The sequence below is a fragment of the Peromyscus californicus genome, unplaced genomic scaffold (assembly GCF_007827085.1).
Source record: "Peromyscus californicus insignis strain IS unplaced genomic scaffold, ASM782708v3 Scaffold_6__1_contigs__length_162567912, whole genome shotgun sequence".
Taxonomy (NCBI): Eukaryota; Metazoa; Chordata; class Mammalia; order Rodentia; family Cricetidae; genus Peromyscus; species Peromyscus californicus.
Window position 1 is genome coordinate 106,902,474 of NW_026294584.1, and position 454,647 is coordinate 107,357,120.

The 454,647-nt window shown below is 46.6% G+C and overlaps 7 protein-coding genes, 3 long non-coding RNA genes and 2 pseudogenes across 22 annotated transcripts; 7 read left to right on the plus strand and 5 right to left on the minus strand.

Annotated features, from left to right (window-relative positions):
• Positions 1-13,734: 13,734 nt before the first annotated feature.
• Positions 13,735-35,776, minus strand: LOC128100142 (uncharacterized). Its single transcript, XR_008214681.1, has 5 exons — positions 35,666-35,776; positions 31,011-31,182; positions 21,515-21,832; positions 18,156-18,380; positions 13,735-16,635 (listed from the first exon to the last, which is right to left on the minus strand). It is a non-coding gene; the product is annotated as an uncharacterized LOC128100142 (long non-coding RNA).
• A 2-nt stretch (positions 35,777-35,778) lies between these two features.
• Positions 35,779-64,954, plus strand: Ccdc174 (coiled-coil domain containing 174). The gene is made up of 11 exons (XM_052722272.1): positions 35,779-35,910; positions 38,041-38,145; positions 39,020-39,120; positions 43,001-43,059; positions 45,547-45,721; positions 48,533-48,628; positions 49,918-50,060; positions 50,515-50,609; positions 52,271-52,403; positions 53,537-53,689; positions 54,670-64,954. Exons 1-11 carry the CDS (start codon positions 35,869-35,871, stop codon positions 54,963-54,965), a joined length of 1,398 nt encoding a protein of 465 aa, XP_052578232.1. The 5' UTR covers positions 35,779-35,868; the 3' UTR covers positions 54,966-64,954.
• Positions 39,758-40,401, minus strand: LOC128100141 (40S ribosomal protein S11-like; annotated as a pseudogene).
• Positions 64,955-68,553: 3,599 nt separating the features above from the next.
• CUNH3orf20 (chromosome unknown C3orf20 homolog) lies at positions 68,554-119,809 on the plus strand. Of its 3 annotated transcripts, XM_052722271.1 has the most exons (15): positions 68,554-71,694; positions 72,754-72,894; positions 80,335-80,451; positions 81,756-81,885; positions 82,781-83,050; positions 87,578-87,727; positions 89,218-89,338; positions 96,004-96,135; positions 100,334-100,457; positions 101,902-102,148; positions 109,054-109,360; positions 110,910-111,017; positions 112,121-112,263; positions 117,401-117,535; positions 118,029-119,809. In XM_052722271.1, exons 1-15 carry the CDS (start codon positions 71,223-71,225, stop codon positions 118,123-118,125), a joined length of 2,694 nt encoding a protein of 897 aa, XP_052578231.1. In that variant the 5' UTR covers positions 68,554-71,222; the 3' UTR covers positions 118,126-119,809. The 3 variants fall into 3 exon arrangements, with proteins under 3 accessions (XP_052578231.1, XP_052578229.1, XP_052578230.1); XM_052722269.1 differs by having other exon boundaries at positions 117,401-119,809; XM_052722270.1 differs by having other exon boundaries at positions 72,757-72,894; positions 117,401-119,809.
• A 23,075-nt stretch (positions 119,810-142,884) lies between these two features.
• Fgd5 (FYVE, RhoGEF and PH domain containing 5) lies at positions 142,885-244,920 on the plus strand. The gene is given in 22 exon segments (XM_052719265.1): positions 142,885-143,057; positions 151,109-153,776; positions 189,046-189,178; positions 201,729-201,787; positions 201,891-201,921; positions 217,492-217,652; positions 217,863-218,025; positions 218,586-218,673; positions 220,841-220,891; positions 221,443-221,501; positions 229,856-229,927; positions 230,890-230,940; positions 230,942-230,959; positions 233,060-233,143; positions 234,285-234,364; positions 236,364-236,463; positions 236,754-236,891; positions 237,316-237,445; positions 238,350-238,483; positions 240,234-240,362; positions 243,270-243,424; positions 243,766-244,920. Coding segments are annotated over 22 exon segments (4,554 nt in total). The 5' UTR covers positions 142,885-143,044; the 3' UTR covers positions 243,803-244,920.
• An 8,473-nt stretch (positions 244,921-253,393) lies between these two features.
• Positions 253,394-254,716, plus strand: LOC128098308 (protein RER1-like; annotated as a pseudogene).
• Positions 254,717-260,186: 5,470 nt separating this feature from the next.
• Nr2c2 (nuclear receptor subfamily 2 group C member 2) lies at positions 260,187-349,268 on the plus strand. Of its 8 annotated transcripts, XM_052719270.1 has the most exons (18): positions 272,249-272,927; positions 274,888-274,971; positions 276,584-276,667; positions 302,669-302,829; positions 305,848-305,887; positions 306,513-306,623; positions 322,397-322,597; positions 325,411-325,513; positions 327,949-328,128; positions 329,867-330,014; positions 330,906-330,999; positions 332,998-333,131; positions 334,095-334,272; positions 335,542-335,663; positions 338,317-338,456; positions 339,353-339,490; positions 340,250-340,355; positions 343,822-349,268. In XM_052719270.1, the coding sequence occupies exons 6-18, from the start codon at positions 306,552-306,554 to the stop codon at positions 343,994-343,996; spliced, it is 1,791 nt and encodes a 596-aa protein (XP_052575230.1). In that variant the 5' UTR covers positions 272,249-272,927; positions 274,888-274,971; positions 276,584-276,667; positions 302,669-302,829; positions 305,848-305,887; positions 306,513-306,551; the 3' UTR covers positions 343,997-349,268. The 8 variants fall into 8 exon arrangements, with proteins under 8 accessions (XP_052575228.1, XP_052575232.1, XP_052575229.1 ...); XM_052719268.1 differs by lacking the exons at positions 272,249-272,927; positions 274,888-274,971 and adding an exon at positions 260,187-261,548; XM_052719272.1 differs by lacking the exons at positions 272,249-272,927; positions 274,888-274,971; positions 302,669-302,829 and adding an exon at positions 260,187-261,548.
• Positions 349,269-350,763: 1,495 nt separating this feature from the next.
• On the minus strand, positions 350,764-360,050 carry Mrps25 (mitochondrial ribosomal protein S25). Its single transcript, XM_052719276.1, has 4 exons — positions 359,853-360,050; positions 354,032-354,138; positions 351,552-351,639; positions 350,764-351,094 (listed from the first exon to the last, which is right to left on the minus strand). The coding sequence occupies exons 1-4, from the start codon at positions 359,984-359,986 to the stop codon at positions 350,908-350,910; spliced, it is 516 nt and encodes a 171-aa protein (XP_052575236.1). The 5' UTR covers positions 359,987-360,050; the 3' UTR covers positions 350,764-350,907.
• Positions 360,051-360,077: 27 nt separating this feature from the next.
• LOC128098310 (uncharacterized) lies at positions 360,078-365,334 on the plus strand. Its single transcript, XR_008214204.1, has 2 exons — positions 360,078-360,336; positions 361,337-365,334. It is a non-coding gene; the product is annotated as an uncharacterized LOC128098310 (long non-coding RNA).
• Rbsn (rabenosyn, RAB effector) lies at positions 363,067-389,628 on the minus strand. 2 transcript variants are annotated; one of them, XM_052719266.1, is made up of 12 exons: positions 389,396-389,628; positions 387,767-388,080; positions 382,628-382,768; positions 378,543-378,643; positions 377,756-377,801; positions 377,496-377,657; positions 374,903-375,144; positions 373,490-373,560; positions 370,051-370,137; positions 369,254-369,356; positions 367,323-367,427; positions 363,067-366,639 (listed from the first exon to the last, which is right to left on the minus strand). In XM_052719266.1, the coding sequence occupies exons 2-12, from the start codon at positions 387,909-387,911 to the stop codon at positions 365,494-365,496; spliced, it is 2,349 nt and encodes a 782-aa protein (XP_052575226.1). In that variant the 5' UTR covers positions 387,912-388,080; positions 389,396-389,628; the 3' UTR covers positions 363,067-365,493. The 2 variants fall into 2 exon arrangements, with proteins under 2 accessions (XP_052575226.1, XP_052575227.1); XM_052719267.1 differs by lacking the exon at positions 389,396-389,628 and adding an exon at positions 388,843-389,326.
• A 13,518-nt stretch (positions 389,629-403,146) lies between these two features.
• LOC128099846 (uncharacterized) lies at positions 403,147-414,622 on the plus strand. 2 transcript variants are annotated; one of them, XR_008214567.1, is made up of 4 exons: positions 403,147-403,450; positions 404,011-404,554; positions 413,070-413,331; positions 413,698-414,622. It is a non-coding gene; the product is annotated as an uncharacterized LOC128099846 (long non-coding RNA). The 2 variants fall into 2 exon arrangements; XR_008214568.1 differs by having other exon boundaries at positions 403,150-403,380; positions 404,335-404,554.
• Positions 414,623-421,997: 7,375 nt separating this feature from the next.
• On the minus strand, positions 421,998-424,843 carry Trh (thyrotropin releasing hormone). 2 transcript variants are annotated; one of them, XM_052719995.1, is made up of 3 exons: positions 424,436-424,843; positions 423,585-423,791; positions 421,998-423,066 (listed from the first exon to the last, which is right to left on the minus strand). In XM_052719995.1, the coding sequence occupies exons 2-3, from the start codon at positions 423,781-423,783 to the stop codon at positions 422,504-422,506; spliced, it is 762 nt and encodes a 253-aa protein (XP_052575955.1). In that variant the 5' UTR covers positions 423,784-423,791; positions 424,436-424,843; the 3' UTR covers positions 421,998-422,503. The 2 variants fall into 2 exon arrangements, with proteins under 2 accessions (XP_052575955.1, XP_052575954.1); XM_052719994.1 differs by lacking the exon at positions 424,436-424,843 and adding an exon at positions 423,876-424,134.
• Between the last annotated feature and the right edge of the window lie 29,804 nt (positions 424,844-454,647).

Sequence of the window (454,647 nt, forward strand, 5' to 3'; positions counted from 1 at the left end):
GATGCAGAAACAGCCTGTGTGGGGAGGGTCTTCAGTGACATATGGGTGCTGAATAGGCCACTGAGTGTCGTATAAAATAGCCATTTCGTCACGGTTGTGAATTCTGTAGGTAGGAATTTGGGCCCAGAGGATGTATGACAATTCTACGAAGATATGAAAGGTGGGACAAAGTGGATGACAGCTGGGATCCCCTGGAGACTTCCCTTGCTGGTTCCTGGCATCTGCATCTTTTGCTGGAATGGGTCCTCAAAGGTGGCTTGAGAAAGGACTGCTCCCTCCCCAGTTTGGGAGACGGACTAGTCAGCTTCCTGTTACGCCAACACAGCTGAAGCCTTCAACTTTTCGAGAGAAAATGTTGGTTTTGACTCACAGGTTTGGAAGGTTCAGCCATGAGCATCTGGCTGGGCTGTTTGGGGCCTGTGGTGGTACACATCTTAGCAGGAGCTCTCAAGGCTAGGAAGGAAGAGAGTGAAAAGTGGGAAGCAGGACCCAGATTAGCCCCTGCGATAGTGTGCTTCTAATGATCTGAAGACCTCTGGACTCCACCCCTTTGAAGTCTTTCCACTTCCCCTGAATGCCACCCTGGGGACCAAACCTTTAAAATGTGAGTCTTTGTGGGACTGGGGGTGGAGGAGGGTCACTCAAGATCCAGATGACAGCAGGATGATCACACACAGATGGCCTGTGAGTTAGGATGGGCTGACTCAGGACTCCTTGACTTGATGATGCTGCGAAAACGATATATATTATTCTGTAAAAAGAGTTATCTATACCGGGCATGGTGATGCATGCCTTTAATCCCAGCACTCAGGAGGCAGAGAAAGGTGGATCTCTGTGAGTTTGAGGCCAGCCTGGTCTACAGAGTAAGTTCAGGACAGGTTCTAAAGCTACACAGAGAAATCTTGTCTTGAAAAAAAAAAAGTAATCTGCTTTGTTCTTTGCTCTAGACAACCAGACATGATAAAGTACTCAGTTCTTGTCAGTCCCGACTGTAGAAGTAACCAACCGTCTTATTAAATAAGAAACACAGAGCCAATGCAAAGATGAAAGCCCAAGAGGTCAGAGCTAAGAGCCTTACCCTTCCTGCTTCAGTTGTCCTCTCCAGCCAAGAGAACTACTTCCTGTGTGTTTGTCTTTTTTTTTTTTTTTTTTTTTTTTTTTTTTTTTTTTTTTGGTTTTTCGAGACAGGGTTTCTCTGTGTAGCTTTGCGCCTTTCCTGGAGCTCACTTGGTAGCCCAGGCTGGCCTCAAACTCACAGAGATCCGCCTGGCTCTGCCTCCCGAGTGCTGGGATTAAAGGCGTGCGCCACCACCGCCCGGCGTGTTTGTCTTTTTATTGACTTTCTGTTCTGCCTTCTTATTGATTGTAAACCCAACCACATGACCACCTCGTCACTACCTGTCTGTACAGACCTCCAGGTCTTCTATGGTTGGTATTGAGATTAAAGGTCTCCAATGCTGGCTGTATCCTTGAACACACAGAAATCTACTTAGCTCTGCCTACCAAGTGCTGGGATTAAAGGCGTGCACCACCACCGCCCAGCTTTTGCTATGGCTTGCTAATAGCTCTGACCCCCGGGCAATTTTATTTATTAACATACAAATAAAATCACATTTCAGTACAAATAAAATATCACCATACCCGACCCTGAGAGGAATGATGTGAGATCTGCAGCAAGCTGCAGCTGGGCTATGATGGGCCACAGGCCGGGGTGTTCCAGGAGCTGTCAACCTAGGATACTTCTGACATACAGTGGGTTTCTGTGAATAGAACCCCACCACCACCACTGCAATGCGCAGAGTAATGGGGGCAGGAAGAACAGCAGCCCAGGACACCCAGAAACATCTCAGTCCTTGGGGTCATGACATAAGTTGCACTCAGAGGAACAGAAATGCAAGGTAAAGAAAAGGTGCAATGTGATTCCTGTCCTCCAAACTGCGACATGGCCTCTGGTGACTTTCTAGTTTGGCCTCAGTCCTCTCCTCTGTAAAAGAGGGGTAAACTTATCCCTGCCTGCAGGGGTTGACATGAGGATTGAATGAGTTCACATGAATAAAGCGTCTGCTGTCAGCCTCATAGAGAAGGCACTGTGGAAGTGTACCTGGAAGAGCAGTAGCCGCAGGGAGAAGACTGCCAGGGACCAGCTGATCAAAAAGCCTGTTTAGATGGCTGCTACCACCTCAGTGGTACTCCAGTGTGCCCAGCCCATGCAGCTGGCATGCCTGCTACATGGTACACATCCCCATCCTACATAACCTAGGCTTCTGAGCAGGTAGGTCCCAGCATGTCCCTGTCAGAAGGCTGGTGACAGCTTCGTAACCTGCTGTAGACAGGGACCAGATTCAGCCAAGATCATTTCCAAGAGGGCACAGACCCTGGGCCCAGTCTGGCTTCCAGGCCTTCTAGCCAGGGTTCTCTGGGGAGCCAAGGGAGGGACTTGGCTCTGGGTGACCAGAGGCAGGTACTCTAGAGCTCCAAACACTGACTACAGTTTGGGAATATGTCAACCTTTGGTGGGGGTAGACAGAATTGGGCCTAGTGACGGGGGTGGGGGAGCAGAGGGGGCTGAGACAAAACACTGGGACAGAGGAAGGCACTGTTGCTAGTTATCTTTTTTAATGTAAAAATCGAACAGGAAGATTTCCTTGTATTTGACATGAATTGACGACAGCATATGTGTTCAATTTATAGCCATGTGCATATTTTGGGGTGTGCCCTTCCAAACTATTTTGCCCACAAAAGACCAGAAGTTCAGAGAAGCCTGGGCAAAAGCAATCGCCCTAGCACAGGCCGGCCCTCTGGGTGAGGATACCTGCAGTCAGCACTAACAGCTGCTCTGCAATTACTGCAGGACCCAGCAGGCTCCCAGCAGCCTTTGTGCTCTCCCTGCAGTTCCTGGACAAGGCACCACATGGAACTGAGTGTGGCCCGGCCTCCCCATTGTTCCTAGCTGTTCCTCATTCTTTCCTGATGATTGCCACCACACAGTTGGTATTCTACATGCTTATATGCCCTTTGCCTTCTGAAACATAATCCACATCTTTCTGTTGGTCTAACTGGAGACAGTGCTGAGCAGTCAAAAGAGCCAAGGCTTTGCAGTCACATAATCAGAGCCCAAATCCCATATCATCATCTCATACATTCACTATGTGGATGCTTATTGAGCACCACTACTAAATGTGAGCCGCCATATTCCATGCTAGAGTACATCAGTGACTGGACCAAAGTGTTTGCTCTCATGAGCTAGCATGCCGACAGATCAGCTCACCTGCTACACAACCCCAGACAAATCACTGCATCTCTTTGAACCTCAGTTTATCCACCTTGGAAGTAGAGACCATAGCTCCCTCTTTCCCAGCCTTGCAGTATGGCTCTGAGAAAAGTATGTAAGGGGTTGGGAACATTTGCAGAGGCATTCCGTGTGTCCAGATCCAGAAAGAACTGTTGCAGGGTATTTGATCATGTGGTATGAAGATGTGTTGCTGTTTTACCTCACCTGCCTAAGGCGCCTTCTGATTGGTCTAATAAAGAGCTGAATGTCCAGTAGCTAGGCAGGAGAGGATAGGCGGGGCTTCCAGGCATAGATAGGAACTCTGGGAAGAATCTGAGAGAAGAAGGCATGTATGGATGAGCTGTTGCTCCTTCCAGATGTTTGCCAGTTCTGAAGTCTTGTAGGAAAAGGGGACAAAAATAAATAAATAAATAAAAATCTTCTCAAAAAGCAGCAGGAATGCCAGGCATGGTAGTTTAAGCCTCTAAGCCCAATCTTGGAGATGAAGAGGCAGGAGCATTGCACGTTTGAGGCCAACCTGAGCTAAATAAACCCTGTCTCAGAAAACCAAGGGCTGGAGGTTTGACTCAATAGTAGTACAAGTTCCTAGCATGTGAAAGGCCTTGAGTTTGATTGCACATCTGTCATCCCCTAAAAAAGCAGTAGGGAATGATTTTTAACCTCATTACACTTGGGAGACAAAAGCAGAGGGCACACCCCAGTAAGGAGGTGAGGCCTTACTAGTAAGTAGTCTAGGCTTTCAGTTGGGACTACCAGATGTTTATGACCCAGGAATCAGGGGGGAACTAAGGAAGACCAAACTGATAGCAGTTTCAGCCCAGACTCAAGTCAGTTCGGTTTTTAATTAATCAACTAATTTATGTTTGACAGGATCTCACTTTGTAGCTCTAGCCGGCTTTAACTTGCTATGTAGAGCTGGCTGGCCTTGAACTCATAGAGATCCACCCTGATTCTGCTGCCAGAGTGCCGGGATCAAAGACATACAGCACCATGCTTTACGCAATGCAATTTTTAATTTGAATAGTGATATGTCCTTGGTGTGTCTACAGTCACAGGAAATGACACCCTTCTCTGGAGAAAGATGATAGCCAGCTTCTTCAGTGTTTCATGCACAATATCTGATTTTCATTTTAAAAATAAGTTTTGACAGCTTGTACCAGTCAACAGGCAAGATGGGAAGAGAAAAACAAACAAACAAAAAGCAGTAGAAATAGACCAAGAGGCTTAGTATTGTCGCTATAGATAATGTTATCAAGCACAGGCTTGGAAATGGACGATAGTGACACGTTCTAGAGACTGCAACATGATGGAGAATTTCATCAGAGAACCAGGATCTATAAGAAGTTGTCAATGCAGATTCAAGAACCAAAAATATGTTCAAATCCCCTGACATCAAGAACCTGATCCATGAGCTTACAGATTAATAAACATATCTTCAGAGGATTAGTGGACTGGGGAGACAGTTCTTCACCAGATATGCGGAGAACTGTTTATATATAAGGAACTAATGAAAAACACAGAAATGAAACCTGGGGACCAGGAAAAACATCTGCTATTCATGTGACTGATCCCAGGAGAGAAGAAGAAATAAAATGGAACAGAACCAATATTTTTCATAATGACCGAAAAAAATTCCAAAACTAGTGAGGAAAATAGACATCAACTTTTTAAATTTTTTCTTTTTCTTTTTTTTTTTTAAAGATTTATTTATTAATTATGTATACAATGTTCTGCCTGCGTGTGTGCCTGCAGGCCAGAAGAGGGTGCCAGATCTCATTACAGATGGTTGTGAGCCACCATGTGGTTGCTGGGAATTGAACTCAGGACCTCTGGAAGAACAGCCAGTGCTCTTAACCGCTGAGCCATCTCTCCAGCCCCAACTTTTTAAATTTTTATTTAATTTAATTTTATGTGTATTGGTGTTTTGCCTGTGTGACAGTGTTGGAGCCCCTGGAACTGGAGTTACAGACAGTTGTGAGCTGCCATGTGGGTGCTGGGAATTGAACCTGGGTCCTCTGGGCCATCTCTCCAGCCCCCTAGACAACAACTTTTAAGTGGGATAAATGGAAGAGAAATCATATTTAAAAACATAAGAATAAAATTCCTAAAATTCAAAATCAAAGTAGGCACAAAAGAAGCATCATCTTACTTGTGTGTAGAATCTGCAAAATGAAGGTCCCAGGAGCAGAGATTTGAAGAAAGGTAGATGCCATGGGCTGGGATGTCGGGACTGGGGTATCTTGTTTAAAAGAGACAAATTGGTAGCTGGAGAGATGGCTTGGCAGTTAAGAGCACTGGATGCTCTTGCAGAGGGCCTAGGTTCAATTCCCAGGATCCACAAGGCAGCTCACAACCATCGGTAACTCCAGTTCCAGGGGATCTGTTGCCCTCTTCTGGCCTCCTCTGGCATTGCATGCATGTGGTGCACAGACATACATGCAGGCAAAACACTCATGCACATAAAAATAAAGTTGTTTTTTTTTTTTTGTTGTTGTTGTTTTTTTTTTTTTTTTTTTTTGGTTTTTCGAGACAGGGTTTCTCTGTGTAGCTTTGCGCCTTTCCTGGAACTTGCTTTGGAGACCAGGCTGGCCTCGAACTCACAGAGATCCGCCTGGCTCTGCCTCCCGAGTGCTGGGATTAAAGGCGTGCGCCACCACCGCCCGGCTAAGTTGTTTTTTTTTTTTTTAAGAGACGAAATTTGAATCAAATAGAGGAACAAATTTAAGAATTCAGTTGCACAGGAGGGTGACTATAGATAACAATGTACTGTATATTTGAAAAATAATGTCAATCACGGCACACACCTTTAATTCCAGAACTCAGGAGGCAGAGGCAGGCCGTTCACTGTGAGTTTGAGGTCAGCATGGTCTCCATAGCAAATTCTAGGCCAGCCAGGAATACACAGGATGACCCTGTCTCAAACAAACAAACAAAAAAATGTTACATGTTTTCTGGGATTCAAACTCATGACAGCAATGGGGAAAGTTTAAATGAAACTAAAATAGTCTAGGACTCCAGCATTGTTCAAAACATGGAAAAGTACAAATTTGCACTGGATTCTAATGAATCAGAGGGAGACTGTAACAGTAAGGTAATAACTAAGGTAGCAGACAACGTGTAGTCGATATCCTCACACAGGACACACGAAGCAGTAACAGTTACTTCTTAATTCCCCTCAGATAAGGCAAGAAAAGAAACAAGCAAGATAGGCAGGACTGACAAATATTAAGCAGGTTCGTGTGAAATGGAATTCAGTGAATAGTTGAAGTACTTGGAGCCAGGAGTGGGCTTGGTAATGAGAGCGGAGTCTCTCTTCTGCCATGCGGAATAGTAAGAATGTAAAGAGGAGAGGGGTTGGGGAGATGGCTCAGTGGATAGAGAGTCTGCTGTGTCTTCGTTAGGGTTTCTACTGCGGTGAAGAGACACCATGACCGTGGCAGCCGCTATAAAGGAAAGCATTTAATTGGGCCTGGCTTACAGTTTCAGAGTTTCAGTGCATTATCGTCATGGTGGGACACGGCATGCAGGCCGTGGGGAGGATCTCCAGCACCCATGTAAAAACCTGGCATAGCAACATGCACCTGTAGCCCCAGCTGTGGCAGGGCTGAGACGGGCCTATTTCCTAGCCTAGCCTAGCGAGCTCTAGGTTCAGGGAGAAACCCTGTCACAAAAAAAATAAGGTGGAGAGTGATTGAGGAAGATTAACATTCTAGTGTTAATCTCGGCCTCCACATGAACTTGCACGGACGGGCAAACCAGTACACACATGTACACAGACCAAATACATACAAAAAAATGGAGATACACACACACACATACACACACACAGATTCAGTAATATGCTGCTGCCATTGGAGTGAGGCTGCCTGATGAAAATAGCATTTGAGTTGAGCTTTTAATGACAGGCAAGAATTTCACAAGAGGAAAAGCAGGCCCATAGGAAACACAGACTGGTTGGTAGTGTGTGGTGGTTTGAATGTAACTGGCCCCCATAGGCCCATAGGGAGTGGCACTACTAGGAGGTGTGGCCTTGTTGGAGGAAGTGTGTCTCAGTTCACTTCCTGCTGCCTGTGGATCAAGATGTACAACTCTCAGCCCCTCTCCAGCACCGTGTCTGCCTGCATGCTGCCATGTCCCACCATGACGATAATGCACTGAAACTCTGAAACTGTAAGACAGCCCCAATTAAATGCTTTCCTTTATAAGAGTTGCCATAGTCATGGTGTCTCTTCACCGAAATAGAAACCCTAACAAGGACATAGTGGCGGTGGGGAATGAAGAGTGTGGTTGAACAACATATTTATGTATGCAAATTATGAAGGAAAAAGAACAGTGGAGACTCTAGGATTATATTAAGCTCCAAAATCATGAAAGCAAATATTTAAGAGACATGGGTTCATCTAGTTCATTAGCCCACAGTTTGAGGGTACAGCTAGGAAGTCATGGAAATGGGAACTTGAAGTGGCTGGTCACACTGCACCCACAGTCAAGAAACAGATAAAGATAACAATGGTACTCAGCTCACTTCCTTCTTTTTGATTCAGTCCAGGATTCCAGCCCATGTCCCCACCTCAGTGAAACCTTTTGATGTAGCAGGAAGTATGTCTCCCTAGTAATCCTACATCCAGTCAAATTGACAGCAGAGATTAATCATCACAGTGGGGAAGGCATGGTGGCTGCAGGGGCGTGTACATGGCAACAAGAGTGTGTGTGTGTGTGTGTGTGTGTGTGTGTGTGTGTGTGTGTGTGTGATGCTTGCTCACATCTTAGCAGATCAAGAAGCTGAAAACTGGAGAAGCAGAGCCAGACGATAAGCCTCAAGACCTGACCGCAAGGCACTACACCTGCCTGCTAGGCCCCGTGTCCCAAAGATCCACAGCCGCTCCAGACACTGCCATTATCAGCCTGGTGTGGTAGCACGCACCTGTGATCCCAGAACTTGGGAGGTAGAACCAAGTGATAAAGGGCATCCTCAGGTACATATGGATTTTTGAGGCTAGCCTGGGCTATGTAAGACCCTGTCTCAAAGATAAAAAACAAAACAGAACAGTGCCCCCCCCCCCACCCCCAGCTTGGAACCAAGTGTTCCAACACATGAGCCTTTGAGGGACACGTCACACTCAAACCCTAACAGACTATAACACAATTGATCGAGGGTGTGGAGCCCTCATCCTGTGGCTTAGGGGACGGTAGACTGGAAACAGCAGCAGCAGAAGCAAGAGACCGATTAGGAGCTCATGTGATGTCTGTGGAGATGGCTGGAGATGAACAAGTACATACAGGTGCCATGTATGATGTGGTCATTTTCCAGGACAGACAAGTGACTCCATGGGAGCACACACTTTGTGAGGGGGAGACCCATGGAAGGCATCTGTGGTGTACTGAACATCGCCCCCTACCTACACAGTATGGTAGTTACAGGGCAGAAAAAGAGAAGGGGGCCTAAATTTTCCCTTTTTTGGCCTCTAAGTTAGGTCATTGCTAGCTGCAGCTAAGGAAAGAAGGTGAATTGTAACTTACAGAATGTCAGTGAAAGGTAAGTGTCTCTTGTAGCCAGCCATTATATAGAGGGGTTGGTAGGGTAGTGAGGGCACTCAAGAGGGAGAGGCAGGTGGATCTCTGTGAGTTTGAGGCCAGTCTGGTCTACATACTGTGTTCCAGGACAGTCAAGGGTAGTACATAGTGAGACCCTGTCTCAAAAAAAAAAATCCCCCTATAAAAAACAAACCAAGTTGCTTTATTTCTGGAAACCAAATTTCTTTTGTTGGGGAGAATTGTCATTGTTTAGCCAAAATGGAGGTGCTTTACAAAACAGTATTCTAACATAGCCTAACCGTGGTGAGAGCTGGCTGCTGTAGCAAACGGATCCCCAATTACACAATGGCTGGACAGTGGCAGAAGTTGGTTTCTACTCATGGGAAGTCTAAAGTCACCCTTTCTCCAGGAAGCCACTCAGGGCCCAAACCTCCTCCGTGCTGTGGCCACCCTTTTAACATACCTATATGTTAGCTGACGGGAGGGGAGCCAGAAGACCGACGGCTTTGGGGGTGTTTGCAGTTCAGGCCTGGAAGTAGCAAACATCTCCTAAAAGATGAAAATGCTTAAAAACTCTCTGCCTTAGATCAGGTGCCCTTGGGGCCAAGCATCAGGGACCCTCTGTAAGTGCTTATTAAAGGAGAATGCTCAGAGAACTAAAGGTAGAATCCAGCCTCTGCTCGGGCCACAGTCTCAGCAGCAGCCTCCTCTCACAGAAACCCTACTGAGACATTTTTTTGTGAGTCCCTAGTTAGTAGACTATCTGGTGCCAGGATCTCATACCTGGGAAATGAGTTTACATCGAAGCCGTACTTCCTGCTTCCAACCACTTCCCTGGCATCCTGGGAACCAGAGAGCATGCCTGCAGTTCCTGCAGCAAAGCCTTCCCATCTCCAGAAAGTACAAGAACGGATTCCACTTCTACCACACAGGCTCCGATTTCGCTCTTTAGATCCCATGATGCTGTCTGTCACTGGTGCTGGGGCCTGAACTAGCCTTGGAGGCCCTGCCATGCTTTTGCTCTTCTGTCTATCTGTCCATTAATAACTATTCCAATAAACACCTTCCTATCCAGTAATCTTACCTAGTGTTCTCTGACCCCCCCCCCCCATCCAAGGCATGACAGGGCAAACAGAATTGTGTCAGGATAAGGGCTCGGGAGAAGTCTGGCCTCATCTTGAGCCCCAAGGAGTTCTGGGACAGGAACAATGCTAAAAAGGTCCCTCCTCTATCCCATGGTAGAAGTGTCACTTCTCTGTGATATTTTATTTGTGCTTGGATAAATAAAGCTTGCCTGGAGATCAAGGGGAAAAGGCCAGCCATTTTAAGTAAACAAAGTCAGGCAGCATATGCCCTTAATCGGATCACTTAGCAGGCACGTTCTCTGTGTGTTCAAGGCCATACTAGGGAACAGAGCCAAGCGTGGTGACACACACCTTTAATCCCAGTACCAACCATAGAGACCTGGAGGTCTGTACAGACAGGCAGTGACAAGGAAGTGAGGTAGCTGGGCTAAGAGCCAATGAGAGGGCAGAAAAGCAAGGCATATAAAGGCATGGGTAAACAGGAAGTAGCTCACATTTGGAAGCTGCTGAGTTGGTGAGGTAAGGTTGGCTAATGGCTTTTCTTATTTCTCTGATCTCTAAGGCTTTCACCCCTATATTTGGCTCCGTGTTTTTATTTAATAAGACCATTCAGAAATTCATCTACACTTCTCTGACTTCCTCCAGTCTCCAGTGAAGTGCATCTGGGAGCAGTGGGCTGGAGCACAAATCCTAATTGATCTTATTAATAAAAACCCAGAGTCAGATATCAGGGTGAAAGCTGAAAGATCAGAGAAGCAGAGCAGCCACCTCTACGAAATCCTCAGCAGAAAAGGGCTCTCAGCTCCTGTCTCCTCCCACCTTATATTCCTCTCTCCACCCAGCCATATCACTTTCTGTCTCCACCTCCCTAGTGCTGGGATTAAAGATGTGAGATCCCAAGTGCTGGGATCAAAGGTGTGTGCCACCACTGCCTGGCTCTGTTTCTCTTTTAGAGTAGATCAATCTTGTGTAGCCCAGGGTGACCTTGAACTCACAGAGATCCATCTGTTTCTGCCTCCTGAGTTCTGGGATTAAAGATGTGTGCCACCACTGCCTGACTTCTATAGCTAACTAGCGGCTGGCTTTGCCCTCTGATCTTCAGGCAAGCTTTATTTGTTAGGGAAATACACAAAATATCACCACCGTGGGCAGCCCACACTCCCAGCAGACGGCATGGGTAGGGTTAAGGCTGCGTCCTCTGCGGCAGGAGAGAAAGTCAGTCTCCAATAAGATTTTGGAGACAGGGGCTTCAAGGGTGGTGTGGAGGTTTGAATGAGAAATGTCTCTCAAGGACACTTGAGCGCTTGGTCCCCAGCTGGTGGTGCTGTTTGAGGAAGCTTGGGTGGAAAGCGGAGACGGGCTTGAGGAAGTATGTCACTGGGGTTTGAGAGGGGATGCAGTGAAGAAACTGCCAATGTGACTGCTCCGTGATGTGGTTACGGTTTGTACTGTAGATATGAGGGAGAGAACAGTCAGAGGCGCCTGAAGAGTCCAGAGCATAGCGAGAAAGAAGTAGACTGAACACGGCCAGTTGGTTGGACATAGCCAGGGCTAGGGGAGTGGGAGAGTGGGAGAGAATAGTGGAGATAGCAAGAGATAGAGAATAGAGCATAGTGAGGGACAGTAATAGAATAAGAGAAAGTGGATAGCAATACACACACACACACACACACACACACACACACACACACATATACAGAGAGAGAGAGAGAGAGAGAGAGAGAGAGAGAGAGAGAGAGAGAGAGAGAGAGACTAGTGGGTTATAAAGAGAGTGAGTAGCTGTGGGGAAGGAAGGACCAGAAGACTGGCATGGGGGCTTTGAAATGTATAAAAGTGCTTGTGAGTAGGAATTGAGGGAGCCTGGAGGCCATCATGGGCTTTGATATGCAGCCACAGATGTGTAGGTCAATGGAGAGCCATGGATCCCCTCTTCCAGTGATCAGGGAAATGACTCCTTTTAGCATTCAGGTTTCACAAGTTCCTAATGAATGCTGGCTTTTATCCAATCACCAGAAATCCTCCATAGACCAGGTTGAGGTCATATCTGGGTATTGCACAGCCTGAGACTAACAAATGGGAGTGGGCTTTGATGTTTCAAACCCTTATACCATTCCCATTGTGTTTCTATTCCCAGTCTCTTTGTTAGTCTCTGTATCTGTCTTTGTCCCTGTCTCTCTGTCTCTCTCTCTCTCTCTCTGTCTCTGTCTCTCCCCATGACTTCTCTTAGCTTCATGCTTTTGGTTCCAGATGTGAGCTCTCAGCTTGCTCACACTCCCATGCCTGCTGCTTGCTGCCATGCCTCTCCACCATGGCAGACTCTTCTCCCTCTGGAGCTGTAAGCTCAAATAAACTCTTTCTTTTATACATTTCTTTGGTCATAGCCACAGAAAAGTGACTGATACAGGTGAGGAACTAGAATATCTAAGCTCTCTCCACCCCCCTGAGCTGGTCATTTCCCAAGGACACGGGGAGGAGAATGGGGGAAAAACTGAACATCATTTGAGAAAAATGAGTGGCCAGGGAAGGAGTCTGTGTTCCAGGCAAAGGAATCAGCCCCGTGGCCCCTCAGCTGAGATCTGAATGGAAGGAGGAGACAGGGACACAGCTGGTCATCAGGTCATCACACTCCCATGCTCAGGCCTGTGGCTGGGCATGGGATGGGGTGGGGTGGATGGCTGCTGGTCTAGGATGGCTCTGTGTGGCTCACATCCTCCACTGGGAGGACCAGGAGATAGTGATGCTAGGGGTCTGACGATGTCCCATCTGCCCACATCTCACACCCCATGTCTTGCAAAAATTAAAAGATAAAGAAGGGGAATGGGAAGAGGTATGAGTTAGGAGTGGCTATTCCCACCTCCCCCACTGGCTGTCTGTCCTCTTTGCTGGCCCTGGGCCTGCCACCAGTCCCTTGGTGACATGCTACTTCTTTACTTTCCTTGCTGGTTGTAGCTCACCTCTCACAAAGAATTCCAAGGGAACATCTAGAAATGCCATGTCCCATGTCCCATGACAGCATACTGGGGAGAGCAATTCAATGAGTGCCAGCCAAATGTCAGGTCAGTGCTGGACACAGCACCACAGACCTCCTGTCACCCAGGGACCAATGTTGTGGAATAATCTTTTTGTACACTGTGAAGATGTGTTACTCGGATTGGTTTAATACAAAGATGAATGGCCAATAGCTAGGCAGGATTTTGGGGGCAGAGAGGACTGGGAAGAAGAAAGTGGAGACGCCAGGAATGCAGAGCAAGCAGGATGGGCACTATGGAGATGAGGTAATAAAATCACAAGGCAGAAAATAAATTAGTCGAAATGGGTTAAATTAAGTTATATATATTAAGAGCTAGTTAGAAACAAGCCTAAGCTATTGGCCGAGCTTTCATAATTAATAAGAAGTCTCTGTGTGGTTATTTGGGAGCTGTAGGTGGGAAAGAGAAAGACCGATTACAGACCAATGCTCCCAGAGTAAAGCTTTATCTTGCTTCACTTTCCTTCCTTCTTTCCTTCCTTCCTCCTTTCCTTCCTTCCTTCCTTCCTTCCTTCCTTCCTTCCTTCCTTCCTTCCTTCCTCCTTTCCTTCCTTCCTTCCTTCCTCCTTTCCTTCCTTCCTTCCTCCTTTCCTTCCTTCCTTCCTTCCTTCCTTCCTTCCTCCTTTCCTTCCTTCCTTCCTCCTTTCCTTCCTTCCTTCTTTCCTTCCTTCCTTCCTTCCTTCCTTCCTTCCTTCCTTCCTTCTTTCCTCCCTCCCTCCCTTCCTTCCTTCCTTCCTTGCTTCTGTTACTGTGGTACAGCCTCTGTGGGGCTAATGGATTCATCCTCTGTTGTCCCTGGTCTGACAAGAAGCAAGGACATATAACATGGGCTAATTCTTCTAAGCATCAAAATGACTCTAAGAAGCAGGTTTTCTTTCATTCCGATTTATTTTTGGAGGTGGAGATTGAGACAGGGTTTCTTTGTGTAACAGCTCTGGATATTCTGGAACTCGCTCTGTAGACCAGGCTGGCCTTGAACTCACAGAGATCCACCTGCTTCTGCCTCCCAAGTGCTGGGATTAAAGGCATGGGCCACCACTGCATGACTCTTGCATTCTGATTTTAAGGATGACAAAACTAAATGATAAAAGGTTGAAGCAATTTACCCCAAGAAGTGGCAAAATGGGATTGTGGCAACCTGGCACCCAATTGGGCTCAGGGAGTCTGTTTGTTGAATGAATTAGTGACTGTGCCCCACCCAAATGGGGAAACTGAGGTCAGGCATTGACTGTACTGCCTCCAAATCTGTGTGCCCCCCCCCCCCCAAGGCTCCTTTGGCCCTCATGTTCTGCGTGTGGAGGTCCAATCAGAGTGACTGGGCTTCCTAGTGCTCAGAACCTCCTTAGTGCAGGAGCCCAGCATACTTGAAAACCACCATGCACTCTGACCTCAGAGGCAGTCAGGGAGTAGGAGGGGGCTCTGGAATGTCATTAGGGAAAGTCGTGGAGCTGAAGAATGAATGTCCCAGAGCACAGTGTCTTTCCTGTTCCTTGTGAGCAGTGGTCCTCACTAAGAACCTTGTCTAAATCTACTGACCCGGCCTCCCCACCTCCTGCTTCCTCAGTCTAGAAAATTGTTTTATATTCTGCATGGCTCTTCTCTGTTCTGGCTGAGCCCACTGCCTAGTACAGGAGCCTCTGGACAGATCCAGGGCTTCAAATTCCAAAACCCAGAAGGCCAGACTCAGGAAAATCAAATGGCATCTTATCCACAAAAACTGGCCTTGGTTCTTAAAGTCCTATCATTTGAAAATCATTGAAATCTGAAAAATCCAGCCTTTGAGATTCCAGGGCTGGCAAGATGGCTCAGTGGGTAAGGGTGCTTTTTGCCAAACCTTATGACCTGAATTCGATCCCCAACCACACATGATGAGAAGAAAGAATCAACTCCAGAAAACTATTCTCTGACCTCCACATGCTGCAGTATATCCACACCCACACACATACACAAAATAAGTAATTCTAAACACAAACAAACAAAAACCCTCCAGGCTTCCCTCCCCTACCACCACCTACATTCCTGCTCTTTATTCTTCCCTGCCAAACACATGTTGGGATGAGTGTGACTTCAGAAAAGAGGAAAGAGGTTCTCTCTCTCTCTCTCTCTCTCTCTCTCTCTCTCTCTCTCTCTCTGACTAGCAAGGCTTGATTTAGGGGTTGACCAGATAGCTCAGTAAAGGCTCAACTTGAACTGGCTTTGTTGTGTGGGAGCCTGGAGACTTTGAGCACCGCCGTGAAAACCTCAGACTCTCTCCTGAAATAGGTAGACCTAACTGTCCTTTGAGGATGATGAGGCTGGAGTTTGCCCAGTTTTGGATGCCCAGCCTACAGTGTGGCAGAATTTATAACCCCCGGCCCCCTAGTCTGTCTTCTTCTAGCTACCCCAAGGCTGCCATGTGGCAGGAGTTCCTAGTTGCCGTTGGCCATTAGACAGATGTTTCTGTCTGCAGGACAGAATGCTGTGGCATAGATTGTCCCTGGGCACAGCTGGGCAGAGGCTCTGGATCCAAGGCATATCTGATTCAGAACAGGAAGTTTGTTCACCAGCATTCCCAGCTTGCCTCAGGCAAAGGCCGGTGAATGGAGCTATAGGGAAGGCAGTTGGAGAGAGCTCAATATTTGATGAATACCTACTGCATGGCAGCCATTATCTGTGGGCACACAGAATCTTTGTGCTGAGTTTTGGTCTAGCTAGAGAGACAGATGTTGATGAAGTAACCGCTTGAATTAGTACACATCTTTCAAAGTCAGCCAACCTTACAAGGCACATTGAGGGTGCTCCAAAACCCAGCAACTGCTGTTGCTGTCACCCACCTAGCTTCGTGTTCTTACCTTTTAGATCTTCCTCTGGGGACACTTCTGCCTTCCGTCCACCCTCATGACCCAGGCACGATGAAGTTAGGGCCACTTTGGGTAAGCACTGACTTTAACAAATCAGAGCACTCCACTCCTTGACCTCTCTGATGACTGGTCAGAGATGTGTTTGGGACCTAAGTCTGGTTTTTGCAAAGATAACTGAGAGAAAAATGGAGTTCCTACTCAGCTGGGAGTTCTAAACTGGAAGGTCAAAAATCTGGAGCCACTCTGGGGCCCTAAGGGAGAGTTCACCAAAGCCCGGAGCCCATGACGGGAGGTGAGAGACCTGTCATTGGCAGACTCTGGCAGTGCCCTTTGAGATCCTAGATGCAGCATTACTCAAAGTCAGACATCCCCCAGGCTTTTCTGTTATCAGAACCAGCAATCACCCTTTCTGGCTCGAGTCTCGCTAGGTTTGCTTGCCCATCAATTGCAATGAGAGCTTAGTCTGATGCTAGCGGACTAAAGGGTCGAGGAAGGCTACCCCGAGACAGGACATTCACGCTGAGCACTGAAGGGCAAGGAAAAGAGAAGGAGATAAGAGACATGTGTGAACTCAGCAGTTTGGGGATCTGAAAATCGTGAGATATTCAGGAATATCTGAATTCATTCTTTGTGGCCAGAGTCACCGTGGGGGTAGGCCAGTCACAATTACACCCACTGCTCATGTCAGTCTCTGCGTTCAGTTTCAGTAAACATGGAAACGGTCATCTGTATCCAACTCCGGTAAGACCTATGCTCTAATGCATTCCCTGTGTGGGCAGAAGATGGTCTTTCTGTTCTGACCAGTCTCAGGAGAGCAAGGCCCCAGCGGCCTTCAAAAAGCACCCAAGCTTCAGGCTGTGGAGGCAGGAAAAGAGAGAGAGGGAGGGAAAGAAAAGGATGGGGGTGGGGACAGAGAAAGAACAATTAAAACAAAAAGCAATAACAAACTGTAAATGGACCTACTTTTTAAATACAAATAAGCATTTCATAATTTACTAGCTTTATAACATCATATAATTTTGTGGTTTCGACTTTCTTCAATTTTAAGTGTTTGTTTTTTCATTATGAAAGTCGTAAAACTCCTTTTTGGAATGTGCAAAAGAGAGTTGTAACTCTTTATAATGTTCTTATTCTAACCCCACTGCAGTCAGGTTTGTGGTACTTTTCTGTTTGGCTGCTTCCAAGCAGTGTGAGCGCAGTGCCGCTTTTCAAATGTGGACGTGCACACAGGTCCCTAGGGATTTATTTAAATGCAACTCGTGCCTCAGTGGGTCTGGATGTCACTGGGATTGCAGATATCTGATATGCTTCAAGGTGTGCTAGGTGGTTTCAGACCTCAGAGTGAGCTAGGCCCAGCCCGACCAATGCCAGGCTGTGTGGCCTCAGGCTTTTGTCTGACCCTGTGAATCCTGGTTCTTAGGGAGGTCCTGTTAATCTCTAGTTGAATTAAAGGGTCAGAGTCAGCGGGTGTCTAAGTACCACTGCAGTGCCACTGGGAGAATTGGGTGGCTTTGGAAGGGCAATCTTGTGAGGCCACTAAAGCAGGGGACCTGTGGGAGTCTGTTCCAGAGGGAGTTTCCTAGGAGTGTGGCCCCAGAAACTGCTGAGAAGTGAGATTCAAGCGTTGCAGGAATCAAGCTTGCCTCAGAGGATTGCTCAGAATGTGCTGTAGATGCACACACTGACCCCCACCTTCCTCACCCTTCCTCCTGCAGGACCCATGTGAACGCTCGGTACATGTTTAATTAGGTTGGTTATTGCTTCCGTTTCCTTTCTGTTGCTGTGATAAAACACTCTGACCAAAAGTAACTTGGGAAGGAAAGGGTTTATCTGACTTATACTTCCAGGTCACAGTTCACCACTGAGGGGAGTCAGGGCAGGAACTTGAAGCAGAAACCATGGAGAAACACTGCTTTGCTTGCTTACTCAGATTCATGCTTAGCTAGCCTTCTTACACAACTCATGACTACCTGCCTAAGGAATGGTGCTGCCTATGGTGGATTGGGTCCATCTACATCCATTAACAGTCAAGACAATGCCCCATAGACATGCCGATCTGATCTAGGCAGCTGCTCAGTAGAGGTTTTCCTCTTAGATGATTCTAGGCTGTGTCAAGTTGACTATCAAAGCTAACTGGGCTAGCAACTATGGTGGGTCATATAACTAGCCTAGCTTGCTAACCCTCAGCCGCAATCTATGCTCACTGCCTGTTTCCACTGAAATCTTCCATTCTAAGTCTACAAATGTCTACCTGGCGGGGGAGGGGCACCTATTTATTAATTCTCTGGGGTCCCAGCAAAGCTAACCTTGCTCTCTCTTTCACTTACCATGAACAAGCACCTGCCTATTGCCCACCCACATAGCCTGGCATTTACCTTCCCAGGGCCTGGCTCCTTCGAATGTGTGAGCTGGCTTTCCCTGGGGTCAGAAGATTGTTCAAGGTTCCTGAATAAACGGCAGAAAGGAGAGCTCGGTGTTGTGTCTTCCTTGCTGGTCGAGGTGGTCGCGTCACAGCTGAGCTGAAGGGCTTCCAGATCCCACCTCTAGGTTATCTGTCCTGTCTCTGTGTTGGTCAGCTTTCTGTCACCGTAACAAAACACCTGAGGAAGGAAAGATTTCTTTTGACTCTTGATTTAAGGCTACAGTCTCTGGTTCCATTGCTTTGGGACTGAAGTAAAGCAGACTATTGTGGCAGAGAGGGTGTGCTAGAGCAGAAGTGGTCCTCTCCCTGTAGCCAGGAAGCAGAGAGCACACAGGGGCTAGTCACAATATACATCCTTCATGCCCCCCCCCCCCAAGTAACCCACTTCTTCCAACAGTTCCCTCCACCTCCCGGTAATATCACAGGTCGTGAATCCACTGATGCATTGATTCATTGATCACGAGAACCCCCATGATCCTACTACCTCTCAATGATTAGATCCACTGTCTGGGAACCAAGCTTCTAGCCCATGAGTCTTTCAGAGGGATGCTTCAGATCCAACAGTAATAGCCTCAAGTGCTGTTGTCCCCTGCTGTGATTCCTAGCGAACCAGCTTCCCTCCATCCCTCAGCATCTGGGTCAGACCTTCTACTTCACAAGTCTTCAAGTCCCTTAGCTACAAGGGCTAACCTCGCCATGTACTGTCTTGAACTCACCATATATAAGGCATGTGCTCTGGGGAGCAATAAGCTTAGGACCAAAACAAGGGAGAATTAATATACAACAGGGAAGTCTGATTCAAGTTCAGACGTCCTCACTTCCCCAGCAGGCCAGCAAAAGGCCAGAATTGAATATCTTTGGTCCACTCTGGGTCGTGTGCTGATGTTTATGCCAATTGCTGTGACTAGGAAAATCAACAGCCCTGATTGGCCCAGCTCAGCTCACATGGCTACTACTGGAGCCAGAGGGATTCTAAGTGGAGGTCAAGTTCTGGAAGCCAAGGCCCACAGGTGCCACCAGGGAAGTTACTTAGACAACTTTCCCATGACTGTGGCTGGTGTCTGTCTCTCCTCCAGCTATGCAGGGAGCATGTCTTTCCAGTGTGTCATTCCAGAATATCATTCCAGATGAGGGGATGAGGAGTTTCGTAAATGACCATCAACTACTTTTGATGCAAATGACTTGCTATGTAGGTCACCTAGGGAGCAAATTGGAGCAGAATGTGACAAGAGATCTTTCTGTGTGACAACGTGTATTAAGGAATGTGTCCTGACATTTGGAGGGTCACCGGCTGAGGCTGGCTCAGCGTCTGTGTCAGTGTGAGAGCACCTGTGTGTTTCACAGACTCTGCACATCTTGCAGGGGAGGGTGGATGGGGGTGGGCAGTGTGGTGATATATTGTGTCCCCCAATATATTGTGCATCCTAATAAACTTATCTGGGGTCAGAGAACAGGACAGCCACTAGATAGACATAGAAGCCAGAAAATGGTGGCATACACGCCTTTAATCCTATCACTTGGGAGGCAGAGATCCATCCGGATCTCTGTGAGTTCAAAGCCACACTGGAAACAGCCAGGCATGGTGACTTACACCTTTAATCACAGGAAGTGATGGCATAAAGCAGAAAGGTATATAAGGCGTGAAAACCAGGAACTAGAGCTGGTTAAGCTTTTAGGTTTTTGAGCAACAGTTCAGCTGAGATTCATTCTGGATGAGGACTCAGAGGCTTCCAGGCTGAGGAAACAGGATCAGCTGAGGAATTGGTGAGGTGAGGTGGCTGTGGCTTGTTCTGCTTCTCTGATCTTTAAGCATTCACCCCAATACCTGGTTCCAGGTTTGTTTTTATTGATAAGACCTTCTAACAATTCATGCTACAGGGTAGGACTTCTATCTGGATGAGTGAGGAAAACAATGTCCAGGGACTTCAAAGCTTTTATCCCAGGTGACATAGCCAGCAGAATCTTAATCCCTTTTCTGAAGCCCTGTGCTATTGGGTAGGGAGGCTAGTGTTCTGGGACTTTCTGATGGCTTGCTAAGGGGGCGGGGGTTCTCAATTTCAAGGGTCAAGGAGGAAGGATCTAGAATACCTTGTATTAGTTATTTTTTTATTGCTGTGATAAAACACCATGACCAAGGTGATTTTAAAAAGGAAGGTTTCTTTGGCTTCCAGTTCCAGAGGGATAAGAGTCTGTCATGGTTGGGAAGTGTGGCAGCAAGTAGCAGACATGGTTCCAGCAACTAGATGTTGAGAGCTCACATCTTGAACTGCAAGCACCAAACAGAGGGAGCAAGCTAGGAATGATACCAGGGTTTGAAACTTCAAAGTCCACCGCCCGTGACGTACTTCCTCTAGCAAGGGCACACCTCCTCAATATACCCAAACAGTGCCATCCACTAGAGACCAAGTACTCAAGTGTCTCAGCATATGAGGGACATTCTCATTTATACTACTACATCCCCTTTGGGACCTTGTGGAAGTGTACCTCTTAGTTTGGCTCTCCTCAGAGGTGGACCCAAGAGGTGGGAGGTCCAGCTGTGGTTTGGAGGGGACAGTGTACTGAGAGGCCTTGAGAACAGAGAGCAAGCAGCCAGTGCAGAGCACTGGGCCCACATGCTGTCTGAACAACTGGAGCAGAAGGCCGGGGACTTGGAGACTCAGGGCAGAAGCACTCATGAATTGTCCTACTTGAATGCTGAAGGAGCTGGCATGCATGTGCCTTGACTGTTGTCAGCCATTGGTTGGAGCTGCTCCACAGGGGTGCTGATTTGCCAGCAAGTCTAGCAGTGAGAAGGAAGCCTCAGGCGCTGCCAGATGGACGGGACTCTGTGGCCCGCCGAGGGTGAGGGGGTCTAATGGTGGGTGGGCAGAGGCCGGAGAGGGCTTTCCTCCCAAGCTTCAGGTGAACCAATCTCTGTAGGAAAGGAGGGCATGATTCTGAAAATCAGGCCATCCTAAGTGCTTAGTATTGGTGGATTCCAGAGGCAGAGGCCATGAGGCCTATGGTAGCTTCAAGGCCCGAGGAGCCACATGGCAGGTGAGGCTGGCAGGGCCAGGACTAACTGTGTTTTCTCCCCTGCTGTTTCCCTCTGTCTTTTATGAATGTACCTGGGGCTGGAGCCAGAGCCTCCTGAGAGCTGGGAGACAGGGCAGGTTAGCTAGTTCTCACTGCTTTTAACAGAATCAGGATAAAATGTTTAGATTCACAAAGGGGAGAAACAGTGGTTCAATGGACATCCACATGGAACCACTCTAAGTGTACGGTGCCGTCCCAGGCTGGAGAGAGAACTTGGCTGTTGCAAGCTGGACTCACCTCTTCAGGAGGTAAATGGGGCTTCCCGGGTCTCCCCAACATCTCCTAGCAGGTGAGGTCATGGAAGGTAACAGGAAGCATGTGCCTGTCCTTTAGAACCAGACACTGTTGTTTCCACCAAAGTAAGTCATGAGGCCAGGGAACATTCAGGTGGAGAGGAATGTTGCCTCTTTCAACAGGTAGAGCCATGAAGTCGCACTGCACAGGGTGGTGGGCCCAGAGAAGCCACAGATGCAAAGGCTCCAGCACAGTGGGGACACACGGAAGTGGCCGGCCAGTCTCTGATGCCATTACTCTTAGCTGATTTCCAAAGTGCTTCTGAACAGAGAGAAGAGGAAGAACGGCAAGGAAGGAAGACCAGTGTTCAGAGCCTGTATTTCTTCACTGTCCCAAATCTACCGTATGGATGTCCCATGCAGACTGGGCATGGACAGCAACTTCCAGACAATGCTCCATGGACTCATTCAGGGACGATACACCAGCCTGTGGTAAATGCCTCCCCAAATATGAATCAATTGTTTGACTAACTAGATAGTCCTTGACATTGTCTCAGACCCCCAACTCAAAACTGATGTGAGTTACCTGGAACCTGAGAGCCAAGTACTTGACTATGATGAGGAAGTACTTGACTATGATGAGGGTGCCCTCTGGGTTTGTGGGGCACATTGCATGTGGGCCAAGAAACAGACACTCTGGCTATATGTTTCCATACCCAGGATGATCCCACTGAGAGTGCTGGGTGTAGACAAGTGAACACAGTAGCTTGTAGGACTTGTGAGAGCTTAGCGGTTGGCCATCTGTCCCATTCTTATTTCTGAGGTGTCTAAGTTAGGGTTTCTATTGCTGTGAAGAGACGCCATGCCCACAGCAACTCTTATAAAGGAAAACATTTAATTGGGATGGCTTACAGTTCAAAGGTTTAGTCCATTACCACTATGCAGGCAGACATGGTGCTGGAGAAGGAGCTGAGAGCTTTTCATCTTGATATTCAGGCAGCAGGAAGTGCGGTCTGAGACTGGACATGGCTCAAGCATATATGAAACATCGAAGCCCACCTCCACAGTGACACACTTCCTCCAGCAAGGCCATACCTATTCCAACAAAGCCACACCTCCTAATAGTGCCACTCCCTCTGGGGACCATTTTATTTCAAACCACCACATGGGGACCTTGCTCATTCAGTCTGCTAAAGGGTGTGTGTGCCACATGACTGTGAGAAGCTGCTATGACAAAATATTAATGAAGTCTCATTCTAAAGGTAAAACTAGGAACAATCCAGATCTTCTTCCCTCTGCCTTCCCCCAGTCCATGAGCACAGGTGCATCTCAAGAAGTGGAGCAAAGGAGGTGTCCTGTCTCTCAGCAGGCAGGTGAGAAGAACTGTCATGGAGCCACATGGTAGCTACATCCAGATATCTCTGTCCCATCCACATTGGCTTTGAGGGGTGACCAGTTTTGTCTGAAGCATCGGATAATGAACCTAGGGCCTTCTCATGTGTGCTGGGCAGGTGCTCTGCCACTGAGCTTTGAGTAATACAGGGTCTACCACAGTAACATTCCACACATGCATCCCCTCCCTCGTGGGTTGGATTGTGTCGTTAAGTGTTCCTGCAGCTGAACAGCACAAACAGGCAGAAGCACAGCGTTTGCCAGAAAGAGCCAGACAGTGGCAGCTGTGAGTGTTTCGTGTGGTCAGTGCACAGTACACACATGGGAATCTCTAGAGCACTGTCTCGAGGGAGCTAGAAAGTGCAGGACCCTTCCTCAGTCCACAAATCTTGGCATTCCTTTTCTTTTTCAGTTCCTGACCTCAGCTTTTATAATGCAAGTTTTCTCTTGCCTAGGCTTGTAATCTGAGGATGAAGTGATGGCTCCCCATAATACATCAGGGCACTATGACCAGAAAGGAGGATGGGAACTTCCGCAGAATCCCTTCATCTGGCCACCAGGGGCTTGTCCCTAATCTGTGCCCAGAAGACACTCATTATTTGTTAGGTGGTGGGTAGCTGAGACCCTCTAATGAGGACGTCAGAGCTGCCTCTTCCAAAGGGCCGGGGGAGGACGGCACAGGGCCCTATGCTGGGTGAGAGCCTTTGGGCTTCCGTAGAAGAACACCATAAACACAGTGACTTAGAAACTAATCACAGCCCAGGAGTCATTAGGACAGTCACACAGCGGGTAAGAATTTCAGTACATGAATTGGAGGAACCCAGGCTTTGGGACTGTGACACTTGTCCAGGATTGATGGTGTGAATTAGTTTTCTGTGTTGATTCCATGCAGAGAGAGCCTGTTTTCTCTAATGAAACAAATTCTCCACTAACGAGTCTCCCTATAGCATGGAAGAGGTGGAGTTTGATTTGGTTTTGGTTTTCTTCTCTAAATTACCAAAAGGACTTTTTTCTTTTAGTAATGGGAAGCAGCATCCCATCTGAAGGAAAGTCATTAGTCCATCAATGCCACCATTATGCTTCTTGTTCATGACTCACTCCTCAGCTCCACCAGGCAAAGCCCCTGTGTTCTCACTGCGAGTCAGTTACAGATCAGTGTGCCGTCACATCCACAGACCACACATTCACACAGGGCTCAACATGGCCTCATGGTTCCCCAGGCCAGCTGCATAGACGACAGTGCCTGAAGGAGGCACGTCTGCCCCTCACAGTTCTGCAAAGCTTGTTAATTCTTAGACAGTTGGGTGTGAATATCGCATTGGCATTTATAGTGTCTTTGACACACTCTGTCTCACCCACTCGGAACCACGCACCTGCAGAGGGAAGGCGTGCGTACAGCAGCAGATGTTGTGTGCCCTGGGAATGCTTAAATATGTGCTTGCTATAGAAGGCGTGTGTTACCCAACACAGACCTGGGGGAGGAGGAGAGGGAAGGGTTTTTAACTTTTCTCTCTCTTTTTCTTTCTTCCTTTTCCTTTTCTTTGATCTCATGTGGCACAGGCTGACCTTAGACTCTATGTAGCTGAGGATGACCTTGAACTCCTAATCCTCATGCCTAGTTTATGTGGTGCCAGTCTTCTGTGCATGCTAAGAAAGCTCTCTGTCAATCAAGCTGTATTCCTGCCCCCTTTTATCTTTAAGAGCAGGGTCTTGGTATGTTGTCTAGGGCAGAGTGTGGTGGCTACTCCCAGGCACAGTCCCACTACTGACACTTAGTGTAGATATCCCTTGCTTATAACACACAATAGTGGAAAACCTCACAATGCTCAGATAATCCTCCTGCCTCAGCCTCTGAAGGATGGGAACAACAGGTGCTGAATGATAGGTATATGCCACTGCAACCAATAAACTTTATCTGTGTGTGTGTGTGCTTGAGTTGTGTAGGTGTTGTGTACACGTGTGTGCAAATGCATGTGGGTGCGCACACATGTAGAGGCCAAGTTCAATGGGTTTCTTCCCCTGATCATTTCCTACTTTTATGTGTTTATTTTTGGAGACAGCGTCCGCCAGTGAACCTGAAGCTCCTCAGTTTGGCTAAGCTGACTGGTCAGTTAACTTCGGAGATTTCCCTGTCTCTGCCCTCCAACCTCCAGCGCTAGCGTCACAGAAGCACGGCAACTCCCTGGCTGCTTACATGGGTGCTGGGTGGGGATCCAAGCTGAGGTCTCACTCTTTCATGAAAGTCACTGTACCAGTAGCCTTCTCCCCAGGCCAAGACTTTACCTTTTAAAACAAAACCGGGAAGATGTTGGAACTTATATAAAAAAACAAATAGAAGAAACCTGGGCTATAGAGTCAGATACACCAGGTTGTAAGTTCTAACTCTACAATTTAGTAAGCTGTGTGATGGTGGGTTACTCACTTGGGGTCTCTGAGCCTCTCATCTGTCAAATGGGGCTCTCAGAGGAATTTCCCTGTTAGGGTTGTGGCAAAGACAAGTTTAACCAATCCCCAAGCTGGACCATAAAGAGATGAGCATTTCAGGGCTGTGGAGATGCTCAGTCAGTAAAGTGCTTGTCTAGCAGACAAGAGGCCCTGAGATGGATCCCCAGAACCCATGTATAGATAGATATCAAGAAAATTCAGAAGCTGGAGAAAGAGTTCAGCAGCTAAAAGCCCTGGCTGCTCTTGCAGAGAACCTGAGTTCAGATCCCAGCACCCACATGGTGGCTCACAACCATCCTTAATTCCACTTTCAAGGAATCAAATGCCCTCTTTTGACCTCCATGGGCACCAGGCATGCATGTGGTACACAGACAGACAGACAGACACACACACACACACACCACATGTAAACATAACTTTTTTTTAAATCTGAAAAATTAAAAATAAAAAATGAAAACTCAATCATGGTGGGGTACTCCAGGGACAGAGATGGGCAGATCTCTGGGACTCACTGGTTGGCCAGCCTGCCTAATTGATGAGTTTCAAGCTAATGAGAGATCCTGTCTTAAACAAATAAGCAAATAACAACAAAAACAAACCAAAAGGTGAAGCCCAATGTGGTGGCACATGGGAGGCAGAGACAGGGAGATCTCTCTCTGGTCTAAAACCAACCAAACAAAAAACTCAACCAAACAAACAAAAACAACTGGATAGTTCTTGAGGAATGATGCCTGAGCTGAGGTTGACCTCCTGACCTCTGACCTCCAAACACTTATGCGCATGTGTCCATGCAACTGTATGTACATGCATATACACAAAGAAATAAACATCTCATCATTAAAGCATGGTAGTTAAGGGTGGCATGCTGGGACCTCTCTGCCCTGATAGAAAAGGCATTTAGTCTTTTCCTGGATGTCAGCTTCATACCCTCAGGTGACATATCACAAATCCCAGGGACAGGTCCACACAAGCAGGTGCAGTGGCAATGCATCCACAGGCTCCAGCCTGCCACTAACTGATATGGGGACCCTCGGCTAGAGTAAGTGTGTAGGAGGTTGGCTCCCTGTCTTCATCTGCTTTCCATTGATACAACAAAATATCTGACACTGGAAGTTTACTCTGCTCAGATTCTGGGGACTGGGAAGCCCGAGAGCATGGTGCCAGCATAGAGTGAGGCCCAGTGTGTGTGAAGCCATGGAGGAAGGGCATTGGGCCTGATTTCCAGGATGGGCACTGCCACTCACGAGTGAGCATTAGGCAGATAAGGTCACCCATGCATGGGTTCCAGTGGTGCTGTCAAGTCCTGGTGCTGTCACTTTTGAGGGTGCCAGTCCTGGCGGTCTCCCTCTTATACCACCATGGGGCTAGCAAATCCCCAGTCTTTCTTTAGCACTGTGACCCTGGCTGCCTTCCTGCCGGAGTCATGGTCCCAGGCACAGATACCCTCTCTGCTGTGGATAGTCTCTCAGGAGGAATCCAGGAGGGAGGCAGCTGTCCTTGTGGTCCTTGTGACAACCACAGTCTCCCCCACCCCCGCCCCAGCCATACCTCCCAGCTTGCTGTCTCTATCTGTATCCATCTAGACCAGGCAGGAAATTAAAGTGGGCACCAGGACCTTGGCAATAAATAGCTCAGCCCTGAGGCTCCTGTCTGCAAAAAGGAATGTGATCTGGGACCTTTTTTCAAATCAGCCACATGTCAGGCACTGGGGCCACGGGGGAACTCAGACTACTTCTATCTCCCCTCAGCGGGGAGGAAGCAGAGAAAGGGAAAGAGAGAAGAGATCTGTCCAGGAGCCCATGCCTTTGGAGAGCATGGGTGAACAGCTCCCTGATGGCCTTGAGTGAGGTTCCAGGCCTCTTTGAGGAGCCTCAGCTCCCTAATCTCTAAAGTAGGGACAGAGACGAGCCTGCCAGGTGGCTCTTGTTAAAATTAAATGAGTCAATCCGGGCATGGTGAAGCACCCCTTTAATACAGCACTCAGGAGGGGAGGTGAAGGCAGGCAGATCTCTGCAAGTTCAAGGCTAGCCTGATCTACACAGAAAGGTCCAGAAAAACCAGGGCTACAAAGAGAGATCCTGTCTCAAAAAACAAAAAATAAGCTGGGCAATGGTGACACATGCCTTTAATCCCAGCACTTGGGAGGCAGAGACAGGTGGATCTCTGTGAGTTCAAGGCTAGCCTGGTCTACAGAGTGAGTTATAGGGCAGCCAGGGCTACGCAGAGAAACCCTTACTCAAAAACAAACAAACAAACAAAAAACAGCCAAAATAAGAAAACAAAAAAATTTTAAATAAATCAAATCCATCAGTGTCCTGGTCTTTCTTTACTGATTCCGGCTTTATTTTGCTTTTATATTTTCTTCTAGTTCCTTGGGGTAGAATGTACTTTATTTTATTTTATTTTTGAGACAGGCTCTCATTGTGTGGTCCTAACTGGCCTGAAACTTGCTTTGTAGTCTAGACCAGCTTTGAACTCACAGAGATCCGCCTGCCTCCCCCCCCCCCCCCCAGTGTTGGGATTAAAGGCGTGCGCCACCATGCCTGGACCAGAATATTGCTTATTTAAGGTCTTCTTTCCCACCCCCTGTTTTGACGTAGACATGTCCAGCTGTAAATTTCCCTTCTGTTCATTGCTGAGCTTTTTGCATTAGCTAAGAGATGTAAGGATCCTAGGCATCCATCAGCCAACACACGGACAGAGAATGTTGTCACATGAGGAGCAGTGGCACACGCCTGCAATCCCGGAAACTGTGAGGTAAAGTCAAGGAGACTACAACTTCAAAGCCATCCTGGGCTACCGTGCAAGAGCCTGTGTACAATATTGAACAAACCATGTTGTGCAGATCTACAACACAGCCTTTAAAAGGATGCTGTTGGTGATGTGCTGGATGAGCCTGGAGGACATTACATGAAGGGAAACAAAATGCCCAGAAAGACAAGGACCACATGATCTCACTCTTAGGTGGACTCTAGAGCTGAATCATAAAATCAAAGAGTAGGAAGAGTGATAGTGTCTACAGATGGGGTGGTAGGGTGGGATGGAGAGGTATTTATCAAAGGCCTCAAAGTGTAAGCTGGGCAAGAAGGACACAGTTCAGCACTGTACTGCAAAGTGGTGACTGAGCTAAAAATAATGCAGCATCCTCTTCAAATTTGCTGAAAGAGATTTTAAACATCCCAATCACAAAAGAGCAAAAAACAAGGTGACAGATTTGTTAATGAGCCTGATAAAATCATCACACATTGTATAAATATATCAAAACATCACATATCCAATAAATATGTGATTATTTGTCAATTTAAAATTTAAAAATTTGGGCTGGAGAGATGACTTAGCCATTAAAAGTGCTTACTATTGTTGCAGAGGATCCTGGGCTGATTCCCAGCACCCATGTGGTGGATCACAGCCCCTTGGAACTTCAGTTCCAGGGCATCTGACACCCCCTTGTAGATCTTGCATGCACACAGCGTACATACTGACAAGCAGGCAAACACATACACATAAATAAAAATAAACACATAAGAAAAAAATTACAGGAAGCACCACTTGACAGTGGGCTGCTGTAATGGTAAGCTGCTTCTGAAGAAAGAGCAAGTGGGGAAGTAGCTTTCAATGGAGCAACATGACAAGGACCACTTCATGCCAGGGGACTGAGGTTCCCACTCCTAAGTAATTTTAACAGCATGCACTTTATTAGGCGAATGCCCTAAGATCGCCTCCCTTCAACTCATCCCATTCCGGTTCTGAGAAAGTCAGGCAAATCCAAATTGAAGAATCTACTATTAAACAAACAAACAAAAAATCAAAGGCTGGAGAAATGGTTGAGCATTTAAGAGCACTTGTTCTTGCAGAGGGCCCAGGTTCAGTTCCCAGCACATATATGGCAGTTTATTATTATCTGTAATGACAACCACCTGTAATTCTAGTTCCAGGGAATCCAATGCCCTCTTCTGGCCTCCCAGAAGTATTGCAGGCATATGCTATAAATACATTCAAGCAGGAGTACACACACACACACACACACACACACACACACACACACACACACACACACCCTGACCAGGTTTGCCGAAAACTGCCAAGGTCACCAGAAGCAAGGACAATCTGTACTGTAGTTTGAAGCTTGAATGGCCCCCAAAGGTCCATGTACATGGGAAGTGGAGGAGCCTTAAGGGGAGGGGCACAGGGGGAGAAGTTAGGTCATTGGGGATATGCCCTAGAAGAGGGTATGGGGTTAGGATTAGGTTGAGTCTCCCTCTCTCCCCTCCTTCCCGCGCCATCTTCCTCTCCTTCCTAGCCACGAGGGAGCAGCTCTGCTTCAACATCTGTCCCCACCATGATGAACCACCCCATCATAGTCAGAGAGTCATGGAGCCAGGAGAGATGTGTTGGAACCTCTGAAACTGTGAGCCAAACACACCTTCCTCCTCATAAGTTGATCAGCTCAGGTATCACAGCCACAGAAAGCAGACTAATACAGTCTGTCAAACTTTTACTGGAGGGAGAAAACCGACGGTTAAATGTAGTGTGGCTGTCTGGATGGACGACACTGGGAAGGAAGAGCAGACTCCTGGACAGCATGCATGAAAGTTGGTTCTTGCATGTGACAAAAGTCCTGCAGTGACATGTCAACAGACGGAAGTGGTCAAGGGCCATGTAGGAACTCCCCATGCTATCTTTGAATACTTGTATAAATCTAAAAACTTGAAATAGAAAAGTTTATTTTAAAATACACTTAACGTAGCCCAGTGCCTGCCATATAGAAGGCACTCCCATGGGCTCACAGTTAGTGGACTCGCAGGTGTTCTTCCTGGCCTCTTAAGCATACGTCTACCTTAAAACATAGATGTGTTGGATCCTTTTCTGATTTCAGTAAAAGCATGGAACAGGGAGCTAGCCTCATTCTTAGAAAACAGTCTTTGCTAGCCCAGTAGCACAGGGACCTTGTTCAGCCCTAAGTCGGACCACCACATCCCTCCTCTGCCCAGGAGATGCAAGCACCTTCCCCCTGTTGTAGTGGCTGTCTGATACTGCCTGTCTGTCTTTCCCTCATCTGCCTGGACACCCCAGCCCCACAGTCAAGCACCTCCTCAGAGTCCTATTCAACACCATGGCCGTCCCTAGCGTCCAGTGTTCTCCTTGTCACCGTTTCAGCTCCTACCTGCTGCCAGATGTGGCTCTCACCAAGGTGGGTTTCCTTGTTCCTTGCTAATGCTTGGATCTGGAATCTCCCAGAGGCTCATGCACTGAAGGCTTATTACCAAGGGTGGTGTGGTCGGGAAGTAGCTGAGTTTATAGGGAGGTCCCTAAGTGGAGAGGGTGTGCCTTTAAAGGGAACAGTGGGATCCTTGATCCCTAACATGCATGTGCACTCTCTTTCTCTTCCCTTCCCTCCACCCCCCCTTCCCTCCCTGGCCACTTAGCGCCACCATCTGCTCCTGCAAAGCTGTGCTTCTCACCATGGGCCTACCACAATGGAGCCAACCAAACATGGACTCAAGTCTTTGCAGCCATGAGCCTGAATGACCTTTTCTCATTGTAAGTTGGTTCTTCACCATTCGTGACAGTGACAAGCTGGTGGACATACCCTGCTGCTGGGGAGGGGTGGTAGCATGCACTGACCAGCCCAGAAGGGGAGGCCTGCTTCCCAGCAGCCTGACCTGAGTGGCGTAGGCATTTGCTTTGTCCATCTCTGCCCTCGTCTGGTCTCTCTGCCACTCAGTGCTGCCATTTCTTAATGCTGGCAGGCCCTGTTTCTCAGTCATGGGTCTCAGGTCCCCTCCTCTTCCCACCGGTGCTGTGGATCTCAAGTGATTCTTTCCAAGACAGGTACTAGAAAAAAGAAAAAACATGTATTTAAGTCCCAAAATGCAGTCAGATTTTGACCTTCTTTGGAAATAGTGTCACTGTAGAGGTCATTAGTTAAAGTGAGGTCACCCTGGATTCCAGAAGGTCCTTTGTCTCACATAGCCAGTGTCTTTACATGAAGACTCATGCAAAGACAGACACACAGGGAGGTGTGTTGATAGGAGTAAAGAGATGGCTGGAAGGCCAGGAAAGCCGAGGATTGTCACCTCATTAGCATTGGAGTGACCCAGTGACAGATCCCTTCTGCAGAAATAATTTGGGACAAGAGGCTGAATTTTTTTCCTTTCCCCAGTAGGGTTTGACTCCAAGCTGTGTGACCTTGGATACATACTTGCCTTCTCTGTGTTTCTGTTTGCTCCTTATAAGAACAATGAATGCTAGCACCCGCCCCCGGAGGTTGCTGTAGAAATTAAGTGCCGTAACACCTCAGACAGTCTTGCCTGATCCTCAGGAAGGTCAGCTGCATTGTCATCCAGGGTCCCACTCTGCTTATCTTTATGCTTCCTGCCTCATCCCGTGCCCTTACTGAAAACCCAATTTTTTTCCACCCAACCTAATCTTTTTGCACACATTGGACTCAGTTCATTCATCCATTGCTGAGCAATTTCTTCTTAGAGGGCTCTGTGGGCTGGACAAGTGAGGGGAGACACAGTTTTCCTTTGAGGAAACAGGCTATGTTAAAAAAAAATGTTATTCACATGCTAAAAGGCTTCCTGGACTCAATTAAGCCCGTAGACTTCACAGCTGATTAGAATCTCATATACGGCAGCCTTAGCAGCCCTGTAGTGGGTGAGGCTGGCCCTTGGGCACCCCCTTTCTGGAAACCCCCTGCAGGTCATTGAAAAGGAGCCTGGCTGTAGCCAAGCTCCTGGGGGGAATGACTGATGACTGTTTTGGAAGGTCTCTTTTCTCCACTTTGATTTAAAGCCAATAGGAGAGTTCATAGACAGTGCACATCCCATAGGGATGAGCAGGAAGAAGAGAATCTACCTGCCACCTGCTGCACACCCCTGGGGCCCAGCAGGCGTGAGACACACTGTCAAGTATGCAGCGTCATCATGTAGACTGTTGTCACCCACAGCTCTGAGTCTGCGAGGGGTGTGCACACAGCTGTTTCTACGTGGCTGTAGCTTGAATATGAAATGTCCCCCGTGCTCTCATGCATTTGAACACTTGGTCCCTGGCTAATGGTGTGTTTCAGACGTGGAGCCTCACTGGAGGAAGTGGATCACTGTGAAGAAATCTTTAAGGCATTATATTCTAATCTGGGATCTACTCCCTCTCCACTTTTTAACTTTCTGTTCCATGTAGACATTATTACTGGATTTAGGGTCACACCCTATGCCCCAACAAGCCAGGTTCAGCCACCCATCCTTGAAAAGCCAATTAAAAGAGCCAAATTAATAGTGAAAAAAAAAGAAATAGGAGATTTATTCAATATGGCCACACTGGGAAGAGAGACAGCAATACAGCGATCCCTCCCCACTTAAGTGCCTCTTAGGAGTCTTAAGGCAAGGCTAAGTGTTAAGTAGAGGGCCCGGGTTATGCATTGCTAAGCAGTCCTGATCAAGGTGTGGTCCTCCTATCACTGTTTGGTTGCACTCTCTTGCAGGATAGCCTGCAAATCTTTTTTCCAGGAGAAAAGTTTCTGTTTTAGCTAGCCCAAGCTTTAAATCTTTTCATTTTCTTTAATTTTTTTTAAACTTTATGTCTATGGATATTTCACCTACATGTGTGTCCACATACCACATGCATGCCTGGTGCCCGCAGAGGTCAGAAGAACACATCAGATTCTCTAGAACTGGGGTTACAGATGAATGGTTGGGAGCTGCTACATGGATGCTGGGAATCAAAGCCGGGTCCTCTGGAAGCACAGCCAGTCTTCTGCCAGCATGAGCTTCATGGGGGAAATTACAATTTCTTGGGATCCATTGTTTCAATTGACAGCCAAAGTGAGGGACAGTGGCTCTAGAATAGCCTCATTCCTTCCAGGCTGGTCAAAATTCAAGGAAGTGAAGGGTCCCAAGGAAGTGAAGCTTGGATAGAGCTTGGAGTTGTGAAATGGAGTAACCTCCCACCATACCTTCCCTTCTGTAATAGACTGTGTCCCTTCAAACCACGAGCCAAGATAAGCCTTCCTCCCTTCAGTTGCTCTTGTCGGATATTTGTCATAACAAGAAAAATAATGAATACAGGGCCATTTTCACTTCATGGTGTCAAACCTCCCATGTGCCCAGTCAGGCAGGAGAACTGAAGTTCAGAGGGTGATGAGATGTACCCAGGTCCCTCTCACCAGTCCTAGTCCCTTTCTTCCTCTGTCTTCTGCAACAAACTTGGATCCCTTTGAGAGTCTCTGGTCCAAGGTCTGGCCTAGAAAATAGCACTCTGGAAAAGGGCACTGGACTGCTGCTGCATTGTTGGGAGTCGATAGAGGAAAGCAATTCCAGCCAGACCCAGCTGCTGGGAAGGCATCAAATGGAAGAAGGAGCTTTTGGAAACAGGATGTATGAGAACTTGTGGGCCTGCCAGGGCAGCATTCTGGCCAATGTCACACATTTTGTATGATAGCTGGGAGGACAAAGGAGATTCAGTAGCTTATTTCTATTGCCTCCCCGCTGCTAGGGATGGAACCCAGGCTCTTGTACAGGCTAAGGAAGTGCTACAACACTGAACTACATCCCATCCTTTCCTAGTAATGTCTTTGTCTTGGGAGGTATTCCCATTAGTGGTGTGCCAATCTTAGTGAGAATTTCGAAGGTGTAAGCTTGCATAGCTAACCAGGGTTAACCAGAGATTCCCCACAGGCAGTCTACAGACAAAGTAAGACTGTAATGGCTTACCATTACAGTCTTCTAGGGCAGGACTTCTTAATTTCCACTCACAACGCCTTCTTTTTTGTTTTAAGATTTATTTATTTAATTATTTAATTATTTATATTTATTTACTGTGTAGACAGAAGAGGGCGCCAGATCTCATTTTAGATGGTGTGAGCCACCATGTGGTTGCTGGGAATTGAACTCAGGACCTCTGCAAGAGCAGTTGGTGCTCTTAACCTCTGAGCCATCCCTCCAGCCCTCACAACTCCTTTTTATCCAATATTTTTTCATGACCCCAGGTATATAGATATATAAAATAGGTGTACAAGTCATAGCGAAATTTATTTTAAGACAATTCTTTGGTATATGTATATTTTCACCATTTATTAAAGATGAAAACCAATTTGAATCTGCATCCTAATGAGGTGGATGTGTTTATTTTTCTTTCTTTTTTTCTTTTTCTTTTCTTTCTTTCTTTCCTTTTTTTTTTTTTTTTTTTTTTTTTGTTGTTGTTGTTGTTGTTGTTTTTCGAGACAGGGTTTCTCTTTGTGGTTTTGGTGCCTGTCCTGGATCTCACTCTGTAGACCAGGCTGGCCTCAAACTCACAGAGATCTGCCTGGCTCTGCCTCCCAAGTGCTGGGATTAAGAGCATGTGCCACCACCACCTGGTGGATATGTTTATTTTTAACATGAAGAATTAAATATTGGACTAAATATTTGATACTACAGGACACAGAGCATCTTCAGTGTTTTCCAGAGTAGATGGTTTTGACTTTATCATCATCATAAATGCTGAGAACACTGCTTTGCAGAGATACAGCAAAAGCATGTTTAGGGCCATTTCAGAAATCGTTGGAAATTCTGTTCTAATCCCAGGTCAAAATTCTTTTAATAAGTTAGCAGTTCAAACAGCAATTTCAAAAATAAGAGTATTCTGGAGGCTGGTTGTGGTGGCACACAGCTTTAATCTTAGCACTAGGGAGAAAGAGGTAGGCAGGTATCTGTGAGTTCAAGGCCAGCCTAGTCTACAAAACAAGTTCTAGGCCTGCCAGGAATACACAGTGAGACTCTGTCTCATAAACAGATGGCTGGACGGACGGACTGACAGACAGATAGGAAGATATTTAGAATTCGAATATTTTGTTGAGCATGGTGGCTCACACCTGTAATCCTAGCATTTAGGAAGCAGAGGCAGGATTGCTGCAAATTTGAGGCCAGCCAAGTCTACATAGCCAGCTGGCTATGTAGTAAAACCATGTCTCAAAAAACAAAACAAAACAGCACAACAACAAACAAAAAACAAAACAACAAAAAACCACCAAAGAAAACGAAAATAAAATGACAGCTTTTTTTTTTCCACAGGCCATTTTCAAATAATATATTTTTTCCCACTTTCACTAAATCCCCTTTGTTTTCATGAAGACACTCGAGTTTACTTAGCCCTCCTCAAGATGGCGCCATTCTTTTCGGGACCCTCACTCGGGACCCTCCATTCAATGTGATATCTGCTGCAATGAAAGCTATTTTCCGTCCGTCTCAAGACGACGACAACACTAGCCATTCTCGCCTCACTTTCTGCACTCTTCAAGACGACCACAACGATCAACTTCAACCCTAGGGCACCCTCTGACCTTCTCAAAATGGCGACGAAGCGGCTCGGTACCTCATATTGACGCTTTCAAGATGGCGCCGGGATCGTAAATCTGTGTCGCGAAATTACGCAAACTCAGCGTCGCTACGAAGACACTTCCGGTTCCGCCGCGGGGCGGGCTCATAAGGCCTGACAGAAACCTTAGGGAGGTTAGGTCTCCGGACCGGGCGGCCTGGCGAGACAATGGACCGAAAGAAAAAGCCTTTGGACGTTACAGCCTCCTCGGTGAGTTCGAGTGTGGTTTAGCTACGTGCTCCGCGTTTCCCCCGCTCTTCTCAGTCAGAATGGCGACCCAACTATTACAGCCTTACCCAAGTCAGGGGGGCCTGGACTCTCCGCCTGACAGGGACTCTGACTGGCTTTCTCCCCGCGGGGACCCTCGGCAGCTTCCTTATTCACAGGATCCTGAACCCGGCTTCACCAGGCACCTGGACTAGGCTCACCCCCACAGACAGGCCCCGGAAGCCGTCCTCCCAGAGATCTCAGGGTGCATCCTGCGGGTCAGCCGCCACAGCCCAGCCAGGCCTCGCTGTCTGCGGGGACCTGGAGGAAGGACATGTGCCCTTCCTGGCTTCTCCAGTCCAGAGATCAGCAACGGCCTTCTAGAACGTTGAGGTGTGATTCGATTCCCCGGGACTCCAGAGTACCTCGGGTCCCCCTAGCAGGACCCAGACAAGTCAGTTAGTGCCTTGTGGGATGGGCTGCCCGGGGCCGTGTGGGATGACAGGATGTAAGGAGTTTTGTTAACCACTTTGAGCAGAAAACGTGTAAATACTGTACACATTTTTGTACCAGGGCTTCACATGCATGCTGCCATTGAGTCCTTAGAAGTGCTTTAAGATGTAGATGCTATTAATGGTCACTCTTCACAGATGAAGTTGACCCCCAAAGTTGAATCCTGGTTTCCCCAGTTTACGTACTGGTTTGTCGGGTGAGAACCCAGGTTATTTGGTTTGATTGACTGCAAAAGGCTTGTTTTTCTATTACCTCAGAACAAATTGCCTAACCTTTGGCTAAATAAAATAAAGATTTATGGGGCTGGAAATATGGCTCAGAGGTTAAGAACACTGGCTGCTCTTCCAGGGACCCTGGTTTATTCCCAGCACCCACATGGCAGTTCACACTGTCTGTAACTCCAGTTCCAGAGAATCTGACACCCTCATACAGATACACACACACACACACACACACACACACACACACACACACACACACACACATATATGCAAGCAAAGCACCAATGCACATAAAAAATAAAGGTGGCGCACGCCTTTAATCCCAGCACTTGGGAGGCAGAGCCAGGCGGATCTCTGTGAGTTCGAGGCCAGCCTGGTCTACAAGAGATCCAGGAAAGGCGCAAAGCTACACAGAGAAACCCTGTCTCGAAAAACCAAAAAAAATTTAAATAAATAAATAAAAGGAATCATAAAAAAGATTTATTTTGTGTATAACTGTTTTGCCTGTACCTTCGTATGTGCAACACAAGTGTACCAGTGCCCTCAAAAGCCAGAAGAGGGCATTGGATCCCCTGAACTGGAGTTATGTATGGATGGTTGTACGCCACATGTGGGTTCTGGGAACCTAACCTGATTCTTCTGCAAGAGCACCAAGTGCTCTTAACTGCTAACTAATCTCTTTAGCCCCTGAGCTCAGTCATTTTTATTTTCCTTGTCAGCCACTAGTGTCTGATTTACAAATGCCTGTACATATAACCACTTGCCATTATATCATTTTTCCCCTCCTTGTACTGTTAAGACTAATACAGCTGAGAAGTAGGTGCATGTATTTGCCCAGCTGCCCCATTCTCTTCACCTGTGTTCCCCTATCCTATTTTCAAGCCCTGTGATTCAGTTAAACTTAACCTTTTTAAAACAAACTTAAGTCACCGGGCAGTGGTGGCACTTGCCTTTAATCTCCTCAGCACTTGGTAGGCAGAGGCAATGGATCTCTGTGAGTTTGAGGCCAGCCTGGTCTACAGAGTAAGTTCCAGGGCATCCAGGACTACATAGAGAAACCCTGTCTCAAAACAAAACAAAAATAACAACAGCCACCAAAACAACAAAAAAACAAACAAGTAGAACTTGACCCTGTACTTCTGGTTATGTGTCCCACCAACAGAAAGTACTTCAGAAATTAATTGAATCTGAACATGTAGATTTCATTTGTTTACTTTACTATGTCCTCCCCTTGGCAGAAAAAAGCCTTGAGTGATGAAAGTTGGAGTAGAACTCTATTTGTAGCAAAACTACAATGAAACCCAATGCTGTTTAATTTTGTATGGTGTTCTAGATTTAGACTTGTGTTTCTTGTCCATATTCAGGAAGCTGAAATCTTTGTTTACTTGTTTTATTCTAGTTGGTAGATCTTAAGGCTGAGCTCTTCCGAAAACAAGAAGAATTCAAACAAGAAAAACTTCTAAAAGATTCTGGAGTTCTTGGAAAACCAAAGACAACTAATAAGGTAAAAATATCTCTACTGATTCCAAACATGGAAGAATTACATTATATTTTAAGTTTTTGAAAAGTGTCAGTGGTTATCTCTAAATAAGTAAATGTTAAAGAAAAACAATCCCTGACTTTTGCATAAACATTTGCATAAACTTTGTTAACTATTAAAATTAGTAATGTTATTTTATACTCTTTAAAAAAAGATTTACTTTACATATGTGTGTTGTGTGTGCTTGTGTGTATACATATGTCATGTGTGTATGCCCTCAGAGACCAGAAAAGGGTGTTGAATTCCCTGGAACTGGAGTTATATGTGGTTGTGAGCCAAGCAATGTGGGTGCTGGGAACTGAACTAAGGTCCTCCGCATGAGCAGTAAGCCCTCATAATGAATGCTAAGCCATCTCTCCAGTCCCCAAATTCTTTTTTAACATGCTATTAATAAGTGGATTGTTTACATTCTCGTGAAAGATTAGCAAGTATTTTGTGTCCAAACAGAGATAAACAATTGTAAAATGTAGAAATAGACTTAGAATATGAAAGACTTTAAGAGTTTTAAATTTTTTATAGGTAGTAATCTATTTCTTTGTATTCTGCTCATGTGCTTTAGAATATTGAATGATGCTGTAATCAGTCATGGATAAAGTCATTTGAGAAAGCAACTCTGTGAAGTTCAGGAAGAAATTCTTTAGGTGATTTAGGACTTTCTTCAGCTTCAGCTGTGTCATGTGCATGTCACATCTGTTGTAGGCTGTAAGTTAGCTGTCAGAATAAGTAGTTCTTCGATGATTCCTGAGATCTAAGGACTGCCTCTCCCTTTTGATGTGCACAAGTTGAGATTGCTTTGTGATCATGTGGTTTTATTTTGTTCTTTTTAATCATTCTCCAGAAGCCAAGTATCTGGACCAAGCAGAATTCTGGTGTTTCCAGTCGAGCAGAGAAGGATGCTGAACAGAAGCTTGAGGAGCAGAAGACTTTAGACAAAGCAAGGTATTACACCTGGAAGGGGAGTTACCAAACCAAGAAATAGACATCCAGCTGTTACTCTTCCTGATGTACAGATCTGATAGACATCCTTCTAGCCAAATACTCTATAAATGTAAATACAGTGTCCCTTGATATCTGAGGGGTGTTGGTTGGTTCTAGGATCCTACTCTTCCTCAGATACCAAAGCTCAAGGATGCTCAAAATAGATAAAATAGTGTGTGGTCTGTGAAAACATTCAGTTTACTTTCAGGTCATTTCTGGATTACTTGCTATGCCTAATATGGTGTAAATGCTTTGTAAATAGTCATTCTGTATTGTTTAGGGAATAATGCCAAGAAGGAAAGCTGTACAGACATGTCCACAGTATACATTAGCAAAAATATAACATTGTTTTGGAATATTGTTTCCCTTTAGTTGAGTCTGGAGATGTGGACTCTAGATATGGAGGGCCAGCTGTCTTCTAAAAATGCTATAATTTACACATATCTGTTGTCTTACAAAAAGAAAAGAACAATTTCAGTTTAGAAGATGAAATAGGGTCCTGTTTTATGGTTTTAGCACACACTAAATATATCAACAAAAATTTTTTTTTTAATTTGGAAAATAACTTTATTTGTTCTGGGAGTTGACCAGCATCCTCTCAAAACTTGTGGTTCAGCTTCTTGGTGCTGGCAGCCTTGGTGACTTTGAGCACATTGAACTATACTGCCTTACTCGGGCCTGCACCCTCCCACAGTGACAATGTCACCAGTCTGTACATTCCCGAAAAGGGGACAGGTGTACAGATATGTTCTTGTGGTCCTTCTCAAAGCAATTGTACTTGTGGATATAGAGGATCTAGTTCTAGCAGATGACAGTGGTCCTCTGTACCTTCATCTTGGTCACAACACCAGACAGGATCTGCTCTTGGATGGAGATGTTACCAGTGAAGAGGCATTTCTTGTCTGTTTGGATGCCCTCGATGGCCTCTTTGAGCATCTTGAAGCCTAGACTGATGTTCTTGTAGTACTAAGGGAGCCTTTCCTTGCCAGTAGACCCTACTTCTTGTTTTAAAAGACCATGGGCTGCTTTTGGTAAGCACACTCAGTCTGAATGTCTACCATCTTTCCAGCAGCCTGAGAAAAAGAAAAACCTATAGCAACAATTTTTTTGTTGTTGCTTGTTTGTTTTTTCAAGACAGGGTTTCTCTACATAGCCCTGCTTGTCCTGGAACTCACTCTGTAAATCAGGCTGGCCTTGAACTCAGAGATCCACCTGCTTCTGCCTATTGAGTGCTGGGATTAAAGGCTTGGGCTACCACCACCTGGCCTATATCAAAAAATTTTTAAAACTTGTATTTCTAGGGAAGGAATCCCATGGTTTTGTCCACTGAGCTACATCTTCAACTTAACACATTCTTAAGAAGTGCCCATGGACCCTACTCCCATACTGGGTTGCCTTGCCGAGCCTCAATACATAGGGAGGTTCATAGTCTTACTGCAACTTGATATGCCATGTTTTGTTGATACTCATGGGAGACCTGCCCTTTCCTAAACAGAAACAGAAAAAAAGTGGATTGGGGCATGGGAACAGAGGGAGAGTAGGGGACAGGGACTAGGAGGAGAGGAGGGAGGGGAAACTGCAACCAGAATGTAAAGTAAATTTAAAAAAATTATTTTTTAAATAAGTGTCCTATGGTGTGTTCTAGGCTAAATGGTAGGATATTATTATTTAGAGACCCCAGACTTTCCTCCTAAACCAAGAATATAATTAAAAGAAGAGTAAAAGGAACAGTCTACTACCTGTCTCCTAAGTTCACTAATTAGCATATTGTCACATTTGCTTTCCTCTGTCCTTCCCCAAAAACTGTAGAGGAAGACTTTAAGTGTCATGATAATTTACCTGTGAAAACTTTAGTATATATCTATCTGAACAAGGATATTATACTACAATATTTAATACTACTGTGTGGCTCATAGTTCAGATTTTTACCACTTGTCCCAGCACAACTATGTCCTGAATAGGTTTTGTAAAAATTCAGGATTCACAAAGTGAGTTCCAGGACAGCCAGTGCTAATATAACAGAGAAACCCTATCTTGAAAAATCAGGAAAAAAAAAAAATCAGGATTCAAAGATTAAATTCCATTCATGCCTTTAGTTCTCAAATCTCTCCAATTCTTTTCCCTTTTGTTGTCAGTTATCCTACTGACATTTTAAAGTGTCCAGGTGAGTTTTTTTTCTGCCATGTCCCATATCTGAGTGAGGTTACATTAAAGTTGTTTGTTAAGAATACTGTGAAGTCTTTGTGTCTTACATCTAGAGGCTCATAATTGTCAGTTTGAGTCATTATTGATAATGAGTTTGATCACTGGTTAGAAAAAGTCTGGTAGAGTTCTCTACTATGAAGATGTCCATTCTCTTATGTGGTTAATAGTAACTTGGGATGGGATACTTTGAGACTAAGTATCTTGGTCATTAATATATTTCCATATGTGGTGTGTATTGTTGGTAAGCCTTGCTGCTGCTGACTTATTAGTGGGTTTCCTCTGTTTATTAGCTAGCATTCTTTTGTAAAGAAAAGGCAGCAGCAGTCTTCTGTGCTTGGAGAATTCCAAGTTGTAACATATTCCATGATAGCCATCTGCTTTTGTACATATAAGAACTCTGCAGATTCATTGGACTGAGGAGATGGCTCAGTTGGTCAAGTGATTGCTGTACAAGCATGAGGACCTGAGTTAGAGGCATGTTGTTGTAGATTTATAATCCCACTGCTGGGGAGCAGAGACAGGCAGATCTCTGGGGCTCACTCTCCAGCCAGCTTAACTTCTTTAGGGAACTCCAGGTCCCACTAAGAGACCCTGTCTCAAAAACAAGGTGGTTAACTCCTAAGGAATGATACCTGAGGTCAACCTCTGGCCTTTACATGCGTACTCATACATGGGCACCCAAAGGGACACACGCACACGCGCACACACACACACACAGAACCGCTTTGCTAGCTTACATAACAGTGAAGATGAGAAGATAACATTACTTTGTGTTATCACTTTTGTGTTGTTATTTTATGTGTTTTATTACTTTGTGTTAATTTTTGTGATAACCCATAGAAGCAATAAAAAGAATTTGCTTTTCCATCAGTCTATAGGAAGTAAGACACAGAAAGGTTAAGTAACTTGTCATAATCATGTGACTTTGTAGTCTCTTTGTCCCATTAGGAGTTAAATTTCCTATTGTGATTAATGAGATCATGACACAGATAGCCTCTTTGGGACTTTTCTTTTTAGGCAATTAGAGAATTTCCAGCCCTTTTAGCTTGCCACTACATACTAAATGCCACCAACATTTTGTGAGCAGAGAGGCTGCTTTGTTGACATGCCAAGGTTGTTGTCTTATATTAGTATGTGAGTATATATTTGTGACATTTAAATAGATATTGTCATGTTTTTAACAAATATAAGTTGGTATAAAAAAGTGTAATAAGCCACAAATGACCAGGATTCTGGTCTAAAAACACTATGGCAAAGGGGCTTGCCTTGAATCTGGTGATCCTTTTGGAAGATTTTAATAGAAAAATGTTGTTTGGGTACATCTCTCTTTTCACATGTAACTTAAATTGCATTTAGCAGCTAGATTGTTGGAGCCTTAACTCAGTGCATCCCATTTATTCACTCATCAGATATTTATTGAGCAGTTACTCTGTACCAGATATGGCTTTAGGTCCTGCTTGCACTAATGAAGTAGATGAAGTGAGTCTGAGGTCTCTTCAGGGCAGGGCAATCAGCACATGCTGTGCCCATCTTTTCATGACAGGCTTCAGGGGAGGTGGCAACTGTCAGGCTGATAGTTTGGTGGCAGAAGAGACAGCTGTAAAACCATTTCTAATACTTGTCTGTTTTTCTCTAGGGAAAAATTGGAAGAAAAGGCCAAATTATATGAAAAGATGACTAAAGGAGATTTTCCAGGTAAACAAAAGTTTATTTATATTTCTTTATTGTCTATAATTTCATACATTTCAGTATTATATTACTTCTTTGAATGATTCTAAGAGGGAGAAATTAAAAAAATCAAGTTAAAACTTTGAGTGGCTACATAGAGACAAGAAAATATTCAGTAATATTCTGATGGTCCACTGGGTGCCAGGCAGCTTGTTAGGTGCCAGGAAAGGCCAGGAGAGTATAGGGAACCAGCTCTGCTGCCCTCACAGCAGATCTCATCTGGAGGAGGAGGCACGGCACCAGGAAACAGTTTAAATAGACCAGCCTTGCATGTAGGGACAGCCATGTGTATGGAAAAGGTAAGGTATGTGGAATTATGGTCCCATGTAGGCACTTGGGGTTATACTGCCCCTTTTCCTGTTGTCTCTGTATTTTCAGTTCTTTTTCTGTGATGGGCTTTTTTTTTTTTTTTTTTTTTTGGTAACTTCATGTTTTTGCTTTATTGCATTTTGTTTTTGTTTTTTGTTTTTCGAGACAGAGTTTCTCTGTGTAGCTTTGCACCTTTCTTGGAACTCACTCCGTAGCCCAGGCTGGCCTTGAACCTACAGAGATCCGCTTGCCTCTGCCTCCCGAGTGCTGGGATTAAAGGCGTGCGCCACCACCGCCCGGCACTTTATCACATTTTTATGCATGTGTGTGTTTATGTGTATGATGTGTGTGGCTGTGTATGTTAGTATGTGTGAGTTTGGGCATGTTCATGCCACAGCATGGGTGTGTAGCATATGTTGATCTTCACCTCCTGCCTTGTTTGAGACAGAATCTGAGGGGTCTATTCTACCTCCCATCTAGCTGCCATAGGAGAACTGGGATGTGTTGTATACTAGGCTTTATGTAGGTCTGGGGATTCGAACTCAGGTCTTAACATTTGGGTGGCAAGTACTTACCTACTAAGTCATCTCACTTTTTTTTTTTTTTTTTTTTTTTCTGAGACAGGGTTTCTCTGTGTAGTTTTGGTACCTGTCCTAGATCTCGCTCTGTAGACCAGGCTGGCCTTGAACTCAGAGATCCGCCTGCCTCTGCCTCCCCAGAGCTGGGGTTAAAGGTGTGTGCCACCACTGCCCGGCATCATCTCACATTTTAAATTTTTAGTTCTCTTCTTACATTTATCCAGTTGGGAAATTTCTCTATTTCTTTCTTTTCCTTGCCTCTTTCCTTTATCATACTAATTTATTATTTCTAGAAGAAAATGGGCTTTGACCTGATGAGCTGGAGAAAAGGGTCCTGTAGGGGCGAGTGGTAAGAGCAGATCTTCAGGCAGGGAGGGCTGGAGCTCAGTTCCACCTTGCCTAGCAAACAAGCCACCAGTGGGTGTGGGCCATCATTTACTTCTTCTCTGACGGCATAGCTCTTCTGCACTTCAGGGAGTCCAGAGTCAGTCATTCACAAAGTTGGGGGCTGTGGTGACAGTGCTGGACTCCAGAAGAGGAACAAGGTGGTCATCTCCAGGATGCCCCACTGGTGTATACATCTGCACCTCACTTCTCAGAGAATGTACTTCTTCCCTTTTGAAATGCTATGTGGCTTTGAAAACTTTTTGTTTTATTCTTTTTTTCTTGGGTTCAAACTTTTATTGTTACTATAGAAATCCAGAGGCTGGAGAGATGCTGTGCTTACAGAGGAACAGAATTTGGTTCTTAGCACCCATGTTGGGCAACTCACAACTGCCTAAAACTCCAGCTCCAGGAGACCTGATGTCCTCTTCTGGCTTCTGAGGGCACTTGCACTTCCGTGCACTCCTCTCCCTCATATATGTAATTTAAAATAAAATGAAATACAGTAACTCAGTCTAAAGGAGTGTGTTTGTGGAAATTGGGTTTTGTCAAAGCTAGCAGGCCCACCTCCTGATGCTTGTAGTGTACCTGTGTGTCTGAACTGGTTAAGTCTTGGAGCCTTAGTTGTCTCCAGTATAACACTGTAAATGGGAATAGCACCACCACTTTGGTAACAGGGAGCCGAGTGTCTGTTGTAGCTCATTCTCTGTCCTCAGGAAAAAAACATGTTGATTCCAGCCCTGTAGAGCCTGACTCTAGGCTGAAAATGATGTCCACTTGTGAAAAGAACTCAGAGGATGTATGTGTGTGTGTGTGTGGTGGTGGTGGGGGGGGGGGGGGGCGGGCAAGAAAGGTCCACTATCTTGATTGGGAGAAATGCTGTTCTGCTTCTCTTATATGTTGTTAGCTGTGAGTTGCTCAAAATCGGATGGCTGTGTTGTCTTAAATGGTCTTATTACTTACACAATGTGTTGATGACATAGCAGGAAACTCAAGGCTTTTTAAAGTGTATTGTGGTCTGTGTTTTAGATGACCTATTTAAAGCTTCCTATCAGGTGCTTTGGTGGCTGTGTCTTTGTAAATTGTCTCAGGTGAACAGTCAGGCAGTGAGGCCACTTCTTAGTTCCAGCTATAGTTTTCTTCTTTAATGTAAAGAATCTGTAAATTGTTTTTTGTGCCCTAGATGAGGAAGTGGAGGATATGTACCTTGTGGATTTCACACAGAAGATCATAGACAAGCGAAAAGAAATGGAGGTGCTCGGTGCCACTAGAGATTCTAGAAATGCAGAAGAGAGAGATGATGAAGAAGAGTTTTCTGAAAAAGACATACCTCCTCCCCAAGACCCCAGCGAGGAATGGTGGGTAATATTGGGGATTAGATCAGAGTGATCCCCTCAGACTTGCATTGACTTTTTGAGAATCATTCTTCTTCATGGTTTTCACATCATTTTTCTTATTCTGCCTGGGTTTTCTGTCTCCCAAGAACCACACTCCTTTAAGTTGGGATAAGCTAGTGTATCAGTTGTATAGATTTAAGTGCACCAGTGGAAAGGTAACATCAGTGACTGCAGGTAAGAACTGAGCATCTGCTGTGCCCATTGTGGTGCTAGGCCCAAGGATCCTTGGGAATTAAATCCATGTCCTGCTCCCCTATTACCATGCTACTGCTTTACCTGTGTGCCCTGATGTCAGGTCCTGGGAAGTGGTCCCTTTTGAGTCCTGCAAAAGAAACTGGCAGAGTAGGCACAGTAAGTTGTATTCTAACTAAATTGTTTTTTGGTATTGAGGTGTGGGTTCCAGTACTGCCTTCTGCCAGTGTGGACCTAATAAATTTGCAGTCTTTCTGAGGCCTAGCTTCCTTCCATGAAAAGTAGAGATGCAGTGCTTCAGTGTCACAACTATTTCCCTTAAATTCTCTCCTAGAGGCAAGTGTGTTCCATTCTGGGAGCATAAGCAGATACTTTGCCGAGCTCCATTATTGACATTTTCCTGAATTTTACCTGTATGTACATAAAGGATGAAAGAACCCAGCCTTATACAGATCAGAGTGCAAATTTCATTACAGTGTCTTTTATGTCACTTAGACACTCATTCAGCAGAGCTTGCCATTGCTTAGATATCACTGATGTCCTGACCATGTACTCTTGTTCTGAGGGATTTCTTAGAAGCTGCTTAGGTCTGTTTGTGGATTTCTTAGCCTTTGCTAGCACCTTTGGACAGGTATTTATGCATAAAGAGAGAAGATTTTGCTACTGTGGATGGCAGAGAACCTTTGTCTTCATAATATAGAAGGTGTCTACTGTGGTCCATGCTTTCTTACCTTTTAAATAACTTATATCTAAAGTTAGAGACTCTTGTAAGGGTAGGCATGTGGCTGTATGCCACATGGAACCACAGAGAAGAACACAGCCTCTCTGTGCCTTTCTGTATCATTTGTAGTCTAAATATTTGTTTCCTCATCTGAACTAATTTTTGTGTCTTACCCTTTATTTATAGTTGATCCACTCTAGGCCTTATTACTGTCCTAGAGCTCTCTCTGTAGACCAGACTGGCCTTGAATGTACTGCCTCTGCCTCCCAAGTGGCTGGGATTAAAGGTGTGCATCATCACTGGCCAGATTGCTTGTTTTTATAATCTGCCTAAATTGTGTTTTCTGGCATATACCCCACCTACACCCCTAGAGTCCTGTAGAGCTAGGGTACTTAGCCCTCCTTGGATCACCCAATTTCTCCAGGTTTGTGCTGGCTAGAACTGCTCAGTAAGCAGTTGCTGATGAGCTAGAGCCATTGCTGACTACTGTAAATCTTTGCTGGTGTTCTGTGTGTTTTGGAAGCTTGCTCCAGAACAGAATAGCTGTGATTGCTTTTCAAGGCAGAACTCTCATCTCTTTTGAATGGTCTAATGTCTTAATTTTTTTTTCTTATTAATGCCTGTATGATTACAAGCAATTTGTCAGCAATTTGAGGAGTTTGGAGGGCAATTGAAGGTGTTGCATGACACCATATGGTGCAGTAAGACGAACAGCAAGCAGTTCCCACACTTTTTTTGTTTTTGAATTAAGCTCCAGAATTGTGACTGCTTATAAATCCTTTTGGTAATTAAATTCCAGGTGGTGGAAAATCTTTCTGCAAAAATACTGTAAATAATTACATGGACCATCTGGCTAGATGGTTTTTTCCCCCCATTCATTTAAAAAAAAAAAAAGAAGAAGAAAGAAAAGGAAAGAAAAGAAAAGAAAAGAAAAAGATGCTGTTTTATGTAGTTATAGGTTTGATTTCTTGTGACAGCAGTCTGTAGGACTATAGCAGTGGATTCCCAAGCGTTTGTTTTTAAAACATGGGCTAACAAGGAAATCGGCATCCCTTGAGAGGAAAGAAATTGCAAGCAATAGCAGAGCTAGCTGAGTCTGACCTTCAGTTGCTTTGCTAACTTGTTTCACAGCCTTAATTGTGTGTCGTGGACTCTGCTCCTGACTATGGGAGATTACTTGCCTGTGATAACAAATATGAAAAAATCTATTGCACCATAGTGCAAAGGAGATATTTTCTGTGAAAACCTGCCCATACTTTGTGTTGTTAGGAAGTCTCAGTGTTTTGTTTAACCTTACTGGGTACCCAGCTTGCCCTGTCCCTACTGTCTGCTTTGGGCAAAGATGAAAAAAAGTGTATATTGTTTGTCTTCTTCTTAAAGTGGGTCCAAAAAATACCAAGACTTACATTAAGAAACTCCTAAGATTGCTGGAAAGAATGTGTCAATTAGAAGTAGAGCAGTAATAGAAAGTAAGACCTCAGTGCACTGTGCGGAGGGGAGTAATGAAAATCTAGGGTACATAGTCCAGTGGACAAATGCAGATACAACATTAGAGTTGTCTCAACTATATTCAAGTAAGTTCTTCATGTCACAGCAATTTCTGTATTGGTAATTTGTCTTTGAAATCAGAGACATAAATGATCAATTCCTTCCTCCAGTTTCTAAAACTGAAGTTTTTGTGGAGGGCATAATAAGTTTATTGGATGTCATCTGCTAATTAAGAAGCTTTTTCTCTGTATTAATGGTCCCTCAGCTTCTTGGTAACAAGGTCTGTAATGGCATTACTTCTTTAAGTGCCAACTTCCTGACATAGGGATCTGCCCATTGTACTAACTGTTTTCCCAACTTCTCACTTTCAGGGTGGATTATGTGGACTCTTTGGGCCGATCCCGGCGCTGCATGAGAAAGGATTTACCAGATCTATTGGAGATGGATAAAAATCTTCAGGGAAGACTGTAAGTGTGAAATGTGACCTTTGTTTGGAACGCAGCCACAGGGATTGTCTTAGAGAGGCTGCTCAATGACTATTTGTTGCTCTGTTAAGATCTTTAATGTATAAGACTATACACTGAAGCCTGTAGCGGTTAATATGTCCAGATGCTCATAACTTGTGCTCAGGAAACAACCTGAATGTCATTATCATTTATTTACTGATTTTCTTTTTCTGAAACCCATTTTTTGGGGGAGTGGGGAGAATGAATCACATTATTCCCTAGGCTAGCCTTGAACTAGCTTTAAGTGATTCTTCTGACTTAGCTTCCCAGGCAGGCACTCTGTTCTGGTCATGTGCATTGTAACTGTTGAAAGGGACAAATAGACTGTTGAGTGGAAGGATGTCTGATCTAGATTGCAAATATAGAATGAGCCCAAACCTAGCTAACAAACTAGCCTTTATGGACAGAGGGATTTGAGAAGGCTCACCTGCTTTTATTCACTTTTTATTTATATGTCTTTGTATATTGAAGCAAAGGCTTCATGACTACATTTCTAATGGGACCAAAGGAATAACATTCAAAAGTATCTTGGTGATTAAAATTCCATATAGTCAGCCTTTATTTGAGAAGTATTGGTGAAGCTCCATCTGTGTGAGCCCTCCTATCCTAGGCATCCTGTGGGTAGGCCTGGAGTAAGCACATAGAGGCCACAACACAAACCATGGCCACCTACTGGGACAGGAGGAACCCTAGCAATATCCATTTCTCCAGACAAGAGGCCATTCAGAGAAGTCCAGTGGTTTATCCTTCCTGGCTAGGCCACCTCCCATATGTCAGCCAGGACAAGTGTAGGAAGGAAAGTCATTTATCTTGAACACTGAGGCAAGATCCTATCATACTCATGTGTAAGTCTAGTAATTGATTTAGAAATGATAAAATAGAGTCAGCAAGATGACTCATCAGGCTTAAGTACTTGCTGCTAATTCCTAATGACCTGAGTTCAATTCTGGGAACCCAAAATGTTTGAAGGAGAAAATAGACTCCTGAAAGTTAAAAGTTGTTTCCTTACCTCTACATCCATGCTGTGACATATGTACATGTGTGCATGGATGCCCCTGTGTATATATACACACAATATATAAATGAACGTTAAAAAAAATTAAAACAGTTGTATTGACTTCTTAGTCACAAACCTCTGTAGTTGCTGTTGTTGTTCCAAATGGTGTTACTTACCCATGATCTGCCCACTGTACTGAGTGTTAACTGTCTCATGGCACTCACCTGAACATAGGTTTCTATTCCTCTACTAGTTTCGTTAGTCCTGCTAATGAAAAAACTTTATTATCTGAAGACATGAGGAAAGAGCTTCAGCGCCAGCAATGGGAGGAAGAAGAAAGAGAGGCCCTGAAAAAGCCAATGGGGCCCATCCATTATGAAGATATTCGGGAAAATGGTATTGTGGTTTTTGGGGGAAAGGGGTTTTTTTTATTTGTGTGTGTGTGGTTTTTGTTTTGTTTTTGTAGCTTTTAAAATCTTTTTTAAAAGGCTCTAGCCAATGGCAGGCACAAAGCCAGGTGCTGACAGAGCAGCAGCTCTGACGTGGTCAGATTGCTTTAGAGGGTGAAACCATCCTCTTTGTCCATAGCCTAAGGAACTTCTTCCTAACATGTCTATTAGCCCAAGAATTTGTTCCCAGAGAAAAGAGAGACAGCCAGGGCCGAGTAGCCTGTCTATGTGTTTGTCACTTAGTAAACAATAAAGCTGTTTGACTTTTTTGTTTTTTATCTTTTTTTTTTTTAATTGTGCAAATATCACCGTGTGTCTCTTTTGGTTTGTTAGGGAACTTGCTGTATTTGTGGTTTGCTAATCAGAGAAATCTAATCTTTTGATACTTTTGATTATTTCAGAGGCCCGGCAACTTGGTGTTGGGTATTTTGCCTTTGCTCGAGACAAAGAGTTGAGAAACAAGCAAATGAAAACTTTAGAGATGCTTCGTGAACAGGTAAAAGTTAAATTTAAAGTTTTTGTTATGGATTTGAATGATTTTTTTATTGATGGGCCATGCTTTAAAAACTGTAGTAAATCCAGAAACCCATTGCCAAACATTGGGTAGAGAGAGAGCCCAAATTGGAGATATCCATCAGATTCCTCCCCTTGGAGCTTGCGAAGCCCCTTGGAAGAGGGGGAAGAACACTTAGGAAGAATGGTTCTGGCCACCACACATGCCATGACACATTATACACACATATACTACTAATAAGAACAAAACAAAACCCAGCAAAGTACAGGTTACTTCCAAAACAGTTACAATTTTAGAGTTTGAAAACCCACAATAATTTGACAATCAACTTTATGGAGTTGATTCCAGGGATTGAACTCTAGTTCTTAGGAACTAGAGAGGTTGAGGGCACCAGGAGAACACAGCTCACAGAATCAACTAAGCAAGACTCATGGGGGCTCATAGAGACAGAAGCAACAATCACAGAGCCTGTGTGGGTCCGAACTATGTTCTCAGTGTATAGATTATGGTTGTTAGCTTAGTGGTTTTTTTTTGTGGGACTCTTAAACAGTGAGAGTGGGGGGTGTCCCTGACTCTTTTGCCTGCTCTTGGGACCCTTTTCATCTCACTGGGTTGCCTTGCCCAGCCCTGATACGAGGGTTTGTGCCTAGTCTTACCCATAAGAGGCCTGCTCTTTTTTGAAGGGAAATAGGAGGAGTGGATCTGGGGCAAAAGGGAGTTGGGCTTGGGGCTGGGAGGAGTGGAAAGAGGGGAAACTTCAGTCAGGATGAATTTGTATGAGAGAAGAATAAAAAGATGTAGTAAATAAAATGAAAATTGATATTCAGAAGGCCATTGTTGGTTGCATATAGGTAACTATCAAATTATTGTGGATTTTCAAACTCTAAAATTGTAACTGTTTTGGAAGTAACCTGTACTTTGCTGGGTTTTGTTTTGTTCTTAGTAGTAGTATATGTGTATATAATGTGTCATGGCATGTGTGGTGGCCAGAGGACAACTTTATGGAGTTGATTCCAGGGATTGAACTCAAGTTGCCAGGCTTGCGTCATTGCAGCAAGCATCTTTACTCACTGAGCCACCTTGCTAGCCCTGCTGTTGTATTTTATTATTCCTTTTATCATTTTTTTTGTGTGTAAGCTCTTCCTGCATCTATGTATGTGTATCATATGCGTGCATGGTTCCTGCAGAGGACATTGGATCCCCAAGAACTGGAATTATGGATGGTTTTAAGCCACCATGTGGGTGCAGGCAATTGAACCTGGGTCCTCTGCAAGAGCAGGAAGTATGCTTAACCACTGATTCCAGCCCTCAGCCCTGCTGTTTTAAATTTAGTTTCAAACATGGCATTTTTAGATGATCTGGGTGAGGAAATAGGAAGTTGTGTTAAGGGATTGAGGAGTAGAAGAGAACTGGACTGTTTTCTTCCATGTGGAAGCTTCAGTAGTGCTCTGTGAGTTCTCACTAAGCTTCCTAAGGCATCAGAGGTCTGACATTCTTCTTCATAGGGCACTTGGGGAGAACTGCTTAGAGCTGCTGTAAAAATTAATTAGCAATTTTTAAAGAGAATTATTTCATTATTTTAAACAGAAATGTTATGTATTTGACTTCGAGTAAATAATTTTCTGACTTTTTGTCCTGTCCAGACAACAGATCAGAGAATAAAACGAGAAAACATAAAAGAAAAGCGAAAGGCTATGTTAGAAGCAAGACTTGCCAAACTTCGACAAAAAAAAATGAAAAAATCAAAGGAAGATGGGACTGAAGAAGAAAACAGAGGTATATCATGACTTAAATTTCTGACTTGAGCAGGGAAATCTTAGCTCTATCGACGTGTCACCAATAGGGTTGCAGTGTAGGAATCAGCCACTTAGTTTATCTCTAAATAACATGTGCCTTTGAAGTACCACCAGGAGCAGTTTTTATTATTGCTGTTAGATGTATCCATTTAGTTATTTATTATTGTATGTGGCTTATGAGTCAGTGTGGATGAGTATCTGCCATAGCACAGGTATGGAGGTCAGAGGACAATTTTCAACCATTTGTTTTTTGCTTTCTCTGTGAGATCCCTGGTTCAGATTCAGGTCATCAGAATGTTTCAGAATGACAGTCTCATGTTTTTAGGCAATAGACAAGGATATTAATAAATACCGCATTGAGTTGCTTCTTATAATGACAGTTTAGTAAACCAAGACTTAAAAGTTTGGCTGTGTACATATATAAGAAATAAGGTTTTAAAATTTAAATTAAAAAATATATACAGAAACATAGAAACTGCTCATATTTGGGGGGTGCCAGGTGGTGTTTTGATAACTGCATATATTATGTGATAAAAATCCAAGGTAAAGGTGTGGCCAACTGCACAAAGTTGTCCTCTGCCCTCTACATGTGTTATGGCATTTACACCCACTCACGTAGAAAAGTAAGTATTGTCAAACTACTTCACTCCTGTCTAGTAAGACATACTTGCTGCTCCTATTAGCACTAGTGATTAGTTTTACTTCAAAAGTAGTGTGTTAAATTTTTATTTTTTTTTTAATTTTGTTTTTTCGAGACAGGGTTTCTTTGTGTAGCTTTGTGCCTTTCCTGGAACTCACTCTGTGGCCCAGGTGGGCCTTGAACTCATAGAGATCCGCCTGCCTCTGCCTCCCAAGTCCTGGGATTAAAGGCGTGCGCTACCACCTCCCGGCTAAATTTTTATTTTTTATTTTTGGTTTTTCAAGACAGGGTTTCTCTGTATATTCTTAGCTGTCCTGGAACTGGCTCTATAGACCAGGCTAGCCTCAAACTTGGAGATCTGCCTACCTCCGCCTCTTGAGTGCTGGTATTAAAGGCATGTACCACCACCTCCTGGTTTAGTATGTTAAATTTTTAAGCCATGGTAATAAGGTCTTGTTTCCTTACAAAACCAGATGGAGATGTTACTGAGCTTTCGCCATCAGAACCAAAGACTGTACCTGCTCCAACCCCTGTGGTCCAGAACAGCAAGGTAGAAGTCATCATCCAGGAGAGGAAGGATACCAAGCCTGGAGTGCCACACATCCGAGAGTGGGACCGAGGAAAAGGTAGGGAGGGGCTTTTAGGTGTGAAAACTTCCTAGTGAGGCCCTTGTAAAGGTGGTTATTGTTTTAAATCAAAGTGAGATTCTGGTGAGATATTGTTTTTTGTTTTATTTTTATGGTGTAGAGATGGAATCCAGAGCCTTACACCATCAGCCCTATAGTAAGTCTTAGTGCTCCTGAGGCTTAAGGAAGTCTCCAGGACTCCGAACTTGTTTCTTCTCCATACTCCAGAAACGCTAGTTTATAAACAGGGAAATGAGGAAATGTGATCACAAAAGACCAGCATCTACAAAGACATCCTGTCCACAGAGTAAATTTCTAAAAAGTACTTGGAAAGTTTAAATCCATACTTTTAGGTGTGGTTTTACATTTTGGAATGTTAACTTTTCAGAAACTGCTTTTCAAGTGTGATGGAGGTTTGGTGTTCTGAAGTACTCTGTCTTTAGCCGTCCTTTCTGTTTGTTTGAAAGTTTACCTAAGCTTCACTGTGCATGCACATCTTTCTGTAATTTTCCACCAAGGTGCCCACCACCATCTTCACTGCAGCAGACTTTGTTTATGCCTCTTTCAAAGATACTCAGTGGAACATTAGCTCCTGCTGTTGGAGCTGACAAGAGACATCTAAGAGCCACTGTTCAAAGTGGATGAGTCCCTTCTGTGTCCTCCAGAACTCAACAAATGACAGACTGCTTTGATGTGAAACACCTACCATGTCAACACCAACAAATAATTGTTTCATTTCTCTGTAATTGTAGTACCCTTTAGGCAGTGTGGTCCAGAGCCTGTCAGCCTCTCCACAGAACCTTCCTCTAATCTTTCCTTGTTGTAAAGCTACAACTTTCTTAGCTGGGTTTCTTGTTGCTATCCTTTTTCTTGGAGAATCTGTGGTAGCTTTTAAATGCATATAAGAGCTGAAAAATAATTATAGTAAATTAAACTGGTTCATAATTGTTTCTAATAATACTCTTTCTTATTTTCACTAGAATTTTCCTTTGGATACTGGTCGAAGAAGCAGTCAGAACTCCGGGCTGAGCGAGATCCTGAGTTTGCCCCACCATCGAATTACTTTGTGGGTCAAAAAAGAACTGGTCCTTTCAGTAGCCAGCCATGGAGCAGACTGGGATCAGCACCGAGTGACTTGGGGCATTGCTCTGGCCAGAGCCAGGAGCCCAGCTCTTCACACACATCCACTTCTGCCCCTGAAAACCCACCACAAGCATCCACAGTCACTTTCCAAACACTAGATGATATGATATCATATTATAAACAAGTCACATGACCTTGAAAAGCATGCTGGTTGCATTTGTGTCATCAGAAGTCAGGACAGGACTGAGTTTTACGTCTTTCTTCCTGTCCTTTCCCTAGGATGCACAGGCTTGAGGCCAGATTAGTTGGCAGGGAGGAGTGAGTGTTCCCATGGGAGCTCATTGGCTACTTGGCTGTTCATTTTTTATCGCTTGGTATAGAGGGAACTTATCTCCTCTCCTCCATGCTGACCTAGTTGTAACTCATTTGGATTTCCAGGTGTGTGAACGGTAAATACTAATCTGAAATTTGATACTGAGGAACTTGTTTCTTTTTTAGACTATTTTATGTGTATTAATTTTTTGCCTTCATGTGTATATGTGCAACATGTGTGTGCCTGGTGCCCAAGGAGGTCAGAAGAGGGCATTGGATACCCTAGACCTGGACTTATGGATAATTGTGAGCCACCATGTAGGTGTTGGGAACTGAACCCTGATCCTCTACAAGAGCAGCCAGTGCTCTTAATTACTGGTCCATCTCTCCAAGGTGGATATAACCCTGCTGAGGAGCTTATAATCCTGCTTCACAAACACACTCACCCATAACTTCACTTACAGAGCTCCATTCATGCTAGCATGCAGGTGTCTACTCCACAGATTCAATTTCCTGAACAGATGATGGAGCAATATCAGGAGTTTTTACCTGTCCAACAGGCAAATAAGGGTCTATTATAGGAGGCAAAGTGGAAAAAGGAAGCTGGTAGAATACTAGCTAAGCAGTCACATCTGAAGCCATAAAGTCAGAAAGAGCACCTACAGTTCAGAGAGGTAAAAGTTGATTGTTGATCTGTGTCAACATGTTACTCAGTTACCTACATCCCTGTCTATGCAGACATCTGGAGTTGTGCTAAATTACTTGCGCATTCCTGAAGGCCGCTGAGCCTGGTTAGAAACCAATGCTCCTTAGTTTTACCAATTAGAGCTTTGACCTTGTCTTTCTCTCCTGCCTTACTGCCTCCTAGTGCTTCCATTGCTTGAGGCTTCTTGACTCTGTAGCCTGAGTGGGTCAGACTTGGACCCCGTTGTAGGTAGGTCCTTGCCTGTATCCTTATTGAATGGGGATGTTTGGTGCACAGGAATCCAAAGGACATCACTCGCTATGTAGGTGTGTTCAGAAGATTTGCCCATGCAACTGTAGACAGGCAGTCATGAGTTGGCCACCAAGCCTTTGGGAGCAGTGGGTCCTTTCCAACTCAAGGGAAGTCTCTGCAATGCCCTGAAGGAATAGAAAGAGGAGTTGAGGGAAGACCTTACCTCTTTGAGGGTCTCCTTGATGGCTTTGTGTCACATAGCACTGCATTATGAGTTGCAGTGCCTGGTTCTTCCTGTGATGACCTACTGGAATATGGAATGGGTCAACACCTGACTCTAGGTCATGTGGCATCTAAGTGTCAGGTCCAGGACTTAAACAACTTATATCTAAGCTCTAGACTCATGCTTTTTCTAGTACCTTCTGTTCCCAGTCTTCTTTCCCAGTATCAAGAAAGTTTAGATAAATTCCATTCTTCGAAAATTACCTCTGAGCTCCACTATTGTTGGTTGTTTTTCACTCTTTTTTGGGGGGCCCACCAGCCAGCTCCCTAATAAATTCACACACGGATGAAGGCTTATTATTACTTATGAATGTCCAGCCTTAGCTTGACTTAGTTTCTAACCAACTCCTTATCTTAAATTGTCCTGTCTACCTTTTGCCTCTGGGCTTTTCCTGTTACTTCCATAAATCTTGCTCTTACTCCGTGGCTTGCTGGTTGTGTAGCTGGGTGGCTAGCCCCTGATGTCCTCCTCCTCTTCTGACTCCTCGATCTTCCTCCCAGATTTCTCCCTCTATATATTCTCTCTGCCTGTCAGCCCTACCTATCCTTTCTCCTGCCTTGCTATTGCCCAGTTCTTTATTAGACCATCAGGCACAGTAACACAGCTTCATAGAGTTAAACAAATGCAACGTAAACAAAAGTAATACACCTTAAAATAATATTCCCCACCACTCCACAGCAAAGGGAAAGCTAGACATAATGTCATCCTGTCAGTCTCCTCAGGCAGATATATCTTAATATACATCAAAACTCTAACCTAGCTTTTTTTTTTCTCTCAGAAATAACAAATGCATCCTAAAATTCATATGGAAATGCCAGGGACCCAGAATAGCCAGAAAAAAGTTGGAGGACCAAACTTCTTAATTCAAGACTTACTGCAAAGCTATCACAGTACAAATGGTGTGGTACTGGCACAAGAACACAGGCACATATGTCAGTAGGGTAGAATAGAACCAAGGGTTTGTGGGCAGTTGGCTCTTAATGAGGGTGCCAGAACTATCCAGTGGGAAGGAATGCACATTTCACAATTTACTGTCCAGGGCAAAGCAATGAGTTTAGACTTTGGTCTGAAACCATATGTAAAAGTCAACTCAGGATGAACCAGAGACCCAAAAGTAAGGGCTGAAACTATAAAATCAGCCAGCAGAATGAAACAGCTTAGAGGAGAGAAAAAAAGAAGTAGAATTAGTAGACATGGCACAACAATTAGCCAAAGCAGAAAAGAGTCAGGTATGGTAGTGCACTCCTTTAATCCCAGCACTCAGGGAGCAGAGGTAAGTGGATCTCAATGAGTTTAGGGCTAACCTGGACTGCATAGCAAGCTCTAAGCAGAATAAAAGGAAAACAAATGATGTGAATGCTGGAAAGAAAGTACATTTGTAATGCAGAGCACCAAGAAGAGAGTGTGGTGGGATAGGGAGGAGAAGGCAGGAGGGCAGCCAGGCAGTAGTGAGCCTTGAGTGGGCCAGTGGGCATGGGAGGACCCAGCAACCACAAGCCCTGTGGTGGGCAGAAGCAGTCAAGTACAACCACTCATCACTGTCAACTAGTAACTGCAGGCCATATTTTCTCTGGGATTTTGAAGACTGTAAGTCTCTTTTTATCCCCTCTTTAGCACATCAATTATAAAGCTTTTTGGCAAGCCAGCTTATCTTCGTGTTTCAGTCCCTTAGATCAAGCATGAAATCCACTTGAGAGAGTTGTTTCTCGTGGACTAGTTTTGTGTGAGGGTGTCCAGCAGATGTCAGCAGACTCCTGAGAGTGCAGATCCCTGCTCTCAGTGCTGGCTTCCTAGGGATGCACTGAGAAGGGTCACTTTCAGTTCTGTTTCTTTCCTTCTTGGGAGACAGTTTCATGCTGCTCAAACTTGATGTGTAGCAGAAATGATCTTGCACATTTTGTAGTTTATGCAGTTTCATACATGTATGTATGTAATGCATTCCTTTTCCCCTCACCTTCTACCCTTATTTCCTTCCACCCCTGTCAACTCCTCCTTTTTCTCACAAGCCCTTTTTTCACATTCTTTTCATTTTGTTGTCCTGTGATCCACTGATTTTATCTGAGACTGTGACTATGAGTTTAGTGCTGTCTCTTGGAACCTGGACAATGACAATGACTTTTCCCCCAGAATCCGTTGTAGCCAGTTGTTCAGCAAGGAGAGGTGGGGCCCCATGATCCTCTCCCAAGTCAATGATTGCTTCTTGACAGTTCAGTCCTTTGGAGGTCCCGTGCAGGTAGTTGAAACTGCTGTGAGATTATATGTGCTGTGTCATGTGTGCAGTGACTGTGTTGTGCCCTGAAGATGGCATTTCACAGTCCTCTCTGTCTTCTAGCTTTTACGTACTCTGTTCCTTTTCCTGGTGTTCCTGAGCCTAGAGGGATGGGCACTCAGCCATCACTTGTTCCCAGAACCTTGAGCACCATGTGGTGGAATGCCTAGTCACAGAGAGACCAAAGTGTCAATATTGCATTTCTGATCCCCTGTTTGTGCCTCCATCTCCAGAGTGCTAGGATTACAGGTGTACACTATCAACATCTGGTGTATGCTTGCTTTGCTTGGAATCTAACCTGGGGCTTTTGTGCATGTTGGATAAGCATTCTGCCAACTAAACTACATTCCCAGGCCATTTTAGCTTTGTTAGAACCATATTTAAAAAGTGAAATTATTTTTTTCTATTGAGCTTAATATATCCAGAACATCTCAGTACATAGTCAGGATACAAGCACCATGAAGAGATACTTTGTTTCCTTTTTTTTTTTCTTTTTTAGAATTGGGGGGGGATTTTTTTTTTTAAGGTTTTTTCTATTTTTGGACAGAGTCTCTAAGTAACCCTGGCTGTCCTGAAACTTGCTATGTAAACTAGGCTGGCTATACACTCAGAGATAAGTCTGCTTCTACCTCCCAAGTGCTTGGAATAAATATGTGCACCACCACACCCACTTTTGTTTTTATGTGTATGTTTGAGTGCCTGCATGTATGTATGTGTACCGTGTGTGCCTGGTGCCCTCAGATGTTAGAAGAGGGAGTCATCTGGAACTAGAGTTACAGGTAGAGCTGCTATATGGGTGTTGGGAACAGAGTCTTCGGTAAGAATAACAAGCACTTAGAACTGCTAAGCCCTCTATTTTCATATTTAGTCCCCAGAGTGCACTGTAGCCCACAATGTAGCTGGGCTTGCATACTCAGTTTTCACCAGAAACGCTATCTGTATTTAGATGTCATAAAGCAGTTGAAAAAAATTAAATTCATATCCAAGTTGTCCCATACACGTAAGTTTTCTGATAATTGAATTGAGTGAAATTTTAAACTTAAGAATTTTTGTTGGTATGTTTTTTGAGATTTTGGGTTTTGTTTTGTACATGCTTGTCAAATGCACTGTCACTGAGCTACAGCCCCAGCTTCAATTTTTAAGTATAAATTTTTGTTATTGTGTGTATATTTGTGTGTGGAATGTACATGCCACAGCATGCATGTGGAGGTCAGACAACTTGGTAGAGTTGGTTCTCCTGGTCTACCTTTACATGAGTTAGTTCCAGGTTCAAAGTTAGGTTGCCAGGCTTGCTAGGCAAGCACCTTGACTCAGTTGTCTGGCCCTCCTTCCCTACCAGTTTTAAATTTGAATTAGTGAAATTGAAGTTTAATTCCTTTGCTGTGTTAGCCTCTTTTGAGTAGGACTGCTCCAAATGATCATTGTTGGTTTTGTGGCCCCTGTACATTGTATTCCTATTAGTGACCAAAGGGTTGGCAAATTAGTTTCTTCTAGGTGTACATCCAAGACATTCGGTGACTGTCTAACTTGGGAGCAGGAAGTAGTGAAACCTACAGAAGAACATCCCTGTGTTTCATTGGTGCCTTGGGAGAGCAAAACAGACATTTGAGAGGAGACTGCTTTGAGTTCCTTGTTTTCACTGTAACCTCTTCTCTGGGCCTTGTGTGTATTGGTGTAGTTCATTTGAATTGGTGCAGTGAATCATTCTGCTAGCCTGCAGAATTCCCAAAGGAGAATATTCAAATCCATATACATGAGATGCCTGCTGCACTTAGCTATATATTTGCCAGAGACTTGGGTCATTCCCCTGGGTTGCTGTTCAGCTGGCCTGGTTGTGACATACAGATGAGGCAATGGAATTTAGAATCTGGAATGGGGGGTGGGTACTGGTCTTTACAGTTAACACAACAGGGTAGCCACAGCATATGTGGCTCATTTCCTTTTGAGCCAGTGAGGCAAGCTGAGTCAGTTATATGTCAGACTGATCACATAAAATGCTACATAGCCAAGGTGAGTGAGGATATTGAAAATGACTTGTTGACTTGGAAATGGTGAGAGGAGACTCATGTTGGCTGGCTCTGAGGACTCATGTGACTGGTTGAGGCTATGGACATCTGCCTCTATGTTTGAAGAGTGGGCAAGTGTGGTGCATGTGTTACTGGTGAGGACTTCAGTGTGGTGGGGTTGATGTTAATGTCTGGGAAACTGGAAAGTCAAGATGTTCATGTGAAACCATGTTTTCTTAAGAACCCATGCCCCATGCTGGTGTTGGCAGTGCATGCCTTTAATCTCAGCACTCAGGCAGGCAGATCTCTGAGGCTACCCTAGTCTACATAGTGAGTTCCAGGTCAGCCACAGTTATTCAGTGATATGTGGTCTCAAAAACAATTAAATTAAACAAACTCTGACCTCTGGTAGAGCATTGGTGCTCTGCAGTAGTTTCTTATATCCAGGTGCACATATGTGTGTACTGTAAATGAGTGTCCACCAATAGGAGCATTTAAGATCTTATTTCCTTTTCACTCTCATTTAAGTTTCTCCCTCCCCTCCTTTTTCACTTAAATCCATTTTTAACTGCCGTGTTTTCCCATGCTCCAAAAGCCCACATGCTTTTGTCAGTGTGGCCTGGTTTCAAGCATTTTCTCCAGGCTATACTTTGTCCTCTTCTGTGTCTTATTCACTGTCAGCATTAAGCTGCCCTGAGCTGGAGCATGGTCTCCACCTTTCCTTCCTCACCTGCCTCACCCTCTTCACCATTCCACAGTCATTGTGGTTGCGGTTTTGTGAAAAGACCTGACTCTGCCTCCCTACATGGTCTTATGGTTTACAGGTACTCTGACAGCTGTGCAGGACATGTGGTTTCTTGTTTTCCAGCCACAGATAATCTGTACTGTTAAGTCTTTCTCTAGTTCTATAGATGCTATTCTGAATTTCCAGAGAATGGTGGTCAGTGCAGTGTGTAATGTAAGCACCATGGGACCAGTTTGCTTTCATTTAAGATTTCTAAAACTGAGCTGCCCAGTTATTTTTAGTTGTTGCTTAGTAGTTCATCAAAGTAACACAAACACAAACACAGGTCAGCGTTCAGACTTAGTAGGAAGGAACCACCAACCAGGGCATCTTTCAGATTGATTTAACAATTATTATCTTATACTGCCGCCTTCCCTCTGCCTTTGCAATGTCCCTTTGAACATCACTTTGAGAAGTGACATCACTAGGTCACATGGACATTCATTCTTGATTGTTCCTTTCAGGAAATTCATCTCAGTGGGGACTTGTTGACACTGCAGTGGATGTCCCTGCAGAGGAGCCAGTTATTTAGAAGTGTTGGCACCCCAGAACTGCATCACCAGGGTTTCATGTTGAGCCTTGGCATAACATGGAAGCAGACTGCATACTATCTCATCATGTGTGCTAAGATGCACTTCTCTGTGTGACCTATTTTCTTCCGTGCTAGAGAATTCTCTAGCATCTCTCTAGATACCTTTATGTGCCAGGCAGCTCAGAAGACAGCAGGGATGAGCATTTATGTTCCATCACCAGAAGCCATGCTTGTACATAGGGCATTCACACCACACGAATCACCTTCTGCAACCAAACCCTTATAGGTCATCTCTAACTAAAACCAGAGGGAACCAGGAATTAGAGAGGCAGGGCCGGATGACCTGAGAAAGCCTGCTTTCCTTTTGAGTATTGTTACGTGCACTTTTACCCAAATGTGTTCTTGGCTCAGTGCCGCGACAGGGAAGAGAGTGTGTCCTCTCTTTTCAATCTCAACCCAAATTTGCCTCTTATCATATGTGCCTTGCTGTTTTGTGGTATGTGTGCTCACATCAGTGTCACAAAAAACAGGAGTAATATGTTGCACTGTGCTGCCATGGCTGTGACAACTGTGATGTCACTAAATGATGGGACATTTCAACTCCATTATGACCTGAAGTGCTAAGTATGCATTCTGTCAACATGTGCCCTTGGCAGTGCTACATGAAAGGTTTGAATATACAGTAACTATAAGCTTTAGTTCAACAGGCATGATCCTGTTCCATCTGTGGCTCTCTCCAGGTCCCCTGTGCCTCAGAGGGCTCTGTTATTCCATAATGTGTTTTTTCTCTCCTATCTGCTTGGTGCCTTCTTAACTTCAGGGACATCCTTTGATCTGCTTTCTTTGACACTTCTTTGGGTGTTATAGTGGTTTGAATGATAGATGTTCCTCTATATTTTCAGGCATTTAAATACTTGGCCCCCATTTTGTGGCACTGTTTGTGCGTCGGGGGGTGCTTAGGAGATATGCCCTCACTGGAGGAGGTATGTCACTGAGGTAGGTTTTGAGAGCTTATAAAGACTTACACCATTTTGAGTTTGTTCTCTGCTTGTGGCTTGAGGTTTGAAACTCAAGCTCTAAGCTGTTCCTGCTGTCATGCCTGCCTGCTGCTATTCTTCCCCATTGTGATGGTGATGCGTATCTCTCTGGAACCATAAACCCATATAAACCCCTCCCTCCATAAGTTGTCTTGGTCATGGAGTTTTATCACAGCAATAAAAAAGTAACAAGTTGGTACCAGAAGTGGGTATTGCTGTGACAGACCTGTCCATGCTGGTTTTCTGGAGGAATGTGGAAGACTTTGGAGCTTTAGATTCGAAAAGCAGTTGAAGACTGTAAGCAGACCTTACTGGGCCATCCTAGTTGGAACTTGGAAAACAGTAGTGCTGAGAACTATGTGGATTGTGGAGGCCCAACACAAGAGGTTTCAAAGGGGAACTATTAGCCGGGCGGTGGTGGCGCACGCCTTTAATCCCAGCACTCGGGAGGCAGAGGCAGGCGGATCTCTGTGAGTTCAAGGCCAGCCTGGTCTATAGCGCGAGATCCAGGAAAGGCGCAAAGCTACACAGAGAAACCCTGTCTCGAAAAACCAAAAAAAAAAAAAAAGGGGGGGGGGGGACTATTAACAAGTATGCAAGATTGGTATCTTGGCAAAAATGTGGCTGCTTTCCTAAGAACTTGCCTGATTAAATTTAAAAGCCGTGGACTGATTTCTTTGGCAGAGGAGATTAAGACCACCTAGTATTGACTCTGTTGCATAATTATTAGTAACCTTATAAAAAGAGCAAGTGGAGGAGAAAAATACAAAATGTAGTTTGAAGAGAAAAAGAACACCAGGAAACTTAATGTTGCAGTCAAATCTTGTGCTGAAAGAGATAGGAAAGAGAGGTCTGATCTATAGTAAAATAAAGGGAAGAGTGCCCTCGGGGAGAGACTCTATCTAGCTAAACTTCCAACTTGTGGAAAGAAAAGGTCTAGGGAATTTTCTGCTCCTAGAAAGGAACAATAAACAAAAGTACAGCTAATGTGCCTCAGCGGGGGCCAGGGTTCATCCAAATGTGGCAGCTGAACTTGGCAATATTGCCTGTGTGGTGCTGGTTCTAAAGTCATGAAGGATACACTAGTTAAGAGGTTGTGGAATCTTCCTCTGTGGTTTCAGAGAGCTGCTGAAGCCAGGCATTTGGCTGGGGAGTCCCTGTATGGAAGCCCTGAAAAGCCATTGTGTGAAGCTGTGGAAGTGAAGCTAGTGTTGCATTGGAGACCCCAATATGTTGGAGATGCTAGTGCTGTGAGACATCTGCCAAAGGAGAAGAACATAGGGAGTGGGACCAGTCTAAGAGCGAGGCATGCAGCAGAGCTGGAGAGATGTGACCACATAAGCTCTTTGATATCAGACATGGAGCTACAGGATTTGGAGTTTGCCCTGCTGAGTTTTGGTCTTGCTTTGGTCCAGTATTTTCTTACTATGCCCTCAGTCATCCTATTTGAAATGGCAATGTGTGTCTATGCCATTGTATTTTGGATGTATATAATATGCTTTTTTATTTTAGGAGGTTACAGTTGAGAGATTGCCTTGAGCCTCAAAAGAAACTTTGGGCTTTTAAACAGTATTGTGACTAAAAGACTACATGGATTTTAAAAGTTGGACTGAATGTATTTTGCATTATGATATGGCCATGAGACTATGGGGGCCAGGGAGTGAAATATGGTAGTTTTGAATAATGGATGTCCCTCTATATTCTCAGACATTCGAATACTTGGCCCCCCAGTTTGTGGCACTGTTAGGGGGTGTGGCTTAGGGGTTATGTCATTGAGACAGGTTTTGAGAGCTTAAAGACTCATGCCATTTTCAGATTGCTCTCTGCTTGCTGCTTGAAGTTTGAAATGTGAGCTCTCAGCTGTTCCTGCTACCATGCCTTCCTGCTGCCATGTTTCCCCATTGTGACGATGATGCTTATCCCTCTGGAACTGTAAACCCTTCCTTCCATAACTTGTCTTGGTCATGGTATTTTCTCACCTCAATAGAAACGTAACTAATACAGATGTCCATGGCCTTTGAATTTTTCTGAAGTGTGATTCCTATTGTAAGCCAGTTTCATTGCATTCTTCCTTTTATCATTGAATTCCTCAAGGGCAAGACTCATGTCTCAATCCTGGAAAAGCGAATGACAGAATAAAATTGGCTAGATAAGGAAGAGAGTGGGGGTGACCTAAAATGGCCACTTCTCAGAAATCACATTTGATAGCAAGAATAGAGATGTGAATGAAGAAGTGGCTTGCAGACACTAGGAGCAAACACAAAAGGCCCATCTTCCCTGTGAGAGAAGTTTGGAGACAGGAAAAATGATGGTGTGGGGGTTCCATAATGTTATTAGGAGTCCAGGTTCTGTTGTTCTGTATGGTTACCCCTAGCTCATGGCTTCCCTCTTCAAGGTAACCTCATGGTTCAAAATGACTGCTGGGAATATACCCATCTCATCCCTTCCAGGCAAGACATATGAGAAGGGCAGTGAGTGACTAAAAGGTGTTCATTCCATAAAGGCAGCCTCCTTTAAAGGTAAGTCTCAAGGTCCTCTACCCAACAGCTTTACCTTCATCTTAGGTAGAGTGTAGTAAGGCACTTTTTAAGGCAAATTTTGAAGAGATGTAGTAATGTTATTTGTGCATTTAATTAAAATAACATTTCTTTTTAAATTGGTTGTTAGGTCTGAGTAGATATGTTTCCAAGTATACAAAATACCTGGTAAGCATGTGGGAAAGTACTTAGCATCACTAGACATGTGGGATTGTAAATCAAATTACTAACTTCCTATCCACTGTGATGATTCAAGAATCAAAACAATAATAAAAGGATTTGTCCACAAAGGCATGTAGAAATTGGGACCTCCCTAACCTTGCTGGTGACTGTGAAGCCGTGATGCTGCTTTGGTAAAGTCTGGCAGTTCTTCAGAAAGGTGGACATTGCGTACTGGAGAGATGGCCCAATCAGTAAAGTGTCTTCTGTGCAAGCATGAGAAACTGAGTTCTGACCCTATCACTCCTGCCTGGCACAGCTATAGCCCCGGTGTGGTGTGAAGAGTGAATGGGGGTGGGGAGAGACAAAGACAGGAATATCTCTTACAATTCATTGGCCAGCCAGTCTAGCCAATCAATGAGCTCTAGTTTTAGAGAAAGACACTGTCTAAAAAAACCAAAAGTGAAATGGAGAATGATCAAGAAAGTCACTAAAAATTAGCCTGTAGCCTCCATTTACACCCACACGTGCACATGTACCCTCCCACACATGTAATTCCTTTCCCCCTCCCCACAAATAATATATGGGCTAGTGAGATGGCTCAGCAGGTAAAGTGCTTGTTATGCAAGCCTGGGTAACGAGTTCAGCCCTTTGAACCCATGGAAAAGGAGAAGGAGAAGGTCAACTACACACAGTTGTTCTCTGACCGTCACATACATGCACAAAAATAATGATAAAATAAAAAACAAGACTTGTTTTTGTTTGTTTTATGTATGGGTATTTTGTCTGCATATATGTTTATGCACCATATGCATGGCTGGTGCCCTCAAGGCCAGAGGAAGGCATCAAATCTAGAACTGGAGTTATAGATGGCTGTGAACCACCATGTTGGTGCTGGGAATTGAACCTGGGTCCTCTAGAAGAGCAGCCAGTGCTCTTAACCATTGAACCATTTCTCCAGCCCCATGATACATGCACTAAGCCCCAGCACTAAGGAGGCAGAGATAAATAGATCTCTGGAAGTACTGAGGCCAGCCTGGTCTACATAGCTTCAGGCAAGCCAGATAGATCTACAGTGAGACTGTCTCAACAAACAGCAATAAGACACAAAAAGTAATGAAGTACTTATACATGCTGTTATATGAGTGAACTGTTAAAAATTATTTGTTTTATGTATATGAGTGTTTTGTATGCATATGTGTCTGTGCACTATGTGTGCAGTGCCTGAAGAGGCCAGAAGAGGGGCATTAGATACCCTGGGTCTGGAGTTACAGATGGTTGTAAGCTACCATGTGGGTTCTAGGAATTGAACCTGGGTCACTCTGAACTGATGATCCATGTCTCCAGGTCATGGCTATTTTTTTTTTTTTTTTGAGACAAGGTTTCTTTGTGTAACCTTGACTGTTCTGAAACTTGCTCTATAGACCAGGCTAGCCTTGAGCTCAGAAATCTGCCTGTCTCTGCTTCCTAAGTGCTGGAATTAAGGCATGTGCCATCATGCCTGGCCCATCATGGATAAATTTTAAAAGCATCATGGCAAACAAAACAACCACCAGAAAGGACCACATATATATTTATGTTTTTATTTTTTGAGAATTTCATACATGCATATAATGTATTTTGACCATATCCACACACACACCCATTCCTTCCCACTAATCCCCTCTAAAATCCCCTAATCTTTTCACTTGGTAACTCCATGTCTTCTTCATTTCTTTTTTTTAAAAGCCCACTATATCGGCTGTTTTCCCTTTTCTGTGATTAAAATACCATGACCATAAGCAACTTACAGAAGCAAGAGTTTACTTTGGCTCACAGTTCCAGAGGGAAGCCTGTAATGTCCAAGAGGTGTGGCATGGTGGCAGGAACAGGAAGCTGACTAAAAATTACAACTTTATCTACACACTCAAAGCAGAGAGAGAGACAGAGACAGACAGAGACACAGAGAGAGATAGAAAGATAGGAAGTGAGGCAAGGCTATAAATTCTCCAAGCCAACCCTGTGATACTTATGTCAGCAAGCCTGCATCTCCTAAAGGTTCCCATAACTTCTCCCAAAATAGTGCCACCAATCTAGGACCAAGTGTTCGAATACATGAGCCTGGGACATTTCTCATTTAAACCACCATGACCATCAAGTCCAATTAGTATTGTTGATATATGCATGGAAGTGGGTCCATCAGCTGGTACATAGGCACCATACCAGTGGCCATATTTTCAAACAAACATGACTTCTTCCTCCAGTAGACATCAAGTGCCAATATCTCCTAAAGGAATAGGAAGGACCACATAATTCATGATTCCATTTATGTTAAATGTCCAGAAAAGGCAAACATGGGGTACTGGGAGATAGCTCAGTTGATATCTTGCTTGTTGTGTGTAGCCAGTTTTCCTGGTCCCACTTGGCTTGCAGCTGCTCAGACCCAAATAAACACACAGATATTTATATTAATTAAAACTGTTTGGCCTAATGGCAGGATTCTTGCTAGCTAGATCTTACACCTTAAATTAACCCATTTCTATAAATCTATACCTTGCCACGTGGCTCGTGGCTTACCGGTATCTGTACATCTTGCTTCTCGTGGTAGTGACTGGCAGCATCTCCTGACTCAGCCTTCTACATCCCAAAATTCTCCTCTCTCCTTATTCCGCCTACACTGTACTTCCTGCCTGACTATTGGCCAATCAGCATTTTATTTATTAATCAATCAGAGCAACACCTTCACAGCATACAGAAAGACATTCCCAGCAGTTGTGCAAGCATGAGGGCCTGAATTTGACCCTCAGTACCATATTTGCCATGTGTGGTAGTTTGTTTTGTAATACCAGTACTGGGGAGAGACAGATTCCTGGGACTCACTGATCATCTGGTCTAGCCTATAAGTGACTCCCAGGCTCCTGTAAGAGACTCTGCTTAAAAAAAAAAAAAAAAAAAAAAAAAAAAAAAAAGTGTATGGCTCTTGAGAAACAATACCCAAGATTGATCTCTAGTCTCTACATGCTTACATGAACATGCACATAAATGTATATATACACATACATAAAAAAATAAGGGGCAAATCTGGGGCTGGAAAGATGTCTCAGTGGTTAACAGCATTTACTGCTCTTCCAGTGGACCCAAGATCAGTTTACAGCACTCATGAAAGGCAGCTTACAACTGTCTGTAACTTCAGTTCCAGGGGCATCCCATGCCTCTGGCCTCTGCAGGCACCTGCACTAATGTGTACATACCCACATGTAGACATATACATCTACACCTAATTAAAATAATTAAAAAATCTTAAAAACAGATAAGTCTATATAGACAGGCTAGACGAACTACTCTAAAATCAATAGTAATATTGGCCGCATTTCTGAATATATGACACAAAAATGTTCATGTTACAAAAACTGAGGCATATGGTGTGGGTGTTATAGCTCAGTAAGCCTGTTTGAAGAATTGTCTTTTATCTATTTGTATGGCATGTCTTTGTAATTAACCTCAAATGGTAGGAACTAGTTAGGAGGATGGGGGAGAAGTTTCCCAATCAGTTAACATTGCAAGGATTCCAGGGATTGCTTAATTATCTTCTTTTCTTCATTTGAATCCTAAGTGAAGGAGGAGGAGGAGAAAGAGGAGGGTGGGATGGTGAGGTGATGGGAGAAGAAATGTCATTGTCATCATCATTTGCCCTGTACAGTTAGGGTCAGACCTCTTTGATTTACTGCCCTAATCCCTGAGATTCTGAGTGGTATCTTTGTTCTGTGGACTGACCATTCCAGAACAAATCTGTTTTTCTGAGTCTGCAAAGCTAAGAAATGGCAATGCCAGAGGTCAGCAGATAGACACAGGAAGCCACTTTGTCTTCAATTCTGTAGAATGTTAGGAGCTTTGTGTTATTGGACTCTTGCTGCTTGGGAACTTTGTTCCCGATAGATGGGCAAAGATAGATGGGATAACTCAAAGGCCAGGGAGAAGTGGTATAGTGTTTGCAAAAGCCTCCATGCTTTGACTCTAGGGATAGACACCTCCCAATCCAGAGCTCTGGCCCCTCATCAGCAAGTTAGGAGAGAGAAAAGTCTTCTCACGACAGGTTGTGCACAGCTAGTGGGCCTGGACCTTCTCTGCAAGTGCTACAGGTGTGTGCCTGAGGAGCTGTCCTGGAATGGTCCTGGAACTTGGGGTGGCCCCCAAGATCAGAGCTTGAAAAGGGGAAGAGGATTGCCTATATGGAAAAGTGGTGGTCAGGACGGAAAGTGGACAAAGAGATGGCTGGACAGCTGCACTCACTGCTGGTGCAGCCAGCAGCCTGCCCTCTGCTCTTGGGGTTAACAGCAAACGTGCTGGATTGGCTTCTAGATAGATGGCAGAGATGAGCCAGCACTGCAGAGAGATGCTAGAAAGGCACAAGAGGAAAGAAAATCCTGCTTGAGCTTCCTTCAAATGGACAGTCCCGCATGTTGCCCTCCTGCGCAGGTTTATATCCTCATGAAGGCCCTCAGAAATAAGCAGGCATTGTTGGGCATTGTTCTTGTTCAGCATAAGGGCCAAAGGAGGATTTATATTTTCATAGATATGTTATAGGCTAAACCCAACACTCCCCACCCACCCATGCTTACTTGAACACTGAGAGTCCTCAAGCAGCTCTGTTAAAGAAGGAAAATGCTGCCGGGCGGCGGTGGCACATGCCTTTAATCCCAGCACAGGAGAGGCAGAGGCAGGCGGATCTCTGTGAGTTCGAGGCCAGCCTGGTCTGCAGAGTGAGATCCAGGACAAGCACCAAAGCTGCGCAGAGAAACCCTGTCTCAAAAAACAAAAAACAAAAAATTAAAAAAAAAAAAAAAAAGAGGAAAATGCTTCCCACAGTCCACTAATGTAAGGGCATGCATTTTTTCACACTGTAACCTCTTGGCAGTTGTGTTACATCAATGGCATCCTTCTAACAGTGCATTTACCAATTGTTGCTGTCCTAAACTTGGTGGAATGTGGCCTGTGGTATCAGATATTGAACTGTGGGGTTGCATTGTCCTTTATGCTTTGCCACCTGGCCTAGGTTGTATGTGTTGAGTAATCCAATGCCCATCCCAGGTTTGTGACCAGGAGCTCCCATGTTCCTTGTCTCTGGAGAGAGCCAATGGCATCCTTTTATTTTTGCAGGCTTTTATCAGTAGAGCACAGGCAGATCTTCCACCCTCAGGTCACTAACTACAAAAAGTTTGGTGAGACTTTCCTTCTTGCCCTGGCCTTTTTGTTCATCTAGGTACTCAGTTTCTGTGACCCTCTCTGGAACTTCTCTGGGCCCATCCTCAGCAGCAGGCCTGTCCCAATGTAACTCACTCATTGCTGTTCCTGGAAAGATGAGGGAAGGGAACAATGCTTTGTTCTAGCATGGAAAATGACCAGCAACTTCCTTATCCTTCTGAGACAAACTGCTTGCTCGATGACATGTGAGGGTTATTTCTGCATGTGCACTCCATCTTTTCCAAAGGCTTCTCTGTAGGTAAGAGCTTCTGACCCTAGTCACTTCACTTCTCAGACTGCTGAGTCTTTACAGCTGAAGGTCCCTCTCCTCTGAGATGGACAGTATCACCTAGCAGTATGCTTGCCCAGACGACATGAACCAGGTCAAAAGTAACCGAGAACTGTTCCTACAATACTCAGCCACAGCCCCCAAACTGCTGGCCCACGTCTCCAAACTCCTCATTGTCTGCCGAAACGCAGGCATTTCCATCCCAAAAGGCATCAGGAATATCTTTGAGTTCACCTGGGAGGAGCTCATCAGCGACCCTGCAGTGCCCACCCCATCTGACATCCAGGATCTGGTAATCACTTTTGGGGCTCCTACAGTGGTGCTTGCAGAGGTGATCCCAGTGCAGCCCCCCATCCAGAAGAAGCCAGCTCCACCACCACCACCCCCAATACTGCTCACAGCCACCAGCGGGGGCAAGCACTCGGCCCCCACCCCTGCCTCTGCTCGAGTGGTCCCCCCTGGCCAAGATACCCTGCACAAGTTCCAGCGGCAGTCCATCCACCTGCTGACAGAGCTGCTTTCCCTGAAGATGAAGGCCATGGTGGAGTCTGCCTCTGGTAAGGCTGCTCACAGATTGCCCTCCATTTCTACACAGGGGTGTGTGTGTGTGTGTGTGTGTGTGTGTGTGTGTGTGTGTGTGTGTGTGTGTGTGTGTGTGAGAGAGAGAGAGAGAGAGAGAGAGAGAGAGAGAGAGAGAGAGAGAGAGAGAGAGTTGAGCATCCACAGTCCAGAATCTAAAATACTCTGCAGTCTGAGGATGTTGAGTGCTCACATAATGATACAGAACATTCCACAGCTGATGATGCATGATGATTTGCATGTAAGACAATCTTCAGTCTGCATACAGGGTACACATGAAACATCAGAGAATTCCATGTCTTTGAGTCCATCCCCAGATATCTCAGTATATACAGGAAGACATTCCCAAACCCCAATCTCTCCAAAGCTCCACACTCTTTTAGCCCCAAGCACTGGGGTAAGGGATACTTAACCTGTATAAGTATGCACTGGGAATGGGAGTGGTAGCCATGGGTCTGCTGTAAGAGCAGTGCTTCCCTCTTCCCTGCCCAGTACCCTCCTTTTGCACCCTCTGCTCTCCCACTTCCCTCCCAGTTACCCATCTCTGGAGTGCCCATTTGAAAATTAGCAGTGGTGGCAGTGAGAAGTTATAGACACTGAAGGAAGAGTTTGGGGTGATGGTACAGAGGTGGGCAGAGCTGCATTGAAGAGTGAAGACATAGAATTTGTGAATCAAGAGTTTGGTCCAGCCAATGCCAAGGATATTTCTGAGCCCAGTGCCTCCAAACTGAGGCATCATTCCAGGGCTGAGGAAGAACCTAAAGCAGTGTCAGCAGCAGCCTCTTGGAGGCCTCAGGCAGGCAGGCAGGCAGGCAGGCAGGCAGGGGGACTTCCCAGTGCTGCCTGATGGATCTTGAGCTCTCTGCTCAATCGAGTGTGCATGTCAGGAGCTCCTCATCCTTACATCATGAGTGAGTCTTCACCTTTTCCTGGGCCTTCCTAGTTTTTCACTATTTCTGGGCCATTTGCAAAGGTCTTTTTCTGGAAGAGTCATCCATGCCAGGAGGAAAACACTTTGTCTTTGCTCATTCCCTCAGCAGGTGCCAATCCTCTGGACATCACCAAGCGCTTTGTGGAGGCCAGCCAGCTCCTCCATCTCAATGCCAAGGAGATGGCCTTTGACTGCCTGATTGGCACTGTCGGAAAAAGCTGCTTCCGTACAGCACAGCTGAGGAAAGGTGGGTGCCCTCCTGTAGGGAAAATGTGCAAACAGCCATCAAGAAGGTACTAGAAAGGCAAAAGCTACAGTTGAAAGGCCAAAGCTCCCAACAGCTTAGGTGGCTGTGGAGCAGCAGGATCTGTAGATGCCATGCTGCTGACAAGGAGGGCTCATCCACCTGTGGTGGAGGGCAGTCTAGATTTTTGTTGGTGGAAATGTCTGCACCTCACAACTCACAGTGTAGCCCCTTTTGCGGTCCTTCTAGAGTATGCTTCTCAATAGTCTATGGTAAAATTTCTAAAATTTCCAGTCTGTTGCACACCAGCCCTTTAGTACACATGGTAAGGATGTCACAGCAATGATGTCACTACTCAGATCCTGACACTCTATGTCTGAGCTCACCTGCTCATGGCATATGGGAATCAGCTCCCATCTGCTGGCCACAACTCAGCCTCATGCATACAAGCAGTCCTACAAGAATGCTTATTACAGAATCATTTGGAAAGGCAGAAAGATTAGAAAAAGCTGTCCATCAATGATGAATAAATTATGGTTCATGCAGATACTGTTTCATAGTGAGCAACAAAAATGAATAAATCAAGCTGGGCATACAACACACACCTGTCATCCTGGCACTCAGGTAGAGGCAGGAGAATTAGGAGTTGAAGATCCTTCTCAGCTACATAATGAGTTCTAGGCCAGTCTGGGCTACATGAGACCCTGTATCCCTACCCTAAAGCATTAAGTGACTCAGAAGTGTAAGTAATTCTCAAAAAATATCATCTGGCAAAAGAAAAAGGTGTGAAAGGATGTGTTTGTGGTGATTTATTTAATAGTTTAATATAAGCAAAGAGATGTTTATGAATGTGTCATAAAGTATAGGTGTACAGAACAGGAGGAGAAACAGTAGAGGTGATCTTTGGAGATGTGGAAGTAGGGGAGCAAGACCAGCAATACCACAATCACTCAAGTCAGCAGTTCAATGTTTGTCATATGGCTTCATTTCACTTACTTACCTGTGTGTGAAGAGAACAACTAAGTTCTACCCACCTTCAAGTATATATACAGTAAAAGTGACAACACCTCTATGCTGCTCATTTGATCCTGGTTTTTACCCAATACCAACATCATCCTGGACATCCACAGCAACCACCGTTATTCTTTCTATTCTTTTGAATGTTTTAGATTTCACACGAGTGAGCTCGTGCAGGGTGTATCTTTGGTGCCTGGCTTATTTCACTTAGCATAATGACCTCTAAATTCCTCTATTTTGGTGTAAATGGTGGGATTTCATTACTTCTTAAGACCAAATACTATCCCACTCTGTGTCTGTATCGCATTTTCCTTATCTGTTCACCCACTGATGGATACTCAGGCTGATCCCATTGGGTTGTTGGGAGTTATGCATAAGTCACTTATACAGACATCTCTTTATGACACTGACTTCATTACCTTTGGATACATACCTGCAAGTGGAGTTGCCATACATTAGTTCTATTTTTAAGTTTTTTCTTTTTTGTTTTGTTTGATACAGGGTCTTGCTATGTAGCCATTACTTTATAATTTGCTTGCCTTAGATTTCCAAGTGCTGTGATTACAGGTGTATGCCACTCTGTACAGCAATTTTAATTGTTCAAGTAATCTTTATTATGACTATATTCAGTTACAATGGTACCACAATTACAAAACTCTTCCATTCCCTCATTAGCATTGTTATTGTTTTTATTTTTTGTTCATTATTATTATTTTGTTGTTTTTGAGACAGGGATTCACTGTGTAGTCCTGTCTGTCCTGGAACTCACTCTGTAGACCAGGCTGGCCTCAAACTCACAGAGATCCTTCTGCCTCTGCCTCCCGAGTGCTGAGATGAAAGGCGTGTGCCACCACCGCCCGGCTATTGTTTTTATTTTTGGTAAAAGTCACAATATGATATTTCATTGTGGCTTTGATTTATTATGTTCTTCTGATGATTAATAACTTTAAACTTTTTTCATATATTGTTGGCCATTTATATGTCTTTGGCAAATATCCATTCTGACCCTTGGTCCCTTTTTTCAATCAATTCCCCCTGTGATGTTTTCTATCTTCAGCTTGGTTTGTACACTAGTGTTCATTTGAATGCTAGCGGTACTGTCATTAGACCTCAGAACAAATTTTTTAAAAAAAAATAATTTATTTAACTTTATTTTATGTGCATTGGTGTGAGAGTGTCAGATTCCCTAGAACTGGAGCTACAGACAGTTGTGACCTGCCATGTTGGTGCTAGGAATTGAACCCAGGTCCTCTGGAAGAGCAGCCAGTGCTCTTTACCACTGAGCCATTTCTCCAGCCCCCAGAACAAATTTTATACCGGTGCTCTGTCACCTGCAGTCAGCTACCATTACACTACTCCCTGCCACTAAGGCGGTGACTTTGTCAAGTTCTCCTGATGGTTGGGGGTTAAATACCTGATAATGACAGACACATCTAGAGCAAATCAGTTAAATAGTAAAATTCCATATCTAGGGGGAAAAACACAGGACTTCATGGAAGTTAACAAAAGTGATGCGGAAATCCCATGAAAGCTGCTGGTGCATGCTGTGGTGGGATGAAGAGGGGATGGAGAAGTTCCAGGACAGTCAGGGCTACACAGAGATCTCACAACAAGGAAGGATGTCAGAGAAACCGAAGAGTTAGGAGTAAACAAGAAAGCCCTAGGCAGACCCATGTTCTCTTGCTTTACACAATTATTCAGGGAAAAGAAAATCAAACAAAAACTCAGGACACCATCTTAAATTTTGTAAGATTAGCACAACATGGCATAGAATTAGTATCAATCAATTTGCTAAACAAGACAAAATAAGGCTATTTTGATAAGTTTAAGTTTCTTTTCCTAAGATTAACTTCCAGTCGGACATTTCTCTCTTTCTGAGGAAGAGGAAATAGAGGTATCTTTTTTAAGGGATTTACTTGATGCCAGTCTGAATTGGGTCGGCTAGGCCCTGGTGCCTCAAGTCCTCCAGTGTTGCTGTAAACACTGGGTGGAGAGTGATTGACACAAGGAGAGTTCTAGACTCTGTGTTCTGTTTCAGGGCTTACACACTTCTGTGGGCTCCAGGCATTTTACATGAATGTGAGAGTGTGTCAGAAGACCTCATAGGAGCCAGGCAAATCCTTGAGATTTTCATACCCAAGTAAGGGCAGCCCTGTATCCACAGATGTGTAGGTTCAGCCAATCGGCAGTGAGGGTGCAGAGACACAGCTTCAGCTGTCACCCTCAGCAGCCTGAGTGAGGCAGGAGATGGTTACACTGTTAGGGACCTCGACTCCAACAGAACTGGGAAGCATGGCTGCTCAAAAGAGGTTCAGGACCAGCTGGCTTATGAATAAGCAGAGTTGGAAATTTTATTGGAGATATTTGAACACAGTCTTAAGTATGAGGGTTTAGAAGAAGAGAGCCAGGAAGAAAAAAGTAAGACACACTCAGGTGTGTGTGTTAGGGGGTGTGCTTTCCAAGGGACAGTAGGGGAAAATAATATATACAAGCATGGACAGGGGTTCCTCAAGGGAGAGACACAATTAATTGTCTTAGTATTGGCCATATATACCATTTGATGGCTCTCAAGTTACATCTCAAGAGATTACTACAGTTTTTCTCCCCTTTTTCTATTCTTTTGATGAGATAGTGAGGTGGCTCCAACCATGCCTAGGATGAGATTATAGCCTGAGGAGGTAAAACCAGAAGCCACTGTTTTGTCCTTTCCCCATAAATGGGGATTCTGATGAAGTCCCTAGAAAATTGCCACTTCACATCTGGGAGAGAGCAAGGCCTTGAGCAGCACGGTCACCTGTGCTAGAGAGTTCGTGCTTTGCTGGTGGGAGGTTTCAACTTCATTCCAGGGTGCACGGGTCCTCTTCTCATGTCACTAAAATTTTCCCTGCCCCAAACCAACCACAGAATTAAAAACATTTTTAAGGGGGCTAGAGATGGCTTGGCAGTTAAGAGCAGTGGCTGCTTTCTCATAATGACCCAGGTTCAGTTTCCAGCACCCACATGGCAGCTCACAATCACCTGTAACTCCAGTTCCAGGGGATCTGATGCCTTCTTGTCTCCATGAGCACCAGGCATGTATGTTGTGCACAGATACACATGCAGGCAAAATACACATATATAAAATAATAATAAAAACTTAAAAATTACTTTTAAGATTTTGCCTCTGGCTGGGCAGTGGTGGCACATGCCTCTAACCCCAGCATTTGGGAGGAAGAGGCAGGCAGACTTCTGAGTTAGAGATCAACCTGGACTACAGAGTGAGTTCCAGGACAGCCAGGGCTACACAGAGAAACCCTGTCTCGAAAAAACAAATATTGCCTCTGTTTGGAGTGTATACATTTTCCTTCATTGCTTTTTCCTAAATAACACATGGCAGTCATTGGCATAACATTCATATTGTGTTAAGTGTCACGAGCCATCTGAGGATAATAAAATGTACTGGTTGGGGAGATAGCCCAATTAGTGATGTACCTGAGTCAAATCACTAGTAATGCCAGTGCTCAGGAGATAGAGAGGAGGATCCCTGAGGCTTACTGGCCAATTCAGAGACCCTTGTCTCAAAAACAAGATGAAGGGGACAGAGAGAGTTAGAGTGCTTACTGCTCTTGCAGAGAACGTGAGTCCACCTACCAGCATCCATGTCAAATTCTTGTAACTCCAGTTCTAGAAGATCTGATGCCTGTGGCCTCTGCAGGCACCAGCACTCAGGCATGCATGAGCACACATGAACACACACACACACACACACACACACACACACACACACACACACACAGAGAGAGAGAGAGAGAGAGAGAGAGAGAGAGAGAGAGAGAGAGAGAGAGAGAGAGGAGAGAGGAACCAGTGTCCTGTGGATACTAAGGATGATTCTGTTCTGAGAAATAATTCCTACTGTCTTTAAAAGATTAGTTGTATTTCATCTCATGAAGTACTTTAGGCATATTTTCAGAATGACAGGCTTTTGTCTCCCAGGTACAGACCTCCTGAATCCCTCAGAGCTTATGATTCATGGGGTAACAGTGAGAAGAGAGTTCAGCTGGACTGTGACCTGGAGCATCATTGGCAGGGGTGGGGGTGGGGGTGGGGATGAAGAAGCCCCTCCCATCATGGAGCTCACTCAGAAATCTCTCACTGGCTAATACTTGGTACAGATGTTCATCTCTCCCACTTTAAAATTTTTTATTGCTATTGTATATGTGTTTATGATGTATACATGTGGAGGTCAGAGGACAACTCTATGGAGTCCATTCTCTCCTTCCATCGTTAGACAGGTTCTGGGAATTGAACTCAGCTCATCAGGCTTTTGGAGTGTTTTTATCTACTGAGCTATCTCCCTAGCCTAAGATAGTCTTCTCTTTTTAAAAATGTTTGAGGGGGGCCGGGCGGTGGTGGCGCACGCCTTTAATCCCAGCACTCGGGAGGCAGAGCCAGGCGGATCTCTGTGAGTTCGAGGCCAGCCTGGACTACCAAGTGAGTTCCAGGAAAGGCGCAAAGCTACACAGAGAAACCCTGTCTCGAAAAACCAAAAAAAAAAAAAAAAAAAAAAAGTTTGAGGGTTTTTTTTTTGTGGGGGGGTCAAAATAGTCAAATACAATGGAAGGAATCCATTTATTTCTTTTGGGAAAGCATTCATTTGACTCAGGATTTTAATTAGCTAGATTTCCCAGTGCATTAAGTTCAAAGTATGATAGTTTGTTACAAAATTTGTGTTTTTATTGGCTGCATTCTAGTAAGTATGCCTGGCATATCTCTTTAAATCTAGCCTGAATATACCCTTTGCTAAGGTAACATTTCCATGGTCATAAGACTGCTTCCGGCTTGTCTTCCTGTCCTGACACCTGCCCTCGGGCTTGTCACAGACAAACACAGGGCTGCTCCTTTATTCTCATCTGACAGTGACATTACTGAGTAAAATATCCAAAAAGAAAACACTCTTGTTATCTTGGTTCATGCATACATGTTTTGATAGTATTGTCATTGTCTCTCAGTTTCTGTTACATGGTCAACTGAAAATGTTTGCCAGGGTGGCTGAATGGTTTGCATGTGAGAGGGGTCAGATTCCTTCCAACACTCAAGTTCATATTTAAGAGCTTAACCTCATATGCTTTTTGCTTCTACTTCTATATGCAACTGTATGCTCATCACTTCTTCCTTCTGGTGTATCGATTAAGATTAATTTCCCAGGTGAGAGATTAGTAGGGCAGAGGGTCACAGTCTGTGCATAACTTCTACATGACTTTTCTCTACACGGACAGCTTGACAAGTATTAGTTCTTACTCATTTTTCTCTTTTGAACTAGAGTAGAAGGTACTGAAAGCTGTTTTCATTTTAATACTTGAAACATTAGCAAAAGTGATTGATCTTGTATTTTGATCATCCAGGGTGGGGGCTTTGTTTATAGTCTTTGTCTACTTAATGAGGTTGAGTTTACCATTTTCTTTATGAATTTGAGTGTGTTGAGTGAATTTCTGAGCATTGTCCAGCACTGGTTTCATGCCCAACTAGTAACATAATTGTATCTGGGGAAATAACAAGTGAATGAGGCAGTGGGCTTTGTATAAGATTGTAACTAGGAGTACAGATAGATATCCTACAGAGACCACTCTTCCCTTTGGCTGTCTGACTACTGACATAATGAACTCCAAAGAATTGGGATTGCCCCAGGAGTCTCGTGCTTGGGAAGGGAAAGACTTGGACCTTGTTGCTAATCAGTGGGGAAACTTGTCTCCAAGGAAAAGATTTCACACAGAGCGAAAAACTTGCAGGGCATAGCTCAGAAGCAATGCTTTGTCAGTGTTGGGTAGGACTGCTTAGTAATACATAATTCTTGTCCTCTCTTTAAACCTAAGCCTCATGTAGTACCAAGAAGATGGACTTGTGGGTTGGCAGGGGTCAGTGGACCTCTTTATTTATTCCTCTTCCCAATGTGGCCAAGGGTACTACATTAGAACTAAGCAGCCACCTCTCAGGTGGTGGCACAGAAGACAGTGTGATACTGTGGGACTGAGAGACTGTTGGAAGAACATCTGATTCCTGTGCATTAGATAAGGGAGAGCCCACTCCCATTCCTTCCTCCTTGCTGCCTAGCTTTGTCCACACTTAGTGCCACACTGACATTTGCATTTGCCCTTAGAAGAATTCACCTTGTGCTTGGTTTCTGCTTCTTATGTAAGTGTGAGAGGCTCTTCACCCTTAAGAGGCTGGGGCAGGGAAACCTGTAAAGGAGAGCCCTAAAATGTCCCTTGCTATTCTGAGCTCACCTATACATCTAGAAGTCTCTCCTCAAAAGACTTCCTGGCTGGTTATGACTACAGGTAACTTTGTAATATCTGGCCCACTATCTTGTTTAAACAAGAAAACTATATTACAATTTTGCAATTGAACTGAAATTTTAAGAGATGGTAAAGATTCATTCTTCTTCCCTAGAATCCTCCGTGAACATTTCTGCCATTGGAGTGAGCACACCTTATCAGCTGGTCTACCAGACTTCCACAGCCTGCCTGAGCTTCTCCCTCTCCACAGGAAAGGAAGTCAAGAAGAAAGGTGAGGAAGACAGTAGTGTTTCCAGCCAGACACATTCTCTCTCTCTCTCACTCTCTCTCTCTCTCTCTCTCTCTCTCTCTCTCTCTCTCTCTCTCTCTCTCTCTCTCTCTCTCTCTGCCTCTCTCTCTGCCTCTCTCTCTCTCTGTGGGGGTGTTATACACACACCCCTATCCTTGGTGATGGTGGATTGGGAGGAGAAATGAGTGACTGGATCTGCATCTAGCTTGTGCAGTTGGTGACTGGTTAGGTCTTATGTCTAATAGAAGGGTGTTCAGCTCACTGAGATTCAGCAGCCTGTGACACGGATCCTTACAAGCACCCCAGAGCTGCAGCATATCCAGTCACTGCAATCAGAATTGCATTCCATTCCCATGTGTGTTCTCCACACAATCCATTCCTTCAGTCCAGACAGTCTGTGATACCTGTGAGTGAGAGAGCTCTGTCCAGCCATACCATCAGTGGGGAAATAGTGGTATTTGTATCCCAAGCTTAGCAGGCTCCAGTTCTGTGTTCTAGAAGGGGCTACTATGTGTGGGCGGAAAGCAAAGCCACAAAAGACTCCCCTGACCTGTTGAGAAAGGTCCACACAGAAAGGCCGTCTGTTTATAGTCTTTGCCTACTTAATGAGGTTGAGTTTACCATTTTCTTTATGAATTTGAGAGGTGTGTGTGTGTGTGTGTGTGTGTGTGTGTGTGTGTGTGTGTGTGTGACAGGCTTTTGTCTTTCACAAGACGGAACTTTAGGAACAAGAGTAGGTGAGAGAAAGAAGCTCCGAGGGGAAGGTTTGGTGGAGAGGGACCTGCTAGGAGTCAGAGAGGCCTCAGGACCTTCCACCCACCCTGCCAACTATGATGACAGCATGGACTGGACAGACAGGCAGGGGAGGATTGGGTAGTGAAGGAGGGCAGGGTTGACTCATTTTCCCCCTTTGATTCCCACAGACACTGGAGGTAAGGCTGGAAGCTGAGAAGCTTGAAGCCAAGTCTTCACCCCTCCTGGCTGCCTGTATGACTTGCTTTCCTCATGCTTCGCTCTCCTTGGTAAAAGGGGACTGGTTATAGGGAACTATGGAGGCATTAGCATTAAGCCCCACTTCATTGCTATTGTTGCTGTTCATCACTGTTTTCCACAGTCTCTGATGTACCTTTAATTATTGACTGGCTGAGTTAGCAGCCAATGATCCCCATTGCTGCAGAGCACAAAAGAACCTCTTAACATGTTCTGCAGCCCTCCTCCAGGAGAATGTGATGCTCAAGAACTCACCTCTAAAGCCCACCATATTTCATCCTCACCTCTAACTACAGGCAAAAAGGCTATAGATGAGATCACATCCCCACTCCCTCGAGTTCGAACCCCTCCTGAAAGCATCATCTTCGAGATCCAGGACCCCTGCCCTGAGGCCCGGGAAAAGCTGCAGGATATGTGTCGCCACATGTGAGTGCCTAGATATGGGGATGGCATCCACAGGACTTGGACAAAAGGATAGATGGGTGTCACAGCAGTAAGTGCACTCCCCATGTCAGTCCAGCTGCGGCCTTCACACACACACACACACACACACACACACACACACACACACACACACACACACACACGTGCGCGAGTCCATGGTCCTTCCAATTTACAGATAAGAAAAGTAAAGCAGTTCCTGAGCTCACCCAGCTCTGTCAGCCCAACTCCTGTTCAATGCTCTCTGCCTCTGCAACATCCTCCTTCACCCAAGGAAGTCCTTTGTGTGGCTCCTGGCAATTCATAGGCTTTGTGCCCTAAGTGGTAATTTTTTGGCCTGATTTGTGAAGTATTCAAGAAAAAGAAATCTCCCCAAACAAAATATTTCATCCATATTGGTGATTCATAGTATATTATTTGGGAACACTGTGAGGCCTAGCAGAAACCTATTTCTCTAAGGGTCCAGCTCATAAAGATTAAAACCATTTCACACCTAAGTCATATATATCTCCTGGGATCACCGGGCCAGGGCACAGGTAGGCAACAGCCACCCTGTTCACCTCTAGAAGGAGCCCACCTAGAACTTCAGGATGGGTGAGTGAGGGTATAGTCTGTCTCCAGCTGCTCCAGAGTTCCCTCTGTGCATAGCTCCATTCCATAGGTCCAGACAGACATTCAGACACAGCTTGCCTTTTCCAGGCATTTTCCTATTTCCTCCTAAATATACTACCTTTGCATATGAGGAAGTACAGGAAGGGGATGATACTTCAGGACAAGGGGACTGGGGTGGGAGACTTAGATGCTGGGAAGGGGCTGCAGAGAACCTCTCTGGAGAGTGAGAACCGAGCGCCTAGAAGATGCGTTCATCTCCTTCCCACAGAGAAGCCGAAAGGATCTTGTGGAGAGGGAGGAATATCTCCTGCCCCATGATTTTACGCAACTACAGGGCAAAGATACCCTCTCATTTAATGTTGACCTCCAAGGGGGACACTCACCATCCTCCCACTGCGGGGACTCAGATTACTACTTCCACTCCTCACCAGCCTTCCAGCCACCATGCTCACGCGGGCCGCCATTCTCAAGAGTGGAAGGGGCCCAAGAAGCCCATCAAGCTGCATTACACTTTCTATGATGGCTCTTCCTTCATTTAATATCCTTTTGATGGGTGTTGCTCTTTCTCCCTAACTCAGCCCCAGAGAACGCCAGGGCTTGAAACAGCTAACTGTTCAATGGGGATTCTTGGTCAACTAGAGAAGCCTGGTGAGGATGCTCCAGGGGTAAGTGTTGGTTGGTCCAGGTCAAGCTCTGGAGGGACTAAATTCAGTTTAAGTACAAGTTCAGTGTAGTTCAGATCAGCAGGAGTATATCAAGCCCCTGATACTTGTGAGAAGCTTGTCTGTGTAGGTGGGCCCCTGCTTTTAGGACTCTGCCAGGAGAGAGGAAGCTACAGACAGGGTGGTTCATTTACAGCTGAGAGAAAAAGTGAGGTGTCCCTAAATGCTTTGGAGGATGTTTCTGGACCCTCACTCACTAGTTGTGTCCTGTGGTCCTTGCACTTCACCTCCAAGGTCCAAGTGCTTGGAGTCTAAGCACTCATCCCATTTGCCGCACATCTGTTTGATCTGCAGCTGAGGTCTGCCTTGGTGTGGCTGAATCCGAACGTTGGGTGCAGAGTGGCAGAAGAGGACACGTTTCCCACATGAATCCGATGGGCACTATAGACCCTCTTTCTAGAAATAGCACGTGTGTGTATATCCACATACGTGCAAATTGTGAGCTGCAGCTGCAGGGAACTTAGGGCTGGTGGAAAACTGCCTTTCTGCCTGGGCTTGAACTCCAGCTCAGGAGAGCTCAGATGCTGAAAAGGCAGATCCCTTCAGAGGGTGAGCCCACGGTTTGTGCATGCCTTGGTAGGTTGAGTTGGCTGATTTTTCTACTCACAGAGATGTAACAAGTAGCTATTATGTATGGTGGATCATTAGAATGAACTGGATAGACCATTCATGAGAGCCTCAGAGGGAGCAACTTTAGTTTGATTGCCATCTTCTAAAATTAGGAAAGGAATTTGAATTTGACCATAAGGGTGAAAAAGAGAGATCCCTGTGGAAAACATGGAGGTAGAAAGTCCCCTCAGACACTGTGCCTTTCAGGCTTCTCTCACTTGTTCCCTCCCCAGCATCTTCTAGAGCTACACCAGATCCAGATGCCTAGCCTTAAGTCAATGTGAACTCTGAGTCCATTGGAGGTAAAGCACTTATTCCAGGTTCTGACTACACTGATTTCAAGGATGGGATACACAGAGTCATCTAGTTCTACTCCTTTGTTGTGGAAACAGAGAAACTGAGCCCCAAAGAGACAGTGTGACCTACTAAATGTCACAAAGGGAACTTGGTGGCAAAGCCTCGAGAGAAAAGGGGCTTTTGTGCCTCTATTTTGGTCCTCTCTCAGATACCAATGTTATGCCCTTAAAGATTATTCTGCATAGTAGAAAGCATGGAAAGGAGACTTGAAAGGGCCCTGGGCTCTCAGATCTTCTCCCATTGGAGCAGAGGGCAGGTGTCTGAACTATCTCAGCTACTTTCCTGGGGCCATGGCACTGAAAAGACTTGCCCAGCAACAGCCTCCTCACTTTGTTCCACCTCCTCTTGACTGAATTGGGGATTCAGGATTTAAGTGCCATGTCAAAGAAGTCTCATTGTTCCTCTGCCCATAAATGAATCCCTTCTTCACATCCTCCCAGCCCTGCCTCTCCTGCTTCCAATACAGAAGAAGTAAACTCCTTCCAAGGCAGCTGCTGTTTGAGAAGGCTGCGGTGTGCCTTTACCCCTTATTTCTGATTCTTCACTGCATTAACCATGTTCAACACTGTGTTTACAAGTTAGCTTTCTTGGATCTGTGTTCCTGCCTGTCCCAGAATTCTGAGGTGCCCTATGTGGAACCACCTCAAACCTCTTGTCCATTGCTGCAGGAACACTTGACTTCTACTCCAATAGTGATGACATCTTGACGATTAGTTCATTTTCTTGGGAGTTACAGGGGCCAGGTTCACTTATTTTCTATAATCATTGCTTGTCTGGTTGGTGTGACAAAATACCACACCAGGTATTTTGGGGAGGAAGAATTTATTTTGGCCCTCAGTTTGAAGGTATAGTCCTTCATGTCAAGTATGGTGGCAGATGTGTGAAGTGGTTGATTACATGAATCACAGCCAGGAAACAGATGAATGCCAGTTCTCTGCTTGCTTCTTCCTTTTATCCAGTCCTGGGACCCTGGCCCATAGAATGGTGCTGCCCACATTCAGGATAGGTCTTCCAACCTCAGTTAAACCCCTCTTGGAGGAAATGCCCTCACAGACACCCCCAGAGGCTTGTCTCCTACATAATCCTAAATATCATGATGTTGACAGCCACATTAGCCATCACAGTGACCCTGCACACATTATTCAATCTGTGTGCCTCACTTCTCCTGGTTACATGATGAGTGAGCTGGATCCAGTAGTCTTAAAGAAGTTCTGTTTCACTGTGTTCAAAGGCTAAGGTGCACCAGCCAGCTGTTGGATCCCTCCTGAGTGAAACATGTTTGGAAAGCTTTTCTTCACCTCCTGGCTTCTTCAGAATTCTGTTTTTACACACAGAGCTCAGATAAAAATGATAGGTCTTTGTTCATGGTGGCCAAGTTGGCCAGTTGCAAGCTTTAGCTGATTTGAACCTCCTGGTGCAGCCCTCAGAACCAGTTCTGTGTTCATGTCACCACTCTTCACAGAAATCAGCTGGAATCCCCTGGTTTGGACTTGTGCTTTCCTGATGACAGTGATGCTGAACAACTTTGCGTTTGCTTCTCTCTGGCAAGCGGTCTTTGGAGAAATGTGTGTTCTAGTCTTTTGCTCATGCCTTGATTGTGTTTTGGAGTTGTTGCTAGAACTTGAACCTAAGGCCTCAAATGTGCCAAACACATTCTACCACTCTAACCCCAAAGGTTGTTAATTTTGACGAAGTCCCATTTTGTTGCTAATGCTTTGGGTTTCAACATCCATGACATCATTGCCGAATCCAAGGTCATGAAGATTTGCCTGTGTTTTCTTATATCAGCTTTATAGGTGAAGTTCTTAAGATAAGTCTTCGAGGTATTCAGGGTCAGCATTTGCGTCTTGTATGAGCTCAGGGCCTGGTTTCCTTCCTCTGCACAGGGGTGTCCTGTTGTCCCAGTGCAGTTTGCTGAAGAGACCATTCTTTCCACTTGGAATGGTCCTGGAGATCTTGGCAAAAATAGATGGACTATGGATGGAAGGATCTATTTTTAGACTCATTTTTAATCCACTATTCGAATTTTGGTGTCTATCCTTATGCCAGACCACAATGATTTAATTATTAAAGATTTGTAGTAAGTTTTAAATCAACAAGTGTTGTGAGTCTTCCCAATTTGTTTGTTTGGTTTTTTTTTATTATTTGAGATTTCTTTCTTCTTTCTTTCTTTTTTGAAATAGGGTATCTCTGTGTAGCCCTGGCTGGCCTACAACTCACAGAAATTTACCTGCCTCTGCCTCCCAAATGCTAGGATTAAAGATGTGTGCAACCATGCCTGCTTCACTCAGTGTATTTTACTTTTGTAGATATCCTTTCTGTCTCCTCTTTTTCCTGGCTTTCTGGGACTCCTGTTGTACATATGTTGGTATGTCTAATGATCTTTCCAGAGGCTCTGAGATTCTATTCTTTCTTGGATTTTTTTAAAAGATAGTACCTCACATTGTAGTTCAGGCTGACCAGAAACTATGTAGCTCAGGCTAGCTTAGAACTCACAGTCATTCTCCTGCCTCAGTCTCCAAAGTTCTGAGATGCTAGGTATGAACTATCATACCTAGTTCCTTCTTTTCCTATATGATGTACAGTCTGGATAATTTCAGCTCATTGGTTTTCCAGGACAATGATTTTTTTCTTTTGTTGTTTTAACTTGCTGCTTTATTTGTTTAATGAAATCTTTGTTTCAATGATTGTACTACCTATCCAGCTCTAGAATTTCTGATGGGTCACTCTGTGGCATCTCTACCTGCTTATCACCTTCCCTCTTTCCATTTCTGTTTTTATTTGGCTGGTGGGAAAGATTTAGGAGGACAAATTGTAGTACTAGTCACTACAGTCCTCCTACTTGGAGCACTGGCTTCTGCAATTCTATATAGAGAAGTAGCTGCTGACACTGTTCTTCTGAGGACTAGTGCTTCTTGGGGCCTCCTGAGCTAGGGAAGGAGCAGAGAGAATATATTTTTCTACTAGACTGGCTGAAAGGGGAGGCAGCCTGACAGTACTAGAAATACTGCTGGTTCTGGAGATCATGCTCTGGCTTTGTCACTCACTTGTGGTACAAGATGAGACAAGGCATGGGGTGACCTCCTCACCCTGGTTTTCCCAAGACCTTCATGTTTGAGCACTAAAAGTCTATGTTCCCAGTACCATTTAGACCTGTGAAAACCCGGACATGTGAAATGGAGAAAGGCCCTGGGGCATGGCTGGGTTCCATAATTGTTTAGTTGTGACCCATGCAAAGCACAGGTAGGACCTTTGAAGGAAGGGGACAATGCACAGCAGAAGAATTCTTTCCTATGGAGGCTCGTTGCTGTGGGGATTCTGATTGTAGCCAGCTCCTGGAGAGTTCTCTGTTAGTTTGACTTGACTGTATCTGCCAGCTATCCCTCCGGAAACATCGCCATGCTTCAGATTCCCACGTGCTGCAGAGGGAAACCCATCACCTGCCTCTTTAACGACGTACCTAACACCTTCCTGGCTCTGTTCAATTCTGATGGCCAGGGCTGTGTTTACTACAACCTGAAGAACAGGTGAGTAGGTCAAGGGAAGTCTAGCCTCATGAAGTATCCCTTGAGGTAATTGGTTCCATAAATAAGGTAGTGACTAAAAGTTCCTAGTTAAAGGAGTCTAGGGAGGCACTGAGGCAAGGGAAGCAGTGCCTGTGAAACTTGTGGTACTTTGAGGCCCAGCTGTTGGGTACATGTTGCACTTTCCACGGTGAGAAGAAACCCACTCTAAATCCACCACTGGGTACACCAGAACACAGATCTCCATTCTTGGTCAGATGTACAGGGTGGTTTATTTTGGTTTGTTTTTGTTTTTCGAGTAAGAGTTTCTCTGTGCAGCCCTGGCTATCCTGAAACTCGCTCTATAGAACAGGCTGGCCTCAAACTCACAGAGATCTGCCTTCCTCTCTGTGATCTCCCAAGTGATGGGATTAAATGTGTGCACCACCACTATCTGGCTGATACACAGGGTTTTTGTTGTTACTGTTTTTCAGTGCTGAGGACCAGAACCTCATAAATGCTAGGCAAGTACTCTGCCACTGAGCCATATCCCCAATTCTCACCCCTGGAAGAATTCTTTAGTGGAAAAGGTGTCTTACACTAGGAACGGGTAAACAAGATGTGTGAATACCACTTTTGTGGTGTATTAATTACTTTACCCATTACTGTGGCAAAATACCTGACATTAGCCACTTGAAGAAGGAAAGATTTTATTTTGTTTCACAGTTTCAGAGGTGCTAGTTTGTCATAGCACAGTGGATTAGAGAAATTCACATCATGGTTACCTAGAAAATAGAGAAAGGGGCTTACAGCAAGGGACCAGAGCAAAATACAGCCCTCCTCAAGATGTAACTCAGTGACTAAGTTCCTCCACCTAGGCTTCCTCTTGTCTTTCACCACTTCCTAATGATGCCAGCATATTATGAACCCATCAAAGGATTAACCAGATCTGTTCATCTCTGAAAGCACAGATAGACCCAGAGGCATGCTCCACTAATCTAGGCATGTCTAAGCTACTCAAATTGACAATTCAGATTAACCACCACATGGGGTGGGGTCTCTTAAGAGCAGCACATACTCTTGACAGCTAAGAGTTAATCTTTATGTAGCTTTTCATAAGTTGTTTTGGAAGAAGTTACTTCCTTTCATATTAGATGTTCTAGCTCTCATTTTGGTGCTTGATATCTTTGTGATATCCTTTCTGGACTACAGGAAAAAATCATTTTTCATCTTTTGGGTTTTGCTTGAGCCTATATTATCTGCCTCAGCCTGTACCTTCTCCACAGATGCCCCACTAGCCTCAGTTGGTGTAAGGAGTCTTAGACTGCAGTGGGTGGAAAGGTGAAGCTGGTCACACGAGTCCAGATTCTTTCCTTCCCTTCCTCTAGTTTATGTCAGGTAAACATTCCTTCAGACTGGGCCAGACTCTCCCAGCCCTGCCTGCCTGTAGCCAAAGTGACGAGGGAATTCTTTCAGAGCCTATAAGTAGTTTCTATCTTCTGTGTATCTCCCAGCTGTCCATATGTCGTGGTTTTGGATGAGGAAGGTGGAATCACAAATGACCAAAAGGGCTACATAGTCCATAAGTGGAGCTGGGCTAACAAGACTGAGACATTGCTCTCTCTGGAATACAAGGTATGTGGGCATCATGGGTAAGGGGGTGGCTTCCACAGGCTACTCAGCATCAAAAGGCAAGCACTGTAAGACAGCACTGCCCCAGCGACCACATGGTCTTGTTCAGAGGTCATCAATCAATCAGTAGTGGTCCAGAGTAGACTCACTTGCTTTTCACCAGCCTATAGCAACTGTGGGCTACTTTACTGATTCTTCATGGTAACCTCCTTCCTATTTGATTTTTATTTATATTGTTCCATCTTATTGTAAAATATTCATTTTATGAAGCAACATTTATAGTAGTTGACAACTTAATTTTTAATATTTTTAGTTTTTTAGAAATTTATTACATTTATTTTGTGTTATATAAAACTGGCTAGTAAAGAACTAAGCAATACTTGAAGAGTTGGAGAACTTGGGCTCCTTTTGTGCTAGCTGGCCTGGACTGAGCTCGTGCTCTGTGAGTCTAGTTACTGCCCACTTGTAGTTGCTTACAGTTTTTATAGGCTTGTAATTTCCTGCCTGCATGGCTGTTTGCAGGTAGTCTTTGTGTTTCATGACCATGGAGGGAAATTTTCACTGTGGTTAAGCATGCTTACAAAAGCGAACAGTATGGGTATCAGTTAGGACAGTCTACCTTGAGTAAGCAGGACTTGTTGTCTAATCAGACAGCTAGCTGTGCCAGCAGGGGCACAGAAACAGAATTTGGCATACTTATGCTGGAAGCAAGGCTTTTAATTCGTTTGTCTCTGTATCTCTATAACTCTTAAGCCAAAATTGTTATTCAGCTATCAGAGTGTGAGACAGCAATTTGACTAAGTAAGGAACATACTTAATAAATGTACAGCATTTATTTATTTATTTATTTATTTATTTATTTATTTATTTATTTATTTATTTATTTATGTGTGCGTGCGTGTGTGCGTGCGTGCGTGCGTGCGTGAATGCGCGTACGAGCATGAGGGCATGTCATAACACACACGCAGAGGTCGGGGACAACTTGCAGGAGTTCGTTCTCTCCTACCATGTGAGTCCCAAGACTTGAACTTGTCTGTCTTGGCAGAATGCACCTTTACCTACTGAGCTGTCTTGCTGACCTTATAGTTTTGCTTTGTTTTTTATAGTGCCCACTGTGTGACTTTCCTGGAAGATGTGAACAAATGTCTATTTCACCCTAGATAGGGCATGAATGCATGACCAAAGAAATGGTTCTACCATAGTCTAGCTTGACAAACAAGTTTATTGGAGTTACTTATCAATGTATGAATGAGAGTTACTTGCAAAGCCTGAATGACTCAAAAGCAACTAGCTGCATTAGTAGACATCTATCTTGTCATGGTTGATAATGCACAAAAGATGTATCCCTGGAGTTCTCTACACAGCTTGTAGACAGCTAGACAGGTACTAGAGTCTCTCCAGACAGCTTAGCTGGTCCTAGAGTCTCCTCCCAGAAGCTGTTTATCTCTTGTATAATCTAGGCAGAGGCCCTGTGAATCTTTTAAATTTCAGTTTTCCTAGATTTGCAAGCTTATTTATTTCCTAAATATGAGGAGCCTCCTTCCTTCTTCCAGGACAGTGTTCCAGTTCAGAGGAAATTGCTGCACAATAATGCCTATCTGTGGCAATAATGCAGACAGGCTGGCACTGAACTCATAATCTTTCTGCTCAGTCTTCTGAGTGCTAGGATTACAGGTGTGCACCATCATGCTCAACTTTTTAGCATTGGCCTTATTTTAGTTCACCCTGGAGCTGCACAGCAAAGGTCTATGCAATCAGAAGTAGTCTGGAATAGAAAGTGGCCCATGAGTTATAACATGGAGTGACAGTGTAGGATGCTTCAGAGGTTGGGGAGAGAGGAGGAGTCTAGATAAAATGAAACAATAAACATTACCCCTAAAGGCTTTATGTTGGAGGGCCTGGTGTGGCACCTTTTAAGAGTTCATATGTTCTTCCTACAGAAGAAAGGGGACAAAAGGAGTGGATGACATAGGGGGGAATGACAGGCACCAGGGGTCAGGCTCTGGGGAGTTTGCATGCTGGCTTCAACCAGTTTTCACTCAGATACTGGCTATTTCTAACTCCCTTCACTCTGCCATCCAAATCTAAGCTACTCACTGCTATTATTTCTCTTCAACTTGAAGAACTTCTTTGGCAGTTTTATAAACACACATCTTCTGGCAACAAGTTTGCTGTTGTTTTCATGTGAAAAATGTCATTGTTAAGGGATAGTTTTATGAGATATGAGATCCTGAGTTGACTTTCTTTTTTGCTTTTAACATTTTAAAAATAGTGTTCTATTATGCCTTCCCTCTGTAGTTGAGGATGAGAGTCTGCATCTGTAGTTACCCAAATCTGTTTGCTTTCTCTGGTTGCTACTTTTTAAAGGTTTTCTCTTGGTTTCTAGGCTGCTGGTTAGCTTTTGTCACTTTGACACAAACCTAGACATATCTAGGAAGAGAGGGAATCTTAATTGGGGAATTGACTCTCATATCAGATTGGCCTGTATGCAAGTCTGTGGGGGTATTTTTTTTAACTAATGATTGATGTGGGAGGCCCCAACATACTGTAATTAGTGTCACCCCTGGGCAAGATGGTCCTGGGTTGTATAAGGAAGCAAACTGAGGGGCTGGAGAGATGGCTCATTGATTTAAAATATAGGCTGCTCTCCCAGAAGATCTGAGTTTGATTCTCAGCATCCCTACGGCAGTTAACATCCATCTGTAACTCCCTCTCTGACCTCCATGAACAGTGTATACACATGGTACACAGACATACATACAGGCAAAACACCCATACATATAAAACAAAAATCAATAGAAGAAAGAAAAGAGAGCTGAGCAAGTGATGGGGAGCAAGGCAGTAAGTAGCATTCCTCCATGGCCTCTACTTCAGTTTCTGTCTCCATGTTCCTGCCATACTTGAGTTCCTGCCTTGGCTTCTCTCAGTGATGGACTGTGATGGGGACATGTAAGTCAAACCCTTTCCTCCCAAATTTGCCTTTGGTCAAAGTGGTCTTTATCACAGGGATAGAAAACAAACTAGGACACTTAAAGTTTAATGATTTGTTTAAGTATGATTGTCATATTTATTCTATTCATTTTTGAGCCTTTTAAAATTGTTAAGTATATGTAAATTCATTTACTCAAATTTGGAAAATCTCTTACATCATTCCTAGATGTATAAACAATACAAAATGCAACTGTGTACCAGATTTTCTCCTTTTCTTTGGAGGTTCCAATTATACGTAGGTTTTTTGTTGTTGTTGTTTTTTGTTTTATTTTTGTTTTTTGAGACGGGGTTTCTCTGTGTAGTTTTGGAGCCTGTCCTGGATCTCACTCTGTAGACCAGGCTGGCCTTGAACTCACAGAGATTCACCTGGCTCTGCTTTCTGAGTGCTGGGATTAAAGGTGTGCGCCACCACCGCCTGGCTTATAGTTTATACTTTTAAGGTGTGTGTCTATCTGTCTGTCTGTCTTTGTGTGCCACATGTATGCAAATACCCATGAAGGCCAGAAGAGGGCATTGGAATCCCCCAACAATTGTGAGACACTTGATATGGATGCTGGGAACTGAACTCTGGTCCTCTGGAAGAGTAGAAAATGCTTTTAATTTCTGACTGTTCCATGGGTCTTTCAAGCTCTTTTTTGTTGTGTTTCTAATTTTGTCTCTTTGCTTTTCAGAATTGTGTGATTTCTCTTGATCTGTCTCCAAGTTCTCTAAATTCCTTGTCATCTCCATTTTGATTTTATGATAATGTTATAAAAGGTTTAAATTTCAGTGTTCTAGAATTCTCTTTAGTTTTATATTTTTTTAATCCTTTTGCAGAGAACTTCCCTTTTAACAATTCACAAGATTATTTCCCCTTATATCACTGAATATTGTTACATCAGGTGTCTCAGAGTATAATGTGTACAGATTTCTGTGTCCTGGTTGTGCCAAACATGGTCAGCTTCAGTCAACAACCTGTTGCCTTGAGAATGTCTCACGTTTTACTAGTCCCTCTTCTACCATAGAATTTTGGGTTACAGACTGCCACTGTTATGCTGTGGACTCTTGGAATCCTGGTGTCTTTCTGAGAATGATATTGGCTGTGCTTGTTCTGAGAGGCAAAAAACTTGGTCAAGCTGAAGCTATGAACCTTTCCTTATCGGCGGTAGACAGAACTCAGATCACAGCATTTTAAATTGCTTGACCTGTGAGCTGTCTTGAGACTGCCTTCTCATGCAGGGTTCAGGGACTGGCCAGAGATGTGGGCAAGTTTGTACATATAATTCTAGGCTTTCTGCAGACTCAGTCCTTTCCAGAACTCTTCTGTTGCCCATGTTCTGTTCTTTGGATTCCTTCACCAGAAGGTGGTAGTTTTAGCCATGACTGTGGCCTCTAAGCTAGAGCTTTGAGACGGAAGTTCCTCTCATGCTCATCCTTAAGTTTTAGCTCTTCAAAATCTGCCTGGGTTTGCTCATTCTTCTGAGTCACTAAGTAGTTGTTTTGGGGGGGGGGGGGTTGGTTTTGTTTTCTTCTTCAACTTTTTAGTTACCTGTGGGAGGGTCAACCTGTTAAGGGCTGGTTCAGCTCTACTAGAAGTAGGGCCAGCTGCTTAGTTTTTAGGCGGAGAGTTGGAATGCTCAGTTCAGCCTCAATGTAATAGGTCAACAAGAGGTAGAGACCAGATACAGAGAACTGACTCAGTGCTTAAAACTGTGTACTACCCTTGTAGAGGACCTGAGTTTGATTTCTAACACCCACATTGGATGGCTCACAATGATCTGTAACTCTCTAATTCTAGGGGATCCGAAGGCTCTGCTCCCCTGGGCACCTGTACTCACATACACATAGCCCCCCAATACACATAATTAAAAATAATACTTTTTTTTTCTTTAGAAAAGGAAATACCAGCAGATGAATGAGTGGAATGACTAGTGAGGTTACTAGCTAGACTTAACATGTCTATTAAAGATGTTGGCAGTGTTTTTTTAACAGGAGCCATTTCAACAGATGAATGCTAGCATCCAGGCATGAGCTGTAGAGACAGATGCGAATGAAGATATTGCAAGATTTCTGGGATTCAGAAACGAATATGAACATTTTAAAATTAATTTTTAAGTTAGCAAACAAAACAATGGGCTTGTTATAAACATTTTACACATATATATTGCTATACCCCTTACAGTTTTAGATGTGCTGATTTGACTCAGTTGAATGCCTCTCTGGGTACCTACGACCTTATACCTGACCTGGGACAAGAACTTAAAAAAAAACAGACATATCAGGTAGCAAATGATCTCTTAAGAAGAGGAACCTTGACTGAGTTTATAGAGCATCCATATTGTAGGCTTTAGGAGAGGGCACATCCCCAGGAAGTGGGATAGTAAATAAATAATAGTTGTACTATGTTAAGCTTTATACATGTTTTAGCCCATAAAGGATGCTTAGCACCCTCAGAGAGTGGCTGAATTATTGTCTCCAGGCTCAGAGAAGGCAATCGACTTCCCTAAATTGCCCAATTGATAAGAGGCAAAACTAGAATAGAATCTGGTCCCTCAAGCAAAGCTTGAGTTCCTGAAGACATCTCCGTTCTACATTTCTCTAGAAGACCCGGAGTGGGTAGTTTCTCTTGTTTTTTTTTTGTTTGTTTGTTTGTTTTTTTTGTTTTTTTTTTTTGTTTTTGGGTTTTTCGAGACAGGGTTTCTCTGTGCAGCTTTGCGCCTTTCCTGGGACTCACTTGGTAGCCCAGGCTGGCCTCGAACTCACAGAGATCCGCCTGGCTCTGCCTCCCGAGTGCTGGGATTAAAGGCGTGCGCCACCACCGCCTGGCGGGTAGTTTCTCTTAAGTGAGAGTGGTCAGCAAGTCTGAAGATGTCCAGAGACTTGGCACATCATGGTTTATTATCTTTTGGATACCGATGGGCCTGATCCAGATAACAGAGTGTGTGAGGCAGAGATTCAGTGATGAGAAAATGAGGCCCTGGCTACTGGGCCAACATCTGGACTAGTGGAAGTGGGAGGGGCAAAGGAGAAAACTCTCTTGATTCAGAACAGTCTGGGGCGTCTGTAGGTAAAGAGGTGTTGCAGGTCAGAACACTGAAGACTGGGAGGAATACAGTGGTGGAGGGCTGTACACTCTGGGGCCTTGGATGAATAACACTTGGAATTGGCAAACTGTTCAGAACTAAGCAAGCTGCCCTGATCTACATCCTCTGACACCATTTTCTTATGAGGGGCAGGAGCATTTATGGCTTAAAAGGACACTCCTGTCATTAAAAACCTCAGCCCATGACTACTTCATGCTGAAGAGTTTGAGATTCAGAGGGACTGAACAGCTTACTAAGAGAATAAGACTCAAATCAGTTGGTGCCAGAGTAGCCACAGCTGTCTGACCCAGGCTCCACGCTGGCATCCCAGTGCAGCCGACAGGACTCAAGCTGACTCCCTGCTTGACACCTGTGCTGCTTTTACAGCTGTTTCCAGCAGTGAGTTGGAAGGAAGGAAAGGAACAGGGAAAGAAGGCATTGCTTACTTTCTCGGTTAATCTTCGAAAGGACACTGCTAGTCTGTCTTCTCCATGAAAGTTGGATTCCAGCAAAAGGCTCAGAAAGAGCCTACAAATCTCAGCTCCAAGCCAAGAAGGGTTTGTGCCTTGAGCTTGGAAGCAGGGAATCCACGAGTGCTGGTTTCTTTATCTGCAGGTGAATGAACAAATGAAGCTAACAGTCTTGGGGCAGGACTCCGTCACCGTCACCTTCACCTCCTTGAATGAGTCGGTAACACTCAGTGTGTCACCCAAAAGCTGTCCCCATGGCGTGGTGCATGACAAACGGGTAAGGCAAAGTAGATGAGTAGAGAAATGCTGGTGGGGCATCCAGCCCTGACCCAGGGTTGTCTCAGCAAAGCTTGCCCTGTCATAGCTCAGGGACTTCCCCACTCCCTGCTGTGCAAGGCTCTTCCGCATCCTCATATTTAAGCAGCTGTGAATGGAAAACTCTCAGAAAAAGGTACTGTGCCTGAACTGAGCACACACAGATTGTCCATGCCTCACTCCTTGACTAACAGTGGAGCAATGACTGTGTAAAGACCTGCACTGTACTAGTATGCCAAGTAATCAAGAGATGGCTAAAAGACACAGGGGATGTGCATAGGTGATGGTGAATCCCACACCATTTGTACAAGGGACTTGAACACCTTCAGGTGGAGGTATCTGTGGAGATGATCACTCTGTGGAGAATGTAGATCCCACAAGCAAAGAGAGGTGGCTGTATTTCCCATTGTTTATTGAGGGGATGAAATTCAACAGAACCCTTTTTGAGTCCAATCTTTCCATTCATTGATCCAACTGTGGCCTGGGCCAAATCAACATCATGGGAAAGATCAAGCAAATGAAGAGGATGTCATCCCTAAATCTTGAGGTGTCTAAAAGTCGACACTTGGCATGGGAAGTTAAACTGGGGTAACCAAGAGCTCATGTGGAATGCATCAGATCACTGTAATTCCCCTGTCGATGCTTTGCTGGGATTGGTTCCTAGGACCAGAAGCAGTTTGCCTAGTGCCAGTCCCTGTTTACACCCTGGTCCACCTGTGGGAATTACAAATAGTATCCCTTTCCCTTTCAGTGGTGTTCTGGCTTGGATGATAAATTCTAAGGACCCAAGCAAGAGGCCCTTAAGCTATAGGATATAACCATAGTATGCCATTAGCCCTCAGACTCTCAGAGATACCTGACTACTCTTGAGTTACACAAAGACATGGGGCAGGCATTCATTGTAGATCCACAATATATGAAGCAGATGCATGCTGTCCTCAGAAGAAAGCATCATGCCCGCTTTACCCATTGTACTTTCATTCCAGCAGCATTTCTCTTTCACTGATTTATTAAATAATTCAGCAAACATTCATTAACACTTGTAATCTGCTACAGTTTACTGGAGGTGTAGAAATGAAGCCTCTTTCTAGTCTCTATAACTTTCAGTCTAATGGAGGGGACAAAAGAACACATACCAATTATGAGTCCAGCCTGGTTAGCATCATGTTATAGAGGCATATGGGAACTGCTGAGACACGAGAAAAGACAGTGTTCATCAAGGCTCTCATAGAAACACCAAAGACATTCAGGTGCCTGTGAGTTCAAGCTTCAAAAATTATAACTGCAGTGGGCTTAGGTGCAGTACAGAGTAGAGTGCTTAACTAGTGTCACGTGGGAGGCTAGTTCCATCCCCAGCAAAAAGGAAGTAAGGGACGAAGGAATCAAAGATGGCAGGCAGGTAGGCTAGATGAATGAGCTGAGACGAATACACTTGCATGCTATGCCACTCTCATGTTCCTTTGGTTCCAGGTTCTTGTTCTAATGGTCATTGTTAAATGCATACCATGTCTGACGATCTCTTGAGTGTTTCCTGAGAACCATAAGCAACTTAAAGACCATTCCAAAGAGCTGAATGAAATGACTCTCAAGTCTGTGTGCGCATGTGCACTCTAAGCCTGGGAAAACTAAGTAATACAAATGTGATTTTACCTTACCTTAGTACAACTGTAGTGAGCCAGAATTAGATGCCCAAAGCTGTGCTGTTCAATATGGCCGACACAAGTAAAAGTAAGTCACACAGGGCTGTTGAACCTTTGAAGAGCAATGAGTACAAATTGATTGGAGATCTCAGTAAAAATGCGTTCTGTGTTTCAAAGGCTTTAATGGGAAGAGAATATAAAATGTTTCAGTAATTGCCAATTTCATTGTGTGTTAAATGATCATTTTTATATACTGGGTAAAAATAAATATATTATTAGAATTAATTATAACTTTAGGATGTTTTGAATGTGGCTGCTAAGCATTAAACTAGCTCATATTGTATTTCTACTAGACCATGCTAAATGTCCAGGGTAGCGTCTCCATCAAGGGGCTCACAAAGGCACAGTCTGACAGTGTAGTAGAAGGGTGAAAAGTTATTTAAAATGACACAATAACTCAAAGAACATGACTATCTTGGGGGCATTTAACATAAGGATAAACAGGCCGATGCATTAAAATGGCCTCAGAAAACACACTGCATTATAGATGACAAACACTGGTGACAGAGAAGGCTGGCTTGCCAAAAAAGCATTGTCTGTAATTGTTTCTATTTAAAAATGTACGGTGTATTCTATAATGTATATTTATAAACTAGATGAGCAGAAATAAATGAATAAATGTAATCATTTCCTGTGAGCAACAGAATTTCCAAAGTTTGTTCTGAACAATAGGTTCAGCATTTCAAGTTATTTTTGCATGAACTCCCCAGGCTTAGATAACTGGTCATCTTAGATCCTTGGAACTAACAAAGTTTTGAAAACCAAGGAAACTTTCAGAGTATTGGGTCTGGCAAAGAGCCCAGGTTAGGAAGAGACCACAGGGCCTTAGCCCAGGCACTTCTCTGGTTGAGCCCAAGTTTCCCTATCTGTATAATGATGATGTGTAAAGGCCAATCTGACTTTGAGTCTATCCTGGGATTTTTATAGTCCTTTCAAACACACTATATATGCTTGTTTGGCTCTGGTTCTGTAAAACTACATGGCCACCTAGAAAGGCTGTGACTGGGGGAGGGTAGTATCTCTGTCATTGGGAAGCTTGTTAAATGGTTTCCCCAGACACTCATCCCAGAGAGAGCCACCTATCATAGCGACAGGCAGAATGGCAATCCCAGCTTTTACAGCCCTGAGGCCTGGCTTCTCACTAAATATTTCTATCTAGGCAGCACTTTGGAAGCGAGGCAATGCTTTGACTTAAATGCTTTATTAGCCCAGAGTGCCGTTTCAGATCCTTTTTAGAACCAGTGTGGATATAAATTACAAATAAATAAATAAAATTAGCCCAGAAGCAATGGCTGGGACTGCTCAGAAGGAGACTGGGACTTTGCTAGTAACTGGAACCATCCTTTACAGGGTTCTTGCCTGCAGAGGAATAAGACCAGCTTTAATCCTTGTCCAGAATATCTGTCTACTCCTTATCCTACTCACTCCACCTGAGGCTTAAATTCTACAGAAGAAACTTTCTCATACTTCCACTATTTTAAGAGGGCAATAGAAAAGGCATAGAGCCTGCTCTTTAGGAGTCAGCCAAGTTAAGGGATAAAGGAAGTGAAAAAAATGAACAAAACCCAGGCAAACATGATGGGAATAGATAGATGTGGACATTTAGTAGAGAGCAAATGCCATTGGCTGAGGAAACAAGGGAAGGCTTCCTGGGGGAAAGACTGACTACAGTGAACTCTGGATTCTGAACATGGTTTTGCAGTTCCATGGAGGCACTATGCAGAGCAGCTTCTTCAGAAAACGAGACTGGCACACAGGAGCTTACTGAAAATGATTGCTTTGAGGATTAGAGAAGAAAGAGGCTGAACTTCAGGGAAGCTGAAGCATAGGTCTCTGGGACACCACAAGGAGTCCAGATGACCCATCAGAGTAATCCCAACTCCAAGTGAAAGACTGGGGCCTTTGTGCTGTGGATGACCTGCTAGTCTCTGTAACCTGGACCAAGCATGGCTCTTCAGCTAGGAGTTGTCCACAGTAGCTGGCTGGGTAGAAGCATTCTAAAAGATGCATGTGCACTATGCCAGGAAGAGACTGGCAGTGGGCACTCCAGAGGAGCCTCTCTGCATCTAGTCACTCAGAAAGCAGTAACATTTCCTGAGTACGTTCTCATGAAATTAGAGGACACCAAGGCACAGTCCTCCCTCCCGGAAGTTTGGGGGGACAGAACAAATGCATCCAATGGCTTAGTTAAGTGCTAACTTGTCTTGCAGTCACATAACACAGTGGAAGTCAAGGCAAGGGGTAGTTTTACACAGTAGAATCAGAGAAGCCCTCACAATGGGAGAATCTGAGTCAGGTCTGCCTCTGACTCAGAAAGGACTGGGCCAAGAGGACCAGAGATGTATTCTAGGCAGAAGGAATAGCCACATAACCTTCAGAGCAGAGTCAGTTCTGCTGAACAGGCAGACAGCTCCCTGAAGGCAGGTGACCACTGTCCCCAACCCCTTTGCCTTCCTCCAGTCAGTTCGCAGAATCAGTACCATGGATGACAAGATGTTAAAGATAAACAGAGCCCTGGTTGAGATCAAGAAGCGGTTTCAGAAGACTGTGACTCAGTTTATGAACTCTGTGTTGCTGGCTGCAGGTAAGGGCAGAAAGGTGCATAGGCCTACTAGAAGGCCTCCTAAATCTTGGGTCACCCGTCTCAAAGTTTAGTCTTCTCACCTCGTGAGCTTCAGCCTCCTGAGAGGTCGGGGTCCCCAGTATTTTCTAAGGGGATTGCCTGAGAACACACGCTGGGACTAGTGGACTGAGAAACTTTAATTTCTGAACTCTCCCCCATGTGTCCTTAGTGTCTCCATGCAATTATATTACTTTCCTATCTCTAATAGACTTTGTGCATCCCTCTGGGTCCTTTCTGCTTTGTCCCCTGTACCATCTGGCATCCTTTTTAACTGGCATTTGCTCCTCTCTCTTCTGTGGATGATCTCAGAAGAAGAGAAAAATCCAGTCACTTCACAAAACTGTCCCTGCTAGACACAGAACACTCTTGTGAGAGGCTTCAGGAGCCTTCCATGTCTGTGTTCTCTGCTCTACTGACAGTCGTTGGAAACAAGGTGCTACCAAATCATACTCTATTACCTCCTGGCTGGGTCTACAGCCATGCTACCCACACAGCTTCAGGAATCTCTCCTGAGGAGAGGCTTAGTTCAATTATGCCCTTCCTTGACTTCCCTCACAAAGTGGGGCTCCCTCTCCCATTCTGATGATTCCCATGGCTGCTCTGATGGTTCTCAACACTGCTCTAGTTATAAATCTCATTACCAGAGCTGGAGAGATGGCTCAGCAGTTAAGAGCACTGGTCGCTCTTCCAGAAGACCCAGGTTCAATTCCTAGCACCCACATGGCAGCTCACAACTGTCTGTAACTCTAGTTCCAGGGGATCTGACACCTTCACACCAATGCACATAAACAATTTAAATAAATTATATATAAAAAAATTTTGTTACCTAGCTTTGTGAATATTTATCTCCTTGTCTGCCCATCCCCTCTGTTCTCAGCAGCAAAGAGCCTGTCTTGGGTTGTCTTTATGCCTAGCATCTTCATTCAATAAATGCTTGCTAGGAGAATGAAGGAATGTTAGGTCTCTGGCCTCAGAAATTTCTACTGGACTAAGTAGAAAAAACAAGGCAAAAAAACCCCAAAAATCCCACAGCACAACAAAGAAGAGGATGAAATCAGCCTCAGTGTAGAGACCTGAGGGACAGTATTCTTAGCGAAGGGAACACATGGTGTACTTAACCTCATTGTTGAGTGCTATGAAGAACATAGAGCTGAGTGAAATACAGGGCATCTGGGTAAAGTAAGACTGAAGCTGGGTCTTGCAGAACAAGTAGAAATGAGATGTGTTTATTTGTGCTGACCACTGACTAGGACAGTGTGCTAGATGCAGAGCAAAGCAGACTGGATAGGAGCCAGTGAGGGGTCAGTGATCGTGAATTAAAGTGGTCCAATTGGTAGGAGCCAAGAAGCAGGTACAGAGGTGACCTGGTAGTTTGGGAAAGTGACAACAGCTTTCCTGTTGACAGGTCTATTCACCATAGAATATCCCGCCATGAGGGAAGACACAGAAGCTAGTCGGTTCAAGGTGAAATCCGGGTCTTATCCTGATCGGAGCCGTAAGTCAAGTTTTTACCAAGGAGAAACCCTTGTGCGATCCCATTCAGCCCGACCAGATTCCTTAATTGAAGACAAGGAGAAGGAGGAGTCTATACACACGCTCTTGATCCCTGTTCAAAAGAAGAGCAACAGAGTCCAGGCCAAAGTCACACCAAGGTTGGCTTAATCCTTCGTTTCTTCTGTAGAGCCAAGGGATGTGATGGGTAGTACAAATGCAGTGGGAACCACACAAGCCCCTATGCTTGCAGCTCCCACTCTAGGGGTGGAGAAGGATAGGAGATACACATGTATTTAAATGGTATCTTTTATTTTTTGAACACTTATTGTGTATGTGTGTGCATGCATATGGATGTACACATGCCATGGGGTACATGTGGAGATCAGAGGACACCTCAAGGGTAGTTTTCTCCTCCCACTGTGTGGGTTCCAGAGATTGAACTTGAGTTGTCAGTCACAAGCATCTTTACCTGATAAGCCATCTCACTGGTCATGATGTCATTTCAGATAGCCATGGAGCTAATAAGAAAAGGTTTCAGAACAGTGTGGCATAATAGGAACTGGTCATGGGCCAAATCTAGCCTGGCTGACTAATTTCTACCAATTTTTAAAAGCTTTGGGAGAAACCAAAAGAAGGCTATTTTATGACATATGAAGTGAGAGGCAGCTCATCAGTATTCATTGATGATATTCTATTGGAGCACAACCACATCCACCATTTCCCATCATCTATAGCAGCTTCCCCATCGCATGGAAATGTTGAGTCCTCATGACAGAACTCATCAGGCCTCTGACGGATGGGATACTTACTTTCTAGCCCACTGTGGAAAAGACTAGCCCATCCCTGCAACAGAGTGACTGTAGAGCAGACTAACTGGCAGGCAGGCTGCCTTCAATAAGAAGGCCAGGGAAGCTGTTCTGAAGTGATACATAAATGGAGAGGTGAAGGATGAAAAACAAGCAGCCCAAACAGATGTGAGAAAGGAACATCACAGAGCCCCAGGGGACAAGAGCAAGCTTGGTGTGTGTGAGAGCTAGTAAAGACAGTGTGCTGGGATGTCACAAAGGAGGCCATGGGGCTGACAAGATGGCTCAACAAGTAGAGTGACTTGTTTCCAAGCCCAACATCACGAGTTTGATCCCTGGAACCCACATGGCAGGAGAGAACCGACTCCTAAAAGATTTACTCCGACCTTCACACATGTGCCAGGGCACAATTACACACACACACACACACACACACACACACACACACACACACACACACACACACACGAGCAATGTAACTTTTAAAATTTTTTTAAAGAATAAAGCCGTGATCTTAGTTGAGAACACAGGAGCAAGCAGGAGGTTGATCTAGTCACCTTGCTGTGCTAGAGATGCCATCCCATATGTGGAAGTAGAAGCTCATCAATTTATATTATTTTTAAAATCTTAAAATAGGCATATATTTTGGGGCTGGCGAGATGCTTCAGTGAGTAGGGGGCCTTGTTATCAAATCTCATGACCTGAGTTCAATCCCTAGGAACTTACATGGTAGAAAAAGAGAATTGAGTCCCACAAGTCCCTCTGACCTCCACATGTGTGTGTGCCATGGCACATGCATGTCCACAAAATAAATAGATAAGTATAATTTAAAATGTGAAACTTGCACAAAAGAATGAGAAAATTCTACTCGCATGGCTCGAGTGCACACACCCTGTAGCCACCAAGTCAGGAACAGACCCTTACCCGCTTCCTAAAAGTCCTTCTATGCCAATCCAGTCTTTGGCTCCTTCCTCCCTGGGTCAAACACTGTGAACACCACAGACTAGCTTTTGTTCTAACTTTATTTGAATGGATGTATATGGTTTGTTTTCTTGGTGTATGACTTTTTTCATTCAGTGTTATGATTTGAGATTTACCCGTGTCCTATGCACAGCACTCATTTGTTCTTTCTCATCACTATGTAACAATTTATTCTATGATCATGCCACAAACCACGCGTTCTAATGATATAGGTGTTTGGTTGTTCATGGTTTTTGTGCTGCAAAATGCTGCTGTTGGCATTTGTCTTTTATGTGATCAGCAAATGCTAAGGTGTAAAACTGCTGAAGCGGAGTATGTATAGATATGCTCAGCTTCCTGGATAGATTGGTCTTCTCCAGTGGTTCCAGCAAACTCAGCTCCCAGCAGCAGTGTATGAGGGCTCCAGTTGCTCCACATTCTTACCAGTGGATGTTGTTCTTCTTTCTCTTAAAAAAAAAAAAAAGTAGAGTATGTGTGTGTGTGTGTGTGTGTGTGTGTGTGTGTGTGTGTGTGTGTGTGTGTGTGTGTGTGTCTGTCTGTCTGTCTGTCTGTGTCTGTGTGTGGTGGCATATGCATACTTGTGGGGGGGCATTGAATGTCCTATCATTGAATACTCTATCATTCTCTGCCTTATTTCCTTGGAACAGGGTTTCTCACTGAGCTTAGAGTTCATCTGGCATTCAGCAAACCCCAGCAATCCTGTCTCCATTCCCTCATAGCCTGTGGCCATGCCTCACTTTTTATTTAGGTGCTGGGGATTTTAACTCAGGTCTTCATGCATGTGCAACAAGCACTCTTACTTATTGAACCATTTCCCCAGCTCCTAGATTATGTTTCATGCTGCATCTATTTTGAGATAATTTTGTGTCAGGTGTTTCACCCAGCATTTATTTTGAGATAATTTTGTATAAGGTACAGTGTATGAGTTGAAATTTGTTTGTTTTATACATGGCTATATTTGTTTCCACAGCATTTAAAAAAAAGATCCTTTTCTTCATTAACTTGTTCTTGCAGCCTTCTGAAGAAAAGCGATGGGTCATGTTTGTGTGGGTCTCTTTCTGTACTGTTTTGTTAATAGGATCCTATGACTTTCAAATAGTGAGGCAGCCTTGCGTTTCTGGATAAACTTCACTCAATTATGAAGTTCTTTCCCCTGTATTTCTAGGCACAACTTGCTAAAATCTTGTTGAAGCTTTTGCATATATATTTATGAGGGTTATTTATGAATATTTTTTCTTTTTTGGTAATGTCATTGTCTGGCTTATCAAAGCAATACTGGCTTAATAAAATGAATTGGGAAGTATATCTCCTTTATTTGTGTTGAATCCAACTCTTTTCCTTTAACTGTTAAGATTTACCATGAAACCATTTTACTCAGAGTCTCCTTTGTAGGGAAGTTTTTAAAAACAAAATTGCTTTTATAAATATAGAGCTAGTTAGGCCACTTGTTTTTTTTTTTTTTCTTGAATGAATGTTTAGTAATTCACATCTTTAAGAGGATTGGTAATCTAAGTTACTGGATTTATAGACATGGAGTTGTTCCTAGTTTTCCCTGGGGACCTTCTTTTGAAAATTTCTTATGTTTATTTGGTGTTTGTGCATACTCACTTATACCCTGGCATACAGGGGGAAGTTAGAGGACAGGAAGGTTCTTGCTGAGGCAGGCTCTCTCTTTCCTCCTTGTGGGTGGGTGGGTCTCAGGGATTGAACTCAGGATGTCAAGCTTCTGGCTGGTGCCTTTACTGGCTGAGCCCTATATGACCTTCTTAATGTCTGTAGGATCTCTAGTGGCATCTCCTCACTTATGCCATTTTTTGCTTTATGTATTTAGGACTCACTGTTCAGTGCATACAGATATAATCACTGTGTTTCTAGATGGAATATCTTCTCTCTATTATCATTTTCCTTTTTCTTTACTATCATTTTTTAGTTTATTATTTATGTATGTGTATGTGTGCATGTATGTGCACATGAGTGCAGGTGCTTGTGCAGGTGAGAAGAGGGGTGTCAGGTTGGATGGGCAATCCTCTTAAAGATGTGAATCCCCTGGAGCCACCCAGTATGGCTGCTGGGAACCAAACTTGGGTCTTCAGCAAGAGCAGTTTATACTCTTAACTGCTGAGTGATTTCTCTAGTCCCAGCCTATAATGGTCTTTTTACTTACTTGTTTTCTGGTATTAGTATAACTCTCCTGATTTCTTATAAATATTATTTGCATCAACTTGCTTCACTCACTGAGTCATCTATCCAGCCCCAAATGTTGACTTTTCTAATCCACTCCTGGCTCTTCACATAGCAGCCTACGGTTCACTATAGCTGGACTAGGAGTTCCTGCCTTGGTTTCTCCTTTGCATTTTCTACTTTAACCCCAGAGGTCTTTTCCATTTGCTCTGTTTAATCATTTGAAACAGGGTTTCTAGTCCAGGTTGGTCTAGAACTCCCTATGTAGTTTAGGATGATCTTAAACTTCTGGTCCTCCTGCCTCTCCCTCCCAAGAACTGGGATTACAAGTCTGTGTCACCATACCCAGTTTGAGTTCTGGACTTTTGAATCAGTCGCAAAAGGCTTCCTTGCTCCAAAATTCCAGAATGATTTGTTCTATTTGCCACTATTACAAATTGTAGGAAATTGTAAAGTCAGATTCTCCCACATTAAAAGCCTTAATCACTTTGAATATACTCTGGTATAATTCATGATAAATAAATTCAACATTCCCCATGGATGTTTAGGTTCTTAAACAAGAGATGCTCTACTTTTTTTTATTTATTTGGTGTTGTGAATCAAATCCAGGACCTCACATACACTGAATATGTGCCCCATCACTGTGCTCCACCCCTCTTCCCCAAACAGATTCTCTTACTAGCTTTGCTCAGCAAGTATTTACCAGCATTAAATTTCCTCTAAAGAATTGTGAATTGTAAAGCTAGATATGGTAGTGTATGGATACAGTCCCAGCACACAGGAGGCAGAGATAGGAGGATTACCATGAGTTCAAAGCCAACCTGGGATACCTGGCAAGGCCCTGTCAGAAAAATAAAGTCAAGATATCCTGGGCTGTTACACAGAGAAACTCTGTCTCAAAAAACAAACCAAGAAGTGGCTGGAGAGACGGCTCATCAGTTAAGAGTACTGGCTGCTCTTCCAGAGGAACCAGGCTCAATTCTCAGCACCTACATGGTAGTTTGCATCATCTGTAACTCCAGTTCCAGGTGATCCAATGGCCTCTTCTGTGTACTCTACACACATAAAATAAAATAAATATATGTAAACGAACTAACTGAGCAATGTGTGATAAATCATGGGCATTGCTCTCATTTTAGGATGACTTGGTTCTAACCTGAGGCCTTGCTAATTCAGAGGCTTCATTGACCTTGGGCAACCCATTACCCTCATGGGAGAGAGGCTTCTGTATTTTGACCTGTAAATGGTAATAACAGTTTCTGTCCTGCCCATTCTATGGGGTTTCTACAAAATTAACCAAGGAAATGCCTATTCCAGGGCCATAGATCCTGTAAAATATTAAATGTGTAAAACAGCAATGATGAAAAGAGTGGAAAAAAAGGAGTACTTTACACCTGATGGTGCTTATTTAAACTAAGCACCACGGCCCTGCATAGTGTCAGCACATAGCGGGTGGCTAATAAATGCTGGAGTGTTGACCAGTTCTCTATTGCATCTTTGATTTGCCAAGTGTTCCTATTGTATTCCACCAGTCAAAACACTGCAAGTAGCTAATCTCTTGGGACCTGTAGTGGTATAGAAAAGTATACTAATAAAAATAAGGGGAATATAGAATATATTAAAAAGTAAGCAATGCTTGAAAGAAAGATAAAATTGGCAAGAAAGAGTGTTGAGGTGGAAACACTCAATGGGATGCTTAGAAAGTCACCAGGAAGGTGACATTCCAATAGATGTAAAGGTGGTAAGAGAATAGGCTTGTGGCTCCGGGGAACAAACAATGGCATAAGCAGAAGTCAGTGTAGCCATGTGAGAGTGCTGGGGAGCAGGGTGAGAGTGCTGGGGAGCAGGGTGAGGGTACTGGGGAGCAGGGTGAGGGTACTGGGGAGCAGGGTGAGGAGAGTGCTGGGGAGCAGGGTGAGGAGAGTGCTGGGGAGCAGGGTGAGGGTACTGGGGAGCAGGGTGAGGGTACTGGGGAGCAGGGTGAGGAGAGTGCTGGGGAGCAGGGTGAGGAGAGTGCTGGGGAGCAGGGTGAGGGTACTGGGGAGCAGGGTGAGGAGAGTACTGGGGAGCAGGGTGAGGGTACTGGGGAGCAGGGTGAGGAGAGTACTGGGGAGCAGGGTGAGGAGAGTACTGGGGAGCAGGGTGAGGAGAGTACTGGGGAGCAGGGTGAGGAGAGTACTGGGGAGCAGGGTGAGGAGAGTGCTGGGGAGCAGGGTGAGGAGAGTGCTGGGGAGCAGGGTGAGGAGAGTGCTGGGGAGCAGGGTGAGGAGAGTGCTGGGGAGCAGGGTGAGGAGAGTGCTGGGGAGCAGGGTGAGGGTACTGGGGAGCAGGGTGAGGAGAGTACTGGGGAGCAGGGTGAGAGTGCTGGGGAGCAGGGTGAGGGTACTGGGGAGCAGGGTGAGGAGAGTACTGGGGAGCAGGGTGAGAGTGCTGGGGAGCAGGGTGAGGAGAGTACTGGGGAGCAGGGTGAGGAGAGTGCTGGGGAGCAGGGTGAGGGTACTGGGGAGCAGGGTGAGAGTACTGGGGAGCAGGGTGAGAGTGCTGGGGAGCAGGGTGAGGAGAGTACTGGGCTTAAGGGGAATGAGAAGCAGGAGCTAGATCTGGTACAGCCTGCTGCTTTTTGCTGCCTTAACTGAAATTAAGCTAGAGAGCCTAAGGAGGTTCCAGAGACTGATTGAGTTTCTGACAGAATCCCTCACTGGCTCCAAGAGAGATGAGGGAAGGAAGTGTTAACCCTTAGGAACTACTTCAGAAATGATTGGAGGCTGGACTATGTTGCTGGTAGTAGAGGGCAGCTAGATTCTGGATCTGTCAACCTGGGAAAGAGGCTTGTGGGTGGGATTGGTGAGATGGTGGGTGTGGAGGGAGAGTCGTGGGTGGCTCTGAAATGTCAGCTGAATGACTTCTTATGCCTCCTTTGCACATGCGGAAATGTGGGCCTGGAGTGGTGAGGGGTCCCTCCCCTGAAGGACTGGACCAGGAGCTGCCTACAGCCCGGGCACTGCAGTGGGCCTCTTTCTGTATAGAAACAAGAGCTGTAGGGGCAGAGGTTGAAGCCTGCCCACAGGCTCCTACCACTGTGTTCCTCTTTGTAGAGGGAAGCAGCCGAGAGAGGTACGCAGCCCCACCAGGTGGGCAGCCTCACCCTATGACTGCCCACTGGTGCTGCGGAGGCTCATTCACAAGGAAGACATCCGGGCCGGCTGCAAGTGTATTGTGAAGGCACCCCTGGTGTCCGACTTGGAGCTAGAGCGCTTCCTGTCTGCACCCCGAGACCCCAACCAAGTGCTGGTATTCGGGATAATGTCGAGCCAGAATCCCAACTGTACCGCACAGCTACAGTGGCTGCTGGACACACTGTATAGCCATCGGCAGCAGGGCCGTTCCTCCCCGTGCATCCAGGTTGGTCCAGAACCCGGTGAGGAGGTCCCTTGGGCCAGGGCCAGCGAGCAGAACCAACTATAACCTCCACTGTATGAGGGTGGGTTAGGTGTCTGACAGCTCCTTGTCTTTCCAGGGCCTTGGCCAACGCTCCCCTTTCTGTCTGCAGCCTTCTGTTCCGTCTTCTGTCTTCTGCTCATCTCCTCTCCCAGGATGAGTGTCACCACATCAGGGCAGGTGCTTCTTCCGACCTTTGAGACAAGGTCAAGGCAAGGTCCTTTTCATTCAGAGCACTTTGCACAGTTTGTGGCCACAACTGGTGTGAATGTTCAAGGAAAAGATGGTGCCCATCACCCATGTTCTTACAATTCAGTATATGTTCGTGGACTGTCCCCAGGTCCCTCTGCGTGCTGGCCTTGTCTCAGTGGTTCAAGAGCCTACCACTGGTTCAGCCAGTCCCTGAAGGAATTCCCAGTATGGCTGCAGCTACAGCAGGCCCTCGAGAGGGCCATGACAGGACAGATCTGGAATGGATGACTTCTGTCTCCTGGGGTCAGGATGAGCCTCCTAGGATGCTCGGGGCTTTAGCAGGCAACTGAGTATCCCTGGCAGTGGCTTGTGCAGGATGAGGACAGTTTGAGGCCCCAATTTAAGTCTAAGGACTAGGTGACTTCTTCCAAGCTGTCCTTCCCCTTGAGCCTGTTGCGATATCCCTGCCCCGTTCCTCCCTGCTGCTGCAGGGTTCTGAATTTGTGGGAGAAATCTGTGGGCTCTGCCTGAACACCCCTTCTAGCCTTTCTCTCTAAGAGTGCTGCAGCCAAAGGGCCCTTGTAAAAGCAGATGTCCCCTCCCCCACTGGCGCCCTTCTCTTGGCTCCTTCCAAGAGAGCAGCCAGCCGCAAGCCTTTCACCCAGCCCTGCAGCAGAGCCACACTTGTTTCATGCATCTCATTTCCAGCTTACTTTGATCTAGAGAATGTTCCCTGAGAACCTGCTCTGGGCTCACCTCGTTCATGGCAGACATAATCCCTGTCCTCATGGGAATGTACAGTTGGCTGTAGTTCATCTGGGGGCTATTAATTGTTCCCTAAGGAATAAAATGCTTAGATGTCTTATTCCGACCACACACAATGTGAATGGGGCCAAGATCTGACCTGAAGTAGTTGGAGGGGGTGGAGGAAATGGTGGTATGTCTGAAGATGGGCTTGGGGAGTAGTGATGGTTGGTCATTAATACTCTCATCCCACAATGGCTAAACACCACAAAGGTGTCAAGAGGGGCAGCCAAGCGAGAGGTGGGGTGAAAGGCCGTGCAACGTAGCTTCCTGAGTCTGGTCCGGGTGGAGCAGGACTCCTATCTTGAGACCTTCCAGAGTGAGGGACATCATAGTCCACAGATCCCAGGGCAAACGTAGTGCTGTCACATGAAGAGGAGTCGCTCTGGTGGTGACTTCCCCACAGAGGGCTGAGAGCAGATCTGGAGACCTGCTCTGGGCAAAGTGATGGCTGCGGGGAGGTTAACATGTACCTTCTTGCACCAGGGTGACCAGTTCTCACATCTCTGTTTGGCAGTGCCAGCATGACCCTTACCGCCTGCTGCGGTATGACCTGGACAGCCCCCTGCAGAAGGATCCACCCCTAATGGTGAAGAAGTTTGCTGTGATGCATGGGATGGTTTTGGTGAGCAGGGGCCCTGTAAAGGGCTAGACATCTATCACCAGCCACTACTGTCTCAGCCAGATTTGGGGAGAAGGGGGCGGGGTACAAAACAAATCCTGAAGATCTTCTCCCACCCATGCTGAGGCTCAGAGAGCAGGACTTACTGAGAGTCACCCAAAAGACTCCCATCCCCTTCCCAGGAGATGGAAGGGTTGGGTGATGTCAGCACAGAGAATCAAATTCTATCCATCTGATTGTTATTAAATTATACTAAAATGTTATAAAACCATGTATGTTCATTGAAAAATCAGGTATACAATCTAGAAAATAATGACACCCTCCTACCACCCAGGATCTTACTCATCTATCCAGCACTTAAGTTCTGGAGCCCCTGCTAGGCCACATCCACCTGACATTGTAGTATCTGGCCTTTGTTGTCTTTCTCTACACACATACTTTAGGGCACTGTCTTTCCAATAAAGTAACAGAGCGCTGTCCCACATCTTCAGTTGGTAGCACCAGAATTTTTACCACTGGACGTGAGTCTGTCTTGTTATCACTATCCATGCTGCTTTTGTTGGACAGTTAGGTTCTTTCCCTCTCTCCCTTCTTGCTGTTTTTCTTTTTCCCTATAATAATGGTATGGTGATACCCTTGCCTAGCCATCTCTAGACAGCTGTCCATGGTGGAGAGTGATAGACACAGAGAGTAGAGGGTATGAGACCCCCATTCCATAGGGTGAGCTGAACGGTACATCCGGATATGTGGGTTTGAAGCAGAGGGGGCCAGACAGATGTAGGAGTCTTGTGTGGTAGAACGTGACCTTCCTTCCACCCTAAGGGAAATATGAAGTGTACATCTGACAGGGCCAAAAGCTGGGCAGGTTGGGCTGCCCTCTGACTCGGGAGGGCCTGTGCAGGGGCTAGGGTCAATCATGTCTCCCTGGGTTGCTGAGGAGGGTAGCACACTTTCCCATGCTATCAAGGGCCTGAGCCCTAACCTAGCTCTGAGGAGCCTGTGGCCAGTCCTACTAAGAGTTGGAACTTGGCTGCCATTATCAGTCATGCCACTATGTCAGTATACTGACGTGTTTCTTATTTCATTTCTTTCCTGTCTTCCAACAGATGTTTGCTGGCGGGAAGCTCCTTTTTGGGGGCTGTGTCCTAAATGGCTATGGCTTCAGCAAGCAGAATCTGCTGAAACAGATCTTCAGGGCTCGACAGGATTGCAAGATGGGCTACTTCCTGCCAGACAACTACAAATTCAAGTAAAACTCGACAAGGCATCCCACAGGGAGGGATAATGGGGCAGGGGACTTGGGCTGTGGGAAGGCCCGGTGGGAGAGCAGGTGGTGCCAAAGGAGTGCAGTGGGGAAGAGCCAGCGACAGGGAAGTAGGGTGCAGCCTCTTCCTACAGTCCCCGGAGCAAAAGCTACAGCAGGAGGGTTTTGCAGGTGGGGAGGCGAAGAGGGAGAGCAGACAGGAAGAGGTGAGCAAGGTCATGCCGTTTTTCTCTTTGAGCTGTAAGTTTGGATAAAGGGCTGTGTGGGGAAAAGAAGGCACTGCTCATTTGCACAGTGCTCTGCTCAGCTGGAAATGGTGGAAAGATGTCTCAGGGGCAGGAGGCCCAGTCACACCCATCAGTTCCAACCTGTGTGTACATTCAGCTTGGCTTCTCTTGGGTTGCCAGGTGGGTCCCACAGACACAGTCCTTGGTGTATGAGTAGGCTTGGGTGTAAGCATCCAACTAAGGTGCTGCCACCTACTAAGCATCTCCAGGCTGGCTCTGGTGAGTGGTAGAAGGCAGTCTGAGCTCAGGACACTCTGCAGTGCAGGTTCCTGGGAAACCCGCTAGGTTGGGGGTCCTAAGACAGGATTGGAGCTCTGGCTTTTTCTGGCATTATCTGGGTGACTGTCAGGTGGACTGATCAGGTGGGCTCCCAAATCTTTAGCTCTTTGCCTTTTTTTTTTTTTTTTTTTTTTTTTTTTTTTTTGGTTTTTCGAGACAGGGTTTCTCTGTGTAGCTTTGCGCCTCTCCTGGAACTCACTTGGTAGCCCAGGCTGGCCTCGAACTCACAGAGATCCGCCTGGCTCTGCCTCCCGAGTGCTGGGATTAAAGGCGTGCGCCACCACCGCCCGGCTAGCTCTTTGCCTTTAAAATGAAGATAATACTCAGTCTTGCAAGACTGTAAGGATTTCACAAAAGGGTATTTGTTATTAACAAGCTCTATAAGAGGTAAACAATGATGAAACCCAGGATAATATCTGTAATATCTGTCTGCAGACCTGAGCTACCTGTGGCACACCCTTATAGCACCAAGTTAAATCCACCATTCCCACACAGACCTGCAGTTTTCTATCTTTTTATTTGTTTGTCTGGTTGGTTGGTTGGTTGGTTTTTCAAGACAGGGTTTCTCTGAGTATCCCTGGCTGTCCTGGAACTTGTTCTATAGACCAGACTAGCCTCAAACTCAGAGACCCCAAGTGCTGGGATTAAAGGTGTGCGCCACCATGCCTGGCTGCAGCTTTCTGTCTTGATGTCAGCTCACCCCAGGGAGCTGGGTTGAATTTTTGTCAGTCTGCTTCACCCTGAGCCTGGGGATACATTCATGCAAAGTCCATGGAGGTCACACTAAGTGACCCCAATATTTTGGAGTACTCAGTGTATAAGGCTGGAAGAGGAGGAGCCTACGGGGATAAGACAGGGCAGACAGAAAATTCTGAGTGTTCTGAGTCCCCATCACTCAGAACACCAAGAGAAGGGGGTGGAGTTACTGGAAACCAGACATTGGCAGGTCCAGGGAGTTACAAAGCTGAGTTTGGGGAGCTGTTCACAGTTGAAAAAGAATGTGCCAGACATACATTGGGTCTTACTGGGCATTTATGTCTGTAAACTCAGCACCTTAGATTCCCTGTATTTAAAAGATACTAGGAAACTGGAAAGGAAGATGGATTTATTTACAGTTTGAACAAATAGAGAGATGTCTAATTATATCCCCTACCGTGCTTGTGACCACCTTATAGTTTATGGAAAGCTATGAGACAAAGGATATGATATATGAAAATTTGCCTGTGAGCTCAGAGTTCAGCACCCTAACCCAAGCCTCTGGGTCCTAGGAGGGAGGGCATAGCAGGCCTGTAGCTAGAGAGTCTCAGTGGGAAACACATGCAGAATGTGGTCCTGACATGAGCAGCCCTGAGTGAAACTGTGTCCACCTGCGCACAGTATTCACACTTAGCCCCTGCCTCCCTCACTAGGGTTGGGGACAGCTAAGGGAAGTCATGTGTGGTTTGCAGGCCCCACTACCTATGTCTGTGAGCAGAGATGTGTTACCCTGCCATGCTCACACTCCAGTGAGGATTAGGTACAAGAGGGACCAGGATAGGGAGGTGTGAGATATCCAGGGATGGGAGAGCAGAACAAACAGAATAGTTTGTCCCCTGGAAACACAAAGGGGCTTAGCCTGCAGCAGTCCCAGAAGGTCGGCGTGTATATGTCCCCCAGCCCATGTAGCAGTGAAATGGCTAGTGGACACACCTCGTCTCCTTCCACCTGCGTTCTTACCCTACCTTCTCCAAAAATGGAGTGGGCAGCCAGTGAAGACAACCAACAGGAGGTTGGTTTGTTGCTTTATTGCCAATTTTGGATTAACAGCTTAAAATGGGATTAAAAACAACTTTAAACAGGTTGGCACACAGGTTTTGAAGATTTAAATGGATCAGATTTGAACTCTTGGTAGCAGAAGGATGATAGCCTCTTAGAGCTGTTTCAGTTCTGAAAAGTGTTACAGCTTAAAAGTTCTTGGAGGGCTTCAGGACGCCAATCTAGAGCAGCCCCCTGCAGAACAAGGCTTGCTGGTCAAACACCAGGAACACAAGGAGCAGCAGGTCATGCAGACTGGAAGCAGCTCAGGAATGAATTCTCATCTGCAGCAGAAGTACAGAGTCTCGGAGGCTGAGGCAGGAATGAGTACTCCTGCCTGCGGCTACTGGTCAAGTCCTGGAGGCTGGCTCAAAGAATTTCCTGCATAGGAACAATTCTGTCCCCTGCCTGTCTTAAAGGCAGCCTTCCTTCAGTGAAGATGAGCAACTGGCTGGAGCCCAACCTGAAGTCTTCCTTTTCTTCTTCCTCTCTTGGTTCCTACAACAGTTCTGTCTCTGCAGCCCGCAGCACATCCAATTGAATGTACTGGGTACCTGCTAGACCCTGATTGGCTGGATGTGGGTATGCAAATAAAGTGAAAAATAGGACCAATCAGGGAAGAGTTGTTAAACCTGGTTGGGGAGGAAGAAAACCCTTAGCCCCCCCCCAAAAAAAAAAAGTTGTTAAAAGTTCATAATCAGGTTGAGAAGACCATCTACAGAAGCAGGGACATTTGAACGAGTTTTTGTCTGTCCCTGGTTGCTACAGGAGCTCAGTGAGGAGATTTTAGTCAGGCTTCTTTTTTTCTTTTGTGGCAGCAAAATGTACAATTGTGTAACACTTGCAAGTGTGCTTGTGACATCCTGTGGCCCACTGTTGCCTGTAGGACATGACATGGCCATCAGAGAGAGGAGTATGGAACTGTGGCTCCAAGCTCTCTACTTTATATTGCTAGAGTCTGGATGGGTGGCTGTGTACAGAAAAGCAACCCAGGACCCTGAGGGCCAGAAAGGAAAAGAATGTGCTTTGAATAGGAAGTAAGTCCAGGCTACACCACAACCATGACCTTTGTCTTCAGCCATGTCCTGAGGAATGGGACATGACCTTTTCAGGGCTGTTCTTACAGGAGACAATAAAAATCTGTCAGAAATGGCCACACTCTGCAGTGACAAAAGTGCCTTGGAAATAGTCTTGGCCCCGTGAACTGAATGCTGTGTAAACTGTGATGTGCTCAGTGGACCACAAAGGACCTTGCAAATGGTGACGACCTCTGTGAGAGACAAAGTCCTTTGTAAATTGCCACATCCCTGATAGGTCACAATGGGCAGGGGGAGCTGCTGAATGCCCTGTGAACCAGGAAGAGTTTCAGAAACTGCTGGGCCTCCCCCTCAGACCGCCTCCTGCTAAGCAGCTTTGCAAGCTGTCACATGCTCTGCAGAGTTCCCAGTCATCTATGCAGTGCCCTCTCCTGCACAGCACTTGGTAAACTATATGACAACCTATGAAGGACAAAGCATTTTCTAACCCGTCAGGTACCCTGTGACATACAGACTGGAGTGACACCTTGTGAAGATAATACAGTATGCAAATGCTGGCGTGAGAACCTCAAAGGGGTTGTGAATAGTCATGATCTTAATAAACGTCAAGTGACGGCTTGGTGTGCTGTGAGCGCTAACCAGTTGTGAGAGAGTTCTTCACCCCTGGGCCACTGTACTGCCTCCTCTGTCTTCTGCCCACTCACCTTAGAAGGGGCAGAACCAGCTGAGTCACAACAGGAGGAGGCCAGGGACTAGTGAGGAGAGGTGGCTGCAGCCAGGTGCCATGTTCCACAGATTCGTGTGGTTAAATCCTTTGTACCATGGTGATGGTGTTAGGAATGCGGGCACTGGGAAGTGATGAGGTCACAAGTAGAGAGACTTCATGAGTAGAGTTAATCCTTAGAATCTAGCTTACCCCTTCTGCTATGTGAGAACAGTGAGAGGCTGTCATCCATGAGTCTATCATCTGTGAGTGTTACCAGGCACTGACTCTCCTGGCACCTTGGTGATGGACTGGCAGTTTTGAGAAGTGAGTGCTGTTTGTGTCAGTGATCTGTGTGCTGTATAGGCACAGCACTTTTAGAGCAGCCAGGATAGCCAAACTGAGTGGCTTAAGCAGCATCTGCTCATCATCTCAGTTCTGGGGGGCAGGAATTTGGACCCAGGTATCAGAGGGCCATAGTTCCTCTCAAGTCGTATTCTAGCCTCTCTTTAGCTTCAGTGACAGCATTACTCTGATGTGGCACTAGTCACATAGGATTAGGGGCCTACCTCACTCCAGAATGACTGCATTACAGCTAAGATCTATACCGACCCCACATTCTAGGGTCCTGGGGTTAGGACTTCTGCATATGAGTTTGGGGGATACATTCAGTCCACAGCACTGTATGATGGCATCACTTCCTTGGCCTCCACTTGGCTCTCCACTGCTGCTTTGCAAAGCCCTCTGTATCCTCTGGGCATTCTTATGCTCGGTGTAGCATGGACCAGGTAGCTGGTAGCATGGGGATGCGGGCTATGCAGCCTTTCACAGAAGCCAAGAAACCGGCCTCCAGCGGTTTCCAGGTCCTCAGAGCACGCAGTTTCTCCCTTTGCACAACTGGGAGGTAAAAGTGTTTTGCTCGCCTGTCTAGGGTCTGAAACAGGGTGGGACAGCACCAAGTGCACCCTGGGCTCTCACCTCTGACCCCCTATCTTATACTTTCCTACCACCCATCCCCGCAGCATGTCAACCTATATCACAAACCTGGATGATTCTGAGTCAGCTAAAAGAGTGCCATCTGAAGATCTCGAAGGAAGTGCCTCTTCATTGGCGCTTGGGGACAAAATGGATAAAACACCTTCTACCCCCCCTGAAAAGTATGTTTTCCCTATATCTCTAGTTGACAGATTAGGAATGGCTCATTATAGGATCCCTAGCTTAATCACAGGCCACTACAGCTACCACAGCATGGCTTATGCCTTGGAAATCTGTGTCCCTCCGAGTACAGGTCAGCCCCTGATTTCCAGCCTGTCTTGCATTGTCTCATTGGGTGTCAGGGTTGTGCACTAGGAGATACACTTTGCAGCAAGGCTCCCTAGTCCAGACCCACCTGTCAGAAGGATGGAGGCCACGCCCGACTCCAGCAAGTTTCTTAGTGATGGTGACAGGGAACCAAATCAAAATTCTGTAGTGTCACTCTTTCCAGAAAGATGGAAAAGTGCTAAGATCAAGCTATGGATGCCACTGGGCCCCCAAGTTGGAGCTGTCACCTGGCACTCTCCCTCTAGGGCCATGCCCTCATCAGCTGGGCCAGGCTCCCTGCCTGCTCGCTTGCTGCCCAGCACCTGCTTCTTCCTGTTGCATATTTAGGTCGAAACAGCCTGAAGTAGAACTGCAGCCTTACTTGAAGACCAGGAGGAGCAGCAAGAAGGGCAGTAACTGGAAGAAGTCAGGTTCTAAGAAGTGATGCTGGAAGAGCCAGCGATGCCCTCCCCACACCCAGCCCTACCTCCTGGTCTCCCACCACCCTTCAATAAACGTACATGCCTCCAGTGTCTGGGTGAGGCGGTGGTGGGTGGGGCAGGCCCAGCTCTGACTCCAAGAAGGCCAGAGGATCCCCACAGCTAGTTTCAGGCCAGGTTCTTGGAAACTTGCTACCCCCAACTCAGAGCTTCCTCTGTGGCCAGGAGTAAGCCTGAATCGACCATTCTGGTGAACACATGTCTCATGGCCAAGATCCTGCCTGCTCAACCATTCAGCAACCCTAGGGAGCCTCGGAAGGGGCTAGACTGTGGCTCTCACCCTCTGTCAAGTGGGAAAGACTTCTAAGACTTCTGATAGAAAGAAGATGAGAAGGGACTCACAGAAAGGGAGAAGAGACAGAGAGTGGTGGAAAGAGATGGGAGAGCAAGCAGGAATGAGGATGGAGGGGCAGAAAGGGATGACTAAGGAAGTGAGAGATAAAGACAGAGAGAAGGAGTCGGCTGAAGGCCAGAGTCCAGCAGACACCTTGCAGGCTCTCATCACCATTTAGCTCAGCAATGGAACATAGGGCTGGACTGGATTCTCCTTTTTCTGGAGCAGGCCTGGAGTATCCTTTTCAATATCCAGAGGCGCCAGGCAACAGTCTTCTGGAGTGCTGCCTTGTCCCTTACCTCTGAGAGAGCTGGATCTCCTCCACTGTGTGGTTGATAAGAGTTGTGTCCCCAGAGCAAAGATTGTGGAGGGTCTGCCTTGGTCTTTGCGCCTAGAATAGAGTTCAGGCCCCAAACTCCAGGTAGCATTTGGTGATGTATTTCACAGATAACCATTTGTGCTTCCTCAGTAACACATGCTTTTTCTATCTGAATTTTTTTAAGGCTTAGTTTTGTTCTTTGTTCGTTTTTTTTTTTATTTTGTTTTGTAGCTTGAAAGATATTTTTTGAGTTATATGTTTCTTCCCCTAGAAGTATATTTGAAGTGGTCTGCCCTGTTCTTAGGCTTCATATGTTGATATTTTCAGGCCTTGATGTTTGTTAGGGGGCTTAGAGCTCTAAGCATCCCCCACCCTTCCCCTCCAAGCACAAAGACAGAAGCAAGAAGGCAAGGGGCCAAAGTTCTGTTCTGTCCTCACAGATAGGCACCCCAATACCTGGTGAAGGTTGGAACCAAGGCCTCTGCTCAGGCTAGAGTCTGAAATGAAGCCTCTGACCTGCACCTCTCTGACCTTTAGGCCATGTGCTCAGCTATGCTCAATCAAGCAAATATGCTAAGCAGTCAGTTCTGTGTGCACCAGGAGCAGAGGCAGGCCAGGTCCTGGCTCCCTGCAGGGTGCTCATCACCCTGGAGGGCTGCCTGTGAACAGGAACACCTCCCACTGGCAGAGCAGGCAGTGAATGTCCAGGGCAACACTGTCAGATTGCTCCTGGAGGAGGAGGAGAGGAAAGTCCCTCTACATGGAAATGCCAGGAGAGAGAGGTAGGCTTTCCTCCACGATGGCTCTCACTAAGCAGGAAGCTAGGTGTCTGAGCTATCTCTTGATTAGCACAAGGCTTCTTAAACTTTACCTACTTAGGAGTAAGAAATTTTTACATAATTTTTACATGTATGTAAAACAAGTATGCAAATCAAATATTTACTGATAAATAATAAAGAAATGTATTTTAAAACAATTCTTTGATATATATATGATTTTTCATTTATTAAGAATAAAAGCAAATTTGCATTCTTATGTGATGAATTGCTTATGTATTTTATGTAAGGAATTAAATCTTGCCTGAATATTCAATGCAATAAAAGTTAGAGCATCATGACACTTTGCAGAGTTGATAGTTATTCTGATTTTATAATCATCAGCTACTTTATATAAGCATAAAGCAGCAGAAATACATTTAGAGCCATTTTAGAAATGGCCAGGAAATTTTAAAATAATCCATTATGTCCAAGTAAGGTTTGTCCTAAGGATACAAAGTTGGTCCAACATCAAACACTAGTCAGCATCACTCCCCATATAATAGACTAAAGAAGAGAAACCAAATTCAAACTAACTGCACTGGTGAAGAAATAGAGCAAACCAAAAATAGAAGATCGACATCTTAACCTCAAAAGGTTGATAAGAAAAAACTTCAGCAAACACTTCCTTCATAGTGACTCTTCAGATGCATTGCCAGTGAGGTTAGATAGAAGACAAGCCTACCGCCAGCACCACCATTGACAAAACACAAAGGAAGCACGGGGTTAGGACCTGAGAGGAAAGGATCAAACTGAGCTATTGCAGGTGATTCCGTTATCTACCTAGAAAGCCAACAGAATCAATGCGTAAACATCAGAGCCATTTGATAACTAGATAAAAGTATGAAGCCACTTTCTTACCACCAAAGGCCTAGTACCAAAATGCAGGAACAATGATGTGGGGTCCTAAGCAGAATGGCATCCATCAGTGCTTGGATCCCAGAGTGAACTGAAGCTGAGAGGAGAAGGCCAGCATGCCTGCCCAAGGCCACAAGACACATCATGAATCCAATGCTCCTGGATACAGAGGTCCCTGATGCCTCTCACCCAGGACCCTTGAGTATCTCTTTCATAAAGTAAAGCCACTCCCTGCACTCTCCCGCCCAGGTATGCTGAGACTGGGCAAGCCACTTTTGGCTTCTGGGTCTCCATGACTTCATCCATAAAATGTGATGTTCTGGCATAGTAACCTTCCAAGGATCTGGGCTGGACCGGATACAATGCAGAGAAAGCCTTTAGCTTGGGCTTCGAAAATGTATATGAGAACAAATTATTTAAATTATTAAGCACACACCCCCACTGCCACTTTCCACATAGCAGGACCCACCTACGTGTAGATTGTCTCCCAGGCACCAGCATCAGCAAGGGTTAAGGAGCTTGGCTACTAGCCAAGCAGAAATAGTGTTGGCCTTGAGCGACATAACATCCCTCTATCTGTGCAATCTCCCGGCCCCCAGCCCAGCCTTTGGAAATGAAAGCTCAGCCTAGCTGAGGCTCCTCTGCCTGCTGCATCCTAATGATCTCTACCAGGGAGAGTGGGTACCCCCTCTCAGCTCCTTCAGCTCCCCAGCTCAAAGAAAGCCCTGAGCTGCCTGACCTGAAGCTGTCAGCTCACATGTGGGAGAAAGATTGGTTTGTACCCACTGCTGGTCCGTTTGGAGGGAAGAAAATAGAAAAAGGGGGGCTGAGGGTGGTCCTGGGGTAGAGAACAGGTGCTGAGGAATCCACAGGCCAGGTGCCCTGGGTCTTAGCTCATCCTGTGGATCTGGGCAGGGGGCTTCCCACTGCAGATTATATGGCCTACTAATGAGTTGAAAAATCCATTTGGAGGATGTGATCCACATTCTGAAGAAGAAAACCGCACTAAAGGAAATGACACAGTGCATGTAGAAAGGTGGCAGGCTTGATTTCAGCTGCCCTGAGTGTAATACCTGAGACACAGGCTGTGAAGCTCATACCACCCCCTCACCCCAGCCATCTGTGCCTGTGACCTCGGGTACTTTATTTAAACTGATTAATGTTGGAGGGCCTAGTTTATTGTGGGTGGTACCACCCCTGGGAAGGTGGTTCTGGGTCATATAGAAAAGCAGGCTGGGCAAGCCATGAGGAACAAGCCAGTAAGCATTCCTCCATAGCCTCTGCCTCGGTTCCTGCCTCCAGGTGGCTGCCTTGAGTCCCTGCCCTGACTCCCCTTGATGACAGACGGTGGAAGTGTACGCCAAATCATCCTTGTCTTCCCCGGGTTGCCTCTGGTCATGGTCTTTATCACAGACATAGAGAGCAAACTAAGAGTTTGTGTGGTGTTATGAGCACACGTGGGTGAGTGTACACAGCTGTGCATGCAGAGAGGCCAGAGGAGGACATGGGGTGTGCTACTCTATCATGCTTCACCTTATTCCCTTGAAGACAAAGTCTCTCACTGACCCAGAGCTAGGCTGGTGGCCATTGTCCTAAGAGCTTTGAACTCGGGTCCTCGTGCCTGCCTGCACAGCCGGTGAGCCATCTCCTCAGTCCAGATTCGGTCATTCTAATGGGCATGCAGTGGTACCCCATTGTCTTTTAAATTGTGTCTCCCTAACAAGTATCTTTCTACAAGTCATTTGCCACCTGTATCTCTTTCTGTTTTCTCAAGACAGATTTCCTCTGTGTACCTCTGGCTGTCCTGTAGCTCACAGAGATCCACCTGCCTTGGCCTCCCGAGTGCTGGGATTAAAGGTGTGAGCTACCACCACCTGGCTCAATATCTCTTAAGTGTAGTGTTTCTTTGGGTGGTTGATCAGTTTTGTTAATGAGGGTGTTTTCTCTTCAGCAGTATTTATATTTATTTTCATACTATCTATATTTATATTATTCGTGTTTATGTATAAACTCCCCCATGGCTGGGCCTTGGGCATGCTAGGAAGTGCTCTCTACCTCTGAGCTTCTGGCTCAACCCTTGGACAACAGTCCTTTATTGGACATGGCTTCGGCAAATATTTCCTTACAATCTGTGGCTTGTCTTTTCATTGTCTTGGCATTGTGTGTTGCACAGCAGAAAAACTTAAGTTTAATTAAGTCCAGCTTGGCAACTCTTTCTTTCATGGGCCACACTTTGCTGTTGTAGCTAAACTGTCATTGTTATGATCAATGCTATTTGGATTTTCTCGAGTTTTGTAGCTTTGCTTTTGATGCTGCAGCCTCAGCTCCATCCTGAATTAGCCTTTGTGAGAAGCTTCAGTCCTATGCAGATTCACTGTTTGATACTTGCCTGCCCAATACTACTTTCACACTTTCTCCATCATGGTGCCTTTGATCCTCCGTGAATGGATGGTTGACCTCATTTGTGGGTTTAGCTATGGGTTCTCTGTTGTGTTTCATTGATCTGTTTGCTTGTCCTTCACCGTGGCCACAGAGACTTGATGTTAGCTGTGATACAGTAAGTATGTCTTGAAGTCGGGGGGGGGGGGGGGGGGGTGTCTCCAAGCTTTGTTGTTCTGTCATTTTTCAGAAGTGGAAATTAAGGTACCACGATGTTAGGTCATTTGCCCAAAGCCGCAGCCTTTCTCACGGCTGGTGGGAATGCAAGCTGATGCAGCCCCTTGAGAAAGCATTGCAATTCAGTCTTCTGACTACAAGGCTTGCGTTTGGGACCTAGATTAAAACAGCAAATGAGGAAAGAGGAGAGAAAAAATGGGAATAAGATATATGGTGATTACTCTTGATCATCAGCTTGATGGGATTTCAAATTATCATGGAAACAAACTTCTGAGCATGTCTATGAGAGACTAGTCTTCAGTATATGCTGTAATCTCAAAAAGGCATGTTCTAATACCAGTGAAAGAATGAGCTTGCTAGTGAGAGCGAGGGCAAGCAGGCAAAGAGCAAGTGCTTCCTTCTTCCCTCTCCTTTATATAGGCTGCCGCCAGAGCTGTGGCCCAGATTTAGGATGGGTCTTCTACCTCGAAAGATTCAATCAAGAAAATTCCCTCACAGGTGTACCCAGCCGCTTGGATGTTAGTTAATTCCAGATGTAGTCAAGTTGACAACCAAGAATAGCCATCACACCACCTTTGCCCTCGCAATGAGGCCAGTCTGGTACACTGTTTCCAGGGTCTGGCCCTTTTAAATTTAGCTGCAGGAAAAAGCAGTTTGTGCAGGCCTGGAACTCGCAGACAATCAGCAACAGGAAAAAGTCATCCAAGGGGCGTGCTCAGTGAATTATGGAGGCATTGTTCCCGAGCCCAAGGAGCCAGCGTTGCTGCTGTGAGCCCAGTGGCCAGCCCAAGGCTGCCGGCTTAACACTGCTGGCTGTTGTCAGGACAACACAATGTGGGTAGCCAAAGGCAAGAAAGAAAAAAAGAAGAAAGAAAAACACTGGAGGAAGAAAAATACTGGAAATTCCCTGTGTCCGGGGATAGAAGAGCCTTTCTAGAAAAATCAACAGCCAGGGAAAGGCTGCTGCATTCCTGGGTGGGGGCCTGCTGGAACAAGAGGAAGTTGCAAGTGATATTTTGAGATATTTTCAGTCTAGTGTGATGTCGATTGATTTTCCAAAACACGGGTACCTCCTGGTGTAGGGAGGGCTGAAGTTGGGCTGGGACTGACCAGAGGTGGGGCAGGGTGCAGGACCAGCCTGGACATAAACAGGAGCTGACCCAGTTGGAGAGTTCCAGTGATCTAGAATGCTGGCTTGCAGCCCCCAGAGTCCCACAGGTTTGTGTTCCAGACCTCACCTTGATGGGGAGAGCGGCAGGTAAAACGGGTCCTCCGCTCGGAAAGCCTGAAACATAGCCCAGCGTGTTCTGCTTGCCTACCTCTCCTAGGGGGTGCTGTCTATTACACAACTAGTTCTGCTTCTGAAAAGCAGATGGGAAAGGTAAGAGTGTTTATGGAGAAGACAGAGCTGTGAAGAGAGCCGGCAAAGGCGGTCCTGTGGAGCTGACACTGAGGGGGCAAAATGAGTAACACGCACAGCCTGTTGGGAATGGAGGGCACCGCGAGAAGATAAAGCAGAGAGCAGGCTAAGAGGGTTTGGGTGCGAATGGTCCGGAGGGCATTCCCTCCTCCCTCTCATTGGGACCTGCCCTCCTGCCTAGTGTCACAGCCCCTGCTGACCCCTCATAGGCCCATTGGCTCCAGTGTCCTGGCATCTCCTTGCTCCAGGCTAAGCAGGACCAAGCTCCTCAAGAGCAGCCCTATCACCCTTCTCCAGGGTACAGGTAAAGCAACCACCTTAAACCCCTCATCTTATGGAATGCACCTTCAGGTCCCGTCTTGCTGTCTTAGCAGCTGCATGCCATAGTCCCCTAAATTCACCAACCTGATGTCATCTATGGTTAACCACATTGATCAACCACCCCATCTCCTTCATCTAGGACAATGTGAGCTCACAGACCCAAGAGCTAGAATCTGCATTTGTTCTTGTGGTTTCTTCCTGTGGCATTCTATCCACAAGGCTGGCAGATGTCTTTTTGACACAGAAATAGACCTCACATAAGAAAATGAGTTAATATTCTTAACCTACAAAGAGAAATTGGTAATAAAATCCAAAACAAAAATAAAGGGCACATGGTCAAAGAATATGATTAGGCCGCTCATTGACACAGAAATGCAAATGGCTAATAAGCGAAAGATGTGGGCCTCCCAGGCAGTCATGGAAATGTAAATTAAAAGAACAATAGAATGCCATTTTTCTCACATCAGGTTGGAGAAAATATGAAATATTGATGACATCCAGTATCGGCAAGGAGTGGGCCAGCAAGCAGTCTTGACACTGCTGTTGGAGTGTGAGCCACACAATCTTTGGGGACAGTCATCTGTATTAAAGTTTAAAATGTTGTGTGCCCTTTGATCCTGCAATCCATTTTAGAGATGTGATTCTGCAAAGCCATCTACTGGCACAGAAGACGTTGTGTACAAGAAGCTTTGATGACAAAACAAGAGAATGCAAATGTGGATGGGTGGGGCAATGGTGGAGTGAATGTAAATGTGGATGGGTGGGGCAATGGTGGAGTGAATGCAAATGTGGATGGGTGGGGCAATGGTGGAGTGAATGCAAATGTGGATGGGCGGGGCAATGGTGGAGTGAATGCAAATGTGGATGGGTGGGGCAATGGTGGAGTGAATGTAAATGTGGATGGGTGGGGCAATGGAGTGAATGCAAATGTGGGTGGGGAGGCAATGGAGTGAATGCAAATGTGGATGGGTGGGGCAATGGAGTGAATGCAAATGTGGATGGGTGGGGCAATGGAGTGAATACAAATGTGGATGGGTGGGGCAATGGAGTGAATGTAAATGTGGATGGGTGGGGCAATGGTGGAGTGAATGCAAATGTGGATGGGTGGGGCAATGGAGTGAATGTAAATATGGGTGGGTGGGGCAATGGAGTGAATGCAAATGTGGATGGGCAGGGCAATGGAGTGAATGCAAATGTGGATGGGCAGGGCAATGGTGGAGTGAATGCAAATGTGGATGGTAGAGTGATGGTGATAGGGCAGTCACTGTCACATCAGCACTGATGGACCTACCCAAGTTTCTAGAGCATTCTAGAGCTCTAACAGTCTCTGCAGGATGTGCTCCTCTTGAGAGTCTCTTTGTCTTCAACATATGTATGTGGAGTGCAAGCATGTGTGTAGGTGCATTGGCACTTGTGTGGGCACGTGTGTAGTTGTCCATGTACATACGCATAAGTGTGTGCAGAAGCCAAAGACTAAGATTGGTGTCTTCCTCAGTCACTCTACCTTTTGTTTACTGAGGCAGAGTCTTTCAACAAACACAAAGCTTGCTGAATTCGGCTAGTCCAGCTAGCCGACTTACCCTGGAGAGCCCTTGTCTCTGCCTCCCGAGAGCTAGGATTACAGGGTGGCTGTCATTCACACATGTCTTTTATGTGAGCTCTGGAGAATCTGAACTCTGGTGCTTGTGCACCTTATCCACTGAGCTGTCTCCCTAACCCTGAAAAGTCATTTTGAGCAGTTCCTATGGTGATCTGCCGGTCGGTCATGCTGCTGTAAGACATCCACACTGGTGGCTGTCTTTCTACCAGTTCAAGGACCAGGTGGAAGGACATCCTCTCCCTGCCCAGTGGGAGGAGGGGGGCAGCTTTACCCTGCTCTTCTCACAGATGCTCAAGTGCTCAGTGGCCCTCATCCTAACAGGAATCCCACAGTTCACTGGGCCTCGTGAGTTTTCTCTGCCACAGTTTCTATAGTTTTATTTTTATGCCTCATCCTATCTGTTCTGTGAATGGAATCAGTTCCAGAAACTCTGCAGAGGGACTGGGCTGGATTTTCTAATCCAGGGCATCAGTCAGTTATCACTTTGCACCCCAGCTCTGAACATGGGAGGAGTTCCTGGTAGTGCTATGCAGAAATGAATTCTAAAGCCATTTCTAGCCTTTACTGTTAAGAGTACTGTGACTGATTAGTGATGTCTGCTTTGGGAAAGCAATGAGAGGAATGCTCAAGTTACTGACTGGCTATGGACATCTGGGTCAGCACTTCCCAGACCAAATGTGCACAGAAGTCACTTAGAATTTATTAACATGCAGACGCTGGCCTAGCAAATGTGGGCAGCCTGAGTGTGTGCTGTCCTGACAAGTCCCAGCCACACAATGTTTTTGGTCCTGGAATCACCCTTTGAGAACAAGGAACAAGAATCTTGGAACTGTCTTTTACAGGTACTTTCTTGTCTCTTTCAACGTCTTATACATTTGCAAACAGAAGTGACCAACCTTTGGCATGTGTCCGGTGTTATTTTTTTTTTTCTTTTTCACCTCTTAAACCCATCATAAGTTCTGATTCTTAGAATAGCTCAGATGGACTTGGTTGACTGGTAAGAAGCTGTAGCATGGGGGCAGAATTCACACAAGTTCCTCCTGCTAGTATCCCCAAATGCATTGTCTCCTTTTCCTGGAACCAAACACCAGCCAGAAAAGCGCCTGTTACTGCCTCAAAGTGCCATGCTCACTGCCATAAATAAGGCTTCAGTCTAGTAGGTTCCCTGCTGATCCCGAGACATCTCACAGCAGGCTGGGGTTCCCGAAGCCAGGGAGGGAAAGGAGATGTGGCCAGACAGTGTGAGTTATGGGCTCCGGGAAGCCCATTAGTCACCCAAGCGAGAGAAGTTAACCCGAGCTTATTAACTCTAAATGTTTATTATTAACATTGATCACCCAGCAGACAGCACCCGCCCTCCCACCCCATAGCTGGCCAGTGCATTCTGATGAAGGACAGGGATTCAGGCGAGGGGCTCACTGCCCCCAGATTCTCCAGGAAATACAGATGACTCACACAACCTCCAAGGGGCCAGAAAGCGTTTCTAATCTCAGACCCTGACATTTGCTCCTCCCCACCTCTCTGCAGACCCTTTGGTTGGCACCATCAGGAACCCCCTCCATCAGCCAGGGCTGCTCAGAGGGCCAAGGAATAAGCAGTCTAACTCTGCCACTCAGCAGCTGATGACCTTGTGTGTAAGTCATGTGACTTCTCTGAGAATCAGTTTGCCATCTATATAATGAAGATGCATTCTGTCAGTCAACAAATATGTATGGCCAACTCTGTGCCTGGCACTTTTTAGTCCCTAGAAGCCAGTAAAGATGAAGGCAGACACAAAGCAACTGGTGAAAATAAGCAAACAGAGCCATTTCAGGTAGTGTGGAGTGTGATGAAAATTATCCTCACACTGTGATCGAGGGTTACTGGGAGTGTTAGGACAGCATTGGCAGAGTGTCCTCTCAAAGGAGATGACATTTGAGCTGAGGCTTGAGTGACAGGAAGGATGCAGACACAGAAAGATCCGGGAACAGGGGAGCCCAGGCAGGAAGAATAAATGGCAAGGATGAAGGGCATGGGTCAAGTAGAGGTGGTATGTGCAGTGTGATAATAGGAAAGAGCCCAGAGTGGTCCAGAGCAGAGGCACAAATGAAGGAGCTGAATGGGATGGGGATGAGGCACAAGACAGGTAGGTGTAGGATTGTCCTAGGTTGATCCTTGTGGGACTTGGAGTTTAATCCTCAGTGCAGTGGGGAGCTGCTAGGCAGGATGCAGTCATCCTAACCCTCCCTTGAAGGGTTTTGTGACATGTAAAGGACACTGGGTACATGTTCCCTGTTGCAGTGGCACCCACTAATAGCTGTGAGCATTTCCTGAGTGGTCAGCAGGCACCTTGCTGGAGTTATGCCCCCTTCTCCAGGGGTGCACTCTGTGGGTCCATATGCCCCAGGGTTTCTAGGGGACTGGAGGAAGCAGGTTCATATGGGGGCCATAGCTTCCTCCTGCCCTCCCGCTTCCCTTCTTTCCAGTGAGGGCAGGTTTTTAATTGCTCACGTGAATCTGGATTTTTGGTTCCAATTCTGCTCCTAGAGACTGGGACCTAACCCATAGAGGTTCAACCAAATGGTGAACACCAAGCTGAGCCCAACAACTCCATCCCTTACCTGGAACATCCCGGTCTTTATATCAGAAGTCATACGTTCCAAGAGCCCTCTAGTCTTGGCAGTCATGATGCTTGATCATGCTAAGATATGGCCATCCATGCATCCATCCAGCAAGCACTCCTTGGCCTGCCTTTGTACAGGTTCTGTCAGTAGAGCCAAGACTAGTTAGTCTCTTCCTTGTCCTACTTCAGTCATGTTGTAGACGGTGACTCAAGTCTGTGGGTCAGGAGAGCCCCCTGAGGTAGAAAAATGGGACTTCCCTAAAGGGGGGATGCTGTGGGATGTTCTCTATGGCAAATGTGTTGCTGATTGGTCAATAAATAAATCACTGATTGGCCAGTGGCCAGGCAGGAAGTATAGGCGGGACAAGGAGGAGAATAAAGCTGGGAAGTGGAAGGCTGAGTCAGAGAGACACTGCCAGCCGCCATTATGAGAAAGAGCATGTGCAGATGCCGGTAAGCCACGAGCCACGTGGCAAGGTATAGATTAATGGAAATGGATTAATTTAAGCTGTAAGAACAGTTAGCAAGAAGCCTGCCACGGCCATACAGTTTGTAACCAATATAAGTCTCTGTGTTTACTTGGTCGGGTTTGAGCGGCTGTGGGACTGGCAGGTGAGAGAGATTTGTCCTGACTGTGGGCCAGGCAGGAAAACTCTAACTACAGGGGGACGTGGACTGCCATGCAGGGAAGGCATTCTGAGCTCAGCTTTGACTTGTGACAACTGGTAGGTTCTGGGTGGTCCTACTAGAGAGCCCTAGGCTTCTTCGAGCCTCAGTTTTCTTCTCTGAGAAGTTCTCTCCATCACAAGAAAAAGGTCCACAGTCTACAGAGCACTTTAGAAGGAGCTCTAAGACTGCAGGGACCATCCTCTGAGCCAACAGGCTCTGTCTTGATCCAGACGCCCCAGTCCAGAAGATCTGTCACTCCCTCTTTATGGATGTGGACACTTGGGTGTAAAGAGGAATTAAGAGTTGCCTAAAGTCACAGAGCAGAGCAGGGGTGGGGTCCAGGTTTCTTTGGCTCCACAGCAACTGAGCTACTTAAGTCTGAGAGACAAGGAAGGCACCACCACCTCTGTTCTGCTCTTCCTCAATGCCGTCTCCTCTCAGCCTCTTGGACCAAAGTGCATCTGCCAGTCAGCTTGCCTGGCCTCACAACCTGTCGTCACCACGGAGAAGATGTGACTCTGTACAAGTCACTCACCCTTTTTGTGCCTGGAGTTTCCAGGTGTCAGAGCTTCTAGCAGTTGTGTCCCTCCGAGGGCTGCTGTGAGGATGAAATGAGTTGATTTATACAAAGCGTTTACAGCTTGGCACAGTCTGTCTCAACTACAATTGCTTTTTTAATTACCATGGCTTAGAATGATGCAACTTGTAACAATAAAACACTGGAAACAATGTAAGTAGTCAATAATAGGGAGTCACTAAGTCAAGTAGCCTTTACCCATTTTAGCGGATATCTTAGTAATTAAGATGGGGAGATCTTGGTGCAAAGGGAGACAAATAGTCTCCAAAAAGAGCAGAAGGTCCAGAATTAGACCAGAACTGGAATCAGCGGACAGATGACAGCAAGCCTCTGCAGGGTGACAGTAAAGGGTGATGGTAGAGTGGACAGTGCAGGGAAACGGGATAGTCACGGGAGAGGAACGATCCTGGAGGGCAGCTGCACACTCTATACCTGTTGCTGTGTCGGTGACTTCTCGGCAGCTGTTCCTCATGCCCAGAACACTGGCTACGCATATGCACAGCCAGTTCCCAACGCACGTGGGAAATGGGGACAGTGAAGCTGCTTGGAATATGCACAGACTGCCAACAAAGCTACGTGAATTCTGTGGTGTCAGTGGCTCCAAGTGATCACAACTTGGGTCAGGATAGCCGTCCTTTTAGTGAAAAGAAGGCCATTCCTTTATTTTGGTGTTAATTCAATGTGTTAGCCACTTTTTCTTCTTATTGCAACAAAATACCCCCCACACACACACCGGAAAAAAACCAAAAAGTTAAGGAAGGGTAAGTTTATTCTGGCTCACGGTTTAAGGGGACACAGTCCATCAGGGCAGGGAGGCATGGCTGCAAGAGTGTGAGGCGACTGGCCAATGGTATCCAGAGCCAAGAAGCAGAGGGCGCTGACCGCTGAGGCCTAGCTCACTTTTTCCTTTTTATTCAGTCCAGGACCCTAGAACATGGCATGCTGCCCTGCACATTCAGGATGGGTCTTCCCCCCTTGTTAAGCTTTTCTGGAAACATTCTCATAGACACACCCCGAGGTGTGTTTCCATGGTGATTCTAAATCCAGGCAAGTTGATCATGAAGATTAACCCTCACATTCAGACCGCCTCCGTCTGAGACCATGGCAGAAGGAAAACGAGGTTGAGACAAGTCGTCAACACGAAGCTCCGATTTCCTTTGGAAAAAAAAAGGAAAACATGTTTTGTTGTCTCTCCCCCCCTCCCCCACCGTGCAATGGAAAAAAGAAAAGAACCAAGGGAAAAGTCACCCCACGCTTTCCTCGGAGCAGTGGGTTCTCGGCACTGCCGCACCATAAGGAAGTGGAAGGCTGAGTGAGCAAAACATGTTTTCCCTCAGCAGCATGCCTGTTGGAACAGTGGGAATCCATTATTGGCAAACAAAAATAAAACGCAAGCTTCTTGCTGGGAGCAGGAAAACAAAGGCTGGAGTTGGGGTCAATGTGGATGAGTGGGCAAGTATGCAAGGCAAGGGGAAGGAGGCAGGAATTTGGGCTTGGGGAGATGCTGGGAGAGACAGGTAACTTCTAGAGCAGTGGTTCTCAACCTTCCTAATGCGACCCGTTAATACGGTTCCTCATGGTGTGTGACTCCCAACCATAAAATTATTTCATTCCTACTTCATAACTATAATTTTGCTACTGTTATGAATCGTAATGTAAATATCTGATATGCAGGATATCTGCTATGCAACCGGCGGGTCACGACCCACAGGTTGAGAACTGCAGTTCTAGAGCCTGAGTTTACCTAATTGCAAGTTCTCCTGTATACCTCACAGAGTTAGGGACAAACATGCTATTTTGTCCACCATGTCTATCCACCCATACCTGTGCACATGCCCACACAAACATGCATGTGTACACACACCCACACACCAGCAAGTTAGAAAGAGCAGCACGTGGCTAAGACTTTTCCTAACTCATCACCTGCTAAGCTCTGTTCCTATGGCAGTATCTAATGCTTACTGAGTTACTAAGTGCCGGGAACTAGGCTGAGGCTGTGAGGTCACTAGCTTTCCTTCTTCTTAGCACATGTGCAGTAGGTCTAGAAATGCCTCTACAGATGAGAGGGTCCCCAAAAGGGAAAGACTGACCTGGAACTCTGGCTGGTGTGTGGTGGGGCTGTGACTCAGAACCCAGCGCCCCCCAAGCTGTCCCAGCACTGTCTGAAGTTCACACTGTGTGAATTTTCAGTGGGTTTCTGAACATAGACCCTGGTGGGATCTGTGAGGAAAGTACCCTCCCCACACTCCTCCGGCAGAGTTTCTACAGACACAGGGTGATGGCTGGACCAGTGCCTTAATGATGTCTCCAGACAGGGCCCAGTTCATTTCTCTAAGTGTGTGTTGTGTGGGAGGGGAGCATGGCAATTAATGACCCCCATGACAGGGGTTACATTTGTCTCTGCTGTCCTCTGTGCATATGCACACGGCTGCACACACACAGGCTTGTTAAGCTAATGAAGAGGGTTTCTCTGGAGCTGTTCCCCTCAGCATTGGCCCTGTGTACATAAATCTGAGCTGTCCACTGCTCATCAGAGGGCTCCTTTTTTAGCCACCACCTTCCTGGTTCACTGGGGAAGGTGACATTGCCACTTCCCTCCTGCAAACCCAGCCTTCGAGGAAAGAGTTGACCCTGTGAAGACTTAAGTTCCCTGTCCCTCGGAGGATTCTTGGCTGGTGGCCACAACACATTGTTAGGCATCCCGCTGCCTCAGCTCTCTGCTGAGCGTGCAGGGTGTGCCTAGATCCTAGCTCTAGGTACAACTACGCACTTAGCCAGTTATTAGCCATTGGCTTTTAATATGGTGGCCAGTTGAAATTTCAGGGGAACCCCTTAGATCTCTGCCTTTAGTGAACCCCATTGCTTCCCAGAATGAAGACTCTCGTCTCAGCCCAGAGAGACTCCTCCTGCCTGGTGTAGCCTTGGAGTTTGTAGTTTAACCTGCCCGGTGTAATATGACAAAACTTTTCCCGGGGAGATGCAACACACGTCTACTCATCCCAGATAGGGAACCCACACCAGACAATGTGCATGTATACCACCAAAGTCCAATTGGGTGAACCAGTGCATTTTGTTTACAGGAGTACGGGTGAGGGGTGACTTACAGAGGCAGAGAGGACTCAGAGAAGCTGTGTCACCAAAGCCCACCCCAGCACAGGTGACAGCTCACAAAAGCTGAACATCCTATCCTGCAGGAAGCTCAACAGCTTGGAGAGAGTCCTTTCCATGTGCCTCAGTAGGTCTAAACCTCTTCCAGGCAGCTGAGCTGGTTTCTACTTCTTCCAGGTGCTCGTCTCGTCTCAAGAGTCATCTTTGAAGCTTTGCTTGTCTGAGAGACTTCTTTGTATCTTGGCTCAGTGAGTCTGAGAAGGACTCTCAGCTTTTATTGCTTACTCTGGCAGGGCGGGTGGGGCCTAGTGGGTCTGGTCAGTTTCAGGGACTTCCTGAAGTTATTTTGAGTTCTTTACCTTCCTACTTAAGGAGCTTCCCTGAAGAATGGAATGTTCAAATCTTTGAGGAAACTGTTACACAACACCCAGCAAACTCTTCAAACAGGAAGTGTGGATTCCTACATCACCCTGAGGGAGGGGACTCTGGCAGTGACCTTGTCAACGCTGATAAAGCAAATCAACCTGTTCCTTTCTATCTGTACACCCCTGCTGGCTTGGTGGGTGGGAGAGGACAAAGGTAGGTGCTGATTTTCTTCTGAGTCTCATAGTATTCCTCTGAGCACAGTTCTTGGTGACCACACTCGCTATGGTTTAGGCCTAGAAGCCTGTGCATTAAATGAAAAGTTGGTCTCCAGCAAAGTCTACTGGGAGGCGGTGGGGCCTAGCAGGAGGTCTTCATGTCATTGAGGGTGTGCCTTGATATAGGACTCTGGCCTTGGCTCTTCATTCCTTTCCCTCCCTGATCATGAGGTGAGTAGGTTTTTCTCTGTCACCCACTCCTGCCATAATATTCAACAGAGTGAACATATCGTGAACCTGAACCACGAAATCATGAGCCTTATTCACCATCCTCTTTCTGAGTCGATTACCAGAGTGGTGGAAAACTGACCTACTCAGAAATCAATGGCTCTGTCTTCGAGAGCACAGTGTTGAGGTTTTGTAGACAGCCTACAGCAAAAGGTCACCAGCCCCTTCAGCAGATAGAAGTCTGAGGTCAGATGTGCGGCTTTCCTTTTATCCAGCTTTACCAGGGGCCACCATGGACACTTTTGTGTGCTAGGCTCTGGCCTTGGGGCTGGAGAGACAGCAGCAAGGGAGCTTCAACCCTGTCTGCTAGGGCTGGCATTCTGCTGGGGGCACAGGCCACAGCCTGGTCTCGCGGTACCCCTACCCAAAGTCTCATTCTCATAGTTCCAGCTGCTCTGAGTCAAGCACAATCCAAAACCGTGAAGTGGAAAATTCCAGGCATGAGCAGTTCCTAAGTATAATTAATTAATTAACTAATAAAAATGTATTGTGGTTCATTGTCATTGTTCTGTTAAATAAAATTAGTTGTGGTCACTACTCTGTGTGCGTGTGCCTAACTTGCAGATTTATTTTTATTACAGGTGTGTGAGTGTAGGAAGAACCGTTTAATAGTATGAAGTTTGGTGCTTTCTGTGAAAGATCTTGGAACCCAAGCTCCTGAGCAAAAGGGAGCTGCTGTCCACAGGTGAGGAAAGGGATGGGGTGCTCTCAAAACCAAAGGGTGTAAGGACAAGGAAGAGGAGACATGGGGTGATGAATAGAACAGAGCCGGAATGGTGTCAGGGAGGAGGCGACACCGGACATGTAAAGGGAGCCGTCCTATGTGAAAATTTAGGAAATAATTTTCTAAGGTGCAAAGGTCCTGGGGATGAAGGAGGCCAGCAGGACTGGGAAGAGAGGAGGCTGGCATGACCTGAGCTGGGGAGGATGGGTTGTGTGCAGGGCTTTGGAGTCTGGTGTCAGCAGCCCTTATTCCCGAAGAAGCGTTGAAAGGCAATGCGCTCTGGCAGGCTGGGCCAGGCAGGGAAAGGCTGGGCTCCTGAGTAGTGGCATGTTAGGGTCACAGAGTCTTCACTGACTCCCACAATGTAAGGTTTGTCTTAGGTTTCTCCAGGGTTCGAATTCTGGGCAAAGTTCCAGAAAAATCACCTTTCAGGGTCCCTAGTCTATGACTGAGCTGAATCTACCAGTACCCACAATCAGAGAACTAGTTTGACCTTCCTCCTTCCCTCCCTCCATTCCTCCCTCCCTCCCTCCCTCTCTCCTTCCCTCCCTCCCTCCCCCCCCCTTCTTACTTCCCTTCCTCCCTCTCTCCTTTCCCCTCTTCTGCCTCTTCTCTTCCTCATCTCTATTTTTTCCTTCCTCTCCCGATCATCCCTCTGTCCCTTCTTCCCAATTGTCGGGGAATTGAACCCCAGATTTAAACAGGCCAAGTGTGTCAAGGCCTCCGCCCCCCAGCCACACCCCCAGCCCTCATGCAAATTTGAATCCGTCCTTTTCTGCTCCTCCCCTGAGTCTTTCCACAGCTCCCAGATGAAACCCCTAAGCCCTCCCTCATCTCTCTCCATTTCCCCCTCTCCCTGCACCTTGTTGTCCTTTAGAGAGTGCAGGCCCTTCCCCACATGGTGGTCAGGTATCCTCACCATCCCCTCTCCTAGTATACTCTCAGGGGTTCCCTTCAGCAGCAGCTCATGAGGCCTTGTCACACCCCAGCCTCTGAAGGATCCCTCCTTCACTGAGATCCACCATCCTCTGAAATCTCTCAGCTGTCCTGGGCCTTCCCAAGGCACAGTGCTTCCCACAGTGGGAGGAGGGAAAAGCCGGAGGCGGTTGGGATGAGCATTTATGAAAGATATTTGCATGTGCGGCCTCTGTCAACACTCCCAACAGCCCCTTGAGGTGACCACCCTTTCACAGGAAGAGAAACTGAGTTCTGAGAAGCCTAAACCGTTTGCTCCAGGTACACAGCTAGCAAAGTGCCAGCACTTGAAATAAGCGGTCCGTGTCAGCCCCATAGCTGTCTCCAGTGGCCCTCCATCATCGTGTGGCCTGGTCTTAGCTTGTTTGAGTGTTGACCGATGGGTATAGCCAATACATATAAACTCCCGGCTCTGCCTTGCCCTCAGAATGGCAGTGAGACGTGAGAAGGGTCACTATGGCTGACTCCCAGCCACCCGTGTGGCGCTATACCCCGAGACATTAGTAAGAAGCCGCTCCAAGCCAGGCCTGCCCTGGGAAGGGTTAATGTGGCCTCTTTGTCCCACAGTTGCCATGGGGACAGTTCCTGTCCTCCAGGAAGCAGGGAGAGCAGTTTCCTGTTTTGAAGAAGGCCTGAGTGCTGTTTTCCTCCAATAGGCCTGCCCAGAGAGGGACAGGAAGCCTAGGGCCTGGCTGCCCCTGCTGTGGGTATGTGGTGGAGTCATGCCCACGCCTGGCCAGCCAGGAGGGGCGGTGTGTGGAAATGAAGCCCCGGGAAAAAGCCAACGTGGCCAGCACCAGCGCAAGGAAAAAAAAATGCCTGGCCGGAAGGGGGTGGCCACTTCCTCCACAGACCTTGAATCCCACCCAGTGATAAAAAATCCCACCCAGTGATAAAAACTCCAAACTGGACCTTGCCCAGCCCCCAACCCCCTCCTGCCCAGAGCTCCGCCTTGCCCTGGAGATCAAGTAGAGGGCCTACTGGACAAATACTGAGACCCCTGCCTTGCCCCTGGGGCCCAAATGCATCTCGTCTGCACACTAGATACTCCAACTAAGAGGCCCCACTTCCCATCTAAACCCTGTTTGGTAGACATTCTTTTTTCCTTACAAGAGCTCAAACCTCCTCTCCCCCACCCAGCCTTCCCAGCTTGCGTCTGAGCCCCTATAACTATAAGAAGGCAGGATTTCTAAAGTTCAGATCTAACATTCCGTGGCACCCCTGCTTCCACCTCATGGGGGTCACTCCACTTCCAGGCATGCCCCTTCCTGGCCACACCAGCACCTCACAGCTTTCTACTTAGGTCTGGCCGTGTCACTCCCCCCAAACACTCTAGGGCTCCCCCTCACTCGGAGGATAAAATCCCAACTGTCTGTCATTGGAGTGCTTTCTTGGTGTGTGTCTCATGCTGTGGCTACCACACACACCTCACTAGGCCTGCCTGCCTTCCTCTCCCATCTCCTAAGTAGTGGCTCCAGCTGGGGCCCTTACCTGGAATGGCCACCCCACTCGGCTTCCTAGGAAATGTCATGTGGTGCTTAAGGCCCAGGCTAATGCCTCTTCCTCTCCAGCCTCTCAAGCTCCGTTTAGTCCCAGCTTTCAGCCCAACCCACCAGCCACCAGTAGCTGACCCCAGCTGGAGCAATCCAGAGCCTGGCAGAGAGGGGAGAAAGTGCTGCATCCACCTACTGTTTCCCTTATTGTTCCATTGTACAGAGAAGAAAACTGAGGGTAGAGAGGCAAAGTCACCTGCCCCAGGACCACAGAGCTGGTGGCTGTGGGGGCTGGGGGAATCCAAGTCTCCTGTTCCTCTCTGGGCCTAGGTGAGCAAAGGAGTGAAGGGATTACCGCCACCCCCCTCCAAACTTCTGGTGCCCCCCACCCATATCTGCAGCACTGGAAGGAAGGGTGGCCTTGCTAAAACTCCATCGCTGCTGGCAGGTATCTGGCTTGCATTTATCGTTTCTAGAGCCAGGAAGGCTGATGATGCCACAGCCTGCAGTCTGGCCTGAGGAACAGCAGTGGTTCTCAACCTTCCTAATGCTGTGACCCTTTAATACAGTTCCTCATGTTGTGGTGACCCCCAACCATGAAGTTATTTTCATTGCTACTCCAGAACTGTAATTTTGCTACTGTTATGAATAGTGATGTAAATATCTGATATGCGACCCCTGTGAAAGGTTATTTGAACCCCCATAAAAGGGTCTCGACCCACGGGTTGAGAACCACTGAATTAGAGGCTGTAGGGCCAGAGGAATTTCTATTTCATAGGTACCCTTTATCTCTGGTGACAAAAGGCATATCTCAGGGAAAACCGGAAGCCCAGGGGGACCCTGCCACAGGACTGGGAAGCAGAGGAGCTAGCAGGGGAGGGCCTCTGTCCTGGCAGGAAATGAAGTTGATTGTCACCTCCTCTCAATGGGGACAGGAAGCGGAGCCCAGGCCAGGCTCTGTGTCTCCTGCTGGGCTCCCAGAGTGACCTCTACCTCCACCCCCAACTCGACCCATTCAAGTATTCAGAAGGTGCTCAATAAGTGCTCTTTTCTGTTCCCTGAGTGTTCTGATTGACATTTGTATATCTCAGTTCCTCCTTGTCTGTAAGCATTTTTAAACATCGGTGATGTACTGGACATTTTTGTGACCATAGTCGTTTATTGAGCACTGGATGGGAAGGATCAGTGTTAGAGTCAGGGTCCAGATTCCCCCACTTACCAGGTATGTGCCTTGGCCTCTGTGTTGTGATAGTCCCTGTGTAACAAAAGGTTGTGACAGTGCCTTCCTTTGGGAGTTACTGAAAGGCATGCATAAGTTAATCTATACCAAGAATTTACTGAGTACACAAAGCAAGTACTCAACAAATATTAGCTATTACAATTTTTTTTACTCTGAGTAAAAAAAAAAAAATGGGAAACTGAGTAAGTGGCCTGGGGTCACCCGCAGGGTTCCATTGCCTGTCTGGGAAGCTTGGTAACAGATACTCTCCAGTGTGTGGAAAGGCTGGGTGCATGCTTATCTGTGGAGAATGGTCCCGCCCTGCCTTAGGGCAGCTTGGCACTGTGGGGGCTGCAGGTGGGGGCATAGGCAGCTAGGTTTCAGAACTTGGGATCTAGGCTGCATTAACCTGGTCCTGTGAGGGGGGTGGGTGTTAGGAGCCTCAGATTGTCCAAAGATATAAAAAATGAAGATGCTTGCTACTGTAGAGAAGAGTGTGAGAGAGGGATGGAGAGCATTGACGGGGAGAAGGAGGGCCCTGGGACCCTGAAGTGAGGGAGACTGGACTCCGAAGCCCAGGGAACCATCATGGCACAGTGGGGTCTGCTGGCCATCTATTGTGGGGGATGGGGTTGTAGTTCACATTAGTGCTGTGTCAGAGAGCATCTGTTGCCTCAGTTTCCCTGGAGCTCTGGTGCTCATGGAGTGCCTTGTAGCTTGTCCCAGGGCCTGGCTGGGTAAGTAATCAGGAGGCCAGGAGGGTGAGAGGGAGGGTGGGCCTAGGATTCTGGCTCTGCTTCTGCCAAGGTGTCTTGAATGAAGGAGACAGAAGGCAAGCAGTGGGCACCAGCCTGGGAACTACACTGACTTAGACCCAGCTCTACTCCAGCTCTGCATTCTGAGTGCAGCCTGGCCTCTCTGTCTCCAGTTCTCATCCACACATTGGGGAGAGCTACAGCTGGCCCTTCCTGCTGCCATGGGAAGGATGTGTGTGCACCGAGGCATCAGCATTAGTTACCATGGCCATGGCCTTCTCCCCTGGCAGGTACACTGGGCATCCATCCCAGTTACCTCCGCACCCATTCTCCCAGCTGTCACTCGAATACTTTAGAGGCATAAAGATGGCTCCTTTGGATGTCTGACACTCTTGGGGAGGTGGAATGCTTTGCCACTAGGAGGTTCAGAAAGGAAGAGCAAGAGGGAAGGAAAGAGAAACAGAGCATAAGAAGACATGTCTGCTGGGGAGACGGAGCACCCTGCCTCATGGGCATCTGCCTTCAAGGTACCGTTGGTGCCCTGCTAAACTCCTCTAGAGAAGTGGGGACAGGCTCATGCCCTCACAAGGCAACTCAGGAGTAGCAGTCAACGGATGGATAGGATTTAAGAACTAACTGGAAGCCTGGAAGCTGGGTGTGGTGGTGCACACCTTTAATCCCAACACTCAAGAGGCAGAGGCAGGTGGATCTCTGAGTTCTAGGACAGCCTGATCTACAGAGAGAAACACTGTCTCGAAATCCACCCCCCCCCAAAAAAGGAACTGACTAGACTGTAAGGGCTGCAGTTTCCATCTGTGAAATGGGGACACAATAACTGGGATTCTTGGCAAGATTGCATTCATTAAGGCTGGAACAGGAGCCACGGTGATCATCACCCTGGGCGGGATGATTGCAAAGCCATAGGCATTGGGATCCATTTTCTCTCATCAGGGAAAACAAAGGAGTTCAAGTTTCCCCTCATGGCGTATCACTCCATACCACCCTCTGCCTAAGCTGAACATGTTGAATCCTGTGAGGTTTTCCCCACTGGCCTTGGGACTGTGCCCACAGATCCCACATCCAACAGTGGTGGGTCGGACTTAGCTTAGTAAAGCATCTGGGTATTTTCCCGCCCCTACCCTGAACCCCTTCCCCAAACCTCAGCGCAAAGGCAGCACTGGAGGCAGCTGAGTCCCTGGAGCCTCCCTCCCTCCCCGGTCCTGCTGAAGCTGTGTTCTTGGGACTGCATACTCTAAAAAAAGCAAGCTAACTCTTAATTTATTTCTTTTTGCATGAAATATGGAAAGGATTTACCCACTCACTCAGCTTCACACCCCTTCAGACATAGATATCAATATCCTTACCCTCTCCACCACCAGCTCCATCACCTACTTAAGTTCATTGCTTCCATCTCCATCACTCAGCCAATCCCATCGTCTCCACCACTTCGATTACTGCCATTAACTCCACCATCTCCATCACCCATATCATCTTCAGTGCCTCCATCACCTTGACCACCTCCACCATCTTCATCAACCCCATCACCCATGCTGTCTCCATCATCTACCACTTCTATCACATATATCCTCTCTATCACCTCAACCAGCTCTACCATCCACCATTTCTGTCACCCCCCGCCATCTCTATTACTTTAACGACTTCCACCATCTCTGCCCTGTCTACCACACGGTCGACCCCCTACTGCTTGTATCACTCCCAACTCCATCACTTGACCAAATACCTCCATTGCCGTCTGGAAAACCATCCTTATCCTGTATACCATCTCCATCATTACCACCCTTTCCATCGCCTCGACCATTTTACTGCCTCAGCTCCGCATCTTCCACCACCTTGATCACCTGCTCTGTCTCCACGGCCTCTGCCACCACCAACTCCTTCACTTCTAGCCTGTGGACCACCTCCTCCCCTGTTCTGCCACACACTCTGAGGACATGTCACATCTTCACCAAGATGTCCACAAGTACCCCCACCACCTCTCTACCTGCAGCACGACCAGCACGCGGCCTCTGTCTTCCTCCTGCTTCACTGCGTATCCTCCACCTCGACTTCATCCACGTCTAGTATCATCTCTACCACCTCCATCACCAGCTAACCACTAAGCATAGATCCAAGTCTACTAAGAACTTGTCTCAGTGCCAAAATCCAGCCAGATATTTTCTTTCTTTCAAAAAAAAATTAATCATCTATTTATGGTTAGCATGTGGGGAGCGGGGGTGTATAAATGAGCTACGGTGTCCTTGTGGAGGCCCGAAGACAACTTTTGGAATCTGCTCTGTCCTTCTACCTTTCCATGGGTTCCAGGGACTGGAGTCACCAGGCTTACACAGCAAGCTCTTTATCCACAGAGCCATCTTGCTGACCCCAGCTGTAAATTCTCTGTTCTAGAGTCATAGTGATCCTCTCCAAAAAGGCTGGAGGCTGAGGAGTCTGGTGTGAGATGGAGCGGTCATTTGAAAGATTCAAATTCAGTCCTTAATTGTATAATCGGGGAAACTGAGGCCTACTCAATGCCAAGCCCACACACTCACTGGTTGGTCCTCCTCCAACTTGCCATGCCTCTTCATGCCTCTGGGTCTGACCAAGTTATTTCCTTCGCCTCTGGTCTGGTTGACCCCTCTCACTGGGGGCCTCTTCTGAGCTCCAGTCCCAAGTAGCAGGACTGTGTATGTCAGGGTAAATAGTCAGACAGGGTTCCCTAAGGGCAATGACATCTATCTATGTGGCCATCAACGGGCCCTACTGAGGAGATACTGGGCCCCTGTACAGTGTGTGAATCAAGCCTCCTCAGAGGCCAGATAGCCTTTCCAGTCACCTCGAAGAGGCGATGGCCGACCAGACAGCCATACTCTGTCCCAGTGATTCTGACTTCGGCTTCCTCGGAAAGTCTTAGCAGTTGCTCTGATTCTGTAAGTCGGCTGAGGGCCCGGAAATGCGCATTTCACACACTCCCCATGGGTTCTGGCAGTGGGGAGCCTCAGCAGATCTTCCCCGCAGACAGAGTGCTTTGCTATGGTGTTTGTCGGTTTAATTTGTCTTACGTCCCCAACGACCGCCCCATCTGAGCTCCATGAGGACAAGAACTTGTGGCTCTCATGCTCCGTGGTCAGCACAGCGCCTAGCTCAGACTGAATGAACATCCAAATCTGAAAATAAAGGGATAAATGGCCTCTGTCCCTAAGCCTTGTACAGCTCCTTAGGTCTCCTTGATCATAGTCCCGGCCCCTTTAAGTGTGCGTGGGGACGCCGGGACCCTCGGTCTCTGACAGCACTGAAAAAAAAAAAAAAAAAAGAAAAGGGAAAAAAAAAAAAAAAAGCCTTCCTCTCGGGAGCGGGAGGAAACATCTAGGAGGGGGGAGGAGGCGCGGCCAGAGCCTAGAGCCCCGAGCTTGAGCGGACGCCCCGCCCAGCCCAAGCCCCGCGCCCAGCGCCCCTCGCCTTGCCGCGGAGTGCTGCGCCCGGGGCGGGCCGGGCCGGGGCGGGCGCGGGTGCGGTGGACTGGGCGGCAGTGGTACTCCGACAGACGGACCCGCACGACACGCAGAGACCAGCCTCGGGCTCCACGGTGGAAGATGCACAGAGCAGGTAAGAAGCCGCGCCACCTTTTGCGCACCGGCGGCAGGCGCTGCAAGTGGAGCTTGCGGAACCGAGGGTCCCTTCTCTAGGAACCCAAGAGTTGGGGTGTCCTGTTCCAGGCACCCCGCCGTTGTCCCCCGAAGAAGGTCCCCTTGGAAACCGAGGACACCCCCCCTCCAAAGAGACCTAGTCGTAACCCCCCAACCCCCAGTCCTTCCTCTCTGTCCTCTGGGTCCCAGCAGGTCCTCTCTCGCCCTTTAGTGGCCGCGCCTGGCCCCGGGGCCCATCCGCTACGCTTCCCCGACGCCGGAGTCTGTTCTGGTACTCTAGGGCTCGACACACCCCGCTCTGCCATCAGACGCCCGGAGCTCTGTGGTTGAGCTAGGAAGCCTGAGCTGTTCTCTGGGCTCACCCCTCTTAAAACTCCCTGCCGGAGCTTCACTACCGGACCGAAGCGGGGACCGAGGGGTTACCCCTTACCCAGGCTCATCGGCGTCCCTCCCACCCCTCTCCCCTCGCGTCCCATTCTGTGAATCAGACTTCACCAGGTCAGGGATTCCGGGAAACCCAAGTGTTCTCTAAGAAATTTAGCGATCTCTGCCCGAGGAGTGCCATTTAGCAGATTGGGAAAGTGAGCCTCAGCCAGATGGGCGGTGCCTGAAATCTGGATTCCCAGCTGCGTGCCTGAGGAAGACAGAAAGTTCTCAAAGCTAGAAAGTAATCCTAGCTAACGAGAGATCCACCTGCTCAGAGCTGTCAGCCCTGCTTCTTTTACTGCTACCATTGTGCATAAGGGAAGCCCCTTCCCCACCCAGCACCCTGTCCAATACCACACTCCCAACACACATCCCCAAAGAAACAGGAAGCCACCATTTTGGCTGTCTTGGAACCATATCCTGCTGCTGCTGCTGCTGCTGCTGCCTGTTGGGGCTTTTTTCTTTTTAAGATTGTTTTACTGAAAACAGTCATTGTCTTGGGAGCAAGGTACCGCTAGAGACATTGGGCTGGTCTTGTAACAGTCGGAGGAGGAGAGCAGCCACCTCCCTGTGTCCAGGATTAGGGTTGCTGGGTGTATGGTAATTAATGTGGGCCACAGAATTGGGGGCCATGAGCAGGAGTGTCCCTTTATGGGAGTGGAGGGGAGGAGAACAGGGTCCCAGGGCCTGGCCGTCCACTGTTGTCTGGGGAAGCTTGTCTTGTGTGGTGCTGGCATGGTCTGGGACATAGGCTGCCTTTCCCTACCCTCCTAACAAAACCACTTGGTAACAATGGAGAGAGCCAGTCTAGCTTCCCCACATTTTCCTGCAGGAGGCTGGAGCAGGCCCTCCTTCCCTAAGAGTCTGGAGGATGGAGGCCACCAGAACAAATCTAGAGGTAGGTTTGGTCCCAGGAAGCCTTTGCAGTGGGCACTTAGATCTAGCTGTCCTGTAATTTGTTTCTGTAGACGCCGTGGTTCCCTTTTCAGTGTGACAGCCTCACACGATGACTGGTGGATGCCATCTCCCCCCAGCCGTTCTCATAGCTCTGGGACTCTCTGAGGCTGGATCTCAAAGCCACCGTATGCTTACATGACCTTGAGCAGGTCCCTCAGTTTGTCTGACAAGTAAAGATCTAGCTCTGACTTGACACTATTAACTAACAATAAATTGACCAGTGTCCATCATGAACAAACAATGAACACTAACTCATATTTCCCAGGAACTTACAATGAATTAGTTACCACTAGGATGTGTTCTTTCTATCAGTTTAGTTAGTATCCACAGCAACCTGAGGATGGGAAATTGAGGACCTGTTCAGAGCTTTTCTTTTTTTAATCCAGGCCTAACTTGTTGGTGCTCTTGACTTTGTTGAGTGCTTTTTTTTTTTTTTTGGCTGTTAGTCTGTTAGTTTCCTTGAACTCTCAATGGTCCCATGAAAAGGTGGATAGTTCTTCCTTTCTCCAAAAAGGACGCTCTGGCTTCCAGAGGCAGAGATGTGTACATGACCACACATCTGTATGTGGAAGGGCTTGTACCCGACCCCAGGCCTCTCCCTGCTCTGTCTTCCACTGTCTTCCTGGGAAGTGCCCTGCTGTGGATCACTGGACAAGCTTAACAGCAGCCTAATTAGAAACCAGCAGACTTAGCTTGGGCCCTCCAGCAGGCACCTAGGAATGGATGTTAAATTAAGATGCATTGCAAGGTGAAATTGGAAGGTAATTGCTCTTGCAACATATGGTCGTGAGTGTTCCAGGAGGAGTGGAGGGAAGGGCGGGCAGGTGAAGCAGACTTGGGGACGGGAGTCGGAGTGTCAGGATGTTGCAAGAAGCTCTCTGCGTTGAACGAGCTGGGGAAATGAACTTTTTGGTTCAGTCCCTTCCTTCTACAGGTGGAGAAACTGAGGCATGGGAAGGGGGAGGCTTGGCCAAGGTGACACCTCCTCTAGTTAGTGGCTTGGCTAGGAAGGGAGGTTAAGGCTCCTGGCTCCCTGTCCAAGGCTCCTTCCCAGACTTCATCTAACCTGACTCCTGCGTGGCTGTGAGGGAGCAGCAAGCATGAATGTGTGAGTGACAGATATTTAATTAAAATAGAGAGAGAAAGTAGCAGCTAGTACCAGGAGCGGGCTGCGAGTGATTTGTATCATCAGGCGCTATTGAAATGTTCTTTCTTCCCGCGCCCATCCCTTAGTTAGCATTTTGCCTAAAGCAGTGCTCTGCATTCGCCTCATCCCCAAGAGTGGCAAAGCCCCAGGAGTCATAGGCTTTGGTGACTCAGTCAGGGCATATTACTCGTAGGGAGAGAGAAGGCTCCTAGGCAGCCAGAGGGTGCACCAGCCAGGTCCATGCTTCGTTTCTCATCAGGAAGTCAAGCTCAGCCCAGGGGAGCAGTCCCAGCGCTGGCTACCACTGCATCTCCCAGGCCCTAAAGCTTAGCAGCTGGGCTTGTCCATGCCTCTGGTCTCTGCACACACTGTCACCTCTGCTGACTTCTCTGTCTCAATGTTTTCTCCCATTGTGAGCCCAGTCCCTTAGCGTGTCCTCCCTTAGCGTGTCCTCCAGTGATGCGAACCCCATCCTGTTAGCGTGTCCTCCAGTGATGCGAACCCCATCCTGGAGGCTTGCACTTCACCAGCCAGGGCGGCGGCGGGCAGAGCAAGGCAGGTTGTTTTCATGTGCACGTTTGCATCCCTTTCGCCCTCCTCGGTCTCCTTTGCTGATCAGGGGCCCTGGGACTCCTTCCTGGGCCCTACTTCTCCCTGTCCATGACTTCCATCGCATCCCACCTTGTCCACCTGTAACAGGCCTGCCCCTGGAGCCCAGAGCCCATTGGATATCTCCACGAGGTGTGTGAAAAGTGACTCACTTGGACTTGTGCACACTGAAACCCTGGGTCTTCCTTCCCAGCCCTGGCCTTCTTGGCTGTTGCAACTTTACCCTTCTAGGTGCTCAGGGTTAAACTTCAGCACGATCTGGGAACTCTTCTCTCTTCCACACCATGTCCGTTCCATGCATACATCCTCCCTCTCAGTTCTGTTTCATCATTGAAATCAGATTCCTTGTTGTCCCTGCCTGGTCCAGGCTCCATCACTACTGCTTGAAGGACCACGAGAACCCCCTTTCTAGACTCTTCCGTCCTTCACCCCTCCCATCCATTTCAGCATGTTTAGCCTGCATGTACGGGTCCTCATGCGTAAGCCCTGCTGTTCACCCTGCTCCTTAAGCCCTTGAGAAGAAGCCGGAGTATCCCCAAGCCTCATCTCCTGCCTCCCCCAACTTCCATTGTTCCCTTCCAAAAGTTCTGGCTTTCCTCCCATCTCCTGGATACATTAATGAGTCCCAGCTTCTCCCTTCTTCTCTACAACTTTAATGTCCCCTCAGTGAGACCAGAGGGGTTTGTTGGTACGTCTAGAGACTCTAGACTAGGGCCCCACACAGGATAGGAGGACAGTAAATATTACCTCATGGAACCGGAGTAGAGAAAATTGAGTGGGAACAGATTGGAGCCGTATAGTCTCACTCTAGTCTATATGCTGTGGTCAGACCCAGACCCTGCCTTTGACACACACTTCACCTGACAAGCTGCTCCTAGTTTCTCTGTCTTAGTTTCCATGGATTTTACCCTTCTCACTGACACTTGGGGCTCCTGGGGCTCCACTGTAGGGGAAATGCTCTGTGGGAAACGGAGAGGCAGAGGGTTGGGTGGCTGGACTTGGAAGTATGAAAACTTGATTCTCTCCAGGGCTGCTCTGCATCCACTGAGTGACCTCACACCAGTCAACTGCCAGTGAGGGGCAAGACAAAGTGTCTTTGGCGCCAGCATCTCTTGGTCTCTGAGGGGACATGCAGAAGCACTGTGGCTTCATTCAGCGCTGGCGCAGGAGTGAAAAAATGCCATGTGCTTGTCATTCCTTGGGCTCCTGTGCAGAAGGCATTTTCTTGCAGGACCACGCCTCAGACCCTACCACAACCTTTCTCAAGGAACAGGCGCCCACAGATCAATAGCTTGATTGGATGAAGGATGGGTTGGGAATGGGGGCAATGCAGCCGGGGTGACAGTCATTTTTCACAGCTTGTCTGTTCCTCAGTCATGTCTCATGGTGGCCCATGTGAAATGCTACCTGTTAAGGATGAGAAATGAGAGTCCCCACCCCTGAAGAATAAGTCACACCAACATCTGACACTTGATGTTGTGAGCTGGCAGCTGCTATCAGGTAGTATACTGGATATGGCTGGACTCAAGATAGAAGGATGTGGGGGCGGGGAGGATGTACTCCTGAGTGAGCAGTTTCTCTCATGCAAATGCCGACAAGATCTTCTGTCTTCACAGCACCCCCAAGGGGAGCCATAGGCTGTCCCCATTTTACAGGTGGTAAAACTGAGGCTTAGTTCTACAGCTCCTAAGCAGCCAAGCCAGAGTTTGAACCCAGCTCAGCTGTTACCTAACAATGATCAGTGTTAAACTCCAATATATATATATATATATATATATATATATATATATATATATATATTCTAAAGTAGAAATCATCTAGTCTTGATAACTTGGTAGTTCTAACACCTGGGCAGGCCTGGAGGTTGGTGTGGATGACCTAGGGGTAGTTGGAGTTGGTGAAATTTGGTGAGGTCTTTGACAGTGGTGTCTTTTTTCTCTCTTTCTTGCCTTCAGCCTCTTCCTGCACCCTGTCATAGTAGCCTGTACGGGTCTGTGCAGTCTTGAATGTACCACCCTGTCCTCCGAATGATAGGGTCCTGACATTTGTGGATCATGGTACTGACTTTGGCTCCAGATATCCTGGCATTGAGGTGCCCATGGACAGGGCCACAGAGTGGTCCAAGTCAGAGCTTAGCTGCCAGTGCTGAGCCCCAGGCCTGTGGCTGGTGAATGGAGATACTCCATTCCATTTCAAGGTCATCTAGTGAAAAAAGAACGTCAGCTAGCTCGTTCAAAATGGCTATAGATGCCCCTTAATTTACGATGGACTTACATTCCCATAAAGTCATCGTAAGTCAGAAATACCCTGTCAGAAGTGCGTGTCCCACACTTAGTCTCCCAACCATGCTAGCTCAACTGTGCTCAGAACCCCTGCCTTTGCTGTAGCTGGGTTGAATCATCCCCCACAAAAACCACTTAATACTCACAACCTCACTAGATACTGTATTGGAAGTGAGACACAGAGGATTTTTTTTCAAACCACCATAAAGTACAATTGTTAGGTTGAACTTTACTCAAATAATAATATTTGTGTGTGTGTGTGTATATGTGTGTGTGTGTGTGTGTGTGTGTGTGTGTGTGTGTGTAAATCAGAGGACAACCTCAGGTGTCATTCCTCAGGTGCCGTTCCTCAGGCGCCATCTAGCTTGTCTTTTGAGCCAGGATCTCTCGCTGGCATAAACTGACAAGTAGGCCAAGCTTGCTGTCCAATGAATCCCAGAGATCCACCTGTCTCTACCTCCTCGGAGCTTCGATCCCAAGCTCACACCGCCAACATCTGACTTCTTTTTCTTAATGTGAATTCTGGGGATCTAACTTGGGTCTTCATGCTTGCGTGGCAAGCACTATATCAGCTGGGCTATCTCCCCAGGCCCCCACTTTTTTGGAGACAGGTCTTATGTAACTGGCCTTGAACTCCTGATCCTTCTGCCTCTCAAGTTCCGAGATTATGGGCATGCCTACTATGCCCTGTGATGTTTGGATATATGGAGCTGAGTAATATATAGTGTGTTTTTATTGTTGTTGCTGGTACTTTGTTTTTGAGACAGGGTTTCACTATGTAACATTGTTGTTGCTGTTACTTTGTTTTTGAGACAGGGTTTCACTATGTAACATTGTGGGGCCTGGAACTCTATGTAGACCAGGCCGGCTTTCAACGGATGGATCTACCTGCCTTTGAGCACTGGTATTAAAGGTGTGCACCACTATGCCCACCTGGGCAAATTAGAATGTGAAAGTGACTTTCACATCCTTTTTTTTTTTTTTTTTTTTTTTTTTTTTTTTTTTAAAGATGAGGTTTCTCTGTGTTATCCAAGCTGGATGCTGTACTCTTGGGCTCAAATGATCTTCCTGCCTCAGGTTCTTGAGTAGGTGGGGTTCTGGGGATGGGTCCCTACACCTGACATTTATTTTATAATACGGCTGCGAGAAGATTAAAAGTATCTATGGGGCTGGGCATGGTGTCACACACCTGTAATCTCAGACTCAGGAGACTGAGGCAGGAGGATCGTGAGTTTGAGGCCAGCCTAGGCTATATAGGAAGGCTTTCATATGTATCACGTATATCTATCACATGTAATGATAAATGTGGTCCTTGATTAGAGCTGCTGGTAGTAGCTGCTATAAGTGGGCTCCAATGCTGAGGGAGAGGCTTGTTTGCTGAGAGAACCCCAGCCCTCTGCTACATCTTCGTCAGGAGCCAGACTGGCATCTGGAGCTGCTGTCACACCTAGACCTCAGCAAGGATAGATGGAAGATGAGGCCTGAAAAGTTCATTCTGCTGAAGTATAGATTGAGATGTGAGGACCAGACAAGGAGGCCTGGGAAGCAGGCCCTGCTAGTTGCTCAGGAGAGACACAGGACCTGGACCTCGGAAGCTGTGCCATTGGTCTGTTTCTTGTCTTAACATGTCATATATCATTCTTCAAAACAGAGCTTCACCTTCTCCCAGAGGCTCCCAATCATGACAGTTATTCCTGGCTAATTCCTGATGTGTGTGTACTCTGCACATATCTTTTATCTACCCATCTGCAGGCCTCAGCATCCTTCAGGGACATAGACTTTTGCAGCTACCCATCCATGTTGGTACATACTATTTCCTTTCTTCCATGATATTTGGAGGTGTTGGATGGACATTCTGGAAACATGCAAACTTTCTCACTCAAAGCTTAAAACAGAGTCTTAAGTCTTTAGTGTGTCATTCTTGGAGGGATGAAATAATGGCTATTCAGCCATAGCATCCCAAGGGGCTACAGCTCTCTCTGTTCTTCTAACTCCCCAATGGATTCTCTGCTGGAGCCCATGAAAGCCCCTCATCTGTAGTGCTGGCTACTTGGTTAGGGTGCTGATGAATACCAGCTTGTAATGGCAGGACACACAGAGATCATTCAATAAGTAGTTTTTGGTGAATGAATGAAAAGATCTTGGCACATTGTTCATCGCTCACAGGATTTCGTTCAGCTGGTTTCTTGTTAGCTGAACTGTCGCGAAAGCTCTGTTCCCCTACTCACAGAATGAACTAAGTGTCAGGGATTTTCTGGCTTTCAGATAGGGTCTCATGTAACCCAGGCTAGCCTTGAACTTTTGATCCCCTAGCCTCTACCTCTCCAGTGCTAGAATTATAGGCTTTTAGGGTGCTGGGGATCAAACAGGGCTTCCTGCATGCTAGGCAAGCACCTATTAAGGAGGCCACACCCCTAGCCCCGTTAAAGGATTTCGAGGATGTGGTAGAAGAAATGAAAGTCTGAGACAAGCCACAGAAATGGGAACTTTCCTCCCTCCTCCCTTCACCAGGCTATGGAAAAAGAGTCTGAGTAGAATTTAATTGTGTGTGTGTTTGTTTGTTTCCTTTTCTTTGTTTTCACCTTTTAGATTCACCCAAACCACCAGTTGCTCCCAAGCCGAAGGTTACCACCAGTCCTTCTTCGCCAGCAGCCAAGTTTCCCCCCTCACCCAGGCCTGACAGTTTCCCCAGTCCCAACTCCATGTCCAGGGGCCCCAAACCTCCCATCGCTCCCAAGCCCAGGCTGGCTGGCCCCAGTGAGTTCGGAGCTGGTGTGCACCTGAACAACAGCCTCAGCAAATGCAGCAATGGGAGGCTGCTGTGTGAGGACCGGGGCCTGGATCATGGCCACCACTCCACCCTGAACTGCTCTGAGTCGGAGACCGATGAGGAGTACATCATGGTCCCCCGGGCTCCACAGAGAGAGGGTGCTCCCAGGGATGGGGCTACTGGGGAGCAGGGCTTGGAGGAGGAAGTCCAAGAGCATGGTGCAGAGCAGATGGGGACTGAGGGGGACCTGGCAGTCCCAGATGAAGAGGCTCCAAGCAGAGACAGTGAGGAAGACATGAGCCACACTCTGGAGGGTGAAGAAGACTGTGATCACGATCCAGAGAGAGATGAGACCCCAACACCCCCAGATGAAGGGGTGCTAAGCAGAGACCGTGGAGGAGGTGAGGAGGACTGTGACCAGGACCCAGGTATGGAGGAGCAGCCCATGAATGAGGAGGAAGAGGAGGAGCACGTGTCCAACCTTGATGATAGGGACCCCCCGGATGCAGAGGAGCCTTCCCACACAGAGATCGTTCTCACACATGTCTGCTCCGAGTCTCTTGAAGTTCCCTGTTGGGAGCCAGGGCCCCCTGAGACTCCTGGAGTGGTAGAAGAGGATAGCGAAGATGGATGTAATGACACTGAACCTGGGGAGCCTAACCAGGACACTGGACAGGACACAGAGGATGCCAGCGTGGGGTCCCCTGAAAATGGGGAGGTGCCCCCAGATGTCCAGGAGCAAGAGGTGGCACCTGACAGCCCTGAGGTCTTTGAGGAGGACTGTGAAGATGCTGCCGAAGGTGGGAGCCAGGTAGACCAGGAGGAACCACCCACTTGCGATGAGGAAGCCTACGACAGAGAAACTGCCGCAGCCACCATGCAGGTGGGGGAGGACCCTGGAGAGAGTGGAGACCCAGCGCAGGAGGACCCTGCTGAAGAGAACTGCCAGATCATTCCCTTTGAGAGCGACAGCGTGGAGGAGGATTTCGTATCCACACTCCCAGAAAGTCCCTATGAACTCTTCCCGACTGAGAGCACTTCCTTCTGCAATGACATCTATTCCCTTTCGGAGTCAGCCAAGGGGCAGGAGCCAGTGCATGAGGTCTGCACAGAGGAGGTTCCTGGTACCGACCCTTCACCCAACCAGCACGATTCCCTGCACGATGGAGCTGGAGAGGCACCCCCTGTCCCTGACGTAGTGGTTGTGCCAGAGGATGAGGATGCCATGGACGATGCACTCAGCAGTCCCTACGTGATGGGAGTTGGCTTGCTGAGCCTCGGAGAGGGAACACAGTCAGACACTCAGGCTGCCTCAGGCACTCGGAGTGGGTACAGTGCATGGGAGGAAGGGGACTCTGAGGGTGGCCTGGTCCCAGTGGATAGGAAGAATATTGCCACAAGGGCCCGGCCCCACTCTGGGAAGGTAGCTGGTCATGTTCCAGAAACTGTTCTAGAAGAAACAGGACCAGAAGGCTGTTCATCAACTGTGGGCACCAGAGACACCAGTGAGGAGGTGAGAAAAATAGCTATTTTACCAGAGGGGAAGCCCCCTGAGTCTGGCCGTGCCTTGCCAGCCAAGCCCAGAGCATTCACTCTATACCCAAGGTCCTTCTCCGTGGAAGGCCGTGAGAGTCCCCTGTCCATGTTCCGGGAGCCAGAGGGGGCTGGGCTGGACAGCCATCGTGTGAGGAGGAAAGAAGACAATCTCTCTCTGCCAGGCGCCATTGGCTCCTCTGGCAGCTTCTCACAGCGCAGCCACCTGCCGTCCAGTGGCACCTCCACGCCGTCCTCCGTGGTTGACATCCCGCCCCCTTTCGACCTGGCCTGCATCACGAAGAAACCCATCACTAAGAGCTCACCTTCACTCCTGATAGATGGCGACACGCTGGATAAGACCTCCAAGAAGAAGAAGTCCTCCTTCAAACGCCTCCTGGAGCTGACGTTCAGGAAGAAGACAGAGAGCAAGGGGCACATGGACATGAACCTGTCCTCTTCCAGGTCCTCCTCCGAGTCCAGCTACCACGGCCCGGCCAGGGTCCTGGAACTCGACCGCAGGAGCCTCAGCAACTCACCCCAGCTCAAGTGTCGCACTGGGAAGGTCCGGGCCTCTGACTCCCCTGCCTCCCTCATCTTCTACAGGGACGGCAAGAGGAAAGGCGTCCCTTTCAGCAGGACGGTGTCCAGGGTGGAGTCCTTCGAAGATCGCTCCCGGCCGCCCTTTCTGCCCCTGCCGCTCACCAAGCCACGGTCCATTTCATTTCCCAATGCTGACACTTCGGACTATGAGAACATTCCAGCCATGAACTCGGATTATGAGAACATCCAGATCCCGCCTCGCAGGCCGGCGCGGGCTGGGACTCTCACAAAGCTGTTTGAAGAGCAGAGTAGAGCCCTGTCGACTGCAAATGAGAATGATGGCTATGTGGACATGAGCAGCTTCAACGCCTTCGAGAGCAAGCAACAGAGCTCAGAGCAGGAAGCCGAGAGGTACGTGAGGGACAGGTCCTTTCGCAGAGTGTGGGCCTAACAGCTGGAGGCAGCTACGGTACGGGGGTGGGATGGACATGCTTTGTAGGCTCTGCTGCTTCTTAGCTGTGTGACTTGGGGTGAGTGGCTCCACCTCCCTGAACCACTGTCACTTCACCTGTGAAATGGGGCTCATGTTTCTCACACTAGCATGTTAGATTACAATATAAAACTGCTAATTATTAAGGGGACAGTTCTCATGTCTAAGGGAGATTGCTTTCACACACACACACACACACACACACACACACACACACACACACACAGCAACTAAGAGAGAAGGTTCTGGAAGCTTGCCAAACTAAATATCTTTCACCATCAGAAAAATACCCTAATTGATTGATACCTTCTTATTGTGTACACGTAGAACTAGAAAAGACAATTTATTTAAACTGTCCAAAGAGCTCAGAGCGCCTCGAGCTGAATTTCTGAATAGAAGTCTTGAAGAGGTATACCTAAGCTGATTAAAAAAAAAAAAACAAAAAACAAAAAACCCGGATCACTTTGAAAGCGGGAGTGGAACACTGTGGATATCAAACAATAGTGGGGTTTTCTGCCTCACTTCCCTCTAGCTGAAAACCGCTCCCTTAGCCTACCTGGGTTGGCTGCAGCTTCCACAGGACACACTTTACCCTGTGTGCTTGCATCCCTGCGGGGCCCTGATCCGAGTCATCAACAGTCCCCATGGTTCAGTTCAATCGAGGAGCCCCAGGGTTCTTTCTTATGTGGGGGACTAAACCTGCCTGCCTGCCTGGTGACTGCTGCCAGGAGTGTCTGGGGAGCTGCAAGGGAACTAGAAAGAGACATGGCTGCTGCTGGCCTGGAGTAGACTGGCAAGGTTTACCAGCTTCATCCTCAGGAGTAGTCCCTGTGGTCCCCATATGGGTTCCCTCTCCTCCCAGGCTGAGTGAGGGCTCTATCAGTTCTTTCTGCGACATGGAGGAGGTTTGTTTACAGGAATGACACTAGACACCAGTCCTGGAGAGGGACTGGGTTTAATGTGGAGAGTGAGAGTAGAAACTGGACCTGACTGGTCTGTTTTGTTAATGATTATCACATGGCCCCAACTAGGTCCAGCCCTGTTTCCACCTCTTAGCACTGGAGAAAACAAGTTGGAAAGACAAAATCTTCAGGTGAAACATGCGGTTCCCTAGCTAGCTGGTTCCTGACTTTCCCTGGCCACTGGGATCTCACCACTTCCCAGCATTCGCCTGGGCTGTGAATAATAGGAAGTTTGTTTTGCTTTGTCTCTTTGTGTAGCGCCGGCTGCCCTGGAACTCACTGTGTAGGTCACACTGGTCTGGAACTCAGAGATCTGCCTGTCTCTGTCTCCTGGGTGCTGGGATTGAAGGCCTGCGCCACCACTGCCTGTTTGTAACTGAGGCAAAAGCTGTCCCCCGTTTCCTACCCCATACCTTGTTCACATCACCTCTTCACTCGAGGCAGATGAGTTGGTTGATTTCATTTTTGGGGTGACAGCCTTTCAAAGATTAAGATACACTTCCGTGAAATCACAATTTTATTGTTGAAGAAGGTTTGCGACATCACTGAGTCCTGCTATGGAAGGGAAAAGCTGAGGGTCTGAGAGGAAAAGGGATGAGCCTAAGATCTCACAGCACGTTTGGGAGGAGTCTGACTTCTTCATTCTTGACTTAAGAATTTGCAGTGAGTTATGCCAAGGGGAGCTGGGTTGGGTTGTTCAGAACCCCACAGGTAGCTCCTTCCCCTTAACTGTGTATGATGGATGCCCCATGGGGTCATGCAGTACACAGGCGCTTGGCCATATGCAAGGGCCATTGCCTTCTTCTGTACCTTCTCCTCCCCCAGACAGAAAAGGAATAACAGGGAATAAAGTATCCAAGGAAATGCTAATGGTACTGGGTGTTGGCTGTCCACTGGCCAGGCCCTGTGCTGGTTGCTTTTCTTGTTGGCTTACATCTGAGACTGCAGCCAGGGCCTGGCCTGAAGGGTTCTGAACTATCATATTCTGAACTGCAGGAGCACTCCAGCCCCTCTGCTACTGCCCCGCCAGGGCCCTGACTGGGTGACTCTCAATGCTAGTCAGTCAGCTTAATTCTCTTCACTTCCTGTTGGGAGACAGATGAAAACAGAGGAGAAAATCCCTGCCCCAGGCCCAGCAGGCCTGGGCAGGTGTGGGCCCGGGATGGTGTGGGGCTTCACCTGCATGGGCGTTGTGAGTGAGGCAGAGGCCGTAGGAACACAGGTGCAGCTGGGTGCCTGGGGTTGGAGAGCAGATGAGGCAGGTGGAGAGGCACTTCCTCCTGCCTCCTGCCTTGTTTAGAGCGAGGGTCAGAAACCAAGTCGTTCCTGAGAACTCTGAAAGGAGACAGGACAGAGCCTCTGCAGATGCATCCTGACCAAGGTCCTGGAATGAGCTGTGTGCTTAGGAAATGGCTGTGGGTCCCATTTGCCTCTGTCCAGGGGGGATGTTCTTGTTCAGGTCAGCTCATCTTCACCTCAAAAGGGGATGATGGAAACTTGGTGTGACTGTGGAGGGGAGGGTGGAGTAAATGTACCCATGACTATAAATAGAAAGTACTTGTGAAAATTAGATAAAAGAAAAATAAATTAACTTAGGAGCAATCTGGCTTGAGATTTGTTACTTGTCAAGCTCTGAACCTCAGGCCTGGTTTCTGAATCAGGTAGAGGCTGGCCCTGACCACTCAGACTCGACTTAACCATGGTCAGAGGAGTCAGAGCACTTGGAAGGTACTGGGACCTGTCACCTAGAAGCCAAGCTGCTTTCCATGGAAAGTGTGTTCCTCCAAGAAACCGGGCTGACCTGGACATGGCTTTAGACCTGCAGCGGGCACGGCCTGGGCCAGGGGAGATGGGGAAGTTTTCTCTCTGCGGTTGCTTCCCTCCGGCTCCCAAGCACAGACAGCGTTTGAGCAGGGAAGTGATAGGAGTCCCTTGTTACTTCACCAAGTACAAGTGGGCATTTGTAACGGACTTTCCCAGCTCTTAATTTGAAATGTATCCCCGATGGATACATTTTTTTTCCTGAATAGACTCTCTTTCTAACAAGATGCTGTGTGACCTCGGCAGTCAGGAGTCTCTGTTGGGGACGTACATCTTTCCCACAGGACCTGTGGTTCACAAGCTAGGAACTAAGCTGGCTTTCTCTGGTGACATGGGACTTTTGAGCCTGGAAAAGAACTGGTCCTTTGTTAAGTGACCAGTCTGAGATTACAGTCCCAGATGCTTTTCTATGCCCTCAGAGGCCGATATGACCCAACATGCGGCGTGGTACCTTATCCTAAACGCCCCATTTCAGCCTGCCTGGTCTTCCTGCTTCTTGTGTGTTGAAGAGCTAGCTGGCTTCCTTCAGCCTTGTGCCTCAGAACAGGTTGCTGTGTGCCTGTGTGTCATGTATCCTCAGGGTTTACTGCGAAAATATTCAAGTCACTCCAAAGCTCCAAGTTTGACAGTGACTGTCCTTGTGCCCACTCCCTAGGTCCTGCAGCACCCTTGCTGCACTGTTGGCTGTCTCTTCTCCCTCTGTCTGTCTGTCACACAGTGTTCCGCTCTGGGGACACTGATCTGTCCACACAGATACCCGGAAGTTGCTGCTATGCATATAGACTTCTCAGCCACGCCATCCTGTTTCCGCGGCCCTCCTGATACTAGTCAGCCTCCTAACATTGAGTCTGAATCACAGTCAAGTAATCTGCAAGCGTTTGCTGTTAAGTGGTGGAGAATCAAGGTCAAGTCTTGTGGATGGAGGATTTGAACTTGATTCCAGAGAGATGCTGTGTCTGGGAGGGAGGATCAGGGTCCTTCCCCATGGATGTGGCTCTCTCTCTCTCTCTCTCTCTCTCTCTCTCTCTCTCTCTCTCTCTCTCTCTCTTCCTCCTCTTTTCTGCCTATGTATGCCTTGGTGCTCAGGTTTCTATTGCAAGGTCTGAGACTGGGGAACTTTGGCCACAGAGTGTAGTGTTATCTCCTCTGGTGCTCCCAGGAAGGCCCAGGGCTGCAGATAGCAGCCTGGCAGGACTAATCTAACACTGTCAGCAGCACTGTCTCTGACACCAATGCCGAGACCAGGGGTCATGATTCCACACCTGCACTGGAGCCAGTGCCTGTTACCATGGAGATGGCCAGAGCTGGGCTGTATCCTGTAGCATGCAATTAGCATGCAGTCCCCAGATCCCACTTTCTGATGGGAAGACTGAGGCTTGTTGAACTAACACTGAATGTCCTCCGTCACATAGAGAGTAAGTGGCCAAACCAGAATTGGAACCCAGGCCCGCCTGACTCTCCATTCTGGGCTGTTTCTGCTGCCATTTGTTTTCCATAGTGAGAAGGCCACACTCTGGTGTTGCTAACCTGACACCTGCTGAAGGGCTCCCTGCAGGAGAGAGGGTGCTCCTCCGGCCCCGTTCCCAGTGGTACCCTTGTTCGGTGACCTGGAGGACTCCAGGGGATGCAGAAGAGGCTGTGCTTTCCTGTCTGATGGCCCATGGGACTGTGGTGCCTCTGGCAGCTACTCTATAGACATTGGTGATGTGCTAATGATGTGCCCAGACATCCTTCCTTGCTCCAGACCATGGTGGGGACCCTTGGCCTCTGGTGGCCACCTGTGCCCGAGGGACAACCAGGAGCTTTGGCTTTGGAGCCTGCCACCTGCAGGGGGTCTTCCTGATCACTGGGGGAGTTTTAGGAGCAGAGTCTGTGTGTTTGTGCCTGCAAAGAGAGTCATGGGAGTTCTGAGGGGAAAGGCTCAATTTACTCTGCTTTGCCTGTCACAGGGAGCTCCAGTCACACTCTATGTGGATGAGGAGGCTTGGGACCACCAGGGAGGGCCTGCCTTGACTAGCTAGTGGTACCCATGTGAGAAGCAAGATGTTCTGTACTAGACCCAAGGCTAAGTAATATGCAGGAGAAAGGTGGATCAGGCAAAAGGAGGAACTTGAAGGATAGCGCGGAACAGTGAGATTTCCACATATGGACAGAGGAGAGAACTTCAATCAAGACACATCAGACTCCCTGGAAACAACTCGTTTCCACTCAGAAGCAGCCTCAAGGCCTCTGTTCTGGAAAACACTTACCTTGATGGTGGACATGGAGAATGCAGAGAGGTGGTTGAAAGGATCAAACTCACATGTGTGCTTTCTCTAACGTCCAGTTCCTGTAGGGCTCAGTGGGGTCACCCTATTACAGACACCTGGGCGACCCTAGTCCCTTCAGCTCTGTCCAGGTTGTGGGGTAAAGCCTGCCCTCAGTGCCTGTGGTATAACTGGCAGAGGGACACTTGGAGGCTGGGGGATCCACTCCCGGAAGAACAGCCTGTACCTGGGGAGCCATCAGGTGGCTCTGAGTAGAGGAGTAGGATGGTGATGGACATAGGAGGTCTGGGGGAAAGCGGAGCCTGGCCCTGAGTCTGGAGGGCCAAGGATGTGGCTGTGAGGTGGGATGTCAGGTGTGTGGGACCGCTGAGGATACCTCTAAGACAGGCTGTATCTGTGAGCACCTCTGGGCACAGGAAGGCCACGGTGGGCTTCATGCAGGACATCGGCGCTTTGTTGTCGAGTAGGGCCTGGAGGAAAGGGACAGCACAGGTATGTTAGGTCGGGGCTGTTACTGTGGTCGCCTCACAAGGTGAGGAAGACAAAGCTCCCTATGGTGTGGGAAGCGTAGGGTAGGAATGGGGCTCTGTCTCCAGGACATACAAAGCCCTCATTCGTCAGCAGCCATCAACTCTGGTGCCCCGGAGATGGCCCCTGGTCTTCTTCTCCTCTTGTGAATCTTGGACAGTCTGTCCAGTCCCCCATAAATAAGGCTTGGGTTTGTTTCCCATAAGGATGGAGGGAGGAATCCTAAGAGCTCAAGTCTTTAACATGGAAGTTAAAAGAGCGAGCTGAACAATAACCCTGAAGTCAGGGAAGGTGAGTCTGCAGACAGTAGAAGTCGGGCACAGAAGCCAGCAAGACCCCCTCCCGCCCCACCCGGCCACGAACCCGCAGCATCCATGCACTGTAGTAACTGCAGACTACTTCTGGCTCTTACATCCACAACCAGGGCTGCAGCCACTGCTGTTCCCTGTGTCCCTGTAAACAAAGGTGATTTGTAGCCTGAGTGAAAGTAGGCCAGAGTGGCGGCTCGGCCTCCTGCTGATGGCCCCATGGTGCTAAGAGCTGCGTGGCAGGCCTTCGCCTCTCCTTGCGCGGTCTACCTCGGCAGCCTTCCACTATCATTATGGTTTTGACAAATGAACTCATGCAGCGCTTTCATTAAATTCCGTTGGAGAGACCTGGAACTGCCGTTAGAGATCATCAGAATCTCAAGACCAGCACGTGCGAGCACGCGGCCGTGCGGCTTGTTGAAATTGACGGATGAGAATATTCAGTTTTTAATTTTCTGACTTAAAATAAGACCATCTGCAGCTGTTTCTTTTAGCAATAATTTTTAATTAAATGCAATAAAATTTACAGGGAACGACCCTAATAAGAAAATTGTGTCAGGAACACACTTATTGGAACATCGCTAGTGTGATATTAATCCCCTCCCCCTGACCGTTTTTTTTTTTTTTTTTTTAAACTGTAATGTAGATGAAACCCTGATTGTTAATCACGACGTGATTTTCACTTCATAAAGTCGGGACTTCCCTGTGGGAAGAAGCAGGAATCATTCTAGCTAATAGCAGACAATTTTGTAGTAGAATGTGTAGAATGGTTGCCGTGACCAGCTGAGCCCCAGAGGAGGAGAGGGGCTTTGTTCCAGCCTGTGTTTGTGTGGCCCTCCCTTGTCCCCACTTGCACCATGGGATGAGCCTGTCCTGCACCAGACCTATCCAGAGAGAGAAGTCTATGGTAGCTTGGGTGGTTGTTCAGTGTCTTGCTGTTGCTACCACTGTCTGAACTTCCGGGGTGGGGGAGAGAGACTAGGGTCTCACCTGGCAGAGCTGCTGCTGTCCCCCAGGAGAGGCAGGCCAGAAATATGCACGCCATAGGTCACCAAGACCATCATAGCTTCTGAGAAAGAGAAAGGAGCCGTATGCTAGATAGAGAGCAGCTGCTGCCGGGGCCATAGAGAGCAGCTGTTCCCAGCAAGGCAGTCAGGGAAGGCTTCTCTGAGGAGGGGATGCTTGAGGGGATGCAGGGCAATCAGTGGTCACCTATCCTCAAGGAAGGGGCACCCCAGGTGGAGGAAACAGCAGGGATGGAGGACCTTGATCCTGAGGCTGAGAAGGCAGGGGGCTAGCTGGACCCGGATGTGAGAAGCAGCAGGGAGAGTGAGGCTGGGACAGACAGGGCCTTGGATTCTACCTGAGTGAGACATTTTATGCAGGGGCATGAGGCTCCGCTGGCCTTTAGATTTCGGGTGACCACTGTGCATTCAAGGCTTAGTCCTCAGCTTGGTGCTACTGGGAAGTGATGTGGCCTCTCTCTCTCTCTCTCTCTCTCTCTCTCTCTCTCTCTCTGTCTCTGTGTGTGTGTGTGTGTGTGTGTGTGTGTGTGTGTGTGTGTGTGTGTGTGTGGTGTACATGTGCCACAACATGCGTATGGAGATCAAAGGCCATCTTGGGTGTCCATCCTCGCCGTCCACCTTGACTGGGACAGGGTCCTTCCTTGTCCACTGTTGCCGCATACAGTCTGGACTGTGAGCCTCCGGGGACTCCCCTGTCACTGCTTTCTTCTTCCCTTAGGAGCGCTGGGATTGCAGATGCTAGCACTACTCTATCCAGCTTTTGCACGGGTCCTAAGGATCCAGACTTGGGTTGTCAGGCTTGCATGGTGAGCACTTTACCCACTGATGTCTGCCCAGCCCCAGTGGTGGGAATTCAAGCAGTGGGGCCAATGGAAGGTCTTCTAGCACACAGGCCTTTCCTCTCTCTCCTCTTAGCTTTGCTCCACCTTGCACAAGGGCTGTGATTCCTGCCTCACCACAGCAAAGGGGCCAATGAAGCATGGGCTAGACCTCCTGTGGTGGTTTGAAAGAAAATGGCCCCCTAGGGGAATGTCACTCTTGGGAGGTGTGGCCTTGTTGGAGTAGGGCTGGTCTTGTTAGAAGAAGCGTGTCACTCTGAGGTGGACTCTGAGGTCTCATATATGCTCAAGCCACGCCCAGTGCCTCAGACCACTTCCTGTTGTCTGCAAGTCAAGATGTAGGACTCTCAGCTCCTTCTCCAGTACCAACCATGTCTGCCTGCACGCCACCATGTTGCACCATGAAAATAATGGACTAAACCTCTGAAACTGTAAGCCGCCTCAATTAAATGTTTTTCCTTTATAAGAGTTGCCATGGTCGTGGTGTCTCTTCACAGCAGTAGAAACCTTAACTAAGACATCTCCCAAAGCCGAGCCAGAGTAACCCTCTGTCTTCATAAGCTGGTGCTCTCGTGTACCTATTATAGTGAGGGAAGACTGGCTCACAGAACCCGAAGCTGTCCCCATCATACTGGCACTCAGGACGGTTTTACTGGGGATGCTCTGTTCCGTCGTGTCGGCAGATCATCTGAAGTTACCGCCGAGCGTCTGCCATCCGGAGCGGATCTCTGCTCTGTGCAACGTGGATTGAAGCCTCGGGTCTGTCTTGGGCTGTGTTGCTTTGGCCTCGGGTCTCTCTCCTTCCTCTGACCACTCTGGGGTGAGTGGGTCTGAGTCACTCTGAGTGACTTTATAGACAGTGTTGACTCAGCCACTCCGTCAGAGGAGGTGAAGGGGGTGAAAAACTGGGAGGAGTCTGAAAAGGAATGTGGCTGAACCGGGACTCTTCTGTAGCAAACAGTTCGCTCTGTGAGCAGTAGGGAGCTGTGCAAGGTTTTCAAACAAGAGTGAGCCAGCACCGTCAATGTCCATGGAGAAAGAGAAGCCTCCAAAGAGAAGTGTCTAAATGACTAGGAACTGAGGCATGGCGGCAGGGCCAGCTGACTCAGCCTGTGTGGTGTGATGGTGCTCCGCCACAGCGGCAGCCATGACTTAGAGAAGAGAGACCCAGAGCTCTGTTGAGTCTGAGCTCCCCAGTGTGCGGGAACTCAGCGTGGCTGATGGAGTTTGATTGCCACCCATGGCCCGATGGTGGTGGGCAGCATGATATGAGGAGAGAGTGAGCTTGCATCGGCTCCGACCCTGCCTTTCGTGGGACCTGAGCCCCCCTTGCCCTCCTGTTCTGCTTCGTCTCTGGGCTGCCAGAGTAGCTGTCGAGGACACATGTCAAGCATTGTCTTCGGCTTCCAACAGCAGCTCTGCCAGCCTGTGCTTTACAGGGGTGCCTGCTGTACGTGTGGGCCTTGTGGAGCTCACGATGTACCCTAACACTGTAGATGGTTCTGTATTAACTGCCACCCTGAGGAACAGACTGTTTTGAATCTGCATTAATAGATGAGAAACTGAGGCATGAAACGGTTGGCTAAAGAAGCCAAGGTCACTTAGCTGATCCACAGCAGAGCCAGAATGTCCCCCTGCAGCATCACACTCTTAGGTACACGGCAAGGACCCTACTCACTCCATTGGGCCTCATCTCAGTCAACTTGCTGAGTGTCCTGTGGGAATAGCAGAGGGAGAAACTGAGGTTCCAGGTAGTGGCAGGATTTGTAAGGCAGTGAGTGCTAGAACTAGGACCAGAGTGGGTATACCTATACGTCCTGGGTCCCCCCTCTTTCTGGTTTACCCCCTCTGCAAGCTTGCCAACCAGAACTGACCTCCACTCACTTGGGTGAGGGGAGGGTGCTGCAATGGAGTTCAAGTCTCCAGAATGTCATCAATGTTGGGAATAAGGCAACTTACAATCACTGCACTCACTTTGTTCCTACCCAAGGCAGAAGCTGAGGCTCAGCACACGTGCAAGGCCCTGGTTCAAGTCTCAGAATCACCATTCCCCCAAAATCCAAATACAGAGAGAGTAACAACCAACATCATAGGGTTAAAGGCACAGGCTATGTGCAAGTGACCCTTCCTCAGAGTGCCTGGCCAAGCTTAAGAAAAGCCCTTGGATAGCCTATTACCCATGTCTTCCAGATCTTTCTGCTTGGAAAATGGCTTGGGGAAAAAATGGCTCCTTGAGAACACCCAGGAGCCATGGCCTTTATAGGATGCAGATGGCCCCGAGCTCAAGAAACATGTCAGCTGCTGCAGAAAGTGACCAGTCTCCCTGGGCTTGGAGGCACTGCCTGGGCCTCTGGCCCTGTTCCTGTGGATGAGCATCTTGGGCAAAGATTGTGTTCTGTGATGATGTGGCTGATCTCCATGTAAACAGACCAGCTCTCCACATACACATGGTTGGTCCAAACCCTGGCTAGATCCCAGGGGGAATTTCTCCAGGTCAAGGCGTGACCTAAGAACTTGAAATTTCCAGACTTGCTTCCATGATCAATTAAGAAAACAAGTTACAAAACCCCAAATCATGCCTCTCGGTAGAATCTACTCAAGGACCTCAGTTCTATTGTGATATATTAGACGTATCCGGCTGGGCTGTCCCGAGAGGTGATGAGCTCCCCGTCATGGTCAGGAATCAAGCAGAAGGGAAAGGATCTCACTGCCATCACTGGCTGTGTGGATGGGGTGAAGGAAGCAGTACCTGCCCTCCAGCCTAGGAGGGGCCGAGGGGGCCACAGGAAGTCCCTCTCATCCACAATGCCCACTTTACAGACTCACTGAAATGCCAGCCAGCATGGGAAGCATGCTCAGACGGGACTAGTGGGCTGTCCCTCTGGAGTCCCCTGCAAACTGCAGCGGTGGGAAGGGATTGACTCCACATTTCACCTCTTGGGGCTCAAGCTCTGCGTCCCAACAGACTCCTTTCCCAAATGAAAGGTTTGCTTGGAATGCTTCTCGAGCACAGAGGCCAGGGCAGTTTATTTCATAAGTTCACCCTTCCCTCCCTCCCTCTCTCCCTTCCTCCTATACTAGGAATTGAACCCAGGGTCTCACACATGTTAGGCAAGCACTCTACTGCTGACATAAACCCAACCCTCTTTTTCATTTAAGTTTTATTATTTATTATGTGTGTGTGTGTGTGTGTGTGTGTGTGTGTGTGAGAGAGAGAGAGAGAGAGAGAGAGAGAGAGAGAGAGAGAGAGCATGTGTTGTTCAGGAGACCGTCTCTCAGTTCTCTTCAGCTACTGTGGATCCTGGGGGTTCAACTCAGGCAGTCGGACTTGTAGAGCAAGTGTCCCCCAAGCCCCTCTCCCCTGCCTTTTCTTTTTTCTTTCCGTTTTTGAGATAAGATCTAAATTGCACAGAAGAGCCTTGGACTGACTCTGTAGCCCAGGAAGCCCTTGTCCCTTCAGTCCTCCTGCCTCAGCCCCTGAGTAGCTGGGGTTACAGGCCTGCACCCCCAGTCAGCGGCCACCCTGTAGAGTGGGAGCAAGGGCTGCAGGGCTGAAGTAGCTGCTGAGGAGGGCCGTGGTCATGTGAGCTCTCACAGTGTGGGGCCACCTGTGTGGTCTCTAGGGCCATGCAGCCAGCCGAGTTCCAACCCCCGATGTTCTGTGTGTCCTTAGGTCAATTCGTTAACGTTTCTGTGCCTCAGTCTCTTCATCTGTGACAAACGGAAAATGACATTATCTCGGGAGTCGTTTTGAGGGTTGAACCCTTGCTGGATGTTTCGAAAGTGTGGAAGCTGTGCCCTGCATTTCAGCTACTGTTGGTGTTGCTTCGGTGTCTGTGGGTGACACTCTTGTTGGGACTCCTCCTCTGAGTTTGAGTGGTGCAGTTGGAACAGCCCATCTAAGAAGAGCAGGGCGGTCCTCTTTTAAGAAGAGCTGGGAACACATACTTATGCGATACTCACCAGTAATTCATTCAGCAGTGTGCAGAGCCTGGCCTCCTGCCTTGCATCCTGTATGGGAGAATTCATAGGTGTGTCAGGAGTGTGTTGGTGCCGGGACTATAATGCTCCCCTCACCTCGTGCTGTAAACGAGGGGCAGCAGTGAGATAGCCCAGCGGGTGAAGATGCTCACAGCTGGTCCCGGTGACCTGAGTTAGATTCCCAGGACCCACATGGTGGAAGGAGAGAAGCGACTCCCCAAGGTTCTTCTCTGACCTCCACACATGCACTGTGACACATCACCCAATAATAAATACATAAACAAACGAATGAATGAAAATAAAGCAATCCATGTGTAGGAGAAAGGTCAAGCCGTGGCCGAGACACCTGCGGCTGTTTTAGCTGTCTTCAATCACTGAGCTTCCTAGAGGTCCTAGTGTCCCAGTCCATGTCACGGGTAAGAAAAGCAAGTCTCTGAGCTCTCCTGTGGTGGAGGAGACAGATGAGCAGACTAAATATCCACAGCACTGAGCCATCCCCCCTCCCCTTTGCCCTGGGTTGTCTGAGTTACCTTTGCCATGAGGATGAGGAGAGGGCACCCAAGGACTCCCTTTCATGACTCGAATCCGGACTAGAAAACCTAGAATGCTCAGAAAGTTGCAACCTTAGGGCAGCGGCACATCCTTGTGCACTTTACAGTTTGGAAAGCATTTCTATGCTGTTCAACTGCTGGTTCTACAAGTACTTGCTCAGGATTCCAGTGAGGGTGAGGAGCCAGCAGGGACAGACAGACAGAGGACATTAGGGCCCAGCAGGGACAGAACAGACAGAGGACATTAGGGCCGGTATCGGAGACTATGGGGGTCCAGCCCCTTGATAATCCCCTCCCAGGGTCTGGGAAGAATCTACAATCAGCTGATAATTAATCTTTGACGAAAAGAAATGAATCTATGTACGCGAAACTCCTTAGTCCAGACACTTTATTATTCTGTGTCAGTTCTCTCTCTACAAGCTTCTATTCTCTTTTAGCTCCTTTCTTGCCTGATTTCTCTCTATATTTATCTACTGCTCCCTCTGAGTTCTATCTTAATTCCCTCGTCTTAATTCTGCCTCATCTAGGTCCTTTTCATCTCGTTCTTACCCAGCTAGTACTTCCCCATCTGACTCTTCCTCATCTTCTATCTTGTCCCCACGTTCTCTCTGGTCAAAATCCTCCTTACCTAACCTCTCCGTTCTCTGTCCCTCCATTCCCCAAGTCTCTCAGGAGTCCAGTTATAAACCCAAGCCATAGCAATCCCCTGGTCAAGCGAGGTCACCAGGCTTGAATTCTGCGGGGTCATAAAGGTAGGTAAGAATTTTCCTCAGGCAGTGACCACCAGGCTTCCAGGGTTAAATGGAGGGGTGATAAGAATCACATAGAGGGGCAGTAATTGTTAATCATCATTTGCAACCTAAAGGGAAGTGACTAATGAATTAACTAAAGGCTAAATTCGGGTAATATCTAAGAAGAGGGACTCTTATGTGCTCAACTATAACCTTAAATGTGATTAGTAGAAAATGTTAAGAATCTATAAGTTGCTAGGTCAATGGGAGAAAATAAAACTGTCTTCTTTTTTCCTGTGGCTTCTATCTGTCCAAGCTATCTGCCGTTTTTCTGCAGGGTGGGGGAAAGTGTACTCAGTCGCTAGGCAACCCATGTACAGCTAGATGCCTCTGGTGATAGTTAAAGGGAGATCTGGAACTAGAGGTAAGACTTGGGAAAGGAGGAAGTAAAGCTTAATTGGCACATCCACCAGGCCTTCTCAAACGGGTAGTCTGGTTGCTTAAGTCTGTTCTTAGAGAGTACAGAGGTATCTCTGATAAGTTACTTTCCTCCATCTGGGGATGGACCTGGCTGGATGCTGCCAATGATGATAATTACAGGGAGGCTTGAACTGGGGTTCTGGCTGAGCATAGCTGTCAGCGCAGAAGGTTATCTAAATATTCCAGGAAGTGGTTAGGTAAGGAGTTAGAGGTCTATAAAGTTAGTAAGGCTGTTAAGAAAGGAGGGTCCGAGCTAAATTGTGTAAAGCTATTACTTAACGTCCACCTGACCTAGGTGGTGTCTCCTTGTGGAATTTACCTTAAATCAGGAGACTTGCATGTGGACTGTTATTACTGTTAGTCCTTGAAAGTGACTAAGGGAGATATCTGATTCCAGAGGAAACCTTTCCTGAGGCTGTTCTCCAAATACCTGGAATGTGTCTGTCCAGAGAGTGATCAGTCCACACTGTTAGCCCTTCTTAGGGAAAAATCAATTGGGAAAACTATGAAGGCACACATGATTTTCATAACAGAATACAGCTGATATATAACAAGCCAAGTAACACCAAAAACTCCTTGGGATTTGGCTTCCTCTGGAGGAATTCCTTGATCCCTCCAGGTAGTGACTTTGCCATAACCAGCTGAGTTCTTATGATGTATTCCTGTGGCCTGCAGCAGGCCAGGAGTCTGTTTTCTGTGCCAGGCTTCAGGTGAGCAACTCTCCTAGAATACCTCAGACTCCTCACTGGCTCCCTGGGGAACGTAGGGTGTGTGCCAAGGGCTTGGGGCAGGGTCTGGCATGTGGTTGGCTCTCAGTGAATTAATGGCTGTTGTTATGATTGTGCCGTTAAAGAGGGGCCTGAAGAAGTGAGGGTTTCTTAAGACTCCACAGGGAACAGCAGGAAGGACCCGAAGCTCCTGGAGTGTGGAGCAGGGTCACACTGCTTACAGGTGGTGGCACTGGACTGAGAGCTCAGGGCTGCAGAGACACTGTGCCATGTGCCTTGATTCCCGCATCTGAGCGAGAACAGGCCCCGGCTCTGACCTAGGGTAGAGTGTGGCAGGCCTCAGCCACACCTCGAGCTGTTCTGGGTGGTCACGGAAGAAAGAAAGATGATGTCAGTGCTGGGAGTCTCTGACCACGCCCCTCTTGGGAAGCCCCTCATAGATGATGATGCTCCATCTGCTCCATCTGGTTTCCAAGGAGGTCCCTGTTCCAAAGGCAAACTTCCTTGCTGGCCAGAGGCCAAAGGTCAAGGCCAGTTCCGAGCTGCAGAGTGAGTCAGTAGTAGATTCTTGGGATCAAGAGTTCAGGCAGCTGCTCATTTTCTGGGATGAAGAGCCTTGTCCCTCTGAAGGCCCCCCGCCTTCATTAAAGGATGTGATGAGGAGACCACAGAGCTACTCTGTGACCTGTCTGCACCCTTGCACACAGAAGTCTGAGGCCCTGAGAGGGGAGAGAGCTGGGCTGCTCTGTAAATGCAGAGGGGAGGCGGGACAGGAGGGGGATGCATGAAGTCTGCCATCTGAAAGGGGGATTCGGTCACTCCACGGGGGGGGGGGGGGGGGGGGGGGCGGGGTACTCAGTCCTTTCCTCTCCTCACCTGGGTTCTCATCCTGCCCACCTGTGTGTTCATGGAGTCTCTTCCCTACACACCACTGAGTCCTCGGCACTCTATGAGGAGGGTTTGGGGCCCAGCTGGTGCTGGGTAAAAGACCTTCAAATCAACTGGTGTCTTCTGGAGGCTGTATTGTGAGTGGCCTACACACATCCTATACCTGTCAGACTTTCACCCCGAAGCTCCCTGCCAAACATCAGCCCGCCCCTGGTGGGTTCAGTCTGTAGGAAGGGACAGTTGTAAATGTCTGATGGCATTCACTCAGCCCAAATCAGCCATGTTGCATGTCCTGAGAAGTGTGGGGAGTTCAAAGACTGTTCCTGGGCCCCTCTGCAAATCCCCGCTGAAAGCAGGATAAAGGAGTCACTTGGCAGAGAAGGCTGGCAGAGGCAGGGTGGCAGGAAGACAACCCAGGCTGGTGAGCAGCCTGCGAGTCAGGTCCCTAGAAGCAAGGTGCATGTGAGAAAACAGGCTTAGAGCAGGAATCTGGTTCTCCCAGGCAGGCGCTCCTGGTATTGAGAGCAGAGGCTAGGTTTGCAGCTAATCTGCCTGACTCCAGTCCAGTGCATTTCACTGCAGTCCTGCCCTGAATGGGCAGGAAGCTGAGGTACTGAGGAAACTGAGGTACTGAGGGCTCTTTCTGCCTCCTGCCAGAGCAGATCTGACTCCTTCTCCTTACTCTGCACCCTGGGCAGCGAAAGTGATCAGGCATGAAGGAATGTCTTCCTAGAGGCATTCCCAGGCTTCCTCCTGGCCTGTGAGCTACTCTTGGGACACTTCAGAATCTGGAAGGTGACGAGGGTGAGAGGGTTTTGCAAATGGGAGGAGCAGCAGCGTGCACAAGGGCTTTGTGGCAGATTGCCCTATGCGGGGAGAGACTGAGGGAGACTGAGAGCCCCAGCTCATAGTCTGCCTAGAGGAGGAGAGGCTGGGGGTGACCAGCATGTCACCTGCCAGACCTACTCCAGCCTCCACCACCCCCTGCCCTTGCTTCATAGAATGATTGAATTGTCCTGGCCTTTTCCCGTCTCCACTGAAACCGCATGTGATTAACTATGAGCCTTCCACCCCCGACAGTTATAGAAAGTGGAGGGGCCAGCAAGACAATGCCCTCTGAGCCTGGGGCCTGGCTGGCCTCCCAGTTATCCCAGGAGAGGGGACTGCTCACCCCAAGGCTGCCTCATCAAGCTGCATTTAACCCACAGTGCCTTGGTGACAGGCATGTATTAACCTCCTTTGAGTGGGCCGATTAGAGCTAATAGCTGGGGGCAGGGTGGTACTGAAGGGGCCCCGCCTCAGCTTCCCTTGCATTTTGTAGCCTCTCTGAGGCTTAGCCTTCCTCCTGCCTGCCCCTGTCCATCCCTTTCTCTTTGCTCCGAAGACCTGCTGCTTTTCATGTAAGTCCTGTCCTTGAAATGGAGGCAGTGATTTTTATTTCTTTCTTCAGGCATCTGAAGTGACCAATTATCATCATTCATAAGGTGTCATTTCTGGTCTACTGTTTGGGTTTAGGCTAAGAACCTCGGGTCTCCCTCTGAGAGGCAGAATTGGCCCTGTGTTCCACCAAGGCACTGTGGCTCTCCTTTGCTTGCCTGGTAACCCTTTCTGCTGGGTCCCACTTCCGGGGTTCTGTTTTCTTATTTACACAGTGGAGTGTTTGGCCAAGCGACCCTGAGGGCCATGCTGAGTCTCGGGTGGCATACTTTCTTCCAGTTGCTGCAGCTTACATACCTTTAATGGCTTAAGACCACATTCGTTTCCCTCTCTTGGTTCTGTAGAAACCTGTGGCTTAGCTGGGTTCACTGCATAGGGTCTCGCTGGTCTAGGGTCAAGGTATCAGTGAGCAGGTACCTTCATCTGGGCGTGGGTGCTGGGATTCCAGATGTGAGCTGCCATGTCTGACAAGTTCTCAGTTTTAAAGACCTGTGTGGTTGATCTGGCCTATACAACTCCGTGGGCCCCAGAGGAGCCTATACTGCCATCCTGCCTAGGCCAAGGATTCACGCCCAGCCTCAGTGTAAAAAATAATACTGTCCAAAAGGTTTCTCTTTGTGCTGGTCTCCCTGCATCAAGACTCATCTGAATCCTATTATTTAAATCACTGAGACTTGGCCCAGGTGAGGTGCTGGGCCTAAGCCATACTGGGCATAATTCCTGTCTCCCAAAGGGAGTGATGGCCAGTCACCAATGTTCCAGCCCAAAGAGAAGGTAGAAGACACAGTGCGGTCAGATGATCCAGGGTATAGTCAGACAGTCCTACCTGAGATTCCCCTGCAGCCCGCCCCGAGAGGTGAGGAACAGTCTCCCGAGCACCCAGTCCCTCTTCATCTCAGCAACCAGTATTAGCTGTAAGCAAACCGCTTGCAGGCTGTCCTGTCCTGGGTCAGTATGGCAGCATGCTCTGTGTCTGACGGACACACAGCAGAAAGAATGCAGGCAGGAGGGAGTTGGATGCTTGTGATTTGAAGAGCATTTGTGCCTGTACCAAGGAGACCTGGCTTTCCAGCACCTCCCCTCCTGCACAGTACCAGAGTAAGAAGACCTCAGGGATATTCTATATCACTTCCTAGCTGGCAGCCAAGGGAATTCTCTGAGTCATGGTCTCTTCAGCTAGGAAGTGACCGTGTGGCTGTGGAACTTGAGGGCTCACCATGAGGATCAGATGGGACAATCTTGGAGGGGAGGGCATCTGTGGTTCCGATATTACTTACTGTTAGTGGCTATGGCCTGAACCCTGAGATGTCATCTATGGGTCCTGGAAGGCTGGTTGCCATGAGGATAGATCCTCTTCTGGGGTGTCCTGTGACAATCTGATTAACAGACCAAGACATGGAGGAGTGGGCATAGCCCAGGGTCACAATTGAGATAGTCCAGTAGGGCATCAAGCTAGCCCATTTGGTGCAGAAAACATTTTAAATACTTTATAATAGGTAGTGTGTGGTCTGGCAAGCTGGCTCAGTGGGTAGAGGCACTGGTGTGTAAGCCTGATGCCCAAAGTTTAATCCCAGATCCCACAAGGTAGCTGGAGAGAATTGACTCCCAGAGTTGTCCTCTGATCTCCGTATGTCCATACATATGTCACGGAGTTGACACTGTGCACGTGCGTACCCCTACTTCTTAGGTATATACATCCTTTCCCTTTTTTCTAGACACTAATGGAGACAGAGGCATCCTGGATGCTCTTGATGGAGCTGACTGTCACTGTAGAACTCATTCCTCATTAGGCCCCATAGCCCTGCCCTGTCCTTTTTAGCGACTGCCTGGAGTCTAGCATTGACTTAACTTCCCATGGTTATCTACTTGTTTCCAGGCTGACACTGCTCTAAAACACCTCGGTTAAAGCTTTCCAGTGTATTTGTACACATTGAAAAGTATGTTTGGATTGGGACTGGTGGTTACTAGGGGAAGCTCAGACACTGATCACAAGTCCTGCCTGGGCTACAGAGTGAGTTCAAGGCCAGCCCGAGCTACGGAGTAAGACATTGTCTCAGAACTTTAAAGAAAACTAAAACAAACAAAAAACCTTGAAGGGGCTGAGGATGTAATGTCTCAGTGATGGGTGTTATACCTAGCGTTTTTCAAGCACTGGGTTCCACCCCCAACACGTAACACACAAAGTGTATTTGGAGCTGAACGTGAAAAGCAGCCACACCCACCAGGTGTTCTTGTAGAGTGTGCATGTACATGGGACATTTAAGATGGACATGGTTGTGCCATGCATCCAGGGTCTTCACTGGTTTATTTCAACTGACTCTTTTCTCCGCCTGTGGTGGCGAACTCCCTACCACTGCTGTTCTTGCTTGTCATCTTGACAAATCTGGGGAGAGGGAACCTTAGCTGAAAATTACCCCCAACAATTGGCCTATGGGCATGTCTGTGCGACATTTTGTTGACTGCTAACTGAAGGACAAGGGCCCAGCCCACTGGGCTGTCTAAGAAAGTCCACTGAGCAGAAGAGGAAGCAAGCCTCCAGGGTTCTGCTTTCCTCCAGGGTCCTGCTTCAGTTCCTGCCTCCGGGCCCCTGTCTTGGCTTCCCTCCTTGGCTTCCCTCAGTGATGAACTATAAAGTAAACCCGTTCTTCTCCAAAGTGTTTCTGGCCTGAGTGTTTCATCACGGCAACAGAAAAGCCAACCAGAACACTTACTGAATTCGCAAACCTCCTGCAGTAAAGGAAGATGGACAGTAAAGGACCCCGCTTATGCTGGTGCCCCCTAAGATTCTAATGGAGCTGAAAAGTTTCCTCTCTGGGTATACCATGGCTGTCCTAACATGACATTATCACTCCTGTGTCTGAGACAGTGCTGATGTGAACAGTGCATGCTGCTGTCCAGAGCGCAATGCTTAGACTGGTATCTGTGGCTACCTCCTGGTTTGTATGTTTTCTGGACTATACCGTTTTACTGTTAGAGTGCAGATTCTTCTACAAGTTGGCTGTGGCACACTGACACACAGCCAGCACAGCCTCAGGTACACACTGAGCAACGCATCGCCTAGAGCTCATGCTCACATTTTAGTGACCCTTTGCCAAGCTCAGCTGAGTGCCAGGTTCTCTCACAGCCTCTTCCTCGTGTCTTCATACAGATGCAGTTTTGCTATTCTTCCGAGTGCTCAAGTGCGCCTCTGCCTGTCCTGTGTTTGGGCTGTCTCCACCAGTGAGATGGCAGGATTGAGGGTGACCCATGTTGACATGATGCTTCTTAGAAGGGCTGATGACCAGTGATCACCTGAAGCTCAGTCGGGGCCTCCTGTGAGGGGAACGTTGCTACACCTAGATCATTCATAAGCAGAAAGACAGGGTGGTTTTAATCCCAGCACTGGGGAGGCAGAGGCAGGTGGGTCTCTGTGTGTTCAAGGCCAGCCTGGTCTACATAACAAGTTCTAGATTAGACAGGGCTACATATTAAGACCATATGTCCCCACCCCACCAAAAAAAAAGAAAAAGAAATGAAAGAAAAAGAAGAAAAAGACAATGACGACAGGGGAATTGCCACTGTGAGGCACTACCATGTGTGTGCCAGATGGCCGTTTTCCATTTCTGGGTTGCCTCTGTTGCCACGGGGTTGGCATGTGCTTAAGGATGCCAAGGCTGCTGGATTAAACCCTGCCCTGCCTTGGCTTTTGTGGAGTCATGGGAGACTGATGAGCGGAGCTGGACTGTGTGAATAATTCATAATTTAGAGACACAGAAAGGATGGAGGGAGGAGATAAGCAGGCTTAGTTAAGGAGCGAGCTTTCTTAAAGATAAGATTTCAGAAAGATAGAAGAAAAGTCACACCAAAGGACATGGCTAGAACTGTCCTTCCCCCTTATCTAGAAAGGGCACTTATGGGGGAGGGGTTCTGAGGGCAACTGCTGTCCTGGGCCAGTATGATTGAGGGCCCCTTCTTCCCACATGCTCCTGCCTGGTGTGGGTGTTAGTGGTTCCCTGCCTGCTCCGGGGTGCCAGGCTCCAGACCATGCCTTCTGCAGTCCTCCTTGGAAGAACATCAGTGATGCTGAAAGCCAGATGTCTGGCTCAGGCCTCTGCTCAGCAGGGTGCTCAGCTGAGAGCAAGTGTGGGCTGTGCTTTTGTTTCGTGGTGTCTCTGCTCGGGCTGCAGTTTTGTGGGACCTGAGGAACTGTAGCTACACACTCGGGTGGTAACAAACCAAGTTGTCCTCAACGCAACTCACAGTATTCCCAGCTAGGCCTTCCACCCCTGTGGGAAGGCTCCAGAACTCAGGATGGCCTCCCTAGCCTTGATTACCTGACCCCTGGCGGGGCCAGCAGCCCTGGACTAGAATGATTTTCCTGGGGGATAGGAATATGTGAGCATGGCCCTGTCCCCCCACAGAAACAGGAACAAGCTTGAAGGCAGAGGCTTTAACCTAAGCTGCTGCACCCCCTCTCAAGCCTATGAGGACATTCACTCCCTCCCTAATCTACTCTTCCAGGGAGGGGACCAGGGAGGGGAGCACTAGAGCCACCCTGAAGGCTTTCCTCAGTCATTCATTCTCCTGCCTCTCTGCACCCCTCAGTCTCTCAGAACCAGTCAGTGGAGATCATCTCATTCCTTTGCATACCCTGAGCATCTTCGTCAATGTCTCCCTAAGACTATACTTTGAGCCAAGAGCCTAGGTTCCCTTCTGTGTGTCCCACACTCCCCAAAATGCACAGTAGGCCCATCTCAAATATGAGCAATCTGTCTGTCCTTTTCATATAGCTTTGCAAGCTCTACTATCCTCCTTGGTTTGTGGCAGTGGGTGTATTCCCATGCTACCATTCCCAGCTAGACCATAAACTCCTCAGGCAGAAATTCGCCCTCTTTCCTTTAGACTCTGTGGTGCCTTGCCTTTTGAACACTGTTGATGAGGCAGGAGGTAGGTGGACAGTGGGTGTCAGAGCCTGATCCCTCCATCCATAGGACCATGGGCAGATTGCTCTAGCAATGCCCCAGTCTACTTCCTCCCCTCTGTGGATACAGAAAACAGGGGCACTGTGTATATGTGTTTGAGATATTTGTTATATTTATCAAGCGATAAATAATATAAATATAAATATAGCTTCATGCTCCTTCTTAATTTGAAAATCCCAAGAGTTGAATACTTGGTACCTCTTCAAGAATGAGAGTCTAAATTGGTGGCTTTCCTTCTTGGGTGTCACAGCTCACTTGATTGATTTTCTTATTGTTTTAGTCTGTGGCTCTGGATGAAGGGAGGGGTCTTCATGCCAAACCTACCCCAGAACTTGGCCATGGCAGAACCCCCAAAAATAGTAAGCTGAACTGCACTATGCACAGAAGCATGGTGCCTGGGTCCCCACAGCTTGGAAAGCATCCTCTGTGTGCATTCATGGGGCTTTCCCTGACAGACCTGCCGTGCTGAGCCCAGGCACCCACTGCACTGTGCTCTTTGTTTATGAGCATTGAAACCCAATATCCCCGCTCTAGACGACCTCCTGGGGGGTGATGCTAAGGTACCCCACTGCTGATTGTCCTCTCTCTGGGGCTCTGCATCAGGCCTGGCCTGCAGAACACCACCCACCAGCCATGCAGCCCTATTTGCTGGGAAGCCAGGCTCTGATCCTACTGCCGTCCCCCAAAGTAGCGGTCTGATAAACAGAGGAAGCAAAACCCCTGTCTCTGTGCATGAGTTTCCTCATCTGTGAGAGGAAGACTCTCAGGGAGCCGAATTGGCAGTATGTGTGAGGAGATGGCACAGTGCAGTGCTTGAGTGACACAGAGACCCAGATTGTCCCCAGGAGGCTGCATGTGTGCTGGCCTCTGTCTCTTGGGAGTTCTTGACTGAGGACTGTGGTCTGGCCAGTTGCCATAGCCTATGTCCCACATCTCATAATCTTCTTAGCTGAAGCAAGGATGTCCTCCTCAGTTGTGGACAAATGTCCTTAGTACAGGTTTCCTGGGGCATGGTAGATACCAGAAAAGTCCTTACTTCTTCCAGAAAGGCCTGGTGCTTCCAGGTCTGGTTTTTCTCCTTTCCTGTCCCTCCGAGGCCCTGTTCAGAATCCCCCTGCTTCCCCACCCATCCTTTGTCCCTTCCATTGGAAGACTGTAAAGGCAGAAGGACCGACCGTGTAGCTGTGTCCTGTGAGGGGCTGGGTTGCAGGCAAGCTTTGGTCCAGCTGCACTCTGCTGGCTCTGCCTTCCCTTCCATCCTCTGCTCCAGGGGTTTGAATGGAGTGGAGGAAGTGGTGCTCCTGGAGGCTGAGTGCAGCATGCGGTGCTGGATCCTGGGCTCAGCTCGCTGGATGTTTCACCTCCAAACAAGCTGGCACTTCAGCACGGCAGGGACTGACTCCTGCTCTCCACACACATCGTAGTTTTTATCCGGTAGTTCTTCTTTCACCCCAGAAGGTTCTAGAAGTTTCTTCATACCAGGAGGTTCAGGAAGAGATGAGCAGGTTGATGGAAAGGTAAGAGATTCTAGGAAGTGCAGCTGGGGTTTATCAGGACCGAGGCTCAGAGCTAGAGTTGGGGGCACCTCAAGGCAGGCTTTTTACCACAAGTGTCCTCAGGTTTTTGGTCCCATGGTGTCACTCAGGGCAGAGTGCCGAGCTGTGCTGTGATCCAGCTGACAGTTGGAAAACTACCTTAAGATGTCTCCTGTTCAGATCCCAGATTTCTGAGTGAGGGTCCCAGAGCCTTGGAGAGGATGCAGAGAGCCTGAGCTGAGGATTCCGCAGGCAGAAGAAGGATCAGAATAAGGCAGATCCTGAAAAGTGGTGTCCAGAGGACAAAGGAGAGGTGCAGGATGGGGCAGGGCTTGAGGTGGAAACCCAGAGCCGCCATCCTGTTGTTTGTTTATAGGCAGGCACCTCTCTGTGAGGGAAGCCCTCCTGACTCATGCTTTGGGCTTGCTCACACAGCTTTCTCTTGGGTCACCAGCTAGGACTGACCTGGCTTCCTCAGGTGGACCTGGCTGTGTGGTGTGATCTTCAGATCGAGGAGAATGTGGGATTTGGGGTCCTCCAAATCTGGTGGGAAGATGGGACTGGGTGGCAAGGCTGGGGGGCAGGGCGGGGCCCTGGGGTTCTGTTTTTCAGCTCACTGCCTTTCTTCTGACACTTTCTTTCATCACAAGCCAGAGTGCTCTCTCTATGGGATGGGTGGTTTCCCCCCGCCGTGCATTGTCATGGTCTGTCCTGGGTGTGTGGGGCGAGGACCCTGCCAGCTGGCGCAGTTGCTGAATTCTCAGAACCCATATTTCAAAGTAATTACTGACCAAAAAAGCAGACTTAGCCACAGAGCTCATAACTACTTCCAGATACCCAGCCTTGGGAGCCCCAGGAAATGCTCCCAGGACTCCTTTGGGATAGAGGGAGAGTGGCCCAACATGTCCTCAGGGGAGGTTCGTCTGGGTGCTGTCCAGGGTCCTCTGGGGCTCAGGCAGGGAATAGGAGTTACCCCTCACAGGGGGCAGCTTCTGGCTGGTCTGGGTCCTGGTCTAGTTTACGCAGGCCTGTCTGGCTCATCTCTCTCCTTGGGGATGATGGTGCCTGTAGTGTATTCGAGCCAGAAGAGTCAGCAGAAGTGCGGTGCATGAAAGTGTTTGAAAGTTGCCAAGTACCATGCAGTTCTTAGACTGTAAGGAAATCCTGTTCAGCCTTGTACTTAGGGTCTATGAGAAGTCAAAGGAGACCAAACTTAAAGAACCAACTCAAATCCATATCATGTCATTGGTGACACAGAAATCAGTTCATGTCCAACCCACAGAGTCACAAGGAGCAACGAAACCAAGCAGGTGAGTGGTGGCCAGGACTAGAGCCTAGAAACTCTAGGGGACCGTGTATTAACAGGGTTCTCAAGGGGACTCAGACTCGGCAGGGAAGGAGAGGCTGATGGTTGGTTTGCAGATTCTGGCCATGCCTACATACCAGCACATAGAGCGGAGCTTTCTATCAGCTTTCCTGCACATTTCCCATTAGCTCCTGGAATAGCAGGCAGAGCAGGGGCTCCAGGCTCCAGGCTCCAGGCTCCAGGCTCCATTAGAGGCGGAAGCAGAGGAAGAGAGCAGGGAAATGTAGTTGTCCAAGGTCTCTAGGTGAGTATTGCAAAGAGCCTCCCAGCCCAACACAGTCCATGAGCTTCTCTGAGGTTAGAGGTCCCAGATGAATGAATCCCTGGAGGAAGATGGCCTGGAGACCTGAGTCTATGATGAACAGAGCTCACCACACTTAACACTTAAAATTAGGAGTTCTAGCGAACACCAAGTCCTCAACTAACTCCTCGCAGTGACCCAGTAAGCAAGACAGGCAAATACTGACACCTCCGAGGTGGGAAAGCTTGCCTGAGATGGCATGCCTAGCACACTGTAGAGACCAGGCTTTGGACACCCAGTTGGGCTGTTCCTACTGTGGTCTAAGCTGTTGCTGTCCCCTGCCAGAGCTCACAGCTGCAGGCAGTGTACACATAACATCGGAGCATAGAGTTGGGCGGTATTGGTCCGGATCCCTGGATAGGCCTGTGATGAGGAGTGGCCATCTGGAGCCCCCGCCAGCCATTGTGTGCTGGGCTCTGTCAGGCGGCTGGGTGTGGCCCCAGGGCTGCCAGGCCAGTCCCAAGGGAGGAAGTGTCAGTGTTTACAGGAAATGCAGGACAAGGCCTGGGAGGTGGAGGAGGGGTAGGTTGCCAGCCACCCTGAGCTCTGGAGGTACCTTTGGGCCCTGCTGGAGCCCAGGGCGGGGTGCCCCTCTTCCATCCCAAGGACAAGCCAGACTTTTTGTTGTTCTGGAAGGAAAAAGCCCACTTCACAAACAGCCCAGCCCCTCTCCCACGCCTCTCGCTTCCAAGAGGACAGCACCCTAGTTCCTCAGAGAGCACCGTCTCTCACCTCCGTGGTGGACCCTCCTGGGAACTGTGATCTGCCACCTGTGCCCCTGCTCTTGTGCCTTGCCTTCCTCACTATTTAGAGGGCAGCAAGGCGAGGCCAGCTCTGTGTAACCCGGGCACCTGAGGGGTGAGGTTGACTTTACACCCCAGAAGTTCCCTGAGATGGGTGTGAATGTGGAAACTTCCTTAAAAAAAAAAAAAAAAAAAAAAAAAAAACCCAGAAAACCTAAAACAGGCCCGGTAGCCGTGACACACAGGCTTTTCTAAAGCCCAAGTGTAAAGGCCACAATGCCTTCAGCTACTTGGACATATCCAGAGCCATAGCGCAAGAGAAATGACGCTGGGGATGGAGGTCAGCTAATAATGTGCTTGCCTAAGCATGCAGGAAACCCTGGGCTGGATCCCTAGCAGTGCGTCAATGGGGCACGGGGACAAATTCCTGTAATCCTAGCACTGGGGAGGTGGAGGCAGAAGGATCAGAAATTCAAGGCCATCCTCAGCTACATAGCGAGTTCAAGGCCAGCCTGGGCAACATGATGTCCTCTCTAAAATTAAAAGTAATGTTAAAAGAGAGGAAAAACAAGCATCACCTTTGAGGCCAGATTTGAATTAAGCTATGGCAGCTTTGTTTCCCACACTCCATTCATGTCCCTCTTCTTTCCTGAACCCACAACTCTTGGTGCCCCACCTGGACTTCAGCCAGCCTCCAACCTGTTCCCCTTGGGGCTGCTCTCCAGGTTTCCAGACTCAGTGCTAGAACATGACGACATTTACCATGGAAACTGAGGCTGCCTTTTAGGGTTCTTAGTCTTGTTAATAAAAAAAAAAAGGAATAAAATCAGGGACAATTTTTATAGAGTTTAGGAGAAGGACATAGTACAGGTGATGTGGAAATCCTGGCGGGTGCCAAAGAGAGAGATGGAGAAGTCATGTCTTCAAGGTAGGCATGGAGTAGTAGCAGACAGCATATTGAGGAAGAACACTCCCAAGAGTGAAAGTGGACTGAGGAGAGAACCTCCCGCCCCAAACCCCCTCAGGATGTATGGTTTTTTAATACCCCCACTTCCCTTCCAGTTTGTGTTTTGTGGACTTGGTTTGCACATGCTCTGTTCCTTAGATGATGCTGAGTAAGGAAGGGTATCCAGGCCTCCTCTGCAAAGTGCTCTTCTGCATCCTGATCTTGATTAGGTTTTTGCTGGTGGCGTTTGCTTTTGTTGCTGTTCCTGTTCTCTTATCGCAGGGTCCAGAATATGACAGGACCATCGTCCAGGCCAGTCGTCCCTTGGCTACAGAGGCAGGGGCCTGAGTTGCGCAGAGTCTCCCACTCCCTCTCCGACACTCACCAGCATCTCATCCCAGCTAACATCTAGAGTGGGTGCTCTCCCTCTGTCCTCCAGCTGTCTTCCCCGGAATGTCCTCCTCCTTTGACTAAGCTGTGCTTTTGCTGGGCATAGCATCCCCCTAGTCATTCCCAGACCTGGTACTGGGGGAACTGTGGGGGGTGTGCTTCCCTGGGGTGCGGCTCCACCTTGCTGTCTGTGTTGCTGTCTGCTCTCCTGTAAGCCATGTGGGCTGGATGCAGCTCATTTGTCTATACATCCCCGGCGAGGGGTGCAGGAGTATCTGGGGGCACAGTGCAGGCAGCTGTGTGTTGCCACGAGTTGGTTAAAGCTAACAGGTATCTCTGGACATCTGGTGTGTGCCGGGGACTGTGGGATTTGAACACTAGGCACTAGCAAGACAGATTTCAGAGCCCTGTGAGGAAGGCTGAAAGAGAATGCTCTGTGTGAGGGACACTGTGGAACTCAGGCCTGCTGAGAGGAGCAGAACTTGGCAGATCAGGGAGGGGTGGTTGGTAGGTTTGAGGTTTTTACCATGTGGTGGGTTATTGTAAAGAAAGGGATAGATAACTAAGAACATAAGCTAACCTGCAACACCTGGTCTCATGAGCTGGGCAGTGCTTAAGTTTCATCAGCATAGTCTGGCTAAGGAGGGCTACCTGGAGGAGGTGGTGAGCTGGACCTGGTGGTGGAGTTGAGTCAGCAAACAGTTCCCAAGGTCTGTCCATTCTCAGGGGCAGAACATTGAGTCTTAGGACAAGAGCTTGTGCCCTGCTGAAGTCACCTTACCTTCGGGGCCTGTTGGATCAGTGTGACGGATCCCTGTCTCTGCTCAGCTGTCACACTCCAACCACATGTGACTCTTATGTTCACATGTTCTTGTGCCCAGGTACCTGCCTATAGCGGCAATTAATGAGGCAATTCCACGTAGTTTATCAGGTAATTAAAAGAAGTTTATTTCAGGGCAACTTACAGCCAATAAAGGGTTGGTTACAGGATCCGGGAGAGGTGAGGTGCAGTCCAACATGGTTCTCTGGAGAACTCTGACTTGGTCTGCAACCCAGCATCCACTATTACAAGGAGCCAAGAGAGCCAGCACGTACAACCCAGCATCCACTATTACAAGGAGCCAAGAGAACCAGCACGTACACGGTCTTAAAGGGTCTCGTCTTGGCCACGCCCCAGGGACAGGTAGGCAGGTGTGGCAGTTACCTGCTGCCTCACTAGGGGCAGTGCTTCATGGTCAAAGCTGGAACAGCTACCCACTACACCTGCCCTCTTCATGCCAATTGCTTTTGGATGCTGTGCACCCTGGCACCTTCTGGGTTGTCATACCTTGCAGGATGGGCAACCTGCCTAAGGCATCTTCTCTTGTCCAAGACAGAAGAGTCAACAATGGGCCATGTGAAGGGGTGTAGGGCTGACTGCAAGTCATCTGCTCTATTCGTGCCTGAGAGGTGGACGGCAGGGGGATGGGCAGTGCAGCTGGGGGCTGGCATGGAGTAGCGGGGTGCTGGCGTGGAATAGCCAGGGCAAATGAGTGCTCTGAACAGAGCCTTAGTTTCCCCAGCCGAGAGTGGCACCTAGATGCCAGATGGGAGGGCTCTGCCGAGAAGGGGGCTTTGAGAGAGGAGGGCTCTACAAGGCGAGGGCCCTGAGAGGGCAGGAGGGCTCAGGGAAGTCTCTGAAGCCGTGCCCTCCCTTGAGATCCAGTTCACCCTCTCAAGACCCTTTTTCACCTGAAACATTTGTATACAACTCTGGCTATATAGGCATATTTAAAAGATGTGCAAATCAAATACCAATGTTAAATCATAAAGGAATTTATTTTTAAAGATTCTTTGATATACATGTATAATTTTACCATTTATTAAAGATGAGAGCATATATATATACATCCTAAGATGCTGTACTTGTTTATTTTTACACAAAGTTTTCATCTTGGCTGCCTGGTACAGGTCACCTGGCACCTGGGAGTACTCAGAGTGTGGTTTCTCCCTCTCCCAGGCTGCTGCTTGCTTTATTGACAGCCTGTGTTGTGGGGAGGGGTGGGCTTTCTGGCCTCCATAGTGACCCAGCAGCCACCCCTCTCCTGGCTCCTAGCGACTTCAGATGCGCTGTGCAGTGCCCTGCCGTCTCAGGCCACGGTGTCCTCGCCAGCTGCCAGAGCGAGAGGAATCGCTCACACCCCCTTCCTGCTTCTTTGTGGTTGGGTTCTTCTAAAATGATAGACCAATGCATCCATGTTTCTTCCTGCTCTGGCCCAGGACAGTGGTGAAAACTGGGCAGAACACCAGGACCTCCCAGCTTCCAGTTTGAGCACCAGGGAGGCAAATCCACACCAGGTGTTCCCCTGCCTCTGTACCTGAAGTCTAGGGAGATGGGTAGGTTCTGTGGGAAAGCAGCAGTGTATCCATGGAGATTCAGCTGATGATAGTGCTCTCCACAGAAGCAGCACTCACCGAGGGCCCCAGCAGAGGTAATGGGAGCCTCTTGGATAATGCCCAGCTCACCAGCACCTCCCAGAGTGTGCCTAGGCCTGTACCGAGGGGCAGGAGGGGCAGGAGGAGTCGGGTCAGTTGACTGGAAGAGGACAGTCACTAAATACAAGTCTGCTGGGCATCTGCCATGGGGGACATAGAAAGACATCACATGCCCCTGATTCCTCCCTTAATGGTGCCAGTGACTGTTACAGAAACTTGCAGCTCTGGTCACAGAATATGACAGAACACCATAGGAGAAATGGCCTGCTATCTTACAGTTGAGGAAACCAAGGCCCAGAGAGGGTAAGGAGCCCACATGATGTCACCTAGCAAGCTGGCGACTGAGTGCAGACTAGAAGCCAATCTGTCGGTGTTAGGAGTTCTGTCTGCCTCCTGGTTCATCCTGGCCTTCTGATCACCCTGAAGTAGAATAAAATCAGACATTTCTCTGAGCCATCCATGTCTGCATATCCCTGCTGCCAATTCTCACATAAACCCTGGGAGCATCATTACCACCCCCACTTTACAGACTAGGAAACTGAGGCAGGGAGGCAGATTAGGTATCTTTCCTAGGGTCCTTGAACTGCTAAGTGGCAGAATCAGGTCCGGCCTGAGGCAGGCAGATTCTGCAGCATGTGCTCCGACCTCCACTCTGGGCATCTAGTTCCACTGGGGATTAGAAAGGAGTCTGCTCTAAGAGGCTCTCACCCTGCAGGACGGGCCTTAGCAGGTGTTGTTGCTGCTGAGAGCACTGTGGCTGACCACACCTCTGTGGATAAATTGCTGTTTCCCACTGAGCCAGCCTAGAGGCCAGGCCTGGGTACCAACAGTGTAGCTGCTTCTAAGGATCCGAAATGGAAGCCCTGTCTGCTGCCTACACCAGGAACCTGAGTTAAATGTGTTTGTCAGTTTTCATCGCTGGAACAGAATTCCCGAGTGGATCTCCTTACACGTAGAAAAGGTTTGTTTTAGCTCACAGCTTTGGAGCTTTCAGCCCACCATCAGCTGGACCCATTGAGTTGGGCCTGTGGTAGCACATCATGATAGGAGCGTGATAGGGAGCCAAGCTGCTCTCTTCTCAACTAGGGATGGCGGGGGAGTGGGAAGGCGAGGAAAAGGGTGCCAGGGCCCCTTCCCCATTAGTGTCACTCCATTCCACGTGGCCTTTTCTCTAAAAAGTTCCAGCACCTTCTAGTAACACCAGCCTAGGAGCCCTAGGGCCTCTGGGGACACTTACCTGATGGGAACAGAGGCTGCTGTTTGCCCAGGCTGGAGCCCAGGGCATCGCTGGATTAGCAAGCTCACAGCTCTGGCTTGTGGATTGTTCTAGAATGTTACCTCTTTAGACCAGTCTGTCATTTTATGAGTTCTGCAGATCTTTAAAATGTTTTATGTCACTAGACTTCGAGCCTCATCAATGATCTAAAAATAAACCTTAATGGCCACAGGCATGATTGGTTTTATTTTTACCCCTTTGGCCAGAAGAGGCTACAGAATTTGAGTGGGTTAAGAAAAGGTTGAGCTGGGCCCAATGGTCAGGAAATTCTTGGAAAATCCCTTTAAAACGAAAGACCAACCATAACAAGTGTTTGCCAGGATGGGGAGGAACCTGGACGCTTATGTCAAATCATGAGCAGATAGTCCTGTGGTTCCTAAAAATTCACAACGCAGAGTGACCATGTGTCTGGCGGTCCCACACCTGTGTGTACAGCTTAAAGGAAACATGCACAGCTGCTTAAGGACTGGTATACTAGCATTCCCAGAAGCCTTAGTAACAACAGCACAACCCAGAGACATTCCAGATTATGGGCTGTCTATTGAATGGAATACTATTTAGCCATGCAAAAGAATGAAGTGTTGATGTCTGCTATAGCGTGAGTGAACCCTCAACACAACATACTGAGTGAGAAAAGCCAGACACAAAAGCCCTCGTATTGTGGATCCCATCGACCTGAGGTTTAAAATAGAGAAAACAGGCTAGAAGTTGCCAGGACCCAGGGACCTCTTGCACACAGTTAAAGGGCATGGGGGTGATGAAAATTTCATCTCATTAGACATGGTGGCAGGTGAGTAGCCCTCTGAGCACACTAAAAAGCACTGAGTCGTGCTTGGTGCAAGGGTAAAATTCATGGCCTGTGAGTCACAGCTCAGAAGAACTTTCCTAAGTGGAAAACAATCCCTCCAACCCCCAGTGCTGTGTTGGAGACGTCACAGGTCAGGGAGCAAGACAGCTTGTTTTTACTTAGTGAGAAATGGAAATAGAGTTCTCTAAAAAGCCTCTCCTTGGAGCCCTTTCTGGGAAACGTTACAAGGCTGTCTACCCCTTGGCTGACCCCAGGTGCAGGGGGCGTTCTCCCCAGGAGGAACAGAGCAGAGTTCTCTGCAGATGGGAGGCTGTAACAGGCAGGTCAGGATGCAGATGCCTGCAGCCTGGCCTCAGCCCAGGCATGATCGGCCCTCCACCTCCATTACACAGATGTGGAAGCTGAGGCTTAGCATGGCAGCCACAAAGTTGAGTGTGCCCTGGCTTGAGGCCATTTTCAAGGCTCTTTCCACCTCATTAGATTTCCTCATTCAGAACAGTGGGAGGTGACAGATCTCAGTGGCTTGTTGGAGGGGGTGGGACAGGAGAGAAATTAGTTCTCCATAGAAGAGGCCACCTGGGGAGGCCCTAGAGGGATTGTCTGCGTGCTGAGAAAGTGCTGTCTGCTGCAGGGGTGACAGGGCGGGGAGCATGGACAGATGGACAACCAACAGGGACAGACAGACAATGGTCAGAAGTGGAGGCCAAATGTTGGGAAATCCCAGTTTTGTCCCTCTCCGTCTGTTCTGTCTGCTCCTTGGCTCTTCAAGCTGTTCCACTAATTGCAGTCGTCACATTTTGCTAGCTGCCTCCATCTCAATTTTTCCAGCTTGCGGAGTGCTCTGCCTCAGCCCCCTCCCCTCCCTGACAGGCTGGCCTCAGCCACACTTGTCCAGCTCCAGCTGTGGGCTCAAGCTCACACTAGCGGTTCCCAAGGGGGAATGCGTTCTGATAAGTTATGAGGCCCTTTAGACTGTGTTGTTAGAGATGGAAGTTAATGGTCAGAGTTGGACAGTGTGAGGCTCAGTCACAGAGGAGACATGTCTTTTTACGACTCCAGGCTGCTGGAAAGGCCCCGGGCTCAGTTGGCGGGTCGATTAAGGTAACGGGCTCTGGGCAGCTTGTAATGCTCTCTTTAAACCTAAAATGACACAGAGGGAGGATACAGCTTGGCAGTTAGAAGCTGGCTCCTCACAGGCTGAGAAACCGGCTGTCTTCCCCCTGGTGCGCTTATGTGACCCAGCAGTCCCTGTGGACCCCCGCTTGACAGACTAGAAACAAGCTGCGTGTATTGGTCCACTTTCCATCGCTGTAACGAAACACCTGGCAGAAACACGCAAGGAAGGAAAAGACTGACTATGGCGCATGGTTTCAGTCTGCCATGGAGGGGAGGGTGTCATGGAACAGCTCATAATGGCCAGGAAGCAGAGACGGAGAATTCCTCGGGCTGGCAGCGACCTCCCGCTTTGTCCACCCCCCAGGGCCTCCAGGTTCTGTGATGGTGCTGCCCACATCCGCGGTGGTTCTAGTCCATTGCTGATCCTCTCTGGAGGGCTTCAGGCACAGCCACCAGTATGTGCTGCAAATCTCCTAGGCCCTTACAAACCCAACCCAGCAGACAGTGAGGCTGATCTCACCTTGAGTGACTCACCCAAGGTCTCAGGGAGACCCCCTCCTTCCCGATGTGTGGGTTCCAGGTCTCTTGGTCAACTGAACTTGACCTGACCACCTGACCCTCATACTGTTCCACCCAGCCTTGAGTTACTATAGGGATGACGGCCACCTAGAGTGGGGCATGAGAGAGCAAATGAGGTGACAGCCGACGTGGGGATGGGCCTGCAGTGGTTTCTTTACTAAGCGGCTAGGCTGATCAAGGCATCCATCCATCTGCAGCTGCCAGGCTGTGGGACAGCATCCTAACATCTAGTGAGTGTCCTCACCACTCTGCTGAGGACCTTTGTGCAGTTTCTTCACCGTCCTCAGAACGCCCTGAACCCTGCATCACCTCCTATATCCATTTTAGGGATGAAAATAGAAAACCAGACGAGCCACAGAAGAAAGTAACTTGCTTGAAGTGATAGAGCCAGGGTTCCAGACAGGACAGCAGGTGTGCGTTCCACATCCCTTCTCATGTGTTGCCATGTTCCTGTGGGCGTGTGCTCCTGTGTGTATATGTGCATGTGTGTGGAGACCAGAACTCAACAAGGGTGTCTTCCTCTCATTTTTTTTTTCACATAGGGTCTCACTGTGTAGTCCTAGCTGGCCTGGAACTTGCTATGTAGACCAAGAGGGTCTTCAACTCAAAGATCCACCTGCCTCTGCCTCTTGAGTGCTGTGATTAAGGTACCCATCACCACCTTGGTCCCTGGGTCTTCCTCTATTGCTCTATAGTTCTTTCCAACACAGACTCTTTTACTAGACATGAACCGTGTCCACTGGGCCAGGCTGGCCGGCCAGTGAGCTCGAGGGGTTGCCAATCTTTGCCACCACTCCATCTTTCCAGTGCTAGGGTTATAGATGCATACCACAATACCCAGCTTTTATCTGGGTGGTGGGGTTCTGAGCTCAGGTCTTCAGGCTTGCATGGCAGGCATTTTACCCACTGCTCCAGCCCCCCAGCCCTGCCCACCCTCTTAATCAGCATGCTCACGAGGGACAGGCTGTGTTGTGGGAGCCAATCTAGACAATGTCATAACACTTACAAAGAGTTTTTAGCAAAAGGGCCACAGGACCAGAGTGGATTCCAAGGTCCCTCTCCCCAGTGGATGAAAAACAGACAGGTGGACAGTGAGGATGGAATTGGATGTCACAAACCTTGAGGCAGGAGGTGGCCTGACCCACAGATGATGTGATGGAGGCACCATGGACTCAGGGAACCTATGGAGAGGTGGGAGGAGCTTGATGCCCGTGAAGCTGGCCGGAAACTTTCCCCTCCTCCCCAGGACGTTCTCCAAAAGGCCTGCCCTTGCCCTGTGCTCCTTGACGAGAGTCCTGAAGCTCAGCTGACCACTCCTGCCCTCACTGTTGATGGCCAGCGGTCCTGTGCAGCCATAACAGGCTTCTGCTGGGCAACCATGGCCACTTCTCTAAGAGGGAGTGCCCCAGACTCCCTGCCACCTACTTGTGAGACAAATGGCTACACATTTTCCCAGGTGGCTCTGAAAGGCAAGACCTGGGCTCGGCCACGTGCCTGTGCATGTGTTTTTTTTTTTTTTTTTGAGACAGAGTTTCTCTGTGTAGCTTTGCACCTTTCCTGGATCTCGCTCTGTAGACCAGGCTGGCCTTGAACTCACAAAGATCCATCTGCCTCTGTCTCTCGAGTGCTGGGATTAAAGGCGTGCGCCACCACCGCCTGACTCTGTGCATGTGTTCTTATGCCACTGATGTCCACAGTGCCACCACAGACCAGAGGGCAGATGCAGAGAGGCTCCAGCATCCAACAGACCTAGTCTGGGGTATTTTTCTCCTGTACCATAGCAGGAAGCTCAGAACCTGTGGCTAGAGACACTGCTCTCACAGTTCAAACGAAGAGACACACATCCAATATTTTGAAATGCAGAACAGAAAGGTCTGACCTGCTGGGAGGAAGCCTTGGTTTAGCTTAGGTTAAATTGTCTTCCCTCATGTCTTAGCCTGCCTGGACCTGACAGGGACGTGGGGATGTCTTTGATAGCATGTGTAAAGGCACTGAGGCCACAGAGAGCCTAACTTGTCTGATGTACTGAAAGGGAGTTGCTGTGGCCAGGGTGAAGGGAGTGTGCCCTGGGTCACCCTTGAGTGCTCACTGGGGGCTCGTGAAACGGGCCGGACAAGCAACTGTAACCCTCTCTCCTGCTCTGCCTAGCGCCTACACGGAGCCCTACAAGGTCTGTCCCATCTCAGCGGCTCCCAGAGAGGACCTCACATCCGACGAAGAACAGGGAAGCTCCGAGGAGGAGGACGACAGTGCTACAAGAGACCCCAGCCTCACACACAAGGTAGGGCACCCTCAGGTGAGGGGCTGGGGAGAGGTTTGGGGACAGAGATGCGGACGTGGAGAGACTGGGAAAGACCACACTCCACCCCTTGCTGTAGGCACCCCCTAGTCCCTGGGCAGTGTCTGGAGATGCTTCCTGTGTCTGAAGAAGTTTGGGGCTTCCCAAAGTCTTTGTGGGTGATACAGAGTGGAGCTGCATGCTCCGAATCAAGACAAACGCGGATTCTAGTGTGTTCAGGCCTCAGTTTCCTCATCTGTGAGGTGGGTGGGAATCAGGAGAGTGCTGTTGATTGAAAACAGAATCTAGGTCACTCACTGGGTTTGCCTCCCTGAGCAGCAAGCCTGTGGCAGAAAAGGGTGACGGAGACGCTGTTTGGAAAGGACACAGAGTGGCCCTGTCCTGCTGGAGCCCGGCGTCACTCATGGCTTGGTCCATCAGTGTGGACAGAAGCAGTGCCACGCTCCACAGGGTGCTCGCAGTGGCTCCATGCCCCCCTTCACTGCCACACTTCCGTCTTCCCAGGCCCCCCTAGGAGCCAGGAGGTTTCCGCCTTGGACATCTGCAGTAGCCACGGCGGTTGTCTGACCATCTTCCCCAGAACCTGTCCCAAGTCTGTCTCCCCTTCCTCCTCACCATCCCCTCTGAGTGCAGTTCAGGGTCTCCCAGTGGCCAGAGAAGATGGTGGCTATGGAAGCTGGGCTGGGGCCTGGCTCTCACCAAGCTTCTGGAAAGCGAACTGTCATTTTGTAGCCAGGTTCTGGCTTTAAAAAAAAAATCTGCTTGTGTCTTTGAACACTCTTTCCTCGAAGTTACCCACCAAACTGTGTAGGAGACCCAAGGAATCTGTTTATACTGTCTCACTGCCCTGCCTGCCCCTGCCCTGCCTCCTCCTGCCCTGCCTGCCCCTGCCCTGCCTCCTCCTGCCCTGCCTCCTCTTGCCCTGCCTTCTCCTGCCCTGCCTGCCCTTGCCCTGCCTGCCCCTGCCCTGCCTCCTCCTGCCCTTCCTTCTCCTGCCCTGCCTGCCCCTGCCCTGCCTCCTCCTGCCCTTCCTCCTCCTGTCCTGCCTGCCCTTGCCCTGCCTCCTCCTGCCCTGCCTGCCCCTACCCTGCCTGCCCCTGCCCTGCCTGCCCTTGCCCTGCCTCCTCCTGCCCTGCCTGCCCCTACCCTGCCTCCTCTTGCCCTTCCTCCTCCTGTCCTGCCTGCCCCTACCCTGCCTCCTCTTGCCCTGCCTGCCCCTGCCCTGCCTGCCCTTGCCCTGCCTGCCCTTGCCTTGCCTGCCTCTGCCCTGCCTGCCCCTGCCCTGCCTGTCCTTGCCTTGCCTTCCCCTGCCCTTCCTCCTCCTGCCCTGCCTGCCCCTGCCCTGCCTGCCCTTGCCTTGCCTGCCCCTGCCCTGCCTCCTCCTGCCCTTCCTCCTCCTGCCCTGCCTACCTTTGCCCTGCCTCCTCCTGCCCTGCCTACCCCTGCCCTGCCTCCTCCTGCCCCTGCCCTGCCTGCCCCTGCCCTGCCTCCTCCTGCCCCTGCTTCCACCTGCCCCTGCCCTGCCTGCCCCTGCCCTGCCTCCTCCCATCCTGCTACTTTTGCTCAGGCCCTCCTGCTTTTCCCTCCATTACCCTGCCTCTCAACAGCTCCTCCCGCCCCTCCTGTCCTTCCTAGTTCTCCCCCTGCCCCTGCCCTGTCTCTGTCTATCCCTCCTGCTGCTGAGCTGCGGTGTAGTCCCAGAGACTCATAACTGGCATTGCCAACTCCCTCCCTACTTTACCGTTGAAGACACAAGCTCAGAGTGATCAAGCCACTGGCCCAGGGTCATGCTGCTGGTAGTTGAAGGGCTTGGGGACCCAAACAGGGGTCTGGCTGGTTAGCATCTGTCTTTCTCCCTCCGCACTTCCTTCCCTTTGAAAGAATCCCCAAGTCATTGCTGGAAGGAGATCCCGCCATTGCTGGTACCTGTTAGAGATGCCTTTGGCTTTCCTAGGCATCTCTGGTATTGTGGGGTCTGGAAGCCAATGGAGGAGACCAATGGCAGGAATTTGGAACTGATGGCTGCCACTCAGGCTACCTGCCGCCCCTCCTCAGCTGTGTCACCTTGACCCATCAGTTCCCCCGTCTCTAAAATGGGAATTTTCCTGGGTCTATAGGAGGGTCCAACCAGACAGATGTGAGAGCGTGGCCACAGGCCACGGAGGGTCCAACCAGACAGATGTGGGAGCGTGGCCATAGGCCACGGAGGGTCCAACCAGACAGATGTGGGAGCGTGGCCACAGGCCACAGAGGGTCCAACCAGACAGATGTGGGAGCGTGGCCACAGACCATGGAGGGGACAGGGGCGCAGTTGTCAACTGAATCCAAGGAACAGGAGGAAAAGAGGGACAGAGAGGGAAGAACAGGGAAGAGAGATACAGGAGGAGAGAGACAGGATGGAGGAGATGAAGACAGGGGGCGGGCCTGCTTGGGACCACTGTGAAGTAGTGAAGTCCCAAAGCTCTGGGCATTCATGGGCACTCAGAGGCAGGAAGCAGGGTAACATGCAACCAAGGGTTGGTTCAAACCCAGCTCTGCCACTGGCCAGCTAAAGGACAGACGACTTCTTAACTGCTGTGTCCTTCGGTTTCCTGTCAGTGAACTTGAACTAATCATTGTGGCTGCTGCACAGGCGGGGCTGGTTAGGACACACAGAGGTCAGAGCTCAGGAGGGTGACACTGTGGATCAGGACAGTTAAGACAGTGACAGTTGCCAAGGTCAGGTGACCCCTGACTGATCTGGCTGGGGTTATACCAGATAGAGCCAATGGGCAGCCGAGGCCAGGCCGAGTCAGCCAGGAGCATCCTGTTATTCTGAGAGCCGAAGGGCTGAGCTCTTCCAGAAGACCTCTTCCCTCTGCAGAGTCTCCTCATCTGCAGAGCATTCCTGGCCTTCAGCTGCTGTCCTTTGTGAGGCTTACAAGACATCCCGGAGTAGAAGTCCCCTTTAAAACCAGGTTTTCCTGGATTGGAGAAATGGCCCAGTGGATAATTTCCTCGTCAGACTATTTGATCCTCGGGTCCCATGTTAATGCAGTGGCACACATCTGTAACCCCAGCACCAGCACTGGGGAGGCAGAGACAGGTGAATCCTTGAAGCTCACTAGCCTGACAGCCTGGCCAAATCAGTGAGCTCCGGGTTCAGTGAGAGACTCTGTCCCAAAAAGCAAGATGGAGAGGGACCAAGGAATAGATAGACACAGGGTTGTTCCGACCTCCACTCACGAGTACTCACACACAGCATGCATGCACCCCAGTGAGCACATGTGCACACAGGGAGGGCAAACAAACAACCGAACGATTTCATTTCCCTTGCACGACGCGTGGCTAGCATCACGACAGACAGGAGTTGGCGCCCTGAGGTCCTGAACCAAACCCCTCCCCCACTCTCATAGGACTCTTTCTTCTAGAACGGTTCCCCTCACTTCTCCCGTGTAGATCTCTGTGAATGGCAGAGTTACTTTTACAGAAATTGGATCAAATTGTCAGGCTCTTGAAATGGCTCATTTGATTTTTTTTTTTCATACTACCTCGGAGGTCTTCCCATGTTAGTACACAGAACTCTGAACCACACATTTTCCTGACTGTGTAGTATTCCACTGTGCAGATGTGCCGGCCCTCTCTGGCCCCACCATGGCAGAGGACATTTACAGTGTGCGATGTGTTTGCTGCTCACCTGACAGCATCGTGGTGACTTGCTGTCTCACCTCCTCATACCCAAGTGCAGGTTGGGGTGTGACTCAGTGGAAGGGTGCTTGTCTCCTGTGCTGGAGGTCCTGGGGTCCATCCCCAGCACCACAATCAAAACCCTTCAGAGAAGCTCTCATGAGCTGAATACTCTTGATCTTCCCGCGTGCTGCTATTCTGTCCCCAGAGGCTGTGCAGCCCACTCTGGCCACGCTCCAAGTTCCCAAAGGCCCGAGGCCTTGTGGCTGGTGACAGGCAGTGAAGTCTCCAAGTGGGGCATCTCCCCACTCCTTCACAGTTCAGGGAGGGCCTCCCTCGTTCCCTGTCCTCTGTGCTCACCCAGGTCAGAGAATCTTCGGGCTCCACAGGCAAAGGCCCCCGCCCCATCTCCATGCCTGTGTGGCATTATGCAGGAGGCAAGACAGAAGCAGGCCTCCCTCTGAAGAGGACTGAGCAGTTCGTAGGAACTCCTGGGGAGACCCTGGGGATGGTTTGGGGGTACAGTGGTGAGCTCCTCACTTCCCAGATGTTTGGAGGCAGGCGCAGGACAGGAAGCCAGGTCCAACTGGTCCACCCCCGTGTCTGGCCTCACCCTCTCCTACTCAGACACACAAAGTGTGTAGGTTGAAGGAAAGGAGGAGAGAAGAAAGGAAAATCGAGAAGGACTTAAAAATAACTCCGTTGTAAGAGGCACTCAGAGGCCACGGCCTGGCGCACCCCGCCTGCCCGACAATGAGTGTGCTTTGCAGGCTAACTGGGACTTTTTGGGCAAAATACCAGCTCCCAGGAGACTAGTGCCCAGCCCGGAGCTGGCACCTCCACTCACCTCCTCCCCACACCTCCTCCCGACAGGCAACATCTAGTCACACTTCCCCGAGGGTTGGGCCCTTCCCAGACATACCCTGCTGGCAGAAAGGTCTCCTAAGGCTGGGCCCACAGGCCCTCTCCTGCCCACACCACGGCTCCTTCCGGGCTGACCTTGTTCCCGGCCCTTCTACTTTCATCTTTACTCCTTCCCCAAGTTCACGGCCAATCGAACCCTGATGGTTCCCATAAGTCCTCACACAGACCTGGCCGGAGCTCAGGTGTGCGCCTGCTGGGTACTTCTGCATCTTGCCCCATCTGCCCCCCCCCCCCCCATCTTCCTCGACCATAGCGTGCTTACTGGACACTCGGAACTTGCTGGATGCCAGCACCCTGCTGAAGGCTGACTGGTGGTGGGCCTGGAGGAGTTTCCCAGGCTGGGCTACTTCGTTCTGCTTAGACATGGTCCAGGCAAACCGTGCTCCTGGGACAGGAGCTCCTGGGTAGAGATTTGGGGATCTTAGGGAGGAGGGAGAAGCCTGATATATTATTTTCTTTCTTTCAGTTTTGGGAAAATGTGATGATACAATGCACAACACAAGTCACATTAACTTATGTGTGTGGTGCTAGGGGTTGGACTCAGGGCCTCGCGCATGCTGGGCAGGTCCTCTGCCTCTGAGCCCCATGCCCCAGGCTTAGCCTCCTAAGCATGTACAGTCAGTGACACTAAGCGCACCCAGTTTGTGGAGCCTCCTCTACCATCCATTTGCAGAACTTCTGCACCTTCCCAAACAGTCGCTCCTTCCTCATGAGATTCCCTCTCTCCAGCCCCTGGCTCACACTCTACTGTTTTCTGACAATGTGAATTGATCCTCCAGGATCCATGAATGTGAGGAGTGGATGGTGTTGCCTCTTGTGGTCTGTCTTTTTTCACAGGGTCCAGCCATGTCATAGACCCTCAGAAGTCTACTGTCTAGCTAGACTACCTTTTGTCTGTCCACTGGGTGGCTTCTGCCTTCTGACCCAACTGTGACCCAACTGTGACTAGTGAGGCTGTCTCTCACAGCCCTGGCATCACCGAGTCTGTATCCAGAAGTGGGGTTGCTCCACTATGTGATAATTCTGTTTTTACCTTTCATTCAGTTTTTCCCACCTACATTGCAGAAGATTCCAGTCTCCTTCCTGATGAAAGAGCCCCTGAGCTCCACATAGTGAGGCCTATGGAGAGGCGTGGCCAGAGACACGTGGTGCTGGGGAAGGAGGAGATGCTCAGGGTCTTCCCAAAGTCCTCACATGTGCACATCTCCTTGGCCTCCACACACACTCTGCACACCCTACCCCTCTCTGATCCAGGCCTTGTCTCCTTGTCCACACTGGCCCACACATGCTCAGTGCCGGCCCCAGCCTGGTGGCCCTGGCCTTTGGAGGTCCTCTCCCGTGGTCTTCGCTGGCACTGGCACTGTCCAATCCCCTTTCATTTCTCCAGCTGTCCCCCTTTGTCCCTCCATAAGTGGAACGTTTCCCAAGTCCCGGTCCCACCCCAGTGCCTTCTTGTATTCTATGTCCTTAGCTTCCCAGCTGCAGCCTTCTAGACCCACAGATTCGGAGAGACACAGCACACCACAAACTGAGCTCACTCCCTGCCCACCAGCTCGCTCCTTCTCTCGTGTCTCTGATGTGAATGGTAAAAGTGGATTCCTGGTGTGTCACATTTTCAATCACTTTATCTCAGCCACATACCAAATAAAGTCAAGCAGTACCCGGCCTTTGACCGGGCACAGTGAGGATACAGAACCAAGTGCTACCTGCCCTGCAGCCACCTCAGGACCTTTGCACTTGCCATTTCCTCCACTTTCTGCCCTCTGTGCAAAAAAACGTCACCTCCTGCTGTTCTTGCTGCAGCGTTCCTGCCCATTTCCTGGTCCCGGAATCGTGTCCTTGTGTCCCTGTTCACTCGTGCGAGTGTGGCCTTTCCCTGTCAGAGCAGCCCCGGGAGGGCAGGTACCACGTGGCCTGGTGCGTAAAAAGCAGTTACTATCTATAGATAAACAGATGAGTAACTGAGTACGTCAGCCCCCATCCCTGCCTGCACTCGATGAAGGCACACACCTCTGCTCATGACAAGCTAATAGAGGAAATATGCCGAAGAACTCCCTCCATCCAGCTGCTGAGGCTGGGATCTCTTGGCTCCTAGGAACCTACAAGGAGGATGTGGTCCCTGCTACCGCAGCAGGGACACTCGGAGGCAGTGTGGGCAAGGGAGAAGGTGCAAACTCAGAGCTTAGTTTTGAGGATCCCGGAGGACTGGATCCAGAGGTCCAGAGGTGCCTGGGTGTCACACATCAGCGCTGAGCTTAGAGGCAGACAGGGCAGAGAGCTGGGCACGAGGATGCTGAGGGTCCCCTACCTAGTGGCCCCAGCTGTTTGATTGGGCCTCAGGTCACAGTCCTCCCTTGCTCCCTCCTTCCCGGTGTTGTGCCATGGTCTGCTAAGTACACGGTGTGCATAGGAAATACCCACAGCCCCGATGCCTCTTAGATGACCAGCGTCCCAGATTCCACCCCGACCTCGGTCAGATGGCACAGTGCCACGATGCCCACTATCCCTGTGCACTTTCTAAAGATCAGCCTCAGCAATACCCTCTGCCCTGGGAGACGCCAGTGAAGATGCTAATGGGGTTCCCAGCCTCAGAGCAGTTGGAGAACGCCATTTCCCCCCTTGACAACCTTTAAACTAAGCTTGGCATGCCCATCTTACCAACTTGTCTATGTGATGTGTTTCCTAGTCCAGCAATGGCTCTGTGGGGCAGGACAGCAGGGGGGGCAGCCCTGGTGCTGTGTGGGAGCAAGCATAGCTGGGGAGGTGTTTGAGGCTTGGGTTGGGGTATGCAGGTGGTACAGGAGTGGAGGTGGGATGGGTGGGCGGGAGCTGTCCTTGTAAGAGAATGGATCATGGTTACATGAGGTCTTAGTTACGGTTTCTATCGCTAGGTAACAGCACCGACCAAAAGCAACTGAGGAGGAAAGTATTTATTTCAGCTCACAGCTTACAGTCCATCATCCAGGGATGTTGAGGGGAAACTTGGGTTGTTTCTGGACATACCTGGGCCATCCTAGGAGACAGGCCCCAGACTGGGCTCCCTGGCCTGTGTCACGACGTAATGCTAATCGGGTTCACCCCCTGAAGCTCTGTGCTCTCTAGAAGGACATGTTCATTTATGTCTTATGCCGTTCCTGTGGGACAGCCCCTGGCATAGCACCCCCCTCTTAATAATAGAGGCCCCAAGGAATCTTGTAACAAGCCCTCTCTCATCCTTATGTACACATCATAATGTAAACCCGAGAACGTTTTAAAGCTGGGCTAGTGCTAGGGCCCAGGTGGTTGAGCCTTTGCCTAGCATGCTTGAGGCCCTAGATTTGACCACTTAAGTCAGATGTGGTGTCACACACCCATCAAACCAGCCCTGGGGGCGGTGGAGGCACAGAGATCAGAAGGTCAATGTCATCCTCAGCTACATAGTGAGTTTGAGGCCAGCCTGGGCTACATCAGAATGTTTCAGAAAAAAAAAAATCCATCTTGTAATATACTTAAAAACAGCAACACTCACAGTTTACTGACTTAAAGACCACTCTGTCTGTCTTTGAGTCAAGTGAACAGAAGCCAGCACGAAGAAGAGCGGCTGGATTTACGTCTTTCTTAGTGCCGGTTGTGTCTGGCTGAGGGAAAGGTGACTAGGCTTGCTCACCTGGTTCCCTTGCTCTTGCTTACTACTATCATAGTCCCAACTTGCTTCAGGGAGGAGCTTCCAGACTCCCACAGCTGCCAGATTAGGAAAAGGAGGACCCAAGGGCTCTTAGCGCTCCCTGCTCTGACAGCTGGGGAAACCAAGGCACGAGGACAGAGCTGGCACTCTGGACTCTTTCTAGGACCTGCTGTTTAATGAGATTCACTGGCGGGAGGACTGACCCTGAGCCTGACAGCAGCTGATTTGTCTGGGGAGTGGGGAGAAGGGACAGGACTGGCTGGCCCTGGGACAGCCCTGGGCAGGGGCAGGCAGGTGTCTGGTGTCAACACTCACTATCTGGTTATGGGCAATGCCATGTGCAGGCCCTCATGCCCCAAACCGATGCTCCTGGGAGGAGCCCTGTTCCCAGAAGCATGTCCCTGGACACTGCGGTCAGCGTCCAAGTTCACTTCCTGGTTAAATAAACATCTGTGTTAAATAGCCCAGTTGGGCCCCACCCAGAAGCAGCTTCGGAGGAGAACCTGGGGCACTGAGCCTGGCAGGCCTCCCCGGTGAAGACACATCCATCATCGTGGAGTGCTAAAGCAGAGAGGCCCGTGTGTCCCACCCTGAGTCTGCCCGTCTGGCAGGAGGGACGTGCAGAGCCACGCATGCCAGGGCCCTCCCAGAAGTCTGTCCTCGACGCTCTGAGACCCTAACAATGGCGATGACGACAACTTCAAAAGTCTGGGAAGAGGGGAAACCTCTCCCATCCATCACCGTGTCCCTGCAGTGAGGGGTACACACCTTGTTTTTCATGTGAGGCAACCAAGACGCCTGAACAACTGGCCCATGGTCACATGACTGCCCACAGCCTTGGGGAAGAGCCAGGCCCAGCTCTATGGTGGCTGCCCTGAGGGTCAGGGATTAGAAGGAGCTGAGTCTAAAGACACCAGCCTGGCCAATCCTGGAATGCCAGCCCCAGGCAGGTGCCACGCAGGATCACTCGCCACCTAGAGTGAGCACAGGCGTGCATAGTTCACTGAGTGCAGATGGTCCCCCACTTACAGTGCCGTGGACTGACCTGGGGTATTTTGACTTAACAATGGGCTAATTGGGGCATCAAAAGCATTTATTTTGTTCAGTTTTGTCTGGAGACAGGGTCTCAACTGTATTTCCCAGACTGGCCCCAACTGCTGGGCTCAAGTGATCATCTTCCTCCGACTAGGATTTCAGGTACCTGCTACCACACCTGGCTTAAATACATCCTGACTTAACCATATCCTAGACTTAAGGTGGGCTTATCACACACAACCTGGGTGTCAGGGAAACATATGTACTCAGCCTCTGAGGGCCAGGCTCTTTGCCAGGGCTTAGACACTGGAGCTGGGCCTAAGCTAAAATCCTGGCTAGGCAAAGGGTAGGAATCATTGGTGCCTCAGTTTCCACATCTGCAAAAAAAAGATGGTGGAAGTAGCTGGATTCAGGGAGCTACTGAGTGTATATAGGTCAGAGCTATGCTTAGCAGTTCCTGAGTGTCCCTACCTGGGAGGCTAGAGACGAGAAATAACGCCCACAGGCACAAGGACAGGAAGAGGCAGGGCCCAGGATTTGAACCCAGGTCTTCTAACACCAGAGCAGTGGCTCTCAACACTGTGTGACGGGTGAATTACTGGCCTTGGGGGAGACTGAATCCAGTTTCACTCTCTGTCCTCAATTTATAAGGGACAGACAGCTTTAAGTCTCTTGCCTACAAAATACCTTTGTCTGTGGATGCTTTGTTGTGTGTCCCCTAGGCTGTGAAGGCCTGCCCTGGCTAGATGCATCTTCCCTTGTGAGGGTTTCCCACCTGCTGGATTCTGTTAGAGTCTCTGCCTTGTGAGCCCAACACTGGTCCTGCCCTCTCTCCTGTCTCCACACTCCAGCTGGAGGCTACAGTGTGCCACAGACAGGAGACTGACCCAGGCCAGCCTCTGCCCCGATAGGGTGGCTGCCGTGACTTAAACTTCCAGGAAGTCATTAGGGACCGGCAGTTGGGGAAAGGCTGTGTTTATTTGGCACCTAATCTGTGCCAGATACTGTATCTGATTTTATCAGCATGAGACGTCTGCCTGGCAGCATCTGAAGATATTTTAGGTGTCACTTGGGATTGGGGTGCTGCTGTCTTCCTGCAGGCAGAAGCCATGCCCGCTGTTAATTATCCTAAGACACATGGGAAAGTGCCTATGGCAAAAACCAACGCTATGACCCAAGATCAGAGAATGACTTCTGGTGTTTTCTAGGTTAGGCCCTGTGATGGTTAATATTGTGAACTTGACAGGATCTAGAATCACCTAGAAACAAACTTCTGGGCTTGTCTGTGAGGGAGTTTCTAGGTTGGGAAGACCCACTCTAGCTACAAGAGTCGTTATCCCATGGTCTGATGTCTCGGACTGAATAGAAAAGGAGAAAGTGAGCTGAATCCCAGCACTCATCTCTCTTGGCTCGGTGGCCATGGATACAATGTGACCAGCTGCCATGTTTCCCCCACCCTGATGGACTGATTCCCTGAACTGTGAGCCAAAATAAACCCTTTGTTTTTAAGTTGCTTTTGTCGGGTATTTTGTGACAGCAATGAGAAAAGCAAACAGTCCAGGTGCTTGTTACACAAGGGGGTGACCTCTGAACAGAGCCCTGAAAGAGTCAGCAAGTGGGGAGAGAGGAGGTAGGGAGACACACTGCAAGACGACGGGAACCTGTGTGCAGAGACCCCAAGTCAGGAGGGCATCGTCAGGACAAACGTGTGGGGTCAGCGGGTGTTTCTTTGTATTTCAGTTGAAACACAGACACATGTGCTTGCTGGAGCCTCATAGTGCGCACGTGTTAGATACCTGCGTTGTGTGCATTTTGCAGAGAAGAAATTGAGGCCCAATGAGACTGAATGTTCTGTTCAATGAGCAAGAGCCAGAGGCAGGAACCTGCTCGACTCCAGAGCTGTGTGCTAACCATACACCATGCCCGCTGTAGGCAGGCCTCCTGTTTCTCACATGTTGACCCAACAAGAGGCCTCTTGGGGTTAGAAACACCCAAGGTTTAACACCTAAGAGCATTTATAGGTTTCTCTGTCTGCACAGGGGAAACTGAGGCTCGCTCCCGGAAAGGCACTTGTATGGGATTGTACCCAAAGGCAGGTATGGAGCTGAAACTGGAAATCAGTGTCCTGGCTGAGTGAGCTCTACCTCTCCAAGGGCCACCTGTCTCTTGTTTCTCCAAGGGAAACCTGTGTGTTCCCTATACTCACTCTCTGCTTCTTTTTTGCTTCTGGACCAATTGTCAGCAATGTCAACCTTTTTTAGTAGGCATCAGGTTTGGGGCCACATGGTGGAACTTCTGGTGGTAGAAGCCCCTGGCATCTGCCCCCATCCATCCTTCCTGTTTGTGGACAGTCGGTGCATTCCCACAAACCTGGGGCCTGACTGGTTAAACAGCTTCCCTGCTGAGGTCAGCCACAGAGAGAGTGAGTTCCCATCTCACCTGTTCATTCTTTGACACAGAAGAGCCACTATATGCTGAGCACTGGTCAGAGATGGAGTTCCTTTCCTTTAGGGGAGACAGAACCATCTCTCATGGATAGCAGGCCCAAGAGGAGAGTACCCAGGAAGTACCCTCTTGAGAAGGGGGCAGCTTAGGCATCTGGGGAAACTCCATGGAGGAGGCCAAGCCATGGCAGAATCTTTAGGGCTTCTTTTCTTTGAGGTTCTGGGAACGGAGCTGAGAGACATACCTGAGCTGAGAGACATACCTCAGCCCTTGGTTTGTTGAATCAGGGTCTCATTATGCAACCCAGACTGGTCTGGTGCTCATGATCCTCCTGCCTCTGTCTTCTGGGTGCCAGGCTTATAGATGTGCACCACTTTGCCCAGCTAGTATGCCTGAATCTTAAGCATGGCTGGGAGCTGGGCAGGGAGAAGAGGAAAGCTCTGGTGGAACAGTGGATTCGAAAGTGAGCAAAAGAGGACTCCTTAGTCCAGATACCACAGGTCATCAGGACTGGTGGGACGGAGAGCTGGATGCCAGGCTCATGCCACCGTGATTGGGACATTGATTGAGCCCTGTGGCAGGCACCATGCAGGGCATCTGTTTGGCAGCCTCCTGGGGTAGATACTCCTCCTACCCATGTGTACAGATGAGGAAACGGAGGTTCTGTGAGGGTATGTCACTCGCTGAAGGTCATACTGATAGTGATAAACACTCAGACCCACCTCTGACAGCGTGGTCATTTTCAGGGCTGGCCTTTCAGCTACCTACCCTGCTTTCACTGTTTTCTTCCCCCCACAGGTTGAGGGACAGTCCAGAGCCCTTGTCATTGCTCAGGAGCTGCTGTCTTCAGAGAAAGCGTGAGTGCTCCAGCAGCTGCCCGTGGCTTGTACGCAAAGCCTTGCCCCTCCCGGCTTGTCCAGCGTAGAGTTAATGCAGCGCCATCCCTCTTTCCTTCCACAGATATGTGCAGATGCTGCAGCACTTAAGCCTGGTGAGTTCATCATTTTGATTGTCGCTAACTAATTGTCCTGTTACAGGGCTGGACTCTGAGAGGCAGAAATCAGGGAGCAGACAGGGGTGACTACATTAACAGGCTTGGTGGCCGAGGCTCTGGGCCAGGCTTTTCAGGGAAGCCTTGTCTGCTGATGGATGTACTAGGCAGGATAACTCCCTGCCTGGGTAGGGTGGGAGCTCTGGCAGAAGGCACCAGGAGGGAGTTTGAAGATAGATGGGGATACTCAGGGCTGTCTGTGTGTGTGTGTTTGTTTCTGTGGTGCTTAGGGACAGAACCTAGGGCTTGCAGCGTGCCAGGTGACCATTCCACCAGTGAGCCATGCCCAAGCTCTGTGCATGTGCCTTATATTTGGGGCCTTATATGGATCATGATGTGTCTACACAATGGCAGCTGCTCAGGGAATCAAGAGGGTTTCTTAGTTATCCTGGCCACCTCCTCCCTAGGAGATCTCTGGCAACAAGTGCAGGAAGAAATCATCGAGAGTGCAGAGGAATGACCATGATTATGGAGAATCTGGGCAGGCTTCCCTGAGGAGGTGGCTTCGATTCAGGCTGAGTCAGTCACAGGGAGGGTTGCACGCAGCGAAGATGAGGGAACTGGATGTGTAGGCCCTGTGGCAGCTCTCCCAAGTGTCTAAGGATTCCCAGCCCCGCAGCAGTTCAGCCTTGATCCTTGATCCTTGGCTTCATCTGTTCAGCTCATAGAATGTCAGAGCCACCAGTGGTCACTGGTGGGCATTTGGCAGGTAGTGATGTGTAGGCTCAGAGGAAATGACTGGGCCCAGGTCACATAGTGACGGAGCCAAGGCAGACATGTGTTTCCTAACACAGTCCACTGTTCTCATGAATGATCCACACCTCAGAGCAGAAGACCAGAGGACCATCTCCCTGTGTCCTGCACCAAGCCAGGCCTCTGGGTGAACCAGTTAGAGATCATGCTGCTGTGGTGTCTCCATGTGAGCAGGGAGCAGCTGAGTCCCCGGTTTAGCATGGACAGCTGTTTGGGATTCCAGTTGCGTGTGTGTTATTAAACCTGATGTTCCCAGGGCTAAAGTACCCCAGTTCTCCTCCCCTTTCTCCTGAAAGGGTGACTCAGCAGGGCAGAGAAGAATGGACCCCTGAGTTCTGCTTCCTCCCGGCTCCTGCCTGACAGCCTCACATGGGCTGGGCACTCTTGTTTTATGAGACATCGGTGCGAGTTTGCAGCGCTTCCTGCCAGGTGGAGAGAGGCTAAAGCTACTGGCAATCCACAGCGCCATCCTGGGGAGGGGAGGGCCAGTAAATCAGTGCAGAAGCTGCTTTCTGGAACTGTGCTGCTGAGCATTTATCACATCAGAGCTGTGTGGACAGAGGTGGCAAAAACCTCGACACATGGCTCCAAGCCAGGGATGCTGATCTTAAACTATAGACTTCAGGATGTAGCACTCCAACCCAGGGGCTCATCCCACTCGCAAAGGTTGGCAAGTTCTCTACTCTGTTGGAAAGGTCCCCAAGGCCACCATGCTGTGAGGAGGGGAGTGGTCTTCTGTTTTTCAGGCTTGGGATTCAACCTCATGCTTGCCAAATGGCCAGCAGAGCTAATGTGGGCGAAGCTGCAAATTCAAGTCATTCAGGTTGATTACTGCCACTTGGGGACCTGGTTCCGGAAGCCTGTTGACTGGGAATTGTTTTTGTATTTTTGAATGTTTGTGAAGAAAGACAGAGAAGAGCGTGAGCCTTTAAAGACCAGTGTGGTCCACAAAGCCTAGAATATTGTTTTGCTGGGCCCTGACAAAGGTGCCCTCTTCTATCCTTCCAGGAGCCCGTCATCAAAGCTTCCACCCTCCTGCATGTTCCCTTCTATCCAACTAGATGGCTCTGGTCGCTCATTTCCCTCTCATCTCCACAGCAGCAAATACCATACCCACATAGCCATTCACCTCTGTTCACCCACTACTCAGGTATCTATCAACCGTCTAAACACTGGCTCACTACTCTATCCCTTTACTTCTATGCCATCTACTCATCAATCCATCCTTTCTCCCATCCATCTATAAATCCACACACCCTCCCCTCTTCCCCTATCCACTCACTCATCCATGTACACACTCATCTCTTCCTTTCCATTTATCTATACATTCAACCACGCTTGCCCCCTTCCCCATCCATTATCAATCCATCTTTCTATGGATTTATTTATTTTCCCTAAATCCCCCATTCTCATTCTGTCCCCCACCCCCAGTTCACTCTGAAATATCTTAAGCTACTTGGTTGCCATCATTACTGAAATAGGCCTTGGAGCCCCAAAGATGAAAAGGCTTCAAATTTGCTGCTCTTCAGTAGGTCTCAGTGTGTGTGTGTGTGTGTGTGTATGTGTGTGTGTGTGTGTGTGTGTGTGTGTGTGTATACATGTGTATAGGCCTAAAATTGAGCCATTTTCCATCTTTTATTTCTTAAGACATGTTCTCTCTTATTTATTGAGACAGGTTCCCTCACTGAACCTGATGCTCACCAGTTCTGGCTAGTCTTGCTAGCTGATTTGCCCCCCAGGGATCCCTTGTCTTCTGCTTCTCAAGTGCTGGGATTGCAGGGGACCATGGGAGCTGCTCAGCTTTACCATGGATTCCAGGCGGTGCCAGGAGCACTTTACCCATGAGCCATTTCCCCAGCCTGCCAGGTCTTGTGTTTGTGAAAAGAGAGGGTGGGGGTGGTGAGAAGGCGTACTTACATCACTCAGCATAAATAGAATTTGCACAGCTGTATTTTGGGGCAGAACCTACAGGGGCATGATGGGAAGGGGCTTTTCACTTTGGAATCCAGGAAGGCTTATAGGAGAGGTGCCACAGAGGTGGATGTGGAAGGAACGATTCTACCAGGTGCAGAAGGTGGGTGGTTGGCCTGGGCAGGTGCACAGAGCCTGAAGATATGTGATGTCGAATCGTGAATCAACTGTGTAGTTAAAAGTGGCTGTTTCACAGAGGCAGGAGGCCAAACTAGGGGTTGGGGAAAGGACCCAAACCCAAGATTAGCAGGTTGCAAAGTCCCCACAATGCCAGTTGAGGGCTTGTGCTTTTCCTTGCATGTGATGAGTTGGTGTTTTGAACAGCACTGGTCCCTGATCACCTTTGTTTATGTTTTCCCATTTACAATTGTTTTTTCACCTATTAGAAGTTTGTAATTCCTCCCAGAGGTCCCTCCTCTGTACAGAGGCTCTCCAGACTATCAATGGGGAATGAATGGGGAGTGGCTTCTGTCAGGTCCCTGGGGAGAAGTCCTGGAACCTAGAAGAACTGGTGTCGGGCCCATCAACCTCTTGGCACCTTCTACAGATCCCTTGTACCACAGCTTTCCTCTCTGCCTTCTGGATGCCTTTAAAGTGCTGTGGGGTGTCCTGCAGCCTCTACGTCTGCTTTTCCATTGGCTCTCAGCTTCCACGGCTTGATTGCCAGTGTCTTCTCTTCCTTTGGGTCTCAGCCCAGGGGTCACCAGGGAACAAGCAGGTTCAGGACTCAGTGATGTGGAGTAACATGCTACTGTGCTCACAGACCCTCAGTGAAGTTCCCATGCCATCTCTCCTACAGACTCTCAGTGAAGCCCTCACATCATCTCTCCTACAGACTCTCAGTGAAGCCCCTATGCCGTCTCTCCCACAAACTCTCAGTGAAGCCCCCATGCCATCTCTCCCACAGACTCTCAGTGAAGCCCCCATGCCATCTCTCCCACAGACTCTCAGTGAAGCCCTCACATCATCTCTCCCACAGACTCTCAGTGAAGCCCCCATGCCATCTCTCCCACAGACTCTCAGTGAAGCCCCCATGCCATCTCTCCCACAGACTCTCAGTGAAGCCCCCATGCCATCTCTCCCACAGACTCTCAGTGAAGCCCTCACATCATCTCTCCCACAGACTCTCAGTGAAGCCCCCTTGTCATTTAGCTTTCAGACCCTCTGTTCCAGATACTTTCTCAAGGCTTGGTGGGGGACTCATCTCTGCTTGGCAACATCTGGGCCTTCACCCGGAAGATTCAAAGACCAGTAGTTCTTGATGGCTGGGGACTGCAATCTCTTGTAGCTGTCTTCTCTCACACATCTGGTGGCAGATGGTAGCTACTGTCTGGGGCCTCAGCTGGGCCTATGGCCAGCAAGCTTACCTATGGCCTCTCCCTGTGGTCTCCAAATAGGCTAGTCTAGGCTTCCTCCCAGCCGGTGGCTGGGTGCCAAGAGTGATTGTCCCAGGAGAAAGCTGGGAGGAAGTGCGTGCCATTTTTATGACCCAGGCTTGGAAGTCACGTAGCGCCACTTCCACCATACTGCACTAGTGGAGACAGTCGTAGAGGTCCGCCCAAGTTCAAGGGCAAGGACTAATCTCTACTGTTCAGTGGGAGGATTATCAAGCACACGTTTCATAAATATCCTGTAGGAGATACTGTTATGGTCATTTTTTGGAAAACATAATTCACCATAGACACCTTTTAAAAAAAATAACTCTGTGTCTCTTAGGAACCGTGTTTGACTTCTGGCAACAAAACTTCAAATATGGCAGCTTGAATAACATAGGGGTTATCCTCATGTGGAGTAAATCCAGAAGGCAATGTTGGGGGCTCCTGTACATCTCAGAAACTGCATGCATTTCAAGGGGTCCTCATTAACTTGGATAGCTGCTGTGGCCCTAACCTTCCTATCCATATCTCAGGCAGAAAGGAAAAGAAAAGGAGAAAAGCCGAAGTTTCTGACTCCCAGCTGGAGTTTGTTCCTTTGAAGATGCCTCGGGTTCCACTGGGCAGCTTCTTCCCCTCACTTGTGACTTCAGGGGGAGCCGGAACAGAAGGAGTCAATGGCCAAAGCCAAGCGCAACTCAGTGGCTCTGCTTCTTTGTGTTTATTCTGGAGCTCAAGTGGGGAACAGGCAGTGGGCACCCCAGAAAAGCCCTTCCTGTTCCCAGTCAGCTAGACGGGGGTCTTCTGCTCTACATACATGGGAACTGTGGGTAGACAAGAAGAGGCTCCTGCAGGGCAGGGCTTGGGCAGTTTTTGCTCCCCTCAGCATTTGATGGCAGCCAAGATCAGCAGCATACAGGCAGGACCAGGAGCAGGTGGACCCCCTAGTGCTATCAGGTCACAGGTCACAGCTCTGGTGTAGACCGAGGACGTGGGTGTTGTGTCTTAAGGAAAAATAGCAGATTTCAGGCTGGGGGGATGGATCGGTGGTTAAGAGCAGTTGTTGCTGTGGCAGAGGACCCGGGGTTCAATTCCCAGGACCCACATGGGGGTTCATAACTGTCTGTAACTTTAATTCCTGGGGATCCTGTGCCCTCTTCTGGCCTCCTTGGGCACCACATGCACATGGTAAACAGACTACGAGCATTCATATGCGTACAATAAACAGAAACCTTGAAAGAAAGGGAGAGAAAGGGGGGGGGGGAGAGAAGAGCAGGTTCATGAAAAGGCAGCAGAGAGGAAATTGCAGTTCAGGAGAGTTAGAGGCTCACAGCCACAGGCAGCCATGATGAGGGACCCTGAAGTGGAAGAACAACAGGAGGGACAGCCGTCACATATAGTATAACCAGGGACTGAAGGAAGAGGGACAGATCCTTCAGGTCTTCTGTTCCCAGAATATTAGGAGAGTTGCCACATGATGCCATGGGCAGCATCATTGATTGAGTCTTGACGGGAGGGAGAGCCTTCAATTCCATAGGACAAGGGGAGTTTCTGACTCTCATAGATTTGAGGTATGTGAGGTGGGAGGTAAATTCCAAAACCCACTCAAACCAGCCGATGTGTGACAGGTCACAAGGCACTGATAAGTTTAGCTGTAACTCAGGGGTGTCTTGGGTCTGGACAGTAGCAAAGGGTAGACCTTGCAAGCAGATGCTGAGGGTAGAGAGAGAACTCAACTCTGAGAGTTATAAGTTCACAGTAGCTCTTTGTACTTGGCCTTGAGAGAGAGACTGCAGGGGGTATGGCCTGACTCCCGGGACAATGAGCACCACATCTCTGATCTGTAATCTGACAGTGGGGAATTTTCAGCCCTATGGCAGCAGCTTGGGTATTGGGATTTCCCGGCTTCTGTCAGTGGCTGCTGTGATAGCCCCTGGCTCCGTATATCTAAGACCCTTCACTCTTATGGTCACCACTATGATTGGTCACCCCCACCGTCCCTCCCAACCGCTGCTCTGTTGACACAGTTGCAGGCAGTGTGCAGCTCCAGGTCCTGCTGCCAATCCTGTGGCTCCATCTCTTCTGCTGCCGTTGAAGCCCAAAGCCAGGGATGCCTTCAGAGCTCCACCATTTCTCCGGCTCAGCCTCACTGCCCACTCTTCTGTGACGACAGGGGCTGCTGCTGGCTGGGTACTGCCTCTCTCTGCCTTACAGATGGGGCATCATAGGAGCGCATTTCTAATGGCTCTCCAGTGACCTGAGCAGCCTGTTTCTATAGCCAGAGAGGTGTTGGCACCAATCACAGCAGACCATCATTGTGTTTACTGTTCCTTCCACACCAATCACAGCAGTCTGTAAACCCAGGGAAGGTTCTCGCTCTCTGATGTGGTGGGCAAATGTTCATGAGGCTTGGAATTGGAAAAGTCTTTGGTAAACTTTAAGACACAAATTCAGACTGTTGTGGCTGTGGCTGCATGTTCAGGATCTCAACTTCTGTAACCCCAACCATCCCATGGCTTCCTCATGGTGTCTGTGGGGTGCTTGGTGCTTGGTAGGCTGGCAGTTTGACTGACCATCCTCTGCTCAAAGTAGCCAGAACACTGGAAAAGAGCCCACTGCCAATCAGGGAGTCAATTAGTCCATCTCCCAACATTTTGTTTGTTTATAGGAAAATAAACATTAGCAGTACTTAAAATATGAACTTGTTGCAAGCATTAATAATCATGTTTAGTGTGCTTTTGACAATGCTCACTTCCTGCCCAACACCCCAAGGACAGGTGGGTTCTCCTTACCTGTCTCATCCCCCATGGTGGTAGCTTAACAGAGTGCTTCTGAGCCACAGGCTCTCCACAGCTACCTTCTTTCTCCCACTCGGCCCCACAGCCACAGCGATGGGCAGGAGACTGTCCAAGGGCAGGCGGCCAGATGTCCCTCCCCTGTGTTGTCTCACACTTCATCATATTGTCCCTCGTACCTTCCTGGCTGGCAGTTCCCCACCCCACGCATTTGTTGACCCATTCCAATAGGTTTTCATTTCACAGGCTTCAGAATGTTTTCTGGCTTGAGCCTTCCTTCACAGCACTGTATTGTTTGGCTTCCTCCTGTTTGTGCTTCCCAGACTCCTACTGCTGCTGGTTTCCTGGTTTCTGTGGTGGGAAGATGCATTTCTCTGGCACTATAACACATTGGGACTTGGGTTATAGCCTAGCCCAAGGCCACCATGGGCCGGGGACTGCTCCATGTACGCTTGTTTCAGGTGTGTTCTCCACTCTTATCTCTTTCCTGGCACTGTTACTTGAGTCCTCGGAGGTCGGTGCATTTGTAAGTTTCTTTCTCTCGTTGGGCTTCTGTCCTGTGTCTGTCTCATGGAAAGTGGGAAGCCTGAGAGGAAGCAATGCCTAGAGGGAACCCCATGAACATAGGGTGGGGACAAACTGAAGTATCCAGCCCAGATTTCCAGGTGTAGAGAAGAGGAGTCTTGGAGGAAGGTCTGTCCGGTACCTAGGGAAGGAAGGCTTGCTACTGCAGAGTGATCAGCATGTGCACAGACCCAAAGGCCAGCTGTGTTCCAGCCTGTTTGGGAATGGAGAGAAATTCAGCCAGGTGGAGGATGTTATGAGCAGGAAAACTGAGAAAGCTGAGGCCAGCAGGGAAGGGGGAAGGGAGCCAGCCTCTCGATATATGAGGCTTGATCTCAAGTATCTGAGAGCCTAGGCTGCTGGTGCCTCTAGAAAGAAGTGCTGTGGCATGCTGGGAAAGGCCAAGGACTGTGTTCCCTTGGTGACCAGCTATGAGGTGAGGGGCCAGACTGATCCCAGATAGTAGGAGGATGGGTCTCTGCAGTGGCCATGTGAGCAGAGCAGACACTCTATGAGGTGAAGGACTCCAGAAGGCCCAAGTGGGCACCAGCCGTGCCTGGAGAAGTGGGCATGGTCTCCCCATGGAAGACGTGGGTAGGACAGGATTAGGGTACACTGGCCAGGATGGAGGTTTTGACAGAGGCTACAGGGAGATCTATGATTAGGATTTGTGGGTCCTCCCAGTATGCCCCAAACTAGAACACTGTCCCCTTTCCCAGGTGGTGGGAACTGCCATGAAGCATGGGTAACCTCCTGGACAGGGTTGACCTCTCAGAGTGCTCAAGACAAACTCAGGATCTGCAGGGCTCTGGGGTCGGCACATTTATAAGTTTACCTATCAGCATGTGGCACTGTCTGCCCCACCCATCCCCCATCTGTTCACCCAGCCAGCTCCTCCTCAGGCAGTGTCCAAGGTGACAGGCATGGCAGGGTCAGTGACTGCTGTGTGCCAACTCTTCACACATTGTCTCGTTTTGTTGCACACTGTATATACTTAAGAGATAGGAGGGTACAGGTCCAGATACTGTGTCTCGGAGAAAGGGAATGACTTTTCCTGGGTCACATAACTGGGGTGGAGTAATGCCAGGGGTTTTTGACTTCAGAGCCCTGGGAGGGAAAGAGGTCACTATGATCTGGAGAAGTGATGCCTGGGAAGACTTTGTGAGGAGATGGGTCTTGCCCAGTAGAAAGTAGAAACAAACTTTACAGGGGGTGGGGTGGGGAGGGCAACTCCTGAGGGAAGAGTATGAGACCATTGGGCCACCTAGGAAGTCTCTTCATGTCATATGTCACGTCTCTCAAAGGGACTCAGTGCCCTGATGACTCAGCTGGACAGGCATAGGGAAGGGAGTTGAGGAAGGATGCCCTGGTGGGTTGAGTGGCAGTAGAAACTTAAAGGGACCAAAGGTTAAACCAGACAACTTCCTCAACTGACTGTGGCTGTCCCCTACTAATCTTGCCTCCCTACCTGTGGACACCCTTAAGAAAATTGTGTTATTTTCATTGTTGTTGTTGTTTTGAGACAGGATCTCACTGAGTTGCTCAAGCTGCCCTTGAACTTGTGATCCTCCTACCTCTGCCTCCCAGTGTGTGATCCACTGCACCCTGCTAGGAGATACATTTTAACTGGGAGGAAGGGGAGTCCTGTTTTCTGGGTCTTGCTGGCTCCCTAAGGCATAATGAGCTCTCTGACATCTTGGGGGTTTCTGGGGCACACATTTTGGCTCCATGGGGGACCATGATTGCTCTCTTCCTGGTTAGCAAGGAATGAAGCAGGGTCCATGGAGAAGACTTGGGCCCGGGCAGGTGTTATTGTCTCCTGGATGTTCATGCTGCCCTTCCTCCATGACCCTGATCTCCGAGGAAGGAGGTGATCATTGGAGGGTTTGGAATAGAGGCAATAAATAAATAAATAAATAAATAAATAAATAAATAAATAAATAAGGTATTCCAACTTGGCCCCTAACCCCCAGGGGACTCAGAGAATTGTTTGCCTTTAAAAATATTCTTGTGGCTTGCCTGTCGTTAGTGAACTAATCTTAACAAAAGAGCTCATGTATGTGTGCAAGAGAGGCAGACACTACTTCCATCATCCCAGATTTCCTGTTTCCACCAATGATAGTAGGCCACCGGCGTATGTGCATTAATGCTTCTGGCCATCTAGTTTGTATTGTCTATAAATGTGCCTGTTCTGAGCACTTCGTTTAAATGGAATCTTAAGCTATGGTCTTTGTGGCCGGCTTCTTCCCTCTAGCATATGCTGTCAAGGTTCACCCATCTTTGCATGTATTGGTCCTTCATTCATTTGGGGCTGAGTAATATTCCTTTGTGGGTGTAGCACAGTCTATTTACCAAAGGATGGATAATTGGGTTCTCGCTGGTTGTGTGGAATGGTAAGCTGCAGGAAGCATGTGTGTTTGTAGTTCTCTTGGACTTATACCCAGGAGTATAACTGCTAGGTTTCACCGGTGACTCTAACCTTTTGAGGAGGCTGCATGATTTTTCCTAGAGTCTAGTTCCATTCACCCTGGATAAAGAGGGCAACAATAGACCAAAGAAGCTATTTCATCATCTAAGACATCAAGTCCTGCTTGAGGCACCAATGAGTTTGTTAGAGATACTTACAGGAACATGGCTGACTCAAGGTCAGCTGCATCACTAAAAACTCCCACCCGACGGGGGCGATGATTCTCCAAAGCTTGCACTGCTTGCAGACAGCTTTATCGCGGAAAAGTCTCCTCTCCCTGGCGATCATTTACAGCTTTCCTGTGGCTTGCATAGCCCTGGCTCTGCTCTCTTGAGTGTCCCGAGTCTTGATTCTTGAGTTTCGGAAGCTGGGAGGAATGCCTCAGTGTGGGGGATGCAGGTGCACACCCTCATGCCACCAGGGCTCCGCATTCTCTACTCCTTGCAACACTGGTTACTGTGAGGCTGTGACAGCTAGCCTGGCAGGTGTGGGGCACATTTCTGTGGTTGGTTTTGTATGTTTCCCTGAGGACACATGGTGCTGGGTGTCTTTTCTTTGGAGACCTGTCTTCTCAAGCCCTTTACTCAGTTTTCTGCTGGGTGGTTAGTCCTTTTTTTCTTGTAACCTGTAAATAATCCTATTATCAAGCATGTGATTTACAAACATTTTCTCTCTGATTCTTTGGGTCTTCTTCACTCCCTTTTGAGGTTCCATCCATCCATCCATCCATCCATCCATCCATCCATCCATCTGTATTAGGTGGAACCCAGTATCTTAACACATGCTAGGCAAGTGCTCTATCACTGAGCTACATCCCAGCCTCATCTTTACTCTCTTGACACTGTCCTTTGAAATACAGAGGTTTTGTTTTGTTTAATTTTGATGTTGTCACACTTTATCTGTTTTTTGTTTGTTTGTTTTTGTTTTTGTTTTTTTCTGCATGTGGTTTTGGAGCCTCGTCAGGAAGGTTCACTCACTGCTGTGTGCTCTTTGTAAGCTGAAGTCCTTGGAGCTGGCTTTCGTGTGGTGTAAAGAACTCAGACTTCACTTTCCATATGTGGCCATCCAGCTGCCCAGAACCTTGTAGGACTGAGCTTACCTGATGAATCTGCCCCCTTATTGACAACCACTTGATAGAAGTAAAAGGGAGTTCTGGGTCCTCCACGATGCTCCATTGATCTGTGTTTCTGTCTTTACAACTCATAGTAAACTTTGAAGCCAACAAACATGAGTCTCTGAGCTGAGTGTGATGGTGCACACCTCTAATCTCAGCACTTAGGGGACGGAAGCAGGAGGATTACTAGTACTGGACAAGAAATCCTGTTTTAACAGCAACAACAAAAGCATGTTCCTCCAATATTTTTGTCCTTCTAGATTGTCTTAGCTGACACAAATCTAATGAGTTTTAAGCCTGGCTCAGCATTTTCTGCCTGTGAAATGGAAACTGGGATGCTGTCAGAGACTGAGACAAACCTGTGTCAACATCAGAAAAGTGAGCCAACATCAGAAAAGTGGTCACAACTGAGGGAGGGCTGTCTCTATGTGCTCTTAGGTCCTGGTTCATTTATTTCAATGATGTTCTGTGTTTTCAGAGTTCAAGTTTTGTGCTGTTTTTGTTAGATTTATTTTTTAAATATTTTATTCCCTTTTATATCATTCACATTCTAAATCATTTTCTTGACCTTTTACTTTTTTTAAAAAAAAATGCAACAATAGCATGGTGCACTTTACAGCCTTTCCCTGTGTACTCACACATCTCTCTCTACAAAGCATAATTCCCCATGGTTTTCTGCACTGTTAGTCCTTTAGGTGGCTAGCTTAGAAGGGTAGCCTGCTCCACAGAAGATTATCTTCAAGATGCCCAGTGCCCTCCAGTGATTGGTTAGGCCAAGTGAACCTGTGCTCCCAGCACAGCTTAAAGCCTGCCTAGACCCTGTTTACATAGGTGGGACATGGCTGAGGACAGTGTGACATTAGCCACATGGGATTCCAGAGTTCAGTTGACTCAACAGGAACATCCATGTTTGACTAGTGTCTTAATTACTGTTCTATTGCTGTGTGGGAACACCATGACCAAGACAACTTATGAGAGAAAACATGGAATTGGGGTCATGCTTATAGTTTTAGAGGGCTAGCTCATTATCATCATGGCAAGGCACGTGATGGCAGTCAGACGAGCATGGTTCTGGAGAAGTAGCTGAGAGACCACATCCTGATCCTCATGCTGCAGGGCCTGGTGTTGCCTTTTTTTTTTTTTTTTTCTTTCTTGGTTTTTGAGACAGGGTTTCAGGGTTTCTCTGTGTAGCCTTGGTTGTCCTAGAACTAACTCTGTAGACCAGCCTGGCCTCAAACTCACAGAGATCCGCCTGCCTCTGCCTCCCAAGTGCTGGGATTAAAGGCGTGCGCCACCGCCGCCCGGCTGGTGTTGCCTTTTGAAACCTCAAAGCCTATCTCCAGTGATGGAAGGAACTGGCACTTTGGAATCAGGGAAACAGACTCAAGAATGAGAACCTTGAGCAAATTACTCCATCTCCTGAGGCCCCTGTCTGTTGTGGAGAAAATGGAAATTACAACCAGATGGGGCTGCTATGAACATTAATAAAGAAACTGGGCCTGGGACTGAATGGTAAAAGGCTTTCCTTACATGCATGAGGACCTGGGCTCATTTCTTAGTACACACACACACACACACACACACACACACACACACACACACACACGGGGTGGAGTATGAAGCGTGAGGCACATAGCTCTTGGGATGCGTGCTCAGTGAAAGTCCCTGTTGTTATCTCCAAGAACCTTCCTTAGTTGGGTGCTGGAGGTGCCGGTGGAAGACAGGAAACAGAACCCTAAAACATAGCAGAAAGAAGGTGTTTGTGTCTCCACTTTGGAGCCCAGAGATGCAGGGGGTCATCTGAGGTTATGCAGAAGTGCCTCTGGGTAGATATGGGCTTGAGCATCTTCTCTGGGCCTTGACTTAGGGAGTCCTGCAGGTTAGAGCGGGACTCCACAATGTACTAAGGGAGTAGAGTGGCCCTGGTCTATCCCTAAAGCATTATCCCATTCCAGCCTTCTGTACTTTCTTGCAAGGGGCCACTGACATGCATATTCATGTACACACATGCACACACAGGCACACTATGCATATACTCATCCTCATAAAATCTCATAACTAAGACCATCTTCAATCTCTCAGATACTCTTCTGCCTAGGGCCTTTGCACAGGCTGCTCTCCCATCAGCACCTTATTGTCCCATGTAGGTATTGCCTTCCTGGCAGCCTTTACCAAGCCAGATTCCCCCACTTCTGGCTTGCCCTAGGTCCCCATTCTGGTCCGTGTCATACATGTCTCCTTAACTTTTTTTTATCACAATCTCTTTGTGGGCAGAATTACATGACTCCATTTTCCTCTGTCCTTGGAGCTTGCTGCAGATCAAGCACTCAGAATGTATACGGAATATTTGCTGAATGCTTAAGATGAGATTTCTAGCATGTCTTCCTCCCTGGGGAGGCTACCCAGACCCTGTGGTGATGCCCAACGATAGAGGCAGCAGAAACCTTTCCACAGGAGATGGCCAGTGCAGCAGACACTCTCTGGTTCCATTAAGAACAGGTGTGAGTGGATTGTAATCGTCTTGCTGATGGTTGTTCTGTCCTGTAGATAGCCATCTTGTCCTGCAGGTGGCTACCCTGCCTATTGGGACTGAGCCAGTCAGTGAGGATTAATTACCGTGCAGGAAAGGATTGCAGAACTATTAACCCCGGAAGCTCCCTGGAGGATGCTGTGCATCCCACTGTCTGCCTGTCTGTCCTTGCTGTTTTCCTTTCTCTCCTTCCCTCTTTGCTCTCCAGTCATCCTCTCCTTGTCCTACCTCTCTTTGTGCCCGCTATGTGGGGCTTTTGGGTGTGAGCCTCACGGTAACAGGATCCGGATCTTGGCTTCCCCAGCCTCATCCTCCTTTCCTGTTAAATAGCAGCTGTGTGGTTCCCCAAAGGGAATGAAGCTCCTCCCACTCTGAAGGTGCCTCTGGGCTCCAGAAAAACAGCAGACAGCAAACCATGTGTGGGCCCATGCTCTAAACACAGACCATCTTAAGTGTCATAACCGTGGATTCTCCCAGTCTGCATGGGATGCCTTCCAAGCCTCCAGTGGATGCCTGAAACCCTGCAGGCCATCCATCCTACACATGCTGCTTGTTCCTGTCCTTGTTCTCCGTGATGTCAGAGTTAGCATCAGTTGCCAACTTGACACACCTGGGAAGACGGAACCTCAGTTGAGGAACTGCCTCCTTCAGATTGGCCGATAGGCCAGTCTGTGTGGCATTGTCTTGATTAGTGATTGGTAAAGGAGGACCCAGCCCATTGTGCCAAGTGCCACCCCTGGGCAAGTGGTTGGGGGTATATAAGAAAACAGTCTGAGAAAGCCATGAGGAGCAGGCCAGCAAGCAGCATTCCTCCATAGCCTCTGCTTCAGTTCCTGCCTCCAGGTTGCTGCCCTAACCTTCCTGGATGATGGACTGCGAGCTTTAAGTTGAAAGAAACCCTGTCCTTCCCAAGTTGGTTTTGGTCATGGTTTTATCACAGTAACTGAAAGTAAACTTGAACAGGTGACAAAGCCCGGTCCTCCAATCATGCATGGCAAGAGGTAGTAGCAGCTGATACTAAAATAATGAGAAAAGTTATGAGTTTCCTCTGACCCCTCTTTCTTCTGATGCTGTGAGCTAAGGGAAGAAAATGAGAAAGGTGGGTGTCAGGGCTCCTTCTTCCCTCGGACTAACCGGGCAAGAGGGGGAGTCGGAGCACTGCATATGGGGGGCTACACAGACTCCTCCTCGGCCTCTGTGAGTTTCCACTTTGGTACTCTTAAACTTTGGGGTCACAGACACCTGCTGTGACTTTTCCTTTTAGTGTGCATGTGTAGAGGGGGGCATGTAGCCTCGACTGGCCTCAAACTCTGTATAGCCCAGGATAACCTTGAATTTCTGATCAAGGTTCTTGATTTTTATTTTTACCGTGTCTTTCATTTTTAATAGTGTGTGTGTGTGTGTGTGTGTGTGTGTGTGTGTGTGTGTGTGTGTATTTATATACACTCATGTCACTATACACATATGGAGGTCAGAGAACAACTTCTGGGAGTCAGTTTTCTTCCAGTCTGTGGGTCTCAGGGATTGAGCTCATCATACTTGACAGCAAGTGTCTTAACTGACTAAGCCATCTCGTTGGCCCTGCTGTGGTTTTTTAAAGCTCTTTTTTTGAAACAGTGCAGCACTTGAGCGTCTTCAAAGTTGGAGAACTAGAAAGCAAGGACTATGCGTTTCCTTAGCGAAGGAATCACCAACCGATTCCCTGTCTTGTAGACAAAGACTTGGCACTGGCCAAGTCACCACAGCATGACACTGCTCTGTGTGAACAATAGCGAAGACAGCCCTGTAGCAAGTGGGTACACGCTGGCCTTCCTGATCCACAGGTGACAGTGTGGAGGCAATGACACTGGCCTCAGCTCTTGCAGCTGCCACTGTTCAGGTCAGGGCTCTGGAGCCTCAAGGGCCCTTCCTGCCCAGTGCGTAACAGGCCTCTGGGGTTGCAGGATTTCCATGGAGCCGTCCTGAGGGCCTTGGAGGACATAGAGCAAGAGGGCAGAGAGCCACTGGCCCAAGAGGAGCTGCGGCAGGGCCTGCGGGAGCTCCCAGCTATCTGCGACCTTCACCAGGGCATCCTGGAGAACCTGGAGCAGAGGCTGGGGGATTGGTGAGCAGCCTGGGGTCCCATACCCCACTTATGCCACCTGGGGTGGGGGCAGACAAAAACCTCCACAAATACAAAATGCTGTCTCCGGGTGGAAAGCAGGGAGCCCAGCGAGAGGTGGTAAGTTGTGTACCCCAAGCCAAGCGGCTTCCAGAACCCTTCCTCTCAGCCTCTGCTAATCCCAAGGCTGACTTTTCACTGTCCTCTCTCTAGCAGTGGGGAGGGCCAACAGCAGGTGGCCGACATCTTCCTGGCCCGCGAGCAGGAGTTTGAACACCATGCCGCACACATCCTGCAGTTCGACAGGTACCTGGGGTTGCTCGCGGAGGGTTGCCTGCTCTCACCCCGGCTGGCCACCACCGTCCGGGAATTTGAGGTGGGTGCCCAGGTCTTCAGAGACCCTGCTTTAAGGATGTTGTGGGGCCCAGGCAGGGGGACATGGAAAGACATAAGAGAGGGAAATGAGACACACAGAAGGACCGAACTGGGCAGCAGATCGGGAGACCTAGTCGGGGGTTAGAAGGGCCACCCCACAGGAGGGGAACCCAGGACAGAGTGACCCCTGCTGGGCAGAGGGTGGCTAGGACGTGGGAAGAATCTTAGCGCTAATTCTCTCAATTCTAACAACCACGCTGAGGCCCAGCCAGAGGGCAACCAAGGAAATGGCCAGCACTGGTCACAAACTGGAAGCCTAGCTCCCGGGTGGGCAAAGGGGAGCTTATCTCTGTTACTAATGTTGGGAGCAGAATGGGGCCTCAGAGAAGTGAGTTACTGTGCGTGACCTTGAACCCAGAGGGATGACCCAAGAGGGCTTCCTGGAGGAAGACAGCCTGGGTCTGACAATGTGGGAGATTGCACCTGGTCGGGAAGCAGAATGAAGTGTGTCTGTGGGTGGTGGGGTCTCTGACGGCATCTCTCTTCCCTTCTCAAAAGCAGCAGAGTTCACAAGGGGGCGGCCAGAGCATGAAGCATCGTATGCTGCGTGTAGTCCAGCGCCTCTTCCAGTACCAAGTGTTGCTCACTGGTGAGCCATTAGGGTCCCGGTGGACTGAGGTGGGGTAACGTGGGAATAAGGACTTCACTTCGTGCATATAAGCAGGAAGATGGCGCAGCTCCAGATCCCCAGGACCTCACAGATTCACATACACTGCCACCACCACCACCCCACTCCAGCCCCTTGGAGACCTTGCTTCAGTGGCTCCTCCTGTCCCCAAACACAGAAACCTAGTGACACTCTCACTGTGTATTTTCTAATTCATCTGATGTCTTGCAAAAACTGCCTTCTTAGGCCCCCTCATGGTGAGACTAGTGGACATTTTCCACCCCAGGCTTGCTGACATCCTGTGGCTTTGCTGCATGCTACTTCTTGTCCCTCTCAGCTCTACAACATGCCTCCCTCCCACTCCTGCCGTTTGGCCGCTCTGGCTGCCTCTTCTCTTTGGCTTACCAATGGGTAACTGTCTTTAACACTGTTCTATTGCTGTGAAGAGACACCATGACCAAGACAACTCTTATAAGAAAAAGCATTTAATTGGGGACTTGCTTATAGTTTCAGAGGTTAATCCATTACCATCATGGTAGGGAACATGGGGCGAGCATGGCAGGTGTGGTGATAAAGTAGCTGAGAGCTAGATACTAATCCGCAGGCAGGCAGGCAGACAGACAGACAGATAGAAAGACAGAGAGACACTTGCCCTGGTGTGGACTTTTGAACCCTCAAAGCCCACCTTCAACAGCAGACTTCCTCCAACAAGGCCACACCTACCCCAGCAAGGCCACACCTCCTAATCTTTCTAATTCTTCTCACATAATGCTACTCTCCGGTAACTGGGCATCAAACATACGAGCCTATGGGGGGCATTCTTACTCAGACCACCACAGGGACCTCACGGGCCCCAGGACTAGGCCCTCTCTCTTCCCTTCCCTCTCTGCCTTACAGACACCCTGCCTCTGTGCTGAGCTCCACACTCACAGGCCACAGCCTCCCACATAGACTCAGGCCCCATCCTATTTCTGAGGCTCCCATGAGTGTCTTTCTGACTCCCCTTGCAGAATAGGGCACGTGCAGTTTGAGGGGTCACAAGGAAATTTTGCTGGGGTTGAGGACTAAAGAATCTACTCATTCAGTTCAAGAAGTAGCCACTGTGCCGTGCCTGAGTACCAGACCTGTGCTGAATGCTGCCAATGGTGGCAAATGACAGTCAAAATGGAGAGAGCGAACACTATGACAAGCCACGGGCTTAGCACATGCCAGGGCCTGGGTCCATCCCTAGTACCAATGATTTTATATCCAGGTATGCAAATACATATTAAAATGTATGAATACATAACATCCGTGTTGAGAATGCTACCGAAAAACCAAGTAGGTTACAGGACTAGGAAGTACGGCTAAGGTGTTAGATGTAGCAGAGAAGACTCTCCAAGGAGGTGATATAAAACAAAGGTGTGAGCAAAGAAAGGACATGAGCTATATGAAGCTCTAGAAGAGGTTACAAGCAGAGGGGCCCTAGGGTAGGAACATGCTCAAGGGGTAGCAAGACTGCCTGCATGGCCAGACTTCAAGGAGCAAGGCAGAAGGTGGGTAGCAGGGGTAGGGCCGTATCAAGGGGTAATACCCCCCATCCTGTAATATAGACCCAGAGCTGGCTCAGCTGGGTGTATTCTGCATATGACACTTTTGGGATATCTACCAGACTCAATTCTCTAGAGATGACCTCCACCATCCTTAGCTGTGGGAGCCTGAGGGCTCTGTCCAGCAGAGGAAGAGGAAGTCACAGAGTTGGGAGATCTAAGAAGGATGCTTTCAGATGTTCACGGCTCCCTTAACCACACCGTGCTCCCTCTTAGGCCCTACCAGGGTGGACCCGCTGTAATATAGTGCTGTGTGGCTTGTCATTGCTCATAACCTTGCAACAGACAGTGAGTACTTTCTTGTGTCTGTATCCCAGAGGTGTGCAATACCAGGTACATAGCAGATCATGAGTAGATAGGGGTTGAATGAGTGAGTGACTGGTAGTGGTGGCCAGGACACTAAGAGGGTCCTCGTCTCAGGGTGGGCTGATGTGGTGAGAATATGGACACTCCATTCTTGTGGGTCTCTTCCCTCTCTAGAGAGGGGAGGTCACCGTGGAAGACAGGAGGCCGCCTTACTGGTAGAACTGACTATTGTCTCTCTCTCTCTCTCCCTCCAGACTATTTAAACAACCTGTGTCCGGACTCAGCCGAGTATGACAACACTCAAAGTAAGTCTGGAGAGACCCCGGAGGAAGCTACACCCCCTGATTTGTCTCTATCCACCAACCCTCAAGTCTACACCAGTGTCCCGTGTAGACATGGAGCAGGCCCAGCTGGGTGTATTCTGCATATGACACCTCTGGGTTATCTACCAGACTCCTCAAGTCTCTAGAGATGACCTCTACTGTCCTTAGCTGTGAGAGCCTGAGGAATCTGTCCAGCAGAGGAAGAGAAGGTCATGGAGTTGGGGGATCTAAGAAGGATGCTTTAAGATGTTCACGGCTCCCTTAGCCACACCATGCTCCCTCCTGGGCTGGTGCCTCAGCCCCTACCAGGGTGGACCCACTGTAATATAGTCAGCAGCCAGGGAAACTGAGGAAGTCATGGAGGAGCTGGGGTTAGACTCATGACCTGATGCTATGGTGGGAAAAACTGGTGCCACTCCACCTTTGTGGCCGGCCACAGGTAAGACAGAGAAGGCACACAGCCAAAGAAGAGGTAAGGGCTGTGGAAGCTGGACTAGGCCTCATAAAGCTGCCACCTGTCCTTTGTTCCCCAGGTGCTCTGACTCTCATCTCTAAAGTGACAGACCGTGCCAATGAAAGCATGGAGCAAGGGGTAAGTCCAGTCATGGCTTCTTCTCTGGGGTAGAGACTCCAGGACCTGCTTCATCCTGCTCATCTGCCTTGTGGTACCCCACTGTCCATCTCCTGGGGCTCTGCAAAGAGCCTTGGGTTCTGGCCCAACATTTGCTGTATGGCCTGTGTGTTCCTCTTTGGGCCTCTGGTTCCATTTGAACTGTGAGGGGTTATAGACTTGCACAGACTTGATAAACAGTGCCACTTCCCACGGTCTCAGTAACTGACATGCTCCACTCCTAGGAACACCTCATATCTCCAAAGTCAGAATCACTGGTCTGCTGGGTACCTGAGCTCTGGGTCTACATCTGGTTGTGATGGCATGTATCCTGTTTGTTGGACACTGGGTGGATGTTTTCTGGTTTCTGCTGAGGACGTCAGTCTCTCTTCCACATCCCAGCTCTACCTGAGTAGTTTTTATGGTCATCTGTATCCACATATTCATCAGGCTGTTACCACACTAGAGCTGTGTGTTGAAAATGAGCCAGAGGATGAGTCTTAGCCTAATGGGAAAATTCAGCAACCCATTAGTCATGTCTTTCACTGGCATAGAAGGGGATGATAGTGGTGTATGTGCCAAGGCAGTGCTCAGCAGCTCTGCTATAGCAGATGCACAGAGAACCCACACAGAATAGGAAATGGCATCTGGGGACATTACCTAAAAGTCAGGCCTCGAGCTCTTCAGAACAGTGACCATGGATGCAAATAACCATAGTTAATGGTTAGTGAGAGAGGAGGGGCTAAGGTTCAGGGGATGGAGTGTCCTGAAGCTAGGGTTGGAGGAGGTAGCATCACTTCTGATAATAGGACCTGCTGTGGAGGGTCCTGCAAGCATGTACATGTCGATGAGAAGACAGGGAAGGAAGGGCCAGGGCAGAGGCTGGGGATGAGAGATCCAGGATGCATCAGCTGTGTTTTGTTGCCCCGTGTAGCTGGTAGGACTAGATCTGGGAACAGAGGCTAGCACTGCCTAGGGTGGGCAGTGGAGGTGGAAGCTGAAGGCAACAGGCTTGAAAACAAAGGTCAGTGTCTGGGGCTGCTTCCAGGAGGATCACAACCATCACAGTCCTCTTATCTCCCACTGTGAGGATGCCATACCTCACTCTTTGTCACTTGGGCATCCTGTGCATGCAGTGAGGCTCCCTCAGTGCAGCTGGAAGATAGAGGTGCTTTGGGGCCAGGACCCCGTCACTGTAGAAGCTGGTGCTGTTCTCCACATCCTGCTTCAGGAAGTCCTGCCTCTAAGTTGACAGGAATGTGTCTCCTCCCCTCCCCAGGGCAAGGTGAGGTTCCATGCACAGTACCCATAGGAGGGATGGGGCAGCCACACCTGAGTCGTGGTGAGGTGGATGCTGTAGTGGGAGGCACAGGCAAGCCACTTCAGGTGAGGCCCCCACACACAACCATGCTTGCAGGTCTGACCAGGGGCTCTGCTTGTGACACAGTTAGAGAACCCAGAACTGAGCTCAGAGGCTGTATTCCTAAGGCTAGGGTGAAGCTCTGCCACCATCAGACCAGGCCTCATCACCTCCTGCTGGGAGGAGCCTTCAGGCTCTGGACCAGCCCTGTCCATCCATTTCCATCTAGCATCCAGGGTGGTCTTATTGATATTGGCATTAATATGCCTGATGGTACCGCTACCCTGTTTGGAAAGTGTTGGTGCTTGTAAGTCACTTTCAGGGTTTGGGAATATTTACAGACTATGAGGACAGGGAGGCTTCCTGGAGGGGACAGTGTTGGTGCAGAATTGAGGCTTTGGTCACATGGCTGCCACTGTTCACTCTGACATGGATGAGATGGCTGGATTTGAACTCATAAATGCAGCACCTGTTAAGGGTTACCATGCGAGGTTGCTCCCATTGACACTGTATAGTATCTGAATCAGGCTGCACATGCCTACCTCCTCATGGTGCAGTGTTCCATCCTTGTAGGTGTCTTGAGCATAGGGTACCAGTGTCCCCACAGTCACTACATGATATAGTAGCTCAGCAGAGCTGCCTGCCCCTGTCCGACTGTGACTCAGTTCCCAGTGAACAACACCCTCCCCATCCCCACCCCCTGGTCTCATAACCATCTCGGCACTCATCTCCCATGGGACAGCTTTCCCTACAGTCCCCACTGGAGAGCCAGAGGTGTTTGTCTCTCTGTGACTGGCTTATTTCACTTAACATAATGATCTCCAGTTCCTTTTCTTGTTTAAATGACAGGATTTTGTTCTGTGTCAGGCTGAATCATACTCTCTTGTGTGTATATAAGTTTCCAGTTCTCTGCTGTCGCGAGTGAGTGTGGCTGTCTGTGTGGCAGGCCCATTCTGATTCCTTTAGAGGTATCTAGCAGGGTTGTTGAATCATACAGTAGGTTCAGTGGTTTGAGGAAACTCCGTACTTGATTGCCATAAGGCTGAACTCACTGGTATCCCCCCAGGGGTCTTTGTTCTCCACACCTTCACCAACACTTGAGTCTTTCCCCTCCTTTTCAACACTGCTCTCTCCTCTGAGGGAGGTGGTGCCTCATGGGTCTGGTTTATATTTCCCAATAATGAGTGGGTGAGGTTGAGCTCTTTTGCAAACACCTGTCGGCCATTTGTATGTTGTCTTTGCAGAAGTCCATTCATAACCTTAGCCAGTTGTTACTGCTGCTGCTGTGTTTTGTTCTGAGACAAAGCTCTGCCTGCCTCTGCCTCCCATGGGCTTGGATTAAAGGAATGCACCACTTCTCCCAGCCCTTAGCCCATCTTTAAACTGTGCAGCTGTCACGAAGCCCATCTCCAGAATGTCCTCATCTTTCCAACTGAAACCCTGTCCCCTTGAACACCACCCCTCAGCCAACCCCTGGAGCCCACCATATTGCTTTCTGAGCATAATTTATTCTTAGAACAATTTTTTAAATTACAAAAAATTTTAAGAAGATAGTATGAAGAGTTCCCATGGATTCTACTGTTTCCCTGTTGTTAATGTCTTCTATTAATGCGGAGCCCTGGTTGTGTTAAGAGCCTGTTGGAAATGGCATTATTACCCATAGTTCTCACAGGCCCCATGTCCTATTCCAGGATCCATCATTTTGGTCGTTACATATTTGAAGGCTCCCCTTGGATCCAGTTTCTCAGATGTTCCCTGACTTTGATGACTGTGGAGGTCTTGGGGGAGCATGGTCAGGTATACTGCAGGGCACCCACTGTTGGAATCTGAGGTTTTCCGATTTGTGGGTGCAGGGGAAGGAGATCACAAAAGGGGGATTCCATCTTGTCTTGGCATGATGTGACCCTGGTCCCCTGACTGAGATCATGTGTCCCAGCTTTTTCCACAGTCTCTGAAAGAAAACCACTGTGCACAGCCCACACTGAAGTGTTACAGAGAGACTCCTTCCCTCTTCCTTTAAGCTGATGGCCTCCTAAATGTTCTAGAATCTTATTTGTAGATGTGTCTTCCCTCACAGTGATGGGTACAGCCCAACCTCATACATAAAACAGACCAATCATTTATGTCAGTACCAATTTGTGGGCATTTATTTTAACCCACACTGATTTATTTATTTCTCAAAATAGAGAAGAGCCAAATTAAAACAATTTTTAAACCCGCAATGTTAAGAACAGAAGAATTCCTATTGCAAGAATTGTTCTAGGGTGCTCTTTCAGCTGACCTGTGCTTCTCCCTTTGAGTGTGTAGGTAGTTTGTTGTTGGTGCATTCATTCTTCTCTACAAAAATAGTAGACCGTCTCTCCAAGTTTCCCTGAATGAGAGAGAGCTCAGGGGTAGAGCACTCGCCTAGACACCGAGCTAATGTGCTCTCATTTCTGTTAGGTGCTTCTGATTGACAGAGTGAAGAAAAAGACATGTGTCTACTGACCTGTATGTAGACACATGGGTGGATGTTCCCATACCTAATCAGTCTGTCTACTTGAAGCACTACCACCTGGATGGTTCTGACCCCTCACCTTGCTTATCAAAATCCTTCACTCCACGAGAGAGAACCTGCTTCCCACCATCTGTCTCCTATGTAGTTAATTGAGCAGTTTACCTTCACTTTGTTTTTGTTTTTCGAGCCAGGGTTTCTCAGTGTAGCTTTGCACCTTTCCTGGATCTCGCTCTGTAGACCTCAAGGCTGGCCTCGAACTCAAAAAGACCCGCCTGCCTCTGCCTCCTGAGTGCTGGGATTAAAGGCGTGCGCCACCACTGCCCGGCCTACCTTCACTTTTGAAAAATATTTTTCCTGGGTATTAAAAGCTGATTTGGTTAAATTTTTTCTCTCTTGGTCACTTGAAGATGGCACACCATTGTCTTCTGACTCACGCAGTCTGCTAAGAATGCTGTCATGATGTTTATATTTGCCCTCTGTGTTGTGCGTCCTTCCATTTTGAATGCCTGTGGTATCTTCTGTTAACTGGGCACAGTAGCTCATGCATATAATCCCAGAAGTCAAGAGACTGAGACAGGAGGATGGCTGCAAGTTCAAGGCCATCCTGAGCTATATGGCAAGAGTAGGTCTCAAAATGAATAAATAAACAAATAAACAGTTGTTTGGTTTGGGAAGTTTGACGGACGTAAGGGGAATGGGGTGTGCTGGGCCCATCAGTCTGAGCTTCTTGCTTGGATCTGAGCTTTGTTAGTCATTCATTTATTTCAGAAAAGTCTTCTGGATGCTCTATTCTCAACGCCCCCTCCCCCAGTTAACACACACACACACACACACACACACACACACACACACACACACACACACATACACACTCACACTTTCCTTTCCCTCACTTTTTGTGTATATATGCATGGTCACAAATGTGCACATGCATCTGGAAGTCAATACTGGTTTCTTCCTCAACTGCTCTCCACCCTTCCTTTTTTCTTTTTTAATGAGTTCTTTGAGGATTTCACACAGTGTATTTTGATCATATTCAACCCCTTCCCCCAGAGCCAACACCCCCCTTCCTCACTCTAATTTGTGCCCCCCATTAGGTCCAATTATTGCTGCCCATACATAAACTCCCGAGTGTGTAGCTTTCCACTGGAACATGGTGGACATACTGGGGATCATATCCTTCAAGAAAACGGACTCTCCCTCCACCAGCAGCTGTCCGTTGCCAATAGCTCCTTAGTTAGGAGCTGGACTTCGTGCCCACCTTCCTTCTCCCCATGCTGGCTTGGGTTTTTGCAAGTGCATGCTGTCACAACTGCTGTGAGTTCATCTGCGCCGCTGTCCTGTTGAGTCTGGAAAACAGTGTTCTTGTAGTCAGCCACTGCCTCTGGCTCTTACAGTCTTCTTTCCTCTTCTTCCACATCGATCCCTGAGCCTTACAAGGCTCAGGTGTGATATAGGCGTCCCACTTAGAGCTGGGTATTCTGCAGTCTCTCATTCTCTTCACCCTGACCAATTGTGGGTGTCTGTTGCTAAAAGCAGCTTCTTTGGTGAAGGTTGAGAGATGTGCTAATCTATGGGGATCACGATTAGTCATTAGGCATCAGTTTAATATGATGTCCATTTAGCAGAATGACAGTGGTAGGTTCTCTGCTAGGGCCTATGACCCCACTGACGCTGGAACTCACTGATTCAGCTGCACTGGCTGGCCGGTATCCACTTCCCTAGTGATGGGATTATAGGTGCCACACCCAGCCTTTTACATGGGTATGGGGGATTGAACTCAGATCATCACACTTGCGTTCATGGCAAGCCCTTGAAGTGCTGAGCCAGCTCCCCACCCCTCTTCTTTCCCCCTGTGTTCTGGTGATCTGTCTTCACGCCCTCTGGCTCCTCCTTTCCCCAGCTCTGTTCTGTTCACAGCCAAGCCTGTGGAGAGTCTTCGTTTCTGGTACTGCAGGTTGTGTGTTTTGTTTTTAATTTCCCTGAACTCCTCTGTGCAGTCAGCAGCCCTTCTGAAGCTCTCCATCTGCCTGTGCATGTCATCTACCTTTGCACCAGGCCCGCAGCAGAGTAGTTGCGTTGGTTCTTGGCTCCGAGGTCTGATGCCTGTCACCTAGAGTGTGTCGACTGCTTTCTCTCTGAAAAAAATAGGTTGGGTTTGTCTCCCCAGTTTTGTATTTTTTTAAACTTTCTAATTGTTACCTTATTCTATGTAATGGGTGTTTTGCCAGCAAAATGTGTAAGTCTGTGTACCGCTTGGGTACCTGGAGCCTGTGGAGGCCAGAAGAGGGCATTGGATCCCCTGGAGCTAGAGTTACAGGTGGTTGTGATCTGATATGTGGGTGCTGGGAATTGAACCCAGGTTCTCTGGAAGAGCAGCCAGTGTCCTTTGCTGAGCCATCTTCCAGCCCATCCCCCCAACTCAACTTTGGTTTTGGATGTGTGTTCTCATTATTTAAAAAAAAATAGCATATCTTTTATTTTTTATTTGATAACTTCATACACATAAAAAATGTATTTTGATTATATTTACCCCAAACTCCCTTCTAATCCTACCAAGCATCCCCAGTATATATCTCCTTTAGTGTCCTTTTTTTAAAATTATTGTAACTCACCGAATCCAATTAGTTCTTCCTGCTGCAATGTTGACTGATCTTGTTGGCTTGATATTAGGCAGGTGACCAATAGCTGTTATAAGTGCAATGGCCATGTCATGTCTAGAAGATGGCATTTCACAGCCCTCCTCTCCATTGTCCTGTCCTTATATTCTTTCTGTCCCCCGTTCCATAGTATTCTCTGAGCCTTAGAAGTTAGGGGTTCATGTAGATGTTCAACTTATGGCTGAACACTTAATCATCATTTCCACTCAGCACTTTCGACAGTTAGGAGTCTGACCACTGCAGAGAGAAGCTGCTCTGATCAAGACCGAGGGCAGCACTCATCTATATGTATAAACATAAATGCTTAGAATGCACTTTGACAACATGTCTGTTTATCAAAGCAGCAGTCATGATTCCTTCTTGGGCCTATCACCTCCCTAGCCATGGGCTTTTGACTAAGGTGACAGTGACAGACGTGACTTCCTTCCTGTGTAAATCCAACCCCAGAGTGGCTGGTCGCTCCCATGACCTTCATGCCACCGTTCCACCAGTGGACACGTCTTGCCTGGAAGGTCAGTTTGTAGCACGCAGCGTTTGTAAATGAGTAATGCTTTGGATAGCTTTTCTCCCCCAGCAGCCTGCACAGTCCTACGAAAGCTAGCCATCTGGAAGGAAGTTTCCATGTCAGTTCCAGCTTGGTTTCTTTATGCCCTGCATCCATAGCGTTCTTGTGACTTTTGGTTGAATACCCAGCACTATGACTATAAGCCCTGTGGAGGCTGTGGAGAACAGCATTTGCATCTTGTTTTGGTTGTGCTGTGTGTGGTGGGAAGTGGGAAAAGTGGCCATTTGATTCAGGCCAGTCGTAGGTTATGATGGGTCTGGGTACTAGTCTGACCTCCATTCTTGTCGGTCTTCATCTCCCTCCAGGTCTCATGAGTCTGCAGGGCTCTAAGTGCTGAGTTGCCTCTCACATTCAGCTCCATTCCTGGTTTCCAGACATCTCTGCAGGCAGGAAGGCCCTCTCCCCATGTGTGCCCTCTCTGAGGGAGGGCATGTCTGGTTGCCTAGTGCTCTGTGGCAGCCCCATTGTACCTTGAGCCTGAGGCTGTGCTTGGACAGATCTTTGCCCATCCTCTGGGGTAGTCTGCTTCTGTGTGGTATTAGGGCACAGCAAGAATCCCTCTTCTCAGAGCACGTGGTCTTTGCCTAAGGGGCTGGTGGGCTTCTGGCCTCGCCAGTGCTGAAACCTTGCTCACTGGCATCTCACAGGACTCTGTCCCCTGTGTGCCCTCAGTTCTGACAGACACTTGGGTCCTATCCACAGTGTCCGTAGCTTCATTACCCTGAAATGTGCTACCAGCCCACACTTGACCTTCACACACTCAAGAACATTTCAACTGCCTTGCTCTTTAAAAAAATAACCTCTTTACATTTATTGTGTTCATACATTTGAAGGTCAGAGAACAAACAACTTGTGGAGTCAGTTCTCTTTCTCCACCAAGTGGGTTCTGAGAGATTGAACTCAGCTCATCAGGCTTGGCAGCAAGTGCCTTCACTCACTGAGCCCTCTCCTGCTGGCCCTACATTCTTGTTACTTCCATCTGCCAGCCTCCTCTTGCTCCTGATGTGGCCAAAGTTGCGGCAGTCCCTTCCTCTTTCATTTCTGGGAAATCCCAGGCTGAGAACCCCATGCTGCCTGCCATTTGTAGGAGCTTGGATTTGGGCTGGGCTTTTCTGAGCTCTGTTTTTTGTTTTTTGGTTTTTTTTTTTTTTTTTTTTTTTTTCCCTCTGAAGTGGAGGCAATGTCCCCTTACAGAGGATACACAGTGACTGGTGGGGGAGGGGAGGGGTGACCATCTCCTGTTCCTGCCCACAGGAAAACCTGCAGAAGCTGGTCCACATCGAGTATAGTGTGCGGGGCCAAGGGGACCTCCTCCAACCAGGAAGGGTGAGTGCTGCCTGGGCAAGGACAAGGCCCAGCTTGACTCTGATAAGCCCATTGTTCAGCTGGGCTGTCCCCAGACGGCTCTGGCTGCAGGTGCTGTTTAGGAGGGGTGGGGCACATGGTGCACCACCCTAGAGCATGTCTGCACCCCTCCTTGCGTGATGCCCTCTCAGGGCAGTTAAAGAAACAGTGCCGGTTAGTTCTGCTCACCATAGCTGCCCTGGGTAGCTCTCCAGTGAGGAAAAAAATGTACCAAGTGTTTTTAGTTCCAAGTCTCCAGGAAAGCAGAGATCAGAACAGCTCTCAAAGGCAAGCCCCAAGAAAGCATCATAAAAATAGCATTCTTAACAAAACAGGGCTGGACGATACTTGGGAGTGGAGCACATGCTTAGTATATGCCAGGTCCTGGGTTCTATGCCCAGAAAGGGAGGGGTGGGAGAGAGATTGATTGATTTACTTTTTAGCTTCCAGATGGAAAACATACAACTCAGCTCAGAAAATAGCCAGACATGTGATCATTGCCAGTTGGAATGAGGGATCAAGCCACATAGGCAGGATGGTGCTAGTCTAGGATGCTGTGAAGTCTCATATGCAGTTCAGACCGAGATTCTGTGCCCTGCAAGTCTTACTAAGTCTGTGTTTGTATCCCTCAGTAAGATGGGGCTGAAGTTACTATTCACAGGTCCAGACGTTCAGCAAACCTTCAAAGGCCATGTTCTGAATGCACCCTTTGTGATGCCGTTCAGGGAGAGATACATAGTTAGGACACATACTTGGTGGCCAGAGCAGTGTTGAGTCTAGTGCTGCATGAGAACACTCTAGAAGGCTGGGCTGCTCAGCTTGGGTTCCTGAGCCCAGAGTCTCCAGAAGCTGTTCCTGGGTACTCTGGCCGCTCTGGTGACTGCTTCCTACACAGAGCCTCCCCAGGCTTTCCTGACTTCTGAGGTTGGCTTCTCTCCCTGCAGGAGTTCCTGAAGGAGGGAACACTGATGAGAGGGAGGGGAAAAAGCCGACACCCCCCGGCACCTGTTCCTGGTAAGCACCGGCTATAAGCCAGGCCCCACTGTTGACTTTCTAGGGCCAACAGAGGAGCTAGGACAGTCTTCAGGACGTATAACTGAACCTTAAAGAAAAGAAAAACAAACAACAACAGCAACCCTATTGCTTATGTGTTATTTGAACGGTGGGTGCTGATGCTGAGGCAAATAACCCACAAGCCTACCTTAAACAGCTCAAACCAGGGCTTCCTTACCGTACTGTAACTAGCCACTCAGACACTCTCTATGGTGTGTGAGACAGCAGAGGGGTGTGGGGACCAACTTGTCTAGGTCTCCCAGCAGGTTGGTGGCCAAGGCCCAGAGGGCACCCAGATTGTGGCTCTGGTCCACCACTCTGTGCAGGTGAGCACATATGCCCTGTCTGAGGACACACAGCCACTTTGAATATTAGGGAGTATCCAAGACCTTTGGGGTAGTGATGGCAGCCTCAGGCCTTCATGCTACAAGTAGCTCTTTGCCCTAATCTAGGACCCCAAAACACTTCGCCTTACAGTCAGGCTTTAAAGAGGAGAGGCAGGATCTACCTCCCAGTCCTGGAGGTACCAGCCTTTAATGGGGTGGCCCCGAAGCTTTGGGCCTGTGGCCAAGTAGCACCACAAGGCAGAGCCATCGCTCACCTCATGGCTAGGAAGCAAGACAGGAAGGGGAAGGGGCTGGGTTCCCACAGTCTCCTCAAGGTCATGCCCCAATGACCTAACTTCCTCTCACTAGGCCCCGCCCCCTAAAGGTTCCATTCCTCCCAACAGTGCCATCCTGTGGACCACGCCTTCAACACAGAGGCCATTAGGGGACCCCCAAGAGCCAAACTGTAGGCCTGCTGTTTGCTAGGTATCTCTGTTTCCTCACTCCCGTGCCACTCGTGGCTACTCTTGTTACTGTCAGCGAGGCTACCTTCTGCTGCCTCCCCACACTGCCAGAGTCTTCTGTAGCATGATGGTGGTACAGCTTAGAGTGCTATGAGTCTAGTACTCCCCAAACAACACCTCGGTGCTGGGACATGAACACAAAGATCACGTACAACCTTGCTCTCAGCCTTCGAATGTAATGGGAGGGAAACACATGGACTGACAGCCAAGAATCATGAGTTGAAGTAGAGGGTCTTGGGAATAGATAAGACTCAGTGGCAGACAGGCAGGCCATGGCAGCCAAGGCAGCTGTGCTCAAGGATTGGCTAGGTGATGCAGCAAGGGCCTTGTACATTTCCTGCCTGAATTAAACTCTGAAGCAAGGGAGGTCATGGGTTCCTGGGATTAAACTGAGCCATCTCACTGGACCCCACTTCATTTCTTTTTTTTTTAAAGGCATAGTCTCACTATGTAGCCCTGGCTGGTTTGGAACTTGCCATGAAGACCAGGCAGGCTTCCAGTTCACAGAGGTTCACCTGCCTCTGTCTCCTGAGTGCTGCTGTTAAAGGCATGGGTCACTGCACCAGCCCCACTTCCTTTCTTAACTATTTTGTTTATAGAGTTATATGCGCCCGTCTTAAGTTACATGTTGAGGTTTGTTGACTAGTATATACCATTGTATAATTACCACTCGGATCAGGATTGAGAACATTTGCAACACTTCCAGAAAGCTCTGCTAATACTGGCAATCAGTCTTCCCCACTCTCAGGTGACTTGGGTACCCACTAGCCTGCTTGCTGTCACTTTGGGTTGGACCTTCACATAAAGGCAGTGGGCATGTGCTCACATGTCTGGTTCCCCCCACCCCAGCATGTCTGTGATTTGGCCGTGTGGCTAGAGTCTGGCAGCCTACTCCTTTGGGTTGCTGTGTGGTATTCCACAGCCTGACTGAACCATGGGTTCGTTATCCATCACCTGTCAAAGACATTTGGTTTGTTCCACATATACATAAAGCTGCTCTAACACTTGGTACCAGAGCATTGGCAAGTGTGCCAAGTCCTCTTGAGTGTCCCCATAAGAGTAGAATTGTGGTGATGGGTTCACAGTATGGCTTTGCTCCTTGGCTGAGGACTACCAGGTGCCTTCACCCCAGAGCCCAGGGACCTGCTGTGTTTAGAACTTGCTGCAGTCTTCAGGGCTAGGACTGGTGTGACTGGGTGCCTTCTCTGCAGATGAACGACACGCTTCTCTACACACACCCCCAGAAGGATGGGAAGTACCGTCTGAAGAGCTCACTGCCAGTGGCCAGCATGAAGGTAGATCTCTAAAGCCAGGTACCCTGGGGGTAGGGTCAGCAGTGGTGGAAAGGTCATCACAAGGGAGATGCTGAAGAGATGGAGTTAGCCTTGCTCCCCTCCACTGAGGACCAAGGCCCCAAGATACAGTATTCAGTGCTGCAGGTTTAAGTACAGGGTTGCCCCGATACAACTAGAGACCAATGATATACTCTCAGGCTGGATGGTGCATGGAGAGGGAAGGGTCACCCCACCAGGAGAACAATAAATGCAGAAAGTACTTGGAGGGAGCAGACCAACAGGTTTGGATTATATTATATTATATTATATTGTGGTAAGATATATACACCACATTGTAAGGGCAGAGCTCAGTGGCATGAACCAGTGCTGAGCCCACCCAGCTCTAGAACCTTCCTGTCTTCCCAAACAGAAACTGTGTCCATTAAACACTGACTCCCATCCCTGCTCCCAGCCCCTGGTACCCACCGTTTGTTCTGTTGCTATGGGTTTGATTGACTGAGTGACCTCATTTAGGTAGAATCCAATAGCGTTTGTCTTCTTGGAGCTGGCTGGCTTCACTTAGCATTGTGGTCAAGATTTCCATGTGGCGGCTTGGTCAGGTTCTTCTTCCTTTTCTAGGCATGCACATCTGCTTCCTCACACGTTCAAGCTCCCTCTGTCTCTCTAGCTCTCTGTGTGTATATCTCTTTCTTTCTGTTTCTCTGTGTATCTCTTTCTTTCTATCTATCTCTGTGTCTGTCTCTCTCTATCTCTCTGTGTCTCTGTCTGCCTGTTTCTCCCTCCCTCCCTCCCTCCCTCCCTCCCTCCCTCGCTCCCTCCCTCTCTCCCTGGACACCTCTCAGCTGTTGTATATGTAGTGTGTGGACTAGCATGGTTTATCTTGGTCTCAAACATGAGGATGTGTGGGCACTTTGGGGAATTCTTGAGATAGAGACCGTTTTGGAAAGTTAATTTTGATGCCATCTGAGGATGGAATCTGAGAAGGAGACTCTAAGGAGGGACAACAGAGTGGCAGGTAATGGAAGCATCCCTGCCAGTCAGAACCCTGCCCACCCGCTTCCAGTGGACAAAGCTGACTGTGGTAACCCCCTGCCCCCCCCCCAATAAACCCTGAAATAGAAGCTGGTGGTTTTCCTGGCAGGTCAGCCGCCCCGTGATGGACAAAGTGCCCTATGCTCTGAAGATCGAAACTCCCGAGTCCTGCCTGACACTGTCTGCAAGGTATGGGGAGTGAGGGCAACAGGGCAGAGTGTTAAGGGTGGGGATGTTCAGGGGAGCAGAGGCAGGGGATGGCATCACTTTTATCCTGGTATTCTTTTGGAAAGGGCTCTTTCTCTCCCTGTTTGCAGTGTTCCTTGAGTGCTATGTGGTTACAGATCCCTGTAGAATATAACTTAAAGAAAATGCCTAGCTCTGAGGCAGGGACAGAGGCATGAGGGTCACAAGTTCAAGGCCTGCCTGAGTAATATAGCAAGACCTTTCTCGAAACACAAAGGACTCAGTGTGGTGATAATTCCAGCACTCAAGGCTGAGGAGGGAAGATACTGACCCTGTCTCAAAAAGCCAAAAGCAGGGGCAGCAGAGACAGGTCGGTAGGCAAAGTGATTGCCACACAAACATGAGGCCCTGAGTTTGATTGCCAGAACCAGAACCCGTGTGTGGTGCCAGCCAGCCAGATGTGGTGGTGCATGTTGGTAATCCCTGCACTGGGCGGGCAAGGATAGGAGAATCTCACAGGCAGGCCAGTGTATTAGAAACAAGCTTCAGGTTTAGTGAGAGACCCTGTCTGAACATGCTGCTCTTCTGGAGGACCTGGGTTCAGTTCCCAGAATCCCTATGGCAGCTCACAACCATCTGTAACTCCAGTTACAATGCACTCTTCTGGTCACCGTGGGCACTGCATATGAACGCTTCCTCTGGATACATGCAGGCAAAACACACATAAAAATAAAATCTTTTTAAAAAATAAAGATAAGGTGAAGAATGATTGAGGAAGATGCATGATGTTGACCTCTGACATCCACACTTGTGTGCACATGTGTGCATTCATAGCTGTGTGTGCATACACACACACACACACACAGAGAGAGACAGAGAGAGAGAGAGAGAGAGAGAGAGAGAGAGAGAGAGAGAGAGAGAGAGAGAGAGAGAACAATAACCAAAGAAAAAAATCCTGAGGGTTGGGGCTTAGCTCAGTGGCGAGCACCTGCCTGACAGACTCAGTCCTTAGTCACACAAAACCAAACATAAATGCTGGTTCCTATGCCCAGAGGACTGTATGCCCCGTGAAAGTATCTCATCAAAAAAAAAGTTACAGATGATTGGCTCAATATGAGATTCTCAGGTGACTCGGATGTGTCGTGCGTTCAGTGGGCTGTGTTGTCAGCCTTGGCACCTTCCTCTCGACAGGGCAAGAGGAAAGTGACGCACGAACGCCCATCACTGTCCATTCTGTCTTTGGGGGAGGGTCTCAGTATGTAGGAGGATGCTGTAATCCAAACACCATGAGCTAGTTGTTGGATAAACAAAATCTGCTTCTCCCAGTCTAGGAGTTGGGAGATGCAAGGCCAAGATGCCAGTCAGTTTGGGGTCTGGTGAGAACCCCTGTAGGATAGAAGGGGCGAAGGAGGTCCCACAACGGGGGTGGGGAGACTTCCTGGAAGAGGTGCTTCCCGGAGTGGCTCCATGGCCTCTCGTCTCTGCTTGATGCAATCAGATCTTCAGGGCTCAGGGTAGAGTTTCCGTGTGCCCAGCCCTGGCAGGGTGATGCCAGACCACGCTGACTGTTTCCTCCTGACTGGGGCACCGCTGTCTGTCTGGCTTGTGGCCCGGAGTACCAGCTGCCATTGATAGGTGTGCTTTCCTGATATCCCAGACCCCATACACTGGAGGAGGGTTATATGTCCCCTTTAAGCAGTGCGACCCTGGCTGTCTACCGTACCCATTTGCCCTCTGAACAGCAGGCCTAAGTGGTCCCTTCTCCCTGCCTGGGCTTTTCCAGGACTGTGGGAGGCTCCTGTACAGGGTGAGAGCGACACCTAGTGGGCACTGAAAATTTCCACCCAGCTTCCTCCTGGGTGGTACTCAGTTCTCTGGGTAGAGAAGGGTTCGGACATTGGGCAAGACTCAGGCCCAGAGGCTGCTTAGCAAGGACTCACAGCAAGAGAGAGGGTGCCAGGCAGAGCCATGGCACTGTGGCTCACCTAGCCTGTGCCTACAGCTCCTGCGCTGAGAGAGACGAGTGGTACTACTGTCTGAGCAGAGCCCTCCCGGAGGACTACAAGACCCAGGCTCTGGCTGCCTTCCACCACAGTGTGGAGGTGAGTGAGGGCCACCCCAGGGTTCCTTGGGTGGGTCCTGCTGAAGGCTACTTACGGCAGGACGACAGGTGCATCCTGTTCCAGGGACCTTGGCAATGCCCTCATCCTAGCCCCTGTACCATGCTCCAGTCAGAGCACGGCACCACAGTTCAACCCACGACCATGCCTTGCAGTCCGGTGCGCAGACCAAGGCATGCAGGAGACTTTACTCGGAGTTAGGGAGAAAGGGGGCCTCACTTCCCCAGCTGTCCCCCTGGCTCCCTCCTGACTGTGGTTGCTGGCTGCCACAGATCCGGGAGAGGCTGGGGATCAGCCTCGGGGAGAGGCTCCCCACGCTGGTACCTGTCACACATGCCATGATGTGCATGAACTGCGGATGTGACTTCTCGCTCACCGTGAGGCGCCACCACTGCCACGCCTGTGGCAAGGTGAGTGGCAGACTGGGCGAGGGTGTGCTTGGGAAGGGGAGGACATGTCCCTGCCCGTGGGGCTTGGGGAGCCAGAACAAGTAGAGTTCAAGGCCGCCCTGAGAAGTAGAGCTTCCTCCTGTCCATTTCACTGAGCTCCACCAATCATGGCCAGTCCCAGGCCTCCTCTGCCACCACCACACCATGTTAAGAACCCTGGAGCTCACCGTTATGGTTGTTGGAGGAGAGAGTGTCACTTCATGGGTGAGGGCACCTGCTCAGAGACACTCTGCACCCCAGCCTGGAAAAACAGGGGTCCACATGGCACAAAGCAGCTGGGAACCTGGGGCTCCCAGGAGGAGTCGAGGGGTTGGTTACCAGGTTGAGAGCACACGCTGAGAGAGTGACTCACGGCTTCCATGTGTGATCCTAACATTGGCCTCAGATTGTGTGCCGGAACTGTTCTCGAAACAAGTACCCACTGAAGTGCCTCAAGAACCGGATGGCCAAGGTCTGTGATGGCTGCTTCCGGGAGCTGAAGCTGAGGAATGGGCCTGTCCCAGGCCCCATGAGAGGTAACTCAACAAGGTCCTTGACTTCTTCCAGGCCTGATGGCTTCTCCCCTAAGTTCTCACGACACCTCTATGGTATCCTGAACCTCCTTTCTCCTGAAGAAGGGACAGAAGGTTCTGCATAAAGGCAGCCCCTGGGGAAACCAAGGCTCAAAACCTGGGCTCCATGGGAACCTGATAGCTGCTGTGATCCCTGTGAAGCTACAGAGAAGGCAGGGCTGCTACAACTGTCCACCATGGATGACCTTTTCGGGGTATTCCATAGGCCTATGTTCTGTGGAACTTTAAAAAAATATATTTATTTTTAATTATATATGTTTGTATATGGATATGTGCACATGGATGCAGGTGCCCAAAGAGGCCGGAAGAAGGCATCAGATACCCTGGAGCTGGAGTTACAAGCATCTGTGAGGCACCTGATATGGGTGCTGGGAACCAAACTCAGGTCCACTGCAAGAGCAGTATGTGCTCTTAACTGCTGAGCCATCTGCCCAGCTTCCTGTGGGACTCCTGGGAGTATTCCATGGGCGTGCTGTCTTTGGAATCTTTTGGCATGTTTATGAGGCTGCTCGGAGTGGCTCATGAGTCAGAGAAGGACAGAGAGCCCCTTAGAAGCTGAATTGACCCTTGAGACTTTGTACTTAAGTAACAAGCTGTGCCCAGAATTTTCAGGAAGGAGGGACAGCAGGTGTATCATGGGCCTTCCTGAGGCCACACCAAGGTGTCCAGGAGGAGCATAGTCCTGCTAGTGGATCCAGGAAAGCAGCCCCCACTCCCCAGAGCATCAGCAGGAAAGAACATGCCAGCCATCCTGGTCCCATTGGCTCCCACGCCTACCCTCATGAGCCTCGGAGGGCCCTGAGCTAGCATTCCAGAGACCCTTCCCCTTGGCTTCTTTCTTCTGCAGAGCGTCCAGTCAGCATGAGCTTCCCACTGTCCTCATCCCGCTTCTCCTCGGGCAGCACCTTCTCCTCCGTCTTCCACAGCATTAGCCCTTCAACTTTCAAGAAGCAGAAAAAAGTCCCTTCAGCCTTGGCAGAGGTAAGACACACAGGGGAGACAGTGGCTTGGGAGGGTCTTGTCCTTTGGAGGCAGGCTCAGATCCTCCTGTGCCCAGCCTGGCCAGACTCTTCTGGACAAGGAGAACTCCTTCCAGGAAAGAACCCAATATTGAGATTAGGTGGTGCCATCTCTAAGAATACGCTTGTCTTCAGAAGACCTCTGGGGCTGTAGAGGTGCTTGAGAGGCATCTTTTTGTTCCTTTTTGTCTTTCTTTTTCTCCTGCCTCATAGCATAGAATTAGTGCCCATAGGGTCTGCTCAGGTCACTGGTAAGTTGCAGTCATGGTTAATTGCCCCATGAAGTCATGGTTAGTTGTCCCATGTCAGTATTTGTGAGCCCTGTGTTCCCAGGCGGGGGGAAGCAGGTAGCACAGGTTCGAGCCTCCCTGAGACTATGAAATTCTGCAAGAAACCTCAAAACTGGCTAAACACAGGTCTATCCTGCAGGTAGGAACCCCAAGCAGCGTGTACCCATGAGTAGAGCCTTCCCAAGAGGCATGGCCAGCTGCATTCAAGTCCCCATTAATACTCATCATCAAGCAAGCAGTGGGTATGAAGATGTGTTAGGACAGCGGTTCTCAACCTTCGTAATGCTCTGACCCTTTAATACAGTTTCTCGTGTTGTGGTGACCCCCAACCATACAATTATTGTGTTACTACTTCATAACTGTAATTTTGCTACTGTTATGAATCGTAATATAAATATCTGATATGCAGGATATCTGATATGCAACCCCCCCAGCCCACCTGCAAAGGAGTCACAGCCCACAGGTTGAGAACCACTATGTTAGGGAGTGAATATTTGTGAATGAATGCTGTTTTAGCCATTAACTTACTCCATTTGCAAACTAAAGATCTTGGAAATATGGCTAGGACATAGCTTAGTGGTAAAGAGACTATCCCTAAACGTGGCCACGTTGCTTTCCCATTCCCTCACTGTAAGTCAGGCACTGTACCTGTCAGGATGTCTCATGCTTTTTACTAGTAAGGAAATGGAGGCCCGCAGGAGGTCAGGAAATTGCCTGGGGATAGCCACAGTTACTGCTGGAGCCTGATGGAAACTCTGGATGGCAGCCCTCCAAGCCAACCTGGAGGTCTCTCCTGTTGTCTTCGCTTTCTGGTGCTGGTGGTGGAACCCAGGACCTCATTCGTGCTCACACAGTGTGCCAGAGCCCCATCCAGTGTTAGCTACTGTCAGAGCCTGTGCTGCAGGATGTCACCTAAACACTGGCAGCAGATGACACAGTGGGGCTGCATCTACTCCACCAGGCAGGAGACCGCCCCCCATACCTGTTAGGTAATAGGTACAAGATCCCTTAAGTGTGAAGACCGTCTAAGCTGAAGGTGGACAAATCCATCTTGTGCCCTGGGAGGGTGGAGGATTCCAGTAGGGGCAGCCCTCCTGGAGGTAGCTTTAGACTTTTTTTTTTTTTTTTGGTTTTTCGAGACAGGGTTTCTCTGTGTAGCTTTGCGCCTTTCCTGGAACTCACTTGGTAGCCCAGACTGGCCTCGAACTCACAGAGATCCGCCTGGCTCTGCCTCCCGAGTGCTGGGATTAAAGGAGTGCGCCACCACCGCCCGGCTAGCTTTAGACTTTTTGCATCCGCTTCTTAGACCCTGGAGTAGCTTTGCTAACCATGGGAGCCCAGAGTTCTGATCAGCTTTCAAACTCCCGGACGGGTGGTTTGCCCGGCCTTTTTGTCAGTTTACCTGCTTTGTCTCCCCACTAGGTGGCGGCGTCGGGAGAGGGCTCGGCCATCAGCGGCTACTTGAGCCGCTGTAAGAGTGGCAAGCGGCGCTGGAAGAAACTCTGGCTAGTCATCAAGGGCAAAGTGCTCTACACCTACCTGGCCAGTGAGGTAGCATCCTTTCTGCGGCTATTCTCTCCGGGAGGCCTGTGTTAAGTATGAGTGTGACAGTAGGGGTGAGGGTGGAGGCACAGCCAGCTAGGGTCTCCGTGTATCTGCAGGCATGAGCTCTAGATACTGGGCCCTCTTCTGGTGGTAATCAAGTCTTTATGTTGGAGTGTGGCTGTGAGCACTCACAGAGTACTTTAAATGTCACAGGCTCAGCCGCCAGGACAAGGTCACAAGAGAAACCTTGCTTCTGTTCTCCATTTTGGTTACTTGGGACAGCATGCAGAAGCGCCGAGAAAACTGCTCCTTTGTGCCTGTCCGTTGCTTTTACTAAAATAACTGAGGGTTCCAATAAGGTTTCTAAGTAAAAGCACGTTGCTACTTTTTTTTTTTTTTTTTTGGTTTTGGTTTTGGTTTTTTGAGACAGGGTTTCTCTGTGTAGCTTTGCCCCTTTCCTGGAACTCACTTGGTAGCCCAGGCTGGCCTCGAACTCACAAAGATCCGCCTGCCTCTGCCTCCCGAGTGCTGGGATTAAAGGCGTGCGCCACCACCACCCAGCCGCACATTGCTACTTTTATAGGACATATTGGTTTTAGTATCTAAAATACAAGCAAGAGCTGGGGCTGCAGCTCAGTTTTTAGAATGCTTGCTCAGCGTGTAGGAAGCCTGGGGTTTAGTATCCAGCACTACATAGCCTAAATGTGGCAGTGCAAGCTTGTAGTTCTAGCACAGAGGCAGGAGAGGCAGGAAGTACAGAAGTTCAAGGTCATCCTCAGCTACATAGTGAATTCAAAGTCAGCTTGGACAATATGAGCTCCTGTCTCAAAAATAAAATACAAACAAACAAGCCTAGCCTGCTCCCAGGGTGTACAGATGTGGGCTGTGGTGGTGTGATCTTGCTGGCAGAGGCTGAATGGGCCAGACAATAAGGTGGTTTCCATCTCCAGGTCCTACCACCTTGGGGCTTCCATAAATCCACTTTACAGTCGAGACTTAAATGTGTCCTGATCATTGGTGGAGGGCATGCCCATCAGCCTAGGGTTGGACTGTCTTGAGTGACCTGCCTCCCTGTCGACAGACCTGCAGCTGTGGTGGTCACTGTGTGTCGCATCCTCAGACACCAGACCGGCAGAGGAGCAGGCAGACAGAGGGGACCTTTGTTCATGTGTCTACAGTGGGACTTTCTGCACGGGGGACAGGGGCTTATCTTTCCAAACTGAAAGTTGAAGCACAGATCAAAACAGCCACATCTAAGAAGGCATGTTACTGAGCCAAGCATGATGGTGCATACCAATGGATCTTGGCACTCAGAAAGCCAAGGCAGGGGAATTACCATGAGTCCCAGGCCAGCCTGGGGTACAGTGTAAGGCTTTGTCTCAAGGGGGAAAAAAAAAAAAAAAAAAGCAAGCCAGGACAGTGGCAGGGCATTTTGTAATCTGTCAGGTTAGGGGAATTCTAGCTTGGTGAGACTTGGTGTCTGAGTAGAGGGTAGAGGTCTGTCAGTTGCTTTCTCCCGGCATTAACCTTTGGTAGCAGGTGCATGGTTTGCCCTCTTTGCCTTTGTGCTGCTGGCCTTCTGCTGGGCTGGATTAACTCCCTTGGGTGTGTTTTATTATGGTGTCTTCACTATTTATACACATGCACTTTTCATCCCTATAAAAATCTACTTTCTTCATACATAAAAACCTTGGGTTTTCCACGTGTCCTGTGTGTTCTCTGGGTCCATCTCATGAGTGCTCATGGCATCATAGCCTAGACACTGGAGGGCTTTTCTGAGACACCTTAAACAAAGGCTTGGTGAAATGCGTACCAAACGCATTACCAGAACAAACTCTGGGACACTAAGTCATTGACTACTCCAGTCCGTAGGAAGAATGCTGGAAGTCTATGAGTTCAAATCCTGGCTCTTCCTCCATGCTCATTGTGTGATCTTGGGGCATTGCTTTCTCTGTCTGTGGTAGAGCATTTAAAAGATAATGGCATTGAACATGTCTAGCCCTAGTTTGTTGTCAGAACATGTTAAGTCCCTTTCCTTTCCTGGATTGGTACTGGCTGGAAGCAAGGGTGATCAGAGTCTGCCCAACCCAGAGACGCTCTTCCACTGGAGGCAAGGATCAATATTAGGGGCTGATACAAGTGTGGGTTTTTTAAATCTTTTATTTATTATTTGACAATTTCACATTTTTATACAATGTATCTTAATCTTATCCACTCCCCACTCTCCCAATGCCCCTCTGCAAGTGGAGTTTTCTGTCCCACCAGCCCACTCCCAAATAACCACACAGAGACTTAATGTTAATTATAAATGCTCGGCCAATAGCTTAGGCTTGTTATTAACTAGCTCTTATTACTTAAATTAACCCATATTTCTTATCTAAGTTCTACCATGTGGCTCCTGGCTTGTTACCTCATTTTCTATGCGTCCTGCTTCCTCTGCATCTGGCTTGCCCTTCTTCTTCCCAGTTTCTTCCTAGTCTGGCTCTCCTGCCCCATCCCTTCCTGTCCAGCTATAGGCCAGTCAGCTCTTTATTAACCAATGAGAGTAATACATATTTACAGTGTACAAAGATTTTTCCACAGCAGTCCTCAACATGCTCCCTCCCACCTTCGTGTCTTTGTGTGTGTGTGTGTGTGTGTGTGTGTGTGTGTGTGAGACACATTGAATCCAATCAGTGCCACCTGTTGGATGCTGCTTTGTTGGCTTGCCCCTGTCCAGGGGACCGACCATAGCTGCAGGAGTTTGTGATACGGCCATGCCATGTCCAGGAAGAGTGTTTCACAGCGCTCCTCCCCATCCTTCAGCTCTTTCATTCTTTCTCTCCCCATCCTTTTATGATGTTCCCTGAGCCCAGGGGGATGGAGGGTTATGGGTGTGGCTTTAACATCAGGTTTTCCTTCTGTCCCCTGCAGGACAAAGTGGCCATGGAGAGCATCCCTCTGCTGGGTTTTACTATTGCCCCAGAAAAGGAGGCCGGCAGCAATGAGGCAGGACCTGTCTTTCACCTTTACCACAAGAAAACCCTGTTTTATAGCTTCAAAGCAGAGGACAGCAATTCTGCTCAGAGGTACCAGCAATGACTAGTCTTCTGTCTTACAGAGAAATGTGGTGTTGCCCTGCATTGTTCTACTGAGGCCCCCGGAGCAGGGGTGGGGGTGAGGGGTGAGTAGGTGGGGTGGTTCTAGCATAACTGCAGGCCTTCATGTTCTAGACCATGGGACTTAGATTCTCATGATGCCTCTATATGGGCGGGCATTGGTTCAGTCAGCTTTTACTCTATCCCAGGCTGTTTTATAAGTACAGGAAACGTGTCTGGGAAACAGACACAAACATGGCACAGTCCTGGGCTTTAGGCTAGCAGGGCTCTGGTCCAGTCCCATAGATACCCAGTGCTGTCTCGTTTCACAGGTGGATGGAGGCCATGGAAGACGCCAGCGTGTTATAGCAGTCACTCGGCGCATGGACTCACAACAGACTCTTACGTTAATGTGTGAACCCTTCCAGAAGCTGCTCCTGGTTTCAGCTCATCTGGATGCACGTGTGGGTTCTGCATGGGGCTTGACCTTTGCCCTCACAGGTGGAACCCTGAGGGATATTTATGAACCTCTTCTTTTCTGCCTCCATGCTCCCCAGCCCCCATCACAAACTGTACCCTTATCTAAAAGTGGGTTAAAATTTAGTACCTAGAAGACATGGAAACCAAGAGAAAAGGACATTTAGCAACATGGGCTTTTTAGTAGAAACTGGCTTTTCCTGGTTTTACTCCTGGCGAATAGGACCACTTTCCACTTTCTGCAATGTCCATACGGTGCCTCGGGTGATGTGGGAACCAGCCAGAACAAGACAGCGGCCCATCGAAGCACTTTACCATCACGTAGAGCGGCAGCCTGCTGTGCCGGGTCTTCCGAGAGATGGACGGGAGTTGGCCGCAGATGGGTCCGGGGACTCCACTTGCTGTGGAAAGTTGACTCCTGCAGCCTTGCTGTGGCTTGCCAGGCTAGGAGGGAGGGGAGCATGCTCCCTTCCGAAGACCCTGCCGCCTGAACTGCCACAGCTTAGCAGGCGTGTGGTTCCCTCCCTCCCAGAATCCTCAGCACCACACCAGGGCTGCCCACTACTGCAGCACAGATCCCTTAAGAAAGACGGAAGATCTACATCTGCTTTCATCTCTGTGTGCTTTCCTGTGGACACACCGTGCACGCTACCACGCTGTGGATGGGAGTTTGTCCTCACTGTGACACATGTCCTTGAGCCGTATCACCCATGCCAGCTTACTTTTTGAGAGCAGTAAAGAAGGGAGAGAGAAGGGAGGTCATCAGAAAATGGTCTGGGCAGAGAGATGGCTTGAGCAGTACAGAAGCACTGTGTGGCTGGAGAACACTTTGCACACCTAGGCTGAGCCACCTCGGAGCTGAAAGATGCTTTGCACACCCAAGGCAAAGAGTGCCAGCTCCCTCGGGGCACCTGAGGCAGAGCCACCTCTTGCTGGACAGTTCTTTATGCTGGATGGATTTTATACAATGTAGGGAGGAGGGACAGGATTCCTCCTCATTCTCACTGAAACTGAAAAAAAAAAAGTAATTGTCATCATTTCCTGAAAATTTTAATTGTCTTTCCCCCACAAAAAGGATTTTTTTTTTTTGTAAAAAGTACCATCTCAAGGACTTATTTACATTAAACATGTTCAGGGATTTCTTTTTCTAGTTTTCAGTTATTTTTAAATGTTTTTTGCAGTCAGTGCATAATTAATAATTCAGGTCGGATGGACCAGAGGTGTTCCTGTTAACTTCTGAGAATGTCACCACCCTAGGATCCTTCTCAGAGTCACTCACATGTGACTGGGCCAAGACCCATGAACCTTTACAGAGTGGAGCAGGACTCAAGTACAGTAGTCCCCTTTGCTACAGTTTCATTTTCTGTGATTTCAATTGCCAGAGGTCAACTGTGGACTGAAAATATTAAATGGAAAATTCCAGAAATAAAAGTGTCTAAGTTTCCAGTCATTGTTGCTGTAGTCCTAGCGTTCCACTCTGTTAGTCAGTAACTTCCCGTGGGCCTAATGGGTGCATTACACATTCTCAGGAGTACCCACGTGTGCACAGGAACAGCACAGTGTGCGTGGCCCAGTGCTGCTACCATCTTGGGTGCCCACTGGGGCACTTGGGCTGCTGCTGTCCGGGCGGTGGGAGGGTCCCTGACGTGCCTTGTCATTGCCCAGTGTCCCTTTCCAGTTCTAAGTATGATAGATAGTATATCTGAAAGTCATCCGAGGACTTCTATTTATTGCATTTATTTATTTATTCATTCATTCATTCATTTAGTGCTGGTTATGAGACCCAGAGTTTCACACGTGTTAGGCCAGGACTCTGAGGCTGACCCATACCCTGGCAATTTTTACCCTATAACATCTGATATCTGATACTTAAGTGGGGTTTTTATTTCTGTGCAGATATTCACCTTGATAAAAAAAAAAAAGCCTGGATTACCCATAAAATATAGCAGACAGAGCCACCATGACAGTCCCCAGCTCCTAAGTGACTGGGCCAGGCCCTGCCTGTTTGGACCCTTGTCACCTCTTCTTTCCACAGTTCTCTGTGTTCTGGTTTCAGGCTAACATCTTCCTGACCACTCTCAGTGGCCCTTGTGTCCTTGTGTCCAGCCCATTTCATGTACCCATGTTGCCTGTCTGTCCACTGAGTCTGGCCAGAATCATGGGATGAGGCTACCTCACCAGATCCGAGGGCATGCCGGTCCCCCGGATCCACACGGTGCAGAAACAACAGGCTGCGATGCCACCCAATGTGCCTGAAGCTCCTGCAGGCACGGAGCAGCCCGCACGGAGCAGCCCTGCACTGCACCGCATACCCCAGGAGAGGCTGTGCTGTGGCCCAGGAAGTGAAGAGCACAGACCCTGGACGCTCGCCGGAGCTGCTGGGGAGCCCGCTCTTCTCTTCTGTCACAGAACGATCTCTGCAGTGTCTTGCAAGCTGGGGAGAAAGTCCATCCACGGGCCCTGCTCAGACACGGTGAGGACCATCACAGGAAGACCTTCCTCTTTCTCAGGACAGTGACCGGACAGTGGGTGGCAGTGAGGCTGGCATTCCTGTCCATCACATCCCTCTCCCTCCATCTTCAATACCTTGAAGAACCTTTCAAGCATGGCCTTGCTTGCTTCGTGGAGGCTTTGCTCAAAGCAGGCGGCCTTGCTTGGGGGTGGGTGGGGTGAGTAGAGCCGTGGCTTCACAGATTCCCACATACTGCAGTTGCGGTAGGTTCTGTTGGTCTGGCGAAGCGGGAAGGCTTCTATGCCTGTCGCTAAAGCACACCAGAAACGGCAGTGCTGGCCAGGGTGCAGTCTGGTCCTAACAAGAGTTCTGACGTGTCAGAAATAAGCTCTGAGTTTTTCTGGTGGTGATAAACCTCCAGAGACAAACTCTGCCTGGCATGATCCGGGGGAGGCCCAGGAGGAGGGTGATGATGGTCCATCTCGGAGCATGGCCACGCAGGAAGGTGTGAGGGCCAGCAGCCAAGGCTTCCTTTATTCGGCTTCTCACTGATCTGGTCATGTAAATGTCACTAAGCAGAGACGCCCTAGTACAGACTGAGGCCTCTGAGGCTGATGGCGGAAGGGCTGAGCCTGCAACCCAAGCTGCTTTCTGAAGAGGAACAGGCCACCAATGGGCTGGTTATCGCAGCTGATACATTGTTAACTGATTCGGCCTGCATCCTGTGGCTTTGGAATTCTCACCGTCAGGAGGGGACAGCTGTGTCCACCCTCCGGCACCTGCTCTCAGCATAGGTCTCACATTGGCTTCGGCAGGTGGGAAACTAGCTTGACAATAGCAGGTCCCAAAGGACCAGAAGTGAGTTCCGTTGGGGTTTCTGACTTGCTATCCAGTGTCAGAGATGGTTCCCAGAGACTGACTGCCCCCGCACCTGGGACTACAGGCGTTCCCGTGGATAGCCACCGAGGAAGGCCAGCATAGCTTCTTGGAGCTAGCATGCTCTCAGCAGCCCCTCCAGCTCCCTGTCCTCCTGTTGTCTGCTGGCTATCGGGCTAGTCTTTGAGGACCACCGAGAGTAGCGCAGACCCAGGGATGACTTGGATGAATGTCCCCCAAAGGGCCTCGTGTGTAAGGTTTAGTCCACAGGCTGCTGCTGCTGGTGTGGTATAGGGGGTGGGTAAAGACTCTTGGAAGGGAGCTTACTCTCCTGCTCCCTGGCCCTGAGCAGTTTGCTCTCTCTGGGCTTCTGTCATTGCCATCCTGTGTCCTCTCCCCAAAGACCCAAAACCACAAGTTCCCATGATCTTGGACAAGAACCTCCTCTAGAGCTGTGAGTTAAACCGTTTTTCTTTTTCTTTCTTTTTCTTTTTTGGAGCTGAAGACTGTTTTTTCTTTATAAGTTAATGATTCCAGGTATTTTGTTATAGTGATGGAAAAGTGCCTAATACCACCAGTCAGTAGGGGCTGGAGAGAGATGGTCCTTGGAGAATCAGTTATTCATCCTCTGGACCAAATTTTCTGGAAGAATACTCCAATTTGGATTAGAGGCATGCAAGAGTTGTACCTTGCCATGGATTTGGGGATGATCTGTGATAGAATAGTTCAAGGTCAGTTATTTGGATCCTGTTTGCTTGAGTGTCTTGTAGGGGTTCATTTGATAGTTCCTAGTCAAACAACTGTCCATCATCAGCAACTGAGGTCTGTGTGATTTTCAGGAACTGAAGTACCAAATGCCTTGACCTTGCTAGGCCTCTTGGTGCTCCCCAAAAGCTCAGCAGAGCAGATGCTGTTGTTGCTTGAACTTTGCAGATGAGGAGCCTGGGGGTGTGAACTGGGCCATTTTCCCAGGCTCTCACACTTGCCATCTGCCCTAAGCAGAGCCTTGCCATGGTCACTTCCACAGTGCTTCTCTGGACTTGTGTGAGTGGAGGCTGGAGAACTTTCTGATGCCCACAGTATGAATCATTCTGAACAGGACTAAAAACCCAGCTGCAGAGGGTCAAAGTCATCTAAAAAACCACGACATTTCATCACATAATATAAAATCTGTGAACATAATCCAAGATGTTATCAAAATAAATACAATTCTATTTTCTAGTAACATATTTAACATAAGTAACATTTCAGGCAGTGGTGCACACCTTTAATCCGAGCACTTGGGAGGCAGAGGCAGGCAGGTCTCTGTGAGTTAAAGGCCAGCCTGGGCTACAGAGCAAGTTCCAGGATAGTCAGAGCTACACAAAGAAACCCTGCCTTGAAAAACCAAAACCAAAACACCAAGATTTACCTCAACTGCATCTAGAAATCTAGATATTTAAAACCCAAAGTAAATGTGCTTTTTAAAATGCCCTCTCTTTACTTTTCTTTAAGACAGAATCTTATCATATTGCCTAGGCTGGTCTTGAACACCAAGGCTCAAGTGATTTTCTTGCCTTAGTTTTGACTACAGGCATGCATCATCATGCCTAGCTTTAATTTTTTTTTTCTCGGAGCTGAGGACCAAACCCAGGGCCTTGCGCTTGCTGGACAAGTGCTCTACCACTGAGCTAAATCCCCAACCCCATAAATCTACCTCTTGATGTTCTCAGACCCTTAGAAATTCGTGATATGCATGAAAGAAAAAATGTCTGAAGGCTGTGGTCAAAGGTGTTCTAAGAGTTAACAAGTCTGGTTTGGGAAGGGAGTGGACATACCCACTCACCACACAGAACAGTATACTTGTTCACAGAACACCACAGTGGCCTGAGGACTCACAGAAGACGGAGCAGCAAGCCTTGGGAGGAGATACTACAAATCTGCAATGGGCCAAGTTTGCCTGAGAGGACCAATCAAAGCAGGGAGCTGCTGGGGCACTGCCTCAGGATTCATATGGAAGTCTCTGGTCTGTGTTGGTCTTCCTACAAGCCTGCTTGGCTTGGGATGGCCTGGGCATCCTCTGGTAGCACACACAGGGCCAACCCTTGGGGTTCCCTCTCTGGTAGGTCGATACAGAGTGCAGCCCACGCATTTGGCTTCTCCAAGTATCTCAGAGGTTCTGCATATCAGCAGGATGGAAAGAAAACGGAAAGGAAGAAGGGCAGTGTCTAAGCTGCCTGTGAGCCCTGCGTGAAATCTTAGTTGTCTTTGGCGGTGCTGTCAGTGGGGGCAGCACCTCTGCCAGCAGGGTGTATTCAGATGCACAGAAGAAAGGTGAGACCCAAGGGGGTTGGAAAAGGATGCTGCAGAGCAGGAGAGGTGTCGGTTGTATGAGGCAAAACTGTGAGCACTTTTCAGAATTCATCATGCGCGCGCGCGCGCACACGCGCGTGCGTGTGTGTGTGTGTGTGTGTGTGTGTGTGTCTGTCTGTCTGTCTGTCTGTCTGTCTGTCTGTCTGTCTGTCTGTCGCTCGGTTAGTGGACTGCTTGCCTAGTATGCATGATGCCCTGGATTTGATTCCCAGTACAGCAAAACTGGACACAGTGGCACATGCTTACAATCCTACTCAAGAGGTAGAGGCAGGAGGATCAGTGATTCATCTTTGGCTACAGAGCAAGTCTGAGACTAGCCTAGGCTACATGAGACCCTGTCCTCAAAAAACAAAAAAGCTCCTGTCTCATCATGCTAGTGTAACTGCTGTTGACACAGGAGAATCAAGGTGTTCCTAAGCCAGCTGTCTCCTAGATATACTCCCTGTGGCCCCCTAGCCACTGACACGATATCCTGGTGATCATAGGAGTTCCTTGTCCAGACTTTAATGCCGTTAGACTAGAAAAGGTGGAGTGTCTCCAGAGCAGAATACTGGCCGACTCACCCTGTTCTTATTTGGGCACTGTTAGAATTGATGGACATGACCAGTGGGGAAAGAGAGGCGGCCCCTCCACAGGAGCAGGGGAGAGGCTGTAAAATTTATGGAGTAAAATCCATAGGAGGAAGTCAACAAGGGTGCTGCCGCCGGGTGCCATGTTTTCACCTGACACACATACATGTGAAGAAAAAAGAACTTAGCTGTGTGCCTCCACTGTACTTCAGGGCTAATCTATTAATTTTCTTGCTTTAATTATATGTACAATGCACATGTATTTGTAAGATACATGTAGGGGTGTGTGTGTGTGTGTGTGTGTGTGTGTGTGTGTGTGTGTGTGTGTGTGTGTGTTGTTAGGGACTGAACCTAGGGCCTTGTGCACATTAGGCAAGTGTTCCATCTGTACCTCTCTCTCCAGCTCCCCAGCCCCCCCCCCCCAAAGCTTTTAAGGCAAGATCTTGCTTACTTGTCCAGTTTGGCCTTGAACTTGTGATCCTCCTGCCTCAGCCTCCTAGGTAGCTAGGATTACAGGCCTGTACCAACAGCCTTGGCTATGATATACTGTAATTATTCATGTAAAATGTGTTGATACTTATGGACTATGGTCATCACATTTTGGGGCTGGATATATAACTCATCAGTAGATGCTCATCCCCAGCAACCCCCAAAAGTTTCCGGTCTTATCTTTTGAATGGCTTCGTGTAACACAGTTTGGGGAGAAATTTAAATTTATAGTAAAGCTACACAAAGTTTCTTTTGATCAGGAGACATATTCTGCAGTAATGCAGGGAAATTCCTAACCTTTTCTTTATACATAAGAAAAATTATCCAGTAGATGAGTGTTGCAAATCTTAATGTTTTTGAGCCGGGCATGGTGGTGGTGGTGGTGGTGGTGGTGGTGGTGTGTGTGTGTGTGTGTGTGTGTGTGTGTGTGTGTGTGTGTGTGTGTAGTCCAGGAAGAGGCATCACCAGGTCCTATCTCTAACAATGAAAACCAAGCCAAACAAAAGTGTATTTTCATCTTCAGGGGAGGCCTTGAGACAGTCAAGTCACACTCTCTCCTAAGTTGAATTTAGAGGGAAAAGTGCAGGAAGATTCAGCTATAATTTTCTAGGTCTGTATATCAGCACCGATGTCTCTAAACCTGTCCTGGAGTAAAATGTGAGCAGTGAGCTGCAAGAGAAATGTGTAGGGGACTGGGGATAACTTAGTCTGAGGCCCTCATGTCCAATGTGTACAGATGGACACTATGCTCCACAGATGTCCAGTGAGCTACCCTAAACAAATGACTTTCTACATTGCTATGTGGTAGTTGGTCATGCCCTAAGGCATGGGGCCTGATTATTACAACATATATAATTATGCAAGTTTTTGTGGGCAAAATATTAGACAGTTTTTAGAAATAAAGCTATATGACTACTTGGTGTGACCCTGGATTTTACTTTGTGGGGCCTGGTGAAGAATGACACTAGTTTTCACTGAAATGATTTCACTAATTTCTTTTAAAAATATCATCCCATCACCTGTTCCACAAAGATGTTCCTTTTTTTTTTTTTTTTTTTTTTTTTTTGGTTTTTTGAGACAGAGTTTCTCTGTGTAGCTTTGGAGCTTGTCCTGGAACTCACTCTAGCCCAGGCTGGCCTCGAACTCACAGAGATCTGCTTGCCTCTGCCTCCCAAGTGCTGGGATTAAAGGCGTGCACCACCACCACCCGGCGGATGTTCCGTTTTTTAAATTACAGAGATAATACTGTGTCATCCTGCAGTCCGTGCTTCCCCAAGACATAGACTCTGTATGTCCTAATGAGGGGTCGAAAGAATTGATCTTTGTTGTTTGTTTTTCAAGACAGGGTTTCTCTGGGTAGCTCTGGCTCTCCTGGAACTCACTTTGTAGACCAGGCTGGCCTTGAATTCACAGAGATCCGCCTGCCTCTGCCTCATGAGTGCTGGGATTAAAGGTGTGTGCCATCACTACCTGACAAGAGTTGATCTTTTTAAAAAAATAGTTTTTCATCCAGCTGTTGTGGTGCATACCTGTAATCCAAGCCCTTGGGAGGCTGAGGTAGGAAGGTCATGAGCTGAAGGTCAGCCTGGGCTCCACAATCAGACCCTGCCTCAAAAATTTTTTGTTTAAAGGAGTGGAGAGGTGGCTTAGCCATTGGGGTTGTGCCAAGTATGCACAGGGTCCTGGGTTCAATCCCCAGTACATGCACATGTACACATACTTTGATCTAGCATGGCAAATATTCAAAGTTGCTTGTCTGTTAGTGAAGGTGAATGAGTCAGGGGCTCTGAGTTGAGATGCAGCTTTTGAGTGCCTCAGTTTACCACGTACAAAGGTGCTTCCACCTACTTCTCTCCACAAGCATCCTCTGTAAGGTGGTGAAGGCACAAGAGACCTCAGCAAAAAAACAGACTTGAAGCTGGTTCTAGTGTTGCCACTAGTGCTGGTGACTCTGGAACAAGACAGCCAGATGACTCTCCCCAGCCAGGGGCATCCTCCTCAGCTAATGGTCATTAACTCTCAGTTAGTCTACAAATTACCCTTGCTGACTGAAACTCTGATAGACCATTGGCTGATAAATAAATGCTGACTATCCTAATACCTGCATCATAATGAAAACGTTCACAGACAAATAAAAATTAATGTTGAAACCTGGGACCTCGAAAAATACAGATATTCAATCCCCGGATCAGTTGGCTGGAAAGGGGGCTTTGCATGATAAACCTTGCTTCTGAGTGCTGGAGTGTCCAGCTGGCCCCAGAAGAGGGTCAATGAGTGCTGAGCTCTGTGGATGCCACGCCAACAGGAGTCCGAGGAACTCGCAACATGGTTATACCCAGGGACTCTCTCCAGTGATTCTGAGTTGGCAAACACAAGCAGGCACAGAGAAGTCACCCTGGAGACAGGTAACTGCACTGTGCCTGGAATAGCCAGGAGCATCTTGAGGTAAAACTTTTGAGCTTGGGCAAGCCTAGACCAAGCAGGGGGCTGCCTCACAGGGAAAGAGGTCTGTACAGGAAGACAGTAGGATGGGGAGAGAGAGTAGCAAGGAGGGGTGGGGCAGGATCAGGAACTGGGGTAGTTTGAAATAAGCAGAGTGCAGGGAAGTCCCCAAAATGACACTCAGAAAGGCTGTATGGAGTCAGGTTAGTCAGGGTCACTGACATCACCTTACAGTCACTAGACTGTGGGGGCCTTCACATGGTTTAGAAGGACAGCTCTGAGTTCTGGAAAATCCATTCTGGTCCTCTGTTTAAAGATAACTGAACACGGCGGCTGGAGGCGGTGCCGCAGGACGGAACGGAAGTGCCTGTGCAGCTTCCCGGATCCCGAGCCGAGCTCTGGCGGCCACCCTGCCCGCCATCCTCCTTCCGCAGCCGTGAGGGAGACCGCGGCTCGGCTGCAGCGGAGCTGCGAGTTACAGAATGTCTGAAGGGGACAGTGTTGGAGACTCTGTCCATGGGAAGCCCTCAGTGGTGTACAGATTTTTCACACGGCTTGGACAGATTTATCAGTTCTGGCTGGACAAGTCTACCCCCTACACAGCTGTCCGGTGGGTCGTGACACTGGGCCTGGGTTTTGTCTACATAATTAGAGTTTATCTGTTACAGGGATGGTACATTGTGACCTATGCCTTGGGAATTTACCACCTAAACCTTTTCATAGCATTCCTTTCTCCCAAAGTGGATCCTTCCTTGATGGAAGACTGAGATGATGGCCCTTCATTACCAACCAAACAGAATGAGGAGTTTCGTCCCTTCATTCGAAGGCTTCCAGAATTCAAATTTTGGCATGCAGCTACGAAAGGCATTCTTGTGGCTATGGTCTGTACCTTCTTCGAGGCTTTTAACGTCCCAGTGTTCTGGCCGATCCTGGCGATGTACTTCATCATGCTTTTCTGTATCACAATGAAGAGGCAAATAAAGCACATGATTAAATACCGGTACATACCATTCACACACGGAAAGAGGAGATACAAAGGGAAGGAGGACGCGGGCAAGACATTTGCTAGTTAGAAGCTGGACTGGATCTGTCTCACGTGTTCAAGAACGGTTTTGAGCCATTGTAACAATGCCTTTTTCTTCACATAAAGTAGCTATTATGAGGAAGTTGAATTTTCTTTTTAAGAGGAGCCTCAATGATTTGTATCTGAAATATCAGGTTCTTGAGGAAACTGGCATTTAAACCAAATTGCATTAATTTCTTTTTCAGTGATGTTCATGTGTTTGAAGTGGACAGATTTATAGTGAACCAGAGGCTTGGGAGGCCAGGTGGGTGGCCGCTCAGGAGAGCGGGAGGGAGGATGGGAGTGCAGCCCTGCCTTCCTGACCACACTGAGGCCACTCCTCTGTGCCAGTCTGCTTCTTACCTGTGAAAACGAATGTAACACTTTGAGGGTGATTTTCACGTAGCTCTGGGGGGTTCTCATGCCAGTTTCTGAATCTCATCTCACTAGAGATGTTTTTCAAGTTGGCCTCTATCATAATGACTCAAAACTTTGTTCTTAACTACCATGATTGCTTTTGAGGGCCTGGAATTATAAATATATATTATATTTTAATTGTTTGAGATTATTTTGACACTTTCCTTTGATACGTAACATATTTTTCTTTTGATTAATTTAAACTTGTTCTCATGCAACAACCTCTCTAAGGAAACAGAACTAGCCAGAGCACACCAGGTCTGGGGTGTCACATGGCCTTTTACGTCTGTGGGGAAAACAGAACCCCCCGCATGTCAGACTTTTTGATGTCATAAAAATAATACTCTGAACATTTTACTAAGTGAATTTTAAATTCCAACTTTATTAAAGAAAGTGTCCCTTGCTTGTAAAAAAAAAAAAAAAAAAAAAAAAAAAAAAAAAAAAGATAACTGAACACATGGTTGGTTCTGGCACAGCTGCTTACCGTGATCCCTCCCAAGTGTTCTTTATCTTGGATCTGTGCCTGTGGTGACTAATCCTGGTTGTCAACTTAACTACAGTAGGAATCAGCTAAAACTCAAGGAGCTGGTCATGCCTGTGAGGGACTTTCTTAAACAGATCATTTGAGGTGGGGAGGCCCATGCTAAATCTGGGCCCCACCTTCTCGTGGCAGCCCACATACAAAGACATGGAGGAAGGAAGCTTTTGCTTTTTGCCCTTTGCCCTCACTCTCACCGGCAAGCTCATCTAGCCTGCTGCTGGGGCATCCCTTTGCTGGAATTAAAACTTCTTCTCCAGGATTCCAGCATAGACCGATGACCAGTCTCTAGGAATTGTGGTGATATTTTGTTTGTGCTCTAACAAGTAAAGCTTGCCTGGAGACCAGAGTGCAGAGCGAGCCACTAGAGACCAGGCGGCGATGGCATACACCTTTAATCCCAGCACTTCAGATCTCATGCCTTTGATCCCAGAACTTGGGAGGAGGAAACAGGAAGTGATATGACTGGTTGGAGAGAGGAAGTGATAAGACAGGAGCTCAGCCTTTTCCGTCTGAGGCTTTGGTAGAGGTAAGAAGTCTCTCTAAGGGCTGACTGCTCTGCTTCTCTAATCTTTCAGAAGCTCTCACCCTCAATATCTGACTCTGGGTTTTTATTATTTTTTTATACATTTACTTTATTGATTTTGGTAGGATCAGAGCTGTGGTGTGGTGTATGGATACTAGGACATGTATGTGAAGGTCAGAGAACATCTTTTTTTTTTTTTAAGATTTATTTATTTATTATGTATACAGCATGTATGACTGCATGCCAGAAGAGGGCACCAGATCTCATTACAGATGGTTGTGAGCCACCATGTGGTTGCTGGGAATTGAACTCAGGACCTCTGGAAGAGCAGCAGCAGCAGCCAGTGCTTTTACCCTCTGAGCTATCTCTCCAGCCCATGGGTTTTTATTATTAAGACCAATTAGAATTCACACTACAAGGAATCTTCTGGGACTCCAGCAGCAGATTGGACTGCTGAGACATCCAGTCTCATGGACTAGACAACTACCTGATTCTTGGCCTTTCTGTCAGGAAACAGCCATAGTTGGACTACTTGGACCACAGCCTGTAAGCCACTAAATACCACACACATATTCATCAATCAGTTCTGTTCCTTCAGAGAAGCCTGACTTATGGTACCTTCCCCTAGTGTGGTGGAATCCTATTCCCTGCCTTGAACTGGAAAGGCCTTGGTGACCGCCTCAGGAAGGAGCAAAGAGAGGAAGTGATATGGAGTTTGAATCCACTGTGCTGTGATGGAGCTGGCCATGTACAGAAGCCACTTGGAGGTGTTCATACTAACAGCATCAGCCAGACACAGATGACTCCAGGTCTAGCCATCACATATCTGATCCTAGAAGTCCAGATTGTAATTTGCTAGAAAGGTGACTGTTGGTTTTGAGGCCATATAATTTGGGTGTTGCAGAGCAAGAACCAGAAAATGTGCATTTCTGGGCTCCTTTCCCAAACAGGAAAGACAACAAATGAATAAACACATAATCCAGAGGGTGACGGGAGGGGAAATGCAGAAAATATCAATTCATTTTTGGAAGAGCACTTCACATCCCAGCAACTGGCTTAGCAGGGGAGAAATGTTACCAGTGTGTCTGCAGAGGGGAATACCAGAGGGGCATACAAAGGACCCTGCCCCTAGAGAGGCTCAGAACTGAGGCACAGGCCTATCGGAAGGCCAGGATAGGACCAAAGACAGGATTAGCCCAAGGTCAGTAAGGAGAACACTGTTCCCCACACAAAGACAAGCAACTGTACTTTCACTTAGCAGCAAGTTTTTTTCTATGGAAAAGAAATCAAGAGGCTGGGGACCAGGTCACAGGTGTGTCGGGGAGCTTGGATGCCTCATACTCCGCCGAAACTCGCTGCTAGAGCTGTACCACTCAGAGAGGGATGCTCCATTCACTGATTTCCTAGTTATACAACATTTAAGAAAACAAAACCACTTCACAACCACCCTCGCTCTGAGAGTTGGGGACCAAGGGCAGGTACAGCTTTCTGAGAATGAAATCTATTTTTCCATTAGAATCTCAAGATTCATGCCTCCTCCAAAAACAAGCTCTGTGGCTCTAAGATATCTGAGGCAAATGTAACTTGTAACTTGGAAATCATCCCCACCCTCTCCTGAAAGGCTTGGGAAGCCCAGGTCAAAACAATTCATGAAGGGGCTATACTTCCCATGTCCCTGTATTCTGGAGCCACCATCTACCTTAAGAAAGGAGGCTGGCTATTCAAATAGAAGTTGTGACCTGCCCAGGTAGCCTTGACAGAGGCCAACTCTGACAAAAACATGAAGGTGGGGGCAGTTTGCTCAGAGTCTTCACGGGCAGAAATAACTATTAGTGTTTCGCTTGCCAACACGTGACTTTGGGGAAGTCATCCTCCCTGTGTGGGGCCTTGGCCTCTCCAGCTGTAAAAACAGGACAATGCCATACGCTTCACAAGGTTGTTGTAAGATGAAGCAGTATAAACACGCCAGGAACATGCAGTCTGCTATCCATTCTGTCTGTTCTAATTCCACAATAAGCCTAATGACATCTATATGAGCTTCATGTTTATTTTGCAAGCATGTAATAATTATACAAGCAACATGAAGATAGGTCTTTGAAATGATTACTACATAGTAATAAAGCATAAGCCGTTACAGAAAAACCGACATTCCTACATGCTTATGAAAGGTAATTATTAAGGCTTCCCTCAGAGAAAATGCAGGCACTATCAGCTTTACATTACAAAAAAGGGAAAACAGCTTCTTCCTGCAGAGCTGGGGAGAGAACCTGGGACCCTTCACTTGCTAGGCAAGGCCCCTGTCACGGAGCTGCACTGTGGCCTGAAGCTGCTGCCTATACTATCACAAAGGCAGGATGTTAAAAAGCAGCGTCTGCTCCTTAACCGTAGCCTAACTGAGGTTCATTTCGTCAGGACTTTCATTTACATGTAGGTGTAAAGTAACACCGAACGGGAAAGTGTTCATGTTAGGTTCCATGATGAACCACCAGTTACCGTTCCTGCTCTTAAGGCCACAGATAATCAATCACTGACCACGAATTATATTGATACCATGAAAAAGACCTACTCAGGAGACCACTGAGTCAGAAAACCACTCATGGATAGAGCCCTGGGCAGGGAGCCAGAAGACCCAGGCTCACATCGCAGCTCAGGAACATCACTGGACCTGGTTTCCCTGAGGTCCTTGGTAAAGATGGGACAGCATGGAAATTGTTGTTGTCACACACTGCTGTTGGAAAGCCTCCACATTCACACTACACCATCATGGCTGAGGGACAGGGCAGAGTACATTTTTCCAGGGCCCAAAGTTCGGGCAGAGTCTCAGATAACCTTCATCCAAGAGTGTGCTGTCTCACACATCCCGCACAGAGCCCCAGGCCATGGCAGAACAGTCTACTGAAATGGTCAGAATTTAAAAAACAAAAAAAAAATCTTCTAAACTACATCTTGAAAGGTTAAACAATTTTGTTTTGAGCTGAGGATGTAACTCAATTGGAAGGGTGCATGCCTAGTATGCATTAAGCCCTGGGTTCCATCCTGTGCTGGCTAGTTTTTAAGTCAGCTTGACACAAGCTAGTGTCCTCTGAGAGAAAGAGAACCTCAATTGAGAAAATACCGCTATAAGATTGGGCAAGCTTGTAGGGCATTTCCTTAATTAGTGATTGATGTGGAAGGGCCAAGCCCATTGGGATAGTGCCACCCCAAGGCTGGTAGTCCTGAGTTCTATTAGAAAGCAGGTTTAGCAAGCCAGTAAGCAGCATTCCTGCATGGCTTCTGCATCAGCTCCTGCCTGCCTCCAGGTTCCTGCCCTGTTACCCAGACCACTTTTGATGATCTGTGATACAGAAGTGTAAGCCAAATAAAAACTTTCCAAGTTGCTTTTGGTATTACTGTTTCACCCCAGTAAGAGAAACCCTGGGGCACATCCAAAGTACTACCTAAACTGGACATGGTGGTGCACTCCTGTGCTTCAGAGACGGAGGATCAGAAGTTCAAGGCTATCCTTAGCTACAGTGAGTTTTGAGGCCAATTTGGGACACATTCTAAAAAATCGTTTTACCTTATCATACATTTGGGCAATGAGATCACTGATTAAGCCTGGGCTACATCAGTGTCATCTGTGGTGCTCAAGAGAAGTGCTGTTGCCAGCCCCAACAGATGCTGTGACCTGACTGCTTCAGAACAAACAGTCAGCAGTTCTGAAGTACACCCCAGTGAAAAACCTTATATTAAAGGCTGGTAATTAATGTTAATGGCATTGCAAAGATGAAGCAGTCGTGAAGCAGGCCTTTTACCCCAGCACTCGGGAGGCAGGGACAGGTGTATCTGTGTGAGTTGAGACTTTTTTTTTTTTTTTTTTTTTGAGACAGGGTCTCTCTCTACATAGCTCTGGCTGTCCTGGAACTATGTAGACCAGGCTGGCCTTGAACTCAGAGATTCGCCTGCCTTTGCCTCTCAAGTGCTGGAATTAAAGGAGGGTACCACCACACTTTTTTTAAATATAGAGTTCCAGGTCAGCCAGTGCTACACAGTAAGACCTTGTTTCAAAACAAAAGCACGACAAATTCAAATGTGGATGGTTACTAACAGAAACCCACAGGTAAATGTGTAACTAACATAACATAATCCTCCTTACATGGTGCCATTTTGTGTGTGACTCTAAAATGTATTAAAGTGTTACAAAGCCTTGCTGAACCCAGCCAGCAAACTCCTTTTACCAGCTGACAATGTATCTGTGAAGATGTGTCCATGTGCTATTTTCAAGAGAAAAGTTGCTACAATTTACCCAAAAAGCTACTTAACACTCCTGCAAATGTGATCAATAGAAGCCTGGCTAACTTCACTGAGAGTAGCTTCAAAAGGGCTGATAAAGGCCCTGGTTTTGCTTACTGTGCCCACAGCATTGGGCTGGTTACTTAACGTGGGCTCCAGTTCCTGCGTCTAACTGGCAGTTTAAGAACGGTGCATTTGCAGAGCCAGAATATTAACTGAAGAAAAGGAAAACTACAAGCCAAGATAGGTGCATCCATTATGGTTTATTTGTAAACCTTGTACAATTGTAATGTTCCTCCCAAAATCTCATTTAATGTGAATTTTTACACTATATCTGTATTATTTAGCATTACAAACTTATGTTCTTGGAAAAGTATATAACAGAGCATTCCATATTTACAAAGATTTTACAAAGGACTTTTATGTGGGCTACCTCAGGCATGAGCTCTCTGGGTCACATGTCCTATAAATGAGGAAAACTTCCTTGCCATTTCATCAGATCCCGTGGAGGCTCCTTCCAGCTCGAGGGTCTGTAGGGCACAGAGATACTCCCCCCACTTTCCCAGGCGAGGGGGAGAGCAGAGGAGTGTGTTTAAAATACGTGTCACCAAACAGAAATTCTATTAAGATTATGGGCAGAATACTCAGAGTTGGAGTCACCCTGATGAAAGCCTACATGTCTATTGCAAAAATTTGGCTAACCTCTTTATCTTGAAGCATTTATTTCTAGTGAGCAAGGAGGGAGAGGGGTAATCAGCTGGTAGAGCATCTCCAATCTACACAGCACAGTAACCAAGGGGAGTGGCTGAACATTGCAGACAGGCACCGAGGAACGCCGGCACCTTCCCAAGCCCAATCGAAATTAACTTGAGAAAGAGAACCCAGAAGTTGTGAGATCAGGGGGCCAGAGGCTTTCCAGAATGCAATCAGTGCGAGCCCAAGCTGCTTTACACAAATCACGAAGGGGAGGGGCATGGGACCCCTCAAGGCTGGGCTCCAAGGTTGAGCAGCTATTTTAAAAACGGGACTGGGGCATCTGCAACACTTGCCTGGTCGGAGCTCCAGAACACAAAATCTACCGCCCATCCCGAGGAAGGTAGCGGGAGCCCAGTGCCTTCCCAGGAAACTGCCCACTTGCGACCTCCCGGCTCGGCTCCAGTCCCGGGCCGTTTCTCCAGCCAGCAAGGGGAGGCTGCGGGAGCCGCGGCACCTGCCCGGCCCAGGCCCGCGGCCCTCAGCTCCGGCGGCTGCCGCGGCGTTCCGGTGCACGCGCGCGCTCAACCAATCGCGTGCTCGCCCGCCCCCCGCCGCCGCGGTGAGGCTGGCGCCGGGAAGAGGAAGAGGAACATTCGCCCTCCTCCTCCCAGCGCGCGGGCGGCGGCGGCAGCGGCACCGGGGTCACGAACTCTGACCTTTCACTGACAAAAACAATAACAAAGCGCGGTCCCTCCGCGACCCCGGCGGCGCCAGGGCCCGGCCCGCCGCCCCGCTCTGCACCGGCCCGCCGCGGCGTCCCGGCCGCCCGAGCCCCCAGGCTCCTGCCCTCCGGCGTCCGCCCGGCCCGCGCCTGGCCCTCCGTGCCGGGGGCGCCCGCCGCAGACACGGGACCTGCTCCGCGGCTGTTGTGGCGCCCGACCCTGAGGTAAGAGCGAGCCCGCCGGGCAGGGCCGCGGCGCGGCGGAGGGCGGGCCTGCGCCGCCATGGCAGGCCGCGGAGGCTGAACGCGGCCTTTTACCTTTGCCACGGGGCGGCGGCGGCGGCGGCGGCGGCGGCGGGCGCTTTGCATAGTGGGCCGGGCCGCGCCCTCCCCTCCCCTCTCTCTCTCTTCCACTCCCCTCCCCGCCCGCAGCCGAGCCCTGCGAGCCGCTGTCGTGACCGGGCCGGCCGCGCGCCGCGGGGGCGGAGGGGGGGAATGTCCGCGGCCCCGCCTCACGCCTGGCCCTCCGCCAGCGCCGCCATCTTGTCCCCGCGGCGCCGGCCAGCCGGCCGGGTTCCCCTCTGCGCGCGCCCGGCCTGCCCGCTTCTTCCTGTGCTCCCCGCTCCTCGCCCCAGCGCTCCCCGCCTGCCGTTGGCTGCCACCCTGGCCCAACCGCCGTTTTCCCCTGCCTGGGAGGGTGGAGTGGCAAGGAGGGAGGCGTGGGCAGGGCGCGACCTCCTGAGTGACGGCCGGGCCGGCCAATCGCCCCCCGACCGGAGGGCCGCGGCCGGCGGCGCCGCCCCGGGGCCGAGCTGGTTGGCCCAGGCGGGAGAGGGAGGTCCCGGGGGGGGGGGGGGTCCGCTAGTGAGGGGCGTGAGGCCGGGCGGGCCAGCCTCTGCGAGGCAACTCGGTGGGTCTCGGGCTGGGGAGCTGATGATGCCTTTTGAACCCGTGGCGCGGCCTGGGAAGAAGAGCTCGCCGGCCCGCGGAGGCTCTCTTCGGGGTTCGCGTTCTCCTCACGGCTCTGGACGGAGTCCCTCTCGCGGGCTCAGTTTCAGTCGGTGACATTGGGACACCAGGCGTTTTTGTCAAAACAGCGCCTCTCTCTTCAGCATTGTTTGAGGGGCTAGTCTCAGAAAATGGAGCGCAGGCTACGCTTCGAGCCTCAAAGTGATTTGCAAATGGTGGTGGTAGCTATGCTCTCTTTTTATTGTGGTGCTGGGGACGGCTCCGCCATTGAGTTACAAATCCCTAGCTCCAAAATGGTGATGTGGAAAAATACGATATGGAACCGACTGAAGTGGAAAACTTGAGGTGATCCTCTTCCCTTCGTTCATAAAACACAGATGTACTTAGTTCTAGGCACTAGGGAAACATCCGGAGATTCAGCTGGTCAAGGAGCCATCCTCTCCCAGAGTGTTGGATGCTGGCCTCGTGTGTGTTTCAAGGGCTCAGAGGGTGGTCAGTTCCTCAGAAGAAACTGGATGATGTGCTGAAGGAGTTGTGAGGGCATTAGTTTAGAGTGGAGGACGAGGAAGGCAAGCGTCTCTGAGAATGTGATGTTTGAATCGAGTTCAGGGAAAGAGCAGGGTTCCAGATAGCAAGCTTGAACGTGGGAAGGAAAGGCTTTGGACGTGAATGCCTGGTTTGGAGGGAGAGCCTCAGAAAATCACTTTACTTCCAGATTTAAAGCCTTTGTCAGCTTTTTATGTCCTTTTGAAGCTGCCAGATAATTTGCTGAGCTCCACGAATACTCTAGTGATAGGCCGGAATACGAAGATGACTAAGACATGGATCCCTGAATATGTGCCCGTTAGTCCATACATGTGAATTCTTTTCTCCCTGTCTCTGGATGCATACAAAATAGAAGTTAACTTAACCGTTGTGATTAATAGCTCAATTTACTAAGCACTGTGATTTGGGGCAAGTTACTTAGCTGCTTGAGGCTTAGTATTCTCATCTGAACAATAGAACCCTTCTCCAGAATCAAGGGTTAAATGAGTTTATGTAAATAAAGAGCTTATAGTGCCTGGTTTATAGTAAGTATTGAATAAAAAATTATGAAAATTAGTTATCTGTTCAGGACATTGACCTAGACAGCATGGTGTAGGAGCAAAGGCACTGGATTGAAGCACTGGGATTTGACTACCGTTTTCAGATGGCGTTTAGTGCCCAATACAAAAGTTTATTTAGAAAACTTTGGACCCAGTAGTAATTACAAAAATATGGCGTGCTTTATAATTTGAAAGTTACAGTAGTGATAGAAGCCCTTTTCCAGAAACCTTTCTGATGTTTGTCATAATTTTCTTATCCCTGGGCCTTCTAGTTCTCTCTGCTCTTAACACACTGGCCCACCACTTCTTTGACAGTGTGGCTTACCATCTTCTCCAGGCCTTTCACCCTGGTGTCAAATGTCTGCCCCTCATATTCCTCCCCCACCCCTAGTCACACAGATCTATGCTAGAGCCTGCCTTTCTGGGGACATCCGCCTTGGTTCCTAATGCCATTCTAGGACAGATTCTTCATATTCTTTTCCTTATAGCTTGTATCTCACTAGGTAATTACTTCCTTATGTGATTGCTTGATTAATGTCTAGCCTCACAAGTACAGTATCAGCTTTAGGCAGGCAGAATTATTTTGCAAATCATTATGCATCTAGTACTTAGCAGAATACCTGACAATTGCTAATTGATGATACTGCTGATAACTAAGTGATACTGCTGATAACTAAGTATTGCATATTTAGTTGGTTCCTTTTTAGGAATGCTTACTTGGCAGTTGGGTTGGCACAACCAGCAATAAAATGCCCATTATACTTTTCAGGGAATTTGAATTGGACTTCAGTAGACATTCTTTTAACATACTTTTTTTTTCAGAAATAAATTTGATGAATGCTATGAAGTTATTGGAAATCTCCTTTTAATTGTTTACCAAAGTGAAAAGCAAATTTTACAAACTATAATGTCAAGTTTCCATTGGAAAATTTGGTAACTAAAATATTTGTATATAACATAATAGGAAGGGCTAGCTAGCATGCAGGAAGCCTCGAATTCCATCCCTAACACTGCATAAACCTGGTGTAGTGTAGTAATCCCAGCATTGGGGAGGTGGAGGCAGGATCAGAATTCAGTGTCATCCTTGGCTACACAGAGAGTTTGAAGCCAGTCTGGGCTACATAAGGTCCTGTGTCAAAAAAAAAAAAAAAATGCAAATATTTGAAATTAAACAGCAGTATTTTTTTAATAATATTAGTAGTCACAATTTTAATTCTTTCTTTTGGATGTTTCAAGAGACAGTTTAAGTTAAGCCAAGCAAAGACTACCAAAAAGAGATTGTAATAGGCTGTCCCAAAGTGACTTGCAGCCCAGTTTGTTCTGCATTGTGAATTTTAAAGTTTCCTGAATATTTATGAGGTGATAGAATATTCATGGAGTAAGGTAACCTTTCCCCCCTCCCAAAGTATGGTGGCTTTTCCTTTTGGACTTTCTCTTTCCAAAAGCTGGAGATGTCAAAATCAGAATTCGATTGATACTATAATATCATATCTTTTGAGGATGTAGACCGTTGCTTCATGTACATGTGTGGGGAAAGTTCTCTGTTACCTTAGTTTCTGATATAGCAAGAACAGCCTAGTTGAAGCTTCAAGGCTGTTTAACCACAAAGGGCATTTTAGTAGGAGACACAGCTACCAATGTGCAGCTGCAGTTTTCCCCTAATTATTTTTTATCTAACTCCTTGTCAGCCTGTAGTCAATCATACCTTAAAGAAGAGACCCAGCCAGGTGTTGTGGTGGCTCAGGACTTTGATTCCTGTACACAAAAGGCAGAGGCAGGTGTATCTCTGAATTCTAGGCTAGCCTGCTCTACATAGTTCCAGGCCAGCCAGGGCTGCATAATGAGAACTCTATTGGAGTTGGGATAGGGTCTGTGTCAATAGTCTCTTCACTTATTAGAGGAGTTCTAGGAATTTTGAGGGTTTTATTGTTTAGTTCTGTTGTTTTGTTTGAGATTGTTGCTTACCTGGCCTTTAGACCCTGGCCCCTAGTTATCCTCTTGTGTTAGCCTCTGAGCAGCCGGGGCTATTGGCAGGTCTTGCTACCATGCCTAGGTGGACAATTTTTATTATCTTCAAGGAGCCAAGTGACCTGGTGTGATAGGAGTTTGGACTGTGGAGCGCAGAAACTTGAGTAAGTAGCCTTTTTGAGGTTTATACATTTGTAAACCTGGAAAAAGGGAGCCAACACTGAATGGGAGAGAGTGGGGCGAGGATTTGCCCCAATGATTGCAGACAAGAGAGGTGAGCCTGTGGTGAGGAGATGGCCTGTGTCTTGTTTGAGTGGCTCCACATACTGAGGATTACCTTTGGTATTTGTCTTTAAGTTCTCCTATGTGCCATTTGCTCCAAAGGTTGTAAGCATCAGAGTGAACCAGAGTATGGTCTTAAATACCAACAGAGACCATCTGTAAAAGGGACCTTTGCTGTAGAATATTATTTTAAGGTGTGTTACTTTTGTTTATGTTACATTTCTTTAACTGTGACGCTGTGTTACTGTGCCTGTCTAAAACACCTGATGGTCTAATAAAGAACTGAATAGCCAATAGCAAGGCAGGAGAAAGGATAGGCGGGGCTGGTCGGCAGAGAGTATATATAGAAGGAGAAAACTGGAAGAAGGGAGAGCTAGGAGCCAGAGAAGGAGGAGGACTCCAGGGGCCAGCCACCTAGCTACATAGCAAGCCACGGAGTAAGAGTTAGATTTACAGAAGTTATAGAGGCAAAAGGTAGATGGAATAATCTAAAGTATAGAAAAGCTGGCTAGAAACTAAGCCAAGCTAAGGCCAGGCATTCATAAGTAAGAATAAGCCTCGGTGTGTGATTTATTTGGGAGCTGGGTGGCAGGCCCTCCAAAAAAAGAGCCAAGAAATAAACAACAGACTTTAGCATCTCATCTCAAGTGAATAAGGGGACTGGAGCCTGTCTGGGCCATATAATGAGTTGCAGGCCTGCAACCCTGTTTTGAAAAACAGAGTAGGAAGTGGCCTTGAAGCTCATTGAAACCAGCCTCACACCTGATATAAATTCTCTCCATTTTAGTGTCTTGCTTTATTGGTGATTTCTCTCTCTCTCTCTCTCTCTCTCTCTCTCTCTCTCTCTCTCTCTCTCTCTCTCTCTCTCTCTCTCTCTCTCATCACATGTAGCTCTGACTGGCCTGAAACTCTCAGATCTACTTGCCTCTGCCTCTCCAGTGCTGTGATCAAAGTTGTGTGCCACTATATCCCACTTACTGGCTGACCTTTTTCTTGTGTGTGTGTGATCATCATCTGAAATTCATTCATATTCTTGTTACACACTATAGGAGATGATTCTTCTTTGGTCTTTGGAGGTTTAACTTGCCCAGAGGCTGAGTTGTTCCTTCCTCATAACCTTTGCCACTCTCTTCGAACCCTGATACCAGGGATACCCATTCTCATTACAGTTACCCTGAAAGCTGATGTTGAAGCAGGAGGAACTTTCTGCGTAAAGGCATGACAGCCAGGGAACACTTTCAACTAACATAGCTCAAAGTGAAGGGGCTGTATATAGGGGCATCTGAGGCCTAACTCAGGATATTGGCATGGGGCATTTGTTTAGGGATATTTCCACCAGGTTCACACCCTGGCATCTGGGTATCTTGGAGAGATGGGAAGTGGAATGTAAAGGACAAGAAAGGAATAAGTTAGTGCAGACTTTTCACTGGACTTTATGAGGCACTTCTAGACTCCAGAAGCTTATGTCAATGAAAGTCAGTATTTACTGATAACCCTAAAGGTTTATGGAAGTGTTAGAATGTAAATCAAGAAGAATTTCATTGCAAGAGTATAATTTTCTCTAGTTCGGGTAATGGGTGATGTAGTAGAAAGTGCTGGAGCCTGGAGAACAGGGCAGCTGTTAGGAGGAGAAGGAGGCTGGTGGGATTGGACTCATAGGTGAGGACTCTCCAGGGAACCTCTCCTTGTTTACCTTTACTCCTCTGTCAAGTAATAACAGCTATGCAGGAAGTAAAATAGATTCCTACCAAGCCCTGGCTGATTGGATGCCTCTTGAAGTTGCCCAGTGCTGGAAAGTTTCTCTTTGTATTTTCCCCAGGGCCTTTTATTCTACAGTGAATCTGATTGTGTATTAATAGAACATTTCAGAAATGTCTTTATATTACCCATTGTCCCCTCTCCCACACCCCCATTCTGCAGCAACACAAGGTTTTACTAGGTTGATTAGGTGAATACCTTGTAACTATTGTCTTGTTTTATCAAGGTGAAAAGCAGATTGTCACAAGTGGTATTATATCAGTCCTCAGCTGAAAAGGCTGGTGATTAGAATATGTGTATTGACTTAGTTAACACAAGTTTTTTAAGAAATGAAATTATTATGTTTTTATGAAGAAGTACAAGATAGCCCCTTATGGGGTGTGTGTGATTGAATCAGGTGTAGTAGTGCACGACTGTGATCTCAGTTCTGCATCTTCTAGTGTGTGACAGGAGCATAAATGAACTAAAGGTAGTGATCATAGACAGAATCAGTAATACTTATTGTAGTTGGTGACAAACTAAGAGACACTAAATTCTGGGCCTGCCTAGGGTGTGAGGCAGGAAGATGGCAAGTTTGAGGCCATCCTGGGCTACATAGTGAGGATCTTAGAAAAGCAAAAGCTAAAAAGTAAATGAAAATAAGTAAAAGGAGTTGGGAGTGGATGTCAGTGGTAGAACTTGTACTTAGCACTACAAATAAAAACTAAGACCTGGTGGGCTTAGTGGCTTACACCATTGGTCCCAGCAGAGACAGGAGGATAACTGAGTTAAAGACAAGCCAGGGCAAGATCTCAGTTACCATAAGGCATGAGTAAAACTATGCACAGAAGCACTGGTCATAAGACCTCCAGCCTGGAAACAAGCTGAACACTCAAAAGCTGTAAATGAGTGGCTTGTGGCATGGTCATATGTTAGAGTGCTAGACAGTAATGAAAATGGAGTGCTTATAGTTTTCGCAAAATAATAATGAACGAGAGAAATCAGACAAAGTATATCACATATAGTTCAAAAACAAGCCAAAATCTTCCCTGATAATATCAGGAAAAGAAAGGAAAAGTTAATGACAACAGGGGAGGTTCATCAGAGACTTCAGGCTGCTGGTACTTTTTTTTTTTTTGGTGTGACTATGTGTTCTGTTAGTAGACTGTCATCACAGTGTTTACAGTTTGAGAACTTTTGTATTTGTATGTTGTAGTTCAGTAAAGTTTTTATTTAAAAGTGTTAAGTTATTCTCACTGTTATACTTTCTGTCTCCACAATTCTGGTCAGTATAGTTACTGTATAGCTAAAATATTAAAAGTATGTTTGAATTCCTAAGAACTCATCATGGTAGAGCTGGATCATAAATTCCTGATGGCAGTACTGAAGTGCTTCACATTTAGGAATTAGTAGTTTTTTATATTAGTTATTAAATGTTCTAGCCTATGAATGAAAGAGATAGGTAACTATTTCTGTTTTTCTTCCTTGACTTTGTGTTTTTCTTGGGAAGTTATTTTGAAGAGTACTGAGATTGATCTAGAGGTAATAGTGTGAGTTTTAAAGTCAGAGAGGTATGAGTTGGAATCCTAGCACTTCATTAGCAGCTGGGCCACTTTAAACAAGTTTACTTGTGAGTTTGTTCTCCTGGCTTTCTTGTTGGAGCTTATATATTATGCTCAGGTATGCTGAGGATCAAAACAGGCCTAGTTTGACACAAAATAGGTTATAGGTGCCCAGAAGACTGTCCTGCTATTCCAGTTGCCTACCCCAGACCCACACTAACAGAAACAGAATTGGCATCGCCATTATTACACTTGGGTCTTTGGTAGGATGAGGAGGCCACCCACAGTGTGCAAAGTGCAAAGTTTTGGAGCAGTCTTTACACAGAAACCTGTAGCAGTGCCCCAGTAGCATAGGAACAACATGGCTGTGAAAGCTCCTGTTTTCTCCGGCTCTCCCCCCATCCCCTCCACATGAATATCATTTCTCCCTTTTTTTTTTTTTTTTTTTTTTTTTTTCCGAGACAGGGTTTCTTTCTGTGTAGTTTTGCGCCTTTCCTGGATCTCGCTCTGTAGATCAGGCTGGCCTCGAACTCACAAAGATCCGCCTGCCTCTGCCTTCCGAGTGCTGGGATTGAAGGCGTGCGCCACCATCGCCCGGCTCATTTCTCCTTTTACTTAATGGAAGAAACTAGTTTCCTTTGTATGGCCATGGTAGGCAGGAAATCACATGACCCAGAGACGTATGTGATCTTGAGTCTTAAAAAGCATCAGGATTTTGATGACTGGGTGTGGGATCTAAGCTTGGCCTTAGAAGCATCTAAGGAGCCTGTTTGCTATTGAAGAACATTTGTATTATATTAAACTTTGATTTTTCATGTCTTAATTCCAAATCCTAATCTGATCTAGTCTGTGGTTCTGTGTTTGCCAGATTTTTATTGTCCCATGGACATAAATAAGTTTCTAACAGAATATACTTAAAACTATATTAAGAAATTCTATCCAGTAGTATCTTTTCTTTTTTTTTTTTTTTTTTTTTTTGGCTTTTTGTTTTGTTTTTTTGTGAGACAAGGTCTTACCATGTAGCTTTGGCTGGCTTGGAATGCACTGTGTAGACAACACTGGCCAATTCACAGGCCGTTAGCTTGTCTCTACCTCCTAAGTGCTGGGATTAAAGGTGTGTTCCGTCTCAGCCGGTCTTCCCTCCCTCCCTCCCTCCCTCCCTTCTGTATCTTTCAGATGTTCATTAGATACTGATTTTTAGTTAGGGTCTTACTACCTAATCCTTGCTGTTGTGAAGCTCTTCATCTGGCATGCAGTGCGTAAGCATGAGTGATTGAGTCAGTTGATCATGGAAGGAAAAGATAGGTTCCTAGTCTCCTGTTACTAAAGATAGTTTCTGCGTTGCTGAGTGGTATAGCCACACTTCCTGGCTGCTGAGAGAGACCAGGTGGTCCCATCAAGAACCTGGTTCACTGTTAGGGTGGGTAAGCTTAACTGAAGACAGGATCTCATGAGCTGTCAGTCTTTTGTGAGTCTGGAAGAGTTCATTTGTGCTCATTACCCTGTAGCTAGAGTTTTCCTGCCTGGCCCACAGTCAGGACAAATCTCTCTCACCTGCCAGTCCCACAGCCGCTCAGACCCGACCAAGTAAGCATAGAGACTTATATTGGATACAAACTGTATGGCCGTGGCAGGCTTCTTGCTAACTGTTCTTATATCTTAAATTAATCCATTTCTATAAACCTATACCTTGCCAAGTGGCTCGTGGCTTACCGGCATCTTCACATGCTGTTTGTCATCGTGGTGGCTGGCAGTGTCTCTGACTCAGCCTTCCACTTCCCAGAATTCTTCTCCTCCTTGTCCCGCCTATACTTCCTCCTGCCTGACTACTGGCCAATCAGTGTTTTATTTGCTAACCAATCAGAGCAACACATTTGCCATACAGAACATCCCACAGCATTACCTTATGGTCTGCACCAGTTTTTGTTTACTGTGCCCTGCTATCATCATATGCTGTCCTGGATAAACTCATTAGTTCAAATTAAATTTAAGGATCTACCTTCATTTCTTACTTTCTTACTGTTGTTGTGATTCCTTACTGCCACCCCCCCCCCCACTGTAACATGCCTTTTTCTGTTACCTCCACCCTGCTATCATAAAAAAGTTTTCTTTTGTTGAGGATCAGATATGATAATGTTAAAATTATTGGTGGTTCCCCCAGCATCCACAGTGTCAGTCTCTAACCTCTTCCATAGTTTTTGGCATATTACCTGCTGTTCCTCAAATACCCCACCCATTCTATGTCAGACCGCTGGTTTCCTAAGAACTGGCTTTATGCTTAGAATACTCTCCATTCTCCCTTTCTTTGATACATTTCCACTTTTCAAATCCTAGTTTAAACATATCATTAAGATTTTTAATTAATTTATTTTGTATTTGTGCCGAGAAGGGGAGCATGCACCTGGAGGACAACTTGAGGAAGTTGATTCTCTCATTTTACCATGTGGATCCTGGGGCTCTGACTCAGGTTGTCAGGCCTGAGGGCAAGTGCTTTTACTCACTGAGGCAACTTACCCCTCTTTAAGATCTTCATTAGCTCCCCCAGCAGAGGGCGTTACTTCTTCCTTGGGACACTCAGCATATCTTTCAAATTGTATCAGGTTCATCAAGGACAGGACTCCCTGATTTTGTTAATTCTCAACCTTTAACTCATTGTCTGGTCAAAGCAGTTACTTAATAAAGGTTGGTGGGGCTAGTTGGAACTTACCAAGTTTTTACTTGGAGTGCTGTGTCTTTATAGGTCTTCTGGCAATTAGTTGGGTTTTCTTTTTCTTTTTTTTTCTTTCTTTTTTTCTTTTTTGAAAGCAAACCAGACAACCCTTTATTGGGAACAGAAAGCAGCACAATAACCAACAGATGGAGATACCTGATGGGCACCCTGCACAGCATCCTTCAAGATAGGCTCTCTAAGAGCAAAACTCACTAGAAAAATGGATTCCGGTTGGGCGGTGGTGGCACATGTTTTTAATCCCAGCACTCGGGAGGCAGAGCCAGGAGGATCTCTGTGAGTTCGAGGACAGAGCGAGATCCAGGACAGGCACCAAAACTACACGGAGAAACCCTGTCTTGGAAAAAACCCAAAGAAAAAAGAAAAATGGATTCCTTGGGGTAGCTTGTTCTGTCCACAGTGCTTATTAAATAAAACAATCAACACCTGTTGATTACTACTGGTGTTGTTAAGCTTACCTCCATAAGCCAAGACGGTTTTCCTTAAAAGCTGTTTTTCTTTTTGGTGATTGGGATCAAACCCAGGGCCTTGCACATGCTAAGCAGGCTCTCTATCACTGAGCCACACCTCCAGTTCTCCCAGGTCCTAAAAGCCTGTTTCTGTAGTAATAGATTTTAGTTTTGGTGTTTTGTTGTTTCTAGATTTCAGTTATGAAGTTAGTGACTACAAGTTTTCAAACTACTACTGTTCTTTGGAGCTTGTCATTTTTGGAAGGGAGATGCCCTCTAGTTGAAAACTGATGCTCCATACTTTGCTCCAAGGGCTCTGACCTCCTCCTCCCCATATGACTTTTGTGTCTGTGGTTGTATAGTGGTGAGAGAATATTGTTCACATTATCTTTATTTCAGGAGCACTGAGTTAAAGATACCCCCACAGCCCTGCTTCCTGACATCACTTGAGATTTTATTTTGCTTGCTTTTTGCATTGTGATACCCCCAAGGAGAAGCTTCCTTTTCTTTTATACATAAGAATAGGATTTGGTTTATGACAACATGTTTTCTAACATGGTTAAATGAAGAACCAGTTTTGAAACTCCCTCTCTTGTTTGCTCTAGTTGGATATAAGTCTGTCTGTTGGAATCACAGCTGTCTGCAGTTTTTCTGCTTGTTCTTACTCTCACTGTCTCTGCTTGTCTTTTCAGGAGGCATACATTCCTCCTCTTTCATTTTATTTAGCAGTTGATGGCTGAAGCTGCTTGGAGGGTAGAAAAGCAACACTGAGATCAAGAATTACAGGAATTCAAGAGATGGTCCAAAATTCAAGACCTATAAAGGTGTGACAGTGAAATAATGGTGGTACAAACAGAAAGATAAATAGCCAGTAGTGGGATAGAGAACCTGGCATTTTATTCACACTCAGTAGGAAACCTGAGTTACAGATTAGTGATGAAAAGAATATGTGGTTCAGTGCGTGGTGCTGGCAAATTGATGTCTGTGCCTCACTCATCAGACTCAAAAAACCAATGGGAAGATGGATCAAGAACTTAAAAATGTGAGTGATAACACTCTTTAGTGTTTACAATAAAAATACGTACTATGGTATTTATAATCCTAGGATAGGATAGAATGTCCTTAAAACATAAAAATGCAGGCTGCCAGGGCTGGCAGGATGGTGTGAGGTAGGTGTTTGTGAGCTCGGTGATCTGAGTTCAATCTTTAGAACCCTTGTAAAGGCAGAAAAAAATCAACTGCAAATTGTCCTCTAACCTCCTCCACATGTGTACCACCACATATACATGCTTCCCCATCATATGCTAATAAGTGAAGAAATTAATACAAACTGCTCAAATACTGACCCATTCAGCATTAGTATCCTACCTCTGTTCATCAAGACATGTTAAAGAAAGTAAACAGAAAATGGGAAAAGACATTTACAAATGTATACACTTACACAATCAAATAGTATCCAGAATGCTTAGCTTTTTAAAGCCTAACAGGTGTATTCTTTTCTGACTTAATTTTTTTTTTTAAAGATTTATTTATTTATTGTGTATATAATGTTCTGCCTGCATGTGTGCCTGCAGGCCAGAAGAGGGCACCAGATCTCATTATAGATGGTTGTGAGCCACCATGTGGTTGCTGGGAATTGAACTCAGACTCTTTGGAAGAGTAGCCAGTGCTCTTAACCTCTGAGCCATCTCACCAGCCCCGACTTAATATTTAGAGATACTGGTTATTAGAATTATTTTGACACTCATAACTATCTTAAGTTGATTGGCCCTGCAGATTTAAAGTGATTCAGGCTAGGATTTCAGTTTTGTGATAACATGCTTAAGGCTATGAATTTGGTCCTCAACAATATAAAACAAAAGCAAAAAGAAGTCATAAAGTGGACCATTACAGTAAGCTTTCTGGGTTACTAAGCTTGAAATTTAAACAGTTGTTTATAGGAAACTCCATGAAAGATGTGCCTTTTAATGAATATTCTGATGTTTCTATAGTATTCAGTAATAAATCTCTAACATTATTCCATGTATTCAGAGTCACTTATTTTTTACTCAAACTACAGTTGGCAGCAGGAACACTTATAATGTTTCAGAATTATAAAATGAGTGGCTCTCTGTCTTGATTTTAGTTCTTACTATATGTTAACCTACTGGCTATCATTTACTCTGAGTTATTTTCTTTGTTGAATAGTGCAAGTCTAGACTTCACACATGTAGATGTTTCTCTAAGTTTGAACCAAATCATAGCAAGGCCCAAAACAGAACAAAAACCAAAGTGTTCTGTGTTGCATCTTGGTTTTTTCTCCTAGAAACAAAAGTTTTACTTACTTATTAAAAAGATAAACAGGCTGGTTGTAACCGTAGTTTCTTGGTCCCGCCTGGCCTCATGGTTCCGCAGTCCCGCAGCCGTTTATAAAATAATCACTCAGAGGCTTATATTAATTACAAACTGTATGGCCTATGGCTTCAGCTTCTTGCTAGCTAGCTCTTTCATCTTAAATTAACCCATTCCTATTAATCTATATGTTGCCATGTAGCCGTACCATTACTGGTCTGCTGGCATCTTGTTGCTCCGTTGGTGGTGGCTGGCATCTCTCTCCCCTCCCGCCCTTCTCTGTATCTCTGCTTGGATCTCCCACCTGGCTGTAAGCTTTCTTGCCATAGGCCAAAACAGCTTTATTTATTATTCAGTGGGAACCACACATACTTACAGCATGCAGAAAGACATCCCACAGTAGCTGATAATGTAGTTTACTGGTAGAACATATGCTTCTCCTGTGTCATCTAGATTTGGTCCTTAGCCCCATACATTCTGAAAGAAAGAAAACAACTTGGAGTAAGAAGAAGGAATGACTGGCCTTATTATGTGGAGGTAAATCACTGACCTGTGATCTGGTGTCATGTTCCTGTTGATGCAGTACCTGTTCTAGGTCTTTTTATGTTGTCAGCCACAGTTTCACATTTCGTTTACCACTCATTGTTTTGGCAATAAAGCAATCTGAATGGGAATTAACAGTAATAGAAGTGGTTACCTAAAAGTGGGTAGAAAAATACAGAGAATGACCACAGTTAAAAAGCTTGGAGATCTGTGCCTTATAGGTAGGAATGTTATAAAAAGGTGCTTTGTGAAACTGTATTCATTATATACTAGTCCAAGCATGCAAATGAGCTCTGTGTGCATCTGTGTATATTACAAACAGAAATATTGTACAGTAACACTGTACAGTTATTATGTGCAAATCTTGAACATAATTCTGCCAGAGCCTATTTTCCTATTGAGCCTGGGACTTGTCTAGATGGTAATGAATTGTCCCAAATAAACCCTAGCTTCTCTGTAGTAAAGTTACTGAAAAGTGTTGAGGGGGTATTCAGGGATCTGTCTTTGTGGCCAGAAGAGATGAAGATTCTATTTGATCAGCAGTAACTGTGTTTAAATGATTCTGACCTAGGAGGCTAGCAGGCTTTTTGATCTTTAAATGATCTTCCTCGAGATTTGTAAGTGATGGCATCAAATATATTTTTTCTATTATTGGAAAATTAGGGGCATATATATATGTGTGTGTGTATGTATGTATGTATATATATACACACATATCTTCAGGTGTGGTGGTATACTCCTTTAATCCCAGCACTCAGGAGGAACAGGCAGGTGTGGATCTCTGTGAGTTCATGACTAGCCTGGTCTACAGAGTGAGTTCCAGGCCAGCCAGAGTTACAAAGTGAGAACCTGTCTCAGATATATATTATTAAATTGAGGGGCTGGCAAGATGGCTCAGCGGTTAGGAGCACTGACTGGCTCTTCCAGAGGTTCAATTTCCAGCACCCACATGGCAGCTCACAACTGTCTAACTCCAGTTCCAGGGGACTCTCAATGCAGATATACACACAGGCAAGACAACAATGCACATAAAATAAAAATTATTAAAAAAAATAAATTGATGGGCACTTTGTTCTTGTTAGCATATACTTTGTCTCTTTGTTGGTGATTACTGTTTGTCTTTTCAGCCTGTAAGTGAAGTGTATAAGCTGGGCATGGTTTTGCGTCTCATATTGCCACTAATCATAAAAGTTTAGATAGCAGTCAAGCAAACTAGTACTCTATCTAAAGTTAACTTCATACTTTTCTCAGATAGCCACATTTTTACTCAGTGTGCTGTGACCAAGAGCTATCCATAAAGTTATGTGTAGTTCCCACCTCTCTGAGAGGTGAACCCAACAGTCAAAACCAAGAAGACCTGATAGGTAAAGCCCCGCATTCCTCTGTATTTATATCTAGCAAGAGAAATTTCCTAATTGAAATGTTTCTACAAATTTTGGTACACTGATTTTATGGCATATCCAGATATGCTTACCCTGCTGGCTTTGTCTCCTGTAGAAGGCATAGTCCTTGTAAGACAGTATCAAAGATGAATTTTGATGAGTAATAATTTTCAAGTAGCCTGGTTTTCCACACCTGATAGAAGTTGCTGCATCTTTCCAAACAGGTTCTCTAATGATCTTGCTTCACCATGGCTACAAATATGGAGGGGCTGGTTCAGCACAGAGTGGGGACCCAGCAGGTGGCTGAGGTGAGTGTCAGGGGCTAGCACAATAGCTGGCACCCTTGCTTTTGAAAGGGTAGAAATCAGTGTGCTCTGTGGTTTTCAAAGCAGTCCCAAGGAAGTCAGCACATAATTCATATCCAAAGAAGGATGTTAACACTAAATAAAAATAAAATGACAAGAGCAGATGTTGGTAAGATTTTTCTGCATGGGCAGGGTGGTATATACAATAAGGTGACTTGAAATTTTACCTCAGCCCCAAGTCAACAGAATCTGATTCCTATTGTGCACTAATTTTAACTCTAAGGCTGTGTCTTAGTTTCTTATATACTTGTTACTGTACAATGGTAGACCAGGTTATTTAACCACTTGCTACTGTCTGTAGTACTGAAATATGAGGATGCTCACAAGACCCAGATAAGGAGTACCAGTAACTATAACACTGTGTGCACTAGATGGCTCTTCAGTGACAAACATTTATCAGACAGATCTAGGTAAGTAGAGTGAGGAATTTTGTGGCAGATTCTAGGCAGGTTAACATGAGGAGAAACTCAAGAAAAGGGATTGAGGCATGAAACAGCTTGGTATCTCTAGGCAACATGAGGTGTAGAAGGTGTAGTCAAGGCCAGGCCTTGAAAAGTGTCATTGCTCTATCTATCATCACTTATAACATACTTGAATATTCAGTAAACCAGAACCTATGCAAGGTTAACTCTGATGATAACTTTTTGAAGTTGTACTGTTACTATTTACATTTTATAAATGAGAAGCCAAGCCTCAAAAATGCGTTATTAGCCAAGAGCTTATTGTAGCAGAAATGAGTAACAGGTTTTTGTACTGTTTTATATTACAACTATGTACCCTTAGAAAAAATGAAGATTTGCATTTTTGAATTACATTTCTGAAGCAAAGACAAATTTACCAAAGAATGGACATTGAAAGAAAAGACATGTGTGAATGAATCTATGTAAGTTTTGCCTGAATATCTGTGCACCATGTGTGTGCAGTGCTTGCAGAGGTCAGAAGAGAGCATTGGAACCCTTGGAACTAGAGTAAAGATGGTTGTGAGCTGCCATGTGGGTACAAAGAATTGAACCCCAGTCCTCTGGAAGAGCAGCCAGTGCTTTTAACCATTGAACCATTTCTCCAGCCCCTAGAAATATATATATTTAAATGAATTACTTATATTTTATGGGCATTGGTGTTTTGCCTGCATGTATGTCTATGTGAGTATGTCAGATCCCCTGGAACAGGAGTTACAGACAGTTGTGAGCTGCCATGTGGGTGCTGGGAATTGAACTCAGGTTCTCTGGAAGAGCAGCCAGTGTGCTTAACTGCTGAGCCATTTCTTCAGCCTGTAGAAATATATTTTAAAAGAAATATCAGAACTATGAAAATATTGAGGCTTCAGTGTTTGTATTTGTCACTTTAATTTGTGACAGGAATAATTACTTTGATAATAATTGTTGATTTCTTTCAAGTATTCAGGATTATTTTATATTTAATAAGGATTTCCTGTTGAGGCTGACTTGATATGTATGTACATTGCCCTAAAAGGCCATCATGAATTCTTTAGGGGAAGAAATTAACATTAGTATTAATTCCACAGATAAATTCCTGGATCCGTACATATATGCTTAGCTAAAGTTTACTCGTAGGTACCACTCCTAGCTTCTTAGTCACTCTTTGATCTGTGGAGAAAGTCTAAATCTTAACAACTTTCATTGCTCTTTTATCATCAGGGCTTATATCTTCATTGCAGAAAACTTCCTGTTTCCATGGAAGGGAATGTTTAAAACTGGAGCTCTCTCAGTCAGTACTGGCAAGGACACATCCTCAAAGGGGAGAAAGCAGTCATCTGAGTCTTGGATTGTCCAACTTTTATGAATAAATTTGATTTCTCTACCCTCTTAAGAGCTAGACGCATAAGTTCCCATGTTTTTTTTCAAAGAAGTACATTACATACATAAATCACATGAATTTAGGCCAACATTAGTATAGACTTAAAACAGCAAACATAGTAGACTCCTGAACCAGGCCTCCCTCACCTTATCCTTATGTCTAAATTTGCTATCTTTACTTATCTTCTGCTTATAAAAATGTCTTTGCCTTGTTACTTCTTGACTTATCAAATCTAGACAGTATCTTTTTCTTTAAGAACTTTTTTCTTGGAGATAAAATATAAAGATCTTAAGATTCTCATTTTACCCATTTTTATTACTGTAAAATAGACATACTAGGTTCCATCTGAACCAGAAGTCCAGCTCAGTGACACTAAGTATGTTCACATGGTATACCCTACCTATTTCCAGAACTTTGTCATTATCCCAAACAAAAACTCTTTTCCTATTAAATACTGATAACCCACCCCGCCTAGTAACACCCTAGTAACCACTGTTCTGTTTCTGTGAATTTGATTATTCTAGGTACCTCTATTAACAGAGTTATGGATTTATCATTTTGTGTCTGGCTTACTTGAGTGAGCATAATGTCCATAAGATTGCTGTATTTTGTTGCACCTGTCATGATTTCTTTCCTTTTTAAGGCTGAATACTGTTCAGTTGCAGCTATATACCATGTTTTGTTTGTTCATTCATTGATAGACATTTGGATTGCTTTCTCTCACCTCTCCACTAATGGAATGCTGCTATGAAATATCTAAGACCTTTCTTCCAGTTCTGTTGGATATGGAGTGAAGTTACTGGACCATGTGATGATTCTGTGCTTCAAGTTTTAGAGACCACTTTTACTGTTTTCCATAGTGACCACACCTTTTTCATTTCCACCAGGAGCACACAAGTGTTACTGTCATGTCCTCAGTAGCACTTGTTTTCTGTTATGTCTTTTGTTTTGATAAATGCCATTCTAATAAATAATGATGTGGTATCTCACTGTGATATCTCACTGTGGTGTCTCACTGTGCGCTTCCCTAACAATTAGTAACATCCAGCAGCACTTCATGTGCTTATTGACCATATATATGTTGTCTTTTGGATAAATACCTAGTCAATCTCTTTGCTCACTAAATTTTGTTGATTATTAATCTTATTATATATTTGCTTTGCAAATAAGGCTTGTTTTCTGTGGCTTGCCTTTTTATTCTTTCAGTAGTGTCCTTTAAAGATTGATTTATTTTTGTATGGGTGTGTGCCTGTGTGAGTTAATGTGCTCCCAGAGGCTCTGGAGCTGGAACTACAAGTGGTTGTGAGCTACAAGTGGTTGTGAGCCACTTGAATAATGCTCTGTTAAGCTTTGTTCATTAATTTAGTGCCCATCAACCCACCTTTTCCATTCTTCCTTCTTTCTTTACCTACCCACACCAAAAGTTTATTTTGATGAATTCTAATTTTTTTTTTCATTTGGTTCCTTGATTTTGATAATCATATCCAAGGATTTATTGCAAAATCCAATGTCATGAAGACTTTGTAATTTGTCTACAAGGCATGGACCTGGCAACATTCTTTTGGTATGTATTGTTCTTAACACAACTTTCTGAAAACTTGTCCTTTCTCCCATTGAATGTCTTGGCATCCTTGTCAAGAAACATTTGACATTCCTGCAGAGGTTTATTTCTGTGCCTCCCCTACTCCACTACCTATATTGGTAAAAACCACATGGTGTGAAATTTAACGACTTTTCAGTATATAGTATACTTAGTGTTACTTACACTTGCAATGTAAATTTTATGACAGATCTTACAAATGTTAATTCATTAAATAGCAATACCCTGTTCTCAAACCCTGGGGGACAACCTATCATCCATTTAATGTGAACTTGTTGGCGATTGTTCCTTTGCAACTGGCTTAGTTCACTTAGCTTAATGTCCTTAAGGCTTAAGTTCTGTTCAGTTTCATCAGTTTGTCTTTATGACTGTGCCATATTGTTTTGATTACAGAAGCCTTTTGATAAAGTGTAAAACAGCCTGCTTTCTCTTTTTCAGGATTGTTTTGACTGGATCTCTTCCTTGTTTTGGATTCTTTGTTCTCTGAAATCTCATTGGTTTTGCTTTTTGCCTTAATGCAAAAAAGAGGATGTATCATAGTTATTTTTTTGTTGTTCTTATACATGTAAACATGTTTTTATGTTCCCATATTTAGTGATAGTTGAGGGGGGGAAATCTGTTAAGTAGTTTTACTTAAAATTTCAAAGGCATCATATTAATGTCTTCTGCTTTGAATTTTGCTTTTGAAAATGTCAGTGAAGAGGCCATTCTCTCTCTCTCTCTCTCTCTCTCTCTCTCTCTCTCTCTCTCTCTCTCTCTCTCTCTCTCTCTCTCTTTGGCTTTTCAAGACAGGATTTCTCTGTGTAGACCTCCTGGAACTCACTCTGTAGAACAGGCTGGCCTCGAACTCAGAGATCCGCCTGCTTCTGCCTCCGAGTACTGGGATTAAAATTCTGTGCCACCACTACCTGGCTTTATTCCCCCTTTTTAATTAATTGAATTGTTTCTCTCTCTCTCTCACTCACTCACTCACTTTTTTCCTGAGACAGGTTCTAGCTGTGTTGCCCAGACTAGTCTTGAGTACCTGGACACTGGACACAAGTGATCCTCCCACCTCAGCCTCCCAGGCCGAGGTATCTGTGGAGTACAGGAGCAGTAGCTGGCTGGCAAGCACTCTTGCTCATGCTCCCTCTCCCATACACTCTCTGTTTCCTTCTCTTGTCTCCCTCTCCTCCTCCCTCTCTTTGACACACATTGTGGTCCCAGGAAGGAACTGAGGGCCTTGTTCATGCTTGGCAAGCAATTCACCACTGAAATTTCTCTCTCTTTTTCCCTTTATAATTTTGAGTTAGAGTCCCAATATACAGATCAAGCTGGCATAGAACTCAGGATTCTCCTGCTTCTGCCTCTGCCTCCTTCCTGGGATTTATAGGCTCCTGCCACCACAGCTGGTTCTCCGTTTGTATTCTCCATCTTCATAGGTTACCTCTTCCTTTCTCTCTCTCCCAAGTTTGAGGCTTTCCTCAAACTCCCAGAGATCCACCTGCCTTTGCCTCCCCAGTGCTGGAATTAAAGGCGTATGCCACCACATTCAGCAATAATTGCCTTGAAAAATATTGAGTTTTGAGTCTTTTGATTCATTGTGGTAACTCTCCATTTATTTAGACTTTAAACATTTTTAATTTATTTTTATGTATATGAGTATTTCTCCTGCATGCATGTGTGTCTCACATGTGTGTCTGGTGCCTAAGGAGGCCAGAAGAGGGCATCAAATCCCTTGGGGCTGGAGTTATAGACTGTTGAGAGCTGCTGTGTGGTTGCTGGGAATGAAACCTGGGACTTCTGGAAGAGCAGTCAATGCTCTTAATCACTGAGCCATTTCTCCAGCTCTAGACTTCATTTTCAAGTAGTAATTTCAGGGGCTGAGGAGATGGCTCAGTTGGTAAAGTGCTTACAAGCTGCAGAAGTTTGAGGACATGAGTTTAGATGCCTCATTCCCACATACAAAAAGCAGGGTGGGCAGTAAATACCTGCAATTCCAGCAACAGAGAGTTGGAGAAAAGGGGATCCTGAGGGCTTGCTGGCTAGGCAGTCTAGCTGAATCCATGGGCTCTAGGCTCAGTTGAGAGACCCTGTCTCAAAAAACAACAAAAACTAATGTGGGTTTCTGGGAGATGGCTGAGTTTCTAGGTTACTTTTCTGGAGCTGTGGTAAAATTCCCTGACAAAAGCCACTTAAGGAATTGTGGTGATTTTGAATGGAAATGTCCCCATGGGCTCACATATTTGAACTGGTAGTCCCCAGTTGATGGTGCTGTTTGGGGAGGTGGTGCAATTTTGGAGTAGCTTTGAGAGTTCATTGTCTCCTCCACTTTCAGGTCATTCTCTCTGCTTTGTGTGTTTTTAGTTGAAGTTGTGATCTGTCAGTGTCTCCTCCATCTGCTTGCTCTAATGCCTCTCTCACCATTATGGAGTCTCTGGAACCATAAACCAAAATAAACTTTTTTCCTTAGGTTGCATTTGGTCATGGCATTTTGTCCCAGCAACAGAAAAATAACTAGTACAGGAAGGAGGGTAATCTGCCTCACAATTGGAGATACAGGCCATTGTGGTATGCCAAGAAAAATAACTAGTACAGGAAGGAGGGTAATCTGCCTCACAATTGGAGATACAGGCCATTGTGGTATGCCAAGAAAAATAACTGGTACAGGAAGGAGGGTAATCTGCCTCACAATTGGAGGTACAGGCCATTGTGGTATACCAAGAAAAATAACTAGTACAGGAAGGAGGGTAATCTGCCTCACGATTGGAGGTACAGGCCATTGTGGTATACCAAGAAAAATAACTAGTACAGGAAGGAGGGTAATCTGCCTCACAATTGGAGATACAGGCCATTGTGGTATGCCAAGAAAAATAACTGGTACAGGAAGGAGGGTAATCTGCCTCACAATTGGAGGTACAGGCCATTGTGGTATACCAAGAAAAATAACTAGTACAGGAAGGAGGGTAATCTGCCTCACGATTGGAGGTACAGGCCATTGTGGTATACCAAGAAAAATAACTAGTACAGGAAGGAGGGTAATCTGCCTCACAATTGGAGATACAGGCCATTGTGGTATGCCAAGAAAAATAACTAGTACAGGAAGGAGGGGTTTATTCTGCCTCACGATTGGAGGTACAGGCCATTGTGGTATGTCAACGCATCAAGAGCTTGAAGCACTTGGTTACATTGCAACCATAGCCAGGCAGCAGACAGTGCTGGATGCTTGTGCTCAGTTCACTTTTTCTTTTTTATACAGTTCAAGAGATAAAGGACCAGAGAGAAAGGAAAAGAAACAAGGGAGAAAGAGGAGGGATATTTGCCCTGGAGGGACAAAGGACTGCCTCTGGATAGAGAGGAGACAGATGTGGCACACAGACAAATGGCAGTTTATAAAGGGAAAGGGGGAGCCGCCGTGTTGGGATGAGTTGGTTAATTTTGATTGGGCATGTTAATTAGGGTAGCCAAAGGGGGCTTTTGATTGCTGGACTTCTTCTATACTTTGATAGCTGGACCTTGGTTGTGAGTCTCAGGAAGAGGAAATGGCCAAATAAGGGAATAGACCTTGGTGGCTATCTTTAGGAAAGTAATCTAATGTGACACTGCAGCAACAGATGTGTTGTTCTAAGGTTGACTCTAAGTCACCTGCACTGAGATTTTTGTTGCTTCTGCTGGTATACAATAGTGACAGTCTGAACTCAAGGCCAAATATTTTCAGTGCACAGATTTTCTTCAGAGCTTCCATGTATGCCACTGTTGTGGTCTTCAACAGAGGACCCCTGTTGCGCAAGTCCTAAATGGTCTTATAATAAAAACCCAGAGCCAGATATCAGGGTGAAAGCTGAAAGAAGTTCCTTCATAGCCTCTGCTTCTTCAGTTCCTACCCTGACTTCCCTCAGTGATGGACTATTACCTGGAAGTATAAGATAAAATAAACCCTGTCTTCTCCAAGTTGCTTTTGGTCATACTTATTGCAGAAATAGAAACCTTTAACTAAGACATCTCCCTCCTCCTCTAGAGCCACTGTGTGGTCATAGGTGTGACAAATCCTTTGGTGCTTGGGTAACTTGACAGTGGCTACACCACTGTCACCCATCCCCTGCCGGTATCTCTCTGGGGGAAGGACCAGGGACCCCTGAGCCCCTCCTTGCTCTTTCCCTGCACAGGTAACTACAGCTGCTATGAGTTTGTAAGTGCAAGTCTTAGAAGACAGTCTTTCACAGCTTTCTCCCACTGTCTGCCTCTTCTCAGTGTAACCCTGAGCCTTGAAAGGAGCGATATAGAGATGGTTCTCTTGAGGGCAGAGCCCTCAACAGTCACTTATTCCTAGCATCTTGACCAGTTATAAGTCTGCATTAATCACTATTCACTATAAAACAAGCATTTGACCAAGGCCAATCACAATCTATAAATACAGACCTAAATATTTAGGATGCAGTTTGAGTCCTAAATTGTTTTTCCAAGTGTTTATCGTTTTACATTCCTGTCAGCAGTGTAGGAGACTCTGAGTTGTTGTAAACTCTTGATATGGTCAATATCTGTAATCCGAGGCTATGTGACAAATGTGTAGTAGCAAATGTGTGCTGCCTGCTTCTGACAACTGATGCTGAGTATCTTTTCTTGTGATTACTTGCCAATCATATATTATCTTTGATGATGTATCTGTTCAAATCTTTTGCCCGTTTTTTGAGTTGCTCTCTTACTGCATTTTAAGAGGTTTTTTTTTTGGTTATTGGTTATCTGTTGGAGCCCACTGCTAGGTTTCCTAGTGGCTGTACCCAGCAGGACTGCCTAAAAGGTTGATTGGACCATGGGCTTGGGTACCAGGTGATTGTAACTAGCAATCTTTTGCTCCACACCTTGGCATTGTTTTAAATAGACCTTTGGAATAAAGTTCTGGGCCGATGGATAAGGATCCAGGCCCACCCTAGTTTATCCTGTGTTTTCTCTCTTTCTCCTTTGTTTCTGACTAAGTCTCTTATCCCTCATTCCTCAAGAGTTCCTGGGGTAAATAAGTGTGGGGGTTGGTCTCCCACAGTTATCTGTTTGTTGGTGTGTTGATTTTTGAGACAGTTCAATATGTAGCCCTGACTAGCCTCAAACTTAAGATCTACCTGCCTCTGCCTCCTGGATCTGGTATTAAAGCATAATGCATAGCCTGGATTATGTGTTCTTCATCATAAATGAAATTGGAGATACCTTCTCCTAATCTTTGGTTTTGTGTGTGTGTGTGTGTGTGTGTGTGTGTGTGTGTGTGTGTGTGTGTGTGCTCAAGAACATGTATATACACTTGCTGCAGTACAAGGGCAACCCATAGGAGTCAGTTTTTTCTACCAGGTAGGTCCTATCAAGTGAATTTAGGTTGTCCGGTTTGGCCGCAAGTGCCTTTACCTGCTGATCATCTTTCCAGCCCCTGTCTTATCTTTTACTTTTCTTGACATATCCTCAAAGAGCAAACGGTTTTTATTTTGATGACACTTAATTTATTGATTTATTTTTATGAATTACACTTTTGATTCATATCTAAAATTGTTACCTAACCCAAGGCCACAGTTTTCTAGTTCTAGAGTTTACATAGAGTTTTATAGTTCTAGAGTTTACATTAGTGATCTTTACATTTTAGCCTTAGTTACAATACAGTCAGCATCTGATATGTCTGGGTCACTTCTTAAACATTTTAGTCTGGTGTATTAACTTCTAGCCTTCCTTATACACATGGATGCACATATAATTTAGAAGCTTTCAGGTTTCCTTGTTGGAGTGTTGCTTTGTTTTAGTGGTCATAGGGATGGAACCCAGGGCCTTACATGTATGCCAGATTTCTACCACTGAATTGTGCCTCAAGCCCCAGAAACAAAGTTTTTAAGTTCAACATAAGCGTATGCTCCATTGATCATTAGGATCAGTCAGTTAGTTAACTTGGTGTTGGTTTTAGTAGCCTCAGATACAGACACACTGGTTCTCCTTGCCAGGCTGTGATGTTGCATAGGCTGGATCTGTATTTGTCCACCCCATTGTGACACGTATTTAAGTTGTTTTTAAAATTTTTCAGATGTAACTGGTCCTGTAAATAACATCTTTGTATGCTTCATTGGGCTCACATGTGGGAGTATTTCTATAGACTAAAAATAAAATTACTAAATCAAGAACTGTGAAAGTCAAGTTGGGTCTTCTAAGCTATTATTCTTAGTAGTTTTTTAAAAACATAATTATATAGCTTTTCATTCAAGAAGTAAATAGACCTGAAGTTAGCTCAGATTTAATTTATAATTCATTGAGTATGAATTGTGATCCATTTCCATCAAATCCAGTGCCCTCTTTATATATTGGCATTTTTTGCATCCTTTTATTATCCAAAAATGATATTAATAGAAATATAGCCATTTGTGTACAAATGATATATTGTAATTATATTCAGGAGAAATAAAAGGAAAACAATCTATTTTTAATGTGTGTTTCAAGTTAGTGCTCATACCTAATTACCATAGCTGATAGGATAAGAGAGGTCAACTGGTTTTACACCCTTAAATAAGCTGTGACTTAAGGGCAGTAAGAAAATGACATGCATACTGTGAATCTATGATAAAACTGGTATTAGAAAAAGTAAGACTAGACTTGTGATAAGAGAAATGAGTTGCCTAGAGGGGGTTGTTTCTAAGAATGGAGAAAATGAGGAAGCTTGGTGTCCTTACATGAGAGTTATAGCTTATGTAGAAGTATTCCAAAATAATGCGTGTACTGTGTCTTGGCCCAAAGAAATGCTGTTCTTTCATAGAACTGCGGTTGTCTTGAATTTTCACTGCATTTGAGGTCTTTGTTTAGTGTTCAGTCCTTTAAAAAAGATTTGGGAAGTTGTACCCTTTTACTTGTTACAGGAAAATAGTGAATTAGAAAATAAAACCATTTTGTTGACAAAAATATCAGAAATGGAGCATCTGCTGCTGCTGGATAAGGACATCTTTCTTGGTCTTAGGTCAGTGCTGCACTTGATTTTCTACAAGAAATAAGTACAAGAATGCTGTACATTTTAAAATACATCACACTTTGTACTTAACTACTTGATTTAATCCTCTCAATGAAGCAGGGAGGCATTAAGCTCCATTTTACAAGTAAGCAAAGACTTAGAATAATCAAAGAATGGGCCTAAAGCTGCATAGGAGCCATGATACTTAGCTTGGATGGTTTCCATAAACTAAGTTGCTTACCAGGATGGTTCTGTACAGCTTTGTAGGTGAAGAAACAGCCTAGTTTTTTTTAAGTAGCAACTCTTTAATAGTCAAGAGGACAGAATACTTTTATATCTTATCTTAATAAAAAATTTTCTTGTTCCCTAGATGGGCTACAAGACAAGCTTCTCTTTTTTAAAAAATGAGGAAAATATGAAGAATACCTATTTTAGATTTGTTGAAAACAAGATCATTCATAGTACCAAACTTTAGTAATAGCTGTGGTTTTGGAGGGTAACCTTCATTGGAAGTTCTTTATAAGACCATCAGAGATAAGATGGCCACCACCTGTGTATCCTCACCCACCTCTTCCACCCCAGTTTTACTTCTTGTCCTCTGTGATTTTATTATCTATAGGCCTAGCCCTTTACCACATAAAAATAAGCTTTAGGAAGACCAAGACTTTTGTTATATTTGCTGTTGTGTTCTCTGAGCCCTATACATTTGCTTGGAGTATAGTGAGCACTTAAATTTTGCTTGTTGGGCTAAGCATAGTAGTGTACTTCCAGCTCTTGGGAGGCAGGTACATCTCTGTAAGTTTGAGGCCAGCTTGATCTACATGGTTCCAGGCTAGCCAGGGCTATGTAGTGAGATCTGTCTTAAAAAGTAATATAGAATTTGTTTATTGGATGAATAAATTCTTTTTGGTCTCTCTTCATATCCATTTATCCAGTTGTAGCCACAGTGTGCATGCTACTTTGTGTTTTCATAATGCTGTTTTATAGACTATTCTGTCCGCAGGTTGATATATAGCCTGCATGAATATAATTTTTCATAGCTGTACTGTGTAAGAGAACATAGCTTAACTTACCAGCCCATTACCTAGTGTGGGACATAAAATTTATTCTAACCTTTCTCTATTATAAATTAACACCAATACATATATCTGTTCTTTACCAGTCAAAGCATCTGATAGAGCATAATGGAAACTAACTTGCTATATTTAAAGATATGACTCATATTGAGTGTGTGGAAATGGATGGATGGATGGATGGATGGATGGAAAGTAAGATTGAGATAAATGTTGCATAAAACTAGGCAGAGCCACACTATGGAGCCAGTCTAATTGCTTGAGTATCTGATGAACTGCCTCTTTCCGTGGAACTATACAGTATCCAGCATTTTCTGCTTCTGCAGCTGGTGGTGGACTCTTCCCCACCACACCCTTAATGAGGAGTCCCTTTCTATTTCTTAGATAATTTGGGATAAAGCCACTTGTGTATGGTGGATCCCATCGGTAGAATCATAAAGTCAGAGCATGAAGAGATTTTTATGCAGAGCCTTCTGGTCCTCAGAAGTTTAATCCTCGTGCTTTTTGCGTCTCCATATCCCTCTTTTCCTTTCACAGGCACTTACTGGATATAGGCAGTGAATTCTTGGAATTCTAAGTAGTTGTTGATGGAGGGACTTTCGATTTACCTTCTCTAAAAGGAGGCTTCATTTTCCTGAAATGTTCTTTTGGATTGTAGTACCTGAATTCTAGAATCTGAGGAATGTGTATGGGTGTTTAACTTACATTGCTTTAAATCATTGCACATACAAACTTCAGAAGAAGAAAAAAGAAAAACTTTTTGAGGCAGTCTTATGTATTACCCAGACTGGCCCTAGAATCCACTATGTAGTCAAGGATGCCATTGAACTTCTGATGCCCCTGCTTTTACCTACCTCTTCAAGTGCTGGGACTACAAGCCTTTGTTACCTTGCCTAGTTTATGCAGTGCTGGAGATCTAACTAACCTACGCATACTGAATGATAGGCAAGCACTTTGTGGACTGATCTACTTCCATAGTCCAACTTGATTTACTGGTTGTTTGTTGAAGTGATATGTGTGCTTGTATCAAACAGAAGATTATGCTCTGGCTTCATAGCAGATATTCTTGTCTCAAAGCCAGAGTATCAGTGTTAGTATTTGCAAAACCACACCTCTAAACTCACTGATGCCTCAGGAGCTCTCTTTCCTCAGTGGCCTTAGAAGAAGAGTTGGCTGAAACTTGAAGCCAACCTGTGCACCTCTGGCATCCTTCATGCTCTGACACATTTGTTGCCCATCTTCCTACCTAGACTTTAGACTGGGGCCTCAGCTCTGCCCTGTGTTTGCGTGCTGGGCATGTGTTGAGTGAATGTAGGTAAACAAGTCCGTTCTGTTGTTCTTGGAGTGGTTTTGTATGTAGTGCAGACCATATGTTGTTGCCTGTGCCTTGAAGATTCCATATCTGTAGAAATATTCGCTTTGGCATAGTAAAGATATTGTTTGCAGAATATCTTCTCCAAATCTTCTTTCTATTCCATGTAGTGTTGAAATTGCTTCTAGTTGTTTGGACTCCATGGTAACATTCTGCAAGCTCACTAAAGGAGGGTGATCTGCAAAGGAAAGGGTGTTGGGGAGAGTATTTAACAAAGCCACAGGGGGCTAGGTAAAGGGAAGACTTGGTGAAGTAGTATGCATCTTCCCTAGAAGCAGGTCATTATGGTAGTCAAGACTGCTTTAGCAGCTGGCAGAACAGCAAGAACACTTCGATTTTGCTTCCTTGGTTACAGGGAATGATAGTGTACTTGACCTTCAGCAAAGCAGGGATGGAGTCTACACAACAGAGTTTGAAGGCACAGGCCTGTGGACTCTCTCCACCAACCCCTGGCTGATTTGGTTGGTATTTGGCTTGGGAAGTTGCTGAGGGGGAAAAATGTAAATAAAGCTGCTGGGAACTGTTAAGCCCAGATCATGGGGACCCCCGAAAGACCACCACGGAGACTGAATCCCACATGTAAAAGCAAAGAGCCTTTATTACCATCAAGCTCCCGGGCTTGATCTCTTTGTCTATCCGACGAAGTGGTGATAACAGAGAGCCCAGAGTCCAGGCAGGGTGGGGTTTTTATCATTGCAGAGGTTGGGGTGAAGGGATTTCCAGGGTTCAGGACCCTGATTGGCTGACATTTGTCTAGGGGTATCTGTAAAACAAAAATAGTTGTGTTCTAGACTCTGGGACATCTGGCCACCTTATCTAATGATTGGAATGTTTGGGATGTCAAGTACTTTTCCCTTAGATGTAGGCCCTCCCTGGGTGGGGTCATCTTTGGCTTTTCCTGGGTGTGGGTGTTGCCTGTCAGTAAGCCTGTCACAGAAGCTGTGTCTGGGCCTCTAAGCCTGTCATGGCAGCTGTGTGGTCAAGCTGTGTTGGGGCCCCTCCACAGAACAATTGGCGGATGAGTGTGTGCGTTGATGCGGTGGGAAGTAGAAGAAAACAAACCCATGGAATAGTACAAGAAATCTTTTCTACTTGTGAAATCTTTTCTACTTCTCCAGCTACCCCACCCGCTACCCCCGGGCCCCTAAGCACTATATTTCAGTAGAAACGTGATTCTGAGCCTGTTAGTAAAACTGCATAGTATTTAGAATCCAGTTGTGTATTTGGAGGAATTCATATCTATTGTTATGCTAAATACTAGCAGACTTTTCCCCCTCTTTTTAGGAACTAGTGTGAGAATGTGGTGAGTACATTGCTTGTTTTTGACAGGTTAATCTGCCTGTGAACAAAAGATTGTGCACCAAATTGCTTTTAAATATCTTGCTCTTTTACATAGAAACCTGCTGCACAGATGATGCAAAAGAGGGGTCACTGCCCAGTGACCCTTTGCCATACTAACTTGGTGGTCATTTGAAACAGATGCAAAAGGAGAATGTGGTTCATTTCAGTCGAGGCTGCTTGCAACCCTTCCCCCTTTTAGTCATTTGCATTGTTCATTATTTCCCCTAGTTGTTAAGAATTCAGAAGTTCCTAGTTGAGATTGTAACATACTGGGTCTGTTTGCTGGCTTTCTATACTTGTGTTTGAACTGTTTTGCCCCAATGGAAATGTTGCAACTTAAATCCAGAATAAATTGTTTGTTTAGCAGTCTTGTTATCTGCACATTGACTCCATGTTCTGTAGATATTCCTCAACCTAAACGTTTGTTTTTCAGCAGATTACTGTGTGGGAGGCAGTGCTGTTCAGTGATGGAAGAATGTGAGAAAGTCTGACGTTCCATTTAGGAGAACCCATCCATGTCCTCGGTGTATGTAATAAACTTCAAGACAGGCACTGAGCTGTACTTACCGGATGTCTAATTAGCAGACAGAAGATCTAGGCGAAGTTCCAGGATTAAGTTTGCAAAGCACAGAGACATTGTATTCTTTCCCTAAGATTGTATTGTTCATTCACTAAGCATTTATTGTGTGCCTAGAGGAGAAATAGTCATGTATTTCTGTCCTTAGGTCCCTGAACAGATAGGGTAGTGCCCTATAAAGAATGCCAAGATCCAGGACTTTGGAGCCTTCAGGAGACATTCAGGCCATGGGAACAGGGCTTTATTAGACTCTGGAAACAGTAAAGATGACCCTTGTGCCAGAAAGGCATGTATAATTTTAGAAAGAAATGAAGTTCAACAGCTTTCACCCATTCAGTCTGAGCTGCAAACTATAATAAGGTCTTTGTCCAAACACACCTTCATAACCTAGTCTGCACACAGTTTTATAGGATTCTTGATTTGTTTTGCAATACAATGTCATCTTCTTCCTCTTCCTCTTCTTCCTCCTCCTCTCCCCTGCCCCCCTCCAAGACTGGGTTTTTCTGTGTAGCTCTGGCTGTCCTGGAACTTGCTCTGTAGACCAGGCTGGCCTTGAACTCAGAGATCCACCTGCTGCTGGCTCCCAAAGGCTGGGATTAAAGGTGTGCACCACCACTGCCCAGCTCAGGTCGTCTTATGTAGCCCAAATTTCTGATTTCAGTCTCCCTAACCACTGTCTCCTTGGTGCTGGGACTAAAGGTGAGTGTCACCACACCCAAACAAGTATTGCTCTGGATTGGAACCCAGGGCCTTTTCATACTAGACAAGACTCTACTATTGAGCCACACTCTCAGCACCTAGAGTTCTTTGTATTAGCAGTTTTCTTGTTAAAGTGTAAGTATTCTACCCAGAGTATAAAACACACACACACACACACACACACACACACACACACACACACACACACACACTCTTGCATGTTGCCTAGAAGTTGTACTTGAGCATTGATTGATTCTGTCCTCTGCAAGCTAAGAAGTTGAAGCTAGCCAGGGATGAGGCAGAGACTGTTAGCTGACACTGAGATGGCACACAGGGAAAGACAAAAAGCAGAGGCGAGACTAGGTGGAAATACCTAGTGTTCTTATGTTTTGTTAATCAGGCTGACCTTTTACCACTGTTCTGAATGGTCCAATATACATATGGATTTCCAGGTCTATTTATAATGCTAGTCTCTAAATTCAGACAGCTGTAAGCATTTCTTAGAGGTCCTGTTATGACATCACTTTGCCTTCAAGTAAGACCATTTTTACGCTGCTTCTGACAACGTTGTGATGTTTGACCTCAGTTGTCAACTCACTAGGACTGAGAAATGGGAAATCGGTAAAAAGTACGTCCTGTTGTATCTGCAGTAGCATTTCAAGAGACAGGTAAATGAAGGCATTGTCCTGACAAATGGGTTCATCCCTTATGGAGCTATAATGTGATGACATTAGTGAGAAGTGGTAAAATGTAGGATCGTGGTTCTGTCTCTAAGGCTTTAGGAATCTAAAGACTACTAGCCTATCATTTCCAGAATTGAACATCCCTACACTGACTCCCAAGGATGCTTGAAGCTGTTTACTCAACCTAAATTTAATATTGAGCCCACTGCCAGTATAATCCCCTACCTAATCCAGGTAGAGTCCTTTGGGCTTCTGATATAAATGAGATTGAATATAGGGCTTTTGTGTAGCTAGGCAAGCACTGTATCATTGTGCTACATCTGTAGCCCTGTGCTTCTGAAATAAAAGTAGTCAACGAATTATCACAGAATGTTTCCACGTAACTACCAACTGGGTTGAGAATAGAGAACATGGGATGTAGCTCAATTGGTAAAGTATTTGGCTAGCATCTACACACCACTCACATGAAATCCCAGTACTTTGAAGGTGGAAGATCAGAAGAAGCTCCAAGTATCCTTGGCTACATAATGGGTTTGAGGCTAGCCTGACATACATGATATCCTGTCTCCAAAAGACAGAAAGAGATACCAGGGAAGAAAAGAAAGAAGAGACTTTTCTAAATTCCAGAAGCTCTTGATGCCCTTTCCATTCAGTCCTCTCTCCTCCTCAGAACTGACCTCTGTCCTGTTTCTTACACTAGTAATTAAATGGGGGTTTTGGTTTTTTGAGACAGGATCTTTCTTACTCTGTAGCCCAGACTGGCTTCCACCTCTGGATCATTCTGTCTTGGCCTCTGAGTGCTGAGATTACAGGTATACAAACCTAACCCCAAGTGGGGAATTTTGTTCACTCGTTGTTTTAAAAAGTATTTAAACATGGTTCACAATAATAATATAATTCACGTATTTTTTCATCAACCCTCAAAGAAACCTGAAACCCCCTTAGCTTTCAGCCTGTTTTATAGTCTAGAGAATGATGTACAATGCCCATATTTTTGTTTTTGAATGAGTAAGTAAAAGAGGAAATGACAAGAGATAGACAGACATTATCAAAGCCAGTACCCAAAATACCTTGTGGAAATTGACTGGGGTAGTTGAGGCAGATGTCTGGAATTCCCTATAGAGACAGTCTCCAGAGCAGGTTGTTCCTGTTGTGGAATATTATTTTAACTGGGCAAAGGTGTGTTATATTTGTTTATGCTGTATTTGTTTAATTATGTAAAGATGTGTTGCATTTGTTTCACCTTTCCTGCTTAAGGCACCTGATTGGTTTAATAACAAGCTAAACAGCCAATAGTTAGGCAGGAGAGGGATAGACAGTACTGGCAGGCAGAGAAATAGGAGGAGGAGAAATCTAGGCTCGAGGAGAAGAGGAATGAAGAGAACTCAGGAGAAAGAGAGGGACATACCCAGGGCCTGAAGCCAGAGCCAAAAGCCAGCCAGATACAGAAGCAGTGAAAGTAAGATACACAGAAGGAAAGGTAAAGAAAAAAAAAAAGCCCTGAGGTAAAACATAGATTGTAGGCGGAGTTTTCCTGTGCTGGCAGCCACTCCCAAATAATCACTCAGAAACTTAATATTCATTGTAAATGCTTGGTCAATAGCTCAGGCTTGTTACTAGCTAACTCTTACATTTTAAATTAACCCATATTTTTTATCTATGCTTTGCCATTTGATTCTATCTTCTCTCAGCAGGAATGCCCTTCTTGCTTCTCCCTGCATCTGCTGGTGACTCTTCTGACTCTACCCTTCTTCATCCCAGCATCCTTAGTATGGTTGTCCCACCTATACTTCCTTTCTGGCTTACTGGCCAGTCAGCTTTTTGTTAAACCAATTGGAGAGATAAATCTTTACAGTGTGCAAAAGGATTATTCTACAGCAGTAGATAAAGAGAAATAGATTAAAATAAGAGCTAAGTTAAGGCTGAGCATTCAAAACTAATAATAAGTCCCCATGTCATGATTTTGGAGCTGAGTAGCCTCAAAAGAAAATGCCTGGTACATTAATTTTTTTAGGGTTAAAACCTGTGAGCTCAGAGTTAAAATAGCAACTGGCTAACTTTCTCTCTTTGTTAGCATCCCCTGAACTCTTCCCTTCTATACTGCCCCAGCTTTTAAAAAAACAAAACAAAACAAAACAACAACAAAATAACCCACGCTAGGCTCCTACCTGCTACTTCCTATCAACCAGTTGCTAACCCCACATCTCTGAGCCCAGGTTGATTTTATTTAATTAGTTAATTCCCCCCTTTTGTCTAAATAAAAAGAAAGGTTTTAACTTTAACATAATAAGAGTTTATACAATAAGAAAAGTTATCAAGTAAGAATTATATTTACGATATCCAGTCCATTTACGATATTCAGTCCATTTGTATTTGACAAATTCAGAGAAAATACTCTATTATTAATCCTATCTTGGTGAGTCCAAAGTTTTGTACCTAATTTACCTTCTATCATCACTAAGGAAAAGTATAACTATGTAGTCTTCAGCTCTATGGAAGACCCCAGAAGGATATAATATTATCTGAGTAAACAGGAGATGTAGTGCAAGCCACTTCAAAATGACAGAGACATTTAGCTGTCTGGACAGTCACCCAGGGTTACTCTGCAACATTGGGGCATCCAATCTTTGGCCTACAGGCCTAGAATATCTAGAGACCTTTCTATGAAGCAAGATTTTGAAAGACTGTCCCACCTTGTTTAGGCAAAGTTTGTCAGTCTTTTTCCTTTGTGTCCTGCATGTCCAGTTTGTACACCATACTGTCAGTAGTCAAGGCAAGAACAGTTTTTTTTGCCCAGTGGCTAACCTTGCCACAATGAAAGCAAACTCCATATGGAGTTTTTTGATACCTATCATCTCTGAAGTAAATTGGTGCTGCCAGGAGCAGACGTGTCTCACTGTCATGTAAAGTCTCAGGTTATTAAACATTTTAAATGCCATATTCTATAGGTCTCTGAAGCATTTGAAGATCACCTATCTATCTAAAATATATGTTTAATTTTGAAAACATACCTAATATAACTACAAGTTTGATTATTGTAGATGACTAACTACTGACCTGCATTTCTTAATTATGCATTACATTTTTAAATGAGCTGCATAAGCACAATACCCCAAATAAGAGTAGAAACATATGTACAGTATAATAAAAATAACCTTAAATTGGTATCAATATACAAAAATCCATACCAATGTAAAATATTTGAGGTTAATAGTTGTCTTTTTATCCTATATTCCCTCTAAATAATGACCAACATCCATAACCCATTGAATAACCAAAAACCACCACTCCACCTCTTGGGAGTATGGGTGTTATGTTCTCTAGACTGCTTGCTGTTGTCTGTGGGTGAAGGCATCTTTAGGGAACCCTGAGAAAATTGAAATAATGGTCAAGTCCTAAGAAAACTAGCTATAACATTTATTGTCCACTCTCTGTGCAATGGGAATGTGCAAGGCTTATCTGCAATCCTGGATAGAATAGTCTGTGAGGCTGGACCATCTCAGCCAGCAGCCTTGAAGCTGTTCTAGATGCAGAACTCTGAGGAAAGTGCAACAGGAGCACTCTGAGAGGCTGGGTCAGCTGGGCCACCCGTTAGCATTGGTGTCTGGTCTCCTTGCTCTGAAAAGACAGACTTTCAAAGGTAACATACATATCTGCATTAACACAAGTATGGACTGTGCCTTGTACACAAGCCAGCCAAAAAATGATTTTTTTTTTTTTGCTTTATGTTTGAGCAGGTAAAATATACGTCACCTGTCCTGTAATTTTTCTAGGTTTATTTCTTTATGTCTGTGGCCAAGGTATTCAGGGGGTCTCGCCCAGTCAAACCTGATCTATTAACCTTGAATGAATCCACAGCCTTTCATTTCCTGTGGAAATAAAAGCATTGCCACTTCCCCAACGCAGTATTTTTTTTTTTACTTCCATTTTAAGACATCCCTAAAGTATCTAGGCAGGTTTAATTCAGCAGTCCCTTTTACAATCCCATGTCTCTCAGCAGCTGTCACTCATCAGCATTCAAAAAATTCAAAGTCAATGAGGCACTATACAGGATCCAGACTCACTGTGTATTTTTGATTGTTATGTGGCTTATTTTTTATGTTACTTTACTTTCTTTAAAGACTTTACTGTGTTATTTTTAAACTATTTGTTTTTTTCTATGACTGTCAATAATACCCCTTTTCTTTCTTAAGCCTATGCACATTTTTAAGCACACTGTAACTTGTTTAAAGTTTGTTTTTGTTTTTTGTTTTTTTCTGTCTGGACCTGCTTTACTATAAGTGCCTGCAGCTGCCCACTTGCAACATTCTCTGATGCATGAACCAAACTTTAAGCATCTTTACCTGCTAGTCTGTGAAACCCCAGCTTTATGCCCCAAGGGCCTGGCTGAGAGCTGTGTCTTTTTAACAGGGAACTGCATTCAACCACCCCAGCACTTAATGTTTCTACTTAACGAGGTGGCTTTTTTTTTTCCTTTCAGGTATTTCAGGCCCTATGTGGAAATTCGGATCCCACATTGGAGTGCCAAATGTACCTAACAGGCTTTTTTTTTTTTGGAGGGGGGGGCACCAACCAGCTCCCAAATCATGATGAGGAAACTTACAGTTTTGAATGCTTGACCTTAATTTAACTCTTACTTTAATGTTCTTTTTATCTAGGTTTTGCCTTGAGGCTTTTTTACCTTTCTTTCCTTCTGTGTATCTTACTTTCACTGCTTGTCTTGTCTGGCTGGCTGGTGGCTCTGACTTCTGGCCCTGGGCATGTCCCTGTCTTTCTTGCTCATTCTCTTCATGTTCCCCTTGAGGTGAAGCTTTTAAGTAAAAGAACAAATAATAACAGAAAGGTAACATCAAACCAGTGGCTTATAAACATCTAGTAGAAACTAGCCCAGGAACCCCTTTAAGGCAGCCAGTTGAGTTCCCTCCACTGATTATAAACAGGACAGTGTGTCCCCCTGGGGTGAGACTTCCAAGCATCAGAACACATAGCAACAAAGAGAGGTGACATCAGATTTGGTACTCACTGCATCCAGCAGAATAGACAGGAAAAAGTTGAGGCAGTCAGCTGGAATTCCCCTGAGGGCTAAGTCTTCCTTTGACTAGTTCAAACTCTCTGTCTTGTCTTTCTCTGACATTTATATCATGGGATAAACAGTGGTAACCTCTGTTGGAAATGGTTAACCTTCCAGCTGGCCTCAGTGTTTTGTTTTTCCCTTGGCCTGTTTTGCTATTTTCTTCCCTTCCTGTCACAGAGTTAGGGGCCAGCCCATACCCACACAAGGGATCTTACAGGACATCTTGAGACAAACATATCTGAAAGTAGGGTGGAAGACTACAACCATGCTTCCAGAGCCAGCTTCTCAAAACAACACTTGACAATTTACCAATATCGTCCCCCACCCCAACACAGCCATGCCTTTCATTCTGTTCTTAAAGGTGTGTCTAATATGGGCATCTCATAAATGGAATCATATAGTATGTGGTCTTTTACTTAGTATATGTATTTGAGGGCTATCTATATTGTAGTATACTAGTAGTTCCTTCCCTTTTATTACCAAATAATATAATACAGGGACTATAAAGTTTTTTTTTTGATTCATTCATGAGATGATAATTGTTGGGTTGTTTTCATTTTTTTCAACTGTTAAGATAATATCTGTCAGGTTTTTTGTGGGCCTATGTTTTCTTTTGTGTATGTATCTAAGGGTTGCTAGTCAGTGGTAGCTTTATTTTCTAAATGGCTTTCTGATCTGTGTGTGGTTGCAAATATGTGTGCAGTGTACATGTTTATGTGTACATGTGGAAGGCAGAGGATAACCTTAGAGTCATTCCCCAGGCACAGGTTTTCTAATTGGCCTAAAACTTAGCCTAGTGTAGGCTAGACTAGCTGGCAAGTGAGCCAGAGGGATCTACCTGTCTCTGTCTCCCCAGTGCTGAACTTACGTGTGTGTGTGTGTGTGTGTGTGTGTGTGTGTGTGTGTGTGTGTGTGTGTGTGTACACCATAGCAAGCATGTGAAGGGAGGTGTTAGGTGGGTTCTGGGGATCAAACTCATCTCAATAATCCCTGGCCGGACTTGACTTTAATGTGGGTCCTGAGGGTTGAACTCAGATCCTTGTGCTTTCCTGACTGAGCTTTCCTCCCAGGCTTGTTTTCTAACTTCTGAGGAAATGCCAAACTGCTTTTCAAAGTGACTATACCTTGTTACATCTTTGCCAGCAAAGTTATGAGATTCTATTTTCTCCATCCTTCCCAACACCAATGGGTGTGTAGTGGTTTCTATTGAGATTGTGATTTGCATTTCCAATGATGTTCTGCATTTAAGTCCCTTACCAGTTATGTCATTTTGAAATTTTATATCACTTTTTGATATTCTGAATGTTTCCATTTTACTTTTAAGGCCAAAAGTTCTTAATAGTGGCAATTTGCGTGTTCCTGTTTTTTGCTTTTGCTGCCTGTGCTTTAAGTGACACATTTAAGGAGACCACTGCCTAGTCCAAAGCTACAGATTTATAGTATAGCTTTAAATTTTTGTGTATGGTTTGAGGTTAAACTTAATATATTTTGTAACAGAAAAAAAAATGAAAAGAGCTGGGCATGGTGAAACACAAATGTAATCCTAGCATGTGGGAGGCGAGGCGGGAGAATTTCAAGTTTAAGATCAGTTTGTGCTACATAGTGAGTGGTGAAAGAAAGGAGAGAAAAGAAAGTGAAAAAAAGAATCTGTTGAGAGGATCAGCAATACAGTTCATCATATTGTAGCAATAATAATTCAACCTTGTCTAAATGAACTTAAGGAATTTTTCAGGAAGTTTATGATAATGATGGCTGCCCTTTGAGAGTGGACTAAGCGTTTGCTATTCATTGAGCCTCACACCATTCTATAAAGTCGCAATAGTATGTCATTATTGAATTTGAGGAAACTGAAACTTATATAAACTGGCTCATTCAGGGTCATGTGTCAGCCAATTTTCCAAGATCTCATAGTCTTTGGGAACTCAAGCAATGCTGACTGCTTTAAAACTAGTTGCAATTAAGATAAAAAAGCTTCAGGGTGGAGAGAAGACTTAGCAGTTAAAAGTACTCACTCCTCTTGGCTGAGAATCTGAGTTCAGTTTCTAGCACCCACATGGTAGCTCACAACCACCTGTAACTCCATTTCTTCTTGCCTCTGTTGGCCCTTGTATACCTGTGGTTCACAGGTAGACATGCAGGCAAAACACTCCTGCACATAAAACAAAAATAAATAAATCATTTTTGAAATAAGGTTCCTCACTGATGTCTTGGCCTATTTATCAGTAAAGGATTTTAGATCTTTGAAGCTGTCAGAATTAATTTGGAGACTAATATTAGATGAATCCAAATTCTAAATGTTCATTATTTAGAAGCATATGATGAATGGGCAAAACTTTCTTTATCCTTGGTGACAAACTATGTGCATGAGCAGTGCTAGAAGAGAGGCCTTGGGATGCAGCTTCAGCACATCTGTAAAGCACTTCTATCCTGTCTGTCTTAGTCAAGAGAACAAAGGAATCTGCATGAAGCATTCCTAAGCTAAATATCACTATAATGTCGTCTTTGTCTTTTATACTGAACTTCTTATTGGTAAAGTTAATGGTTTATGAAAGAAAACATTTTAATACGCTTAGTCATCCATTTCCATATACTTTTTTAGTTTTGGATACCCTTTTACATTGTAAAGTTTCGTGGCACAGGTATCCCCATTATCTAATTCAAAATTTATTTCATCATCTCAAATTGTCTTAGTTAGGGTTTCAGTTGCTATGAAAAGGCACCATGACCAAGACAACTCTTATAAAGGAAAACATTTAATTGTGATGGCTTACAGTTCAGAGGTATAGTCCATTATCGTCTTGGCCAGACATGGAGGCATGCAGGCAGACATGGTGCTGGAGCTGAGAGTCCCACATCCTGATAGGCAGACAACAGGACTTGAACTGAGGCACTGGGCATGACTTGAGCGTATATGAGACCTCAAAGCCCACCTCCACAGTGACACACTTCCTCCAAGAAGCCACACATACTCCAACAAGGCTCAACCATTTTCTTTCAAATCACACAAATTGAAGCCTCGCCTCACATTGCCTCAGCCCAAAGTAATCAGTGATCTATTTTCTTTGTTTATGGATTTGCCTGTTCTGGACATTTTATATAAATGGGATGAAACTAGTCATCTGTGACTGGTTTATCTGGGTTGTAGCATGTGTCAATATACATCCCTTTCTAAAATTTTTTTTAGATTTATTTTATGTGTATGAATTTTTGCCTGCATGTGCACTGTGTGAATGCTTGGTAGCCATGAAGGTTAGAAGAGTTGTAGACAGTTTCAAGTATTTACGGAGGTGCTGGGACTCAAACTTGGGTCTTGCAAGAATACAATGCTCTTAACCACTGAGTCAACTCTACAGTCCCCATACCCCTTTGTATTACCAAGTAGTACCATTGTTGTGTGGATTCTCTTGTGTGAAATACCTACCACAGTTAATATATTTTCTTAAGCATACTTAGCAGTAGAATTGCAGGGTTATGTGGCAGCTGTTCCAATCTGTCCACATTGTCACCAGTACTTGTTATTGGCCTATATTTTCATTGCTATTGTAGCCATTCCAGTGGATGTGAAATGATATCTTAGTGTAATTTTTTACTTGCATTCCCTAGTAACTGAAGATATGTATGGAATCTTTCATTGTGCTTATTGGCCATTTGTATATTTTGTTAAAGGACTCCCCTACCCCACCCACCCCCTGTGAATGTGTTGTGTGATGCAGTCCTGGGAATTGAACCCCACAGCCTAGTATGTGGTAGGCACATGATCTACCACTAGGCTACATTTTAAGTTAAAGCAGTTCTTTATATGCTATGTGTGGATCCTCATAGGTGATTTGCAAGAATTTCTCCCACTTATATGGATTTTCTTGTTGGTGTTAGTGTCTTTGGGACATAGAAGTTTTTAATTGGGGGCTGGGAAGATGGCGAGTCAGTAAAATGCTTACTGGATGTAGTGAAATGAATTAGTTATTCCAGCCTTGGAGAGCTAGAGACAGGCAGATGCCTACAGCTCTCTGGCCAGCCAGTCTAGCCTACCTGGTAAGCTCCAGGCCAGTGAGAGACTTAACCTAAACATAGGTCACTGGCACCCGAGGAACAGCACCTGATACTATTTTCTGTCTTTTACAAACATGCACACAAGTTTTTAATTTTGAAAATGTGCAGTTTATCAGATTTTTTGCTGTTATTTATGCTCTCAGTGACATCTAAAAACCATCACTTAAATCCAAGATCACAAAGTTATACCTGTTTTCTTGCAAGAGTTTTAATGTTTTAACTCTTGTATTTTAATCTTTAGTCTTTTTTTACTTGTTTTATTTAATTTAATTTTATTTAATTTAGTTTTATTTAATTGAGACAGGGTTTCTCTGTGTAACAGTTCTGGCTATCCTGGAACTCACTTTGTAGACCAGACTGGCCTTGGACTCACAGAAATCCACCTGCTTCTGCCTCCTGATTAAAGGCATGCGCCACCACAACCCAGCTGAGTTACTTTATTTATAATGTGTAGTTATTACCATTTGTTATAAAGATTATTCTTTGCCCATTTATAACCAAATTTGGTCCCTTGGTGAGTGGGCACAGCCAGTAGATACACATAACCAGAAGATAGATTAGAGGGAATATAACTACTTCCAGCAAGTAAGGAGAGCCCTTGCCGTGATTCAAAGCATTGCACCCTAAGCAAGGATTTTTTTTTTTTTTTTTTTTTAGCGTTTAATTACTTATTTATTTATTTACAAGTGCTTTGTCTGCATGTATGCCCTTTAGAGATGGTTGTGAGCCACCATGTGGTTGCTGGGAATTGAACTCAGGACCTCTGGAAGAACAGCTAGTACTTTCAACCGCTGAGACATCTCTCCAGCCCCCTGAGCAAGGATTTTTATCAGGAAAGTCCATGCATGTTTCCTTGTGAAGACTCATTCCTGGAGGTAAGCGGAATTCCTGAGCATGCTCAGTTTGAAGTCATGCTTTATTCATTGCATGTTCAAAAAATGACAGATGGGAATGCATCCTGCATAGAGGTTTTAATTTTAGTATGGCAATGAACAAATGTTACTCTAGGTCACCTAAATATTTTAAGGTGGTCAGAATGCCTTAGAGAAATTTTGGCAGCTTCCTTGAAATTTTCTCTAGAGGGCCTATTTTTTATTTGTTTTTTATTCTGTGTTTGTGCCTGCCATGGCACATGTCTAGAAGTCAGAAGATAACTCATAGGGAGTGGGCTCTTTCCTACCATAAGGGTCCTAGGGATGAACTGAAGTCATCAGGCTTGGTAGCAGGCACCTTTACCCACTGAGCCATCTCACCAGACCTGGAGAGCCTTTGTTGAAACAAGATACTTTGAAAGCATTTTGTCATTTAAAGAGCCAGATTACCCCTATCTCTACTGTAAATGATTGTGATTGTCTCCAACAGTACTTACCTAATAACTAACAGATTTTGTTTTCTTGCCCTGCATCAAAACTAATGTGGATAAGTCTGATTTTTTTTTATTCCTGAATTTTCTGTTCTGTTTCGTTGATGTGTGTGTTTTATCTTTACAATAATCACTATCATACTGTTTGACTTTTTGGCTTTTAAATTAGCAACTTATTATTTTTATGTATTTTTAATGTGGAATACACAACAACTGTAAAATTTTAATACAATGTAGAATTTTTTGTTTTTGTTTTTTTCTTTTTTCTTTTTCTTTTTCTTTTCTTTTTGGAGCTGAGGACCAAACCTAGGGCCTTGTGCTTGCTAGGCAAGCGCTCTACCACTGAGCTAAATCCCCAACCCTGTTTTTTTTTTTTTTTTTTTTTTTCTCTCTGTGTAGTTTTGGTGCCTGTCCTGGAGCTCGCTCTATAGACCAGGCTGGCCTCAAACTCAGAGATCCGCCTGGCTCTGCCTCCCAGTGCTGGGATTAAAGGCGTGTGCCACCATCACCCAGCTTGTAGAATATTTTTTAAGTCAAACTACTTAACATTCAGCACTTTAAATATTTTGTGAGAACACCTGAAATGTATTCTTAGCATTTTTGAAGTGTGTAAAACACTCTTAATAATCTCGTTCACCACACTGTGCAGGAGATCTCCAACAATACCCAAGAAAACTACGTGAGAGTCATAACCCTCGACATTGTCTTCCTGTTTCCATCATTCTGCTCTTCTGTGTTTTCAATTGTTTGAGGACAATGTGGGTATCTGTGCTTGTCATGTTTCATTTAGCATAGTGTTCTCTAGTTCCATCCATGTTATCATAACTGGCATTGTTAAATATTCCATTGTATATGTATACCCATATTTTCTTTTTATATATCATTTAAAAATATATTTATTTTATATGTATGAATGCTTGCCTGTGTTATATATGTGCACTACGTATGTGCAATGCCCAAGGAGGCCAGAAAAGGATGTCAGATTCTCTGGACGGGAGTTAAGGTTGGCTGTGAGCTGCCATATGGGTGCAAGAGCAGCTAGTGCTTTTAACTGCTGAGCCATCTCTCAACTCCTGTGTTTTCTTTATCCACTCACCTGTTAATGACACTTTGATGATTCTATAACTTTGTTTTCTTGAATACTACACTGAAATGCAAACATCTCTTCCATAAATGGATTTCAGATCTTGTAAATACCAGAAGTGAGAGTTGTAAGATTCAACATTGCTTTGATTATGTAGGTTTTAGTAATCAAATGTAGAGGTGTGAGTCCTCCTACATCTTCATTTTCTTTTTCAGGATTGTTTTGTTCTGGGTTCCTTGCATTTCACATGAATTTTAGGGTTTTAGCATCAGTTCAGGATAAATATTTTATTTTTTCCAAGACAGGGTTTCTCTGTGTAGCTTTTGGAGCCTGTCCTGAAACTCACTTTGTAGACCAGGCTGGCCTTGAACTCAACAGAGATTCACCTGCCTCTGCCTCCCAAGTGCTGGGTTAAAGGCATGAGCCACCACCGCCCGGCTACTGTCTTAATTCTTTCAGTGGTATTTTCTGGGGATTATTTTGTTTGTTTGTTAGCTGGTTTATTTGTTTGTTTTCTTTTTCTTTTTTGGACAAGTTCTCACTCTGTAGCCCAGTCAGAGGTATACAGAATTTATGTCTCTCTGGTTGACTTCAAGCTTTCTGATGCCTCAAGTTTTTGCGATCACATGTGTGAGTCATCACACCTGGGTTATTTATACTTACCTTGTTAGATTTATTCCCACATTTTGTTCTTTTTTTGTGTTATCAGTGAGATTATTTTCTTAATTTTGTTTTCAGATCGCTTATTGCCAATGTAAAGAAATACAATTATCTTGTACCTGCAACTTTGGAACTATGATCATTTGTAAGGGCATTTTTGTGGATTCTGTGAGATTTTATGTAAGAGCATGCTTATGGAGATGATTGATACATTCTGCTTCCCTCTTCTTTCTTCCCTTCTTCCCCTTTCACTCTCATTCTTCCTCCTTTTAGTTTCCTTCTCTCTCTACCTTGTTTCCCTGCTAGTGCTTCCAGTACATTTATGCAGTGATGAAAACATACCTGGTCTTGTTTCTCATCTTGGGGGAAAGCTTTGTCTTCTCTTTATCAGATCGAGTGCTCTTCTTCTTTCTAATTTGTTCTCTTTCTTTTCTTATAAATCATGAAAGTGTTGGATTTTGTCAGATGCTTTCTGTCTGTTCTGTCCATTAAAGTGATCTTGCAGCTTTTGCTGAACTGCTCTTCATGCATTGAACCAGCCTTGCGCTCCTTGGGTAAGCTGCAGCTAGGCATGCTACTGGATTCAGTTTGCTTTCTTTCGTTGGGTTTTTATATCTGTATTTGTAAGATAATTTTCATTACATCTTTAGTTTTGGTGCTGAGCAATATTGACCTCACAGAATAAATTAGGGAATCATTTTTACAGGAAGGGGGACATGCCACGTTTGTATGGTGTTGGTTCATTATAAGCTTTTAATCTGGGAAAATACTGTCTTCTCACTTCAGGTACCCAGGTGACCACTCAGCACGTTGATCCTCACCTTTGGTAGGTATCCTTGTGTTTGTGGTGAACTTTGCCCAACTTCGTTCTGCCTGGCCCATTGTCAAGACCCTTCCATAATGCTGCTTTCAATAATTTTCAGGGCTGTGCTGGCTGTTTGTCATCCACCCCTTGCAATGTTGTGAAAGACTTTCTTTTAAAAGTCATTACAGAGGAGGGTTTTACAGTGGGCTTTGGAAACAGTGGAAAAAATTCAAAGAGCATTTCTATAAAAAAAAAAAAGTTATTTTGATAGCTTTCTTTTTTCTTTTTTAAAGGTCATGAAAAGCAGAACTGATTTGGTTTGTACTTGTGTTTTCAACATCAAAAGCAGCTATTTTAAGATGGTGTTTTCTTGGGACTATCATGGGCAGTATCTCACTACTTACTTTGTTGGCCTGTGCTGATACCTCAAAATTCAAGTTTGTCACTTAGGCCACAGCAAGAACATGAGGCATGCCCATGCTGGGCAGGGTAATGCATACCTGTAATCCTCGTACTTGGGAGGTAGAGACAGGAGGGTCAGTAGTTCAATAGTTCAAGGCCAGCATGAAGACCTGACCCTGTCTTTAAAAAAGAAAAGTGTAGTCCTCGGGAAATCACTTCCTAAGCTCCATGTTCTCATCCATAGGTACCACGTACACAGACCTCTCGGCCGGAATCTCCAGGGATGACCAGCCCCTCCCCGCGCATCCAGATAATTTCCACCGACTCTGCGGTAGCCTCACCTCAGCGCATTCAGGTACTCAAATCAGTTCTACTAGATTTCTTCATTCTCTCCACAACCAAACCTGCCTGAGAGATCAAGTACAGTGTGAACCCATTTATTTGGAAAACAACAGTTAACAGTTGGTATTCATTAAAAAAAAAAAGTTTATATTCATTTAAGTTACTTTTAAAGCGAAAGTATGAACTGTTGCTTCAAACTACTAGATGATGTCCATTTTATTATTTACTTGTTTCCAAATTGAGAGACAGTATATATCCTATTAGAATCAGGGACCCCTGCTTGTAGTCACATCCAATGCCCTGACTTAATAGGTTTTTTTAATCAGGGCAATAACAATTTTAATGTTTAATTTTTTTCTATTTGGAATATATATATATATATATATATATATATATATATATATATATGTATGTATCAGGATTTTGTGAGGAATCAGCAGGTATAATGCTTTTAAAGTACTTAGAAAGGTGTCTTGTACATAACCATGTTCAATATGTATGATAAGTAATTTCTGTGGTTTTAGTGTTAATGCAGATGGCCTTGGTGGCATCCTCATTCCTAGCCCATGCTTTGTCAGTGAATGTTGCTTCCCTTGGAGCCTGGAAAGAGTGCATTTTTAATATTGTAGTATCTGACAGCAATGCTAGAGCCTAAATAGTGGTTCCTCTGGAAAGGATAAGAGGGAAAGATGTCGGATTAGACAACATTTAGCTGAATTAACAGACCTAAGATCCAGTCTTGTGACCAGTCAGCTATATGACCTAGGGAGAGTTTCCAAACCTTCGTTTCTGCAGTGTCACTGCAGATAGTGCAGAAGGATGAAGTGTGATAAGGCGTGCAGCTCTGCACATGAGTACCAGGAAATGTTAGCAGTTGTGCTATAGGAGGTTTTGTTTGTTTTTATGTTTGTGTTTTGCAATGGGCTCTCCTGTAGCTCAGGCTGACTTAATAAACTTGTTGTGTAGCTGAGGTTGGCCTTGAACTCCTGATTCTCCTGCTTCCACATCCCCAGTTCTGGAATTACAGGCTGGTGCTAACACACCTAGATTTGTGCTATAGCTTTTTTTTTTAAAGATTTATTTATTTATTGTGTGTACAGTGTTCTGCTTGCGGGTATCCCTTCAGGCCAGAAGAGGGAGTCAGATCTCATTACAGATGGTTGTGAACCACCATGTGGTTGCTGGGAATTGAACTCAGGACCTCTGGAAGAACAGCCAGTGCTCTTAACCTCTGAGCCATCTCTCTAGCCCTTGCTATAGCTTTTAATGTCCTATTTTTATACTGCTTCAAATTTATAGAAAATATTAAATAAAATTCTGTTACAATCTTTACTCAGATTCACTGTTTGCCATCCAATTCTGAATGTATGTTATATGTAATATTTCTGATTGATTTGATCACAAACTACGGGGATCATTCCTTTGCACTGGATCAGTCGTGTAGATTTCTTAATCCTTTACATAATCATAATTATGTAAAGAAATATTAATACTGAAACATGCCTTTGTAGGATCCTCATGATCCTCATTCCACAACTTCCAGAGTAGTTTATCAGTTTTTTTTCTTTCTGAGATTTGTTGATTCATTATTGATTATGATGATAGTAATTAGGTGCCAGGCAACACAGAAGACCATCCTTTGTCGTGCAGGTTAGCACAGGTGACTGACCAGAAGCATTGTTGGTGTTCTTTGTGTTGTTCTAAGGAGGAGGAAGAAGAACACAGTCGCTCAGTGGAGGAATGGCTGGGGCTGAAAGCTGCTGTTTTGGGGGATAGAGATGTAGGGCAGGAGCTGGGGGGATGATGGAGGAGGACACAGGAAACATTAGGTTTAATTTTTACTTTTTAATCCAGGTTTTAAAAGGAAGATAAGTTAAAAGGGAAAAGGGATTGCATAGTGTTCCATTTTGGAGATGATTGTGAGATTTTCTATCTTGTTCATTCTTCAGTGGTGACTTTGTGAGAATTCTCTGTCTTTTGAGGTTCTCTTGAGATGGTCCTCCATCTCCCCTTTTTTCAGGAAAGCATCATTATAATCATTGATCAACTTTACTTAAGTGCTTGTTTCTAAAATACATTTACATATCTAATATTCAACTATATTATGTATTGAGATTCATGTACAATTTTGTTAGAAATGACTTTGTGATTTTTTTTTTTAAGTTTGAAATCTTATTGGAATCTTTAGGAGAATGCTTCTGGGACTCTTATAGCCTTTCTATATGTGCTTCCCACTTGCAGTAGCATTGTGTTTTGTGTTTTCTTTGTCCACCACTTTCTGCTGTTTCTTTCTTACTCTGATACTCCAGTGTACTCTCTTAGGTACCCAGAAGAGTTGTTGCTTGCCTGTGGGGGTTGGAGAGGTAATATGTGCATGCTGTACCAAAATCCTACCATTCAAGGCACAGACTGGGGTGGATATAGGTTTCTCTCAGTAGATCTTTTCTTCTTTATTCCGGGGGGGGGGGGGGGGCACGGGCGCCACTCACTGCGTAGCTGAAGACACCTTGAATATCCATGTGCCTCCTGAGTAATGGAATTACAGGTGTGTGCCACTATACCCATTTTTTTTATGGTGCTTGAGATCAAATTTAGGGCCCTGTGCATGTCAGACAAGCACTCTATTAACTGAGCCAGATCTCTTCCTTTCTTTAAAAAAAAAAAAAAAAGTTTAAGGAATTTTATTTGTTTTTAATTTTATATTACAATTTGAAATGAGATAAATTCTGGAACTTGCAATTTTGGCTAGCCTAGCTGTCCAGTAAGCCCTTGCATCTCCTGTGGTTACAGGTATTCCTTGCCAAGCCCAGCTTTTATGTGTTTGGGATCTGACTTCAGGTCCTCATGCTTGCACTGACTGAGCCATCTCCTCGGCCCCTCTTGCTGTTTCAGAGAAGGATCAACATTTGGTGCATCTTTTGCCCCTTGGTTTTTTTTTTTTTGTTTGTTTGTTTGTTTTGTTTTTTAAGATGGTTCCATGTTGTCTTAGGTTTCTCTTGCTTGTGATAGAACACACTGTGACCAAAAGCAACTTGGAGAGGAAACGGGTTTATTTGGCTTACACTTCTTGACAGTCGATATCAAAGGAAGTCAGGGCAGGAACCTGGAGGCAAGAACTGAATCAGAGATGAAGGAGGGACACTTCTTCCTGGCTTGCTCCCCATGGCTTGCCCCACTTGCTTTCCTGTACAGCCTAGGACCACCTGCCCAGAGATAGCTTAGTCCTCTCACATCAGTCAGTTAAGAAAATGGTTCAAGGCTTGCTGACAGGCCAGTCTTAGGGAGATATTTTCTCAATTAAGATTTCCCTCTTCCTTCTTCGTAGAGAAGTCTAGGTTTGTGTTAGGTTGACAGAAAACCAGCTGGCACACATAGAGATGCAACTGTTTCTGTTGAGTGACTACTTGATAGCCCATTTTTATTGCACCATTGCTAAAGAAGGCATGCTGATTTATGTCCCCACCAATCCAGCCTGGAAGCGTCTATTCCCCATATTAATATCATGTACTTTTAAATGTCAGTTTGCTAAATGATCTGTTAGTGCTGTGTAACTTTTATACTTTTATATAAATGTACATAAACAAAAATTATTGTTTTTATATCTATTTTCAAGTTTTTTGTTTTTGCTTTTTGAGACAGGCGTTTTGTAGACCAGGCTGACCTTGAACTCCCAGAGATCCGCCTGCCTCTGCCTCCTGAGTGATGGGATTAAAGGTATTTTCAGGTTTTATAAAACAAAAAGTACTGTTTTCTATGTCCTTCTCTGTATTCTTACTCCACTTACTTTTCAACCAATAGGCCTTTTGTTGTAGTTATCTTACTGTATTTAAATACACTTTATAATCCAAATTACTTTTTGCATATATATGCATGCACTTGTGCATATATATGAAAAGGCTATGCCTTTCCATAACTACTGCTCTGAAGTATCTTTGGTCCTTTAACTGAGTTATCTGCCTTACAGGAGAGACCTCTTTAGAAAATAGTATGGAGACCTGTGGGGCGTTTACCCACCACCCCCACAGTTCCCCAGAGTTTTCTTGAGTGCGAGCAGCAGGAAATATTAGATAGAAAGATTTATTGCAGAGAATCTTGCGGAGATAAACAGATAGAAAATAAAGGATAGCGTCAAGAGGGCCTGGAACCTATTCCAACGGGCCCCAACTTTCTCTGCCCCAGGGTTTTTATAGAGACGCCAAGAGGTGGAGCAAAAGACCTCCTCCCCCACCCAGCACAGCCAACTGCAGACCATCTCAGACACCTGCACTCAGGCCCGTGGTCCTAATCATCCTCTATGCGGACCTGCTGGGTAAAGCCACGAGGAACCTGAGAACGGGCTCCCACAGAGACCATCTGTAAAATGGAGAATAATTCTTGTTTTTTTTTTTTTTTTTTTTTTTTTGAGACAGGGTTTCTCTGTGTAGCTTTGCGCCTTTCCTGGAACTCGCTTTGGAGACCAGGCTGGCCTCGAACTCACAGAGATCCGCCTGGCTCTGCCTCCCGAGTGCTGGGATTAAAGGCGTGCGCCACCACCGCCCGGCTAATTCTTGTTTAATTCCTACTGCCCTTCTCTTCCTAATGGAAAATGTTGGGGTTCTACAGAATTATATTCTGGTGTGGTGATATATTGTGTACCCTAATAAAATATGCCTGAAGATCAGAGGACAGAACAAGCCACTAGATTAAACAAAAATGCCAGACAGTGGTAGCACACAACTTTAATCCTAGCACTTGGGAGGCAGAGATCTGTCTGGATCTCTGAGTTCAAAGCCACTCTGGACTACATGAGATTGACTCCGTCTAGGAGAGAAACAGAGCCAGGCAGTGGTGGCACACACCTTTAATCTCAATACTTGAGAGTCACCCGCCTTAAATCCCAGCACTTGAGATCTCATGCCTTTGCTTGGGAAGTCACACGCCTTTAATCTCCAACACTAAAAAGGAAGTGATATGGTGGGTGGAGAAAGGTATATAAAGCATGAGGAGACAAAAGCTAAGGCTATTTACCTGAGAAGACCTTTCATCTGGAGCTCTTTCAGGCTGAGGAGTTGGTGAAGTAAGAGGTGGTGGCTGTGGCTTGCTCTGATACTCTGATCTTTCAGCTTTCACCCTAATATCTGGTTCAGGGTTTTTTATTACAAGACCTTTTAGAAATTCAAACAACACTCTGGGGTGTTTGCTCCAACTTTCTGTATTGGCTCCAGTTGAGCAGATGGCTTTAGGTGTCATTATACACCAGTGACTGCCAAATAGCTAGCCAAGACATCTGCTGTAAGCCCCACTTAGCCTAAGGTAAGATTACTCTTGTAACTGTGTCTTTAGCCTGTGTTTTATTCAGAAATAATATTGTTTTGATTTCTATTTAAGTCTCATTGAGTTTGAGAACCTATTACGTATGCTTTCCACTCTGCAGACTTTTTTACAATGCATTTTAAGAGCCAGAATATAGTTTCTGTTTGTGACTCTCCTGTGCACGTTTGAGAAGGAGGGGTATATGGATGATAGAAGGGTTCTCATATGAATGCCATTTATATCAAGCTGATTGTGCTGGTTAGCCTACCAGTTCCTTACTAGTTTTTATTTTTATTATATTTTATTATTACTGACATCTCCAACTATAGCTGTGGATTTCTTTATCCCTCCCTCTAGTTCTGTCTGGGTTTGCCTTGTTTTGTTTGCCTGATGGTTTTGGGGTTTTGGTCCTAGTGATGGGACCTAGGGTTTTGCACATGCTAACCAATAGCTGAGCTACATCCTCCTAAACCCAGATGCCCAATGTATTTTGCTCCTTGTTGTTTGGCGCATATGGATTTGGGTTATTATATCCTTTCTTTGAGAATTGAATTCTCATTATGCAGTGCCTCTTTACAGGGCCTGTGGGGCGTTTACCCAACCACCCCCACAGTTCCCCAGAGTTTTCTTGAGTGCGAGCAGCAGGAAATATTAGATAGAAGGATTTATTTTGGAGAATATTGCGGAGATAAACAGATAGAAAATAAAGGATAGCCTCAAGAGGGCCTGGAACCTATTCCAACGGGCCCTGACTGTCTCTGCCCCAGGGTTTTTATAGAGACGCCAAGGGGTGGAGCAAAAGACCTCCTCCCCCAGCACAGCCAAGTGCAGACCATCTCAGACACCTGCACTCAGGCCCGTGGTCCTAATCATCCTCTATGCGGACCTGCTGGGTAAAGCCACGAGGAACCCGAGAACGGGCTCCCACAGGTCCCCCTTTCTTAATATATAAATAAATAACTATTAATGGCTTACAGCAATCTCCATAGCTGTTACACCTCCCAATATGGGAGTAGAGGATGATAAAGATGGCATTTCTCTTTTGAATTAGGTCCAAGGTGACTACAGCAGTCTTAGCTGCCTCAAGCCCTTTCTAAACCAAAAACTCTTAAGGCGACTACAAACTTAAAGAATCCCTTAGCTTCATCATTACCATTAACAGGTTAACACAAATATTGCTATACATAGTCACAATTCTCCCAATCTTACAACACAAAGCAAACTCTTAACAGAACCATTTGAATTAGCATATATGGTGCTATATATAGTTAACAATTTTCTCCGTCTTACAACTTTAACTCAATCATTTGAATTTTCTTGCTAACAGAACATAGGAAAAACTTCGATGTATTCACATCAAACTTAAATATTTCCTTAACTCCACAAAACCAGGGTGCATTAATATCAATAGGTTTCTGCAAACATAATTCAATCTCATAACTCCTCCTTTTCTTTATAATTTTTTAAACAAAATCTCAAACCTAGTTAGAGGAACCCAAACTTACACAATTCCTATAAACCCATATTGAAATGAAGTATTCTCAATCTAACCATTAACACTTTGAAAACTTAGCAAAACATCCAAAAGCAGTTTCTTAATAAAACTCTTTACACTTTAAAAGTAGCCTCTTAATATACCCCATTTGCATTTCTTACTAACAAAACATGACATTAATCCACTCAAACAACTTTTGAAATTAGACTAAGGAATATTAACTCTCCCCCTTTTCTTTATAATTTAAGCAAAATCTCAAGCCTAGTTAGAAAACCCAAACTTTTCCATTTAAATAGTTCCATTTGTAACACAAAACCAGTTCTGTAAGTAATTTCATTTTTACATAAACAGTTCCAATTTTAATCCAATTCCAGAAAATAGTTCCCAGGTCATTACTATAAGTAAACTCAAAATTGTCCCACTGCAATGAAATCTCTATTGTTCATTTCATTTCTTAAGTCCCAGCATTCAAATGATAAATTCTGGTACTAGCCTTCCAAATATGAAGAAATCCATAACCCAAATCTTTTTGTAGTTTTATCTCATTTTAAATTCAAAAAGTTCAAAAAAGTAAATTCTGGTATGAGGCTTTCCCTTCCAAATATGAAGAGACGTTTTACAACCAAAACTTTTTGCAGATAACAATTTTCGTTCAAACAAGCGTCTCTGCAACTTTTATTCTCAAGCCAGAGACCTTTTTAGTTATAGTAATATTTTAAATTACACCGTTTTTGCTGTTAGCTCATGTTTTTCTGTGTTGCGTTGATTTTCCACAGATCTCAGCTGCGGATGCCTTGTGCTGGTTCTGGCATCCGCCATTCTTAGCTTCTTAGCGGCTTCTGGAACTTTTGAAAACCATTCAGACTGCCTACTTTGCAGTCTACTGGGACACTAACCTTCTGTGTCTCAGGTTTTTTCACCATATACATTAAGCATAGACTCACACTTAACATTTACACTTTTTTACAAATTCACATATAACATTTTTTGCCTTGCAAAGCATTTAGACTCACATTCAACATTTTACAAACTCACATATAACGTATTAACATCTACTTATTTATACTCCTTAAGGAAACTATAGAACTACTTTAGCAAATATATTTCTTACTACTTCTTATGTACTTATTTAAAGTTACATTTACAACTAGCATCTTATTACAAGCTTATTACTACATGTCTTAAGACTACATTAGATACTTCTTGCAAGCTTATATTCTTTGGTTTTTTCGAGACAGGGTTTCTCTGTGTAGCTTTGTGCCTTTCCTGGATCTCGCTCTGTAGACCAGGCTGGCCTCGAACTCACAGAGATCCGCCTGCCTCTGCCTCCCGAGCAAGCTTATATTCTTAAAGGAACTCTATAGATCTATTTTACAAACTTATATAGGGCTACCATTAACATATATTTAACTTAGCAAACACCTAAAGATTTCTTAACACAGATCTAACAAGACAGAATAATTTCTACAAACTCACATGTCTTATTTTCATCTTTTTCTAATTCTTATTCTTAATTATCATCACTATCTCTATTAGAAAGATTCTCTTAACTAGACAGGAATTACGTACATCATTTCTAAAGTTTAGAGTTAATAGTCAGCTTTGTTACAAAGCACTGGGATTTAGTGAGTGCTGTTACAGAATTGTGATAGTTGTTGCTAGGGGACTGTATCCTTCCCAGGATGAAGCCACACTCCAAAGTTGCCAGTTCTCTCAGCCATTCCGGACCAGACCAGCAGAGATGCACTGTCAGTGGTAACCGGTTTTTAACTAGAGGCTGTACCTTCACCCAAATTCATAATAGTCCCCTAAGTGCTTCAATTCAGACAAACGTTTCTATTACAGCAGTACTTTTGGTTTGTTCTACTGAAAAACTTCACTTCATGCTGAGCGTGAAATTACCGTATTTAGCTGCTGTAATGGTCTTTGCCAAATGCTGCACAGCTATTAGGTGATATAAATTATTTTTCTAAAGGAGCTAGTAAGGCCAAAAGTGGCACAGCTCTGAACTCTATTTCCGCACTGTTTGCATTAACCAGTGACAAAACCTCAGAAACACTAATTGAGCCACTTTCATTCTGGTTCCTTTATAGGAACATCATTGGAGCTGACTTTTCCTTAGTTCCATGCTCCTTACCAAATGCTCGATTAACCACAGAACTTCGTTCTCTTGTGAAAAAACACAAACATGTCCTCGACCCCATATCAACACAGGATCGGGACCCTTCCATAATCCCTAGCAGGGATCTTTCCATCTTAAACTTTTGCTATTTTGATGAAGAGCATGTGACTGTTGAGCCATTTCCACTTGGGATAATGCTCAGCCATTGCATTACCTTCAGCTAAAGGACCAGGAAGATTGGAGTGAGCTCTAATATGGCCCACAAAGCATGGCAGCATTCTTTTGTGAATAGCCTCTTGAATTTGTTGAAACATTTTGACTAGATTGTTGTTTGTTCTAATATTTTCACCAAAACTGTTACTAGTCAAAGGAGTCAAGGACACAGATGTTCTTTCATGAAAGGTATCCTTCATTAGCTTACTTTGAGAAAAAACACTTTCAGGATTTAGTATTTTCATTTCATTAACTTTAATGCCTGATGTTATTAGCAGCTGTGATATTTAGTATTGATTTCTTATAAGGAGCTTTCAGGTGAAGCAACTCTTTTGTAAGACAGCTAGATTTTCTGAAGTTTGTTTCCTATCTGTAAAGCACTCATTTTTTTGAATGCCTGTTTCCTTGTCTCCTTATTAGATTTACAAAGGAATCACTCAATGCAGGCTGTTCATTCAAGGCAAAGAACTTCTTAAATTTCAATATAAGTTTCTTCATATCTAAGACAAAGTTCAGTGTATAAACTGCTTTCCCTTGTTTTAAGGTATTTAAAGTGGCTTGTTTGCTCTTATAGGTAGCTTTTTGTCTTCCAGCTACCATAAAAACTTTGCACAGCTATTAGAGTAAATAAGGCATTTTACCAACGGAGCCCCAAACCACGAAGCACCTAGTTCCGTATCCTTTCAATTTTTCATTGGAATTGATACTTAAACTCTTAGACGACTTTCCTCCTTATTCTTTTAAAGGCTGTATTTTAAGTTTACCATGAACGTATTTTCGAGCTGACAAGTGTTTCAGGGCAATGTCGCCATCTTTAATGGAAAAACTACCTTTCCCAGAATGCACTTCCCTTATATCAGTCCATAATATCAGTCCCTTATATCATTTCCCTTATCAGTCATTTCCCATAGTTCTTTTTGGTTCTGAGAGTCAACTGGTTCTCTTTTACCAGACTTGCTTACAAATTCTTGTCCGGGAGGTTTGAACAAAGTTTTTTGCTTTTGCAATGGGAGATTTGAACAAGCATTTTACATTTTCAGCTATGGCACGTTGGGAGATTCCTATTCTCTCCTCAGCTGGCTTTAACAGGTGTCTCTTCTTCATTTGACACTGGCCCCCAAATCAGAACTGCACCTGCCTCATTAGCGCCGCATTGAGGCTGGCATTTCTGATAGCGACTTTCCTCGGGGCTTGTGTTTGTCTTAGCCAGTCAGTGAAAAACAAGATCATGTACAACAGCTTTTCCATAGTTCTTTCAGAGATTTTCTCCCACTGACTTTATTCTCATTTTGCTTGTTCCTTCCCCCCCAGATGCAGAGCTTCAGGTATCTGTCTGCGGCTCTGTACCTCTGCTAGCTGCCTTTGGAGGTAGGGGCTTTTTTTCTCCCTCCGAATCCGCCTCAAATTCTAGCAGCATTTCGCAGGTCATGTATTTTCTGGGGAGGAATATGTCCCTTTTCTTCAGAGTCTTTCTCCCAGACAGTTCCCAGTTTGGTCTCAATTTATCCCACTACCCCAGAAACAGTTTCCGACACTACATTGGTGGCTTTCCCTGCTACTGAAGGTAGGGGCTTTTTGTCCGTTTCTGTTTTCCGGGTCTGTGTGGTTTGCGTACAGACTGAAAATCTAACAAGGGAGGTTTTTGCCATTTCTAAACTCCCATTAGGACAGGTGTTTTGCCTCATCAGGCCTTCACCTGGCCCAGTCCCCCAGTGGGTTGCATTTGCTTGTCTGGGTGCTCAAGGACAGAGCTTATGCCAGAGGCAATCACCCCTTAGGGCTACACTCCCTCATCTCAGGGAGTCAGTTGAAACAAAGCTTTTCTCAAAGAGGTGCTTTCTCTGACAGAAAAGAAAGCTTTACTCCTGGATAGTTCTGTTCTGCCCTGGCTGGGCTCTTTCCCCAGACAGCGTTCTGACTCGGCAGCACAACTGCTTCAGACACAGTTCAGTTTTACTGTTTTCCCAGAAAGGTCCTTACTCTGATAGGAAAGCTTTTTTCTCAGTTTTTGCACCTGTGGACCTATCAACCCGGGACTTGTAGGAAAGCAGGCAACTGTGCTGTTCCCACTGGCTTTAGTTTTGTTTGTTCATTAGCAATCTTCCCCTGGGTCCTGCACCTTCCTGCCTCAGCTCTCTGCTCCTGGAAGTTTACAACAGCAGGAACCCTAGTATCCCCGAAATGCACTCCAACTCAGAGAGGCTGGCCAGTCGCCCCTGGGTTTTTGGTCAGAAGCGAGGATACAATGCTAACAGAGTTTACACTGCTTCAGGGGATCTTTGCTTAGGATGATTAGGAGCACCTTTTTATTCTGAAATGCTCACTCAGAAACAAAACCCTTGATGCCTCAGCTCGGCTGTAACTGAAAAGCTTGGCTTTTTTGCTTTTCTCAGGTAAAGTTTCCTGCCCTTTTGGGCTCTCTGTAGCTTTTCACCCACACTCTCCCAAGCGTTTCCCTCAGGGTACTCTGACCCACTGTCTTTTACCAGCTTGAAGAGACAGAGCTTAGAAGAGGTCTTTAGTAACTTGTCCCTGCCTCCTGCAATGCAGGAGAGCTTGAAAGAGAACTTGAAGAGGTTTTGCCATCTTAAGAGTTTTGTTGTTTTCCCTTTGAGCTAATCACAGGTGGTCCCCATACTAATATCTTCAGGTGATTCTAATTTGTCCTTCTGAGAAAGTTAAAGGCTGTAGTTTTTAAGTTTAAGAGCTTTTGAGAAAGATTAAGGCTTTTTAGAGAGTTCCCCCCCCCCAAATTTTCCAAGAAAAGCTTTTAGTTTAAGAGAAAGATTTTTTTCCCAAGAGAAAGACCAACTTTTCCCAAAACTTCCCAACTTTAAACTTTTTGGCTTCTTACACCCCCATTTTTGCCTCAGGGAGAAATTACTTTCTCCTGCCGCTTGGACTTTGCATTTCAGCTGTCCCCAGGACAAAAGCTTCCATAGGAAACTTTTTCTTCCCCATAAGCTCAAGAAGAGCTTTTTTTACTACCCGTAAAGCCCAAAGAAAATTTTTTCCCAGTTTGCATTCATAGCCCCCAAAGTTAGAAAATTGAAGAGTTTTTCTGTCTAGTTGCCTTATTTTTTCCTACACAATCTTACACTTGTAAATTTTTCCTACACTATTTTACTACCCTATGCCTTATATTTATTTTTCACAGAAATTGAGAAAGGGATAGAAGATAGAAAATTTTGACAGAAGAGAATTTCGCTGCAGCATCGGACATCCTTCCAGTCCGCTTTCCTTTTCTCTCGAGGATAAAACCCCTGCCTCTCAATATATATAAAAAATATATATTTTCCATAACACCGGCATGCCTTATCCACTGGCAGGGCTGAACTCAGCACTTTCGCCAAAAACTCTGTAATAAAACTATTATTTTCCTTTATCTTTAGTTCCTATCACTTTGTCTTTAGTCCCTGTTCATTTGTCTTTAGTCCCCCCCTTTTTTTCCTTAGTCCCTTTTTCTTTTTTCTTTAGTCCCTGTTCATGGTGCCATTCTGTGGGGTGTTTACCCACCACCCCCACAGTTCCCCAGAGTTTTCTTGAGTGCGAGCAGCAGGAAATATTAGAAGGATTTATTGCGGAGAATATCGCGGAGATAAACAGATAGAAAATAAAGGATAGCCTCAAGAGGGCCTGGAACCTATTCCAACGGGCCCCAACTGTCTCTGCCCCAGGGTTTTTATAGAGACACCAAGGGGTGGAGCAAAAGACCTCCTCCCCCAGCACAGCCAAGTGCAGACCATCTCAGACACCTGCACTCAGGCCCGTGGTCCTAATCATCCTCTATGCGGACCTGCTGGGTAAAGCCACGAAGAACCTGAGAACGGGCTCCCACAAGGGCCTGAGCGTTTCCTTGTTTTGAAGTTTATTTTATTTGAGATTAATATAGTTACTCCATCTTTTTGTTGTTATGTTAGTCCCACTGATTGAGAATAAGACCACTACCACAATTCAAAGCCAAATTTGAAGCAAGCTTTAATTAAATGCTAGCCAGGTGGATGGGCTCTGGCCAGCTCTATGCCCAGGTTCCTGGGAAATGGCCCCGAATCAAGTTTGCAAGGGCTTAAGAAAAAAATCCATAATTCATTGTATTTCCCATCAGGTCCAATCAGGGGCAAGCATACATACTGACGTATTTCCTGCCTGTGTACCTCCCACCCACATGTGATCAAGCACATTGGGAGCAGATGGGTCAAACAAACTTGTTTAGGGGAGTGAAAATCATGTGGCTTGTTATTTCCCATAAATAATAGTCTCCGGCATTTCAGAGATGGTAGATCACAGACATTTTTCATGGATCTCTTAGATAAAGTAATTAAAACTTAAAATGTAACTTTGGCTCTCACAGTTACTGCTTTTGTTTTTTTTATCTTTATGTACAAGGTACATCTTTATCTCTTCATTTGTGTCCTTTATATATGAAATGTGTTGAGTCTTGTTTTACCTAACAATCTTTGCATTTTCATTGGTATATGCAGACCGTTCATATTTATGTGATTATCAATACCTTACGATTTAATTGCACTTCAGTAGCATTGTGGTCTGTTTGCCCTGTTGTGTCGTCCCTGCCTTACCTAGTTCGACGCAACTGTACTCAAAAAGCAGTTTTCTATCCATTTCCCCTTCACCTTAGTCCTTGGAAACCAACAGTCTGAAGGAAAACACAAAAAGTGTGTTGTGCTCAGCTCTTTCACTAATCTGTAGTAAGTGCCCATCACCTCAGAATGGGTAGAAGATCACAGAGAGTAGGACCTCTTCTCTCAGTCCTCTCCATCCCAGTTCTCTCCTACTGGTGGGCAGAGAGCATGGCCCTTTGTTTCAGGCAGGCAAATCTGGGCTTGCCTCTTAGTATAGGCTTCCTAAGACTGCAGTACAGTCTTCCCCAAACTTTGTGACTTAACAGAAACAAGTTGTGCCACAGCTCTGGAGGCCAGGTTGTATGAATAAAACTGAGGTGCTGCAGGGTCTAAGGAAGCCCTTCTTCGCTTCCCTGCTTACTTGCAGCTGTTTCTCTCCAAGCTTGCTTCTGTTGTCTTCTAGTCTTTTATGAACTCGAGGCAAGGATGGGTTTGACTTTGTGCAACATACCAAGCTCAAGGTTGTGTTCTGTGTTTACTCAGTGTTCCTCATAGAAGAAATGGTACCTAAAAGCTAAGTGTGGTGTCACACACCTGTAATCCCAGTTCTTGAGAGTCTGAGGGAAGAATTATGAGTTCAGTGAAGAAGAGGCTCTGGGTCTTTGAAAAATTGGAATCAGGCCTCCTTCTGTGCGTTCCACTGTCTTTTATTATCTTCTCTCCATGTGCCAGGCCTCTTCTGGCCCTGACCACACAACAGTAAAGTTCGGTCTCTAAAAGATCCCAGAGTCAGAAAATGGAGTGGGCTGGTGATGAATCACAGTGGTAAGCCAAGTGAATTCTGTCACTCAGACAAGGTTCCCTTCAAAAGTGTCACTTCTTTAAAGCAACCCTCTCTAGATTTTTGAAGAGTTAAGGCTGCCTTTTTTGACTATGACAGGATAAAGGCCTGCCCTTCCTTCCTTCCTTCCTTCCTTCCTTCCTTTTCTTTATGTTTAAGTCTGTTATAATTGTCTTCACAAAGGGGCTTTTAATTCTAAAAATAGTAAAGATAGAATCCTAGAGTGAAAGTAATTGATAAAAAATAATTTCTGAAAAGCTCACTAAGGCTGTTAGTTACTTTTCTGAAAAGCTCACTTGTATGTTGTGCACCCTAATAAACTTATCTGGGGTCAGAGAACAGAATAGCCACTAGATATAGAGGTCAGAAAATGGTGGCACACACGCCTTTAATCCTAGCATTCCAGAGGCAGAAATCTGCCTGGATCTCTGTGAGTTCAAGGCCACACTGGAAACAGCCAGGCGTGGTAACAAGAGCCTTTAATCCCAGGAAGTGATGGCAGAAAGCAGAAAGGTATATAAGGCGTAAGGACCAGGAACTAGAGCTGGTTAAGCTTTCAGGCTTTTGAGCAGCAGTTCAGCTGAGATCTATTTGGATGAGAACTCAGAGACTTCCAGTCTGAGGAATCAGGATCAGCTGAGGAATTGGTGAGGCGAGGAAGCTATGGCTTGTTCTGCTTCTCTGATCATTCAGCATTCACCCCAATACCAGGCCCTGGGTTTGTTTTTAGTAATAAGACCTTCTAAGATTCCTGCTATAGTATGTTGGTTACTTTTCTCATTGTTTTGACAAAATTCCAGACAAAGTAAATTTACAAAAAGAAGGGCTTTTATTTTGGTTCAGGATTTAGGATACAGTCATCATGGTAGAAAAGTTATGGCAGGATAAACATAGTCAGGAAGCAGAACAGATTGATTGCTGGGGCTCAGCTCATTTTCTCCTTTTTATTCTATTCAATTCAGGGTCCCAGTTCATGGAATGGCACCATTCACATTCAGGGTGGGTCTTTCCTCCATAGTCAAATCTTCCTGGAAAGACTCCCATAGATATACCTAGGGGGGTCTTTCCATAGTGATTCTAACTCTAGTCAGGTTGACAGTGAAGATTATTCATCACAACCGGTAAAATATATCTTAGACCAGCAGTGATTCTAGTGATCACCTCCTGGAACACTGCCTTCAAGTGCAGGTGCACAGGTCTGAAGACATGCCATGCAAAGGGGCTTCCATGCTGTATCTTGTAGATTGTAACAGACCAGCAGACAGGACAGAAGATCCAGATAGTCACCGCAGTGGACGCCTCTGGGTCTTCCAAACAGCAGTTTATCCTGACCAGCCCAGATGGAGCTGGAACTGGGAAGGTGATCCTGGCGTCTCCAGAGACATCCAGTGCCAAACAGCTCATATTCACCACCTCGGACAACCTTGTCCCTGGCAGGATCCAGGTAAGGCCTGTTGATGGGTAGTCATTTCTGTACTTGTTTCTTGAACTGCTTCTCAGCTCGGTTTTGCCCTGCCTTGGAGGCCAAATCCACCCTAGAAGGGCCTTTGGGGATTTACAAGCATGGCGGGATTGTTGCCTTAGATAACTAAAGTAAAAGCCAGTAAACTGAGTGGCCATACCCAGAAGACAGTCATCAAGAACAATAAGAAGGGGGGATATAAGCTAAGCCAAGGAAAAGGCACTGGCATAGGCAAGGTGAGATAGTGAGGACCACTGGAGAATTGTTCTTAAAAGACCACATGTTGGCCGGGCGGTGGTGGCGCATGCCTTTAATCCCAGCACTCGGGAGGCAGAGCCAGGCGGATCTCTGTGAGTTCGAGGCCAGCCTGGGCTACCAAGTGAGTTCCAGGAAAGGCGCAAAGCTACACAGAGAAACCCTGTCTCGAAAAACAAAAAGAAAAACAAACAAAACAAAACAAAACAAAACAAAAGACCACATGTTGGAAACCATTAGCCTATGATATCTTTAAGGCACCCTCTAGAGCTGACCACTGGCAGACAACAACACCTGCTCTTACTAATAGGTTTTCTTCCTCCTGATAATAGGTTTCTCCAATGACAGCCAGATTAAGCCGAATTGAAAATATGTAACAGGTTTATTTGAGCAAAGCAACTCCCAGGCGAGTTCTTCAGTCCCAGAGATGGAGGCTGGAGAAGCAGCACCCACAGATGAAAGCAGGGAGACTTTCTATAGGTTGTAGGTGAGGGGTGATGATGTGTCCATCACAAGCTGGTCAAAAGCTGAATGCTTAGGTGGGGACTTGGGCTGCTGGTGGCAATGAGAAGAAGTTGCAATAGTGGCCAAGAATGCAGAACTGTTTTTGTTTGTTTGTTTGTTTGTTTTGTTTTGTTGTTGTTGTTGGTGCCTTTTTGTTGTTGTTGGAGACTCTCTGAGAGGGTGGTGGGATTTGGAGAGACAAGGAATTGGGGCTTTCTGGATCATGCAGGAGTAAGCTGGAGGTTCTAACAGAACACTTAACCTCTGTCTCATGTAAGTGGCCAAAGCCTAGGTCCAGCTCTTCATTCTGATCTCACTTATTTTCAGGAACTGCTCTGTACTTCCTATCTCCACCTCTGTCCTATTTATCTCTACTCTGGGAGGGGAAGCAAGGTGGGATTGGGGCAGCCACACAAATAATAGCAGATACTGAAGGAAAGCGGGGCCAGTGTTCAATGTGAAGTTGGAGGCTGGATGCCAGCATCCCAGAGTGACCAGGCATAGGGCATGTTTCAACATAGTCAAGGTGTTAATTTGGTTTTGTTTTTTGTTTGTTTTGGTTTTTTGAAACAGAGTTTCTCTTTGTACTCTGTGTATGACAGTCCTGGCTGTCCTAGAACTCACTTTGTAGACCAGGGTGGCCTTGAACTTACTGAGCTCCACCTGCCTCTGCCTCCCAAGTACTGGGATTAAAGGCATGTGCCACCACTGCCTGGTTTTGTTTTTGTTTTTTAAATTTATTTTGATCTTTTTGAGACAGGATCTCTATATAGCTTTGGCTGTCCTGGAACTCACTATGTAGACCAGACGGGCCTCCAACTCACAGAGATCTTCCTGGCTTGGATTTTGTTTTTTAATTTGTGGTAAATTGTACATAATACAAAATTCAACATCTTAACCATTATTGTACCACCATCTGTAACTCTTTTCATCTTCCCAAACTGAAACTCTGTACCTATTGGGGCTCTCACACATAAGCCACAGTGAAGAGATTTGAGAAGTTAGGAGTTCTGTACCTCTTCCCTCAAGCCCCCTTCTCTGGCAACTTCCTCCCACACACACCTCTCCCCCCCCCCCCCCCCCCCCCCCCCCCCCGCCATGTGAGTATCTTTGTGGGGTATGTTCAGGTGAATATTTTTAGTAAGTTTAGGTTCCTGCAGAAGGCAGAGAAGTGTTGACTCCCTCTAGAGAGCTAGAGTTGGAGGCAGCTGTGAAGTGCCCGAATCTGAGTGCTGGGAACTGAATTTGAGTCCTCCACAAGAGCATTCTTAACTGCTGTACTAGTTCAGCAGTTCGGACTCTTTGTTTAAGTTTTTTGATGTGTTTTTATATTTATGAGAGCTAGCAAGCATTATCTGTCTTATCCTCCCTCTCCCAAAGTGTGTTTTGATCCTTTGAATATAAAACTATCCAACTTGTTAAAAGCACAGGTTTGTGAAGACTGGTTGCTGATGTCACATTTTACAGGTGATTTTACCTGATTTCTGTATATGGTCCCACCTTGTGAGATTCATTTGAAGGTTTATTGTGTGCTCAAGTTAAGTACATTTTAAAAATAACTGTTGTTTAAACTTTTTCAGATTGGTATCAGTTATGTTTTCTCCTAGATGGATAGCACAGTTTGTTAACTAGAGAGTTACCTACAAGTAAGAGGAAATAGCAGGCTTCTGCTGTCATCTGTACTAGTCAGGCCATCTATTACCAGGTGCCTCAACAAGAGATCTAGTCAGGAAAGCTCTGACAAACACCAGCTTGCATAGTTCCATGTTGTTTGATGGGATGAGACACATAGCTGAAGAACTTCACCTGTCTTTATCTTAGAGAATCTATGTGGGATCCCCATGTGTCTTCCAGTCTTGTTCACAAGAGAGCAGTCACTAACATATGCAGGCCAGTGGGCTATTGAATGAAGCTTTCACCCAGTTCTGCCCAGAGAGTTCTTTTGTTTAGATACCCAAGACTGGGAATGTACAATTAGATATTACTTTACTTAGTTATCTAGATTTTAATTGGCACTGTTTTTGCTGACATCTTAGATCGTCACGGATTCTGCTTCTGTGGAGCGTTTGCTGGGGAAGGCAGACGTCCAGCGGCCCCAGGTGGTGGAGTACTGTGTGGTCTGTGGTGACAAAGCCTCTGGTATGTGACTCCGGCTTCTGGCACGTATCATGGAGCAACAGCATGAACTTTCATAGGGTAGGGAAGTGGGTAGTTGAGAAAGAATATTATGTAGGTTTAAAACATGAACCTCACGTAATAAGCAAAGTAGTTTGTCAGGTTATTCACACTGATAAGGAAAGTCAGGAAACTCTGTGTTTATATAGTATTTATATGCTATTAAGAAAGTCAAACTTTCTTTCATCTTGTTTGTATCTTCCAAGGTGTATTATGTGTAGAATTCCCCTCATCTAAACTGTCTCACTTTTTATTCTTTCACTGCACCCTATGTGTAAGCATCTCTAATGGAGGAGTAGGAACCACACAGTCCCTCTTGGGAAAGTGTACACATGTGGATGTCTGCTGAGTAAAGACCCAAGGCTCTGTGTGTGCGCTCGCGCTCTCTCTCTCTCTCTCTCTCTCTCTCTCTCTCTCTCTCTCTCTCTCTCTCTCTGGGTGAAGACCCAAGGCCTCTAGAGTTATTTATGTCTGTGCTTCTGGTGTCCTTCAAGGAGAGCTCAAAGGCTTCCACAGTTAGTGTTCTGATGAAGGGAGACAGGAGGCTTGCCAACGTTGGGGAGCCATAGAAGGTAAGTGAGGCAGTAAGGCAGGCAGTGGGAAATGAAAAACTCAGCTCAGGGAATCTAAGTTCTGAGGCAGCTTTGTTCCACTCATATGAGCTCTGGAAGTTTTGTTGTCCTTGATATTTCATTTTGTCTCTTTGAAAAGGGGCCTAGACCTAGGAAGATGCTTAGGAAGCATCTCCAGAAGCTCCAATTTCCCCCTCTAAGCTGGTTGTACCATTTCTCTGCCATTGGTGCCTGCCTCTGATCTCCTACCCTTTCTTTGTCTTGGTAAAGCCAGTCCATCCTACCACTTAAAACCCCATCTTCCCTTGGAAGCAGGTAGACAGTGCTGCCACTGGTTGCCTTTCTCCAGTCCATCCTAGGCATCTGTTACATTCTCCAATAATTGATACTGACTTTCCCATTAGAGTATTTGAGCAAAACCTATGCCTGCTCGACAAGGAGACACACTTTACAATTTCTGGAATACATGAAGCAGAAACAGAAATGGCCAAAGACTGCCTGGTTTTCCTGTTGATCAGGACTCTTCTAAGCTTCAAGAAAAGGCCTCATCACATAGCCTTACAGTGCCACTGTTTCCAGCTATTAGAAGTCACTCAGAGATAGCAGCAAGCTCAAGGAGACATTGCAAGGAAGGTCAAGGCAATATTGACAGGGTTCATTTCACACCACAATACTTTAAAGGAAAAGGAAAATGAGATCCTCCAAGTTACCTCTGTAGTTCATGTGAACAGTGATGCTGTGAAGTATCTTCCTAACAATTCAGCTGTAGTCTTGGGCTCTGTAAGCAAGAGGAGCCCAGAATATACACAGCTTCCGCTGATGTTCAACAGCACTTTGTCAGCTAGGAAGGGTGAGCTGAGGTGTCATTGGCTAAAGACCACTATACTGAGTAAATGAGAGTAGAAAAATAAGCTGTGGCTTGTAACTGTGTTCCTTGAAGGGCCTGAGTAATTCACTCAGAGGCATGCTTAGGGACAAAGAGATGACTCTGAGATTAAGCAAGAATGAGGGAATGATACAGGCTGTTTAGTCTGTCAGTGAGGTATAGACGAATTTCTAAACAGTCTTATCAAATAAGAAACAGAGTCAAATACAGGGTTAATAGCCAAAGAGATCAGAGAAATAGCAAAGAGCCACTGACTAACCTTAGCGTACCACCATGCCGTAGCTTCCCAAGGGAGAGCTTATTCCTGTCTAACCTGTGCTCTTATTGCCTTCCTTTTCTGCCTTCTCATTGGCTCTAAGCCCAGCCACATCACTTCCTTGTCACTGCCTGTCTGTACAGACCTCCAGGTCTCTATGGTTGGTACTGGGATTAAAGGCGTGTGTCACCACGCTTGGCTGTGTCCTTGACCACACAAAGACTCTGCCTGCCATGTGATCGGATTAAGGGCATGTGCTACTACCTCCTGATTTCTGTTTATGGCTCACTATGACCTCTGATCTCCAGGCAAACTTTATTTATTAACATACAAATAAAATATCACATTTCAGCACAAATAAAATATCACCACAATGAGACTGGGCATCAAGCAACTTCTACAGCACACTGTAGTGTGTACACTGGAGCAGTGTTGCCTAAGCTGCTCTGTGTGTTGGGATGGTTGTGTGCCAAGGACAGTCACATCATGATGAGCTTTGGATTTCCATTGTGACCATATAAGGTTATTGTAGAAATATAGACACGTGAGGTAGACATATTGTTGGGCCGCCATTAACCCCTGTGGTGGCAGCTTCTGACAGGATGCACTCCAAGTGGGAGTAGAGCTGGGCAGCTCACCTCTGTTCATGATGAACCACATCATATGCTCACTCACTTCCCCTCAGGCCGTCACTATGGGGCTGTCAGTTGTGAAGGTTGCAAAGGTTTCTTCAAAAGGAGCGTGAGGAAGAATCTGACCTACAGCTGCCGGAGCAGCCAAGACTGCATCATCAACAAGCATCACCGAAACCGCTGCCAGTTCTGCAGGCTAAAAAAGTGCCTGGAGATGGGCATGAAAATGGAATGTGAGTAGCAGGGCCTCACCATGTTAGTAAATGCCTGCTAAGTAAAGTGTTTACATTTGACTTTAAATGAATGGGGAAAATACACAAGCTTCACTGTGCTTTACCTTCTGGGGCAGCCAGGTGATCCAGAGCGGACACTGCTGGGTTCCTTCCTTCCTTCCTTCCTTCGTGACAGGGTTTCTCCATGTAACCCTGGCTGTCTATAGACCAGGCTGGTCTCGAACTCAAGAGATTCTCCAGCTTCTGCCTCCCAAGTACTGGGATTAAAAGCATGCACCACCACCACACCATTGGGTCAATTCTTGATGGTGAAATCAAAAGAACCAGGTCCCAAAGTAGCAACACAAAAGAAGTCAAGGAGAGCAGTGCTGTATTCTTGTGAGTATAGCAGGGATGGAGAGGAACAGAGTTAGGGCACACACCACGCTAACAGTGCTGCATGGCTCCTGGAAAGATTAGAGCCAATGGATTTCAGAATTGTTTCCCGTTCTAGGAATGGGACAATGCAAAATCCACTGGGGAACAAGAAGTATGTTTGTAACCATACATGACTAGCTTAGGGTGGGGTTGCCCTGTGATATTGTCAGGCTATCTTTAGTTGTAAGCAGTGATGGGACTAAACTGGGCAATCACAGGCATAGTTGCAAACTCAAGGTCCAACTGCATTTCAGCTTAGTAGTAGGGCATCTTGACCCAAGGCTTCATTGCTTTCTTTTAAGAATAGTTTGTGGGCTGGGGAGGTGGCTCAATATGTAAAGTGCCTGCTGCACTAGAATGAGGTTGTGAGTTCTGATCTCCAGCACCCATGTAACAGCTGGTGTTATCACTCTGCCTGTAATTCCTAGCACTAGAGGAAGATAGGTGGATCACCAAAGCTTGCTGGCCAGCCAGTCTATCCAATCAGTGATTTCCATGGTCATTGAGAGACCCTGAATCAAAACAAAGGTGGAGGGCAATAGTAGAAAGCATTCATTGTTGACCTCTAGCCTCTGTACATACATGTACTATACACCCCACCCCATCCCCAAGATCTACTTTTCTTCAGTTGCTTGTAACAAACATACCTGTCATTTTTTAAAGTTGTTTTTGTTTTAATTACATATATGTATGTGTCTATGTGTGTTATGTACATGTGGGTGCAGGTAGCTGCAGAGGCCTTGGATCTCCCTCGAACTGAAGTTACAGGGAGTTGTGAGCCATCTGATGTAAGTGCTGAGAATTGAACTGTGGTCCTCTTCAAGAGCAACATGTTCTTAACTGCTGAGCCTTCTCCAGCTCCTGTATACCCATTCTTACACTAGGTTGCTGGAAGAGAAATTGCTGTATACAATTAACAGCTTTCAGTTTGCTGAAGCACTTCAGGCTGGACTTGGACTCTGGAGAGGATGCTCTATCATTTGTGTCATGGGATAATCTCTATGAAGGGTCCACTTGAAGATAGGCATTTCTTATCCAGGACTGAGCCCAACTGGTTAGTGACAGAAGTAAAAACACAGGGGACTGTGTTGGCTTTCTCAAGTCACACCAGAATGGCAGTTTCTCAGCAGGCAGCACCTGCTGTCTTGAGCCATCTGTATACCTTTAGGTTTTTGTATTGGGATTATTTGATTTTACTCTTCTTTCCATTGCTTAGAAAGCCCATGGTAACTAAACACCAGAGTTACAGATTTGCTAAAAGACCACTTTATGTTATGGTGTTCATTCATTTTACTCTTTCTCTTTAAATGTGTAATTTAAGCTGTACAAAGTGAACGGAAGCCCTTTGATGTGCAACGGGAGAAACCAAGCAATTGTGCTGCTTCGACTGAGAAGATCTATATCCGGAAAGACCTGAGAAGTCCTCTGATAGCCACTCCCACGTTTGTGGCAGACAAGGATGGAGCAAGGTCAGTCTCCTGTTCACACAGAGCAGCACTGTGATTGGCCTCCAAACTGGCCAGAGGAAGTGCAGATGTCCCTGGAAGGAGCACACACATGGCTCTCACCTGTCTGCCACAGCCCTGGCATGCCTCGTTCTCCCTTTGGAGTTCACTTAACATTGCTGAGTGTGACTCTGGGGCACAATTGATCCTGCAGTTTAGGCTTCATTCATACAGGAAAATAGCTGTCTGTAACTCAGAGTACAGGCCTCTTATTTTATTATTTATTTATTTGTTTGTTTATTTATTTATAATTCTGAACAGTTTTATTAAATAAGAATCACAGAGCCAAATGCAGAGTTAAAAGCCCAAGAGGTCAGAGCAGCAGCCAAGAGCTGAGACCAAGACCGCCTTCTTACCCCTCGCTGTCGCTGTCGTCCTTCCCCTCAGAAAGAGCCAGGCCGTTTATTTTATTTTTTTCCAGTATAGACAAAAGGCCCAAGGTGAAGAAAGGCCCAGATAATGCCACAAACTAGCTTGTACATTCTCTAACACACGCCGAACTGGTTTTCAAGAGAACAGAAATAAGGAAAACCAGAGATCTAAAATGTGTTACACAAAGATCTGAAGTTGGGGGTCTCTGAACAATTCTTTGAATTTTAACTTTGGGGAAAATGGCCACAGTTAGTATAGAAGGCCTAGGGATATGCATGTGTTCTGTCCTCTCTCAGCCTGTAGCCTGGCTTTGTGAGGTGCTCATCAGCAAGAGCAGAGAGCTGGCCACTCACCCTAGGCTGAGTGTTAGAGCTCTTCTCTTAGCAAACAGCCTTGCAGATAGGAAAGGCAGATAAATGCAGCATGAACACACTGTGCAGAAAATGTTAGAAGCTACTCTGGGTTTCTTTGTGTCTTCAATAGACAAACAGGTCTTCTTGATCCAGGGATGCTTGTGAACATCCAGCAGCCTTTGATTCGTGAGGATGGTACGGTTCTCCTGGCCACGGATTCCAAGGTAACATTCTCTCCTCCTGTGTGCTGCAGTGCAGGCTGCTTTTCCAACTACACCTGCTCTCCTGACCATCAGAGATGATGCTGAAAGCACAGCTTCCTGTAGCTCCATGTGCTTCTTGTGATAGAGCCATTTGAGGATTTGTTCTCAAGATGCTGGTGGCTTTTCAGACACCCTAGTCAGGGCTGACTGGCCATAGTCACCATCACATGGACATTCAATGCTTCTATACCCGATTAATATAATATTAATGTTATACATATTGGCTGTCTACCAGCATGATGTAGAAATAGCTTCTTTTTCTAAGGTAGCCTTTTGCAGAACCTCCAGTTTCTTCCCATTTGATATTCTGCAATAGGCTGACAAATGAGCCAGAGAGAATGAATTGTAGACAAAGATGTCTGTTGGTCCAAGAGGTTGCCTTCCATTGTAGTGACCTGCACAATGTTCTGTGGTTCTACCGTAATTTATTAAGCAGTTTTGTGTTTAAAACTTCTACTGATTTTAGTTTTTCATTTCTGTAATCAAAACACGGGTATATGTGTACACACACAAAAAAAGAAAAAACAAAACCCACACAGGTGTTTGTATATACACAGAGAGAGAGAGAGACAAGAAGGACTTGTACATATATTTCGTGGTTTATTTATTTTTGACTTTTTTTTATAAGCTGAATGTAATTCACAATCCACCTTCACAGTGTATAAATTTGTGGTATTTTAGTATATTTTCATGATTCTGGATTCAACCACCACCAATTCCAGAATGCTTTCACCTTCCTAAAAGAAACTCATCAAGCCAGGCCAAACCACTAAGCTACTTTTAGGCTCCATGGTTTTTTTTTGTTTTTTTTTTTTTTTTTTTTTTGGCTTTTTGAGACAGGGTTTCTCTGTGTAGCTTTGGTGCGTGTCCTGGATCTCGCTCACAGAGATCTGCCTGGCTCTGTCTCCCAAGTGCTGGGATTAAAGGTGTGCGCCACCACTGCCCGGCAGGCTCCATGTTTTTAACAATTATTTAACAATACATTGTATATGAAGGGAATCATGTAAGTGTGGCTTCTTCACAGCTGGTTTCTTTCACTTAGCATAAAAGGTTCATCCATGATATAGCATGTTCTGTAGCATTCCTTTCATTGCCAAAAAGTGTGCCACTGCCTGGCTGCCTCATGCTGTGTGTCTGTTCTTCAGATGATTAGTATTTGGATTATCTGTTTTTGAATTGCTGGCCATGTAAAATTGCTGGCCATGAACAACTTTTAAATTTAAACTTTGAGGAGCTGCCAGACTGTTTATGAATGTGACTACACCAATATGTTAGTCCCATCAACAATATGTGACAGTTCTGATTTCCCCACATATGGGAAAACGTTCTTTTCTTGGATTATAACATCCAACTTATGTGAGGAGTCACTGAGATTTTGATTTCAAGTGAGGTTGAACCATCTGTACATCTTCTTTGGAGAAGTGTCTTCAGATCTGTGTCCCTTTTAAAAGTAGGTTATCTTTTTATTGTGTTATTGAAGTCTTTCAATATTCTGGTTAATAAACCATACCAGACATGTGACTTGAAGATATTTCCTCCCTTCTTCCGGGTTGTTTCTTTACTACTTTCTTATATCTTCTAAAGCACAAAAAGTTGTGGTTGGGGGCTGGCTGACAGTTTTAAAGGTTTAGTCCATTATCATCATGGCAGGAAGCAAGGAAGTGAGCAGGCAGAAATATACTTTATCTATTTTTCTGTCATTTTATCACTGTATCACATGTGTGGATTTGTGTGTGTGACCACAACCAAGATACAAAAAAAAGGTTGATCCATTCTGATCCAATGGATACACAAAAAGATTTCTCTGGTGTGATTCTTTATTCACACCTTCTAGGAGCTGGGCTTTTAAAAAAAAAAAAAAGATACCTTCTTTATTTCATTGACCTTAAGTCATTCACATGTATGTGCTAGTTTTCTAATGTTACTGTTTACTCTTTTTATATTACTATTACTTAATAGGCTGAAACAAGTCAAGGAGCTCTGGGTACACTGGCAAATGTAGTGACCTCTCTGGCCAACCTGAGTGAATCTTTGAACAATGGTGACACTTCAGAAATGCAGCCAGAGGACCAATCTGCAAGTGAGATTACTCGGTATGAGCCCCTCTGATATCCTATATTCCCCAGGCACTGTTATAAGGATGGATGCTAGCATTTGGCACCTATGTTATAAATGTTTGTTTTATTTTTTTTTAATGCTAGGAATTGACCTCTGCTTCTTATGTACGAGACAAGTGCTGTGCCACTGAATTACATATTTCAAAAGTACCCCAGTTATGTCTAATTAAGAACTATAAAGTTGTCACAACAACCCCACACATTGCTGGTCTTCTACATTTAACTGTGGGTACCCACACTAAAAGAGGACCTGCTTATATCATGTGACATAAGGCAGTCAGAACTGTTGTTCATTCCCTATACCAAGGCCTTCACCAGACAAATGTTCTTTGTCTTGAGCACTGTGTAATGCACCTGCACAGAAAAGTGTACCTCTTCTTTTTGTTTCTGTTGGCTTGCACCTGTTTTCTGAATGGTATGTGCTAACTGATAGATAGCACTAGCTGGTTCCAGATGGCATTGGCTGGCTGCTCAGGGTGTTTCTTCCCTGTTGCTTGGCCCTTTTGTTTTGCTCTTCCATTCTAGCCTTGGTGTCAGGCCAGATAGGTGCATTCTGGGAGCCACACAAGTCTCTGCTTGGTTTTCCTGTTAATTTTCAATCTGATGGCAATATTCAGATCTTAGGCATAGGGGAAAGAACATGAGATCTAAATTATAAAGAATTCTGGATACCCTGTGAATGCTATTATTGGAAAAGGTAACATCTGTGAACCTCAGCACTCAAATTATAAAGTGTAGATAATTTACATCTTAGGAAGGTAGTTATGAAAGATAGAAAGTACATAGCTCAGTGCCTAAATACATAGGAAGAAGAGCTTCACTGCCTTCTGAGTGGAACTGGATTGTCTGTCTCCATTCATTGCTTCTTTAAGTAGAATCAGCTGGAGCTCTATTACTGACTTGCCATTGATGTCTGCTTCATTTTTTTTTTGCTCACAGGGCATTTGACACCTTAGCTAAAGCACTTAATACCACAGATAGTGCTTCACCTCCAAGCCTGGCAGATAGCATAGATGCTAGTGGAGGAGGGAGCATCCATGTCATCAGCAGAGACCAGTCAACACCCATCATTGAAGTTGAAGGCCCCCTCCTTTCAGATACACACGTCACATTTAAGGTGAGTACACATAAGTTAACAAGTGCCACCTGCCTCCCCAGTGTGTTGGAGCCAGGTACTGTACCAATGCTAGTCTACAATTTCAAAAGACAGACCTTGCAGAGAGCTCATTTTCTTTATTTTTATTTATTTATTTATGTTTTTTTCAAGGCAGGATTTCTCTGTGTAACAGCTCTGGCTGACCTGGAACTCATTTTGTAGCCCAGGCTAGCCTTGAACTCACAGAGGTCCACCTGCCTCTGCTTTCTGAGTGCTGGGATTAAAGGCGCGTGCCACTACCGCCTGGCGTGAGCTCATTTCCTAATTGTGGCAGAATCTTGAATTCCAAAGCATATTCCCGTTGCTTCTTTACATAACTGTTTCATAGTACCTTTGGTTCTGAAGTGACCCTCCAATAAGTATGGCACATCACTGCCAAGATAGACTGCTGTAGTGCTAGCCATTGAGGATCAGGGAATGGCTGCTCTGCCTCTTCCTTCCTGTGACAGCCTGGCCCCAACATAGTTCAGGTGGGACCTTGTTGGCTCTCTATATAGAGAAGTCATCAGATAAACTCATTAGCAAGTAGGCAGCCTGACTCTGATCTTAAGTATATTGCCCACTAGAGCCTTAGCCACCATCTTTGAAGAATACTAGTAGGTCCTCAGTCTTCCCCATGCTCTTTCTGTGTCTGCCCTCCTGACAGGGCATCAGAAGGCTTTCTAGTCTCTAGTCTCTAGAATGAGTCTCTTGTCTCAGTGCTCTGTACTACAGAGATCTAGTCAGTCACTTGACTACAGTTGCCCACGGCTTGCTTCTCAGGTTGCTTCCCAAGACACTAGAGAGCTCTTGTGGCCATCAGAGCATCTGGAGCCCTGGCAGGCTGTTCTTCCAATGAGATGTTATCTTCTCATATGGGCTTTCGCCCAGTACCCTTTCATTATCTTGAAGTTACCTTTAAAAACACTTGTCAGTGAATTAAGACAAGTAACAATTTAGCTGTGAGAGCTGTTGAAGATATCTTTGTATGAGTGAGCTGCAAAGTGTCTTACAGGCCTCTGAACCCTAATCCAGACTGCTGGACTCAAGTCATTGAGCAAGAAACCATGGGAGCTGGTGGGAGCCTTGGCTACATGGATACATACTCCACTAATGGCAGGTCTTTGGAAGTTCTTTGAGATCTCAGACAGCTACTTTGGCTGTTAACCTTTGTTGACATAGGAAAGGGATATGTTGACAAGGGCACCTGCCCTTCCTTTAGCTCGTGTCACAGTGCCTCCTATTTTCCAGCTTACGATGCCCAGCCCTATGCCAGAGTACCTCAATGTGCATTACATCTGCGAGTCTGCATCCCGCCTGCTTTTCCTCTCCATGCATTGGGCAAGGTCAATCCCAGCCTTCCAGGCACTTGGGTAAGTGGCCTTTATTCCTGGGTGTCCTTGAGTAGTGGCATTCTCCCATCCAGGAATGGCCAACAAGGTCTCTGAGGGCCTTTCCAGTGTGATTGTTCCAATTTACCTTATTCAGAGATCAAAATTGTATTAATGTAGTCAGTAGACTGGAGGAAATGGTACTTCTTGTATGTGCGAGGGACTCGTTGCTAGGAGCTGTGTCTGGCCTCTGATAGTATGAGTGTATCAGAGTACTGGTTTGTGTTTACACATCCCCTTGCCTCAGTGTTGGCCAGCCTGTGAGGACTACTGGCCTGTGTCTTCTTTTCAGGAAGCCCCCCTCTTGCTTGCTTGTTCATGTGTTTGGTGATCCTGTTTCCCTGTCTGTTCCAATGCCAGCTCTGCTACTGTGCTAAGTAACTAATGTCCAGTTGTACCAGTCTAATCATTGTGGCTTATAGTCTTGCTGGAACATAAACAGCCACATGAAACTGGAAATGTAGTGAATGGATGCATGCTGCAGGGTAACCAGCACAGTTTATATGTGGGAAACATTAGGTTGTTCACTGGTTCACAGCAATAGCCATGGGTAAGCAGATCCGGATTGAGAATCATAAGAATTACATTTGACAGCTGTAAGGCTGTAGGAAAGTCACTTCATTTCTGTGAGCCTTCAGTTTTCCTCTCCACAGAATCCTTTCCAGAAGTGAAAGCTGATAAAGCTCTTAACCCAGAGCTAAACATGCAAGGGGATCTTCAGATAGCAGTGTGCTACTGGGTTGGGCACGGTGGCATATGCCTCCCCCTCCCCCAACCCCCCATGTAGTGGTGACAGTAGTTCACCATATTTCATTATTAAAGGAGAGATGGACAGTTTGGTTTGTCATTCTCAGGGCAACTGGACAAGTAGTTACTATTAAACATTTGCAAATTCATGTGAACTCTGTGACATTGGCCTGCCCTTGATGCCATCTGGGAGATAGTTGACATCTCAGGATTGTCAGTACTGTTATGTGAAGATGTCCTGATGTATGGCCAAACAGTGATGCTCCCACTTCCCTGAGTGGGTTTTGTTGGTTTTTGTTTCCATTGGAGCAGTTTGAAACCTCCTCCAGAGTTCCATTGCCCAGATTAGCAGATTTTAAAGGATTTTTATTACAAATCACATACTATTTATTCCTAAGTTAATGGTCAGAATAGTGATCCTAACAGAATAAAGGCTGCACTTGAGACATGGGAATGGCTCCGTGTAGCTGGGCTGAGGCACCTAGAGGATACATCTGTGTCTAGACAGGCCAGTTTCTCTAGCTTTTTGGCAGCTTGGGAAATAAAAGGTTTTGCAGTGTGCCACCTACAGTCACTCTCCTGAGTATTGACTAAACAAAGAGCTGCTTCAGTTCCAGCACTAGCTCTTCTGCCTGCCAACATTGTTAGGGAGTTTCTGCTCTTCATAATCTGTAGTCAGTGCTTGTCATTTGATCTGTCCAGCTTCTCATCTTTGCTGGAGGACCTGAGTCACATACACCCATATACTCAGAGACAAGCTAGGACTATTAGGATTTAGAATGTTATGGGAAACCAACTTCAGTGGAGAAGCTGGGAATATGGCTTAGTGGTAGAATGTTTGCTTTATGCATCCCCAACCCCACAAAAATGAACTTTAGAGGGGTTGTGTGTATGTGTGTGCATGCGCGCATGCCTATGTGGGAGAGAAGACAACCTCGGGTATTTTTTTCAGGTACTGTATACTTTTTTTGAGACAGGGTCTCTCACTAGCCTGGAACTCCCCATGTAGGCTTAGCTGTCTAGCAAGAGAGCCCTATGGATTTCCATCTGTCGCAGCCTCCCCAGTGATAGGATTTTAAGTGTGTATCACTACTACTTCTATGCCTGGCTTAATAAATTTTAAGAAAACCTTCATATGACTATTCCTTTTTAAAGTTTTTAGCCAGGCATAGTGGTTCATGCCTTTAGTCTCAGCACTCAGGAGGCAGAGGCAGGAGGATTTAGCTATGTAGACCACAGCTAGCTTGGTCTACATAGTAAGACTTATCTCATGTAACATAGGTTAGCCTCAAATTCTCTGTATAGCTGAGGATACCCTTGTACTTCTGATCTTACTGCCACTTCCTGAGTGCTGGGATGACAAGTGTACCACCCAGTTTTACTCAGGGCTTGTATGTGTACTAGACAAGCATTCTACCCTGAGTGTCTTTTGAACCTCTGGCCTGAATGCAAATGTACACATTCACAGCTAACCATACATTCATGTACTTATACATAAACAAGCTTTTCTTTTTTAACTATGTATGCCTCAGCTTGTATGTGGAGATCAGAGGAAAATTTGGGGGAATTGGTTCTCTCAACCATGTGGATTTTGGGGATAGAACTTAGGTCACTAGGCTTAATGGAAAGCATCTTTATCTGATGGGCCACTTTGCTAACCCTGAAAAAGTCTTAAGAGAATAATTTATCATCTAAGGAACTTTAGTTAAACCCTACATAGACTTACTCAAGGACTTGGTCATTTTCCTGGGAATGACCCTGAATATATAATAGACCATTGTCATACCTTTGCTACCTGGTGGATGGTGCTGAGTCTTTGAGCCTATACAGCTCACATACTTAGAGTCGGTCACATGCACCACACTCAGCCTTATCCTTGTGTTCCCAGACAGGACTGCAATACCAGCCTGGTACGGGCCTGCTGGAATGAGCTCTTCACTCTTGGCCTGGCCCAGTGCGCCCAGGTCATGAGTCTCTCCACCATCCTGGCAGCCATTGTCAACCACCTGCAGAACAGCATCCAGGAAGGTAGGTCGTAGAGATATGGGAGTAGAGTGTGTCCATCCAATTTGTGCCTTGATAACAAAGCCCAGCCTGTGTCAGAGTTGACCTAGCTGTTTTTGGTGAATGGACAACTCTCTAGTCAGAGCTGCAGTGGCAATCTAATATTGGATAGTCAAGTGGAATAGCAGCTGTGGCAGTAGAAAATTCACTATGGCCCTGCAGAGGCTAGCCCGTATGCACTGAGGTATGAGTTGTCATAAAGGAATTAGCCCCTTGGCAACTACAGGGTGAATTAGCTGCATTACTGAGGCAGTGTGGACAAGGCAGCTAACTTAAGTACCTTTTTTTAAAATAAGTTTTTATTTCGTGTGTGTGTGTGTGTGTGTGTGTGTGTGTGCGCGCGTGCACCACATGTATAAAGTGTTCACAGAGATCAAAAGAAGGCATCTAATCTCCTAGAACCGGCATTACAGATTATTGTGATCCACTGTATGGTGCTGGGAACTGAAACCAAGTCGTCTGCATGAGCAGTGAGTGAGTGCTCTATAACTCCTGAACCATCTGTCCAGGCACAAGCACCTCTTATTACTTCACTTTTGTCTGGAAATACAGTTCTGAACCAGCTTGAAATGACTTGGTTCTCTTTAGAAAGTGAACATACCCTCCATTTGTCTGTGTGGCTCCTTAAAAGATTGGTCTTAGCCGGGCGGTGGTGGCGCATGCCTTTAATCCCAGCACTCGGGAGGCAGAGCCAGGCGGATCTCTGTGAGTTCGAGGCCAGCCTGGGCTACCAAGTGAGTTCCAGGAGAGGCACCAAAACTACACAGAGAAACCCTGTCTCGAAAAACCAAAAAAAAAAAAAAAAGATTGGTCTTGTTCTTAGCAGTTTTCCTCAGGGGCTATGTGATATTTGTTTCTAGATAAGCTTTCTGGTGACCGGATAAAGCAAGTCATGGAGCACATCTGGAAGCTGCAGGAGTTCTGTAACAGCATGGCAAAACTGGATATAGACGGCTATGAGTACGCATACCTTAAAGCTATAGTTCTCTTTAGCCCCGGTAAGATATGCGGAGGGGACTTGTGACACTTTGCCCTGTGTCTACTGATGTTTCTGCACACAGCCATGTTGTCATCAGTTGTGTAGGAGAACCCTTCCATATTTTACATAACCCAGTGTGTTCATAATGAGTGCTTTGCTATCTAGCTAACATCAATACAACATTTATTACATCCTTGCCTCTATAGCCCTGAAGAAATGTGCCTGGGGATTCATGTTCTGAATAGATTCCTTCTGTACCCTAACCAAACCATTGGCCAAATAAGACCACAGTCCAGTGGCCCTTTTTATTTGGGCTCTGTCAGTTTCCAGGTTCTCTGAGCATATATAATCCAGGCAGATTGAAACTCAGCTTTACTGTCTTTGTGGATAGCAATAGCTACTAAAAGGCCCGACTTTAGCAGCTGAAGAGGCAGAATTATTCCTGGTGGAAAGCAGAAGATGCTGGACTGGCCTCACATTCTTCATCTCTATAGCTTTTCTCAAAGCCTCTGGAGGTCAGTTGGGCTGATCTTTGACCTCAACAGCAAGGGCTGATAGGTTCCACCTAGGAGTCACACCCCCTCCTGGGTATCTTAACCTTGGAAAAATACAGAGGCAAAGCCAGTGTTCTGACAACTTCCCAATTCACTGAGCCAGCCTTCAGAGCTCAATTGCTTACATTTGATAAGTTTGTCAAGTTAAGAATAAAAAGAGATTAAGATGTCTATGACACTTTCTAAATACAAAGAGAAACTTGGGGTTACTTTTCTGTTTTTAGATCATCCAGGTTTGACAGGCACAAACCAGATTGAGAAATTTCAGGAGAAGGCACAGATGGAGCTACAGGACTATGTGCAGAAAACCTACTCAGAAGACACATACAGGTGAAGCACAGGGCCCTGCCCAACACAGAAGGGGCAGGGCAGGGGTGGGGTGGGGGGTATGGCTGGGCCAGATTCTAGCAACCTGTCAGAGCCTCCATTTGATCACTGACATCTCCAGGTATAGAGGTAAGAATGTACAATTATAATGGAGCGCTAGGCAGGAAGTTTGAGACTACTGGTGATAGCCAGAAAGGGAATGCTTTTCTGGAACTAACTCCTTGAGGCTCAGTTCTCACACTTTACAGAGGTACTCAGCACCCATGGGGAGAGGCAGCACTAGAGTTCTTGACAAAAATGAAATATGGCCCCTATAAAGAGGAGTGAGTTACATAAGGCAATTTGCCCTTAGATAAAACTGATGGGGGAAAAGTCCTTTTATATGAGTGAGAATTAATTAGTAATATTTTGACAATAGGGTGTGTGTATTGGCCTAATACAGATTTAGACAGTATTATAGTTGATCTGCCAAAAAAAAAAAAAAAAGAGTGGCAAGCTTTTCCAGGTCAAATTTTCTAACTCTCCCTTTCCTCTCAAAGTAAACAAAAGCAACAATCCAGAAAGACATTCAGCCTGCCTTTCCCAGACTTGTATCCTCTGTGTAGAATTCCACTGTGGGCTCCCCAAGCCACCAGGACTTCCTCTTCTTGCCCTGTGCTTCTCAAAAGAAATGCTGTTGTACCAGTGGCTCTGGTGGATTTTTCTGTGTAAAGTCAAAACAGTTTTGTAAACATCTCCTTCGCCCACATGCAAGTTCCCCAAACCAACTAATACTGGGACCACTGAAGACTAGAGTACATAGAGAATAAGATTGTCTGCTTATGCACCCATACCCACAATTCCAGTCTGGTCCTGTGTGCAAAGAGGTTGTTCTTTAAGGAGGCAACAGTGCTCCTATAGTTCTTGTGATCAGCAGATGGTTCTGGAGACTTCAGGAAGAGCTCCTCACTCTAAAACCAAAATTCTGCAACATTAGAAAGCAGGTGTGCCACTCCTGGCCCAGTCAGAGACCAGGGAAAGAGGACAGAGATGAAGACACCATGGGATTTGGGGCCAAAAATGAGGAAACCTTTCCTACAGAAATCAGAAACCCACTTAGGCATTTCCTCAGGGGAGGACTTTAGTATCTATAGCATATTCTGTTGTAATTCTTTTTGCATACTTTCTAGGAGTGTGTGTGTGTGTGTCTGTCTGTCTGTGTATTTGTAATACATAAATGTGTGGGCACGTGTAACTAGGTGCCTCATTGGTGGAGGTCAGAGGACAACCCTTTCTAGTTTTCTCCCTTCATCCTGGGCTTGAACACATGGTCAGGCTCTTTGGCATACTCTTACCTACTGAGCCATCTCACAGTCCCTGTAACTCACTTTTCAGGCTTTCCCATTTTTTGGCCTTTTTTCATATTGTTTCTCCTGAAGTACCCTGGCTTGCTGCCTCATTTAGCTTCTGATGCCCAGCTCCAGGAAGTCCAGCCAGATTCACTTGCTGACTTCCAGGGACCACTTGATCTGTTTATAGCTCCTTAGATCTTGTGTGGTGTCTTTACACCTTTGCCCTCAGGATTGAAGCATAGAGACTGATGGTGGCTGAATGAATGGGTAGTACCTCAGCAATATGCTTATAGAAAGTATATATCTTAAGAAAAAAATTTATGACAGGGTCTCACTGTGCAGCCTTGGCTGACCTGGAACTCACTCTGTAGCCCAGGCTGGCCTCACACTCACAGAGATCCACCTGCCTCTGCCTCCCAAGTGCTGGGATTAAAGGCATCTACCACCATGCATGGGACCTACTTCCTTTTTGTGTATCTATGTTGGTGCACACATTCTGTGGGGCATGTGTTAGAAGTAAAAGGACAACTTACAGGTCTGGGAATCAAATTCAGGTCAAAATCAAGGTTGGCAGCCTGCACCTTTACCCACTGAACCATCTTGCCAGCTCTCTACTCCCTTTTTAAGAACAAGGGGTTAGTGCAGTGGTTCTCAACCTTCCTAATGCTGTGACCTTTTAATACAGTGCCTCATGGTGTGGTGACCCCCAGCCATAGAGGCAGAGAGGCAGGTGGATCTCTGGGAGTTCAAGGCCAGCCTGGTCTACAGAGCTAGTTCCAGAACAGCCAAGGCTACACAAAGAAATCCTGTCTTGAAAAACAAAATAAAACAAAATGTGTTGCTATTTCATAACTGTAGTTTTGCTGTTATGAATTGTAATTATCTGTGTTTTTTGATGGTCTTAGGCAACCCCTGTGAAAGGGTAGTTCAACCCCACCCCCAAGGAGTCTCGACCCATAGGTTGAGAACCACTGGGCTGGAAAGATGGCTCAACAGAGCACTTACTGTTCTTCCCAGAACCCACATGGTGGCTTATACCTGTCTGTAACTCAGTATCCAAGGATCAAACATCCTCTTCTGACCTCTACAGGCACCTGGCATTCATGTGATACACAAACATATATGCAGGTAAAACATTCATGCACATAAATCTAAAAAAAATTTTTTTAATAAACAACTTAGGCACTATAGTAAACTTGGAACATTCTAGAAAGCAAGAGGGAAAGCATTACTTCATCAACCAAGGATACCTACTATTAATATGTACATATTTACTTTCAAAACGTGTTTAATTTATATGTAATTGGGATCATAAATTCCAGAAGGGTTTTAACCTTTTTTCACTTGACTACTGACATACTTTGCCTACCTTCCCATGGCTAACATGCCATGAGGAATCAACCATAAGTATGTGGTAAGCATCCTTCCAAACGCTTCCTTTATACACACATGTGCATGCAACACACAGCTGTGCTCCTTCTAAATATCCACTGAGCAATATGGATCTCTTTGCTTACCAGTAACTGTAGATTGTTAGGTCTTACTGTATAGCACAAGTAGGCCTTCCTCCAACTTTGACTTCTCTTGCCTCAGCTTCCTGAGTGCTGTGGTTGCAGATAGACATCACCACCTTTAATAAGTTTGTAGCAGTTCATTATAGGAATATTCCATATGTTAACCTATTGTCTATTGATGAATCTCCAACTTGTGTACAGGTGGGAAGAGTAGCTTTAAACAGCACAAGAACTTCACACTTACTATTAAACTCATTTTACACTTACGTTGTGTGTGGGCATGCATGTGTGCACTTGTGAAGGGCCGGGGACAACTTGTAGGAGTTGGTTTCCTTCCACCATATGGAAACTCAGGTTGTCAGGCACTGCAGCCAGTGCCTTTATCCACTGAGCCATCTCACCAGTCCTGTACATACATTTTTGTACTTTTTCTTCTTCATGTTAGACTTTTGTTGTTGTTGTTGTTGTTTTGTTCTTTTAATCTCAACAACCAAAGAGGCAGGTCAGTGTGGGTTTGTTTGGTTTAGTTCTGGATGGTTCCAAAAGGACCTCCAAGAGCTGTCCTGGGCTGGAACACAGGCAGCCAGACACCCCATTTCTCTAATGCCTACTCTTCTCTTCCAGATTGGCCAGGATCCTTGTCCGCCTGCCAGCACTCAGGCTCATGAGCTCCAACATAACAGAAGAACTTTTTTTTACTGGTCTCATTGGCAATGTTTCAATAGACAGCATAATTCCCTACATCCTCAAGATGGAGACAGCAGAATATAATGGCCAGATCACCGGAGCCAGTCTATAGTGCACAGCCGGCAGCTGCCAACAGTGGGATGCCTCCTCAGACTGTGCAGGTGCAAGGGAAGGGGAATAGCAGTGTCTTGGTGTGTGCAGGTGTCTCCAGTGTGTTAGCCACTTCCTCCTGTTCATCCCAGACAAGAACAACTAAAGACAGTAGAACGCTTCCCTGCCCTAAGAAATGTTTTAATGCCTTTTGGTGAAGCAGATTTTGGAACAATCTTTTAATTCAATTTGTATTTAGAATTTCTCAAAGGGCAAAAAACAATGCTGAAGTTTTATAATATCAGAGACTAGTATTAAAAGAACCTAAGAACAGTATGTAAATACATTTAAAAAGAAAAAAGAGTCCTTGGAATTAATAGCTACTAATTACCAAGGTAATGTTAGCACTTTCTAAGCACTTCTTATCAGCTCTGCAATGTTAACATCTTGCCCATGGACAGGGCAAATGGAAAGCTGTGTCCCTTTTGTCAAAATGCTAATGATTTCTGTGAAAACTCACTAGGGTACAGGAGACAATCGTTCACATTCAGAAGAGAGCATCACTTCTATCTTTGTGCAGTGGTGGTGCTAAGCTAAATTCCTGTGAGGGAAATGTGGGTTACTGGCATTGTATATAGGTGACACAACTGGCATTGACCCACTAAGAGCTGCTGTGCCAGCCAGAAACATGTATCTGCAGACTCTTCCAGAACCTGGGCTTCACTAATTTTCAGAATTAGATTGCAGCTTGTCAGAGTTCATGTGATGAGAGTAATTCTCCAGTGACTGAAAAGTGTGCCAGCTCCTTCTACCTTTGACCAGAAAGTGCAAGGTGGATGGTCTGCACCCTTTGACAACACTTCATGAGTATGACCTGTAGTCGTTCATGCTGTCCGGGGGCAGTGAGGGTTTCTGTTGCTGGCGTGCCTGGAGAGGAGCCAGGATCTGTGATCATTCAGAACCTGCAGCTGAATGGTAGCTATATATCCTTGCTGTCTTGTGAGGGAGTGAGCCTTATATAGCTGCACAAAAGGCATCAAGATAAATTCTTTCTGATCTTAAAAGTATTAGTGGTTTTCGGTGTACTGGGACCCCATACTATTCAGTTCTCCCAGGTGTGTACTAGTCCAGCAAAGCTCTCCAGGATGTTTGAAATAATAGAAGCAAACCACCCTCTCTTTCAAAAGAGGATCCAAAAGCAATCCTCAGACAGGGCACGTAGTGCAGGCCTGTAACCTTAGCACTTGGGAGGCTGAGGTGGGAGGATTGTAGATTCAGGGCCAACCTGAGCAACTTAATGAGTAAACTCCTTTTGAGTTTTAAAGGGGCCTGGGGGGGTGGGGGGGTGGTGACTTAGTGGTAGAGCACTTGCCTAGCATGCACTAGGTCCTGGGTTCCATCCCCAGTACCCAAATCAAAAAGAAAAAGCAAAAATAGTTATAATGACCATAGTTTCCAACAAGAATGCAGAATTCAGTTCCAAGGAAGTTAGACCTGACCAAAAGCTCTGCATTCCATGGTTATAAGTCTGCAGCAGCTGGAAAAAAGTGGAAGGTTGGGACAGGTGCTTGGTATCTACTTTTTGATTAGCAGAAATTAAGAAAATTACCTCCTATAAGGTTAAGTTGGTACCCGTTAGTGGACAGGGACAGCTATGGGGCTCAAGGCTAGACAGGCTGTTTTCTTTTGAGGAGTTAATGACACTTTATTCACTGTTAGTGGGACTTAAGTGCAGATAGTATCTCTAGCTTCTAAGTTCTCAGCTAGATTTTGAAGCCAGTGTTGGAAATAGTAAGGATGGCCAGTATAAAATGATGGAAAGGACTTAATTTTGCCAGCCCCAAGTTTTCTTTTTATGTGTATATTCAAAATTAAGACAAAATGACTGGACATGAGTACAGTACAGTAGGTCTATTTCATCTCTTTAGAGGGTTCCTACAGTACATCTGTACATCTTATAGTGGCTGGCTTTGCTTCTTAGGATTTTACAGTGTGAACATGCCAGTCATTTCTAGGCCACTCAGACAGGGTCTGGGCACCTCCCATCAGGCTATTTAGACCATCGTTGGATAAGAAGTGCCAACCTAGATGGCACTGGAGGGGGCAAGAAAAGATTTTGCTTGGAAAAAAGTTGGTAATTCTAACCTGCCTGGTCCTTTGTAAATCCTGTCATTGGTAATGGCCAATTTACAGGGCCACTTTGGGCGAGACTCCTTTACTGGTTGTCCAGATCTTTGTGGCCTTACCTTTAACACTTGTATCCACACAATGTTCTCATCAACTGAAATCATTTCAAACTTTGAGTGCTTCTCCATTCCATCTTGTCAATTAGATCTAGGAAGGTCAGCCCAGTCGTTTCTTAAGAGAGAGCCCAATCCACAGTCAGTGTCTGGGCTCCAGTTTTCAAGGTTATCCACCTGATCAAGTCTGTGATAACTCCAAGTCTGATGAAACAGGACAGGCCTGTCTAGATACTCCTTTCTCAGGTAGGTAGAAAGACACACACTGACGTGGCTACTCTCAAGTAACATTAAGATAGTTTCAGGTTGAAATTTGGGATAAAACAGGCCAGTAGATGTAGACAAAAACCAAATTCCCTAAGCAAGTCACCCAAGTTACTCCTCAAAGTGTTCAATACAGTGTGTCACCATCCTTCCAGTTTGCAGTATGTGTTGAAGGGGCTCATTTACCAGCTAGTCTCTTCCTGAGGCTGCAGTGGGGGTTGTGCTGTCTAGGTTTCTGTATTGAAGTTCAGATGGAGTCACTTATGCCCTTGGGATGACTCTGTAGTTTGTCAGTGTCAGTATTAGATGTGGACAGTATTCTGAGGTAGTCACTACATCAACCAGGGTGGCCAGTGTGACCCCAAGTGGAGCAGTAGCATCTATACTACACACACTTGTTTCTTGAAGGGTAGTCCTGCTCATGCACTTCCCCTCATCAGCATCCCTGACAGAGGGACCTATCTTCTGGGACCTGGTGTCAGGTGGGGTCTAGAAGCCTGTTGCTGCTTTCCAGTGGCTGGGTGTGCAGTGGGGCTGTTGGTACTGCTGAAAAGCACCATCTGACTGCTGCTTTTCTCCAGGGGGTGGATCCTAGGGACATCCCACACTGGCAGAACAGGTGCCCCACCTCTTTATTTGCCTAATTTCCAGTCTCTCGATTATGTGGCTCTTTGCAAAAGTCTTAACTCTGATGTCAATTTCTAAAGCCAACTCCAAAATGAGATGGGGTTGGCCTAGGTGTTTTGTACAAGGTTCTGGACTTCCTCATTGAGTGCCTCCCATCAGTGTGCACTTCCTGTGCACAACCTGTCCCTTCAGCCGCACTGTGCATGTCCAGAGTTACAGGCCTAGATGACTGAATGAATGTACATGTGTTCATATTATCTTTGTACAGTGTATATAATGTGTGTATATAGATGTACATTATGTATACAGACATGTAGCCACGTATCCAAACTTCTATGTTGTCAAGAGTTGATGCCAGCGTTGCTAATGTGAATGGATGTGGATATTGCAAGGTTTCCTTGACAGGGATGTACTGGTGAATTTCTTACCAACTTCATTTTCCTGGGACAAGGAGCTGCTGGAAAGGGCCAGGTATCACTCACTCCTGCACAAGGAAGCCTCAAGCCAGAAAGGTCCTGACAGGAGGGCAGTTCTCTAGGTTTAGAAGGGCCCAGAAGCTAGTGGAAGAGATGTTAGCCTAATATCCAAAACTAAGTGGTAACTATAAACCTGCTTTTCACAAATCAGGTTAGCCTAACTGAAAGGAACTTAGTAGCTGAGAGAAGCACTTGGTGTCCAAGGGGCTGCAGCAGTCTCCCTTGTTTACCCTGTGCTCTGTCAGCAAGACTTGGGTACTGTCTGGTGGTAAAGATAACCAGTCTACCAAACATTCTTTAAAAACAATGGCTAAGTTGTGGCATACAAACCACAAATAGTAAATTGTCCTTTTAACTAAGAAGCAAGTCAGGGGTTATCCTGATTTAACTACATTCTATAAAAGTTTTAGTTAATAGTAAGAAAGCTAAGGCTGGCATATTTTCCTCATCTACCACGTCTATTCTGATGAAATTTGTCTCCTATGATTGGGATTTTAGGTTGAGATGGGACTTGGGAGCCAGGGCCCAGCCTGGCAGAGCTGCTAGTGGCCATGGTGTGCAAGCGCCTGGCTTGGAGGAAGCCAAGTGCAAAGATCTTGCCTGACCCACGGGTTGTTGTTGCTCTTTGTGTTTGAAGTAATGGTTAAGACTGTAGTCCTCAGTGCCTTTGGTGAGACATGGGTCATTTGGCTTCAGCTTCCCACTTGTATCCCTGGCCTCACCCCTCGTGGTTGTTCAATCTTGCCTGTGTCATTGCCTGTTGTGACAATCACACTATTCAAAGTGGCTTTCCAAGTAAAACACAGGGAAGCTTGGCGGTCTCTAAATGAATCCTTCCGTTTTCTTTGGGGGCTATTGTCTTGGCAGCAACCTAAGAGAGTTTAAAAGTGGCTTAGGAAGGAGAACATCAGACATTTCTAATGCTCAGCAATACGCACTTTCAGTTAATTTTGGTATTTATAAATGGAATGTAGGGCAAATTCTCAACATTATATCACTGTTAAGTTTTAGTGTTTGGGTAACATTTGGTATAGACTGCACATTAAAAACGGCCTTTCTTCGGGAAAGTACCATCATCAGTTGTCATCCCAACAGCCTGCTCGTTCACGGATGCCAATGCACACACAACTCAAAGTGCTGGGATATTTTTCTAGTCTGTTTTCCCAATTAACTTGTAAATCAGTGTTCAACTAGTTTTATAACTGAAAAGCTGCACATTTTTCATAGTACCAACTAGTTTGTACCTGTAGTTTGGATTTCTCTGTTAAGATACAGCGCATTATCTGCCTCCCCCTCCTCCCCTTTTTAAAGGAAAGTCCAGAAGTGGAATTTTCTTGGGACCGGTTGTATAACTTTTGCCCTTCACACTATAGAAAACACCATGGATGCCATTACCTTTTGATTCCAGGTTTAAAACCTGCGGAGAGCTGCCATTTTGTACAGCTTTTCTCCCTGTGTAAATGAGCTATGTGATGGCATTTAAAACCCGCATGTTCTTTTTAAATTGAATTTTCTATCTAATCAATGTCTTCAGTCCTGAAGGAGAATCTGCATCGTTGTGTCTGTGTAGAGAGTTGCTGTGCATGGTTATGAGCGCCTTTTACTAAATGCTGTTCAATGTGGCTTTGTTGTTGTGGCTTAATACTACCTACATGAGGTTTATACTATTAAAGTAAATTAAAGACTAGCATGTGTACTGCTCATCATTTTTTTCCTCAAAACAGTAATGTGTAGCCTGAGCCCATTCCCTGCCTTTCATCAACACCTTAACCTTGGCCAAGGTGATCTCCATCAGTTGGAATGAACTGTGGTGGAAAAACTCAGACTAAACTCTCCATGGCCATCCAGCATGGAGGTAAGGACCCTACATAGCCATTTCCAGACCATGGTGGGCCTTACATATAGGTGTGCAGTCAGGTGTCAGACCCACATACTAGGTATTTGCTGTGGAGTAAAAAATGTATCCTCAGATTCAGTAGTTGAATGAACTGCTCTTAGGTCTTCTGGCCTTTACAATTGAGGGTTCAGAGGCCCGAATCAGATCCTGACAGAGCTCACAACTGCCAGTGACACCTCAGTATGAAAACTATCACTTCAGAGGACCATCATGTCAACTCAAGTCCTTGTGTGGTCAGTTAAGTTTCATGTGTGTGTAAAAAACTGTCATTCCTATATAGGGAAAAAACAGATTTAAAGAGATGATTTTTTTCTCAGTGCCATTGGTTTCATCACAGAAGTCCAGGCCATCAGTAACTGTGGTTCTGTAGAAGTTAGCAGCTGCCCATATGTTCCTGTAGCCTTGCCACAACTTTGGCAGGTGCCAAGGTCAGGACTAAAATCAAGCACTCCTGTCCCTTATATATTAGAGCCACAAGCACCTGTTCACTGCAGCCCCTTCAAGCCACCTGAACACACAGGTCTGCCGCAAAATCACAAACCAGAGCAGAGGGCGGAAAGGCACGATTCTGTAAATCTAAGCATGCCAGCCTCAGAAGCTGAGCTGAGTGAGGACCTGGAGAGTGGGAGCGACCTGGGTCTGAGTAGAGAAGGGCAATGGCCCTGCTCTGTTGTGTCTGAAGGGCCTTGGCCATTTTTAAACAACCACTGCTGTGCTTTGCCCCATAAATTCATACCTATATGTCGAAATGCCAAGGGGTCTGTGGTAAACATTAAGATGACCCTGGAAAGGCTCTGTTGCCCACTGAAGGATGGAGCTAGCATAGCTAAAATGGCAATGACAGCTGGGGAAAATAACTAGGAAGGTACTTAGTAAGAAGTCACACACATACTTTTTCAATCTAGTAAGCAAGGGTTGAGAATCAAATCAGCTGGGCTCCACAAGTTACCACCTAGGTGGCAAGGTGGCATCTTCACTCTCAAGGCCAGAAAGATCCCTGCTACAGCCAACAGAGCATCACTGGCACCCCTCCACCCACAGATGTGGACTCCCTAGGAAGCAAGGATTACTGGGCCTTCCAAAAGAACCTACATGGAAGAACACCCACTCTGCCAGCTCCAGGCTAACCAGATAAAGTAGCCCTCAAGAGCTTCCAGAGTGGGGACTGGAGGAAGAGACTAAATGCAAGAACCATAGGACTGTTATTGACAAACTGCCTTGTACCCTCAGCCCAAAGCTTTTTGCTACAGATGGTTTTTGTAACAGCAGGACCAGGCTTACCATGTAAAGGAAGACTAAATCTTTTATTGACATCTGTTTAGCAGCTGACAACTCTGGCCTTCTCCCCATGTCCTTTAAATGGGTGTGCAAACAGGCTTTTCCATTTCAGAGAGTTCCATCAGTCCATCCCAAATGACCTTGCTCAGACCTAAGTGCTGGCTTTCAGAGCAGCTTTGTACTTCCCTGTCATCTCCTTGGGTAAGGGCACCAGGCCAGGGCAGGGCACCTGACCTTCCACTTCACACATGCACTCCCGCAAGCAGTACTTCCGGGGGCCAAAGTTGGCTGGATGAGATTGACGCTGCTTCTCCAGTTCCTCCTCCCTGAGGGTCTCCCTGCCAAGGAACACACACAGTAGCAAAGCATTACCAGACAACAGGCAGCCTCTTCCATGTGAGAGGAAAGGCAGTGGGAAGCATCCCACAGGGGCAGGGCAAAGGAGCCTGGGTCTTCAGAGACTTTCTTGGTTTCACTTTCTTCCTGTCCTTCCTCATTCAAGGAGCAAAAAAGAAATTTGGGGACAGGATCTTAGCTTCCTTTTAGCTGCATGCATATCAGGTCAGGGACCACCTTTGTCCACTATCACAGCAAGGGAGTGAACAAAAGATTCAGTGACTTCAGCTTACATCTGCTAAGCAGAAAGACCAGGCCTGAACTGATTCTGCCACCCAAGGTGTTGTAGTAACTGGGACTAGATGAACCTTCCCTCTCCACACCCTCCCTGTACATCCCCTTCACCCTCACATTATTGGGGTCAAGGTTTGTTCCTGTCAGGTCAACCCAGTAACTCACTCTTTCTTGCCCAAAATTTTCTTTATGTGCTCCATGATCTCTTTATTACTCTTGGTCTCCACGTCTACCAGCACTTGCTCCCCAGAATCTGTAAACAAGAGGCACAAGGGGAGGAGAGCTGACTCAGGCATACTTCTCAGTCTCAACAGGCTGGCCCTGCCAGGTGTGACAAACCTGTACCCTCATCAGGTAGGATGATTAGCAAATCAAGACCAGCTTGATCTCCAGTCTGTTTTTTGCAGTAGAATTCAATTTTTTTATTTAAATTATGTATGTATGTATGTGCATCCGTACATGAAAGTACAAGTACCAGAGGAGTCCAGAAGAGAGTGTCAGACCCCCAAGAGCTGGAGTTCTAGGCAACTGTGAGTCATCTGACTCAGGTCCTCTGGAAGAGCACCTTAATTGCTCTTAATTGTCAGTGCTCTTACTTGCTGAGCCATCATTCCAGTTCAATAACTCCTGCATAACTGATGATACCCTCCCGCTTTCCAGTTTTAAAAAACATGAACAGACCAATTCCTCTATAGATCACTGTAGCACTGTAGTCCCCCTAGTCCAGTTTTTGTTTGTTTCCAGACAGGGTTTCTCTATGTAGCCCTGGCTGTCCTAAAACTATGAAAACCAGGCTAGCCTCTAACTCAGACATCAGACTATCTCTACAATGCAGTTTTTATGGAAGCTTAACAAAATGAGTCTACAATTCATATGAAAATGAGAAACTACAATTCTGAAATGAAAGAAAAATGGGAAAGCTGGGGGTACAGCTCAAGGTAGATAAGGGGGTGTCTGCTTCCCAAGTGTTCTATAGCTAAAGGTACTGTAACCAAGACAGAGACATGCCCAACCACACATGCCACTTTCCCTGCCGCTATCCTCAAATCTTTTTCAAGGTCTCAGTGCTTTAAACCTCATGCAGAGCTCATCAATAGCTGACTGGATGAGTTGAGACTGACATCATGGAAAATACGCCACCACAACAAATCAGAAGCTAGGGTCCTCCAGGCTGGAAGTCCTAGCACTAAGGAAGCTGAAGCAGGAGCCCAGGAGTTTGATGTCAGCCTGGCAATATGACAAGACCCTGTCTCTGAAAGGATAAAATGGATGGGATGTGGCTGCGTGGTAGAGCACATGCTTAGCACTTAAAAGACCCTGGGTTCTACCCTAAGATGATTATCAAAAGCAACATATGCAAAAGGTGCAAAAGAAAATGTACCAGGCTCCTCCCAGCCCTCCTTGCATTGGGCTATGGTTCCTAGGGACGGAGAAAGAGCCCTGTGGTATAGTCAGCCTTTCCCACAGGGCACATGGCTGGCAAAGGGACTACCAGCATAAGCAGATGGCCTTGCTATGTCATGGGCAGAGTTTTGAGGGCAACTCCACATCCTAGTACAGCTCCTAGCCAGGGATGGGTTCTTTCTCCCACTGACACTACCATCCAGAAATGGAAAAGAATTTTTCCCAAGAGATTCTTGTCCACATGAGATTCAGAGGCAAACCAGGCAGGCTTATAGTGGACATATCTAACCCCAGCATTTGGAAGGCTCAGCCAGGACTGTCACAAGTTTGCTGGGCTACATAATCCTATCTCAAACAAAAAGTCCTAACCTACTGCCCCTGTACAAAGGGACATATTCTGGCTCTCATTATAGACCCGTCCTGTCATGCAGTGGCTTCATCACTTATCCAGGACTGGCTGTGACTCCAAGCTGCAACGCTTGCCCAGAAAGCACACTGAGGCCCTAAGAACACAAAATCCTGTGGCTGATTGCCTTCCTTCACCACAGGACTAGTCAACCATCTTGCTGGTTTCCTGTGTATTCTGTCTCCCCCATACACACAACACCTTCACACACAGGGCAAAGTTTTTTGCCCATGGACTCTGACTACCCTTCACCTGGCTCCAAGCTGCCCCTCAGCAACACTCCATATGTAAAGCACACACAGATGCATAATGGTCCTTGTTCCTGTGGTACTTTCTACTCATTATCCATGAACCAGGAATGGGCTGCTAGTGCCCAGCATCAGGACAAACAAGCAGGCCCCCACAAGACACCTGGTGGGACGAGAAAGGAGACTGTGGTCAGCACTGAGGGGTACTAAGGTGCCTGAGGGCCAAATCCAGGCTTAGAGAATATCTGGTTTTGATGTTCTGCAGTGTAGTGTACTCTACCACTGGAGCTATGGACATACATCCCCAGCCAAAGATATCTGCTTTCATTCTTTAAGCCGATGGACAGAGAATGAAGACACACCAGCACAGAGCAGCAAAGGACTGGGGGTAGATTGACCCACATGATAGGCAGAGAACAGGAGACAGATAAGCTGGAGAGAGACAGGTGAGGGAGCTGGGTCCAGATCTTAGCAGCTATTGGGTACCTGGAAAGGGAAGCCAAGGGCCATAGTGCTGTTTAGATAGCTCAACTGCTATCTTCACAGAGGACTGGAAAAGGAGAGGTGATCTTCCATGCCTCACTCACCTAGATAGAACCGCAGGAAGGGTGATGGCGTCATGTTCTTAAACAGCATGATCTGCACCCAAGGGTTCTTATACTGGATCTGAGGGATGTTGAAAAACACAAATTTCCTGCAAAAAGTAAGAAATGAACCCATGTAATAGCCTTCTAGAAATGAACCCATGTGCATCTCCATGTCTGGTGTCAGAGCACTCCAGATCTCCACTCCTTTCAGCTTTGTTGAAACTTCTTTCTCTTAGGCTGGTTCCACTCCCTGTTAGCAGCTTTCTTTGGGAGATATCCCACAACTCTGGCATCTCCAACATCTTGGGGTCTACAATGCAATCCAGGCTTCACATTCACAGCTTCATACAATGGGCTCTCAGGAACTCCATGTAGGAACTGCCCTGCCAAATGCCTGGCTTCAACAGTTTTCCTTAACCTTCCATAACTCCTTCCTGATTCCTTCTTGACTAAATCCAGAACTACATGGCCAAAGCTGTCAAGTTCTTCTTGCTTGGGCTGAAGCCTGGCCCCCTCTAAGACTTGCATTTGCATAAGCCTTGACTGGTTGATGGGTTTCTTTTTTAACCCCCTTTGGTTTTTTTGAGACAGGGTTTCTCTGTGTAATCCTGGCTGTCTTAGAACTCACTCTGTAGACCAGACTGGCCTTGAACTCAGAAATCCACCTGCCTCTGCCTCCAGAGTGCTGAGATTAAAGGTGTGCTCCACCATCACCCAGCTTGGTTGGTGGTTTCTACACAGAGAAATCCATCAGCTTTATTCTTTTCACAGGAATTGTTGCAGGATTAGCAGAGTGGTGTCTTGCTGTGAGGTCACCACTCCCTTAATTCCATTTAGCATCAGGCTTTTCTTTAAACTTTTTATTTCCTTGAGCACATCATTATATATCCTGGTGCTCTTCTCAAAGTGTGCATTTTATATTTTTCTTTGTTCTACTTGTTCCTTTTCATTGTAGATCTGCATAACCACTTGATACAGTCAATACTATGTCTTGAAATCTCCTCTGCCAACACCATCAATCCAAATCTCAAGTTAGCCTCTGGAAGATTTTTTGGACAAGGGCAAAAAGCAGCCACATTCTTTGTCAAAGTATCACAATGCTCAACTGCTATTTTCTCCTCTGAATCCTCTTGAGCTGGGCCCCCACAGTTCCTAGTGCCCTCATCACCACTTTCTTTCATGTTCCTGCTAGGATGGCTCAGTGAGCATCACTTCAAAGTGTGATCCAAAGTCCCAAAGTCTCCATATTCTTCCAACGAACACTATAGTCAGGCCTGTCATGGCAAAACCCTAGTCCTTGGTACCAACTTCTGTCTTAGTTACTGTTCTATTGATCTGAAGAGACACCATAACTAAGGGAACTTATATAAAAGAAAGCATTTAATTGGTGGCTTGTTTACAGTTCAGAGGGTTTAGTCCATTATCATCGTATCAGGGAGCACAGTGGCATGCAGACAGGCATAGTGCTGAAGAAGGAGCTGAGAGCTTACATCTGATCTGCAAGTTGCAGGCAAGAGGCATTGAGCCTGGCATGGGCGTTTGAAACCTCAAAGCCCACCCTCAGCAACACACTTCCTCCAACAAGGTCATTCCTACTTCAACCAGTCCACAGCTAATCCTAATCCTTCTCAAACAGTGCCACTCCTTGGTGACCAAGCATTCAAATATATGAGCCTATGGGGGGCATTCTCATTCAAACCACCACACATGAACCTATGTAAATCTATGTAAGAATTTTTTTCCCTGAAATTCTGTGTATACCTTTTCCATGAAGAAAGTCCAGGACTTGTCACAGATTGTAAGAGGGACCTGCCTCCAGAAAAGTGAGGAAAAACAGACAGAGGATTGGTGTGTCCCCAACACTTGCACTTCTGTAAGCATTAGGACTCATGATTAGTCACTAAGGAAAACAAACCAATGCTCCCTGCAGAGCATTCACAGAACTCCCCAGCACCAAGTCCAGAGTCCTGGGCACACAGGGCACACATCTCCATGTGTCCAGTGATCACATTACTGAGGAGACTCCTTAGAGAGAGCACTGTGTAGAAGGAATGACATGAGTATTACCGGAGTGTTTATAATGAAAGAAAACTTTGAATGGTAGAAGGCTGAAATGAGATAACTTTGCATACACTAAAAATATTTACATGGCAAAAAATGCCAAAAACAAATTCAACATCTACTGAATGACACACCTGTAATCCCAGCAGCACTCCAGTGCCTGAGGCAGGAGGATTGAGTCCAAGGCCAGCCTGGGCTACATAGGGCTCAAACAAAAAGAATTAACATTTTCCAAGCCATTAAAAAAAATCTGTTCAACATTAAGTAAAATAGCATTGTACACATCACCAGTAAAACTAACATAACTCTGGGCTATAGGAGAGGGTGTGTGTGAACTGCCTTAACCTGTCTGGCAGTCAGTTTATGACTAGAAGCTTTAAAGCATCCTGACTCTAACGTCATTCCCCTTGTAGATACCTCTGCATTTGAATGAACAAAATAGACCAGAAGGCAAAGATGCTGATGTTGAGGCTACAGAATTCAGATCAGCATGGTGCACCAGGAGAGAGCGGGCTAAAGAAACTACAGCAGGACTGCAGATGGCTCCACACCGCAGAGCACCTTCCCAGCATGCACAAGGCTCAGGATTCCATCCCAGAACAACAAAACGATAAAGCATTGTATCTGCTGTCCACAATACAGTAAAATCTAGGCCACCACTGGCTCTGCATACTGAGCCCTCACCACCCTCAGCTTGCCTACTATAAGGACTACTTGCTGTCGGCTTCTGGATTCCAAAGGCTGACAGGAAGTACCAGTGACAGGTAAAGGCAGCTACCTTTTTTTCCTGGCTCAGCCCTGGCATGACCAGCCTGAAGGCCCCTGTGGACAGACCCCTTGATCTTCAGGCTCCAACAGACATTCCATCCCTCACCTGTCCAGCCTATGCTAGGGTCTATGCTTTCCCTCAAGGTGTCTTTTCTCCATTTCTGCCCACAATTGAGGTTCCTCAAATGCCCTCACTCAAAGGCATCCCTGATTTCTGCTGTCTGTCCCACACCCACAGACAGGGCTCTGGAACCATGGAATAGAAGCTTGGCCTCAGACACACTGTCTAGCTATAGATCCTGGTTTTCTACTTCTAGTCACCTGACCCAGGGCATGGAACAATTCTTTGCCTCAGTGATTATGACCAAGAACCTCTTGGTCATCATGTCCCTACACCACCAATCCAGATTGAAGCATCTAAAAATGATGTCAGGGACAAAACTGACTCAACAGAAAGCCCACCTGGAACCACTTAAGACACTACGGCAACCGGGACAGAATCTGCAGTTAAATAAAGTGACAAAAATGAAACAGCTGTCAGTAAAGCAAAAGTACTTGTTAAAACCAGAAACTTAATCATAGTATTCTCTTTCACTCAGAGTCACAGGAACATCAATATTCTTCGTGTTTAAATTATCAGAGAATTCATGTTCTCTCTGAACTTCAGAAGTAACCTTCTAGGGAGGACAGGCTGAAAAGGATGCAGATGTGAGTGTGGGCAGTGGCAATGGCCATGAGAACCACACTCCTCTTCCAACAGGGCAAGTCTGCAAGCAATGTCTAACCTGAAAAATGAAACGGTGTGCTAGGGAGATGGTTTAATCAGTAAAGTGCTTGCTGCACAAGCAGGAAGACCAGGGTTTGAACCCCAGGACCTACTTAAAAACAAACAAACAAAAGCTAGGGGGCTATAGAGATGGCTATAGAGATGGTTAAGAGCACCTGTTGCTCTTTCAGAGGACCTGGGTTCACATGGTAGCTCACAACTGTCTGTAACTCCAGTTCTAGGAATCTGACTCCCTCTTCTGACTTTTGTGGGCACCAGAAATGCATGTGATACACATACATACATGGAGGTAAACACACACAAAGTTTTTTAAAAGCCAGTGAGGTGTGGTGGCATACCTTTAAACGCAGTAGTTAGGAAGCAGAGAGAGGCAAGAAGATCCCTCCTGAGTTGGAAGCTAGCCTGGTCTATGTAGGAGTTCCAAGCCAGCTAAGGACACACAGTGAGACTCTGTCTCAACTAAAATTTAAAGATTTTAATTGGGACTAGAGAAATGGCCCAGCAGTTAAGAGTGCTTACTGTTCTTCCAGAGGACCTGAGTTCAGTTCCCAATACCCATCCACATCAGGCACCTCACAACTGCCTATAACTCCAGTTCTAGGAGATCCAACACCCTCTGGCCTCTGCAGGCCAGACACCTGCACAAAAACCACACACACACACACACACACACACACACACAGTGTGAATAAACACACAGGCACATAGCACCGAGAGAGAGAGAGAGAGAGAGAGAGAGAGAGAGAGAGAGAGAGAGAGAGAGAGAGAGAGAGAGAGAGAGAGATAAGAATAAATCTAAAAAAGAAACTCCAGGTATGGTGGCACTTGTAATCTCAGCACTAGGAGGGAGGGATGGAGACAAGAAACTCTCCCGGTCTTGTTGATCAGCCTAGCTGAATCCATGAGGCCCAGGGAAGAGATCCTATTTCAAAAAGAAAGAAAAACAAGTTTGCCAGCTCCTTAGAAACACGACCTTTGATTGAATGCTGGTGTATGTATGTGCTCACCACACACACACACACACACACACACACACACACACACACACACGGAGCTCTTTGAGTAAGTAATTACATCAACACAAAACTTGAAAAGCTCCAAGTCCTGCTTCTGGAGAGGAAATTTAGCCCTCTATAGACTCCCAAAGCACACTACCCAAAAGCTCAAAGGCAGAAGGTACTCTCAGCAGGCCTCTGCTCCTTCCTGTCCCGAAGCAGAGTGATGTCCCAACGTCACAGAACCCTGTGCAAACAGACCAGAGCATAGCCAAATACTAGACCCAAACTGGCACCAAGAATCTTAGAATAGTCCTTATTGAGAACCAATGACCAAAGGTCAGCACCTATTGCACTCCGCCAGGTACTTTATTGTCTCCCACCACCCACTCCCACCCCCAGACACTGACTTTGTGGTGTTACAACTAAGAAAAATGCGGTCAGAAGTTGAGCGAACTACCACAAGGTCACACAACTAGTTAAGGGAGAGGCCTCAGCTGTTCTTGCTCTGGACTTCTACCACCCAGGCCTGTCACTCAAATGATCACGCTCTGCATCCTGAGAGCTTCGTCTTAAGAGTATGAATCCCTGACAAGAAAGCAGAGTTCGAACCCTCTGGTCCACCGGCACCCAGCCTTCCAAGCCCTCACCCCAACAGATCCCAGGCCAGCAGGTCCTAGCTCTTGGAGGTCACTTGACCAGAGAAAATGGCTAGGAGGCAGCTTCTGGCTCCCTTGAAGTCAAGGCCGGACCACTCTCCCACTCTCCGACCAGGAATTACTCGTTTCTCTCATTCTGATTCGCCCCACAAACCCATTCCTGTCTACAGTCATGGGTTGGTTTCTCCCGCACTGTTGGAACTCCCAGTACTGAACCTGGCGTTTGGGGTGCTCGATAAATGTTCAGTGAGTACTGAAGGGTCCAAGGCATTGCTCAAGGATGCTGACGGGTCAATGAAACCTTTCAATTACCAGTCCTAAGCTGCAGCGAGCCATGGTGTGCACAGGTGCGGAAACTTACCACTCCCCTCCCGACGCCAAAGTTTCCCCGCGCCACACAGCGGCTCGTGTTCTACGAGCTGCCAGCCCTGGGGCCGCAACCCACCCTCTTGGGTCACGGTGTGGCGCTCCGGTTTCTACCGGGATCTGTCGGGATGGCCTCCACCGCGTCAACTTCTCACGGAACCCCGCGGGGTGTGACCCACACTGACCTGGCGCCTTCGCCCAGCTCCCCCTGCGTGTTGTAGTTCACGGTCATGACCTTCACCGACTCCTTGAACACCACATCCCCGCGGCCCAGGTACTGCAGCGTGCGGCGGATAGGGAAGCGGCCCTTCATCGGCATGGTGGCGACAGCAGCGTCTCAAGCCGCGGACCCGCGCGTCTCTCCGACGCGCGGAATCTCGGGAGGCACCTCCCGGCGGGCCGTGCAGTCGCGGGGCAGCCTGGGACTCGTAGTCTCGGCCCGGGGTCGCAACGGCTCCGGCGCTGGACGTACATTGATCGTTTTGCCCTTCTAGAAACCAAGGGTCCTCTCCCCAGACCTCCAGTTCTGAAATGAAGATCTCGACTGAGAAGTCGCTATTGAGTCAATAGAAAACTGATTTGCAAAGGAGGAAAGAACGTGGCTTGCTCTGGAGCGTCCGGTCGGCTCTGAAGAACTCTGCTCAGGGGAAGGGTCTATCTCATGTGCAGGTGAGGAGTCTTTGCAGATACTGCGCTTTCGGACGGTGAATCAACAACCAATATGTCACTCCGCGCTGTAATTTTTTTAAGATTTATTTTTATCTTAGCGTCTTTGCCTGTGTGTTTTGTATGTGTTCTTACCTCTGCGCACATTACCCAACTGCTCTGGGGGCGTCCAGTGCACACATATGGAGGCTGGGGAAAGACAGGTGTCCAGTTCTATTTCTGCCTGTTTCCTTGAGACAAGGTCTTTCACTGATTCTGGAGCTAGGTTGCTAGGTTGGTGACCAGAAGCTCCAGCAACTGGGATTGTAACCGACTTTTCTGGGGTTACAAGCACAAATGACCTCACCTAGATTTTTACATGGGTGCTAGAATCCAAACTCAGGCCCTCATATTTGTGTTAGCAAGCATTCTTACCCACTGAGTCATCTCCCTGGCTCCTGTTTTTTTGTTTGTTTGTTTTAGATTCATTTACTTTGAGTGTTTTGCCTGCGTGTGTAGGTGCATCACTAATGAGCTTCAGCCAGGACTACATAGTGAGGTCCTGTCTGAAAAGAGGGGAAAGGTAAATTTGTTGAGCATACTGCAAGAGTGCAGCAGGCACAAAGAACCACCTTCCATCCAAAGGTTCTTACATGCTGTTCGCTTGTTTTAGTCTCTGTAATGCACAACTTGCAGTCAATTTCCTGCCTGCTAATTCCAATGTCAGTGTAGTTGTGTTGCTTGCTCACCGTTTAGAATGCTTGTAGCCGTTGGTGAGACATGGCTCTGTGGGGAGTGGAAACTAAGATCTAAGTCTCTAGTGTGAAGACTTTGCTGTAGCTAGTGTCCAGAGCTTGGAATTCCTGGCTGCTCTTCCGCAGGCTCTTGCTGCTGTGATCCTCTTACTACCCACCCTGGATCCCTGGGGGGAATATGAGGAACAGATGGACATGTTCTATGATCTTAGAATTAACTCTCAGGCCATAGCTTTCACACATTTCTTAATTCCCTACTTCTCCCTCAGACAAAGAAGGCTGCACGGGACTGTGGTGGGAGCATTATGTTTGCCCCAAATGAGCAAGTTTGGTGAAGTTTCTCCATCTGCAGAAGCCATTGCTAGGATGCTCTCGTTACAAAGAACTTTTCCTTCCTCTGCCATAGCCATAGAAGGAGCGTTCTCAGTGTTTCACCATTAGAGCCAACAGGAGCAGCCTTTTCAGGAAGCCAGGCCTCACTGCCTGGTGGACAGTCAGACTCCAGGACTCGACAATGCTATCTGCCAGGTTTGGTCATGCAGACCTGTGATTCTGAGACAGAGGATCATAAGTTCAAGGCCTGCATGGGCTGCAAAGTGAATTCAAAGCCAGCTCAGGGAACACAGTAAGACCCTGCCTGAAAAAATAGAGCTAGGAATATAGCCCAGTAGTAGAGCACATGCCTGTATGTGCAAGGCCCTATCCTCAATCACAGCCCTGCAACAACAAACCAAACTACTGCTGCTACTCCGACCAGACATGGCTTCTGCTGCAGCCATGAGCTCTTGGCTGACTCTGGACTCACCACTCCAGATGTTGGGGGGAAATTAAGCCCTGCAAATCAGTCTTCTTATGGTTCCAAGGAAGGTTACTGGTTTTCATTCTGTCCAGCTGCTGCTTCTAAGAAGAGTGACAACTTCCAAAAGACATTTCAGCTAAAATCAGAAATGCTGACCTAAAATTCTGAAGTGATTAAAATTCTGCTAGGCTCCTGAGGAGGCTGCAGGTCTTGAAGTCCAGTCATAGATGACACTGCATCCACAGGAAACCCAGTGTCCCACACAAACAGCTTGGGGTCCTGAATCAGACAGGCCTGGGCAGGGTCCCAGAGAGATGACTCTGAGCAATTCAGTGTTACCATTTCCTTTTGTTAGCTGGGAAGAGTCAGTGAGGTGACTCCCAATCATACTGAGCTCTGGCCCACCGTTGAGTACTGGATACAAAGCCCCTCCTCAGGCCCCAGGCCCAGGTGAAGTCTCTGTAGAACCCACTTAGATGTACCCAACTTCTTTCTAGATTGCTCATCTGCTCTCTTTTTGGTCGGCACAGTAGCAGAGCCCTCCTCCACTATTCCTGAGCCAACCTAACCCTGCCCTGGTACTGACGGCAAAGTGAGTCATGAGTTTTCACCCTGTCCTTTGTCAAGTAACACATCTGCTGGCAGAGCTGGGGTAAGTGTGAAATGTGGAAGTCCCAGGCTCCTCACCTCTCTGAGCCTCAGTTTCTGGTGGAAGTGGGGCTAGGACTGCAAAGCATCCTTAGTATGTTAGAAGGGGACACAGACAAGGCTTCTAAGAGAAAGGCCAGCTTCACACGATTGCCAGAAACCCTCAGTTTCTGTGGGAAACAGGGATGACAGGACTGGACAGGGGTCTGGGCTCTGTTTGTGTAAAACAGCTCCTTTAGTGCTCACTTTGCAACACAAGGAGCTGAGTTTGATCCTCAGAATCCATAAATGTGTTGAGCATGGTGATATGCATTTGTAATCCCAGGATTGAGGAGGGGAAGATGAGGACCCCTAGGACGTGCTGACCAGCCAGTCTAGCCTAAATGGAGAGCTTTAGGATGAGAAATTCTGCCTAAAAGAAGGTGGATAGCTTTCCTAAGACTAAGACCCAAGGTTGTCCTCGGGCCTCTGTGTACACAAGCGAACACTTGCGTGTGAGCAAACTACAAAAGGGGGGTGGAGAGATGTTTTAAGCACACACACACAGCCACAAATATGTTATTTTTTTAATAAAAGACCCACATACATGTTATTTTATTTTTTTTAGTAAAAGCCTCTGATACAAGGCCCCAGTGTAGTGCATGCGTATCAATGACCATCAAGGTTAACAGTCACCATGATTACCAACACACCGTGCTATAGTCTGACCTAGTACAGAGACCAACTCCTCAATCTGAATGGAATGGCCTATGGCTTATGCCGCCTGGCTCATGATGACTTAGGACATTTCAGCATCTGACAACGAACACATGATGAGTGCTAAGTGTGGTGAGTGAGTGAGGCTCTAGGTCCTTAGTGTGTTAGAAGCGGACAAAACCAGAAGCCCTTCCACAGATGAACATGACCTCTATCTAGATCTGCCAACTCTCTATCAAGCACGTGCTCCTTTACTGATCAGGTGAAGCACCTCTGGAATCATGAAGTGTTCACACGAGATACACTGTGTAGTTATACTCCCAGGCCAACTCCCTCTGCAAACCAACCTTGACCTACATAAATTCTGGGAAGTGATACAGTCAAAGGGTAGACAAGTCTCCCCTGTCATGTCTGACTTACAGAGTATGGCCAAAGAGGAATTCAATGAGAAAGTCAGTGAAACCTCTAGAATCTGAGTTTACTTGGTTTAATATTCAATGAATTGATATTTAAAAAATAGTTGTTAAAAGCATTTGTTTTCTCCATGCTCTCAGTCACAGACTGCTGCCTGAAGGTGAGTTCAGGAAAAGAGGACATTTAGTCACCAGCTAATTAAGAAACCCTGTCTCATAAGAAAAGCAATGTCTACAGCCATACTGCCCTGAACACCTGATCTATGTCAGGAAGTGGTGGTGGGAACCAGTGTTCAGTTCCATTCTGTGTAGAGAGCTGCCTCCTCTTCGGTCAGACAAAAGGCAGTCCAAGCAGGGTGGATATGCTGGGTATGCCTGGACCCTAGGGCAACAAGCATCTAGAGCCCGGGCCTTAGGAAGAGAAGACGCCTGCCCTAGGAAACATGGATGCCAGGTTGCCCACCTCCCAGGACAGCCCATGGCACCAACAGAGCTGGCCACTGACTGGCACTGGTAATGCACTAATTGGTCAGTAAACATCTGCTGACAGAACCCAAAGGGTCCCCCATTACTCTTCTTCTCCAACTCTTCCCACAGCCCCAAGCAGGACTACCTACCCAGTCAAAGCCCCAACAAGTACTAATGAACAGCTGCCAAAACAGAGATCTTTGCACCCAGATGCCATTCTTACCACCAAGATGGATCTTCACCAGAATGTGACAAAAGAATTTCAGCTCATACACCAATAACCAACAGAAGCCATGGCTCAGGGGTAAAGTGACTAGTTATTGCCCATTAACTAAAGAGCATCATTGCAGAGATTATGCAGAGCTGAGCACACCAGGATCTTACAATGTCATCTGTCAACCCATCTGTTCCTGTAAACCAAAGCACTATGCTACATAACTTCCCTTTCTGTCCCTATCAGAGTTCAAGTACTTCAGGACTGTGGAATGATCTGAGGCTGTGCATAAAATATTCCTGTTTCTCAGTACTCAAAGTAGTGAGAAAACATCTCACCAGTTTCCCAGGTCAGGATGAACCACAGTGAAGAAGGCTGACTAGAGAGCCTTGGAAGTTACTAGAATGTATCTCCCGACTCAGAAGTGTTCCATCTCCTGCCAATACTCCACAGACGCTTCCTGGTCAGATTCCCAAACCACATACAGGCCCTTCAGTGTGACCTGGAGAGTAATCATTCTGCCAAAGCCCTGGAAGGCTTCCAGGGACAGACAACTGCCCAGGTAGAGACGTCTCCAAACCACAACATCAACCAAAAAGCTGGTCACTCCTATCTCGTAATCAAGCTCACACTGACTCCCCTGCACTTGGAAACTACTTCCTTTAACTGAGAAGGGACAACACTGGCAACATCCCCACCATCAATAAAGAGGCACTGGTCCTCCTGGGTCCAGACTTCCCTTCACAGCAGCATCTCCCTAAGTGTCCAGGAGACAGCCTAAGCAAGGGAGGTGGTGAAGAGCAGTCAAATCGGGACTTCTGCCAGAGCCCCTACAGGGAGGGGGCCTGTCAAGGGCTGATCTATAATACTGCATCATGACCAAGAACAGTCAGCAGGAATGGACCGAGAGGTACCCAGGAGCCATTTGCCTCGGCCCAACAGAGTTGCACTGAACTGTATCTCAGAAATAAAATGGTAAAGTCCCCTGAAAAGGGAACACTTCATTAAAAAAATAATAATACAGAAAAACCAGCAAATGAATGCCGATTTGTTTTCTGTTCTTGTTCTACTGTAGTGGAAACGACTCTAAGAGCACAGCAAGAGACTACTGTTCCCACCCCTCAGCCTTGTGCATCCAGATGCCCACCCATCTCCTCCTCCCCCTTGGTACCCTGCTTCCCACTGCTGTCAGTTAGGGCCCCCCTTCTGCTTAGCCAGGGTACACTTCAGCTCCCGAAGGTTCTCTGTCAGCACTTCAACCTCGTCCATTCGACCACACTGCTTGGCATCAAAGATGTAAGCCTTGATGTTGTCGATCTGCTGCAGGAGCAGCTCCTCCTCAATGTGCTCCTCAGCCTCTGTGCCACTGTCACTGTCCACCTCGAAGGGGTTGGTGCAGGGGCATTCCTCAAAAGGGTTTCCAGGGGCAGGTGGGCTGGCAGGCCTGGGATGGTCATCCTCATCAAAGGGGTTGGGTGCTGCACTGTTTGAGTCAATGAAGGGATTCCCTACCCCCAGCTCTGCCACCTCCTCTTCCTCAGCATCTTCCTCAAAAGGATTGTATTCTCTGGTGACAGCAGCTGAAGGGCCCGGGAAAGCCTCTGCAGCAGCAGGGCTGGCAGCACCCTCTGTAGGGCTGGAAAGATCTTCATCAAACGGGTTGAGAGAGGTCTTATCACTCTGTTGGGATTCGGTGCTCTGGAGGAGTAGTTCCTGACCAAGGGCTGGGGGTCCAGACCACAAGTGGACGGGTGCTTGAGCTGAGCCAGGTGAAAGGGTGTCTGGAGCAGCGCTGCCAAGAACTGGGGAGGAATCCAGACCCAAGGCATAGGCCAGATCGCTGTGAGGCCCACGGCTGGGCTCCAACTGGAAGGGTATGACTTCGCGGAGGTCTAGCGCACGAGTCCGTGTGTGCAGGGATGCCGCCAGGAACTGCTCCTGTTCTCGCTCCAGCTCTCTTCTCCGAAGCATCTGCAGCTGCTCCCGCTGCAGCTCCTCCTCCTCAGCCTGCCTCCGGGACAGCTCAATGGCCTTCTCCGTCTGCTGCTGGTCATACTCATCCTGTAGCTGCCGCAGGTTCTCCTGCAGTGTGCGCACCTCATCCGTGCGGCCTGCGGCCTTGGCCTGCCTGATGAAGGACGTAATGTTGTAGATCTGCTGGAGGAGAGGGTCAGGGTCTTCACTCTGTCCCTGACCTTCTGACAGTGGGAGCCAGCCCTCAGCTTTTCGCAAGGGGGCAGGGATGCCTCGGAGAGACCTCACTTCCCCATTGGCTGCAGGAGATGCCAAACCACTCTGCCTTTCCTCCAGCTTCCGCCGGGACTCCAGAGCAGCCTGCAGAGACAGCACACACCACCAGCGTCACCATGGTCACCAAGCCAGCAGTCCTCCCTGTCTGCCACCCTCCATGGGTGGCATGGTCCCCACAACACTAGGATTTTCAAAAATAAAACATAAGTTGAGAAGATTTCCTCCAGCTTAGTTTCACTGGCTGTACACTTTTCTTAAACTTTCAAAGACTGCCACTCTTATCTACATTAGGTTAGCATTTCAGATGATGCTAAAGTACACTTTGTTTTCATTTTGTTTTTCTGTGGTGCTGGTGATAGAACCCAGGGCCTCGAGCATGCTAAGCAAGCATTCTATCATCAAACTGTGAAGCAGCACCCTCATTTTCTTGTAAACGACACAGCCTCACTATGTAGCCCTGGCTGGTCTGGAACTCAAAATTCTCTTGTCTCAGCCTCTTGAGGGCTGGGATCCAGGCATGTACCACCACACCTGCTGTTTTCTGTTAAACAGTGCACATTCCAAGGTCTTCTGGAACTTGCCTGCAAGCCTACCAGAGGGAAAATTGCCAACCTTTGTGGTGGTCTAGGCAGGAGAGCACCAGCAGGAAAAACAGCTATTTTTCTAAGGCCATAACAGAAGCCAGCTTGAGAAGGAGACTCAGCAGTAGAGGGGTGGGATATGAGAGCAGGGAGGCAACAGCTACTGGACACCTGGGCGCCATGCACCTGTCTCTCCATGGTCCTCTTCTGTTCCAGGTCCTGCTTCCTTTTCTTTTTCAGTTCTTCAAACTGTTCTTTGGTTGGCAGTGACATCAACCCCAGTAACTTTTCCTGTGGGAGAGTAATAGACAATTTTACACTTAAGTGTTTTTTTTGGGGGGGGGGTAGGTGGGTGGGCCGGACCTTACGCCTTATACACTTGAGCTTAAGCTAAGGCACTCCATCCATTGACAGGAAGGACATTCATGCTAACTGGCAGTCACCTTTCAGATGGAGCTGCCTTTTCCTTATGAGCCGATTACATCAGATCTCCAGGTATCCCCGGGACTGTGACAGCTTTTCCCGAGGCTGTGCTTCGACCCCACCTTCCCACATCCACCTAGACTCCAGCACTGCCTGCCACCATTGTGCTTATTTACCACCCTCAGACCACTCCCTAGTACTTCATACTCTCTACCACACCACATGCTTTAGTAATTTGTTGTTGATCCCTTGCTATGTAACCACATTCTACCAATGGAAATATTCCCTTCTGGAGGCCTAAAGTCATGACACTTCAAGAAGCTGACCACAGGCTCAGCAAACCCATGAAACTTCTAGGACTCCTGGCCTTCCTCAGACGATCTGAGCAGGAAACAACTGCCAGGGAGAGGAGTCTTCACAGAGCTACTTCACTCAAGTCATCCAGGGACTCCAACAATGCGGGGGACATCAGAGGTAGGAAAATGCAACTCAGATCTAGTCACCTAGCTTGAGTCTGCTCTTGAACCATTAGCCAATGGCCCAGAAAGAGTCCCCTACCACTAACAGCAAAAACTTGACTCCACCAACTCCCCAACTGAAATGAACTGGTTCAACAGAGGAGAGCAGACAGGGCCCAAGTAGCATTCCGTGGGCAATCAAGCATAGAAGATCCAGTGGTTAAAACGATACAGATTTGCAGGTATGTAAGCAAGGCTTGATCTTCCTTGTCCACTTGAGTGGGGTTGGAATTGAAACACACTTCTGTGTGTGTCCATAAAGTTTTTCCAAAAAAGTTTGAGGTGGGAAGACCCACTCTGGTGTGGGTGGCACTGTTCTATGAGCTGGGCTCCCAGAGTGAATAAAAAGGAGAGCACCAGCGTTCATCTGTCTGTTTCCTGACTCAGATACGTGACCTGTTGCCTCAAGCTCCTGCCGCCATGACAGATTCAAACTGTCACCCAAATAAAGTCGTCCTTAAGTTTAAAGTATTTTATCACAGCAGTCAGAAAACTAATGCAATGAACTAATTAAAAATGGTAAACATAAAAATGTAAATGGAGAAAAAGAATTAAGAGAGAAAATATACCAGAATGAAGAACAATTGTATTGGGGATGTAGGATTAAAAGCTATTTTAAACACAAGATTGGGGCTGCAGAGATGGCTCAGGAGTGAAGAGGACCTGAATTCGGTTCCCAGCTCCAACATCAGGCAGTTCACAACTGCCTGTAACTCCAGATCCAGGGCATCCAATGCCCTCCCTGGACTCTGCAGCACTTGCACGGCATGTACACGTGCATCAACCTACATGTAGATAGACATAGACACAATCTAAAAAGAAAATCTAAAAACACTAGATCTACATACATACACACACACTAAATTAAAAAAACATACATACGAACATAAATACATACATAGAATAAAAGGCATGAAGCAGGAGGGAGACTAGCTGGGACGAAGTTGTCAGCAGGAATGGAGGGGGATAAGAGTGAATAATGAGGGTGATATGACCACAATAACTATGCATGTATGAAGTTGTCAAAATGTTTAATAATTTTTAAAACATATCTTTACTTTTTACCTAGGTTTCAGCTTTTTCTCCAAATGTAGCATTCATAATTTTAAGAAATAATAAATGTACCAACAGAAAACAAGCAAGCCACACACTTATGTCACCCTAGCATGGCTTTACCTGCACAAATAGTGTAGCTGAATATCTGATCATTCTCTGTAGCCGCAAAGTGTTTGGATGTGGTGAAGGGTCCTGGTTCAAGCCCAAGGTTAAGATCTTCTTGCTATATTGGAACAAAGGCACCAATGTAATGGGTGCTGCCAGCCTCGGAAACACGGTGAAGTCTCTAGAGCTGCCAGGCTCTGGTACCAGGAGGATGTGGAACACTGAAGAAACTGAAGTGTCCCACATAGCAAGGCCCATTCTTTACCCTCTGGCTCCTCTACCACTGCACAGATGAATGTGTGGCCACAGAAGCAGTAACATAGGAAAGCCTGGTTTCACAGGTGAACACAGGGTGTGGCAACTAACAACCCATACTTTTATGTCTTGCTATCACTGCCTTAAAATATTCGAGAGTGCAGACACCCAAAGAACCTGGGTTCCTGAGCTCCTCTCCTATGAAATGGAGATGCTAACCCTGTCCTGTTCCATGAGGACAGGCACACAGGTAGTACAGCAGCTCTTATTTATTACTAATGAACATCAGAAATCTCTCTCTGACCCCTGCACGCTGGGGATGGAACCCAGGACATTGTACATGCTAGAAGAGTACTCTATGACTGACCTGCACCCCACCCGTAAGCACAGAAGTTACAGAGCTATAGTAGATAGCAAAGCAGGCACCTTTCCTCCTCCACTGTTCTGTCACTAGGAATCTAGATTAGCCCAAAGCTGCTGCCCACCACTCACCGTTTTATCAAAACACCATCTTCTTCCCATTAACCAGCAGCAGAAACATGATCTAGCAAACTCACCTTAAAGCATCTATTAGCTCGTACACTTTCTGCACTTCCACTCGAAGGTCATTGGCATGCTCCAGACTGTAGGTCGTTTCCCCAGCACTAAGGAGAAATCATAAAGGTTTGACCTAAGTTTCATGGTGCTAACTGGAGAGCACAGTGCTTACATCCTCAGACACAGATGGTTAATCCTAAGGTTTTTAGACTCATGGAGACAATGCATCAATTCCTCGGGATGCAGTAATCAAGCAGAAGCCATTTTTTTTTTAAGATTTATTTTACTATTTTTACTTATGTGTATGAGTGTGAGTATATATGCCTGTGGGAGACAGAAGTGTCAAATCTCCTAGAGCTGGAGTTACAGGAGGTTGTGAGGTTACAAGCCACCTAACATAGGTGTTGGGAACTTAACTGGTGCTCTGGAAGAGCACTCAGTAACTGCTGAGCATCACTCCAGCCCACAAAGACCAGCTCTTAGGCTCATCAACAAAACAAATGCAGCTGAGCTCTCTCTGACTACTTTTCCTGAGCAGTTGCCCACTTTATCTTATGGGAGGTATAAAGTGACTCAGTCAATGAGCCAATAAAATGACACGAAAGCTGGAAGTCACTTGGCTTTTCACACTCAGCTACTGCTGAAGAAGAGGAGTAACTATGCAGTGAACAAGGATCTCCTGAGCTATGTCAACTGCCCTGCCCTGACTCTCACAAACAACTGCTCCATATAGGGACGAACTGCCCAGGGTGGTGAGGGGATATCAGAAGAGACCAGATGCAACTTAACTCACAACAGCAGCGTCAACTCTAGTGTTGTAATTATTCATTTGCAAGCTTGTCACCTAAACTTGCCAGACTGCTGAAAACCCAAGTACCATGATTCTGGCTTTTCTTTTCCATATTCTTGGTGATGAACTTTTGGATCATGAGAACAGCTCAGCAGCTTTCTCACCTGGAACTAGCCTCACCACCAGCTACTCAACTCTTTATGGGAAGCAGCTATAACTTAAGTAAGCATTACCAAATTTACCATGTATAAAACAGTTCTGACTAGAAAAAAAATATGGCAGTGTTCTATCATCAGGGGATTCACTACAGTGGCTTCATCATCTTTTCACCATAAAATTTGCAAAAACAGGAGACTGGAAGTAAGAAAGCAGTGGTGGCCCACGCCTTTAATCCCAGCACTCAGAAGGCAGGGGCAGGCAGATCTCTGTGAGTTCAAAGCCAGCCTGGTCTACAGAGTTGGTTCCAGGACAGCCAGGGCTACCCAGAGAAGCTCCGGATTTTGTTTTTCTTTTTAAGTGGAACCTTGCTATGTTGAATACCTCAGCTCCAGGATCGTGTCTCAGACTCCTAACTAGGACTAAGGCTCTGTCTTGGTGGCTCACAGAAAATCAAAAACCTAACTGAGGCCTGAAATCACTTCCTCACATCAATTTTACTCCCTCAGAGTACTGTCATGGCTGGAGTTAGCCCATTCAATACTTGCTCCCTTGAGGATGGTCCATAAGATAGGCACCATCGTCTCTGTCCACTGCCTTAGTCACAAGAACGGAGGGAGAAGAGTATGTGCACAGAACTGGTGGCGCTCATGAAGCATCTGCTCAGTGAATGAACGCAGTGACATAAAACCCAGGAAAGATGGTCCCTGGAGGAGCACTGAAAGTCAACCATTTGGAAATATGCTCAGCAATGGCTGTCCCCAGGGAAAATCACAGAATGTAGAAAGGCAGCACTAGCCATGGATGCATGAACCTACATTCATACACAAGAGCACACACAATCATACACAAGATGCACTCCACACACTAAATAAATATGTAAGAAACAGGTGGCCACAAGTGTTAGACAGACTGTGGAGAAACAAAATTATAAAATGCCAGGACAAAGATATATCCACAAAGTTCTTTGGAACATAATTTTGCATCCTCAAAAAGTTAAATGCAGAGTTTTTATGATTAAAACCCAGCATAAGTTATGCTCCTATGCAAACACACAGGTTCGTACATACACACAAACAATTATGAAAGGTGCAGTGCAGAATTCCTGGCCAGGCATGTTGGCATATGTCTGTAGTCCCAGCACTTGGAGGTAAAAACTGGAAGATCAAAAGGTCAAAGCCAGCTTCAACTACAGAGTGAGTTTAAGACCAGCCTGGACTACATAAAAACTTATCTCAAAAACAAACAGAAATAAAAAAAAACGTGTTATCCACAATAGTTTAAAGTGTGTGAGAGGGGACCCAAATAAACATCAATTGACAAATGAATAAGCAAACTTCATAAATAAATCTACACATTTTAATACAAGGACAATTCTACAACATGGATGAATGTTGAAAACACTGATGTACGTAGAAGCAGCCAGACACAAAAGGTCATGTAATTCCATTTATAATGGAATATCCCACACTGGCAAATCCAGGCAGATGAGTGATTGCTAGGAAGAGGGCAAGTTGCTCATAGGTGTGAGGTTACTTGCCAGAGTGATAAAAACACCTGCAACTAAGATGGCAGTGACAACTAGACAACCTGTGACTATACTACATAACATCACTGAACTGTACACTGAAAGTATAAGATAGGCTGCATTTGCCCAGTGCCACTGTGTACCATCTGTGCTCGAAATACCTGTTATAAGCCTGACATTACAATGCACTGTTAAGAGGCACCTTGGCAAGCTGGGCATGAGATGGGCTGCCCTTCCTCACCTGTTTCCAAGTATTGCACATAAGAGCAGTGGCACTTATGGTCTGAGGCCCTTCCCAAATCTGCTTCATCGGAATGGCCCTGACACATGAACATGGACAGTTATGTGTAGTTTCAAAAATCATGTGACAAATACATGTGTCCACCAATGTACAAATGTGAGAACTCAGAGTTAAGATTCTATTTTCAACTTTACACCTTTAAGTGCTCCCAGAGGTAAGAGGCTGGGGATTGGGAGCTTAAGAGGGGGTATGGAGGGCTGGAGAGATGGCTCAGGGGTTAAGAGTACTGGGTATTTTTCCAGAGGTCCTGAATTCAATTCCCAGAAACCACATGGTGGCTCACAACCATCGGTAATGAGATCTAGTGCCCTCTTCTGGCATGCAGGGATACATGCAGGCAGAACACTGTGTACATAATTAATAAATAAATCTTAAAAAAAAAAAAAAAAAAACCCAAAGAGGCGGTCTGGCACCAAATACATACTAATGAACCTATTAACATTAATCTCCTAAAATCTGGGGGGAAAAAAAGATTCTATTTTTTTGGCAGGAGTGTACCCAGTGCGAGAGCATGTGCTAAGCACATACAAGGCTAGGTTCCATTCTTAGCACCAAAGAGGAAAAAATAAAAAACAAAAAAACAGTAGAAAGATTTCTATCTCCATTTTCATCTAGTGAAGAATTGGCCTCACCAGCCAGATCATAGCCCCCAGTGAGTCAGACAAACAGAGAGGAGTGGCTTACTTTAAAGATGCTGCCATCCTGATGTACTCAGGAGCTTTCTGGTCAACTTTCTCCATGCAAAGTCGTAGTTTCTAAGAACAAAAGGAAGAAGTGAGTGCCACACTGAAGACAGGAACTCTGACATAGAAGCCAAGCTACACTAGAGCCATAAATAAAAGGCCCCCTCTAAAACACTGGCTTGCTTTGTTTTGTTATTGTTAGTTTCCTTATGGATAGACTATTTTCTAAACAGAAAATCTCACAGGAAGGAAAGAACAGAGGTGGACCTTTGGACCAGATGTTTTTGAGAGGCAGCCTTCCAGAGTACAATGTGTCTAGACAGGGAAGAGGAATCAGCCACTGTGTTCTCTGCCAGGTGGTGCCAGCTACCAGCACATGGCACTGCCAGGGCTCTCCTGAGCAGTAGGTAAATATGACCTGCAGACGGCCGTCCAGTGCACACTGAGAACATTCTTCCTTGGCTCAGAGTTTTGCTCAAGTAACTTCCTCTGCCCAGGTGATCCCTGCTCCCAGTGCCCTTCACTTCCCCACCTGTCTCCCAAACTAGTTCTCCTCAGCCCACAGGTATCACCTGGTCATTAGGAGGCTTGCCTACCCTCATTCCCAGATTTTTTTCCCTCTTTTTAAATTTGTTTATTTTTGTTTGTTTTAAATAGGGTCCTTCTATGCAACCCTGGCTGGCCTGGAACTTGCTATGTAAACCAGGTTGTCATCAAACTTACAGAGACCCACTTGCTTCTGCCTCCTAAATGCTGGGGCTGAAAGGGTATACCACCATATCCAGTCCAGATGTCCTTTACGCACTCTATTTCCTCTTGCATACCAACTGATTTTAGATGTGTACTGGAGATGAAACCTACAGCAAGAGGTCTACCACAGAGCCACATTCCCTTCCCTCCCTCTCAGTGTGCCTCCACTTAGGTGCTCTGGGGCACTGGAGGCAATGAAGACTAAGGCATCTGAGACTCAGAAGAGACTCTCAGCTGACAGGCAGAAAACAGACAAGCCCTGAAAACACTTAGCAGCTCAAACTGATAAAGACCAAAACTCCCAAGTGGGATTCCCAGGACCCTTGCAGCCCACAGTTCACTACATCTTCAGCTTCTGTCTTTCCACAGAACCTGGTCATGCACAGGACAACCACTCTTCCCTGCTTGTCTTGGGCCTCCTTCCTTTCGAGTGGGTGAGGGAAGATAGGAAAATGAGTTTGCTACCACACACCCAGGATGACAGGCTCTGACTCACCCAGGGCCCTAGCTGGGAAATCATACCATGGCCCTTGGGCGGGAACTGAGAGTGATTTGGGGAACAACTCCCCAGAGCACTCTCGAGAACCTGCAGGCAGGTGTACAGCAAACAGCCGAATCTGCCTGGCGGGCGGGCGGGGCGGGCGGGCGGGCGGGCGGGCGTCACCTCGTAGAGCTTCACGATGTCAGGTGTGTGCTCCTTCTCGTCCATCTGCTGCTCTCTCTTGAGCAGCTTGTCCTTGCAGTGTGTGCAGCAGCGGATGCGGTCATCATCCTTCTCGTCCAGGACTGAGCTGACACTGCTCATGCTACTGATGCTGCCACGGCGGGAGCCATGGACACTGTTAGGTGACTGGCTGGGGCTGGTATGGGTGCTCAGGGAGTCCTTGCTGGCACTGGTGAGCTTATCTACAAACCATAACAGACAGGCAGCAGTGACCCTCAGCGCCACTTACCCCACCACCTGCGACTGCAGCACTCAGGCCACAGATGAGATTTGGGAAATAAGAGCAGGCTTCACTTCTGGACAAGAAGGACCTACTCCTCTGCCACAGGGGTTAGACTCTGGTGCGAAGAAAAGAATGCTGTTGCCAAGCAGATCAGGTCCAAACAGCCTGTTGTGACCTGTCTTTGGGGCTTGCAATACTAATCCTAACCTGGCCATGCCATACTCACTTTCTCTGTTTGCCCCATTTCTCCACACAACCCACATTCTCCAGAGACTTTCCTCTGTATCCCTCCCACCAGTCCCTAACACCTGGTGCTCACCCCTTCCAAGCTTAGCTCAGATACATACCCTCTAGGAAGCAAAGATCTGCCCTTCATATCACTTCCCATTATCCACTTGGAGCCACATTCCTTTTTCTCCCTGTCCAACAGCTGTATATATATACAGAGCTGCCCTGTGAATCAGCAACTATTGGGTAGAAACTGTCTTATACTCATAGCCCTAACACAGCCATCAAGGCCCCCTGATAGCATCTGCCCAGGTAAAAAGCCCAAAAGCAGAAAGGTGAGCAGCGTCCTGAAAGGAGGTAGGTCCCGGGGAGAAAAGAAAGTATCAAGGTAAAGAAAGCAGACACAAGAACTAGGCAGACAAAAAGTGACTTTGCCCCATGTTGTCCAAAGCCTCATAGCCAAGTGTGTACAAATAACAGAACTCTTTGGTGTTGCTAACCCATGCTCTGGAACCCAGAGCCTTGACCATGCTAGGCCAGTGCTCTTTCACTGAGCTGCACCCCAACCCTCCTTTAGCAGTGTCTAAGCAGCTGATCTGCAAAGGACTGGAGCATCAGGTCCACTTGTACTTTTACAGCCTTGTTAATCCAGGTCTCACCCATGCCCTGCACATTTCCCATAGCAACTCTCCCTCCTCAGCTACTCAGCTCACCTCCCTGGGGACTGAGTACCAGGACCTCTTGATGTTCTTTACTCGGCCTAGAATGCTAACAACCCATTTTCTTTCAAGGCACTTCTCTGACATCACATGTGGACCCCATGCCTCCATGCTTCCTTTCACTGGAGCCTCCATGGCACTTAGCACTTCCCAAAAACCATTAGTCTTTCTGTATGACACTGAGATGTTTGAAAATTTTATCATAAGGAGAGGAAAAGAACCACAGCTCATTTTTCAAAACCTCACCTGCACTTCTAGGCATAGCTGACACAGAGCTGCTCAGCTTCTCCCTGATGAAGCAATTGTGTGTGAGTCTCTAGCTCCCCTGCTAGATTTCCTTGGAGAAACAAGCAATGCCTTACAGACTAGAAATGTTCAAATAACCACTTGTGAGTCAATTGAGCCTCCGCCCTGTTTGTGTATAGCTCTTAAACTAAATGTTTTTTACTCTTTTTTACTTTTGTTTTGAGACAGGATCATCTCACTCTGTAGCCCAGGCTCAATCTTACAGTAGTTTTCCAGCCTCAGCTTCCCATGTGCTGAGGTTACAGGAGCCACTACATCTAGGCTTACCTTTGCTTGTTTGGTTTTAGTTTGAGACCAAGCTTCAATATGTAGTCCAGGCTGACACTAACCATGTTGGGACCCTCTGATTCTGCCTCCCAAATGTGCACACACCCAGATGATTTTTAAGAAGCTGCTCCTTTTTTTTTTTTTAACTAAGAAGAAAGGGAAGAGACCACGTGTGCCCACAAAGCCTAAGATAGTTTTCATCTGATTCCTTATTTAAAAAAAAAAATTCAGGGCTGGGTGGTGGTGCACACCTTTAATCCCAGCACTTGGGAGGCAGAGGCAGGTGGATCTCTGAGTTAGAGGCCAGCCTGGTCTACAGATCAAGTTCTGGGGTAGCCAGAGCTACCAGAGAAACCTGGTCTTGCAGCAGGGAAAGAAAAGAAAAAACAATAAACAAACTATTAAAAAAGAAAAAGAACAACAACAAAAAAATCTCTGGACTGGAGAGATGTATCATAGGTTAAAAAGTGCTTGCTGCTCTTGCAGAGGACCCAGGTTCAGTTCCCAGAACCCATATAGTGGCTTACAACCATCTGTAACTCCAGTTCCAGGGACTCCAACACCCTTTTCTGAAAAAAAGAAAAAAAAAAAAAAAGCACACCAGCTGTACAGGCCACTATATCCTTGGGCCTTAGCACAGTGTCTAGGCTGTAGTGGGCTTCATGAACTCAACGAATAGATGAAGGAAGATTCTGTGGGCCATTAATTAAACAAGTGGTCCCAAGAGCCTAGGCACACTCACTAGCCCCAAAAGAGATCAGGGCCCAGGGCCCACAGCCACATCACCTACTTGCCAAGGGCAGGCCAATGAGCTCCATACATTTCTTGCACATGATAGACCCACAGAGGCGGCAGTGGTGACGGCGGTTCCGGATGCTGAACTTATTCCCACAGTCTGGACAGAAAGGGACATCCTGGTCATTGACCCAAGGCACCACGGACTTTTCTATTGCTTTGGAAGGAAAAAAGAAAAAAGCAGCTCAGCATTCTGAAGTTGTTCTCAGGGAGAAAGCCCAAATGGGATGACTGTGAGCAAAGGTCTGGACTTACCTCTAATCTTTGAAGTCTCAGTATTTGTTCTGTCAAATGCAGTGAGCTAAACAGAAAAACACAAAGCCAAATAGAGTTAACCAGTTAAGGGACATGCTCCACACTCCTGCCACTCACACTCAGCAGGCAATGCACATTTGCATTTTTCAAGCCTCAGTGGTCGGCCCCAACCCCAGTTATCCAAACAATTTCACAAGGTACATGTTAGTTTCAGATCCAGAAGAAACCTCCATACCTATAAGAACTTTCCTGGTCTGGGACTTAGTTGGTGGAAGAGTACTTGCTGGAGCACCACAAAAGTGAAAAAAGGGACTATACCTACAAATGCTACCACATAACCCCCACAATCCAGATATATAAAGCAAGTGTATCTAGGGTCAGCGCACAACACAATCATGGCAGTGCCACAGGCATAATCTAGCACTACAGGACAAGAAAGGTTACCCAAGATGCCCCCACAACACATACTAGCCCTAGCCCTGACTGAGTACTCACAGAGCTGGACACTGCTTGTTGGCTATCAAATGACATTACACACTGAGTGACCACCTGGAACAACCCCAGAACGAAGTTTTAAAGCAGTAAGTGGAGGTGAAAGGCAGAAAGGGGGAGTGGGCACACAGCAAGTCTATCAGTGTGAGCCATTCACTTTAGGAAGGCCAGTCCTGGCCAAGCCTGTCCTCTGTAGCTCTCTCAGTATCAGATATACATCACTCACATAACATACACTATAGAAACTGAGATTCCTACAAAATTTGTACTTGCAAAATAAAACTACAAAATTTACCTTCTCCAACCTGATTATTAATTTGTTGACTTCAACAACATAGTGGTCAATTCTTGCAGCACGATGTTTTTTAAAGTCAGAAAGATGGCTTCTCACAGCACCTAAGAGGGAAGAGAAGATAAATGAATTGTTAAAGATTCTCATGATGCCTCTCTAGATCCTCAATGAGCTGGAAAACAAGTAAAAAATTCAAAATTTGGGGCTGGAGAGATGGCTCAGAGGTTAAGAGCACTGACTATTCTTCCAGAGGTCCTGAGTTCAATTCCCAGCAACCACATGATGGCTCACAACCATCTGTAATGAGATCTGGTGCCCTCTTCTGGTCTGCAGTCATACATGCTGTATACATAATAAATAAATAAGTAAAGAAGTAAATAAATTTTAAAAAATTCAAAAAAAAAAATTCAAGATTTTAGTGCCTTACCAAACTTTTAAAGGTCACAAAGCATAGCAGATGAGGTCATTATTAGAGCTAGTCTGAGCTTAAATTTCAATTCTGCTAGATACTAAGTAACCTTAGACAAGTTACTTAGCTACTTTGTGACTTAGTACAATGTACTTTCTTATCAAAACAAAAACAATCCCTTCTCAAAAGCCAGGCAGTGATGGCTCTCACCTTTAATTCCAGCACTTCGGAGGCAGAAGCTGGTGGATCTGAGTTAAAGGCCAGCCTGGTCTACAGAGTGAGTTCCAGAACAGCCAGGGCTACATAGAGAAACTATCTTGAGAAACCAAATAATAATAATAATAGTCCCTTCTCAAAATGGGGGGTGGTGGTGGTGGGAGGGAGTAAGTGGTTATATACGCCTTTAGTACAGTTAAACAGACGCCTTCCTCAGTCTAGCATCTAAGACCCAGCGTAAATGGTCCCAATACAAATGTTAGCAGGTAGTATCTGACCTCAGTGTATCTGCTCCCAATGCTGCCCTCTGACCCTGCCAGTATTCAGTGCTCTTCCCAGTGACCACTCTAGCAATTAGGACTGTGGCAATTAGGAAACAAGCCATCACTAAGTATTATAATTCACTTGTCTGAAATTTCTCCTTTATGCTTCTATTAGCTTTAATATAATTCACAATTGCTGATATATTTCTCAAATATGGAAGTAGACCTCTGAATCCTGACTAGAGTAACTCCTTTTTGCAATAAGCTGCTGTGTGCCTGACTGTAACAAAACAGGTCATCCTTCCTATGGCTAGACACTGCCTGCTGAGATCAGCAGAATCCCTAATCAGAGCAGGGACACCATACACATAAACATGGTACCTCATCCGTCTAGTTTTATCTGTACCTTATGTGGTCTGAGCCTATAGCCATCACTACTGCTTCAACACTAGACAGTGCTCTGGATCCAGCTTTGCATTCATTCTGCTGTAGACTTAGAGACATAGAAAACAGGAACTTAGGGCTGGAAAGAGGGTTCAGCAGTTAAGAACACACAGTGCTCTTGCAGGATCCAAGTTCAGTTCTCATCACCCATATCAGATAGCTCACAACCACCTATAACTTCAGCTCCAGGTAATATGATACCCTCTTCTGGACCCCACAGACAACTGTATACATATATGCACATACTCACACACAGACACACAAAATTTAAAAAATAAATACATTTTAAAAATTAAAAATAAAACAGTAGCTTTGTGGGCAGGGAGTTGGGGTTTTTCAGTGGTGCAGCTGCCTATGAGTCACCCATGTTCCTGTAAATAACCCTAATAAACTCATTTATCTCACCAAACTGGACTGGTGGGAACTTTCTTTGTTCTGTCTGCATCCTCCTTATTTGAAGTGAACAGGTGTTTCCTTTACAGGTCCCCAGAAAGTCATGTAACAATAGCATTATTTGTAAAGCCATTTTCTCCTGCAGTGATAAAAATGTTTGTGTATACTCACAATGAGACCACTGACCACAGAGGGATATTGCACAGCTGAAGTGTGTGTAATAGAGGAAATGGAAGTTACATTTTATTTGATTCATTACTGAAATTTCAATAACCACATACTGCTAGTGGCTACTGAAGTGGACAGCACAGTTCTAGGATTTAATGCCACCTTCCCCAGTGGCAATTAGTGACCCTGGTAAACACCCCTTCTTTTCTTAGGGCCTTAGTTTTCTCTGTATTGTTTTAAAGATTTATTTTTATTACTTTTATTTAAATGTGCATGTGTATGTCTGTGTGTACATGCTGTGTATGTGTGGGTGTTGTAGTGGTCGGAGCAGGCAATCTCACAAGGGTTTTGAATATGGAAGTAAAGTAAACCACTATGAAAGAAACATTACTTATCCACTTTATGGACAGAAAGTATTTATTGGGCTGAGTTTGTAGCCCAGTGTCAAGAGCACAGACTCAGCATGGATGAGGCACATAGATGCGCAATAAGCATTGAATGAAAGGATAAATAAATTTTTAAATTCCAGCAAACAAATTAGTGATTGTTATCAATCCAATCCACAGCTACAGAATATATAAGATGAGACACTTTAGCTCAGCGAATGTGGCATATTTTTGTTAACAGCTTTACTGATATGTAATTTCTGTACATATAATTCAATATTTAAAGCACAGTAATCCTGCATGTCGTTAATCCCAGCATTTGAGAGGCAGAGGCAGAAGCAGGCAGATCTCTCTGAGTTCAAGGCTACCCTGTTCTACAAAGGGAGTTCCATGACAGTCAAGGATACATAGAGAGTACCAGTCTCAATTTAAAAACACAAAAATTAGAAGTCATTCTAAGCATATTAATTAAATGGTTTGGATTTTGTTGTGGGGGGCTGTTTGGTATATTCACAAGATTGAATAGTCATAAAAAGAAATTTTAGACTATTTTTATCAATTTGAAAGTAGAGTAGAAGCTGGGTGTATAGTGGAAAACATCTTTAATCTTAGCACTCAGGAGGCAGATCTCTGAGTCTGAAGCCAGTCTGGTCTACATAGTGGGTTCTAGGACAGCCAAAGCTACACAGCAAGAACCTATCTCAAAAAAAAAAGGGGGGGGGGGAAGTAGAGTAAAGCTGGGGATGTAGCTCTGTAGCATAACACTTGCCAGGGCCCTCGGTTCTATCCCCAGCACTTCCAGTTTAAAGTAACTAAGCAGATGAAGTCATAATTAGGCACATCAGAAAAGTAAGATGCTCAGTGCCTATCACTTGTCAGGTAACCTGTAAGGAGACAGATCTGTCAATGGGGTCTGTGACTAGGCTGACAGGAGACAGACCAGAATGACATTCTCCTGCTGCAGTTTCATAGCTGTTTGATCCTCAGCAGGGACAGTGACACTTGAAGGAGACCACACATACAATTCATTTAACACACTGCCTAACTTAAAAGAGATCTCAGCTCACTCCCTTCCATTTCTCTCCTTGTGAGGACATAAGGCCAATACAATGCTTAACCCTTAGGGTTTACTGAAGCTTTCTCAATCAGCTCAAACAATGCAAGTAGGAAGATGACTTGTTGGGAAGAAGGGGTTCATTGGGAGAGGGGAGGGGAGCAGAGAGGATGGTAGACAGGGGATGTGATGACTAATCCCTGCTTGTCAACATGTCTGTATCCGAATCAACTAAAATCCAAGCTGCTGGGGACTCCTGTGAGGGATTTTCTTTATTAGATTATTTGAAACAAGATCTGTATTAAATCTGATGGCAGCCCATGTGAAAGACTGGAAGAAGGAAATTTTGCTTTTAGTCTGCTTGCCCTCCTTCTCGTTGGCAAGTTCATCTATCCTGCTGCTGCAGCCAGTACTAAATCCAAATTCTTCAGGATTCTAACACAGACTGAAGACCAGCAGCTCTCCAGGGATCCTCTAGGATACAGCACCAGATTGTGACTACAGAGACTAACAACTACCATATTCCCAGCCTTTCAGTCTTGAGACAGCCATTGAACTGCCAGGACCATATTCTATCAGTTCTGTTTCTTTTGAGAACCTGACTAATACAGAACCTGACTGATTATATTTATAATCAAATTGTGTATGTGTGTGATTATGAGATTGTAATATAAAATTTTAAAACTGAAAAACAAAATTACCTAAAACAGGGTGGCTATCCCATAAGCATTGAATGAATGAATGAAGTTTCTTACCAAGCTCCTGGGGTTCCCACATGTAAGGATCAACCCCTCCATAGCTGAATGATTCATATCCCTGGGTCCCTGGTTCCACTCGATCATCCCCTTCGCGTTTCAACAACTTGTTCTTTGCTTTCCTAGCCTTCTGAACAAGACCTTGAAGAAATGAAAAACACCACAAATGAGCCCAAGATTATATAAAAATAATCATCCTTATTTTAAAATGCACAAGAACATTTGGATCCCCAAAGAAATGCAGCAGTGAGGGAAACACCTAATTACCTTATACCCCACAGAAGTCACCACCAGCAGAATGCTGTTCATGTTTCCAACATACAGGCTAAGTTAGCACTTACCCCCAAGTTTAATAGTCCATCTAAACAAAAGGAGCCAAATCAAACTCAATGAGGGAACTAGGATGGTGGATTTTTGTTTGTCTGAGACAGGCTCTCTCTACATAGCCCTGACTATCTTGGAACTTGCTACATAGAACACTTTTGCCTTGAACTAGAAGAGAGATATCCACCTAGCTCTGTCACTCAAGTGCTGGGATTAAAGATGTGTGCTACAAGCCGGGTGGCGGTGGCAGACAGATCTCTGTGAGTTCAAGGTCATCCTGGTCTACAGAGCAAGATCCAAGGCAGGCACCAAAAGTACACAGAGAAACCCTGTCTCAGGAGAAAAAAAAAAGTGTGCTACTACGCCTAGCACACCTCTTCATTTTGCAAACAAGATTGAACTATTTTGGATGATAAAGAAACTTGCCTGGCAGCCTTCTCAGGGGCCCAGTTAACTAATCCATACATTTCTGAAAACAAACCAGAAGCTACAATCAATTTTCAACCACCTTTTCCTCTGCCTACTGTAAAAGGGCTAACCTCAGCTGGACCAGGGCCAGGGTTCAAACCTACATACCACTTTTTTTCAAAAATGGTGAGTTGATCTTGTCTGCTTAAAACTGCCCCCAAGAGGCCAGTGAGATAGCTCAGCAAGTAAAAAGCACTTGCTACCAAACCTGAAGAGCTGTATTTGATCCCCAGGACCCACATGGTGGGAGAGAACTTATTCCCTTAAGTTGTCCTCTGACCTCCACGTACATACCATCGCATATGCCCTGGACCAAAACAAATGAATGCAATTTTTAAAACTGCCTTTGAGCCGGGCAGTGGTGGCGCACGCCTTTAATCCCAGCACTCAGGAGGCAGAGCCAGGCGGATCTCTGTGAGTTCGAGGCCAGCCTGGGCTACCAAGTGAGTTCCAGGAAAAGGCGCAAAGCTACACAGAGAAACCCTGTCTCGAAAAACCAAAAAAAACAACAACAACAACAAAAAAAACTGCCTTTGAAATCTGATACCTATGTACAATATTTTAGTGTTCCATTTCTTATTGTTTACAAATATAATACCTATGGGCATGACAGTACACACCTTTGGTCCCAGCACTAAGAAGGCAGAGGCAGACAGATATCTGTGGGTTCAAGGCCATCCTGGTCTACATAGTGAGTTCCAAGTTAGCCAGAGCTACACAGAGAGACCTTATTTTAAAATAAATTAAATAAACATCATAAAATTTTGAAGGATCAATAGACCAAATGGAGAGATGAAATGCTTTTAAAGGGGCTTTTCAAAAAAAAATTCTATGTCAATCTTTCCTACTTTCTCTCTCACTTCCTCTTTTGATTTTTTGAAAGGCCAGCTTCTAACCTGCAGCAAGCTCCATTCCCACCTCTGCCTCTCCAGCACTAGGACTACTAAAGCACGAAGACCTGCAACCTAAGAATCTACCCAACCAGGGCATGGTGAGACATACCTGTAATCCAAGAATCTCTAAGTGGAGGCAGGTGGATCAGTATAAGGACATTCACCACTACGTTAGAGGCCAGCCTAGGTACTATAAGAAACTTTGTTTAAAAACAGAACAAAACAAAAATGGGGCCTTCCAGATGGCTCAGCAGGTAATGCCCGAGTTCAATCTCCAGGACCCACACAGGATGAGGAGAGAACCAATTATCATAGGTTGTCCTCTGATTTCCATACACTGCCATAGTATATATGTGTCCACATATATAAATACAAACACTAAATAAATAAATGTAATAAAAAAGTTTATATCAGAAACATTAAAAAAAGGAATTTCATCTTAACAAAATGACTACTAGTGTTAAAAGAATGTTGGTTCTTTTGAGGTAGAAATAGAAGGAATAAAAACAAGAGGGTATTTTTCCTTCTGTGTGGAAGCCAGGGCCTGGCAAGTGCTGTATGAGCCATACCCTACTCTGCAGAAGGCCCATCCTGGAGGACCTTTATTTTATTTATTGATTGATTGATTGATTGATTGATTGGTTTTTCAAGACAGGGTTTCTCTGTTTAGCTTTGTGCCTTTCCTGGAACTCACTTGGTAGCCCAGGCTGGCCTCAAACTCACAGAGATCCGCCTAGCTCTGCCTTCCAAGTGCTGGGATTAAAGGCGTGCGCCATCACCACCCAGCCCTGGAGGACCTTTATAAGTTTCTTTCCATGACACATTTTCATGCTATGTATATTTCCTAGATTCACATCTCTAACATTCTTTAAACAGTCTAAACATTTTCCTCTATTAGAAAAGTTCCTGTGGGGCTGGAGAGATGGCTCAGAGGATAAGAACACTGGCTGCTCTTCCAGAGGTCCTGAGTTCAATTCCCAGCAACCACATGGTGGCTCACAACCACCTGTAATGAGGTTTGATGCCCTCTTCTGGCCTGCAGTCATACATGCTGTATATATAATAAATAAATAAATCTAAAAAAAAAAAAAATAAGAAAGAAAGAAAAGTTCCGTAAGGAGATGCAGAGATGGCTCAGAAGTTAAGAAATGTGCTGCCCTTCAGACGATCTGGGTTCAATTCCCAGCATCCACATGGGGGCTTGCAACTGCCCATAATTCCAGTTCCAGGGGATTCAGTGTTCTTTTCTAGCTTCTGTGAGCACCAGGCATACAAGCAATGCATAGACATACACAGAGGCAAAACATCCATATCCATAAAATAAAAATAATAAAAATTTAAAAAGTAAAAGGTTACCATGGAAGTCTGAGGACACCTCTAACTTTTCTACAGTCTGGCCTATCTAGTCATCTAGTCCTCTGAGTGGCATGGTGTATGACTGAGGTCAGCAATGCCAAGATAGGAAGCTCTTTGAAACCTTTTGGTTGTCCACAGGAAGCTTAGATAATCTGGTTTGGGGATTTCTCCCCACCCCCTCGTTTTTCCTGGAAGTTGCAAAGTATGCTGTGATCAGAATAGAAGAGTCTTTCACCATCAGAGATGCCTTGCAGAAAAAGCTACATTAGACTTGTGGCAGAAGATCTGGGATCCAGGCCTATTTCTGCCTATTGCTGCCGTGTGGCTTTGGAAACATTACTGGTCAACTCTGAGCCACATTAACCTATAAAATTACACCACACACCTTCCAGTAGGGTTGCTGGGAGAGAGTGACATGACAGTGCATATGACAGAAACTGCCAACATTACAAAGCACCACCCTTTCCTGGACTCCCTTTAGCAGAGTCTAGTTCTGCTTCAGCATCTAGAGTCAGCAGTTTCCTGGACAATCACAGCCCTGAGGATTCTAAAAATGTCTGACTTCATCATGTTCTTGTATGGAAGCTGTAACAAATGTTATGCTGGATATTCCCAGCATGTTTTTGTTCGTTTGTTTTTGTTTTTTGAGATAGTGTTTCTCTGTGTAGCCTTGGCTGTCCTGAAACTCACTATGTAGACCAGGCTGGCCTTGAACTCACAGAGATCCACCGGCCTCTACTTCTGGATTACTGGGACTAAAGGCATTTGCCGCCACCACCTGACTCATTTTCTTTTTTTAAATGAACTGAAAAATGGAGGATGGAAGTCCAGGGACAAATATTTGATTATAAGGAGCATGTGAGTCACATGTCTGGAGAACAGAGTCCACTAGAAACACCATCTGGTGGTTCAGCCCGTCTTTCCACCCAGTACAGATTATAAATCAAGTGTCTACACTCTGACTCTTATGATCTCCAGAAATGATGCCACATGAGAGATGAAACTTAGCTCACTAGAAAAGTGAGCTCCAGAGGAGCAGAGACTTATTTGGAGGTTAGAACAATAGGTACAGTCAAAATTATCTTTGAAGATGTCTCTGTACAACTGGAAGCTTAAAAAAAAAAATGCTGGACAGTAGTGGCACACACCTTTAATCCCATCACTCAGGAGGCAAAGGCAGGCGGATCTCTGAGTTCAAGGCCAGCCTGGTCTACAGAGTGAGTTCCAGGACAGCCATGGCTACACAGAGAAATACTGAGCTGCAGAAGGCAGGGTCTAGTCAAGGAAGGAGGGATGGCAGAAAGGCTTAAATTAGTAACAGGCAAATGATGTGTATTGGGCCTCTATTTTTTGCTGTTATTGTTTTGTTTTATTTGGAGACAGGGTTTCTCTGTAGCCTTGGCTGTGCTAGAACTCACTTTGTAGACCAAGCTGGCCTCAAATTTATGGAGATCTGCCTGCCTCTGCCTCCCAAGCACTGGGATTAAAGGACTGGACCACAATTGCCTAGCTGGGCCTCCACTTTTATAGCAAAGGATAAGCATTCCTGTCCAAACCATCCCAGGCTGAGGGTGAGATAATCTGAGTAATCCAGTAAGAGACAACAGATTACAGTGGCTATGTTTATTAGCTTAAAGCCAGGTTTACTCCATTTGGGTGACTTTGGGTAGGTTATCTAATCTCTCTTAATCTGGTGACCTAGCAAACAAAATGAAACTCACAGTAGCGTAGCTGTCATGTGTATTAAATAAGATAAATAAGGGCCGGGCCTGGTGGCACAAACCTTTAACCCCAGCACTCAGGAGGCAGAAGCAGAGAGAGCTCTGTGAGGCCAGGCTGGCTTACAATATGGTCTACATATTGAGTTCCAGGACAGCCAGGACTACATAGAGAGACTGTCTTAAAAAAAAAAAAAGTAAATAAATACAAAAGAGAAACAACAATGCAGAGAACAAACAGTACTGATATCTGCTTGCAACTATTATTATCAGCATCATAACCCGGTGGGAACGTGAAAGCCTGTAAATCTATTCTGTTAAGTAAGGTCTCTTGAATAAAATGAAATGAGCAAACCCTCGCTCGCTCGCTCGCCTCTTACTTTTAATTTGTCCTTTGACATCACGATCTTCTGAGTGTTCTTCTTCATAATGTGACTGAAGTTGACAGAAAGACTGAAGGTCCCTCAGGCACAAAGGGCACAGGAAGCCTTCCCTCACTTCCCCTGGGTCATCAAGAGAAGCCATAGTTGTGCTTCTCTCAACCCCAGGAAGGCAGGACCCTCATGCCAAGTCAGCTTGATTCCTCCCAAGGGAGCAGGATTCTGGCAGTGTTAGCTTAAGCAGGCAGTGAACGGATAATCCGGAAGTGACATTGTGGCCTTGGATGAGATTTCCTCTCTTCAGCAGGAGGAATCTAAGAAAAACACAAGTCAATTGAGGCAAATTAGTGGCAAACAAAAGGTTTCTTTGTTCTTCCCACAGTTCAACAAAGGTACAAGTTTGTAACAACAAGGTTAATGTTTGGTACAAGTTTGTGAAAACAAACTGTTTCTCAAATTCTTAGACCAAGACAAAACCCAAGAAATCTGTCTCCAAGACCTTGGGACCACAAATCACAGCACAGAGTGGGAGAGTTTGTGTAGCTAGACTTGCGGGTGCTTTGGACTGCAGAGGACACTGAAGAGGGCACCCTCTAGTCCTCAAAGCTGAAGGGTGGCAGCAACTCAGAAAATAAGTAAATGGGACACCAGGGACCTGTTGTTTCCCTTAAGAATTAGATTAAGAAATTAAGAAATCTGACCAGCATGATAGCACACGCCTTTAATCCCGGCACTCAGGGAGGTAGAAGCACCAGAGAGATGCCTGTGTGATGCCAGCCTGGATTACACGGCAAGTTCCAAGCCAGACATGGCTACCTAGTGAGACCCCGTCTCGAAAATAAGTGAATAAATAAATCTGATGACTGTGTGTACATACAGAGTCTGCCCAGAAAGGCATGAGGCATCACTGAAACAGTCAGCGTCAGGTCCGACCTGTTCTCGCCCCAAGCAGTGGCTGACGGGATCCTCTGAGGGTGACAGCTTCCTCCTCCTCCTGCCCTGCACTCATCCCTAACAAGAAGTCAAACAGAAGCCGCCCCGTCCACCCTGGCCACACATAGGTGCTCAAATCTCACCCTGGAGAAACGCCCCTTACTCAAGGCAGGCTCTGGCCAAGATGCCTTCACAACAGCTGCCTCGGGTTCCGTGGGCAGCATACCCGTGAAATGACTAAATAATCCAAGACCACAGGCAGCGAGGGGGAGCCTGTGATTTTCGCCATCACCATCAGAGCTCAGCGGTCTGACGCGGTGTCTGATACACACACACACACACACACACACACACACACACACACACACGCGCGCGCGCGCGCGCGCGCACAGCATTAATAGGGCTCCATGAGTGAACGAATTGAGAGACTCTAACATAAAGTCACTTAATTATGCGCCACCACAATCCACCGAAACCGATGCCGCAACCAGAAGCCCAGTCGTGCAAACCCTCGCCTCCCGACTGGCGTGAAGAACCCAGCCAGGGGCACCGCAGAGGTCCGCACGGCCACGTGCACCCGCAGGACCGCGACTCTGCGGGCGCCACGCAACACGGTAGGGGCAGAGACGCGCAGAGGCCCGCAGAACCTCTCATTTCCCCACCGCCTCGTCGCCTCAAACCACACGTCACACCCACCTCAGTCACCGCCGCGTTCTCGGTGGCGGCTCCGAGCTGGCCGGCACCGTCCCTCACGCCCTGAGGCTTCCGAAACGCGGCCGGCAGTCTACTCTCGACCTCCGGCCGCGACTCTGGGCCTCCAGGATTCCTCAGAGACTCGCGGTAGCCATCGCTATCGGCGGCTCGGCGCTCGGCAGGCGCGCCTGGGGGGAAACCGGAAGGCAGACTGACACACGGCGGTCGAGCGCCGAGTCCTCGAGCGCTCAGAGCGGACCTAGGCCTGAAGTTGGAAGGCAGAGGCTTCCGCGCAGGCGCAGTCTCAATGGGGTGGGCGCGGGAGGAGGAGGAGGAGGAGGAGGAGGAGGAGGAGGAGGCGGAGCTTTGTGACTGAGAAATTCTCTCAGGTTCTAGCAACGTATAGCAGGTTTGGGAAGCCTACCACTCGCCCTTCACCCACCCTATAGGTGGAGAAACCAAAGCTTAGACTCTTAAATAATTTGCCTGCAACGTTAACTTTATTTAGAGCCCATTAAAAAGTCCCTGAGGATTTTTGAGAACGCATCAGTGGTTAATAGTACTGGCTGCTCTTCCAAAGGACTCGAGTTTGAGCAACCGCTTGTCTGCTACCAACTGTCTGTAATTGCAGTTCTAGAATATCCGATGCCCTCTTCAGGCCTCCATGGACGCTGCACGCATGAGATGCACAGACATACATGCAGGCAAAACACACACAAAATTTTGTTTTTTAAAAAAAAGGTTTTTAAAGTTTCTGAGTGTGAGGGACTGAAAGTATGTTCAGCACACTGAAGAGACAGAAAGACATGTGATAGAGCCACAGGAGCGTAGAGAGGTTGAAAAGGAGTGTCAGGCACTGGGAGTTGACCCGATTGGTCCTGGTTGGGGTTCAATTTTCACCATATTCCCATACCTGTAACCCCAATACTCTAGGGATGGAGGCCAGAAGTTTAAGAATTTTCAACTATATAGCAAGTTCAAGGCCAATCTGGGATACACAAAACCCCATCTCAAAAAGCAAAAACAGCCGGGCGGTGGTGGCGCACGCCTTTAATCCCAGCACTCGGGAGGCAGAGGCAGGAGGATCTCTGTGAGTTCAAGGCCAGCCTGGGCTACAGAGTGAGTTTCAGGACAGGCTCCAAAGCTACACAGAGGAAAAAAAAAAAGCAAAACCAAAAACAAAACAAAAAATGGTATGGAGTTAGCTAGAGCTCTGCAAAATAAGTGGCATTTACAAAAGACAGTGTGGCAGACCAGTCGCCTCTGCACCTAGCTGCACCGTGAAACCACCACAGGGTAGAGACAGACTTATCTGTCACTGAGGTCTGTTTGCTTTATAGCCAGCACACCATGTAGACTTTGCAATAACTTGGGCTTCAGAAGCAGGGGCTTCAGGGAAGATCCAGGGCTTCGGAACCAGAAGGTGGCCTCCATCCCTCTTGCCGCCATTCCAGCCCATCATGGCTGTGGCTCTTGGGGAATTACTGTCTGAATTACCTGTGGTCACAGTCTCTACCTCCTTGTGCAGATAAAGTGAAGTGACTCTCTCAGTGGGTCTCTGGCCTAAGCTGATCACTGTAACCCCCACCCCCACCCAGCTCAACACTTATGCAGTGGGGCTCCCAACTTGCAGACAGCATTGAGTATGGAGGGGGCAACTGCTGGGAAAAGGGCAAGAACTGGGGTTCCACAGACCCGAGTTCCCACTGCAAGAAAACCTTACTTTCAAGCTCTCAAGGTGTCCCTTTCCTTCTGTCCTTTTGTTCTCCCACATGCACGTGTAAAGTGGGCTCCAAGACAGACAGTCCCTTTTTATTTCCAAATTGGTGACTATTTTTGTGTGTTTGGTTTGGGGCTTTATTGTTTGCCAGTGCTGGAGCTGGAACCCGGGGTCTCACACAGGCTAGATAAATGCTATGTCACGGAGCCACATCTCAAACCTGCTTTCTCTGTAACGTTGAACTCTGCCAAGATGGTGACTTACCATCAGGCCAGAGGCAAGCCTAACTTTACCTGTCACAAACCTCTGTGTTGGCACTTTCAGAGTGCTCCCTTCCCCCCACCAAATCCTGGAATGAGGCAGAATCTGATAGGCAGGACTATTTGAGGCCAGGGAATGACCTTCTAATTCAACCATGATTTAGCCTGTCATCGTTTACAAAACCAACGTCACACTCACACCTCATTTGCTCCAAAAGCAATGGCAGCATGCTGGGCAGCTTGTAGATCAGTATGTAAGTCATCGGGTTGGCCACTACTGTTCTCAAGTGCTAGAACAGATCTTTGCATGCATTAGGCAGGTAATGAGCTGCACCCCCAGCCTTCTACTGATATGTTAGGAATGATAGTGACATTCTGGGCATGGTAGAACACACTTGCAATCTGAGTTCTTGAGAGGAACAGGAAGGAGGATCAGGAATTTAAGAACAGCCCTGTTATATAGTGAGATCAAGGCCAGCCTGGGCTACTTGAGATCCTGTCTCCAAAAAACAAAATCAGGGGCTGGAGAGATGGATCAGTGATTAAGAGCACTTGTTGCAGCCCAGCAGTGGTGGTGCGTGCCTTTAATCCTATGATTTAATAATATAATTTAATCTTTTGATCCTCAGTGGGCAGAGGCAGGCAGATCTCTGTGAGTTGGAGGCCAGCCTGGTCTATAGAGCAAGTTTCAGGACAGCCAGGGCTACAACACAGAGAAACCCTGTTTCAAAAAAACCAAAAACTAAAACTAAAACCAAACAACAACAACAACAAAAACTTGTTGCCCTTCCAGAGGGTGCCAGTTAGGGTTCCAGCACCTACACTGTGGTTTCGAACTGTAACTCCAGTTCCATGAGATCTGATGCCCTCTTCTGACATCCATGAGCACCAGAAGTGCATGTGGTACACAGACATACATGCAGGCAAAGCACCCATACACATAAAAAATAAAAAAATGATAGTGGCATAGACCAGCATGTGTGCGTTAGAGTTTATAAACAATGTGTTCCTTATTTGGTCTTTGGGCAATTCTTTTACTGCTTCCTTTTTTTCAATTTTAATAATTTCCTTTTTAATAATAATAAGGATTAATATTTACTGAGTGAGTTGTACATGACAGGCTGCATGCATTTAATCTTAGTGCACTCTTATAAGGTACCACGCTATGAAGAAGCTGCAAATGGAGAGGTTAGATGCTTTGCCCAAGACTCATTGCTGGTGAGTGCAGAACTCTGTCATCTTGCTTTGAGGCTTTCCCAATGCTCACATCCCTTCATCTGTGAAGGCCTGACTTCCGAGACTTCCCATATTAGTCAGCATCTTGTGGGCATCAACCATAGGCCAGGCATAGACAGGGTATTAAGAAGACGGGTGCTGAAGAGGAAATGGTGGTGTGGGTAAACTTACATCAGAGGAAACTGAGCACATCACATAACTTCCCAAAGGGCCAGCTGTACCCAACACCAGGCCCAGGCCTCTGCCTAATGCTGTGGTTCTGAGAGTTGAGGTTGGCACATCCTGCTGATGGCACAAGGAAACATGACTGATGACAGAAATCCTTTGCCCTGGTCTACAGAACAGGCCGATGGGGTGTTGGACTAGGTTGTGTCCAAGGGAAGTAGAGGGCGGCTGCATAGGATGGCTCAGGAAATAAGCAGAGAGGGGCTTTTTCACCCAGATGATAATTGAGTAGGCAAGGAGAAGCCTCTGGCACAGGGGGCTGGGACCCTCAATCCTAGGTGTCCTCAAAAGTGTTGCAGAGCTCAGCTCAGAGTGTCTAAACCCTCAGTCATTGGTAACAGCAAATCTTACACTTCTCAGTCCAAGGGATTGGGACCTTGAGCTCTCAGTGCAAGATGCAGAAGTCAAAAGTGGCAAGGATGAGCCAGAGGTGGTGGCACAAGCCTGTACGTCTAGCAATTGGGAAGCGAAAGAAGGAAGATCCCATGTTCAAGTGCAGTCTCAATTCTACAGATTGAGCTCAGCTCCAACTACACCAGACCCTGTCTCAAACCAACCAGACAACCAAACAACCAGCAAGGGGAAGGGCTGGGAAGTAGCTAAGCCAATAAAGTGCTTGGCTCTCAAGCATGAGGACCTGAGTTTGGATCCCTGGCACCCACATAAAGTCACACATAAAGGTGTGGCAGGGCATGCCTACAATAAAGTGTGTGTGGAGAAAGTTCTCACTCCTACTTCTCCCCACTGGAAAGGAAGAGACAGGTAGATCCCTGGGGCTTAGTGGACAGCCAGTCTAGCCAAACTGGTGAGCTTCCAGTTCAGTGAGAGACTCTGTCTCAAAAAACAGTGTGGACGGTGGTGAATAAGGAAGATACCCAACGTTGACCTCAAGCCTTTCTATGCAAACTTGTGTGTGTGTGTGTGTGTGTGTGTGTGTGTGTGTGTGTGTGTGTGTGTGTTAGCCTGGCAGGACTTCTGGTTCAGCTGATGCTGCCAAATATAGTTTTAATTAAATCTCTATTGTTCTATTTACCAATAAAGACTCAGGAGTCAGATATTGGGGTAAAAACCTGCTAGCTCAGAGATACTGAGAACCAACCAGCTAACCTTCTTTTTTGGCCAGAGACCCAGCAAGAGAGTGTCTCTCCAGCTATCCCAAACCAAAAAAGACCTCTAAACTCCAAGTCCCTCCCTACTCCTTCCGGTGTGACTCTCTATCCATAGTCCTGGCTCCTCCTTCCTCTCTATGGCTAATTCCTGTCAACTAGTTGCTGGCTTCATATCCTGATCCAAGGTTGATTCACAGTGTGATCAAAAATCTCATAAAACACACACACACACACACACACACACACACACACACACACACACACACAACTGCACACATAAACACAGGCACATCCACATAAGCAAGGGTATTTAGCACACAACCAATTGCCAGATAAATGTCAGTTAAAGGGTGTGCACTGGGTCTCTGGCTTGAAACATCACTTGTGATAGTATTGCCCCTGGGTCTGAGAGGCCCAGGCCAGAGTGAGGCCTACTCTTCACAGTGGCTATGGCTTGTTTCTTCCATGTTTATTTTTCAAATGTACTGAAAGCAGAAATAAATGCTTAAAAGGTAAGTGAGAAAGATTAAAAAGTGAGCAAAAAGATAAACGTGGGACAGGCCCCTCAAGCCGCCTCCTCATCCAGACTTCCGTCCCCAGGTGCAACCATTTGATCGGCGGAGATTTAGTTTCACTGTCTCTCTCTGGTCCACTCAGCAAGCCAAGCTGTGGCGAGGCATCCATCTCCCAGGCTTACAAGCTTTCTGGGCAGGTCAGTTACCCCAATCCAAATGCAGGACTGGGTTCAGGATAATCAGAGGGGTGTGAAGAACTATACCAGCCACCAGAGGGTGCCATATAGCCACTTAAGACACACTCAAACGGCCAAGGTTTCAAAAGCTGAGGAGATTTGGCTAGTCCATAGTTTCAGTCAGCAGCCTGTGTCCAGCAAAGGAAAGCCAGGCCCCATCCCCAAGTAGCTGTACTGCTGGCCTGAAATTAGCCTCCTTCTCCTGTGATGACCACACTGAACAGCCAATACACGATGTGCCACAGCAGGACACACCGTCCTGTTCTGTACAGGCCCAGGGCCTTCAACTGAACCCAGACATCTCTGTCTAGAACCTAGCCCAAGCCTGCTAGGCCTGCAGCTGGTAGAGTCTGTGGGTACCTCTGCCCACCCAGATGCTCTGAGTGGAAACCTTGGACATCTTGATTCCTCTGCTCATGCCTACTTCCAATCCATCAGCAGGTCCTTCCACTGAATAGATCTGGATGATGTCTAGTCTCACAGCAAGACAGCCACCCTGCCATCTCTCGTGGGACAGCTGCAGCGGCCTGCCTGCTGCCCCTCCTCACTGGCCTCACCTCAGTCAGACACAAGCCTCCTCTGTTCAGCAGCCCCAGAGGGCCTGACCGGCTCTGGAGAAGCCAACGGCCTTTGCTGATCTCAACAGACTCTTGCAGGCTTAGGGCCCCAGCTGGAACAAATGGTTTATTTCCTACTCTTTCTCGCCTGGTCCAGAAGATAGTCTCAGGCTTATTCACAAAAAGATAGCAGGCAGAAGCAAAGGAGGTTCCTTAGACCTGAGCTCTAAGCTATGACTGTATCATTTCTGCTGGCCAAAGTAACTCACAAGACCAGCCTAGATTCAAACACCGAGAAATACAGACTGACCTCCTTCCAAAAACCACAAAGGGTGGTGTGTCAGTCATCACCAGCTGCTGAAGCTCAGGGACTTAAAATACTGCTTTCCAGAAGATGGGTCCTTCTGAGTCTGGCTCCTCGGCTTGTGGGTAGCAGCCTCCTCCATCTCTTCACATGGTTGTTTTTCTATGTATATTATTGTCCAGATTTTCTCTAATAAGAATTAGGACATGCTCATAACTTTAATTACCTCTGTTTTGCTTTTTTCTTTCAAAAATATTATTATTATTATTATTATTATTATTATTATTATTATTATTATTTTGGCTTTTTCGAGACAGGGTTTCTCTGTGTAGTTTTGGTGTCTGTGCTGGATCTCACTCTGTAGACCAGGCTGGCCTTGAACTCACAGAGATCCGCTTGGCTTTGCCTCCTGAGTGCTGGGATTAAAGGCATGCGCCACCACCACCTGGTCTCGAAAATATTATTAATGAACTGTTTGATAATTTCATACAATGATTTTAGTTTCTTTCTTTCTTTCTCTCTTTCTTTCTTTCTTTTTTCTTTCTTTCTTTCTTTCTTTCTTTCTTTCTTTCTTTCTTTCTTTCTTTCTTTCTTTCTTTTCTTTTCTATTTAAGACAGGGTCTCGATGTGTAGCCCTGGCTAGCCTGAAGCTTACTAAGTAGACCAGGCTGGCCTCAAATTCATGGAGATCAGCCTGCCTCTGCCTCCTGTCTCTGCTAGGGTTAAAGACGTATGCCACCGGGGCCTTGCAATGCCACCGTGCCCAGCTTCATACAATGTGTCTTGGTCATGGTCACCCTGCTTACTCCCCTAACTCTTCCTAGACACACCAGCATCTCCTCCCCTATAGCTTCATGTCTTCTTTCTGTTTGTTGCTTTTTTTTTTTTTTTTAAATAATCCATTCAGTCCAATTTGTGCTGCCTACAAGCTCCAGGGTGGGGACCATGCACTGGAGCATAGTCGACCTATCAGTGGGCAAACCCTTAAAGAAAACTGACTCGGGCGGCGGCGGCGGCGGCGGCGGCAGCACACGCCTTTAATTCCAGCACTCGGGAGGCAGAGCCAGGTGGATCTCTGTGAGTTCGAGGCCAGCTTGGTCTCCAAAGTGAGTTCCAGGACAGGCACCAAAACTACACAGCGAAACTCTGTCTCGAAAAAAAAAAAAAGGAAAGAAAACTGACTCTGCTTCCCCAGGAGCCATCAACTATTCATAGCTCCTCAGTTAGGAGGGGGGCTTGTGAACCCCTTTCTTCTCCATGAGTCTTGGTCTTCCTGTCCAGACAGACCCTCTACCAAGCAGTCTTTCTCCCTCCCTAGGTGGGTCCCCAGCTCCAGGATGGACCCCAGCTGATGTGAGGAATGGGGTAGGACCCATATCCCTCTTGTGAGGGAATGGAAACAGGGATCACCCAGGCCTCTGTCCTTTGTTCTGAAAGCCTTGGGTTGTTTCTAGTAAGTAGGACACTTGAACTGGGAGCCTCCCATTGGACACCACTCTGAGCCTATTCCAGACACATTTCTGCCAGGCTACATTTTGTTTCCTTTGCTTGGTGTTTTGGTTTGGTTTGGTGTTGCTCTACTGGAGCTAAGACCCGGGGCCTTGCAATGCCAGCCAGTACTCTACCACTGAGCTGCATTCCAGCCGACAGTTCCTCATTTATGGACTGTTCTCCACCTCCCTGTCTTTGCACAAGCCCTTCTCTGCCTCCGAATCCCTGCCTATCCTCTTACCCACTCCTCACCTGGCTAGACCCATTTCCAGTGTCCATTCTCCCCGACCCTTCCCAGAGGTAGTACTTCATGGGTTGTGATTTCCCAAGGACAAATGTGTATTTCCTAGACAAATCTGTGGCCAGGAAACTAGAAACTTCTGAAAAAAAAAAAAAAAAAAAAAAAAAAAAAAAAAAAAAAAAAAAAAAAGAGCCTTGCCGCTCCAGTGCCATTCCAGCTATGAATGTTTGAGGGAGTTATTGAACCTGGTATATCTTCCTCACCTTTAATATGGGACTGTGAGGACCCAAGTGAGGACTGAACTATGTAGGCAGGGCCACGGTGCCTGATGCACAGTGAGCTATTCTTATCTCTGCACGCCTCTCAGCCTGCATTTTGTTGTTTTGTGCTTGCACAGGGGCTGGCCCCGGGAATTATTTGCTGAACTTGACAAGTTATGAATGACCCTTGCTTGTCATTAGTGGAGCTCTGGATGGGGACGGGTGAGACTTCAGCCTTAGGAAAAAAAAAATAGAAAGATTGCTGAGTGCATTAAACACTTTAATTAAAGCCTCCTCCACGCCTCCATGCTGTCTGGCCGCTGCCTCCCGCCCCTGTTTCTATTTGAGACCGGGTGACACTTCTGATGACCAGAATTGGGAGCGCTTCTGCCTGAATCCTGCACCCATGTGCTAGACCTAGTGGCTTCCCACGTGTTTTCTGACCGCTTACTTTAAATACTTTCCTCTTGTTGAGTGTTAATGTGCACCGTGGAGCACAGTTTATGTAAGTTGACTGTCCTTCCCCACCCTTAGCTCAGAGTCCCAGTCTCGTTTTCCGCAGCGAGAGAGCCGCGGCTACTTCCAGGTGCCAGCAGAGGGCGCTCAGAGCGGCCGGGGATCCTCAGGGCTTCTGGTGCTGTGCCAAGAGGGCTCTGATGCTGATGTCAACCGCTTGGATTGTTCTGGAAGGTAGACTGCTGGACCTGGGAGGTTGTGAACTCCCTTGTTCACTCCACCATCAGAGCCCGCTGCCACTGAGAGAATCCCTCAGTCTCTTTCCACCTTTCACAAGCCTCAGAGGTTCCAGGTTTGAGAGTCTTGCAAGATCTACAAGTTACCTGTTACTCCCTTGAAAACAATTAATTAAAAAAAATTTTAACCCCAACCGGGCGGTGGTGGCGCACGCCTTTAATCCCAGCACTTGGGAGGCAGAGCCAGGCGGATCTCTGTGAGTTCGAGGCCAGCCTGGGATACAGAGCGAGTTCCAGGACAGCCTCCAAAGCTACACAGAGAAACCCTGTCTCGAAAAAAACAAAAAACAAACAAAAAAATTTTTAACCCCATTCTAGGTGTGATATTCTAGGTTAGATGTATTCATTTTCTTTACTCATTTGAGCTTGTATTTGTTTTCTTTTGTTTTTCCCCTTTAAAATTAATATATTTAATAATTTATTATTTTTACTTTATTTTATTTACAGTGTTGGATATCAAACCCAGGTCTTTCACTTGCTAAGCAAGTACTTTACAACCAAGCTATACCCACAGCCCTCCCATGCCAGAGAATTCAGGCCTAAGTTGAGACAGGAGTGCTCAGTATTTTGGTAGACATGCTTGACCTTCTGCTCTCTGCTGTGGACACAGCTTTCTCTAGGGGGCACAGCCATCTCTGACGGCTCTGAACTCAGGCACAGTGAGGTGATGTCTGCTGTGGGTGGGCCCTCATGGGGCCCCTGGGTGCTGGGCCCTGGGAGAAAGATGGGCTGTGGGCAAGCGGAGGCCCGGAAGCCCCAGGCCCTATAAAGAAGCATCTTAGAGGCTCCTGAGCAGGCAGCTCAGAGTCTGGGGGTCCAGAGGGCACAGCAAAGGCCCATGGGATGTCCCCAGAGAACAAAAATACCTGGTCTGGACCCAAAGAGAGCCAACCATTTCTGGCAGAGCAGGGCTGTAATTAGAAAGGTTGTCCTGAGGGAGTGAGGTACCCATCCCCAGAAGCACGAAAGCATGGACAGAGAAAACGTGAGTGAGGGCAAGTAGAGAGTGGCAGCTCACTGTACTCCGGGTTCTAGGGAAGCTGGGGCAGGAGACTCAGCCATGAGTTCAAAACCAGCTCGTTCCGCTATACAGTGAGACTTTATCTCAAATAAATTTTCTAAACATTTATTTTTAGTTTTAGTCATGTAGGTGTGTGTCTCAGTTAGGGTTTCTGTTGCTGCGAAGAGACACCATGACCACGGCAACTCTTATAAAGGAAAACATTTAATTGAGGTGTCGGCTTACAGTTCAGAGGTTCAAACCATTATCATCATGGTGGGGAGCATGGCGGTGTGCAGGTAGACATTGTGCTGGAGAATTAGCTGAGAGCCCTACGTCTGGCAGGCAACAGTAACTTGGCTGAGACACTGGGTGGTATTCTGAGCATAGGAACTGTCAAAGCCCACCCCCAAAGTGACACACTTCCTCCAACAAAGACATACTCCAACAAAGCCATCCCTCCTAACAGTGCCACTCCCTATGAGATTATGAGGGCCAATTACATTCAAATTACCATGTTGTGTGTGACTGCATTTGGGTATGTGCACATAGTACAGGTACCCTGGCTCCCCTGGAGCTGGAGTTACAGATGGTTGTGAGCAACCTGATAGAGATGCTGAGAACCAAACTCAGGTCCTCTGGAAGGAAAAAAAAAAGCAAGTGTGCTTAACTCCTGAGCCATCTCTCCAGGCCCAGATGAATATAATTTTAAGTAAATATGATTTTAAAATAGAATTTTCTACCTATTCTACCTTGTACTCACTTGATTCCAACCCCCTGACATTCTGTTTGAAGGGAAATGTCAAGGGTGGGAGACATCCCCCTACCTGAACACCCACAGTTCACCTCCCTAAGAAGACACTTGGCCGACCAGAAGCACCACAGAGGGGTGGCTGGAGACATCTTCGCCAAAGGACTGTTTCACATTGGTTCAAGGCTTTCCACAAAGACATTGAACAACATGGAGGGGGTGGCATCCTTCAAGCAAGTGGCTCTCAGACAGAGGCCTCTTATGTGACACTCATGATCTTTGGGCCTCTAAGAGATAAAAATAGGCAGTGAAGCTAGCTTTAAAAGTTCTTTGTTTTGTGGTAGGTAAAACACTGGTGAGGCACAATATTAAAGGCTAGCCAGGCTACATAGTGAAAAGTGAGTCTCCCTCCCATACTATTTTCATCCCGGACCTCTCCATGGCAACCGTCTACCTTCTCAGTCCTAGAAATAGTTTATAGGCTTTCAAGCAAATGGCTGGACCACCTACTAAGTGTAGGGAATGAGCCTGACTGAGCCCAGACTGGGAGTTGGTGGGCCGGGTTCCAGCTGGTGATGTCTACTGCGTCTGTGTGCTGACCACAAAGTCCTTCCCTGGTCCTAGGCACCGAGACTGGGTCTTGTTGTGTGACCATGCCTCTCACTGCATGTGAGCAGGGCTGCCTCTGAAAAGCAGACCCCCGTGTGGGCTCGCTGTGATTGACTGGGAGAAATACCCATGAGGAGAACTGGGAAGGCCTTACACCAAGGGTACCAAAGTTGACAGAGAAAAATACAGGACACCTAGCTAGCTAAATTCTAAGTCAGATCAGGGTGTGGTGGCACATGCCTGTTAATCCCAGCCAAGGCAGGAAGATCAAGGGTTTGAAGCTAGCCTGGCCTACTTTGTGAGACTCTGTCTCAGAAACAGCCAGCCAGGACTGAAGAAATGGCTCAGCAGTTAAAACAGCACAGGCTGCTCTTCCAGAGAACCCAGACTGGAGTTCCTAGCACCCGTACAAGGCAACTTCTGGTGTCCAAAACTATAAGCAAATAGATTTATGTTGTTTTAAAGCCAGCAAGTGTGTGGTAATTGGTTATAGCAGCAAAAGTAAACTCATACAGACAGGAAATGTTTTAAATAAGGAGGTGGGGCTTCTAATAAACTGTAAAGCCCACAGAGGGTCCTGAGTCTCAGGGGAAGGGACCTACATTATAAGTCCCAGGCACTCAGTTGCTGGCTTGTAGCAACTAGTGGAAACCTAGTCTTGGAATTACAGTGGAGGGGGTGAATACAGCTGCCAAATACCACAGCCCTGTTTATTATACCATGAAGAAACCACTGCACAGAGAGGTGAAGGGACGTACCAAGGTCACGGGGCTCTTATGTGGGTGTGAGACTTTAAATCGAAGGAGTCAGATTCTAAGATATACACAATCTAGTCACCATTCTTGAATGCTTTCTTTGGATATCTTTGAGTAAAAGCTGCTTCAAGGCTTCTTTTGAATCAGATAGAATGTATGTAAGAAAGGCCATTTTTAAAAAGATTAAGGTGGGGGCTGGAGAGGGAGGGCCCAGTGGTTAAGAGCATTGGCTGTGAACACTGGGCAGAGCGCTGAAAAGTCCAATTGAAGAGAGGGAGGGGGGATTATATGAGTGTGTGGGGGGTCACGATCATGATGGGGAAATCCAGACAGCTGACTCAAGCTAGTGGGAGCTCATAGACTCTAGACCGACAGCTAGGGAACCTGCATGGGACTGACTTAGGCCTTCTGCATGTGGGTGACAGTTATGTAGCTTGGTCTATTAGTGGGGTGCCTAGCCAGGACCTGTCACTGGCATGTGAGCTGGCCTTTTGGAACCTATTCCCTGTGGTGGGATGCCTCGCTCAACCTTGATGCAGCGGGGAGGAGCTTGGTTCTGCCTCAACTTACATGCCGTGCTTTGTAGACACCTATGGGAGGTCTGCCCCTTTCTGAATGGACATGGAGGAGGAGTGGATGAGATAGTGGGTAGAAGGGAGGTGCGGGGAGGGGAGGGGAGGAGAGGGGAAGGGAGGAGAGGAGGGAGGGGAAACTGTGGTTGGTATATAAAATAAAAACATGTAATTAAAAAAAAAAAAGCACTGGCTGCCCTTCCAGAGGTTCAATTGACCCAGGTTCAATTGCCAGCACCTACATGGCAGCACAAGACTGTAACTCCAGTTCCAGGGGTTCTGACACCCTCGCACAGACACTCAGCTAGGGCAGTTACAGAGAAACCCTGTCTCGGGGGTTGGTGGTGGGTTGAGGGTAGGTGTGTGGGGGTGTGGGGGTGTAGGGTGGGAGATTAAGGCATAATTAAGCAATAAATCCACAGGAGTCTGTTTAGGAAGTATTAGGGAAATGTATTAAGGTAAATTGAGGAAATACACTCATAAATACAGAACAGAGTAGACAGCTGAAATCATCCTCTGATCTGACCTGGAGAGAATCCACCTCACAGGCAGGAACAGAGAGAAGGAGCATGTGACCTCGTCTCCCTCTCCTTTTAAGAGGTCCCATATGGCAGGAAGCACCGTTTCCTTCAGGCCCTATAGCCCAAGGTCATGGTTGAGGCAAATACCTCCACAGCATAAAACTACCTAGTGTTGGAAATGGTGCAGGAGAAATGAACTGGCTCAAATTTCATGAGTTATTGGTAAGAGTATAAATCAAATACAACCTGTAATAGAGCAGTGGACAGTATTTATAAACTTTAGGGATGGGGGAGCATAATTTAGTGGAAGAGCACTTGCTTAGCATGCATGAGATCCTGTGTTTCATCCCTGACGTGTGTTTGTGCACATAAACACTAAGTGCTATCTATGTTAGTCAGCTTTCAACTACTGCATCCATACACCCGAGACACAACTTAAAAAGAGAAAAGGTTTGTTTCAGCATGTAGTTTTGGAGGTTTCAGTCCATGGCCAAGGTCAGCATAATACAACACTGGTGTGTACGGAGGTGGAGGCCTGTTTACCTCTTATCTAGGAACTGGAAAAGAGAGAAAGGAAAGATCAATGTCTCACAATCCCCTTTGAGGGCATGTACCCAAAGAGCTAAAGTATCTTATGGATTCCATCAGCTCTTGATAGGACCAGTACCTGGGGACCAAGCAACCCTTCAACACATGGATCTCTGGGGAACACTCCAGATTCACACTATAGCACTGCCCCTACACCTGGCCCCAGTGGTTCCTCTTCTGTTTCATCCCAGAAAAACTTTCCTATCTCCACCAGGCATCCTCACCAGGATGCACTGACAGCAACCAGAGCATCCATGCACAGGAGGATGTGTGGATGAATTGTGCTGTATCCAGATGGCCTCTGTCAGTGAAGAAAAAGGACAATGACATGCTATGGACCCAAGGGAAGTGGCAAGGTATAGAGGGGGATTTCCAAGTCTTGGGGATGGGGCTGAAGACATGGCTTAGTGGTTAAAAGCACTAGATGTTCTTCCAGGGGACCCAGGTTCAATCCCCAACACTCACATGGTAGCTCTCATCAGTCTCTAATTCCAGTACCAGGGAATCCAACACCCTCTTCTGGCCTCCTTGGGTACCAAGGATGCACATGGTTTGCAGACAGACATACATGCAGGCAAAATATCCATAAACATTTACTAAATAAATAAATAGAGATAAGAGAATGCCACAAGCTCTTGGGCCAGCTAGTCTGGCTTATGCAGTGGCAAAGAGACCCTGCGTCAAACAAGACTGAAAGACTAGGACTAGCATCCTAAAGTTGACCTCTGACCTCCACTCTCACCACCCCCCCCCCGTAATTAATTAATAGAAAGTATTGGAACAGTATATGCAAAAGAAGGCAGCATGAGTGAGAGACAATAGAGACCCATGTTCAGGCCGTACTCCTGTGAGCTTGCCCAAGTGTGGTCAGAGGTCTGGAGGATGTTGCCTGAGTCTGTTGCCTTGCCTATTCTAGAACAGTCCAGAGGTTTGGGAGAGTTGTAAGAAGAGCAGCTACAGCAGACAGACAACCATGTCCCTGCTGGAGGTGGCTTGGCAGGTCTGCCCCACTGGCCACTAGACTGTACTGCTGTGGCCAGCACAGGCCGAGTGGTTTCTCGTGAGTTAACTGCCTTTTCAACCAGTGATCCTGATGCTTTGCCATATGGAGATCCTGGACCCGGGGAGGCTGCTCTTACAGGGAAGAGTAGAGGATTGTCTGCACACAAGCCTTCCTTGAGTGAAGCCGGTAGCAGGCCACCAATATTTTGAGACAGCCCTTAACCCAGAGCCTACCAAGGCCCTCCATTCTAGCTGGCTTGCCCCCTGGTCTCTGGCCTCACCCCTCCCGACCCACTGTCAAAGCCTCTTCCATACTCGAAATCGCACTTTATGAAGACCCAAGAGCCATGGCACACACCAGCATTGCCAGAAGCGCCAGACAGCCTATCTCCATGAAGCAGACACAACCAAGGGGAACGGCCAGAGGACAAACCCCTTCCTCTTCTGTTCCACTCCAGGTAAGCTTCCTGGGGTCCCTCCAGCATGTTGCACATGTCAGCGAAGAGCAGGGATGACCATGGGGCGGTGATCACAGGGCACCACCCCCGAATGACTTCACAGCTCCCTCCACCTCTAGTGGTCACCTCTCACAATGCTTCAGGACAGATGCCAGCCAGCCCTGTCCAAATTGTCAAGTTCAGAGGGAGGCTAGGCGGGAGTCTAGTTTTGGCTTCAAGCAGCTATATATGTTAGGAATTTTTTAGAATGAGTCAACATTAATTTATTGCCGAGTAAACTTAAAGTATTAAATAGTGATAGGGAGGGAGGGAGAGAAGGGGAGGGGCCCCTTGGTAAGATGCTTCCTTACCCCTTAAGGGGTTGGGGAGAAAGAGAAGCAGCTACAGGCTCCGCATCGGTCTGGCCGCCTCTCCTCTAACAGCATCCCTGGCCCAGTGGTGGGGATAGGCCTTTCTTACCGGTTTCCTTTGTACCCAGCTCCTGTCTGCTTCCCTGATCTAGCTTCCCCCAGCCCCATCCCTCTGCTGCAGGTGCTTCAGCCTTTTATGGAAGCTCCACCAAGAACTCTCCCTGATCCTACCCCTCTTGCACCTCCCAGAGCTGGGAGCGACTTCCCACCACGGCCACTCTCAGAAAGTGGCAGAAGTTAGCCAGCCCTCAGCTGGACAGCGTTGGGTCACAGACACTAGCTGAGCAGGTACAGCCCTGAGAAGTGTTACAATTCTTGCAGGCCAGAACAGCGGACCTCTGAAGCAGTGGGTCTCCGTGTCTGGAGTCTGGAAAGGGCTGCAGAAACGAATTCCCTTCCACAAACCAAGTATGGTGGTTGCTTCCGTCTCTGAGACACTGAAAAACAGCCTAGCTTCTTTTTCTCCTCCAATGAGGTCCAGGGCTGTCTTGTGCTCTGAAGCTCAAATGGATACCCCACACTCACCCTGGGGCTCACTTGGGCCCTAATTGGCTGGATGTAGATATGCAAATAGGATGGGAAAAAAAAACGACAGACCGTGGAAGACTAATCAAACCTACAGGTGTGTGTTCGGGGTAGGGTGGAGAACCCTGCGCCCACCAAAGTTGCTAAAAGTTCACAATGAGGTCACAGGTCTCTTGGGTCTGCAGAAGCAGAAAAACTTTTAAAAAATTCAAGCCAGGCATAGCATAGTGGTGCTTTTAATTCCAGCACTTGGAAGGCAGAGGTGGGTGGCTCTCTTGTGAGTTCAAAGCCAGCCTGGTATACATAGTGAGTTCCAGGACAGTCAGGACTGCGTAGTGAGACCTTGTCTCCAACTACAAAATAATTCAAAGACCTACCCTTCCCCTCTTTTTACACCCCCTGGGGGAGTTTTTGCTAGGGAGTGGGGAATAGGAGAGTGAAGAAATGCAGGTATGTTTCTGGGTTTTTTGTTTTTTGGGTTTTCTTTTTTTCAGCTGCTGCTGCATTAACAGCAATCCCTCATGAAAGCTTCACAAGGTGGGGTACACCTACCCCCAACAAATCTTCTAAATGAATGTTCACTTTCAATTATCAATTTTGATTTTAATTAATATCATTTATTCATCCACATAACTAGTGTGTGTGTGTGTATAGACTTAGGGTTTTGTTTTTCAGAAGGGTCTCACTGTGTAGCCTAGGCTGACCCCAAACTCATGTTCTTCCTCCTGAGTGCTATGATTACCAGCAGGCACCCCCATACCCAGTTTCTAAGTGCCTATTGTGTGCTTAGCCTGTGCTAGTTTCCAGACCTCAAAAGTGGGGATGATGAATGCCCGTGTCACAGGCTAGTTTGAAGCCAGTGGCAGCAAGAAACAGACTAGGCACCAAGAGGAACTTCTGAGTGTGGCAGGCGAGTGGAGTCCAGCAGCGCAGGGAAAGTGTTCTCTCCCCACCAGAGGCGAAGATGGCACAGAGAACATCTGGTCCCCGGAGGTGCTTACTACATTTTGAGCCACAGCCCAACGGGAGCAAGAGAAGGCAGAAGTTGTATTTTTCCAGCTCAAGTTTGGTGTGCTTAGCAAGAGCCCCATAAAATTTACAACCTACCGGCAAGCAGTGGTTTGATTCTCCTACCCAGCAGGTTCCTGCTCCACAGCGTTGGGACCAGGAGCAGCTGATGAGAAATAAATGAGGCAGGTGCCCAAGCGGCTTCTTTGCCAATAAAAGAAAACAACAGTCTGAAATTGGTCGTGCAGGAAGCGGGAGAAGAACCTGGGGTGAAGGTGATTCTTTCCTGCCTCAACCCCATTAGCGGAAGGCCCCCGAAGGCGGGGTGGCCAGACCCTGGTGCCATAAAGAGCTGAGCCGACACTGGCAGATGATTTACTGGGGCCGTGCAAACTCCGAGCTCTAACTGGGCTCCACAGGTCTGCAGTAGTTCCAAGCTTCTCAACCTCTAGGACCCTCTTTTTCAATTACTTCCCTCTGCCACATGGGGCCTGGGAATAGATAGCTTGTTAGTGTCCACGGCATGCTGGATCGCTCTTGGAGATGTGCAGCTCTCAATCACCCTTTAAGGGTTCTTCTGACCCCAGATCTCCCCAACTGTGGCTGGAGGGAATACTGAGGAGGCCTTGGTGCCATTGCAGGAAGTTAGGGAGGGCTTCCTGGAGAAGGAGGTTGTAGTTGGATTTTTTTTCTTTTTACTCTTTTGGAGGCCCACCACCCAGCTCCCAAATAAATATACAAACTTACTCTTATTTATGAATGCCTGGCCTTAGCTTGGTTTGTTTCTAGCCAGCTTTTCTAACTTAAATTATCCCATTTCTCTTTAACTACATTTTGCAACTGGGCTTTTTACCTTTCTTATTCTATATTCTTTCCTTCTTACCCTGTTGCTGGATGGATGACTGGCCCCTGGCATCCTCCTCTCTCCCTCTTCCTCTCTCTTCTAGATTTCTTCTATTTATTCTCTCTGCTTGCCAGCCCCATCTATTTCTCTTTCCTGCCTTGCTATTGGCTGTTCAACTCTTTATTAGACCAATCAAGTGTTTTAGGCAGGCAAAGTAACACAACTTTACAGAGTTAAACAAATGCAACATAAAAAAATGCAACACATCTTTGCATCATCAAACAAATATTCCACAGCATAAACAAATGTAACCCATCTTAAACTAATCTTCCTCAACAGGAAGTACCTGTGATAATTGTGAATCTGGGGTTTTCCAAGTGAAATAGGAAGAGTCCTGTGGGTGAGGGGGGCTGAGACAGGGCAACAGATGGGTCTAGGTCACAAAAGACTTTGAACTTGGCCTTCCTGAGGTGCTGAGAGTTCAACTGAGGGATGGTAGGGGTCAGAGTTGACTTTCAGGATGAATCTCTTCCCAAGAAAAATTATATTCATCCCCTACCCCTCCTACACTCCCCCCCAAGTCTCTTCCAGTGAGGAAGGCTATAGAAAAGACCAGAAGTGGAGCCAGCTGACTGGCATCACGCATGCAAGGCTCTGGAGCAGTGTATAACCACAGCTGCCCCTCCTTATTGAGATCACTGTCTGCATCATGCCACAAGAAGGGCCAGAGGGTGTGGGACCCATGGATGACAGAGGCTGGTGCTGCTGGTGTCTTTGGCAAGGGTCTGGGGCTGGCCTGGGGAGCCCGGGGGCAGGGTGGCCGAGTGCTAGCCCCGGGGAGAACCTGTTCCTGAGCTGCCCCTTCTCCTTGATAGCTGCGGTGTTCCCTGAGTCACCCGCTTCTCCTGGCTCTGATCTCAAGGTGGTCAGCGCGAGGCCTGTGGACAGCTCAGGGGGTCAAAAGGCCCCAGGCCTGGATGCAGCAGTAAAGGATCTAGAAATAGCTGCATCAGAGCAGGACACCGGCACGCTGACCCTCAGAACAGCATTGCCTCACACATGCCCCATAGATGGGTCATTGTTGATTATGGCATTCTCAGCCAGCCCAGAGCCTCTGGCAGCCCCTGTGACCCCCAAGCCATTACTTTTGACCTGAGTCTATATTCATTGGAGAATTTGTTGAAAGCTCAAAATCCTTGCCCAGCAAACGTTAAACACAAATTGACCACATTGAGCAGACAGTTCCTGTAACTTACACATCTGGTAGTCAACTGATGTCTAAGTGCCTGACTCAGCTTATCTTCCACAGGTTCTACTGCCTCCATTTTGTAAGTGGAGGGACCAAGACCAGGAAGTTGCTGCCCCACTGGCACCCTAAAGACAGCTCAGTGATGGGGGTCAGGAGCAGGGTGTGGGTTGAGGGTAGGCAGACTGGCTTCTGACTGGTCCCAGCTGCAAATATGGAGCTGGTAGCACAGAGGCTGACTACCCCAGGGTGTGAGGAAAAAGCCAGCCCAACATGACTGGAAACTTCAAACATTCTGATAAGGAGCATGGTTGGGAAGCAGAGGCAGGAGGATATCTGGGAATTCGAGGCCAGCCTGGTTTACATATGGAGTTACAATCCAGTCAGGGCTACATAGTAAAACCATAAATAAGAAATAACATCATGAGATTCTTTTTTTTTTGTCTTTTTAATTTTTGTTTTGGTAACTGGATCACACAATTCTCAATATACAATGTGTGTCATAATGTCAAAGCCTCAGACACCCTTGTTGCAGCTCACTATATGTATACATGCAGGTGCTGTGTAATGCACAGGGAGTTCCGAACAGTTTAAACCAGTCAGAGCAAAAGTAGGTGCAACAGAGTGTCAAGGAAGACCCAGTTGCTGCAGACATGACACACTTTGGTTGCAGGACATACAGAAATCGAGCTAGAAGGAAGTGACCCAATTTTCATAGTGCCAGAAGGATCTAGGCAGGCCACTGAGGGCAAAAAGTCATCAGTGGTCTTATCCAGAGCAGGACCTTGAATGCTACAACGCTAACCTGCCAGGCAAGAAATGCCCCCTAGTGCAATGCTGGTGTGAAGGTTATGGGGGTAGCCAACTACATTGGCATTGGACTTGAGACCTGCTGCACAGGAAAGAATTCATGCCTAGTACTGTAAACTGGTCAAAACCCATGGCTTGGGAAGTCATAGGCCCTAGGGAGGAACGTACAAGTATACTCTTGCTAATTGGACATGCGGCCAAACTGACTTCTAAATGTTTATAGTTATACCCATAGATGAGTGCTTGGGCAGAAAAGCTTCTACCTGCAGTGGTCAGCAGTTACTGCAGAGACTCATAACTGGTCAGAACGATGAGACTAAGTGAATATTGAGTGTTCATTTCTAAACGGAACAGCTATGTCAACTCCCTCTACCCCTGCCAAGGCTCAGGGAACATCATAGGAGAAGAAAGAATGTTAAGAGCTTGAGGCTGGGGAGGAGAGCTGTGAAATGGTGTCTTCTGGACATGACATAGCCCTTGCACTCATGAATACACAGTGGCTACGGCCTCCCACAAAACATCAAGCCAACGAGATCAGCCAATGTTCTAGCAGGCAGCACTAATTATATTCAGTGAATTACAAATTAAAAAAAAGAGGACATGGCTGGGCGGTGGTGGCGCACACCTTTAATCCCAGCACTCGGGAGGCAGAGCCAGGCGGATCTCCGTGAGTTCGAGGCCAGCCTGGGCTACCAAGTGAGTCCCAGGAGAGGCGCAAAGCTACACAGAGAAACCCTGTCTCGAAAAACCAAAAAAAAAAAAAAAAAAAAAAAAAAAAAAAAAGAGAGGACATGAAGATAGGAGAGGGGTGTGTTAGGGTTGTCTGGAGAGAGGTAAAGGGGGTTGTTGGGGGGCGTAAATCTGATCAAGATACACTATACACATGTCTGAAACTGTCAAAGAATAAATAAAAGACACCCTATTATGCAGGGCTGGTTCCCAGAACCCACATGGCAGTTCACAAACATGTGTAACTCTAGTCTCAACGGATCAAGTGCCTTCTTCTGGTTTCTCGGGGACTGCATGAATGTGGTGCACAGGCAAAATGCCCATACATGTTAAATAAAAATTTAAGACGGAAAAAAAAGACACCCTCTTTTTAAAATTTATTTTAAAGTAATATTGGGTGTTTTGCCTCATGCAAGTTGTGGACCGCATGAATAGAGTGCCACAGAAGTCAGAAGAGAGTATCAGACCCCTCTGGAACTGGAGTTGCAAACAGTTGTGAGGCACCATGTATGTGTGTGCCAGGGCTCGGGCCCAGGACCTCTGGAAGAATAGCCAGTACTTGTAACTGCTGAGCCAATTCTCCAGCCCCTCTCACACGGTTCTTAATCAATCCTTTCGTCTTGTAGTGCTGGGAGTGGAGCTGGGAACTTCATGCACGTTGGGCAAGCATTTTTCCAATGAGCCACATCCCCAATCTCTTTATCACTAAAATTTTTATCACATGTATTTATTTATTTTGGGGAGGCATGTGCCCCAGCCTCTGTGTGGAGGTCAGAGGACAATTTGTGGGAGCTGGTTCTCTCCTAACATTTCAGGGACTGAACCTGGGGTCAGGCTTGGTGGCAAGCACTGTTAGCTGAGCCATCTCATTGACTCTCCCACTTAATCATTTTTTTTTTTTAAATTCCATTTCCATGTCAGCTGTTGACAAGGTTTCTTACTGGTGACATTGGCCATATAAATTTTATGTTGGGGCTACGATGAACCCTTGATCCTAGATCAAGCACAGGAGAAAGATTTGGTCTGGACAAAGCACACATGGGATGCTGAAGACTATGCTGGCCACTGTCACCACCGATTCAGTCCACTGTGGACTAAAATGTCATTATAAGGCAGGGGACAGACTGTAATATACTTAGAACAGTGACTAACCCGGGGATGTCAAACACATGTTCTTAAGACAGTGATGTCACAGCTCTCGGTCTTTCTGGCCTCAAGACTGTTTCATTATGTGGGAGATAGCTATTGATCTTTCCCATATTAGGAATCAAACCAGAACTTCAAACTTTCGTGTGTTCCAGCAGAGGCACGTAAGTGCCACAGTGAGCATGGTGAGGTTAGATGACAACTGGCAAGAGTCGGTTCTCTCCTCTACCACGTGTGCCCTGGGGATTGAACTCAGCTTGGCAGCACGTGTCTTTACCTGCCAAGTCATTTCTCTAGCCCTTAGAATTTTAAATTTTACAACAAGCATAAACCAGGACCTTGGGGCTAGAATGATGGCTCAGGAGCTCCTGGATATCAGCTCTCAACCATCTATAACTCCATTTCCAGGGGATCCAACCCCTTTTTCTGGCCTCCAAGGGTACCAGACACACATGTTGAGCATATACATTTATGCGCAAACACTCATACAGATGAAAACAAATAAACTTTAAAAATAAATAAATCCTGACCTATTAACATAAAGTATATATGTTTATGAAGATACCAAGACTGGCTGTGGTGGTTTGAAAGAAAATGGCCCCCAAAGGGAGTGGCACTATTAGGAGGTGTGGCCTTGTTGGAGTAGGTGTGGTCTTATTAGAGTGAGCATGTCACTGTGGAGACGGGCCTCAAGGTCTCATATATGCTCAAGCCACATTCAGAGAGACAGACCACTTCCTGTTGCCTGCAAGATGTAGGACTCCAGCTACTTCTCTAGCACCATGTCCCTACACCCTGCCATGTCACACCACGATGATAATGGACTAAACCTCTGAACTGTAATAGAGCCACCCCAATTAAATGTTTTCCTTTATAAGAGTTGCTGTGGTCAGCGGGGTAGTGGTGGCACATGCCTTTAATCCTAGCACTCGGGAGGCAGAGGCAGGCGAATCTCTGTGAGTTCAAGGTCGGCCTGGTCTACAAAGTGAGTTCCAGGACAGGCTCCAAAGCTACACAGATGAACCCTGTCTCAAAAAACAAAACAAAACAAAAAAATTTTTAAAAAAAATTAGTTGCTGTGGTCATGGTGTCTCTTCACAGCGATAGAAACCCTAAGACAATGGCATTGGTCTATTGTTGCACAAATTCCTAAAGGTCTTATAAATAAAACCCAGAGCCAGATATTGGGGTAAATGCTGAAAGATCAGAGAGACAAAGGAACAAGCTACAGCCACTTCTCACCTCTCCAACTCCACGAATCCTCTGACTGAATGTCTCTGAGTCCTCAGCTGAAGGGGTCCAGCAGAAAAGGGCTTCTAGTCCTGTGTCCTCACACCTTATAGACCTTTCTCCACCCAGCCATATCACTTCCTTCCTAGTGTTGGGATTAATGGCTTATGTGCTTCCCAAATATTGGTAGCAAAGGCATAAGATCCAAGTGCTGGGATTAAAGGTATGTGACTCCCAAGTATTGGGATTAAAGATGTGTGCCACCACTGCCTGGCTCTGTCTCTCTCCTAGACTGAATCAATCTCATGTAGTCCAGGTTGGCTTTGAACTCACAGAGACCCAGATGGATCTCTGCTTCCCAAGTGCTAGGGTTAAAGGTGTGTGCCACCACTGCCTGGCATCTGTTTAAGCTAGTGGCTTGTTCTGTTCTGATCTTCAGGCAAATTTTATTAGGGTACACAATATATCACCACAGTCTATATTTGTACAGACCGTTAGAGTATCTGACTTTGCACAAGGTGGGATTGCTTTCAGCTTCGTCAGCCTTCTGTCTTGCTTTGGTTGAAGAGAAAGGAACCTGGGCTCTCACTAAACAAGGAAAGTGAAGACATCCAGGAACCCCAAGGGCCCTGGGACAAAGTCTGGAATTGCTGCGTTCCCGTAAAGCAGGAGACCCAGAGCTCTGCAGCTGCTGCTCCTCTGGAGAGGAGACTACTCAGACCTACACTCAGCCCAGTGTGCCTCAGTTTTTTTGTGGAGTACCTAGAGCTCAGTAAGCATTGACGTGGTAACTGCAGTCCTGCGTGATTGGTGTGGAGACTCTCTCCAGGTATGCCTCACTGGAAGATTTATCACTGTGAGACCATCACGTCTACATCATGTTTACAATGTCATCGCTAGGTGATATAATCATTCTTTTAAGATTTTTTATTTTAATTATAGATGTAGGGTGTGTGTGTGTGTGTGTGTGTGTGTGTGTGTGTGTGTGTGTGTGTGTGAGTGCAGTGCACTTAGAGGTCAGAAAAGGGTATCAGATCCCTGCTGGAACTGGAGTTACAGGCAGTTGTGAGCAGCTTGACCTGGGAGCTGGGAACCCTGGTTTCCCAGGCCTCGGTAAGAGCAGCATTGTGAAGCGCTGAGCCATCTCTTCAGCCCTGATATAATCCTTTCTATTTTTCTTTTTCCCTTCGCTTAGTGGTTCTAAGGATGGGATCTGGAACCTCGTACTTGTTAGGCAAGTACTCTGCCACTGAAGCATCCCTCCTCCGTCCTGTAGATTATGTAATCTGAAGGAATGACAGTAGAACCCGCAGCTACAGGTTGACCACCCCTCTGTTTACACGGCACCTGGCTGATTTCAGCCCAGTGTCTGACACTGCGTACAGTGTTCTTCCCAGGCCAGCATCTGCGACCTTCCAGGAATGGTCCCAGAGTTCCGTGCCCCTGGGGCCTCCCCAGCCCCTTGAACTCTTCCCAAGGGTGCCCAGCTGAGTCACGGGTATGCCCTGTGCCCCCCACTCCTGGGCCCTAGGCTCAAAAGCAGCAATGTAGGACCCATGCCAGCCTCCAGCACGTCACATGGGGCGTACCTGCATGTGCCTGGACACTCTTCTCGTCAGCATCTGGTGATTAGGAAGTCATTCTCCATGTGGGACGAGATCTAATCAGCCTGCCGATAATCACCAGGCCCAGAACGTGGCCGCAATTCAGGAAAGACGATCCCCGAAGACAAGCACCACTTAAATCCTGGCACTGACCACAGTCCCCTTGGTAACCCGTGCTTCTGAGCACGATTTAGCCAGTGAGCTAATTGATGTTCTCCTGGGCAGTCAGCTCGTGCCCGGCAATCGAAATGGACGCTAATTGCTGACATCCTTCAGGTAAGAAGCCCTTCGTGTTCTTGGGCCACCCAAGAGGCCCGGAGCAGGAACTGAGTCTCTCAGCAAATCGGTGCCATGATTGCAAATAATTAATCGAAACAAGGTTTGCAGAAAGAATTAATTACAGAACCTATCAGAGGAAATGGTGGCTTCACTGGATGGGAGAGGCTGGCTTCTCACAGAAGCTCAAAGCAAGATGTAGGTAATACAAAAATAAACATTTTTAAAGTGCTCCTGGTACTTGAAGTTTTACAGAATTAGACTGCGCCTTTATGATTTTTTAAAATCAATTGCATTTTTTGGGATGTGTGTGTGTGTGTGTGTGTGTGTGTGTGTGTGTGTGTGTGTGTGCTCATGCACTCATGCCAAGGCGCACATGATGGTAAGAGGGCAACTTTTGGAAGTCAGTCCCCTCCTTCCACCACGCGGGTCTTGGGATCAAACTTAGGCCATCAGGCTTGATAGCAAGCTTCTTCAGCGAGCCATTCCACTGGCCTTAGGCTGTGCCTTTTATAAGTGACATCGCCACTCTGAGCCACGTATTTGTCTTTCTAAAGGAGGTATCAGGCAGCATTCTTTCGTGGTAACAAAGCGCCCAAGATAATACATTTTTAAGAAGAAAAAGTTTGTTCAGCTTAGTTTTGGGGGTTCTGGTCCATGATCCCTCGACCTCAGTGGTTTTGCTCTTGTGGTGAGGCAGCCTCCTGGTATAGAGCACCCCAAAGCTCAAGAAGTAATGAGAGAGAAGGACGGCCCTGGGACCCAGAATCCTCTTGGAGGGCAATGCCCTCAATGACCTAAGACCTGCGACTGGGCACAATTTCGTAAAGGTTCTACCATCTCTCTAGAGCACCACTGTGGGGACCGTGCCTTTAACATGGAGTCTCGGGACACTGGAGGTCTAAGGGGGCTGGTGAGATGGCTCAGCAGGTAAAGACACTTGCTGCCAAGCCTGGCCACCTGAGTTTGATCCCCGGGCCCCACATGATGGAAGGAGAGAACTGCTCCTGAAAATTGTCCTCTGACCTCTACAAACATGCAGTGGTATGCACACCCTCCCCTAGACACACACACACACACACATACACGCACACACACACACAATTGAATTTTAAACCATCAAGATCTAAACTACTACGTGAGGGTGTAAAGGAAAGCTGGAAAGAGCCCTGCACAGGTCCCACCCAGATCACTGTAGCTTCTTAGCACCATAGGTCAGAGGAGAAAGCCAGTGTGCCCAGTGGAGGGCCATTTGGTACCCTCTGAGGTGGGATGTGTGTGTGTGTGTGTGTGTGTGTGTGTGTGTGTGTGTGTCTGCCTGACTACCTATGGGCCTTCTTGAAGCAGCTTCTCAGGGCCAGCTGGCTGTGGCCAGAAGGATATCACCAGAGAGAAGCCCTCAGCCTCTGACTGGAGGAAACTGGGAAACATATTCCCAACCTCCTCAGTCTATCAAGCTGGACAACTCTAAGATGTGGTCCGTGTCTCCTAAGAGTCCCCCCAAAAGATGGAATCCCACCGCCAACCTGTTCACCAATACAGCCCGAATTCTTCCCTTCCCTGTACCTGTCCCCCACTCCAGACCACTGCTTCCTGGGATCAATGTCCATATATGTAAACTGTGTTCAAATCCTTGTCTGAGTACTGGTGCTGGGGACACCCAGTCTCAGGCAGGTGTAATTATAGACTGTGATAACTGTGAGGAAGGAGAGGGCCTCAGGGCTGCAGTGCCACATTCTGACAAAGTGACGGCTGAGGTGACAGCTGAGGAGGAGCAGGCAGATCATTAGGACTGCAGTGGAGCATGGTAACCAGCACGCAGGAAGTGGAACCCAGCCTGCCAGTGCTCAGCTCTCCCACTGCTGAGCCTTCCAGGTGCAAAGAGTCAGAATCTGAACGTTCTGATTGGTCAGGGCATGTGTGCTGATCAACTAAGGTCTGCTGAGTGATTTGACTATTATCCTTGGAATAGGGTGCTTGTCGTGGTTTTTTTTAGGGGCAGCAAGGGGAAGTGGGTAGCGCTGGCAGCGGGGCTGATGGAGCCATACTGCCACACTTCAGGGGTCACCATGGGAGTGGAAAGAAGGGGAGAGGTCTAGAGGCCTTAATGTATTCACGTTGCATGACTGATGAGTCAGTGACTGTACCACTTAGAAAAGCCATTTAAAAGTTACTAAGGCTAGAGAAGACAGCTCAGCAGTTAAGAGCACTTGGTGCTCTTGCAGAGGACCTAGATTTGGTTCCTGATGCCTGCTTCTGACTTCTGTGGGATGCAGGAAAACACACGCAGGTCCTCTTGGGCAACTTAGTGAGCCTGTCTTTAAAAAACAACAATAAAGCTGGATGTGGTGGCACACGCCTTTAATTCTAGCACTTGGGAAGCAGAGGCAGGTGAATGAATCTCTGTGAGTTCAAGGCCAGCTTGGTCTAAAAAGTGAGTTCCAGGACAGGCTCCAAAGCTACACAGAGAAACCTTGTCTTGAAAAACAAAAACAAAGCCGGGCAGTGGTGGTGCACTCCTTTAATCCCAGCACTTGGGAGGCAGGACTAGGCAGATCTCTGTGAGTTTGAGGCCAGCCTGGTCTACAGAGTAAAATCCAGGACAGACACCAAAACAACACATAGAAACCCTATCTCGAAAAACCAAAAAAAATAAAGAAAAACAAAACAAAACAAGAACAAAAACAAAAAAACCCACTACAATAAAACAAAAAACAAAACAAAATAATGTATACTTAAAATGGGTTAAAGAAAGGGGTGTGTGGACAGACAGACACATACAGACACACACACACACACACACACACACACAACACACACACACACACACCACACACACACACACACACACACACACACACACACACACACACACACACACAAGTCTTCACATATTTGGTTTGGTGATTTGTTTTTGTCTTTTTTTTTTTTTTTTTTTTTTTTTAGATTTATTTATTTATTATGTATACAGTGTTCTGCCTGCATGCATGCCAGAAGAGGGCACCAGATCTCATTATAGGTGGTTGTGAGCCATTATGTGGTTGCTGGGAATTGAACTCATGACCTCTGGAAGAACAGACGATGCTCTTAACCTCTGAGCCATCTCTCCAGCCCTTGTTTTTGTCTTTTTACAGGACCTTTGCACCCAGACTGGCACCAAATTCCTGCCTTCGGGGAGCCTCTTTGTCACCCTCCCACAGGCTGGGACTACAGGGATGCACCACTTCACACTATGGCTTTTGTGTGAGTGCTGCTGAATGCTGGAAACGGCTTCATGCAAGCCAGACAAGTGCTCTACCACTGAGCTACATCCCCAGCCCTAAAGCAGATACACTTTATGATAGACTACCCATCACCACAAGAGAGTACTCTTTAGCTATATATATACGGAAGTACTGACATATGCTGTAATATAAGTGGACTTTTAAAATACTGTGCTAGGGCTCTACCTCCCAAGTGCTGGGATTAAAGGTGTGCACCACCACTGCCCGGCTGGCTCAGAGTTTTTTTTAACTCAGTAGGTCTGGGGTAGTACACAGAATTTTTTAAATATCTGTGTGTGCACATGTGTGCACATGTGTGGGCATATGCACCTGAAGAGCCCAGAGGGGGATGTCAGCTGTCCAACTCTATCCTTCTCCATCCCTATTCACTTGAGACAGAGTCTCTCAGCTGAACTTGGAGCTGACTCGTTTTTTCAGCTGGGCTGGCAGCCAGCAAGCCCCTCCAGTCCCCTGCAATCTCCCTATCAGCTCACAATCCCACCCCAAGCACCAGGCTTAAGACACACTAAGGCAAGCCCAGCCTTTCCATAAGGATCAAAGTCAAGTCCTCGTGCTTGTTCATCAGGCTCCGTACCCACTGAGTCAGAGCCTTGACTTACTGTTTTTTTTCTTTTTTCCTTTTGATTTTTCAGAGATCTGCCTGCCTCTGTCTCCTGAGTGCTGGGATTAAAGACGTGTGCCACCACCAAAAAAAAAAAAAATACTGTGCTGGGCAGGGGTGTAGCTCAGTAGTAGAGTGCTTAGAAGTAAGGCGCTTATATGTGAAGGGTCCTGAGTTCAATGCCTAGTACCAGAATCAATCAATCAATCATACATACCGTGAAATTGGCCAGAAGGCTGTCATCAGCAGCTAACTCTTTATACAAGTTGGGGTTTATATACCAGAAAGCTGCTGCATACACACCCCATATCAGGATAGCTCTGTTTTTACATCTAAAGTCTTTGTAAAACTCCAATATCTCTATTTTAAAAGTTTAAAAAACCATGGGCTCCTGTAAAATCAAAAATAAATACTTTCTTCAAGAGGGAAGAACCAGGGCACAATCTGAACAAAGCAAAATAAACTCCAGCAATGTAAATAACTCAATGTCAGCCAGGTGGTAGTGGTGCACACCTTTGATCCCAGCACTCAGGAGGCAGCGGCAGGCAGATCTCTGAGTTCAAGGCCAGCCTGGTCTACGGAGCAAGTTCCAGGACAGTCAAGAATACACAAGGAGCCTGGACTACCAAGTGAGTCCCAGGAAAGGCGCAAAGCTACACAGAGAAACCCTGTCTCGAAAAACCAAAAAAAAAAAAAAAAAAAAAGAATACACAAGGAAACCCTGTCTCAACAAAATTAAAAAAAAAACCCAAAACCTCAATGGCCAGTATTTGGGATCAACTCACGATCTTCCAGGCTCCTCCAAGGGGCTTGGGTCACTTCTCTGGCTCTGCCCTCTGCAGCGCACTTACAGCTTGTCTTCTAGGCTTAGGCAGGCTACACCCCACTGCTGCTGCCATTCTTGGTGGCCATCCCAAGGTACTGGTATTTTCAAAATGCTTGGGTCTTAGATTGCAACTGGGCTGCACGTTCACAAGTAGCCTCTCTTGGACTCTCTTCAAGGTGCCAAGCCTAGACTTTTCTCCATGACCCCTTCAATCCTGGGGCTTCAAATGCTACTGAGGCTGCACCTTCACCAATGATCTCTCCTGGCTTCTCACAGCGCTGAGCCTCTCCACAACCCTTACAGGCCTTCAAAACCAGTGCCACTTGAGAGACTCTTACACATGGCCAAGTCTAGCTGCCAGTGCAAGGTACAGCCTAGGCCACCTCTAGAACACAGCCGACTCTCAGGAAACATTTCCCAGAAGATTTCACCTCAGTGATGCTGGTCTTCTCTTAATCACTGCTCATGCCTCAGCTCCAGCTGACCAGTATAATTATCCCAGCAAAACAAGAGTTTCACTTCAGTGTTTCTGGTCTCTTGTTAATCATGGCTGATTCTTCAGCCCCAGCTGACCAGACACCACATAGTCCTCACACAAATGACCCAATAGACTCTTTGCTTCTCTCTGAAACATCATAAACCATGTCTCCATCATCTGCATTGTTCTCAACATTCTTTTTGTTTGTTTTGAGACAGGGTTTCTCTGTGTAGCCTTGGCTGTCCTGGAGCTCTGTCTGTAGACCAGGCTGGCCTCAAACTCACAGAGATCCACCTGCCTCTGCCTCCTGAGTGCTGGGATTAAAGGTGCCTGGCTGCTCTCAACATCCTTATTTTCTAAACTCCTAAAGAACAGGTCACTGAGCTCTCAACACTCATGGTTTTTCTAGCCCAAAGTCCTGAAGTCCTTATACAATCTTCCCCCAAACAACAGTCAGGACTGTCACAGCAATCCCCCATGAGCATGTTTTAATTAGTGTTACTATTGCTATGATGAAATACCTTGATCAAAAACAACTTGTGCTGTGGCGGTGGTGGCACACACCTTAAATCCAGCACTCAGAGGCAGAGGCAGGTGGATCTCTGTGAGTTCAAGGCCAGCCTGGTCTACAGAGTGAGTTCCAGGACCAGTCAGAACTGCTTCACAGAGAAACCCTGTCTTAAAAAACCAAAAAAAAAAAAAAAAAAAAAAAGGCAACTTGTTTATTTGACTTATATATCCTGAGTCATAGTCCATTGTGGGAAGTCAAGGCAGAAACTCAAACAGAACAGGAACCTGGAGACAGGAGCTGATGCAGAGGCCATGGAGTGCTGCTTACTGGCTTATCATCTGCTCAGCCTGCTTTCTTATAGAACCCAGGACCATCAGTGTCCAGGGGTGGCCCCACTCTCAATGGGCTGGACCCTTCCCCACCAATTACTAATTAAGAAAATGTGCTCCAGGCTTGCCTGCCTAGCGTCTTACCTTTGGAGGCATTTTCTTAGCTGAGGCTCCCTCTTCTCAGATGACTCTAGCTTGTGTCAAGTTGACAAAACTAGCCACCCACTGAGTCATCCTCGAGACCTAGGGGCGCAAAGCTTCTGTGTGGGAACTGGACTGAATCTGAAAGGGTTGGACAGCAGAAGACCTGACGCTTATTCCCTCAGGGCTGGAAGAGAGTGGGAGAGGGGAGAGAGGCTCCCACACATTTCCGATCTCACATACTCCCCCAGAACACATGGTCTCCGCCACAGCCCTCGCTGGTTGATGCCCTACCCTTTTCCTGGGGAGCTTTTTCTCTGTTGAGACTTGGGCTTAGTGATCTCCCCCTCCAGGAAGGCTTCTCTGCTTAGCCAGTTTCTCCTTCCTTCTCATTTCCCAGAACCGTGTTTCCCATGCCAAGCTGTCCTCTTCTGTTCTCTTGTTTTCTCACTGGTGGAAAGTCGGGTCGGGAAACTAAACTAGACGTGACTTGAAGCTTGTAACTTCCATGCGATGCATATTCAACAAATACCTTCTTCAGGTCAGGCCCTGATCTAGGAGGCTTCGACGGGGAACAAAAGTTGGGAAGAGTTTTTGTGTGGTGGGCAAGTGCAGGCTGTGTTTGTCACGGTTGGTTAAGTCTGGTAGCACTCTTTAGTGACTCTCAGTGACTTATGAAGTTTGTTTCTTGCACACCTAAGTCTGCCGTGGTGATTTGTCTAACTTCCATCAAGTGAAACCAGGCCCTCAACTCCTTCTACCATGTCCTCTGGCCACTACACAGGCAGCCTCGGCCACCATGGCAGGAAGACTTCAGGAGGACGTCCTACTCAAGCGTTGTAACAGCCTATTGGTCAGAAATGACCACGTGACCCTGTCCTACCCGTGAAGGAGGCTGGGAAATGTAGTTGCCAAACGTGGAGCGGCTGCCCTCTAACAGTAGCCTTTACTGAGCAAGATGTGTGGGGCAGTCTCAGGCTGAAGGAAATGTCCACATATACCCACAGAGAAGTTGGCGTCAGTTAAAGGTTGCACAAGGGCCAATTTCTTCACTCAGTAATTATGTAAAGTCCTAGGAGGACTGTGAGGCATGACCCAAGCCCGTGTTCTGGGACAGTGCTCATGGATAAGGTGTCAGGTGACTTCAATTTGTCCCCTCCTGGCCTGCCTCCCAGGACTCCAGAGGTCCCCTAGTTTTAGTCACAGTAACATGCGCTCCCCTCCCCCACTCCGGTAGACTCTAGGCTCCACTGCAGCCAACTAAATCGACTCTAGCCACCACACCCGGCCAATCAAAGACCCTTTGCCACAGTAACATGGTGTTCTGAGACTGGGGACAGGCAAGAGGGTCCCGATTTCCTCAATTAAGAGGGACCAAGATAAGTACCATTCCCTAAAGCCTCCAAAGCAAAACCTCCATCTAAACAAAAGAGCGGAGCAACAGATGACCTGGATATATTTTATTGTTGTTGAGATTAACAAGAGCAGGGGTATATACAAGATGTGACACCCCCCACCCAGGGCATGTTTGAATATCCCCCAAACTGCCCAGGGCCCCCAGCCTTGGGGAAGAGGGTTCTGAAATTATACCAGGTCAGTCTTGTCACATGGGGCAGAAGATGGAAGTTGGACTTTAACACCCAAACTTTTCAATTCCACCCTTTCTGGGGAGATCCCTTAGAAGATGTGGAAGAACCATCAGTGCTGAGGGGGTGTGAGACGGTGGCGCTGTTGGGGACAAGGACAATGACAATGAGATCAGCCCCTCTTGTTTGCAGGGACAAGTAGGGCTTTAACTTTCTGACTGGGATCACTGAAGTGGATAAGGAAGGGGATTGGGTGGATGCTATGTACAGAGGGCTCTGGTTTAATACCTAAGAGGAAAAGGTGAAGGAGATGGGGTAGGGCACACAGGGCTCAGTCACCCTAGATTTAAAACCTGACTCTGGGCTTAGTCCTCCAACAGAGGCTCCCCGTCCCAGGCTTCCAACTGTGGATTTTGCTTCTCCAGGGTCTCCTGGCCCCTGCTCAGGTCACCTAGGAGCTGGAGCAGGCCTGTTTGGCCACAAGTTCCCTGGGGCTCACAAGGGTGACCCACTGCCCTCTTGCCAGGATGCTGGCGTTTCTCAGGCATTGGGACACCCTCTCCCTCTTTTTCTTCCCAGCTTGTTTGAAACTTGGGATCTATGAACCTGCGGCCTGGATGCTGCCTCTTGGTGATATCGGACTCCAACCAGGGGAAAGATCTCCGGCCGGGGTGCTGCCGCTTGACTTGGGGAATACCTAAGGACCAGGAATCCAGAAAGAAAGGTGGCAACCTGGACCGTGGCACCCAGTCACTGTCTTCCACCATGTCTACCCTTGAATACTTGTCCTGGTTGGCACGGCGGCCGGGGTGCTGTCGTTTGTGGGGACTCCTGGCTCCCCCTTCTCCCAAGTCCCCCCTCTCTTCAGCTTCAATTTCTTCTTCCTCCTCCCTTTTGCCCGGATGCTGGCGCTTCGAGATCCAGGAGTCTGGAGAGAAGAAAAAGCCGGTGTGGAGAACCTGGTCCCTTCCTTAGGGACGCTTGCCTGCAGGCTGTGACCCACTCCTACACTTCCAGGAGCCCCTCCCTCCCACGGTCTGCTCCCTAAGCCGTATAGACCCCCCCCCCCCCCCCCAGATGGTCAAAGACACTGCCTCTGGCTTCCAGCCCCAGCTTCCCTGCTGGGTGACCATAAGCCACTCCAGTTCTCTGAACCTGTTTTCAATACAAAATGGCAACGTGCCCTTATAGGCAAGGAGATACATACAAGTACTTAGTAAACAGTAATTAAAACTGTCATGGATAGGGACCATATGAAATTGTGACTACTGAAAGTCTGTCTTCTGATTATTTCTAGCACTGAGAATAATTGTGGTCTCAAGGACTGGTCACCTCTCCACCCTGTTGAGGAAGTGGCTATTGAGCCCGTCTGAACTAAAGTCTGGAAGGAGCATCACAGGTGGCTCCCCCAACCCTCTTACATAGCTCCCCTCCCCCTATATTTACCTAAGGCTGCACCCAGGTCCCCTCGCACCCGCTGGAGGTCTTTCCTCAAGGATCGACGTTCTGGCCACATCAGGACGTTCCCCAGACCGGGAGTCACTGCACCCTCCTCCTGGGCTGCCTCCGGCAAGGCGCAGGATTCGCGGATACCAGTTAGGGTGAAGATCAAAGCCAGAGCCAGCAGCAGCCACGGGCCCGGCATCGTGGCGTCTAGAGTCAAGGACAGTGGGAACAAGGGTGAATGTACCGTGGTGCTCTGGGGTCACACCCTTACCCCTCCAAGAACAGGGTTACCGGCCACATGTCTGGTCCATCTGAGCCTCTCGCAACTCTCCTGGTCCACTAGGGTAGCCAAACCAGGAGGCGGTGGAAACCCCTCTGTTCCCGACATCCAAAGCTGGGGAAGGCAGCGCTGCGTTTGGGATGGATATCCACCCCACGTACCCATCAAGGTTGTAGCGCTGGCCGGAAAAGTTAAAGTCATCGCGGCCAAAACTGTCCCCAAGTTTCCGTCTACATTCTAACCCCAGCCCTCCACCGCCAACCTCCTTCCTTACTCCAGAGCTGAAATTCTGGCTCGTTGCACCAATTCTGTGTGCAACCCTGCGCTCATGTGTCTAGGTTAACCAAGACTCTCATTGGATGCCCACATCCTAATTCCAAAGCGAAGGTTCTACTTCTAACGTTAGTGCACGCATTCGAACTGTGGGGAGGGTCCGACCGTCCCGGCGTGGACCTGTTGCTGGACCTCTTCCATCCAGCGCTCCGGGTGCCCCTACCAGTACGCCCGGAGGAGGCGATGGGGAGGGTGGAGGAGACACACCTGTTCGGGGTCCCAGGGTCGGAGGCATTACCTGCGAGGTGGGGACTCCGCTGTGCAGTAGGAGATGCTGAGCTGCAGAGTGCAAACTGGCGGGGTAGAGTTTGCAGGGCTCCAGGATCCCGCGTTGACTGCGCGCTCCTCCGAGGGGCCGTGGCTTATATGCGCTCGCGACGCCGGCCCGTGAGGTCAGCGGGGAGGGGGTGCAGACCGAAGGCAGGGGCTCTGACGGCAGAGCCGGGGGACCCGCCCGCTTTCCGGAAACCCGGAGGGGGCCGAGCGAGGAGGCGCGTCTGGCGCAGGTTGGTGGCTGCACCCAGCTCCGGAGGTCTGTTGACTAAGAGACCATCTGACTAGGGAACAAAGGGAGGGACAGACATCCTGGGAGAAGGGGATGGAAAGGGGGCAAGAAAAGGGGGACTCAGAGTCACAAACACACACACACACACACACACACACACACACACACGCAGACACCCAGAGACAAGACCAATGCAGGGTTTGGGCGACAGGAAAAAGGAGGTAGTGGCACCTGGTCTTGACTGTGTCACTGGCCGAGTTCCCCTCTCAGTTTTCTCCTCTGTGCAATGGGAGAGGGCAAGGCAGAACCCAGTTCCACACCAGTGGCTCAATGGCTACAACCAGCTTACGGGGCTATTTGGCTCAGTTCTCACAAGGTCCTGAAAATATCTGACTAAACATCAAAGCCAGACGTTAAGAACGAAATTGGGGGGCTGTGAGATGGCTCAGTGAGTAAGGGTGCCTGCCACCAGGGCTGACCACCTGAATGGATTCCAGAAGGTTGTCCTGTGACTTCTACACGGTGAGGACTGTGACCCCATAAGCCCCTCCCCCATCTTAAAGAAGTAAATGTTTAATAAAATAATAATAATAAAAAGAACAAAATTGGCTTCTCTGGAAAATGAGTGTCCCATATATCTCCCTGACCCCAGCCAGCTGAGAACACCAAGGTGTTCCTGGTGACCGTGCTCCTCACCTCTCCCTGTGCTGCCACCCCCAGAAGGACATTAGAGCCATTGATAACCTCACACACGGATCCCCCAGGCTAAATAATTATTTAGTGTATGCCTCAGGCATGCTAGTAGTCTGGCAAAGGATTACAAAGGCATCTAAATGTTACTCCTGATCCTGGTAGACAGAGGCCAGAACTTTCTGGGCATTTTCACACCCCCAGTCATGTTATTACACCTTCTTGTCACCAGCAAGAGAAAGAAGACCCAAGGTTGAGAGTGATAGTCCCATTTTACAGATAAGAGTCAGGGCCCTGTGGAGGGAGATCGACGAAAAGGCAGAGGTGGGAGGGAATGCTTAGATTTCAGCCAGAGCCTGTGCCTTAGTTTCGGATGGAGACACTAAGGGTCTGGGGTCATGGTCTGACTCAGCTTCCTGACCTCCAGGCACCTCTACGTCTCTGGGTCATAAGAGTGTCATCAGGCACTTGGGAAATCTAAGACCCCAGTTTGACCCCTGCTTCCCAGGCAGACTCCAGGTATGGAATAATTTGTCCCCTCACCTGTTTCCTCCTGGTTGGGTATGACCATGGCTATTCTGATTCTGAGCAGCTGTGGCCACCTACAGAAGACCCTCCCCAGCAAAGGCCTGTTAACATGTCCTGACTGGCAGCTGGAGACTGTAGCTGTAAGTTGCCCCCGTGGATCTTCCTAGTGATGTAGCTGCCTTTGATTCACCCAATGCCCCTCCATGTAACCCTAATAAACTCCTTCGTTCACCAAGCTAGACCTTTCTTTGACCCATTGGTACTCTCTGTGTCTGGGGTGAAAGAATGTTTCTCTCGCCCCAGAAAAGGTCATGTGACACTATAGATGAATTTTTAATGGTCTTATTAAATAAAAAACACGGAGCCAAATATAGGGGTAAAAGCCTTAGAGATCAGGGAAAGAGTGAGAGCCACCAACCAACCTTACCTCACTAGCTCTGCAGTTTCCAAAATGCCATGACTTCCTGTCTACCCAGGCTTTTATTGCCTTGCTGTTCTGCCTTCTCATTGGCTCTTAGCCCAGCTACCTCACTTCCTTGTCACTGCCTGTCTGCACAGACCTCCAGGCTTCTATAGTTGGTACTGGGATTAAAGGCATGTGTCACCACGCTTGGCTCTGCTCCCTAGGGTGGCCTTGAACACCCAGAGACCCTGCCTGCCAAGTGATTGGATTAAGGGCATGTGCTACCACTGCCTGACTTTTGTGTTTACTTAAAACAGCTTGCTTTTTCCTCTGATCTCCAGGCAAACTTTATTTATTAACATACAAAGAAAATATCACATTTCAGCACAAATAAAATATCATCACATTTCCCCTTTTCTTGTCTAATAAAAAAGTTATAACTAATATAAGAAAAACTGTATACAAAAAGTACAATAACTATATACAATATATACAAGCAATAAATACATCAACAATGTCTAGTACATTTGCATTTGACAAATTCAGAGAAAATATTCCATTATCTATTCTATTTTGTTGAGTCCAAAATGTACCTAATTCACTTTCTATCCTATCTTGTATTACCAACAGAAAACTATCTTATAATGTCTTTCAAATTTATACACTTAACACCTTAGTGAGTTTCTTTTCTGAATTTCTTAACAAGGAAAATTGTTACTACAACTATCTAATCTTCAACTCCCTCAGAGACCTGAGAAGGAAATAATATTACCTAGTAAAACAGGAAGTGCAAACAAGTGACTTCCAAAAAAATGTGAGTTATGACAGAAACAGCCAGCTGCCTGGACAGTCATCTGAGGTTTCTTTGCAATGTTGGAGCATCATCTTCGGCCTATAGGCTTAGCATATCTGACAGACTCATTTGTGAAGCAGGATGTACACAAGGCCTACAGCTCGACCCCACATTCCGTTCAAGTATTCCATGTACCAGATAAACCTGAATTCCACCAGTGTCCTGTCATGATTCAAGATTTTAAATTCTGGAAATTGCTGGTGTTTTTGGAATTCGGCTGTCCATTCTTCTAGGCTTGTGGGTGGCTTCATCTCCTTTATTAAATGCCAGTCTACCATTAAGAGGTTAGACCCCATCAATCTAGTTACTCTTTCAAGAATAACTATTTCCGCTACTGTTTCACTGCACACCAGAAGCCATCGATCCACTGCCTGTTCAGGGGCCTTCAAAGAAAGGGGCACTGTACCTTTTCCAGATTGCAACGCCACTTCAGTGATGGTGCCATATTGCCTTGGCCTCAAAGGATGCCTGTTGCCAAAGCTGCAACACACTTGTCTTGGTAAGGATCAGTAGTCATTTGTTTTGTGTCTTGTTTGCCCATTTTGGATAGCATACTGTCAGCAGTTGATGCCAGGGCACTTTGTTGCCCAGTGATTAACTTTTGCCACAATGAAAGGTAACTCTATATGCAGTTTCTTCAATGCCTATATCTTCTCTAAGGTAGGTTGGTGCTGCCAGGAGCTGCCATGTCTCATAGTCATAAAAACAAAAACAAAAACAAACAAACAAAAAAACTAAGGTATTAAAACATTTTAAATGCCATATTCTGTAGATCTCTGAAGGGTTTGAAGATGACCTGTCTATCTAAAATATATTTCTGCTTAACCTTGGAAACACCTAATGTGACTACAAGTTCGATTGTAATGTCTAACTACTAACTTTCATTTCTTTATATCCAAACAGTTGATAATAATAACTTTCAAGGATTAGCAAATTGCTTTACCTTGTTAAATGAACTGTATAAGTACAATATCCTGAACAAGATTAGAAATATACATACAGCATTTTCTAACAATATCAATCTCAATATATATAATTTGTATACAATATATAAAAATCCAATCCAATGTAAAGTATTTAAAACTAGGAGTTGTCTTTTAAAAGTAGATTCAATAATCTATCTTTTTATTTATATCATATCTATATCCTCTCTTTTCTTTTTCTTTTCAGAGTAGATTCAATAATCTACCCTCTTTTCTATCATTTTTATATATCTTTTTTTTTCAAACAAGAACCTTAAATCTAATCTCCTTTGCTTAGCCTTTTTCCTGACCATTAACAATAACAACTTGTAACCAACCCTCCTAAACAATGAAAATTATCCTAAACCCAAAACCCACTGAAAGACCAAAACCCACCTGCCCCACCCCACCTCTTTGGGAATGTGGGTGTTGTGTTCTTAAAATTGCTTCCTGCTATTTGTGGGTAAAGGTATCTTTAGGAAATTCTGAAAAGAAAAATTTTGGGTTAATTGTCAAGTTCTAGGAAAGGTAGCTATATCATTTGCTGTCCCGTCTTTGCATAATGCCAAAGTTCAGGGCTTATATCAAGTCCTTGTTCAAGTAGTCTGTGAAACTGGATCATCTCAGCTAGCCATCTCAAAATTGTCCTGAGCAGTTTGTAGTCCAAAGCTGATCTTTGGGTGATGTTTGTCAGCTTAGTGGTGTTATTATTGTTGTGGGGTCCCATCATCTTTCTGGAGACTTCAAATTCGCTGTTAGGCCTACTCATGATTCCCTGCAGAAAACTGATAAAGACTCCAACACAAAAACTTGTATAGGCAGCTAAATGAAGCCTTTTTTCTAGAATTAGTTAGTACTCTATATGACCATTAATATCATAACCAAAGTTTAAAATATATATATTAATCTTATAAATTTTGATATAAAATTCATACCTTAAGAAAAGTTTGAAGAATCAAAATAGAACCAAAGAATTGAGATTAGTGGCAATAGAATAGTCCCTTAGTTTTTTGGTTTTCTCCTGTCCCATATCTGAAGATGGCTCTTTCTTCTGGCATGATACAGATTTTGCATTTTCCTTTTAACAACATGCTTGGGTTTAAAGAAGGAGAGAGCCATTCTCCAACTCCTAGCCAGCTTTAATTTTTAATTGAACTGGGACTACAAAAAGACCATTTGTGTTAAGTGTCTGTAGAGAAGAGCAGAAACAAACATTTAGGAAGACTTAAGAAATTTTATAGGTAATATACCAATAGGCCAATTTACTCTTTTTCTTGGGACATTTTCTCTAGATGATTTGTCCTTTTTCTTCAGATGTCTCATTTGTCCAGTGTTTTTCAGATTCCTTAGCCTTCATTCTCCTGAAAGACAAAACAAAAACCTTTCCCCAAGACTAACTTTGGGGAGGTTCCCTTTTGGCAAATTATATCTGATTAAATGAAAAACATTTGTTAGTGGTATAAGTTAGTTTAAATTGGATGGTCATGTTGGTTGATGAACTATCACCTCTTCTAATTAAGAAGTCTCTCTTGTTCAAATTGAACCTTTATCAATTTTGATGGTCTCCACAGCTTATCTTCTCCTGTAGAAACAAAAGCAAAACCTCATCCCCAAGGTAACACATATCCTGGTTTCCATTCTGAGGTCAGCACATCCTTAAAGTATATTTAATTCTGATTTAATTCTGTAGTTTTTTCTATTATCCAATGTCTCTCTGCAGCTGTTGTTCCTTTCTCATTGGCATTGAGAAAATTCAAAGTTAATAGAGCATTATGCAGTCTATTTCTGGGGGTTTTTGTTACCCCTTTCTGTTTATTTAGCATGTCCTTTAGAGTTTGATTTGATCTTTCTATGACTGCTTGGCCTGTAGGATTATGTGGTATACCTGTAATATGCTTTATATTGTAATAAGCAAAAAACTGTTTCATTTTATCAGAGACATATGCTGGAGCATTGTCAGTTTTAATTTGTGCAGGTATAAAATGACGCCCATAACTTCTAGCAAATAAGTGATTACAGAATCAGCTTTTTCAGAACTCAGAGCAGTTGCTCATTGAAATCCTGAATAAGTGTGGTATGGTGTACATATTTCAATTTTCCAAATTCTGCAAAGTGAAACACATCCATCTGCCAGATTTCATTCCTCTGAGTACCCTTTGGGTTACATCCTGCATTTTCACAGCAAGTCCTGAGCCCACGTGTTCTGTTCTTCTCCCTTTCTCCTGAGGATCCAAGCCAAGGGCTCTCCCATTGAACTACATGAGGGACACGACTGTTGTCCTTGATTCTCAGATTAACGTAGCTGAATTTTTGAAAGTGAATAATGGGATTATTCAGTGTTAAACACGCGCCCCTATTTCTAACCTCCTTAGTCCTAAAGCACACCTCTGCAGGTATGCTAAATCTGGATGTCCTTAGGTGGTGGTCTGACCATCAGCAAGCCTGGAGGTCCCTGAGGATGGCTCCTCCGCCTCATAATCAGCTTTGGGCCACATCTCCTGGTTTCCCAGTTGAACATGCTAATTTGAAGAAAAAGGACAATGAGACAGTCGCCCCTCTTAGAATTTGAAATGCCCTGAGAAAGGGTCGAGGAAGCTTTACAATTGTCCCTGCAGGAGATTACAAATAGCATAAGAAAGGAAAGAAGAAGCTACTGGGCCTTGTGGAACTGCATTAAGGAAAAGCCATTTCCTCCTGGGAAAACATGGCTACTTTGTGGATTTCGCTTTTATCTTCGTTTAATTTTCTTTAATTCTGTTATGTGATTTCCAATCAAAAGAAGAGAATCTGGGTCCTACTACTGGCCCCTGTGGAAATGGGCCATTTTAAAACCACTCAAATTGTTATAAGGTGGCAAAGACAAGCTTTTGTCCTTTGTCCTAGGAGTTAACCCCACTGGACCACTACTGGCCAGGAGAGCTCTGCACCCAACGATGCTGGGGGGTGGGGTGAGGCAAGACTCTCCCCGGAGGGCTGGAGTTGTTTATTGTTTACCCAGTCTGGAAGCCCTTCTTGCAGCTGCTCACAAGTCCTTCATGCCAGGCTTGTCTGCTGTTCTGAGTTCTAGCTAAAACCTCACGTTTCTCTTCCATGTTTACTGGGCCGCTCCTCTCTGGTGGGTGTTCTCTCTCCCTCTGTCTCTGCTGGTCTCTGACTCTCTCCCTTCCCACCTCCCTCTTCCTCTCCTTTTTCCTCTGCCCCTCATCCCTCCATTCCACACACAGGTGCCTGAACATATCTTGGAACTTGGACTGTGCCTTTCTCTCTTGCTCTGAGCCGTCTCCTTCCTGGTAGAGATCTCCAGGTTGCCCTGATTTTCTCTCCACTTTTAATAAAATGGTCCTGTTTCCTTCTGAGTTGGTTTCATTGTTTTCTAAACCGTTGAGCCTAAACCAGCATGAGACACTAGAGCAGTGCTGGCTTCCAGAATCCCCACCTCTCTCTTTCCCCAGCCTTTCCTCTCCCTGGTCCACCGGCTTCTTGCAGATAGCACATTCTTTATCAATCCTGAGCAGCCATAAGGGCCTGCAGCAGATCCATTTGGCCTACCTGTTGATTTTGTAGAAGGTAGGATTGTTTCAAGATTTATTATTATTATTTTAAATCAGATTCATTGTGCAGGGGTATGCACATGCGTGTGTGGGTGCCCGCAGAGGCCAACAACCCGGAGCAGGGGTTATAAGTAGTCCTGGGTCCTGGCATGGCCGCTGGGAAGTGAACTCATTTGGAAGAGCAGTAAATGCTCTTAATCATTGAGCCACCTCTCTAGCCCCAGTGGTAGGGTGTTTTGATGATTTGTTTTGTTTTATGATTTTTATATTGTGCATGAGAATTCCTGGAAAAGAAGCTGTGTCTGCAAAGGCTTATTGACTGAGTAGAACTGAAGTGATGTGGACAGGTTGGAATATTTCAGGTCCAGGGTCTAATTACAATTTATCTTGGCTTTAGTCCCCTAAATAAATAGTCTTGCCCACCTCCATGCCAGACCTAACACCCTGTGACTAACAGATGCAAATCCTTTGGAATATATGAACAGACCCCTAATTTCTCCACCTATTAAAGGGCTAAGAAGGCTGTCAGACGTGTCTAGGGCCTAGAGCAGAGTTCTCCCCACTTTGCTATAGCCCACCTGTTCCCACCAATGTATTTGCCTTTCTCTGTTTTGTAACTATTAAAAATTTCGGGAAACTGCTTCCCCGTTAGAACATGGAATTTGAAGTGACCTAAATCTGTGTCCCTGGGCCATGGTCAAGTCAGCTCAGAATAAACTGTCTCTAATTTCCTTGGAGATGAGAATTGTGTTTTTCCATGAACAATACCAATATCATCATAGAGTCAAAAACTGTCCTAAGAAATGAATGCGAAGTGACCCGTCCCGCGGGCCAGGTTATTGGGGAGACCCGAGGAGGCACCTCCTAAAAGACCAATGGGGGCGTGAGAGAAAGGAGACCAGGCGCATAAAGGAAGACAGAGTCAGTCTGAGTCGCGTCAAGGTCTCGTTTATTGACTGGGTATTGAGGCTTATAAGCAGGGCTTCAGGCAGGGAGGGGGAGCAGGGGAAGCAAAAGGAGAGAAGAATGGAAAATTCCTAAGGAAGGGTGAGGTCGCTTTGGTCCCAGGCCCCTGCAGCTGGCTGATTAGCACGTATTCCAGGAAGTTGTACAGCCCGAGGTTAGGCCAGGAACCTGTTTTTGCAAGGTTTGATAAAGTAAGGAAGGTCACACAAAATTCAAGACACAGTTGTCTGGAGTCGGTCCCCAACAGCGAAGAGGGTTGGTGAGAGGGCTCCGTGGGTAAAGGTGCTTGCCGCTAAGCCTGCCGACCTCAGTTCAACCCCCTACACTCACACAATGGGAGGAGAGAACTGACTCCAGCAAGTTCCACTTTCGGGCCAGAACTCTCCCCCGTGCAAATAAATAAATAATAAAAAGAAAAGAAAAAAATACAAAGAAATCATGGGTGTTCTTTAGGTATGTATGTATGCATGTGTGGGTGGTGTATGTGTATACGTGTGTGTACACATGTGGTTTATCAACCACAAAATGGCTGTTTAAAAAAAATTGGGGGCAGGGTCTAGAGAGATGGCTCAGTGGTTAAGAGCACCGGCTGCTCTTCCAGAGGACTTTTGTTCAGTTCCCAGCACCCATATGGTGGCTTACAATCACTTATAACCCTAATACTAGGTTGTCCAGCGCTCTCTTCTGGCCTCTGACAGTAGAACATGCATGTGGGGCATACAAACTCACACAAGCAAACACACATGCACACAAATAAAATGTTTATCTTCTCTTACTTTAAAGTTTTTATTTTACTTTTTGAAATGTGGTCTTACTCTGTAGTCCAGGCTTCTCTCAATTATAGTGATCCTTTTGCTTCAGTCTCTCAAGGGCTGGGATGATAGGCATAGACGAACACATCCAGCTCTGGAATGTCTTTATTGATTGATTGATTGATTGATTGATTTTTATATTTGATGAGTGCTTTGCCTGCATTTAAGTTCACCTTGCACATGCCTGGTGCCTTTCTGGAAGCCAGAAGAGGGTGCTGGATGCCCTAAAACTGGAGTTATAGACAAGATGGTTATAAACCACTGTGTGGATGCCGGTAACAGAACTCAGGTTCTCTGGAAGAGCAGTTAGTGCTCTTACCCACTGAACCACCTCTCCAGCCCTAGAATGGTTTTCACTGAGGAGGCAGAGGCAGGAGGATCTCTGAGTTCAAGGTCAGCCTGGCCCTTACATAGTGAGTTCCACCACAATCAGAGCTACAGAGTGAGACCCTGTCTTAAAAATCAAAACAAGCCGGGCGGTGGTGGCGCACGCCTTTAATCCCAGCACTCGGGAGGCAGAGGCAGGCGGATCTCTGTGAGTTCGAGGCCAGCCTGGGCTACCAAGTGAGTTCCAGGAAAGGCGCAAAGCTACACAGAGAAACCCTGTCTCGAAAAACCAAAAAAAAAAAAAAAAAAAAAAAAAAAAAAAAAAAAAAAAAAAAAAATCAAAACAAACAAGTTCTAGAAAATGTCATGGACATATACTCAGTTCTTTTCTTTTCTTTTTTGTTTTTTGAGACAGGGTCTCATCTGTGTAGTTTTGGTGCCTGTCCTGGATCACACTCTGTAGACCAGGTTGGCCTCGAACTCACAGAGATCTGCCTGGCTCTGCCTCCCGAGTGCTGGGATTAAAGGCACACACCACCGGCGCCCAGCCAGTTCTTTTCTTTATAATTGCTTTTACTATGAAAATAGTGAAGATACTTTCTGCCCAAGATCATAAAAACTATCTCAGGAATTCTGCCAAGAGCAGTCAATTTCAGCCAGACATGGTGGCGCAGGCCTTGAATTCCAGCACTAGGGAAGCAGAGACGGGCAAATCTCTGAGATTGAGGCCAGCCTTTTCTACAGAGTGAGTTCCTTGACAATCAGGGTTACATAAAGAAACCCTGTGTCAAAAACCAAAAACAAAACAAAACAAACAGACAAACAAAAAAGCCCAACCAACCAACCAACCAACCAACCAACCAACCAACCAACCAACCAACCAAAAAACTCCAAAAAGAGTAGTCAGCTTCCGTAGTAACCCCACCAATCAGATGCCTCTCTCTCTCTTCCGGGCCCCTCCCCTTCCTTTGGAAAGCCGTGATGAGGTGCGCTGTAGCTCCCTGATGCTGAGATCACCCTAAAGGAACACTTTTCAGTCTCGATTCGGTCACCCTTGTATCCCTTTACTAGCAAGGGCTCACATCATTGCGGGCGGGGTTCTGTACCTGGGGTCCCCCTGGGGTATCAGCAGGTACAAGAGAAAGGGGAGATACGAGGGGCAGATCTCACTGGGCCTTGGTGGCCATGGAGATAAGTTTGGATTCAGTCAGCGGAACAGTTTAAAGCAGGGAGAGATCTGATCTGATGTACCCTACAGCCGGTCTGCCTGGTGAGTTATGAGTGCACAGCTGCTCCTTCTTGAAACTGCCCTGCCTCAGTTTCCCCCTTGTTCTGTCCTCTGCCCACTTCTGAGCTGCCCATGCTCTGCCCGGTCCAGCCTGCCTCTGCCCTTGCCCTAAGCACCTTCCCCAGGGGCTCCCGCCACAACAAGCTGGTGTCCTGAGAACCTGCTCATCCGCAGAAAACTCCAGTCATCTCAAAGGAGGACCCTACCCCGAGAGACCCTGTCCAGATGTAAGTCACACTATGCAGCCCTGGCTGGCCTGGAACTCTTAAGTAGACCGAGTTGCCTTCAAACTCACAGGAATCCACCGGACTCTGCTTCTCAAATGCTGAGATCAAAGGTGTACACCACAAGGCTTGGCCCCTAGAGAAACTTTTTTAACAGAAAGTCTTGTAACAGTTTCTTTAACCCAGAATCTACAATCTTACAGGTTCATGGCGGAGAAGGGGTGAAGCTCTGGCTTGTGTCTGAAGTGTACATTTGAGGCCAAATTATCTCCAGAAGACATATGCTAATTCTGATGAGGGCGGAAGTGGGGCGGGGGTGGTGCGAGACGTCTTGCTGCCAGGAAGTTACACTTGCTTGGTGAACCAGACACCCCATCATCCATCAAGCCTGCCAGAGATAACAAGCCCCCCACCCATGCTGTAGCTTCTTATTATTAGAACAAAATAAAAAACCAACTTGCAATCACTCGACTATTTAGGTGTATTTATCTTGCTGTCAGCCGCGGCGGGCTTGATCCTGATGTTCCGAGCTAATTAGAGCTTGCCCTCACGTAAGTGGCATCTGCATCCTGGATATTGGAAATGGGGGAGCAGGGACGAGTGTGCTAACACTGAGCCATGAGTCATGGTGACAGGAGATGGAGGAGGAAGGGCCTACCTGAAGCTGATGAATCCTTCAGTGCCATCCACACCCCACACCCCAGAACCAACACTCCTTTCTGTCACCCCGTGAGAGTCCACGTGAGCTCTGGGGTAGATGCTGTGCTGTCTCAATTGGCAGTATCTTGCTCCTGGTTTTGAAAGCACCTCCCCTCCTTGGCTTAGAGCCCACTCTTCCTAGGGTCTTGAGGGTGAGATGCCAGCTTTGTTGGGCAGAGTTCTTGAAGGCAATATGTGCAGCAACAGCACTAGAACCTTGCTGCCCAGCTGGACCTCTGCTGGCCTTTCCAGTTAGTATTAAGGTTGACCCTTGATCTTCCCATTAAGCAATAAATCTGTCCCTGTTTTTTGTCTGTTTAAGACACAGCCTCACTATGTGTTCTTGCCAAGCCTGGGATTCTCTGTGTAGACATCACAGGGAACCTCCTGCCTCTGCCTACCAAGTGAAAGGGTATAAGGCGCTGGTGGCTGGGGCTGGATCGGTGCTGGTTACGGCGGCGGTGGCGGTGGCACTGGTTTGGTCGGCAGTGGAATAGTCAAGAGCAGAAGAGTTACAAGCCATGGTTACCAGAGTTAGAATGGGCTTTATTAGAGAGAGGAGGGGATAGGACAGAGAGAGATGCAGAGAGAGAGAGAGAGAGACAGAGACAGAGACAGAGACAGAGACTGAGAGCAGAGAGAGACGCAGAGAGAGAGCGTGGAGAGAGAGCGTGCGGGTGCACGTCCGGCTTTTAGGCTGGCTGCACGAGACCCTGAGCTATGCATATACAGAATCCTTACACCAAGTGCTGGGAATAAAGGCACACGCCACCAAGGCTGGCCAATAGACCCCTTCTTAAGGTATGCCAGTGTTCTGGTTTGAGAGTAAAATATCCTCTGCCAGTTCAAGTTTTGATCGCTTGTCCTCCCGACAATGGCATTATTTTGGTGAGTTGTGGATCCTTGGTGGGGCCCAAGCTGGCAGAAGTGGGTCCCTAGAGGCAAGAAAGTTATATTTGGACCCAGATCTTCCCGCTTTCTCCCTTTCACTTCCTTCCTTCCCTCCCTCTCCTTTCATCTCTTCTCCTCTCTCTCTCCCTCCCTCTCCTTTCAACTCTCTCCCTTCCTCTTTCCACCCCTCCTTTCGCCTGTCCTTCCTCCCTCTCTCTCCTTTCCTGTCCACTGTGATGCGATCACCAAGCTCTTCCTTTTCTACCATGACTAGACCCCTCTGAAGCCACGAGCCACAATCAATCTTTCCTCTCTGGAGTTGATTCTGGCGGGGATTGTGCTCACAGTGACGGAAATGTGGCGAATACAGTCAGCCAGAGCTGGGCTCTGTTTGCAGTCCTGACTGGACAGGCCTCTTCCTCTGCACTGGGGCCTCTGCAGAGTCAGAGCTTCTGGTCCCAGGGAAGCAGGTGCCAAGGATCCAGGCAACTGTAGGAAAAAACACCAAGGGCAACAGGAGAAACCAGCTTCACTTGTAAGTGCCTAAGGTGTTGGAAATGTCCTCTGTTTATCCACAAATAGTTCTTAGAAGCTTGAACTAAAGCTCTATTTCCCCTCATATCAATTTATGTTTGTCTGGCCTAACTCTTGGCCTTGACTTCTCTTATTAAAGGACCCTGCTTAAAAAGGAACACTGCCCTGTCCTCCTGTGGGGCCTGTCTTGAGATGGGGCTGGCCTGACCCTGGGGGAGGCCATGGGACCAAGGCTTGACCAGAGAGTGTCAAATTTTCTGGCTACAAGGATTGGTTCAAGGTCAGATTTGTGGTCAAGCTGGGCCAATGAGACGCTTATACTTAAGATTTATCTATTTTTTTTCTTCTTTTTGTTTTTTTTTTTGTGACAGGGTTTCTCTGTGTTAACAGCCCTGGCTGTTCTGTAACTCACTTTGTAGACCAGGCTAGCCTTGAACTCACAGAGATCCACCTGCCTCTGCCTCCCTAGTGCTGGGATTAAAGGCGTGTGCCACCCGGCCTGGCTAATATTTAATTTTTTTAAGATAAGATCTTTCTAGATAGCCATACATGGCCTTCAACTCACTGTGTAGACCAGGCTAGCCTTAAACTCATAGGGATCTACCTGCCTCTGTCTCCTGAGTGCTAGGATTAGAGGTGTATGACACCTTACCCAGATAAATTTTTAAAAAATATTTATGCATGTGTGATGTATGTGTGAAGGTCAGAGGACCCCCCAGAGCTGGCTCTCCCTTTCACTGTGTGGGCTACTGAATCAGACCCAGGTAGTCAGGCTTGGTAGTAAGCACCTTTATCTGTTGAACTATCTCACTGGCCTCACACTTGAGACCTTTGCTGAAATTATGCATTTTACACACTCTGGTCTTACGGGATGTCCTAAGTTAGGGTTTCTACTGCTATGATTAAGATACTATGACCAAAAGGAACTTGGGGAGCAAAGGGTCTATTTGGCTTACCCAAATCACAGGCCAGGAACTTGGAGGCAGAAACTGAAGCATAAATTGTGAAGGAATGATGCTTACTGGCTTGTTCAGTCTACTTTTTTTTTTAAAAAAAGATTTATTTATTTATTATGTATGATTATACAGTGTTCTACCTGCATGTATACCTGTGGGCCAGAAGAGAATATCAGATCTCATTACAGATGGTTGTGAGCCACCATGTGGTTGCTGGGAATTAAACTCAGGACCTCTGGAAGAGGAGCCAGTGCTCTTAACCTCTGAGCCATCTCTCCAGACCAGCTTACTTTCTTATATCTCCCAAGACCATATGCTGGAGGACACTCCCTACCCCTAGAGGGCTGGGCTCTTCCACATCAATCAGTAAGAAAGAAAATTCCCCAGAGATTTGCCTACAGGCTAGTCTAGAAAAGTTTTTTTTTTTTAAAGATTTATTTATTATATATACAGTGTTCTGCCTGCATATACGCCTGCCCACCAGAAGAGGGTACCAGATCTTATTATAGATAGTCATGAGCCACCATGTGGTAGCTGGAAACTGAACTCAGGACCTCCGGAAGAGCAGCCAGTGCTCTTAACCTCTGAACCATCTCTCCAGCCCTCCAAAGTCCTTTTTTTAAATTTTAAATTAAACTAGATGATGATGGTTTATCTCAAATTGACAAAATAATAATAATAATAATAATAATAATAATAATAATAATAATAATAATAATAATAATAATAAAAAAATCAGGACAGAATACCAATCGTTATTTTTAAAATTATTTTATTTGTATATTTATTTCCATCTCATGAGAAGATTGTAGGTGTGGCTAATATCACTGTGAAGTTAATTGAACCAAGAAGTGTTTCGACAACCTTGTATGACCATACTGTTCGACTCTTGGGATATATGAGCAGTAAATTAACTCCTTATTGCCCAAGTCAGTTTGAGTTGCCATTCTTGCTACTTGCAACCTGTGGTGGTCTGAATGAGAAATGTCCCCTATAGGCTAAGGCATGTGAACACTTGGTCCCCAGTGAGGGTGCTGCTTGGGAAGGTTTAAGTGGTGCAGCTTTGAAGTGCATCACTGGGGATGATGGGCTTTGAGGGTATATAGTCTTGCCATATTTCCAGTTGTTCTCTCTGCTTTGCATTTTCATTTGAGGACATAGACTCTCCGCTTCCTTCTCCTGCACTCCGCCTCCTGATTGCTGCCATGTTCCTCTGCTGTGATGGACTCCTAGCCCTCTGCAACTGTAAGCTGAAACAAACTCTTCTACAAGTTGTGTTGGCCATGGTGTGCTGTAGAATAATCCTTTTACAAGGAAGACCTGTTGCTCTCATTGTTAATACAAAGCTGATTGGCTGATGGCTAGGCAGGATTTTGGGGCCAGAGAGAATGCTGGGAAGAAGAAGGGCGGAGTCTGAGGAGATGCCATGAGATGCAGCGCGATCAGGATGGGAAGTATTACATGAGGTAAAGGAGCCTTGGGGCAATACATAGATTAGTAGGAATGGGTTAATTTATAAGAGCTAGCTAAAAATGAAGCCTAAGCTATCAGCAGAGCATTTATAATGAATAGTAAGTCTCTGTGTGGTTATTTGGGAGTGACTGCGGGACACAGAGAAACTCTGCCTACAATTGTGTTTTATCACAGCAACAGAAAAGTAACTAATATACAACCCAACGACAAACAGGTGAAACTTAAAGAAATGAAGGGATCTCAGAGCTGAGCCATAGCAGGGAAGGCAGGGGAAAGGTGCATGTCAACAAGGAAGTTCCTGGCCCTCTGAGGACCCTAGCTCAGCAGCAGCTCTGCCTCTGAGTCCCTGGGACCTCTTGTGCCACTTCACATCCCAGACTTGTTTTATCCCATGAGGATTTTGATAACACATACTGGTAATAATACATTTTTTTCCAACCAACTAATTTGTTGTTACATTCGAATTCTTTAAAACAATTTTTAAATAACATTTAATATGTGTGTCAGGGGAGGGAGGTGGGCATGCGTGTGACATGGCATGTATGTGGAAGTCAGAGGACAATTGGAGGGAGCTGGTTCTCTCTGTCTACCATGGGGGTTCCAGAGATGGCACTCAGCTTGTTCCACTCGGTGGCAAGCATCTTTACTTACTGAGCCATCTTGGTGCCTACGTTATTTCTATCTGTTTTTATGTTTTTCACAAAAATTGAGTGATGTGAATATTACAGTTATTCCTATTCAACAGATAAAAACTGGAGTTCAGATAACTGCTCAAGGTCATTGGGTGGAGACCAAGTCTTTGCTTCTTCACCATGCTACATGTTTCTTTTCACACCACTTCCCCGATATTGAGAGAATAGGCCACCAGGAGGCAGAGCTCTCTGTCCTGGTTACAGGAGCACCAAGATCAGTCACATTTGGACCTATCTACACCGTAGAAAAAGCTGAGTCCTGCTTGAGAAGTGTACTCTGCTAGCTCTCTGGAGAGAAGTGAACATGAAGGTGAGTGTCCCAAGACTCATCCAAACCCTGAGGCCTGTGACTGCAAAAGGTCTTCTCTGGCCTCATCTACGTGTGCTCAAAGCGAGGCTAGAGAGCTTTCCTGGCTGAGTGAATGAATGCACGAAGTATGAGGAGGAAGGGAGACAGCCCCAGCCCATAAGACACTCACAAGGCAGCGGAGAGATGAGACACCACCAGCAGAAGCAACCAGGGGCCAATTCCATGCCAAGACGCACAGTTGATGACTTACTGTGTGGGCAGATGTCTCCACAAACAGGAAATGTCCAGTCCAGCTGAAGTATAAGGTGAAACTGCCTGGACACCTGAGGGGTGGTCAGCATTGAAAAGCCAGAGAAAGGGGTCCCGTGTGCAGGTGGGAGGGCGCGGAAGTCAGCCCAGGGCAGAAGACTCATTCTCTCCCTGCAGGCAGGTCTGCCTAGCCCTCACTATTTCTGGCACTTTCATCAGCATGTGGCCAAGAGTCACCTGTAATCTAGGGCATGGATATACCAGGGGAGAAATCTGAAATCGGGAAGGATGGCTGCTCATAACTCTGACCCACAGGTGGACAGAGAGGTGAGTGTTGTTTTTCATTAAATTCAGTAGCTGCCCCTTAAGCAACTGCTGTCCTGAAATTGGCAATTGTAACTCTGCAGCTACCAGTAGCCAGGTGGGAATAATTCTGTTCCCTCAGGCACCAGCTCTATGACAGCCACTAAAGGGAACTTTACCTAGATCTCTATCTCTCTATAGAATTCAGGATGCAAAGTTTGAGGTGAAATTCTGCTCATTCAGAGAGGCTGAATAACAAGTAGCTAACTTCCTTTCCTAGCTCACTTGTCTCTCCAAAAACGAGGCATTCTTCTGCTCCGCCCCTACTTAAGAACCCTACCACTTCCTGTCAGCTAGTTGCTGACTCAGCCTCCTGACCCCAGGTTAATTTTATTTAATCAAACAAACGTAACATGTCTTTACATCATTAAACAAATATTCAAATATTCCACAGTATCAACGAATGTAACACATCTTAAATTAATATTCCACAACGGGTGAGGGCCAGAACCACCCAACCTGGGCATCTTGGGTCTGACTGTGCTAAAGACCAAGGCAGGGCACTTCTGAGTGCTGTACTCCAGGTGCCTATCTAGTTACAGCAAATGGATCTTCCTTTATTGGTTTTTGAAGCCAGAGATGAATTCAGGACAGCCATGATGGATGCTCAGAGAAGGAAGGACTCTACAGAGAGGGCAGGGCTGCAGGAGAGAGCAGGACCTCACTGACTCAGTTTCCCTGGTTGGCCACTACTTTGCTTTAAGATTTTGGGGAAGCAATGGCACCTTGCTGGGCCTTGGACTCCTCCTGGATCCAAGAGCATAGTAAATTGCACCTTGCTTGAGTGCAGGGAGGGAATATGGACTGCACCTGGCATGGCACACGTCTTCCTAATTTACTTCCACTGGACACGAGAAACAATTATAGTTGGGAGTATTTTTTTTTAAAATTAAAACAATGACAGTGTGTCTGTTTATGGTCTAGAGAGAAGGCATCTCTTCAAAGTCAAAATCCTTCCAGGAGAGAGAAGGTTCCTCAAATGGAGAGTTGGAGGATCATTTCATAAAAGGACTGCTTAGAGAATTACTGGGCTGCTGTGAGTGAGTGAGAGGCTGCTGTCTTAGTGTGAGAGAGGGTCTTAGTTCCCAGCACCGAGAAAGAAAAACATGGACAGAGCATGGCCTCAAAGAGGAGAGGAAGTGAGCCATTGTTGCTGAAGCCCTAAGCTTACAAGGATGAGGCAGGCTGCAGTTTCCAGAGCCAGGGAAAGGAGGGCTGCTTGAAAGGGTTTTAGCAGGAACCGCAGCCTCCAGTTGAGAGACTTCTCCAAGAGGAAGCTAGGACATTAATACTTCTCTTTCTTCTCCAGTCTTCCCTTGACAGAACCTACAGGGAAACCAGGAGCTGGGATGTAGCCTAGTGGGTAGACTGTTAGTCTAGCATGTACAAGGCCCTGGGTGGTCCCTCGCAGCACAGAAACTGGGCCTGGGGGCTCATGCCTGTAATCCCAACTCTCAAGAGTTGGAGAGAGGAGGCTCAGAAATTGAAGGCCAGTTTAGCTATGGTGATGGTTAATATTGCCCATTTGAGCCTGGTGTGGTGGTGCATGCCTCTAATTCCAGCATCTGAGAGGCAGAGGCCAAGTAAATTTCTGTGAGTTCAAGGCCAGCCTGGTCTACATACTGAGTTTCAGGCCAGCCAGAGGACATAGTGAGATTTTGTCTCCAAAAAAAAAAAAATTTTTTTTTCCAACTTGACAAGGTCTAGAATTACCTATGAGACAAGCATCTGGGCATGCCTATGAGAGGTTATGCAGATTATACACAGATGAGATCAAATGGGAAGAAATCAAATGGGAAGACCCACCTGGAACATGGGTGGAACCATTCCATAGACTGAGGTTGTAGACTGCCTAAAAAGAAGAAACCAGCTGAGCGACCCACCGCCTCTGACTCCATCCACTATGATTTCCTGCCATGGTATGCTGTGTATATTGCTCTGTATAAATAAAATGCTGATTGGCCAGTAGCCAGGCAGGAAGGATAGGCGGGACAAGCAGAGAAGAGAATTCTGGGAACAGGAAGGATGAGTCGAGAGATGCTGCCAGCCACCGCCATGAGTACCAACATGTAAGACACTGGTAAGCACGAGCCATGTGGCAAGGTATAGATTTATAGAAACGGGTTAATTTAAGCTATAAGAACCGTTAGCAAGAAGCCTGCCACAGCCATACAGGTTGTAAGTAATATAAGTCTCTGTGTTTACTTGGTTGGGTCTGAGCGACTGTGGGGACTGGCGGGTGAGAGAGATTTGTCCTGACCGCGGGCCAGGCAGGAAAACTCTAGCTACAATGGTGGACTGTACCCTGGAATTGTAAGCCGAGAGAAACCTTTCCTCCTTTAATTGGCTTTTGCCATAGCAACAGGATGAGTAACTAATACAGGTAGAAACCAACCTGGGATACAGACCCTGGCTCAAAACAAAACAAAAACAACAAACAAACAAACAAACAAACAAACAAACAAACAAACAAACAAACCAGGGTGGTGGTGAGGAGAAGGGAGCGTTGGCAAGGTCAGCTTCCCAGATTATCAAAGGCTGGAGAGTGGCTTTTGAAGGCCAAAGGGACAGGCCAGGCACAAGGGCGTTCTGGGTGCCCCGCTGGTAATGAACTTGAAGACCCCTCTCTAGAAATGTGCCCTGGACCCTCCACTAGATTGCAGCGAGGGAATGTAATTGTGACAGGGAAGGAGGATAAGCTTGGCCTTATCCTGGACACAGGGTGGGGCTAGCAAGGTGTCTCTTCTTGGTAGGGATGGGAGTGGCTGGATGTTAAGCAGGCAGCAAGATGAGGACATGGCGTACACACAGCCCACCTGTGATTGATGAGCCTCTGGAGCCCAATAGGTGGGGGGAAATTAAAAGAAATTAAAAAAGGAAAGTTTAATAAATGCTGGCTGGCCTCATGCAGACAGACCCACCCTACCCACGCAATTACGAAGAGTCATTTTTTAGTTCCTATCCCGGTAAGTCACAAATAGATTCACTATTGCCACGGGGTGGGGTGGGGGGATGGCGTGATGAGATTTACGGAGACCTTTGCAAATGAGTCATGTTTTTCCTCCTGGGCCTGGGAAGCAGCCTGCCAAGTCCCAGCCATCATCAGCCTATTCCGTGCCAGAGACAAAGGCTGATGTCTCTGGATGGGATGGAATGCTCGCCTGAGGTGTGGCGGTGGGTGAAGTGGTATTACAGAGACGAACACACCGTATTAACTGCTTTCCTCGGTGCTGTGACAAAAACTTCTGAAGGAAGAGAGGGTTTATTTTGTTTACCACTTGAGGGATGTGGTCCACCATGGTGGGAAGGCATGGTGTCGGGAACATGAGGCCACTGGTCACATTGTGTCCACGGGAAGCAGAGGGACAATGAGGGTGACACTCTTTCCCTCCTCTCTAGTCTGTCGAAGACCCCAGCCCTCAGGAAAGTGCTGCTCACATTCAGGCTAGGTCTTCCCCCCTCAGTCAAGTCTTTCTGGAAGCATCCTCACAGACACACCCAGGGGGCGACTCTAAACCCTATCTAGTTGACAGTCAAGAGCATCCACATGTGAAAACTTAGACATTGAGGACATAGAGGCACAAGCCAGAGGGGCAAGAACAAACAAGGATCCACACAAACATAAATATCAAGGCAAACACATCTGGAATTGCACACGGGGGTCTAAACATGTGCAGGACATATGTGATGACTCAGTGACACCCACAGACCCACAAGAACACTCCATAGAGACACATAATCACTTATGCACAGAGGACCCTAGACAGCCCCAAATAAAAAAACTTCCTTGCTCTGTGGGTGTGATTCCATGAGAGAGTACTTGCCTAATATGTGCTAGGTTTGAGTTCTAGTACTGCAAAAACAAATAAAAGTTATTTTATTAAAAAATTATATTTAGGGGCTGGAGAGATGGCTCAGAGGTTAAGAGCACTGCTTGCTCTTCCAAAGGTCCTGAGTTCAATTCCCAGCAACCACATGGTGGCTCACAACCATCTGTAATGAGATCTGGTGCCCTCTTCTGGCCTGCAGGGATACATGCAGACAGAACACTGTACACATAATAAATAAATAAATCTTTTAAAAAAAATTATATTTAGCAGGGTGTGGTGAAGCATGCTTTTAATCCCAGCACCCAGGAGGCAGAGACAGGTGGGTCCCTGAGTTCGAGGCCAGCCTGGTCGATAGAATGAGTTCCACAACAACCCTCACTATACAGAGAAAACCTGTCTCAAAAATTTATTAAAAAAAAAATTGTTGTTGGTTGTTTTATACTCTTTTGTCTCTTTGCTCTTTTTTACTCTTTGGGGGGCCCACCACCCAGCTCCCAAAGAAATCACACACAGAGTCTTATTCTTACTTATGAATGCCTGACTTGTTTCTAGCCAGCTTTTCTTAACTTATATTGTCCTGTCTATCTTTTGCCTCTGGGCTTTTGTCTTTCTCTACTTCTGTATACCTTTCTTTTCTTCTTATTCCATGTCTGGCTGTGTGGCTGAGTGACTGGCCCCTGGAATCCTTCTTTTCTAGTTCCTTCTTCCTCTTTGCTCTTTTTCTCTTATTTATTCTCTTTGCCTGACATTCCGCCTATCCTTTCTCTGCCCAACTATTGGCTGTTCAGCTCCTTATTAGACCAATCAGCTTTTTAGACAGGCAAAGTAACACAGCTTCACAGAACTAAACAAATGCAACATAAAAGAACACAACACATCTTTGCATCATTAAGCAAATGTTCCACAGCATAAACAAATGTAACACATCTTAAAATAATATTCCACAACACAAAATATTTTAGTTGAGTTTGGTGGTGAACACCTTTAAACCCAAAATTCAGGAGGCAGAGGCAGCTGAAATCTGTGAACTTGAGGCCATCTTGGTCAATACAGTGAGTTCTATGCCAGCCAGACTACACAGTGAGAACTGTCTCAAAATAATCATTTTGTGTATAACAATACAATTTGCATACTAAATAGCATTATGATAGAATGGGGCTGGAGAGATGGCTAAGTAGGTAAGAGCACCTGCTGCTTTTCCAGAGGCCCTGAGTTCACTTCTTATCACTCGTATAGCTCACAACTGCCTGTAACTCCAGCTCCACGGGATCCAGTGCTCTCTTCTGGACTCCAAGGCTCTACACACTTGTGTGTGTGTGCACACATATATTACAATAAAGAAACAACACTATAATCGAATGATTTGATAGTTTTTTTTTAAATGTTATTATTTAGGTGTGTCTGTGTGAATATATGCTCCATGTGTGTAATGCCCAAGGAGGCCAGAAGAGGGTGTTAACTCCCCTGGAGCTTGAGTTACAGCAGGTCTAAGCTGCCCAACGCGGGCACACACACATCACACATATACATTATAGGCCAGGATCTGAAACGAGGGCGTTGTGTAACCGAATTTTCCCAGGAGACATAACACATATGTCTACTCACCCCAGAAAGGGAACCCACCACAGATCAAGGCAATGATCACACCAAAGTACAACTTGGTGAGCCGACGACTTTGTTGACATCACTAACAGGAGTATGTGTGAGGGGTTTCTTAGAAGGAGCAGGGATGTGTCAAAAAGTAGCTGTGTCAGCAAAGAGCCCGCCCCAGCACGGGTGACAACCCGCAAGAGCTATGAGCAGCTGTCTGCACACTGGCAGGCAGCCCCACAGGCTGGGAATCGCCTCACAGCTCTGTTGCTCAGTCTCCTCCCCGAGCAGTTGTAGAGCTGGGCAGGGACCTTCTAGAATCTTCCTGCTTTCCTAGACATGTGCTGTTTTGTTTACCTTTAGGGTCTCATGAGCCTCTCTCTCCCTCCCTCTTGGGAGGAATATTTCAATTAGGGTATCAGGTGTGTGTGTGTATGAGTGTTTTAACTGCATGTAGTTCTGTATACCACATGTGTGCAGTATCTCTGGAGGCCAGAAAATGTCAGATTCCTTGGAACTGGAGTTGTAGACAGCTGTGAGCTACCATGTGGTGCTGGGATTTGAACCTGGGTCCTCTGGAAGAGCAGCCAGTGCTTTTTGTTTGTTTGCTTTGTTTTGTTTTGTTTTTGAGACAAGGTTTCTCTGTAACAGCTTTGGCTATCCCAGAACTTACTATGTAGACCAGGCTGGCCTTGAACTCACAGAGATCCACCCACCTCTGCCTCCTGAGTGCCGGGATTAAAGGCGTGTACCACCATGCCCAGCCTCAGTCAGTGCTTCTAACCATTCAACCACCTCTCCAACTCCCATGCCCCCTATTTTATTTTTTTGAGACAAGGGCAGTAAGGGTCCAGAGGAACATGGAGCCTAGCCTTCTATAAGGGCTCAGTATCTGTGTGTAGGGAGAGAAGCCACCCTATTTCTGGTGACCGAGGTCACCAGGAGGAGTATTAAAGTGTAGAGAGTGAGATGGGGCACCTGCAAGTAGGACTTAAGGGTGTGGAGCCTGGAGCTGGAGTGAGAGAGCCCAGGCCAGGCCATGGGGAGTGTAAGTGCCCGGGAAAGCAGGCAGCCCTCCCAGCTCCAGGAGGGCAGAGGAATGAAGTAGCCAGACTCTCCCCAGAGGGGCAGCTTCTTCCCATCCCACAGGGTGAGGCTGGATCAAACTGGTTGTTCTCCTCACTCTCCTGCTCCTGGCGGCAGGTTCAGTTCTTGGCTTGGACAGGAAGCAGTCGAGTGTGTAATGACTCCCGCTGCTTTGTTAGCGACACTGTGTTTAATTTAGATAACTTCGCTGCTTGGCAGAGGAGAAAGCCGCAGCCTTGCAGGGTGGAGGAGGGGGCATACCCAGCTTTCCTCTGAGCGCTTGCACCTCATGCCCAGCATGCCCCCACCCTGTCCTCATGCTCTGTACGGAGACTCGGATTTCCATCCGAGAGGTCTGGGGAGACCCCAGTAGTTGTGTTAAAGGGGCCACAGGACCATTCCCAGAAGTCTGGCTGAGGCAGGCAGAGGACTGAGCTCAGGCTGAGGTCATGAAGATGGAGTGAAGAAATTAGGGTTAGCTATTTTCTTTTCAAAAGTGGAGACTTTGGGCATGGGCTTTGGGGAATAAATAGGTGTTCACCAGGGGAATTAAAGTGGAGTGGGGGAGGATGGGGCTGAGTAGGCAGGTAGTCTGGACTTTCTTTTCCCACAGGGCCTGGGTTATGCTGCTGTGGTGGACCTTCTCACAGACTTCTATGATGGCCTGGCTTCTCCCAGAATCCTGGACTCAACATCCCCAAATCATCCCTACATCCATCCTTCCCAACCAAGGTGAGCTGTTTTGAGTCACTTGTCTAGTGACAATGTCAGCGTGACAGTCTTTTTCTTCCTCTTTAGACAGGGTTTCATGATGTAGCCAGGGTCGTTCTATGTGGCCAGCTGGCCTGGAGCTCACAGAGCTCCACCTACTTCTGCCCCCAAAGTGCTTTCTTTATGTTCTTACGATTTGTTTTCCCAGGCGGTGGTGGCACATGCTTTTAATCCCAGCACCTGGGAGGCAGAGACAGGAGGATCTCTGTGAGTTCAAGGCCAGCCTGGTCTACAGAGTGAGATCCAGGACTCAGGTCCTTTTCAAGAGCAGCTGAGCCATCTTTCCAGCCTGAGGGACCACCTTTCTCGTTGTCCTACAGTTGAGGCTTTCAGCCTCTGCAGAGCCCTTTTCTTCCATGGGCTTCATCACTGTATTTTCTTTGGCTTCCGGGACTATTATTCTCACATTTAATTAAAGTTCTACTTGAGGAAGAAGCTATTGATGGAAGCCACCGGGCTCACCTGGAAGCTGGGCTGGGCTAATCGCACATCTTGAGAAGGAGGGGGAAGTCCTGGGGGCTCCAGCCTTGGGGAGATTCTGGCATGGAATAGGCTAGATGAGGCACCTGGGCTCACTCCACCCTAGGGGGGAAGGTAGGCTTCATCTTGGTCTCTTGAAACTTCCAGGGGCTGCTTTTTCACCACCCCAAGTCTCCCCATCCCCCTGGACTCCTCATTCTCCCACACTCAGGACACTTTGAGCAACGCTTCTCAAAAGCTCTGATGTATGTGGGTGTGTGAAACTCCAGGCTGCAGGCTCTTCTCCAAGAAGCAGGGGTAGGGGGCATCAGAGCCTAGGAACCAGCATTTCTGCATGGTTGCTTAGAGGCTGAACCTGGGTGACCATGACTGAGACAATGAACTCCACTCTCAGCTGTTACCTGTGTCCTCAAAACACCATTGGAAGGGACTGGGGGAGCACCAGGGGAGAGTGTGGCCTAGCCTTGGAAACATTTCTGCCACGGTCAAGGCCAGAGTTGATTCTGCAGGGATTCATCTGTCTGCTACCCTGCTGTGTCCAGGCTCAAAGTGAGCAATCGATTGACACCCAGAGAGTGGTTTTGCTTAATTTTTGAGACAGCACCTCATTATGTGGTCCTGGCTGACCTGGAACTTGCTATGTAGACCAGGTTGACCTTAAGCTCACAGAGACCTGCCTGCTGCTGCCTCTCAAGTCTGAAGTTAAAGGTGTATGTCTACACACTTGGCTCTTTGTTTTGGAGACAGGGTCTCATGTACTCCAGTCTAACCTGGACTATGTAGTAGCAGATGACCTTGAACTTTCAATTCTCCTGCCTCCACCCCCCAGTACTAGGAGGGCAGGTATATAATACCATGCCTGTTTTAGGCAGTGCTGGGGATTGAACTCAGGTCCTTATGTGTGCTAGGCAAGCACTCTGCCAGTCTCAGCCTCCTCAATGCTGGGACGACAGATGGGTACACTGATCCCTGCATTACTGATTTATTTATTTTTATTATATCTGTCTGCCTGTCTGTCCTATCTATCTATCTATCTACCATTTTCTTTTCACTTTTTTTCTTTTTGAGATAGGGGTCTTGCCATGTTGCCCAGGCTCTCCCAGGATGTCTAGGCTCAAATACTCCCCCTACCTTCATCTCCCTAGTAGCTGGGCTGGTGCCCAAGGAGAGTATTTTTCTCCGGGAAGCCCTAGGGAGTAGAGTGGGAGGGAGAGAGAAGCTGAAAGTTATTAGAGTATTAAATGCCACCCCCCTCCCTGCATGTCTTCACAGGAACACATATTATCTTTATAATTTTTAAAACTTGTTTAATTTTATATCAATTAATTAAAGGACTAAAATATCCTTAAGCTTTTGGATCTGGTGAGTTCTCTTCACAAGATTTGTTAATTAAGAACAGAGTAGAGAGGCTGGGAGTGTTGGTGGAGTGCTGGTCTATCATGCTCAAAACCTGGGTCTTATCTCTGACACCCAATAAGGCACTGAAGTGGAAACAGGAGACTCAGGAGTTCCAGGCTGCCTTGAGCTACGCGGGACCCTGTCTCAAAGAGGATTGGAATACAGCACAGCTGAATTCTGTGTGGTTCATTGGCTATGCCCCAGGCTCCCCAGCTTGCTTCTTATTGTGTTGTCACGTGTGCCTGTCTGTGTGAGTGTGTGTTGGGGGGCATGTGTGTTTGGGTGCCCACAGAGGCCAGAAGAAGGTATCAGAGTTATAGACAGTTGTGAGCTGTCATGTGAGCGCTGGAAATTAAATCCAAGTTCTCTGGAAGAGCAGTCAATGCTCTTAACCAGGAAGCACTCTTGTTTCTATTTTTGTGAAGAGACACCATGACTATAGCAGCTCTTATAAAGGAAAAACATATAATTGAGGTGTCTTACATTTTCAGAGATTTAGTCCATTATCATCATGGTGGAGTATAGGTAGACATGGCGCTGGAGAGTCCTACATCTTGACTTGCAGGTAACAGGAAGTAAACTGAGACACTGGATATGGCTTGAGAATATATGAGATCTCAAAGCCCACCTTTGCAGTGACACACTTCCTCCAACAAGGCCACACCCACTCCAAGAAAGCCACTCCTCCTAATAGTGCCCCTCCCTTTGGGGGCCATTACCCCAAACCTCCACAGCCGTTTTCCCTGCAAGCCTTTTGTTTTGAGACAGAGTCTCTCATTGACCTGGACCTCACTGTGTAGGCGAGGCTGGTGGCCCCGCAGCCCCAGGTCTCTGCTTCTCCAGTGCTGGGATCACAGGGACCAGGTGTTTTGTTTGTTTTAACGTGGGTTCTGGGGAATTGAACTCCAGCCTTCAGGCTTGTGTAGCCAACTGTATTACCAACGGCGCCATCTCCCAAATCCCTAGAGTGCCTCTTTAACACATGCGCTCTCAGGATACACCTGGGTGCTACAGGTGGTCGGAGCCTACCAGGAAGAAAGGCTGACAGCAGTGGCCACAGCCTCCTCCTCTTCCTCCCTGTCCCAGTCCCAGCCTCCTCTCCATTCTAGACTTGGGGAATGAAAAAGACTCCCCCATAGGCCCAAGAGACGAGTCAGAGACCCAAAGAGGGCACACCGTCCGCCATGGGGGCAGCAGAGGAGGTGGACGGGGCGCTACTCCGTTGAAGTTCACTTGCCTAGCCTGCCTGAGTTCAAATTCCATCCTGGCCCAGACACTCAGGCTTGGAGTCAGGTTTCGGAATTCCAAAACCAAAATGGGGCTGGTGAGGTGCCTCGGTGCTTAAGAGCTCTGGCTACTTTTCCCGTTTGGTTCCGAGCATCTTCCATTACAGCTCACAACAGCCTGAAATGCCAGTTCCATAGGGTCTGGCGCCCCCCTCTGGCCTATTCAGGCACTTGCACATGAAGTGCACATGCACATACTCAGGGAGAGAACACTCAGGAGCTATGTGGCTCTAGGCAAACCTTCACAAGCAGCTGTAACACACACACACACACACACACACGTAAACACAAGTGCATATTAATTTTTTTAATGACTGGACAGATGGCTCAGTGGTTAAGAACATTGGCTGCTCTTTCAGAGGATCTGGGTTCAGTTCCCAGCACTCACATGGAAGCTTACACCTATCTGTAACTCTAGTTTCAGGGGATCCAACACCCTTACACACTCAAATGCACAGGGAAAACACCAATGTACATAAAATAAAAAAATTATAAAACTTAAAAAATTTTAAGCACACACCACCACCTCCACCTCCACCACCACCACCAAATAGAAAATGGCTGCTTTCAGGCCAGTCCATTGGCCTAGTGGTTAAAGAGTTCTTGCCTTGGACCCAAGTTCCGATTCCAGTATCAGTAATGGGTGGCTCACAGCCATTTGTAACTTCAGTTCTGAAGGATCCAATATCCTCTTCTGACCTCTTAAGGCACCTGCACACATGTGTAATACACACATGCATGTGCTTGTGCATGCACTCACACTCACACACACAAACACACACCCACACGCACATAAATTAAAAAAAAAGAAAGAAAATGTTCCTTGATCACCTGAGTGGCCCTGAGCAGGCACCCCACATTGGCAGCATGGGCATAGTCCTATGGCACAGAGCTGGGAGGAAACGAAGTAATGGGTGTAGAGGGCCCTTCCACCATACCCACCCTGTGAACACACAATGCCACCCACAGGTGCACAGAAAAGGGGTAAATGGCTAGAGAGCCCCTGACTCCATTTACTGCCTGGGCACACTTGACCAAGGCACGCCCTTCTTTAGCCTCTCGGCCCACCCGCACAGTGTGAGGGTGGTGTATGACACCCACCTCCCAGGCTGGCTGAGCTGGCATTTGTCATTAGGTCCGTGAGGGGGTAGCGTGAGGCACTCGGGAAGCCCAGGAGAAGGCTGGCTGTCATCACTCGAGGCTGGCTGTACCAGGATGGAGCGTGCTCCCTTCCGCTCCCTAGTCCTTCTGGAAGTCCCGATAGAAGCCGCCTCCCTAATGAATGTGCCTCTCAGCCAAGCACGGCTGCCACCACGTGGCTCTCCCAGGCAAGGTCCTGGCTGTAGCACATCTCTACCGTGAAACAGTTCTGTGTGCTGGGGAAGAGGACCGCAGTCACTGGCATTGATTTCCTGCTGGGACCACAGCCCAGGGCCAGGTGGGGCCTCTGGGGCCTCTGCTGAGATGGGAGATGGCCGGGCAGGGTCAGAGCCTCAGAAAGGAGCAGAGCTGGGGCTTCCAGGCCCTCCAGAATGTGTACCCATGTTCCATGATATTGGTATGACACAGGACTAACATTGTAAGCATTTGCAGAGCAACATCAGCATCCAGGCAGCTACAGAGACCACCAGTTTTGTTTTTGTGTTTGGTTTTTGAGACAAGGTTTCAAGTATCTCAGGCTAGTCTTGAACTCACTATGTAGCCAAGGATGATTTTAAACCCTGGATCCTCCTGCCTCCACCTCCTGAATGCTGGAATTTTCTTTTGCTTACAAATTAATTTTAATTATTTATTATTTTTTGAAACAGGGCTTTCCTGTGGAGCCCTGGCTGGCATTTTATTTATTTATTTAATTTATGGATTTTTGAGGCAGGATCTTACCTCATAACTCTGGTTGTCCCGGAGCTTGCTATATAGGCCTGGCTGGCCTTGAACTCACAGAACTATGCCTGCCTCTGCCTCTCAAGTGTTGGGATGAAAAGCGAGTGCCAGAACAACCAACTAGCATTTTACTTTTATACACGAAGGTCTCATGTAGCCCAGGCTGGCCTTCAATTACCTAAGACCTTGAACTTCTGACCCTCCTGTCTCCACCTCTTGAGTGCTAGGATTACAGATATATACCACCATGCTAAGTTTGCACAGTGCTGAGAATTGAACTCAGCGCCTTGCGTGTGCTAGGCGAGCAGCCTACCCACTGGGCCACAGCCCCATCCTAATGTTGGAATTATGCAGGTGCACTACCGTGCCTGGTAGGGCTGTCTTCACAGACCAGAGACTAAGTCTCCGAAAGGAAGAGCTATGGACACAGTCATTCAGAGTTCAAGTCCAGGTATGTCAGACTCCAAAATATTTCTCCACAGTACCACCTTATCATTTCCCATTTAACACTGGAGCAATTTCCTTGCTGGACCTCAACTTCCCCTACGGTGAGGTGGTCATGGATGGCTAGGCAGGATGTTCTTTTTTTGTGGGGTGTTAACTCTTTTGGGTATATTTGCAGCCATTAAGGATGGGCAGTCTGTGAACTGGGGATGAGTCCTGCTACCTCTTACAAGGACTCTCAAGTCTACTGTGGCTCAAACAGTAAATAATAACAGCTAATGCGCCCACTTGCCTGTGATATTAACATTCTGGAGGCTGAAGCAGGAGGGTTATGAGTTTGAGACTAGCCTGAACATGATTTAGAGTCCTGTCTCAGAACTGTGCCTGGCCAACAGGGACCACCTCACC

Excerpts from the sequence above, each read along its gene's own strand:
- Ccdc174 (XM_052722272.1), top strand. The coding sequence starts at position 35,869 with ATGGACCGAAAGAAAAAGCCTTTGGACGTTACAGCCTCCTCG. Across the intron at positions 38,146-39,019 it reads AACCAAAGACAACTAATAAG|AAGCCAAGTATCTGGACCAA; the intron begins GTAAAAATATCT and ends ATCATTCTCCAG. Across the intron at positions 50,610-52,270 it reads TAGAGATGCTTCGTGAACAG|ACAACAGATCAGAGAATAAA; the intron begins GTAAAAGTTAAA and ends TGTCCTGTCCAG.
- CUNH3orf20 (XM_052722269.1), top strand. The coding sequence starts at position 71,223 with ATGAACCAGGTCAAAAGTAACCGAGAACTGTTCCTACAATACTCAGCC. Across the intron at positions 96,136-100,333 it reads GCGTGGTGCATGACAAACGG|TCAGTTCGCAGAATCAGTAC; the intron begins GTAAGGCAAAGT and ends GCCTTCCTCCAG. Across the intron at positions 112,264-117,400 it reads CCAGACAACTACAAATTCAA|CATGTCAACCTATATCACAA; the intron begins GTAAAACTCGAC and ends CCATCCCCGCAG.
- Nr2c2 (XM_052719268.1), top strand. The coding sequence starts at position 306,552 with ATGACCAGCCCCTCCCCGCGCATCCAGATAATTTCCACCGACTCTGCG. Across the intron at positions 322,598-325,410 it reads TTGTCCCTGGCAGGATCCAG|ATCGTCACGGATTCTGCTTC; the intron begins GTAAGGCCTGTT and ends CTGACATCTTAG. Across the intron at positions 339,491-340,249 it reads TATAGTTCTCTTTAGCCCCG|ATCATCCAGGTTTGACAGGC; the intron begins GTAAGATATGCG and ends TTCTGTTTTTAG.
- Mrps25 (XM_052719276.1), bottom strand. The coding sequence starts at position 359,986 with ATGCCGATGAAGGGCCGCTTCCCTATCCGCCGCACGCTGCAGTACCTG. Across the intron at positions 354,139-359,852 it reads GAGCTGGGCGAAGGCGCCAG|GAAATTTGTGTTTTTCAACA; the intron begins GTCAGTGTGGGT and ends TACTTTTTGCAG. Across the intron at positions 351,095-351,551 it reads AAAATTTTGGGCAAGAAAGA|GGAGACCCTCAGGGAGGAGG; the intron begins GTGAGTTACTGG and ends GTTCCTTGGCAG.
- Rbsn (XM_052719266.1), bottom strand. The coding sequence starts at position 387,911 with ATGGCTTCTCTTGATGACCCAGGGGAAGTGAGGGAAGGCTTCCTGTGC. Across the intron at positions 377,802-378,542 it reads TAATAATCAGGTTGGAGAAG|CTCACTGCATTTGACAGAAC; the intron begins GTAAATTTTGTA and ends TTTTCTGTTTAG. Across the intron at positions 370,138-373,489 it reads AGGATGGCAGCATCTTTAAA|TGCTGGGGAAACGACCTACA; the intron begins GTAAGCCACTCC and ends ATTTCTCCTTAG.
- Trh (XM_052719994.1), bottom strand. The coding sequence starts at position 424,065 with ATGACTTTAACTTTTCCGGCCAGCGCTACAACCTTGATGGGTACGTGG. Across the intron at positions 423,792-423,875 it reads ATGGACCAGACATGTGGCCG|ACGCCACGATGCCGGGCCCG; the intron begins GTAACCCTGTTC and ends CCTTGACTCTAG. Across the intron at positions 423,067-423,584 it reads GGACCTGGGTGCAGCCTTAG|ACTCCTGGATCTCGAAGCGC; the intron begins GTAAATATAGGG and ends TCTTCTCTCCAG.